Genomic DNA, 576716 nt, shown 5'->3' with positions numbered 1-576716 from the left:
TCAGAGGTGTGAAGTATAGAAGAGGAGGGCCTTGACTTGCAGAGAGTGTTTGATTAGCTTGTGGAGAAGGAAGAGGAAAGGCCTCTGAACTTTCCTGCAAAACAAATTCATTATCGTGTATGTCGGTGTCGTTAAGGATCCATGCTGGTTTCAAGCACTCAATGGACACGACAGATGGTTTGTTCTTAAAATAAGTATTTTCAGATTGTGACAGGACCCAGTGTAGGGTGGAGCAAGGGGTGGACGCACGGCGTCTTCTCTAAGCATCACATAGTTACAAGAACTGAGGTGTGGGTGAATGAAAACCGGAGGGGTAGCATGCGATCGAGGTTGCGGAAAACATAACTTGGTGATATGCTGTCAAACCTGTCGTACCAACTCGGGAAGTTGATCCTCGGGAAGTAGAGGAGGATCATCAAGAAAATCTGCTGGAAGTGTGAGGTTTTCTCCATATACCATCACAGCAACTGACGCTCTAAGGTCTTCTTTGAAAACCGTCCTCAAACCTAAGAGGACCCACGGGAGTGCCTCAGTCTAAGAGGAAGAATGACACATGAGAGCAACCTTCAGGGTACGGTGCCATCATTCTATTAGGCCGTTAGATTGTGGGTGATAGGCTGTAGTTCTGAATTTGTTGATACCACACAGTTGACAGAGGCGATTAAACAGATTAGATTCAAACTGTCTCCCCCGGTCTGTGATAAGTGAAGAAGGGCAACCAAAACGAGAAAGCCAATGGTGGACAAAAGCATTAGCTACAGTGTCGGCCGTAATGTCCATGATGGGGATAGCCTCAGCCCAATGTGTGGTACGATCTATCATGGTCAGTAAGTAACGGAAGTTGTTAGGTATCGGTAACGGACCGACGATGTCCAAATGGACATGACGGAATCTACCTGAGGGCACAGTAAATTTGCCTAATGGGGGCTTAGTATGTTTTTGTATTTTGGCTCTCTGGCAAGGTATGTATGCTCTCGCCCACTGATTACAATCTCTTTTACATTAGGCCAAACGTATCTCTCTGTAATGAAGTGTGTAGTCGCGTGAATGCTCGGGTGAGCGAGATTGTGGATTGTGTCAAAAATGTCTTTCCTAAGAGCTTTAGGGACTATAGGACAAGGATGACCTGTTTTAATGTCACAATACAAAGAGCAATCATCATTAGGGAAGGGAAGTAGAGCAATTTGTAAGGAAATATCGGAGTCAGAGAGAAGGTGCTGTATCTCTGGGTCGGATAGCTGGAGCTACCTTCTGGGTAGTACATCTAATGCTGGTTTGCGGAGAGCCTCGACAAGGGGCTTGTGATCTGTGTAAACTGTCACAAGTCGGGCTTCAATATCTGTACGAAAGTACTTTACAGCCTTATAAATGGCATAAAGTTCACAATCAAATGCAGACCACTTTGTTTGCGTTTCGGTGAGCTTTTTTGAAAAGAAATGCATGGGTGTAGTACATGTTGTACTGTACTGTTGCAAAACTGTGTCAATGGCATTATTGCTAGCATCTGTGGTTATTGTCAGGGTGAGGGTGAGACAGGGTAATAGCATTCACCTAGGCGTACTTAAGCAAGTTGAAGGCTCGCTGCATGGTCTGGTCCCATTGTAAGTGTCTGTCACCTGTGTTATTCTTTCCCTTTAAGGCCTCAGTGAAAGGGGCTTGAAGAGATGCCGCATGTGGAATGTGGAGTCCAAAAAAATTACCATTCCGAGGTATCTACGTAACTCTTTATAGGTTTGAGGGAGGGGAAGGTCAAGTATTTGTTGTACTCTATCTGAGGTGGGGCGAATGCCCTCATTATTGACCAAATGTGCCAGGAAAATAACCTCTGGCTTCTCCACCTGGGATTTGTCATGATTAATCTCAGCTCCGTGTCATGCCAATCTATCAAAAACCTGTTGGAGGTGTTGTTTGTGTTCCTCGGCAGTTGTGGAGAAAATAATAATGTCGTCCAGGTAGGCATAGCAAAAATAAAGGCCACGTAGAATGGTGTCAATGAATCTTTGCCAGGTCTGGGCGGCATTCTTCAATCCATAAGGCAAAAACAAATATTCATATAGTCCAAATGGGATGATGATAGCGGTTCTGGGGATATCTTCTGGGTGCATCAGAATCTGATGATATGCCTTTTTGCAGCCTAACAGAGAAAAAATTGGCACCAAACATGGATTGTGAAAAATCGTGGAGGTGTGGAACAGGGTAGTTATCAAGTATTGTTCTGGCATTCTAACGCCTATAGTCTCCACAGAGTCGAAAGGAATTGTTCTTTTTGGGAACGACATGTATTGGGGAAGACCACGCACTGTCCAAGGGGCGGATTATAGCCAAGTGTAAAAGTTCATTAATACATTCTTTGGCCGCGGTAAGTTTTTTTTGCATTAAGGCGTCGGGGGCGTGAACGGACAGGCGGTCCCTCAGTTGTGTTAAGCCTGTGACGACACCCGTACTAATGACCTTGATTTTGTGAATAGGTGTGACCAAAATACATGGAGGGATGCAGGAAGGAGTGACGTTATCATCAGTGCGCGGTAAGTATGAAAGGGAACTAACCTGAAATACATTACCATTGAAGGGTAGTTCAGTGAAAGCTGCAGTGTTGTCCGCGGAGCTGCGCTGTGCGACAGCCAGCGGGGTTCCACTGACTATGGTGTTATATTGCACAAATGAATCGTTGCACGCGCATGCACGGCGTCACCTGTAACAGCTGTCGCCTCTGTGTTTTGATAAAAGGCGGACGGTGAAGTGCAGGATGGGGGGTTGCTGGGCGGGTTGCCGTGTTTGCTGTTCGGGTCGTGGCAGGCGCTGCTGTGGTTCAAATGGCTCTGAGCACTATGGGACTTAACTTCTGAGGTCATCAGTCCCCTAGAACTTAGAACTACTTAAACCTAACTAACCTAAGGCCAGCACACACGTCCATGCCTGAGGCAGGATTCGAACCTGCAACCGTAGCGGTCACGTGGTTCCAGACTGAAGCACCTAGAACTGCTCAGCCACCCTGGCCGGCTATCATGTTGTAGCCCGAAAGGAGCGGAAGGTGAGTCATGTGGTGATGTCAAAGTAAACGGCCACATTGTCGAATCGGACGTATGTTGCACGTCAGAGGTCACCAGTATGGCGAGTGTTATAACACAGAAAACACCATTTACTTTCACAAGATAAATCAAAACACTAAGAAATAGTTTTTGACAATCATGGTAACAGTCATAACAAATGTCTCACACCAACCAGTCAACAACCAAAGTAAGTAAAATGAAGTACAGCTGTCAGTTCTGCCACACTGTGAATAGGGAAACAAGGAATTTTATCTTGTCTAGCAGAAGGATCCTTCCTTATTTTTAGGTCCGCTGTGTTTTCGATTTCTGCTTCTGAGGTTGATGATAAGAATAGTGAAGCAATAGGGTTGCTCAAAAGAGGGGCTGGCATAGGGCTATTCTTTAAATGACTAATAAGGCTTTCAGCCAATTTGTGAAGAAGAAGTTAAATTCATGAGCCATTCCTTTTTTGTTAGCAATCAATCTTCCATTTATTTCTAGGTTACTGCTGTTTGTAATATTTTTATTCCTACCTGTATTAGTGTTAAATATCTGCCACATATATTTACTTTTGTTAGTTGAATTTTTGTGAAGTACGTCATAATGAAGTTTTTGGCTGCCTTGACAACATTTCTGAACATCTTTTTATAAGCAATGAACTATTTTTGAACTGAACACTCCTGCCAAAAGTTGTTTTGCTCAGTAAAAAAGCTCCTTCTTTCTTCTGGAGGAATTTATAATGCTTGAAGTGGTCCACTCTCTGGAATAACCAGGAACAACTTTTTTTTTTATTTTAAAGGAAAATGTTAGATGAAGTAATAGGAGAAAACACTTAAGAAGGCTTCATACTTATCATCTACTGTTTGTGACTGAAAGACTGTCTGCCAGTTTTCTTTACTCATGTGTTATAGAAAATTTAGAATATTGTTTTCTGAAAAGTTTCTGCTTTCTCTTACTACACTTTTGACTAAGGCATCCGTAGGTGGTAACTTTGTACACCTATGGTTCTCAGACAACAATGCTGTAATTATAAATGAAAAGTTTCCAACACATTCTATGTTAGTGGCTACTTGGTCAATACAGCTACTACTATGGGATGTGATTCTAGTTGTCATGTAGATAGCAAAGAAATTCATCAACATTACTGAAACCTTGACCTAATAGTAGCCTCTTTAATTCTTTTTTAAATATTTGTAAGTTTTGTACATTTTTTTTTTTTTTTTTTTTTTTTTTTTTTGGTAAGGCACTGAACATTATTTTGGGTAGATACATCACACTATTTTGATACAGCACTTTTCAATGTGTGTTTCTGTGGAAATCAAGTCTGTTGCTGGCTTGATAGTCGTGAACTTCACTGTTTAGAGAAGAGAATTCTTGAGTTGATTTGAGGAAACATACTGATTCACAAATGAATAAACGAGGAAGTGTCCGAATTTTCAACTCCTTAAAGAGTCCTCTACATGGATCTCTGTAGGTAAAACCCTTCAGAATACGAATAACTCTCCTTTGGAGCTTAAAACAACTTTTTGTGGAACCTGTATTCCCCCACAATATAATACCATATTTTAGATGACTATGTTTGTAAGACTATTAGGCACATAGTACTGTTTCAAAATTGCAGTTTTATTTAAGTTTTCTTAAAATATAACAGTATTTACTAAGTTTTTTATTCAACAGTTCAACATGTTTTTCCCATCTTAAGTTATTGTCCAGCCATACACCTAAAAGTTTTGTAAAAGAAATTTGTTCTACTAGACATTTCCCAACCTCTACTCATGCGTTATTTTTTACTTACATGTCTAAAATGCATCAAAGCGGTTTTCTGTTATTTGTAATTGTCCTTGAACTATTCCGCTGCCTCATCCGTAGTTGCAGTTATTTTTTCTTGCAGGTCAGCTTCACTAATTCCCTTGATAAAAAGGCTCATATTGTCTGCAAAAAGTACTGATTATGCTCTTGTCAGATGGTTATGAAAATCATTAATAGAAACTAAGAAGAGCAGAGGGCCTAGAACAGAACCCTGGGGTACACCACAGTTGACTTTCTAATATGTTGAGTAATATTTTGTGCCATTATGCATTATTTCAACACTTTTGATATCTGTTACACAGCTGCGATTGAAACCAGCTATATGCTTTTCCACTGACTCCATTGCAATGCAGCTTCTCTAGCAAAATATCATGGTTGATGAGGTCAAATGCCTTACATAGATCTAAAAATGTTCCACATAAGCCCTCATTATCCATTGCAGATAAAACCTGTTCCAAGTTATATAGAGCTATTTTTCCTGAACCCATTCTGTGCATTGGTAGCAGGGATGATGGTGTACAGCATCCATACTACAAACGGAAGTTTGAGAAGGTGTCAAACACCAGCACCCACACAACTTCCAAACACAGCCTGGAAAAATCAATGTGAATCCTCTGCCAAGGTTAGTCAGCACAGGGCCATGAAGAGAAACATTGCACATGGGCTACTTGATTGACAGAGTGGGCTGTACAGAAGTGGCACACACATTCAATGTCAGCATGAAAGCCATGCCATTAGATGTGCCTCTGGGTCTATATCTTCATGAGCCTCATCCTCTCATGTGAAGCACAAAAGAATTGGAGGATGCATACCTGGAACAGTAGTGATATGATGATCTGGCAGGTAAGACGTCCTTTGTGGCCTTGAGTCAGCAACACAGCATGAAATGATTGTGACAGACCAGTTCGGTCTGGATGGAAGCATGCTCTGGCTACCCCTTCTGCACCACTCACAAAACTTTCTGCAGGACCTGGTTGCATGACAACACCACAGCTACCTCACATATAATCCTTGCGGATTCATCCAGAGTTTATTGTAGATGTGGGTCCAGTGATGGGTACAGAAAAACCTCATGGAGAGGGCACTGAAAATATCTTGAGTTACCTTTATTTTTACCATAATACAAAATAATCAAGTCACATGCAAAGTTTAAGAAAGTTTTATTTAAACTGATTACGCACATATACAAGACAATACCATCTTATGATTTAAAACAGTGAATTTTCTGTTAGGTATGTGTTAGCTATCTATGTCCCAGATAAAAACGTATAAAACACGATGACATGGATGCATGTGCTACATAGGAAAGTACAACTACTCAATAACTTGATTCAGTCGAGTTGACTGATGACAGAAACAAACGAACAGCATGTGGGCTGACTGGTAGGGGTGGCGCAGGTGGCAATGCGGGTGGCCCTGCAAAGGGGGCACACGCCCCCCCATATGTATCCGCCACTGTGTTGGTCCAGGGCAAAACAAACTTTATCCTGGCAGTTACTGTCCACATTGGGACCATGAGCAAGACAGAGCATACGCAGCGGCATTTTGAGCAGTGGGGCAATAGTGGATTTCAAGGTGATACACACTTAAAAACAATGCCCAGCACTGTAGATACTGTGCCATCTTTTCTGGGAGACTGGAGCAATGCCAGACCAATGAAATCAAGGGATTTTTGTTAGTCATCAGCTGGAATTTGTCGTCATACAAATACATATGGCATTTCTTGTCCCCTGAATTATCACTTAAGTCTCCTTCTCAATCTGTGACTAGATGAGCTGTGCTGCAATCAATAGTTTGAAGATGAAGGTGACTGGCCTTTCAGAACCACCTAAAAACTTATGGACAAAACTGCCACAATATTGTATTTTGACTCATCCACTGTGAACATAAATATGTATACGGTATCAGACATGGCAGCACCTTGAAACTGACCTTAAGATGCTGCAAATGTTGTTTACTAGTGGCCAGCCACACAAATTTGATGCCTTTCTTGCTTAGCTGATTTAGGGGTTGCACAATTTGGGCCAGTTGTGGAATAAACTGGGCGCAGTATGAGATTTTACCCAGGAATGGCTGCAACTGCTTAAGGTTAGTAGGGGTCAGCATATTGATGATAGCATGAATGTGCTGGCATGGTAGTGTGATACCCTTGTGACTAAGAATGTGCCCCAGACATTTGACAATGAGGGCAATGAAACCCACCCAAGCTCACCTTGCAGACATTTATTTAAGGAACTTGGGATATTCACAGCACCTTCGCAATACATATATTCACTTATGGAATCTTTCATTAATAACCCATCCCAACTCGAAAATAACAGTGAAGTGCATAGCTACAGCATTAGAAGAAAGGATGATCTTCACTATTCTGGAAAAAATCTTTGGTCATTTGCCAAACAGTATTAAAAGTCTGACGGATAACCAATCAGCATTTAAAAACAAATTAAAAGAATTTCTGAATATATATGTATGCATGTGTGTGTGTGTGTGTGTGTGTGTGTGTGTGTGTGTGTGTGTGTGTGTGTGTGTGTGTTTTGGGGCTTACGGGTGCTCATCATCAAGGTCATCAGTGCCCTGACAAACATTAAAAGAAACGAATGTGGACAAATGTTGTAAAATGGAAGCATACACACAGAGAAAGTGGGAAAAGATGCAACTCCTTCTACTCAATACGCGAATTATTAGATATGAAATAGTAACTGTAAAAAAATTATTATTTGGTGTATAGAAAACTCATTTTAAAGTGATGCATTCCACATCATTAAGAAATGTCATATTCATGATCTATGGAACAAGGATTACTGTATGCATGTACTGCACTTTCACAACTGACAGCCTAAGCCATTTTCCTGGAGATATTCAGGGTTCCTGTGATGTTCTGCTTGTGTCAACCCTATAACAATTATATCCTCTACCTTTACTAACACAGTGTAAAATACATTGAATCAATCATTTCAAATACTTTTGGAAAATGGCAAGTGCACTAGAAACCCTGAAAGGTAAGCAGTTGTACAAGCCAAACAGCATATTTCAGTCTAGCAGCTCACACAATGTGCCATTGGTGTAGATTTGCTTTCTTTAGATCTATTTTTGAAAAATAGTTTCCCCTGGCCAGTTTAGTTAACAAATTGTCTAAGAAAGGTGTAGGATAGAGATCAGTGTTGGACTGGGCATTTATAGTGGACTTAAAATCACTACAAATGCATAAACCCATTACATTTATTAAAGCCAACCATAGGCATTGCTCATTGAAGCACTGAAACTGGGGAATTGACACTTAGATCGTGAAGCCATGCAAATTCTGCTTGAACAGCTTCTCTAAGTGCAAATGATAGTTGGGAAGCTGTACGAAATGTTGGTACCACTAGAGGCTGCATTGAGATGTGAGCAGTAAACTTATGGAACATCTGAATATTAGTTCAAAAATCTCATTGTACAAATTGTACAGATCATCAAAGTTACAAAAAGGCACTATTTTAGACACTAATCTGATGTGGTCCGCTACTTTAAAACCACAACTGGTAAAGCCACCTAAGCCAAAAAGTTAGCTGGAGTAAGAGAGCACACAATTAAGGTTACTACACATTCAATATTTTTTGTATGTAGGTGCTCTTTGTGGCAGGAATGGGAAAGACTGACCAATTAAAACCAATACTGGTATTCCTCGGTAGTTGACTGCTCTTGGTTATAACAGGTTCTTTTCACTTTTTGCAAAAGATTGGGTAAAAAAACCAGTATGTCAGTTTGCCAGAGCAGCAGTGCTAAAATTTTTGGTTAACAAGTCATATTTATTGGTGAAATTTTTCCTTACTTTGAAATATGGGATTATACAGGAATGGGTAAAAGCAATCAATGCTATTTTAATAAGAATGCTTACAATTAGAAACCAGCAGCAAGCATGATGTAAGAATTGGTAATACAGCGGAGACAATAATGTACCTGTATCTGTGTGACATGACCTATTAGATGATACATCAATTACATTGCAGCATGGTACCACCAAAGTTTGGAAGTATTTTACAAAGTGTGGTAGCAATGTTGTACAATGCTCTCCTTTTTTTAAAAGATTAAAAATGGAAGGAGGCATGACAAATTTGTGATGTCACATGTGGAGAACACATCTACAATATTGGTCAGAAGAGAATTTGATTGATATACCTATAATTTTATTGATGTGCTATAAACTTAGGATAATAACTGAATCCTTAATTTTGTGGTTGCTTTAGGGTGAAAAATTGATACCATCCAAAACTGATGATATAGGGAAGTCATCAACTTGGGACCTTGCTGTAGCCATTCCTGTCACCTTCACATTTGCAATATTTGCTGGAGACAGTAAGGCTAATTTCTGCTGCAGCCTCAAAAACATATTCATTGCAATTTGTTGAGTTTTGTTCCAAGTCTATGTTTATTAAGCTAAGGTTCCCAAATATGGCCACCTTTTTTGTTATCACTTGTAAATCCATCAACTTGCTGGAACAGAGACGAGTACATGCTTTATTACGCACTCAAATATATTTATCATTTGTGGTTAGGTCATGTTCTGTAACACCTCTGTGACACAGACATATGCAACATCAATGTTATTCAGATTTGCAGAGATAATAGTGTTTCCAAAGTTTACCTACCTCCTCGCTTCACTGATAAAATGCAACCACTGGATGTTTCTTTTATTTCTCCACTAAAATTATATTATTCTATAGAAAATGAGTCCGCCACTTGTGGTCTCACAGTAACGTTCTCGCTTCCCAAGCATGGGTCCTGGGTTCGATTCCCAGTGGGGTCAGGGATTTTCACCTGCCCCGAGATGACTGGGTGTTGTTGTGTCATCTTCATCATCATCATTCATCCCCATTATGGTCGGAGGAAGGCAACGTCAAACCACCTCCATTAGGACCTTGCCTAGTATGGCAGTGCGGGTCTCGCGCATAGTTCCCCTATGCTCTGTCAAGAAGCATGGAACTTCATCATCATCAAAGAAAATGTAAAAAGCAATGATAATAATAAAAAAAAGTGGCTTTCCTTTATTTGAGACATAGGTTATCCAAATATGGCCCCTATGCATTAAAGGCGTTCAAACTTTGACAGTTAGTAATAAAATCACCAGACACACTATAAATTCCAAAAAATGGATAACACTAGAAAATAATCAAGTATAAACATTTAGTTTTCAGACGAGTGCAAATATATGTAGTTTTACCTGAGATTCATCCATTACTTTTTCCATGGCTCCACCAAAAGCATGGTTTGGATTGAATCCACTTTTCGTCTTTGTTGACTTGCAAATACAGTTCACTGCAAAATGGGCATTTTGTATCTTCACCACCATCACTTTCATCATTAACATCTATATCATCCGAATTTAAATCAAAATCTTCTTCAGCTTCAGAATCCTCAGAGGATTCAGAGGAAGAAACGTTTCTATTTCTCCTTCAGATTTCACAACCCGTCTTCTTGCTTGCAACTGATTCCTCCTTGTCTTGCTTCTTCTAATGTTACTCCACAATAATATTTTTGTAAACTGAGACTATAATAAGGGTAACAGAAACTTGTTGGGTGGAACTGCTTGGTTTAATGGGAGGCAAAGATAGAATTTCCTGAGATTATCACAATTACATCTACATAGATACTCTACAAGCCACCATACAGTGTGTGGTGCAGAATACCCTGTATGACTCCTTGTGAATGGTATGCATCGATTGTTATTTTCAGCAGTAGGCTCTGGTTGCATAAAGAGTAGGCCAAAGTTTTTTTCATCCAAGGGGAAAATTCTCGTGGATCTAAACACACTGATGGACACTGACATATTTGAAGCTTTTTTACGCATGGTCCATCAGAGTGCCAATTTGATACTGATTAAATACTCTGCTTTCATCCACATTCAATCATTTTTCAGTTTCTTTAGCATACTATAATTTTAGTGGAAAAATAAAAGAAACATTCACTGGTTTCATTTTATCAGTGAAGCGAAGAGGCAGATAAACTATGGAAACACTATTATCTCTGCAAATCTGAATAATAACAATGTTGCAGATGTCTGTGTCATGTGCCCATCTACAATTAAAAGCACTGGATCATCATTGGACAGTGTGACAATGCTGATGAAGTGCTGGAACCATTTTGTGAATAAGTCCACCTGTATCCAACCAGAAGCATGAGTTGCTCCAATTCTACGTGGAGGAGTTCCATCAAATAATTCAGCCTTGAAATTCTTTCATGGAAAAATCATCATGGTTGGAATTAACTGTACATAATCAGACATACACATTCCAAGAGCCACAAGTGAACCACATTCAGCATAAGACAATCAGTGAATTTGATGTTTGCCTTTTACAGAAACAATTCTTTTGGAGTTATGCTGACCCACCATAAAATCTGGTTCATCAACATTAAAAATTTTCATAGGATTGTGTTTTATTTTCTCCATTTCCAGTTTTAGATTAAATAAAAATTTGTCCATGTTCTCCTTTGCAAATCCCTGGATTCTAGATTGAGAGAGCAGCTGTGGTGTTCTTAAGGAAACATCTGGATGGCATCTCATGAACAGTTGCAACCATTACTCACCTGTGAGTCCTTGTCAAGAGTCAAAAGAATGCTGTTTTATTTCTAATGGCTAGTTGAAAAGCCATACCTTTACGATCATCTGCACTAAACCATAATAACTTTTCTCCATTATTTTATAGTACCCAGCGAGCTTAGCCTCTTGCGAGTTTTATAACCTAGTGCAGCATTCAAAACATTTGTTAATTCAGCATTCTGCAACTTTGGAGTCTTCATATATGTCATGAGTGTCGTTCTCAGTGTCCCAAATTCATGTACCTCTTACTTAACAGCCACATTTTCCTCTTGATCAGCATTAAGTACACTGAACATTGCATTTTTAACCCAGTTTCATTTTTGTCACTTGAAAATAGCAAGAGTAGCTACTTAAAGATATGCTAAGATATTTAACCAAATATGGCCAAGGGGCCATAATTAGATCCGGCATATTAGGATACCACCTACAGTGCAAAGGGTGCTTGAGTGCAAATCCAAGACAAAACAAAGAATACTGACTTTTTGTGATTAAAAAACTCGTTTCCTAATATTCATATTTCACTGTGAAACACATTCTGTAATTAACTCACCTTTGCACTGAACAGAAAACACAAGATTCAGGACTGTCACAGTGCAAGCTTCTCTTTTCATGCACTGTGCCTGACTTACCAGTGCCCTCTGAAAAAGTTTATGCTAATACCACTTGAGCACACCACTTGCTGGAGAGTGTAGATAAGGTGGCCATGTTTGGATAAGGGGCCATATTTTGCTCCTTTACCGTACTGGAAGTAATAGCAAGAAAAAACTGAAAATTGGTTATTTCAGAAACCAGTTACCTTGAGCAGTTTTTAAAGTCAGATTGCACCAAGCAACCGCCTTGTTGAAGTTCACTCTCTCATATACTCTTGAGTTTAGATATCCAAGAACATACTGAAAACAGGATAGCAAACAGTGGAAAATCCAGGATGGACTAATGGCAATATTATGAAAAGGATAGACTGCTACACACTATATAGTAGAGATGTTGACTTGCAGACAGGCACAACAAAAAGACTGCTAAACAAATAAGCCACTGGCTGAAAGACCTTCTTGTGAAGTAGCCAAGAAAAAAGAAAAACACACACACATTCACACAAACACAACTCATACACACATGACCACTGTCTCTGGCCACAGATGTTGGACTGAGTTTGGCCTTGGCAGCCAGACCTTTGTATTAAGACATCTGTACTCATTCAGAAACTATTAGTAAGTAGGCTTTTAACATAGCCATAATTAATTTTGTATTATTCTTTAGTAACTAGCAAGATGTGTCAGTATTGGCAAGGATTCGTATTCTCTGCCATTAGTTGCTCTACATCAGGGTCTCTGACCAACACCACAGGTAACATGAATTTCCTAATATTTCTTAAGATATATTTTATATGGGACCTAATGGTGGAAGGCTTTATTTATGCAATAAACAAGGCTGACACCATTATGACATAACTCTTTGGTTTTCCTGAAAGGGATATTACAAGGGTGGTTTGAAAAGTTCTAGGAATCACCATGAGAGGTCAGCACTAGCGCAATGAGTTGTTCATGTGATATTCATTGGACTGTTGCCTGTAAACATGTGCCACATCAGTGCTCTTGGAAGAAAGCTGTGGCAGTGTGTTGTTGTTCCAGCATAGTGATTTGCTAAGACGGAAAAAATCGAGATTCAAGAAGTGGTTAAGTACTTCGTAAAGATAGGTATGAAAGCAAAGGACATTCATGCCAATTACCAGAATACACTGGGGGACTCTGCTCCTTCATACTCAACTGTTGCCAAGTAGATAAACGAATTTAAATTTAGTCGGGAGAGCTTAGATGATGATCCGGGCAGTGGTTGGCCAAAGTGTGGCACTACTCCAGAAATTATCGCAAAAGTGCACAAAATGGTCTTGGAGGATTGCCGAATGAAAGTGTGTGACATTTCTCACGCTTGTCAGATCTCATCTGAAATGGTATATCACATTTTAACTGAAGAATTAGAAATGAAAAAAATATCTTCAGGATGGGTGCCACGACTCTTGACGCGTGCCTGCATACATGTGCTGTCGCCAAGGTAAAATTACACAAACTAAGGTATGAATTGTTGCCACACTCGCCTCATTTTCCTGATAAATCTCTGTCAGACTTCCATCTCTTCCCAAAACTGAAAATTTTTCTTGGTGGATGAAGATTCACTTCAAACAAAGAACCGATACCCGGAGTTGACAACTATTTTGCAGGCTTGGAGGAAATTCGTTTTCGAGACGGGATCAAGGCACTGGACCATTGTTGGACCAAGTGCATTAATCCACAGGGAGATTACATTGAAAAATAAAAAATGTTTCAGTGATGTAAGTACTTTTTTTCTATTCCGTTCTGAGAACTGAGAACAAACCACCCTCGTATATCAGCCAAGTAAGCTTTTCTTTGCTTTAAGGGAAACAGATTATTTTCCTTTTTTGTGACATGGGAATAGGTTATTAATTTTTCTTTCAGGTAAACATTTTTTTATTACTTTGAGTTTGATAATTTTCATCATTTTTGTTACTCCTTTTTACAGAAATTTTCATTTCCGATATTACTTTTTAAAATTTTCTTTGCTTTTTGCATCGCCCATGTTTGTTGATGTGTTTTATACATTTTAAGGTTGGATTTCTTGTTCATTCCAGATAAATTTTTACTTCGCCTCGCCATTCAGTTTATGTCCAATGGAAAAACCAGGAAAAGCCATGAATGAAAGCTTCCACCACATGTTACAATTATTTTTATTACATTGAATATTTTCCATTCCTTTTGAAAACAGCTAACAATTATTGTTTTCCATTCACAAGAAGTACATTACTCTTTGTTCTCTACCAATCACATGGTTTCTGATAAGTGTTCCTTGCTCTCATAGTAAATGTTGGGAATGTTTCAGTTACACATTCACATAGATGAATTTCAAAGTTTTTAAATACATACACAAACACACAGTGCGGGAAGTCTGTTTGATACAGATGTTTTCATTTACAGTGTTTTTCTCATAATTATAGATTACATAATTTTATTTTCTCAGGTTTACATATCTTGATAAACTGTCTTTTTGATTATTTCAATTATTTTTGTGCATGGAGAGATGCTGGATTTTATAAATTTGTTTTATTAGCATTGTAGTTGCACATAACAAAAGGAAATTATTCTTGTTGTTTGTTTCTCCATTCATCAGTGTGCCACCTGTTGTTCTGGTCAGCCCGTGTGGTTTGAGTCATCAACAGGGAGGACCCTCATGATGATAGTGAAAGATAGCTTGTAGGGACACCACCCATTGGGTGGTGGCAGCATGACATGAAATAATTGTACACTTAAGTATCACAAAAAAATATAAAAAAAGCATATTTTGTTACACAGTCACTGTCTGCCCACTGTTTACTCTTCACATGTTCTATAACAGTACACCACTGCTCATGAATGCACAACTGCTGCACATGCATACATAGTGCATCATGTAGCTAACCACATACAGTTCTACCACCCTTTACACAGATCATGAAGTTTTCTTAAGTGGCCAAGCCACACGGTTTATTTCTTAACAATTCCGCCATGTATCCCGATTGGCGCCCCACAACAGTCACTGAGTGCTAGTGACACCATTGTTCCTTCATTGGTGCATTACTGAAGAGTGTTCTTCCTACTGAAGACACTGCTTACAGGTAAGTTCCATTTACAGTGTTTTGTTTAGTTCCACACAACACTCTCCCTACTGCATCCATGGTGTAGCACCACTGCATGTGTGTGTGGTTAGACTAGCTAATGCTTTTGCCTACATTGTCAATTTGTAGATACAAACTTATCAGGCCATATTGCATCCTCACATTATAGCTCCTTTAGACTGACACCTCTAATCCTACATGATTGTACTGTCCTATCATTAATGAAATAATTTGTTATGACTCTAATAATCATTTTTAACCTAGAATATATATATATCTGCATTAGACACCTCTGCTCTATGGCTGGATTACAAATACCTTTAGCCAGTTTCAATATGCAAAGAGCCAGTAGCTTATTACCAAGTGGATATGTTACTATTTGTCCCTTAATCATGTATTTTCCACTGCACACACCACCACCAAGCTTAGCCAAAAAATATTGTCCAACAGCAAGAACTAACAGAGAAACAAATGGGATCCACAATAAAACTCACAATAAAACCTGGTTTTAATTACATATTTTATAGAGCACTCAGAATCATTCAGAGTTGCTATCTATTCAATCTCATTATTTAACTGTGATTCAGTTCCCTTTCATTCTACAACCATTACCATAAACCTCAAATAGAAATCTGTATGCATTGTAGACATCCAGAGCTTGTGACCCCAGCACATCACTTGATTCACTTAATACACTGCTAGAAAACATTATGTCTTAGAGTAAAATTCAAAAAAGCTGTGTATCATCTACTACCATATGTGGTCTCATTTATGCCTAGTTCATTCATCAGGGTATTACTTGTGCCCATGTGCAGACATAATTCCACATTTATATTAATTTTTTAAAACATTATTGGAAAAATCAGCGATCACAATATAACATTTACAGTTAGTTATAAAGGTCTAGATTGGAAGGAATGTTCATTAAAAGATGACCGGTTTTGATTATCATACGATCCATCTTCAGACATGAAACAATACTGATTAACCATGGCTGTGCATGGAAAGTGCTGAATGATTATAGTCAACTGCTCCAATATTCTTATCATCTTCTTAACATTTCCTCGCTTCTCCCATTAACTGTTCCTCATTCAAAATGTGGAGCAGTAGTGTAAATAGCACTTAACATTTATAATTACAGCTAGGTGGTAAATTTCCATTGTCAGGAAATAATTACTTAATACTACATTTATATAACTTTCTACTATTTATAAACATATGCATTTAGCTGTAAGTACCCTTGCGCTAGTGAGGAGTGCATACTCGCGTAACTAATTTACACATTTTGATATACATTGTATATAGAATACTTTTATCACGTGTCTACTTTTCAGCATCCATTAGGTTATAGTTTTCTGTACCTTGAACAAATAAGCATTTTTTACTCTCCCTACTGGTAGCATTTTTTTAATCTCTGTGTTCATAAAGGCCCTTAATTTTGTGGGTTCCTGGGTATACCAGCAACGGGGTATATAGGCTAATTCGAATGGTCCTAAATACAATGTCTGTCATTTTTTATTCATTTTACTTAACAGAGGAGATTTGAGTAAGGAAGTACTTCCTTTTGTGGATCCACTTATGACAACAGGTCTATTGCTCTTGGAATGGGGTATGATATGGGGCAAAAGTATCCCAGCAGTGACACTGAAAAAAACATATGTTGAAGCTCCACATGATACCCCTCCAAAACCACAATATTTTGGTTTTCTGATGATTTGTTAAAACGTTACAGGCCTCTTTAAATGAGAATAATTGTGAAAATGTAATGAAATGGAAAATTGAGAAATTGTAATAAAGAAACCAAAAGAGATAGAGATCTGTATTTATTTTCAATAAATACTTTGTTCCCAATACTATGAGACATGATTAATACACACACACTTCTGAATTTATTTATTTATTTATTTATTTTGAAAAAACAGACTATGAAAATTTGTAACCTTCTGCAAATTTCAAAATTATGTGTTGGCATAATCCGTATCATTTCAGGTGTGGGGTGGGGGATGGGAGGAGGGATGTTACCTTCATAATCTCGAATGTTATTTTATTTAACATATGTTAAAATTCAGGAGTAAGTAAGAAACATTTTTTTTTGTTTTCTCCAAAAAAATTTCTGCCCCGAGATACAGGCCACCAAAGATGACACTGTGAACACCATATTGAAGATGCGAATTTCAGAAAAATTTTTAAATGCTGTATCTCTGTAACAGTTTTAGATATTTTGTTAAAGTTTTTTTTATTTGAAAGATAATTGCTTTATGATTACAATGATATCCTCCGTTTGGATTTATCTGTCAAAGTTCTTTTGCCTTTTGAATATTTTTTATAATTTACACAAAATTTTTTTTAAAAAAATGCCAATCCAGAAAAGTTAGATTTTTTTCTGTTGATTAGTACCACGTAGTACTGTAAAGGAGAGCTTCCACTTTTAAGTTGGACAGATTTTATTTTATAAAATCATCTTTTTTAACTTTCAAGGACAATGTATGTCATCACTGAAGTTGTTTCTTACTAATTTCTTTGTTACAATGTTTATTTCTATTGTCTTCGTTGCAGTTATTTCTTATCACTTTCTTTATTGCAGCTATTTCTTTTCACTTTCATTGTTGCTGATATTTCTTACACTTTATCGTAGTTTCTTGTCAGTTTTTTTGTTGTGGGTGTTCATTGCAAGTTTCTGTATTTTAGTTATTCAGTGCTAATTTGTTTACTGAAGAGGCTTCTAAGAAATCTGAGACTATCCAGTGAGCTGTGTGTTTTCGTGAGGAGTTTGCCAGCTGACGCAGTTGCCATGTGTTTTGTGTAAAGGACTGTTTGAAATGTCTTCTGACTGGGGCCACAAGAGAGTGAAGTGTGCTGACTATTTGCATATCCATAAAAGAGTGATATATAAGACAAACAAAAAAAAAGAACTTGTTCAGGTTGGGAATAAGTGTTCTCATTTAAAGACTATGTTTGAAATTGAAGGTGTTACAAGTGACAACATTTTGTATTCCAAATGTTTTGGCAGAGTAACAACAATGATAGTTTCTGAACAAAGTGAAGCCTCCCATTGTATGGTGCAGATGATGCAGATTTTGCAACTTTGGAGGTAGGTCCTGTTAAGGTCCTGTTAAGAAACCATGTTCAGTGGAGTCGAGTCATAAGCTCTATGCATCAAGAGAGAGAGAAATTACTAATGCTATTGATGAATACACTACAGCAAAACTGACCACAGTCTTCAAAGTAGAAATTCCATCATCAGAAGAAAACAGACCAAAGCACTCTTGCCAGGAATTTTTCACAAATATCAATTCAGCTGTTGAATATTCAAAGAAAACAATTTTGAACCACGTTCCATCAGTATCATAGTACATGGTAGACAAATCAAGAAATGCGAGGTCTGTAAAAGGAGCCTTTGGAAGAACAGATCCCTATTACGGTCATCCTGTAGAAGAGCTCAAGTTCAAATAGTGTAGTCATTTTTTCTGGACAATAAATGGGACTGTTCTCATCAGAGTGCCAACAAGACACTCTCCCTGTAACAGCTGAAGGTCAAAAAGTTGTGAAAGTGAAGAGGTATATGACTTGCAGAGTTAAACAAACTTTTGCAATTTGTAAGAGCAACTATACAACTTTACATACTGGAAGATCAAAATTTTATGCACTACGATCTAAGTGGGTAGTTCCACGCCCACCTAGTTATGTCTGTTTATGTATGAACTTTATGTGGTAACTTTGAAGAACTTACAGGAGCATGTGACATATGACACCTTGGTTGAGTGTGTGAAGTCATTAGCAGTCTTTGACGTAAAGCAAGAGACTTGTTTGTTTCAATAATGTGGTGACTGTCCTGGAAAGGGTGGACTGTCTTTACAGACACTTGGTCTGGAAGACATAGCAGATAACTCTGCAAAAATTACATATGCAACATGGTAGGAAAATAAAATAAGAAAACTGTAACCTTTGACAGTTTCGTTGATGAACTTGGTAAATGATCCGTGAAAGCAGTAATACATCAGCACCTGAAGAAATTGCAAAAACAACACATTGCAGAAGTGAAAGGGTGTGTACAGGCTAAAGAAATATGTTTAGTGCTTCACTGTAATTTTGCTGAGAACTGGTCTGTAATTCTCCCACAAGAAGTACAAGGATACCATTCGAGTAATGACCACGTTTCAATTTTTACAGGAGTGATATAATTTCGAAACAAGACCACAGATGTTGCAATTATAAGTGATAACATAGGACATGACTCAGCACATGCTTTGCTAGCAATGCGCAAAATTCCTCAACTGTGAAAGGGGCAGAGAAGATCATCATTACTTCTGATGGTACTCCTAGTTATTTTAAAAATCTTTACCAGCTGTGTGAATTGAGTAAGTCACTTGTGCCAACTGACTGGGTATACAGTGCTGCTGGTCACGGGAAGAGGCCTTGTGGTGGTGTAGGATGCCTGCTGAAGGACCATGCTACAAAACATAATCTTTCCAGACCAAATACAGTTGTGATTCAAAATACTGAGGATTTTATAAGAGTCGTGAAATCTTACACATCCACAGCCCTCATTCTTTTGTCCAAAGAGGAAATCGAAGAATTCCCATGAACAGAAAAAAGGAGAGTGGTCCAAACAAACTACTCCTGTGAAAAGAATTCAGAAGACACATTTTTGGACTCAGAGGGATGGGAAAACTCATATTGCATGCACTTTAAATAGCAAGAATGAAAAAATTTTGTTCGTTCGGCCAACACCCCAAAAAGAGCAGGATAATATTCAGATTCCCAACCTGAGAGGGGGGAAGTTTGTGGCATGTGTGTATGACTGTGACTGGTGGATTGCATAGATTATAGACACCAGTTATGAGTTAAACAAAATTGTAGTGAACTTTATTCTACTACATGGACCAGTTTCTGGATATAGGTTTCCAGCTGAAGGCTATCAACAACGCCATCAGTGCTCACTTTCTGTTCACAATGTTTCGAAGTTTTAAGATGGCAGCGATTGAGAAGTTCAGTGAATTTGTGCCTCCACTTATTTCATATTTTCAAATGTTATCCAGCATCAAAAGCAAGAAGATGATCAACAGAAGTGCTTTGCAAAATTTCAAGTCTAGTGCCACGCCAAAAATCCGCAGTGAAAAATCATACAGATCAAAATGTAAGTGTGTAACATGTGAAGTCCATCCTGACAAAGCAAAACTAGTTGAAACTATTAATTTGTTGCAAGAAATTGTGCGCAAATTCTTGGCAGAAAACAAAGTGTTAGCTCATAGACTCAAATGTCTGGAAAATGATCATAGAAAACTAAAAACCGCCAATCAGGGCACAAGTGAATTCGACAGAAATCAAGGGTACACAGTGACCGAAGATTCCGTCGCCATTTCAAGTATTCCAACACATTCTGGGTGTACCGGTAACGCTAATCATAGCACAATCAATTCGTCATCTTTAGTAATAAATTCTCTTGCCGTAATCCAAAAAATGGTAGGCCTATCTACAAAAGCCACCCCATGAACCATGGACCTTGCCGTTGGTGGGGAGGCTTGTGTGCCTCAGCGATACAGATAGCCGTACCGTAGGTGCAACCACAACGGAGGGGTATCTGTCGAGAGACCAGACAAACATGTGGTTCCTGAAGAGGGGCAGCAGCCTTTTCAGTAGTTACAGGGGCAACAATCTGGGTGATTGACTGATATGGCCTTGTAACACTAACCAAAACGGCCTTGCTGTGCTGGTTCTGCAAGCAGCTGAAAGCAAGGGGAAACTACAGCCGTAATTTTTCCCGAGGGCATGCAGCTTTACTGTATGGTTAAATGATGATGGCGTCCTCGTGGGTAAAATATTCCAGAGGTAAAATAGTCCCAGATTAGGATCTCTGGGTGGGGACTACTCAAGAGGACATCATTATCAGGAGAAAGAAAGCTGGCGTTCTACGGATCGGAGCGTGGAATGTCAGATCCCTTAATCGGGCAGGTAGGTTAGAAAATTTAAAAGGGGAAATGAATGGGTTAAAGTTAGATACAGTGGGAATTAATGAAGTTTGGTGGCAGGAGGAACAAGACTTCTGGTCAGGGGAATACAGGGTTATAAATACAAAATCAAATAGTGGTAATGCAGGAGTAGGTTTAATAATGAATAAAACAATAGGTGTGCGAGTAAACTACTACAGACAGCATAGTGAATGCATTATTGTGGCCAAGACAGACAGAAAGCGCACACCTACTACTGTAGTACAAGTTTATATGCCTACTAGCTCTGCAGATGACAAAGACATTGAAGAATTTTTTTTTTTTTTTTTTTTTTTTTTTTTTTTTTTTTTTTTTTTTTTTTTTTTTTTTTACTACTTTGATGCGGCCCGCCACGAATTAGTTGTGTACTCACCTGATGATGGCCGGACGTCTCTGGGCCGAAATATCGTGGCAGAATGTCGACGGGATCCGGCTGCATACCCGGAAATTATTAGAAGAAGTTATGCTCTGTGCAAAAGTCTACTGGTGGCTTTGTCTCTCAATTCTTACCCCCAATCCATATTCACCTACTACGTTTCCTTCTCTTCCTTTTCCTACTATCGAATTCCAGTCACTATGACTATTAAATTTTCGTCTCCCTTCACTATCTGAATAATTTCTTTTATCTCCTCATACATAACACTGATAAGGAGAAGGGACAGGATGATAGGACATCTGCTAAGGCATGAGGGAATGACTTCCATGGTACTAGAGGGAGCTGTAGAGGGCAAAAACTGTAGAGGAAGACAGAGATTGGAATACGTCAAGCAAATAATAGAGGACGTAGGTTGCAAGTGCTACTCTGAAATAGATGAAGAGGTTAGCACAGGAAAGGAATTCGTGGCGGGCCGCATCAAAGTATACCCGGAAATTATTAGAAGAAGAAATACGCCGGGAAAATTTCAGAAGTCACAGAGCATAACTTAATTGTAGCTAACACTTGGTTCAAGAATCATAAAAGAAGGTTGTGTACATGGAAGAGGCCTGGAGATACTCGAAGGTTTCAGATAGATTATATAATGGTAAGACAGAGATTTAGGAATCAGGTTTTAAATTGTGAGATATTTCCAGGGGCAGATGTGGACTCTGACCACAATCTATTGGTTATGAACTGTAGATTAAAACTGAAGAAACTGCAAAAAGGTGGGAATTTAAGGAGATGGGACCTGGGTAAACTGACTAAACCAGAGGTTGTACAGAGTTTCAGAGAGAGCATAAGGGAACAATTGACAGGAATGGGCGAAAGAAATACAGTAGAAGAAGAATGCGGAGCTTTGAGGGATGAAGTAGTGAAGGCAGCAGAGGATCAAGTAGGTAAAAAGATGAGGGCTAGTAGAAATCCTTGGGTAACAGAAGAAATATTGAATTTAATTGATGAAAGGAGAAAATATAAAAATGCAGTAAATGAAGCAGGCAGAAAGGAATACAAACGTCTCAAAAATGAGATCGACAGGAAGTGCAAAATGGATAAGCAGGGATGGCTAGAGGACAAATGTAAGGATGTAGAGGCTTATCTCACTAGGGGTAAGATAGATAGTGCCTACAGGAAAATTAAAGAGACCTTTGGAGAAAAGAGAACCACTTGTATAAATATCAAGAGCTCAGATGGAAACCCAGTTCTAAGCAAAGAACGGAAAGCAGAAAGGTGGAAGGAGTATATAGAGGGTCTATACAAGGGCAATGTACTTGAGGACAATATTATGGAAATGGAAGAGAATGTAGATGAAGATGAAATGGGTGATATGATACTGCGTGAAGAGTTTGACACAGCACTGAAACACCTGAGTCGAAACAAGGCCCTGGGAGTAGACAACATTCCACTAGAACTACTGACAGCCTTGGGAGAGTCAGTCCTGAGAAAACTCTACCATCTGGTGAGCAAGATGTATGAGACAGGCGAGATACCCTCAGACTTCAAGAAGGGTATAATAATGCCAGTCCCAAAGAAAGCAGGTGTTGACAGATGTGAAAATTACCAAACTATCAGTTTAATAAGTCACAGCTGCAAAATACTTATGAGGATTATTTACAGATGAATGGAAAAACTGCTACAAGCTGACCTCGGGGAAGATCAGTTTTGGAACACGTGAGGCAATACTGACCTTACGACTTATCTTAGAAGGAAGATTAAGGAAAGGCAAACCTATGTTTCTAGCATTTGTAGACTTAGAGAAAGCTTTTGACAATGTATTCCATACTCTCTTTCAAATTCTGAAGGTGGCAGGGGTAAAACACAGGGAGCAAAAAGCTATTTACAATTTGTACAGAAACCAGATGACAGTTACAAGAGTCAAGGGGCATGAAAGGGAAGCAGTGGTTGGGAAGGGAGTGAGACAGGGTTGTAGCCTATCCCCGATGTTATTCAATCTGTATATTGAGCAAGCAGTAAAGGAAACAAAAGAAAAATTTGGAGTAGGAATTAAAATCCATGGAGAAGAAGTTAAAACTTTGAGGTTTGCCGATGACATTGTAATTCTGTCAGAGACAGCAAACAACCTGGAAGAGCAGCTGAACAGAATGGACAGTGTCTTGAAACGAGGATATAATATCAACAAAAGCAAAATGAGGATAATGGAATGTAGTTGAATTAAGTCGGGTGATGCTGAGGGAATTAGATTAGGAAATGAGACACTTAAAGTACTAAAGGAGTTTTGCTATTTGGGGAGCAAAATAACTGATGATGGTCAAAGTAGAGAGGATATAAAATGTAGACTGGCAATGGCAAGGAAAATGTTTCTGAAGAAGAGAAATTTGTTAACATCAAGAATAGATTTAAGTGTCGGGAAGCCATTTCTGAAAGTATTTGTATGGAGTGTAGCCATGTATGGAAGTGAAACATGGACGATAAATAGTTTGGACAAGAAGAGAATAGAAGCTTTCAAAATGTGGTGTTACAGAATGCTGAAGATTAAATCGGTAGATCATGTAACTAATGAGGAGGTATTGAATAGAACTGGGGAGAAGAGGAGTTTGTGGCACAACTTGACTAGATGAAGGGATCGGTTGGTAGGACATGTTCTGAGGCACCGAGGGATCATCAATTTAGTACTGGCGGGCAGTGTGGAGGGTAAAAATCATAAAGGAAGACCAAGAGATGAATACACTAAACAGATTCAGAAGTATGTAGGTTGCAGTAGGTACTGGGAGATGAAGAAGCTTGCATAGGATATAGTAGCATGGAGAGTTGCATCAAACCAGTCTCAGGACTGAAGACCACAACAACAACATCTACAAAAGATCAAATCATGCACCATCTGAAAGAAAAACCTGTTATTAAGCAAAATGTGGAACCTCGCCAACGAAAACTGTCACTCGTAAACAGAAGCAAGGTAAATTCAACATTCAAGATGACAGTTATTTAACTAACACCATACATACAGCAAGAAGAATAAATGTATGTTTAATGGGTGATAGTCATCTTAGAGGCCTTGCACATGAAATAAAAACCGTAAACAGTGAAGTAAATGCTTCAGGTTTTATTAAACCTGGCGCTCGTCTTGACCAAGTGCTTTCAACTGTAAACAATATCTCTCGAAAGACAATGAAGGAAGTCTTCATTGTAATCTGTGGTGGTGCAAATGACGTTGCACACAACAATGGTTTGCATGCTGTTAATGCCTTAAAATCTGCTCTAAACCACCTAAATGTCTCAAACGTCATTGTTCTCAATATTCCACACAGGTACGACTTGCCTCAATTCTGGTGTATTAACAGAGCAGTAGCATATACAAATAGTCAAAATGCAGAAATTTGCAACTGTTACGCAAATGTACAAATGGTTAACATGCAAAATTTTAGTAGAGAACTTTACACCACTCACGGTCTTCACCTCAATCAGCGCGGAAAAAGTCACTTAGCATCCATTATTTGTGAAATCGTTGTAAATGCTTGGAACAACATATACTCAAGAAGAATGAGTGCTCCACAACACAAGAAGACTGCAGGAATGGGTATAGACAGACGACATTGGACAAATGACTGCTGAAAACATCAGGTAAAGCTGATTCTTCCCAGTCTCCCAGTACATGGAAACAGACCAACTTGAAGAAATAGATAGTGAAAAGTACCAAACGCACTCTGTCAACTGATATTTCTTTTTTAGGGATAAATGTGTAAGTGGTTCTGGAAATCAAAATCTGACTATTTACCATCAAAACATATGTAACCTGAGCAACAAGATTAATGAACTCTTATGGAGAGCTGCGTCAAACCAGTCTTAGGACAACAACAATTAATATTCAAGGAGCCACAAGGTATAGATTGTGCCCATGTTCAGTGCTTTAGTGAGCACCATGTTATGTCAGATATTGAAAAACTTGCTGTAGATAATTACTGCTTAGCAACATCATACTGTAGAAAATTTATAAAAAAAGGTGGAGCAGCAATCTATGCCAGAAACAGCATCACATGTAGTGTAATTAATGTGCTGAATTTTTGTATAGATCAACAGTTTGAAGTGTGTGCCATAGAGCTGGCTTTAAATAATTTTTACATAGCAGTAGTAGCTTCATACAGGGCACCTTCAGGTAACTGCATTTTTTTGAAACAGTTAGATGCACTCTTAATATCCATATTTAAACTCAGTAGAGATGTCATAGTTGTTGGAGACTTCAATGCAAATTTACTAACGAACTCCAGAGAAAGAATAGATCTTGAGAACTTGATGTCCTCATATAACCTTGCTTCTGTTGTAAATTTTCCCACCAGAATAAATTCACGAACAAAATCATTAATTAATAATGTATTTATTGACATAACCAAGATTGATGATATAGCTGTCAGGCAAGTCCTGAACGATCTCTCTGACCATGATGGACAAAGACTCAACATTAACAATGTGAGTATTTGTGAGATTAATAGTGGTCCCAACTGGAAAATTACTAGGAAATCCACTGATGAAACTATTGAGATCTTGAAATCACATCTCCAAAATGTAGACTGGGGTCCAATATATAATGTAGAAAATACCAATTCCAAATACAACCTTTTCAATAATGTAGTGGCTCTAATATTTGAAAGTACCTTCCCAAAAAGAATATATAAAACTCATACTAAAAAATCCACCAACAAGCCTTAGATTACCACTGGAATTAGGATTTCTTGCAAAAGGAAGAGAGAGTTGTACATTGCCTCAAAAAATCAGATGACCCTAACCTTTTAAATAACTATAAAAAATACTGTAAAATATTGAACGAAGTTATTCAGAAATCAAAAAGTATTTATCTGTGCTCAAAATATAATAACTCCATTAATAAAATCAAAACTATGTGGTAAGTGATACGAAATGAGACCAGTGCAAATTATTCCAACAAGACCCAAAATATTGCCCTTAACAATGAAGATAAGCTAGTTCAAAATCAAGATATTGTAGCTAAAATCTTTAATGAGCACTTTTTAACTGTTGCTGGGAAAACAGCATGCAAAGGCTCTTCAGAAAAGGCAATAAAAACTCTGAAAGAACTTTTCCCTAACTCCATAGACATGATAGGTACGGCCCCTATAACCGAGCAAGAAGTAAGAAAAACCAGAGTGTCTCTAAAAAGTAAAAATTCATCAGGTGTAGACAATGTTTCCAGCAAACTACTAAAAGCCAGCTGTAATCAACTCTCTAAAGTTCTAGCTCATACATTCAATTCATCTCTAAATCAAGGTATCTTCCCTGACAGAATGAAGTATGTTACTGTGAAGCCCCTCTACAAAAATGTGATCCCACAGATGTTTCCAATTATCATCCTATCTCTCTTGTAACAGCATTTTCTAAAGTCTTTGAAAAATTAATACGGTATATGTCAGGATTGTCAATCACCTTGAAAAATTTGCACTAATTAGTAAACAACAATTTGGTTTCAGATGGCATATTCTGTGACCTGACTAAGGCTTTCGACTGTGTCGATCACAGAATACTTTTAGGAAAAGCAGCCCAGTATGGAATCCGTGGACAAATGGGTAACTGGCTCAGATCATATCTAGAATACAGCCAACAAAAAATAGTATTAGGTGTTAACAATCTACAAGTAGGAGAGGTAGAGTCTGACTGGGGAACAGTACATCATGGAGTTCCACAAGGGTCAGTCCTTGGCCCCCTCCCAGTTATTATATATATTAATGACCTACCCCTGTCCTCAAACAGTGCTAGCAATATCACAATGTTTGTAGATGACACAAGTATAGTGACAGCCAGCAAAACCTTCACTGACATAGAGTTAAATGCCAACCAAGCAGTTGCAAATGTTCTCTAGCAATAAACCTCAGTAAAACAAATTACATGCAGTTCCAGTCCAGTTACATACGCCCAGAAGAGATTAACATCCTACACAAGAGTCAACAGTTACAGAGCATTCAGTGCACAAAGTTCCTAGGCGTTCACATAGATAACTGGCTCAACTGGGAATTCCACAAACAGCAAACCCTAAAAAAGCTTAGCTCAGCAACATTTGCCAATCAAATAATCTCCAAAATTGGAGACATCAATGTATCAAAGTCTGCATATTTTGGCTACTTTCATTCAGTGATGTGCCATGGAATAATCTTTTGGGGCAACTCACAACTTTCAAAAGAAATTTTTGTAAGCCAGAAAAAAGTAGTCCAAATTATATGTAGTTTTACTCCAAGAACTTCATGTCGCAATCTTTTTAAACAGTTAGGTATAATAACCACTACGTCACAATATCTCCTCTCACTCATGGCTTTCACACTTCGTAGTTCCTCTGAATGTGAAACAAATGAGGCATACCATCATTATAACACAAAATGGAAAGGTGATATGCACTGTGAACAGAAAAATATCTCTCTGGTACAAAAGGGGTAAAGTACACAAGTACAAAAATCTTTAATGCACTCCCAAGTATATAAAGTGTCTAAAAGAAAAGAAAATGCTATTAAAAAAAGCTATAGGAATTCCTACTGGAAAAATGTTTCTACTCTTTATATGAATTCTTCACCAGAGACAAATAATTTGAGTAATAATTCAAATTATTTCCTTCATCATTGTATCTGTATTGTTTTTTATCACTATTGTATTTTTGTATTGTATTGTTTATTATCTCTATTCTATTATTGTATGGTACCAGTTTTGAATCATTCATCTACCATGTGTAATATACCAGTATGTATTGTATTGTATGATATCTATATTGTATCTTCTTTGACTTGTTCCACATCCAAGTGTAATCATGGCATGCTGGATCTATGGAATATGTATCTCAAATAAAAATAAATAAATAAATGTAAGTGCTCCAGTTACTATTGCTTCAACAGGAAGGCATCACTCTATATCAAAGTAAGATACTGAAGCAGTGGAACACATTTTTATTTCATTGACTGGCTAATTTCAGTACAAAACAGAGTGCACAGAAGTTGTATCAATTGAAACCTTTAAGTCTTTGGACCTTTCACATAAATTTTGGAACCATTTAAAATGCTTGAAAAATGAGTCTCTTACTCATCTTTCAAAACTGAAATTGTGTTAAGGAAGGCTAGGTTTTGATTTTTATGAGCCTGTTATGTGATGATGTGGTAATAAAACAGGTTTTATGTATGGCAAAAATTTCAATTGTTTATAAAACCTGTTCAACCTAAAAGTGGAAGCTCTCCTTTTCAGGGAATGTAGAATTATATGGTACTAATCAACATAAAAAAAATCGAAATTTTATGGATTGGCATTTTGTAAATAAACAAAAAATTCCATAAGTTATAAAGGAAGCTCAGAATGCTATAGTGAAAGAACTTTGACAGTTAAGTCCAAATAGAGGATTTCTTTGCAATCATAAAACATTTATCTTTTAAATGAAAGAAATCCAACAAAATATCTTGACCTGTTCCAGAGATACAGCATTTTAAATTTTTTTCCAAAATTTGCATCTTCAAAATAGTATGCGCAATGTCATCTTTGGAGGGCTGTGTCTCGGAGCAGATATTTTTTTGAAGAAAACAAAAAAATACGTGTTCCTTACTTAGTCCTACATTTTTACATATGCTAAACTCAATAACATCTGAGACTGTGAAGGTAAGATTTTATCCTAGCCTGCCTGAAATTATATGAACTGTGCCAATTGAAAATATGAATAGCCACAGGATATGGCTTGAGAAATGATAAAGTGGAAGGACTGCTAACTGTCATAACTGACATTAATGCATGAAATTCTTAAACTATCAAAATATTTGTACATAATGATGAAAGAACCTGAAAGTTTTTCGTTATTTAGAAATTATTTTCTCCAAAATACCCTTCCTAAATGCTCTAAAAATTTTATGGTACATTAGTTGCTCATTGTACTTGGGGACTGTACAATCAGATGGGGCAATACTTGTCCGTACAAAATGTAAGAAATTTTTTAGGTACACCTAGCTCTACACTCAAGGTCAAAAATCATGGACACTTAAATGTTTAAACTGATCGCTGATTTTAAGTAAATGTCATGTAAAACTGGCATTTCTGAATCAAAATAATTACTTTACAACATTATAAGTGAGTGGAAAAACAATTCACAATTTTGTTTGAAAGCATTTTACAACAAAACTAGATACAGAATATTCGTACCTATTTTCCTTTTTGTGATGATATTCAGAAATTATTATTGTCTTCTGTCATGATTTTACTTCATGACTTTCCATTAATTAAAATAACCTACAATGTAACAATCCATGCTGCGCTGTTTAAAAAAGTCAATTTGTGTTTTCCATCTGTTTCTCATTGAACTTGTGTAGTCGAGCTAAACTTGCACTAGGACAAGGATGATCTAACAAGAGCAGTACTTGGGAAATGGGAACTGTACACTGATCTTTTGATGATGGCCATTTGACAGCATTAGTAGGACCATGATGTGTCATAAAGGAGAGAGTTACATCTTGCTGCTCATAAGAGACACTTATTATCTGCCCCACCCACCACTGATTGTCATACACATAAGAAATGAAGTGGCTCACTACAGCCTTCTATCTTATACTGTGGTCTCTGTATTTCACAGACAGTAACATGCTGAACCTCATGGAGAACTGTCCTTGCAATGTATGTGCCACTCCAGGATACAACCCAATAGTGACTTGATTGAATTCCTACCACAGGCTTCACAGCAGACCACTCCTCTCTCCATTTTAAACAGAATTCCTTTAATGTTGTTTCATTTAGAATTTTGTCCACCTACTTAGCTGGATGGTAATGTGCTTGCCTCCTATGCAGCGGGCCCGGGTTCGATTCCCGGCCGAGTAGCAGATTTTCTCTGCTCATGGACTGGGCATTGTGTTGCCTTCATGACCAGCACGCGAGTCACCCAATGTGGCATCGAGCACAATAAGACTTGCAAACAGCGGCCAAACTTCCCCAGCCAGCAATGTTGTACGATCATTTCATTTCATTTAGAATTAAGTGTTTCATGTTTGTTACTAATAGTGATATGGTGTGTACATATCCAGTAGCATCTCTAACACCATCAACTGCTTTTTGCTGGAAATTAAATCTTGTTGCAAGATATTTCCAGAGAACTCCTGCCCCATCACATGCACATTTTCCATGACCTGTTGCTGAAAATATCCATTTTTTGTCTTCATTCCTGTACTATAGTGCTTACCAAACTCATAAAGCTGAAAGCAGTTTTTAAAATAAGATGCTGCACCAAAAGTCACATACGCATGTTTAGGAAATGCATGGCCTCTAGACGCTATGTCATCAATTATCATGCTGACAGCATAGCATGCATGTGCACTGTCATGAATGAGATCATCACTGACAATAGCAAAACAGTGTGATGTTCCCAGGAAGTGAGCAACACATGTGAATATTGATACCTGTGATGTGTGCCAGTGGTAATTTTTTTTGTCCTGCAAAGCAATAAACCTGTTCTAGGCAGAGTTGAAAAGACGAACTAATGTGCTAGTATTCTGTGATGTGGCAGATTTTACTTCTGCTATGGACTGTCCCTGAATCTTCTGGACATGGTGGTGAGCTAGCCCTTTCATGAACCAATGCCTAACCTCTGCAACAAACTTTTATAGTTCTACTGCCTTCTTCGCCGCCTCTCCTCCCTCCCACAATGCATAGGTTAAGTCATTGTCAGTATCCTGAAGGTGTAATGTTCCAACAGTCATCACTTCAGCACCAAGACACATTCCACACTCCAGAAACCTAAATTTATCTTGAGACTCTTGACATACACACAAATGCATCAGGTCCAGCAGCATGTACTTTCCTGTGTCACTGCAGATGGCGAAACAAACTTCAAATTAGAGTAGTAAATACATGAGCACACTACCTTCACTGGCTGGCATTTTATCCATTTTGGTTGTAAGAAGTAGACTTTTGTGAGATCAATTTTTAAATTCGGGTTCTCCTTTTTCATTAGGTGATATGCTTCTCTTATTTATCTTTTCATATATCTTTTTACCTTTTTAACTTTTTCACCATTTTCGCTAACAGATACAACATCTACAGGGCTATTACAAATGATTGAAGCGATTTCATAAGTTCACTGTAGCTCCATTCATTGACACATGGTCACGACACACTACAGATACATAGAAAAACTCATAAAGTTTTGTTCGGGTGAAGCCGCACTTCAGGTTTCTGCCGCCAGAGTGCTCGAGAGCGCAGTGAGACAAAATGGCGACAGGAGCCGAGAAAGCGTATGTCGTGCTTGAAATGCACTCACATCAGTCAGTCATAACAGTGCAACGACACTTCAGGACGAAGTTCAACAAAGATCCACCAACTGCTAACTCCATTCGGCGATGGTATGCGCAGTTTAAAGCTTCTGGATGCCTCTGTAAGGGGAAATCAACGGGTCGGCCTGCAGTGAGCGAAGAAACGGTTGAACACGTGCGGGCAAGTTTCACGCATAGCCCGCGGAAGTCGATGAATAAAGCAAGCAGGGAGCTAAACGTACCACAGCCGACGGTTTGGAAAATCTTATGGAAAAGGCTAAAGCAGAAGCCTTACCGTTTACAATTGCTACAAGCCCTGACACCCGATGACAAAGTCAAATGCTTTGAATTTTCGGCGCGGTTGCAACAGCTCATGGAAGAGGATGCGTTCAGTGCGTTTCAGTGATGAAGCAACATTTTTTCTTAATGGTGAAGTGAACAGACACAATGTGCGAATCTGGGCGGTAGAGAATCCTCACGGATTCGTGCAGCAAATTCACAATTCACCAAAAGTTAACGTGTTTTGTGCAATCTCATGGTTTACAGTTTACGGCCCCTTTGTCTTCTGCGAAAAAAACGTTACAGGACACGTGTATCTGGACATGCTGGAAAATTGGCGTATGCCACAACTGGAGACCGACAGCGCCGACTTCATCTTTCAACAGGATGGTGCTCCACCGCACTTCCATCATGATGTCCAGCATTTCTTAAACAGGAGATTGGAAAACCGATGGATCGGTCGTGGTGGAGATCATGATCAGCAATTCATGTCACAGCCTCCACGCTCTCCCGACTTAACCACATGCGATTTCTTTCTGTGGGGTTATGTGAAAGATTCAGTGTTTAAACCTCCTCTACCAAGAAACGTGCCAGAACTGCGAGCTCGCATCAACGATGCTTTCGAACTCATTGATGGGGACATGCTGCGCCAAGTATGGGGGAACATGATTATCGGCTTGATGTCTGCCGAATCACTAAAGGGGCACATATCGAACATTTGTGAATGCCTAAAAAAACTTTTTTTGAGTTTTTGTATGTGTGTGCAAAGCATTGTGAAAATATCTCAAATAACAAAGTTATTGTAGAGCTGTGAAATCGCTTCAATCATTTGTAATAACCCTGTATTTATTTATTTATTTATTACTTGTCATTAGCCAACATTTGTTGAAATAGGCAGTTTTGACATTACATTTGATTCTGAATCTAAAACTGGGAAACTATGTACATTCAGATTACATTACATGAGGATAAAGAGTTATTCTCTACATTATAATTCCTTAACATCATAGTTACTCTTTACTACATTCCAATTTCTTAACATCATAGTTACTATCTACTACATTCCAATTCCTTTACATCATAGTTACTCTCACTCTCTACTACATTCCAATTCCTTTACATCATAGATACAATTATCAGCTAACAACTTGTGCATCTGTTTCTTGAAGGCATCACCTTGTAGGTCTTTCAGTGATTGTGGTAACTTGTTATATAATTTTAAGCCTGTTTGCTTAAAGCTACTTTGGACCTTAGACAGCCTAGTAAATTCTACATCAAGATTGTTTTTATATCTGGTATCTGTTCTGGAAGGTAAGGTATGTATTTGTTTTTTATAGAAACAAGATACGTTTTTATATACAGAGAAGGTATTGTTAAGTTCCTTAAAGTGCTTTCGACATGATTCTTGGCTTTTAATACCTGTAATTGCTCTAGTTGCTTTCTTCTGCCACATGAACACTGCCTGAGCACCAGTTGAGTTGCCCCATAATTTTATTCCGTACTGTAAGTGAGATTCAAAGAAGGTGTAATAAGAAGATAAAAGTTGTTTTCTGCTAACTAATGTTTTTAGTTTCCTTAACAAAAAGACTACTCTAGATAGTATGGTACATAACAGTTCCGTGTGGGTGTTCCATGTTAATCTCGGGTCCAGGTGGATTCCTAGAAGTCTTACAGAGTCAGACTCATTTAATTTTTCCTGTAGATTGTGCAAGAAGAAATACATAGTTTAAGTCTTGCTACTGTTGAGTATCAGCTTGTTACTGTGGAGCCATATGGCAGACTTTTCACGCATTACTTTTGTTTGTTTCTTCACTTCCTCCAATTTGTTATCTGAGGTAGTCAGGGTTGTGTCGTCAGCATATATTATTGACTTGTGAAGCATGAAAGTAGGCAAGTCATTCATGTATACCTGCTGCAATCTTTGTCATCGCTTAGGTAATATTCCAGAGCAACAGTAAGCATATATCATCTTGCAGCAGATGCTCAAATACCTTCCTCATTGTTTATTTGACGTGCTTTCGAAATCAAATAATCTGAAGAAGTGGGTACGTATTTCATATTTGCTGCTTGGATTAGCTTGCTGGTATCAGTCTCCATATTTAACTGTACCTTCTCAGTATTCCGGTGATGGTGATCTTTAGTTTGTCACTAAATTTCTTCTTGTTGTGAGAGTAACAATTGCTGCATAACAGATGTGATGCTAAAACCTTTACAGCTTTACTTGAGGCCCAAGATATTTCTGCAATATCTCTGACGTATTTCCAACAACCATGATTTTTTTTTCACTTTTCTTAAACACCAATACACAACGCTGTGCACAACAATTTCTATTCAAGCTTTCACTCGTTTGTGATAAACAGAAGAGCGCTGGAAATAGTGTCGCCAACATGCATATTTTACACTATAAATTCAGTGATGCGAAATTTTTCAATACTTAACCACAGTCTACAGTGACTTACCACAGAAAAATATTGTACACTGTTTTTGCACTAACTGCTAACATATTAACCAAACATTGTTTTGTGTGATTCTCAAAAGCTTTCGTCTGGGCTTTTCGAGTAAATAATTCGTAAAAGCTCCTAAAATGCATTTTTTTACATTTTTGGTATTGAATATTTATATACAGTATTATAGATTGCTGGACCAAACAAGATACTGTTTATAATTACATCAGAAGTATCTAGTAATATGACAAAAAAGATAAAATTATATGTCTCTCCAAATAAGAAGACGGTGTACTCAACAACGAACCTGGGTGCACAAATGGCAAAACGTCATTTTTCGAATGAATCCAGGTTCTGTTTACAGCTTCATGATGGTAGCATCCGCGTTTGGCGACATCGCGTTGAATGCACATTGGAAATGTGTATTCGTCATCGCCATACTGGCGTATCAGCCGGCGTGATGGTATGGGGTGCCATTGGTTACACATCTCTGTTACCTCTTGTTCAAATTTACGGCACTTTGAACTGTGGACGTTACATTTCAGATGCGTTACGTCCCGTGGCTCTACTCTTCATTCGATCCCTGCGAAACCCTACATTTCAGCAGGATAATGTACGACCACATGTTGCAGGTCCTGTACGGGCCTTTCTGAATACAGAAAATGTTCGACTGATGCCCTGGCCAGCACATTCTCCAGATCTCTCACCAACTGAAAACATCTGGTCAACGGTGGCCGAGCAACTGGCTCGTCAAAATACGCCAGTCACTACTCTTAATGAACTGTGGTATCGTGTAGTAACTGCATGGGCAGCTGTACCTGTACACGCCATCCAACCTCTGTTTGACTCAAAGCCCGGGCGTATCAAGGCCGTTATTACGGCCGGAGGTGGTTGTTCTGGGTACTGATTTCTCAGGATCTATGAATCCAAATTGCGTGAAAATGTAATCACATGTCACTTCTAGTATAATATATTTGTCCCATGAATACCCGTTTATCATCTGCACATCTTCTTGATGTAGCAATTTTAATGGTCAGTAGTGTAATTTATAACGAAAGATCCCAGCATATCTTTTAATTATCTTAGAATGTTACCAGAACTGTTCACGTTTCTTCTAAATAGAGTTAATTATGTGATAAGGAATAAATGTACTGTAATGCATGAAGCACTGTCGTCAGAACTGAAATTATGCAGGGTGGTCCATTGATAGTGACCGGGCCAAATATCTCACGAAATAAGCATCAAACGAAAAAACTACAAAGAACGAAATTTGTCTAGCTTGAAGGGGGAAACCAGATGGCGCTATGGTTGGCCCACTAGATGGCGCTGCCATAGGTCAAACGGATATCAACCACTTTTTTTTTTAATAGGAACACCCATTTTTATTACATATTCGTGTAGTACGTAAAGAAATATGAATGTTTTAGTTGGACCACTTTTTTCGCTATGTGATAGATGGCGCTGTAATAGTCACAAACATGTACGTGGTATCACGTAACATTCCGCCAGTGCGGACGTTATTAGCTTCGTGATACATTAAAATGGACCGTTTACCAATTGCGGTAAAGGTCGATATCGTGTTGATGTATGGCTATTGTGATCAAAATGCCCAACGGGCGTGTGCTATTTATGCTGCTCGGTATCCTGGACGACATCATCCAAGTGTCCGGACAGTTCGCCGGATAGTTACGTTATTTAAGGAAGCAGGAAGTGTTCAGCCACATGTGAAACGTCAACCACGACCTGCAACAAAAGATGATGCCCAAGTTGGTTTTTTAGCTGATGTCGCGGCTAATCCGCAAATCAGTAGCAGATAAATTGCGCGAGAATCGGGAATCTCAAAAAAGTCGGTGTTGAGAATGCTATATCAACATCGATTGCACCCGTACCATATTTCTATGCACCAGGAATTGCATGGCGACGACTTTGAACGTCGTGTACAGTTCTGCCACGGGGCACAAGAGAAATTAAGGGACGATGACAGATTTTTTGTACGAGTTCTATTTAGCGACGGAGCGTCATTCACCAACAGTGGTAACGTAAACCGGCATAATATGTACAATGGGCAACGGAAAATCCACGATGGCTGCGACAAGTGGAATATCAGCGACCTGGGCGGGTTAATGTATGGTGCGGCATTAAGGGAGGAAGGATAATTGGCCCCTATTTTATCGAAGGCAATCTAAATGATGCAATGTATGCTGATTTCCTACGTAATGTTCTACCGATGTTACTACAAGATGTTTCACGGAATGACAGAAAGGCGATGTACTTCCAACATGATGGACGTCTAGCACATAGCTCGCGTGCAGTTGAAGCGGTATTGAATAGCATATTTCATGACAGGTACCTAGATTGGTCGTCAAAGCACCATACCATGGCCCGCACGTTCACCAGACCTGACGTCCCCGGATTTCTTTCTATGGGGAAAGTTGAAGGATATTTGCCGTCGTGATCTACAGACAACGCCTGACAACGTGCGTCAGCGCATTGTCAATGCATGTGCGAACATTATGGAAGGCGAACTACTCGCTGTTGAGAGGAATGTCGTTACATGTATTGCCAAATGCATTGAGGTTGATGGACATCATTTTGAGCATTTATTGCATTTATGTGGTATTTACAGGCAATCACACTGTAACAGCACGTGTTCTCAGAAATGATAAGTTCACAAAGGTACATGTATCACACTGGAACAACCGAAATAAAATGTTCAAACGTACCTACATTCTGTATTTTAATTTAAAAAACCTACCTGTTACCAACTGTTCGTCTAAAATTGTGAACCATATGTTTGTGACTATTACAGCGCCATCTATCACAAAGTAAAAAAAGTTGTCCAACTAAAACAAAAAAAATGGTTCAAATGGCTCTGAGCACTATGGGAATTAACTTCTGAGGTCATCAGTCCCCTAGAACTTAGAACTACTTAAACCTAACTAACCTAAGGACATCACACACACCCATGCTGGAGGCAGGATTCGAACCTGCGACCGTAGTGGTCGCGCGGTTCCAGACTGTAGCGCCCAGAACCACTCGGCCACCCCGGCCAGCTCAACTAAAACATTCATATTTCTTTACATACTACACGAATATGTAATAAAAAATGGGGGTTCCTATTTTAAAAAACGCAGTTGATATCCGTTTGACCTATGGCAGCTCCATCTAGTGCGCCATCTGGTTTCCCCCTTCAAGCTAGATAAGTTTCGTTCTTTGTAGTTTTTTCATTTGACGCTTATTTCGTGAGATATTTGGCCCAGTCTCGATCAATGGACCACCCTGTATATCATATTGCGTGCATTACCCGGAATGCTATAAGATACGGTTTTAGTTGGTGATGATGCAATTTCATTAACACCAATAATTATTAACATTAACAGTAATAATTATTAACATTAGCAACAATAATTATTCGGAGCAGGATGCATTAAGAAGAGAATGGTTTGCAAACTACGTTCTTGAGACAGATCTGTACAGTGGCAATCTCTCAAAATTCTAACATATGTGAATGACATTTTAAATAGATGAATATTGAATAAAGAATGCAGCTTCTCAAATTTGTATAGCCATCCCTCCTCTCAACAATAATCTTTAACAAAGAGTTGGTCAACTCGAACGATGGGCACTTAGTCTTGTAGACAAGAGCATTGCCACAGCTAGTATTTGCTTGTATTTTTCTTAATTCAGTTGTATGTTGTAGTGGGACGCGAAATTGAAGCGTTACCCATGCACCAGTGTCAGCCCAGTTTGCAGGTGAATATAAGTTTAATTTAGTTTGTTTATGTATTTTTGTAGTATTTTGTAATGGTTCTGAATGGTCTAAAGTTTTTGTAATTTTTTTTATGTTTCATGTACGGAGAGGGCGGCGCAACGAACGGAGACAGCATCTTCGCTGCCGCGACCAGAGAGAAAATTGCTGGCCACCATACGTCGCGGGTCGACAGCCAAAGAGCAACAGAAGATCCTGGAACCGATTTGTTGCGTCGTGCTTCTAAAAATTGAAAATTAATTTTTTTGTAATCTTTTTGTACAACAATGACGTCATAGAGAGCTTAATCTTATTGAAAAGCCAGTCCTAGTTTGTCAAGGTTCAGGTTCACATCTGTATGTAGGAAGCTAATAAAATAGTGGATGCTACTAAAGTTGAAACACGTGTTCTGAGGATTTATTTATGAAGAATTATGTGAATGGATTAATAATATATGTGACAAGATTATGGAATTTTGACAACGTTCATCGCAACTTTGAATCTCAAAAGTTTATTCAATGTGTGATTCTAATATCGATTAAACCAAGATAACGTGTGTCAAAATAATTTCTGAGGAGAAACAAACGAAATTTAAATTGAAAAAGTTTACCCAAACCAATTGGCCCAAGTGACGTAATTCTTTGCATGCGACTCAACTGATGTTTTACAGTTTCGTTCAAGAACCATTCTGTGACAATTTAAAAAGAATATAAATCATTTTGAAGTGGGTTGTAAGTGACGTAGGTGACAAAGTCTGCACATGGTCATATAACAAAAGAAAGTCATTTAAAAAACTTACGTCGTTACACTACACCGTGGCAACCGTGACAGGACTTGTGTGCAAATAAGGTACACAGGTACGAAACAAAACATCAAGAGACCTTCGGAAGTCAACGCGAGTTTTCGTGGAGCCTTCACCAGCCAGCGGCGACTTCGCGGGTGTGGGCATCTGACAGAGCGCAGCCAAGCAGTACGGTCATGCAGTTATTCCACGAGAAGGCGCATCTGTTGGGCAACAGCTGAACGCAGCAAACCCCGACAACCTTTTTCTCCCAAAAAAGGGTTGGATGGGAAGGGAAGGTTAAGTGACAGTGTAACTGACAAAATACAGAATTACACTCCTGGAAATTGAAATAAGAACACCGTGAATTCATTGTCCCAGGAAGGGGAAACTTTATTGACACATTCCTGGGGTCAGATACATCACATGATCACACTGACAGAACCACAGGCACATAGACACAGGCAACAGAGCATGCACAATGTCGGCACTAGTACAGTGTATATCCACCTTTCGCAGCAATGCAGGCTGCTATTCTCCCATGGAGACGATCGTAGAGATGCTGGATGTAGTCCTGTGGAACGGCTTGCCATGCCATTTCCACCTGGCGCCTCAGTTGGACCAGCGTTTGTGCTGGACGTGCAGACCGCGTGAGACGACGCTTCATCCAGTCTCAAACATGCTCAATAGGGGACAGATCCGGAGATCTTGCTGGCCAGGGTAGTTGACTTACACCTTCTAGAGCACGTTGGGTGGCACGGGATACATGCGGACGTGCATTGTCCTGTTGGAACAGCAAGTTCCCTTGCCGGTCTAGGAATGGTAGAACGATGGGTTCGATGACGGTTTGGATGTACCGTGCGCTATTCAGTGTCCCCTCGACGATCACCAGTGGTGTACGGCCAGTGTAGGAGATCGCTCCCCACACCATGATGCCGGGTGTTGGCCCTGTGTGCCTCGGTCGTATGCAGTCCTGATTGTGGCGCTCACCTGCACGGCGCCAAACACGCATACGACCATCATTGGCACCAAGGCAGAAGCGACTCTCATCGCTGAAGACGACACGTCTCCATTCGTCCCTCCATTCACGCCTGTCGCGACACCACTGGAGGCGGGCTGCACGATGTTGGGGCATGAGCGGAAGACGGCCTAACGGTGTGTGGGACCGTAGCCCAGCTTCATGGAGACGGTTGCGAATGGTCCTTGCCGATACCCCAGGAGCAACAGTGTCCCTAATTTGCTGGGAAGTGGCGGTGCGGTCCCCTACGGCACTGCGTAGGATCCTACGGTCTTGGCGTGCATCCGTGCGTCGCTGCGGTCCGGTCCCAGGTCGACGGGCACGTGCACCTTCCGCCGACCACTGGCGACAACATCGATGTACTGTGGAGACATCACGTCCCATGTGTTGAGCAATTCGGCGGTACGTCCACCCGGCCTCCCGCATGCCCACTATACGCCCTCGCTCAAAGTCCGTCAACTGCACATATGGTTCACGTCCACGCTGTCGCGGCATGCTACCAGTGTTAAAGACTGCGATGGAGCTCCGTATGCCACGGCAAACTGGCTGACACTGACGGCAGCGGTGCACAAATGCTGCGCAGCTAGCGCCATTCGACGGCCAACACCGCGGTTCCTGGTGTGTCCGCTGTGCCGTGCGTGTGACCATTGCTTGTACAGCCCTCTCGCAGTGTCCGGAGCAAGTATGGTGGGTCTGACACACCGGTGTCAATGTGTTCTTTTTTCCATTTCCAGGAGTGTATTATGGAACGGCTATTAGGCAAAACACACACAGTGTGAATAAAATGAAGAAGGCTCTTTTTTCACACTTTTTCAACTGATGAAAGTCCCCACCAGTACTTGTGTCCCAAAGGAGAAAACAGTTTGTGTAAGTACACCAAGGGATTGCTGACTGGTGAAGTATACACTCATAAACATAGTCTGCCTGATGCAGTAGTGGATGTGTAAAATCTATTTTCAGAAACTTGGCAGCATCTGAACTGTTGAAAGAGTGTGTCCATGGAAAAACTCAAAACTGCGATGAAAGTGTTGATATTGTTATATGGCAAAGAAACCCCAAGACTGTGTTTATTAGAATAGAAACACTTCACTTTGGTGCACATGATCCTGTTGTTACTTTCAATGATAGCAAAGTTGTAAGTTACAAAGTATCTAGAAATATGGGAATGAAGATGGATTTCAAAATTGTATGAACGAAACTTGTTTTAGACAAGGAACGTCTTTAGGCTGCTGTTGGGGCTGTAAATAGCCTAGAAATACAAGCCAGAGTAAACAGGAGGAAGACAAAGAGGAATCTGGAGGATTAGTTTGCAGAAGATGAAGATAATCCATCCTGTGGACCTGAAATGCACTAAAAAGGTAATCCAAACTTCGTTGCTCGATTCCCAAAAGTTTTATATTTTCATACAAATTACATGTTTTCTCATGATTTACTAAACCAATTTGATTCTGCATAACTTAACACAGCCTTATCTCAAAAACCTGTATATTCTTGAATTTATAAAGAAAAAATGTCACAAAATATTAGTGAAGATTCATTACAATAGAAAAAAATTAATCTCTAACAACTGAATTCAAATTTTTAAAAGTACCTGGGCCCAGTTATAGCCAATACATCAATAAATATTTAGAAAAAAATTCAATTTCCTAGCTCAAATACTCTCTGAGAAACATGTAATTTATAAGCGCTATTTTAACAATGGAAAGCTTTCCAGAGCTCCTTAAGGCGGCTATATACATAACTGCATGGTTAACAAGCATGCTTGTGCAATTGTGCTGGCGCAAGCAGACACGAATCTGCGCCTCTCCTTAGGGTTCAAACATACTTCTACAAGCAGCAGTTTGTTTACACTTGAAAATGTCGAGATCAGATGATGATGGGCCGACTGTGGCAGCCCTTTTGCTGATGTTAAGGAAAAAAGGGAAAGAGGGTATGTGATACTTGGGCTAAAGAGTGGTGAAAAGAAACGAAAATCATATTCCGATACAAAGTTACTTAGTGACCTGAAGATATATCCTCGTGATTGGCAGAATTATCTCACAATGAAAGAAGAAACATATATAAATCTTCTGTCACTCGTTGAACAGAGTACCATCATGGCGGAGACTGTGACATCACATTTAAGATTAACAGCAACATTGTGTTTTCTCGCGTCAGGAAAGAGTTACGAAGACTTCAAATATGGTACTGTAATTTTACCACAGGAACTAAGTTTCATAGTGCCTGAAATCTACTATGTTATCTATGAGGTGCTAGAAAGTAAAACATGACCTGATGTTGAAGCAGGATACAACGACAGAAAACTCGACTTATTCGAATAAGTTGACAAAAGGTAACTGCATAAACAGTTCAAAGAGTGTCGGAAATCAAAAAAAGTGTGAAAGCAGCGTAAATTTAGTGCACAACAACGGCTGTAATGTGTTATCTACGATAAATTACGAAAAATCCAAAAGTAAACAAAGTGCTCTTGCATCGTCAAGAAGTAGTGTGTTTAGTAACGCCTGTAAAATAAATAACAACAGCTACAAGAGAGTTTTAAGTACTGGAAAGCGTGCAGATACAAGACACAGGATTTTATTTCTATATGATAGTCATGGACGACACTGCTATATTTCATTAAATCAGACACTTCCACCAAGATATTTTGCGACGTCCGTTGTCAAACCAAACGCACAGTTGAAATATGTTCTTAATAACATTGAAGAAAAGGTAAAGGACTTAAGTAAATGTAACTGTGTTATTGTTCTGGTTGGAACAAATGATGTAGTATCAGATATCAAGGATTACCAACGCACTGTGAACATGATACTCACAAAATCTACGAACACTGAAGTGATTCTGTGTACAGTTCTCTACAAATATGACAGGACGGACTGGAACGACAAAATACACAAAATGAACACGTTCTTGATGGAATATGTCGCCCAGTAAGTCACGCTACAGGATGAAAATCTCTTTTTAAGGATGACTGATTATACAAGGCATGGGCTACATTTGGTGCTGAAAGGGAAGGAAAAACTATGCATGAACCTTCATTATTCAGCCATGATTCAGTCCACCACACCGTCACTGATCTCTATTAACTGCTTGCAACAGGCAAATCAGTCACTCAACGAAAGCCTTTGCTTACAGTATGGAAAAATAACCGAAAATGAAACAAAAATTAACAGTAAATATGCATACCAGGGAACGAACAAGTAACAAGGAAGCAACACAGAAGACAGTATCACCACAGTATATGAAAATAACAAAACAAGAAACCAAAAAGTTAACAGTAAATATGCGTTCAGTGGAATGAACAAATGGCAGGGAACCAGCACAGAAGACAATATCACTATGTAAAAAGACTGAGGAGGAAGCCATACCAGAGTGGACTGAAGTTAAAAATAACAGATTACGATGAAGCACCAGCCAGACGTTAACATCCAAACAACATATGAAAGATTTTTTATGGCCCAATCCACTGTACAAGAAAACAACTAAGAAGAAGTCTAGGACACCCAGGAGGTGAAAATCAGGTCATAAACGAAAAGACTAGAGACTACTCTTTAAAGAAGTAACCAAGAAAGAAACATATCTCTTGTAGAACTGAATAGTTCTTTAACTCTCCTATATCATAATGTTCAGGGCTTAACCAATAATCTATATGAGCTAGAGGTCCTTTTGAGTGGTTCATTGAAGGAGATTTCTGTCTTGTGTCTAACTGAACATTGACTAAAAGCACTAAAAAATGCGCAGTTGGGATTTCAGACTTCCAGTTGGTCAGCAGTTTTCGCAGGGAAATATACAGACAGGGTGGAACATGTATATATGTAAGAATATGTATTAAATCAAAGGGAATTAGGCTTAAAATGGCTGCTATATTGAAAAAGATTTTGAATATTGTTTATGTGAACTAAGAGTAGTAAAATTATAATTGCATGTGTATATAGGACCCCATCTGGCAATTTTGAATTATTCTCAGAAAATTTGGAAAATCTTCTGAACTATCTGAACTGTCAGTCAAAATACATAATTATACTTGGGGATTTCAATATTAATTTCAAGGACAACTGTAAAAAAGGGAAAAAACTTGTTTATCTACTAAAAACATACAATACGGACATGTGTGTAGAAAATAGCACCAGATACAATAGCAAAAGGGAAAGTACTATAGACCAAATATTCATTGTCAAATCAAAATGTGGCTTTAAATCTGAGGTATTGGATACAGGTTTCTCTTATCATCAAGCAGTTAAATTTACTTTAGAGAAATCTCAAGAGAAAAGTGACAACAGGAGATATATCGAGAGAAGATTAATTAATTATGACAGCATTAGAGTCTTTAATCTAATGTTAAAAATGTAACCTGGGGTGTGGAAAGCAATAGATCTGTAGATATAAGATTCAACAACTTCTTGTTAAATTATAAATACTGCTATGATATTTCATTACCTCTGAAGAGAATGAAAATAAACAAAAAATCAAATTCATGGATAACAAGTGAAATCAAGGAGTCATAAGAAAGTTTTAGAATGCTATATAAGTGTGCAAAGCAAAATACTATATTGAAACCATGCGGCAAGTGTCATAGGAAAAAGCACAGGGAAGCTACAATTGCTGCAAAAAAGGACAATGATTCATATATCAGAAAGGGTAACAACAAAATGAAATCTATGTGGAAAGTTATTAATAATCGTACAGGCAAACATGAAAGCGCAAGTAATAAAATCACCATAAAACATAAAAATGAAATTGTTAGTGATCCACTTCTAATAGCTAATATACTTAATGATCATTATATTAATGTAGCCCAAAACCTGATCATCACTAAATATAATCCAAAAACAAAGGTAACAACTCCAATAAATGAAAGGACAATGTACCTATATCCCGTAACACACAAAGAAGTATAAACGGTTATCAGCAAAGAGTAAAATGACATCTGGATTTGCTGGTATCCCTGACAAAATTATTAAATATGGTACCGATAATGTTGTCTCTCTACTTGTGGACATAATCAATGACTCCTTTGAAATTAATGTGCAGTCAACAGAAATTTCAGTTCATAAAAGTGGTGACAAGTTGGACATTAAAAATTTCAGACTTCTATCATTATTATTTGTATTTTCGAAAATAATTGATAGAATAATGTATGACAGACTTCCTAAACAAAAATAAAATTCTTGTAAATGCACAGAATGGTTTCAGAAAAGGCAAATCTTCACAAACAGCTCTCTTCAGTGTCCTAAAACTTGTTTGCAAAGCTAGTAAGGACAAGGAGCTGATCTGTCGGTTGTTTCTGGACCATTCCAAAGCATTCGATCTTGTGAATCATGATTGACTGCTGTTAAAACTGTGTAATTATGAAGTCTGTGGTATTTCCTATGAGTGTTGCAAGTCATATTTAACTGATAGGAAACAAAGAGTACAAATTTCTCAGGATGGAAATGTGTACCATTCTGAATATAAAAAGCTAATTATGGGGTTCCCTGGGGCTCAGTTTTGGGACCATTGTTATTATTGATTTTTATTAGTGACCTACCTCAACAATTTTCAACAGCTAATACCATATTATTTGTTGATGATACCAGCTTCATTATAAAAGGGAAGAATAATTATGAGATGCAGCAAAAAATCGACAAAACAGTAGAAATGGCAGAAAAATGGATTAAAGATAACTGTCTAAAGTCCATTCACCGAGAGCTGGGACGAAACATAAACAGTGTCACGTGAGCGACTACGCTCGTTTCCAGAGAAAGCATTCGGTGTTCACGTGATACGTAGGGGTGTGGAAAATCCTTGGCGCACGCTTTGCAGCTGGCGGCGTTCGGCTGGCTGCCGAGCTGTCACAGCGGACCGTGAGAAACCTGGGCAACAATGTACGAAATAAATTTAACAATAATGTTAAAATAATGTTAAACTGAGTTCATTCTGTCGAAGCAGATTTATTTTCATTCAGGTTGCTAACAAAACGCTCCATTAAAACACAATTAATTGTTAATTTTAATAACAATACCAGTAATAATAAAGGACCAAACAAGGTTCACTCTGTCGAACCTGAACTGTTTTCATTGAGATTTATAACAAACCGCTCCTCTCTCTCCTCTATAATGCAGTCTAATTTCCACATTTGAGTTTCCACTTTTTCTACGACATGGAGGACGCACTTGTTCCAATCCTCTGCAGTCACTGTTCTTACTGCTTCTTCTAGCAGTACTTCCGGCATTTTGTATGTTTTCCTTTTCGCTGCAACATAGCCTTTGATTCTGGCCCACACTAACTCGATGGTGTTTAATTCACAGTGGTATGGAGGAATTATGAGAACTGTTTTCCCTGCATTATTCGCCATTTCATCTATTGCGTATTCGTTATGCGCTGTTCTGTGATTTTTAACTATATCTAAAAGTTCTTTCATAAACATACCGTCTTCGAAATGGATGTTTTTATATTTTAGCCACTCTGATATTTCCTGCTTATTGGAATTCGCATTGGGAACTTTTTCTTTTCTCCGAGAATGGTACGGCGCGTTATCAAGAACAATAACTGCATTTTCCTGAAGCCGAGGAAGAACATCTTGAAACCACTTCTCGAAGGTTTAGGCGCACATCTCCTCATGATAATCTCCACTTTTCTTGGATTCGAAAGTCCACAAACATCCTTCAACGAACCCTGCTTTGCCGCCAATGTGTGCGATAATCAGACGTTTCCCTTTACCTGATGGGCCCTTGCTTCCGGTGGATAACCCGGACAGAAACGCTCGTTTTGAGGAATTTATAGTGTCATCTACCCAGACGTAACTTCGGGTATGTCCTGCGTTCACCCACGTCTAGTCCAAATAGTAAATGGGTCTGCCTTCATCTCTCAACCGTTTAATGGTTCGAAGATAACGCCGCCTCCATAAGAAGATGTCATCCCTGTCTATTAACATGCTATCGCGCGCACGCCGGACATATATGAAATTCATTTCTCTCAATAACTTATAAAATGTAGTTCTCCGAAAATTGGGCAGATCTGCATCTTCGTTCATGACTGTAACCACTTTGTCAGTTGATGGCAATTCGTTACGAAAAAAAAAAAATTCGTGTACTTTCCTTCGTATCGCATTTCTATCGAAGTCATCAACATTTTCAGAAAGTTTGTCGTAATTTTCCTTTCTTGGTAGACTTCAAAGGGTGTGTGGCCTTGTACTCACTTATCACACGATACACTGAAGGACGTCCAACACCTGTAGCTGCAGCTGTTTTCGAAACAATATCACTCATCGACTGCTCTGGGTGCAAAAGTTCCGTTTTATACACATTAAGCACCATGTGCTTCTCAGAACTTAATGATTTTTTTTTGCTCGCTTCTTTGGTGGACTCAAAACTGACACGTCGACCTCGCTCGCTGAATCCGTGGATGACATAATAAGTGAATATATAAAATAAGAAACCATGTGATGCTATTGGATGCGCACATAAACAGTGAATGCTCAGCGTGACTACAAACACATATACTTACTCTAATAATCAACAACTAGTCTTTCAAGCGTCTTTACAGATGAACATAAGACATGCTGAAATCGTCGCTGTACAACACCCACTAACGAGCTCACACCTGCAACTGAGGCGGCCACACTGACTGAGCGCCGCGCATGCGAACCGCACAATGTATCGTTCATAAAGGACAAACGGTTGCACCCATCACATTCGAACAAACTACAAAATTAAATTCATACCTTTCTGAAACTTTTCTCGCTTACACCCCCACAAAAGAATTTAAAGGGAAAAAGTTTGTCGCTTACTATATTTCGGATGATGATTTGGTAAAAGTTCTATATCATACGTGAGATTTTAATTCATTACTTCACTATTACTGACTCTATTGGGCAGAAAATTTGCAGACGTCATCAAAATATAGCACTGAAGGCAATTATAAAATTATTTTGCTGTGCAACACACAGTTTAGGAGATATGGCGTGATAAATATAGAGTAACGCGAGAAAACAACTTTTCCTGAAAGCTTAAATATTTCTCTTTTTGAGTGACAATAAATTTTAATGTAATGTAAATAAAGGTGTCGGAAGGTAGTGCTCGGATCACTTTATCATGTTCAGGTGCCAAATTATAAAAAACACGACTTTCATTTTTTAATTTCTGACGCCCCAGCCTTGTACACCCCTCGGCGGCAGCGCTGTGGTCACGCGCCTTGTCGTGTTTACAGTACGTCTCTTGTTTCGGTGAATGGAGTATAGTTGACGATGACAAGAAAACTATATGGATGAACTTCAACCATATAAGGTACAGAAATAGGACCAATGTAAAATTCACATTATGTGATAGCCAAATTATTCAAAAGAATCACATAAATTTTTTAGGATTATGTGTGGATGAACATCTAAGATGGGAAAAACATGTAGAAATGCTTAACAGAAAATTAACATACCAAGAGTGCTTAAGGACTGCTGCAATACTGATACAGTGTTGAGTGTTTATTATGAATACTTGCATAGCCTAGTGAAGTATGGAATAGTGTTCTGAGGAAATACCTCTTTCGCAAAGCAGTCTTTTAAGCTACAAAAGAAAGCTTTAAGATTAATAAGTGATGTTACTTACAGAGCACCATGTAGAGGTATCTCCAAGGAATTAAAAAACTATAACTTTACCATCTATATTTATATCTGAAAGCATATGCTTCATTAAAAACTATCAAGTTTCACCTTTGAATAGTGAGCTCCACCATTATAAAATAAGGAACAGGGCTGACTATCAAAGGGATGTGCACAGAAAATCAATATATCAGGTCAGTGCTGTTTACATACCAAAAATTATGTACAGTGCATTGCCAGATAGCATAAAAAAAATACCAAACAGTAATACATTAAAAAAAGATCTAAAAAATCTGTTAATAAGCAACAGCTACTACAGCATTAATGAATACCTGGAATTCTACTCAAATCTTTAGATCTACTTCATAACACTCTAAACAAGAATTTATAGTTATCAACCATACCTATATAAAACGAAACTTCTTTCATCCACGTAAGTATGTAATTATCCAACTAGCTTTTGTGCTGTATGTTACTATGCCTAGTTAACTAAAGTACTAGTATTAATAGTTTTAGTAAAATCAACCAAGGAGTTTCACAAGCTTTTCTTCTGTCTGTATGTACATAAGCAGAATAATGCTTTTGTTATAAAGAGATGTGCTGATACCAATGATAAGATTTTGTGCATGATGTAAATATGTAATATTTTATACTGTTCTGTACTTTGACAGGTCCACTGGGTCCACTGTTATAAATATGATAATGTTGTTGTTGTTGTGGTCTTCAGTCCTGAGACTGGTTTGATGCAGCTCGCCATGCTACTCTATCCTGTGCAAGCTTCTTCATCTCCCAGTACCTACTGCAACCTACATCCTTCTGAATCTGCTTAGTGTATTCATCTCTTGGTCTCCCCCTACGATTTTTACCCTCCATGCTGCCCTCCAGTACTATTCTCTTCTTGTCCAAACTATTTACCGTCCATGTTTCACTTCCATACATGGCTACACTCCATACAAATACTTTCAGAAATGACTTCCCGACACTTAAATCTATTCTCGATGTTAACAAATTTCTCTTCTTCAGAAACGTTTTCCTTGCCATTGCCAGTCTACATTTTATATCCTCTCTACTTCAACCATTATTAGTAATTTTCCTCCCCAAATAGCAAAACTCCTTTAGTACTTTAAGTGTCTCATTTCCTAATCAAATTCCCTCAGCATCACCCAACTTAATTCAACTACATTCCATTATCCTCATTTTGCTTTTGTTGATATTATATCCTCGTTTCAAGACACTGTCCATTCCGTTCAGCTGCTCTTCCAGGTTGTTTGCTGTCTCTGACAGACTTACAATGTCATCGGCGAACCTCAAAGTTTTTATTTCTTCTCCATGGATTTTAATACCTACTCCGAATTTTTCTTTTGTTTCCTTTACTGCTTGCTCAATATACAGATTGAATAACATCGGGGAGAGGCTACAACCCTGTCTTACTCCCTTCCCAACCACTGCTTCCCTTTCATGTCCCTCGACTCTTATAACTGCCATCTGGTTTCTGTACAAATTGTAAATAGCCTTTCGCTCCCTGTATTTTACCCCTGCCACCTTTAGAATTTGAAAGAGAGTATTCCAGTCAACATTGTCAAAAGCTTTCTCTAAGTCTACAAATGCTAGAAACGTAGGTTTGCCTTTCCTTAATCTTTCTTCTAAGAAAAGTCGTAAGGTCAGTATTGTCTCACGTGTCCCAGTATTTCTACGGAATCCAAACTGATCTTCCCCGAGGTCGGCTTCTACTAGTTTTTCCATTCGTCTGTAAAGAATTTGTGTTAGTATTTTGCAGCTGTGGCTTATTAAACTGATTGTTCGGTAATTTTCACATCTGTCAACACCTGGTTTCTTTGGGATTGGAATTATTATATTCTTCTTGAAGTCTGAGGGTATTTCGCCTGTTTCATACATCTTGCTCACCAGATGGTAGAGTTTTGTCAGGACTGGCTCTCCCAAGGCCGTCAGTAGTACCAATGGAATGTTGTCTACTCCAGGGGCCTTGTTTCGACTCAGGTCTTTCAGCGCTGTGTCAAACTCTTCACGCAGTATCATATCTCCCATTTCATCTTCATCTACATTCTCTTCCATTTCCATAATATTGTCCTCAAGTACATTGCCCTTGTATAGACCCTCTATATACTCCTTCCACCTTTCTGCTTTCCGTTCTTTGCTTAGAACTGGGTTTCCATCTGAGCTCTTGATATTCATACAAGTGGTTCTCTTATCTCCAAAGGTCTCTTTAATTTTCCTGTAGGCACTATCTATCTTACCCCTAGTGAGATAAGCCTCTACATCCTTACACTTGTCCTGTAGCCATCCCTGCTTATCCATTTTGCACTTCCTGTCGATCTCATTTTTGAGACGTTTGTATTCCTTTTTGCCTGCTTCATTTACTGCATTTTTATATTTTCTCCTTTCATCAATTAAATTCAATATTTCTTCTGTTACCCAAGGATTTCTACTAGCCCTCATCTTTTTACCTACTTGATCCTCTGCTGCCTTCACTACTTCATCCCTCAAAGCTCCGCATTCTTCTTCTACTGTATTTCTTTCCCCCATTCCTGTCAATTGTTCTCTTATGCTCTCCCTGAAACTCTGTACAACCTCTGGTTCTTTCAGTTTATCCAGGTCCCATCCCCTTAAATTCCCACCTTTTTGCAGTTTCTTCAGTTTTAATCTACAGGTCATAACCAATAGATTGTGGTCAGAGTCCACATCTGCCCCTGGAAATGTCTTACAAGTTAAAACCTGGTTCTTAAATCTCTGTCTTACCATTATATAATCTATCTGATACCTTTTAGTATTTCCAAGGTTCTTCCATGTATACAACCTTCTATCATGATTCTTAAACCAAGTGTTAGCTATGAATAAGTTGTGCTCTGTGCAAAATTCTACCAGGCGGCTTCCTCTTTCATTTCTTAGACCCAATCCATATTCACCTACTACGTTTCCTTCTCTCCCTTTTCCTACGCTCGAATTCCAGTCACCCATTACTGTTAAATTTTCGTCTCCCTTCACTATCTGAATAATTTCTTTTATTTCATCATACATTTCTTCAATTTCTTCCTCATCTGCAGAGCTAGTTGGCATGTAAACTTGTACTACTGTAGTAGGTGTGGGCTTCGTATCTATTTTGGCCACAATAATGCGTTCAATATGCTGTTTGTAGTAGCTTACCCGCATTCCTATTTTCCTATTCATTATTAAACCTACTCCTGCATTACCCCTATTTGACTTTGTGTTTATAACCCTGTAGTCACCTGACCAAAAGTCTTGTTCCTCCTGCCACCGAACTTCACTAATTCCCACTATATCTAACTTTAACCTATCCATTTCCCTTTTTATATTTTCTAACCTACCTGCCCGATTAAGGGATCTGACATTCCACGCTCCGATTCGTAGAACGCCAGTTTTCTTTCTCCTGATAACGACATTCTCTTGAGTAGTCCCCGCCCGGAGATCCGAATGGGGGACTATTTTACCTCCGGAATATTTTACCCCAGAGGACGTCATCATCATTTAATCATACAGTAAAGCTGCATGCCCTCGGGAAAAATTACGGCTGTAGTTTCCCCTTGCTTTCAGCCGTTCGCAGTACCAGCACAGCTAGGCCGTTTTGGTTATTGTTACAAGGCCAGATCAGTCAATCATCCAGACTGTTGCCATTGCAACTACTGAAAAGGCTGCTGCCCCTCTTCAGGAACCACACGTTTGTCTGGCCTCTCAACAGATACCCCTCCGTTGTGGTTGTACCTACGGTACGGCTATCTGTATTGCTGAGGCACACAAGCCTCCCCACCAACGGCAAGGTCCATGGTTCATGGGGGGAGGAATATGATAATATGGGCGCTAAATAAATAAATTTCTTAAAGGTAAGTGTCTGTAACTGCATTTTTGAAGAAAAAGAAGAGTAACATTTGTATTGCCTTTGTGGTTTGTATTTTGTATTTAAATTGTATTCCCACTTTCCAACTAGCTTTTAGGCTTTTGATTTTTCTTTGATTGCATTGGTCACTTATAATAACAATAGAATATTTAGTTGGAGTGAAGAGTAAATTTACCAACACTGGATGACGAAATTTCCTACTTCTGTGTAGCCTGGGTTTCACACCAATTACTTATTCCTGAGACGTAAATGATCAGTGCACTGCAGTTTGAAAATAATTATGTATTTCAGTAAGTACTAGAACACATCTTTCCATTGTGCTACATTTTCAAAGTTAGCTATGAATTAAAATTTTTGAGCGTAAGTCACACTCACACGTGGAATGACCCTCTGCGGAACTATTGCAACTTAACATCTTATTGAACCTGCTTACTGTAATTCAGCCTTGATCTTCCACTACCATTTTTACCCTTCCTACTTACCGCTTATACACAGTTGACTGTACGTGATGACTCAGGATGGGTCCTATTTACCAGTCTCTTTTCTTAGACAACTTCTGCTGTAAATTTCTTTTTTTTTTCACACTTTGATTCAATGCCTGTTCAATATTCCTTCAGTCTATCCCTTTTATCTTAACCACTTTTATGTACCCCTCTTTTCTGTTCTGTTAGTCAACCAAGTTCCACATCTGTTCAATACTACACTCCAAACACTTATAGTTTTTCTAAAAGGCTTCCTAATACTTAAATTTACATTAACTCTTAACATTTTTTTTTTTTTATTTTTTTTATTTATTTATTTTTTTTTTTTGAAACATGCTCTCTTATTACTGGAAGTTTGTCTTTTATATCTTCTTTACTTCTGACTGTCCGTTATTTTGCTCTTCTACTTTCTAGGTGTTGTTTTTAATATAATTGCCCCAGAATTATTCCATTTAATTCAGAAATTTTGATATTTCAAAGTATACCTGCAATATCGTTTTTGGTGTAGGAAAAATACTGTGTTTTTTATTACTGGCATAAAATTAACTTGAATGACAGTGCATGTCTGTAAGAGCATTCAAATTTAAATTTTACTCCCATAGGGCATAATTTGTATGCAGTTTCAATTTCCCAAGGACTCAGTGACCAGTTATGTAAAATGTTACCCCAGTTAACTGTACCATATAACACAAGAGAATTGCATGAAAATGAGTTTAAAATAGCGATGGGCACATGTTTGAAAGAAAAAAGCGTGCTACAACACAAAATAATCTGTATTTACTGAAAAAACTAATACAAACAATAGTGATTTGTTATTACAAGCCAGCCGCAGTGGCCAAGCGGTTCTTGGCACTTCAGTCCAGAACCGTGTGACTGCTATGGTCGTAGGTTTGAATCCTGCCTTGGGCATGGATGTGTGTTATGTCCTTAGGTTAGTTAGGTTTAAGTAGTTGTAAGTTCTAGGGGACTGATGGACCCAGAGGTTAAGTTCCATAGTGCTCAGAGCCATTTTTGTTATTACAAATTTGAATGTTCACAAAGTGATAAGCGTATTAAAAGTCATGAAAATGGGCAATGAAGGATGCAAGTAACTCATGTGAGTCACTGTCGCTCACAGTTTCAACTGTTTCACAGTAATCAGTGTACAGCACATTACATGTAGCGTGTGTTGGCTTTAACACCCCATTTCCGCCAAGTATAATGCAACATTAATTAATTTTTCAGCGACCAGTCTTTGCTGTGGATCATAAATGTCCCTCATTTTGGCAGCTACCGACTTTCCAAAAACTTTGTTCCTGTCTTCTTTTTTCCCTTTCTTTCTTCCAAAATGCTCAGTTATAGCTCCTAACACTGACTCTATAGCCATCCATCTCTTTTTGTTGTGGGTCGCCTATCTTTTTGTTTTCATTACTGTTTCTTCTGAAGGCTCTTTTGCAGACCTACTTGTACTAGGCACTCAGAGTCCTGTGACTAAAAATCTTATGGACTATCTGCCTCTAATACTTCTTCAACATGATGTGAAACAGCTACTGGTTCTTCAGTAGTTTCATTCTGCAAATAAGATCTAACATTCTTAAATATTGAAAATGCAGACTAGCATGTAACAGATGTAACAATAATATACCATACTTCAGAAAACATTTTCCTATGAAATTTTTGGGTAATGCTTAACATTAGGACTATACATTTTTCAGGTTCTAAAACGGAGGATCAGTGGACCACAACTGCAAACGATTTTGAAAGGAAATGGAATTTTCCACACTATCCTGGATGTATTGATGGAAAGCTTATAGAGATTGTGTCTCCAGCAGGAAGTGATTCATTTTATTGTAAATATAAACATACACATACAATGGCATAACAATGCCAGTTACAGATTTATTCTGTTTGGTTTTGGCATAAATGACAGAATATCAAATGGAGGTGTTCTTCAGAATACAGAATTTTTTTAGAAGGTTACAAAATAATACACTGCACATTCCAAAGCAGAATAAAGTCGCTGACAGTACACTAACACTGTGAGCCCTATGTTCTTCTAAGTGACAACGCACTTCCTTTGAGGACTGATATGTTGAAACCATTTCGACAGAGTGATTTGGACTGCATGGAAAAAAATGTACATCTACAGATTATGCATGATGCATTATTGGGAATGTTTTTGGAGCCTTAACAGCATGCTTCAGGATTTTCTAGACAGCAAAATTTGGAAGTCAGTCATAGCGTAAGGTGGTGGAAGCAACAGTTGCTTTACACAATTATGCAGTGACCAGTATGGGTCTCACATATGGTCCATGTGATTTCTTCAATAGTGAGGACATAGAACATGGTACATTCCTTGATGACTTAATATCAATGTAGTCTAACATGCTACCACTACAAAGTTCTACCGCTCGAAATATTCCGCTTGATGCTAAACATGTTAGAGAGCAGTTATGGACTAAGTTGTAAATGAAGGACAAGTTCCTTGGGAGCAAAAGTTTGTGGATTAACATTGTGAAAAATATATAAAAGAACAATGTGTTTTGAAATGCTACATAAACAATTAAGGGCAAATATTTTGATTCTAACATTGCTACTGTAAACAAATATTTCTGAAAACCTCTCACCCCTGCCCCTTACTAGAAGAGATGTCTTATGCTTAGACAAATCAATGAAAAGAAGCCAGAAAGAATACATTTTTCTAGAAACTACTCGGGGTTCAAAGGTGATACCACAGGAAAGGCAGTGGCTTGGGCATTGTTCAGCAATGTTACATGAACTCATGAGGTAGCACATGAGCTTACATGGAGAAGCCATGGGGCATGGCAAGGCATTGGTGGCGACCATATGTGGTGATATACAAGGCCCCTAAAAGTGGTGATCGGAAGCACCAACACGTATGGGGCAAGCCAGCCTAGTTTAGCCTGCGAGAGTGTTCATATAGACAGTGGACCAGGAGGGATGTCGGTGTAGGTCAGTCCCAGGGCTTGGACGTGTAGTAGTCACTCTGGCACTGCCTGTACTCATCTTAGCCATGTACCTCTCTCCATGGGATTTTGCAATCAGGAATAGTGTATGTGGCTGGCTCAAATGGTTCAAATGGCTCTGAGCACTATGGGACTTAACTGCTACGGTCATCAGTCCCCTAGAACTTAGAACTACTTAAACCTAACTAACCTAAGGACAGCACACAACACCCAGCCAGCACGAGGCAGAGAAAATCGCTGACCCCGCCGGGAATCGAACCCGGGAACCCGGGCGTGGGAAGCGAGAACGCTACCGCACGACCACGAGATGCGGGCCTAGTGTATGTGTGTTGTGTATAGAACTGGGGACTGAGAAATGATGGAGAGGCTTTATTCTGCCACAGCTCTCAGTAGTTCACAACCCCACAACAGGCCATAGCAGTTCACCCACCCCACTGCCGTCCCACACCGAACCCATGGTTATTGTTTGGTTTGGCCCCCAGTGGACCCCCCTGGGAACATCTCATACCAGACGAGTGTAGCCCCAAATGTTTGCATGGTAGGGTAAAGATGGTGTTCGCACAGCTATTGCCGACTTAGTGTAACTGAGGCGGTATAAGGGGAACCAGCCAGTATTTGCCAAGGCAGATGGAAAACTGACTTAAAAACCATCCACAGGTTGGGCAGCACATCAGACCAAGACACTAATTCACTGGACAGATTCATGCTGGGGACCAGCAGGCATTCCCGCTCGGGAAGCTAGGCAGGCATAGCAGTAGTGTACTTTGATTCAAGTCATTATCCAATTCTCAGATGAGCAATGAAAGATTGTAGTTATTCAAGTCCTGTCTTTGTTCGATTATTTCCTGACTGAGTTCCATAACTCTTTCAAACTTCCAGTTAGTCATCTCCACATGAGCTGAATAGACAGACTTTCTCCAGTATCCAGTGCCATTGAACGTCTAGACCACATCCTGGATGCGACATAGAGTTTTTTTCTGGTGCCAGGTGTGGGCTTAGGTCGTGGCATTAGCGTGCAGTTATCATGCCACGAGTTATAGGAATAGGGTGCCTCTCTTTGGAATATTGAACTAGCTCAGCCTGACATCAAGTGAAATGACAGAGCTTTGAGAACCCCTTTTGAATTATTTGAATAACCCATACACGGGTCAGTAGCATAACCTAGAACCAGGGCAGAAAGGAAAGAGGGCTCCTCTCTCACTTTCGAGAAGAAGAAGGTGCCCAAAGAAAGAAGAGGCCAGAACTATCCCAACAACAGACAGACCCTGGGAACAAGGAAGACATCCCAGAAGGCGGCCAGGGGCGGTGCAGCCTCTGTTGCAGAGGAGGATATCCTGGAATGCAGCCAGGGGCAGCCGAAAGCAGCATGAGGAGGCGGACAACATAGTAAGGCAGCAAGCAGCCATGGCGGGCAGTGTGGGGTCACTGGAGGGCGTGCAGAGGCAGTGCAGTGGCAGCAACAGTTGCAGATAGCGGAGCAGACTGCAAATGGCGCGCTACCTGGTAGCAGTGCAGCCACGACGGGCAGTGCAGGATGGCAGATGCCACAGAGGCGGTGCACCAGCACTGGCAACAACTGACAGCGGCGTGGGTGACGTGCAGCATGAGGGCAGCCAACAGTGGCCGCAGCACAGACAAATGCACCAGGTCGCAGGCAGCAGTGTGAGGCAGTGGGGGGCAGATATCAGCAGTGGCAGGGACTACAGACAGTGGGGACAGTGGCTCAAGAGCAACGCTTTGCAGCAGGCAGAGCACAAAAGCAATGGCAGCAGTGAGAATTCCAACAATGAGTTAAAAGTCTAGCAGAGACTATAACACTATCCTGCCGTGAAACAAGCTGGTGTTATCCTCTGAGAGGATTTTGAATTTTGACCGTGTGTGTGTCTAATGGGTAAAGGTATTGGACTATAATTGTGAATATGGTGAAATTAACTAAACTTTAACGTTGGGTGTTAATGAAAGTGGTAAAATTCGTATGTGAATGAAAAAAAATGAACGCTCGCCAGACCAATTGGGCACATTAATTTGGAAAGATATGTTTAAGAAAATTGGATAATGGTTATTAAAGTTACTTTCGTTGCTATTTCCCTTTGAATAGGGCATAGGATACAAAGCAACATAGGGCCCTCTGAGCTGGATGTAGCAGCAGTTATCAATAACGCACACACCAGTAATTATAGATAGTAAATTTGTACCAAGCTCATACTAATAACAGCTACACTCATGGTCATTACTTAAACCAATACTGAAATCTTCCTGCATGAAGTGCAGAACTAAATTTGGACATGAGGGGCTTCTATCTTAACTGACATGTAAAAACACAAATAAAGAAAAATAACATCATCATTGGACTGTTTATACTCCTTAGCAGCAATAACAGTCCAATTATCTTTCTATTATGTGAAGAATATGATGGGGACCCATAAACTAGTATAGTGTTACTAGCCAAGTTCTATGATTATTTCAGTAGAAAAGACAAATTCAAACAAAGTTTATCCTTAACTTCACTTGGAATAGTTTATATTTTACTTTGCAAGGCAGAATATTCAACACTGAGCTCAATTAACTTAAAAAAAGGGTCATTCATGATAGGAGTCAAAACACCACTAATTTTAAAACAAGCTTAAATTATTTGTCTCTTTTCTACCACCTGTGAAGCAGGTAGTTTAGACAAAAACATTTACACAATATGGCACTGTATTCTCGCAAAACTATACTTTGCAATAAACTGAGAGTACTTTAGCACAATCCTATCTGACTTCACTTTTGTGGTTTTAGCTTTAACTTTTGCTACTACTTTCACATTTGACAAACAAAAAGAAACCACTTTAGAACACTTGAAAGCAATAATAGTTCATTTAAAACAGGATTCTTAGTTTTGGTAACACTTAGGAGATGACCATGCACAGGTTCATGATCAGGATAGAAGGGACAGTTCCAAACAGAGATTTATACCATTTGCATTATTATTAAAACCTCTCACACAAATTAACTGGTCCATGCCTCGTACATATCTGGATGTATGAAGTTAGCGAATCAGTGGCGACGTTTTGGTGGCAAGTGACATGGCTGCTAATTGTACTCCGGCTCTTGATGTTAGATTGCTCTATAAAATCTCTTCTTGGCGTCGGATTTTCAACATATTAGAATAATTCCTTTTTGCCGAGAATACCAAAACAACTTCCAATTGCCTCTCTTGGCAGTGTGCTGAGGTGGGGCTGGCCACTTACTGCGTACCGTTCCCACCAAGGAGCCGCCCAGTTCGACTGCAAAACCACCTTTTACATCGTGCCATGCCACTCCCATTGTCGAGGGACTTCACTACATCTTTTACATTTTACAATACAAATGCCCTAAACATGAACCAGCTTCAAATTAATACTGTCTTTCTTATAAAAATACACATATTACAAAAATTCACTATTTTAACAAATCATTTTGCTTTTTTCATATATATTTTACAAAACTCTAAATTTTCTGTCACAAATTAATGACCTTAACTAACACAGAATGCACACTCCATAATTGCAGCTACACAGTCGCATAATATAAACCTACTTCTAATCGATGTAAGTGTTGCAAGGCATATCACGAAACATAGATAATGTTTCTGGTGCAGGCTCTGATGAACATGAGTCACAAAGTAGGCATTTCGTTAGTTTGTCAGATCTGCTATAAAATTAATAATACAGTTGTTTGATCGTACTAAGAACACTCTAAATGAGTTCCATGACAATTGTGATCGTGCATTTGAAATTATAGACCCAGAGCAGCAAGTTCCTTATATGTACTGACCGTAAACCACCTAACATGGATAGGTGGTATATCAGATCCATGTTCCAGATTGATTAAATTTCAGTTTAAGCTGGAGGAATGTGCTTAGAAGATCTTGTACAAGAGCGGCAAACGAAATCAAGTCGCCGGCGCACTTTCCCGAGGGAGTGAGGTCAGGGCGGCTGGTGCGTGATTCGAAGGTGACAGTAGGCTAGGTCAAGACACAGCGGAAATGGAAACTGTGGCGTGGGTCAGGGACCCACCAGCAGGCGATGACAGTGGGGCTGCTGGCGCACGCGAGCAGGTAGCAGACGTGGGTGACACAGGACAAGAAACAGCTAATCAAATGGTTCAAATGGCCCTGAGCACTATGGGACTTAACAGCTGTGGTTATCAGTCCCCTAGAACTTAGAACTACTTAAACCTAACTAACCTAAGGACATCACACACATCCATGCCCGAGGCAGGATTCGAACCTGCGACCGTAGCAGTGGCGCGGTTCCGGACTGCGCGCCTAGAACCGCGAGACCACCGCGGCCGGCGCGAAACAGCTAACAACAGAACAGTAAACGATATTATTCCGGAATGCGAAAACTGCATCAAGGATACAGAAAAGTATATCTGAAAACAACAGACAGCTGAGGCGGGAAAGAAGAAATAAGTGCAACGGAAAAAGCCGCAATATTAAAGCGATTTCACAGTTCCCCCACTGGAGGACACCAGGGCATAGGAAGAACCTATGAACGAATAAAGAAATACTGAGTATGGAACGGTGTGAAGAAAGGTATAGAAGAATACATCTGGAAATGCTAAAGCTATCAAAAGAATAAACTTACTAGGGAACATATAAAGATGCCTCTAGAGATAACAAAGACACCTGTGCATGTTTTCTAAAGGTGTTACATTGACATAGTAGATCCATTAAATCAGACAGACAGAGGGAACAAGTATATCCTTATGTTTTACGATGCGTTGAAGAAGTTTATCGTAGATGAATCCATTGAAAGGCCAGATGCCGATACAGTACCAAGGGTGGTAGTTGAGAACATCGTACTGAGGTATGCAATACCATCAGTATTGTTAAGTTATATGGGAAGTAATTTCATGAATGAGACTATGAAAACAGTATGTAAACTACTGCATATTGAAAAGATACAGACAAGTTACCAATCTCAAAACAAATCGAGCATTAGAGAGGTCGCATCGAACGTTAACAGAGATGTTGCGACACTATGTAAATAGAGCACAGACAAACTGGGATAGCTGGGATCCACTCGCAGATTTTATGAATAATGCAACACCACATAGTGTGATAGGTTATACGCAACATAAATTGTTTTTTGGAAGAAGATGTAACATTTCAGGGATACTACAGAAAGGTCCAGTTGCAGTAGAGTTTTGGAAAATATACTGTATTCGAACATTATGAAGTACCTTGAAGAAAACGATTTATTGACACATAGTCAGCACTGATTCATAAAATATCGTTCTCGTGAAACACATCAAGCTGTTTATAGTCATGAAATAATAAGTGCTATCGACAGGGGATGTCAAATTGATTCCATGTTTTTAGATTTCCAGAAGTCTTTTGACATTGTTCCTCACAAGCGTCTTCTAACCAAAATGCGTGCCTGTGGAGTATCGCCTCAATTGTAAAGATTTGATTCATGATTTCCTGTCAGAAAGGTCACAGTTCGTAGTAATATAGGGAAAGTCATCGAGTAAAACAGAACTAATACCCGGTGTTCCCCAAGGAACTGTTATAGGCCCTCTATTGTTCCTGATCTATATTAACGACATAGGAGACAATCTGAGTAGCTATCTTAGATTGTTTGCAGATGCTGCTGTCATTTACCGTCTTGTAAAGTCATCAGATGATCAAAACGACTTGCAAAATGATTTAGATAAGATATCTGCATGGTGCAAAAAGTCGCAATTGACACTGAATAAAGAAATGAGTGAAGTTATTCACATGAGTACTAAAAGAAATCAGCTAAATTTCGATTACGTGATAAGTCACACAAATCTGAGGGCTGTAAATTCAGCTAAATACTTAGGAATTACAATTAAAAATAACCAGAATTGGAACGCTCACATAGATAATATTGTGGGTAGAGCAAACCAAAGACCATGATTTATTGGCAGAACACTTAGAAGGTGCAACAGGTCTACTAAACAGACTGCTTACACCACGCTTGTCCGCCCTATTCTGGAGTATTGCTGTGCGGTGTGGGATCCACATCAGGTGACTGTTGTAGAATTTTAGAACATGTTTTTTGCTCGAGTATCATGTCGTTTTTGGAAACCCAGAATCTACTATGTAGGAATCAACATGGATTCCCGAAACAGCGATCGTGTGAGACCCAACTCGCTTTATTTGTTCACGAGACCCAGAAAATATTAGATACAGGCTCCCAGGTAGATGCTATTTTTCTTGACTTCCGGAAGGCGTTCGATACAGTTCTGCACTGTCTCCTGATAAACAAAGTAAGAGCCTACGGAATATCAGACCAGCTGTGTAGCTGGATTGAAGAGTTTTTAGCAAACAGAACACAGCATGTTGTTATCAATGGAGAGACGTCTACAGACGTTAAAGTAACCTCTGGCGTGCCACAGGGGAGTGTTATGGGACCATTGCTTTTCACAATATATATAAATGACCTAGTAGATAGTGTCGGAAGTTCCATGCGGCTTTTCGCGGATGATGCTGTAGTATACAGAGAAGTTGCAGCATTAGAAAATTGTAGCGAAATGCAGGAAGATCTGCAGCGGATAGTCACTTGGTGCAGGGAGTGGCAACTGACCCTTAACATAGACAAATGTAATGTATTGCGAATACATAGAAAGAAGGATCCTTTATTGTATGATTATATGGTAGCAGAACAAACACTGGTAGCAGTTACTTCTGTAAAATATCTGGGAGTATGCGTGCAGAACGATTTGAAGTGGAATGATCAAATAAAATTAATTGTTGGTAAGGCGGGTACCAGGTTGAGATTCATTGGGAGAGTCCTTAGAAAATGTAGTCCATCAACAAAGGAGGTGGCTTACAAAACACTCGTTCGACCTATACTTGAGTATTGCGCATCAGTGTGGGATCCGTACCAGATCGGGTTGACGGAGGAGATAGAGAAGATCCAAAGAAGAGCGGCGCGTTTCGTCACAGGGTTATTTGGTAACCGTGATAGCGTTACGGAGATGTTTAACAAACTCAAGTGGCAGACTCTGCAAGAGAGGCGCTCTGCATCGTGGTGTAGCTTGCTCGCCAGGTTTCGAGAGGGTGAGTTTCTGGATGAGGTATCGAATATATTGCTTCCCCCTACTTATACCTCCCAAGGAGATCACGAATTTAAAATTAGAGAGATTAGAGCGCGCACGGAGGCTTTCAGATAGTCGTTCTTCCCGCAAACCATACGCAACTGGAACAGGAAAGGGAGGTAATGACAGTGGCATGTAAAGTGCCCTCCACCACACACCGTTGGGTGGCTTGCGGAGTATAAATGTAAATGTAAATGTAAATGTAAACTGATGGATGACATCGAAAAAGTACAAAGAAGGGCAGCTCATTTTGTATTATCGCGAAATAGGTGAGATAGTGTCACAGACATGATACATGATTTGGAGTGGCAGTCATTAAAACAAAGGCGTTTTTCGTTGTGACGGGATCTTCTTATGAAATTTCAATCACCAGTTTTCTCCTCCAATTGCTAAAACATTCTGTTACCTCCCACCTACACAGGGAGAAATGATCATCACGATAAAATAAGAGAAATCAGGGCTAGCACAGAAAAATTAAAGTGCTCGTTTTTCCCATGTGCCGTTCGAGAGTGGAACAGTAGAAAGACAGCTTGAAGGTGGTTCATTGAACCCTCTGCCGGGCACTTTATTGTGAATAGCAGAGTACGCACGTCGATGTAGATGATAATAATTATGTGGCAGAGCTAAAGGAACACATGCAAGATTTTTCACCGATCTGCAGCAACACAGACAGGGTGTCTACAGATATTCAGAGGATCTAATTCATGACCTTTTAAGAAATTTTTCATTATCTCTTTAGTTATATTCATGACCTCTCGAAAATATGGATGGTACAATGACAAAATACTTTTTTATGAACCTAAGTGCTGTCTGAAATGTAACCTGTATGTAATAATACTTAAATCACTTAAACTGTATGTCAGTATGAATAATGGAACCATGTATACCATTCATCAAATGCTATAAAATATTAAATTCTCATATAGGATGGGTTATGACTATTTTCAGATATATTTATCATCACATCAGTTAAAATACAAATTGTTTTAATACAATAGTGTGGTGAAAACTTATAATTTCCTTTAAGACACTATAACAACTCCTAAGGTACAAAACTGATGTCATATCATAAATTTCACAGTAAAATATTTACTGTTCAAGTTCCTTAGCTAAAACTTGAAATTTCAACATCTAAAAGTTTAGTTTCTTCTTTTGATTTTCATTAATCGTCCTTTTTTATTTTTGAGCTCTTTTATTTCTTGAACTGTTCTTATTTTAAGATTGGCCACACCATTTTCATCAGATTCCTTTTTTTAAAGGCTTCTACTTGTTTTTATGAACCATTCATCAAAACTAGTATCACTGATTTTGTAATGTACACATTCAGTTGTTTCTCACTATTAAGTAAACCAGCTAACGATTGTATTTCATTGTAAGCAGTTCTTTCTCCAATAATTGTATCTTCTTCTAAGTTTTCAGCTAAAGCTTCTATGTTAACAAAAAAGCCTCATTCAGCTGTAGCATTTCCATGAAACATGCATAAAAGTTTCTGCGTGAGATTGATGAAGTCACAGTTCACACTTTGCAGTAAATTCAACAGAAAATGTCAAGTGTGTCCTATTAGGTTTGAATTGTTCGGTTGTTTTTCAGAATATTCACAAATTAAAAGAATTCTGGCTTCACTATGTCAGCTGTTGATGCAGACATATGCTTTTTGACACAAATGCTTCCAGGACAATTGCTACTCAAGAATTTCTCAAAATGCAGCTCTGCATAACTTTGGACAATAAACTTGAGTCACCTTTGACTGTATTTAATTTCAAAGGACTCTTCTCAGCAATTTTTAGATAACGACTTTGTAAAATATCTATGCACTTATTTCTGAAAATAAGGATAAACTTTTCCGTGTAGTTCTTGCTAGCACCAGTGGCACCAAATGCAGTATTTACATAATGACTCGTTTTATGACTACATGCTTTGCTAATATCAATAGCAAGCTATTTTCTAGAATTTGTCGCTATTTGCCTAACAGTTTTCTTTATGAAACGAGAATCAATGCTATACATTAAACTGCACACATCTTTGTACAAAAAGGGGAAGAGAGAGTCATTTGACTGATACTTAGTTAAAAATTCCTCAGGGTCAATTGATAATGATGTGAGAAATCTTGCATAGAGGAATTTATTTACTAAGTGATGTTTAATTTTTTCAACATTTCTACTTTCAGGTGGTCTTTTACGCACTTCAGCAACATACGAGGGTTATCCAGAAACTACGATTAGCCAGCTGGGGTGGCGGAGCGGTTCTAGGCGCTACAGTCTGCAACCGCGCGACCGCTACGGTCGCAGGTTCGAATCCTGCCTCGGGTATGGATGTGTGTGATGTCCTTAGTTAGGTTTAAGTAGCTCTAAGTTCTAGGGGACTGATGACCTCAGAAGTTAAGTCACATAGTGCTCAGAGCCATTTTGAAACTAAGATTACAAGGCATGTAGCTTTAGCATGGAATGTTTGTGGGGTACAACTGCCATTTGGCGGGAAGCCAGCGGAAGGAACGACCATTCTCAACAACCAGTAGCACGACGGTTAGTGTTGTGGTGACCGTTAGAAATGAGTGTTCTCATTCTGGCTCCCGCCAAGTGCGAAGTCCGCGCTGTAATTCTCCTCCTAAAAGCTAAGGGCATGACCGCCGCTCCGATTCATCGCGAAATTGTTTCCGTTCATGGAGGGGACTTAATGTCAAGGCAACATGTGACGAAAAAGGATACGGAATTTCAATTTTGGATTGACGGAAATCTACTATGAAGACAGAAACGGAAGGCCATCTGTTATGACTGATGATGCGGTGCAGAAATTTGAAGAACGTCTTCTCTCTGATCGCCGTTCGACAACTGACGACCTGTATGCAGTTTGTCCAAACATTCAAGAACTGTTTTAGCATAATATCGTAACTAATCGACTAAATTATTGCAAGTTGTGTGCGCAACGAGTGCCCGAAATGTTTACCGATACACACAAAATGAACAGAGTCAGTGCCGCTCTCGAATTTCTTGACCGTTTTGAGACTGAAGGCGAGGTTTTCGCAACTATATAGTGTCAGAAGACGAAACTTGGACTTATCACAATACTCCAGAGAGCGAACGACAATAAATGCAGTGGCGTCATACTTATTCTGCTTCAGCCAGAAAATTCCAAACTCAGGAAACAGCGAGGAAAATCATTGTGTCTGTGTTTAGAGGCAGAAAAGGGTTTCTACTTGTCGATTTTTTGAAAATAGGTAAAACAATAAATGCTGCAATATATTGTGACACCATGAAGAAACTTCACAGGATTCTGATAAGTCAGTCTCCTTCATGACAACACACATCTGCACACCACTTATACAACACAAGAGTTGTTCACTTCGATTGGTTGGGGTGTTTTAAGCCATCCCTCTCACAGCTCTGATCTCGCACCTAGTGACTATCGTCTGTTCACCTGTCTTCCTTCGTGGAAAACACTTTTCTGACGACGACGAGGTGAAAATTGAAGTAAAGAACTGGTTGGCAGGAGACGGGTATGACACAGAAATTAAAAAACTCATCCCATGAATTGCCAAATGTATTGAGGTGTTTGGTGAGTATGTGGAAACATAATGCAAGACCTATATTACAACGCATGTAAATTTTATTACAATAAATTCAGTTTTTGTACTCCAAAAAATTCTTGTAACCTTACATTCCCGATTAGCGTCATACTTCTTCAAGTGCCGAATGAGTTCCAATGCTCTCTCCATGACTTCAGTATTTCCAGCTGATTCTATAGAACAACATTTGAGAGGAAACTTGGAAAACCCAGTGATATTTGATAAGATTGTGCTTCTTGAAGGAAAATTCCTCGTAAAGTGCCAGATCACCCTATGAAATCCATGAAAACGCCAGCCACATTTAACATGAGCAGTTTTCAAGGTGACATTCATTACATGAAGTGAGCAAGGGCCACAATGAAATATTTTTGGTTGATTATCGTCTTCATTGATTAGAAATGCTTGCAAATCATGCAAGATCTTCAAGTTCACATTTGGCCCGTCTACTGAATTATATTCTTAGATGACAAAGTCAGACCATTCAAACGTTCTGGGAAAGCTGACTGTAAATATAAATGTTACATATCTTGTAGATACAGAATGATTTTGTTCATCCCAAACGAACCACCAATTCATATGTCCTTTTTGGACAACTTTGTTTCTACTTCATCATATGACACACAAAATATTCCGACTTCCCAGACTTTGTTAGCTAGGAGATTCTGGAAATGAAGGCAAAGTCCATAAGTAGTTATACATGACAACTTTCCCTTGTGTAACGGTTTTTTTTTTTTTTTTTGCAATCATGCTGCCAGAAAACAAAATTTGGAATATGTCAGTTGCGTTTTCAGAACTTCTTACTACAGAATGAGACATGACTGATGTTGTTGTTGTTGTGGTCTTCAGTCCTGAGACTGGTTTGATGCAGCTCTCCATGCTACTCTATCCTGTGACTGATATCCCACATAATTTCAGATTGTACTATCATATTAATAATTAAAAGATGTTTCATTAATTTTATTTTGGAACTCTCTTTAATTGAACTTCTAGAGGTTGTAGTGTGAGCAAATGATTGTAATTTGTTACTGCCATTTAAATTCTGTTCAAAAGAAACATGTGACCTTGTTGACATTGTGTTTGCTACAACAAATATCAACTAGTTTTGCTGCCTTGGAATCAAAGAAGGAGCCAATGCCGAGTGTCTCTTTCCTCTTCTATATGTTTCTATACATGAAATATCACTGATACTGATTCAAAGTCATATTTGCACAAAATGCTCGACAGATGCCATGTTATAGTCCACCCATAGTACTAATATGGCTTGGGAAATATTTTGGTAAGTGAGAAATCGATTTTTCTCCAGTCTTCTTTAACAACTTTAAAAAGTACAATAGTTTTATATTAATTATTAAAAAGCTCTAAGGAGTTGTCTTTCTAAAAGAAAGATGCGCATTAAAGAGATTTAAATGGGAGTGGTGTGGATAGAATTAAAGAAACAGCTGTTCTAAACAGTACATGAGATGGCAGGACTCTCATGGGTGGAGCCACGATTTATACGTCATTTCCAGTAGGCATGTATGTCACATATAGCTCCAAATTTCTCAATTTCCCCTCAAGGGCTTTGCTGATATGGCTTGCACGGATAGACACTTAAGTCCCCTACATATAACAAAGCTTTTTAAAAGTTATACTCACTCAATTTCTTTACCTTTTCATTATTTTATGGTCACTTGTTCATTTTCATTATTTTTTCATTAGTTTCTTGACCTGTAGACACTCTGACAGAATGCGCAATGTACGAGGTGTGATGCTAAAGTTTTAAGAATGGACTTGTAATTGTACAATGGTGGTACTTAAATGCTACTGTGATGCACCCAATGGTATTTCCACTTTTGGAAACATTCCTGGAATTTTTTCCTGAAATATGTTAAGGATGCTCTCCTTATTTGCCTGGATGTCTTCAATAGAGTCAAATCACTTCCCTTTCAGTGAAAATTTCAGTTTAGGAAACAGGTAGAAGTCTGCAGGGGCTAAATCAGGGAAATATGGCGGTTGTTGAAGCACAGGAATTTTGAGTTTGGTAAAAAATTCAACAATGGAGAAGGCACGATGAGCCGGAACATTGTCATGGTGTAGCAACCAACTCCTGTCTCTCCACAATGCAGGCCTTTTCTTCCTCACCTTTTAGTGCAAACGCTCAAGGACACATTTGTATTATTCCTGGTTAATTGGCTGTCCTCCAGTGGTAAATTCATGATTAGATTAAATTAGATTAGATTAATATTAGTTCCATGGATCATGAGTACGATATTTCGTAATGATGTGGAACGAGTCAAATTTTCCAATACATGACATAATTAAGTTAATTTAACAACATACTTAAGTTACTATAACAACTTTATCATTTTTTGTGTTTTTTTATTTTTTTTTAATATTTTATTTTTTTAATATTTTTTTAAATTTATATCTAAAAATTCCTCTATGGAGTGGAAGGAGTTGTCATTCAGAAATTCTTTTAATTTCTTCTTAAATACTTGTTGGTTATCTGTCAGACTTTTGATACTATTTGGTACGTGACCAAAGACTTTAGTGCCAGTATAATTCACCCCTTTCTGTGCCAAAGTTAGATTTAATCTTGAATAGTGAAGATCATCCTTTCTCCTAGTATTGTAGTTATGCACACTGCTATTACTTTTGAATTGGGTTTGGTTGTTAATAACAAATTTCATAAGAGAGTATATATACTGAGAAGCTACTGTGAATATCCCTAGATCCTTAAATAAATGTCTGCAGGATGATCTTGGGTGGACTCCAGCTATTATTCTGATTACACGCTTTTGTGCAATAAATACTTTATTCCTCAGTGATGAATTACCCCAAAATATGATGCCATATGAAAGCAACGAGTGAAAATAGGCGTAGTAAGCTAATTTACTAAGATGTTTATCACCAAAATTTGCAATGACCCTTATTGCATAAGTAGCTGAACTCAAACGCTTCAGCAGATCATCAATGTGTTTCTTCCAATTTAATCTCTCATCAATGGACACACCTAAAAATTTGGAATATTCTACCTTAGCTATATGCTTCTGATTAAGGTCTATATTTATTAATGGCGACATACCATTCACTGTACGGAACTGTATGTACTGTGTCTTATCAAAATTCAGTGAGAGTCCGTTTACAAGGAACCACTTAGTAATTTTCTGAAAGACAGTATTGACAATTTCATAAGTTAATTCTTGTTTGTCAAGTGTGATTACTATACTTGTATCATCAGCAAAGAGAACTAACTTTGCCTCTTCATGAATATAGAATGGCAAGTCATTAATATATATTAAGAACAACAAAGGACCCAAGACTGACCCTTGTGAAATCCCATTCTTGATAGTTCCCCAGTTTGAGGAATGTGCTGATCTTTGCATATTATGAGAACTACTTATTTCAACTTTCTGCACTCTTCCAGTTAGGTACAAATTAAACCATTTGTGCACTGTCCCACTCATGCCACAATACTTGAGCTTTTCTAGCAGAATTTAATGATTTACACAATCAAAAGCCTTTGAGACATCACAAAAAATCCCAATGGGTGGTGTTCGGTTATTCAGATCATTCAAAATTTGATTGGTGAAAGCATATTTGGCATTTTCTGTTGAAAAACCTTTCTGGAAACCAAACTGACATTTTGTTAGTACTTCATTGTTACAGATATGTGAAGCTGCTTTTGAATACATTACTTTCTCAAAAAATTTGGATAAAGCTGTTAGAAGGGAGATTGGACGGTAATTGTTGACATCAGATCTATCCCCCTTTTTATGCAAAGGTATAACAATAGCATATTTCAGTCTATCAGGGAAAATGCCCTGTTCCAGAGAGCTATTACACAGGTGGATGAGAATCTTACTTATCTGTTGAGAACAAGCTTTTAGTATTTTGCTGGAAATGCCATCAATTCCATGTGAGTTTTTGCTTTTAAGTAAGTTTATTATTTTCCTAATTTCAGAGGGAGAAGTGGGTGAGATTTCAATTGTATCAAATTGCATAGGTATGGCCTCTTCCATTAACAGCCTAGCATCATCTAATGAACACCTGGATCCTACTATATCCACAACATTTAGAAAATGATTATTAAAAATATTTTCAACTTCTGGCTTTTTGTTCGTAAAGTTTTCATTCAATTTGTTGGTAATACTGTCTACCTGTGCTCTTGGTTGACCTGTTTCTCTTTTAATAATATTCCAAATTGTTTTAATTTTATTATCAGAGTTGCTGATTTCAGACATGATACACATACTTCTGGATTTTTTAATAACTTTTCTTAATATAACACAGTATTTTTTATAATGTTTGATAGTTTCTGGGTCACTACTCTCTCTTGCTGTCAGATACATTTCCCTTTTCCGGTTACAAGATACTTTTATACCCTTAGTCAGCCATGGTTTGTTACAAGGTTTCTTACGAGTATATTTAACTATTTTCTTGGGGAAGCAGTTTTCAAATGCATTTACAAAAATGTCATGAAATAAATTATGTTTTAAATTGGCATCAGGTTCACGGTACACCTCATCCCAGTCTAACTGCTGTAGGCTTTCCCTGAAATTTGCAATTGTTAAATCGTTGACTGAACATACTACTTTGGAGGACTGTTTGGTATTGCTGAATGGAGCTATGTCATATATTGTAACTAGCTGTGCACCATGATCAGAAAGACCATTCTCAACAGGCTGAGCATTTATCTGGTTAAACTTATCTTGGTCTAAAAAGAAGTTATCTGTCAGTGAGCTGCTATCCTTTACCACCCGAGTAGGAAAATCAATAACAGGTGTCAAATTGAAAGAACCGAGTAATACTTCAAGGTCATTTTTCCTATTACCCTCTTTCAGAGAATCTACATTGAAATCCCCACAAATAATAATTTTCTTCCCCCTGTCTGACAGATAGCACAACAAGGAGTCCAAATTTTTCAGAAATAGATGAAAATTTCCTGATGGGGATCTATATACAGTTACAATTATAAATGTGCCTTTATTTAATTTAAGCTCACAGGCACATGCTTCTATATGTTTCTCTACACAAAACTTTTTTGTTTCTATACTTTTTGCACAATGATAACTTTTGACATATATGGCAACTCCTCCTTTCTCCATATTTTCTCTCATTACATGTGCAGAGAGCTTATATCCACTTACATTTACCTTATCCATATCAGTAACAATGTGATGCTCAGACAGGCATAGTATATCCATTTCATCCTCAGCTTCTAAATCTTCTAAACAAACCAGAAGCTCATCTATTTTATTCTTTAAACTCCCAATATTTTGATGAAATATACTTACATTATTTTTAATTATACTTTTATGAGAACCTTTCCTTATTCTAACATTTGCAGTACTCTCCTGTCTGAGTTGCTCATTGTGCTTAGGCCTAGTTGCTATACCAGTGGTCACATGGTGTTCAGAGAGGCAGATTATGTCAACTGGGTTGGGTGACTTTAATTCATCAATGCAATTACCTAGGACTGAGATACAACTTGGTGGAGATAAAATTTCTGGTGATTGGTGAAAATTTATAATTGACAGCTGTGATTGGTGATCCAATGTGCTAGAATTGTGCTGTTTAATTTCTTTCCTAAACTGAAGATTTGTTTCAATCCTGACCTCTCATAGAACTTGACATCTTTCTGTCTTACCTATCCTAAAAAAGGTGCTGCTCCAACACCTGTAACCACTGGTATTTTACCATTCATGGCAGTGCCTCCCCCCTTTAAATTTCCTGCTATTACCCCAGCCAGTTTCCCCTTCCCTTTCCTGTTGAGATGTAGGCCGTGCCTGGTATAGTCCCACCTACTGAGAGAATCAACAGGAACCACACCAATATGAGCCCCCGCACTCGATCCAAGCAGCCGTTCCAACTCCAAATTAACTCTCCCAACAGAAGAGTTCAAATGAGGCCGGTCATGGCGTCTCAGGACAGATACAAATTCAACATTGGTGTGTCTCGATGCCGACGCAATCTTTACCAGGTCACACTCTATAGTGTACCCAGGATCTCTGTCGATGCTGTTCCCTGGCCCTCCCACAATAACCACGGTGTCTTCCCTGGTAAATCCTTTACAGAGTGAACCTAAATCCTCTGTCACCTGATCCAGACTAGCACTTGGTTTGAAAAAATTTGTGACCTGGTATTCTGGTCCTAATTCCTCCTGCAGAAGTTGGCCTACACCTCTGGCATGAGAACTGCCTAACAACAACACTTTCGTCCTTTTCGATGACTTTCCTACATTCTTTTTCAAATTCCATTTGAAAGTTTGTTGTGTCCTGTCTACACCTACCTCTGCTTGAGGCTCACCAGTTTCTAACTGAAGCAACAGGTCAAACTTATTTTTGACATTCACCACAAAACTGTCAGACTTAGTTCTAGGCCTGTTCCTTCTGTTACCTGTTGCCACTTCAAACCTCTCTTTGCCCTTTTCCCTCCTTAACCTGTCCAGATCTTCCCTAGCCTGATCTAGCTCAGCCTGAAGGGCAGCAATTTTCCCCTCCTGTTCCACTATCTTCCTATCTCTGCTGCAAATCCTACATAACCACTGATGAGCCTGATTCACTTTCCCGACACCCACGCCACTGCAGTCCCCCCAGTGAAAAAACCTACTGCATCCATCACACCAAATCCCGGAACTAAAAATTCTACGGCAAGTCAGGCACTTCTCACTCATGGCAAAAATAATACTTTAGCTAGAATAAAGCAATTAAATTACCGAAAATCAAAAAAGACGTTACAAGAATTAAGCCTATTCACAAATGTATATAAGCAAGTTTATGATTTAAAATTCCGCTGTTTTTCTGAGATCTCTATTAAAACAATGAAGGTATACGCTATTTATTTTATATTTCATTCGATGGAATGAATAAAAGGACAATTAAACGAGATATTTTAACTTTGATTCTCCAAAAACTTTACGAGAATTAGGCCTATAAACAAATGTATATAAGCAAGTTTCTGATATAAAGTTACGCTGTTTTTCTGAAAGCTGTATTAAAACAATGAAGTTATACGCTATTTACGGTAGTTTACTTATTTGTTACCGAGAAATTAGTTAAATTACCGTCAAACAAGAAACAAACACATTTACAAAATTTAAGCCTAAGCGCGACTTCGCGAAGTTACGATCTTTTCGTGTTTTCTGAAAAAATACGCAAAGAAAAGTCAAACCTTTAACGGCAAGACTAAATGATACACTAATGCATGTATTTAATTTGTTGTCGGCGTTAAACTAAATTATATTCCTGTCTAAATCACTTAACTTTCTGGAAATGGTTTCTGGCGTCACTTACTCGGTGGCCTTCTTGGATCACCTACCGGTGGAATCGAAAGAATCACCAACATTGTCCCCACCTTCGACCGACTTTACTGTCCTTCTTTCGGTCGTAGTGAACCTGGAGTCTTACATTGCGAAGACTGCATTTTGGTTTGAAGATCATATCCATATACCCACGATTCGTCACCTGTAATTATCCTATTTAACAAATCTGAGTAATATTTAGTCTGATTAATCAGTTCTTGGCACACTTCAAGTCGGTCTACGATCAGAGTGCACTAAGTCACGAACTTTCACAACAATTTTATTCGTTTTTGAGGTGGAAGGACGGCCGGACCGTGGTTCATCTTCATATGATCCGTGACCATTTTTAAATCTGTTGAACCAGACAAAAAAAAAAAGCTGTTTTTAATAGTTCGTAAGTCTGAGAAGCTGATTTCCTGGTTTTAAAACAAAATTTTACACAAACTCGTTGCTCCGTTTTTACGTCCATTTTCAAGCAGACAGAACCCGGCAACAAACCCTAACAGACCTGCACTCAACCAGCTGCCACAACGAACTGAATGAAGGAAACGCAGTTTCCTGTCAGAAGGCGTTCAAGGACAAGCAATGACTCACTCGCCACCCTCTGTGTACCTGACCGCCAAACCAGTAAACAGTAGCGGATACATTCTTAAAACTTTCCAGTCACACCTTGTAAGATAAAAAATAAGGAGTACTATGATAAGGCCCTGAATCCAAAGGACTTCCAATGCAGGGATAAGGTTCTGTTGTTTGACGAGAGCATACAGTGAGGCAGATCATGTAAGTTAGACATAAAATGGCGAGATCCATACACAATGGTACGAACAAAGGGGCCTAATGTTGTAATCTGCCTGAAACGAAATAAATTCCTCACATTTCATGTAAACAGACTGAATGAATTTTTCTAATTCTAGGTGTTGTCATCATACTGCTTCGTCAGTGTTATCCTACTGCTCATTGGACTTGAGCACCCCAGACACGAATCATACACGCAAATAATGAAGTTCCAGTCATCACCTGGACTGTATTATGACAATATGGATCAGTGAAAATTTACAATGTAACATGGACAGTTGTGAGTTATTTTAATTTAATGGGACTGAGAGAGAAATTTGAGCATACTGAGGTTCCCGTGAGGCGAGCTATCGGATATTGTAAACACAGGTTGGCGCTATTGAAAATCAGTACAGTAGAGTATAACAGTGCGGAACTTGCTTTAAAATGGCACATAGAAAAATAGAAAAGACACTGACTGGACAAGTGGCATGGCATGAATCCCATATAAAGAAACTAGAAACTTTAAATTTCATGGGGGAGGTCAGTAAGATTCTGTTCAAAAGGGAACAGAAACAGCTACTCCGATTTTCGAAGGAGCAAGTTACAGTAGCTAAAGCAAACTTGAGTAGTTTTAATGAAACGATAAGCTTCATAGGGAGAAATGAAGAATTTATTATGCAGAGAATGAAGTGCTTAAGGTAGCACATTGTGGAATTTGACAACAGTACTAACAAACAGTTACAGGGAGTTGTAATTTTGATCACTGTTGACGAACAGCTGATACAAATGACGGGTGTTTTCAATTAGCCAGAACATGAATACGATATGTTAACATCAGCGATTGTCAACGCTCATAAAGGTATTGTGGAGCCACAACTGATCAATCCAGTTCAGACTGTAAAGTTTCTAGAACCAATAAAAGATGACATCAAAGACAAGCGGTTCCCTGTCGACTTTACGGTAGACAGAGGATACCATTAAATCAGAATCACTGATACGGATGCTTTCATTGCTCGAAACATCTTATGTGGTAAAAGTTCCATTAGTATAGAACTGCTGCCTAATGATAGTATTTTCAAGTGGACAGAACGAGACATTAATTTACGCAAATTTTCCCAGAGAAAGAGCTACTCCTGCCGCTAACTGATGACGCGAAAGGTCAGAATGTGAACTTAAATACCGGGCAGTTTACAGTGTAAGACGGTAGATCAGAGCGTCAGAATATGCAACAGGTATTTGTACTTTCGCTCACGTATGCTCATGAGAAGATGCTGCAACCAGTGTGGGAAGTGGAAGGATTGCGTGCAAATGCTAATAGTGTTAAACGAAAGTCTGTGGACACCATTAGGTAATAATGAATAGCTGTTTGTTGTCCTGGCAGACGAAGGCATTATTTTCACCTGTGATCTTCCCACAGATATCATGCTCTGAAGCACAGGGAAGATAAAATTTTTGGGTAAGTGTTGTGGGTATATGGCCCACATGGTGACAGAGTTTGAACATGTACACTGGTGCCGAAAATTAAAAAAGAAACTGCTATTTCCCCGTCCTGTGCCTAATTCACGATACAATCTTACAAACTGCTAACAGATGTCATTACGATGGTGTTCTGCACGGAAGATTGCATTTCGATCAATGGACAAACATACCAGCAATGGGCCAGGGCACCTATCAAGTGGAGTAGTGTTTGAATGGTAGTCCCACATCCACAAGACTGCTAAACAAGTAAGCTTTCGGTCAAATGGCCTTCTTAGACAACATACACACATTCATGCACACATGACCAATGTCTCTGGCTGCCGAGGCATACTTGTTTAGCAGTCTTTTTCTTGTGCCTGTCTGTGACTCAACATCTCCACTATATGGTAACAATCCACCCTTTTCATAATACTGTTGACAATTACATTTTTGTTGTCATGCTGTACCATGGATGAGCTTGTGCTTATTGTTGAATAATTGTCAAATTCTATTTCAGATGATTCTGATTTAAGCGTTCATTTTGGATTTCCTTGTAAGATGCTGTGCTGTCACTTTTTTCTGTTTTTGTGTAGAGCACAGTTTCTTCATTCACTTTCCGTGACTGTATTTATTTTTTCTGCTCTTTACAGAAGAGACTTCTTAATCTGTTGTTTTTCCTACCATGTTTCATCAAATGAGGCAAGGCTTTGGGGTAAGGTCTTACAGTTTCTGGGGAAACAATGGATTTCACTTGTTGAGGGCTCTGGACAGATTATCAATGTAATGCTTAATCTGATAGTAGGCGAAAGCACATCTCCATCCTGTCAACCTGCTGTGTATCTTTTTGATTATTTGAAGAAGCGACAGTACTTTCCACAGGGACATAAGATTCTGTCAGAACCATATGAGTTACATATAAACTCAGAAATTCAACACCAATAAAAATACTTTCATTCTGGGTGAAAATATCACCAACTTGAAAGCCTTTGCAAATATTCACACTTTTGAAAACCAGTGGATAAACGTACTTACTGACAAATCATACTATTAAATAATTTGTAATTGCCCAAAGAATTTTACAAGCCTGTTTTTTGTAATAGTTTTATAAAACCGTTTGTTTGTGAAATTTCTTGTGTACACAATGTACCTATGAATGTAATTTTAGCATAGGGATAGTTAAACCATGGCTCCTGCTTAAGTATCCCTATATTCACCATTTTCATTCTAGTGGCTGTTTTAGATTATCTAAGCAACTGTTCAAATTGTCATAGAACTAAAATAAGGTTCAAACTGGAATTATTCCAGCCACTAAGTTTCCTTCCCTCAAACATGAAAATTGCACTAAACAACAATTGGAAACCATTAACCTAATTATTTACTGCATAAATGTGAAACCAGTAAACAGACAGCACAACTTTTATCTTGCAGTTGAGAGCACATGAGTAGCTCAAGTATCCTACATGCTCAGCTATCCCCACCCTCACCTACTTTATGCCCAACTTTCGAAAAATATAGTAATCTAATCAGGTACTCCTTATTTCTACATTTTGAAAAAAATTGTCTTTCATTAAGTCTTACAATTATTTGTAAATGTGACTTTTTTAGTAAATGTCATATACAATGTTTTCAAGTTCAGGACCATACTTATACACCAGTATGTCTTTAAAAAGTAGGTTGAGAGTAAAATCCAACAACAGTCAATGAGGGTTTCTTTTTACTTTTTAGGGTGGGCATAAAGTACCCGCCCCTCCCCATTGGTAATACATATTACTGAAAATGTGTAGATATTGCTACTAGGTGTAACTGATGGTGCACCAACTTCAAATTTAAAACCTTTTACTGATTCAGCCTTTTGCACATATTTTGATAAGTCCGCTGTAGAAATTTTCGAGCTGCTCTTTGACATTTTTGCCGCTTTCAAAACTGTCATTCTGTGATCTGGCATACTGCCGCTCCCACACAGTAAGTCGAAGATGTAGGCACAGGTGATGGTAACTGAGTACACGTGGTTATGCAACAACCCATTTATTAGCAGCAATATATATACACCAAAAGACTCATAATAATCACACTCACAAGCAATTTATCAGGGTGGTGGGACGGGTGGAAAACAATATGATTCGGGTATAAAGCATGGTGTTTACGCACCACTTCTGGATAAAGTATGGTGTTAATGTACCACATTTGGATATCTTGAAAATTTTTTCTTTTATTGAAGAAAATCACCAGGTATAAATACAGCATGTGGGGAACAGTGTTTGAAACAAGAAATGGTACTGGGATTCGTTTTCTTGGCTGTTTGACATGTCATGGCTTACATGGTACCTGGGAGCTAAAGAAAGGAACAGGAGTCGGGACCACTTAGCTTCAATTCAGAAGAGAAACTGTCCATGTTCATTAAAAAAAGGTACATGAATCCTGTAAGAGTAGGAGGCAGGCCTCTTACCAGTCCTATATGTGCATACAAATCATGTTTGCCAAATGATATAAGATATACTACTGGCCATTAAAATTGCTACACCACGAAGATGATGTGCTATAGACGCGAAATTTAACCGACAGGAAGAAGATGCTGTGATATGCAAATGATTAGCTTTTCAGAGCATTCACAGAAGGTTGGCGCCGTTGGCGATACCTACAACGTACTGACATGAGGAAAGTTTCCACCCGATTTCTCATACACAAACAGCAGTTGACCGGCGTTTCCTGGTGAAACGTTGTTGTGATGTCTCGTGTAAGGAGGAGAAATGCGTATCATCACGCTTCCGACTTTGATAAAAGTCGGATTGTAGCCTATCGCGATTGCGGTTTATCGTATCGCGACATTGCTGCTCGCGTTGGTCGTAATCCAATGACTGTTAGCAGAATATGGAATCGGTGGGTTCGGGAGGGTAATACGGAACGCCGTGCTGGGTCCCAACGGCCTCGTACCACTAGCAGTCGAGATGACAGGCATCTTATCCGCATGGCTGTAACGGATCGTGCAGCCATGTCTCGATCCCTGAGTCAACAGATAAGGACGTTTGCAAGACAACAACCATCTGCACGAACAGTTCGACGACGTTTGCAGCAGCATGGACTATCAGCTCGGAGACCATGGCTGCGCTTACCCTTGACGCTGCATCACAGACAGGAGCGCCTGCGATGGTGTACTCAACGACGAACCTGGGTGCACGAATGGCAAAATCTCATTTTTTCGGATGAATCCAGGTTCTGTTTACAGCATCATGATGGTCGCATCCGTGTTTGGCGACACCGCGGTGAACGCACATTGGAAGCGTGCATTCGTTATCGCCATACTGGCGTATCACATGTCTGTGTCACCTCTTGTTCGCATTGACGGCGCTTTGAAAAATGGACGTTACATTACAGATGTGTTACGTCCCGTGGCTCTACCCTTCATTCGATCCCTACGAAACCCTACATTTCAGCAGGATAATGCGCGACCGCGTGTCGCAGGTCCTGTACGGGCCTTTCTGGATACAGAAAATGTTCGACTGCTGCCCTGGCCAGCACATTCTCCAGATCTCTCACCAACTGAAAACGTCTGGTCAATGGTGGCCGAGCAACTGGCTCGTCACAATACGCCAGTCGGTACTCTTGATGAGCTGTAGTATCGTCTTGAAGCTGCATGGACAGCTGTACCTGTACACGCCATCCAAGCTCTGTTTGATTCAATGCCCAGGCGCATCAAGGCCTTTATTACGGCCAGAAGTGGTTGTTCTCGGTACTGATTTCTCAGTAGCTATGCACCCAAATTGCTTGAAAATGTAATCACATGTCAGTTCCAGTATAATATATTTGTCCAATGAATACCCGTTTATCATCTGCATTTCTTCTTAGTGTAGCAATTTTAATGGCCAGTAGTGTACAATGGCGTGAAACGCTACTTCAAAATAACACAAAAAGTGAAGGTGTGCATGTTTACATTGCAAATGGAAATCATCAACAGTTCACAAAGGGAAATGTGACACAGGAATAGTATACAACCCACTCGTCTAATATAGAGTGCCTAGGAGTCTGTTTTCTCGGATTGCTAGACAACAATTTAAGCAAATCGTATTAATGGAGTTTATTACAGTAAGTTAAATTGACAATACTTAACTTTGCGTATTCACAAATAGGTGTCGCAAACAAATGGCGACATGCAAATAATCTACGTCCTTTGGAATATACAATTTCAATGTAAACAAAACAAAAAGGTTCATAAGTCACTGCTATAGTGTTTTTATGACAGCTCGTGTTCTACTGCCTATGGCTAGGCGGAGTGGTGCTTTTATTCTCTTGGCCTTGATGCCGCTCCTGTTTTCGTGTCGTCCTAGTTAGAGTACTGTTGGCTGACGTCGTCTCACAGCCCTGTCTGCTGTGATGTTCCAGGCCGACGTGCTGGTGCTTGATGTTACACCAGAACATTCCTTCCTTCCCCCCCCCCCCCCCCCAAACGACGGACCATCGTGTAGGGAGCGCAACAACGGCGGGGGAGACAGGAGTGTGGTCGCTTTGCTGGACCGGAAGCTATCTCTGCAGGGGACGTCAAGCTTCCAATCGTAGCCCGCCATCCGGCCTTCGCTCTGGCGGAAACGTCCCCTGGAAAACGACCAGAAGGGTATGCAGCCAATAACCAGAAGAAGAGGGCGTCAGCTGCTGCATTGTGGGCGGGTCCAGCTCCAACGGTAGGATGAAAGGAAGCGGAGGAGGCGAAGGCTCCGTCTCCATGGGGTCGTCCCGTGGTGTCGTGATGACACCCTCTGGCGGCTGCTGTGGCCGCAGTGTCCTCGGGATCCGTGAATCTGGGGAAAGAGACACAGAAGGCTCACTGTGCACATGACAGTGGCGAAGTTGATTGTGATGTCGGCGCTGCATCCCGTCTGGACCTGAAATGAGAAAAATGCAAGCGCCAAGTCGACTGACGATCTCGCCTCGCGCCCAACGTCTGCTGCCGCTAAAAACCCTGTAACACACAATATCAGACCGCTCGAGGCGATACTTGCGGCCTTCCTTCGACGCCGGCTGGTGAGAAGGGTGGAGCAGTGTCCGATGGCGGCGGCCGTGAAGCAAGTCCTCCGGCGATGCTTCACCTCGTAGGTGCGAACGACAGGAGGCGAGAAACAGTTGGAATGCTTGATCCCTGGTGCATGCGGAGCGAAGTTTGGCCATCTGCTGCTTGTATGTTCTGACAGTTCCGCTTTTCGGTTTCACTGTGGATGGAACGGTGCACTAGTGAGATCCTGGATGCCATTGCGTTCACAGAAAGATTCAAATTCATTTGACGTGAACTGAGGGCCTTTGTCTGACACTATGACTTCAGGCAAACCTTCGAGCAAAAAATAGAGGACAATGCGTGATTTGTGCTACGTGACTTTGTCGAGTTCATTGGCACAACAAAAGGAAACTACCACAATCAACCAACGAGTGTTCCAAAAAGGTCCTGCAAAGTCTATGTGCACACGTTGCCATGATGATTGCAACTTCGGCCAAGCAGAGACTTTTTGTGGCGGAGCGGACTGATTTTCCGAACATGCGTGACACTGTGACGTCATCTGTTCTACTTGGCTGTCCAGACCCTGCCAAGTACAGTGTCGTCGCGCTGTTTCCTACGAGCAATCCCCCCAGTATCCTTGGTGAAGTAACTGCAATAATTCTTACCTTTAGGAATCAACACACGCGACTGTCGTTTTGAACAATAATCACGCCTTTCTGTATAGCAAGGCTATGCCGATGTGTAAAGTATTGGCACACTACAGAGTTCTTTACGCTATGCAAGGAACGCGGCCAAGATGTGCGAATGTACGTTAGCAAAATGTTCAAGTCTGAATCGCGCAATTTCCCCATAGTTCAGCGGAAAAGATTGAAGCAATTCAGAATCCTGAGCATCGATGTGACAACAAAGTGCAACAGAAGCGTCAAAGTCTGTATCAGGCCAATCGGAAGACGTGAAAGTGAGTCCGCATTACCATGCTAAGCTGTCAGACGATACACAATCTAGTGCTGGTGTTGAGACAACGACATAGCCTATCTTTGCAATTTTTGGGCAGTTCGTAGAGGAATCGGTTCGTCGGATGAAACAAACACTGCAATGGCTTGTGATCCGTTACTAAGTAGAATTTTCTGCCATACAAATAGTGGCGGAATTTGGTGACACCATACACAATAGCCAATGCCTCTTTTTCCATTTGTGGATAGTTACACTGACAACACTTTCGATACGAAAGCGTCTTCATCACCAATTCTGTGCGAAAGTACTGCACCGAGTCCGTAAGAGGGCGCGTCAACTTGCAACACAACTGGTTTGTCAGGCTCAAAGTGAACTAAGCGTCTATCACTGAGCAATGACTCTTTAAGTTTTTGAAAAGCCACTTGGCACTCTTCTGTCCAAACAAAGGGGACATTCTTTCGACGCAAGCCATGCAATGGAGCTGCGATTTGTGCAGCATTTGGTATGAACTGAATATAATAGGTCATTTTCCATTACACTGACTGCAATTCTGTGACATTACGAGGAACTGGCAAATCTCGTATGGCTGCCAAATGCGACTGAAGAGGATGTACACCTTGACTTTTTATGTCATGACCAAGATACTGCAACTCAGATTTTAAAAATTCACACTTGTCCACTTTACGCTTTAGTCCTGCATCACAAAACACACGAAACAAACACGCAAATTTTCAATATGTTCTTCAGGTGTACGACCTGCTACGACAATATCGTCCATTTAGTTTGAAAAGTTTGGCACTTGCGCAATTAGCTGCTCCAAATACTGTTGGAAAATGGTGGGTGCAGAAGCACTGCCAAAAGGCAGACGCAAATATTTAAACAATCCTAAATCAGTATTCACTACATACACTTTCTGAGATTTTTCGTCAAACGGTGATCGAAGATATGCGTCGCGCAAATCAGTTTTTGAAAAGTAGCGACCAGCGCCTAATTTGTCCATGAGAACCCCTGGGGGTGGCAATGGGTAAGTATCAATCATAGTTTGTGGGTTGACCGTAGACTTCAAGTTAACACAGAGGCAAATGCGACCTGAAGGTTTGGGGAGCAAAACCAGTGGACTTGCCCACTGACTAGCTTATATGGGCGCAATAGCTCCGCTATCTAGCAATTCTTTAAGTTCAGCAGCTGCTTTGTCCAGTAATGCAATGGGAATAGTTTTGACCCAGCAAAATTTCGGCTGAGCTTCGTCTTTCAGAGTAATATCTGCAGCAAATTTTTAGCCTTGCCTAAACCTTCAGAAAAGAGTTACGGGAATTCTTTCAGCAAGCTAGCTATGCTGTCTTTTACATGGAATGCAGACACTGAGAACACATTGTCCTGAATGTTAAAGCCAAACAAATGAAATGAATCAAGACCAAGTATGTTCTCACAGTCGCGTGATTGTAAAATCATAAAATTACTGTTCGCGTTTGCGAGCGAGCGATACATGGCAGGCAAGCCGGCCGCGGTGGTCTAGCGGTTCTAGGCGCTCAGTCCGGAACCGCGCGGCTGCTACGGTCGCAGGTTCGAATCCTGCCTCGGGCATGGATGTGTGTGATGTCCTTAGGTTAGTTAGGTTTAAGTAGTTCTAAGTTCTAGGGGACTGATGACCATAGATGTTAAGTCCCATAGTGCTCAGAGCCATTTGAACCATGGCCAGGCAACGTACGTTTTTCGAGAATGGGAATGTCTTGACCATTATAAGCCGTCAGGTGCGTGCAAATTGTAGACAGGCATGGGGAGCCTAACATATCATATATGTGACGATTCAGCAATGTAACAGAGACAACCGTCTCCAACTGTAATTTCTCACGTTTCCCGCAAAGAAGCAAATGAACATAAAGTTCGTTGCACTGGTTTAGCACTGAAGAAACTGCTTGGTTGCTAATACCTACTGCAGACTTTGAATATACTGCATTAATGACAGGGGCCTTGTGACTAGATTTTTGTGAGTGGGCCGAATTCTTATGTTTGTTCCGTTGCAAACATGTAGATTGTACATGTGTTTGTGCCGTGAATAACACTGAGGGCATGACTTAATTCCATTCACCTGTGTAGATGCCTTTTTTTCTATATTGAATTTCGATTGCCCCAGAAGGGGGCGGGCTCGCAGCAGCTTATTACGCTGCTCTGCAGCCTACAGACTTTTTAAAACGTAAGAAGAAGTTAAGAAACAATAAAAGCAGGCGATAAAACGGTGACTTAAATTGTAAAACGGCGGAAAATTGTGGAAAGTTAAAACATAAACCAAAGGGTTGGCAAAGCGAATAAAATACACAGGAAGCAGACAGGTAACATATTAGACAGACAATTAAAAAACATGGCGACAGTCTGGTTTCTGTTCACAAGAGATATAAAATCACACCCAGTGACAGTATGATGTCCGTTCGCAACACTTCGGACGAGACACACAACACTGAACACTCACTGTAAACACTGCACTAAAATGTTGGCACAAAGAGGACACACCATAGCCTAGGTCAGATGGGGGGGGAGGGGTGGACCTGGACAGATGATGGGGAAAACAAGGAGGGAGGAGAGGAAAAATGAAAGGGGGGAACCAAAGGAGGGAGAGGAATCATAAGGGTGGGGGGGGGGGGGGGGCAGGGCAGATGAGAGAGGGAATGGGAAAAGGCAGAGGAGGGAAATGCAAAAGTACTTGGGGGTGAGAAGGGGGGCAGAGAGAGGGTAGGTGGGCAAAAAAGAGGATGGAAGGGGGGGAGAGGGAGCCCAGGAAAGGGACGGAGGAAAGGAGGGGGGGGGTGAGGATCAGAGTTGATTGGAGGGATAAATAGAGGGAGAGAGGGCATCATCCGGGAGGGGGAGTTGATGGAAGCCACCTTGTGAAAGGAGATGAAGGGTGTAGAGATGGAGGGTTGGGGGGACACAACAGTAAAGACGTGGCAGGGGGCAGGGATGGGAGAGGAGAGGATCAACCAGGGGGTGAGGGGGGTAGCTGCATGTTTGGCGAGCTCCTTAAGTAGCGTGGAGAGTTGTTTACGCAGTGTGGCGAGGCAAGCTGTCGCTGCCAAATGGGCCAGTCACAAACAAAGGACTCTACCCAACAAGTTGCTGGCTGCTCCAATTTATCAGCCGACAGGGCACCTGAATTGTACTGGTCTAGTATTTGCACTACTTGCTGAAATGATGGATTGGACTGTTTCAAAACCTGTTCTCTGAGTTTGACATCAGTTACATTGTATACAATCGCATCATAAAACATAACAACTAAATATAAAGCACAACAAGGACATTTGAATTTGCATTTCCTCGTCATACCCTGTATATCTGTTACCCACTCACGACAAGTTTGTTCTGACCGTTTTTTACAATTAAAGAATTTATACCTAGCTGCTACCACATTCACTTGTTGGTCATAATAGTTAGTTAGCGAATCTACAACCTGATCATACGAAAGTTCTTTCGGAGTGGCATTACAGAGTAACTTCTGTAGGAGGTGGAATACTGCACTTCCTCCTGTTGCAAGAAAGTAATGGCTTTTCATACCTGGTATGTTGTGAGCAATTACATGTGCTTAAAACTGTTGCAACTACTCGAGCCATTCCTCTTCTTGTTCATGAAACTGGCGAAAAGGCTGCATAGCACTTTGAGCTGCAGTAGGTGGTGCCTGCTACGTCGAGCGCAAAGCTTTGGCCAGTAGCTGCTGCACTGTGTTGAGCAGTGTAGATATTTGCTGGGTCTGGAACTGAAACATCTACATTAGTTGCGTTGAATCTAACACTTGCAGCTGTGTCGCCTGAGCAGAGGGTGGGATAGGTGGGGTGGGCAGGTTGGAAGAGACAAGTGCTATGGACAGACAAGGCCAGCAAGAAAAATAAGTTCAAAAGCAAAGAGAATTTTGACAACGCCCTCCTGATTAGCAAAAACACGATAAGAGATTGTTAAAACAAGTAAACACCCCTGAAAAGAAAAGATAAGAGAGAATTAAGGCGCCAGCAAAACACAACAGAAAATATCGTGGCCGCCAGGCACTGGGTTCTTCTTGTAACCCGTCGTCAAATGTAGTATCCAGCCCACTACTCTCATATAGGGTGCCTAGGAAGCTGTTTTCTCGGATTGTTGGACAACAATTCAAGCACATCGTATTAATGGAGTTTATTGCAGTTAGTTAACTTGACAATACTTAACTTTGTGTATTCAAAAATAGGTGTCGCAAGCAAATGGTGAAAGGCAAATAATCTATGTCCTTTGGAATACACAATTTCAATGCAAGTAAAACAAAACAGTTCATATGTCACTGCTGTAGCGTTTGGGTGTCGTCTCGTCTTCTACCTACTGTGGCTAGCCAGAGCAGCTTGTATATTCTCTTGGCCTAGATGCCGCTCCTGTCTTGATGCCATCCTAGTCAGCGTACTATTTTGGCGCCGTCTCACAGCGTGCTCTTCCGTAACGTTCCAGGCCGACTTGACAGCGCTTGATATTATGGGGGAACAATAGGATTGTGCCTAAAATGGTTTGAGGTGTACCATGAATCTAAGCAAATGGAATGATTGTGAATTAATTTGCTTGTTGTTAATACATTGGTTCATAAGAATTATTTTGTTCAAATTTTGCCTTATTTGTATTAAAATCTTCTTAGTAACAATATTTGTAATTGAATTTCAGGGTCACAGGAAAAATTTGAACTAGGACTCTAAATGCTCAGGGTGTTTTTATTAATTTAAGAAAAATTGTAAGGTTTGCAAGAAAAATTTTCGATGTTCCTTAATTCATTAATTTCTTTTGTAAAAATAAGCTTCTGTGCAATATTCAGTTTACAACAGATGCTGATACAATATATTCATGGCTAACGAATTCCCTCATTGAGATTATGTAGCAATGATACCTCCATCCTGGCAAAAGAGGAAACTGACGACCAGTCGTGAATTGAACTTAGGTTCGTGGTTCTGACCAGCGATGCATTTGCCATTGTACTACTTGTCACCCCATGGACAGGCCACAATTCCCCGCTAAACCAAAAAAATGGCTCTGAGCACTATGCGACTTAACTTCTGAGGTCATCAGTCGCCTAGAACTTAGAACTAATTAAACCTAACTAACCTAAGGACATCACACGCAGCCATGCCCGAGGCAGGATTCGAACCTGCGACCGTAGCGGTCACTCGGTTCCAGACTGTAGCGACTAGAACCGCACGACCACTCCAGCCAGCCCCGCTAAACCAGGTTTTTATTATATCTTTACCTCATATCCTTGTGGGGTCTCAGTATTATGAGAGCAGCATCTCAGAGAGGAGGCATGTGAGAGAACTTCTATACTGCATAGACACTTTCTATGGTGATGTGAAAGTTCTCTTTCCTACCTCCACCCTGAGGTGCTATGCTGATAATACTGAGAGAGGCTCACAAGGATGCAGAGATAAATACAAGAGAACAGAACTAGGTTAAGTGTCGGAATTGTAGTCTGTCTCTGGCAAGTGTGACCAGCAGCACAATGAGGAGAGCATCATTGGTCAGAAGCTAAGGTCTAAGTTGAGTCCCCAGATGGTTCTCAATTTTCAGTTTCAGCAAGACATAGATATTGTATCTTATTAGCACCAAGGTACTTCTTATTTTTTTAAATTAATTGAGCCTAAAAGTTTCAATTTTTGAATGAAACATTAAAGTTTTTTTCAGACATAGACTACCTCCAAATTTCGTTAGTAAAATTATCAATTTAAATTTAATGAAAAACTTTGTGTTGGAAAATTTATAGGTATTCTTTTCAGATATTTGTTTACACATTGAAGAACTTGCTATTCCTCCACCAAAAACTCTGTGCTGTCAGATATTTGTTTTTCTTCTATCAAAAAATATGAGGTTATATTCATTTCACAGAACAAATCCATATGAAAGTATGTATTAACTTCTCCAAAATTTGAACTATGAGAGGTAAATGCAGATGGTGTTTTAATTTTCTCCAGTTTCTCATACACTTTTTTCTTCTGATGATTTATATGCGAAATCTTTGAAGATACCATGAATGTTTGACAGTAATTCATCTGTTATTTTTCCAAAAAACTTGAAGTGAGAGGTAACCCTCCCACACTTTCTTCTGTTTCTGGTGCCATTGAAATATGCATTCTTCATTTTTGACAGCATTCTGGTCTGTGGAAATGCCAGTTGTTGTCTCACACAAAGATTCCAGCGATCCTGCAGAATGTTCTTCATTTGTGGCTATTAGATAACAGTGTCTTCACAGCCTGTTGGTGCCAGTAGCCTCAATGTACTTTTCTGAAGGTGAAACAATACTGGTCCAATCTATATGTTTACATTTTTTCCTGTCTTTCCTTCTAAACGTGTGCAAACGAGGTCATCCATGTTAACAACATATGGTTGATCGTTTTTATTCTCACTTTGGATAAGCAAAACATTTTCCTCCATCATCTTCACTTGTTTAGCACATCTTGTGTAGGTAATGTTATTGGCCTCTGGGAAGCACTGTGCGTTTGCCTATTCTGGCTACATCAAGCAGTCTTCTTAAAAAAACATACATTAAATTTCGTTGTTATGAACTCAGACATCTATGCAACATTAAAGGATCTGACTCTTTCAAATATTTTGTACTTCATAATTTTCATCAGTGCCTCACACAAATTCAGTTAAGTTATGTGCTACACTGTGGCATTTCTTTCTATGTATGCTTCAAGTTTAGTCGATCTGACTTACTTGGTAGAAACACATACTGCGAAAGCTACTTTCATCCTTAAGTTCTGCTCACCACTGTAGTATTCAGACTATGGTTAATTAATATGTCATCAATGAAAAGGAATATAAATTCTAAAGTTTGTTCTCCTGTATGTATCAACGAAGGCTTGCTTTGCACAAGTAGGCCATTGCAGTATGACAACAGCCACAGTTTCTGCATTCTCCAATAATTTTCTAAGTTCTGTGAGTAAGAAGGAAAGTTTTCTGCTGGGACAAAAATTATATTTTAAAAATCTTGATGGAAAGTACACTGCTTTTCTTGGGGTATGAAGTTCTTACTTTTTGACAGCCACCTCCAAACAGTGTGAAGCACACAGAAGATACATATCAGAACTTCAGATGAAGGTATGGAACTTTGGATACCACATTGTTCTGCTTTGGAATCATCTGTTAAGAAAATGTTTGGGCCATAGATATGTCCACCAAACAGGTTTTCATCTACAATCTCCTCCAAAAAAGAAAAAGAACCTGAAAACCAACTTCTGCAACATCAAAACTTCCAGAGGAGTCATTAGTGTGCCAAGTGATAGGCCTCTACAGTCACTGTGTGCGAGAATCACAAATAGTCTACTGCCAGCTTGATCTAAACTGCCAGTTGAGTCCATGGTTGCCATTTGTGGAGAGGCTTTTTTATAATTTATGTACTCGTTTGCTGAGAGTGCCCAAATGCTGGAAAAGCATATTAAATAATCAAAATTGGCTTAATATACAGCAATCACTATTGGAAGCAACATATTAAAAGTGTTTCTTATCACATTATATAGTAATTGTCCATTGGTGAACATTCTAGCACACTCTCTTCCCATTTTACACTCCTGGAAATGGAAAAAAGAACACATTGACACCGGTGTGTCAGACCCACCATACTTGCTCCGGACACTGCGAGAGGGCTCTACAAGCAATGATCACACGCACGGCACAGCGGACACACCAGGAACCGCGGTGTTGGCCGTCGAATGGCGCTAGCTGCGCAGCATTTGTGCACCGCCGCCGTCAGTGTCAGCCAGTTTGCCGTGGCATACGGAGCTCCATCGCAGTCTTTAACACTGGTAGCATGCCGCGACAGCGTGGACGTGAACCGTATGTGCAGTTGACGGACTTTGAGCGAGGGCGTATAGTGGGCATGCGGGAGGCCGGGTGGACGTACCGCCGAATTGCTCAACACGTGGGGCGTGAGGTCTCCACAGTACATCGATGTTGTCGCCAGTGGTCGGCGGAAGGTGCACGTGCCCGTCGACCTGGGACCGGACCGCAGCGACGCACGGATGCACGCCAAGACCGTAGGATCCTACGCAGTGCCGTAGGGGACCGCACCGCCACTTCCCAGCAAATTAGGGACACTGTTGCTCGTGGGGTATCGGCGAGGACCATTCGCAACCGTCTCCATGAAGCTGGGCTACGGTCCCGCACACCGTTAGGCCGTCTTCCGCTCACGCCCCAACATCGTGCAGCCCGCCTCCAGTGGTGTCGCGACAGGCGTGAATGGAGGGACGAATGGAGACGTGTCGTCTTCAGCGATGAGAGTCGCTTCTGCCTTGGTGCCAATGATGGTCGTATGCGTGTTTGGCGCCGTGCAGGTGAGCGCCACAATCAGGACTGCATATGACCGAGGCACACAGGGCCAACACCCGGCATCATGGGGTGGGGAGCGATCTCCTACACTGGCCGTACACCACTGGTGATCGTCGAGGGGACACTGAATAGTGCACGGTACATCCAAACCGTCATCGAACCCATCGTTCTACCATTCCTAGACCGGCAAGGGAACTTGCTGTTCCAACAGGACAATGCACGTCCGCATGTATCCCGTGCCACCCAACGTGCTCTAGAAGGTGTAAGTCAACTACCCTGGCCAGCAAGATCTCCGGATCTGTCCCCCATTGAGCATGTTTGGGACTGGATGAAGCGTCGTCTCACGCGGTCTGCACGTCCAGCACGAATGCTGGTCCAACTGAGGCGCCAGGTGGAAATGGCATGGCAAGCCGTTCCACAGGACTACATCCAGCATCTCTACGATCGTCTCCATGGGAGAATAGCAGCCTGCATTGCTGCGAAAGGTGGATATACACTGTACTAGTGCCGACATTGTGCATGCTCTGTTGCCTGTGTCTATGTGCCTGTGGTTCTGTCAGTGTGATCATGTTATGTATCTGACCCCAGGAATGTGTCAATAAAGTTTCCCCTTCCTGGGACAATGAATTCACGGTGTTCTTATTTCAATTTCCAGGAGTGTAGCATTATACCATCTAAATGTGGCAATAATAGTTATTTTGCCTCGCTGTTAAAATCTATTGGGCCATAGTCTACCTTAGAAACGATTCGGTACACATGGTTACAGCAACTATAGTCTGGCCACTGACTTCTATTTGCAAGTACTAAAGAATAATTTGGCTCATTCTACAGAATTTCAGTTTTGATAGCCTCAAGTGCTTCAGCTGGTGAACAGCCTTTTTTGAATAAACTAATCGACTTGTCTTTCATGTAACTTATGGTTTTCTTAAGCTTAAGACTGCAGCACTTCCTAAACTGTGATTGTGATTTAATGTTGAATTTATTTCACATGGCATTTCAAGTACAAAATCAATTTTCCTCTTACATTTCCCTCTATATCTTGTCTTCATAGTGTGTATAGTGACTTTCAGCTTTGAAGGACAGTTCGTATTTTTTATTACCTTACGTACAACAGATTCATGTATGTATTCAAGTTAGTGGTGTGTTGACAATGCAGACGCTGCTTAAAAATTATTTTCTGGTCTGAAGCAGGGTCAATTGATCTAATGCTGTATGTACTTTCTGTGAAAGATTGAAACTCCAGCATCCATTCCTTAACATCATGCTCATTTTTAGCGGCTACCAGGAACAGTTTCCCATCAGTTTCACTTTGCACCACATCAAAAAGGATTTTTTTTCCGTGGTGGCAGGATTCCCTCTTGAAAAGCAGTTTACTGATGATGGCAATTCTAAAACCAATGAAAAAGTTTGAGAATAAAGCAAAACTACCAGACTGTACTTATAAGAATTTCATACTTTTCCTCAAGGGTAATGTTCTCCTCAAAACTTATCATATTAGACTCTCCGTGATCCATCACAATTCAGGAGCATATGATCGAAAAAATGCGGGGTGAAACGTGGGAGAACTTCAAAGCAAGTGCGCTAAGTGCCTCATGCGATTGGATTGGAGGCACTCACAAGCCTTGCTCATACCGTGGCATCAAGCAGTCAGGCCTGCAAGATGAGTGGTCTGCCAAGCGAGTGGATTCATTCTTATTTATCGATTAACATGAACTCTCGTGCTCACAATTAAATTACAAATTACGCTCCTGTATGAATATTACGCAACGGAAACGCACATCTGACTATCACAGAACTCTGACTGTTCACTACACACTGGCAATACCACATTTTCTTACTTATTTAACGGCTTTGATCAACACGTGGCCATCGCACTGAATATGAATGGCGCACACATTATAAATTCTGGATATCATGACAACATACAATTAGAAGGAAAAGGCCACCAATCTTTTTCTTTTCACTATCTTATTTATTCCGATAAATTCTATAACCTAAACACACAAATTCCATAACCTACAACAATAACACATGAGAAATTCCGCCCAGTGGACATGGCTTTACATTGGTGGTTCTCTATCTTATGGTCTCGTAATTATTTAATGCTACAGTGCACTTTCTGGATAGGATGGTGGATCTTTTTCTATATCTCATACTTCGACTCCCACAACCATCATCACGAAACTTTCCTCCAGACCGAGTGGTACAACAGGAACATGCATAACCCACTACCTCTGAAACTACCTTGCTACTTTCCCATGCAAACCACACATACTTAAATTTCATGAAATACATCACACTGGCAACATACAATACAAAACAAGGAATATTCACAGCGTTATAATCACATCAATTTCAGCTTTCCCACTTCAATTAAAATTCATCCCAGTTCCACACGACACTGCCCCACTTCGTAACTTTTCTTTCCTACTACGAACTCTGGACGTTATATGCACGTCTTCCTGTGCAATGCAAGCCAAGTGGCGTTGCTGGATAGACGGCTGACTCACCTTGCTTCTCTCTCAGAGTATTATAGTTTGAATCAAGCGTCACACGGAAACACAACACACAGAGTAATATTAAGAACATATTCATCACACACACGAGTCCTCAACTGATACCATGGACGAGTACTTCTCTTTATCCTTTGTCTCATACACAGATTGAGACTCACACAGTACTCACCACGTGGAAGTACTCGTCTCTAATTTCAAGTCCTGCACACGCCATTTCTTAAATATTTCCAACTTATAGTACACACGCTAGTAATTCAGCTTAACTTAAGCACTCGGAAGTATTTCAACTTATTGCTACACGTGGTTTCATTGTGACTGTTGGTCACTTCCGAAGATTACTACGATCCCATTAATATTACCTGCCTGACATTTAATTCTCCCCACAAAAGTTCCTGAAATAGAGAAATTATTATTCTAAACTACTCTTAAGTATTTCACATGCATGCCATGTCTCCACTCTTTTGTCCTTATGGAGCATGCCTAAGACAGGTCTTACCAACACCAGATCCAGCGGCAGATTGTTGAAACATGGCCGTTCTTCAGGTCATCTCGCACCTCTGTCAAGGTGGGGGAAGACCATGTTACCGTATTGGTCAGCCACATTTAAGGCACTCAAAGCTCCGGTAAGTTTCATCTCTTTGGTTCCACCAAAGGTGGCCAAAGGATCGTCTCAAAGATGATCATATGCTGTAGTTTTTTCCAGGGTGCTGTAGTTTTTTCCATGTGGGTGACTGTAGTGGCGAGGGAATCGGGGAAGTAAATGAGAATCATCAGTGTTTTTCTAGGATTTGTAGTAGAGATAGGAAGATACTAGAACAGGAAGGGAAAATTGCCGCCCTTCAGGCTGAGTTAGACAAGGCCAGGGGAGATCTTGACAGGTTAAGGAGGGAGAAGGGTAAAGAGAGGTGGGAAGTGGCAACAGGCAACAGGAGGAACAGGCCTAGAACTTTGTCTGACAGCTTTATGGTGGAAAATAGATTTGACTTGTTGCTTCAGTCAGAAGCTGGTGAGCCTCAAGCAGTTGCAGATGTAGACAGGGCACAACAAACTTTCAGCAGCAAATTGAAAAGTAAGAATGTAGGGAAATCAGTAAAGAGAAAGAAAGTGTTGTTGTTAGGTAGTTCCCATGGAAGAGGTGTTGGCCAACTTTTGCAGGATGAACTAGGATCAGAATACCAGGTCACCAATTTTTTTAAACCTAGTGCTGGGCTGGAGCAGGTGACAGAGGATTTAGGGTCACTTTGCAAATATTTCACTAAGGAAGACACCGTGGTTATAGTGGGTGGGGCAGGTAACAGTATTGACAGAGATCCTGGGTACAGTATAGAGTGTGACCTGGCAAAGATTGCATCAGCATCGAAGCATACTAGTGTTGAGTTTGTATCTGTTCTTGGGCGCCATGGGCGACCTCATTTGAACTCTTCTGTCAAGAGAGTTAATTTGGAGCTGGAACGGCTGCTCATGTCGGGTGCGGGGTCACACATTGGTGTGGTTCATATTGATTCTCTCAGTAGGTGGGATTATACTAGGCATGGCCTTCACCTCAACAGGAAGGGGAAGGGTAAATTGGCTGGGGAAATAGCAGGAAAGTTAAAGGAGTAAGGCACTGTCATGAGTGGTAAAATACCAGTGGTTATAGGATTCAGAAAAGACCCTTTTTAGGGTAGGGAGGACAGAAAGAAAGCAAATTTTAAGAGAGGTTAGAACTGAGACAAACTTTCAGTTTGAGAAAGAAATCAAAAAAACATAATTCCAGCTTATTACATCAGCATAAACAGCCATTGGTTAAGAATTTTCAACTGTCAGCAGATATTTTAACTCCACTCAATTTTAACTCAGTCAATGTGAAACATCAGCTATCTTTATTGCATCAAAATATTCGAGGACTGAGAAATAAAATTAATGAATTAACTATCTGCATAGATGAATTAGAGTCTTCAAACCCAGCCTCTCTGAACATCATGTGACCACTAGTATAGAACTTTTAAGTGTTACAGGGTTTAGGTTAGCATCTCACTTTTGTAGATCAGAAATGGAGAAAGGAGGAGTTGCCACATTCATCAGGAACTGTCATAAATTTAAGAACATAGACATTCATAAATTTTGCCTAGAACAGCATATGGAAGCATGTGCAACAGAATTAGAATTTCACAAAAAATCCTTCATAGTATTAAGTGTATATTGAGCACCTGCAGGTAACTTTAATCTGTTTGTAAACCACCTTGAAGCTGTACTGGCCCATTTAACAACCAAAAACAAAGAAATAGTGGATGCTGGTGATTTCAATGTAGATTTCCTTAAAGACTCTCCCAATAAGAACTTATCTGAGTTAGTAACACTATCATTCAACTTAATTCCCACTGTAAAGTCCCCCACTAGGATAGCCACTTGCTCACAAACAGCCATTGATAATATCTTTATAGAAAAGTCCAATAAACAAAATTATATTACAAAACCAATAGTCAATGGCCTCTCAGACCATGACATGCAGTTCCTTGTGTTAAATGTTAATACTGAACAGGATATAAAATCTGTTAAATCTGAGCTCAAGAGGGTAATCAGTAAGCCAAAAATTGATTATTTTAGGACACTCCTCAGAGACATTCACTGGACTGATGTTTACAGTGCTCATGGCATGAATGAAAAATATACCATTTTTGCTAATAAAGTGCTTACCTTATTCGAACACTGCTTTCCCCCAAAACTTACCAAGGTTAGAGCAAAGTCTACAAAGAAGCCCTGGATTACTCGAGGAATAGGGGTATCTTGAAAAACAAAAAGAAAACTGTATCTGTCAATCCGAAACATTTCCAATGTTGATGCTATAGCACATTATAAGAAATACTGCAAAATATTAAAGACTGTAATATGGATGTCAAAGCAAATATATTACAAGGAAAAGATAGTCATATCAGATAACAAAATAAAGACAATATGGGATATAGTGAAGGAGGAGTAAATGATACATTGGTGACAGATGTGTATAGTGTTCCAGAACTTTTTAACAAACATTTTATAACTGTTACTGAAAAGATGGGGTTGTCAGGTTCGGTAGATGCTGCTATGGATTACCTTAGACCAGACATTTCAAGTAACTTCCATAATATGAATTTGACCCTCACTACTCCAACAGAAATAATGTCCATCATAAAATCCTTAAAATCAAAAACATCTAGTGGGTATGATGAAATATCAACAAAGTTAATTAAAGAATGTGATTCTGAGCTAAGTAACATATTAAGCTATCTGTGTAACAAGTCGTTTATCAGTGGAATATTTCCTGAGTGGCTGAAATATGCTGAAGTTAAGCCACTGTTTAAGAAGGGAGATAAAGAAATAGCATCAAATTTCTGTCCAATTTCACTGTTGCCAGCATGCTCAAAAATTTTCGAAAAAGTAGTGTAAAGTCGTCTTTATAACCATCTTATCTCAAATAACATACTGTCAAAGTCACAGTTTGGATTTCTAAAAGGTTCTGATATTGAGAAGGCTATCTACACTTACAGTGAAAATGTGCTTAATTCATTAGACAAAAAATTGCAGGCAACTGGTATATTTTGTGATCTGTCAAAGGCATTTGACTGTGTAAATCACAATATCCTTTTAAGTAAACTAGAATATTATAGTGTAACGGGAAATGCTGCAAAATGGTTCAAATCTTATATCTCTGGCAGGAAACAAAGGGTGTTACTAGGAAAGAGACATGTATCAAGCTATCAGGCATCATCCAACTGGGAACTAATGACATGTGGGGTCCCTCAAGGTTCCATTTTGGGGCCCTTACTTTTTCTTGTGTATATCAATGACCTTTCATCAGTAACATTACCAGATGCCAAGTTTGTTTTGTTTGCCGATGATACAAACATTGCAATAAATAGCAAATCAAGTGTAGTCTTAGAAAGATCAGCCAATAAAATATTTGTGGACATTAATCACTGGTTCCTAGCCAATTCTTTGTCACTAAACTTTGAAAAAACACACTACATGCAGTTCAGAACTTGTAAAGGGTGTCCCAAGAGTATATGTCTAACATATGATGACAAGAAGATAGAAGAAGTGGACAGTGTTAAATTCTTGGGATTACAGCTTGATAATAAATTCAACTGGGAGGAGCACACCACAGAACTGCTGAAGCGTCTTAACAAATCTCTGTTTGCAATGCGAATTTTGTCAGACATAGGGGATACAAAAATGAAAAAGTTGGCATACTATGCTTACTTTCATTCCATAATGTCATATGGGATTATTTTTTGGGGTAATTCATCAAGCCAACCTAAAGTTTTCCGGGCACAAAAACGTGCAGTAAGAGTTATATGTGGTGTGAACTCAAGAACATCCTGCAGAAGCCTGTTTAGGGAACTAGGGATACAAACTACTGCTTCCCAATATATTTATTCCTTAATGAAATTTGTCATTAAAAATATATCACTTTTTCAAACCAACAGCTCAATTCATGGAATCAGTACTAGAAATAAGAATAATCTTCACAAGGATTTAAAGTTACTTAGTGTTGTACAAAAAGGTGTGCATTATTCAGGAACACACATTTTCAATAACTTGCCAGCAGCCATAAAAAGCTTAACAACCAATGAAATTCAGTTTAAGAGAAGCCTAAAGGATTTATTGGTGGCCAACTCCTTCTACTCCATTGACGAATTTCTTAGTAAAACCAACTGATTTGTATGTAAGTACAACATAACTTCTGCACAATTTCAGTGCAGTAATGTGTTCATTGAAAATTTGTGTGTGTGTGTGTGTGTGTGTGTGAGTGTGTGTGTGTGTAAGTTTAATCTAACTTCTGCACCATTTCAGTGCAGTAAAGTGTTCATTGTAAATAAGTATTACAGTAGTTGTATTACATGTTTATTACCTTATAAATCAATAAAAAACTTTTTTATTTTAAATTCAGTACATTAGTATTTGTAAAATGACTCTTAGTGCTCATTAAAATAAAATGACGATCATTCCACTTGGGACCTGTGGAATGGTACATTAGCTTACTTGTTTTAGTTGTAAATATTTGTCGTGTATTGTTGTTTTTCTGACATGTTCCACATCCTGGTGGACCTCCTCACTACGGATCAATTGGAATGAAAGTAAATCTAATCTAATCTAAACATATATTCATATTCACTATCTGCGGTTAGCAGATGACCATACATTCATTCATTTCACAGATCTCACCAAACTGGATGTAGGGATTTATTTTGTGGGGTGCACATGTGATCAATTAAATAAATAAATTGTCATTCTTTCCCACACTGGTATCTGGCTTTGCTGTATTAATTGAAATTGAGTTATTATTAGAAAAAATATGTTGTTCTGACAAGAATAATGAAGTATGTTGTACCTATTTTCAATATTGGGCAGTACTGTACCCTTTCAGGTTGTGTCATTCTGCCCTGTCCTTGGTTGGTTGTATGTTGTGGCAGAAGTTTGGTACAGGTCGGTTTTACTTGTCTAAATTACAATTACAAACACAGTACAACCATGAACACAAGATACAAAAGAAGCAAAAAAACATACAGAAAAGTTCTTGGTGACTACTTCGATCCATATAAGCTTTATTGAGTTTGCATATAAGATCTCAGTTAATCTTTACACCTTGAGAACTTTCACATGAATTTCTTCAACCAATGCTCCATGCAGCAATGCATTTTGTGCAACCATTTGTTCCATAAACAAATCATGTTCATTCAACACACTAAGAAAAGTTCTCAGTGTTGTGAGTCAAGCAACTGGAGCATATGTCTCTTCATAGTCAAATCCTTCTACCTGATTTAAATTTTCCTTCATTATTAATTCTGAGTTAAAGTAATTAAGTAATTTCTTAAGTAAATAATTTCTGTAAATATATTACTTTTGTTAGGAACGCTTGGCAAGTGAGAGGTCCATTCTGACTCTTTTACTCAACTGTGGACATCTGTTCAAATGAAAACTTCTTTTATCAGACTTCAAAAACATTCACTCATTCGATTATTTTTGTGCATTTAGCGAAGCCAGAAACTTTCGCCATGTCAAGATGCAGTACAGCTAAGATGACTTTTAATATAAAATGAAACAAATATTAAATATTATCACTATATTAAATTACCACACATAAATAATAAATTTACAACGAGACTTACATTAAATCAGTTGCTGTGTGCAACAACATGTGAGTACGTGTAGTGTGATTGTGCCTCATATAAATGGTAATGGTGGTGTGGCGTATAAATCTACCATAATCACAGAAAAGCATTTGTCTTGGTTCGCTTCTGGAACAAAAACATTCTGCTCCCTTCACAAAAACAACTGAGGGATGTAATTCTACATTTGTTTCTGCAGTTGTATCCTTCAGTCAATACAATCGTTAGTAGTACTTAATTTTTAATTAGTACATTATTTATTCATTTATATCATTTCAAATATTTCGTATGTAAATGCCGCTCTTCCCGCAAATGTCCTTTAAATTGAGCACAACCACTAATTACTAAACATGCCTTATACCTTCCAGTGTTTCCAGATGCCACACTTTTTACTGTGACACCCACTTTCTAACATGGCTCTTTTAATTGCTGGAAGTTGTGGATAAGGCCAAGTTCCATTAGATGACAAAGAATCCAATTCTTCCTTTTTTGATTTTGTCTGTTCTTCATCATCATGCCAACCCCTGACATCTTCTAAATTCTAAGATAGTTTTCCACTAACGCTTCTGCATTCAAGGCTAAAGTGGATAATCTTCCAAGTACTTATGATTTGTTGTTATTCTATTGCTTTTATGCAGAGGTTCTGCTTCCTTCACTCATTCTGAAGTTATGGGCTGTGAATTATCTTCAACAGTTTGTCCAGTTTTCTCAAAGTTAGATTCATTCTCTTGTCCTAGATCTTCCGCTATGTTCTGTGATATGCTACTTCAAGATCCAATCACCACTACTTTCACCTTCAAATAGAAACTTAATTTCTCGAAAAATTACGAGCCAATCCATTGTATACTTTAAAATAATGAAACACTTTAGGCTTTGATTGAAGAGTATAACCTGCTGTATAGTGAATATAGTCATAATCTAAAGTCAGCATATATTTCTTCCCATCAAAAAAACCACTTGTTGCTGGACCAAACAAATCACTGATTCATACCTTGAGACTTGGTTGTCATTTGAAACTTACTTGTGCCTTGCCACGAGACAAATGCTGTTGATGAAGAAAATTCATTTAATTCCATATTGTCACCATTATAATTATTACATTTTGCTTCTTTGTCTAATAGTCCACCTTTTACAAAAAAACAATTGTTCACGTAAAAGGTTTCCAGGCCAGTAACAAAAACTCTGTATTTTGAAGGCATTGTTAGTAACATTCTGCACTCTGTATCAGTTTGTTCATTATTAGTACCCAATGCTTTCAAATCAGATATTAACTTATCAAAGTTCAAAAATTTAATTTTAAGGGCCATCATTTGCATTAAACTTTACAATCTACAGAGTATTTCTTAATAAAAGTACACTAGCCATATCTTTCCATTGAAAAGTTTGTGTTAATGAATTCCACAAATGACATAGAGTTCCCTTTCCTTGGATACTGCACACAGCTGTCTGAAATTCTATGGGTTTTTTTAGTAGTAGTAGAAGGGTTGTGTGGGCGCACGACAGCAAGGTCTTCAGCGCCCAGGGTTTTTTTTTTTTTTTAGACTAACACTTTTTACCACTTTAGCTAAGTTCTCCCAGAACTGTTTTCTTCTGTGCACATTGTTCAGCTCTGTCAGGCTGAGTAGAGTCTACCAGTCCTGTATAGGGTTTTTCTGCAAAAGTCAATAATTCCATTTCACTTAAGAGTGCTTCAGTCCTAAATTTTCTGCTGCTATCAACTGCTAAAGTTCATGCCATCAAACAATGGTATCCTTGACACCTCCATCTATTGAACCGTGGCTGTGAGTTATGTGTTGAATTAATAATTATAGTTTTTCCACCTTTATTTTTGTACTTTAAAAACTGGCAAGTGGGCCTTTGGACTGATGTTATTGCTAGAAATAACAAGAATTTAGATTAGTAAAATCAGTTTGTTACTTATTTCAACTACAATTACAATCATAGTACATGAAGGCAGGCAGAAGGAAAAGCACAGGAAAATCACATATAAAAAAAATAAAGAGAAATAAGTTCAAGCATATTAAATTGTCAGTACATCAACACTCAGTTTTACATTGTTGTACAGATGTCCACTTATTTTCGCAATTTTGTGCATATTTTCTGGTGAATTATTTTCCACCATTGATCCGGTTTAAATGAGCAACAGCTTGGATACTTTCCTGAATTCATTTTCTAACTTCTCGACTTTCTCCTGCCTGTTTTTTGAATCTGCAGTAGAAATCACTTCAAAGCTGTTTTTTGCGTTAAAATTTCTCTGTTCTTATGGTTTTGCACTTTTTGAATACAGCTTCATTTCCTCCCTGTTTTCCACTTGTCTGAGGAGGTCACGTCTTCTTTCTTCAACAGCATCTCATATTGTCGACATAGAGTAGAAATAATTCTGGACTGAGCATTGCGATGCGCAGAACAGATTTTGTGTTCTCAACATACATAGCCATCCTTGTCACATCATCTCTGGACACTGTAGGTTTTTCCACAGAGTTTCTTGTACATTTAGAATGTCATTACACTCCTACTACAAACATATTCTCTTCCTAGATGCTGTGAATTTGGTATATACACTTCGCAAACATCATAACAATTTGCATTTAATAACTGCAATAAACTGGACTCTTATGTTCGAAGAAACGCTTTTTTTACTTCTTTGGGACAACTGTCTCTGCCCAGCTCCACTTCTGTTTTTAAAGCTGAGGTAGCCACCTCTATCGGGAGTTTTGTAAGGAACTTTATCGTATTGCCAAGCCTGTTTAAATTTTTACTGTGATAGCATTGCAAAATGGCTTAATGGGAAGCCAGTGTCTTTGAAGGCGTCCCACAAAATACTGATTTTGCTGCACCTTAGCGATTAAACCGCCCACTTCTCCATCGTTTTCTCTTCGATTATTGGGTATTTGTTTTCCTCTTTCCTGTAGGCTAGTGCACAATTTTGGTTACTGCTAACACTTTGACGTATTTATTTTCGCACTACAAAGACAAATGTATGCCAAATAATAAAAATATGTGTGACCTGTTTTACTCTCCTGTCCTTCTCACAAGCCCCCCCCCCTCCCCCCACCCTCCACATCCGTCAGCCCACTGAAGATTGTGTGACCTTACAATACAGTTGCTTCCATAACATCTATTGTGGTGTAGACCACGAAACAACATGAAGAAAAGTAGATGACACACATGAAGGAATTTGATGGCATCTTATGCTTCCAAGATGGCGGCTAGTGTTAAAAGGTGGACATGTGGCTCCTTGAAATGATGTCAGTTATGCTGTTAAAAAGAAAAACTGCGACAGTTGTGAGGACGAAATAACAAAGCTCAAAGTTTACAATTTATTATCAGTTCATTGAAAATGGATATCAAGAAACTTAAAGAACAAAAAAGTGTACTGAACACGACAAAATCGCGGCATGGAAGTTTGATTTCGTCGGAGAACTGGACGGAATTAACGTTCAAAAAACGCAAACAGATAATATGGGGTGTAGGAAACTGCGAAGGGAACATAAATATGGTGCACGAAAATCATTTTCAAGTTCTTTCTGTGACGGAATGTGATAGTGTTGTAAACAGTTCGAGTGTACCACTTCGAAAACAAAACGACTTTGTGAATGAGGAAGAACATGGAAAATTTCAGCTGCAGTTAAGTGAAAGATCATATGCGAAATTGCTCTCAAAAAATTTGCCACCAATAAGCTGTTCACCTCTGACATTATCGACTTATGTTACAAAAGTGGTTAAATAAATAGTGCCAAACAAGACATCGCACACAGCAAAGGTTGGCAAATAATCAGTATGCTTCGAACAGCAAGTACATGTAAAATTGAACTGTATGCAGACAGCCAAGGGCTAAATATAACCACCTAATTTCGGTGGACGAGCAGTCAGAATTTTAATTTTATAATAAAGCCAGGAGCGAAACGCAATGCTGCTAAATCAACGAGTTAGGGATTAATTTCCTCATTGAGCAAAAGGGACTTTTCTGTCTCCCTGCTAAAAAGAAAATTGTATGAGCTGAGAGGAACAAATGTTATTGTTTTTTCAGTGCCACATCCTTATGACTTGAGAGAATGGTCCTGTGTTAACAAAGAAATTGAAAGTGCAAATACAGAGATGCAAAATATTTGCAGGCAGTTTGAAAATGTAACATTTGTGAACATAAGCAATTTGGGGAAAAGATTCCACACAATACACGGTTTTCATCTAAATAGACTTGGGAAAAACGTTATAGTAACAAAAATTTTAAATGTCGTAAATAAAATCTCAAATGTGCAGTGTGATGATACAGGAGTCATACCTCTCATGGACATGTTACCTGCAGACTCAAGTGGGAAACCTGCTGTCAGCGAAGCTGCAACCCTCCAGGACAAATGTGAGATTTTCTTAATGCAAGTGAAAACACCAAATGCAAGCAGCTCATAAAACAGCATAGTCGTCGCAGAAGAATAGACGCATCAATAAGTGGAACACCATCATCAGAAGCAGTAGCAACAACAACAACAGTAGCAGTAGTAGAACCAACAACAACTGGAGCAGCCCAGCTTAAGGGGGACCCAAAAGCAAAATACATTTGTGGCACTCAGTTATAATTTTTTCTGGTTTCAAACCAGGAAAAAAGTAAAAACGTGAAAAATCAGCCTGCCAACTCACAGAAAAGACACACTAACATCTTTTCTAAACTCACAAGTGAAACAGAAAAATATGAACTTGGTTGTTTTTCATCAAAATGTGCAGTCACTAACTAGTAAAAATAAGTGAAATCCAAATTCTCTTAGAAAATGAATTTAAAACTACCTCACTACTGTGTCTCACAGAACATTGGTTTTATAAGGACAAGTTACATTTGTTGTCCATACCTACCTGTGTGCTAGGTGGTTACTTCCATAGAGAAATTCTTAAAAATGGTGGCAGTTGTATGTGATATAAACTTAGTAAATATAGAATTTTCTCTTGAAATAGTGAAGGAAAAAGACGTAGAGCTATCAGGAGTTGAGGTAGTGGACATTAAAGTAGACATTATTTGTTTATACAGAGCCCCAACTGGTGGCATAAATACTTTCCTAAAAAGTTTAGAATATTCACTTAACAGACTAACACGAAGAAACAGAAGAGCTATTCTACGTGTTGATTTTGATGCTGACTTTGCAAATGACACCAAAGTTACGACTCAATTACTGAATCTTTTGCAAACATTTAACATGAAATCTACTGTAGAAACAGCAACTCATATCACAAAGACTCCATCTACCACTATTGATCAGACATTCGTAAATGTAGAACTGAACTATAAAATAGAAATACTAAACACCGTGTTTGGGGATAACACAGCTCAAAAACTCTCTCTGAGTACAGAAACTGAGCTGAAATTTAAACGTTGCCTAACTATCACCAGCAGAAAACACAATAGTGAAAATATAAATCACACCCTCCATTACTTGAGAAAAGAAAATTGGAAAGAGGTTTATAACTGCAAACACACAGATGGAACATATAATAAAGGAAAATGTAATAAATTCATCTTTAATTTTTCCCACTATTTTGAATTGTGCTTCCCTCCAAGACAGAGGAAAATATACACAAGGTAAAAAAATTAATAGATCACTTCTGGGCTTCTGAAACAAACAAAAATTACTACCCAGATTTTCCAAACAAGTCACATCAGCTGAAATTGATACTTATTACAAAACCTATAAAAAGATCTTCAAAAATGTTGTCAAACAAGCAAAAATAATGGCAAATGAAAAATACATAAAAAATTCCACCAATAAGATGAAAGCCATATGATATATTCCAAGGAAGAAACCTGCAGAAAAACAGGAAGATTTCCATAATATTAACTGCCTAATGGAGAAAACAGTTGTGACAGCTGAACCTACAAAAATTGCAAATAAATTTAAATTGTAAATCAAAATGTACAGCGATCTCCCAGAAATCAGTCCAGATGTACTATAAATAATAAATCTATTTTTCTATACCCTATCAATGAAAAGGAAATACTTGTTATAATCGAAGATATGAAGCCCAACTCTCTGTTGGCTCTGACAAAATCCCTGATTACATTACGAAGAAATATGCTCCCCCCATAGCCAGGTCACTTGTTGACATCTTTTACTGTTCTCTACCAGAAAGGATATTCCCAGAAAAATTTAAAGCAGCAAAACAGAAGTAACAAACTACAGGCCTTTTTCGCTTCTATCTGGTTTTCCCAAAATAATTGAAAAACTCTATTATAAAAGACTAATCAATTTTACAGAAAAAATAAGTAATTCTCAAATACACAAGCTGGATCCTAAAAGTCTGAATTTACTGAGACTGCTATTTTTGCATTCCTAAATGAAGCCTTAAATGCAATAGACAGAAAAGAGCATATCTCAGCCATATTTCTAGACCTCTCTAAAGCATTTGATGTCATTAATCAAAACATCTGGCTTAAGAAACTTGAATCTGTAGGTTATAGGGGCCTGGCCTATGAATGGATCAAATCATAGCTCAAAAATATCAAGTAGTTCAGCTTGCTATCCAAGAAAAGAACAAGATGAAGTCATACTGCTTAAAATAGCAGAGCAGTAAGTATGGTGTACCACAAAGCTACATTCTAGGACCGATTCTGTTTCTACTCTATGTAAATGACTTGGAATCGACCAGTCCACACCATATCTACATAAAATTCGCAGATGACACAAATATGATAATAAAAGGAAGGACCAGAGAAGAATTACTGTATGAGATTAAGAAGTGTGTCACCCACATTACAGACTGGTTTTCTATAAACAATTTAGTAATAAACACGGAAAAAACAGTTACAATGCACTTACACACAATGTAAAATAGATGCCCACTAACACCAGACATAGAGTTGTTTACCAGAAGCCTTGAAAATGTAAGCTCTTCAAAATTTCGTGGAATATGGATCCAAGAATGTCAAAGATGGATCCAGCTTGCAAAATGCATCATAAAAATTGCATACCGTTTGTTACACCATCAAAATCTTCCCTGGTTTCAAATCGAAAGAGACACTAAAAAATGTGTACTTCATCCAGGCAGAATTGTTATTGCGATATGGCATAATCTTTTGGGGAAATGCATCTGCCAGCAAAAGTTGTTTTATTTGCCAAAAGAAAATTGTAAGAGACATAGAAAATGTTGCCACAAGAAGCTCATGCAAGCCTTTATTTAAGAAACTTCACATCATTCCACTACCATATCTTTATATTTTACAAGTAATAGCATTTGTTAGGAAAACCTTAGAAAATAGAAACAGTCTTGTCGACTAACCAGAGTATCCATCTAAATAACACAAGGAGAAAGCAGGGTATACATGTTCAACATGCATACACAAAACTAAAACATCATTAACCACTGCAAGCAGGAAACAGACTGCACAATAAGCTACCTAATAACATTAAAACAATAAAAGACTATTCAAAATTTAAAACTGCTGTCCATAAATATTTATTGTGAAAGTGTTGTTATAGTATAGATGAACATTTTGAAATATAAAAATTTGTTCTGTACTTTTTATGTAAGCCTGAACAACTTAATACAGAAGTGTGTCACCTTTGCTGTTTTACTTTAGTAAATTATTTTTAAATGTGTATGGTACTTCTGAATTTCCATGTTATTTGCATATATATTTCTTTCGCTTAATTATGTGAACATATTTAGAAATAGTGTGCTATTCTGAATCTTTTACAAAATATCCACTATTATACTTTTCTGTTTCTCGGTATTACGAATGTATTATATGAACACTTGTATCATTATAAGATCACTGCCATTATCATTTTAACCATGTATCATCTCATCTCCATTTTTGACTTGCCCTATATCATCATGTGCTTTTCTGCACACAATGTATGATCTGTACCTGATTTTTGTTCCACATTTTATAATTCACATTCATTCTCTTGATTTCTTATTGACTGAGTTGCAAACCAGAACATACAATCACGGTGTGAGGATACTAGTGTTGAGATAAAAGTAGTTTATAGGCATAGAGTAATAATTACATTTAAAATATCTGGATAAATGTATTTAAAGTAATCCTCAATGTGTCACTAGTGCATGGTATATTAATTTTACAAGAAAGGGTTGAATACTGTAATACTACATTTCTCAGTATTGATGCACAATGACAATTAACTTGACCACATACACTACAACAATTGTTGACTGCTGTTCAATCTTGAATCTACTTCTACAAGGTCGCACATATGTGTTACAAAAATAGCAATCAAACTCTTTCTTTCTGTCAGGTGAAAGTACTTAAGCACAACTGAAGTGTAATTAACATTGTATTTTTCCCTTTAATAGCAGTCAGCCATTTTAGTGTACTAGCCAATTTGGTTAGTGCATTTGGATAACTGAGGGACCAGAAAGCTATGAATATACAGTCATATTCCACTAGAGCATAGAGTACTTTGTCAGCTGTTCATTTGTCTTTTCAGCCAGGTGTGTACAGCAGCTAGTCACGAAATCCAGTTTTTGGTCCGAAAGATCATTGTAGCCAGGTGTTTTACTAGCATGAGACACTCCCTCGGCAACAGGAGTCACACCTTTTGCTAACACATTTGAAAATATGTTAAAATATTATGTGCTTTATTCATGTCTATTCATGGGCAACATTTAGTCTTTATTTTATATCAATAACAAGACTAAAGAAAAATAGCAAATAAATGAATGACACACTTCACATCATTGGCCGTACACTATGAAAATGGAGTCGGTCCACTAAGGATACTGGTTTTACAATTTTGGTGGTAAATGGCAACTAGTGTCAATTGTAAGGGCCACATATTGAACCTAAGTGAATGTATATTTCGTGTACAATTTGTAATCGGCCCTATAAAAGTAGATGGAAATAAATATGCTTCAATTTCGAATATCATAGAGTAGAAATATCTTTGGAGTGAGCACTGTATCCTGCGCGTGTTGTCGACATCACTGCTTTCGTGATATATACAGGCCTTAGCGTAGAATTGGCAAGAACACTATCAGCAGCTTCACTGAGTCAGTAGATGGTGCTGACTATCGTTCATTTCTACGTAGTTTTGTATCCTTTTCCACTAGTATAATAGTCAGAAGCCAGCTGAAAGTGTTATTATAAACGAGAATTTGTGTCAGTCTTTTCTTTTCCTTCTGATGAAAGATAGAGAAAGATATGGTTACTACGGAATGTCTGGCAGTTACAAAGAACTCAGGGTTTGCATCCTACATTTTCTTGACCAAATTATTCATGCAATTAGACAAACATTAAAGGTTGATAAGTGATTATTAATAGCTTATAAAATAGTTTATAGGTTATAACTAGCACGGATATTGGTATTGAACACAGACATGTTCTTTTTTAGGTTCTGTAATGAAAGACTCTCGTAAAATGTTGGATTTGTAACGTAATGATGTTCAGTTCTTATTTAGAAATGTACCAATGTATTTGTTGATTTTTTTCAGTATCAGTACACACAACCAGAAGTCCAAAGAAAAATTTAAGGACCAGTAATAAGTGTTTATTTGTAATACAGTACACAAGTGAACCTCACTGATGAAATCATGTGGTACATCTTTTGTTTAAATTTACTGTCTGTAAGTACATAGCAGCTGTGAGTATATATGTGTAACATGTCTTTTTGATTTTGTTTATGTTAATATCTACCTACTCAAAACATTTATCTGTGGAGTACATGTGTAATAAAGATGTACATAATCCTGTTAGCAAGCTACTAGAATAATTTAAGACAGATTTGTGCTATAGCGATGCAACTAAAATCTTATTAGCCTTTCCTAAAAAAAATTACATTTTTGACATGTTGTCTTTTATCTGATGTCCTACATAGTTTGTCATGTGCATTTTGCCATTTCTCTTTAATGGGGACATGCTGTATAAGCAACATACATGCTGTATAAGCAACATACAATCGTAAACTAACACAGAAACTAATTTCATAGTAATTAATAGTAATATGCATGTATCCTGTGTATGACAAACATTGTGCTGTAAAATATTGTCATTGTTAGTTTATGTTATTAATTTCCAATGTAAAACATTTAACAGTATTTCAAAATATTGGTAACGCAAAACCATATAAGTCGTGGTTAACTTTCTGTCACAAAATACATTCAAGTCAGTCAAATTTAATTTACGTCTGATTACGAAAATGATGCTTCACTGCTGGTCAAATCGTGACGTAATCAAAGATGTGCTACGGCCTTGAGTTCATGAAGGCAGTGGCAACATTATACTGCGAGTGTAACGTGAAGTCAAAATGACGCTATTTGTTTGCACTTGCGACATAGTTCGAAATTTGTAATATTATGCGTATTTGTTGTGTTTTACACCATTTGTTTATTCAAAAATGCAATCTAGAATTACTGTAGCTGCTGCAGATGCAAAGAGAAGTACTTGAAAGGAGAAAAAGTTGGTGTTGTATGAATACTTTGATATACTATACTGTGCTGTTCTGGTAGCAATTAGAATAAATCTCACACCTGCATAATTTATAGTCAATTTGTTTTCTTTTTTAAACTGAAATAAACTTCCCATATGGTACTATGTAACACGAAGAAACAGTTTTGTGTTGCATTCAAAAACATTTTGCAGAATGCTGTGATTTTTATCTTAATTTTATTATAACTTCATGTGAATGTAATAACACACATACATAGACACAAAGTAAGAAAAACACTATACACACACGATATGTTGCTATGTCAAACTACCTAACAGATATATTTTATTTTTATATAAAATCTTAGAAGTTAAGCAGTATTCTTTTTTTGTAAAGCACACATAGTAAACATTGTATTTTACTTGCTCCACACCTTTCAACTTCTCCCCTTAAAGTACGTTTGTTTTTAATGACTCTAAATCCGAAGTGTCACAAATTTAGTTATCACACAGTCATGATAACTGTTTCATAATAGCATTTCTAAATTTCTCAAACTTTGATCTTTGTAGAGCTTTGGTCAGTATGTCTGCTAATTGTTCTTCCATATTAGAATATTTTATCTCGAACAAACTTTCTTTGTATTGTTCGCTAACATAGTGAAATTTTACATCTATATGTTTGCTTCATCTAACCAACTGTCCTCATTTGATCATTTGGATAGCACTTTTGATTCTCTACATGAAGAATGATTTTTACTTTTCTTCTGGTTAACTCTTGTATTAGGGTTTTGATGTGTTTTATTTCTTTGGTGCATTCTGCTGCTGAAATGTATTCTGCTTCAGTTGATGAAGTAGCTATCACACTTTGCTTCTTGGAACACCAACTAATGGGAACACCATTATAAAGAACTATGCACGCACTTGTGCTTTTGCTGTCTCTTAAATCTTGTGCATAATCGGCATCACAATAAACATTTAGGTGAATACTGTCATCTTCTTCACTTTCTTTTGTCTTATAGAAAAGACCTTAATTCTTGGAACCTTGTAGATATCTAAGAGTTCTTTTTACATTTTTGTAATCCCTTTTCTTGGGGTCTTCTGGCTCTCATAATTTACTGTAAATCCAAGATCTGGTCTGGTTTTACATGACAAATATGCAAATTCAGTGTTTCCAGAATGAGATTTTCACTCTGCAGCGGAGTGTACGGTGATATGAAACTTCCTGGCAGATTAAAAATGTGTGCCCGACCGAGACTCGAACTCCGGACATTCGCCTTTCGCGGGCAAGCGCTCTACCATCTGAGCTACCGAAGCACGACTCACGCCCAATACACTTGTGAGTACCGGGCGTGAGTCGTGCTTCGGTAGCTCAGATGGTAGAGCACTTGCCCGCAAAAGGCAAAGGTCCCGAGTTCGAGTCTCGGTCGGGCACACAGTTTTAATCTGCCTGGAAGTTTCATATCAGCGCACACTCCGCTGCAGAGTGAAAATCTCATTCTGGAAAGAACCCTCAGGCTGTGGCTAAGCCATGTCTCAACAATATCCTTTCTTTCAGGAGTGCTAGTTCTGCAAGGTTCGCAGGAGAGCTTCTGTAAAGTTTGGAAGGTAGGAGACGAGATACTGGCAGAAGTAAAGCTGTGAGTACCGGGCGTGAGTCGTGCTTCGGTAACTCAGATTGTAGAGCACTTGCCCGCGAAAGGCAAAGGTCCCGAGTTCGAGTCTCGGTCGGGCACACAGTTTTAATCTGCCAGGAAGTTTCATGCAAATTCAGTGTCTTCTTTTTTTTATTTTCTTAATTTGTCTTTCTCTCTGGAACTAATGGAGTCTTCATGGCCTTACAGTCAGTCATATTGAATTTTCTAGTACTTTCTTTGCATACTGTTCTTGGTGTAAAAATATTCCATCCTCTGTCTTCATTATTTGTATCCCTAAGTACATATCTGGATTTTCTACCACAACCATTTCAAATTTCTTCTTAAGTTTCTGTAGTATATTTTCATTTTTCTCCAAGTCTTTTCCTATTATGATTCCATCATCAAGATGTATAGCCATGTACATTTCTTCAGTTGCATCTTTAAATATGCACTGATCTGATTTCTATATTCACAAAGATGCAAAGCTGGTACTTTTTGCCGATGATACAAGTATAGCTATCACACCCAACAGACAAGAATTAAATGGTGAAATTGTAAATGATGTTTTTCAGAAAATCATTAAGTGGTTTTCTGCAAATTGGCTCTCATTAAACTTTGACAAAACACAGTATATACAGTTCCACACAGTAAATGGAATGACACCACTGCTAAATATAGACTTCGATCAGAAATCGGTAGCTAAGGTAGAATATTTAGAATTTCTAGGTGTATCCATTGATGAGGGGTTGAACTGGAAAAAACACACTGCAGATCTGCTGAAACATTTGAGTTCAGCTACTTATGGTATTAGGGTCACTGCAAATTTTGGCAATATACATCTGAGTAAATTAGCTTACCACGCCTATTCTCATTCTCTGCTTTCGTATGGCATCATATTGTGGGGTAACTCATCATTGAGTAAAAGAGTGTTCATAGCACAAAAGGGTGTAATCCGAATAATTGCTGGAGCTTATCAAAGATCATCCTGCAGACACTTATTTAAAGAGCTAGAAATGTTCACTGTACCCTCACAATATATATATTCACTTATGAAATTTGTTATTAACAATCCAAACGAATTCAAAAGTAATAGCAGTGTACAAGGCTACAACAATGGGAGAAAGGATGATCTTCACTGCTCAAGGTTAAATCTAACTTTGGCTCAGAAGGGGGTAAATTATGCTGCCACACTTACCTAATAGCATCAAATATCTGACAGATAGGCATACAGCTTTTAAAAGGAAATTAAAAAAAAATTCTTAATGGCAGCTCCTTCTACTCATTAGATGAATTTTTGGATATAGTAAGTGGGTAATTTCCCAACCCCCACAAAAAATGAGTGTCATGTAATATTTTGTGTAATGTAATATCTTGTATAGACACCTTTTATTAAGCTGACACTTTCCACATAATTACGAAGTTTCGTATTCATGATATATGGAACAAGTAAATCTAATCTAATTAGTCCTTCTGATTTTAGGAAATCTGTCAACGTTTTATTCCATCTGGATGGGGCCTGTTTAAGTCCATACAGAGCTTTCTTCAAAACACAGATTTTTCCAGCTTCTTTGTATTCTTCAGGTATCTCCATAAAAATTTCTTCATCCAGTTTAGCATAGATAAATGCTGTTTTGAAATCAAACACTCTCATACGGAAACTTTTCTCTGCTGCCAGCCCAATCGACACTCTCAATGAACATATATCTACTGCTGGACTGAATAATTCCTTGAAATCTATATCCTTTCTTGTTGACAACCTCTGCTAACTAGTCTAGCCTTATATCATCCATCATTTTTTACTTTAAAGATCCATTTGCTTGTCAAGATTTCTTTCGTTTTTACTTCCTCTGGATTAACCAACTTTCATGTTTCATTCTGTTCTCTTTTCTTCTTCAATTGCTTTTAGCCAATTTTCTTTTTCTGGACCACTCTTACATTCTTCATAGGTAAGTAAAGCTGTTTCATAATCATTATACTTTACAGTTTATTTTCAAACTAGTTCTTTTCCTAAGTTTGTAGTTTCTTATGTCACCATTACATGTTATTACTTCTTGATATTCTTCTCCTTGAATTTCATGGTCTTGATTGCTAGTATCATTTGATGGTTCACCAATAACAAGATTTTTCTGTAGAGTTTCTTTTGTCACTTTCTGCTATAAATTCAACATCTCTTGACACAACAATATTTCTTCTTTCTGCTTCAAGCAGTCTGTAGCCATTGGATGCATAACCAACAAAAATGTATGCATTACATCTTACATATACTTTCTTCAAATAGCCTAAATTTTTGACAAAAACTCTTGATCCAGTCTTGACAGATCTGATATTTTCCCAAACCACTTCTCTGCAGGTGTGGCACTTTGATTCATAGTTGGGCTTCTATTGATTAAGTATGTAGCTGTGACCACTGCGTCTCCTCATAGCTCTTTCTTTAGTTTGCTATCAAATATCATAGCTCTTGCTTTGTTCATTATTATCAGATTTAGTCTCTCTGCTTTCCCATTGAGTTGAGGGCTATAAGGAATACTATAGTCTAGCACAATTCCTTTTCCTTCACACCAATTCTTAAACTCACAGCTGGTGTATACACCACCTTTATCAGATCTTATTTTTGACACTTTTGTATTGAACTTACTTTCACTTTCTAACACATATTTTCTTATGAATCTTTCAGCCTCTGACTTATATCTTAACCAGTAGGTTACACAGATATGAGTGAAATCATCTAACACTGTCACGTAGTACCTATATCCATTAAATGTTGGGGGTTCTACCTCTCCATAGATATCAGTATGTACGATTTCAAGAGGTCTTGTTGCTATTTCTTTCACAGTATAAAATGGTTTTCTTGTTAATTTAGCTCTCACATAAGCTTTGCACAATTGTTCTGCTGAGCATAAACTATTGGGAACTCCTTCACACATTCTCTGGATCTTTGAAGTACAGCTTATGCCTGGATGACCCAGTTTCTTATGCCATTCTCGTTTTTCTTCTTATTTCAGTAGTGATTGCATTACAGACTAAATGTTCACTTCACACAACCCGTTTCTTGTTTTTTGTCCTTTCAAACAGGTATTCACCTTTATAGATTTGAACAGAATGTTTAGTAAATACAACTGTACAATCTTTTTCAGTGATTGCCCTTACAGACATCAGATTTCTGCTCAGTTCAGGAACAAACATGACATCTTTTAGAACACAGTTATCTCCTATGAAGTTTCCTGTTGCAACTACACTCCTGAAAATTGAAATAAGAACACCGTGAATTCATTGTCCCAGGAAGGGGAAACTTTATTGACACATTCCTGGGGTCAGATACATCACATGATCACACTGACAGAACCACAGGCACATAGACACAGGCAACAGAGCATGCACAATGTCGGCACTAGTACTGTGTATATCCACCTTTCGCAGCAATGCAGGCTGCTATTCTCCCATGGAGACGATCGTAGAGATGCTGGATGTAGTCCTGTGGAACGGCTTGCCATGCCATTTCCACCTGGCGCCTCAGTTGGACCAGCGTTCGTGCTGGACGTGCAGACCGCGTGAGACGACGCTTCATCCAGTCCCAAACATGCTCAATGGGGGACAGATCCGGAGATCTTGCTGGCCAGGGTAGTTGACTTACACCTTCTAGAGCACGTTGGGTGGCACGGGATACATGCGGACGTGCATTGTCCTGTTGGAACAGCAAGTTCCCTTGCCGGTCTAGGAATGATAGAACGATGGGTTCGATGACGGTTTGGATGTACCGTGCACTATTCAGTGTCCCCTCGACGATCACCAGTGGTGTACGGCCAGTGTAGGGGATCGCTCCCCACACCATGATGCCGGGTGTTGGCCCTGTGTGCCTCGGTCGTATGCAGTCCTGATTGTGGCGCTCACCTGCACGGCGCCAAACACGCATACGACCATCATTGGCACCAAGGCAGAAGCGACTCTCATCGCTGAAGACGACACGTCTCCATTCGTCCCTCCATTCACGCCTGTCGCGACACCACTGGAGGCGGGCTGCACGATGTTGGGGCGTGAGTGGAAGACGGCCTAACGGTGTGCGGGACCGTAGCCCAGCTTCATGGAGACGGTTGCGAATGGTCCTCGCCGATACCCCAGGAGCAACAGTGTCCCTAATTTGCTGGGAAGTGGCGGTGCGGTCCCCTACGGCACTGCGTAGGATCCTACGGTCTTGGCGTGCATCCGTGCGTCGCTGCGGTCCGGTCCCAGGTCGACGGGCACGTGCACCTTCCGCCGACCACTGGCGACAACATCGATGTACTGTGGAGACCTCACGCCCCACGTGTTGAGCAATTCGGCGGTACATCCACCCGGCCTCCCGCATGCCCACTATACGCCCTCACTCAAAGTCCGTCAACTGCACATACGGTTCAGTCCACGCTGTCGCGGCATGCTACCAGTGTTAAAGACTGCGATGGAGCTCCGTATGCCACGGCAAACTGGCTGACACTGACGGCGGCGGTGCACAAATGCTGCGCAGCTAGCGCCATTCGACGGCCAACACCGCGGTTCCTGGTGTGTCCGCTGTGCCGTGCGTGTGATCATTGCTTGTACAGCCCTCTCGCAGTGTCCGGAGCAAGTATGGTGGGTCTGACACACCGGTGTCAATGTGTTCTTTTTTCCATTTCCAGGAGTGTATTTTCATTGATCCCTCTTGTTTGGCAACTTTTACAATACTGTCATAATGTCTCACATTTGTTAACTTGTCCACTTCATTACACAAATGTCCTGTACATGCACTATCAACAACCATGACCATATCTTCCTCCTCATTGGCATCTTGTGAAATCTTTCCTTTGTTACATTCATATGCAATATGTGCAGTGTCTTCCATCTTCTTTTCTTCATCAGTGTCTTGTTTCTTGTTTTCTTGAGTGACTAGATCTTCTTCTATGTCTTCAAAAGTGCAAAATGACATTCTTTTGCTGTCTTTGTTCTTAAAATAGCAATCTTCTTCTTTGTCGTTAGTTCTTTTTCCAAGGAGGACAGGGCATGAAAGATCTCAATTTTGGTTCTTGAATTTTATTTTTATTTTTTAAGTAACACTCTTCTTCTTTGCAATTATTCACCTTGCAAATAGAACAGTGTTCTTTCTTCATAGGCTTCTTGCATTCTCTTGCAAAATCTCGATGACCACCACAATTTTTACAAATTATATCTTTTATTTTATTTTTGTTAAACCCAACATCAAAGGCAATACTCTCTTCTTGATTATTGTTTTACAATCGTTCCTCTTCTCTTATAAGCCTTGCAATCAGATTTTCTATAGTCTTCTCACCACTGAATCCCATGCTGGAGAAAAGTGTTTGTAATCTGGCAAAATAGACAATATCTTGGGTATGATCATAACATCTGTCAACTTTTCTGACTGGAGACGATTCAGTTCAAATACTATATTCTGTACTGCACTTATATTACCACTATGTCTCTGGTTTTATCGTACTTGGAACTATAAAATTCTTGAAGCAACTGCTGAGTTCTTTGAGATGCATCTCTTTCATAAATTGCTTTTAGCTTATCATACACTGCCTTGGAAGTTTCACAACACAATACATGTGGCTTTACCTTTTTATCAATTGTTCTCATTATAAAATGTTTTGCCTTGTTGTCCATTTTTTTTTCTATTTTTCTAAAGTTTTGCAATTTTCCAGTGTTTCAGTTCCATCCACAATATCACACAGGTCTTACGTACTAAATAATATTCTAATTTCAACATCCCACAGACTGAATGTACTACTATCTTTAAGCACTTGTACATCACGAAATTCACCGTTTTCTTGAAACATGTTTAACTGTTTTTCTTCCTTATTGATGCCTTCCATTTTTAGCTTTTCTATTTTCTTATTGCTCTGGGCCCATAACCTGCTGTGATTTTTATCTTAATTTTATTGTAACTTTATGTGAATGAAATAAAACACATACATAGACAAAAAGTAAAAAAACACCATACACACATGATATGTTGCTAAGTCAACCTACCTTACAGATATATTTTATTTTTATATAATGTCTTAGATGTTAAGCACTATTTTTAAAGCACATACAGTAAACATTGTATTTTACTTGCTCTGCACCTTTCAACACAGAATACACAAGAAATATGTTTGTGTGTGTGTGTGTGTGTGTGTGTGTGTGTGTGTGTGACAGAGAGAGAATTGAAAGTAAACAGGAAATTAAATATATAAAAATAACAATGTGAAATGACTATCTGTGAAGTACATAAAAGCTCGAAAATACCACAGGTTTATACGCAAGCCTGGTACAGAACAGTTCCTTTATTTATTTCTTAAATGTTGCATAATTGTTTGTCTGAACCCAATAAACAACCTTCTGTTCCATATTCCAGCTTTTTGTCTTGATATAATGTCTTTCTATGTTGATGTATTGTTACATTTACCACTTCTGAGCAACACACAGTCTATTTTTCTTAGCAAATGTTTGCATTGTCTTTACAAGGAAATGTTCTGTGTTTAAGTGCCTTCGTTTTATTTAAGAAGTAACTCTCATTCATCATATGCTGTTATAACTTAATTACGGCCTGTCCCACAGGTTATATGCCCAGGAAAATCTCTAATGGGGTAACGTTTCATTTCTTTGCATCATTCAAGTTTCCAAAGTGTACTAAGTTACATCGTGGTTTTTACTTGGAAAGTGAAAAGGTAAAAGCTGGCTGGTGTGGCCTAGCGGTTCTAGGCGCTTGTCTGGAACCGCGCGACCGCTACGGTCGCAGGTTCGAATCCTGCTTGGGCATCGATGTGTGTGATGTCCTTAGTTTAGTTAGGTTTAAGTAGTTCTACGTAATAGGGGACGGATGACCTCAGATGTTAAGTCCCATAGTGCTCAGAGCCATTTGAACCATTTTTTTGAAAAGGTAAAATATGGATTGAATGGAGCTTTTCAGTATACAAAAATTTGATGGAGGTAATTTTCAGCTATGGAAGTATCAAGTGGAATTCATCTTTCAGGTTGAGAAATTGCTAGAGATCGTTGACAGAGGTAAAGTAAGACCAGTTGAAGACACATATGCAGGTAACACGTGGGATGAACTTTATGCAAAAGCAATGTTTTTTATTTAATTTGGTAGGGAATTTGACGAGCTACAAACAGCCAGGTTGTGGGCTATAGCAAACGGTATATGAAATCGTCTTAAGATAGTTCATGAGCAGCAATCTGCAACAAATAAAGTAGCATTGAAACAACATATCTTTAATTACAAGATGTCACTCTGTGATACTATTGTGTAGAATATTAATAAAGCATTATCACAGTCTCTTACAGATGTTGGTGAACCAGTGGGAGATGCAGACAAGACTGCCAAAGTTTTAGATGGAATAATGGCAAAAATATGGTTCGTTTGTTAAAGCTTAGGAGTAGTGTGATGAAAGCAAGCTGACTTTTGACAATTTAATAGCAAGCCTACTAAAGAAAGAGCAACATTTGTCACATATTTAAGGAACAGCATCTGCATTCGCTGCTGTTAATGGCAATGACAAAAGGGATAAAGGCAAGGATCAGCGTTTGCAAACCAATTTAAGAAAAAAGTTTTGTGAATAAGATTGTTTGTTGGTTTGGGGGAGGAGACCAAACAGTGAAGTTATCGGTCCCATTGGATTAGGAAAGGATGGCGAAGGAAATTGGCTATACCCTTTCAAAGGAACCATCCTGGCATTGGCCTGAAGCGATTTAGGGAAATCACATAAAATCTAAACCAAGATGGCCAAATGTGGGTTTGAACTGTTGTCCTCCCGATTGCAAGTCCATTGTGTTAAGAACAGTGTCACCTCGCCCTGTTTCTGAATAAGAAGAAAGTTAAGAGCTATTTTTGTCTTAAGAAATGTCATTATAAGGCTGAGTGCAAGAAACGACTGGCGAAATTGTCAAGAGAAAATCAAGAATACAAACAGCAAGCTCTGAGAGCAGAAATCAAGAACATATTGGATACTAATTGTGATAACGTTTGGCTTCCTGATATCACTGCATCAAAACCCATGGCATCACACAAGGAATGGTTTTTAATGCTTAAATGACTTCAGAAGTTCAGATAGGAGACAACATGGTTGTTAATGCTGAACGTATTGGACCTGACTAGTTAAATACATCCATAAATGGTGTATGGGAACCTCATACATTGGAGGATACATTTATGTATCTGGTACAAAACAAAAAAATCTTATTTCAGTGGGAGCCGCAGCCAGTAACTGTTTGGAAATCACATTCAACAATAATAGCATTGAGGTATTTAACAGTGATATGGTGCCTTATGAGAAATGGTTGAGGAGGGTAACATCATTAAAACATATGAGGAGATTTGGTGTTGAATGCTTTATGCATACTCTGAAATAGTTTCGATCTAAATTTCAAAGTAAATCAAAGAAGATGGTAGTGATTGGTTACTATTGCTATAGTAACATATATAGGCTGTATGATTCTGTAACACAGAGGATAACTGTTACATGAGGTTCAAAAAACTAGGGATCCTATGCTACTAAGAAGGCTGCTCAGTCAGGAATAAATATTAGAAACCATGATGAACCCTGCTCTCCAGTTCTTTTCAGAAACAATGTTGTTTATGTGGCAGTCTTTAATGAACCCCAAACTTTAAGGGAGGCGATAGTGTCTGGAGCCTCTAATAAGTTGTAAAAATCAATGAAAGCTGAAATGCCTTCATTGGTGCTAAATAATACCTGGCTTTTAGTGGATCTATCTCCAGATCGGCAGGCTATTGGTTGTGAGTAGATTATATGCAAATGGGTATTCTCAGAATCCTGGACTTGATTATGGAGAAACCTTTTCACTTGTTGTTTGATGTGAATCATTTCATATTCTTTTGGCTTTGGCAGGAGTTTGTGATATGCACATGCAGCAAAATACAGTGACGTGAATACTGCTTTTCTCAATGGTGGTTTGCAAGAAGATAAATTCATGAAATAGCCTGAAGGTTTCATTAATGAAAACACGAAATTAGCCTGCAAATTTGGACTGAAGCAGTCTCCTCGATGTTGGAATCAAAAATTTGATCTGTTTATTGATTCCAGAATCTGCCAGGAAGTTTCTGTGTATTGATTATTTTGATTTCAAACAACTTAATTCAGATAATTATGTATTTTATATATTTCATGCTGATGGCCAAGAACTGTTTTTGGCTATTTTTTGTTGATGATAGATTAATTGCGAGCAAATATAAATGTAATACTTGAAGAATTCACAACTCATTTTCAAATTGTGGTTGAAAATCACAGTTCCTTTGTAGGATTGAAAATCGAGCAAGCTGGCTGGGGTGGCCAAGCAGTTCTAGACGCTACAGTCTGGAACCATGTGACTGCAATTGTCTTTGGTTCGAATCCTGCCTCGGGTATGGATGTGTATGATGTCCTTAGGTTAGTTAGGTTTAAGTAGTTCTAAGTTCTAGGGGACTGATGACTCAGAAGTTAAGGCCCATAGTGCTCAGAGCCTTTTGAACCATTTTTTTGAAATCGAGCAAGACCATGTAATCAAGGACCTGTTTACCTGCCGAGAGGAATATACTAGTCAACCCTTAAAAAATTCAATATGAACAATTTCAAGCATTATGGAACACCCACTGATTACAGGGTACAGTTGTATGTTGGGCAGTGCTCAGCAAATAATGGAAATTTTGTTCAATTTTTTAGAAGACTCTGTCTTTATTCCTCATAGGTAGAAGATGTATTTTTTGTGAGAAGTGTGTAGTAGAATTTCTGATATCTGAATAATAATTTTTATGAAAATATGAAGTGTAAGGATTCTTATTAGTGCAAAACCACGAAAGTTTTTATTTTCTTCTGTGTATAATGCTAACGTCATCTCACTATAGCTTCCTGAGTCTGAAGAGGAAGTCCGATAAAATTCAGTATTGTGTTCACAGTCAAAAATGAGTAGTACTTATGGCAGAAGAAGAAGCATATAACTAAATTGCCTAAATTTCAGTGGCATAGAGAACCCAAAAGTCGATGTAAGTTGGTGCTACTACTGACAAACAATTTACAAGATTTGTAAATTGAGACTGAAAGACAATTCATTGATTTCAAAATTTATAAAAATCAAATTTCATAATATTATAATTTATTCAATTAATAATAATAATATTTATTTATTAATTTTTTGTATATATTTGCACAACCGGAGACCGTGACAGGACAGAGAGAAAGCCATGAAACCAGTTGTGTATAAAGTAAGATGTTCATAATTATTTATGACATTGTATGAAATTTTTTACAGGTACTAAGTCACAGCTGCAAAATACTAACGCGAATTCTTTACAGACGAATGGAAAAACTAGTTGAAGCCAACCTTGGGGTAGATCAGTTTGGATTCCGTAGAAATGTTGGAACATATGAGGCAATACTGACCCTACGACTTATCTTAGAAGCTAGATTAAGGAAAGGCAAACCTACGTTTCTAGCATTTGTAGACTTAGAGAAAACTTTTGACTGGAATACTCTATTTCAAATTATGAAGGTGGCAGGGGTAAAACACAGGGAGTAAAAAGCTATTTCCTATTTGTACAGAAACCAGATAGAAGTTATAAGAGTTGAGGGACATGAAAGGGAAACAGTGGTTGGGAAGGGAGAGAGGAAAGGTTGTAGCCTCTCCCCGATGTTATTCGATCTGTATATTGAGCAAGCAGTAAAGAAAAGAAGAAAAGAAAAATTTGGAGTAGGTATTAAAATCAATGGAGAAGAAATAAAAACTTTGAGGTTCGCCGATGACATTGTAATTCTATCAGAGACAGCAAAGGACTTGGAAGAGCAGTTGAACGGAATGGACAGTGTCTTGAAAAGGGGATATAAGATCAACAAAACCAAAATGAGCATAATTGAATGTAGTCGAATTAAGTCGGGTGATGCTGAGGGAATTAGATTAGGAAATGAGACACTTAAAGTAGTAAAGGAGTTTTGCTATTTGGGGAGCAAAATAACTGATGATGGTCGAAGTAGAGAGGATATAAAATGTAGACTGGCAAAGGCATGAAAAGCGTTTCTGAAGAAGAGAAATTTGTTAACGTCGAGTATAGATTTAAATGTCAGGAACTCGTTTCTGAAAGTATTTGTATGGAGTGTAGGCATGTACCGAAGTGAAACGTGGACGATAAATAGTTTCGACAAGAACAGAATAGAAGCTTTCGAAATGTGGTGCTACAGAAGAATGCTGAAAATTAGATGGGTAGATCACATAACTAATGAGGAGGTATTGAATAGGATTGGGGAGAAGAGAAGTTTGTGGCACAACTTGACTAGAAGAAGGGATTGGTTGGTAGGACACGTTCTGACGCATGAAGGGATCACCAATTTAGTATTGGAGGGCAGTGTGGAGGGTAAAAATCGTAGAGGGAGACCAAGAGATGAATACACGAAGAAGCTTGCACAGGAGAGAGTAGCATGGAGAGCTGCATCAAACCAGTCTCAGGACTGAAGACACAACGCAAACAACAAGAACAATTATTTTTAAATTTTCATGTGCAACATCACGACTGGGAGCAAAATAACCATAACCAAACATTCTTGTGGATAAAGTAACCAATTCAAAAGGGAATCAAAAGTGAAACTGGAATTTATGGAAAATTTTGGAAATACTCTGTTTGTTTCATTTCAGCAAAGGTAGGACCGCTACACAACCACTTGCTTAGCTATGCTTGGTAGCGTTTCCTGTGTTGTAATTAGACATCCTTTTCGTTAATTTCCCTTCTTAAATGTATTGTAATGAATTTTCAGAAATTTTACGTAATGATTAGTGTGAGAAATGTTTGAAGTTTTTGTATCACAACATTTCATGCATCATAAAAGTAGTCAATTAACGCTTGACGACATGTAAATCGTATGATTTAATTTCCAAAAATAACATATTTCATTTTTCTATTTTTCAAAATTTTAATTTTAATATGCAGTCAAAATGGCACAAAAATAGTTTCCATTATTCATAAAAATGGCGAAAACGCAATGAGCCAAGATGGCATACAATTGCAATACAGTATGTCTGAAGTAATAGTGCCACGTCTTCCACACTCAGAAGTGTTAAGTAGTTCAGAGATGAACATAACCGAAGCAACAAGTGCTAGTGCGCTTTCACAGAGTTCTAACTTTGATGTTAGGCTGATGACAATAGATGAAACTACATCATATATCTCTGTGAGCATCATTCTGCTCGCACAGGAAAACATGGAAAGCGAAGATAACATGATTTTTTATGACGCTTTACCATCACCCATCATATGAAATCCAAATGTCAATTTAGAAAATACAGTTGTTAACAACTAAAGTACAGTACACTAAATAGCAAACCACAATACCGCACTTGCCGCAATACTTAAAAAACTCGATAGTATGAACACCAGTTACACCAAATTGCGTGCAGACATAAAAAATACAAACACCAATTTGCATACAAACATAAATACAAAATTTGACAGTTTGTCTCAAACCCTTGCCATAGTCACACAAGACATAAACAACATAAAACAAGAGCAGAAACAAGTTTTAAAAGATTTTCAGGATACAGTAACACAAAGAGATCAATGATTTGATAAAGAATTTTCACGAAGAAATGATTGTAAAATTTAAAGACATGGAAAAACAGCTAAAGCAAGATGTACTTTTCGAAGTAAACAATGACATTACGGAAATAAAAAAGAAATTAGACACTCTTAACTAGCAGAATGAAAAAGTAGAGCAGCAAATAAAAGCGATTAAAGAAACACACACAAACCTGGAAGCTACACAAACACAATTAACTTCAACAGTAAAGAACATCAGTACCATAGTGAAAAAACTGCATAAGGATTACGAAAATGTACCAATAGCTACTGACAAACACACTTTAAAAGTAGCATCACTTGAAATCGAATCAGTCTGTGCCAAAAAGGAAAGAGAAAAATTAGTGAAAATTTGTCTGATGTAATTCCGCAAGCTGAAGCAGGTACTTCGGACAAAACCAGTACTGCAGCGGATAAAGTAGTGAAGAAATGTAGATTAATCAATGATCTACTTGAAAAAGTTATTCAGCAAAACGTAAATGACATTATCGACAAAGTGAACACCAATTTACAAGCTACAAAACACAGGATACGCAACTACTTAGGTGAAAGTGTTACAGAGACACAAGTCGAACACATAAACAAAGAGCCAGCCACAGCAAACCAAAGTAATGTATGCACACAGATCATTGCAAACGCTACAAACAATGCCAGTAGTAATGACAGACCACAGAGTGCAAGTTTACATGGCATAACACCAGAATCAGTACCTACGAGAAAAGTAAATAATTATGACAGCTATGTAAACACAGCACAAAATGCAAACAGTTTGTCCACTATGTTTGCTGAGGAAGGTCTATCAAGATACCGTCAATTCCCAACGTTTACGAGTGAAGGTAAGAGGATGAACCCTGATGTATTTATTAGTGCTTTTTGACATGTGTTACCTAGAAATTGGATGGAAGCACAAAAGATCAGGTTTGTTGTTGGGTACACGCAAGGTGATGTACTTTTGTAGGCTGAGCGTTGTGCCACATATTTACAATTTTAACGGGCATTTTTTGACAAATACTGGTCAGAAGCCATACAGGACAGACTTAGATTAGGTTAGATTAGATTAGATTAATACTTGTTCCACAGATCATGAGTACGACACTTCGTAATGATGTGGAACATGTCAGGTTAATGAAAGATTTCTGTACAAGATATTACTTTACACAAAATATTGCATGACGCTAATGTTTAATTTTTTCCCCTTAATTTATATCTAAAAATTCAGCTAGTGAGTAGGAGTTGTCATCTAGAAATTCTTTTAATTTATTTTTAAATGTTAGTTCGCTCTCTGTCAGGCTTTTGATGCTGTTTGGTAGGTGACCAAAGACTTCTGCGGCTTCCCGGCGGGGTCAGCAATTTTCTCTGCCTCGTGATGACTGGGTGATGTGTGCTGTCCTTAGGTTAGTTAGGTTTAAGTAGTTCTAAGTTCTAGGGGACTGATGACCATAGATGTTAAGTCCCTTAGTGCTCAGAGCCATTTGAACCATTTGAACTTCTGTGGCAGCATAATTTACCTCTTTCTGTGCCAAAGTCAGATTTAACCCTGCATAGTGAAGATCATCCTTTCTCCTGATGTTATAGCTATGCACACTGCTATTACTTTTGAACTGGGTCGGATTATTAACAACAAATTTCATAAGTGAATATATATACTGTGAGGTTACTGTGAGGATCCATAGATCCTTAAATAGATGTCTGCAGGATGACCGTGGGTGGGCTCCAGCAATTATTCTGATTACACGTTTTTGAGCAATGAATACTATTCTACTCAACGATGAATTACCCCAGAATATGATGCCATACGAAAGCAGTGAATGAAAGTAGGCATAGTAAGCTAATTTACTGAGATTCTTATCATCAAAATTTGCAATAACCCTAATAGCATACATAGCTGAACTCAGACGTTTCAGCAGACCATCAATGTGTTGCTTCCAGTTTAACCTCTCATCAATGGACACACCTAAAAATTTTGAAAATTCTACCTTAGCTACAGACTTCTGTTCATAGTCTATATTTATTACTAGAGTTGTGCCATTTAATGTAAAGAACTGTATATACTGTGTTTTATGGAAATTTAAAGAGAGTCCGTTTGCTGAGAACCACTTTATAATTTTGTGAAAAACATCATTTACAATTACATCACTTAGTTATTGGTTTTTGGATGTTATTACCATACTTGTATCATCAGCAAAAAGAACTAACTTTGCATCTTCATCAATGTGGAATGGTAAGTCATTAATGTATATCAAGAACAGTAAAGGACCTAAGACTGAACCCTGTGGGACCCCGTACTTGATAGCCCTCCATTTTGAGGAATCAGCTGTTGTTTTAACATTACATGAACCACTTATTTCAACTTTCTGCATTCTTCCAGTTAAGTATGAATTAAACCATTTGTGCACTGCCCCACTCAAACCATAATGATTTAGCTTATCTAAAAGAATTCCACGATTTACACAATCAAAGGCCTTTGAGAGATCACAAAAAACACCAATGGGTGATGTCTGATTACTCAGAGCATTTAATATTTGATCAGTGAAAACGTATATAGCATTTTCTGTTGAAAAGACTTTCTGAAAACCAAACTGACATTTTGTTAGTACTTTATTTTTACAAAAATGGGAGGCTACTCTTGAATACATTACTTTCTCAAAAATTTTTGATAGGGCTGTCAGAAGAGAGATTGGGCGGTAGTTGCTGATATCCGACGTATCCCCCTTTTTAATGCAATGGTTTTACAATGGCATATTTCAGTCTATTGGGAAAAACACCCTGCTCCAAAGAGCTACTACATACGTGGCTGAGAATTCTGCTTATCTGTGGGGAACAAGCTTTAAGTACCTTGCTGGAAATGCCATCAATTCCGTAAGAGCTTTTACTTTTCAGTGAGTTTATTATTTTACCGATTTCAGAAGGAGAGGTTTGTAGAATTACAGTTGTTTCAAACTGCACAGGTATGGCCTCTTCTATTAGTAGCCTTGCCTCTTCTAGTGCAGATCTAGATCCTCTTTTCTCCACAACATTTAAAAAATGATTATTGAAAATATTTGTAATTTCTGATTGTTTGTTAGTACACTTGTCATCCAGTTTTATGGCACTAAAGTCTTCCTGTGCTCTTGGTTGCCCTGTTTCCCCTTCAATAATATTCCAAATTGCTTTAATTTTGTTATCAGAGTTACTGATCTCAGACATGCTACATATGCTTCTGGACTTTTTAATAACTTTTCCTAGTACCGCACAATAGTTTTTATAATATTGAACAATTTCGGGGTCAGTAGTTCCTCTTTCTGTTAGATACAGTTCTCTTTTATGGTTGCAAGATATTCTTATTCCTTTAGTTAGCCAAGGTTTTTTACTTGTTTTCTTCGAATTATGTTTAACTATTTTCTTGGGAAAACAACTTTCAAATACCCTTAAAAATGTATCGTGAAATAAGTTATATTTCAAGTTTGCATCGGGTTCCTTATACACTTCATTCTAATCTAGCTGCTGTAGGCTTTCCCTAAAGCTTGCAATATTTACATTGTTAATTGAACGCACTGCTTTGAAAGTCTGATTTGATATACTGCCTGGAGCTATGCCATGTACTGTAACTAGCTGTAACTAGGCGAGAGGTTTTTAACCCCTCCCCTTTTAATAGCAAATACGGTAGCTAGCAAGGGTATTTTGAGAAGTATCTCAATAAAACACGTATTGGACGAATCCTATTTCTCATGTTGATGTTTTAAAAATTGTTAAAAGTCGTTTGTCATCACACAATCGTGAAAAATGAGTTACTGAGCACGACACAGAATATTTTCTATCCATTTTAGACCTAATCGACCTAATATATGAGGAGAGAGTAATAACAAACAGAGCGTCAGACAGCCAAACACCACAACAACATAACTCGAATAGTCAATACAAAAAAGGCAGACGTGAACATACATCAAAGTTGGCACACGCAACCGCAAGGATACATTAATTGCAGTAATGGATATGGGAATGGAAATGACAAGAACAAAAGATTTAATCGAAACATTCCATATAACAGAAACGATTACCATCAACAAGCAAATTTCAATCCCCTAACCTCAAAATCACGCACCACGTGTAAATAAAAACAGTCAGCAGCACCAATGGCCGGCGCGCGGCGACAACAATAACATGCCACACGCCGTACCGCAGCCAACCTTTGCACAACAAAATCACAATACGGCTACATTTCACAACAGCCATATGACCACTCGAGAAAATATGTTGCAAGCTGGCAAGGATACAAACTGGAGAAACAATCACACAGTACAACTGACAGAAATTGTACCATGCAAGGATACAAACTGGAGAAACAATCACACAGTACAACTAACAGAAATTGTACCATGCACAGAAGTAGATCAGACTACACCGTAGGAAAACCTGAATTGGTCATAGTTGAGCCCCATACCGTAGACCTTATAAGAGGTGGGGGCAATCAGATTTTCAAACATGTTTCGTACGATTAGAGAAGCAAGGAGGCAAACCATAAGAAGGTAAGTAAATGGTATCAGTTATACAAAGGCGTTTTGTTTCGCCAGAAGCACAAAAGTTCTAACCATTGCAGTGTATGCCTTCCAGAAGAATATATCGACGAATTTATCAAATATACACATGAAGTATGGTGACACAATGGAGTAACACAACGCACTGACAACATTTCCTAATTTACAACGACGTGTTTCACAAATATTAAGAAAGTGTGCTATTTGCCAAAGAACGGAACAATCCATTATGTCAAAGTTTACAGAACTACACCCCATAATAACCAAAGCTCCACTAGAGATGGTTTCTCACAGGGCCATATCCCATAGCAAAAGGAAGTGTCAAATACATAATAGCACTTTATGATATTTTCACAAAATACATCAAACTTTATGCTATCAAAACCACTACAGCCAGTAGCATCATAAGGGGAACTGAATTCTTTACGAATAGGAGACCAAAAGTAATATTGACAGACAATGCAGCCAATTTCATAGGAAGAAAATAGAAACAATTAATGAATACACAGTGCATTAAGTACATCTTGGTAAGTTTTTTCCCATCCAGAATCAAGTCCCGTGGAGAGGGTGTTTAAGAAATTCAATACATTTATAAGGACATAAGCTCATAATAACCATTCACAAAGGATTGAACACGTGACTCCATTTATGTAAATAGCAAACAATCTCCCCCACTCTTCCACAGGTTTCACTCCTAATGAACTGAAGTTTAACACAAACCAAACTGATGAATGGGAATCACCCATACCAAAATTACCTACTAGAGAGTTAACTATACAGGATAAAATCAAGCAAGCAATGATCACACTGGAGAATATAGCAGAATTCAGAAAGAGAATATACAGCAAAAAATTAAAACTGGTTACACATTTTTTGAAGGGCTACGAGTCCTCTTGAGAACACATCCCAAATGGACAAAGACTGGTAAGCTTAATAAAAACTGGCAATTACTATACTCAGGGCCTATATTATTCTAAAAATACCTTATCCTGGAAGTTATAGGTAGGTAGGTGAAAAAACAAGGAGACAAAGGTCTCCACCCTCAAAAAGACTTAAAAGCTTTTTGCAGCAGTTTTCTTGTCATAAAGTATATTTATAAGTAATGTTATAGTTTTATAAATAAAAAAAATATTATACTTATTTTTGAATGAAATGTGTATAGACATGAGGAATTTTCTTGTTTTGTAAGCAAAGACAAACATTTGATTAGAAGTAAGTGTAAAAACACAGCTTCACTTAAAGCAAAATGCAAACTGGAGCAGCATATGAATCAGCTGTGCACGCTTGACAATGCACGCTTACACCAGTACTAGGGAAGAGACATTGACCTGGCACAAGTGCAGCAGGCTAACCCACGGCGCAACCAAATAGAAAGCTGAACAAGGATCAAACTCAATGTCAAAATAAATAATAACACATAACAACTATATTTACTATCAGTGAACGAAAGAATATAATATTATATCAACATGCGAAGTTGCATCAATACTAAGATATATACATAGTAATTATAATTAAAAAGAAATCATTACAATGAAACATACGGGACGTGTTAGCTAACAAAAGATAAGATACCCTAGGAGATGTCAAAGTAACTTTCTTTGCAGGGTAAATGAATAAAAAGAATAAAAATGACAGTGAATAAATATATAAACAAATGAGAATGAAATATGAAAAATGTCTGCAAACGAATGTGATGACCAAGTATATGAGAGGCCTATGAGCTACAAAACACAATTATTTTTTAAGTTAGTTATTTTTTTTATATTGCAGCGACCAGTGCATCGACACGCGTAGAAGAAGAGATTTACAGTGGGTGTTATAGGTACCAAATGAAAAAATGGGCCGCACCTCAAAGAAATGATTTAGTTATTAATATGTCTGTGTGAATATTTTGGTCATCAAGCAATTGAAGAACAACAATACACATCATCGGAGTGCAACTATTAAATATATTCCCCCTACCTACTGACTACAAAGTGTACATAAACATGGAGGCATGTGATGTCAAATAAAACTAATCACTTCCTATCACATGACATGTGAATATAATCGACAGCATTTCCATGTAATTGTAAAGAGATAACCATGAGGTAATGCAAAAACTTCTGTGTTACAAACACAAAGCTACACGTAAACAAACATAATACGTTTTGTTTCCATGAAAAAGGACCTCCTTGATGAGTGATTTAAGAAAGTATGAACAGCATTTCCTTAGTAATCCATAAATCAATAGAATGTTGTTGTTGTTGTTGTGGTCTTCAGTCCTGAGACTGGTTTGATGCAGCTCTCCATGCTACTCTATCCTGTGCAAGCTTCTTCATCTCCCAGTATCTACTGCAACCTACATCCTTCTGAATCTGCTTGATGTATTCATCTCTTGGTCTCCCTCTACGATTTTTACCCTCCACACTGCCCTCCAATGCTAAATTTGTGATCCCTTGATGCCTCAAAACATGTCCTACCAACCGATCCCTTCTTCTAGTCAAGTTGTGCCACAAACTTCTCTTCTCCCCAATCCTATTCAATACCTCCTCATTAGTTACGTGATCTACCCACCTTATCTTCAGCATTCTTCTGTAGCACCACATTTCGAAAGCTTCTATTCTCTTCTTGTCCAAACTAGTTATCATCCATGTTTCACTTCCATACATAGCTACACTCCATACAAATACTTTCAGAAACGACTTCCTAACACTTAAATCTATACTCGATGTTAACAAATTCCTCTTCTTGAGAAACGCTTTCCTTGCCATTGCCAGTCTACATTTTATATCCTCTCTACTTCGACAATCATCGGTTATTTTACTCCCTAAATAGCAAAACTCCTTTACTACTTTAAGTGTCTCATTTCCTAATCTAATTCCCGCAGCATCACCCGACTTAATTTGACTACATTCCATTATCCTCGTTTTCCTTTTGTTGATATTCATCTTATATCCTCCTTTCAAGACACTGTCCATTCCGTTCAACTGCTCTTCCAAGTCCTTTGCTGTCTCTGACAGAATTACAATGTCATCGGCGAACCTCAAAGTTTTTACTTCCTCTCCATGAATTTTAATACCTACTCCGAATTTTTCTTTTGTTTCCTTTACTGCTTGCTCAATATACGGATTGAATAACATCGGGGAGAGGCTACAACCCTGTCTTACTCCTTTCCCAACCACTGCTTCCCTTTCATGCCCCTCGATTCCTATAACTGCCATCTGGTTTCTGTACAAACTGTAAATAGCCTTTCGCTCCCTGTATTTTACCCCTGCCACCTTCAGAATTTGAAAGAGAGTATTCCAGTTAACATTGTCAAAAGCTTTCTCTAAGTCTACAAATGCTAGAAACGTAGGTTTGCCTTTTCTTAATCTTTCTTCTAAGATAAGTCGTAAGGTCAGTATTGCCTCACGTGTTCCAACATTTCTACGGAATCCAAACTGATCTTCCCCGAGATCGGCTTCTATCAGTTTTTCCATTCGTCTATAAAGAATTCGCCTTAGTATTTTGCAGCTGTGACTTATTAAACTGATAGTTCGGTAATTTTCACATCTGTCAACACCTGCTTTCTTTGGGATTGGAATTATTATATTCTTCTTGAAGTCTGAGGGTATTTCGCCTGTCTCATACATCGTGCTCACCAGATGGTAGAGTTTTGTCATGACTGGCTCTCCCGAGGCCATCAGTAGTTCAAATGGAATGTTGTCTACTCCCGGGGCCTTGTTTCGACTCAGGTCTTTCAGTGCTCTGTCAAACTCTTCACGCAGTATCTTATCTCCCATTTCGTCTTCATCTACATCCTCTTCGATTTCCATAATATTGTCCTCAAGTACATCGCCCTTGTATACTCCTCTATATACTCCTTCCACCTTTCTGCCTTCCCTTCTTTGCTTAGAACTGGGTTGCCATCTGAGCTCTTGATATTCATACAAGTGGTTCTCTTCTCTCCAAAGGTCTCTTTAATTTTCCTGTAGGCACTATCTATCTTACCCCTAGTGAGACAAGCCTCTACATCCTTACATTTGTCCTCTAGCCATCCCTGCTTAGCCATTTTGCACTTCCTGTTGATATCATTTTTGAGACGTTTGTATTCCTTTTTGCCTGCTTCATTTACTGCATTTTTATATTTTCTCCTTTCATCAATTAAATTCAATATTTCTTCTGTTACCCAAGGATTTCTATTAGCCCTCGTCTTTTTACCTACTTGATCCTCTACTGCGTTCACTACTTCTTCCCTCAGAACTACCCATTCTTCTTCTACTGTATTTCTTTCCCCCATTCCTGTCAGTTGTTCCCTTATGCTCTCCCTGAAACTCTGTACAACCTCTGGTTCTTTCAGTTTATCCAGGTCCCATCTCCTTAAATTCCCACCTTTTTGCAGTTTCTTCAGTTTCAATCTGCAGTTCATAACCAATAGATTGTGGTCAGAATCCACATCTGCCCCAGGAAATGTCTTACAATTTAAAACCTGGTTCCTAAATCTCTGTCTTACCATTATATAATCTATCTGATACCTGTTAGTATCTCCAGGATTCTTCCAGGTATACAACCTTCTTTTATGATTCTTGAACCAAGTGTTGGCTATGATTAAGTTATGCTCTGTGCAAAATTCTACAAGGCGGCTTCCTCTTTCATTCCTTCCCCCCAATCCATATTCACTTACTATGTTTCCTTCTCTCCCTTTTCCTACTGACGAATTCCAGTCGCCCATGACTATTAAATTTTCGTCTCCCTTCACTACCTGAATAATTTCTTTTATCTCATCATACATGTCATCTATTTCTTCATCATCTGCAGAGGTAGTTGGCATATAAACTTGTACTAATGTAGTAGGCATGGGCTTTGTGTCTATCTTGGCCACAATAATGCGTTCACTATGCTGTTTGTAGTAGCTAACCCTCACTCCTATTTTTTTATTCATTATTAAACCTACTCCTGCATTACCCCTATTTGATTTTGTATTTATAACCCTGTAATCACCTGACCAAAAGTCTTGTTCCTCCTGCCACCGAACTTCACTAATTCCCACTATATCTAACTTTAACCTATCCATTTCCCTTTTTAAATTTTCTAACCTACCTGCCCGATTAAGGGATCTGACATTCCACGCTCCGATCCGTAGAACGCCAGTTTTCTTTCTCCTGATAACGACGTCCTCCTGAGTAGTCCCCGCCCGGAGATCCGAATGGGGGACTATTTTACCTCCGGAATATTTTACCCAAGAGGACGCCATCACCATTTAATCATACAGTAGAGCTGCATGTCCTCGGGAAAAATTACGGCTGTAGTTTCCCCTTGCTTTCAGCCGTTCGCAGTACCAGCACAGCAAGGCCGTTTTGGTTAATGTTACAAGGCCAGATCAGTCAATCATCCAGACTGTTGCCCCTGCAACTACTGAAAAGGCTGCTGCCCCTCTTCAGGAACCACATGTTTGTCTGGCCTCTCAACAGATACCCCTCCGTTGTGGTTGCACCTACGGCACGGCCATCTGTATCGCTGAGGCATGCAAGCCTCCCCACCAACGGCAAGGTCCATGGTTCATGGGGGGATCAATAGAATAGTAACTCCTTATTCCCTCCCTAAAGCAGGAAGCGGCGCCAAAGTGTAGTTAAGCCAGCAACGCGTAATGTAGAATCCTGATGTAAATGTTTTTTCTCTATTTCTCCCTCGGAAAATATTAAACTCTCATAACTGATGTGTGCACGACTGCAAAATAAAATGTGGATGCACTAAATGCATATATAGTAACGCAATGTAATGAAATATAAATAAGTTATATATATTTATGTATGAAGGATTTTTTTTGAGTTAACAAACAAACTACATCAACTAGTAACTGTAATTGAAGAAGGAATCTTGTAATGTTTTAGTATTTAAGAATTTTCAACGTTTAATACAAATAATGGATGGAATGTCAGCCTTAGATGTAAGCCGTTGTAATATGCATTGTTATGTCAAAATGTTTATGTGAATTTTAAGTGTATATCAAGTCATCTTGAAAAGATGACTAACAAAACTTCGAAGACTAAACCGATTTTCATGACAAAGTGAACGATGATGTATACAGTGGTATCCAATCGCATGTGCGAGTGGAAGCACGAATGACCATACACAATAATGCGTGGAGCATTAACGGCTCTTGCACAGACAACAAACATATTTTGTGTGCATGCACATAGGGACTGGCAATGTTGCCAAAAGGACAAGTGGCAACTCTTGCAGCGCTCTCATGTAAATACTTAATGAATTATCATTCCGTATGTAAGTTATGTATTTCCTGTAAGATAATGTGTAAGCAAGACAAGCTGACATCTCCAACCCAATATACAAAGAAAAATACGCCGACAAATAAAGGTCATTGTACTCCTTTTGGCAAAATTTAAATTAAGCTGTAGGAGTGTACACAAAACACTGTGCGCCTCCATTGCATGTCACTGCACAGTGTGGGGGCAATTGTATAGATAAATAAGGAAAAGCCCCAACACACTATGACAAAAGTTAAAAACCAATGATAATAAACACTAGCGCGACCGCTGTAAGCGTTGGCAAATATGTATTTTTATACGTCGGAAGGTGAATGACAAATGATGGAAATTTTGTCCAATTTTTCAGAAGACTCTGTCTTTAGTCTTCGTAGGGAGAAGATGTATTTTTTGTGAGAAGTGTGTAGTAGAATTTGTGATATCTGAATAATAATTTTTATGAAAATGTGAAGTGTGAGGATTCTTATTAGTGCAAAACCACGAAAGTTTTTATTTTCTTCCGTGCATTACGCTATTGTCATGTCACTGTAGCTGCCTGCATCTGAAGATGAAGTTCAATAAACCTCTCCAGGGGACACCACCTTGACGAAGCACTGTCCGTGTGGGTGGAGAGGCTTGCATACCTATGGGAAACTGAAGGCTATGCCGAAGGTAGAGGATCTACTGCCAGAAAGGCCTCAGCTGATGGATCAGACTAAGAGTGTCCCACAACGTCCCATCTTCCCTAACCACTCCTAGTCCTACCCAATTCCCTATCCCAGCCCAAGGTGTGATGTGATCCGTGCTGATGGGAAGATATGTCGAAAATGGAGTCTCAGGGATACCGAGCGACCTCCCCGAGTAATTAGCCTTATACCATGCAGGGTATTCGTGGTGTGGACCTTCTAGATCCCCAAATCTCGTGGGACCAATATCGACACGATTAAAGGGAATAAAGAAAAACAAACTTTGGGGCAAATTGAGACCTCAGATACCCAAACATCTGGGTGAGAACCGATGGAAGGCATTCACACTACTGAATCAGGGTCTAGACCTGAGCCAGACGTGGGAATTGTAACCGAGAAGCTAGACCAGATTAAGATCAAAGCCTTGTGTGGGGCCCGGAGGAGGAAGCTGTTCAGGGAACAGAGGAAAAAGGAAGGGAAAGAATGGCTTCCTAAAGACAAGTGGAGTTTATTAAAGGGACTAGAACCTAAGACCCCCAGGAAAGAACTGTCTCAGGTTGAAGGGGGTATGCAGACCCCCGCAACGTCAAAGACAGGTAGTAAGTGGATATGGGAGGAATCAAAGACTCCCTCCTCCCTGTATAAGTCCAGAAAAAATTGAGACAAGAAATAGGGAAACAGACCTATAGTACTGCAGTCTCGGTTTTAGGATGGCAGTTATCCAGGAAGGTTATCCACTGGTGGCCATCCCCTCGCAGCAGGAGGAACTGGTACAGATGGCCCTCTTTGAAATGTTTGGGGGGGGGGGGGGACACTAGCCCAGGACCCAACTTCAGGAGGGTCTATCTAGATCGTGGTGCCCTCATTTTTGTATGTGAGGGAGTGCACACGGTGGAATGGTTCAAGGACAAGGAGCGCATTATATCCCTGTGGGAAGTTGCGAAGCTGCAGGTTAAGATGGCAGCGGAGCTTCTGAAGACCGCAAAGATATCATTATGGGTATCTAAGATCCTTAAGGAAGTCTCTCCTAATAATCTGTTCGGAAAAATAGGGGCCCAGAACCCAAAAGTCTCGACAGAAGACTGGAGAGTGATTAACTAGAAGGTTGCTCCAGAAGGACGAACCCTGGTGGTGGAGGTCAGAGAGAAGTCCCTGAAGACAATGTGGGAGACAGACCTGAAACTGTTTTTAGCGTTCTCGCAGGTCACCATCAGGATTCTCAAAGATGGCAGCAAGACGGAGCCTGGAGGTTCTGCAGATTAACCTGCAGCACAGTAAAGGAGCCTCTGCTGCCCTGAGTCGCTGCCTGGGGAGACAGGGAGTGGACGTGGCCCTGATACAAAAACCCTATTTAGGGGGTATATCGTGCCTCGGTGGCACTTGAGGTAAGCTGATCTATGCTAGGAATCTAAGAAACTCCAGAACATGCATCTATGTAAGAAATGGCTTTTTTTCATGCCAGTGATGGATTTCTGCTCTAGGGACTTAGTGATCATTAAAATGCAGCAATGTGAGGAAGGTATCATGAGGGAAATTATTTTGGCCTCAGCACACCTTCCTTACGAAGACAGCCCTCCTCCTCCTTTGGAGGTGAGCAGACTGGTAGAGACTTGCCATCAGCAATGTGAGCAACTGCTGGTGGGATGCGAAGCCAATGCCCACAACCTAGTGTGGGGCAGCAAGGACACCAACAGTAGAGGTGAGTACCTTCTTGAATTTCTTTTAGCTAACAATTTAGAGGTCCTGAATAGGGGCAATGAGCCTACATTCAGGAATAGCAGAAGGGAAGAAGTAATTGACATAACCTTTGGTTCCATGATGGTGGGTAGCTATGTCAAACAATGGCATGTGGTGTTGGAGCCATCCTCATCGGACCACATGTACATCAAATTCAAGGTTGAAATGGGAATCAGACAGACCATGACCTATAGGAATCCTAGGAAAACAGACTGGGAGATAAATAGGAGGGACCTTGACGTAGACTTATCGGAAATTAAAACCTCGATAAGGAATCTAGTGGAATTTGAGGAAGTAGCAGGGGCTGTTACCTGTGCCGTAGTGACCTCATATCAGGACAACTGCACAATCACTAGGAAGTAAACAAATAGGAGTGTTCCTTGGAACAAACTGGAAATTCAAAGAAAACAGGTACGGACACTGTTTAATATTGCGAGACGTAAAGACAATAGGCTAAATATCGTGAGGCCCTTACGATCTTGCAATCAGACAAGCAAAGGAGGCATCCTGGAAGGCATTCTGTGAGGAAGTGGAGGGCACAGCTGCACAAACCAGACTTCACAAGATTCTCACTAGAGTACCAACCAATCCAGGAGATACGTTGAGGAAGGAGGATGGGGAATATACAAAGAGAGCACATGAGAGCCTGGAATTTCTCATCAAGACTCACTTTCCTCAATATGCTCTGCCAGACAAAACAGACCAGTACGTGACCATAGAGAGACAACAGTTCTCAGGCACTTGAAGAGCGAACTGGGAATCGGCCAAGGAGTGTAAGAACTTCAGTAAACTCCAGGGGGCGGTGGGAACATTCCAACTGCACAAGTCACATGGCCCAGATAGAATTTTTCCAGCTCTCCTGCAACAGGTAAGAGGAAAGCTCATAAGACTCCTATGCAGGCTCTTCAGGGTTAGCCTAGCAGTAGGAATCATTCCCAATGCTTGGAGGGCAGTGAAGGTTGTCTTCATTCCAAAGCCAGGGAGAATCGATCATACCAAGGCCAAGGATATGAGACCAAAAAGTCTGTCCTCCATCCTTCATTCTCAACACATTGTAAAAACTGGTTAATGGGTATGTTGGGGAGAGGAGGCTAAGTAGGGTCCCTCTACACTCAAACGAACATGCATACCAACCAAGTAAATTATGTGAGACAGCTGTCCGCCAACTCATTGGGAAGGTGGAAAAAGCACTTCACTTTCAAGAAATAGCCCTCTGCATCTTCCTGGATATCGAGGGGCCTTCAGTAACACGACCTTTGATTCCATGGTAAGGGCAGCAGAGGTGCATGACCTGGGGACCACTATATGTAGGTGGACAAGGGCCATGCTTAGTGGAATGAAGGTAGAGGCTACCATGATGATCGAAAAGATGGTAATTGACACCACTAGAGGCTGCCTACAAGAAGTTTTGTCTCCTCTATTGTGGAATCTAGTGGTGAACAAACTCATTGAGGAACTACGAGGGTCACTCCAAAAGAAATGCACACTACTTTTATAAAAATACAGTTTTCATTCTGCATGTGTGAAAGTTTTACAATGGGTAGATACATCCTTCCCACTTGTTTTCAAATTTAGTTAAACCTGTTCCCCTGAGTGGCGCCGTCACAGCATGTCTTCAAGATGGCTGCTATACTTGACGTTCGTCAGAAGCAACGTGCTGTCATAGAAGTCCTGTGCTTTGAAAACGAGACAGTGGAAAACATCCACAAGTGGTTGAAAAAGGTGTATGGAGATGCTGCTGTCGATCGTAGTACAGTTAGTCGGTGGGCAAGCAGGTTACGTGATGAAAGCGGGCATGGAAATATTGAGGATTGTCCTCACAGTCGCAGGTCTCGTACTGCACACACTCCAGACAATGTGCAGAGAGTTAACGAATTGGTGACTGCTGACAGACGCATCACAGTGAACGAATTGTCATGCTACGTTGGGCTAGGGGAAGGAAGTGTTTGCAGAATACTGAAAGTGTTGGCGTTGAAAAACGTTTGTGCCATGAGGTTTCCCAGGATGTTGACAGTGGTTCACAAAGAAACAAGAAAAACAGTACGCAGCGAAATTTTGCAATAGTACGAGAATGGTGGAGATGAATTTCTTGGAAGAACTGTGACAGGTGACGAAACATGGCTTGATCATTTTTCACCAGAGACGAAGAGGCAATCAATGGAGTGGCATCATGCAAATTCACCCAAGAAAAAAAAATTCAAAACCACACCTTCTGCTGGAAAAGTTATGGCTATGGTGTTTTTCGATTCTGTAGGACTCTTGTTTGTGGACATCATGCCAAGTAGAGCCACCATAAATTCTGATGCATACGTAATGACACTGAAGAAACTTCAAACTCGACTGTCGTGTTTGCTGTTGCACGACAATGCATGGCCACATGTCAGTCAAAAAACCATGGAAACGACCACAAAACTCGGATGGACAACACTGAAACACCTGCCTTACAGTCCTGACCTGGCTCCATGTGACTATCATCTCTTTGGGAAACTAAAAGACTCTCTTCGTGGAACAAGGTTTGAAGATGATGACTCCCTTGTACACGCTGCCCAACAGTGGCTCCAACAGGTTGGTCCAGAATTTTACCATGCGGGTATACAGGCGCTGGTTCCAAGATGGCATAAGGCAATTGAGATGGATGGAAATTATGTGGAGAAATGAAAGTATTGTTCCTAAAGGATGTATCTACACACTGTACAACTTTCAAACATGTAGAATAAAGGTGGATTTAAAAAAAATAGTGTGCATTTCTTTTGGAGTGACCTTCATAAATTCTAGACAATGCTTATGCCAAGGATACACAGAGGACCTTGTCATAGTAATACTTGGCAAATTCACTGACACAGTTAGGAATATGGCACAAGGAGGATTGGACATTGTGCAAAAATAGTGCATTAAACAGGATCTCAGAGTTAATAATAAGAAGACTGTTGTGGTGCCATTTATGAAGAGACATATTCAACACTCAAGTTGGAATCTAAAGCTCTTCGATGAAACTCTACCGGTGAAGGGGATAATGAAATATCTAGGAGTAACCTTGGATGAAAAGCTAACTTGGACCCCTCACATTAAGAGCGTCTGCTCCAAGGCAAAAAGTACTCTAGTGAGTACTAGGAGGGTTTGTGGCAAAAACTGGGGCCTAAGCCCTAGGGGTATGCACTGGACATACACCACAGTGTTTAGACCTAGGTTTTCCTACAGGGCCGTAGTGTGGTGGAAGAAGGTAGAACAGCAGGTAGCTGCTAAGGAGCTTGCTAAGGTGCAGAGATTGGCCAGCTTAGCCATGACAGGCGGAATTAGCAGCACACCAACCGCTGGAACGGAAGCCATGCTGGATATGCCTCCACTTCTCCTTTGGGTCAAGATGGAGGCAGCAGCTGGGGCACACAGAATTAAAACTGGTAAAAACTGGGTCCCATTCGGATATCCAGAATTACACACTAACATAGTGAGTGAGGTAAATATAGGAATTGCTGGCGAAATGCCTGACGACTATATAATAACTCCCAACTGCTTCAAAATGGCTCTGAGCACTATGGGACTCAACTTCTGAAGTCATTTGTCCCCTAGAACTCAGAACTAGCTAAGCCTAAATAACCTAAGGACATCACACACATCCATGCCTGAGGCAGGATTCGAACCTGCGACCATAGCGGTCTCGTGATTCCAGACTACAGCGCCTAGAACCGCATGGCCACTTCAGCCGGCCCAACTGCTTCGACAAGCCATACAACATAATAATTGGAAGTAGGGAGCAGTGGGAAAAAACAGTTCGACACCATGCGGGGGACATCGTTTGGTTCACTGATGGGTCGAAAACAGACCAAGGCATTGGGGCAGGGGTGTACAGGTTTCAGCCAAGACTGGAGAGCATCATTTCTCTAGGAAAACTGGCCTCTGTATTACTGCAATCAAGGCATGTGGGGAGGAGAATATGTGTAGGTGCTACAATGACCATAGGATCTACATCTATTCAGACAGCCAGACAGCCCTGAAATCATTGGCAGCTCCTGCAACAAGATCTAAGATTGTTACAGATTGCCACAGGGCTCTGGTGGAGCTAGGAGGAAGCAATCGGGTAAACCTAGTGTGAGTCCCTGGCCACTCAGGGATCTGTGGCAATGAACATGCTGATAGATTGGCTACGATGGGACAATAACTCCATTTATTGGACCGGAACCTGTACTGACAATCACCAAGGCTATGATGAAATTAAAACTATGGAACTGGCTTAGGAAAGAGCCTGTAGGATATTGGACCAAGGTCCATAAACAAAAACATGGTGAGGTAATGTTGTCCAAGCCATGTTTTAAAAGAAGCTCTGTAATCCTGGGATTGAACAGAAAAGAGATCAAACTCATGACCGGACTGATGACCGGCCATGGGAACGTCAAAAACACCTACTCACAATGGGTATAATGAAAGAGGACCCTACATGTAGGATCTGTGATGAGAGTGAAGAAACTGCATCACACCTAATCTTCGAATACATGGCATTGGAGAGTAAAAGATACAGAATCTTCAGGACAACTAGACCTGAAGAAATTGTGTTTAACAAAAACAGGTAGAGGGACTCCTTGCACTATTTAAGGGCACTGGTTGGCTTTACTAGATATACAGGGAGCGATACCACAGAATAAACCTGGTTTCGGTGCGGGTAGTAGTAGGTCAGACCTAAGCTATTTTAGCTTCCCTGTTAAAATCAATCAATCAATCAAGTCCAATAAAAATCAGTATTGTATTCATGGTCAAAAATGAGAAGTACTTATGGTGGAAGAAGAAGCATATAACTAAATAGCATAAATCTCAACGGCATAGAGAACGCGAAAAACGACATAAGTTCACGCTACTACTGACTTACAATTTACAAGATCTGTAAATTAAGTCTGAAAGACAAATCATTCACTTCAAAATTTATAAAGATAAAATTTGATAATATTTTTATTAATTCGATTAAAAATAATAATACTTATTTATTAATTTTTTATATATATTAGCAGAATGTGTATTCAGATGCTGATTTTGCTGGAGATATTGGTACTCATCGTTCAACAACAGGCTATGTCAGTGCACTGATAAGTGGACCTATTATATCTCGCAGGCTAAAACGTTTTTCCAGATTTACGACAGATGCAGAAGCAGAGTATGTTGCAGCATCTGATACAGTTGCTGAAATTACCTGGACTTGTAAATTCTTATAGGAGCTTGGATTTAACATGGCGCAACCAACACCAATCTTTGTGGACAATGAAAGTGCATTACAATAAATGAGAGACAATGAACACCAAAAAAGGATCGAACATATCGATATAAAGTTTCATTACATTCGTGAAAAAATAACTGACGATTCTGTTCTTGTTTCTTATGTGAAGCCAGAAGATCAACTGGCAGACATGCTCACGAAAGGACTGTCAAAGAATGCTTTGAGAGTAATTGTAGCTGATTACCGATTCTGTCTTTAAAATCTACAAACAAGAGTGGAGGTGTTGCATAGTATAACTTGTTGTGCTGATATAATGACTTTGTACACTGATGTATTATTATCTTTGCCACTTGTGACCAGCACACTATCTTTTTTTCTTAGTATACGTTTACATTAAGCTTTCAAGGAAATGTTGTGTTTCCTGAGTTTATCAAGTGCCTTCGTTTTATTCAAGAAATAAAACCTGTTCGTCATATGCTGTTATTATTTAATTACAGCCTCTCCAACGCCTTAGTATTTCATAAATAACTCCCCTTTAGCGCTTAGTGCGTGACACAAAACTCAAATATTTTTCTGGGCGTCTCCACCACAGCAAAGTTAAAACTATTCATATTTATTAAGTCTAAAAGCGAAATCTAGATTACTGCCATATGTAGAGTGATACTTGTGTACATAATGTCTTTGTAATTATAACTCATCCAGTTTTTGTTTGCTTTTGGAATAAAGCGTTTCTTAGTGTATCATGTAGTGTTGTAAAACAATGAGAAGGGTAGCCTATATGCTTCTGTCACATATTCGATATTCAGTTGGTAGCGTTGGTTGTATTCTTTTTCCACATGAATACTGTTAGTGAACAGTATATTTTCCGCAGACACTAATACAAAGAAGAAAATTTTAACAGAAGAAGGTGTAGCGTGCAACCAACTGTTTTTTACTTACAGTAGTTCTAATGGTGAATGAGGAAAGCACTTTTAATATTTTGCTATATGCCTGCTGAGTGCGCATCTACCATGTCAAAATGAGATCTTAATGTGTTACTAGCCGCCTGACTGACTGTACATTTAAACTTCATCACTGAGTTTGTGATGGAAAATGTGAATAGCATCAGCTTCAAAGTTATTTAAAATATGGATGCCATGTGCAAAAACAATAAAGAATACATATTTTGACTACTTTCTTTCCCAAGTTAAATATGGGGTCACGTAGGCCTACTGTGGTAATTTGATAGCAGCTAAGCGAGCGTTCAGAATGTGAAAAAAGGCACTAGCATTATAAAGGGTGTAAGCCTAGAAACGCTTATAAGCCCCAGTTTGAGCATAAGGATTCCACCTATATCGTGTAATGCATTATGGAGACACTCTTTTTTTCAGAGCGTAATGGGTAAGGAATAGCGGACTATTTAAACAGTGACAGTCATCACCACAACAATGCTGTTGTATTGTGATCTTCAAACCAAAGACTGCTTTGGTGCAGCTCTCTACACTGCTCTATTCCATACCAGCCTCTTAATCCCTGAATAACTGCTGCAACTTCATCATTTTGGACCCTCTTCCTGTATTCATGTCTTTAACGGTGTGAACTATATACAAAATAAGTAAATATGAAACAACAAACAAGAGATAACAAAGAAAGCAAGCAAAATGAGAATAAGCAGGCGATATGGGACTTGGCAAGCATAGCACACGTCTTAGCACCTACTCTCACAAAGGCAGAACACGACAGGCAGTTATTCTCTGAAGCCAGATGAATATGGCCATTTGATGTTAATTTTCGGTCTGAAATGTCAGCACAGCCAGGCGTTTTACTGGCGCAAGACGCTTCCGCCTTTCCTCAGATAGGGACTATGTGATAATTGCATTTCATATCCATGCAAATTGTTATACCAAAGTGTTTGTATGGCTTGAATGGTTCCAGTTGTTGACTAGTGACAATTACTTTGTCGCAAAGCAGTCCCCTCAGTATTTCCTTGGTGCTTTCCACGGTCCTTGACAAATCTTAAGCTCTTTCAAAGACGAGTTACAGACGTCTATTATTGTTACATCCATGGAGGTAGAATAAGGGGAGATGGCGCTACAGACTTGCGCTGTAAGTTGTTTTGAAGCCAGTGGGCGGGGCCTGCCGCCATCTTGGAGTCCCCAAAACATTAGCAGACGAGTGTTTACAATTGCTTCTTGTTCGTTATTTCTGTCTTGTGCACGCGATATTTATTTTATATAGTAAATGTTACACTGTTTTAGTGAACAACACAGCATAAGGAACGCAACTTCATACGTTTTTCTGGTCTTAAATGCGTATTCGATACAGTACTACGACACGAAAACATGACGCTTCTGGTCTCAGTACTGTAATTCCTTTTTGTTTATACACTTCGAATAACCGAGAAGAGAAGTATGTGCTATGAATAGCGTGCTTTCTTAATCCATTTCTATTCACTTTCATTGTGTTTGTGTCGATAATTGATAAAGCCAGAACTCCAAAAGCAATTATTGATAGTTTAGAGGCACCGATTTGCATTCGTTGCATTTTCAAGTCGAATGCAAATTTTAAATGTTCAAGTTTGCAAGAAACTTACCTTATTTCCTTTGGTGTCCCATAGATGTCTGCAGGGATGATATAAACAAGACAGCTGTCATGTCAACAAAGTGAAAGATTCGTTAAATTACGAAGTAAAAGAACGGAATTTAAGATTGTCAGGCCCACTGTAGTTTACACATCTGCTTTGTTCATAAACTGTACCTACCAAGTGACATTCAGTGTGGAAAATAACAGCAATTTACAGGGTAACACGACAACACAGTGATTAATATAATGATCTAAATAGCCTGGACTTAGATAGGGAATTTGCTTTAACAAATATATATTTAACCACTGTAACAGGTGTTTCGCACATTTTACTTAAGATTTAACTAACTACATGTAGTTACATTACTTTTATATTAAATTATCGAATTTTAAAACATCAGTCCCCATTTCCAGGATATTTCTTGCCAGGACTTTTCAGTTACTTGTGAATAACAAAACAATGAAAACCAAGTGTATTGCTCACCTCCAGATAGCTCTTCGTGTTGGATTGATAGGAAATCCTAAGTCTAATCACAGAAATAAAACCATACTGTATAACTTAACAGTGCATCAGAATTTCAAGTATATATAAGAAAATAGCGCTTAAATAAGTCCACTAACGAATGAAACGTGATATGTTTAAACTTTAGACTACAATCAGAACGATTAGTACACCCATAAGCGACACAAGCTGGCGTTTTTTATCAAAACACTTCACAATTACACGGAATCAAACCACCAGAAGCGAATGTTTTGGCGTAGGTAACATGGCGGGATCTTCACTTGGGTTGGCTTCAAGTTTGTGACGTCATGACAACTCCTCTTATTTTTACCTCCATGGTTACATCAGAAAGCTATGTAACCCAGATGCGTACTTACTAATGGAATACACACAAGTTGCGGTTATGGCCTGCAGTGTGGCCAGTACTACCTTAGGTAGACACTTTCTAAAAGGCTGCAGACGCTCATGCTCAGAAAATCTCCTTTTCCGGTTTTGGCAAACGTCTGTGAATATTTCATGTGTTAAGTAGAAACATTGCAAATTTTGGAGATTTATAGGTATTTTAATTACAGGCTTCATAAACCTGATACTTCTTTTGAAAAAATTATACCGGTCTTCCTCATGACTAGCTTATTCTATTCTAGGACCAACAAAGATCCACAAATGGCGTATTGACACCGATTAAAGCACTGGATATATCAGGGTGAACAATCCGACATTCTAAATCCCAGTCGGAGGACAGTGTTGTATGCTTTGCATGGTGTAAGAAAATGAATCAACGAATTTTGCTTAATTTTATTGTTCCACAGCGTCAAATGGTTGGATGTGCAGCTTGAAGCTGCTCAAATAATGGCAGACATGGTTGCCAAATTTTTATCGGTTTCTTTCAGTTGTAGATCGGTGTGCGTATAAGGTAGCTTCTAAATTCATGAGAGCAAAGATTGGACATCAGAATCGAGCAACTACCAGAGTAATGTAACTAAAAAGGATTTTTTTCCTTTGTTTTAGGAATAGACGTGCTCGCAGAGCGGTGGTAATGAAATTATATATGTAAGATGTGAATTTATTTTACCTTGCTGCAGATTATGTTTATATAACACGACGTAACGTAAAGTAAGCTACGTTTGTTGATTTTATTCGCAAAACCTGTAGAAAACCATATGTCCTCCCAAGGAGCAGTTAGCTTTATAGAAGAATAAAATTAATAACACTTTATCGCAGCTTGTTAGTAATAACAAAATATTTGCAGGTCTTTTATTTTTTAAATAACTTCTGAAGGATTTCTTTTAAAGCTTTGGAAATAGTCAATAAAATTGGGATAAGTTATATTTTTTGAGTACTCATTGAAGTCCCTCTAGTGCTGACATGAAATTTTTATGTCTGTTGTGTTCTATTTCAACTTTATTCCGCAATTGTTTACGAATGCAACTCTTACCGTAAATTTAACTGGATGTTCCTTATAAACCAGAAAATACGATATGGTAACACAGTTTAATTGTATTTGGCAAATTTAGAAAAGCAAATTTGACTTACATGGAACGTAAGTGAATGTATCGTATCTCGAAATTCTCGTCTAATCACTTACTTAAAGTCAAATGTAAGCTAATACTTTTACTACGCTGTAATATTGTCTGCGTAAGGTATGTGCATTTGATGGCCTTAAGAGAATATTAAAAAGTGTAAATGCTCCATAGAGTTTAAACCAAGGCCTTCAGCGTGAGATTCAAAATGACGAATTGTTCAGCTTGTACTATACAGTGCTCTAAAACTCACAATCTGCAAAAAATAGCGGCGTCCTTCCCCCTACCAAACCTAGTTTTGCCATTATGAAGGCGATTGTAATATAGCCGAAACTTAGGTTTCTCAATTTATAGCGTATTTTATACAAGGACGCGGTACAACACCCAGAAAAATTTTAGTCGTGAGTGCATATATACGTTTTTCTTTGTTTCAAGAAGTGCTCGCGGTACTAGTAGGCAAGTTTCGATATAACATTGTCACGGAATACTGCCTGGAAAGCAGCAACGCAAAGAAAGTGGTATTACGTGCTGATGACATTGGCTATTAGTGTTTGTCGCCAGTGTGCACGTATGTTGCTCATTGTCTAATCTGCATAATGCCTACACTAAATGTAAGGCTGAACACCATAATTGATTTGCAGTCGTTTTTTTTTGTGGCGGTAGTTCCTAAGTATTTCGACTGCAAAGATGTATCTAGCTAAATGTTTAACATGTATTATTACTGTAGTCAAAGACAATATATCACCAACAAAATTTGAAAATCGTTTTATTAAAATTCGAAAATGAAACTGTATTAGGCTAGACCTTCTGAAGACCCCAAAAGAAAAGCCTTTGTAGAGATACACATTAGTTTCGCATTGTTGATGTCAATTAATAATTGTATTAAAGCGTTTGTTTGTGGCACAATGGCGGAAATGAGAACACAGGGCTTGTTGCGTGTTGTTATAATCGAATGTGGGCTATACTGATGAGACTTTAGCGATGTTGCAAAATAGATAATCGAGTATAATACAAGAAAACATTATCGCCATCTGAGTGCTATAATTTTTTTGTATATAAAGGTATCATCTGTGGTTCAGGCCATTGTAAATATATTTGTACACACAGTCTGCTATTTGTCTAGGCAATCTTTTGCAGCTTTTTATGTGGTAACGACCAATATTTTGAATATAGGAGCTGTTGTAAGTCGTAGATTGTTGATTGAAAGTGGAGTGTGGTTTGAAATCACATAGTAATAGGTCATAGTAAAACCATTGTGTGTTTATTTGGTTATGAGTATGTGAGCAAAAACGTTGTTGGTGAAAATATCCTAGAATATGAACGAAAATTATACAGCATGTTTCTTATCCTCAGATCAAATGAGCAAACGGAGACGTACCTCATCCGTCCAAAGCCGAGGGCAGGACGACGATGGGGATCAAGAACCAGCATCTCACGAACCGCATAGAAAACGGAAGAAATTAGATCCGGTTTGTGTTATTATTGGTACTTAAGTTTTATGCTTTTTCTGTTGATTACTAATCTTATTTTTTCTTCATTTACGCTTAGGCGGAGATATGTCATCAACTGTATGACACAATAAGGAATCATAAGAAGGATGATGGCACACTTTTGTGCGACGCATTTATTAGGGTTCCTAAAAGAAGACAGGAACCAGGTTATTATGAGGTTAGTTGATCACTATGAATTTGAATATTAAATTATTACAGTACCGATGTATTTGGAAAACGATCATGTCTGACCGTACTTTTATGTCCTAATATGATGTCTTAAATATTAAGTACGTCCAAATTGCCCATGAGCTAAGGGAACACTAGAATAGTTTTAGAAATACCCAAATAATCTTCAATAAAAGTCCATACACTCAATTATCACAGTTTTTCTACATCATAAAGGAGTGCTTAAAACATTTTTAACAATAATGCAAATGTTCATTAGGTATTCTTACACTACTGTTTACATTTCTGGTAAGTTGCACTACCTAAACATCTTACCAGGTTTATGCCATAGGATTAACAAACATATATTTCAAGAAAATGTATTTTTGAGAAGTACTTTGCTTCAATTGGTTTCATAGCACTTTTAGAAAAGTTAGCAATATTCTTTTTTTGAAATTTGAAAAAGATTTGTGCATTGAGAGAGTATGACGTTCAGTACCTTTTTTTGCTCTTAGAGTCCATACTATAAACATTTTAAAAAATCATGAATATCTGACATTAGAAGGTCTAAATCTTTGGTACTTTTGATGTGAGCTGATCCTTCTATACAGTTTTTTGGAATTTAGATTGTGGTGACAAGACTGACCTCTAGCATAGCTTGAGGTCTTTGTTGGTTGGAACATTACAAATTTGGGTGTGAGAAGCTGAAGCCATTGGATATGATGTCATGAGAATAACTGTAATTCTGTTTCTGGTGCACATATCCATATTTGATTTGGTTTGCACTTTTTTAATAAAGTGAGAGGTATCGGTAGATCCAGTTTTGTTGGTGGAGGAAAGGGTTTTTGGAATATATAAGAGAAAGGTTTCTTTTTTGTATTCATTCTGCTAGTTACGAAGAATTTAACTGATGTTGATGTGGCAACAGGTTATTGTGTTGCATAAGGAACATATACTTATAAAAAAACTATTATAATGTTTATATTTTATTAACAGAATATATTGTGTGTTTTAGGTTGTCACTAATCCTATTGACTTGCTGAAAGTTCAGCAGAAGCTAAAAACTGATGAATATGAAGATGTGGATGATTTAACGGCAGACATTCAGCTCATGGTCAACAATGCAAAGGCTTTCTATAAGGTACTTAAGGCTTATCAAATGCTATCTTTCTCAATTAGTTGCTGAAAATTAAAATATATGATGAACTTACCACACTCACTGAGAATCATGGCTATGAATTTGTGAAAAGTAATTAATTTCTGAACTCCAACCAACCACAGTTCCTCATTCAAATTCTAAGGAGGCAGTAAATATTTAGAAATTTTCAAAGAAGCGACGGGTAAATGATTAATAAAAAAAAGGTCAAGAGAAACACTGACATTTGCAAGGAACCTAAATGGGGTAAAAGAATAACTTTGTGCGCCATATTTAATGATAATCTTGTTTGCCGTAATTTACTTGTGTCAGGTGTTACAAAAAATATTTCAATTGAGGCATTCAGTGTAATTGATTGCAGGCAATCATTTTTTTCTTAATTCGGTTTGTGTTGGATATATAAATTTTTGATGTTGCTTACTAGTTTTGTAAGAATCCTGTGATTTGAAATTCAATGTTTTATGAGGTCTGTTCAACAAATTCCGAAAGTTTGTTCACAAAATTATTCTACGCTTACCTTTACTTATTGTGCATGGTCTCTTTCAAAATATTCTCCTCCACAATTGGTACCTTGCCCCCAATGCAGTTTCCAGTTCTAGAAGCAGTCTTGATACGCCTCTTGCAGGATCGTGTGAAGTGTTGTCTGCAGATTTTCTCTTATCTTGTCTGTCGTTGCAGATCTTTGCAATTTCAGTGGTGTTTCCAACTTTGAAAATAAAGAAACAAAAGTCTGCAGGGGCCAGGCCTGGACAGTATGGAGGATGAGGCAGCACAGTGATTCTGTGTTTTGTGCAGTAGTCGTGCAACAACAGAGGTGAATGTGCAGGTGCATTAACGTGGTGCGAGAGCCATGAATTGTCTCACCACATTTCAGGCTGTTTCCTTCTCACATTTTCTCACAGGCATCGCAACACGTCCCGATAGTCGAAAGAACCATTAATTAACAGTTTGTCCATGTGGCACAAATTCATGATGAACTAATCCTTCAAAGTCAAAGAAAACTATTAGCATGGCTTTGATATTTCACCTGACATGATGATCCTTCCCCCCCTCCCCTTGGAGAACCTTTCCCAATTCACTGTGAAGATTGAACCTTGATCTCAGTATCATAACTATAGACCCATGTCTCATCACTGGTCATGATTCTCTTATAGAACATCTCGTTCTCATTTGCGTGATCCGAAAACTTTTCTCAAATTGAGAGGCGAAGATCTTTTTAGTCTTTTTTTTCATGAGCTGTGGCATGAACTTGATAGCAACACGATGCATTCTGTGACGTTGTGACACGAGTTCATGAGGTGATCAAACTGAAATGTAACATTCTTCTGCAATCTCTCTAACAGTCAGTTTTTGATTGGCATGCACGATTTTGTTGATGTCCCTGATGTTAGTCGTCAGTAGACCTTGAAGAGTGTCCTGAACAAGGGTTACCTTTACCTTACATACGGCCATTTTTAAACTGGGCGAACCATTCGTAACATGAGTATGGTGTAAGCACTCATCACTGCAGGCTTCCTGCATCATGTGGTGAATCTCTGTAAAGGTTTCACGCAAAATTTAATGTATACCCATTGCTCCTAACTCTGCCATCTCAAAATTTGCAGACCGTGTGACACAACGTTCTACTCAATAGAGTGCTGAACAGTAATTAACAGACATACAATGAAACTCCCAGCAGCTACACATATAAACACAGGTGTATGCAGGGATGCCAATAGCATTTCACTCTAATGTATCATTGGCATGGAATTACGAATGTTCGGGAATTTTTGGAATAGATCTCATGTGATTTCTGATTATTGCTTTTGTGAATAATGTCCAAGCACTGGGGAAAATGGACGTTTTACTTATGTGCTGTATTTTGGTTTGGTTTTTAGTAAGTTAGTTAGGGCATGGTAACTACAAAATAAGATGTTTATAAATACCTTAAGTAATGACTTTTCTTTTTGGAATCTCGAAACATTGAGCAGTCTATAAGTGAGTAAGTAAATAAAGATTGTAGAAGTTCTTCAGCTTTTAGATTATGACCTTAGAGTTGACCGTTACAAAACATACATCAACACATCGACACATGTATTCACATGCACAGCTATTTTGGCCGTGCAAACTAAATTTTCCTGGTGCTACAAGTAGACTGAGTCCCCTGCGGGTCTGGGGGTAAGAATAGGCCCGAGGTATTCCTGCCTGTTGTAAGAGGCCACTAAAACGACTTTAACATGTTTCTGCCTTTATGTGATGGTCCCCTGTAGGGTTTAACCTCAGTTCTTCAAAATTCTCCTGAAGAGCGAGCCAATTGGGGAAGGGCACCTTACATGGTGCATCATGTCCATTGCGCATTGAGATCTTTAGCCCCCTTTCTCGTTGTCGCCTTTCAGTCCTGCTCATTCCCCATCTCTTGGCGAGGACACCTTCCTGGGCGCGTTTTCCGCCATGCACTATGCAGCGTTGCTTCCTGCGTCGACGATGACCATGGACTTCTTTGCACCTGTTATCCAGCTCGGTAGCCAATCCATTGTGGTGGGGCTGCCATGTACCCTGTTGGTTGTAACCCTGACCACACAGGGATCGCTCTGCTGATGCCTGCACTGTTAACTTCCGCCAGGGGGTAGGTGCTTATCCCCCTGCGGCATCGGCACTCCTGACAATGGCCATCCTGCCAGGTGACCTTCGCTGCGGCTGGGTGGCGCCTGTGGGGAGGATTCCTGGTCGGAGTGGGTGGCATCAGGGCGGATGAGACAGGATGAAGCGTAGTCCATCGTCTCTTGCTGGTAGTGAAACAGCAGCAGTCTCTAAGTGTTCACGAGCTCAATTCAATGCACAGAAGTACGACCCCAAATTGTTCCCCTCCATGGCCACACCTTGGGAGGGTTCGAGAGCTGATGGGGAATCTTTCATGACGATGTAGCCTCAGTTTTTTGTTGAGCATTTAGAGGACAAGTTGGTGAAAGTGGAGGGATTGTCCAAAATGAGATCTGGGTCAGTCTTGATCAAAACAGCATCCTCTGTCCAGTCACGGGAGTTACTCGCTTGTGACAAGCTGGGGGATATTTCTGTAACCATCACGCCCCATAAGAGCTTAAATATGGTCCAGGGTATCATATTTCACAGGGACTTTCTATTGCAGCCTGGCGATGAGCTGTGCTCCAGTTTGGAGTGGCAAGGTGTACATTTTAACCTGTGTGTCCACCAGGGTCCAAGGGATAATCAGGTTTCCACCGGTGCCTTCATCTTGGACATCGAGGGTGGTACATTGCCCAAGAATGTCAAGGTGATGGTCTGCCGTTGTGATGTAAAGCCCTATATCCTTCCCCCGATGAGGTGTTTTAAATGCTGGAATCTCAGCCATATGTCTTCCCGCTGTACTTCCAGCATCACATGTCGAGATTGCGGACGCCCATCACATCCCAATACTCCGTGTGCCCTGCCTCCCATCTGTGTCGACTGCGGAGAGCACCATTTGCCTTGCTCGCCAGACTGCAGGATTCTCCAGAAAGAAAGGAAAATCATGGAGTACAAGACCCTGGACCGACTGACCTACACTGAGGCTAAGAGAAAATTTGAACGCCTGCATCCTGTACGTATGACATCGTCTTACGCTGCTGCTACAACAGTTCTGCCACCATCAGCTCTACCATCCCCAGTCACCTCTCAGAGCCGGAAGACTACACCTATCCCCTTGATGGTGGGGGGACATTTGCCTCCCTGTTGCTCCCGCACCACCTACTTCAGGAGCAAACTCCCCCCCCCCTCCCTCCCCCAAACCTTCAGGGATGTACGTCTCCACTTCTAAGCTGGAGAAGCGTAAGTCTTCCCAGGTTTCTGCTACTGGCAAAGATGACACTACAAGCTCTGCGTCTGAGGCTGGGGCGGAGATTCTGACGCCCGATGAGGACCTAGATCTTGCCAGACCCTCAGAGACAATGGATATAGACTGCTCAGGCAATAAGTCGGTGGCAGCAAATGACTCTGAGGTGTAAACTGCCTCATTGAATGTTCCATGCCTTTCCAGACTCACATGTCGTCATTCTCCAGTCAAATTGCGGCGGTTTTTTCCACCACCTGGTTGAGCTACGGCAACTGTTAAACTTTACACCTCCTATCTGCATTGCGCTCCAGGAAACCTGGTTCCCGGCAATGCGGACCCCTGCCCTCCGTGACTATAAGGGATATTACAGGAACCATAGCGACTATAATAGAGTGTCAGGTGGAGTTTGCGTTTATGTCCTAAACTCAGTTTGTAGTGACAATGTGCCCCTTCAAACCCGTCTTGAAGCTGTGGCTGTCAGAATAAGGGCGACACAGGAAATTACTCTCTGCAATGCGTATCTTCCTCCAGATGGTGCAGTACCCCTGGATGTATTAGCTGCACTGATTGATCAGCTCCCTAGTCTTTTCCTACTTTTGGGAGATTTTAATGCCCGTAACCCCTTGTGGGGTGGCACTGTGCTTACTGGCCGAGGCAAGGATGTCGAAACTTTACTGTCTCAGTTCAACCTCTGCCTCTTGAATACTGGGGCCGCCACACATTTCAGTGTGGCTCATGGGAGTTACTTGGCCATTGATTTATCACTTTGTAGCCCAGGACTTCTCCCATCTATCCACTGGAGAGCACATGACGATCTGTGAAGTAGTGACCACTTCTCCATCTTCCTGTCACTGCCCCGGCATCAGGGCCACAGACGCCTGCCCAGGTGGGCTTTAAACAAGGTGGACTGGGAAACTTTCACCTCTGCTGTTATCATTGAATCTCCCCCACATGTAACATCGATGCGATGGTTGAGCAGGTGAATACAACAATTGTTTCCGCGGCATAAAACGCGATCCCTCGCTCTTTGGGGTGCCTCCGGCGTAAGGCAGTCCCTTGGGGTCGCCGGAAGTTGCTGAAGCAATTAAGGAGCATTGGCGAGCTCTACAGCGGCAAAAGTGGCACCCTTCCCTGGAGAACCTCATAGCCTTTAAACGGCTCTGTGCCCACGTTCGCCAACTTAGCAAACGACGGAAGCAGGAGTGTTGGTCGAGATACGTCTCGACCATTGGGTGCCATATGTCACCTTCCCAAGTCTGGGCAAAGATCAAACATCTTCTCGGGTACCAGACCCCAACAGGTGTTCCTGGTGTTACCATAAATGGCGTGTTATCTACCGACACAAACATGATTGCCGAGCACTTTGTTCGAGCCTCTGCGTCAAAGAATTACTCCCAGCCTTTCGCACTCTCAAACAGCGGCTGGAAGGGAAAGTCCTCTCGTTCACTACACGCCACAGTGAACCATATAATGCCCCATTTACAGAGTGGGAGCTATTCAGTGCCCTTACACATTGCCCCGACACAGCTCCTGGGCCTTATCAGATCCACAGCCAGATGAAACATCTCTCAGCCGACTACAAAGCGACATATCCTCATCATCTTCAACTGGATCTGTCTCTATGGCGTCTTTCCATCCCAATGGTGCGAGAGCACCATCATTTCGGTGCTCAAACCCGGTAAAAACCTGCTTGATGTGGATAGCTGTCGGCCCATCAGCCTTGCCAACGTTCTTTGTAAGCTGCTGGAACATATGGTATGTTGGCGGTTGGGTTGGGTCTTGGAGTCATGTCAGGGCGGCTTATACCAGGGTCGCTCTACAACTGATAATCTTGTGTTCCTCGAGTCTGCCACCCGAACAGCCTTTTCCAGATGCCAACACCTGGTTGCTGTCTTTTATTTATTTACGTAAAGCATACAACAAGACCTGACGACATCATATCCTAGCCACATTGTACATGTGTGGTCTCTGGGACCCACTCCTCATTTTTTATCCAAAACTTCCTGTCACTCTGTACTTTCCATGTCCAAGTTGGTGCCTCCCATAGTTCCATCCATGTATAGGAGAATTGAGTCCCACAGGGCTCTGTATTGAGTGTGTGTCTATTTTTAGTGGCGATTAACGGTCTAGCATAGCTGTCGGGCCCTCCGTCTCACCTTCTCTGTATGCAGACGACTTCTGCATTTCGTATTGCTGCTCCAGTACTGGAGTTGTTGAGCGTCACCTGCAGGGAGCCATCCACAAAGTGCATTCATCAGCTCTAGCCCAGCGTTCTCGCTTCCCGAGCACGGGGTCCCGGGTTCGATTCCCGGCGGGGTCAGGGATTTTCACCTGCCTCGAGATGACTGGGTGTTTGTGTTGTCCTCATCATTTCATCATCATCCAGGAGAGTGGCGAAATTGGACTGAGCAAAGGTTGGGAAATTGTACGGGCGCTGATAACCGCGCAGTTGAGCGCCCCACAAACCAAACATCATCATCATCATCATCATCATCATCATCAGCTCTAGCCCATTGCTTCCAGTTTTCCGCCATGAAGACACGTGTCATGCATTTCTTTCAGCATCGTACTGTTCATTTGGAACCAGCACTTTACCTTAATGACGATCCACTCGCTGTAGTGAAGACATATCGATTCTTTGGTCTGGTTTTTGATGCTCATTTGACTTAGCTTCCTCATCTTTGTCAGCTTAAACGGAAGTGTTGGCAGCACCTCAATGTCCTCCGCTGCCTGAGCAGCACCAACTGGGATGTGGTTCGTACCACACTGCTGCAGCTCTACAGAGCCCTTGTTCAATCCCGCCTTGACTATGGGAGTGTGACATGTGGTTCGGCAGCGCCCTCAGCATTGTGTTTGCTCGACCCATTGCACCATTGCAGAGTTTGACCAGCGACAGGAGCTTTTAGGAAGAATCCGGTGACAGGCGTACTGGTGGAGGCTGGAGTCCCTCCACTGCAGATCAGACGTGCACAACTGCTCGTTGGTTACGTTGCACACGTCCATAGCTCTCCTGGACTTCCTAATTACCATCTTCTTTTCCCAACCACATCAGTTCACCTCCCGCATGGGTGGCCCAGGTCAGGGCTAACGATTGCGGTTTGCGTGTGATTGCTTCTGTCTGAACTGTAGTCCTTCCCTTCATCACCTCTCCTCGAGGTTCATTCACTAACACCTCCGTGGTGTAGGCTGAAATTCCACCTGGATCTTTTGCATGGCCCTAAGGACTCAGTTAATCCTGTGGCTCTCCGCTGTCACTTCCTCTCGATTCTTGAATTGTTCCGGGCCTCTGAAGTGGTTTACACCGACGGCTTGATGGCTGATGGTAATGTTGGCTTCACCTTTGTCCACAGAGGCCATATTGAACAGCATTCCTGGTCCGGTGGCTGCAGTGTATTCACTGCAGAACTGGTGGCCATATCTCGTGCACTTCAGTGCATCCATTGATGCCCCGAGGAATTGTTTCTTCTGTGTACTGACTCCTTGAGCAGCCTGCAAGCTATTGACCAATGCTACCCTCTCCACCCTTTTGTGGCATCCATCCAGGAGTCTGTGGATGCCCTGGACCAGTCCCGTCTTCCAGTGGTGTTTGTGTAAACCCCAGGACACGTCGGCATCCCAGGCAATGAACTTGCCGACAGGCTGGCCAAACAGTTGATGCGGAAACTGCTTCTGGAGATAGGCATCTCCGAAGCTGATCTGTGTTCTAACTTGCCTCAGGATTTTTCGGCTTTGGAAGACAGAATGGCACAACAGTACGCACAATGAACTGCTTGTCATTAAGGAAACTACAAATGTGTGGAAGTCTTCCATGCGGGCCTCTTGCAGGGAATCAGTTGTTCTCTTCCGGCTCCCAATTGGCCATGCTTGGGTGACCCACGGTTACCTCTTGCGCCATCAAGACCCACCTCAGTGTCAGTGTGGCGCCCAGTTGACAGTGGCCCATATTCCAGTGCGCTGTCCCACTTTGACTGCCCAGCTACGAAATCTTGGGTTAACGGACTCGTTGCCGCTCATTTTATCTGACAACGCCTCATTGGGTGATCTAGTTTTACATTTTGTTCATGAGGGTAGGTTTTATCATTTGATCTACGTTTTAGCACATGTCCTTTGTCCGTCTGTGTCCTCCACCCTAGTGCTTTTAGGGTGGAGATTTTAATGTGTTGCAGAGTGGCTGGCTTTTCCTTTTTATTCTCGTGGTTGGCCAGCCACTGTAATTTGCTTTCTTGTTTTATTCTCTTCTTTTTCTAGCATCTCTCTGTTGTTTTCTTGTCCTCTTTTGTTCCTTCTAGTGTTTGTTGCCTTTCCTTCATTCTTGTGGTTTTTCCTTTCTTTCTGTTTTGTGTTGTATGTCTCATCTGTTTTAATCTCATACTTGTGGCATTGTTTTATTAGGAACAAGGGACCGATGACCTCGTAGTTTGGTCCCTTGCCCCCTCTTTTAAACAAACCAACCATCCAACAAGTAGACTGAGTAGAGTGATTTTATAGAACTGGGTGGGTGAGAGTATAAAGGAGGGAGAGAAACGTGACTGAGGGCTGAAAGAGAGGGGCAGCAAAGAAATAGGACTAGAATGAGGCGCTGGTGAGCTCGCCCTGATGCAGGGAAGGGGATTCTAAGTGGCATATAAGATGGAGTAGATTGGGATGGGAAAATAGAGCAGAGGAGGAGAGAGACTGTGTATGTAGAATGAGTGGTATGGGGTGCATGGTGTCTGGGCAGTTGGTGACCTCATGACACACACTGTTACCAGCCTGTGTATGGGCTCTCTAGTGGAAATCTTTCTGTCCACATGAGATCCTAAATCCCTTGTCTGGTTCAGATTAAATTGATATCTTCATAATCTAAACCCAGGGCCAAGACGCTGTATCTTCATTCCTCCACTGTCTCCACACCTTCTCTTCGGCACAGCATGCAACCTTCCTGGACATTGACCTCAATCTGTCTGGTAGCTTCCTAGAAACCACTGTTTGTATAAAGCATTCCTGGCATCAACACTTACCACAGTTTTTATGGCTGCGTCCCTTCCGTGCTAAAAAGTCTCTCCTATCCAGTCGAGCCACTTGTGGATGTTGCATCTACAACAGTGGCACAACCCTTTGCTCTGTATGCTGAGGAATTATTAGTGGCTTCAAAGACAAGTGCTACCCTCCAAACATAACACACAAGCAGATCCGTACCATATATACAAATATCCTTAATCTACCAGTCAGCCCCGTGGGATGAATATAACCACATCATTTCCCAGGACTTTTGTTGCCTATATTGCACCCATAAATGAGGGTCTTCTTATCCACAGTCCTTCCTGTCACTTCGAAAGTGGTATTCCACAGGCCACACCATCTACACAGTATTGTGGTCTGCCCATGTGTGATACCTACTCCCTTCCTTGGGCCACATGGGCCATATCCCTGTGTAAGACCTTGGTGCAACATCTGTGCTACGCTCTTCCCAGTCCTGTCACATGTACATCCTATTCAGCTTTTTCAAGGGCATATCATACTCCCGAGGAAAAACTGCCTATGAAAGCAGTCATGTCCTATGACATCTCTGTTATAACCTTTGCTCAGTGTTTTATCTGAGCATGAATGTCACTCTGATGGCCAACAACACTATGGAAAGTATAGACTGCTACTTGTCCCATAGAGGAGTCATTGAGTTGCAGACAGGCACAATGAAGAAGAATGCTAAAATATTTCAGCTCTTGGGCAAAGTCCTTTGCCAGAAGTAGAAAACGAACGCCCCCCTGCCGCCCCCGCCTCACACACACACACACACACACACACACACACACACACACACACACACAGTGCCCAGCGACATTTTTTAATTTACTGTTGACCCGTACAGATGGCTACCACCAATGGTGACGAAAAGCAGAGTTACCACTCAGTGGCAGAACATGCTGTCAAGCATAGGTGGTTTGACATTTGTGACTACTTCATAACCTATGCAACTAGATCATCTCCCAACCTTCCTGTTTCCCTGTTCCAAATCTTCTCCCTCTTCTCCCCACCTCCCCTCCTCCCACCTGTTGTCTGCTCCTCTGAATTACTTGGTTAAGAATATTTCTTTGCAACATATCCTTTGGTCGTTCACTCCTGCTGGCTGGCTTCATCCTCCCCTATGCCCTTGTTTTCGTTTATTACGTGATTTTTGACCACTCGATGTTTCCACTATATGATGAGTGGTTACTTTGACTCTCTCTCTATTGCTTGTATTGCACTTAGGTTTTTCCGGTATAATTTTTTTGTTAGAATTCTGTATAGTTTAAATTACAAATACAATCTATTGTCATATAAAGAATCAGTTTTCAAAGCCGCGCACAACCTGTAATCTTAATCACATTGTTCTGTATAATGCTGATATTTGCAACTTAAATCTCTCTCAGATGGTTGATTATAAATTTTCTTTCTGTAATGATACAATAACCAGATTGTGTATAATTTTTTGAAACGTGACATTACTTTCTAGTTATGATGTTGGTTTACCTTTCGTGCATTAGACACAAATTCGAGTGGACCTGTGCCTTTCTGGAAAAAAAGACAGACAGACAGACAGACAGACAGACAGACAGAGAGAGAGAGAGAGAGAGAGAGAGAGAGAGAGAGAGAGAATATCAGATCTGCATGCCTGTCACTTTCGGTTTGATAACTATTTCATTGTTTAATGACCTGGCTGGATAGCTGAATATGTTAAACTGCCCGCTTCCAGGACATGGGAAAACATGATTTGATTAGATTAGATTGGATTGGCCGTCGATTGAATCTACGGTGTGGATTAATGATGGGAGCCGGTGTCTTGGTTGCTCTGGATGTGGTTTTTAGGCAGTTTTCTGCATCCATTTAGATAAATACTCTGATACATGTTGCACAAATATAATGCCACATTTGGCAATGTGGTTACACTAGATGCAGGCAGAAGAGGTACATAGATTCCTCTCTGGGTGGGGGGAGGTGGCGGATAAGGAAGCTTTAAAATGCTATTCGGATTGGTGACCGTATTGTAACAATAGTCTGTATATGGATATGAGTGGTTCCCTGTAAATGAAAATGCCATTTCACTCTTGACCTGGCATTGGCTGGACAAAGAGTACAGAACAAGAGCAAAGGATCTTATTGAAAAAAATACCTTGTTTTATTAACAATAATGACAGTCTTGCTCAGTAAATGAGAAAAGATAAAGATCACATTGTTAATGTTGTCATTTCGCTTGTGAGAAAGAGAGACCTTTCAGTACAATTTGTGCACATCCTTGTTTAATGGTGATGGTGATGTTTATATAGAATTAAAGTAAGAATTAACCAATAGCTGGAGCAAGAAGAACTAAGATTCTTAATATTGGGCTCATTTATTGGTTTTGTTGGACTTGGTTCTGGCATTCCTATAGACTGAGCTGACTAAATCAAAGTGACATCGATTGTCTGAAACTTTGGGATAAAATTTTATTTCTTATGTGACAAAAAGAAATAAATTGAAATGCGAATGTAACAGACAACAAATTCGTAATGTTTTGAACCTGGGACATCAACTTCTAACAAAATGGGGAGAAACAACATTATTTAGTCTCGTGTCAGAAACATACACGTACTTGTAAAACATAAACTTTCATGGCCAGAATTGTCACACTTAATAAAATATTCTGGGCTATTATGCCGTGGTCAAATGGATTCCACTTTAAAATCTGACGTTTTGTCCCCATCTGTGGAGGACAATTTCAGGTGGGATTGTAGCTTTGCTGAATGTCCAATTCACACCCTGGCTTGCTACTGACTGAGAATTGAGAAACATACGTGTCATATACATAGTTTATGACTATATTACTTTCGCCCAAAACTTGGCTGCTTCCAGTGCATTTTCTGCTCCTTGATGAAGTTAATTTCCTTTGTGGGAGGCTGGACATGGCATTGAAGCAGCTGATGAACAGTCTGTTTCTCTTCTGAGCTGCACTGAATATCATTTTGATTAGTGTAGCCCTTTCTTGCCAAGTAAAAATTTGCTCTGCCTCTTCAGATCTCAGTCTGTTCATAGCCAGGAGGTAGGGTTTCTGAAACTGTACTCCATCCAGGAGGAAGTAGGTTGTAGCCCTCCATAGTTGCAACCTAGCTTTTTCAGCAGTGGTTCCAAGTGCCATTGACATTCTTAGGAAACTCCTCCTTGACTTCAGTCCAGTCATTGCAGGTGCAGTTTGTGCCCATACAGAGGATGGATTCTCTCTTGCTTCACTTCCTTTTTTTCCTCATCATATGTTTTTATTCAAACAAGTGGTGGCACTATTCCTGCGAAGTTGTAAAGCCATTCGACTTGAGTGCAAACACCCTGTTATGATTCTGCAGGTGTCATTGAGAGCTAGGTCCATTTGTGCAGCATGCGTTGAATTATACAAAATGGGCATGCATACTCTGCCGCAGAATAGTGTAGTATCATTACAGAAGTTCATAGTACTTCAGGTTGACTACCCTACCATGATCCGGCCAGTTTCTGTAGATTGCTCCTGGCGAAAACTTAGGACTTGCAGTTCATGCAGTGTCTCATGGAAGTAAGAGATCTATCAGGTATCACTCTCCATACAGAGGAGACATTGAGTCACAGAGAGGCATATTGGAGACTGGTATACCTTTAGCTTTCGGTCAAAAGGCTTTCTTCCAAAATAGACCCCATGTGTGTTTTCTATTTTGGAAGACAGCACTTTGCTGAAAGATAAATGTATAACAGTCTTTTTGTTGTGGCTGCCTGTGACTCAGTGTCTCTTCTATTTGATGAGTAGCAATCAGTTGTTTTCATAATATTGTTATTCCATTCTGGATTTCCCACTGTTTGAATATGGGGTGAAGTAGTCAAAGCAAACTTGACAGGAAAGGGAGCAGAGCCAGGATTGCCAGTTTCTTTCTCATTTTGGTGTTTCTCCATTTGACTTGTGGTGACTCACTTTTCTGTTTACCTCTTCAAAAGCTCAAATTCTCCCCTTTTTGCTACATGGAGACTATGCCTTGAAAGCTAGTTAATCCATTGAATATCTTCCATATCAGTTAATTTGCCACGTTTGTTACATTGACCAACTCTTTCTGTTATGATTTTGTTTGTTCTGTAGGTTTCAGCCTAACATATTGTCTTAATTTTTGAGAGGCAAGATGTTGTATTCTTAATCGAGTGGTGGTTATGGAAACCCTTCAGAAGTTTGTATAAATTTCTCTCGCAGGATGCAAAGTTTCCATCCACTGTTATTTCTCTCCTAATTTTCTAAGCCTTTAATTGGGCCATAGGCTATCTGTATAGCTCATTTAGTAGAGATTTTTGCCTATACTCTTCATAATTTCATATTTTTAAGAAAGTGAATTCCATTCCACACTTTGCTGCAGAGTGAAAATTTAATTACAGCATTTTGATGTAATTGCACTGTATTATTTTACTTACTGTACTACAGTCATTAATTAAATAATTTTTGTGCATGCAGAGAATGTCACAAGAATATCGTGATGCCTGTGATCTGTGGGAATTATTTAATTCGACGAAAGCCAGCTTGATGGAAGCAGAATCAAAACACACTGATGACTCGGACCGCAAAGGAAAAATCATTCTCAAAGTTGGTAAAATAGTGAGTAAAATAATATAATATAGTTTAGTTATCATATAACGGCAGTAGTAGACAACATATTCATTTAGGACTTGCCATTACAATTTTCCAATAATGGTTGTTGTGTCTGCAGCTACTTAATTATTTCACTATCACTTACCTTCACCATTCCATATTTTAGCATTACTTGGAAACCATTGAAGATTCAGTTTTTAGCCTTGTAAAGTTATTTGCAATGTTAAAAGATCACTTTTGATATTAGTTTAGTATTTTTTATTGACAACATTTTCTTTTTTTTTTCTTTTTCTTTTTTTTTTCTTTTTTTTAAATTGTACTGACTTGCATAAGTACCTGTATTTAATTTTGTGTACCTTTCAAAAAATGGCTGGATGTAGTATTCACCAGTTTTTCAAATGATGTTGTTGTTGTTGTTGTTGTTGTTGTTGTTGTGGTCTTCAGTCCTGAGACTGGTTTGACGCAGCTCTCCATGCTACCCTATCCTGTGCAAGCTTCATCTCCCAGTACCTACTGCAACCTACATCCTTCTGAATCTCTTTAGTGTATTCATCTCTTGGTCTCCCTCTACGATTTTTACCCTCCACGCTGCCCTCCAGTACTAAATTGGTGATCCCTTGATGCCTCAGAACATGCCCTACCAATCGGTCCCTTCTTCTTGTCAAGTTGTGCCATAAATTTTTCTTCTCCCCAATCCTATTCAATACCTCCTCATTAGTTATGTGATCTACCCATCTAATCTTCAGCATTCTTCTGTAGCATCACATTTCGAAAGCTTCTATTCTCTTCTTGTCCAAACTAGTTATAGTCCATGTTTCATTTAATTCGGCTACATTCCATTATCCTCGTTTTGCTTTTGTTGATGTTCATCTTATACCCTCCTTTCATGACACTGTCCATTCCGTTCAACCTCTCTTCCAAGTCCTTTGATGTCTCTGATAGAATTACAGTCATCGGCGAACCTCAAAGTTTTTATTTCTTCTCCATGGATTTTAGTACGTACTCCGAATTTTTCTTTGTTTCCTTCACTGCTTGCTCAATATACAGATTGAATAACATCGGGGATAGGCTACAACCCTGTCTCACTTCCTTCCCAACCACCGCTTCCCTTTCATGTCCCTCGACTCTTATAAGTGCTATCTGGTTTCTGTACAAATTGTAAATACCTTTTCGCTCCCTGTATTTTACCCCGGCCAACTTCAGAATTTGAAAGAGAGTATTCCAGTCAACATTGTCAAAAGCTTTCTCTATGTCTACAAATGCTAGAAACGTAGGTTTGCCTTTCCTCAATCTAGCTTCTAAGATAAGTCGTAGGGTCAGTATTGCCTCACGTGTTCCAATATTTCTACGGGATCCAAACTGATCTTCCCCAAGGTCGGCTTCTACCAGTTTTTCCATTCGTCTGTAAAGAATTTGCGTTAGTATTTTGCATCCATGACTTATTTATCAAATATTACGTTTATTACTACCAAAATGTCACACAATCAACAAAAATGGATTTTGCATTCACTTAGTTGGTGTTGTACTAATAAATGATTGTGCACACTTCGCACTTTTTTGTGTCTTTCTGGGATTTCATTTTTACAGTACGGCATGCAGAAGTTGAATGGTAATCTCCTTGAAACTTATATGAGCATTTAATCTGCGAAAGAAGTGCAGCTTATATCAACATTACTTTTTTTACTTGTAAATTTTCTAGACTTGGTGAGGTTTAAACAAAGTGGCTTGGTATCTTGTACAAATGGTTAGGAAAAATATTCTTTTATGCTGCTGTCTGGTAATAATAAGGTTAATATGTAACTTCTTCCATCCGTGTTGCAACAGTTTCAGTAAATGACACCATCACCTGTTCTTAGAAATTCCTTCCTCTTGATCCATTTTGACATGAGGTCTTATCTTGCAGTCTTAGTAGGAGCTACAACTGAAGTTTGATTGTCAATTGGCTTTGTAGTACAAAGCTCAGAAGGAAGTGGTTTAGTGACGTATCCTTGCTTGCCTCACTTCGGAGGCAATTGAGGTGAGAGAGTAAGACATGGGAGAGAGTAGTGACACAGAGGGAAGTATCTTGTGTCTTAATGGCAACACACTTTACGTGCCATGTTGGTCACGTATAATAATTCATACCATTCGCTGTAGACAGTAAGGATAGGCAGCAGTGAGAGAAGGTATGAAATATACTGACTTCTACTGAACCAAACTAGGGTGTTTGAGCTTACTATAAAGTTTAAAGATTCTAACAAAACTTGCAAAATTACTCATGTTGTGCTGTTTTGGCATCATTCATAGGCAAAAAGTCAATGAAAGATGCTAACACGCAAGTTATTCTAGTATCTGCACTGAAGCCAGAAAAATAATATAATTTGCATAATACTTGTCTAAATTAATGGTATTATATTGAAAAATCTTTGAAATATTCATTTACTGCCCAAATGGCCAAAACTTACAAACCTGGATGCATCTTGTGTTTACATGAAAATACAGGCTCTACTCATCATCAACCTGTGAAGACAAAGGCACGTAAACAAATACTGTGATGGTTGGTGTTTGCTTAGTTTCAATCCTCAGTAGAATAATTCCATCACTGCCTGCAGTAACTCAACCCTTTAGCTACCTTTCTATTTAAAATGATGCCAATACCTATTAAATCGTTCATTGATTCTGCCGTTATTACTATGTGATCATCTGACCAGGAATCTGTCCTCTTTCCATTTCACTTTAGTAATCCCAGCCAAGTCTGTCTTTAGCCTGTTCCTCTCTCTTTTTGAGGTGTCTAGTTTATCTATGACCTTCAGAGTTCTGTCATCTGTCACTGATGTGTAGAGTGCTAGTCTTATTCTTCATCCTCTTACACTGATAACCACACCTGGGCAGTCTTCACCTTGAGTTTTGAACATGAGACTAATTAATCTGCTGCCCCCCCCCCCCCCCCCCTCAAAGTGTTAAATGTATAATTTCAGAAGATGTCATGTAGATACTCTCCACGTGTCAAATAAATGGTTTTCATTGCCGACTGAATCTCTACATGCCATTGATCCTTACTTACTTTTCCATCTTCTAGGGGAAAGTTTCTCACATGAGAAGTACTCTGTCAAAACACAGTGCACACACAAGTGTCTGCCAACAGCAAAATGTGTCGAAGGCTTTAGGATGATGAGTATGCAATACTTCCTAACAACAAACTGCTTCCGATGAGCGTGACATCTCAAATGTTTGCATGAGGTTTGTTTAAACAGTTGCCAGCAGGCTCATGCGCATGCACAGTTGAGTTGCATATGAGCTGTACCTTCTACCGCTTCTGGCTACTTGAAGTGTGGCTGTTAGCAGTATCAGCAGTAGCAACAAGAGGCCAGGTGCTAACCTGAAAAATTTTTCTGGCGCGCGCCCATGCTGCCAGATTTGCGCATCCGCAGAGTAGTCTGAGTCGTAGTGGGGAGGGGGATAGTCTCCACATGATCCAAATTTCGTTGACAGTTTTTGCATCAAATGAGAACGAAACTGATTTCTGTGGCTGGGAACTACAAGGTAAATTAAAATACATTCACATAAGTATGGATGGCTAAAATATGTTGTTAGTTTCTGTTTTCTGAATTTATTTTATTTCCACGGTTTCAGCAGTTGATCATTAATGGCCTTGCAGAACTATGAAGTTATTTTAGTCTATTTGCTAAAGAAATTTGGCTTTTATTAATCTTGTCTGCAAAGACAGTCAATTTATTTGTAAAGCAGTGTCTCATTCCACACTATTGGCTAGTTTCAACTGTTTACTGAATTTCAAGTGCACGTTTTCATCATCTAGCACGTATGGCTTCATGCCATAATAAAGAATGAAACATGAGATACTATAGTACTGGTATTCCAAGAAAATTTGCATATCATAAACCACATTGAAAAGCTTAATATCAGGGTGGGGCCTACTTATTTTGGATCTGGAGATATGAATGTGCACTTTAAGTCGAATTATGCATTTTAGTATGTTTTACAAAATTCTGATGCCCTTGGAATATCCTCTGATATCCTGTTTCATAATGTAAGATTTAATGCTATATACATACAAACATACGGGCTTCCTATGTCGTAGTAGCTGTGTGTGCTCAGTAATGCCTGTTTTCTGGCACTTGCTGGCAACTGCTGAAACGAATTCGAACATGTTGTGGGAAAATGTTGTGAATGGTGGTTTGAAAAGTGTTATTTACAAAGTAAATTTCATTTTACACAAGATGAATTATGTTACGTGTGAGAATGTGCTTTGAAGTTCTTAAATTACAGAGCATTTAACTCTCGTTTAAAGCTTAACACTTTGAGGGCCAGCCACTTAGAAGAATTTTGAGCCCAGAAGGCCAGACATTTATGTCATTATTTAAAATTTTATTGGCACTTTCGTGTGATGTATCATGAAGTGTAACACGCGCCAAAAAGACCAATATTACATGTAAAACTGTAACTTTTCTTGTAGCTACACTAAGTATATTAATTTAAACTATTAACTTTTCCTGTTTGTGTGTTTGTGCACTTAACATTGGCATGTGAAAAAGTGGAACATTAAAAATACTTGAGCAGAAGGATGAGGACAAAACAGACAATTAGATAACTGATTTTTTTCTAAGTGCAGTTAAGTTGAATAAAAGTGTCAGAGAAGTGAACATTGAATATGATAAAGAAGTACACTATTACATTAGTTTAAGTAAAGAAATAGTGTTAGGAGAAGAAGAAAATTAAGTTTTAGGTATTGTGAAGCTCTTACATTTTACAAGGGGTCCTAAAGAAGTTGTGGGTTATCTAAAGTGTGTTGTGTTGAAGTGCCTAATTCTGCTCGTGCGTCAGATAGAAATCGCACCCCAGACAATAACTCCAGGTGTGGGTTCAGTGTGTTTAGCTAGCAGACAAGTTGACTGCAGGCTCTCAACTGACATAACCAACACTTGGCCATCACTGGCACTGAGACAGAACCAGATTTCATCAGAAAACTTCCACCCTGCTCTCCAATGGACGATTGCCCCTTTTGGTAGAGCCACGTGGCCATCTGGAGCCCAGTCTTCTTGTGACCGTACAATCTCGTGATCACAGCTGCCACCAGTCATGTTCAGTGGCTACATTTCAGCCAAGTCTTACTTCAGTATTGCAGGAGGAACACCCAACTTCTGGTATCCCTATTACACAACCTCATTCAGACTTGGTGAGATTTTGACAATGGTGTCTCCACCTTAAAGACATTCTTGACTAACATTAACTCACTGCGCCCAGTCTCAGAGGAAACTAATGCACACAACCATTATAATCGTGTATTTAAAGGAAATATGATTTGCAGTCTCATAGTGCTGCTACTAGTGCCTCTCTTATGTGACTGGTGCGAAATTGGAATAGACATCATCTTTCTGATATGTTTGTGTTGCTAAACTCCTTGGTGTATGATTTTGTCTTCTGTTAGTGTATAAAGCTGTCTCACTACGTTTAGGAACATAGAGTATCCATACTGTGATGCAACGCTTCCCAGACACATGTGGAAGCTTTCAAGATCCATACAAAACAGCTGTCATGGACATGAATTACCTAGGCTTAATGTTGCTATTACAGCTTTGTAGGAAACCTAGCTAGTAGACGAGGGTTCAGTTCTGAAGGAAATTGCACATTTTTCTGGAAGGAAAAGGACATTACTAATACCAAACAACACAGTATTGGTTTTGCCATTCATAGCGATCTACTGAAAGCCAGATCGGTATCTCAGAACGCAACATGGCTTTGTGTTTGACAACTAGCAGTGGACCAATGATACTAATCACTGTATATGCCCCAGTGCTGACCTCAACTGTGGACTTTACGAATATCTCAGTGAAGTGGTGCAGTGAGTGCACCCTGCAGACCGTCTGTGCATTCTAGGCAACTTAAGTGCACATATTGGATGTGATTCTGCTGCTTGGCCGGACTGCCTAGGTACACACAAAGTGGGCAAGTTGAATGAGAATGGTTTACAGCCACTTGAATTTTGTGCCAACTACCAACTGTGTGTTGTTAACATGTACTTTAAATGCAAGATACACCCCATCAACTAGAACTGATTTTAACGAAAAGGAAAGATTTGCTATTTTCTCCACACATGCTCCTTCCATAATGCTGACCGTGACACTGGACGTATACTAGTAGTGATAAAAGTTAGATATGTGCCTAAAAAGATTCAATCTGCTAAAACACCTAGTAAAACCAAACGATCTTTGCAAATGAAGGACCCTGCAACAGTAGAAATATTTGGTGACAGAGTTCAGAAAGGATTTGACACCTGAGACCCAGATACACCCATTGCTGAAGACTGGCTGAAAATCAAGTCACTTCTTACTACTAGTTCTGGCACTATATTTGGTACTTTGAAACCGAAATCCCAGGATTGGATCCATGAGACTATCAATGCCTTGAAATCCCTTCTTTATTCGAAGTATCAGGCAATTATCAACTGACATTCAAATCCTTGCAACACTATCTGCAGGGATCTAAGCAAAGCAAAGGCAGTTCAGCACACAGCTTGTAACTGCATTAACATACTGTTAGAGATTTTGAGGAAGTATACAGGAGTGTGTCGAGGCTGGAAGCATCGGTGGAGTATATACAGGTATCAAGAAGACTGCGGTGGGTGGAATACTATTCCAACCTTTATTCACATTTGGTCAACGTCAGCCCAAAAGCAATAGGAGAGATTTGTTAATTGTCAATATGTCACAAGCTGGATGCTGTGTCTATTAAGGAGCAGATTCAGAGGGCTGCTGTGTAGCTTAAATGCAGGAAATGCCCTGGTAAAGACAACATCCACAGAGAACAAACTCACTCAGCTCGTCTCAGTGCTCTACAACCTTTTATTGGAATATGGGCCTGAGGGTACTGTGCACAGGATATACGCAATGTCAACATTGCCACTCTTGTACAAAGGTAAAGGCGATTGCGGTGATTGCAATTCCTACCATGGACTTTCACTGCAGATTATTATCGGAAAAGGATTTGCCTGTGTGGTGCTGGACAGACTGAAGAATCTCGCGGAGCATGTGTACCGTGAGCATGAATTCGAGTTTCAAACCCAGTGATCTTCTACTGATATGACCTTCACAATCTGACAAAGTTAGGGGAAATGCCATGAGCAGAAAACCCAGTGGTTCATTGCTTTTGTCGACCTAAATGTGTCACTTGACCCAATCAACAGGAAGGAACTGTATGCCGTATAAGTGAAGAAAGGGTCTCCTCCAAAACTCGTGAAGATAATCAGGGATATGATGGGTGCTGCAATATTTGGAGGAAGCACATCAAACCCTTTTCTTGTGCAAAGTGGACTTTGTCAAGGCTGTGTACTGGCCCCTTGTCACTTCTCAAAGTTGCTTTCTGGAAAACAAACCCGGGCATCCATCTACACACCAGGGCTGATTGGAAACTTTCCAACATCTCATTACTCAGGTCCAGCTGCTATTGTGAGGACGTGTTTGAGTGTGTGCTATGAACACAGAATCTTCACAAAATAAAAGCTTTCTTATGAACACGTCCTCACAATAGCACCTGGACCTGAGTAATGAAATGTTGGAAAGTTTCCCATCAGCCCTGGTGTGTAGATGGATGCCTGGGTAAGTAAGCTTTTATTTTCTGAAGATTTAGCGTTCATAGCACACACTCAAGTCTACTTTCAAAGGCTGATGGACAAATATGTTGCTGCATGTATTTTCTTGTCCATGTCTGTGAATGTAAAGAAGACTGTGATTATGGCACAAGGATACAGAGATATGCTAGACATAGTATTAGGTGGCTCATTGTTGAATGTAGTCAACAAATTCCGCTAGCTTGGTTTTCTAGTGTCAGAAGATCTTTCTCTAGATGACGAAATAAACTCAAGAACTGGCTAAGTGGTGAACACATTTGGAATGGTCCCAACAAGAGTATGGGACAATAAACACTTCAGTGACCACAAAAATGCTCATTTATGAAGCACCCTTTTGTATGGTGCGGAGACTTGGACATCATGTACCAAAGAATAATGTAAGCTCAATAGCTTCATCTGCAATGCTTACAAGACGTTCTAAGCACAACAAGTAAGGACCATGTGACAAACCTGATGGCCCTGAGTGCTGCAAATCTATAGCGCATCTGTGCCATTCTTGAGGAACGCAGCCTGTGGTGGCTAGGACACTTACATCACACGAACCGCTCTTTTCTTGACACACATCACTTAGTGAGAAACCACTTGCCAAGAGACCTCAGGGAAGACCTGCTTTGCAGTTTATAAAGATTCCACAAAGCATGCTTAATGCACATAATATTGACTGAGACAAATGGGAGGGGTCACTGAAGACAGCAGAAGATTAAGGAAACTCGACAAGAATGGAAGTTCCACAATGGCGCCTGACTCCACAACTTATCAGCCAAACAAATGTGTATGCGAGTGCCTCTGATGAACCCCTCTTTTTGTGTGGTATGCACTTGCTCCTCATGTGAGCACGAAGTTAGTGTAGGCCATTGATGATGATTATTATTATGATTATGCATGAGTTTACAGTCGATACTGGACAAATCAATGCAGCATCTCCCCTCTCCCTCCCAAATTCTTTCTCGTACTTAATGTTCATTTGACTCAAAGGCTGACTGCCTGCCTGAATGTGGCAACCAATAGAGATTTTTTATTGTCATGTTGAATGTTCTGAGAATATATTCTGTGGTGTGCACAGGAACTGAAAGAAGCTCTGATGCATTTTGTTTGGTAAGCACAATAATACTAATTGGGCAAGTCTTGTTTTCTTAATATTTATTCATATGTCTATCAGTATATAGTTTCTTCAAATTTTAGTTTTTCTCTTTTATTTAAAAGAAATTGCTAATCACATGGCAGTAACACATATAAGGGCTTTGATATTTTTATTCTTTGCTTAGAATTGGTGATGTTTTCAAAATGTCCTTGCCTGCTGTAATTTTATGCAAAACCCACGAGTTCAACTGAAAATGGTTGTATTGCCCAAAATACACAACTGCATTTCTCGTCTGATGACTTTTATTGCAGAATTTCTTTTTCTAGTTTATCCATTGGTACAATCCAAATATTTCAGAGAACAGATGATGGAAAGAAATATCCACATAAGATGTATATAAATATGTAGAAGGGAGGCTGATTTAGAAGCTTGCAGTTTTAAAGAGCGCCACATTGATCAAGCACACACGAAGTTACAAAAGAACATCAGAGTGTCTTACGAAAGAGAAGGTATTTTTGTAAAATCAGAAATGATTACACACAATAAATCTGGATAAATAAGAAATTATTATGTTTTTGTTGAGTGAAAAGTTATCCTCAGACACAAAAAATTATTCTGAACATTAAGTTTCTCTTTTGTTCAGAAGAACACAAGGAAATTGGTAAATTTTGGAATTTCCATCTAATTACAAGGTACTCTCAAGACTCTTAATATTTTAGGTACACATAATAAGTTTAAAAGACAATTTCATGTAAATGTGGGTGTTTGGATTTCCCACTAATTCACAAGGTATACTATCAACATGCTCATTTAACCTATCACATTTTGTGTCATCAGATTCAGTACCTTTACCATTATTATTAACATTAGGTACATTTTCAGTTATTTTAATGCTCACTTCATAATTGTGGTCTCTCACCCTTCCCAGAATTGTGATCTCTCACCCTTCCACTCCCGTTTCCAAAGAGAGTATGTACATAATTGAATTTCCCCCCTGCGGGTCCGGGGATTAGAATAGGCCCGAGGTATTCCTGCCTGTCGTAAGAGGCGACTAAAAGGAGTCCATCCCCCTCACGGGGGTAGTTAGCGCCTGCGTCCGGAGACGGACGGTTTCACGACCTATAATCGTGGTCTTTTTGGTTTTAAACTTCTCGTTTCTTCCTTCCTTTTGTTGGTCCCTTTCTTTGCTCTTCTCCACCTCACTGTCTTCCTTACTCTTTCCCTTGACTTCTCCTTGCCTTCTCATTGCCTTTTTCTCCTTGCCTTCTCATTGCCTTTTTCTCCTTGCCTTCTCATTGCCTTTTTCTCCTTGCCTTCTCATTGCCTTTTTCTCCTTGCCTTCTCATTGCCTTCTTCTCCTTGCCTTCTCTGGTCTCCGCCTAGGCGTTTGAGACAGTCTGTCCTCTTTCTCCCTCTCTCTCTTCTTTTTCCTCTTCTTCCTTCCTCCCTGTGCGTGTCTGAAGGCCGACCCACGCGTTCGCACGCGTAGCCGGTGACGGGGTAACGCGTAAGTCCCCGCCCTGGGTAGACATGTAAGGCACGCGCGTACCCCCTGGTAAAGGCCAGGCCCGGGGAGGGGTGATTGCCTGAGCTGATACCTTCTGACCATGCCGATTGGTCCCTCCGTCTGTTTCTCGGGAGGTGTGACCTGAGGTGTAAACATTCACCTAAGGCGGGAGTGCCCTCTGAGAGGGTCCCCACAAGGAAGGAGCGCGCCATCGGAGACGCTGGCAATCATGGGGGATTCCTCCGCAATGGATTCTACTCCATCGCTTTCGACTTCGACCCAAAAACGGAAACGTGACCAGCCAACAGTGACAAAAGTACTACCGCCTGCCCCACAGTTCCTCGTAGTTTCTCGCACTGAGGACGGAAAGGATTTTTCCTCTGTCAACCCTTTTGTTATTCAGAAGGGCGTTGATGCCATAGCCGGATCTGTCAAATCTTGTACCAGGTTGCGTAACGGCACCTTATTACTAGAAACTGAGAATGCCTTTCAGGCACAAAAACTGCTTCGGGCCACCCTCCTGTACACGTTCCCTGTCCGGGTGGAGGCCCACCGAACTTTGAATTCGTCTCGTGGTGTAGTGTATACTAGCTCCCTCGACGGATTGACTGACGAGGAGCTTCAATCTTTCCTCGCTGAGCAGGGCGTGACGGCTGTCCATCGGGTCATGAAAAAGGTCAACAACGACCTTGTACCGACCCGGACACTCTTCTTGACCTTCGATAGTGTTAAGCTGCCATCGCGCATCAAGGCGGGCTACGAGGTTATTTCTGTTCGCCCCTATGTCCCGACACCTACGCGCTGCTACCAGTGTCAGCGTTTCAATCACACTCGACAGTCTTGTTCCAATGCGGCTAAATGTGTCACTTGTGGCAGGGATGCCCATGAGGGTGACTGTCCACCTCCGTCTCCTCATTGTGTGAACTGTCAGGGTGACCATGCCGCATCCTCCCGCGACTGTCCTGTCTATAAGGACGAACGTTGCATCCAAGAAATTCGTGTCAAAGAGAAAGTGTCCACCTCGGCTGCTCGCAAGCTATTGGCTAGTAGGAAGCCCACGCTGCTCCCAGCGGGGAAATATAGTACTGTCCTCGCCTCTCCTCGGACTACCCGGGAGGTCGCAACCCAGACATGCGATCTGACCTTCAGCACCACGGTCGTCCGTTCGGCCAGTGCTAAGATCGCGCGGTCGACGTCTCCTCTTCCTCCCATCACACCACAGACACCAGCCACTTCCTCAGCTTCTGCTAAGTCGAAGACACCGAAGTCAGATGCACGGTCCTTCAAGAAGGAACCATCCCGTGCAGACTTCCTCCGTCCCTCGACCTCCCAGCCTTCGACCGATACTTCCACCAAACGTCCTTCCAAAAAGGCGCATAGGAAGCACAGTTCTCCTTCTCCGCCACGGCGCATCTCTTCTCCTGCGCCACCCAGCGGTTGCCGCCCCAGGCCGTCATCCGTTTCGCCTGGCCGCACCGCCGGTAGCCGTACATCTGGCCGTTCACCGGCGGAGGAAGCTCCCCCTCCCGGCCATCATCCCGAGATGGCCGATGACCCTATAGACCCCATGGACGATGACTGTCCGCCTACTGATAGCGGCGGCAGTGCTCGCTCGAAGCCAGGCCCTAAGCGGCCTTCGAGGTGACCCCTACTCTCATCTTCCTTTTCTTACGATGGCTCTTATTCACTGGAATATTCGCAGCATTCGCTCCAACCGAGAGGACTTGAAGTTGCTGCTCCGCTTGCATCGTCCGCTCGTCGTAGCCCTCCAGGAAACGAAGCTACGCCCATGCGATCACATTGCCTTGGCACACTACACCTCTGTGCGTTTTGACCTACCCCCTATGGTAGGAATCCCAGCTCATGGAGGGGTTATGTTGCTGGTCCGGGATGATATTTACTACGATCCCATCACGTTGCACACCGGCCTGCAGGCAGTCGCCATCCGCATTACTCTCCCCACTTTTACGTTTTCCTTTTGTACCGTTTACACTCCCTCGTCATCTGCCGTTACCAGGGCAGACATGATGCAACTTATTGCTCAGCTACCTGCACCGTTTTTGTTAACTGGAGACTTCAATGCCCACCATCCCCTTTGGGGTTCTCCAGCCTCCTGCCCGAGGGGCTCCTTGTTAGCAGACCTTTTCAACCAGCTCAATCTTGTCTGCCTTAATACTGGCGCCCCTACTTTTCTTTCGGACACATCTCATACCTATTCCCATTTAGACCTCTCTATATGTACTGCCCAACTTGCACGCCGGTTTGAGTGGTATGCACTTGCTGATACATATTCGAGCGACCACTTCCCGTGTGTTATCCATCTCCTGCAGCATACTCCCTCTCCGTGCTCCTCTAGTTGGACCATCTCCAAGGCAGACTGGGGGCTCTTTTCTTCCAGGGCGACCTTTCAGGATCAAACCTTCACAAGCTGCGATCGTCAGGTCGCACACCTCACGGAAGTCATTCTCGCTGCTGCTGAATATTCCATCCCTCACCCTACTTCTTCTCCACGTCGCGTACCGGTCCCCTGGTGGACCGCAGCATGCAGAGACGCTTTACGTGCTCGTCGACGTGCTTTACGCACCTTTAAACGCCACCCTACAGTGGCGAATTGTATTAATTATAAACGATTACGTGCTCAGTGTCGTCGTATTATTAACGAAAGCAAGAAAGCCAGCTGGGCTGCTTACACAAGCACCTTCAACAGTTTTACTCCTTCTTCTGTTGTCTGGGGTAGCCTGCGCCGGCTATCTGGCACTAAGGTCCACTCCCCAGTTTCTGGCTTGAAGGTCGCGAATGAAGTCCTTGTGGCCCCTGAGGCTGTCTCCAATGCCTTCGGCCGCTTTTTCGCCGAGGTTTCGAGCTCCGCTCATTACCACCCTGCCTTCCTCCCCCGCAAACAGGCCGAGGAGGCTAGGCCACCTGACTTTTGCTCCTCGAATTGTGAAAGTTATAATGCCCCATTCACCATGCGGGAACTCGAAACCGCACTTGGCCGATCACGGTCCTCCGCTCCAGGGCCTGATTCTATTCATATTCAGATGCTGAAGAACCTTTCTCCTGCGGGTAAAGGTTTTCTTCTTCGTACATATAATCGCATCTGGATTGAGGGACATGTTCCCGCATGCTGGCGCGAGTCTATTGTTGTCCCGATTCCTAAGCCGGGGAAGGACAAGCACTTGCCTTCCAGTTATCGACCTATCTCACTTACCAGCTGTGTCTGTAAAGTGATGGAGCGAATGGTTAACTCTCGATTGGTTTGGCTGCTTGAGTCTCGACGCCTACTTACAAATGTACAATGTGGATTTCGTAGGCGCCGCTCTGCTGTTGACCATCTGGTTACCTTGTCGACCTTCATTATGAATAACTTCTTGCGGAAGCGCCCGACCGCGGCTGTGTTCTTTGATTTGGAGAAGGCTTACGACACCTGTTGGAGGGCGGGCATTCTCCGCACCATGCATACATGGGGCCTTCGCGGTCGCCTCCCTCTTTTTATTCGTTCCTTTTTAATGGATCGACAGTTCAGGGTACGTGTGGGTTCTGTCCTGTCCGACACCTTTCGCCAGGAGAATGGGGTGCCACAGGGCTCAGTTTTGAGCGTCGCTCTGTTCGCCATCGCGATCAATCCAATAATGGATTGCCTCCCAGCTGATGTATCAGGCTCCCTTTTTGTGGACGATTTTACCATCTATTGCAGCGCGCTGCGTACACGTGTCCTGGAGCGCTGTCTTCAGCGTTCTCTTGACCGTCTTTACTCCTGGAGTGTCGCCAATGGCTTCCGTTTTTCTGCCGAGAAGACGGTCTGTATTAACTTCTGGCGCTACAAAGAGTTTCTCCCACCGTCCTTACGACTTGGTCCCGTTGCTCTCCCAATCGTGGAGACAACCAAATTTTTAGGCCTTACCTTTGACAGGAAACTTAGCTGGTCTCCACATGTGTCATATTTGGCCGCCCGTTGTACCCGTTCTTTAAATGTCCTCCGTGTTCTCAGTGGTATGTCGTGGGGAGCGGATCGAACCGTCCTACTTCGTCTATATCGGTCGATCGTCCGCTCCAAGCTGGATTATGGGAGCTTCGTATACTCCTCTGCACGGCCATCCATCTTACGCCGCCTCAACTCCATACAACATCGGGGTTTACGACTTGCGATCGGAGCATTTTATACCAGTCCCGTAGAGAGTCTTCATGCTGACGCTGGCGAATTGCCGCTCACTTACCGGCGCGATATACTGCTTTGTCGGTATGCCTGTCGGCTACTGTCAATGCCCGACCATCCGTCTTATCGTTCCTTTTTTGACGACTCTCTCGACCGTCAATACGGGTTGTATGTCTCTGCCCTGCTACCCCCTGGAGTTCGCTTTCGTCGCCTCCTTCAACACCTTCATTTTTCACTCCCTGCAACCTTTCGAGTGGGCGAGAGCCACACGCCACCTTGGCTCCAGGCTCAGGTCCGCGTTCACCTTGACCTCAGCTCGCTCCCAAAAGAGGTCACCGCCAGTTCGGTCTACCACTCCCGTTTTTTGGAACTTCGTTCGAAGTTCATCAACATGACTTTCATTTATACAGATGGCTCTAAGACCAATGACGGGGTCGGGTGTTCCTTTATAGTCGGGGCACAAAGTTTCCAATACCGGCTCCATGATCATTGTTCGGTCTTCACAGCTGAGCTCTTTGCCCTCTACCAGGCTGTTCTTTACATCTGCCGCCACCGACATTCTGCTTATGTCATCTGCTCAGATTCCCTGAGCGCCATCCAGAGCCTCAGTGATCCGTACCCGGTTCACCCTTTCGTACACCGGATCCAACGCTCTCTTCAGCGGCTGGTGGACGTCAGTCCGCCAGTTAGCTTTATGTGGGTTCCTGGCCATGTCGGTATCCCTGGGAACGAAGCTGCAGATGCCGCGGCCAAGGCTGCGGTCCTCCAGCCTCGGACAGCTTCTTGTTGTGTCCCTTCGTCCGATTTTAGCAGGGTCATTTGTCGGCGCGTTGTGTCGCTGTGGCATGCCGATTGGGCTGCACTTACCGACAACAAGCTTCGGGCCTTAAAACCTCTTCCCGTGGCTTGGACGTCCTCCTCACGCCCTTCTCGGCGGGAGGAGGTCGTTTTAGCAAGGTTAAGGATTGGACACTGCCGGTTCAGCCATCGCCATCTGCTGACGGCTGCGCCGGCGCCGTTCTGCCCATGTGGGCACTTGCTGACTGTTAGACACATTTTAATGTCCTGTCCCGATCTTAACCAACTGCGCCTCGATCTTAACCTGCCTAATACTTTCGATGCCGTTTTAGCGGATGACCCACGAGCAGCTGCTCGTGTTCTTTGTTTTATCAATTTGACAAACCTCGCTAAGGACATTTGATGTTGTTTTTTAATCCTCTGCCTGTCAATCTCTTTTAGCGTGTTTTCCCTTTTAGTTGTTGTTGTCAACTTGTGCCTCGCGGTGCATTTTTAGAGTAGTCAGGGCGCTAATGACCATTGAAGTTGTGCGCCCTAAAACCACAAAAAAAAAAAAAAAAAAAAATAATTGAATTTAGGTTAAGATTACTTCATATTTCTGTAATGTAGTTATAAAATATCTTTTGATATGTCTTCCACCATTCTGAGTAATGTTGTTAACTAATTGCTGCCAATTTTTCCTAGATGGAATTGTCAAGACATTTTTCCTAAACTTGCCCAAATTTTGTAAAGAAACATCTCGCCATTTACCGTAGCAACATCCAGCTGTACACATTGAGACTTTTGTTTAGTGCTTAGATGATCTTCATCCCCAGTACTATCTGACACATGAACTGAATTAGGAATTTCAGCACAACACTTTAGAAAACCTACAACTTCTTTAGGGCCCCCCTGTAACATGAAAGAGCTTCACAGTATCTGAAACTTCATTTTCTTCTTCTCCTGACACCACTTCTTCACTTAAACTAATATAATAATGTACTTCTTTATCATATTCAATGTTCACTTCTCCAACACCTTTATTCAACTTAACTGCACTTAGAAAAAAATCAGTTATTAGGGTTTCTTTCTGTTCCATTCATGTATGGAGCATGGGAAGAATGATTGTTTGAATGTCTCTGTGTATGCAGTAATTAGAACAATCTTATCCTCACAATCCCTGTGTGAGCAATACATAGGGGTTGTAGTACATCCCTAGAGTAATCATTTAAAGACGGTTCTTGAAACCTAGTTAATATACTTTCTCCTACTAGTCCACTTCCAAATTCGTGACTGAACAGCACATGTAAATCCTCTACTTCTAAACAAAACTCACCACTTACTGTTTCTTCACTACTTTGGTTTTCTAAGTGTTCTTGCCAAAATACACTCCAAAATCCTTCGTCAATGGCAACTCTATTAATTTGAAACACCTCTACTTCTCTGGCTATGTCACAGTTCTAATTTAAAAGTTTGCATTATCACTGGTCCTTGCATTAACATCATAAGGTCTCACATTATCAACCGACGATGGAGAGGTTGTCAATTTGAGCCATTCTTTCCATCATTAGGTCTAAAGGTGGTTGTGACTGATTGTATTCTGACCACAGTCTGCCTCTATTTTCAAATACCATTTTTATCTACATTATAATTCTGATTACATCATAGCTGTTCACTCACTAAGTAATGATTCCTATAAATGTTGTCATCACCTCTTCCTTGGTCGTTGTTAATTTTAACTTTTGCTATTTCCACAATTTTTTTCAGTAAGTCAAAATTTTGTCTGTCCTCTCAAAAGCCCTATCTAGCTTGTCTGTGTGCTTAAGAAGTTGGTAAATAGTTATAAGGTCCCTAAACCAAACCCCTCTGTATTCTATCAGGTAACCTCCTGTTGAATGTTTCTATTGGAATTAACTCATCGAAAGGTTGTCCACAGCTGTTTTGTGGGTACATGTGTGGCATGCATGGGCCCCAAGTGTCCACAGTCTCTCATCTGTTCCAGGCTGCATTCCCTTCCTCATTTCCACTCCTCATTCTGAACTCCACTCCCTCCTGCCCGGCCCCTCTATCTCCTTCGTGTATCCATTTATGACAACTTGTCTATTCCCTCAGTTCTGCTATATTTTTACAAACTTGTCTCATGTCCCCCCCCCCCCCCCCCTTTTTTTTCTGGACCCCCTCGGGTTTTGACTTCCCTTTCTAAATTGTTTCCATAGTGTCAGCCGTTTGGGGAAGAACTCCTGCTCTAGTGTCTCCAGTGCCAGTTCCTTTTCCCACATTCCCCTCTTCCTTACACACTGTAGCCACTATCCCCCCCCCCTCCCCTCCCCTCCCCCTCCCCCTTGCCATACACCTCCACAAGGTCACCAGCATAGTGGCCAGTCTCTGGGCTGGGGCTGTTATGTACCCACTTGGCACCCCCTTCTGGCATCTGAGCTGCCACAGCCTCGTGTATGCCTAGAAGTGGCTGCTTATCTTTTTGGGGTGTCGGAACTCCCACAATGACCACTGTGCCAGGTGGCCCTTCCTGTGGCTGGGTGGTGCCCACAAGGTGAGCCTCTGATCGGAGTGGGTGGTGCCAGGCCAGTGAAGTGTGCTAAGCTCCACCCTTCTGATCCCTCTTCTGTGGCTATCTCTCCAGGTGGAATAAGTTATCTCTCTGCTCCTACTTTCGCTTCCTTGGCCTTCCCTTCCATGGCCACTCCCTGGGAGGATGGCCAGGTCTGCCAGCTTGGGGCAGAACCATTTACCTGTTGCCTGATTTGTTCCAAGATGGGGGGAATTTTTTGCCACTACCAAACACTTTTTTTTTAAGAACACATTGAAGATAACTTCGGTGAAGTTGACATCTCTTTGTAAGATGTGATCTGGTTCCCTATTAATTAAAACCTCATCTGCCAGCCAGTCTGCTTCCATTTGTGCTTCTGAGCACTTAGTAGACATCCCAGTGAACATACTCCTTGACAGTCCTTAAATATGACCTAGGGTATTATTTTCCACAGGGACCTTCTCCTTCAATCTGATGAGGCACTTGGGCTAATGTCGCATGGTACGGTATTCTTTTCATCGATTCCAGATACGTCCTGAGGAAAAATCATGTTGATACCAGGGCTTTCATCATAGCTTTTGAGAGGGATACCCTTCTGGAAAAATCTAAGTTATGGTTTACTTTTGCGATGTGAAGCTGTTAGGTTATGTTATGTTATGTTATGTTATGTTATGTTATGTTATGCCATCTCCCATGCACTGTATCCATTGTCCCCAATTTGGGTCACATGCCTTTGTGATGTGAATGATTCCTGTTTACGACGACTGTGGTCATCCTCTCCATGTTGAGAGTCCTTGCACCCCACCACCCAAGTGTGTGAGCCAGATTGCCCAATCTCTGAAAGGGAAAGGAAAATTCAGGAATTGAAAATTCTCGACATTCTATCCTACTGTAAGGTCTGACAGAAATTCGACCATCTCCATCCAGTATCTCGAACATCTGTCTTTGCTTCCGTTGTGTCCTTTTCTCCTCCATCCTGTTCTCTCCCTTCACAGACTAGCTGCTTCTCCTCAGTCGGACAAGAAAACCTCTGGGAGTGCCCCCCCCCCCCCCCCCCTTCTGGTGTATCCAGGACAAGAAGCCTGTTACTTAGATTTGGATGTGGGACCCACACTCTATGTGCCTCAAGGCTGATCGCACTGTACAACTGTACAAGAAAGAAGAAGATGCGCAAGTCTCAGGATTAGTCTCCACCCCGCCCCCTCCCCGACATCCCAGGGGTGGTGTCACGCCCTCATCCTTACACAGTGTCAGATGTTACATTTGTGGATGTTGCTCTATCTTTACAGTGACAAAGACTTGGAACAGTGATCAATTCTGTTCTATTTGATGTCCTTCCGGGCTCTTGTACTACTCTCCTCCAATGAAACTGTAATGTTTATCATCATCACCTCCTAGTGATACATTCTCTTCTTTCTCTCTACTCTGTTGTGTGTATTGTATTGCAGGGATCTCATTTCGTGGATACTCATTCTCCAACTGTTCAAGGTTTCCAAGCTTCTGCTGGAACCAGGGTGGCCCTTTGCGATCCTCCAGTGGTGTCTGTATGTTGGTCTGCACAGACATTTTTAGCTCCTTTTCAAATCCTACTGGGAGCAGTAGCTATTCAGATCCATTTAGGCTCTGTGATAATGATATGCAATTTTTATCTGCTCCCAGACAGGACTCCTACTCTTCCTACTGTTCCTGCTCTTCTTAGGTAGGTCCCTCCACCCTCTGGGTTCCTTCTCCTTCAGGATTTTAATGCCCATAACCATCTGTGGGGTGGTACTGTGACTACTGACCAGGACAGGATTGTTGAAGACCTGCTGGTAGAGCCTGATCTCTGCCTTCTCAACACTGGAGCTGCCATGCACTTTCTTGGCCGTTGATCTTTCCAAATAAGCCCTGGATTCCTCCACTCTGTTCTACAGAGGGTTCATGACAATTTGTGCTGTAGCAATTGTTTCCCGATCATCTTCTTTTTTTCTTCAGCATTATTTTCCAGGACGTCCTTACAGGGGGGGGGGGGGGGGGGGGCATTACTGATGCCGATAGGCCATGCAGATTTTGACCGAAGCTATCCTTTTGGCATCTGTTTCAGTGATTTCCTCTTCCTCAGATTCTCCCTGACAGAAGACTATCCCTTGGACCACATCCCACCACCATCTCAACTCCTTCCCCATCCCCCACCCCACCCCACATTATTGATGCGGCTATTAAAGATGACTGTCATGCCCCCCAATGCTACAAACGGCATCCACTTCTCAACCACCTGCTGGCCTTGAAACAGCTTTGTACTGAGGCCCGTTCTAATTAAATGACAGAAATAGATTAGTTGAGAACGATACGTCGGTACCATAAGGCTGCATACTCCCTCTTCATAGGTAGGGGCAAAGAGCATGTTGAGTTTTGGCCGTTGTCATCCTACAGGTGTCATGGGAATTTCCCTGAATGGTGTTTCCCTCACCAGCCCAGTCTCCATCACAGAGCATTTTGCTTGGCTTTTCGTCGAGGCCTTAGCCTCGGTCTACAGTCCGCCCATGTTCCGTCTTGTCAAACACTGCCTGCAACGACTCCCATTACCTTTCATTCTCTGACATATGGAGGCTTATAATGCCCTTTTAGCCAGTGGGAGTTCTCCAGCACCCTTGCTTTCTGCTCTGACATTGCTCCTGGACCGGACTGCGTGCACAACCAAATTCTCCAACACTTATCAGTGGCTATCCAACATCATGTACTTGCCCTTTTCAACCGTCTCTGGAGCAAGGATGAATTCCTTCTCCGGTGATTAGAGAGTGTCGTTATTCCAGTTTTGAAACTGAGTGAACTGACTGTGCAGATGGACAGGTATCGTCTGATCAGTTTAACCAATGCCCTCAAGTTACTTGAACGTATGGTGAGTCAAAGGCTATATTAGAGCCTTGAATTCTGGGACCTTTTGGCTCTGACCCAGGGCATGTTTCGCTGAGGCCGTTGTACTGCATATAGTTTAGCCCACCTGGAGTCTGCTATCTGAACTGCTTTTGCCCAGCGTCAATACGTTTTGCAGTCTTTGATCCTCATAAAGCTTGCGATACCGCATGGCACTACCACATCCTTGCCACCTACTACTGGGGGGCCCCCTTCTGGTATTTATCCAGAACTTTCTTTCCTGTCCCACTTTCCAGGCACAGGTTGGCACCTCCTTTAGCACATCCCATCTGCAGGAGAATGGGATTCTGTGGGGTTCTGTTTTGTTTCCCTCTTTTTTTTTGTTTTTTAGTGGTTGTTAACGGTCTGGTGTTCCCCTCTTTGTATGCTGGTGACTTTAACCAACACGACCTCCAAAGTAAAGTTCTGTGGGGAACTATTAGAGCCCTTTGAAATTCGCACAGGTGTCCGACAAGGCGATGGCCTCTCACCTCTCCTTTTCAATCTATATATATATACCGGATGGAACCCTAGAAACCAATATACCAAAAACAATTGTGACATTCTGGCAAAGTACTTTGAAAAACTGCTCAACACGGACCCCCCTATGGAAGAAATGATGACAGAAACGAGCACATACAATCCAGATAGTGAGCCTCCAACTCTAGAAGAAGTTAAAGAAATAATCAAGTCACTCAAGAATCATAGAGCACCAGGAGAAGATGGCATCATCGCAGAAATCTGAAAGTTACAAGACCCAGAACTCACCAAAGACATCCACAGGATCTTGGAAGACATCTGGAAGACCATGAAAATTCCTGACGACTGGAAAACTGCCCTGATACACCCACTACACAAAAAAGGTGACAAGACTGACCCGAACAGCTACAGAGGAATATCCCTACTACCAGTCACATACAAGATCCTCTCTAAAGCTTTACTGAACAGACTAGAATGCCAGACCGACCACTTGATTGGGGAATACCAAGCAGGCTTCCGTAAAGGGCGGTCTTGTGCGTAACAAATTTGGAACCTGAAAATGATTTTACAACACAAACAGAACCTGATCATTAGCTTTGTTGACTTCAAAAAGGCGTACGACTCTATCGACCGGAAAACTCTCTTCAAAATTCTAGCAGAATACAAAGTAGACAACAAAACTCGGGCTATCATAGAGCAAACTTTAACCAACACGACTTCCAAAGTAAAGTTCTGTGGGGAACTATCAGAGCCCTTTGAAATTCGCACAGGTGTCCGACAAGGCGATGGCCTCTCACCTCTCCTTTTCAATCTGGTGTTAGATAATGTCATAAAAGAATGGGAAACATCACAACAGGGGATAACCTTAGGAAATCTACAGATTAAATGCCTGGCTTTTGCAGACGATTTGGCAATTGTCACGAAAGGTACAAAGGAAACAAAAGATGCTATTGAAAAACTGCACGAAATCGCTTCCAAAACTGGACTACAGATCTCTTACAAAAAGACACAGTTTATGAGCACAAAGAAACTCTCATCTCTGAACACAAAGTATGGCACGATTTACAAAACGGCAAACTTCAAATACCTCGGTGAAACACTACAAATGAGTGGACATAACAGAGACTCAAACGAAGAAAGAAAGACTAAACTGGACAAGGCATACAAAGTAGTGTGGAATCATTACAACAAGAAGCCTATCTCGCAAAAAGCCAAATTACGCCATTACGACACGGTGGTGCTCTCCGAGGCACTATATGTAGCAGAGACCACACTAATCCTAGGGCATAAACGTATCAGACAATTAGAAAAAGTAGAACGGAAAATACTTAGGAAAATATTTGGCGCAACTAACAACAATGGAATATGGATCAAGAAACCTACAGAGGAACTGTACAAACATACGGAGACAATCACAGAAAAGATTAGAAAACGCAGACTACAATTCTATGGACACCTATACAGAATGCCATCACACAGATTGACCAAACAGATCTTTGACTGGGTAACCACTAGAAACAACAAATGGGTGGCAGAGTTAGAAAACGACCTGAACCAACTCAACATAACAGCAGACACAATAAACGACAGAATAAAATTCAGAAACATCATTAAGAAAAGTAAACTACATGAGATACAATGTGACAAATGAACAGGCATAAAATGGACCGAAGAACGCAAGCAAGATCACAGCCAGAAGATGAAAGAAATATGGGCAACCAAAAAGGCAATCAAGATGAAGCCGAAGACACAAAGCCGACAAGAAGACTATATATATAGTCAGCAAAGTGCATTGATGAATTCAGACTGCGGGAAGAAATACGCAGAGCGCAGTCTTGGGTTCTTTCTTATGGTTTCCAGTTTTCTGCTGCCAAGACCTGTTTATGCATTACTGTCATCAACATACAGTGCACCCCATCTGTTCCTATACCTTGATGGACAGTTCCTCAGTGTGGTGGGCTCTTATTGGTTTTTGCAACTGGTCTTTGATGCCTGGTTGACATGACTTCCCCATCGTAATCAACTAAAGCCGATCTGTTGGTTGCACCTCAATGCTCTTAGATGCCTCAGCTGTGCCAACTGGGCCGCAGACTGCTCTACTTTGCTATGGCCTACAAAGCATTGGTCCAATCCCATCCCAATTACGGGAGTCTTGCATATGGCTCAACGTCACAACATTACAACATTACAGATGCTAGACCTGATACACCGTTGTGAGGAACGACTGTCGACTGGTGCCGTTCGAACTAGCCCCGTGATCAGCCTCGTGGCAGAGGCATTGGTTCTTCTGCTGTGGGTTCTGTGCAAACAACAATTGATTGCTTATGCATTACACATCTACTGCTCCCCAGAGCACACGAACTATCAAGCCCTCTTTCCAAATACAGAGATTCACCTCTTGCAACAGCTGCCCAGGGCCGGGTTTATGATCTACAGCCACATCTGGTCCCCTTTTTCAGGACCATAGCTCTCGCCTCTCCCACCTGTTCTCTGGCTTGCTCATGTACACCTCCACAGCTCTATCTTGACCTATCACTAGAACCGAAAGACATAGTTCCGCGAGAAGCCTCTGGCTCCAACTCTGTACCATTCTTGGCGCATTCCAGTGTTCAGAAGTAGTCTATACTGGTGGTGCTGTGGTTCCTGGTCACTGTTGCATTGCTTACGTTGGGATATAATGAACTGTGCTTCTTGCTGGATAGCTGCAGTGTTTTCACTATGGAGTTGATAGCCGTCACTCATGCTCTTCAGTATATCCGTTTGTGCACCAGTGAGTCCTTCGTCATCTGTAGCGACTCCTTGAGCAGTTTGCAAGCGATCGATTAGTGTTACCCTTACCACCCTGTGGTCTTGACTATCCAGGATTCCCTCTTTACCCTGAAACAATCTGGACACTCGGTCTTTGTCTGGACCTTGGGTCACTTTGGGCTGCCAGGGAATGAACTTGCTGACAGGCTGGGCAAATTGGCTGCTGGCAAGCTGCCTCTTGAGATCGGTATTCTGACACCAGACATTTTGTCGGTATTATGACGTCGAGTTCTAAGGATTTGGAGAAAGGAATGGCATACTCTGTTGACTTCACCGAATGAACTACGTACAATAAAGGAGACTGCAAATTTTTTAGGTCTTCCATGCGGGCCTCTTGCAAGGTCTCAATTATCCTTGGCCAGTTCTGCATCGGCCATATGTGTCTCACTCATACTAATCTCCTTTGTCATGAGAATCTGCCTCACTGTTATTCTGGTGCCCATTTTACAATGGTCCACATTTTGCTGGACTGACCTAACTTAAGTCACTCTGCGGTGTACTCTTGAATCTTCCTGACTTGCTACTCCTGATGTTAGCAGATGACGTCTCAGCGGCTGATCTGGTTTTACAGTTCATTTGTGATGGGGTTTTTATGACACTCTTTAAGGGAGGGCACCTCAGTCTTGTTGGCCCATTGAGGAGTTGACTGGATGTCCTGTTCCCTCCTCTGCCCCAACTTGGCAATGACTGTCGGGGCTAGGTGGCCTGCCCCAGTCCTCGCTCTACATGTTATTCTTTTCTTTCTCATACGTTCTGTCTGACTTGTTGTTCTTTTTATGTTATGCTGTGCTTCTCTTTCCCTGTCCATGTCACTAGTCTTTCCTGGGTATTATTGGGTGAGGTGCCCCTGGTAAGTGGCAGGGGATATGTCCCCAATCACAGTTTTTGCTTTTGAGGGCCTCTGGCTTTTCACTGGATGGAACGCCTGCCTTTCTTCCCTTCCCCCTTTTCTTCTTCCTTGTTCCTTGTCTTGGTTGACCCTTTGATAGACCTTGGGTTTGGCACACTAGGCCCTTCTTTGATGTGTAGTTTGGTTGACTTGCCTTTCCCAGGTAGGAGGGACTGATGACCTTGCAGTTCAGTCCCATGTATCATTAAACCAACCAACCATCAAAACTTGCTGGACTAACCTCTTTCACTGAGCCCTGCAGAATTCTTCCATGCCTCCCTTCTGCTCTCTATAACATGATCAATTTAGAAAATGCTCTGCCACATACCAAAACTTTTTCAGTAATCATTACTCATCTACATCTACATGGATACTCTGCAAATCACACTCACTCAAGTGCCTGGCACAGGGCTCATTGAACCACTGTCACAATAATTCTGTATTATTCCACTCTCGAACAGTGCCCGGAAAAAATCTTCCTGTGCGAGCTCTTATTTCCCTTATTATATTATGATGATGGTTTCTCCCTATGTAGGTAGGCATCAACAAAATATTTTCGCATTCGGAGGAGAAAGTTGCTGGTTGAAATTTTGTGAGAAGATTCTACCGTAATGACAAACACATTTATTTTAATGGTGTACATCCAAATCTTGTATCCGATAATACAAAACATTCTGCTCTTCTTTGAACTTTCTCGATGTACTCCATTAATCCTGTCTTGTAAGGATCCCAGGCTGCACAGTAGTACTCTTAAAGAGGACAGATAAGTGTATTGTAGGCAGTCTCTTTAGTAGATTTGTTACCCCTTCTAAGTGTTCCGCCAATAAAATGCAGTCTTTGGTTTGTCTTCCTCACAACATTTTGTATTTATTCTTTCCAATCTAAATTGTTCGTAATTGTAATTACTAGGTATTTAGTTGAATTTATGGCCTTTAGATTTGACTGACTTATCATGTGACTGAAGTTTAACCAATTTCACACTTGCCATTATTTAGGGTCAATGGCCAATTTTCGCACAATTAAGATATCTTTTATAAATCATTTTGCAATTTGTTTTGATCTTCTGATGAGTGTACTAGACAATAAATAACAACATAATCTGCAAATAAGCTAAGACGGCTGCTCAGATTGTCTCGTAGATCATTTATATAGATAAGGAACAGCATAGGGCCTATAACAGAGTGCCAGAAATCACTTCTGTTTTAGTTGTTGACTTTCTGTCAGTTACTATGAACCGTGACCTCTCTTGTCAGGAAATGATAAATCCGGTCACATAACTGAGACGATATTCCATAAGCACACAATTTTACTACAAGCTGCTTGTGTTGTGCAGTGGCAAAAGGCCTCATCAAATGTCAAATTTTTACATTGTATTAGTTGGACTAAGGTAATGCTTCTCTCTAAAGAAATATTTTCACATATTTAATTCTTAAGTCATTGCTCATTCCCAGAGTTAATCATCCTTACAATGTTACTTGGAATCTACAGCATGGAAGACTCGTACTCAGGGAAACTTTCCACAAGTAACAGTTGCTATAACCAACACTGACGAATGTTTTTGAACAGGTTCCGACATAAGATTAGAATATCTCTTTATAGACTTTAAACATGCCTATGACAGAGCTAAAAGATCAGCACTGTGGGAAACAAGGCAGACATTCAAATTTCCTAAGAAGCTGATAAAATTAATGAAGATTACCCTGGAAAACAGCAAAAGCCAGGTTAAAGCTCAGGGATGTCTGTCGAGATTGTTCCCAATGGAAGGAGGACTAAGGCAGGGAGACCCATTATCCCCAGTGCTATACAACCTGGTATTAGAGAATGCAGTAAGATCAATAAACACAAACCCAGGAGGCAATATTTACAGTAGACTTCTGCAAATCTTGGCCTATGCAGATGATGTAGTAATAAGTGCTAGGAGTACGGAGGTGCTCACATCAGCCTTCAAAGAGTTTGAAGCCGCTGCCAAGAACCTTGGTTTAGAAATTAGTGAGACAAATTCTAAGTATACGGTAACTGAGAGAGTGAGAAGAAACAAAGATGATCTACAGTTAGAAGGGTACAGCTTTGAAAGAGTAGATAGTTTTATTTATCTTGGCTCAGTAATAACATCAGAAAACAAAGTGCAGACAAGTATAACAAACCGAATTAAAGCTGCTGACAGATCATATAGAGCACTATATACCATGCTCAAAAGTAAGAACCTGTGCAGGAAATTAAAGCAGACACTCTACAAAACAGTGATCTAACCAGTTCTTATGTATGGCAGTGAGGCATTGATACTGACGGAGGCTTTGGAGAAGAAACTAAATATATGGGAAAGGAAAGTGCTGAGGAAGATTTTTGGTTCTGTAATAGAAGGTGAGAGATGGAGAATTAGGACTAATGAAGAAATAAGGGCTCTGTACAAAGAACCAGATTTGGTAACCTCAATCAAAATGGGAAGGCTAAGATCGTTAGGATATGGCCAATGTATGACAGAAGAAAAGCTCCTGAAGAAGATTATGACGGGACATCCTGGTGGTAGAAGGAGGAGAGGATGACTGCGTGTGAGATGGCTAGAAGATGTGGAAGCAGACCTGGAGGCCAAGGTCCTCAGAAGACCTTAGTGTCATGGAGTCAGTCAGTCAGTATTAATGTAACCAAGGATTTGCTTATTAGTAGTTTCAGATTCCTCTCTTAACCCTCTATTGGGCGTGCCAATTTTTATAACAACAGCAGGTGCATGACGTACTTCGTATTCGTGAAATAAAGAGCGTTTTTATGTTATTGGTGTAAACATGTATGGGCAAAATCACAGTTGACAAAATAAACTTATATTATTTGAGATAAATCGGTGTTTAATTAAAATAATAATAAAATAATGAAAGTTTATGTCACTCTGTTGCTGCGTAAAAGTGTTAAGTCATAGTAATGAGCCACATGAAGCATTAAATGGTGCAGTTGCATCAGGGCCTAGCCAAAGGCTTCTTCAGCTACTAGTTATCTCATAGACAACTACTTCGTTGTGAGATTGTGCTGCCAGCTCGGATTAGTAATAGCTTCTACTTGTTCACCTAATTCCTTTTTTATTTTCACAGTTTGAGTGCTCAGTTTGGTTTTTGTTGTCTGAATTGATTTGTTGTCAGAATTGATTGATCTAACTTCTTAAGGTCTTTGACAATATTATCAAAAGGATAGCTACTACTTACCACATATGGGAGAGATGTTGAAGTGTAGACAGGCACAACTAAAAGACTGCTAAACAAGTAAGCTTTAGGCCGAATGGCCTTCTTCCAAGTTAGAACACACACACACACACACACACACACACACACACACACACACACACACGCTCGCTCGCTCGCGCGTATGCAAACGAAAATCACACACTTGACCACTGTCCCTGGCTGCCGAGTTGAGACTGCCGGCCTGGGCAACCGGAGACAGTGTGCTTGCGCGTGCGCGTGTGCAGTGTGTTTGGCTGATTCAGAAGGAGCCCTCTTTTTTCCCCGTGTCTGTGACTCAACATCTCCACTATACGTTGAGTAGCACTTTACCCTTTTCAGAATATTGTTCTTATTCCATCCTGAATTTTCCATTATTTTCTTGAAATCTTCGTTTGCTTTAGACCTCTTTTTTTTCCATTCCTGAAAATTTGCCTTCCAATTAACGAAGTTCTTTGAAAATTCGACCATTTGACTCAGAAATAGTGTTAATCTCTTTACACATTCCTAGCACCTTGTGATTTTGAGATTGACAACAGATCTGATTGTGCAGTGTATTGACAGATACCATGTGTAGTGTTAAAACTGTCAATCATTCTTTGTGTCACCTTTAGTACTTGTAGTCCAGAGAATAACAAACTTCGACTCGCTACGCTTTCTGCACAGCAGATTGTTGAGCATCCCTTTAATAATTGTTCCCCATAAAGCCTTCTACTGAGAGCATTAGCTTATGCGCAGTAACAAATGCACGGTGTGAATATTTGTATGACATTGGTATATATTCTGGTTGGCTCTGTAAATCATCCTTACAACGTAATTATGGACACTTTAACCCCCCCCCCCCCCAACCCTCCCTCAATCTTGTTCTTAGCAGAGTTATCTTCTGCAGATGACTCCACATTATCACAGTATGTTGTTAGCAAGAACAGACTACTCTTTCTGCAAATCAGATGCAGATATTACAAACTTATTAGTTTTTTTTCCCTTGGTCAGAAGCTCATCTACTCCATTCAGGTCACAGTACTTTGGACCATAATATTTACTGCATTTTACCAATCTCCTACGCAGAAAGGGTGTTTTTATATCATCTCATTTACTAATTTTCATTAATGTATCGTTGCTGCAATGGTGGCTGTACTTTTTGCAGATTCAGCAATTGCTAACATTTTCCACTTATCACTGATGGTTTCAACCAAAAGCAGATGAAGAAAGTGTTAAGAATTTTTCTCCTGATTGCTTGTTTTTTGTGTGTCCTGTTTCCCCTTCCCTATTGTTTTCCCTTACCTGCCTTCCTTGATAAACGCATTTAGCATACATTATATTTGTTATGTTTCTGGCATTGTGACACTTAATCATTTTAGTCCACTCTTCTCCTGTTTAATGGAAATAAGTTCTTAGTAACAAGAAGTGTAAAACATGCAGTAAACCTCAATATTTCTGGAAAGAGAAAATGTTTTATTTTATCAAAGTAGTTTTCAGTGTTAAAGTAGATTTCTGATTATTGTATTTTATAGGGACGAAGATCAGCTGCAGACTCCAAAAAGAGTGAGGCAGATGATGATGATAATTCAAGCACGCATGATGACGATATAAATGTGTATGAAGAATTATTTACAACTGTAATGACTGCAACAGATGCAGATAATAGACCACTTCATACGGTTTTCCAGTTGCTGCCATCAAAAAAGGTACACTCTCGTGATTTACCTTATACTAGTTCTATAAGTGACATTGGTACTCTCATATGTGCATAATTTAGAGTAAAAGTAATTCCTCTCTAGAATAGGAGAAGCATTGAAACGTCGAGAGGCACACAGCTAAGACTGAAACTTCAATAGCATATGGATGATTCCTTAGAGCGCATATGCACACTCACATGCACACACAATCTATATGGCTACATTGTGTTTACTGAATGTATAATGCTTGAACAGTAATTTGGCAAGTAGATTGGGGTGAGTGGTTCTGTGAAAAACGATAGGTTCATGCAATGCATAATGAAGATAATGTGGAGAGTGATCCACCATTAGACACCGTGGGACCCATCTTGCACACACTTTCAAATATCCAAGAGTGTGGATAATTGCATCCACACTTTCTTTGCTGATTGACAGATGCAGCGTTAACTGCCGACTCGTAATGAGTCTGTCCTTGTGAATGACATCATCTCGCTGCAGCATGTCGGGTGTGACAGCTGTGGATGGTCTCCCCGCCGCTGCAAATCGTGGATCTCTTCCAAACCACCTTCTGATGACCTGACTCTTCATGCCTAGTGACTAACTGTACTTTTGTCGACAGCAGATGCTTCATGGACTTTGCACAAGCATTAGTGAATATTCCCCACAGTTTCTTTCTTTGCAGTGAGAAATTCAAGAACAGCACATTGCTTGTTACATACATCACCTACAGGTGCCATTTTGAAGCCGTCCTGCAGCTACGCTGTCTGTTGGAAGTGATGGAAATGTGGCACGCTCACACAGGAGACTTCAAATAATACACACTTCATGTTTCGCATTCGTAGCATTGTTTTTGGCTGAGAAAAAAATGCAGTGCCTTGCTTTCTGACCAACCCTCATACAATCACAACTACTGTGTGATGAGACAAGCGAGATAGTCAAAATATCTCAAACATGTGCCTCTAAGTTATATACAGACTGTAAAAGAGGAGAAGGGAATTCAATGTTTTCATCTAAACTGGGACAGAATGTTTGTCAATCCCAAATCCTGTACCAAATCAGCGCCACCTTGCTTGCCATCTACCCTCACATGCTCACCTTGCACATTCTTCGCAAAATCTCTAAACTAAACAATCCTGGACACCTCATTGTACCTGGTTACGGTGCTCCTATTGAGAGTCTGTGGTCTTACTGACCAAAACCACCAACCAATTGCCTGTGGCATAGCCTTTCATATTAAAGATACAAACCACTCATCACGGACTCTTGGACATCCCCATTGACACCTAGATCCCTACTGCCACCTGCCTGCCACCTCCCTATGCACCAACATTACCCACACCCACTTAGCCTTGTGACTCCTGAACACTACCTCTTCCAACATACTTCAGACTCTGAACCCATCACCCTCATACATCTAACTAGTTACATCCTCACACATAACTTCATGCATTGGCCCATGTTCACATTGGACTTCATTTGCTTCGTAAGGAAACTACTCTGTATTTGATCTATTGCTGTTTCTCAAACTATTTAAGGCCTCAAAACTGACCGTTGGGTTGGGAGTGCCTTGTCATTGGCACTGACGATTCTTGTTATTGGCTTCCAAAACACTGCTCTATATTTACAGCAGAGCCCTTTGCTCTCTATTAGGCCATGCAGTACATCTGGCGACACAGGGTTATTAATTGTCATATGCTCCTATTCTCTGTGTCCTTCAGAGCCTGTGTGTGCTGTACACAGTCCATCCCTTAGTGCAACAGCTTCAAAGAAGCTTCCATTTGCTCGTTCTTGAGGGAGCGGCTATGACGTTTATGTGGGGTCCTGGTCACATTGGTCTGATGGGATACAAGGCTGCTGACACTGCTGCCGAGACTGCTGTCCTCCTACTGCGGCCTGCTAGCTCTTCAATTCCTTCCGATGATCTCCATGTCGCCATCTGTTGATAGATGGTGTCATTTGGGCATCACCACTGGTCTTCTTCTCCATGGGAACAAGCTCCGAGGGATTAAACCGTCTCACAGTAACGTGGCCAACCTCCTGTCGCCACGAGGAGAACATTTTGGCTAGGTGGTGCATTGGGTTCTGTCATTTCAGCCATTGTCATGTGTTAGGTAGTGGTCCCCCACCACTAGTGTGCTAAGTGTTGTCAACCTTTGACAGTTCACCATTTCCTGCCCAAATGCCCTCTTTTTGAACCACTTAATCTTCTAGTGTCTTGCTATCTGATTTATCGGCCATTTTAGTGAATGGCACATGGACTGTTGACCGTGTTTTAATTTTTATCGGCCATTGCAGTATGGCGAAGGACATTTAATCTTTAGTTTGGTGCTTCTGTCGTCTCTAATGCATATTTTGTGGACCATTCTCTAAGAGGAAGTCTTTGTTTTTAGCTCTCTTTCCTTCCCTTGATTGGGCTTAATGTGTAGTCACTTTTAACTTCTTTTTCGTATTAGTGTTCTAACTTTCTGAAATGGGCACTTATGACCTGAGTTATATTTGTGCTCAACAAAAACTACTAGTCCTTTGAGGGGAAAGTATATAAACAAATCTGAGGCATGACCATGGGCACCCGGTTGGCACATTCATATTCCTATCTGTTTATGGCCCACCTAGAGGAAATCTTCCTAGCCTCCGAAACCCTTGGCTGCTTCAGACTCATTAATATCTTCGTGATCTGGACACTGGGCCATGACCTGCTACCCAGATTCCTTCGTAGCCTGAACACCTTCTCTCCCATTTGCTTGTTCTGGTCTTCCTTCGACCAAGAGGCCACCTTCCTGGAGTGGACCTCCACCTCTCTTATGGCTCCATTCATACTTAAGTTCATATAAAGTAACTGTATTTTAACATTCGTTATTTTTCCACACACAACAATTGCTCCCATATAGTCTGTATATGATACATCTATAGTGACAATAAGTATCTTGCGTGGTATGCTACCTGTAAGAACCAGCTGCAAAGTTTCGCTGGCTCTTCTATTTCCTTTGTTTTACTATTACTCGCGTAACAACTAATATATGAGATAAAATATGTTGCTGTGAAAAGAGTCCCGAAATACCTTTTAGTGATGCTGTGCTGTGACTTTCTTTTGATAATTAATTTTTGACAAAACAAAATAGATTATGCTCTTATTGTTCTGGATCTGGCTTTCTATTAAAGGAAAATTTTTTCATTACTGTAACTCGCCATAAAGTTCAACATATCTTTCTGACTTTACAGTTATTGAGAAGGTTACTGAAAATCATTTCTTTATCAATACTGATGTTACAGTATGCAATGTTTGTTCAACATCAAAATTTTGCAGTGGATTTTTGTTAACAGTAAAACCCCAATAAGTACCATGAGAATATGAGACTATTATCAGAGAAAAAGATGTTTTTACTATAAGGTTTGCCAGACCAGAACTGCGCACAGCAAGATTTCTTTTATGTTATAATTATCTTTTTGCGCTGTTAATAATATATTATTAGCAGCCCGCGTCAACCTGTAAAACACACCATAAAATCTGCTGCTCTGCTCTGCAATTCCAAAAGCTGAAAGAAATAATTTGCAGTTGTTTCCCGCGACCGGCTGGGGAGTGGCACGGCACCCGTCTCTGCTCCTCTGCATGGCTCCCCGTCACAACGCATGAAACAAATATTCCACATCGGTGTACTGTCTTTAAGGGTACAGATTATTAGCTGTGGAAGAAAATGCAACTTGGTTAAAAGCGTTTATTGTTCAGTAAGCCGTCTTTTCACTGGTCTGCACAGGATGTTTGGGCATGATAACTGGTTTCTTGTGGCTTCACAACTGAATTGCATTGTGACACTGGTATTTAGGGTTTGTCACACACACGTTGTACTACACACTTTCATTTGTTCTCACGGTCGATATGCTGCCAGAGCGTCTCTCAACACGCGAAAATGTTTCGGATCACACACACTAAATGTTTCCGTCGAGCGATGTTTGTTTGAATCGACTCCGAACGGATCACTAACTACCGTTTTTATACACAGTAAATTTATTGTCCGTTGAGCACTGCACTATGACAGTTAGTCACTCAACACTTGACTTATCCCGACGTATATATATTGGTGCAGATACAACAGTCATTTTCTGTTCCTGCTACACACAATATTCCGCCCTTTCCTAGATTGTTTATGCACACAGTTTATTTTTAGTGCATATCAACTGTTCTTAGCATAATCACTCTCATCTATATCAAGTCCATTGTGTTTACCATGTCATTACACACTTTTAGTATTGTTACTAGGCATATATGGCTTTTTTAAAATTATTTAAAGGTGTGCAATTTTTGGTACATAGTTTTCTTTTCCTTTTTCGGTGTAGCTTTCCAGGTTATCACCAATGTAGCAAACAGATTTTACCATGTGCATGACAGCTGGACTTGGGCATATTGCTCAATAAATACTTCATTTAGTATTAGTATATATATTTTTTTAAAACGATCTGTCCTACAGGACCACAGTGTAGTTTCCGCGTAGATTGACTTGATTCGCGTACCGCGTAATTAATATTCAAGGACGTGTACCAACTACACAGGCTTCAATTGAAGCATCGATGCATACAAAGCGTAGGTTACCCGGATTGGGTTTGTCTTTGATTGAATTCTGCTCCAGTGTCGTTCTCAGTTCACTATTGGCAGTAATGTTACATCACATAATTGTTTCGTACTACAAAGTCATTTTTTGTGCAGTAGAGACTCTTTCTCAGGGTTCCTTCATTCTAACACAATTACACCTGTTACATTACTATATGAAATCTCATCATTAATTGTACTTACTTACTACAAATGAAAAATGATTTAAGAAATTATTCATTACTTTGTCAACAAAAAGATTGTTCATTGCTTGATGAGCGTATAGTATTTTAATGACACTAATTGTCTGTAAACAAAGTCTTCAATTTGCATGCTATTGCCCAGTTTGTTAATTCTACTTTCATGCTATGCTTACTTATGTCTTGCTTTCTCAAAATTTTGTATACACACAAATTCTTTCTTAAAGCTAACATACTTATACTCTAAAACACAATTGAAATCTTCTTACTGCTAGTATTTACATCTGATAGGTCATTGAATAAATAATTTTACATCTTTACGTGGATACAGTCCTTTTATTTTCCCCATCTGGGGGTGTGCTAACAAATAGCTACATTCGTGTGGCACCTTTATTACTTCAAAGGGCCCTGAATATATCAATTGCCACTTACTATTTTGCTTTAGGGTTGCAGAGGATTTGGCGTGGTTACGAATAAGCACCATGTCCACTACATTGTATTTCTGTTTGTTAGTTACACCTTGGTCGTACTTCTTTTTTCTTTTTGCGGCACAACTGGTTAAGTTGTCCCATACCTTTTTTATCTTTTCCTCTCTTGTTTCTGCCCTGGCTGGTAGTCTCGGGAGAGACGTGAGCCATTCACTCTGTGTCTCATCAACCCCTTTCAATATCTCTTCCGGTGGGTATCCTGTACTTGAGTGGGGTGTTAAATTGTGTATTTGTACAAATTTAGGTACCAACTCAGGCCATTTTGTGTGTCAGTTTCCAATGTAAATTCTAAGGAACTTATTCAATTCTCTGAATGTTCTTTCGACTAAACTTGCTTCTGGATGGAACCGGGATACCAGAATATGCTGTATACCTTGTTCCTGTAGATAATTTTTCCAAGTGCGACCCGTGAAATAAGTGACATTGTCAGTGTTGTGGCTTCAGGCTTTCCCACTTGAGGCAAGTATTCTTGATTGATCCGTCTGACTATGGTTTTGGCAGTAGCTGATTTCATACAGTAAATTGTCAAGTATTTGGAAAAAATATCGTACACTGCCAGTACATATTTCATACCTCCCCTGGCCATGGTATAGGGACCTGCTACGTCCAAAGATACTAATTGAAGCGGCCGGAGTGGAACTATGGGATGAAGTTCAAATTTTGTGGACCTATTATAGTGTTTTGCTTTCTGGCATATAGCGCAAGTCCTAACTGTTACCTGAATTTGGTGTTTCATTCGGGGAAAGTAGCAGTATCTTGCGATGAGTTCTGCGCACTTCCCAATCCCTGCATGGCACCATGCCAAGTGCGCATGCCATATTGCGACTTTGACGGACTGGTTAGGTATGCATACTGTCCAGCAGTCTTCCTTTGTGCTAAGTTTATGGTACGAAAGATTGTCCACAATTTTAAAACCTTGCTCATCTCTATTGTTGGCACCATTTTCAATATTACTAATGATTTTTGCCCATATCGGATCTGATCTCTGTAGTTCGGACATATTTTTACACATATATAGAAAATCCTTCCTGTACGCATTGTCTCGTACTAAAAGCACTTTATACTCGGCTGATTGTTCTAGCATTTCTGCTAACTCCGGTAATCCTACTGGCAGTCGCGACAAAGCATCCGCTACTATGTTATCTTGGCCTTTTATATACATAATCTTTATTCGGTATTCTTGTAAGGTAAGCATCCATCTCCTTAGTCGGGTCTGCCTGTTTAAATTTCTCTAATACTCTATGCAGCAATTCCTTATGTTCGTTCCAAGTAGCAGTAGCGATTACCAGGTCATCAACATGTACTGTGATTTTTTCTAACAAGTCTGGACTCAGTACCGTGTCTAGAGCAGTAATAAATACTCCAGCACTTACATTCAACCCGAAGGGAAGTAGCTTGAATTGGTAACTTCGCCCTCCGAATATGAAGGCATGGTATATTCCGATAGCAGCTGCATTAACTGTTACTTTTGTATGTTGCTTAAACTTTCATATTCCTGTACTTTGGTTGGAAATGCATCAACATTTGTTTCAAAATTTCTATCTTCCATACTAGGATAATAGAGATCTGCCACATGTGAATAATCATCTAGGTGTAGTACCCAGGGGTTCCTACATTTGATATTAATTCGGTTGCAACATGGCACAAGTACCTCCTTTGATTTCATCATAGACAATTCAATCCTCCTACCTTTATTAACTATGCTTAGTTTTCCAGAGGAGAGGTCGATCACTGTGTCCCTCTCACGGAGGAAATCTACTCCCAGAATGCAGGCCACCTTTAACCCTTTACAATGAGGAACGAGCTCACTATGGCTTCGCCCGCCTTACAAATCTCCACCTGCACCTGGTACTTAACTAATTGGCTCTGTGCACTTAGAGCTCCACACACCTTGCAACTATTAACCGGGAAAGTCGGTATGCTACGTCCCTTCCCCAGCACTTTAAACAGTTCTGTACTCATTACACTCACTGAGGCACCTGTGTCGATGATTATATTCACTGCAACATCATTGATTTTCGCTTCTATTATGGCTTGCACATTTTCGTTGCTATCTTCATTACATTCATGGGGTTTGGTCAGTAGATCTTTATCCATACTGATACCGTTGTTGTATCGCAGCATATGTATTCCAGGCATATTATTGTCATTCGTGTTGCTCTCACTCCACCCCTCAGCCAGTGACGGAGAGCATATCGTGGCCGATTCTAGTTTGTTGGATGGCTTGCTTGCGAGGTACTTGTACGGCTATTGTCCGCGACCTCTACTATGTGTACATTTTTGATTTGTAGGCCACCACGACTGCGCAATAGGCGCGTTTTGCAGTGGTGGTCTGTTGTTATTGTACCGGTCATTACCTTGCCGTTCTGGGCTTGGTCACTGATACTGATTCCAATTGTGATTACTGTCGCTGTAATTGCTATGCCACTGACCTTGCACATTTTTCCAGCGGTTGGTCCCGGGCGGTCCGGAATCGTACCAGTCATCAAATCAACACTTTTTATTGTGGGACGGCTGCCCATAGCCGTTCTGACCTCTACCATTATTACCATTTTGCGAGTGCTCTTGCCGCTTGTTACCGCCCCCACCATTTCCATGGTTGTCGTTTTGTGCACTATTATTTCTGTCATGTTTACACCCTGCTCCATTGTTCCGTGAATGATCACACGTTGCTTTTGCATCTTCCTGGATTAAGTCTATTGAGTCTAGAACAGACAGGAAATGTTCCATGTCGTTCTCTGGTACGTGTATTAGTTTCTCTTTGATATTAATGGGTAAATGTGATTTTATGAGTCTTATTGTGTCTCTTGGTGAGATAGGCTCATCCCAGTAGCGCGTCTTGTTTATATACTTCTCGAAACACCGTCTCAGATTCCCAAGACAGGGTGAGTACGGTTCAGGATTGTATACTTCTTTTCTTAGCCGCTCTTGTATACAAGGCGACCAGTATTTTGACAAAAACGCCCTTTCGAACTGTTCATATGTCATGCAGCTGTCTGCTACTTCCGTAGCCCACAACGCTGCATCACCCTGAATGTATGACATTACCTATTGAATTTTCTGTGCTTCGTTCCACACACTAGGCAAGATATTTTTAAAGCTTTTTATGAATACTACTGGGTGTACTGACTTCCATTCAGTAGTAAACATTTGAAACTGCCTATTTTTGATCAAACTTTCTTCAACCAATATTTTTGGACTAAACTGGTTTGCTCCTGGGACATAGGCTGTGTGCTCCAAACCGAAGCTACAGCTCTTCGCATTATCGCCTAAAGATTCACTATTGTTGCGTCGCGCATAAGTTTGTGCGTTGCCAAAAACATTGGCTGTTGGTGACATAGTTTCATGTTCAAGATGTTTGCTGCTCTGTGCTAAACCCTTTTCCAAGTCAGATATCCGTTTGGTAATATTCACTTGCCACTGCGGAATATCCTCACTGTGTATTTGTTTGATGGTTTGCACGTCGTTCTGTACTTGACTACTTACTGCAGTACTGATCGATTCGGAATCTCTATCTACCATGGCTGCTTGTCAATTAATATTTTTGTCGATCTTGCACTCCTTCGTTTCTAGCCATGAGTTGAATTCGGTTTCAATTTTAATCGCTTGTTCGTTCCACTTCTGCTCTACAAGCTGTGTGGAATCTATTTCTGGCTTTTCTAATCGGTTGGCCAAGACACCTATCTCGTCTACAATGTTAGTGTTTGCTACTTGCAGGTTGTTGACATGTACAATCAACTCCTGCACGGCCTTAGGTATCGACTCATAATTATGTTTCATACAAGCAATCTCTCTTTTCATAATTTCTAACAATTGCACAAGTTGCTGGTCACGCTTAGCTTGCTGGCGATCCTGTTCAGCTTGCTGGCGATCCTGCTCAGCCTGCTGGGCAAGAAACTTTTCCTCTAGCTGGCGATCTCACTCAGCTTGCTGTGCGAGAAAGCTTTAAATTTTTTCGTCCTTTTCAGCTTGTTGTTGCGCAAATTTTGACTGGTAATCCAGCACGTGCTCTAATATTGCCTGAAGTGAATACCCACCAGGCAGATTACCACTCTCTGGTTCCTGCTTTTCTGGGGGTGGTACAATTTCTTTATCTACATCTCCTTGTGCACTGGTGGGTGGTGGCACAACTTCCTGTGCCTCTGCCCCCACATTTTCGCATGGTATATCCTCAAAGAGTACTTGTACTGCTTAATGCACCTGTTTCTACATTTCCTGCACTAACTAATGGCTGTCCCTCAGTATCCGTATTGCTCGGACGTTGATTGCGCAATTTAACCATATTCACAAATTACCTACTTGAACACAGGATCTCACAGTTTTGCCACATGCACATAAAATATGATAATTTATCTACAATATATTGCACACTAAAAATTACTATCTACACTCAATTTTGCCCTGTCAAAAATACTTATGCCAAACTATGCACACCTCTAGCGATATGAGATCACTTCACTGGAGTTAAGCTTCTACAAACAGGACAACTACACTGTAGTCTTACCTTTAGTTGATCTGATTTTGGGGTTCGGCCGCTCCCGGACTATGTAGCTGTTACAGTTTCTCAGTAGTATCAGGATCTTTTCATCTGACTCGCTTGCAGTGGTGCGTTTTTTCATGAAAGAATTTTTGTACATTCATTAATACATGGCATTAATCATGAGACACATACATCCATACATTGATCACTAAATACATATATATTTAAAAGAAAGATGATTAGACTTACCAAACAAAAGCGCTGGCAGGTCGATAGACACACAAACAAACACAAACATACACACAAAATTCTAGCTTTCGCAACCAACGGTTGCCTCGTCAGGAAAGAGGGAAGGAGAAGGAAAGACAAAAGGATATGGGTTTTAAGGGAGAGGGTAAGGAGTCATTCCAATCCCGGGAGCGGAAAGACTTAACTTAGGGGGGAAAAAAGGACAGGTATACACTTGCACACACACACATATCCATCCACACATACACAGACACAAGCAGACATTTGTGAAGGCAAAGAGTTTGGGCAAAGATGTCAGTCGGGACGGAAGTACAGAGGCAAAGATGATGTTGAAAGACAGGTGAGGTATGAGCGGCGGCAGATTGAAATTAGAAATTAGCGGAGATTGAGGCCTGGCGGATAGCAAGAAGAGAGGATATGCTGAAGGGCAAGTTCCCATCTCCGGAGTTCTGACAGGTAGATGTTGGTGGGAAGTATCCAGATAACCCAGACGGTGTAACACTGTGCCAAGATGTGCTGGCCGTGCACCAAGGCATGTTTAGCCACAGGGTGATCCTCATTACCAACAAACACTGTCTGCCCGTGTCCATTCATGCGAATGGACAGTTTGTTGCTGGTCATTCCCACATAGAACGCTTCACAGTGTAGGCAGGTCAGTTGGTAAATCATGTGGGTGCTTTCACACGTGGCTCTACCTTTGATCGTGTACACCTTCCGGGTTACAGGACTGGAATAGGTGGTGGTGGGAGGGTGCATGGGACAGGTTTTACACCGGGGGCGGTTACAGGGGTAGGAGCCAGAGGGTAGGGAAGGTGGTTTGGGGATTTCATAGGGATGAACTAAGAGGTTACGAAGGTTAGGTGGACGGCGGAAAGACACTCTTGGTGGAGTGGGGAGGATTTCATGAAGGATGGATCTCATTTCAGTCATCTTTCTTTTTAAATATATTTTTCCCACGTGGAATGTTTCCCACTAAATACATATATGTATATAACAATAGACAATGAAAGAAAACGCATGAAACAGTTACTATTTTCGTGGCCACTGCAAATTCTGCCCCACGCTTTTGGGCGACATTTTCGCTGGCTCTACTATTCGCTTTGTTTTACTATTACTCGTGTAACAACTAATATATGAGATAAAATATGTTGCTACGAAAAGAGCCCCGAAATACCTTTTAGTGATGCTGTGCTGTGACTTTCTTTGGGTCATTAATTTTCAACAAAACAAAATAGATTATGTTCTTATTGTTCTGGATCTGGCTTTAAAGGAACATTTTTTTGTTACTGTAACTCACCATAAAGTTAAACATATCTTCCTGACTACAGTTATTGAGAAGGTTACTGAAAATTATTTTGTTATCAGTACTGATGTTACAGTACGCAATGTTTGTTCAACATAAAAATTTTGCAGTGGATTTTTGTTAACAGTAAAACACCAATAATTACCATCACTAACACGAGAACATGAGACTATTATCAGAGAAAAAGATGTTTTTACTATAAGGTTTGCCAGACCAGTACTACGCACAGCAAGATTTCTTTTATGTTATAATTATCTTTTTGCGCTGTTAATATACAGGGTTATTACAAATGATTGAAGCGGTTTCACAGCTCTACAATAACTTTATTATTTGAGATATTTTCAAAATGCTTTGCACACACGTACAAAAACTCAAAAAGTTTTTTTAGGCATTCACAAATGTTCGATATGTGCCCCTTTAGTGATTCGGCAGACATCAAGCCGATAATAAAGTCCCTCCCACACTCGGCGCAGCATGTCCCCATCAATGAGTTCGAAAGCATCGTTGATGCAAGCTCGCAGTTCTGGCACGTTTCTTGGTAGAGGAGGTTTAAACGCTGAATCTTTCACATAACCCCACAGAAAGAAATCGCATGGGGTTAAGTCGGGAGAGCGTGGAGGCCATGACATGAATTGCTGATCATGATCTCCACCACGACCGATCCATCGGTTTTCCAATCTCCTGTTTAAGAAATGCGGAACATCATGATGGAAGTGCGGTGGAGCACCATCCTGTTGAAAGATGAAGTCGGCGCTCTCGGTCTCCAGTTGTGGCATGAGCCAATTTTCCGTGGGCTTCGCGTGAAACTTGCCCGCACGCGTTCGACTGTTTCTTCGCTCACTGCAGGCCGACCCGTTGATTTCCCCTTACAGAGGCATCCAGAAGCTTTAAACTGCGCATACCATCGCCGAATGGAGTTAGCAGTTGGTGGATCTTTGTTGAACTTCGTCCTGAAGTGTCGTTGCACTTTTATGACTGATGTGAGTGCATTTCAAGCACGACATACGCTTTCTCAGCTCCTGTCGCCTTTTTGTCTCACTGTGCTCTCGAGGGCTCTGACGGCAGAAACCTGAAGTGCGGCTTCAGCCGAACTAAACTTATGAGTTTTTCTACATGTCTGTAGTGTGTCGTGACCATATGTCAATGAATGGAGCTACAGTGAATTTATGAAATCGCTTCAATCATTTGTAATAGCCCTGTATTATCAGCAGCCCGCGTCAACTTGTAAAACACGTCATAAAATCTGCTGCTCTGCTCTGCAATTCTGAAAACTGAAAAAAATAATTTTAGTTCACTATTACCTGTCCGCTTCTTTGCGATATGATTGCTTTCATTAATGCAGTTTGAATGCGCCGCGGCAGCGGCTCATTCGTTCGTAGCACAGCTCTGCACCACGAATGATATTTAAATACCTGAAAATGTCTTAAAGGGATGGGATAAAATGCCAGGCAAGCTTATTACAAATCATAATGCAAGTTTTCACTAAGTAACTCTATTCGAAACATTTAAACAGATTAAGTTATTACACACCTTTCCAAATCAATGTCTAATGGCATCCCTCTCTCAATCTTGACAAAAGAATGCTACGCAAGCGTACAATATAACGTCACAGGCTCTTCTTACTCACGTAACTACAAGAAGACGACAGAGAAATTAATGTTCGGTTATTACTGTTTGTCGTAGTCACATATTCTCATCTTTGTCTGATATTTAATAAGTATCGTCTGTGGCGGTTTCAGTACTCGCCGACACAGATATTATTAAAAAAATCAGTACATAATTCTATACAAGAACAAAATATGACACATAATGCTTTCACTTTATTACATAAAGTTCACACAATCGTTGTCCACGCAATTACAATCATCCAGTTCAATTATTCTTTTCTCCTTGTCTTTTTTACCACATATAATACGTCTTTTGCTAAGAGACGTTACAATAGCCTGATTTGTGTGCCTGTCGACAACTCGGCACCTGTACTATTCTGTAATTTGTTACCTTTGTACCTTTACCTTAAATTATTTACATTGTGCTGAAAATTTCTTATGTTATAAACTATTAGTTAGTTTTGTGCTATGTTAACCCAGTAAATATATTTGCTTTGGACCTTGATATTGGCAAAATAAATAGCAAATTTAAATAATCAGTGTGTAATGCTAAACAAAATTTTAGTATGCATTAGACACGTTTAATTATTTTGATACTTCATCAGTTGTCTTCTTCCTGTCTTCTGTGGTGAAAATGATGATGCCAGTTTGTAACCCTGTTCACCAAATGTGCATGCCCTCACAGTTTTATTACTGCCTCTGCATAAGAATTTAGAGAGTAATCAAGGTGTTCTTTATTCCAGCGTTACCCAGAGTATTACGAGGTCATTGAAAATCCTATAGATCTGAAAATGATTGCAACAAAAATACAACAAAATAAATATCAAACATTGAATGACCTAGAGAAGGATTTGCTTTTGATGACTCGCAATGCTTGCCAATTCAATGAACCTGGATCGCAAATTTATAAGGATGCAAAGGCATTAAGGAAAATAATTTCCGGTAGGAAAACAGAGATTGAACATGGAAAGCTTGTTGGGGCAAAGGGTAGTGAAAGAACAAGGTAAATTATCATTTAATCAAATTTATAAGTTTAGTGATGTCAATCTGTGGTAGAATTTTTAAGCACCTATGTCTACATCTATACTCCACAAGCTATTGTGAAGTGTGTGGCAGAAAGTACACCCCATTGTACCAGTTACTAGGATTTGTTCCTGTTCCATTGCTGTATTAAGTGTGGGAGGAACGATTGTTTGAATGCCTGCCTGTGAGCGTGTGTCCTTGCGTGTGTGTGTTTAATTAATGTAATCTTATCGTCATGTTTCCTATCTGAGTCATAAGCAGGGGGGTTTAGTATATCCTTAGAATCATTATTTAAAACTGGTTCTTGAAATGTAAGTAGGCCTTCTGGGGATAGTTTGTCTATCTTCAAGAGTCTCCCAATTTGTTTTCTTCAGCGTTTCTGTGACACTGTCCCATGGGTCAAACAAACCTGTGACCATTCATGCTGCACTTCTCTATACATGCTGTATACATTTAGTATCCCTCTTTAGTTCTATTTGCTATGGGTACTATCCACACTTTAGCAATATTGTAAAATGCCTCAAACAAGTAGTTCATAAACGGCCTCCTTTGTAGAATAGTGTTCTACCAATAAACCAAAGTCTACTACCTGCCTTACCCATGAGTGAACTTGTGTGATTATTCCATTTCTATTACTACGAATTGCCACTCATGTGCACAATTTTACATTTCTGAACATTTAAAGCAAATTGCCAATCTTTGCACCACTTTGAAATCTTATCAAGATGTGACTGAATATCTATGCAGCTTCTCGCAGACAGTACGTCATTATAAATAACTGCATCATCTACAGGTTACTACTAATATTTTCTGTAAGGTCATTATTATAAAACATGAACAGCAGGGTACCAACACACTTCCCTGGGACACACCCGAAGTTACTTCTACATGGGACGATGACACACTATTGAAGAAAACGTGCTGTGCCCTTCCTCTCAAAACATCATCTTTCCAGTCGCAAATTTCTCCTGATACCGACACAATCGTACTTTTGACAATAGGCATAGGTGTGGTACTGAGTCAAATGCTGTTTGGAAATCAAGAAGTACTGCATCTACCTGGCTGTGTTGATCCTTGACTTTCAGGATGTTATGTAAGACACGTGCAGGTTGGATTTTGCATGACTGATGTTTTTGGAATCCATGATGGTTGGCATACCTCATGTAGTTTGAGCTCAGAATACATTCTAAAATTCTACAACAAATCGATGTCAGGGATATTGGACGGTAGTTTCATGTATCACTTTGACTATCCTTGGTGTAAACAGGTGTGTCCTGTGCATTCTTCCAACTACGGGCTTGGTTGTTTGTTCGGGGGATTGACAATAGATTACAGCTAGAAGAGGGGCTAACAGAGCCGCAAATTCAGTTTAGAATCCGATAGTGATTCCATCGGGCCCTGCAGCTTTGTTTAATTTTAACAATTTCAGCTGTTTCTCAACACGACTGTCACTAACACTTCATTCATCTTTTCAATGATATGAAGATTAAATTGGGGCAATTTTACTGTGTTTTCCAATGGAAAGGAACATTAGAAAATGGAGTTCAGCATTTCAGCTTTTGCTTTCTTATCTTCAATTCCAGTTCCTGTCTCATTTGTGAGTAACTGGAAACTAACTTCAGCACCACTAACACTCTTTACATACAACCAAAATTTCTTTAGGTTTTGTGAATGTTCATTTGACAATATTCTGCTATGGTTGTCACTGAGTGCTTCATCCATTGCTCTCTTGACAGCCAAACATGCTTCATTGTTCATCTCTTTATCTATAGACCTATGCTTTATTTTACATCTGTTATGCAGTAATCTCTTTCTTTAGGAGTTTCCTTATGGTGACTGTATATCATGGAGGGTCCCCGCCATTATGAACTGTTCTACAGGATACATGTCTGTCCAGTGAATGATCAACTATTCTTTTAAACCTGAGCCATAGTTCTCTACATGTTCCTGTCCTGTGCTGAAAGGTTAAAGTTCTTCATTGGGATATCACTCTACTGATTTTTTATCTAGTTTAATGAACATACAGGTATGTATCTTTCTAATGACAGTATTATGAGAAGGATAGATAGCTTCTCACCATATAGAGGAAATTTTGTATCACAGAGTTAAAAGAGAAAGATTGCTAAACATACGAGCGTTTTAGCCAAAATGCCTTCTTCTAAAATAGACAGTGCCTTTTGGCCAAAAGCTTGTATGTTGAGTAGTCTTGTTGTTGTGCCTGACTGTGACTAAACATCTCCTCTATACGGTGAGTGACTATCTGTCCTTTTCATAGTATTGTTATTATTCCATCCTGATTTTCTGTTATACAGGGTGAGGCAGCTAAGTCGTAACACCCCTTGTATCTCCCCAACCTTAATTGATACAAAGATGCTGTTTGGAAAGTGAATTGCAGGGATGGGGGCTACTTGAATACATCCACATTTCATGTTTGTCCTATTTTTTATTACAGAGATATGAGGCCATCTTTGGTTTTTTAAATGGAATCCTATGTTAAATTATAGTGTAGCATGATGGGCTTAAAAATATGGTTTCAAATATGTGTATATCATAATATTTAGGCGAAAAGTTTTTGAGACACAGATATGTTCTCATATTGTGTTCGTCCTTCGAAGCGGCATTGTCCGATGTGACCTTTCGTCTTGACCACGGGGAAATTTAACAGGGAAGGCGTTGTTTTCCTGCTTCTCGATAACGCCGCAAGGTGACGCACGAGGTAGCTGGAGAGAAGGGTATAAATGTGCTGCTGGGGTAATGAGACATCACATATCCATCACAGTTTCTTGAAGCAGATATGTACACCAACGAAGAAAAGTTAGATATGCTTCTAGTGAATAGTGAAAGCAGAAGAAATGCTGTTACAGCAATAAAGCGATATGGAGTGCTATATCCTGATCATGAGCGTCCTACATGCCAGCATCATCGGAAATGTCATTGTGGGGCCATATGTCATTCCGGTTATACTAAGTGGCAATAACTATGCACAGTTCCTGCAAAACGTTCTGCTCATTTTGCTGGAAGTGGTACCACTAACTACTCGTCAGTGCATGTGGTTCCAACATGACGGCTGTCCTGCTCACTCTTCCCGTGTGGCTACAGAGCTGTCAAATGAAAAGTTCCCGGATTGTTCGATAGGATGACACGCTGAAGTGAAGTGGCGAGCCTGGTCTCCTGATTTGACCCCTCTTGAATTTTTTCTGTGGGGAGCAGTCAAACATAAAGAGTATGCTCAAATACTAACTATGCCAGACGATATGAAGCAACGTATCATCGAAGCGTGCACTGATATCTCAGGTGACACCCTCGCAGCCGTTCACAGATCATTCGAACGTCGACTACAAATGTGCATTGCAGCAGAGGGGAAGCATTTTGAATCACATGCTTCAGTAAAGTTTCGTATCATGTACAGTATTTATTTTGCCTCTTTGTGTGTATTTGCTTCGTATTGTGATCAATAGTAAATATTTTCAAATAAAAAAAACAAATACGTATGAAATAATTGTGACCAATAAGGGCCTCCTCATTTACATCTGTATTTCTGTTACTTAAAATGTATTAACATCTTGTAGTATTTTAATACTGTATGTTGTGTACTATTTTGGTATCACAGTTGTTAAATAACGTATTACTATTGTCGAGTAAATGGGCGTGTTTGTGTAAGGACGGACTCGTGACGTTTACCATGTACTCTAGATAACAGGTAAGGTCGCATTGGACAACGTCGCTTCGAAGGATGAACATGATACGAGAACATATCTGAGTCTCAAAAACTGTTCGCCTAAACATTATGAGATACACGTATCTGAAACCGTCTTTTTAACCTCATCATGCTACTCTAAAATTTAACATATGGTTCCATCTTAAAAAAAAAAAAAACAACAACAGAGATGGTCTCGTATCTCTGTAATAAAAAATAGCACAAACATGAAATGTAATGTATTCAAGTAGCCCCTGTCCCTGCAGTTCACTGTCCAAACGGCATCTTTGTATCTATTACGGTTGGGGAGATACGAGGGGTGTTATGACTTAGATCCTCACCCTGTATATCTTTCTTTTTGTTTTAGTTGTCCTTTGTACTTTGATAATCATTGTTGCCACAGCTGCGCCGCAGTTACTGATACCAGTTTTGATGTGGACATCCTCAAAGAGATTAGGTCTACTTGTTGCCATTAGAGCTAATATATTTCTGCCACAAATGGGGTTCCAAACGATCTGTCTAAATACTGTATTTACTCGAATATAAGCTGCACTTTTTTCTGGTTTTTGTAGTACCAAAAACCACCTGCGGCTTAGAATCAAGGGAAAAATAAACGGAAGTTCTGAAAAATGTTGGTAGGTGCCGCCACAACTAACTTCTGCCATCAAATATATGTAGTGCTACACAGGCGTGCTTAGCAGGCACAAAGATAAATACTGGCACCAAAACCTCTGCGTCAGTAAATAAATTAAAAGAAAAGGTAGAAGAATGTAAATGTTATGCCATGTATTCTTTTGTGTTTGCTGCTGTCTCATTTATATCCTGTCTGCCTAATGAACTACGAAACTAGAGTGAGACAACAGCAAATGCGGAAGAATATACGTATCATGTCATGTTTATATTTGTATTATTCTTAAGCTGAATAGTGATACAGTCAGAAATGAAGCACGCAACTGACTAGATTTTTAAATCTAAGATGAATCTAATTTCTGTGCAGAATGTAATGTACTAAAGAGGCGTGTGCAAAGATTTTCAAACGGAGAAAAATTTTTGCTAAACTCTCGTTCAGAACATCTTCTATCATACGCAGTCTATTATTTGATTCTTGTTGGTAATTATCAAAGAAAGCAGCAGTGCAGGTAACAACAAATAGCAGTCTCTTGCCATCGTTTCGTTTATGAGACAATTTCTCTCTCTCTCTCTCTCTCTCTCTCTCTCTCTCTCTCTCTCTCTTTCTTCTTCTTCTTCTTCTTCTTCTTCTTCTTCCTTTTTTTAAATGTGAGCCGCGGTAGTGCGCACAAAAGCAAGCCATGCAATGCATGACACACTACAATAATGCATTTTCAGCTTAGAGTGACGTAAACGCCTATAACAAAGAGAACGGCACTTATCAGATCAAAGCAAAATAAGCAATCAATTCAAACCAGACGAAGCAAGTGAAAAAGGAAGTGTACCCGTATAAATGGAGTGCCTGACTCATAGCAGTGGCTACTGGGTAAAGCTTAACTCTTAAGCTTACGACTCGAACCAAACTACTGTAGCTGTATCTTCATCCATTTGACCCCAATTGTGTATCATGTTACAATGGACTAACTTTGTTTCGATTTGGAAGTGCGGTCTAAAACTTTTCTCTCCCCTTGAATTTCGAGTCTCAAATTCCAGGTGCGGCTTAGATTCGAGTAAATACGGTAATTTTCAGAGAATGCATTTAGTATTGTTCCACAGGATGACTTCTAACAGCCACTACTAACAAAACTCTAATTTTCCCAGTTGATTTCTGTATGTTAAAAATCTGCACTGATAATTACAGTATGATTGATGAACTTAGGTACAATTGAACTAATGTTTTCTCAGATGTTTTCAGTTACATCAGAAGGTAAGTTTGGCGGGTGATAGAAGGATCCAGCTACCATTCTGTACCCATCCCTGATAATGTGTCTTGCCCAAGCAATCTCGCATTTAGCTTCAATTTCTATTTTAGTGGATTTGAGTTTTTTGACTACTGCAACAGATACACCACTTCCATTTCCCTTTAGTGTCTCCTTTCAATGAACACTTAACATTTCCCCAAAAATATCACTGCTGTGAATATCAAATTTTAACCAGCTCTCTGTACCTAGTATATGTGAGCTTCACTGCTTTTCAGGAGCGCATCAGAATCACACTTCATTTTTAATGCTTTGGCGGTTAATTTATAGGATTTTAATAGTCTCACCTTTTAGGGGCCGTTCTGTTGGATCTTACGCAGGGTGTATACACCCCGGGACAACAGGGAAATCTGGGAAAAACTTGGAAATTTTTTTATCCGGGAGAAAATTGGGAAAAACCCGGGATTTATTTTGAGATTTCTGGGAATTTTTCATTGTTTCTAATGTTGAGTTAAATTTTTGTAATTTTGACTGGTAAGAACTGATGGTCTAACAAAGAATTTTACTGTATCACGCTACTACATAATAGTACTGCAGCAATAAAATGTAAACGACAGAATAAAACCAAAATAAAACTTCAGTTGCAAAGCAAATGTGCCATTTACAACAACAAAACACTGTGCACACTCAAGTGCCTGCCTAAAGCAAAGTGTGTCAAAGGTTTTAGGATGAAGACAATAGAATGCTTCGTAACAGAAAACTACTTCCAGTGAGTGCAATGCCATAACTGTTTCATTAAGTTCGTGAGCAGTTGCCAGTGGGCTCCTGCGCGTGCGCAGTTGAGTTACGTATGAGCAGTACCTTTCGCTTCTGACTGCTTGAAGTGTGGCTGCGGCAGCAGGGAGCAGTCATGCTACCCATAAAAGTTTTGTGGCACAACTAAGTTGCCACATTCGCAATGGATGTCTGTGTCTGGGAGCTATCAAGTGCATTAAAATAAATTCACGCAATTATGGAAGGCTAAAATATGTTTGTTTTCTGATTTTATTTTATTTCCACGTTTTCGGCGGTCAAGCATTAATCGCCTTGCACAACAACGAAGCTATTTTGGTCAGTTTGCTAAAGAAATGTGACTTTTATTAATCTTTTCCGCAGATGCTGTCAATTTATAAGAAACAAAGTGTTTTATTCCACACTTTCACAAGCTGTGACATTGTCACGAATAAAACAGTGATCCGAATATAGAATTAATTTCCTTTACTTTACGTCAGTGGTCACAAATTTTTTGTCAACAGCTTACTGGTTTTGGTCTGTTATGATCATCTTCAGATCTGTTTTATAAAAACAGTGTCCTAATGTACTGCAGCCATTGAGGCATTGCCAAATGTTAAATGCATTTAACATTTGACGATGCCACTATGGCTGCATTTAACATTTGGCAATGCCACTATGGCTGCAGTACATTAGGACACTGTTTTTATAAAACAGATCTGAAGATAGTCATTATATACCAAAACCGGTAATCTGTTGACAAAAAATTTGTGACTATAAACGTAAAGTAAAGGAAATTTATTCATTCCACACATTGGCTAGTTTTAACTGTTGACTGAATTTCAAGTGCGCATTTTCATCTTCTGGCACCTATGACATTATGTCATAATAAAGAACCAAACAGGAGGCAATACAGTACTGATATTCCAAGAAAATTTTCACCTCGGAAAGTGCACTGAAAAGCTTAATACCAGGTTGGCACCTGTTTCATTGTAAATCTCGACATATGAATGTGTCCTTTTAGTCGAATTATGCATTTTAGTGTGCTGATCTTGGAGTATCCTCTGATGTCCTATTTCTTTTATGATGTCATGTTAGAACTCTTAATGCTATATGTTTAGGAACATACAGGCTTCCTGCATCATCATAGCTGCCCATGCGCCATAGCCCCTGTTTTCTGATGCTCTCTGGCACCTGTTAAAGTGAAACCATGTCGAAGAGGTCGTGGGAAAATATTGTGAATGGTTCTTTGAAAAGCATTATTTTCAAAGGAAATTTCCTTTTACAGAAGATGAATTATGTTATATGTGAGAATGGGCTATGAATTTCTTAAATTGCAGAGTGTTTGAGTCTCATTTAAAACTTAAAACTTCGAGTAACAACCTCTTGAAATGATTTCGAGCCTAGATGACTAGACAGTTGTCATTGTTCAAAATTTTACTGGCACATTGGTGTGATGTATCTTTAAAGTGTAACACATGCAAGAAGGACCAGTATTATAAGTGAAAACGTAGCTTCTCTTGTAGCTTATTATTCTTAAAGATCAATATTATTTGTGAAAGTTTAGCGTTTCTTGTAACTACACTGTGTACATTAATTTAAACCATTAACTTTTCCTACTTGTGTGTTCACGTTAATTAACAGTGATATTGCTGTTGGCTGACTACATCAGGTGTCCTATGCTCTGAATATCTGCTGTCATCGGTTGGCAAGATCATGCAACATGAATTATGATTGGCGTACAAAAGCGCATTGCAATCTCTTACTTCGGAAATTAATGTACTGTGTTTGGTGGAATTCGAATTTATACTTCAGTAATACAAAAATACGCAGCGTATCGTAACATGAAAATATGCAGCATAAATGTTGCTGCACATCAAAGATATTTTCAAAACGTGTTTTTTTTTTCCCACTCCCCTTCCTTGCGGAGTTTTATTTTATAAAGTGCCAGGAAGTTCTATGCTGGTGTATAAAATCTTTACCATTCAAAGGACTGATGTTTTGACTGCTCCGAGGAAAACAACATTGTTGCTTATCACGGAAAAAGTGTATTTTCACCTTGGAAGAAGATATTTTCACATGGGGAAAAGGTGGGTTTTGGGAAAAAGTGTGTTTTTTTCTTGCCCGCGTATACACCCTGTTATACTTCTGGGTCTCCTACAGCTGTCATTATCTGGATTGCATAGTGTGTCACTTAATCTAAAAGAACTCTCATGTGCATGCCACACACATTCAGCTACCTGAGTAGTAGCCTCTGATATGTGTATTATACTCCTGACCCTTTTAGGAGGACCCAACAATTCTCAAACCTATGCTGCAAGTTCAGGAAGTCACAGGCTAGTGTGTCACTGGCCTTGAACTTTCTGTTTCAGTGTTTCCACTCAAGTTGGAACGAGGGGATCACAATCAGTTCTGGAGACAGTGCTGTAAATTGTGTGTACCATTGAAACTCCTTGCGCAAAGCTGCTCTTCTCAACCTCTGCCAGTCACTGGAATGATCCAAATATTAATTTGGAGCCCAGATGACAGGCATAGTTTCTATCTGATGTGCACCACAATTTACTGGTTGCCCCCTATTGCCTCAGTGGCTGCTGGAATAACATCATCAACATATTGCATCCCGTAAGGGTACCATTAGTTGCTGTATGTTTGAACCCCTGACAATTAATAGACCCCTCCCTTTGCGTTTGCCTCCTCTTGGCACAGGGCAAAGCAAGTTTCCCCAAAACAGGTGAAGAGAGTCCCACTGGCTCACTTTCAGCAAAAGATAGCACCACGAACTTGGTCAGGTGGACTGAATAATACTTGGATTCCTCCCTGGTTCCTGTCCACCCTGTACAGGATATTGCATATTATGATTTTTCTTGGAACCAAAAATGTACTCTTGGGATTAAACATGGAGTCTGGAAACAAGAGTTCTGTGAAACCCAGCTTCCTGTGTTTGGTCATGAGATCAAAGTGGCAGTAGGTACTGATGCCCTGATTAGTACCATGTTTATTGAATTGTGGAAAGCATCCTGTATAGTTCTTCACCATCGCCTAATGAAGGAAATACAGATGTAAACATTATATATGACCAGCTTTTTAACTGGATTGAATAGTTTCTAAAAAGTAGATCTCAGCATGTCTTTTGTAACAGAGATAAATCTTTAGTTTAGTAGGCTAACTGTGAAAGCATAATGGATGTGTTCTTCCAACTCCAGTGGTAACTACTACAAAAAAGCCATAGTGCATCATGGCATTATTTACTGTTAAAATTCAGTGTATGTATGTTCCTAGAGGAATCAACCATTATATTGTTTCTCCTGTACTATCTCTCACAAAGATTGCTAAAGGTAAAATTAGAGGGATTAAAGCTCATATGGAGGCTTATCAGCAGTCATTCTTCCTGCAAGTCATTCATAACTGGAGCAGGTAAGTCAGGAAATGGCAATAGTTCATGAAATACCCTCAGTTACACACCATAAGGTGACTTGCAGAGTTCAGATGTAGACACAGGTGTGCTTTAAAATTAGCTAGGAATATTTTTTTTTAATGTGTGTATCGACATTACTGGAAATTTTATTCACAAGGATAAGTACTGGCCAGTTGTTCTGTCTCTTTATAATTTTTATGATTTTTATCTACATACACATATGTAGCAATTCACATTTAAGTGTTTGGCAGAGGGATCATAGACTCACTTTCAGACTATTTCCTGACCATTCCACTCTCATATAGCATGTGGGGAAAAATAAATGCCAGAGTCTTTCTGTGCAGGCTCTGATCTCTTATATCGTATTATAATGGTCATTTCTTCCTATGTAGGCTGGACAGAGTGGCCAAGCGGTTCTAGGCGCTTAAGTCTGGAACCATGTGACCGCTACGGTCGCAGGTTCGAATCCTGCCTTGGGCATGGATGTGTGTGATGTCCTTAGGTTAGTTAGGTTTAAGTAGTTCTAAGTTCTAGGGGACTGACGACCTCAGAAGTTAAGTCCCATAGTGCTCAGAGCCATTTTTTTTCTTCCTGTGTAGGCGGGAGTCAGCAAAATATTTTGGCATTCTGAGGAGAAAATTGGTAGTTGAAATATCGTGAAAAGACTTTGCCACAACAAAAAAATACTTTTGTTTTAATGTGTGCCACCTCAGCTTGCATATCATATCTATGACACACACACTCCCCTGTTTTGCGATAATACAAAATGAGCTGACCGTCATTGAAGACTTTTGATGTCCACCGCCATTCCTATATGGTAAGAATATATTACTGCGCAGCAGTACCCCAGAAGAGAATGGGCAAGCATGGTGTAGCCGGCCTCTTTCATAGATTTCTTGTAGGTTCTGAAGTCTTTGGTTCATCTTCCCCACAACTTTCCTGTGTGATAGTTTACATTTGAATTATTTGTAATTGTATTTCCTAGAAATTTAGTTAAATACGTAACATTTCAACTGTTTGTTTGTTGTTGTGTAACTGAAATGAAATGGATTTTTTTAGTACTTATGCGCAGGACCTCTCACTTTTTATTGTTTGTCATGAATTTTCACTTTTCGTACCATGTAGATATCTTGCCTGAATCATTTTGCAATTCATTTTGATCTTCCGACTTCTTTACTAGATGGTAAATGGCAGCATCATTTGCAGTCAGTCAAACTAGCCTGCTCAGATTATATCCTAAATCATTTATATAGTCTGGCTCAAGTGAATTTGCATTTTGATATGATGTAGACGTTCTGTGTTGACACCATTGGTCCCCCCACCCCCCGTTAGTGTGTGGACGAGGGCTGATGGGCCTTAGTGATGGGCTTTAAGTGTATTTTTAATATTAATAATAAACTTTTTACACTGAATAGACTTGATGACTTATGGAATACCATGGTACCCCAGTCATTTATCTGATACCGGGCAGCGAGTGCTGGGGATAATACTGTAATCCAAGGTGGTGATTCTGCAGGGAAGTTCACACTTTCTTCATTGTTTACCGTCGTGTCAATAGATTTGTATGTTCTCTGTTCGTTGGGAATTTTCTTTTGAATATTAAAACTGATATCGTTGACAATACTTTTTAGATGCCAAAATTGCTGTTTCAAATAGCCAGTCTGGATTGGTATAGTTGTGAACAATGTTTGAATAAATTTGGTTGATGCGTTCGTTTTCAGCAGTGGCTCTGTTGCAGAAATTACTGTGTAATTTAATGAGGCTGGTAGTCTGATCAATAAGATGTGTGGCTTCACCTATTTGTGAAAGTTGTTGAGCAAAATGTGGTTTGTTTAGTTTCTTAGTAGTTCAACTCTCATATTTTTTGTTAGTCTCAGTGTTTGTATGTGTGGTCAGTGATGTGACTTTTTTAAGCAAGTGTTGATCTCGTCTGCTGATGGTGACTTGGTGATAGTTGAGTGTGAGTAGAGCTCCTCCCATCACTTCAGTTTCCTCGCAAGTTTTGTAATGTTTTGTCCATGGCTTTCAGTGATTTTTTTATGTGCCATAGTGGATTCATACTAGAAGACAACTTTAGCAGTTCAACCTGTCCAGATGCTCTTGAGATTTTACATACTGGGAATTGTCCTTCAGCTATATTCTGCAGTAGTTGTAGGGGGACTGGGCAAGTCCATCCTCCTTCCATAAGAGTGGGTGCAGTGTCGGATAATGCCAGTGCAGGTACGATGTGTTGTTTAGCACATATTTCTGCCATAAATAGATTTATTAGAAATGTTGTCACGATGCTGCATTGTGTGTCCAAGTAAATAACTCCACCAGTGTTGTTGTCAGTCTGGTCCATCATAATGTTGTAAATTTCTGTTTGATTGTCATTAAAGAATGGTTTGTTGTGAGCGATGAACTGAAGTAGTTGGTTGATGTTATAGCTTTTTCCCTTCGTAATTTCAAAGTTTAGCATACTGATAGAATCTTTTTGTGGTGTGTGCATCCCAAGTTGTAATAAGGTCTGGTTGTTCATTGCTGAATATTTATCTTCTAGATGAATGAGTGTTTCATTGAAGACATAACTGTTGAATTTGATGGTCAGGTCAGGATGAACCTGTCAGATTTGGTGCAGTACATCATCGCTCATACTCTCTTTGAAAGAGTCCCATAGCTGTTTTGGATTCATTGGAATACATGTCATTAGAATTATGGTGTATAAGTCTCATTGATTCAGCTGATGCTGTGAGGGAGGCTACTTGTAGTGTTAATTTTGAGTGGATGAGGTTGAGGTTATCCAGTAGTCCTAAGTGTTGGTGTGTTTCTCTGTACATCTGTCATAGATAACTGTCAACAGTCTTGAGATCTGAGAAAATCTTTGGTCTCCATATTTCGTATAAAAACATTCAGAGTAGAAAAATTTGGTGGTGTTCAGATGTATGGCATATACTTAGCTTAGTGCACTAGCTTTCACGATTCCTGGATGATCTACTGGAATTCCTTGTTCTCATTGCTGAAAGGTTTTTCTTCTTGTGTTCCATGTATAATGGCTAGGGATGTTGACATATAGTAAAAATTTTCATTGATGGGTGCTTATTGAATAGTTGGTAAAAAGCTATTAATTTTGTATTCTGAGATGGTTCACTTCCAATTTTTCTGGTGTGTCTTTTGTGAAGTAAACTCACTGGCCACTCTCCAAATGCACTGGTAGACGTTGCACAGTTGGTTCATGTTTGTGTATGGAAGAATCAGAAAACAGCCACTCCGCTTCATTACTGATGATGTCTCATCTCATTTGGCATGTGACAATCTCGTTGTCCCTGTTTTGTTTTTTGCTGTCTTTGGCCGTTCGAAATACGCCATGTCACTACCTTTTTTTCACATACTTACAGACATATTCGATGGATTTCACTGAATTGAAGTATTTTGCATTTGTGTGTGTTTGGAACATTTTGGTAAGTAGTGTTGTATATGGTACTACCCACTTATTATTTTCAAATGCGAATATTTTAGGTTAGACTTTACCATGACTGTTATTGACATAAAATGAAACAACAAGTTTACTGTTACCAGTCACCGTTTTATTTATGTCCACGATGCGTTTCAAAGGCTTAAACCTCCACCATCGGGTGGATTTACATTAGTTGGTATGATTTTGTGTGTGTGTGTGTGTGTGTGTGTGTGTGTGTGTGTGTCGACAGTATACGTGTCGTGTTAAGACAGCGAAAGGAACCTGTGGCCACTGTAAACAGTGCCACAAGCTCCTCCAAAAAATCGTAACACAACACACACACAAATGTCATACTAACTAATGTAAATCCACCCGATGATGGAAGTTTAAACCTTTGAAATGAAATGCGTCGTGGAAATAAATAAAACAATGACTGGTAACAGTAAACTTGTTGTTTCATTTAACCACTTACTATTTATTTCCAGTTCATTGTTGCCTCATATTGGTGTTTTTTCTGTGAAGCCACTGTTTCTGGGTGATCGTATTTTGTATTTGGGATAGCCATCAACTCTGTTTTGTTTGTCGTGAAAGTATGGTTTTGGGCCATGGAACATGTTTTTCACTGCTATGTTGTACAGTTCCGGGTCTTCTTGTGGATTGGGATAATCAGCTTGGATGATTTTGTCAATATCTGGGGGATGAATTCTGTTGTGAAGACGTATGAGATTGTTTGAGTTGAGGCAGTCCTCATTTTTGCCATTCAGTTGTGTGCATCCAGCACCTAATAGTTCCAGAGATGCGGTATTTTGTGATGACTTCAATAAATCTCATTTGTTTTTGTCGGAAATCTAGGGCTGTTATGTGGTGTCAATTCATGGGGGCTTGTCCGTATCTTAGTTGTTTTTTGATTTCTGGCTGCAACGAGCTGAATGTGACTGTTATGAAGAGATCAGGTTGTCCATATTTTCGTATGTACAAGGTGTACGACTTTGCTTCTGCCGTTTTTTCCCCAACATTTGAGGCTTTAATAAAACAAATTGATTACACATGTATCATTTAAAGTATTTACCATCGCTGGCAACTACTTTCTCCCATCTTTCGGGCAGTGTACGAATCCCGCGTCGAAAAAAATGTTCATCTTTTGAAGCAATCCATGAATCGATCAAATCTGTATTCTTCATGAGATTGGAAGTGTTGGTCAGCCAGGCAATGCGCCATTGATCTAAACAGGTGATAGTCAGAGGGAGCAATGTCTGGAGAATACAGCGGGTGGGGTAGGACTTCCCATTTTAAAGTTTCCAAGTACGTATTGGCCTCTTTTGCAACGTCGGGTTGAGCATTGTTGTGCTGCAAAATCATTTTATCGTGCCTCTCGTGTATTGCGGCCGTTTGTCTTTTAATGCTCTGCTCAAATGCATTAATTGTGTTCAATAATTAGCACCTTGGTTCTAACACCTCGTAGTACACGACGCTGAGCTGGTCCTGCCAAATGCAGAGCATGATGTTGGAGCCGTGAATATTAGTTTTAGCATTTGACGTGGAAGCATGCCCGGTATATCCCCATAATTTTTTGCGTTTAGGATTATCATAATGAACCCATTTTTTGTCCCCGATCACAATGTGATGCAGAAATCCCTTCAGTTTTTGCCTCTGAAGCAACTGTTCACGAACACACCAACACTGTTCAACGTCTCTTGGTTTCAGCTCACATGAGACCCAAGTTCCTTCTTTTTGAATCATGCACAAAGCATTGAGACGTTTTGAAATGGCTTGCTGTGTCACTCCCACCAATCATGCCAGTTCTTCTTGAGTTTGATGCGAGTCTTCACTCAGCAATGTCTCCAGTTCTGCATCTTTGAAAACATTCTCTTTTCCACAACTACACCGGTCTACGACGTTAAAATAACTGTTCTTGAAGTGTTGAAACCACTCAAGACATGTTCTTTCACTAATAGCGTCCTTGCTATATGTACTTGAGAGCATTCAATGAGACTTAGCCGCCGTTTTCTACATATTGAAACAAAATAGTAACACCTCGCGCAAATGACGAGAATTAGGCTTGTAAACTGACAATGATTGCATCTCGAAGGAGGATGTATTCTTAAGAGAGTAGTTTCTTCTTATTAAGTCTTATTTAAATCACTGTTTCACTTCTATTTTTGCATACATATCGACCAGGAATTGCTGGGATAAACGGCGAGTGTTGAGAATGTGGTTGTATGTTTTATTGTCTCTGATCAGTAAGTGGTAATCGTAGAACTCCTTGGAATTCACTTTTTTTTTGTTTGTTTTTGTTTCTATGCCTGTTTCATGTTGGATTTGTTTCACATTAAAATGATATCTGTCCTCTCTGTGCAGAAATATTAGTGGATATTGGAGGGTATCATATGAATGGTGTCTCTGCAGTGTGTTGTAGTGCTTCTCTTCTTCATTGTACAATTGTCACAGCTTGTGTTTTCATGGTCCATAGCTACAATGGCGACTTTGTCTATCTGAGCTGCATTAAATTGATGTTCACATTCTCTATGTGGTCTTTTGTCAGTTTGAATTATAACTTTATAGTCATCAGGAATCATTTGATCTGGTGCTGTTTAGAATATGTGAATCAGTTGATTGTATTTGTGTAAGATGTTGGACTACTTCTTGTCTCAATCCGCTGGTACTTGTGCATTGTTGATCAATTTATGATTCTTTATTTCTGATGAAATGTACTTGCAGAAATTTATGGTCTTCAATGGGTGGTGGTGGTAATGATCCCATGTTGTGATAGATTTGTCCTTGAATGGAAAAAACACACAAAGTCAATTTCATCTTTGTTAGTATTGACCAAACTGATATCGAAAGAAGTCATTTGGAAGCAGGCGTTGTACACACTTACATTTTGAAGAAAGTGTTTTGATTCTGAAGTTTCCCTGTCATGTAATGTAAAAATTCCTAACGGAGATGTTTCCATTGATGGTAATCGAATTTTTCCATTCATGAAACAGAATTTTTTTGCATTGCAAAATTGGCAGATGTTACACATTTTTGTGATTATGACATGTTTGTCTTTGTTATATTCTTTTGTTGGGTTGTAGTGGAATGCTTCATTTGTGAGGTTGTACTGTTTACTTGCCCTTGTCTATACTTCTCAGAGGATGATATTTTCATGGCTGGGTTAAGTTCACAGTCTTTTTATTATTAGATTGTGTCACAATTCTTAATTGTTCAGTCCATCATTTCAGTGTTCTTTGGTTTCTCTGCTTGTCATGGTGTTCATTGTCGTTCGTTGGGAACTTAAACATGCTTTGAGCTCTGTGTCTGTTTCATTTTTCCTCTGTTCTTATTTTCACCATTTTGCTTCAGAATTGGCAAGACCTCTTTTACATTTGTGCATTATCTAAAATATAAATTGAATAAACTTTTTATTAACAAATACATTAAGTACACTTCACACACTTGTCACACTTTATTTTCGATTTATGTTTAGTCGCTGCATCATTTTGACTATTCACACTGTTCTTTTTTGTTCACTCACTGCACTACTTTTCCAGTTCCTTCCTTCCTCACTGATAAGAAATTGACGTTCGAACTCAAGATGTGTCTTGCTTTATATACACCTAATGGTGGGTAGCCCCACCAGTGGCGAATTCCAAAACATACAAAAAGGCTTTGAGTTGTCCGAAATGTTTAGGAGTGTTCTAGAATCTTCCCAAATGTTCCAGATTATTCCCAACATTCCAAATCACCACGGATCATTGTGTTGTGGTATGTTCTCAAATTCACTCAAATGTTCTGGAATGTTTTAGAAATTTTTGTAGGGCAAAACTTCCCAGCCCTTATATCTTCAAAAGGACACCTTTAAGGTAAAAACGGGTACCTTCTTCATGGATGGGAGATAGAGGGCTACCACACCATATAACTCGCTTCATCATATCAGGACTCACTTCAAAGTTTTAGTGGCACATGCATTGTGCACTTATTGTGTAATATATATTGATGATTATTCCATATAAACTACTGCTTATGGCTGGTATGTAGCTCAGCTGACTCTCCTCCCCTCCTTTTCCACTCACCATTAATTTATCAGGAACTTCTTGAAAGCAATCTTCCTCCTCACATCTGGAATTCTGAGGGAATTTTTCCAAGTTTGAGTAGCCAGTCTGTAATCTCACAATGCTGCCCTAGATAAGGTTCCAGTAGAGGCTGTGTACAATTGTTTTCTCTCAGATGTGTGTTTGTATTGCATGGTACAGCATATGATACAGACACATTCCCATGTGTGGATAGTAGAATCAGATATGTCAGATTTTTTCTTGCTGGAGAGGAACTTGACCAGTGAAATGCAAGATCACAAGTCATAAGCAGAACTTCCGATATTCAATATTTGAGTTTTTTTTTTTTTTGGTCAAAGCCTGTATTTTGTGGTTTTTATATTATAACACACATGCTGTTCATATACAGTGTCTCTCACCTAACTCTGCCACCTCAAATATCTCTGGAACAACAACAGATATTCAAAAATGGTTTTCACCAGCATGAACATACAACAGGGGCTTAGGAAACCAAATACTATGCGAAATTTTAAAACGTAAAAAAATACTGTTTTCAACACAAACTTGCGTATTTTCAGTTGGACACCACCTATTCTTTCGTATGCAATCAATAGCATGAAAAATCACAAAAATCATGGTGCTGGTTGCATCGCAATATGTCAATTACGTCCCAAGAAATTGCGAAGAGAAGTTGACGCTTGAAATAAATGAAGCGCACAGCTAGTGCACGTCCTGAGACTCAAGCGTCCACCTCACACTGCCTGCATCAAGGGCTCACACGATGGGAAGGTATGCACAATCCACAAAAATAAACCAGTAACACATCCAACGCAAAGTTACTTTTTTCAAATTGTAAACATAGGTTTGTTCTAGCGAAATGACAACTAGAGCTACAGTTAGATATAACACACTTGAATTCACATTGCTAAACACATTTACTGGTGCTATGTCATGCTATGTTGTGCATTACATCCAGTATAGAAAATACACCTACATCTTGACCAATGAAACTGTGTCACTTCAACACACGTTTGAAGTGCCCTCCTTTTGCATCAATACACGTTTGCAGACGGGTAACGAGAGAGAGTTGTGCAGATTATGGAGTTTCTATAGATATTGCCGCACACGCCACAGTAATATGATGTTGCATGCCCTTTACTGTTGTTGGGGGGTTCTTGATACACTGTCTCTCACTGTGCCCAGAGAAAGAAGTCTAATGGTGTCAAGTTGGGACCGTACTGGCTATCGCACAGTACCTCCCCGCCCCATCCACCTATTTGGAAATTTCATATCTATAACGTCTCTGGCAACTTTTGCATTGTGTGCGGGACATCCATCATGTTGGAACCACATTGATAGACGAGTTTCCAATCTTAGGTCCTCCATGAGGAGCGCTTGGTTGTGTTGAAGAAGTGGTGCATATCGCTGTCCATTCAATGTTCCATGGTAAAAATAGGGACCTACAACACAGTTAGCAATGATACTGCACCAAACATTGACACTCCACTGTCATTGATGAGCAACTTCGCGAGTAAAAGAAGCCTTGTCAATAAACAATGTATTGCTTAGGAATTTTGGATTACCTTGCAACTGCGTGTAAAACGACAGAATGCAATGTGGGATTAAAAGTCATTCCCGTACAGTTCTTGGTGCAGTGAGATACGGAACGGATGAAACGGATGCCGATGAGAGATTCTGCACACACTACTGTGGCTTATTCCTACACCTCATACAATTTCTCGTACAGCCACCAGAGGATTGTGTGCTACAGTGGCCAGAGCAGCAATTTCGTTTCCATTGCCAGTCACTGGCGCTGTATGTCAACGTTTTGTGGGAGCCCAGCTTCCTGCTCCCATGAGTGTCTTGCAGGTGTTGTCAATGGTTTGACGTGAAGGATGCTGCTGATCTGAGTAGCATTCAGCATACAGTGTCACAGCTGCGGTTGCATTTCTGTGAAATATCTAGTTTTCTTCATTACTGAAGGCCGGCATATCGACTAGATGACAGCAAATGTAACAAGCCACAAGAAAACAGGTTTTAATGTGGTAGTGTTGTGAATTACGTTACAGTATGAGAGCAGTTCAGCAGACCAGATTAGTTGACACTTCTACACTGAAGGTAGAGCGTGCCATAGTGATATTGGCATATTTATGGCAGGATATAAGCGCCAGTGCAGGCAACCCCTTCCCTGAGCACAGTACTACATGCGATGCATTACGTCAGAAACTGTGACACTGTTACTATCCTTCACAAGCCACATATTTCAGAACTTATGAGGTTTGGAGAAGTGAAACAAAGTGTGTTACCACTAATTGTGCCTCTAGTTGTAATTTCGTGACAATAAACACTGTGCGCAGCACATCCATCATTCTGATACCACATTATCTGACACATTATGATAGGTGGACTGGTTCAAGTAAGATACAGCTCAAGAAGGGGCTAAACTATCCCCCTTTAGGAATGCCATCAATGAGATATGGGCCAATGATGTGTTATCATACAATACCACACCATACATTAACACTCCACTGACGTAGTACGTCAATCGCATCACGATTACCGGCAGCGTGCGGTGCACTCTGGAGTCTCAGGACGTGCGCTACCTGTGCGCTTCATTTATTTCAAGCGTCAACTTCACTTTACAGTTTCTCGGGGTGTAATTTACGTATTGCGATGCAACCAACGCCATGATTTTTATGATTTTTTCCATGCTATTGATTGCATAGGAAATAATAGGGGGGTGGCCATTTAAAAATACACAAGTTTGTGTTGAAAAAAAGTATTTGTTTACACTTTAAAATTTCGCATAGTATTTGGTTTCCTAAGCCCCTGCCATACGTTCATGCTGGTGAAAACTGTTTTTGAATATCTATTGTTGTTCCAGATACATTTGAGGTAGCAGAGTTAGGTGAGACATCCGGATAATGTTTCAAACTAGCAGCATGTTAAAGACTACTTGTAAATGCATTGCTTTGGTACAGTTTATGATAATAAAAGACAGTAAGTGACATATTCTTGGTTAAAGGCTTTACATATCACTGTGATTTGGTACATGCAACTGTTGAGAGCAATGGAAAGAAAATCTGTCATATCGAAGGGCATTCTAGAAGAAACTTAGTGTCCACAATCTTCAGGTAAGATAATAAGAGGTATTTCCTCTCGCTGGACACAAAGTAGACTAATATTTTCTCTGAAATGAGGACAAAAGTGAATTAGGAGATGTAAAATAACAAATTAAAACCAATAATAAAATGTAATTGGAATAACATTGAACTTACCGTACGAGTGTCCATCCAGTTCTCCACAAAAAGGAATATATGTCTTTTCCAGTTCTGGATTCTTTCTGTCCAAATTTTCGACCATTTTGTTTTTGGTTTTTACATGTACTTCATCATTAAAGAACGTGTGAGTGACAGCTGTTATGATAGATACCACAAATGATGACGTAAGTTCCTTACGGCTGCCTTTGAAATCGTGGGATATATTCTTTCGTGATATCGGATCTTACAAGAAGCAGCGATCCAGAAGAGGAGCTTTTATAGCTCTGTTGCACTGAAGGCACGAAAACATATTAATTTTTGACTCTTTAGAAAACAGATCCACGATTCTTTAGGAAGTGTGAAAATTACTAAAAAATTACTAACATTGATACTTTCCCAGTTTACATACTGGTATGTCAGGGCTGCTCGTTGTACCATATATGTTACATTCAAATACACTTTTTAAAATGAGTTCATAATGTGATGACAGCATGGGAAATACAACTCCTTGTCCTGTTTATGTAGTGGTAAGGTACATGCCCCTTAAGATGGGGTTGGGTTGTTTGTGGGAAGAGACCAAACAGCGAGGTCATCAGTCTTGTCGGATCAGGGAACGACGGGGAAGGAAATCGGCCATGCCCTTTCAGAGGAACCATACCGGCATTTGTCTGGAGCGATTTAGGGAAATCACGGAAAACCTAAATCAGGATGGCGGGATGCGGGATTGAACCGTCGTCCTCCCAAATGCGAGTCCAGTATGCTACCCACTGCGCCACCTCGCTCGGTCCTTAAGATGGCCAGTGTTCGAGGCAGTTATATGGCTGCAGAGATTTTGGACATTGTCTTCAATGCGTAAAGAACATTCGCTTGTTCTTTGCCAGAATCATTGTGTAATATTAGAATGTCAGTGAGCTGTTTACTGTCTCCAAATGTAGCACTGATTGAAAGTCTTTCTTCTTTTGGGTCCTAGACATTTAATTCTGGAGACTGTTTACTATCCCAATAAACATCATTCTTGAAAGCTTTTTTTATTGTTTCAGACCCTTCTCCCCTTTGCTTCTGTCTGAATATTTTTTGAAGCAGAGCTGTTCAATATTGCGACCAGTTGCATATGCTGCCACCTGAAGTATGTATATAGAGTCTCTTACATCCAGCTGGCGTCTATCCAAGACAGATGCTAATTTTTAAGTAATAAAATATTTGCTACATCATCTTGCAGCATTCTTCAATGAACTACTCTCAGAAGTATGTTGTCAGAACTCACCATCACCAACATCAATTTCATCTTAACCTGAAAAAAGGTTGAGTCATTAGGTGATGAAGTAAGTACAGCAGAAGATCTAGAAGTAGATGTTCTGTACTTTTGTTTCACTTGCCTTTTCTCTTCTTCCAGTTTTCTCTGCCTTGCCTCCTCTTCTTTATCAGTAAGTATTTAGTCTATTCCTGCAAGGCAGCCTTTTCGCCCTAGCTGTATCTATCGAAGTAAAAACGTCCCGTCTTGTTCCATCGTGATTGTTTGTAGAGTACTAGCATGTGAACTCAAATAATTATCCGAATTATTTATTGACTTCTCCTCACAACGCTTAAACACATTTTGACACTTTTTTGCAAATTTCTCCACTCTAAAAGCAACTTCATAAGTTTTTGTGAATGATCCTGAATAGCTCTGCCAGAATTCTCTTTTCCTTACGAAAATAATGTATTTGCAAACCACAAGATTAGCACTTTCACTAACGGTTAATTTTACTTCCCTTATGTTATAGAATAAAACTTACAACATTTGTCTATTTAATGGTAATTTTTATCCAATTACTTGGGATTTTATCTTGCCTGTCAAAACACACGCTCCCTTGTGTTTCATTGTTGATGTAACATCTTAGACAGCGAATGGGAAATATGTGCGACACAAATGGTTCCGTCAAATGGGGTGATTTCGGGCACCGGGGCAAATTCGGACATGATGGCTTATGTGCTCTTTACCACTGCATAGAAACAAAGAGTTACTTATTTTAACATCCATGCACCAGTTATTTTAAGCGCAAGATTGCATTTATTGCTTTCTACAACTTTTATTTTGCATCAGTTGTTTCCGTAGGTGAAGAATTGACCAACAGTTTCAGTGTAAAAAAATCTATGCATTATCGTAAAGTGGAAACTTTCTATTGCTGCGCCGATCGGGAAGATATTGTAACTGTAATTGTCGACGTGCTCAGTAGCTAACAGCATTGAGACTATTTCTGTAAAAGTTTGTCGAGTTTCTTGTGCAAGGTTATAAAATAACGACAGTTTTTGTAAAACTGTGTACTGTGTGGGGTGATTTCGGACAATGCCAAGAACGTATAAGAGCAGGAGGCTACAGTACAGTGTAATTATGACACGGAACTTTTAGATAAAGCTAACCTGCTCGCTAGGTTTCGAGAGGGTGCGTTTCTGGATGAGGTATCGAATATATTGCTTCCCCCTACTTATACCTCCCGAGGAGATCATGAATGTAAAATTAGAGAGATTAAAGCACGCACGGAGGCTTTCAGGCAGTCGTTCTTCCCGCGAACCATACGCGACTGGAACAGGAAAGGGAGGTAATGACAGTGGCACGTAAAGTGCACTCCGCCACACACCGTTGGGTGGCTTGCGGAGTATAAATGTAGATGTAGATGTAGAAATTACCGTACAAAAAAGCATGTAATTTGTATGGTATACCTATATCAACCCTACAAAATAAAGTGTAGGAAGCACATCCGAAAAAAAAATGGGAGGACAGCGAGTACCAAATGATGAAGAAGAAGAAGAAGAAGAAGAAGAAGAAGAAATGTTAAAGCAAGGTATCTTGAGGGCTGCACATTGGGGATTTCCCTTTACTAAATTGGATATTAGATATTTAGTTAAAGGCTGCCTTGATAAATCTGGCCGAAAAGAGAAGAAATGTCATAATTTGCCAGGAGAAGAATGGGTGCATTTATTCCTCAAACGACAGTCAGAAGATTTTTTTTCCGTTCGCGTAAGCGAAAATATTAAACGAGCTCGTGCAGAAGCGAACAAAGAGACTGTTAAGATGTTTTTCTCCAATATCAAGGCAAAGCTGGAAAATCTCCCACCTAGCAACACGATCAACTATGATGATGAAACCAATATGTCAGATGATCCAGGCAAGCAGCAGATAATTACAAAACGAGGGAGTAAGCATGCTGAAAAAGTGACTCATCAAAATCCAGTGTCTCAATAATGATGGCAGCTAGTGCTGATGAAACTTCCTGGGAGATTAATAATGTGTGCCAGTCTGTTACACATTTTTAACCTGCCAGGAAGTTTCATATCAGTGCACACTCCGCTGCAGAGTGAAAATCTCATTCTGGATGCTAGTGCTGATGGTAAACTGCTTCCTCCGTATGTTCTTTACAAATCAGAGCATTTGTGGGCATGTTGCAAGAAGATGGACCACAAGGAACCCGTTTCAGTAGGAACAAAAGTTGATGGTTTGACCTGCTAGTATTTGAAGACGGGTTCTTTACAATCGCTTTGCCCTATTTGAAGAGGCAAAATGGGCCGACAGTCGTGATTGGAGACAACTTATCCAGTCACGTGCCTTTATGTGTTATTGAAGAGTGTGAGCAGAACTATATTTCATTCATTCTCCTTCCCCCCCCCCCCCCCCCCCCCCCCCCCCCCCCCCCCAATAGCACGCACCTCCTCCAACTGCTCGATGTAAGCTTCTTCAGGCCAATGAAAGTAGCGTGGCGAGCTGTATTAACTGATTGGAAGAAACACACTTGTGGGACCATTTCCAAGGATGCCTTCCCATCTCTTCTGAGGAAGACACTGACTAAAATTTCAGCGAACTCCAAGGAAAACATAAATGGTGGATTTCGCGCCACGGGCCTAATCCCTTTTGATCCAGATCATGTCTTACGAAAATTGCCTGATAATGAGGAGAGCCAGCAAAGCAGTGCAGACACGTGGTCTTCCACTTTTGAATAAATGCTCAAAGAAATTCATTATCCTCCAAATAAGCTTGGTAGCTCCTACTGCCACTGCAAACTAGATGTTCAACCTGGAAAATCAATCACTGGCTGAGATTTTCAAGGAAACGAAAACAGTGCTGAAACAAGTGACAGTGCTTCTAGTACTAGTGAAAGTGAAAATGACACATCATCCAGTGAAGTTTTACTGCTGAAAGAAGAGGCTTTTCTTGTTGCAGAATGCAAATATAAATGTGGAAACAAGGAGCAAACTAGGCAGTATGTTGGTGCTACGGAAGTAAGTGCGCAATTCTTGCGCCCACACGAGAACAGTAAAAATATATTTGTGTTTTCTAATGTCCCCGATGGAGTCACAATACAAAAATTGCAAATTTCGAAAATACTTCCCACACCAGTTGAGAAGAGAGGAATGTTCATTTTTCGAGAAGATGTGCTTTAGACTCAAAGACAATCGTTTATTTGAAGTGTCTGCAACTTAATTTAGAATGATGAGTGAGAAAAATTATTTTGACCTTTTAGCTAAATTACTTTGTTTGTTTCTGTCTGTTTCTGATATTTCATTTAAGAACTGTAAAAAAAATTTATTTAAATTCTTGCAAAATAAAAACTTATCTGTAATATATAAAATTCATTATATCATTCCATATCACTTATTCTTAACAAAGGGCTACCTTAAAATATGTAAAGTGTCACCAAAATCAAATAAAAAACGTGTATAGTTAAAAGAAAGGCAGTAACTGTCCTAATTCGCCATCTATATACTGTAACTTCAGACAGAGATTTAAAAGACGCATGTGTCCGAAATCACCCCAATCCATGGGGTAACTTCGGACACTTTATTTAACTGTCTCAGATAAATATACCTACACATACACTTTCTGGTTCTGGGATATTTTATTCGTTACACATATACCCTACCACTTCCATAACAATCAATTTAATCTAACAATATATATGAAAGTTACAGTCAAAATAATGACAAAACCATCTGAAATCACCCCGTTCGATGGTAACAAATAAACAACTGACTGCGCACCACGTGGGCATACTGAAATGCAGAGGTTACTTCAGCGCAACATCTGCGAATATTGAGAAAGATCATGTTCCTCAAGAGAGTTTGCACTCGGATCAGCATAGGTTACAGTGTTTTGATAACAAAGAAATTTTATACAGCCATTTTTTAGAGTCATTCAAACCGAACTGGAGGGTAGGCACTCAAAAATATTGAAGTCCAAAAATAAGGGATCACCCTACTGTAGATGCTCAAGGAGAAATTCAAATCAGTAATTTTCACAAGCAGCCGCAACTTGTCTCTGAAAGTATATGTGCAGGGATGGCTGAAAGGGTTCAGGAAGGACAGCTTAATGTTGTTGGTGAAGGATCACACTGCAGTATGCGCACTGACAATACAAGGTGGAAGCTACTATTGTACTGACAGTAGGATCTATCCTGATCAAGGAACAACATTGGCGAGTGCTGGACATTGTGCAGCAGTTTTTGTGTACTTTCAAATGTGGAGGGAGGAAAGATAGACCAAGTGGCCTGTGGTAAAACACCATTCGACACTAGGATTATTCATCAGTGTTGTTGGGTGAATGACGGATACTCCTAGAGGAAGTGGAGAAGATGCTACAAACTGATGTGGGTGCAGTTTAGATGTGACAATAATATAATTTGCATCCAGTGAAGGTATGTCAATTAAAGGCACTAACATGTCGAAAACTTATCAAAAAGTGTCATTTGCAGTACAATTAGTTGTAATTAAATATCAGTTAATGATATATTGGTGTTCAAAGCCTTCATTACACTATAAATTCAGAGACATAGATTTAAACTGAAACTTCGTACATGTAGTGTAGTGGGTAGAGGTGTGGAATTTTACTTGAAAGGTTGCCAGTTTGCATGTTGCTTTCTGCATATATTTTTTTAATTCATTTTCATGTTTAGTAATAGGTTCTGGAATTTTCTTATAAATTGAACAATATTGTGTTCTGTAATATTCAATGTTATGTATACAGGGTGTCCCAGGAGGAATGGTCAATACCCTGGGATTTGACAGGAGTGATAATTTGAAGAAAAAGAACTCTAGTAAACAAGGGCTGTAAAATGATTACCTTAAGAGCTATGAGTACTTCATCATCTATACTGTGAAACAAATATCTCCTACTGCAAGCTCTTTGCTTTCCATATTTTGAGAAGTAGTACTATGGACCAAAACAAGACAAAAATGTCTAGTGAACATAGACTGTCCAGTGCATTGCTTAGGAGCTACGAGTACTTCATCTTCATTACTGTGAACAGTTTGAACTTGTCACTGTGTTTCTCAAACCACTCCATCACACTCCTGGCCTTGTGACACCGTGCATTATCTTTTTGAAAAATGCCACTGCCATCGGGAAACATGATTGTCGTGAATGGGTGTATGATGTCTGCAACCAGTGTAAGAGATTCCTTGACCACACAATGCCTTGCTTGAGTGTCACTGCACCCACAGATGCCCATGTGAATGTTCCCAACATGTGACTATTGGGAACTTTCATATGGGCAGCCATGAGTCCAGTGGAGTGTAATGGAGCCACCGCCAGCTTGTCTGTGTCCCATGTATAGGCTTAGGTTTTAATCTGTGACACTGGTTTTTGAGAGTTGTATCAAGCTGCTTTGGCAAATCGATGTTTTTAGTTCTGGACTCACGTACCATAAATATAAAAAAGGTTGCAAAAATCTGATAGGCATGTGGTTTCCTTGCGAGATGAGAACAACTTACTGAGCTACCAGAAAGAAATAAAAAGGAAAGAGAGAAAGAAATATGCAAATAAAAAGAAAAGCAAGAAAAAATAGATTGGTGAAAACACTTTTGATTTGGAGGGTTTGGTAGTTGTAACTATTTCCTTGGCATAAAATGTATTGGCTGTTGGGAATTGGATACTAACTTTTGTTTAGGTTTTGCGAGTTCAACTGTCAACAAGGGATTTGCTTGCTGCTGAAAGTATTCTTGTTAATTAGAAGAAACAGAAAGTTGTTAGGGTGGTACATCATTTATGATGATATTCAACAGGTGCCACTTTCCCATGAATTTGGTGTAATTAAACAGCAATTACTGTTAGCTGAAGACTTCGTACTGCCTCTCCAAGCCTCTGAGGGCCTCCAATTTCATATTTTATAACATTTGTATTGTATTTTCATAATGTATTTTTATATATTTATTATAAATACTTTGATTTTCAGGAGTAAGAGGCTAAGAGGGTCCCAGTCTTTATCTGCCATTACAGCTGCCTTAAGAGATGAGGAGGAAGAATCTGAAGATGAAGGCCTTATAGAAGAAGATACTGCAGAGGACACTGACAATCCTCGTTGGCAGTTGTATGAGACCATAAAGAACAATACAAATAACCAAGGTAAATTGTGGTTTATGATTCTGTAATTGGTATACGAACTTCTTTCGTTTGTTTACTGTTATTTTTTCTTTGTTGTAGGCCACCTCTTAAGTGAACCATTTTGGAAATTACCATCAAGAAGATATTATCCAGACTACTATAAGGAGATAAAGAATCCTATATCTCTTTCTCAGATTCGAAAAAAGCTTCAGGTAAGGAACCTGGTACAATGTTTGCCTCTGAGATCATTTATTGCCATTTTGTGTGTTCTTTGGGTACTGGAAGTTGGATCGGAGAGGGGTATTGCTTTTTGTGTCTGCTGATAATCTGAATGATTTTTGAGGGGAAAAAAGTTGTTAGCAGGCAGCATCTCGGGAATGTATTTGTACGTATTTGTACTGTCCCTCAGATATACAAAGACAACAAGCATTTGGGAGCTCACTTTGGTGTTCATTTATTTCCTTAGCATCGGTGCAGCCAAAATGATTTGACCCAAAATCTAAAAACCTCTAGTGGGTCAAGTGGACCACTGAAAGATGCAGTTATCAACTGACAGTAAGAGTGTATCAATCACAGGGTACATCCATACCAAAATACACGAGGGTTGGAACATTAATAGTGGCAACAATTTATTTACAGCTCGTACAAAATATATATGTGTTTCAAAGTTTTACTGACTTTCAAAGTAGTCAACAGCATTTTGCCCCTACACCAACAGAAGAAACCATTCGTGATTGGTGGGCTAGTAAATAAGAACTGGAAAAAAAATGAAGAAGACTAAATCTGCAAAAGAGGATTCAATGCAATATGACCAAAACTAGATGATGATGCATTGAAATGGATTTAAGGACACTGACAAAATGGCATTGAAATTAGTATGAAAATGATTCAAATACACACTCGTAAGCTAGTGTTACAGTGGAACTTAACAGACTTTAAGGGCGGAATTTGTTGGTGCTGCAGGTTTATGAAGCATCATCGACTTAGTATGCGAACCAAAACCAAAATATCTCAGAAAATGCCACAAGAGTATGAAGAGAAAATACTATTATTCCATCACTTTATTATTCAACATCGAGAGAAACCCACGTGGAACCAAGCCAAATAGTGAACATGGACAAAACTCCTATGATGTTTGGTGTGCTAAGCAACAGAACTGTTGCCATGAAAGATGCTAAAACTGTAATTATAAAAACAAGTGGACATTTATAATGCACTGCACTGTTGTCCTTTCATGTTGTGCTGATGGTATTAAACATAATCCAGTGAACATTTTCAAGCCCAAAACATTGCCAGAAACTTCTGAAATGCCACCAGGTGGTGGTGTTAAACTACATGACAAGGGCTGGATGGACTATGCTGGTATGAAATTAGGGATTGAGAGAGAAGGAAAGGTGCTTTATTGAAGAAGAGTTCTCTAGAATAAATTTCTTTTATTTCACACCTGTCGTCACAAACTTGTGACCATAGATGTGAAAAAAGAAGTTTGTTGTAAATTTTTGGGTCACAGTTTCATTCGTGACCGTGTCACAGCTTGTGAATTCTTCTCTTCTTGTGCTGGATCAGTTTAGTGTTGAAAAATTCTGTGAAAGATAAATTCAGACAGGGAAATACATAGCTTGATGTTTTTCTGGGAGGATTTACTTCACAATCGCAACTGCTTGATGTCTTGATAAATAAAATATTTAAAGTGTATTTGAAAGAGGACTGGAACAAATGGATGATGGATGAAACCCACCACGAATTCACACTGAAGGGAGCCTTAAAATGACTTGCATTCAAAGAAGTGTGTCAATGAATAAAACAGTCATGGTCTAGAGTGAGGGAAGACATTATTGTTAAATCTTTCAAGAAGTGTGGCATAAGTAATGCTCTTGATGGCAGTGAAGACCATCCTGTATATGTATAGGACAACGAAAATGACGAAGAAGAAGAAGAAGAAGAAGAAGAAGAAGAAGAAGAAAGTTCAGATGACAATTTTCAGGAATTTTAAACTGGCTTTGCAATCAAATAATAAAAAAGGTTAAAAATGTCTTTTTTAAAAAAATTACTTAAAAAATTAAGGTGTGTGTCAATTGCTTTCATGATCTTGCCACGTAGAATCAAAACTGAAATATTTAGGAAGAAAAAGGTGTGGGAGATCAGTCCCCAAGGGATAATCTTATGCGGAATGGGGGAAAAAAAATATATATATACAAATCGATGCAGCTGCATGAATCTGACATTCAGTGGTTAAGAGTGTCTCTGTGTTGACATGTCCACTCAGACGCAGACCAGCAGTGGAAGCACAGATACATCCTCTTGTAAGTATAATTGCAAAGTAAACATTACTTCCACAATAATCAGTTGCAAGCAGACCCGTCCAACAAAGTACTGAGGGTGCTAAAATGCAAACTACACCACAGCAAAGAGTGGCAGTATCAGCAATTTATTGCTCCTTTCATAATTTCACAGTGTTATAGTTTCAGTCAGCTTAGTAAAGGGGGAACACAATTCATAGGGAAATACACATAAATAGACAGATGTGTTTAATGGGAGGATAGGACAATGATTGGCTCTTATCCTGTTGAAGGAACTATCCTGGTTTTTGTTTGGAGTGTTTTTGGTGGAACATGAACAACCTCAGACAGGATGGCAAGACAGGAGCAGCCTCCACCCTCCTGAATCTAAGGCCGGTGCCTTAACAAAAGTATTACCTCAGTCAGTTACACAAGACATGCAGTTCTCAGACATTTGAACAGACTTGCAACAAGTCAGTTTAATAACATAAACAATTACTGTGCATTGCTCATTTAGCATTTTGATGCTTTTCACTGCACACCAACCCCACAAACTTGAAGAGGACTCTAGGGCCACAACAGTGGTACCACACATCTGTTATATCTCCGTATGCTCCCTTCTATCTGTCTGAGAAACTGAATCTATATCCCCATATGAGGTGTAGATGCTGAAACATTAGTATTTTGCACTAGCAATTACATTTTTTGTATTAATAACCCCTACTGTGAGTTCTCTGTGTAATCTTTAACTATATAATGTGCAGCATTTGAGAGATATCCTTTGATTGTCTTTTTAAATAAATGTATTTTAGTTATCTCTGTCACACTCTTGGGGGATTATTTATTTAGTTTAAATCCTTGGATAAAAATGCTGTTCAGAATTATTTGTGCGTTTTGCCTTGATATATCAAACGATGGAAACTCCCTGGTAGAATAACAACAATATAAATAGGATAGATTACCACTCCTAACACTGAGGAGGCATTGTGCGGCAGAGTGGCACATTTAAAAGTAGACAAAGCTGTTGGAGAAAATCCTCCTCCAGATTTGGAAAAAAAGAGACAAACTTTCATACACGCACAGCTCACACGCATTGTCTCTGGGTACAGAGGTGCAACAGGAGTGAGCAGTGATCTCACTCCTGCTTGGGGCGGGTAATGGTGAAACCTATGTGAAAGGAGGCCTGCGACTGCCTCTGCCTCTGCCTCTGGTAGCATCACAGGCTGACTGCTGAAGTTACAGACGTGATGGCACACTCAACCCTTGATGGAGATCCCAGTACGAAATTTTTGTGGAACTGGATAAAATTTGGTAAATTGCATATTTTACGCAGATTATGTTACACTGGAAAGGAACTGAGAAGGATGAATAAAAAATTTAAACGTTCTTCAGCATTGTCACTCATACAACTTATTTTCAAGATGGTTACTTTCTTTAGTTTTGGGCTTTCGTGAAATCTGCGGTCATAAAGTGTGATCTAATGTCAAAAACACAGGTTTTATATCACTTATGGTAAAACAGATGTCCAGAAGAGAACATTAATAAGGAAAAGAAATATGCATTTGTATTGAAAATGTAAGTAACTTCTGTCTGATGTTCCTTATTTTAGAATAATTGTTTGTGAAAAAATTTTCCCAAAGTATGACATACTTCTGAAAAAGCTTCTGTCACTATTTTTCTAAAAGTACAAGCCCCCGAAAAGCAAGACTAGTCAGCCATCATTTTCAGAAGTATTTGAACATTTCTCTATTATTTGTGCTGTTTAGGAATGAAGGTTCAAAGTCATTAAGACACCACTACACAGCTTGAGTAAATATGAGTTGAGGTAACTGTTTATTCCACTTGCACTGGCTACAAAAGTTTTCCTTTTATTGTGCCCAGTTATCAACAACAACAATAATAATAATAATAATAATAATACTAATAATAATCATGTTGCAGCCCTTTGTTGCATTTGCTTGGAACATACGCCTCTCTGTCTTTCCTTGTCATCGCACCATATTTCCTTCTCCATTTGCCTTTCTCCTTCACACATGCCTTCACTCTTATGATGCATCTGTGTCTTGGTTTTTCCCTAGATCTTTTGCCTCCTGTTGTCATTTCATTAGCTTGTCTTGGTATCCTGCCAACATGCCCATACCATTTCAATTATGTCTTTTTTATGGTCTCTTGAATCGGCTTCTTTATCACTACTTTTCACCATGCCATTCCTTACCCTACCCACTATTCTGCCTCTTCGAAATTTCATCTTGCTAGCCTGTATGCTGCTCACTTGGCTTATCTGCAGAAATGCAAGGCTTCTTATCCTCTGCAGGAATCCATCTGCTTGCATTCACCTTTCACTGATCTCCTTATCATGCCTCCAGCTATCTTCTTTTTGATCCCCAAGTACTTGAAACTTTCACCTTGTCCTCTAATACTAATGTTTGATGCTGGTCTCATCTCATCATTTGCTGTCATCTTCACTTCACTCTTCTTTGCATTAAATTTCAATCTATACTGTCCAACCTCTCCCTCCCCACGAAATAATAATCTGAATAAAATCTGCACTGATTTCTGAACATTGCTCTTGGGAAAACAGGTGCAAGCTGTTTTCAATAAGGATGGTGATTACATCAGGGAGCACGACAGATGACAAATTCTATGCTTGTTTTGACTGATGACCCATCCACAGAAATAATCAGATATGAAGTCTGTTGTAGGAAGTAAACTAGTCACTCCTCTCAACCTCGCATGCCACAAATCAGAATCTAGGCAGCAAGGAAAAAAAAGGGCAAGATGTAGAAAAAACCTCTACAGAAAATTTACTCTCGTACTGAGGTTGAACCTGAATGTGTTGAGGACACGCATGGAGAAACTGAGAGTTAAGTTTTAGAAGTACCAGTACACCTGTTGTGAGGAGGTGCAATATTCTTAAAAAGAATGAACCCATCAGGGAGAGGGCTAAAAGTGGTGTAGCCAACTTAGTGACGTATCTCACCTCTCCCCCAACCAAAAGCTTGCATACAATTACTTTAGTGGTTTATTCCCTTCCCACAGATCACCTTACATGTTTGTACCTGTAAAACTCTGAAAATGTTAACAATATATGTTGAACCAACCTGATTGAAGGAATTTTTGATAATACTTCAGTAGAATATTAGGGGCACATTCCCTCTCCCTTAATCATGTTGCCTGGGTTTCCTTACATGTGTTGCTTTATTGTTGACAGCATCCCTGTCAGCAATCATAGGAAGTGTCTCTAAATCATTACATGTCTGCGGAACATAAACAGTCCTTGTAGTGTTCCCAACTTTACCTTTTTCATAGTGATTTGTACCAGCATCATCCAGTGTGCTCTGAGATGTTTGATTTTTGGTAGGTGCATCCCTATCACTACGCTAAACTAAGGAAGTGATAAGCTACAGACTCTTATTCAGTCCTCTTTTTCAGAGCCTAGCACCTTTCTGATTTTCAGTTATTTTGATACTGGAGATGATTATTTACATCACTCCCTTGAGATTTTGAGCATAGTAGGATATTTCCACACAAATTACTTGTAAATTTGGAATTTGAAGTTTCTGCTTTAATTTTGAGTTCTGTCGCACCAGACAGATCAGCTATTTGGAATTGTTTACCCTGTGTTGGGTTTAATCCCTATTTTACCCAAATAATACTAGTCAGTGTCACACATATTGATGCTAAGTTTTGGGGTATTGGTAAAAAGTAAATTTCCAAGCAAGAATAAGGGCACAGTGTAACAGCCATTCTCAGCTTGTTTTTCTGTCAAACTGTAAGCAACAGTTCATATATAAAGGCACAAAATAAATGGTCTATGTGACTGCTATGGTCTTCAACATTTTGAATTAGGGTAGATCACTATTAAACAGACAGACGAGGCATTGAGTGGCAGACAGGAACATTTAAAAGTACAGTGAAAAGTACACAAAGCTGTCAGACACAATCCTCCTTCACATTAAGAAACACACACACAAACACACTCACACACACACACACACACACACACACACACACACACACAATGTTTATACATAAATAATGTAGTCTACTTTTAAATGTGCCATTTGCCTCTCACCATCTTTTCTCTGTTGTAAGTAGCAGTTGATCCTAATTCATATTGTCTTTCCCAGATTTTTCACCATGGTCCTCAGATTATTTTTTGTATTACTTTTAAATCCAGGAGGGATGATACTGACTTGCGTCAAGTAGGAGTGGCAAGTTTAAACTCCACTGTCTTAACACACAGGTTATGCTGAAAGGGAGGCAGTTTTTTAATGACAAAAAGTTCTGATGTCTAAGGAGAAGTGTACCTATCTGTTCCTTTGATATGGGTTAAATGTTCAGCTCTGTAAAGCAGTCTGAAGTATATAGGGAGTGATGAAAATCTTTTGGAAATTTTAAATAATGGCAAAGTTAATAATGTTTTTCTACATCAGTTTTACAGAAAAACTTGCATATGTGAAATTATGGTTAAGAATATCTTAAACTGATATTTGTGTTGTAGTCATTATATGTAAATTTGGATTGTTTTGGAACCATTGTTTCAGAGAGGTGAATATGGAACAGTTAGTGAAGTGGCTGGTGACATGAATATCATGTTTGAAAATGCGAAGAAGTACAACAGGGCTGATTCCCGTCTTTATAAGGTTTGTAATACATTATTTACAAAGAAATTGTATATTCAGGTAGCAGAACTCTTTCTTTCTTAAACAACTAAATTTGGTCACATATATGAAATGCCTTTGGTAGTAAGAATAGCTTCAGTGTTACATAAAAATAAAACAATAATCGAAGTAAAGACAGCCAGTTGGAATGTGCACAGTTGTGAAATTTAAATCTGGCGTGTATAACTGTATACACATTAATTTCCTTGGGCCTTTCTCGTACTTTCAGCACGGGGTAAGCCCTTTTTCTATGAATTTGGCAATGCTACTGTTAGAGGTTGACTAGAATACTCTCTTTCAAATTCTGAAGGTGGCAGGGGTAAAATACAGGGAGTGAAAGGCTATTTACAATTCGCACAGAAACCAGATGGCAGTTATAAGAATAGAGGGGCATGAAAGGGAAGCAGTGGTTGGGAAGGGAGTGAGACAGGGTTGTAGCCTCTCCCCGATGTTACTCAATCTGTATATTGAGCAAGCAGTGAAGGAAACAAAAGAAAAATTCGGAGTGGGTATTAAAATCCATGGAGAAGAAATAAAAACGTTGAGGTTCGCCAATGACATTGTAGTTCTGTCAGAGACAGCAAAGGACTTCGAAGAGCAGTTGAACGGAATGGAAAGTGTCTTGAAAGTAGGGTATAAGATGAACATCAACAAAAGCAAGACTAGGATAATGGAATGTAGTCGAATTAAGTCGGGTGATGCTGAGGGAATTAGATTAGGAAATTAGAGACTTAAAGTAGTAAAGGAATTTTGCTATTTGGGGAGCAAAATAACTGATGATGGTCAAGGTAGAAAGGATATAAAATGTAGACGGGCAACGGCAAGGAAAGCATTTCTGAAGAAGGGAATTTGTTAACATCGAGTATAGATTTAAGTGTCAGGAAGTCATTTCTGAAAGTATTTGTATGGAGCGTAGCCATGTATGGAAGTGAAACATGGACGATAACTAGTATGGACAAGAAGAGAATTGAAGCTTTCGAAATGTGGTGCTACAGAAGAATGCTGAAGATTAGATGGGTAGATCACATAACTAATGAGGAAGTATTGAATAGAATTGGGGGGAAGAGAAGTTTGTGGCACAACTTGACTAGAAGAAGGGATCGGTTGGTAGGACATATTCTGAGGCATCAAGGGATCACCAATTTAGTATTGGAGGGCAGCGTGGAGGGTAAAAATCGTAGAGGGAGACCAAGAGATGAATACACTAAACAGATTCAGGATGATGTAGGTTGCAGTAGGTACTGGGAGATGAAGAAGCTTGCACAGGATAGAGTAACATGGAGAACTGCATCAAACCAGTCTCAGGACTGAAGACAACAACAACAACAACAACAACAACAACACTGTTAGAGGGTGGCTGGATACCCTTCCTGTTGCCACCCCGTATCCCCCCTGGGACAGAATTAGTGTACCCCAGCTGTCTGCGTAGAGTGAAGCCATGAAATAGTGTGAACGTTTTAAAGTGTCTGCGAGTCGTAACTGAGGCGGGACATGGAGACCAGCCCGGTATTCACCTAGTGGGATGTGGAAAACTACCTAAAAACTGCATCCGGGCTGGCCGACACATCGTCCCTCATTATTAATCTGCCGGTGCGCCTACCCTAGTCCAGGAAGCAGCACGTTAGCACACTCGGCTAACCTGGCGGGTATGCAGAGAATTTTCCGCCTTAGTGATATACTAGATTTTCCAGTGCGATTGATAAAAGCGTATTTTCGTTTGTTCAGCCATGTTGACAATCCATTCATATGTACAATATTTTGAGAACAGTCAGCTACAGCATCAACTTGTGGACTTAACTAGGTTATTCACTGAAACATTGCACGTAAAAATGGTATTCTCTTTCCAGCTGGAAATACGAAAATAAATTTAGCTTGTGAATGCTATGTTGCATTGTTGAGGTAATTATTTATTGGAGTAGTTACATGTGCTGTGTAGTAAACTTCGTGTATTTATTTGTATTGACAGGTATAAATGTCTTTCAAGATGTGTAAATAACCTGAGAGTTAAAATTCTGTAAATAAATGAAATGATAAATGCTGTTACCGTGTAGAGCAGGCATTGAGTGGGCAGACAGGCACAATGAAAAAGACTGCTAGGTATCACTCAGCCATCAATCAAAAGTCCTTAGTCAGACCTATAATCAACAATTGTGTACATGCGTTAGGGCCCCCACCCCCTCCACACACACACAGACACACACACACACACACACACACACACACACACACACACACACATACAGAGCCACTATCATCTAAGGGCCTTAGCACCTGTAGATGACAATGTCCATGTGTATGCACATTGTGCCTGTGTGAATATGTGTGTCTTTGTTGTCTGTGTCTGATGAAGGACTTAACTCTGATAGCTGAATAATGACTTTTCATTGTGAAGATAGTAACTGTTCTCGAAAGAACAGATACTGTTGATGACCGTGCAGCTTCTGTAGAATAAATGATAATTAATTGAAACCCTCAGCTGCCGACAGGTGCATGCGCAAATAATGAGTGGATGGGCAAATATCTATTAGGTACGTTACATATGTAGAATTGTGGACAGTTGAGAATGTGTGTCTCACAGGAAGCGTGCAAGGGATAAGTCCCTGCAGTCACGCTATTCATCTGTGTCCTCAGTGGCTCAGGTGGATAGAGCATCTGCCATGTAAGCAGGAGATCCCGGGTTCGAGTCCTGGTCGGGGCACACACTTCAGCTGTCCCCATTGAGGTATATCAACAACACCTATCGGCAGCTGAGGGTTTCAATTAATTACCACTTTTCCGTTGTGCTTGTCTGCCACTCAAGACCACCTCTATGTGGTGAGTAGAATTTATTCTTTCATTGTTGAACGTAGTATTTATTCACTGTCAAGGTCTATAGAACTGTCACAGTGATTTACTTCTCTGTTTACAAAAAGAGCATTGTACGATTAACTTACCAACACTGGTAGTTATGTAATTTCTTTTCCACAGCTTGTTTTTGAGGAGTATAGATGTCACAATCACTTTATATTGCGAATATTTTAATCCACTTGTATGGCAAATAATCAACTGTATACTGTTGCTCAGTTAACAGTAGCCTCCAGTTCCAACAACCAGAGTGCAGATATGTGCCCATCGTGAGCATATCTCGTAATTGCCCTGTTGTATTTTAAAGCTTTACTATTTAGTGCATTAAAGTGTGTGTAGTTTTGTGTAAAAATTACTTTGATTTTGTAGTTTACTAGCCCCCTTTTCCTTTACTTTTAAACTGACCATCTCAACATGTCTAGCTAAGAAACTAGTAACGATATCATTTGTGTGATGTAGGGCTGAAATATACAATACGTTTTTGTGAGACAGTCACTGCATTTCCTTAAGACAATGTGCCTGGTTTATGTAAAATCCTATTTCAGTGAATAACAAAAATTCTTTCATACATTGAAGGCTAAACATTTTGAGCAATTCGAGGCTCATTTCTTGTGGTAATTCACATAAATGCATAATAAAATTTTTGTGTGAAGATGCTAAAAATTTTTATTGATAGGAAAATACATCCACCATTTTTCTGAAGAGCCTGAGGAAGAAAGCCAGTACTTAAATCAGAGCCAGAAGGTAAACAGTAAAATGTGCATTGTATTAGATAAATGGCAGACCTATCCATCTTTAAAAATTATTCTATGGCAGAAAGTTCCCAACTACAAAAGCTAGAGTAATTGAAGACTTCATCACAAAAAGATCCTTGTCAAGCATTTACATTTTTCAAGAGAGTGAAAAAACATTCTAAATAGTTTGATAACCCCTTGCCATCAATTGCTTTTGTTATGGAGCCTTCAGTTGATGTGAGGTTTGTAGCAATATGAATACACTGCCTTTTGTATTGTGTCCAAAGTTCAAAATTTGTGAATTTCTAAGGGTCGAAACTGCTGAGGTCATCGGTCCCTAGACTTACACACTGCTTAAGCTAACTTACGCTAAGCGCGCCCACACACACACACACACACACACACACACACACACACACACACACACAAGGGAGGATTCGAACCACTGGTGGGAGGGGCCGCGCAATCTGTGAGATGGCGCCTCAAACCGCATGGCCACTCTGCGCAGCTTTATTGTGTTGAAATGGGCTTCGGCCACCAAAATTCATGCTTGTATGATACAACTGCAGTTGATAATACAGGGTGTCTATGACCCAGGACAACCGGGAGATCCGGGAAAAACCCGGGAATTTTTTCATCTGGGAAAAAACTGGGAAAAACCCGGGAATTTTTTTGAATTCCGGGAATTGTTCTCAGTTAAATTTTTGTAACTTTGACTGGTAAGAACCAATACTCTAACAAAGGATATTACTGTATCTTGCTACTGCAGAATAATACTGCAGCCATAAAACGTGAACGAGAGAAAAAACTAAAATAAAACTTAAATTGCAAAGGAAATGCGCCATATACAGCAACAAAACACAGTGCTCATACAAGCGTCTGCCAACAGCAAAATGTGTCAAAGGCTTTAGCAAGACTATGCAATGCTTCGTAACAACAAATTGCCTCCGATGAGCATGATGCCACAACTGTTAACATTAGATTTGTCTTAGCAGTTACGATTGGGATCATGTGCATGCACAGTAGAGTGGCATCTTCTTCCACTTCTGGTTACACAAACGTGGCTGTTGGCTGTGTAGGCAGTCACAGTATAAAAGCAGCTAGGTACTACCGGGAAAAATTTTACTGGCACGCTCAAGCTGCCAGATTGCGCAGCAGCCCTGGATCTAGGAGTGCAGGGGGAGGGGGGGGGGGCAAATTCATATAAACCTTGTTTCACAAAGCACCTAGCATCCAGCGCAAGTTGGTCTATCGATTATTCGTATGACTTTGAAACGTGTCCCTGTCGGTTTTTGAACATTGTTGAACACATTCTAAGTTGATTTGTGAATGAATCGTAAGTTAATTTGTGAATGAATCGTAAGTTAATTTGTGAATGAATCGTAAGTTAATTTGTGAATGTGTGCATAGTGTACGTGATGTCTCTGTCAGTGGAATCCTCGTCACATCTAGAAATAAACTTTCCTGCAGACAAAAGGGGCTAAACGGGATGAGCAGAGTATAGCCGAACGAAAGAAAGCCAACCAATGTCTGATTATGTGGTTGATAGGGTTTGTGAATGATGAGTGTTGTTACGATTACCAGCAAAATTCATAGAAACAGACTACCAGAGGTAAGAAAGATTACGTATTATCTTCTTGGTGTATCGAAGAAAATGAAATTTTGACAGAAAATTTTTGGCCAGATCGCTGCTATACTAGCAAGGGCCAGTTGTACGGTCTCCGGCTGGAAGCTGCTTTAAGGTCTATTCTGGAAGTAGCGCGGAAAACGCGTTGTACGAACACAGTACGAACACGTAACAATGCCTAACCGGAGAATAATTGCGGGATAACTAAACTGGCAATTCTGGCAGAGTTAGTGAAGTTAACCGGCGAATAACTTTCGACATTGGCAGGAATAGATACAGAATTAGTGATGACAACATTTTTTGTTAGAACGAGGAAGAGAAGAAACAGACACATCACACAAATTGTGGAAGAATAAGACAATTTCAAATTTCTATAAAAATTTCACACTACTACTTTTCGATCTCGTGCTTGAGAAACCAGAGCGTATGAATGAAGTGTAAAACTATTTCCTAACGTAAAGCTTTTTGCTTGTAGTAGGCCTAATAGGCATTTGATATTGGTACTTTGTGAATTATAATCTGCCATGTTATAAAAATGACAATTTCTGCCAAAACAGTCTCGTTTATTTGGCGTGTGTTACAATTGCTGCAGTATTATAAAGGCCTATTTTGTTTTATCTTGCAGGCAGTGACAAAATATAGGTAATCAGGTCGAGAAACCACACCCGTCTTGGGCCTATTTGTGATTACAGGTTTCTCAGTATTAGACAACGACATTTCAATTTTTCAAGTAGCAAAACGTTTGACGAACTTTGATGAGGTAAAAGATCCTTTCGCAGAAAGGAAAGCACGCCATGTAAAGCTGTAGCAAGATTAGAGAGAAAAAAAATTGTAGGAGCTAAGGATTGAAGAAATGTGTACTGTCTTGCTTGTCTCTTCTCTTTACTGGCTTTATGTATCCTATACTTAATTTTATGTCACACAAAGCAGCAAGTTGTTAGCTAATAGTGAATAAAGAGTGCAAATTTTCCGAAGAGCTTTTTTTTAAAGAAGAAAAAAGAGGGGCAGGATGTCAAACCGGCCGACTGGAAGCAGGAGAGGCACCATAGGACATTTTAATTTCCGCTGTCCTGAATATAGTTTGATTGCATCCAGTACAAAATATACACGTTTGAATTCCACAGACCGAAATACAGTGAGATGCGATAGAAGAATGCTGCATGAAGAGGTGTGGTGCTGCACTTTGGCACACTTAAGATCAGATAACATGTCTTACAATTCCTTGGACACGGTATGTTTTATGTATCAGAGTCTTCAGAAAGATGTGCGCTACAAAATGAACGTATTTTTGAAAATTCGATTTTTAAAAAAAATTTTAACGTCCTATGTCAAATGCTCGAGGGACGCCACTATCTACTATTGCCACGGTTTGGAATTATCGTAGATACGGGTCTGATGCGCAGAGCAGTCTGAGTTATAATAGGGAAGCGGGTAATCTCCATGTGACCCGTGTTTACATTTAGTGATTTTGCAGTTTCCTCTTTGTCTAGTGCACTCACATCAAATGAAAACAAAATTGCTTTCTTTGGCCGGGAGCTATCATGTGAATTAAAATACATTCACATAATTACGGAAGGCTAAAATACGTTATTAGTTTCAGATTTTATTTTATTTCCACCTTTCTGACAGTCGAGCTTTAATTGCCATGCAGAACAATGAAGTTATATTTATCAGTTTGCTGGAAAAATTTTCTTGTATTAATCTTTTCCGCTGAGGCAGTCAGTACATCTGAAACAAAGGGTTTAATTTCATACTATTGGCAAATTTCAACTGTTCGGTGCATTTCAAGTGTATGTTTTCATCTTCTAGCACGTATGGCATTATGACATAACAAAGAACCAGACATGAGATAACAAAGTACTGGTACCCAAGGAAATTTACATCCCGAAACCACATTGAAAAGCTTAATATCAGGTCAATGCCTACTTCACTGGGAATCTGGGACTCATTTAAAAACCAGCTGTTTGATGACGAGCCACTTAGAAAAATTTATAGCCCAGAAGATCACACTTTTATGCCGTTAGTAAAAAAATTACTGGCACATTTGTGTGGTATATCTTAAAATGTAATGCGTGCATAAAAGACCAACATTGTATGTGAAAGCTTAGCTTCTCTTGCATGGAATTGACCTTAGAGACCAATATTATATGTGAAAGCTTTGTTTTTCTTGTAGTATCATTATATATATTAATTTAAACCATTAACTATTCCTGTTCGTGTGTTCGCGCTACTTAACAGTGATGTGGCTATTGGCTTACTACACCACGTGTCTGAAGCTGTAAATATCTGCTGTCATTGGCTGGCGAGATCATGTGACATGAGCTATAACTGGCTTACAAATGCGCATCACAATCTCTATTTCAATGCTTCGGAAAGTAACATGCGGTGTTTGGTGGAATTCGAATTTCTACTTTCGTAATACGAAAATATGCAGCGTACATGTTACTGCACATCAAACATCTTTCCAAAAGGTGTTTCGTTTTCTAAAGCGTTGGGAAATTCTACGCCCATGTATAAAACCATAACCATTCAAAGGATTGATAAGTTATACAGTTCCGAGAGAAAATACTCTGTCAATTAACAGGGAAAAACTATGTTTCCATCTGGGAGAAAGTATATTTTTAACCGGGAAATCCGGGAATTTTTTTTTCCTTCTCCATGTATACACTCTGTAATAAGTAAATAGTTGAGATTAGATATCCTGTTACTGAGGCATAATAGTTCCATATTGGCTTATCATTGGAGGAAGGAAATGGACTTTATTTGGGACCCTAGATAATTGGAATTACAGTAGGTGTTCGATGTGAACAGAAAATCCACATATTAATTATAAAAAATGTTAATTGGGAGAAGTTTTAAATAAAATTAGAAGAAAGACAATGAGACTGGCTTTGTGATAGGTTCTGTATGCACTTTACAAATGGTGTCCATGATAATTCCGCAGAATTCAGAACTTGCATGAAAAGTTTCATTGTAGATAGCAAAAGATTTCCTTTATGCCTTTCCACGTGTGACTGTTTTATGTTGTGTATTTCATGTTATTTTGTCTTGTAAATTTCAGGATGCAGCGAAATTACAAAAAATAATGCAAGCTAAAGTTCAAGAACTATTGGAATTCGACCAGGTAACAGTCAATTCTCAATAATTTCTGTTTTCTATGGTAAAAGTTTTTTTAAGTCATGTATTTTGTCGTTTCCTCTAAAAAAGATACAATTGTGTGTGGAATTTGCAGATACGTTAACTTAAGTTTCTTCTACTAAGTATGCTAAATTTTGAAACATTTTTAGGACAGTGAAGATTTACTTGTACACCTGAACCTAGTTTCATCCTGATTTCATTTAGTAATTAACAAAATATTATGGCATACATTTTTGTACCTAGTTTAATGTTACTGTCTCTGCAACTACAACACAACACTGTGTTTTTGATTGTGGCTGTGTTAATACATTATCTGAAAAAAAACCACCATCAAGAAATAATTAATGTAGAGTAATGAAATTTTGGGAATACATTTGTCTAGATAACAAATTTAAATGATTAATGTTGTAAGTTCATAGGTTAATGTAATTGCGAGAAAAACCATTGCAAATGTGAAATGGTGGTACTGTAATAAACAGTGTAACTGCCAGAATGTTAACTTTAAGAATGCAAAATTGCTTGCATTGTGTCATACATGTGTGGGATGGAGTTCCATGCCTGTTGCATGTGGTCAGTCAATACCCGTATGGTTAATGCTGTTTATCCATGACACTGGCATTTGTCGTCAAATGATGGTACATACATGTTCAATTGGAGGCAGATCTTGTGGTAGAGCAGGCCAAGGCAACATGTTGTTGCTCTATAGAGCATGTTCGGTAATGACAGCAGCATGTGAGTGGTGTTTGTTTGGAAAACATCCCCTGGAATACTGTTCATGAATGGCAGCGCAGTAGGTTGAATAATAAGATTGACATACAAATCTGCAGTCAGGGTGCATGGGGTAGCCACGAGATTGTTCCTGCTGTCATACAAAATTGCACCGCAGACCATAACTCCATGTATACATCCAGTGTGTCTAGATCACAGGCAGGTTAGTTGCAGGCACTCACCTGACCTCTTTCGAACCAAGACACGGCCATCACTGACACTGAGGCAGAACCAGTTTTCATTAGAAAAAAGCAACAGATCTCCATTCTGCTCTCCACTGAGCTCTCTTGACACCACTGAAATCCCAAAGAGTGGTGATTTGGGGCCAGTGGAATGCACGCAACAGGGCGTTCGGCATGGAGCTGTCCTTAAAGTAACAGATTTGTGCCAGTTCATGTGTCACTCTGGTGCCAATCTCGAAGGTAACTAACACTTGTGTATTTAAAGCAAACTGGATTTGCATCCTCCTAGTGGTGCTGCTAGCACCACTCCTATGAGACTGGTGCAAAATTTGGTTAAACGAAATCTTGCAGATGTAGAAACAGGCCAATCAATTTTCATATATCTTGCACGTCTCCTTCTTGGTATTGCGATTTTTTTTCCTGTCATTGTATTTTTGGAAGTTCTACTCTACTCAGTAATTCTAACATTGTCATGTTATTTTTTGTGGTTATGGAGAAACCATAGCGTTGATTTCATGTTTTCTTGTAAGCAAAGGCAAAAGCGAGGACGATGGTAAGCTTGCTTGTGGATGAATGCAGGAAACATACAGCCAGGGACGTATATAAGGCTGGTCGAAGGACTCGGTTAACTGGCGAGTGAGTTGGAGTTTGATTGGTGTGCCACCTCCCGTTACCCGCCACATTACTCTTACAAAAACCACCACCATACCCGGATTTTTCTGAGCTGGGGAGGTCTGGAACAGGCTCCACTCAGCTCATTAAAATAGATGAGGACATGTATGATCGCCGAAATATTGTGCCCGTTGGACACCGTAGACCGGCAGTACACCCGTGGATATTTTGATTATCAAATACGCCGGGAGAAACTCAAGAATCAGATGAGGAACTGTTTGAATAAAGAAGCAGCAGCATTACCACGAATCACTTACTGTCAGTAACAGCTGGAGGGATTGGCAGCATGCTGATCATACGTCTCACAGCCATAGCTAACTTTTTGTACTGTCTTGCAGGCAGATCAGGCGTGAGGGCTAATCTGTGAGTGGTGTTCATATTTTTATGTTTATGTTTACCGCTGTGATATGGTGTGTTGAGGAAACAGATCAAGCAATCATTTGATAAAAAGCGGCAGGAGGACATTGACACCGTACAGTGGCTCTAACCTGTATGGCCAGAGTACCTCATTGAGCTAGGATGGCAGAGACAGATATGTTATATCATGCTGCTTGAAATCTGTGCAAATTTTATCAATCATACAGGTGGCAAGTGGTAGCATGCCAGTGTCTCGGCAGTCTGTGACCAGATGTTTTCAAGCGGTTAGAGATTTGGAGAAAGTACAGCCAAGACTGGTTGCACACCATCTACATTGAGGTGGATTAGGACAACTTGGGCAGCTAGTAATTTTGTGTAAATCCTGTTTGAAAATTACACTGTGAAGATTTTGAAGATAGGGCGCAGCCATCGGTCTTAATATCTCAGAAATGTAATGACTGCTATTAAAATCATCAGCTGTGTTACCTGGAGGTGATTGTGTTGTGTGCCCAATTGCACCCCGTATTGTCTTGCTAGGGGCTGGGCAGGTATGTTGATGACAAATATTGAGTGTTTGTTCTCCTTGGAGCCTCCACAGAGGGATGTGTCCATTTTGGTGCTATATGCAGAACCAGGACTCATCTGAAAGGATGACTTGGTGTCACCAATGTGTGTAATGTTGTTGTTGGGTGTGCCACTGTTGGTATGCCTCATTGTGTACACCATTGTTGGTGTGCCACTCTTTGCGGTTGTCTTGGGGAAACTGCAACAGTGGTCATGGTGCTGAGTGTTCATGGTACATATATAACACTGTGTAGATACTATCCTTGCTGCAAACAAGCCCATTTTCTGACTCAATGTATGTGATGTAGCTGCATGGTCTTGCACAACTGAGCAAACTGTATGACGGTTCTCTGGGGCACTGGTCACCTGGGGCTGTGGAGAGCCTGCTTGGCATTAAGTGGGATCCTCCTGCACTGATCAAGTCCATATTTGCTTGATAGTCATGAGATAACAACCAATGTGAGCAGCTGTATCATGAGCAGTATTGGTGAGCAGCCAATTCACATTTGCTTCCCATTAAGAAGTCCACCAGTGTTGTTTCATTGTAAATATTAACAGCTGCACAATTTGAACATGGGTGTCTATCTTAATTTACACTGAGGGAAAAATATATCTAAAAACAAAGATGGTGTAACTTACCAAACGAAAGTGTTGGTATGTTGATAGAGACACAAACAAACACACACACACACACACACACACACACACACACACACACACACACACACACACAAAATTCAGGCTTTCGCAACCCACGGTTGCTTCATCAGGAAAGAGGGAAGGAGAGGGAAAGATGAAAGGATGTGGGTTTTAAGGGAGAGGGTAAGGAGTCATTCCAATCACGGGAGCGGAAAGACCTACCTTAGGGGGAAAAAAGGACAGGTATACACGAGCGTGTGCACGCGCGTGCGCGCACACACATCCATCCGCACATATACAGACACAAGCAGACTATTCTGAGATGTGTTTAAGGGCTCATTTCCAAATTTCTGGTAGATTTCTTAATTTATGCCTCTTAATTTGTAAGTTAATGAAGTGCAATAAAAAATGTTGACTGCTCATTAGCGATCGTCGCATGGAATTTTGCATTAGCTCCCCCCCCCATGCCCCTCCCCGGAATTTTGATTTGCAGTTCTTTTTTTCAAAGCTATACCCATGGGTTTCCTTTAGTGGGCAGAACAGATAATCAGCTAGCACTAGATTTGGGCTGTATAGTACATGAGTCAAGACTTATGTAATTTCAGAAGTATTTTATACACTTAGGTTTGGTCTTACATTTTCTCTCTTGCATTGATTGATGTGGCACACTGGTTATACACTGTACTTGCATTTGGCTAGACAGCAGTTCAAATACCTATCCTTCCATCCACCCATACTTAGGTTTTATGTGATATCCCTAAATCATTCAAGAAAAAACGATGATGCTTTCCTTCTCCATCCTTCCACACTCTGAGCTAGGGCTCCATTCTAATGATGTTGTCAGTAGGATGTTAAAAGTACAGTCTTCTGTGCTTCAGTTCCCTCAGGGCATTGAAGCTTTTCAAAGAATTGATTGTATCTTTCCACAAAATTCCTCCAAGATTGCAACCCGGGAATCCCAAAAGATGCTCTCAGTAGCGTCGCCAACAGATTTCACAGTTACGAATTTTTCTTTTTCAGTATGTTGTGCTGATATTTTTTGGACGACAAGTGACAGTGTGGTATTGGGTTGCAAGGCTCATACGTCTCTCAAGTCAGTTGACTTGCACCTTGTGTGTAGCCGATCCTCTTCTCTGGGTAATCAGCTATTTTGATCTCCCAAAAGCTTCTTCTCCGAAGACTATAGCAGGATAAAGGAATTTATTAAACTAATTCTCTAGTCTTGAAATGATTTGGATACTTGTTGAATACTTTTCAGTTCAATCACTTTATGTTTTCAACTTCCACAGACAACAACTTCTGCAAACTAATTTAGTCCTTAAACATTACTCATTTACACATATTCAGATATCATTGCTTTGATAACCAAATAATTTATGAACATCACACATGTGTCTTGCTTCGTTCACAGCCAAGATATGAAGTAAGTTAAAAGTATCTAGTCTCAAGCAAGTCCAATATGTGAATGTACATAGAAATCTATAGTCAGTTGTTCATTAGTCTTTTTGCAATCAACACAGACACTAAAGAGCACAGAATACTATGTAAACTTTTCTTGTTCTTCTCTACCCGTACACGGAAACTCTGTGGACCATACAACAGGTACTTGTTTGCTGCCGTTCAGCTGCTGGGTCATGTTTTTCTCTTAACTGTGTTTTGACCTGCACATACAAATAGGTGATGCCAGTAGGGCGTATTGATTTCTCACACTCACCTCTAAAATATCAGGTGTTTGAAACGGTGTAAGGCCGAGTGGTTCTAGAATTTACTCCAAAATTCACGAAGCACTGCATTTTCTCACGCTTAAATTGAACACACAATATTTTATACAATCATTATTAAATTTATGTCACATACAATTCTAACAATATACGTTCCAACATAGATCTTTGTACTCATTTAGAATAAATTTTAGTTAATCTTTTAGTTATTCTACTCTCACTCTATTTTGACATCAACCCTGAATATTCCACTGTCATCTGGTAAGTTTTCCTAATAGTAGGATTTGTTAGGACTCTGTCTCAATTTCCAATAGCAAACTCCAGGTGTTCATGACCCTTGAGTACTTTATTCTTTATTGCAATTCTTTGCACTTTTCTTTAGTACGCAGTGGTCTTATTATTTTTAAACTTTTTGTAGTCTGGAGGAACTCTGGGCAAAATAAGTGTTCCTATTGACACTCATAAAACATAATAATGCTATGAGAACAATTTGTACAAAATTTTTGAGACTTTTGTCACAATACTGTCCTTTCCCCTCTAAAAACAGTACCTATACCTCACATATGGGTTGATCCTATGAGTACCCTTTCTCCTTCTTTTGGTAGGTGCGCCCCTTTTTTAATTCCTATTTTCCTGTGGTACAGGTCAATCCCCTTCTTGGTACTCCTGTCCACACAGTATAGGTCAGCCTTTCTTAGGTCTGCCTATCTGTCGTTTTCATCCAATAGATGCTGGGTGCAACCCCACTTATCAGTCTTGAGTAGGCCTCATGGTTCCTTGCTCTAGTATACATTTTCATGTACACTATAACTATTATCTGGTAAAACTAAAACCTACTTCACCCCTCATGCCCACTTTTTCATACTTCTCTTTTATACCCTAGAGTCCTCCTTTACTTATCAACTTCTATGTTTCCAGCATATGCTTCATGCCTACATACTTTGTTCAATATATAATATGCTTACTTAGGTTATAAGAGTCCCACTATCCTACAAGTCGAATGTTTGTTAGACTGACATTCCTGACCAGTTATCACAATTAGTTCCTCCCTGACTTAGGCTCATTAGTTATGTTCCTTATCAACATGATAGTTTTTTTTTCAAGTACCTTGGTGTACAACTGTCACAATGAACAACCATTAGTGCATATTTCTCTATGTGCATATTCTTTCCCCCTACAACACTTGACAGTTTGTTTTCACATCCTTTTAACTTGGATTTTCATTGTTTGCATCTGTATGTTATGGTGTGTATGCGGAAGTGTGTTTGTGTAGCCTGATTCTTCGGTCTACTTACATGAAATAAGTTGAATGTTATTGGAAACCACAGAAAATAAGGACTTCAGTGATAGAAGTATATGCATATGGAAAGAGGGAAAGATAGACCGGTACTCAGATGAGAAGTAAGAAAGGAAAAAGTAGAAATGGTTGCTAAGATTGAAGAAGAGAAAGAAGATAGACCCAAAGACTAATTTTTCACTTAGAGCGGCTGAATCAGCCTTCTAGTCATCTAGCTTAGCATCTAATCTAGAATGTACTGAGTCTATCTCTTTTCTTAAAGTCTTAAAGCAGCAATTTGAGTGTTTACAGCTGCTGAATCTGCTTGTCGGGCTTTAGTTAAATTCACTAAGTCAGACAAGTCTGGCATTTCCCCAATCACTTTAATAGCTGTGATTGGTTCTGCTAGTTGCTGTTCATGATCATATTCTTTTTACTCTTAGCTCTGATGATCATTAAAAAAAATTCGCCTCTGAGTATAATAACTATACTAACAGTTTATCATTCAACAGTTCCCTCAACTTTACCAAATAATTATTGTTTTTTGCTCATCCGGCGTAGAGTTCTAGCTGCGTTGGTGAGCGAATGTATACTCAGCGCCAGTGGACAGCACTGGCGCCGGCAGCGTCAAATGTTGGTTTCAGCGTCAGCGGCAGCGAGCGGATGTGGAGTCAGCACCGCTGAGCAGCAGCTAGTGCAGTCGGCGTCGGTGCCTGCTTACTGCGTTGGCGTCAGTGTGATGTACTTGTGTGAAGACAGTTTACTCTCCCCACCCAATCTTCTTAGTCAAAAGGTTGAGGTCTTCTCTCTGGTTTTTTTGCGCTATTACTTTCTCACGTCTTTTACTACTGCGTCACACTTGCAACTTTCTTCCATTGGTTTATTGGACTCAATACAGTTACTGGAAACGGTTCTCGTATCTTGTTAGGCCTGGTTGCTATGGCAACTCATAATATCCTATTCCCATTTCTGTTTTAAAATTCCACTTTTCTTTTTGGTCCTGTCACTTGGGTCGCCACGTTTTAACGTTTTTCGGACGACAAGAGACTGTGTAGTATTGGGTTGCAAGGCTCACACATCTCTCAAGTCAGTTAACTTGCACCTTGTGTGTAGCCGATTATCTTCTCTGGGTAATCAGCTACATTGATCTCCCAAAAACTTCATCTCCAAAGACTATAGCTGGTTAAAGGAATTTATTAAACCATTTCTCTATCCTTGAGATGAGATGATTTTGATACTCGTAGAATACTTTTCAGTTTAATCACTTTATGTTTTCAACTTCCACAGACAACAACTTCTGCAAGCTAATTTAGTCCTTAAACATCAGACCCATTTACACATATTCAAATATCATTGGTTTGGTAACCAAATAATTTATGAACATCATACATGGGTCTTGCTTCGTTCACAGCCAAGACATGAAGTAAGTTAAAAGTCTCTAGTCTCAAGCAAGTCCAGTACATAACTGTACATAGAAATCTATATTCAATTGCTCATTAGTCTTTTTACAATCAACACAGACACTAAAGAGCACAGAATACCACATCAACTTTTCTTGTTCTTCTCTGCCCATACACTGAAACTCTGTGGGCCATACAGCACGTACATGTCTGCCGCCATCGTCACTGGGTTCATTTTTTTCTCTTAACTGTGTTTTGACCTGTACATACAAATAGGGGATGTGCATTAGGCTGTATTCATTTTTCCCACTCACCTCTAAATGGATGAAAAGAACCTGCTTCGCTTGGTGTTATTTCCCATTTGTTTTCAGAATTGGAAAAAAAGTCTAACTAATAATGAAATTTATACAGATTTTAACTTATGTCTTGCTTTTGAGAGCAAAGGCAATGATGCAGCTTTTAGTTCTTTTAGAAAGCTCATGCTTTCATCTTGATTCATTCTTATATCAATGAATTTAAAATTTCTTACCCCCTCCCCCGTATCAATATTCTGTATTCACTGATTTATCTCTGAATGTCATCATTTTTTTGTTTCTGAATTGGTTCGCTCACACAGTCTTTCTTTGTTTCCATATTATCCCTTCCCTTTGTAAGTCGATAAAATTTTCTGATGAATTGTTCCTCTGTCATTACTGTGTTGCACTTTTCATCAGTTGAGATGATTTCGTGACTGTGATGTGTATCATTTCCAAATTGTATTCGAGAATATTCTTTAGAAATCAGAAGCAGTCATTAGTATTCATGAAAGTTCGAGAACATTATAAAATCTCAAATTTTTCCTCCCGGAAAAATATATCGGTGTTAAAGAGACAGAAGATGTCTTCATGGCTGCCACGATATGAATGTGATGGTCAAACAATTAGATTGCCACAGCTGCAACCCTTATCACTGCTCAAACACTATAGTGCACAATGGGGGGAACTGATACGATTGCCAGATGCCAGGAACAATGATTAGCATTCGGTGATTTTGGAGGTATTGTTAAATTTACCCTCAAACACTTTAATTTCTGTGTGTAGGTTACATTGTTAACTGTAAAATTGCTATTGTGTGTGGCATTTGCATTCAGTATCAAATAAAAGGATTAGGTGTGTGAATATATCATTATTACTTTTATTTTTGCAGAATTTATCATATTCTAGACCATGACTAAATTGATTGCAGTTATCCTTCATAAAAACTTGGTCTGAAATAACATGTTTCCATCACACACTGAAATTGAAAAGTAAATATTGATGCATGAATTATGTTAATAATTATGTCAAAATCACTTTCCTGGGTGTTGTTACCTTGAGAGAAAAGGAATATTGGGAGCTGGGCCTTGACAGTAATGCTGTAGCGCATGTCACTATCATGTGTAGAGTGCCTCGTGTAATGACGTCTCATAAACAGTGATTGTTCTGTCCATTGCAGTACTCAGCTTGCTGGACCCACTGGTATGCATCAGTAGCTCTTTGCTCTTCATCGTTGTTTGCACTACAGTTTAAAGCATGGAGTGACCTAACAAATTCCCATCAGCCTTGGCAGCAAAATGTCTCACTGTGTGTGTGTGTGTGTGTGTGGGGGGGGGGGGGGGGGGCATGTGTGCAGATGCTTGCCAAGACTGCAGGTTATGCTGTTGTATTTCACAAAGAAAGGCAGCTGTGTGATGTCATCAATGTGCAGTGGGCCCAGAGGAATATAAATTGATGACTCTTATGTCCTCAATACATTGCAATTGGTCAGGACAGTGTTTTATGTAGTTACGAGAGCATTATGTCATTGCTAAGTGAGTTTGAATGTGGGCAAATCGTTGGTGCTCGTGAAGTGGGTGCTTCCTTAAGCAAGCTAGCCGATGTGTTTGGTGTTTCAAAAGGCACTATTTTGAAGAGTTATATCACATACAAGGAAATTAAAAAAACCTTATCCACTACGACAAAATGTAGATGAAAGTGTGTGTTGAGTGATTGTGACAGACAGTGATTGATAAGGATTGTGATGAAAAATAGGAGATGACAGCTGGAAAAGTCACTACTGAACTGTATGTTGCACCCATGAATCCTATCAGTACCGAAACAGCGTGAAGGGAGCTCCATAAGCTGGGAATTGCATGCGAACTGGATTTCCAGACCCACACATCAGTGATCAGAATTCCCTTACCAGGAAAACATGATGCTGGAGACATAAACCTTGGAATATGTAGCAATGTGAGAGAGTCATTTGGTCAAATTGGACTTGTTGCACAGTGTTTCAAACTTCTGGCAGATTTTACATCCCAAGAGTGAAATTAGGGTCCGGAAGATTGGGGCGGGGGATTCAGTGATGATTTGGGCGGCCATAACATCTTATTCTATGGGTCTCATGGTTACTGTACAAGGATACTCTACTGCCAAGAATTATGTGACCATTTTGTCTGATCAGATCCATCCCATGGTACAGTATTTGTTCCCCCAATCATGATAATGTGTTCCAGGACAATAGGCCCCCTGTTCACACCTGTATGTGTTGTTCAGAATTAGTTTTTTGTCGCCAGATCTCAATATTATTGAGCCTTTGTCGTAGTCTTTGGAGAGAGGAGGTGTGATCTCTAGCACCTTCTATCATTGTAAGCTGGATATGCCACTATTTTTCAGGAAGAATAGTGTAAGATTTCCTCAAAAACTATACAGGACCAGTGTTTTCCCATTTCGAGATGACTGGATGTATGTAATGCCAAGAATTTTCCTTCCCAGAAGCATTCCTTTCGTGAGTAATCTATAGAATCTATAGTTTTCAAATATCTGCTGACCCTGTGTCCTGTTTTGTCATAAATCGTTTTGTCCATTGTGCATTATCACTATGACAAATAAGTTAATCAAGTGGTATGATATGGATGCTGTGTCTAACCCTTCTGAGCAACTGCAGTAGTGTTCCTTGATGGAGCTCTATATTCAGTGAACAAATTTCTTTCCTATCTCCTGGCCATGTCTGGCTGGGCGTTGGGGTTTTGCATTATTGTTTTATCCACTGTCACATAGTTTGCTTTTTAAGTGGTGCGTCAGTTGGTATCACTTCTTTTCCCTTCCCTGTTTGTTGTAGTTTTTCAGTATTCAAAGAACTGAGCATGGGCATGCACAAATCTGTGAATAACCCATGTTTGATTGCAGTAGTTGCATTTGTTTCATGTTAGGAAGTTTGAAACATTCATAGCCAGCTGTTACTTGATGTTCAGCACAACTGTTATGGTCATTCTGGATGTCTTGTATAGTCACTTTAGGAACAGGATGGTTGCACAGCTTTTGAACAGTCAGTGGTACTTGCTCTACAGCCTCCATAAAACATCGAACCCACAACCTGACTGTGCTGATGTCAACTGTAATGTCCACCAGAATGTTCCTGTCCTCCATGAATACAAATTGGACATCATCCAAAAAGCTGTTCGGTATTAAACAATTTCTTGAATACTACGGTGTTGTCAACCGGTTGACAGACCACAGTGATACTCTCGAAGTATGTAGGAGGAGATGGAAGGTAAGTACCATTTCATTCTACTGCCACTGCAGCTCTAGAAAATTCCAGAGACGCACATTCACACCCATTTCTCTGGTTCATTGTCTTTCTACTGACACTATTACAACTGGATTGCATTGTACTTACATTTTTTTAGTTATCTTCAAAATGTGTAAGACAGTGTCCGAGCACGCCGACTGTGAAGTGTGTTCTGTAATAAGATTTTTGAGTGCAAAGAAACGTAAGCCAGCTGAAATTCATCGTCGACTTCTAGAGATTTATGGTGAAAATGTGATAACTGATGGGGTGGTGAGAAAGTGGTGAGAAAGCTCAGTCATGGATGAACCAATGTTCATGACAAAGCTCAGATTGGCGACCTTCTGTTGTCAGTGATGGCTTGGTTGAGAAAGTCAGTGAGAAAATTCATGAAAATAGATGGTTCACCATGAGAGTGCTTTGTGATCAGTTGCCACAAATTTCAGAAACTGTTTTGCATGAGATTGTCACAAATTGCTTAAATTTTTGCAAATTATGTTCCTGTTAGGTTCGGAAATTGCTTATGGATGTCCATAAAATGAAGCGATTTGACAGTGCTTTGACATTTCTTACTCAATGCAGTGATGAGGGAGATTACTTCTTAAACAGAATTGGGACAGGTGATGAAACTTCGGTTTCTCATGTCACTCCAAAATCAAAACAAAAGTTGATGGAGAGGAGACACAATCTGTCAAAAAGTAAAAATTGAAAACAACATTGTCAGGACAAAAAATTCTGTGCACTGTGTTCTGGGACATACAGGGTAATATGCTTGTTGAGTTCCTTCCCGGGGGTGAAACCATCAATGTGGTTCAATATTGTGAAAAATTAAGAAAACTTCAATGTGCAATTAAAAACAAAAGGCGTGGAATACTCAGTAAATGCATTATGTTGCTTCATGACATTCTGCTGGTGTCACTCGAAACCTTCAATAACTCGATTGGCGGCAGTTTGACCACCCGGACTACAGTCCCTCACCTTGCACGTTTTGATTACTACTTGTTCTTTAACCTTAAGCATAATATTGGAGGAGGGCACTTTGACAGCAACGACAACACAAAACATGGTATTCGGCAGTGGCTGTCTTCATTGGCAGCATGAAGAGGGCATAGAAAAGTTGGTTTTGTGCTTTGACAAGTGTGTGAATATTGGTGGCAACTGTGTAGAAAAATAGTTTAAGAAATGCTGTTTCTTGTAAAAATAAATTTTGGTTTGGAAAAGTTTTTAGGGGTTGTTTTTATAAAATGGTACTAACTTTCCGGATATGTCTCATAGTTATGGTTTTTTACAAAACTAAAACAAGAAGCATTATTTTCTGATCATCCCGCATAACTGGATTGTTTGTGAAAATATCCTTCATGAAATCTCTGGCAATATATTTGTACTGTGGAGTTTTGATAATATTTCAGAAATTTCTCACTATTATGAAGTAGAACCTAAGGTATTTTCTGTGAAATCATTAAAAGTATTGTTAAATGCCATCTGTAGGTAGCTTTGTCATTCTGAGGTTATAGCTGCATTTCAGAATGGACAGAGCTGTCCCAACTTGAGTCACAGATGGGAACTGGTACACACCACTAACAAAATGCTGTACAGCTTGCATACTTTTTTCTTGTATTTTCAACTTTTAGTTGATTGTTTTTAGTCTCTGCAATTTTCTTACCTCTTTTACTTTTGTTTTCATTCCATTTTCTTCTTCTTCTTTTTCTTTTTCTCCTTTCTGAAACCTTTTTTTTCTTTCACCATTTCCTCCCATTGTAGTCCTCTCCAATTCATATCATCCTTCTCATGGGCTCTCCATCTTGTTTGTGCTCTTCCAGTTGATATTATTCCAGATTATCTACCCATTCCAGCTCCTCTTGGTAGTCTTTCTGTGCTCATTCTTTGAATGTGTCCATCATATCAGTTCAGCATATTTCTTTCCATAATTTTTTTGGAGATTGATCTGAAGCAGTTCCAGTTTCATTTCTTATCCTATCCCTTCTTGTCTCATCACCTGGATCCCTCATAGAAAATACATCTCTGATGCTTGTATTCCACTCGCCTCTTCCTTTGTCCAAGTCCAATATTCTGAACCCTAAGTCAGAATTAGTAGATAATATAATAATATGATTTCACTTTGGAAAGTAATTTACAATTCCTAATTATGTCTGATACACGGTAGTAAAATTTTGAGCAGTTTTCTATCTCTAAAGAAGTGGTGACAGCCAGGCCCGTTAAGTCCATTGTTAGCAGAGTGGAGAAACAATGACTGAAACCATTAAAGAAAAGTGAAGAGTTAGTTATCTTGCTGGCCAGTTAGGAGAATGTTACAGTTATGCTTGATACTATAATTCTCGTCTTCTTTTTCTTGTGCCTTTGTCCAGCATTATCGCGGGGTCATCATGGTTATGGTTGGATTTGGCATGGTTAATTTAAGGGTTGGCCGGATGCCCTTCCTGTCACCACCCCATTGGATGAGATGAGGATGATGATGAAGGGAAAACACAACACCCAGCCCCTGAGTGGAGAACATCTCCAACCCAGCCGGGAATAGAACATGGGCCCCTTTCCATGGCATCCCATTGCACTGCCAACTCGGCTACCGAGGCGGACGCTCAATGCTATAGATCATCATATGAAAATGGGTTTGTTACTGGGAGGTAGTACGTACTGGCTTCTCGGACAGGATCTAACATTGGCAGCTAGCAGGAAGATGGAGGAGCTACTAAAGAACTCGGGACTCTTTGAAGAACTTGTGAAGAATTTGAGGCCGGGAGCATGTAGGTCACCCAGGTTTAATGGTCTACCTAAAATACACAAACATGGCATACCAATGAGACCAGTTGTTAGCGATGTCAGCTTTCCTATATACAGGTAGGCAAAGTACTTAAGTAAATTATTAACACCTGTAATCAGCTGCTGTAGCCATCATATGAAGAACTTTCAAATGTTTGTTGGTATCATAAAGCAGATCAGGATAGGGCCAAGTAAAGTCATGGTCAACCTCGACATGACCTCCCTGTTTACGAAGGACCAGTGGAAAACACATTAAGACTTTTGGCCACTCGCCTGAAATTTTCAAATTATTTTGACATACTTTGAGGACAGCCTACATTTTGTACAGTGGAAATTATTATGAAATGACTGATGGAACAGCCATGTGTTCACCATTTTCACTTCCTGTAGCCAACTTTTTCATGGAAGATTTGTAAGAATGAGAGTCGAACAGTACTCCCTCCTGTCCATCCTGCTTCTTTAGATATGTTGGCGATACATTTTTAACCTAGGCACATGTTGTAATGATGCGCTGCAGCAGTTTGTTGACCATTTGAAAGGTATACTTCCTAACATAAGATTTACAACGGAAGTTGACAAGGATGGGAAGTAACCATTCTTCAGGGTGTATATGACCCAGGACAACCGGGAGATCTGGGAAAAACCCGAGAGTCTTTTCATCTGGGAAAAACCCAGGAATTTTTTAGAATTCCGGGATTTTTTCATTGTTTTAATTTTCAATTAATTTTTAAAATTTTGAGTGGTAAGAACCGATACTCTACCAAAGGATATTACTGTATCCTGGTACTGCAGAATAATACTTCAACAATAAAACATAAACGAGAGAGAAAATTGAAAATAACTTAAATTGCAAAGGAAATGCGCCATATACAACAATGACACACAGTGCTCATGCAAGCGTCTGCCAACCGCAAAATGTGTCAGAGGTTTTAGGAAGACTATGAAATGCTTCATAACAACAAATTGCCTCCGTTGAGTGTGAAGTCACGACTGTTAATACATTAGATTTGTTTTAGCAGTTAAGAGTGGGCTCATGTGCATGCTCAGTTGAGTCGCATTTGAGTAGTTGGTTCTCCCGCTTCTGGCTACAGGAATGTGGCTGTTCACTGTGCAAGCAGTCGCAGTGAGCAACTAGATGCTACCAGGAAAAGGGGGCGCCAAATTCATATTTTTGAGGAAACAAACTTGTTTCACAAAGCGCCTAGCATCCAGCGCACGTTGGTCTATCGATTATCCATATGATTTTGAAATGCATCCCTATAGGTTTTTAAACATTTTTGAACACATTTTTAAGTTGATTTCTGAATGAATCATCAGTTGATTTTTGAACGTGTGCATAGTGTACGTGATGTCTCTGTCAGGAGAATCCTTGTCGCATTTAGAAATAAACTTTCTGCAGACAAAAGGGGATGAGTCTGTATGAACTGAGCGGAGTAAAGCCAAATGGATGAATGCCAGTCGCTGTCTGATTATGTGGTTGATTGGGTTTGCGAATGATCAGTGTTGTTGTAATTACCAGTGAAATCCATAGATTCAGACTACCAGAATTGAAATAAACCATTAACAGGAATAACAGGTGAGAAAGATTACATAGTATCTTCTCGATGTATCCAAGAAAATGAAATTTTGACAGAAAATTTTTGGCGAGATTGTTACACTAGTAAGGACCAGTTGTACAGTCCCCGGCTACCAGCCGGAAATAACGCAGAAAACTTGGTGTACGAACATGTAACAACGCCTAGCCAGAGAATAATCGCGGGATAACTAAACCTGTGATTCTGGCAGGGTTAGTGAAGTTAATCGGCGAACAAATTTTGACAATGGCAGGAATAGCTACAGAATTGTTGATGACAAGATTGTTTGTTAGAACGGGGAAGGAGAAGAAACAGTGACATCACACAAATTATGGTAGAATAAGACGATTCCAAATTTATATAAAAATTTCGTAATACTACTTTTCGATCTCGTGCTTGAGAAACTGGTGCGTATGAATGAAATGTGAAACTGTTTCCTAACATAAAGCTTTTTGCTTGTAGTAGGCCTAATAGGCATTTGATATTGGTACTTTGTGAATTATATTCTGTCGTGTTATAAAAATGTCAATTTGTGCCAAAACATTCTCATTTATTTGGTGTGTGTTACAAAATTGCTGCAATATTAGGCAGGCCTATTTCGTTTTATCTAGCAGACAGTGACAAAATAGACGTAATCAGATCGAGAAACCTGTTCTTGGGTATTATTTGTATTCACAGCTTTTTCAGTATTAGATAATGACTTTTCGATTTTTTTGTGTGGTAAAACCTGTGATGAACTTTGATAAGGTAACAGATTCTTTCGCAGAAGAGAAAGCACGCCATGTAAAGCTTTAGCAAGATTAGAGAGGAAAAAAAAAAAACGCCATTAGCTAAGTATTGAAGAAATGTGTACTTTCTTGCTTGTCTCTTGTCTTTATTGGTTTTATGTATCCTGCATTTAATTTTATGTCACACAAAACAGCAAGTTGTTTGCCAGTAGGCAATAAAGATAGCAAATTTTCTAAAGAGTTCTTGTTCTCCCGATTACAAGTAATCCCATTCGCTATTCATTGCGATTGAAAAGGGGGCAGGCTTTCAAATGGGCCGACTGGGAGCAGGAGAAGCAACACAGGACATTTCAATTTCCACTGTCTTGTGTAGGTTTGATGGCATCCATTACAAAATATACACATTACAATTCCACTGAGTGAAATACAGCGACGTGTTATAGAAGAATGCTGTATGAAGAGGCGTGGCACTGCACTTTGGCACAGTTAAGACCAAATAACATGTCTTACATTTCCTCGAACACATATGTTTTATTTTTCAGACTTTTCAGAAGCATGTGCACTACAAGATGAACATATTTTCGAAAATTCAATTTTCTTTTTAGTTTGACTCGGTTTGCAAATATTTTAGATCCGGGGCTGATGCGCAGAGCAGTCTGAGTTATAGTGGATAGTCTCCACGTGACCCATGCTTACATTTAGTGATTTTTGCTGTTTCCCCTTATTTTACTCTCACGTCAAATGAAAACAAAACAGGTATCTGTGGCCGGGAGCTATCAACTGAATTAAAATACATTCACATAATTACAGAAGGCTAAAATATGTTATTAATTTCAGATTTTATTTTATTTCCACCTGTGTGACAGTCAAGCATTAATTGCCTTGCAGAACAATGAAGTTATTTTTGTCTGTTTACTAAAGAAATTTGATTTTATTAACCTTTTCTGCAGAGGCAGTCAATGTATTTGAAACTAAATGTTTAATTCCACAGTTCAACTGTTTGCAACATTTCAAGTGCATGTTTTCATCTTCTAGCATACAGCATTATGCCATAATAAAGAACCAAACATGATATAATACAGCAATGGTGCTCCAAGAAAATTTTCGTCCCAAAAACCACACTGAAAAGCTTAATATCAGGTCGAGGTCTACTTCATTGGGAATCTGGACATATGAATGTGCACTTTAAGTATGCACTTTAAATGTGCACATTTTAGTGTGGTTCATGAAATTCCGATGCTCTTGGACCATCCTCTGATGTGTTGTTTCTTTTATGACATAATGTATGATATTTTAATGTTTTACATGTACGTACATATGGGCTTCCTACATCATGGTAGCCACACGAGGGCGGTGTTGCTTGTTACTTGCGCTCTCTGGCAACTGCTGAAACATACAGATTTCTAACAGGTCACGGGAAAATATTGTGAATAGTGGTTTGAAAAGTGTTACTTTCCAAGTAACTATCCTTTTACGTAAGTTGAACTATGTGCGAGAATGTACCATGAATTTCTTAAATCATAGAGCGTTTGACTCTCATTTGAAAAATCAACTCTATGATGACGAGCCATTTAGAAGAATTTTGAACCCTGAAGATCAGACATTTATGTCATTATTAAAAATTTTACTGGCACATATGTGTGACATATCTTTATCTGAATTTACTGCGGCAAGTAAACTCACAGCTTTTTATACAAGGACTCCTTCGCAAGAGACTTTGTACTTGTATTAGTTTTCTGTCCCCTTCTCAGAAACTGATGTTTTTTCCCCCTTGTTGGCTTACTTCCTAGATATTTGAAAGCATCTGCTTCTTTAATAAATTTTTGATTACAACTTATAAGGGGCGTTCAAAAAGAAACAAGCCAGAGGCATAATTACAGAAACCAGTACATGTATGTTAGAAGTACTGACCGTGGCTGTTGACACAAGGCAGTGAATGGCTGTCTCATAAAATCCCCAGAGCTGTGAAGTTAACCAGTTCAGCACATATAGCTGGACCTTGTTGTCCGAGGTGAATCGTTTGCCCCTCAGAGCCTTTTTAAGGGGACAAAAAATGGTGTAATCGCAGTGAGAGAGGTCTGGACTGTATGGTGGGTGGCCAAGAACCTCACATTTGAATTTCTACAGGAGTGCTGCGACTGTGTTGGCTGTATGAGGCTTTGCATTGCAGTGGAGCAGAATGACCCCATAGGTGAAATTACCAGGTTGTTTTGATTTGATCGCTTGGCGAAGGGTGGTCAAGGTTTGCGAGTAACACTGGGCATTCACTGTTTTCCCGTGCTGCAGGAAGTAAATCAGAAGGGGCCCATCTTGGTCAAAGGAGAATGTCAGCATAACCTTTCCTGCACTCGTGTGGATGGCCTTGGCTTTTTTGGTGGTGGTGACCCTGGATGTTTCTGCTGGAGACTTTGTCATTTTGATTCTGGTTCGAAGTGATGAGTTATTGTGTCATCTCCAGCCACCACTCGTGCCAGGAATGCATTCCCTTCCCTAGCATAGCGCTGCAAATGAGCAGGACAGTGAACCATTCCCATGACATGCTTCCTGGTGTGGTTGAAGACTGTGGGGCACCCATTGGACACACTCTTTGCGTATGTGCAGTCGTTCCTTCAAGATGGTGTGAACACTTCTGATGCTTAATCCGGCGGCTATGGCTTTCACTGTCACTCAGCAGTCCTGGGTAATGAGTGCATCCACCAGCTGGACGATGTCATCGGTAATGCAGTGGTGGTGCTCCAGACCATGCATCATTGGCTAGTGACACCCGTCCTTCCCTGAAGCTCTTGTGCCACGCCTCGACCCATGCAAGGGACCTGCAGTGTTCGATGTACACTTGTGACATTTGTTGATGAATGTCTGTTCCTCCTACTCCTTGGGTTGTCAGAAAATGGACGACACTCTTTGCCCTTCTTTTGACATCTCCATGTCACTGTTTGCAATGTGACTGGCAATGTTGGATGATTGATGCATGCTTCTGCTAGTTCTGTATAGTCACATGACGTGCACACGTGCCCTCTAGCGATGGGCTGTGAACATCCACACTCTGGTTGGAACCACAACTCGTTATACATGTCATGATATTACCCTCCTGTCACTGGTTTGCATATTTCAGACTCCGGCTCGTTTCGTTTTGAATGCCCCTTATAAATCCTTCATTGTTCCATTTTCTCTGCTGATTTTTATTTCCTCACTTTTCGTTAAGCTTATTGCAGGACTGCGTCTTAAATTACCCTCTGACAGACATTTATGTGTTTTTTTTTTCCAATTTCTGCTTGTTGTCTTCTCATATCATCACACTGCATGTGTGTGCAGGAATATAATTTAGTTTAACGCCGACAACAAATGAAATACGTGCATTAGTGTATCGTTTACTCTTGCCGTTAAAGGTTTGACTTTTCTTTGCGTATTTTTTCAGAAAACACGAAAAGATCGTAACTTCGCGAAGTCGCGCTTAGGCTTAAATTTTGTAAACGTGTTTGTTTCTTGTTTCACGGTAATTTAACTAGTTTCTCGGTAACAAATAAGTAAGCTACCGTAAATAGCGTATAACTTCATTGTTTTAATACAGATTTCAGAAAAACAGCGTAATTTTATATCAGAAACTTGCCTATATACATTTGTTTATAGGCCTAATTCTCGTAACGTTTTTCGAGAATCAAAGTTAAAGTATCTCGTTTAATAGTCCTTTTTTTCATTCCATCGAGTGAAATATATAATAAATAGCGTATACCTTCGTTGTTTTAATACAGATCTCAGAAAAACAGCGGAATTTTAAATCAAAAACTTGCTTATATACATTTGTGATTAGGCTTAATTCTTGTAACGTCTTTTTTGATTTTCGGTAATTTAATTGATTTATTCTAGCTAAAGTATTATTTTTGCCATGAGTGAGAAGTGCCTGACTTGCCGTAGAATTGTTAGTTCCGGGGTTTGGTGTGATGGATGCAGTAGTTTTTTTCACTGGGGGGACTGCAGTGGCGTGGGTGTTGGGAAAGTGGATCAGGCTCATCAGTGGTTATGTAGGATTTGCAGCAGAGATAGGAAGATAGTGGAACAGGAGGGGAAAATTGCTGCCCTTCAGGCTGAACTAGATCAGGCTAGGGAAGATCTGGACAGGTTAAGGAGGGAGAAGGGCAAAGAGAGGTGGGAAGTGGCAACAGGTAGCAGAAGGAACAGGCCTAGAACTAAGTCTGACAGTTTTGTGGTGAATGTCAAAAATAAGTTTGACCTGTTGCTTCAGTTAGAAACTGATGAGCCTCAAGCAGAGGTAGGTGTAGACAGGACACAACAAACTTTCAATAGGAAATTGAAAAAGAATGTAGGAAAGACATCGAAAAGGAAGAAAGTTTTGTTGTTAGGCAGTTCTCATGCCAGAGGTGTAGGCCAACTTCTGCAGGAGGAATTAGGACCAGAATACCAGGTCACAAATTTTTTCAAACCAAGTGCTAGTCTGGATCAGGTGACAGAGGATTTAGGTTCACTCTGTAAAGGATTTACCAGGGAAGACACCGTGGTTATTGTGGGAGGGCCAGGGAACAGCATCGACAGAGATCCTGGGTACAGTATAGAGTGTGACCTGGTAAAGATTGCGTCGGCATCGAGACACACCAATGTTGAATTTGTATCTGTCCTGAGACGCCATGACCGGCCTCATTTGGACTCTTCTGTTGGGAGAGTTAATTTGGAGTTGGAACGGCTGCTTGGGTCAGGTGCGGGGGCTCATATTGGTGTGGTTCCTGTTGATTATCTCAGTAGGTGGGACTATACCAGGCACGGCCTACATCTCAACAGGAAAGGGAAGGGGAAACTGGCTGGGGTAATAGCAGGAAATTTAAGGGGGGGAGGCACTGCCATGAATGGTAAAATACCAGTGGTTACAGGTGTTGGAGCAGCACCTTTTTTAGGATAGGTAAGACAGAAAGATGTCAAGTTCTACGAGAGGTCAGGACTGAAACAAATCTTCAGTTTAGGAAAGAAATTAAACAGCACAATTCTAGCACATTAGATCACCAATCACAGCTACCAATTATAAATTTTCACCAATCACCAGAAAGTTTATCTCCACCAAGTTGTATCTCAGTCCTAGGTAATTGCATTGATGAATTAAAGTCACCCAACCCAGTTGACATAATCTGCCTCTCTGAACACCATGTGACCACTGGTATAGGAACTAGGCCTAAGCACAATGAGAAACTCAGACAGGAGAGTACTGCAAATGTTAGAATAAGGAAAGGGTCTCATAAAAGTATAATTAAAAATAATGTAAGTATATTTCATCAAAATATTGGGAGTTTAAAGAATAAAGTAGATGAGCTTCTGGTTTGTTTAGAAGATTTAGAAGCTGAGAATGAAATAGATATACTATGCCTGTCTGAGCATCACATTGTTACTGATATAGATAAGGTAAATGTAAGTGGTTATAAGCTCTCTGCACATGTAATGAGAGAAAATATGGAGAAAGGAGGAGTTGCCATATATGTCAAAAGTTATCATTGTGCAAAAAGTATAGAAACAAAAAAGTTTTGTGTAGAGAAACATATAGAAGCATGTGCCTGTGAGCTTAAATTAAATAAAGGCACATTTATAATTGTAACTGTATATAGGTCCCCATCAGGAAATTTTCATCTATTTCTGAAAAATTTGGACTCCTTGTTGTGCTATCTGTCAGACAGGGGGAAGCAAATTATTATTTGTGGGGACTTCAATGTAGATTCTCTGAAAGAGGGTAATAGGAAAAATGACCTTGAAGTATTACTCGGTTCTTTCAATTTGACACCCGTTATTGATTTTCCTACTCGGGTGGTAAAGGATAGCAGCTCACTGATAGATAACTTCTTTGTAGACCAAGATAAGTTTAACCAGATAAATGCTCAGCCTGTTGAGAATGGTCTTTCTGATCATGGTGCACAGCTAGTTACAATATATGACATAGCTCCATTCAGCAATACTAAACAGTCCTCCAAAGTAGTACGTTCAGTCAACAATTTAACAATTGCAAATTTCAGGGAAAGCCTACAGCAGTTAGACTGGGATGAGGTGTACCGTGAACCTGATGCCAATTTAAAATATAATTTATTTCATGACATTTTTGTAAATGCATTTGAAAACTGCTTCCCCAAGAAAATAGTTAAATATACTCGTAAGAAACCTTGTAACAAACCATGGCTTACTAAGGGTATAAAAATATCTTGTAACCGGAAAAGGGAAATGTATCTGACAGCAAGAAAGAGTAGTGACCCAGAAACTATCAAAAATTATAAAAACTACTGTGTTATATTAAGAAAAGTTATTAAAAAATCCAGGAGTATGTGTATCATGTCTGAAATCAGCAACTCTGATAATAAAATTAAAACAATTTGGAATATTATTAAAAGAGAAACAGGTCAACCAAGAGCAGAGGAAGACAGTATTACCATCAAATTGAATGAAAGCTTTACGAACAAAAAGTCAGAAGTTGAAAATATTTTTAATAATCATTTTCTAAATGTTGTGGATATAGTAGGATCCAGGTGTTCATTAGAAGATGCTAGGCTGTTAATGGAAGAGGCCATACCTATGCAATTTGATACAATTGAAATCTCACCCACTTCTCCCTCTGAAATTAAGAAAATAATAAACTTGCTTAAAAGCAAAAACTCACATGGAATTGATGGCATTTCCAGCAAAATACTAAAAGCTTGTTCTCAACAGATAAGTAAGATTCTCAGCCACCTGTGTAATAGCTCTCTGGAACAGGGCATTTTCCCTGATAGACTGAAATATGCTATTGTTATACCTTTGCATAAAAAGGGGGATAGATCTGATGTCAACAATTACCGTCCAATCTCCCTTCTAACAGCTTTATCCAAAATTTTTGAGAAAGTAATGTATTCAAGAGTAGCTTCACATATCTGTAAAAATGAAGTACTAACAAAATGTCAGTTTGGTTTCCAGAAAGGTTTTTCAACAGAAAATGCCATATATGCTTTCACCAGTCAAATTTTGAATGATCTGAATAACCGAAAACCACCCATTGGGATTTTTTGTGATCTCTCAAAGGCTTTTGATTGTGTAAATCATGAAATTCTGCTAGACAAGCTCAAGTATTGTGGCATGAGTGGGACAGTGCACAAATGGTTTAATTCGTACCTAACTGGAAGAGTGCAGAAAGTTGAAATAAGTAGTTCTCGTAACATGCAAAGATCAGCACATTCCTCAAACTGGGGAACTATCAAGAATGGGGTTCCACAAGGGTCAGTCTTGGGTCCTTTATTGTTCTTATTATATATTAATGACTTGCCATTCTATATTCATGAAGAGGCAAAGTTAGTTCTCTTTGCTGATGATACAAGTATAGTAATCACACCTGAGAAACAAGAATTATCTGATGAAATTGTCAATACTGTCTTTCAGAAAATTACTAAGTGGTTCCTTGTAAACGGACTCTCACTGAATTTTGATAAGACACAGTACATACAGTTCCGTACAGTGAATGGTATGACGCCATTAATAAATATAGACCTTAATCAGAAGCATATAGCTAAGGTAGAACATTCCAAATTTTTAGGTATGTCCATTGATGAGAGATTAAACTGGAAGAAACACATTGATGATCTGCTGAAACGTTTGAGTTCAGCTACTTATGCAATAAGGGTCATTGCAAATTTTGGTGATAAACATCTTAGTAAATTAGCTTACTACGCCTATTTTCACTCATTGCTTTCATATGGCATCATATTTTGGGGTAATTCATCACTGAGGAATAAAGTATTTATTGCACAAAAGCGTGTAATCAGAATAATAGCTGGAGTCCACCCAAGATCATCCTGCAGACATTTATTTAAGGATCTAGGGATATTCACAGTAGCTTCTCAGTATATATACTCTCTTATGAAATTTGTGATTAACAACCAAACCCAATTCAAAAGTAATAGCAGTGTGCATAACTACAATACTAGGAGAAAGGATGATCTTCACTATTCAAGATTAAATCTAACTTTGGCACAGAAAGGGGTGAATTATACTGGCACTAAAGTCTTCGGTCACTTACCAAATAGTATCAAAAGTCTGACAGATAACCAACAAGTATTTAAGAAGAAATTAAAAGAATTTCTGAATGACAACTCCTTCTACTCCATAGAGGAATTTTTAGATATAAATTAAGAAAAAAAAATATTAAAAAATAAAAAAAAATAAAAATAAAAATAAAAATAAAAAAATAAAAATAAAAAATAAATAAAAATAAAAAAACACACAAAAGAATAAAGTTGTTATATTAACTTAAGTATGTTGTTAAATTAACCTAATTATGTCATGTATTGGAAAACTCGACTCGTTCCACATCATTACGAAATATCGTATTCATGATCCATGGAACTAGGATTAATCTAATCTAATCTAATCTAATCTAATCTAATCTGTGCTATGGTTTTCATATCTTCTGCTGTTGACTCTTGATGAACTTTCCTTGTGATGTCATCCGTAACTGCGTTCAAGAGCACTGGTGAGAGAACACTTCCTTGTCAGACCCTTCTACCTGTTCTAAACAATTTTGAATTTTTGTCATTTATTATAACACAGTTCAGGCACTTGTTCTACATATTTCTGATTCTGAATTGCATTCTTTTTGACAGTTCCAGTCTACTCAGACCTTGCTTATCTCTTCGCATCTAACAGTGTCATAAGCTGTTCTCCCATTTTCTTTCTTTTGGTATCCTATGTAGGTTAGCCCCCCTGCTCTCCAAAATTTACTTTGTCTTATATCTGGTAGCTTCTAGATGAAACCAGTAGTAGATAAGGTGAAGCCTGTGCTGCCTCAATTGTCTTGTCACAAAATGATGATGTTAACAGTCCTTCAGTTTGAGGATGAAGGGAATGAGGTAAATCTGAAACACTTGAGTTAACTTTGAAGCAAGCTAAGACTCATATAATTTTCATTAAGTTGTAGGAGTCAAGTTGTTCCTAATACTGTTTCTCAGATGTGAGTGGAGTTAGTGTATTTATTGCATGTCTTTTATCTGCAGGATTCAGAAAGTGAAGATGATTCTGATGATAGAAGTGCAAGACGTAAAAGTACAAGAAAGTCTGCTTCCTCAACACCAAAGCCAACAAAGCTCCGAGAGGATATGCCATTGAAGAAACGCTTACATGCACTATTTAAATGCCTTATTGACTATGTAGTAAGTTTTCATTGCTGTTATAGGTCATTGTAATAATTGCTATACTTGAGAACTTACTTTAAAGTAATGCAATATTTTGCAGCATGAAGATGGACGTCAGCCAGTTCTTATGTTCATGGAGAAACCATCAAAGAAACTGTATCCTGACTACTTTCAAGTAATAGCAGAGCCAATAGATATGCTGACAATTGAAGCAAATATAAAGAACGAAAAATACAATTCAGAAGAGGAAATTATTGCAGATTTCAAAGTAATTTGTTTGGATTTGATAGTGTCTTCTCAATGTGTAATTCATTACTCAGAAATGTTTGATGTTGACCAATCATAATCACTTACCAGTAAGCTGCTTCAGATTTCATAGTTTTTGGGTTTAAAGAATGATTTAAATTTTATGCTTTCAGCTTATGTTTAACAATTGCCGTCAATACAATGAAGAAGGCTCAATGATATATGAGGACGCAAATAAACTAGAAGAAGTTCTGATGGAAAAGGTGAAGGAACTAGGAGCCTTACAAGAGAGTGTAAAGAAGACACCTAGAGTGTAAGATATAATTTTTGACGTGTTGCCTATAGTGTTAAACTTCCATAAAATGTAGTGTATATAAATGTGAATTTAAATTTGAATAGAATAGTAGATAATTTTTTTTACAAGTTTAGTCAAAGAAAATGAGATTACAATGTGGAGCATAGTGCACTGTAAGTCATGCCGTTGTTGTTACTGGATAATATTTTAGATTTATCGAGTGGCACATTTTCCCAATGTTTATGTTACAGATATCTTCTTGATGGGATCTGTCTGTTTATCTCGATTTTTTTTACCTTGAATAATGTCTACATTGTGAGAAGTTCAATCAAATTTGATCAACTTGGTAGCAGCTGACAAGCAGCATACTACAGATTCATTATATTCAACAGCAAAAAAATCATGTGGAAAGTTAGTCTCAAAAAATATGATGATGGTGCAGCAAATATTTGTATTTGCTAAACGTTTTCAACTACCAATGATTGCCTTAGAACTGGGAACTATTTGAGTCGACACATCTGAATTCATTACACTTCGAAAAGTATTTTCCTTGTCTCATTTTTCATATAACTGTAGGTGAGCTCTACCTTTTTATTCAACCAACAGAATACAAGAACTCATCTGTCATAAACTTACTGCCCATCACCTCTGGCTGATTGATTTTGATGAAATGAAATGTATTCTAAGTACATTGTTCAAGGCCAGAAAATGTTTGTGCTCTAATATTTGCAGACTAATCATTTCTTTTAATAATGCAAGCAGTCTTATATCTTTCTTTCTTTTCTGTGGATATAAACTGGTTCAATGAAGTAAGGTGATCAGTTCTTGGACAGCGAGTCTACACATCCTGCTGATAGACATTTTAGTGTTCTGATTTTATAGTTTGTAGAGTATACTTAAGGCATTTTTTTCTATGCCTCATTGTTGTTGTTTCAGTAAAGTGTGGTGTATTTAGTGTGTACAGGCCACTAGTATTTGCAGAAATGTTTGAGTAAACCCATGGTTTCAGAAAAGGTATGCACATAGGCTTTAACTTCTTGTGTAATTGGATTGATGGTTACTGCTACAGAACTTACTTTGGCGCATATTCGTGTGTTGTTTGTTTTAGTTGTAAAATTGGTTTTTTGATGATCATACTAGGTTATAAACATGTTAATGGGATTGAACATCTGAATTGCGGAAAACCCGCCGAAGACTTAAAGAAAATGTGTTTTTGTCGGTTTTAACAGGGCTATTTTCCCCACAGCAAAAGACGGAGTGACATTTTGGAAGTAAAGATTCTTTTGCCACAAAATAGTATGTCTGTTAAGGAAAAAGTATTTTTGTGTGGTAGGACATCTCTCACATCAGAGCAACATAGCAGGAAGGTTGATAGTGTTCAGTTAAATAACAACTAGCACCTGCAAACCATAGAAATGATTGTAATGTGGACTGCATCAAGTTAAGTGTCAAAAAGCAAATGTTGGGACTGCATCAAGTTAAGTGTCAAAAAGCAAATGTTGACCTCGTGTTTTGTACACAGAGATATCCTTATAAGGAACCAGGTCAAGAAGAGAAAGAGATACTGGAAGAAAGGACAGACAGCAGGGGGGGTGTTAGTCAGTAGAAAGAGGGTGCAATGACTTGGAGGTAAACCATGTTCTGGTACAGGAAGTATCTATAGACTGGGAAATGTGAGACTGCAATTACAATATGCCAACAATATGTTGAAGGCTGATGGATGGCAAGAGTTACTGATTACAAACAACATCCTTTTGTGCAGTATAGGACTGAAATCGCATGTTAACAGGGAAATAGTAACCATAAAATTAAGGGGGTATACTACAACCTGGCTGTTCTATAGCTCCTTTCAATGGTTCAGGCAGTAAATAATAAGATCATCTAGTGTTTGTTCATGGATATTGTCCTTTGACAGATACTTATTAATACTGGGGGGGGGGGGGGGGGGGAATTATTTTTCTTTTTATTTCTTCAACTTGAAGTACTGTTTGTAGTTCTTTATACGTTACAGATGGTTCTGAATCATCTACCTTTTCTTGATTTTATTTGCCGTAAAATATTTTATCACCTACATTTTCATCATGAGACAATTTTTTAAAGAACTTTTATCATTCTCATAATCATAGTCTTTTGTCATCTATTTTGTTACCAGCTGAGAAACCCGGTGTTACCCAGATATTTACTTACAGCTGTACCCAAGGCTTCATAGATGGGGAATTTATTTTTGGACTTTCAAACCTTCTTTGTATACAACATTTGAACTAGGATGATTAAGGACATTAATGAAGATCTTGCTTGCTTCACTGACACGGAAGAGAGCCACGTAGCATTGGCTGTGCAAAAAGCAACAGACACTAAGGTCCATGCATGCAGCATCTGGACTTGGCCTTTGTTTATGGTCCCACTATAATGTAAGCTCACCGGGAGTTGTGCATGACAAATTGTTAGTGGTAAGCAGGATTCGGGGTATAAAAACTCACTTGCCTTCACCACTTCCCATAAATATTTCAGCTTCTATGATGATACATTGGAGAGAAGTAGCTTTAAGCCTGTATGAGTGAAAGTTCCTGACAAGTGAGATAATGGTTGATGCTCTTGATCAGAGTTAAGTCACACTGCACTTTTGGAAGGAGTTCCCAAAGAGTGAGTTAAAGTCTGATGTTCTAAAGCCACAGCAATTCCTGCATCATGGTCTTCATTTGATTATTGAGTCCACTTAATCCTGAGATTTCAGCCATTGTGGTGGACACAGAAAGACTTACTGTTTTCTAGGAATTTATATTCGCTAAAAAAAAATCAAAATGTAATTAGACACCCAGAACACAAGGAATTTTCAATCAATTTGTTTTCGCTAACAAAGAATATAAATAAAAGCTATTGTGAGAACCAAAGTAGTGCTGTTCAGTTTTTAATACACAAAGCGAAATCTGTGGATCCTTGTATTGTAGACAAGTAAATTTGCTTTTAGTTTGTATTTGTAAAGGTAAGATTGCAGTACTTAATTCTGTCACTGACTTAACTTCTGAATATACATCTGTAACTGAGTTTGCTACTAAGCTGAGAAGACAATTTTAGATAAAACTTCAAATTATGATGTCCTTTTTTCTGTGTTCTGATTTTGATGAAATAAAGTGTGTGTGTTCCTTGCCCCAAACCATGTTAAAATTACCTGTGTAAACTTCATGAAAATCCATCTAGTAATTTTGCAGTTTAGTGTGCTCCGTGTAGTTTGGTGTGGTTTCACTTTTTGCACATCACATTATTTCTTTGGTCTTGGTCTCTGTTACTGACTGCTTCTTCATCTCAGTTACATTAATTTTTCTTTGGATTTACAACTTGTGCTTCACCAAGTATCTTTTGCTCCTTGATATGTCTTAAAATACTTGGTCAACATTAGCAGAATTCTTGCCACAATTTATGACAGCTGTGGCCCAGTATTAATGTTTCTTTTTCTTCTTCTTCTTCTTTTTCTTCTTCTTTTTTCTTTGCCCTATTCAAAACGTGGTATTAGCACTCTTAGTGTGGACCAGCAGTGACTTGACCCGTATCTGATGCCATAAACTCAGTTGGAAAAGCTGTTAGGAATCTGAATTCCATCAAAATCTACCCTCATTAGATTTTATGGTATGCCCTATTTAAAATTTAGTGTTTAGATTTGCTTTTGATGAGAGGCTGATTTTTGCAGTGTGGTTGTCTCTCACACAAAAGCTAACTATTCACAAAGGGTATTTTTTGTCTCAGAAGTGGGCAGTTCAACCAGCCTGTGGTATTAGATGGTGAACCTCTTGTCAATCCATGTTCAGGAGTCTGGAAATTCACACATTGGCCTCTTAGTGTATATTTTCTTTCATGTAATTTCTTGTTAACACTATGAGTTTAGTCCCAAGAATTAGCAGCTTTCACTCAGTTAATACTAGACAGATACAAAACCTGCATTTGGAGCGCACCTCCTTGACTCATGTGCAGGAACGTGTGCAGTGTTCTGGTGCATCCATTTTCGAGAAGCTACCACAAGAATTAAAAAATCTTGGCAGTAACCCACACAGTTTCAAGTCTAAATTGAAGAGTTTCCTCATGGCACACCCCAATTCTGTTGGGGAGCTCCTGACAAAAAATTAAGGAAATTCTTATGTTCTGTTGTTGATCACATTAGTGTGTACTCAGCAGCTTGTCATCTGCACAGGACTTATGTTAATTTTATTTTATCTATTATTAATTTTTCTGATGTTAATTTATGTACTGACTCATTCCATGACCATGGAGACTTGCTCCTCAATTTGCCCATACGGAACTAGGTGTATAAAATAAAAATAAAATAAATCACTTACAGGACGAAACCCAGGAAGGTCAGCAATGCAACAGCATTATCACAAAAATTACGTATGTTTTATGATGCCATCAGAGACTACAAAGATCCTAAGAACAGACAACTGAGCTTAATCTTCCAGAAATTACCCTCAAAGACTGTAAGTTGTTACTCTTTTCAGTATGACAAATAAATGCAGTGTTGTTGAGAATGTGGATGCCTGAATGTGTTACGGTTGTTTCAGGAGTACCCAGATTACTATGAGGTAATCAAGAATCCAATGGATCTGGAAAAAATTGCTCAAAAACTTAAAACCAATCAGTATGAAAGTATTGAGGCAATGTCAAGTGATTTTGTTTTGATGTTTGACAATGCTTGCAAGTACAACGAACCTGACTCTCAGATATACAAGGTAGTGTATTGGTGACATTTTAAAACCCAATGTTAGTCAATTCTGGGCGTGGTACTGAGAACCATAATGTAGTATATACCTTGTGCAGTGCTTTGATTACATAAGATTATATGGGAAATTTTAAGATTTGACTGATCTTTTTCTGTGTTTATTTTAAATATTCTTTAAATTATGAACAGAAATTTGAATACCATGTTTCAGAATTCTAATGGGATCAGTTTGTAACAGTTCTGGAATTTAGTTGGATTTAATTTAAAACATTTCTTAAATTCTGACGCGTTTAATGTACAACAGTTAGTGTAATAGGCCAAAATGTGATTTCATATTAATATACCTCTTAAAAGTTCTGAACTCGTATGGTGTGGTTTGTTGAAGTTTAGTGACAAACAATTGGCTAAGAACCATTTATTAATGTTCATGAAAATTTTGGTAACTGATCTTTCTAAACATAAATTTCATTTGCTATTTAATGCAATATTTGAATCATCTGCAAACATACCACACTTCGACTGTTACTGATGGAACATCATAGAGATACACTAGAAAAAGTTAAGGGCGCTTTGATGGAACCTTGTTGGACTTGCAGGACTCTTTCCAATTGACACCCTTTGGTTTCTACCAGAGAGAAAAGAATTGAACCATTTTGCAGCATTTGCTGTTGCACCATAATTTAATGAAAAGGATATTGTGATTTACATAGTCAAGCACTGTCGACAGATCAAAAAAATATACCAGTATCCTGTAAATCATTATTTAATGAATTAAATGCATTCTCATTGTGTATGTATATAGCCCTCTCAATAATGGAGCTCTTTAGAAATCTGAACTGTAACTTTGGACAATATATTATTCATACTCAGATGGTTAAGAAGCCGATTGGATGGAAATATGACAATAGTTCTCTATCTCCTTTCTTATAAGAAGGCTTAACTTCAGTATATTTCAACCATTTGGAAAATGTTCCAGTAATAAATGAGTGGTTGTACAAGTAACTTAATGTGTTACTGTACTCAGAAGAACACTCTATAACTAACTTTGCTCATAGTTTGTCATAACCGTTAGAAGTATCAAAGGTCACATTCCTATTTCTGAAATGATTTGTAATGGTTGGTCTGATATATTCCTTGGCAGCATATACCAAACCTAACAACCCTGTCTTTTCAGTAACTTGAAATGTATGTGAATAGGGTACTGATTAGAAAAGACATGGACAATGTTACGCAGAAAAGAAATATTCCTGTTAAACCGTAACACACTTATTTGGCAGAGTCGTTTTATTTTTTCTCTCCCATTTTTTTAAAGGTAATTTGGTACATTAGTAACCCTAGTAAGAAATCAACACTTGATTAACAGTAATCAAATCACTGGATCGATTTACTGATCTCAGTTATTCCTGCCATTATTTAAATTTTAATTAAAAGGTATCAGTGAAAAAAAGATAGAATTAAGTAAAATCTAGTCTGTTTTAATGAAAATTGGCTGTAGTGAATCTTTCAGTATTCAGTGTGAATTTATGTAAAACTTAACTAAACAGATAAAACTTAGGACAGTGAAAGCATTACTTCCAACTGATTAAAAAATAAATAAATAATACACAAGCTTGTGATTATAGAACATACATGTGCAACTATGCTCTGCAAATCACCATGGAGTGCATAGCAGATGATTCATCCCATTGTACCAGTTCTTACAGTTTCTTCCTGTTTCATTAACATATATAGCACGATCGAATGCCTCTTCATGTGCTTAATTATTCTAATTTCGTCCTCACAATCCCTGTGTGAGTGGTATATAGGGGTTTGTTGTTCATTCCTATAGTATTCATTTCTATTACATCTGTTACACAGTGAAAAAATTCAATAATAAGAAATGCATATACGAAGTTGGTGAATGAACTGTCTTCCATATGAAGGAGTGAATGGCACTTGTCCAGTGGTTAATAGGAGCCAGCTTAATACAGACAAGGAATCACCCAACATTCAGCTTATTATAACGTAGGGAAAGAAACAAGTTACCAGAATGGCACTAACAACTCGCAATAGATACATTAGATTTGTGGAAACAAAACAGACAACAAAATTTTACCACGAATTCAGAAACTGACTGCTGGAGATATTGCCATAAAACAGTCAAATAAATGTAATTAATTGCTTGCCAGTCTTCAAAGGTACACACTATTTCATTAGGGAAGCAGACTAGCATGGAGGAAATAAATCGCAGAGCAGGCAACGGGCATTACAAGAACACAAGAGTTTGAACACAGTCAGTATTTTTTCAGAGACAGATGCTGACCAGTTTCAATTATGGTGGCACAAATCCAACATTTAAGATTCCAAAGCACTCTCTTTACAGAGATCATGCACGAGGATTCATGGAACGTGCAGTGCGCTCCAGAGTGACTTGGTTCGAGAACAAGTTTAATCATCCAAGCAATAGTTTGTCCCACATCAAGAAGTGGCACTTGTACCAGTGTGTTGCTGTCCAGCCATTTTTCCATCTACCAACTGCTGTCCTGGTTTCCTAAAAGGGAAGTGACCAAAACTCCCCCTTGCAGACTTGGGTGGCACTAACTACACACTTCCTGCCAGGTCCCTATTGTCCACATGGTGACCATGGAAAACATATGTGCAACAATGATGTGAAGTATCTCTTGTTGGCACCAGAATCAAACCAAGCCACAACACGGCTCGAAATCCCCCCTTAATCTAGTATCTGGGGCTTGGGGTAATTTGACTGAACTTCCTGAATGCCTACCTCTCCACATTCATGATTTGGCTTAGGTGGACCATCACAGTTTTATTGATGGCTGTGCTCTGTGCTCAAAAAGTGACTGGGCTCAGCAATTCATTATTTTATACGGACGTTTAAAATGGGCCAGCAGTTTTTTGTACCTTCCTGCTCTGGGCATGAAAGTTCTTTTCAAACGCTAGGTCTCCCAGCCTGAGCAGAGCTGGTTGCCTTCCCTAATTATACCTCCTGTGGTATGGAAACCAAATATTTTTTAGGCACTGGCTCAATCCCTTTTAATCAATTTGGGGTTGATCTTGTCCAACAACAGATCATTATGTTCCAAACATTAGCAGTTGGTGAGTTAACCAGATAAGCCATCATTAATGTAGGTGGGATTGTCTTATAGCTTCATCGACTGCCAAGTTAAAAAGCAAAATTAAGCCAACTCAAGAACCTGTCCCAGTTGACTTGTGAATTTCTGTAGTAAATAACTAATGCAGATTTAAGGTTCCTATTCACCCTCTCCACAAATGAAAGCTGTAGGTAATAAGGAACAGTGGTGATGCAGGAGATCTCATTACCCCAAAAAAAAAAAAAAACAACCTTATGGAACTACCTAGATACAAATATCGGCACATTGACACTGGCGAGCATCTTAGGTGGCCCGAATCGAGAAAATTCTAAAAGATTTTGATTGGTTATTTCAATGGCCATTCCTAGGCTGGGAAATAATCAAACAAATCGACTGGACTGAAGACGTTGATCATTATTGAAGTATACCTATTCCTGTTTTTAGTCCAGATAAGTGGTCCCAAATAATCAACAATTAATTTGTCCATGAAACTCTCCTTGCAGCTTGAACATAATAGCCCCTGACGGGCATTCGGATTAGGCTTGGCTGTGTTGCATTCCATGCACTGAGTGATTAACCTTCTTATATACGATTACAAAGTAGGCCAGGTTAGGGGTTCTTCAGCATTTTGGATAGTTTTACTAAGTTCCCAAATATCCACCACACAAGGACCGGAAAAATAGCAGAAGACTGCCAGAACCAGTTGTTTAGGCAAACAACTCTTTGGTTTGCCTTTGTGCTAAGTGCGGTAACATAACAGCCCTTTATTTAACTGGTATCTGTCCACTGACATACCTTCATTTGATTACCACCAAATTTCCTCAAGGATTTGTACTCCTGTTTATCAGTTAAATTTTCAAATAAGGCAGGAATCTCTGGTAAAACAGCAATGATTGCTCCATCTTCTTCACAGTTCTCCATGGCAGTGTGTTCCCCTTCAAATGTTCTGCTCAACACTTCAGCCACTACTTTGTTTGAGTCTGTAATGTGCTTTCCACAGAACTGGGAGGCAGAAATATGGATTACACAATGGGCTGTTCTACCTGTCTTCTGAGGCTTGGTGAGGAACCTGTACAAGGCATGGTTGTCTGTTTTGAGCTTGAAATGTTTTTGCTCTAGATAGAAAAGGACTTTCTGTAGTCCAAACAACACCATGAAGGCCTCCAGTTCATAGATTGAATATTTCATCTCCGCTTCATTCAAACACCTTGACTAGTAAGCATTCAGTCACCAATCTCCTTCCTGCTCCTGTAGAACTACTGCTGCTACCCCAAATTGCACACATCAGTCTGAAGAATAAACTCTTTCTCAAAATCTGGAATTCTCAACAGTGATGCATTACTGAGTGCTCCCTTGAGTGCGTCAGGGGTTGCCTGCTGGTTCTCGGGCCATCAGAAGGCGATTCCTTCCATACAGAGCTGGTTTAAAGGAACAGCAACTTGAGCAAAGTCGGAATGAATTTTTGAAAAAATTGATCATGTCGATAAATCTGGTACCCCTCTTTTATCCTTAGGATGTGCTTGCTCACAAACGGCCTTGCTTCAAGTGATCAAGATGTTCCTCAGAGGTGTTATAATAATCAAAAGCATCATCCAAATAATTATATACAAATTAAAATTTGAACTCTCCAAATATTGAGGCCAATAAATAGGTGTGGAAGGCCGTACTGATCACTAAACTAAAGAGGACACAGGTAAATTCCAATTGATATAGAAGGCTGTGAGAGGCTCGAATCTTTCCTTTGGAGTACCCGATAGTGTGCCTGATTTAAGTCAAAATACAGTAAAGTAACATGCTCTCAGAAACAATTCTGATCAGGTAGTGGGACTGATTTTCTAACAATCTTTTGATTTTTCCTTTGGTAATCAATGACTGGTCAGTACCATGCTTTTCTTCTCTTACAGACCATGTGGAGGAATGATCACACTATCCTCCAACAATTGCTTCAGAATTTTCTGTATACAGACACATGATCCGTGAGCTGGATGTCATATTCTATCTTGTTGGTTACTCTTTGGCGCTCAGTGAGCACAGCTGGGAATTGCTCTAACCAGTACAGGATGTGTTGGACTTGCTCAACTTCCAAACGATCTAATTGAAAATCCATCGCGTACCCTTAGACAGCATTAACGCCACGATCTAGACAGTGTTCACACGACCAATATGTGCTCTGAGGAAAAAATTTAAAAAAGGATCTTCTTCTGGCATAATCAAAAATACAGTGACTGTTTGTTATGGAATCCCAACCAAAAATAATGCATGAAGATAGGTCCTTTGCAACTAGGAGGGAAATTTTCAGACTTTGACACTAACTCGTATCTTTCCCATCAACGGCAGCTCTCTGTTGTTAACTATTTGACATCGTTCTCTAATTAGCTGCAAGGCAGGAAATTTACACAGATCTGTTATGACTTTGATACCACTGATAATCCATCAAGTAGCAACTACTCCCTGAATCAAGCAAACTGCAAACCCATTCCTTGTTGATGAGCATGCAAACAAAAGGAAGATTGCTCTTAACCCCTTTAATTTTATTACAACTCCTTCACGGTCTACCTTTTTGCTGATGCAGTCAGCTGTTCTTAATATTTGGGCCTCTGGCCATATGTTCCATAGCAAAGTGCCCTGGTTAGTTACAACAAAAACAATTTCTCTAACTGGGTACTCCCTGTTTACTGCCTTGTTGTTACGAATAGACAGACCTCACTGGTTTCACTTCACAATTATTAACAAACCCCCCCCCCCCCCCCCCCCTGCAGCTGAAAACCTGCCATGTTGGCCACCATCTGATCCAGCTCTCGAAAGCTACCGGGTTTACCACACAATCCTGGGGACCCATGTCCTCTAAGATATTGTTAATCGTATTTCGCCTCAGTAGTTTATAACCACTGATCCAGCCTAATGCTGTGAATTTCCTCCATGTACCGAGTGAAACTTTCGTTGCAAACCTGATCTCTAAAATGACATTTGTTATTTTACTCATTTCTGCACCTACTGGGTGAATTTTTGCAAGCGAACCTCTTGTGTAGGCCCTTCATTGAATCTTGTTTGTGTATAACTTGAGCCACTAATCCTCTGTCTACCTTTAGTCAAAAGATAAATAGTCTGGAGCACAAAGAAATGTGACATTTGAAGAATGTCAGCTTGATGCTGTAACTTCACAGCTAGCTACAGAAATTGTATGGTTTCCTCCTCAGACCTGCTCCGCCATATTAGGCAAGGTCCTAATGGATGTGGTTTGTTGTTGCCTTCCTCCAACCTTAATGGTGATTGATGATGATGATGATGATGATGATGATGATGAAGACGACACAACAACACTCAGTCATTTCAGCACAGGTGAAAATCCTGGTCGCCACCGGGAATCGAACTTCCCCATGCTCGGGAAGTGAGAGCGCTACTACGAGCTGTGGACTTAGACTCTATAGATAAAACTGTTATTCTCTCTAATAATTTAGCTGTTGGGTTAGGAAGCTTATTAAAATCCACATTCTCATATCACCACTGTTTGGCACAACCTGATGATCTTCACCGTAGTTATTCTCATCCTCCGCTCCTTCCTGCGCAAGCAAGCCATCACTTAAGGTTTGAAGTTCTGATACTGTATCTCGTAGAATTTCCAGTATCAGAACCTTCTCCCTATCAAGATTATTCTGGGACAAATCCTGATTGAATACACACTAGATACTTAGGATATGGACATTGCCTTGTAAGATCTCAATATTTGCTTGCACTGCAGAAAGGAATTGAGAGCAAAGATTAGCTACACCTGCTCGCTATTGCCCTGTTTAAGCCGCTGCAGTGGACAGTTCAAAGTGTCACACAGTCAATTTGTAAGTTTTGCAATGTGTTTCTTGGTAGCTTGATTTGTCTTCTAACCCATACTGTAAGAATTGTAGAATTGTTAAACACGCATTTCCCAGAGACATTTGTTCCCCCCTCCCCTTTCCCCTCCACATACACACACACACACACACACACACACACACACTCTCTGTCTCTCTCTTTGATACAATAGTAATCCTTATACGAAATAAACTCATCATTAACGATAATCAAATCACCAGACCAATTTACTGAACTCATTTGATACTGCCTTTATCATAATTTGAGCTAAAAGGTTTTGGCTGAAACAAAAGATAGAAATAAGAAAATGTAGCCTGTAAAAAAAAGGCTTCTGGTACACTTACCAGGACATCACCAGTTGCACAGTGAGAAAATTCAGTAATAAGAAAGACATGAACCGAATTGGTGAATGAATTGTCTTCCGTATGAAGGAACAAAATAGTGCTGTGCTGCTTGCGCATTTCATGCCTTCCAGCTGTTAATAGCGGCCAGCTTAATACAGACAAGGCATCACACAACACTTGGCTTAACTGTAATAAAGCAAAAGAACCAAGTTACCAGAACAACAATCACAGCTCACAATCGATACTGTGAAATTGTGGCAATGAAAGAGGCAGCAAAATTTTACCAACGTTCCATACAATTTACATTAAAAGGTAGCTGAAACAGAATATGAATTCAGAAACTGACTGCTAGAGAAGTTTTGCCATAAAACAGTAATTTCTTATTTCTTGACACAACTTTGAAATATGGAAAGGTTTTGATTAGACAGAAGCGTGGATGAAGTGTACGACGATAACAAATACACTCTTACATAACAAGAAAAATAATCGGTTAGTTGTTGACAATATAATGTAACTGGATAGATAAAAAATCTACTCACCAAACGGCAGCAGAACTCGCACGTAAAATAAGATTATACGTGTGCAAGCTTTGAGAGCCAGCGGCTCCTTCCAGCAGAAGCAGAAGAAAGAGGAATGAAGGAGAAGGACTGGAGAGAGGAGTACATTTCAGAAAAATTCTTTTTTGTCACCCCTTTTCCTTCCACTTCTGGCAGGAGGAGTCGTCACTGGCTCCGAAAGCTTGCATAAGTATGACCTCCTTTTATGCTCGTGTTCTGCTGCCTCTTGTTGAGCAAATATATTCGTATTGACATAAGTGATCCATGCACAGAATTTTCGAAACTTCAGCAAAGGGCTCGTGAAACTTATTACATGAACTGGATGTAATACAAATCTCACCTTGTACAGGCATATTTGACAGTGGTGGTGTCTGTTCGAAGAGAACCGGTATCAAACTGACTGATGATTAAGCCATCTCCTAAGTAAACAGAGAAGTGGCAATAGCATTGACCATACAATTGAAATCGAAAAGTAACTGTACAAAGAAGCCATACATAGCTTTAGGAACTGGTTCTTAGATTTATTTGAAGACACTATCCGATATGTACCTTGTACTTGACCCAGTTATTCTTACATTGCTTTATTGGTTATAATCTTATAGTTTTCCTGAGCTATATACGATGTAACCATTACAGCTTAATATCTGTTAGTTATCTTCCACCCTGTCAGAAGGTGTCACCATTTTCATGAGTCGTTCTGATGTGGCTATCCCACCAGGCTTCCACTGTAGATCCACTTTGTTCCAAGAAATGGAGCCACTGTTTTCTTAGGCCGTCACCAAAATGCACCTGCCTTGCTGTGCAGCTCTGTTATTTACAGATGCTATTTATCACTTCACTACTTCATACTTTTGTTTGACTTATCTTACAGTTTTATTGCAACAAGCATATGCTCCTGTTCCATTGATTTCATGTTATGGGCATGATAAATTTAACTTCTTGTCTTGAATATAATGACATTACATTGTGGTTAACTTGTGAACATCGAGGTTCGCTACAATTTCCGAGAGCCTGTTTTTGTTACATATAATTCTGCATTTCCATACTGTTATATATATTTGTGGTGTCACCGCCAGACACCACACTTGCTAAGTGGTAGACTTTAAATCGCCCGCGGTTCGTTAGTATACGTCGGACCCGCGTGTCGCCACTATCAGTGATTGCAGACCGAGCGCCACCACACGGCAGGTCTAGAGAGACTTCCTAGCACTCGCCCCAGTTGTACAACCGACTTAGCTAGCGATGGCTCACTGACAAAATACACTCTCATTTGCCGAGACGATAGTTAGCATAGCCTTCAGCTACGTCATTTGCTACGACCTAGCAGGGCGCCATTACCAGTTACTATTGATACTGAAACATGTACCGTCAAGAGCGACGTTCACCATTAATGGATTAAAGTTAAGTATTCCACCAGCTACGCCCGTTTTTTCTAAATTCTAATTTCCTTGTCCTGTTTCCGACCTCACGCCAGCCTGCGTGAGCTAAAACGCGTGCCTTTCGGCTTTCTCTAGTAACACGATGTTGGCTCTCCTGCCAACCCTAACAATATTCACATTAAATTACATTACATGTAGCATGTACAAATAGAATCCATTACTTCTGAAATAGTATGACAACTGTTTCAGCATTAAGTGTGCCAATGCATTGATTTTTGACAGCTAGTGATCCTAACTGTGCATCCTCAACCATGATGTGCATGGATGTTTTAGGCATCCTCACAGATCTAGTTCAAGCTAGACTATTACTACAGTCCAATATTATACCATCACACTTTTTAACAAAATAATTTTTTTAAAAAATTTGTTTGGTTGTAATATTATTCTCTGTTTTATTTCAAGTTGTTTCTACTCATTTTGGCTTATCTAATTGGTTCTCTTGTATGTCATTTATTATATCTTTGACTATGTAAGGATTGTAGTAGAGGTGGCGAATCACTGACTTTGATTTACTGGGAGAATTTTAGGAAAGTGTAGTAAATTTGTAAGGGAGACCACATAGAGGACATAAGTGCGACTTGTTGAGTACTGTTCGAATGTTTGGGATCCGCACCAAGTCAGATTAAAGGAAGGTATAGAAGCAATTCAGAGGTGAGCTGATAGATTTGTTAATAGTAGGTTTGAACAATACCCAAGTATCATGAAGATGCTTTGCGAAGTCACATGGAATCACTGGAGGTAAGGTGATGTTCATGTAGAGGAACATTATTGAGAAATGCAGAACAGTTCTTCTTCCGATAATGTACACTTTACGTAAGGATTACAGAGATAAGATGAGGGCTTGTATGGAGGCAAATAGTCATTTCTCCCTTGCTCCATTTGCAAGTGGAAAGAAAGGGAAATGACTAGTAGTGGTACAGGGTACCCTCCAACATGCGCTGTATGATGGCTTGCGGAGAGTGTATGTGTATGTAGATGAAGATCGTAATATGACTGCATTTGGCCATACTCGAGTAACATTTTAGCTTATGATGATTGTAAACACATTCTTTCATAACTTATATTTTATTTTTGCCATCTATATAGATCTTACATTTACATTGTACTACACCAGTTAATCATTGCAAATATGTCTTCTGTTTTGATTATTGACTGACTAATAGCTCTGTTATGTTGTTAACAATGTTACCTTATGATACATGTTTTACCTTCGTCTTCTTCCATTGGCACTACATCCCAAGATGGGGTACATGTTTCATGCTACGTTTAAGGTTTAACTAATGTCAGTATGCATTTTTTCTCCATATACTTAGCACAAATGTATCTTCATCAATTTGTTCATGATGTTTTGACATTTAGTTCTTCGCTATTTATGGCTTCTTTGTAAAGTTACTCTTTGATATCATTTCTATAATCAGTGCTAGCATCATCTACTGGCCTTTGTTTACTTCTTAGATAGCTTAAACAGCAGAGTCAGTTCTCTTGGAACAGACAATGGCACTGTCAAATATGCCTGTAAGGGATAAGATTTGTAATGTATTCAGTCCATGTGCTCAGTTTTTTGAACCTTTTACTAAAGTTTGATCTAGATGTAAGTATGATAATTGAAAACTCTGTATATGGATCACTAACATGCATACTTAAACATTAGTGTGTATATAATTGAAATCATTAATTCCTTTGTACACTTTTCCCACTGCTTCTGCCTGGTGATGAAATTTTGAAATGCGTAACACAGTCAAGACCTTTCCATATTTCAAAGTTGTGCCAAGTCTGAATGAATGTCCGCCTCTACCATGAACGTATTTCTCCATCAAGTAATGTAACTAATACTTCTCAACCTTGAAGTGTATATACTACTTCGCTGGGGAAGCAAACTAACAAGGAGGAAATAAATGACAGAGCAGGGCAGTGACATTACAAGAACACACGAGTTTGAACACAGTCACAAGGTTTTTCCAGAGACAGATGCTGACCAGTGTCATTTACAGTGGCACAAAACCAACATGTAATAGTCTAAAGCACCCTCTTCGCACCGGCCATGGATGAGCAGTCACGTAGCGTACAGTGCACTCTGGAGCGACTTGGGCCGAGAGCTTCGATTTGATCATCCAACAACTAGTTTGTACCACATCAAGGAAGTGGCATTGCTACCTTTGCGTTGCTGTCCAGCCGTATTTCCATCCCCCAACTGCTGCCCCGGTATCCTAAATGGGATATGGCAGACTCTCCCCTGCGAAAATACGGCTGTCACTAAGTACACACTTCCCGCCATGCCCCTGATGTCCACATGGTGACCAGGGAAAATATATGTGCAGCAATGAAATCAACTATCTGTGATCGGCACTAGAATAAAACAGAGCCACAACACATCTGAGTGTGTCAAAGGGCTTTGAAACACTGCACACATCTTTTACCACTGTACCATGTACTGTTATTGCTATCTGCTTCTCTTCATCTGTGGTTCTGCCAGTCACCTCCTTCACTGTATCCCATATTGTCTTTATTTTGTCACATGACGTGACTGTCTTCATCTTTGATACATTTACTTTGATGTCCATATTACTACCTCCAACATATTGCGGTATGTTTTGTGATGAGCTAAGGCATCATCAGTGTGTTTCTGACTGACAGACACAGTCTCATTTTTGTCTTGCAAGACAACTTTATTCCTTGAATAGGCAGTTGCTTCTTTGTAAACTTTGGTTTAATCTGGGTTACTTTTGGGGAAAGCTTTTTTCAAATAAAATAGTTTAGTAAAGAAAGTGTAGAATTTTTTGTTCATGCTGTGAGCACTGCTTACATCACTCAAGTTTATGTCGTTGAAGAGTGTCCTAAAATAATCAATTTTTGGTGACATGACTACCCTCTTGAACTCAGATTTATTACATTATTAATCCTGATCAGTATTAACATTTAACAGGAGGAGCTGCATGTCATGGTATGAGAGGCCATTAACTATTGATGTTGTTCATTCACTGGTGGCATATGTAGCCAGCCTTACATACCAACCTCTTCTGGAGAATGGTTAATTTTTACTCATACTTTTCTTCCCTCAGCCCGTGGGGAGCCAGCCCACTCACTACGAGGCAGCAGTATCTTCACCAGACTCCTGTTAGCCCCACTTTTTAATGTTTCTGCTTGGCCCTCACAGTTAGTGAAGTGGTCCCAGGAGATACAACCCCTCCAGGCAGTCTCCTACTTCATGTCGTTGCCAGTCTCCCACAACATGGATGAGAGATTGGACTTATACGGGATAAGCTACCATATTTTATGGTTGTAGTGTGGAAAAGCATATGTTCAGTACAGGATTTGTTATTCAGCGACAGATTAGGCATCTTGTGATTGGGTTCACACCTAAAAATGACTTTGGTTTATTGGGAGAATTTTAGGAAAGTGTTGTTTACCTGTAAAGGAGACTACATATAGGCTACTAGTATGGCCTGTGCTTGAGTACTGTGTGTGTGTGTGTGTGTGTGTGTGTGTGTGTGTGTGTGTGTGTGTGTGTGTGTGTTTTGGGGATCTGTACCTTGTCAGATTGAAGGAAGACATCGAAGCAATTCAGAAGTGGGCTGCTACATTTGTTACCTGTAGGTTCGGACAACATGTAAGCATTACATAGATGCTTCGGGAACTCAAATGAGAATCCCTAGAGGGAAGGTGATGTTCTTTCTGAGGAAAACTGTTGAGCAAATTTAGGAAAGGAGCATTTGAAGCTGACTGCCGAGTGATTCTATTGCTGCCAACATACATTGCGTGTAAGGACCATGAAGATAAGAGATGAGAAATTAGGGCTCATACGGAGGCATATAGACAGTAATTTTTCCTTCAATTTATTTGTGACTGGAATAGGAAGGGAAATAACTAGTAGTGGTACAGGGTATTCTCCACTATGCACTCTGTTGGATTGTGGAGTATAGATGTAGGTGTAAATGCAGATGGGTAGATTCAGCCCAAGAATCTCATCTTTCAGGATAAAGGGGAAATTTTTCAGTTACTCTATAATCAGCGCCTAAGCACAAACCAAGGAAGCCAAGGAGGACTTGTTTTATGAACATTTTGAAAAAGACCATAATATAAAAATAGGGTGGAAATGAAACAGATATTTATACCAACAGTTGAACCCCACAGGACACACACCATAAACAATAATAATGGAAAAATCTTACTTACAACATCCCAAAAAATGGTTGTGGGTTCCTCACTGTTCCTGCACAAAAATGTATCCAAAGGAACATGGAAGTCACCAAGTTGACAAAATTTTTAACCTTAAATATGTGTTGATCGATGAGACATAAAAGCCAGATCTCTTGAGAGTCTCAGAGGCTCAAATATAATTTTGGTTTGCTCAAAGTACAAGGGCTGCACTTTCAACCAGGGAGTTGCTGTAGGAGAGCAAATCTCTTCAGTTTGCCGCAATTGGACATTGATCAACCAAAGGTAGTTGATTGTAATGTAACGTATTTCATGCTATATATTAGGTTTCCTAATTAATATGTATAAATAGAAAAGAAAACAGGACTTACATGAAATGTAAAATCCTTGGGAATTGTGCAACACTGCAACAGTACCATGCACTGCAGTTGGTATTAGAATGAGAAGAATGATGCCTGATCCACTTGGTATATTAGATGATGTAAGGCAAGGACATGTTCGTGTTCAATGTTGCCTTGGAGAAGGTAATGAGGAACCCAAACCTATGGAGTAAGGGAATGATCTTTAACAAATTGGTGCAGATACTCAGTCACGCTGAAGACATAGATAGTCACAAGAACTTGGAAGGCAATGGAGGAGACATTCATCATGTTTGAGCAAGCCAGTAGAAATATGGGACTGAATATCATCCAGCAGAAAACAAAATAAATGGCTGCTCTGAAAGAACATAGGAGAACATACCACCCTCTGTAAGGTTGGGCAGTTTTGCCTTTGAGATAGTTGGGCACTTTAAATATCTGGGTCAACAGCTGCTCCCTCAAATGACACATCTTACAAAATTAACCAGAGTTTAACAGCAGCCAGCGGAAACTACTTTGCATTCAAGAAACTATTTTCCCTTAAGGCTCCTAACTTTTATCACCAAATTTATGATTTATATAGCGCTTCCAAGACCAGGGCTTGTATGTGCCTCGGAAACTTGGCCGTTAACATCAAAATTTATTGGTATGTTAGATGCCTTTGAGGGAAAGGTACTTCAGTGAAATGTTGGCCCAACCTGTGAAAGAGGAAAATTTAGGAGGAGGTACAATCATCATCTGTAAGGGCCCACACCCCATGGTGTGAAGGATGGAGTAAACTCCACTGCAATTGTGGCTGCCAACTGTCCGCAGTGGTTCCCGGCTTCTCTCTCTGTGGTGACAGGTGTGCTGATGCCACTGTCATTACTGAATGTTTTGTGGAACACGTTTCTGAAACAACCACATACAGTAATTACCATTGTAATTTCCTGACCTGGAAATGCCTGGCTGAGCAAACAGCCAAATTATTTATCATTCGGTGCACAAGGCCTCGAATCTTACAGTGAGCCATTTAGTGAATGGCTGTTCTAGAGCAGTTCAGCAGTGTGTCAAGACCCAGGCCTAGAACCTGATAAAATCCATGATCGAATTGGGGGGGGGGTTACCTGTCACTGGGGCATGATGGGGCCCAAGTGACCTCAAAGTAGCCTCTCTCTGTGCTTTGGCCACTTCCTCATTCCTACAGTTCCTAGTTGCCTCCCTTTTTATCTCATTTTTAACCACCTGACTTACACTACTGTCATGCTAATCTTAAACGACGACTACTAGGTCAAAGACCCTGAAGCTGATGATCCTCCTCTTCTCATTTCATATTGTTTTATGTGAATTTCCAGTGAAATGAGGGACTGATGGTCAAGATGTTTAGTTGAGATGGGTGGGACATGTGATAGGGACGAGTCATATGAAAATATCTAAAAGGGTATTAAATAGAAATCCAAGGGTGTAAAGCTCTGCAGTAAATGATATGTAGTGGATTTAAAGCTTGATGCTGATGCAGTCTTTACCAGTTCACATCCTATATTGTACCCAGGGTCTGCGTCAGTAGTACTGCCTGGCAAGACCGCTACAGTGAAATCCCTATTTTACGCTTTAGTGAGATCCAGACTTGAAAAACACAAAATAGAAGAAAATGAGGAATCGCGGAAAATGTTAAAACCCACCAAAATTTGAGAAAACACACATATTTGGCATATATGATTAAAAATTGCAATACTCTCCAATACTTTGTATAAATATGTCTTAAGTGAAGGAGATTAAATGTACAATACAATGTTTATAAAATAATTTGTGGTAATGGATTTCATCAGTTCTTAAAAAATCACAGGTTCGTAACAGTGAGTCAAAACGCATCAAAAAATTGAAATTGGTATCTGGGTACAAGATAATCGAGCAATTTTTTGACATGCGAAGACCGCAAATTGTACTTTGAAAACACGCATTTTTGAGGGAACACCCTTTGTGCTCACCCAGAAAAAGCAAAAATTGAAGAATGTGTTGAATTAAACCAACAAACATCACAGCAGCTAAGTGGTTAAACCATAAGCGGACATCTGCCTAATGAAAAATTTTGTCACCATTGCTATTATTGTTTAATGCTTTTCTTACGAGCCGCACTTCATATGCTCATCATTGTTAGTGCTATTTTAGGCTTGATGAGAGAAAGAGAGGCATGAAAAAATTAGTTTACTTCATTAGCTGACATTATAAGCTTATTAGAAGTCGGCTCTGTGAATTTCTGTACATAGTGTGAAAAGTAAATTTGAAAGAAAACTCAGGTGCTACAGTTTGTTTTCATGCCTTCTATCACTGGTGCCAATCTTGACAATCTACAGAGTGTGGTATGTGCGGTACAAAGTATATATATGAGTAGCTTATGTAGTTGTTCCAACTGTGTCATGTCAGATTTTAGCACAAAAGTCTCTAAAATGTGCTATCGCAAAAACGTTTTCTGTTTTTGCACATCTGTGTCGTAATGCATCATCTGCATGAAAAATATATTTCCAGCACTTCACAAAATGCTTTCACCCCTACCTGCACTTTGGTCGTCGAAGGGCCACTCCCCCTCGCCACACATGCAATAGGCAAGATCATTTTGTGATCCAGCATGTTCTTTGAGACTCGGCGTTCGAATTTAAAACATTGACGATCAATATTTTTGCTCAATACAGTAAATTGGAAATACATGCAAAAAGATGAGACTGAGTTATAAATGGCCCAAGAAAAGGTGGTGGCTGGGCCCTTAAGTCAAGTATTGGCTCTGTCCAGAACACTTTGTGTTGACTGTCTTGATTTTCCATTACCAGTGCAACCTAACAGTCATAATAGTGTTGTGAGCTAAATGTTTCAAGTTGTGTTGGCAACACCAAGCATGGATTATTTCAGCATTTCCTCTCTCATATCTCCCCTGCCCACAATTGTTTAAAATATCCCTTAGCTCTGGCTCCAACTCAGTTGCAAACCATTTGGCTTCCATGCCACTTATAACTGGTTCAATCACATCAAACCTGAATAGGAAGAAAATGGGACAAAGCCAAGTGAGATGTCGAGTAAGAACTTGGAATTGAGGTAAACCGTACTAGGAAGAATTGTAAGATTGGGGAATTTTTAGCATTGAGCTCATGGGTTTTTCACAAGGACTATGAATTTCTGGTGTAGAATCGCGAAAAATGTAAAATAGGGGAAACTCAAAATCAAAGTTCCATTGTATAACCCCGTCTTCTGTGAAGTGATCCTAAATCCTCTGTGACCTGCACCAGACCATAACTTGGCTCCAAGAAAAAAATGGCGATTGTAGTTCATCCTGTGAAAGTTGGCCTACACTTCAAGCGTGATAGCTGCTTAACAACAAAACTTTCTTTCTCTGTACTGACTTCCTTAAGAGTTCTACTTTTCAGTTTACTGCTGAAGGTTTATGTGTGCTGACTATATCGACATCTGCTGGAGGCCCATCATTTTCTAACTAAAGCAACAGGTCAGATTGTTTTTTTACGTTCACCACGAAGCTGTTAAATGAAGTTCTGTTTCTTTTACTTCTGTTACCTACAAGCTGGGGTGCCCAGCTTCACTTATGGAGTTGATATGAGATTTTCATTTTGTTATCCGGGGTATGCAAGAACAGATTTTTCAAATTTTCTAATCAAGAGGAAGGTGGGTTTGTTTGTTTGTTTATTGGTTGGTTGATTTGGGGGAGGGGACCAAACAGCAAGGTCATTGGCCCCATAGTATTAAGTAAGGATGGGGAAGTAAATTGGCTGTGCTCTTTCAAAAGAACCATCCCAGCTTTTGCCTGAAACGATTTAGGGAAATCACGGAAAACCTAAATCAGAATGGCCAGACACAGGTTTGAACTATCGTCCTCCCGAATGCGAGTCCAGTGTGCTAACCACTGCGCCACCTCACTCGGTCCAGAGGAAGCAACATATAGTTGACTATGAGAGTAGCAGGAGTCTTTGAAGTGATACCACAATAGTTTAAAGTTTGTCCTTGCACTTTGTTAATTGTAAAACAATATGCTAATTTGATTGGAAACTGCAGTCTTTTAAATTGGAATGGCAGTTCAGTAGAGATCAGTGGTATTCTTGGGATAATTAGTGTGTATCCTTAGTAGTTTCCATTCATAAGTTTGGCTTTGATGATATCAGATAGCTGTTTGACAGTCTTTCTTGTTCAATTACAAAGTTTTTTAGAAGTTTTGTAGGGAAGTTCACACTTCCTTCAACATTTGCCATTATGTCGATTGATTTGTATATTCTCTCTTCACCAGGAATTTTCTTTCGAATGTTAAAGTTGACATAATAGAAAATAAGTATTTTAGTTGCCAAACTTGTCGTTTCAAATAGCCAATCTAGATTGGTATAGATGTGAACAGTGTTTGAATAATTTGGTTGATGAGTTCATTTTCAGTGGTGGCTATGTTGCAGAAATTACTGTTCTGTTTAATGAGGCCATTCATCTGGTCTGTAGGATATGTGTAGGACATGCTCCTACCTTGACTTCATAGTTTTTATAAGTCTTTTAATGTTCTGTCCATGACTTTGAGTGACTTTTTGCATGCCGTTGTGCATTCGTCCCAGAAGATAATTTTAGCTTGCTTTAGAAGTTCATCCCATTCAGTTGCTCTTGAGAATTTACATGCTGGGAATTGATTCAGACTGTATTCAACGATAGTTGTAGGGCGTAATGGGCAGAAAGTTCGTTATCCTTCCATAAGTATGGCTGCAATGCTAGATGATGACAGTAAATCCACCAGCAATAGATTTATTACAAATGTTTTCCTGGTGCCATGTGGCGCATCCAAGTAAATGGTTCCACGAGTGGTTTTATCGATGTGGTTCATAATAACATTGTAAATTTCATTTTGTCATTGAGGAGTGATTTGTTGTTAGCAGTGTATTGACATAGTTTGTTGATGTAGCTTCTTCCTTTGGAATTTCAAAGTGTAGCATACTGAAAGCATCTTTTCGTGGTGCTTGTATCGCAAGTTGTACTAAGGCCTGACTGTTTATTACTAAGCATTTGTCTTCTAGGTGAATTTTTTAAATTTATTTACGCATGAAGTTCTGTAGGAGCAAATCTCAAAACTCATGGAATGTGTCAGTACATGAAATTACAACATAAAAGTAATAACAGATAAAAATAAATGTTCATGAACCTGAACCAAGTCAGTCCATAAGTTTAAGTAAACACTATCACCAGTACAATAAGAATCGGCTTAATTTTTCAAGGAACTCCTTGACAGAATAATAGGAGTGACCCATGAGGAAACTCTACAGTTTTGATTTGAAAGCGCATGGATTACTGCTAAGATTTTTGAATTTGAGTGGCAGCTTATTGAAAATGGATGCAGGAATATACTGCACACCTTTTTGCACAAGAGTTAAGGAAGTCCGATCCAAATGCAGGTTTGATTTCTGCCAAGTATTAACCCGAGTGAAAGCTGCTTATTCTTGGGAATAAACTAACATTGTTAACAAGAAACGATAATAAAGAATTACATATTGAGAGGCCAATGTCAAAATACCCAGACTCTTGAACACAGGTTGACAAGAGGTTCATGAACTCGCACCACTTATTGCCCGAACCGCCCATTTCTGAGCCAAAAATATCCTTGTAGAATGGGAAGAGTTACCCCAAAATATTATACCATACGACATAAGCGAATGAAAATAAGCAAAGTAGACTACTTTTCATGTCGAAGTATCACTCACTTTTGATAACGTTTGAATAGTAAAAATGGCAGTATTAAGATGTTGAACAAGATCCTGAATGTGGGCTTTCCATGACAGCTTACTATCTATCTGAACACCTAGAAATTTGAACTGTTCAGTTTCATTAAGCATATGCCCGTTCTGTGAAATTAAAAGTCAGGTTTTGTTGAATTGTGTGTTAGAAACTGTAAAAACTGAGTCCTACTGTTATTTAACGTTAGTTTATTTTCTACAAGCCATGAACTGAGGTCATGTGCTGCACTGTTTGAAACCGAGCCAGTGTTACACACTACACCCTTTACTATCAAGCTAGTGTCATCAGCAAACAGAAATATTTTAGAGTTACCCGTAATACTAGAGGGCATATCATTTATATAAATAAGGGACAGGATTGGCCCCAACACTGATCCCTGGGGCACCCCCCACTTGACAGTACCCCACTCAGATCCCACATCACAGCCATTATCAACATTGTAAATAATGACCTTTTGCTGCCTGTTGCTAAAGTAAGAGGTGAACCAATTTGGAGCTACTCCCGTATTCCATAATGGTCCAACTTCTGGAGCAGTATTTTGTGATCAACACAATCAAATGCCTTAGTTAAATCAAAAAATATGCCAAGCATTCAAAATTTTTTGTTTAGCCCATCCAGTACCGCACAGAGAAAAGAGAATATAGCATTTTCAGTTGTTAAATGACTTCTAAAGCCGAACTGTACATTTGGTAGCAAATTGTATGATAGAAAATGATCAATTATCCTTACATACACAGTCATTTCAATAACTTTTGCAAACACTGATGACATAGAAATAGGCCTAAAATTATCTACATTATCCCTTTCTCCCTTTTTATAAAGTGGCTTTACTACTGAGTACTTTAATCGCTCAGGAAACTAACCTTTCCTAAAGGAAAAATTACAAATATGGCTAAATACAGGACTAACATGTGCAGTACAGTACTTTAATATTCTGCTACACACTCCATCATAACCATGAGAGTCTTTAGTCTTCAGTGATTTAATTATTGACTCAATCTCCCTATTGTCTGTATCACAGAGGAATATTTCAGACAAGTGTGTCATTGAAGATGATGTCATTGAATTTGATGGTCAGTTCAGGCTGAATGTGTCTGATTTAGTACAGTATGTCATCACTCATACTTTTCTTGAAGGACTCCCATAGCTGTTGTGGATTCGATGGGTTACTTGTTGTTAGGCTTATGATGAATAAGTCTCTCATTTGTTTAGCTGAGGCTGTAAGTAAGACTTCGTGTAGTGTTAATTACCAGTGGCTGATATTTTCCAGTAGTTGTAAGCATTGGCATGTTTCTATCTATGTCTGTCATAGATAACCATCAACAGTCTTGAGATCTGTGGAACTTAAGGGTCCCCGTATTTCGTGTAACAACATCCGGTAATAGAAACATTCAGTGTTGTTCAGATGTATGGTGTGTACTTGGCCTAGTGTGCCAGTTTTCATGGTTCCTGAAGATCAAGCAAAATTCTCTAAGTTTACTGTTCCAAAATGTAAACAAAAATGTGACTACAACCTGACTTTACAATGTTTTCACATTTTTCTGGAATAAAATGTAAACAGAAGTGAAACTTTAATAGTAAGTCCAAAACACACATGAACGTATATATTTAGTGATTAATTTGTACTCAACTAGTTGTTATTACTATCTGCAGTCACTGATCTGAGGCCATTGTAGCACCACTGAATATTTTTTCTCTCTTTAGGGATCCACAGCCTCCAATTGCTTAATAAAAGAAAATATGATCCATAGTAGCCTACAAGCGATAACATTTTCTTTTATTAACCACTGAATATGTGTGTAAATAGGAATCTAAAAAAGAAGATAGGAAGATACTTCTGATTATAATGTGCAACAAGAAACATTCAGATTACCTGAGTAGTCAACATGAAATGCTCATCTCTGAGACTGAAAATATTAAGTATAAATTGACAGAGCCACCTGACAGATATTTGCCTAAAAAAGTTGGCTGATGGGAAAGACCCACAATGGTTGACAGCTGTTCCAAGAGCAAAGACAGCATCATCACAGATCTGGATAAAGCTAAAATTAGCATAAAGAGAGTATGAAATGTTCAGTAAATTTGAAAATAAAATTCTATCTACTGCTGTAACAGAAAATCCTAGGAAGTTTTTGTCTTACATTGTATCAGCAAACAGATCATAGCCATGTGTAGACTGTTTGTGATCATAATAGCATTGAAATGGGGATTGGGTGACAGAAAATAAAATACTGAACTCCTTTTTCCACAAAGTTTCTCTGGTGTCCGGAGGTTCCGCCTTTAAATTCTTGTGCAAATGTTAAAAGATATTGAAATAAATAACTGTGAGACAGAAAACCAACAAAATTTTCAGAACAGAAGAAAGATGACAGAACTTGATGGGACACCTATGGAATCTTCATGGAGTACAAAAGAACTTGCCCCTCTTGTAAAAGCAGTGTACGTAGGTCTCTGGTGGAGGGAAACATTCCTAGTTCCTAGTCGTTGGCAAAATGTACTGCTCGTTCCTAGTTTCAAGAAGGATAATCAGACACTCACACAAAACTGTGGGCCTATATTGCTCACATCAGTCTGTTGCAGAATTTTGAGACACATTTTACTCTTGCCTGTTGTGACATTTCTGAAGACAAAAAAAGTCCTCTGTAGGAATAGACGTGGATTTTGCAAGCAGTGAAACAATGATCATGTAAAACCCGGCTAACCCCCCCCCCCATACCCCCCACTCCTAAACGAATTGTTTATGTATCTGTTACTATAACACCTCATAAGAACCTAAAAATGCTGCACGAATTAATTTTTCACCAGCACCTAATACCGTAGACAGATAAAAGGAAACTATCAGAAGGCCGTGAAAAACTGGTTGTCTAACCCCCAAAGAACCAAGCTTTGTTTTTCACCTGAGGAATAGACAGTCATCATGGACACTACAAGTAGATTGGGAGCAAATACTAGTAGAGCACTGCACATCCTTGAAATTCTGAGGTGTCTCATTAGAGCATTCACTCACAGGAAACCGTGCATAACTGATAGAGACAACATTGTGTGCAAATTAGCAGTCAGCTTATGGTGTGTGCAACCCAGGAGAGTAAGGAGTACAGCTTTAGCCTTGTGCTACTCAGGTGTGGAGTACACTTACGCTGTGTGGTATAACTCCAGCCATGCCAAACAAGTGGACATACCACTCAATAAGTCTTGCCCATCATCAGACACTGCAGGATGTTTGAGATCAACATTGACTGACAAGTTGTACGGCCTAACTGGTATCACTCCACTTCGCAACATACGTGAGGTGGTTGCCAGAAAGGAAGAAACTAAATTGTTCACACCTACAGCTCACTGTCTTTTTGTATACCAACCAACATGCCAGTGAGTTAAATCAAGGAAAAGCTTCCTGCATACAACTGAAAGTGTCACTATTGCATCAAAACAAAGCAGAGGAGAAATTTAGCAAGAAAAAAATGTCCATCTCGGACATTGCTTTCTATCAAGGGGTAAACTTCCCCAGGACACACAGAGGAGGGGGACATATGGGGATCTCTGAACAGACTATGTTCTGGAGTTGCAAGATCCAAAAGCAACATGAGTAAATGGGTACTGCCAGATGAACATGTGCTGTGTGATTGTGGACAGGAGCAGACTGTTACCCTCCTTATGAAGTGTGGGCTATGCTCAAGCACCTGCGCTGTTGATGAGCTCCTGATGGCTACCCCAAAATTAAAAAGTACTTTTAGTGATACCAAGGAACAATGGCAGGGCTGTAGTAATATTTTGTTCCCTTTGGGGTGCCTTTTTAAAACAAATCCCCTTGCCTCCCACCATCGGGATGCTTTTTTTAGCTGAGTCCCCTTCCCTCTCGCTGACCTTGCATGTTTTACTGTAACAAATGTTGGAAATTGTTTTCTGCAATACACATTTCTGCAACCCTGATTCTGAAAGACAATCGTACTCCTCTAAGTGTCTCTGCACTAATGTTTGGACATTCATTGATAGTTTGCTGCCACGTTTTTGCTGGGGTTGTTGATACTTCCAACACATCTCTCTTTTAGCATTCTTCATAGGAAAAAATCTGGAGAAGTAAAAATCAGGTGAACATACAGGCAAATTTTGAGAACCTCCTCAGCCAATCCATTGACCAGTATAATTTTGATTCAAAACTTCTCATGATATCTGTGAATAATGCACTGGAGATACATTATGTTGGAATATCATATCCAGTCGTGTTTGAAGTGGGGAAATCTTCCAGTAGTATTGGCAAAATATTATCTAAAAATTCGTTGTACATTTGACCATTCACATTTTTGCCGATGAAGTATGGGCTAATCAACTGAGTACAAAATATAGTGCATCAAACATTGACACTCCACGGGCATTGATGCTCAACTTTGCTTAACCAGAGGGGATTCTCCACTGACCAGTATTTATGCTGATTTAGTTGACCACGATCCATTAAAGCTGATTCATCAGAGAAAAGTGTGTGTGAAATAACATTATTGTTGTGTGAAATAACATTACTGTAGGCTGCTTGTTGTTTTTGTGTCCTATTACAACAGTTCAAGCTGTTCTGAAGATTGTCTCCATGTAGTTCTTGGTGTAACAGTAAGTGATGTGGATGGAATTTGTGTTCATGCAGTATGGGCAGAACACTCATCTGTGAAATCCTGAACCTTGTGTGATTTCCTGAGAACTAATGTGATGATTTTTGGCACCTGCAGCTAAAACATTCACTTTGTCATTTTCATTCATCACAGGCCATGGTCAAACTCTTTGTTTGGGTTAAATACTTCCAGTTTCTATAAACAGTTGGATAATACTGTGAAAAGTCATTGCAGAAGACACATCCCTATCAGGGTACTGTTAACATACCTTAGATGAGCATGTACTACATGTCTGTCTGGCTCAAAAGTACGAGGAGATGATACCTACTCTCTCTGCAGATGTCACCATCGTAGAAGAGTTAGGAAGAGATGTTTGCAGTTCGAATGGTTGAAGTAAACTTGAAAGCATCAGATTCATAGTGTCTTTCCCAGTCGTACTCCAAATGGTGGAACTACTTCCTACAGCGAGAGTCACACAACAGATTGCAACACATGGTCATGGTCTGTGCTTTATTAGAGTGGTAAAAAATGTATTGCAGAAAGTGGTCATCATTTCGAACTTTTGCTTATAATTTTCCAACAGTTTTTAACCCATTTTGATTTATGACGATGACATAATGAAAACATTGTTAAATACAAAAGTTACATATTTTTTCCTAGAGAATCCAAATCCAAAATAAAGAATGGGGGATCCTATTTAAGATTTCAAAATTTACCCCTCTCTAGCCCTCTGGAGGTAGGACAGGGGGTTGTGTTTGTTGCGCCATTGGATTCCCCCTTTAAGATGGACAACTTTCATTACAACACTTTTTTAATCTGATTTGTAGTTTGCTGGATATATCCAAAAAGAGCTTTAAATGCCTTAACTTGTAAATAAATGATGTAGTGGGTTATGTCAGATGTTCCATGAGCCAATTTGTAGATGATGCAGTTGTTTCTAAGAAGGTAGCAATGTCAGAAGACTAAAGCAAGCTGCAGGAAGACTGCAGAGGATTGATGAATACCGTATTTACTCGAATCTAAGCCGCACTCGAATCTAAGCCGCACCTGAAAAATGAAACTCGAAATAAAGGGAAAAAAAAATTCCCGAATCTAAGCCGCACCTGAAATTTGAGACTCGAAATTCAAGGGGAGAGAAAAGTTTTACACCGCACCTCCAAATCGAAACAACGTTTGTCCATTGTAATACGAGACACAATTTAGGTCGAATGAATGACGATACAGCTACAGTAGTTTGGTTCGAGTCTAAGCTTAGCAGTTAAGCTTTACCACGTAGCCATTGCTATGCGTCAGGCGCTCCGTCCGTATTTATACGGGTGCCCTTCCTTTTTCACGTGCTTCGTCTAGTTTGAATCGATTGCTTATTTTGCTTTGATCTGATAATTGCCGTTTTCTTTGTTATAGGTGTTTGCGTCACTCTTAAGCTGAAAATGCATTACTGCACTGTGTCATGCATTGTTTGTCGCATTCTGATAGTGCGTGTTTACGGCCTGTCGCGGCTCGGCTTGCTTTTGTGCGCGCTACCGCCGCGTACAATTAAAAAAAAAAAAAGAGGGATCGTCTCATTAGCGAAACAATGGCAAGAGACCGCAATTTGTTGTTACTTACACTGCTGCTTTCTTTGATAATGATCAACAAGAATCAAATAATAGACTGCGTATGATAGAACATGTTCTGAACGAAAGTTAGGCGAAAATTTTTCTCCGTTTGAAAATCTTTGCGGTCGCTTCTTTATTACATCAAATTCTGCACAGAAATAAGTCGTTTTAGATTTAAAAATCTAGTCACTTGCCGTGCTTCATTTCTGACTGTATCACTATTAGGCATAAGAATAATACGAATATAAACATGACACGATACGTATATTCTTCCGCGTTTGCTGTTGTCTCACTCCAGTTTCGTAGTTTATTAGGCAGACAGGATTTAAATGAGATAGCAGCAAACACGAAAGAATACATGGCAAAGTGTTTATATTCGTATAATTCTTATGGTGAAGAGAATACTGTATATGGTTCAAATTTCATCAGGTTCCTATTAGCAACCATCTCTTCTCACAGATAGGAAAAAATTCAGAACGTAGAATTGGCCATATTGACAAACATCCCAAACAGTCTTGCCAGTCAGATTTTCGTAGTACACTGAAATTGTGCTACATTCGAAGATGAACAAATCGGAATTTGTATTTACTTCGTTGGATAATGTATGAAAATGCAGTGGTCGAAACTCGTGGCGGAGAAAAAAAAGCTCGTCTTCCACTTTTTTTTTTTTTTTAAATTTATTTACTGACGCTGAGATTTTGGCGCCAGTATTTATCCTTGTGCCTACAAAACATGCCTGCGTAGCGCTACATATATTCGGCGGCAGAAGTTAGTTGTGGCGGCATGTACCGACATTTTTCATAACTTCTGCTTTCTTTGCACTCGATTCTAAGCCGCAGGCGGTTTTTTGGATTACGAAAACCGGAAAAAAAGTGCGGCTTAGATTCGAGTAAATACGGTAGTGCAGGGACTGGCAATTGACCCAGAAAGTAAATAAATGTTATATATTAGGCACACATAGTAGGAGAAATTCACTACTGCACAATTCCACTAATGCTGACATGTTTGTAGGTGCAGTAACTACCATAATGTATCTAAGAGTAATCGCCCAGTGTGATCTACAAAAGAATGAGCAAATTAAACAGATTGTAGGAGAAGCAGCTGCCAGACTGAGATTCTTAGGAAGAATCTAAAGGAAATGTAATCCATTCACGAGAGAAGTGGCTTACAAAACACTTGTTCAACCAATTCTTAAGTATTGCTCATTAGTCTGGAACCCTTACCAGTTTAGAGGCCCAGGATGGATGATTTCTGCAGTGGCAGGGACGGGTTGAGGCAGTGGGCTGTTGTCAGGGTGGCGATTGCGGGTTGCTTGTGGAAACAAAATTTTTAGCCATGCATTTTATTGAAGGACAAACTAAAACACTTGTAGTGACACTGCAGTGGCAATGTCCTTCTGGCCGTATACTGAACGCAGCAAGCAAGTGTGAAGGCACCGATGTAAACAAGCAGCCATTGGCATGCTGTGACTGCAGCAGCTGGGTAGGAGTGCTGACGTGCACTTCTGTGGCAGCACACGTACTGTCTGGGGGCATGACAGTGCACCTCATGGCAGAGCACACTGGAAGGCATGGTAAATGATTGTTGCAGTGGAAGACAGCCCTTAACAGTGGTGTCCACCATTGTGAGCGGAGGTGTACAGCGACAACGTGCACATATGTAGAATGTTGAGAAGCTGGACTGCCCTGGCCTCAGGCTGCACCCCCACCCCCCTCCCTCCACAGCCTCTAAATAACACCAGTTATCACCCAACGGGGAGATACCATTGCACTTAAGTCACACACATTGCTATCCATACACTTACTTACTTCACTGCAGCACACATTCACTTTGTGTAGCACTGCAGATCATTCAGACTCTGCATTTTCCAAAAGATATTGGAGCTGAAAATTTTACATTACGCCTGTTGACTTCTACAATGTTAGTATGCTGCTCATCAAGTCACCTTATGCTATTACCTTCTTTCTCCTACATTTCCACTTCTGTGCAAACACTACCCTTTTTCTTTCTTTCAAACCCATCCAAAGTTCTCATTTTTTATTGCCAGAGGCTCATTTTTACCAACCACTTGTGAAGTACTTTCTGCCTCTTCCACATCTCTGGGTTAACTCTTCTGTGCAGAGCTCTGTTCTCTTCCTCAACCCCTATTTGCTTTCATAAATTTGCATTGTCTGCCTGCAACTGATCTACCTCAGCTGCTAAAATTTACAGTGTTTCTATATGGGGAGCCGCCTATGTTATCAATGACAACATGATTAACCCTTTACTAATTACACAAACAACAACAACAATCAATGAGAACAAAACAGATTAATGACAAGGACACTTCAACATAATATTTCACTAACAATATAACTTAACTCCTCTGGCCTGAGCAGCTATTCATGACTACTACTGCGTATGCTTAAACATAATGAGCTGTATTCCATTCCAAAACAGAATACAGGGCTCCTGCCAAATGCCGCAAACTAACACACATTTCCTACAGTTCTCACACTCTGATGTAGTGGAAACCCAATTTAATAGATATAACAAAACAGCAGCTACAGGAAGAATAAAATCAAATGACGGGAACAACACTTACTTTTAGCACTATTGTAATATCAAATTACGTTCCATTGGGAAAGTGGAATGTGCTCAACCACTTTGATACAACTTTCAAAATGACAGAGAGCAGCAATCCTTTCTAGCTTTATTAAAGCAGATTAAGATTTCATCTAGTAACGGGACATTATCAGTGTATTTCAGAGTTTTTATACCTGTCTTAATATGTTTAGACCTGTTCAGCTGGTTCCTGTCACAGTTCCTTCAAGAATACTCCATTCTTGAATGAACTCTACTCAGCCTCGAATGAACTATAACAGGAACCTGAAAAACAGTTGTAGACGTACTAGGACAAGTATAAAAACTGCGAAATACTACATTGATAATGGCTAGTTACTAGCCAAAATTTGAACTTGCTTTTAATAAAGGTAGAAAGGAAATGATGACTGATTGCTGCTCTCTGTTATTATGAAGGACTATCACAATACTTCTTGAAAAAACTTGGCTTCACTTCATGAATTGCTACACCAGGTTAACACCTTGCACATTTTTACACAATGAGCCACACTCTTTGGCACATTTGTGTGTCCCCAGAACACTGTCTGAGTTTACTTGCCACATTTCACCCACAAGAACAGAAGTGACAACCTGCTAAAGAATGCATTTGCTTTATATGGTACTTAGAGGAGGTGGGGTGGGGAGCTCTCATTGCACTCGCCCCACTGTGTTTTGGTGCTGTACATTGATGAAATTGCAACCCTGTAGTGGTCGAACAGTTTGCTCCAGGAATGGTGGCAGGCGAGTTTCCTCTGTCACTGAAACATAGAAGTGATAGACATTTCTGCCACCAAACTGTAGAGACCTGGGGTGGATGACCCCTGCAGTGAATGGGTTGAGTTGAGATGGTGGGCTATTGTCAAGATGATGACTGGTGGTTACTCATTGAAACATTATTATTAATCATAAATTTTGTTGGAGAACTAATTATAACACTTCCGTTGCTCTGTGGATGCAATGCTCTGGTTGTGTGCTGAAGACAGTGAGTGTGGAGATGCTGATGCAAACAGGTGGCTACCAACCTGCCATGACGCCAACAACCGCCTGCTGTAATGCCAGGTCCTTGGCAGGAATGCTGACATGCAGAATGTCTCAGCATTTCAAAGCGTGGCATGCCAGAAGACATGATAATCTGCCATGATTCTTGTAGAGGAAGGCAACCTTCAGCAGTGGTGTCCATGTTTGTGGGTGGAGACATACGGTAACAGTATGCTTGCATGGCCATACGAGATTGAGTGGCTGCGTCACCCTGACCTCAGAAGTGTGCAAGTCAGGACAGAAGGCTGACTGGAGCTGAAGTGAGCCTAGAGGTGACCCATCGGCTGCAAGGCACTAATTCCTCAGCTGTGATGCCACATTAAGATTCCTTTGGCTAAAGTGATGGGTATTTATACTGGTTGTTACCTGCTTGTTTTGGCGAAGCACTTCTTCCAACCATGTACGCCAAAATAAGTTCTTAGCGTGGATGCATAGTGACTGACCTGCTGCTGGTGCTGGTGCTGCTGCTGCTGCCGCCTTGCCTACCTGCTGTGTCGTCGTCATTATGGTGCTGGCCCCAAGGCCTGCAATGTGGAAACCTGCCAGTGGCGTTGCCGAGCCTGATGATGTAACATGTTTTAGTCAACTCTGCACTTACCTTCTCCCATGACTTTTTCAAACAGCTGTGATAGTGCTGCTATTATACACAGTAGTACCGAAAAATAAATGGTGGTGCTACACCAGGTTGGAGATCGACAAGATCCAACAATGGGTAGCATGTTTCATCACAGGGTCGTTCAGTTGTTGCAAGAGCATTACGGGTGATCCTCAACAAATTCCATTGGCAGACTGCATGAGAGAGGTTTTATGAATCACAGAGAAGTTTATTGTTGAAATTCCAAGAGTGTGTTCCGGAAAGAGACGGAACAGGGAAAAGGAGGGGGAGGGGGGTTCAGATAGTGTTACCAGAAGTATCACCCACCACACCCCTTCGGGTGGCTTGCGGAATATGGGTATAGATACAGATATAAATGTAGATGTAGATTTGCAGAAGAATTAATTTTGTTTAGGAAGTTTTCAGTTGCTCTTCCTGTACTGTCCAATCCCACATAATTTTTGTTGTTGTTGTTGTTGTTATTAAGACCATCATCAACAGCATCATCATCTATGTGATTACACATATATAAACTTAAGTTTCAGCTTTGCTTTCTTAAGCTGATTTACAAATGGCTCTGAGCACTATGGGACTTAACATCTATGGTCATCAGTCCCCTAGAACTTAGAACTACTTAAACCTAACTAACCTAAGGACATCACACAACACCCAGACATCACAAGGCAGAGAAAATCCCTGACCCCGCCGGGAATCGAACCCGGGAACCTGGGCGTGGGAAGCGAGAACGCTACCGCACGACCACGAGCTGCGGACAAGCTGATTTACATCTGGATACTTCGGCAGCTGTATGCAATAACACCCAAAATAACTATGCAGTCACAATTACCACTGTAGGTGACAGTAATTCGTCACACTCTTTGCTGCTACATACCAGCACTGAATTTTGTTAACATTGGTAATGTGCAAACATGAAACTCTAACTGCCTAAATTCTTCAGATACACACCATTTCAGAACAAAAGTGTGACAAAAAGTACATGGCACTACAGAGAATATCGCAAGTATTAGGTAAAGTTCCGTGTTTTGGCCCTAGACAGGCCAATCTGCCCCAACTGACTACTCTATCATCATCTGCCAGTGGTGACATTGGATGCAGTATGTGGGGAATGTGATCAACACGTTGTTCTTCCATTTGTTTGTCAGGTTTCTTTAACTTGGAACTGGTACTGATCAGTCGAGTAGCTCCTCAGTTGTCCTCATGAGGCCGAGTACACCCCGTACCAGTCCTCCCATCAAGGAAAAATCCCTGGCAGTACTGGGAATTTAACCCATGTCCTCCACATAGCAGTCTGCTGCACTGACCATTCAGTTGTAGAGGTGGACAGTGAAATGTGGGTAATTGTTTTATTAGGCTATAATCATTTGCATGGGAGGAGTGTAAATGAGGAGTTCTTCAGCATCTTCCCTATCCTGTAGCACTTATTTTGTTCTAGCAATGTAATTAATTACACCATTTCTTTTTCTTTTTCTGGAAATGCTTTGTCAGTACTCCACAATTTATTCTCAGATCACTTAATCTGTCACAGGTCTTCAGCCTGAGTTTATTTTACATCTACCTGTTTGTGCATTATTGAGACATCATCATACTAGTTTTGTAAAGACAATTTCCCATTAACTCTGAATATTGTTCATCTTTATACAGAGAGTGTTTAATATAAAGTGTCACATATTCCTACAGGAGCTAGTATTCGTCAAAACTAGAGAAAATTTTTCGTTAATGGTATCTCTCGAAATCAATACCTGTTGAGATATGGGCCATTGAAGATCCACAGTTCACAGACTGCATTTGGTTCATACAGGGTGTACATAAAGTCCAGGAACACTTTCAATTATTTATTGCACAAGAACCAAACATTGTACAGATTTCATACATATGTCATTTTGAAGAGAAACCCTGAAAGTTTTTTTCATGTATACCGCCACAGTGCAGTTTGGTAATTTGCCGATAGTCAGTGCCAGTCGCAAACATGGCAAGTTCAGGTGCGGAGCGAGCTTTCTGTGTGTTGGAGTTCGACAAGCCACCTTTCACACTAATGGGAAAGTGAACAGGCATAATTGTCGAATCTGGGGTACAAAGCATCCATACGAATGCATTTAATTTGAGCGTGATTCCCCAAAGGTAAATGTTTTTCGTGCCTTGTCACGTAGATAACTGTACGGGCCATTCTTCTTCGCCGAGAGCACTGTCACTGGATATTCCTACTTGAACATGTTGCAGCAATGGCTGATGCCTCAAATGCGATCGGGCTCTCCATTCATCTTTCAGCAGGATGGGATTTTACCCCATTTTCATGGTGAAGTTTGTGAGTACCTGAACAAGGAGCTGCCACATCGATAGATCGGCTGTGCTACAGATGGGGACAGCTGTTTAATGAAATGGCCTCCTCGATCACCAGATCTCACTCTGTGTGACTTTTTTCTGTGAGGACACATTAAAGATCTGACTCTACCACTTGATGTAGCAGAGCTCCAGGAGAGATACAAACCGTTGAGCAATCATGGTGGTGAGGTACCATGATAAATTTCAGTATTGATGTGTGGGTAGGATTGTTGGTGACAGACTGATTGCGCTGCCATTTTAACTAACAGCTGTGTATCACCAGTTTCTGCTTGATGAATTACCAGTGCAGTTGAAGAATGTTACCTTTGCAGAAAGATGTGACACTGCTTTGTGCACAATGGAAACCAGCTCATTTTCCACAGGTTGTATGATGGTACTTCACCGAAATGTTAGAAAGGTGATGGATTGGCTAAGGAAGTCTGAAATGATTGGATTTATGGCTAAGGGGACATTTAAAGGCCACGTGTATGCCCAATCCATTGACAGCGTGCAAGCATTACGATAGAGTGTGACCAATGCATGTGATGCAATCTGAATGGAGAGAGGTGTATTTGAAAGAATCTGTAGAAGAGCTGAAGAATGTATCAGGATGCATAGTAACTACAAGCAGCACTGTGTGTAGTGTCTGCTTCTATGTAGTATATAGTGGGAATGGGATGACAGATTGCACCATATCGAAACAGGTACTGGTTTCTGGACATATCATTGTAGGAATTTTCTTCTAGTTTTAACCAATACTACTTCCTCTAGGAATATGGCACTTTTTTAAAACGTTGTATTAACGAATTGATTAAAAATTTGTAACATTGTCTTACATAATGTCTGCTTCTGCCAGCTTCATGTGTGTGAAAATAAACTATTTCTTTGTTACGTACTCAGTTATTTGTTTTATTTTTCAGGATGCACTGATGCTTCAGCGGGTTGCATTGCAGACAAAGAGCCAGCTAAGGGAGGATGAAGATGCTGTTCCTGATGTTGCTGCAGCAGTCCAGGAACTTCTCACTTCACTCTTTATCTCAGTTTACAATCATCAGGATGAAGAAGGTCGTTGCTTCTCAGACTCTATGGCTGAATTGCCTGAACATGATGAAGTGGATGGCACTAAGTAAGTATTCCTATATGTGGTGAAAAATACCTAGCACAAAACTGTTTCTGAAGTTTACACTCAAGCATTAAGTTGCATACACTCAGTAACATAAAAAGCAGTTTCATTTGTTATTTGGAAAAAGGTCTTACGTTAGAACTGCTAAGAGCTGCTTATAAAATAATAATAAGTCATCTAAAAATGCTGAGTCCTGTGGCATTAACATTGAATAAAATTTCTGGCTTCAGTCATGTCAAGTGGTTAAAATTCTACTAGCTTGTGAGCAAGCACTTGTTAGCCGTTGTCAAGTGTTATAACTGCCAGTTGGCCGCCAGTACGCCCTTACATACATCAACTGTCGTGTGTGGCACCACTATAGCTGAATCCATGAATGATGGCGGGTTGCGCAGGTCCACGCTGAGTGGAGGCACAGACGAGGATTGCAGCATTGCCGGTTGCAAACACCAGTTGTGGTGCACGCAAGAGATGTAGACGCCAAACAGTAGCTTGTGTTTAAGGGGTAGCGGGTAGCATAGAAAGTTATTCGGTGAATTTGTATTCAGTTTTTTGTGATTTGTTAGAGAGACTTAATCCCATCAACGTATGACAACCACTGAGCTAGTCGGATTGAGAGGAATGAGACACCTGCAATGTTGTCTGGCACAGCAAGTTGGGATGCTTCATCCCGAGCATCTACAGGCAGGGAAGTATGAATGCTTGTGTCCAATGACAAAATTAAAGTTTACCGATAACTAGTTTCCTAAAACACCAAAAAATTGCTGCTATATGCAGTGCTTAACTACTTCCAACATGGACACAGTCTACCACAAATTACATGTTATACAACATATTAAATGAAATAATTTTAATACCACAAAAATATCGTATGTAATATTGGAAAATTTTCTGTCTTGTGTGATTATGATGAACATTTTATTTATATCACACACATTTCACTTTTCTTAAAGCACCTCGATTAAAACATTGATAATAAAGTATACAAAGCAGTTGTGGACTCATAAAAACATAGAGACTAAAATTTATTGAGTGTTAGTGAAGTGCAATTCGCCAAAAAATGAACTAATGTTAGTATTTGCTAAAATATAGATCAGTCGAGACAAACGTTGAATATGATCTTACAACTGCAGCGATGCACAAAACTATGGTATGTAATCAAGTGCCAGTGTAAATGCCAAAATACTGTCCACTGAAGACCGTTCCCAGCAGAGCACTGAGAAAACTGCTTAATATTCATTGTCTGTCATATCAGATTTGCAGAACGAGCTTAAACTCGCCTGCCGTCGTTCATGGCTCCAACTATAATGCTCACAGCATCACCATAAATGGGAAAATGTTCACTTGGTGTTCGATGCGTGTGCTCCTAACGTCACGATTCTGAATCCCATGCCACACCGAGCTGCAGGCCGCCATCTCTATTGAGGGTGTTACCAGTGATTTTTATTTTGGTGGCTTCCGTAATTACACAATCCCAGAAGTCATTAGTGCGAGTCATGACCGAGGTTTAGTTAAATTAGATGTGGTGACCGTTTTTTACAGTATATTCAGCTAAAAAGCTGTTTTACAGTGTGCACTGTTCATCTGGTGTATGATTTGCCACACTTTCAAGGTAACGTGTAGGCTCCGTATGTTCTGAGACCTGCTACATCTTTAATGGGTCTGAGTAATTTGTTGGAGGCCTGAAGATTGATTTGATTTTGTCTCTTTTCAGCACATGGCTTGTCTTGACCGACACCCTGAGACAAAGTCACAAAATGTCAGAAAAGCAAGTTCTTTTCTTGTTCCTCATCAGTGGTTCTATTGGGATTCTTGCTTGTGATCACTTAATTTATTTGGTGAATTTTGTTGTCATTGTTTGTGAAGATCTTGCCTAGTTGGCTCAACTCATTAGCCCTTACATGGCGATGCCCTGAGCGCTAGGGATGTCATAGACAGCAGCTAGTGTAAATAAGAATGTACCAGCAGCCCATCAGCAGCAGTCATACGACTTAAAAATGGCCAAGGAGTATATTATACAGTCAACAGTTGAATGTACTGACAGTCAGTCAGTCTGAGTATACTCTCATACTCAGGTTCCATTTTTTGTGTGGAGTGTAGTCTGCGTAGTGATCCGATCTGCGTTGTCCTCTGTTGGGGTTACGGTTGAGTCTTCTGTGTATGAGCATAAATATATTGCAAGGAGAGAAATGTTTGATAATGTTACACTTTTTAGAGTAGATTTTCAAAACTTTTCACACTATTAGATGGCTTTCAATCATCTGTTAGGATTTCTTTTACTATTAATTGTTGTTCAATTATAAATACAAATTTGTACTAGTTCGGTAAAAGCTTTAATCCATTGTGACAATTAGTTGTTTGGTGGAGGAAGAAATGACATGAATGAAGCACTTCATTTTTGGTTAATGGAATGATTTTCTAAATAAGCTTACTAAAACAGGAGAAATGAAATCGTGTAATATGTTGTTAATATCTTTTGTTGAACTTGTATGCTATCTGTAAGTAATCATGCGTAGAAAGGAATTCTTTATATTCAGGAGTGCCATGCTGTATCTATATTTTTAACATCATCTTCAAACTTGTTTTGGCACTGATTTGTTGCAGTAATTTGTTATTATGCCTCTGCATACATTAGAGATTTTTTGTTTTAGGGTTCGAGCATTGTCCTTGGACTTAGTTAAGCGAAGACTTGATAAGGGACTGTACAGAAGACTGGATGTTTTTCAAGAGGATGTGTTTGCCTGCATGGAGCGTGCACGTCGTTTATCTCGCACAGATTCACAGGTGTTTGAAGATTCTATAGAGCTACAATCTTACTTCATCAGGCAGAGGTTAGTAAAATCTTTCTGATGTGCGTGTGTGTGTGTGTGCGTGTGTGTGTGTGTGTGTGTGTGTGTGTGTGTCAGAGAGAGAGAGAGACCAGCACTCTCCTTGTTATGTTATGTTATGGTAATTAGTGGCTTCCTGGGTTACTCTGTGTCATTGCCTGAATATGAGGAGCAGGCATTCTGTAACTGTACTGTAAAACTTCAGTAACACTATCCAGTGACATGCTCCAGGGCTTCAGAAACCAATGTAAAAGTGTTGCATATTTGCTCATAATTAAGGAGTAAGTATCTGAAAATTATCAGCTGTATGAAAATGAAATGTGGTGACAAAGAATTCCAAAATAGAAGCATCTGAAATCTTCAGCTGCTGAAGAATGGTACTAGATGAAGGGGAATTGGGCTGGGCAAGGGAAGAAATTTGTTGTCAGTAAGTTAGTACTGATATAGCAAGTGCAAAAGCAATAGGTAAACAGCCTGTGGTGTGGTAAATAGAATATAGGTACAGTGTAGGACTGATTTTGAGCATGCATTATCGATTATTAAAGATGTGTAGCACATATGCAAGGATGGAGTACTTGCTCAGGACTGGAGAAATGAAAGTCAGCAAAAAACCAGTTGAGAGTGTGAAATGAAGTATTTACTGAAAATTTAAGGAATAAAGATGCAGTTTTGATATTCAGTTAACTATTGTTAGTGTTCCACCTTCCTGAGTAACGCTAATGTTAGTTCTGTTTACATTTTACTGAACTTTCATTCTCTTTCCTTCGATAGTTAATCAAGTGGCAATAGTTAAGGCATTGAAGTGTCTCTTAGGAGACACTGGGTTCAACTCCTCCTCTGGTTTTCCTGATTCAGGCTTTTTATGGTTTTCCAATATTGGCACAGAATATTTTGGGACTTTCTTGGTTGCAAATTGATTTATTCACTGTTAAACCTTTTGATATATCATCATCAGAACACAGCTATGGAGAGAGAGAACAATACAATATAAGAAATCTAACAAAAAGAAATGTTTAAACAATGTAAAATCCAGGATGGAATGTAAAATGTTTCATCCATAATACAGCAGTTTCTGCTTATGCTTGCAATAAAATAAAAAGTAAAGCTCATTATAAAATACAAAGCGAAACTCACGAAAGTGTGCACACAAAGTCACTGAAAATAAGACTCTTGTACCTATGGAACCAAGTGCCAAACTTGTGTATGCACGAGTAACATACTGATGGAGAAAACATTACAGACACCTGATGGTATTAACAGTCACACAGAAAATAAATTGAGTATCAAAGAATATGACAACTGTGAAAAACTAAAGTAAAATATCAATTAGCTGTTACATGAATTCACCTTAAAAGAGAGATCTTCCAGATGTAATGCATTAAAATGCAACAGTGATAAAATATTCCAAAAAATCTGTGTTGTCTAAATGTTGACGATTTACACAGTACAAATACAGGTATCTGATATAATTTCCTTGCCCACTGTACCGAGCGAGGTGGCGCAGTTGTTAGCACACTGGACTCGCATTCGGGAGGACTACGGTTCAATCGCATTCGGGAGGACTACGGTTCAATCCCGTCTCCGGCCATCCTGATTTAGGTTTTCCGTGATTTCCCTAAATCGTTTCAGGCAAATGCCGGGATGGTTCCTTTGAAAGGGCACGGCCGATTTCCTTCCTCATCCTTCCCTAACCCAAGCTTGCGTTCCGTCTCTAATGACCTTGTTGTCAACGGGACGTTAAACACCACTAACCTAACCTAACCTTGCCCACTGTGTGGTACTTTTGTGGATACAGGGGCGATGCGCAAATGCTTTTCATGAACAGAGAATTGGAATATTAATTTATTCTACATCTAATATCAAATAGTAAAAATAGTACATAACTTTGTTGCTGTAGTTGCAGTGTCAGTTGCTAACAGGAGCTTTTACAATAACTATTCAGTAGATTGTTGTGTTTCCTTCCCTCAGGGTTCTGCCGTGAAAATACAAAATAGAAAATCTGATTGGGTTTTGAATTTTGATGGAATAAGTTACGGATAAGGCGGACTTCGTATTACTGATTGAGACAGTGCTGTAATTTGACCGTGATTGGCAGACCGGGTCGGCAACACTACAAAAAGCGACTGTAAGGAAATAGCATCAGAAATAAATTGAAATTTACCTTATAATTCTGCTAGAAACGTAGTATTTATTATAATATAGTCTATTTAAAAAGAAAGATGATGAGACTTACCAAACAAAAGCGCTGGCAGGTCGATAGACACACAAACAAACACAAACATACACACAAAAATCTAGCTTTCGCAACCAACGGTTGCCTCGTCAGGAAAGAGGGAAGGAGAAGGGAAGACAAAAGGATATGGGTTTTAAGGGAGAGGGTAAGGAGTCATTCCAATCCCGGGAGCGGAAAGACTTACCTTAGGGGGAAAAAAGGACAGGTATACACTCGCACACACACACATATCCATCCGCATATACACAGACACAAGCAGACATTTGTAAAGGCAAAGAGTTTGGGCAGAGATGTCAGTCGGGACGGAAGTACAGAGGCAAAGATGATGTTGAAAGACAGGTGAGGTATGAGCGGCGGCAGATTGAAATTAGAAATTAGCGGAGATTGAGGCCTGGCGGATAGCGAGAAGAGAGGATATGCTGAAGGGCAAGTTCCCATCTCCGGAGTTCAGACAGGTTGGTGTTAGTGGGAAGTATCCAGATAACCCGGATGGTGTAACACTGTGCCAAGATGTGCTGGCCGTGTACCAAGGCATGTTTAGCCACAGGGTGATCCTCATTGCCAACGATCAAAGGCAGAGCCATGTGTGAAAGCACCCACGTGATTTACCAACTGATCTGCCTACACTGTGAAGCGTTCTATGTGGGAATGACCAGCAACAAACTGTCCATTCGCATGAATGGACACAGGCAGACAGTGTTTGTTGGCAATGAGGATCACCCTGTGGCTAAACATGCCTTGGTGCACGGCCAGCACATCTTGGCACAGTGTTACACCGTCCGGGTTATCTGGATACTTCCCACTAACACCAACCTGTCTGAACTCCGGAGATGGGAACTTGCCCTTCAGCATATCCTCTCTTCTCGCTATCCGCCAGCCCTCAATCTCCGCTAATTTCTAATTTCAATCTGCCGCCGCTCATACCTCACCTGTCTTTCAACATCATCTTTGCCTCTGTACTTCCGTCCCGACTGACATCTCTGCCCAAACTCTTTGCCTTTACAAATGTCTGCTTGTGTCTGTGTATATGCGGATGGATATGTGTGTGTGTGCGAGTGTATACCTGTCCTTTTTTCCCCCTAAGGTAAGTCTTTCCGCTCCCGGGATTGGAATGACTCCTTACCCTCTCCCTTAAAACCCATATCCTTTTGTCTTCCCTTCTCCTTCCCTCTTTCCTGACGAGGCAACCGTTGGTTGCGAAAGCTAGATTTTTGTGTGTATGTTTGTGTTTGTTTGTGTGTCTATCGACCTGCCAGCGCTTTTGTTTGGTAAGTCTCATCATCTTTCTTTTTAAATATATTTTTTCCACGTGGAATGTTTCCCTCTATTATATTTATAATATAGTCTTCGTGGCTGCATCTGGAATACTTCTTAATTTTCTTATAGGATGTCCTTTTTCTCATTGTTTGCTGGTCCTCTTGTTCTCCATCTGATGAAAATTTCTTTAAGTTGTGACTGTCAGGATTAATTTATAAATTTGGCGATAACCATTTCGAATCACTACTTCGTTTCGTGATATAGTTTTAATTTCCACTTAAAAGCATATTTAACACAGTGCCGAAAAATACACGTCTTGAACGTATGAAGACAAGAGAGTAATCAATTAGTTGTTAAAAACAAACACCTACGGAAAAAAAGATCAAAATTATTTATAAAAATCGATCGCTGGTGCAGCGCTTTTCTGCATGCGGTATCGTAAATCATATCTTTGTATTGGCGGAGGTGCGGTATATCCTCTTATTAAACTAAAATTACATTCACTCATCTCATTCAGTCACTCACATCACTCATATCAACATTACTATTATCACATGCCTCCTAAAGAAAATAATTCTGTTCAGTTCTCTACCTCCTCTAATGTGTATATGCCTCAATAGCAACTCCTCTTATAACCAAATATCTTATTAGCTATTGGATGGTTCACATTGCTTTCTAGGCTGCATTCATTAGATTGTAAGTATCTGTATAACTTCAATGTAGGCTCAGCATAACTGTATATCATATTAATTATTTTCTTCTCATTAGCTAACATTTTACTGTATGTATTTTTTCAAATGTCTGTGTGGATGTAGACCTCTGGGTTTATGTGTTAATGGATATTCTAATGAATAACAGCCAGGGTGTGGAATATTTGCAATTCGGTATGGTCCAGAGTATAAGACCTGCCATTTCCTGTTTAAATGTTTCAGTTTTGTGGGTTTAGGACGTGTTCTTAGTAAAACTAACTCCTCAACTTGAAATGATTGTGCTTTCCTGACACCCCTGTCATATTTCTGCTTTCTTTCCTTAGCTTTGTCACATAATGTTGTGTAAGCTTTTCTTACCTTTTCTTCTAAACTAACAGGATTTGTTGTTGGTGTAAATTTAGGTAGAGAGTCTGTCCATTCATTTCTTTCTGTTTTATCCATAATTAATTTGGTTGGTGTGCATCCAGTAGAAATGTGAGTTAAATTGTTCACTATTTGTTCAAATGGTGCTAGGTAGTCTACCCATTTTTTTCTCTGGTGTGTGTGTTCTCATAAACTGTCAAAATTCGCGAAATGTTCTTTCTACTGCATTTCCTGCCGCGTGAAATCTTGAAATTAAAATATTTTTAACATTCTGTTCTTCAATAAAAGTCTTCCATTTTAAACTGGTAAAATATGCTGCATTATCCGTGATCATAACTTCCGGTTTTCCTATTCTTACAAAATAATCTGTTAATAGACGTCTGGTAATAGCAGTGGTAGAAACTGAATGTAAATCATATAATTTTAAGTACTTTGTGAAAACATCTAACACAGCAAAGATGTATTTCATTCCTCCACGTGCTTGTGGATAGGGTCCTGCAATATCTAAAGAAATTAGCTGTAATGGCCTCTTAGGTATGATTGGATGCAATTCGTTCTGATTGGATGCAATTCATTCATGCTTGTGCGATTAGAATATTTGGCTTTCAGCCATATGATGCATTTCCTAATATTCCTCAATACTCTTCGCCTTAAATTTGGAAAATAGCAATATTGTTTAATCTTATCTGTACATTTGGTTACACCATAGTGTCCCCAAGTTCTGTGTGTAAATAAAATAAAATCATCAACATGAGTTTCAGGTAAGCAAACACACCAATGCTGTGATTCAGGGTTTCGTCGGTGAAATAGTGCTTCTTTGTATAATGTGTAATAATTTTCAAGATGTGGGTCTGTTCTTGCACGTAATTTATTCTTTATCTGGATCCACCTGGGATCATTGTCCTGCAGTATTGCTAACTTCCTGCACATGTTTTTGTAGTAAGTTGCAAATGTACCGCCATACATGAGTAAAATTTTGAAATCTGATGTTTGTTTTGTCACATCTGAAAATTCTTGTAGGCCTTGTGGCAAACGAGATAGAGCATCGGCTATAATGTTGGATTCTCCTTTTATGTATATAATATCAAAATCATACTCTTGTAGTGATGCACACCAGCGTGCAAGACGTGAATGTAATAACTTGCGTGATAGCAGGAAAGAAAGAGCTTGATGATCAGTATAAAGCTTAGTACGTTTTCCCCATAGAAAGTACCGAAACTTGCGAAATGCCCATACTATGGCAAGTGTTTCGCGCTCGGTCCCTGAATACGACTTTTCGCATTCAGTGAGCGTGCGGCTAGCAAAACTGATAGGTTTGATGACTGTTTGTTCATTTTCTACATGAATTTGGAATAAAAATGCTCCGAGCCCATAGGAACTTGCATCTGTTACTAGGCAAAAGTCTGACATCATGTCAGGATGACATAACAACGGCGAATTTACTAAAGCATTCTTAATCGCTTCACAATCTGTCTGACAGAACTCTGTACATTTCCAAATATTACTTCTTTTGAGTAAAGATAGAAGATGTGGACTGTTAAGAAGGTGGTAGGATACAAATTCCCTGAAGAATGAAGATGGACCAAGAAAGGCTTTGAGTTGTTTACGATTCTGTGGGGATGGAAAATTCTTAATTGCATCAATTTTTCTTGAGTCTGGATAAATGCCTTCAGTTGATATGATGTGACCAAGGAATTTGATTTCTCTCCTCCCTAATTTTGTTTTTGATAAATTGATAGTGACACCTGCGTCAGAAAATTTAGTCAGAAGTTGCTTCAAAAGAGTAACATGTTCTTCCCAAGTAGTGGTGGCAATGACAATGTTGTCAACATAAACTGTAATTTGTGATAACAATTGTGGTCCAAGAACAGCATCTAAGGCTTCAATAAATACTCCAGCACTCATTCGTAGACCAAAGGGCAGAACACAGAATTGATAACTACGTCCCTCACATAGAAATTCAGTGTATTTACGGCTGTTTTTATGGAGGTTCACCTGCCAAAACGATGAGCGGAGGTCGATATTGGTTAAATACTGTACATTATGAAATTTTAAAAGTTGTTCTTCCAAATTTATAGGTCGTGTGTTGATTGGAATTATGACTATGTTAATTTCTCGTGCATCCAGCACTAACCTTACTCCACCATCCTTATTTATTAACTGCTAGGATCGGACTGCAGTATGGGGAATGTGACCTTTTAATGATACCCCAAGCTTGCATTCTTTCAATTTCTCTCAAAACTGTGGGTTTCTTTGACCAAGGAATATTATAATATGTTCTACAGTATGTTTTGCGTGGTTTAACATCTATCTCATAAGTATAGCCTCTAATAATTCCAGGTTTCTCCACAAATACCTCAGCAAATTGCTGCAAAACTTCAAGTAATTCAAGTTGTTGTTCCTTCGTCAGATATTCAGATTCTGTGCATTTCTCATATAAATCATTAGGTTTAATTCCCTGAGATACAGCTTCGTTAAAAGTTAAATCACGTATGTTTGTTGCTGGTGGATACACAAAATGTAACTGTTCAAACTTACGTTGTTTACTGTTTAAGTTTTTACCCTGTGTTAACTCTGTTGTCAGTTGTTGTTGGTTTATGGTTAAATGAAATTTCCCTTTTCCTAAACCTATGATTGCTTGATATTCATTCAAAAAGTCAATTTCTAATATGCAATGCATAACTAATTTGTCTACTACCAGAAAACTGTAGTTGAGTGGTATATTTGAAAATGTGAAGTTAATGAGAGCTTGAAATTTCACGTTCTTTGATTTATTACCAGTGGCACTTATAATGTGACAATTCTGTACTGGCAATGTTTGTATGTTCATTATTCGTTTGAGTTCATTATATAAAGACATTGAAATGACACTTGCTGCTGCTCCTGTATCTAACATTACTTCCACTTCATAACTCCCAATCATGACTCGTGTTATAGCCTCAATAATCTTCTTTGTTTTACTGGTACTATTAAAATCTACACCCTGATATAATTCTTTTTCTTACTGTCGTCATATCGGAGAAAACAAGTCGTCGGTTCCGTTGCGCTCTGCTCCCTATCGACCGTAACTCGAGGGCTTAGCTCAGTCGTTGTTCGTTTTCCAGCAAATTCGGTTGTTGCTGCGGGATGGGTTCATTGCCCAATTCAATAATATTTACATTTCTGTCACGCGTCACCCAAGTATCAGCTGTTTGGTTGTTGACATTACCTCGCGTCGCATTGGGAGTTCCATTAGGTAGGAATTGAGGGTTGCTGTATTGCATGTGTTGTGGCGGTGGTCCATTGTGATTGCCCCATGCATTATTTCGCCCCATGACTGTAACTGGTATTGTCATTGCTGTTATTCCTGCAATACATATTTGGATGTTGTTGTATGTCATTTCTCTGAAAATATCCTGGATGGTACCTGTTATCCTCTCTTCTTCGATCTCTATGATTTCGGTTCCTGTAAATTTCAGTACTCACCTTTTTTTTTCCCAATCTTATGTTGCAAATGTAGCGTCAGATATACAGTTTTCAATCCAAAATTTTTCTTTCGCATCCGTGCAAATTATTTTATGGAACGTTATCCTTTTCCTTTTTAACAAATTAATTTCCTCGGCATGAAAATGAAAATTAACACGAATTAATAACAGGGCAAACAATATTGTTATAAATTTCATGCACGTGACGTTACAATTGAAATGAATGAGACTTAGTCCAAATTCATTTTCTGATGCTATTAAGTGATTAAAATTAGATAAAATGTCCAAAATTTATAATAGATGCACTTGTATCAAATCCGAAGATTTGTAAGTCCTGTCACCAGGATGCCAATTGTAGTGTTTCCTTTCCTTGGGGTTCTGCCGTGAAAATACAAAATAGAAAATCTGATTGGGTTTTGAATTTTGATGGAATAAGTTACGGATAAGGCGGACTTCGTATTACTGATTGAGATAGTGCTGTAATTTAACCGTGATTGGCAGACCGGGTCGGCAACACTACAAAAAGCGACTGTAAGGATATAGCATCAGAAATAAGTTGAAATTTACCTTATAATTCTGTTAGAAACATAATATTTATTATAATATAGTCTTCGTGGCTGTGTCTGGAATACTTCTTAATTTTCTTGTAGGATATCCTTTTTCTCATTGTTTGCTGATCCTCTTGTTCTCCGTCTGATCAAAATTTCTTTAAGTTGTGACTGTCAGGATTAATTTATAAATTTGGCGATAACCATTTCGAATCACTACTGAAATAACTTTGTTTTGTAATATAGTTTTAATTTCCACTTAAAAGCATATTTAACACAGCGCCGAAAAATACATGTCTGAACGTATGAAGACAAGAGAGTAATCAATTAGTTGTTAAAAACAAACACCTACGCAAAAAAAAGATCAAAATTATTTATAAAAATCGATCACTGGCGCAGCGCTCTTCTGCATGCGCGGTTGTAAATCATATCTTTGTATTGGCGGAGGCGCGGTAGTCAAAGTACCATTACAAGATGACAAGCCCTGGCCACTATGAAAGTCTGTAGATGTAATTCAACTGACAAACACACAAAATGGGCTCAGTGCATGAAAGTTTGAACTTAAGCACACCCTCCACTGGAGTTCTGGAGAGGGGATGCTTGCACTTCATTGGCAGTGATGTAATCATTTGTGGCGCCATCTTCGTGCCATGGTGGCAGCTGTAGGAAATGCAGTGGTGTAACTGGCGGCACGCACATTCAGAGTGTAGCTAATCAGATAGCGGCAGGTACCGCACCCCTCCCTGCCCAACTTGTAAGGTATGGGGAGAGGTCTGTGGAGTATGACTGCTGTATTTAGCTAGTGTGGCGATGTTTTGATTGCTTGAGCAATGTCTGTTCTTGACCTATTACTCCATGCAGCTACACCTAACACTGCTGCCTTAACACTCCCTTATTAGATTGGTTTAGATAATCAGCCTTGCAACTCTCATGATTTATTGCAGAGTCCAGCTGTGCTGTGCCCTGCCCTGTTCTTCCTCGGCATCAAACTTCTTTCTTCCTTGCAGATTTCTATTAAGTGAAGTGGCTATAAAACAAAACACTGCTTCTCTGCTTGAATAAAGTATAGATCGATTTCATTTAACTATGTAAATTATCACAACCTTTTACAAAAGGTTACATGGGAACCAGCTAATATTACTGTCTCAAAGACATGTCATTAACATTCTGTGAATAGTATATAACAACAGTTGCTTATGTACATCATATTTGTCTTCCTATGTGCCGGAAATCTTCCATGGTACCAGAGTTCCTTCATTGCTCCTTGTCCCATGGAGATTACATTTATTGTTCAGCAGGTAGACTCCGCACCTGTTGAGTAATACTATCCCATTGTATGTGGTCCGATGCACATCTTTACTCTGAGCACTATATTTGATGTATGTAATACATGGCCTTCCATGAATGGCATGTATCACTCACTATACTTGTGCTGTGGATAGTGAGGATGCTGGTTGCTTGGCTGGAGACAGAGCAGACCAACCCACATCCCGAAATTGCTCCCTGTGAGTACCAGGGAAACTGCCCTGGAAAACCAGGCACAGAACGCATTTGACAGCACAGGATGCTATAGTGTGTGCTGGTGGCTAGCCGACGGTGATGGTGTCAATGTCAATGGGGGAGGTGACATGCAGTGTTGGCGGCAAGGAGTTCTCAGGTGGGCAGGTGGAGACTTCCATCAGTGAGACGGCTATGAGTGGAGGAACTGGTCAGGTTTCATGCAGTGAAGAAATCAAAAACAGTTTGATCTGCAATACTGAATTCATGAAGCTGTAGCTGATTTTGGTGGCGCTGATGCGTGCTTACGCTGCTGTCAGTGGTGTACTGCACTGTGCCAACTTACCTGAGAACAGTGCCATATTCCCATAAATTTGACTCGTTGTACATTGTACACTTGATATTGAACTCGTGACGTTCAAGTAATACTCCACGGTGATGTCTTAAGCTGGTGCAGAGCAGTAAGGATGAAGCAAATGCAGCAAGGTCCTATGGCATCTTCCACGCAAGTGTTCTGCTGGCGAAATTGTCAGGAGCAGACAAAGTATGATATGAACACAGAATCATCATTAAGGTACAGTCACGTGAATGTGGAGCTTGAAGGTTTCACATTTCCATCTTGAACATTTGAACGAAATGTTCAGTCTCATCTTTAGGCTGTGGCAAGAGTGGAGCTGTCCTAACATGCTGTGTTCCATTTTGTTTGCAAAATCATGCAAATTCCATGGAAGAAAAAGGAGAAGTAACAATTGTTTGTGGTGAGCCTTCAAAAGAAAAGCAAGCACTTCGATAGGGCTTGCGACATTCGTCGAGTGCATTGGTACAACAAAAGGTAGGCATCAGTGATAAAAGGGGCCAAATACTAAATACGAGGGTAAGTCAATTATTATCCCCAAAGTAGTTATAAAATTTTATTGTAATCAAATAGGAAACTTACAAGAACATCAATTTTCAACATAGTCTCCTTGCATTTCAACGCACTTGGTCCATCATTGTATAAGCATCCTGATGCACTCATAGAAGAAGGTTCTCGGTTGAGCTGCGAGCCAGGAATGCACCTCTTCTTTCACTGCTTTGTCCGAGGCAATTCAACGGCCCCTTAATGCCTGTTTGAGTTGACCAAACACGTGACAATCAGAAGGGGCAAGATTAGGGCTATATGGAGGATGATCTGTTGTTGTTGTTGTTGTTGTTGTGGTCTTCAGTCCTGAGACTGGTTTGATGCAGCTCTCCATGCTACTCTATCCTGTGCAAGCTTCTTCATCTCCCAGTACTTATTGCAACCTACATCCTTCTGAATCTGCTTAGTGTATTCATCTCTTGGTCTCCCTCTATGATTTTTACCCTCCATGCTGCCCTCCAATGCTAAATTTGTGATCCCTTGCTGCCTCAGAACATGTCCTACCAACCGGTCACTTCTTCTTGTCAAGTTGTGCCACTAACTCCTCTTCTCCCCAATTCTGTTTAATACCTCATCATTAGTTATGTGATCTACCCATCTAATCTTCAGCATTCTTCTGTAGCACCACATTTTGAAAGCTTCTATTCTCTTCTTGTCCAAACTAGTTATCGTCCATGTTCCACTACCATACATGGCTACACTCCATACAAATACTTTCAGAAACGACTTCCTGGCCCTTAAATCTGTACTCGATGTTAACAAATTCCTCTTCTTCAGAAACGCTTTCCTTGCCATTGCCAGTCTACATTTTATATCCTTTCTACTTCGACCATCATCAGTTATTTTGCTCCCCAAATAGTAAAACTCCTTTACTACTTTAAGTGTCCCATTTCCTAATCTAATTCCCTCAGCATCACCTGACTTAATTCGACCACATTCCATTCTCCTCATTTAGCTTTTGTTGATGTTCATCTTCTATCCTCCTTTCAAGACACTGTCCATTCCATTCAACTGCTCTTCCAAGTCCTTTGCTGTCTCTGATAGAATTACAATGTCATCGGCGAACCTAAAAGTTTTTATTTCTTCTCCATGGATTTTAATACCTACTCCGAATTTTTCTTTTGTTTCCTTTACTGCCTGCTCAGTATTAAGATTGAATAACATTGGGGACAGGCTACAACCCTGTCTCACTCTCTTCCCAACCACTGCTTCCCTTTCATGTCCCTCAACTCTTATAACTGCCATCTGGTTCTGTACAAATTGTAAATAGCATTTTGCTCCCTGTATTTTACCCCTGCCACCTTCAGAATTTGAAAGAGAGTATTCCAGTCAACATTGTCCAAAGCTTTCTCTGAGTCTACAAATGCTAGAAACGTAGGTTTGCCTTTCCTTAATCTTTCTTCTAAGATAAGTCGTAAGGTCAGTATTGCTTCATGTGTTCCAATATTTCTACGGAATCCAAACTGATCTTTCCCGAGGTCGGTTTCTACCAGTTTTTCCGTTCGTCTGTAAAGAATTTAGCGTTAGTATTTTGCAGCTGTGACTTATTAAACTGATAGTTTGGTAATTTTCACATCTGTCAGCACCTGCTTTCTTTGGGATTGGAATTATTATATTCTTCTTGAAGTCTGAGGGTATTACACCTGTCTCATACATCTTGCTCACCAGATGGTAGAGTTTTGTCAGGACTGGATCTCCCAAGGAGGATGATCTAGTGCTTCAAATTTGAGTTTCTGGAGCGTTTCAGCAGTTTGGGCAGCAGTGTGTGGACAAGCATTGTTGTGCAACAACACACCACCTTTTGACAGCAATCCTCGAAGTTTGCTTTGAATTGCAGGCCTTAGCCAGGCAGCAAACATCTCACTGTAACGTACATTGTTTATTGTTGTGCCCCTTTCCCTATAATGTTCCATTACTGGACCTTGTGCATCCCAAAAAAACGTAAGCATCATCTTTCCTGCAGATGGTTGGGTCTTGAACTTTTTCTTGAATGTTTCCATTCCATACTCTGCCGTTTACTCTCAGGCTCGTAATGATGGATCCATGTTTCGTCACCATTAATGATACTGTCTTAAGTAGTTGTTCCCTTCATTACCATAGTGATCTAAATGTTTTTTGTGGATGTCCAATTGCGTTTGTTTATGCAACTGTGTGAATTGTTGTGGGACCAATCTTGCACAAACTTCATGAAACCCAATTCTGATTTGAATGATTTCATAGGCAGAACTGTGACTAATTTGTAGATGATGTGCCACTTCGTCAATAGTTAATCGTCTGTCTAAGAGAGTCATTTGACGTGAACTCTCAATGGTTTCTTCATTTGTGGCGGTAAATGGGCGTCCAGCTAATTCATTGTGTGTAACACTTGTGCGACCATTTCAGAATTTTTCAATCCATTCATAGACCCTCCGTTGTGGCTAAACATTGTTCCCATACTGTACCAAAAGTCTTGTGATGAATTTTGGCCCCTTATACGCCTGCCGACCACAAAAAACGGATCACTGAATGTTGCTCTTCTTTGGTGCAAATAGACAGCGGAGCAGCCATGATTAACAGCATAGCAGCGATAACGAAACTAACCTAGCAGCTTGAAAATTGCAGTGATATAACAATAAATAAACAAGCATGCTTCATCAATGTAAAATGTCATTACTACCAAAATAAACAAAAATATAACTAAATTGCAGATAATAATTGACTTACCCTCGTATAATATGTAACTTTGTTGCTGTAGTTACAGTATCAGTTGCTAACAGTAGCTTTGAATGTTGAAACATATATAAATATCTCTCTGCGGGTCCGGGGGTTAGAATAGACCCGAGGTCTCCTGCCTGTTGTACGAGAGTTTCCCACGTTTCGGCCTTCATGTGACGGTCCCCTGTAGGGTTTGACCTCCATCCTTCAAAATTTTCCTGAAGAGCAAGCCAATTGGGGAAGGGCGTCTTACGAGGTGCATTGTGTCCAGTGTGCATTGAGATCTTTAGCCCACTTTCTCGTCGTCGCTTTGCAGTCCTACCCATTGTCCATCTCTTGGGCAAGGACACCTTCCTGGGTGCGTTTCCCACCATCCACTATGCAGTGCCGCTTTCTGCGTCGACGATGACCGTGGACTTCTTTGCACGTGATATCCAGCACGGTAACCAATCCCTTGTGGTGGGGCTGCCATGTACCCTGTTGGTTGTAGACCCCCTGACCACACAGGGATAGCTCTGCTGATGCCTGCGTCGTTAGCTCTTCACGTATGCCAAGGGGTAGATGCCCATCCCCGTGGGGCATCGGGACTCCTGGCAATGGCCGTCCTGCCAGGTGGCCTTTCCTGCAGCTGGGTGGCACTCGTGGTGAGGGCCCCTCGTTGGAGAGGGTGGCATCAGGGCGGATGATACGTGATGAAGTGTAGTCAATCATCTCCTGCTGCTGGTGGAACACCAACAGTCTCTAAGCGATGGCGAGCTCAATTCAACGCACAGAAGTACGACCCCATATTGTTCCTCTCCCTGGCCACACAATGGGAGGAACGTCAGGCTAAGGATGGCAGTGGATCATATTCGCCCTGGTACCTTGTATGCTTGAGAGCTGATGGGGAATCTTTCATGACGATGAAGACTCAGTTGTTTGTTGAGCATTTAGAGGAGAAGTTTGGGGAGGTGGAGGGCTTGTCCAAAATGAGATCTGGGTCAGTTTTGATCAAAACAGCTTCCTCTGTCCAGTCACGGGAGTTACTCGCTTGTGACAAGCTGGGCGAAATTTCTGTAACCATCACGCTCCATAAGAGCGTAAATATGGTCCAGGGTATCATATTTCACAGAGACCTTCTTTTGCAGTTCGACGAGGAGCTGCGCACCAATTTAGAGTGGTGAGGTGTACATTTCGTCCGGCGTGTCCACCAGAGTTCAAAGGATAATCAGGTTGCCACCGGTGCCTTCATCTTGGCCTTTGAGAGTGATACATTGCCCAAGAAGGTCAAGGTGATGGTCTACCAGTGTGATGTAAAGCCCTATATCCCTCTCCCGATGCAGTGCTTTAAGTGCTGGAATTTCGGCATATGTGTTCCTGCTGTACTTCCAATGTCACATGTCGAGATTGCGGACGCCCATCACATCCCAATACTACATGTGCCCTGCCTCCCATCTGTGTCAACTGTGGAGTGCACCATTTGCCTTGCTCGCCTGACTGCAGGATTCTCCAGAAAGAAAGAAAAATCATGGAGTAAAAGACCCTGGACAGACTGGTCTCTACACCTGCCCCCTGTATGGGGGGGGGGGGGGGGGGCGCATTTCCCTCCCTGTTGCTCCTGCATCACCTACTTTGGGAGCAAACACCCCTCCCCCCAAGCATCGGGGACATCCGTCCCCACTTCTAAGCTGGAGAAGTGTACGCCTTCTTCGGCTTCTCTCGCTAGGAAGGGGTCTCTTGGGTCACTCCCTTCCCAGGTTTCTTCTAGTGGGAAAGACGACACCCACCAGTGGCTGAAGAGCCCGAAAGCAGCTGCTTGTACGGCTTCACGTTCATTCTCAGTCCCAGATGCTGAGCCAGTGAAGACCTCCCAGCTAGGGAAACCCAAGGAGCAGGAGAGAAATCCAAAAAGAAAATCCCTAAGAACAAGGAAATTGTGGTGGCACCCACACCACTACTACCTACAAGCTCTGCATCTGAGGATGGGGTGATTTTGGCGTGCACTGAGGACCTAGATCTCGCCAGACCCTCAGACACAATGTATATAGACTGCTCAGGTAATAAATCGGTGGCAGCAGGTGACTCTGAGGCGTAAACTGCCTCATTGAATGTTCCTTGCCTTCCCAATCTCACGATGTCATCCTCCAGTGGAATTGCAGCAGTTTTTTCCACTACCTGGCTGAGCTACGGCAACTGTTAAGCTTTGCACCTGCTATCTACATTGCCCTCCAGGGAACCTGGTTCCCAGCAATGCGAATCGTTGCAGTCCGCGGCTATAAGGGACTGTAGCGACTAAAATTGAGTGTCAGGTGGAGTTTGCGTTTATGTCCTAAACTCGGTCTGTAGTGAACATGTGCCCCCTCAAACCCCTCTTGAAGCTGTGGCTGTCAGAATAAGGAAGACACAGGAAATAACTGTCTGCAATGTATATCTTCCTCCAGGTGGTCCAGTACCTCTGAATATATTAGCTGCACTGATTGATCAACTCCCGAAACCTTTCCTACTTCTGGGAGATTTTAATGCCCATAACCCTTTGTGGGGTGGTACCATGCTCACTGGCCGAGGGAGAGATGTCGAAACTTCACTGACGCAATTTGACCTCTGCCTCTTAAATACTTGGGCAGACACACATTTCAGTGTGGCTCATGGTAGTTACCCGGCCATTGACTTATCAATTTGCAGCCCAGGATTTCTCCCATCTATCCACTGGAGAGCACATGACGACCTGTGTGATAGTGACTACTTCCCCATTTTCCTGTCACTGCCCCAGTATCAGGCAAACGGCCGCCTACCCAGGTGGGCTTTGAACAAGACGGACTGGGGAACTTTCACCTCTGCTGTCACCGCTGAATCACCCCCACATGGTAATATCAGTGTGATGGTTGAGCAGGTGACTAGCACAATTGTTTCTGTGGCAGGAAACATTATCCCTCCCTCTTTACGGTGCTTCCGGTGTAAGGCAGTCCCTTGGGGTCGCCGGAAGTTGCTGAAGCAGTTAAGGAGTGTCGGCGAGCTCTACAGTGGCATAAGCAGCACCCTTCCGTGGAGCACCTCATAGCTTTTAAACGACTCAGTGCCCATGTTCACTACCTTATCAGACAATGGAAGGAGGAGTGTTGTGAGAGATACGTCTCCACCATTGGGTGCCACACGTCACGTTCCCAAGTCTGGGCAAAGATCAAATGTCTTTCGGGTACCAGGCCCCAACAGCTGTCCCCCGTGTTACCATAAATGGCGAGTTATGTACCGATGCAAACGCGATTGCAGAGCACTTTGCTCGAGCCTCTGCGTCAGAGCATTACCCCCAGCCTTTCGCGCACTCAAACAGTGGCTGGAAGGGAACGTCCTCACATTCACTACACGCTGCAGTGAATCTTATAACGCCCCATTTACAGAGTGAGAGCTCCTCAGTGCCCTTGCACGTTGCCCCGACACAGCTCCTGGGTCTGACTGCATCCACAGCCAGATGATTAAACATATCTCATCTGACTACAAGCAACATCTTCTCATCACCTTCAACTGGATCTGGTGCGATGGCATATTTCCTTCGCATTTGTGGGAGAGCACCATCATTCTGGTGCTCAAACCCGGTAAAAACCTGCTTGATGTGGATAGCTATCGGCCCATCAGCCTCACCAATGTTCTTTGTAAGCTGCAAGAACATATGGCATATGGTATTTCGGCAGTTGGGTTGGGTCCTGGAGTCGCGTGGCTTGCTGGCTCCATGTCAGGGCAGCTTCCGCCAAGGTCGCTCTATCACTGTTGATCTTGTGTCCATTGAGTCTGCCATCTGAACAGCCTTTTCCAGACAGCAACACCTGATTGCTGTCTTTTTTGACTTACGTAAAGCATACGACACAACTTGGGGACATCATACGTTGCCACATTGTATGAGTGGGGTCTCCAGAAACCACTTCTGATTTCCTGTCGCTCCGTACTTTCCATGTCCAATGACTCGCATAGTTCCATCCATCCAGGAGAATGGAGTCCCGCAGGGCTCTATATTGAGTGTGTCTCTATTTTTAGTGGCCATTAACGGTCTAGCAGAGGCTGTTGTGCCCTCCGTCTCACCTTCTCTGTATGCAGAAGACTTCTGTATTTTGTACTGCTGCTCCAGTACTGTTGTTGCTGAGCGGCACCTACAGGGAGCCATCCATAAGGCGCAGTCATGGGATCTAGCCCATGGCTTCCAGTTTTCAGCCACAAAAGTCGTGTGTCATGCACTTCTGTCGGCGTCGTACTGTTCATCCGGAACCCACACTTTATCTTAATGACGATCCACTCACTGTAGTGGAGACATATCAATTCCTAGGACTGGTTTTCGATGCTTGATTGACTTGGCTCCCTCATCTTCTTCAGCTTAAGCAGAAGTGCTGGCAGCACATAAATGCCCTATGTTGCTTGAGCAACACCGATTGGGGTGCATATCACTGTACGCTGCTGCAGCTCTACAGTGCCCTTGTGCAATCCCAAATTGGCTATGGGAGTGTGGTTTATGGTTTGGCAGCGCCTTCAGCATTGCATTTACTCGATACTGTGAACCACTGTGGGGTTCGACGAGCGACAGGAGCTTTTAGGACGAGTCCAGTGACCAGCGTACTGGTGGAGGCTGGTGTCCCTCCACTGCAGATGAGACGTGCACAACTGCTCGCCAGTTACGCAGCACACATTCATAGTTACCCTGAGCATCCGAATTACCGTCTCCTTTTACTGCCTGTGGCAGTCCACCTCCTGCATTGGCAGCCCAGATCGGGGCTAACGATTTTGGGTCACATGCGGTACCTTCTCTCCAAACTGGAGTCCTTCCCTTTATCACCTCTCCTTGTGGTCTGTTCACATATGCCTCCGGGATGTACACTTCAGCTCCAGCTTCGTCTGGACCTCTTGCATGGTCCTAAGGACTCCGTTAACCCCGCCGCTCTCCGCTGTCACTTCCTCCCGATTCTTGACATTTTCCGGGGCTCTGAAGTTGTTTACACCAATGGCTCAATGGCGGATGGTCACTTAAGCTTCTCATATGTTCATGGACTCAATGGCTGATGGTCACATAGGCTTCGCATATGTTCATGGAGGTTTGAACAGCACTCCTTGCCAGTTGGCTGCAGTGGTCACTGCAGAGCTGGCAGCCATATCTCGTGCTCTCGAGTACATCTGCTCATGCCCTGGCGAGTCATTTCTCCTGTGTACTGACTCATGGAGCAGCCTACAGGCTATCAACCAGTGCTACCCTTGCCACCCTCTGATAGCGTCCATTCAGGAGTCAATCTATGCCCTGGAACAGTCCCACAGTTCTGTGGTGTTTGTTTGGACCCCAGGACATGTCGGTATCCCTGTCAACGAACTTGCCAACAGGCTGGCCAAACAGGTGATGCGGAAACCGCTTCTGGAGATAGGCATCTCCGAAGCTGACCTGCGTTCTTTCTTACATTTCATGGTTTTCCGGCTTTGGGAGATGGAATGGCATAACAACACGCACAACAAACTGCGTGTCATTAAGGAGACTATGAATGTGTGGAAGTCTTCCATGCTAGCCTCTCGCAGGGAATCAGTTGTCCTCTGCCAGCTCCGCATTGGCAATATGTGGCTAACACATGGTCACCTACTCCGCTGCGAGGACCCACCTGTGTGGCTTGGCTCCCAAATGACAGTCGTCCACCTCTTGCTGGGCTGCCCACTTTTAGCCACTTTGCAGCAGACTTTTAACTTGGCAATGGTGCCTTCATTAGGGTCAGGTTGTAAATGATTAAAAAAATTATGTTTGCCATGGTATTGATGGGGCAAAGTTCCATTTTTGTGTCCACTGTGTAAGTTGTACATAACGCTATTCGAATGTCTGCATCTGCACCCTGACACTGTAACTCTTTCACGTATTTATTTAATGCTCGTTACGACTAAGCCAATGTACCTATTAACCCTTTGGTTTTATTGTCACATGATTTCTTTGGCTGTGTTTGGCAAACATACAATTTTCCTATTGCATTTGTCACAACTGAATTATAAATGGAAAAAAGTTATGTTTGCTATTTTTATACTCACTGTACACAGTTCTGGGCCTGTTGTGTGATTTGTATGTAATGCTGTCTTGATATTGCAGTATCGGCCACCATCCGGTTCACTGCACTTTCTAGGGTGTACTTAAGTTTGAACATGCATGCTGTGAGCCCGTTTTGTGCATTTGCCAGTTGAATAACATTTACAGACTTTCATAGTGGGCAAGGCTTGCTACAGGCTTGAAGACAGATTGATCTGTGGTATTAGTATATGGTTGGTTGGTTTAAAGAGAGAGAAGGGACCAAACTACGAGGTCATCGGTCCATTGTTGCTAATAAAACAATGCCACAAGGGTGAGAATAAAACGGACAAAACATATAACACAAAACAGAAAGAAAGGAAAAGCCACAAGAACAAAGGGAAGGCAACAAATACTAAAATGAACAAAAGAGGACAAGAAAACATGAGAGAGGTGCTAGAAACAGAAGGGAGTAAAACATGAAAGCAGATTACAGTGGCTGGCCAACCAAGAGAATAAAAAGGGAAAGACAGCCACTCTGCAACAGATTAAAACCTCCACCCTAAAAGCACTAAGGTGGAGGACACAGAGGGACAAAGGACATGCGCTAAAACCTACATAGAAGTATAAAACCCACTCTCGCAGATAAAACGTAAAACTAAAGCTGCTGTGGAGGCATTGTCGCCCAACACCGAAGGCACCCTAGAAAGTGCAGTGAACAGTATGGTGGTCGATACCGCAATATCAAGATAGCATTACATACAAATCACACAACATGCCCAGAAACAGAACAGTGTACAGCGAGTACAAAAATAGCAAACATAATTTTTTTTCCATTTATAATTCAGTTGTGACAAATGCAATAGGAAAATTGTATGCTTGTCAAACACAGCCAAAGAAATGATGTTACAATAAAACCGAAGGGTTAATACGAAAATAGACTTAGTCGTAACGAGCATTAAATAAATATGTGGAAGAGTTACAGTGTCAGAGTGCAGAGGCAGACATTTGAGTAGTGTTCGTACAACTTACACAATGGTCACAAAAATGGAACTTTGCCCCATCAATACCATAGCAAACATAATTTTTTTAGTCATTTACAACCTGACCCTAATGAAGGCACCATCGCCAAGCATAACTGAAAATTATACTGCCAAAATAACAACTTACTATGTCATGATAAAACTAATTAATTTAATTAAACAAATACAGTGAAATGGCAGTGAAAGGGAAAGGGCACCTAAGATTGGACAGGTGTGGAACACCATATTCTCAGGGCCATAAACAACAACATGAGTTGGCGACAAAAGACTAACCATAAATGGTTATATACCAGTAACCTTGAGTATCATCCATAGATGAGCGCATGACTGCCAAAGAAGTACTGCAAGATAGGCATGTGATTTCGTCTTTATCAAAGAGGCGAAAAGAGAAAAAGGGGAGATGTGGAATGAAGGAGAAGGAAAGTAATATAGGATGCAAGAAAACATTTGTTAGAAAGCAAAAGAAAGGATTAAAAGATTCCAATGAAATGGTTGTTGTTGTTGTTGTTGTGGTCTTTAGTCCTGAGACTGGTTTGATGCAGCTCAGTGAACTGGTAATGCATAAATAATCATGAAATTTGTTATGTAGCAACACACTGGGACTGTGTGTGTGTGTGTGTGTGTGTGTGTGTGTGTGTGTGTGTGTGTGTATGTTTGTTTGTTTGTTTTCCTTAGCTGGGGCTGGTAAGTGAACATAATCTGGGCAATCTTCAGCGACCACTTACGGCATATTGGTGGTATGTTTTGCGCCACAGGGAATGGGGATCTTGACTTGACCACATGGATCTCAAGGATGGTAAAAACCTTTTATAAAATAAACCTCAATCTCAAGGTGTATTACGTACCGATGAGGTGCATGGCTGTTGAGGTGGAACAGTTGTTAGAGTACAACCTTCAGGGAACATGCTGCATCTCAGTTGCATAAGGCTTACCTAAGCACATGGGGCTCTGGATGGACCCTTATGTCCCTAACTGCTTGTGGGATTGAGATGGAATCCTTGAAATTTTCTCCTCCTGGTGAGTGGACAGTTGATAGGTGACAACACCCATTTGCTCAAGAAGCCACGTGTGATGGCCCTCCAGATACTGGGTTTGTTCAGGGTGATACTGTTTTTAGTAACAGAGCACATGCTGCAACTCAGGAAGTACTGTTTATAGTTGATAGAAAAGAGGGGCGCTTTGAGAAAGTTTGCCCTCTTTACATTCAGCAGGGTCTAAAGGGTTTTACAGATACATTAAAATCTGTCAAGTGGTTGCACGGTGGGACACTTTTGTTAAAAAGAGACGTGTAAAGCCATGCTGCCCTCCAGGTTCGCTACCAAATTTGTGTCCGCTCTTGAAATGACCATATGGCATCGATGGCCGGAGTCCCCCACCTGGGGAAGTTCGTTGTTGATGATGATGATGATGATGATGATGATGATGATGAAGGCATCACAACACCCTCTACATCTACATCTACATCCATACTCCGCAAGCCACCTGACGGTGTGTGGCGGAGGGTACCTTGAGTACCTCTATCGGTTCTCCCTCCTATTCCAGTCTCGTATTGTTCGTGGAAAGAAGGATTGTCTGTATGCCTCTGTGTGGGCTCTAATCTCTCTGATTTTATCCTCACGGTCTCTTCGGGAGATATACGTAGGAGGGAGCAATATACTGCTTGTCTCTTCGGTGAAGGTATGTTCTCGAAACTTTAACAAAAGCCCGTACCGAGCTACTGAGCATCTCTCCTGCAGAGTCTTCCACTGGAGTTTATCTATCATCTCCGTAACGCTTTCGCGATTACTAAATGATCCTGTAACGAAGCGCGCTGCTCTCCGTTGGATCTTCTCTATGTCTTCTATCAACCCTATCTGGTACGGATCCCACACTGCTGAGCAGTATTCAAGCAGTGGGCGAACAAGCGTACTGTAACCTACTTCCTTTGTTTTCGGATTGCATTTCCTTAGGATTCTTCCAATGAATCTCAGTCTGGCATCTGCTTTACCGACGATCAACATTATATGCTTATTCCATTTTAAATCACTGCTAATGCGTACTCCCAGATAATTTATGGTATTAATTGCTTCCAGTTGCTGACCTGCTATTTTGTAGCTAAATGATAAAGGATCTATCTTTCTGTGTATTCGCAGCACATTACACTTGTCTACATTGAGATTCAATTGCCATTCCCTGCACCATGCGTCAATTTGCTGCAGATCCTCCTGCATTTCAGTACAATTTTCCATTGTTACAACCTCTCGATACACCACAGCATCATCTGCAAAAAGCCTCAGTGAACTTCTGATGTCATCCACCAGGTCATTTATGTATATTGTGAATAGCAACGGTCCTATGACACTCCCCTGCGGCACACCTGAAATCACTCTTACTTCGGAAGACTTCTCTCCATTGGGAATGACGTGCTGCGTCCTGTTATCTAGGAACTCGTCAATCCAATCACACAATTGGTCTGATAGTCCATATGCTCTTACTTTGTTCATTAAACGACTGTGGGGAACTGTATCGAACGCCTTGCGGAAGTCAAGAAACACGGTATCTACCTGTGAACCTGTGTCTATGATCCTCTGAGTCTCGTTGACGAATAGCGCGAGCTGAGTTTCACATGACCGTCTTTTTCGAAACCCATGCTGATTCCTACAGAGTAGATTTCTAGTCTCCAGAAAAGTCATTATACTCGAACACAATACGTGTTCCAAAATTCTACATCTGATCGACGTCAGAGATATAGGTCTATAGTTCTGCACATCTGTTCGACGTCCCTTCTTGAAAACGGGGATGACCTGTGCCCTTTTCCAATCCTTTGGAACGCTACGCTCTTCTAGAGACCTACGGTACACCGCTGCAAGAAGGGGGGCAAGTTCCTTCGCTTACTCCGTGTAAAATCGAACTGGTATCGCATCAGGTCCAGAGGCCTTTCCTCTTTTGAGCGATTTTAATTGTTTCTCTATCCCTCTGTCGTCTATTTCAATATCTACCATTTTGTCATCTGTGCGACAATCTATAGAAGGAACTACAGTGCAGTCTTCCTCCGTGAAACAACTTTGGAAAAAGACATTTAGTATTTCGGCCTTTAGTCTGTCATCCTCTGTTTCAGTACCATTTTGGTCACAGAGTGTCTGTACATTTTGTTTTGATCCACCTACCGCTTTGACATAAGACCAAAATTTCTTAGGATTTTCTGCCAAGTCAGTACATAGAACTTTACTTTCGAATTCATTGAACGCCTCTCGCGTAGCCCTCCTCACACTACATTTCGCTTCGCGTAATGTTTGTTTGTCTGCAAGGCTTTGGCTATGTTTATGTTTGCTGTGAAGTTCCCTTTGCTTCCGCAGCAGTTTTCTAACTCGGTTGTTGTACCACGGTGGCTCTTTTCCATCTCTTACGATCTTGCTTGGCACATACTCATCTAACGCATAATGTACGATGGTTTTGAACTTTGTCCACTGATCCTCAACACTATCTGTACTTGGGAAAAAACTTTTGTGTTAAGCCAACAGGTACTCTGAAATCTGCTTTTTGTCTTTGACCCTGCCCCTGATTGGAGAAATTCTCCAACCTGACAGGGAATTGAACCCTGGGCTGCTGCATAGCAGTGAGGCATGTTGATTGTGTAGCTAAGGCAGCATTAGTTCTTCAAAAAGCTGGTGCTGTTACACAAACTAAGCTCACTAGTGTCAGCACTAGCACCTGCATTTGTCAATGGAGCTGTGCTGCTGCAGTTATATCAAAGCCCATAGCCCCATACCTCTCCCCAGAACATCAGAAAGGGCAGTGGTTGCCAATGTTGTGGGACTTCCTGCACCTCCAAAGATTCTGTCTTGTTCACTGTCCAGCACTGCCACTGCCACTACCATAGTTGTGGCTTCAAAGCCTCCAGAGGCCAAAAAATCAAAGGCCTAGTGTCAGCTTCTAACAGAGATGGGACGTAACCAGTCCAATGATATCAATGTCTGTCTGTCTTTGACATCTATCTTCTTTGACATCTACCACGATTGATCTTCAGAGGCAGTGGACCTTGATGTTGGCCATGGGCACTTACCTCACTCCAAGACTGATCCTCCAGCCATTCCCTCTCTCTCCAGCAGAGAGACAGGGTGAAAGTGCAACCCCCATGATAAATGGCTCCCATACTACAGTGGAACATTAATGGGTTGAGAACACGTGGAGAGGAATTGAAACTGCTCCAAGTGGAGGAATGCCGCCTGTGCTTGAGTTTGCAGGAAACACATTTTAAAGTGTGTGATGCCCCTGGGCTATGGGGCTATCCTTAATGACGATGTGACTGGGGAAATAGCCAAGGCAGGAGTCGCTGTGTTTGTCAATAATGTGCACAAGTTTTTGATTCTCCGTCTGGCTACTGGTCTGCAACAGTTGCAGTTGAAATGTATGTCAGAGGATCACTGTTTGCTCATTGTATTTACCTTTGCAGGATGCGACTGACTCTGAGGTTCTCACAGTCCTTGGAGAACAACTCCCCTGACCATATCCTACTGGGAGATTTCAGCCGACCAGTGTGGCCGAGCGGTTCTATGCGCTTCAGTCTGGAGCCGATATGGTCGCAGGTTCGAATCCTGCCTCGGGCATGGATGTGTGTGATGTCTTTAGGTTAGTTAGGTTTATGTAGTTCTAAGTTCTAGGGGACTGATGACCTCAGATGTTAAGTCCCATAGTGCTCAGAGCCATTTGAACCATGTTTCGGGAGATTTCAGTGTCCACCATGTACTTGATAGAATCCAGGAAAGCTTGCAATAACCTTTTCTTGCTTTCCTTGATGATGCAGTGAGCCTTCACCATTTGAAATGTTGCAAAGTTCTCCACCATTCTGTGGCACTTAAACCACCACAGAACCACCCACCTGACGTGGACTACTGAACAGCACTTGTCAGGGCATCAACGCAGAGGTTGACTGCAAGGATGACTGGAGGACACTACCTGCCCTCGGGGTCAGGTTCTGGAGAACCTCATGATGTCTCATGAACAGTGTTCCTCAACACAGGCACTTGCGCTCATTTCTCTACTGGTACTGGGCCATCCTCAGCCATTGACCTCTTTCTGCTCTCCAGCCCTGACAGAATCTGTTCATTGGGAAGTCACTGATGACCAGTGAATACTTCCCACACCCAATCCACCTAATGGATGGCACTCTACCTGAAAGGACACAGCGACATTGGCTGGTTAGCAGCTCCAACTGGACGCTATTCAGCCAGCCAGCTGGCTGTGTTTGAATGCCGGGGCTGTGTTCAGGAGTGGGTGGACCACATTACACGAGTGATCCAATGTGCTGCTGACTTCTCCATCCCAAAGCCCTCCCTCCGGTCATCCTTGGAGGCAACCCCTCCGTCAATGGCCTGATAAGTGCTATTTAATAATCCGTGTCTGATGTCTCTGCAGTGGCTTAAGTGCCCCCCAATTGTGGAGAACCTCGCAACATTTCCAATAGAGAGGGCCAAGGCTCAGTGCATCATCAAGGAAAGCAAGAAAAGGTTATGGCAAGATTTCCTGGATTCTATCAACTGTTACACTTCTTCTAAAACAGTGTGGGAAGCCCCAGGAGGATTTCTGGTAAAGGCAGTGGGTTACCTGTGTTGAAATAGGCACGTCTCTACACAACACCTGTAGGCATTGCACAGACAATGATAGAGCATTTTGCACTGTTAACCACCACTGCCAGCCAGGAACACTACTGTGCTGCCATGGAGAGGGTTGAGTTGGGCTTCTGTTCTTCCAATTCAGAGTCCTACAACAGCCCATTCTCCATGTACGAGCAGGATTTGGGACTGTATAACACTCGTGATAGGGCTCCCAGACATGACCAAATCTGGTCTTGATATCAGAGATCAGGCAACCCCTTAGCTGTTCTGTGTGGATTCAAGAGACTTCAGTTAACTGTCGACACTTGATACTGTTAGAGGCGGAAATCCAGCAGGGTTTCCTACATAGAAGGCATTGCCTAGGGGCATTTTTAACACCAGTAAGACATATGACACTACATTGAGGCATATAATTTTCGGTCAGCTACACCGATGGGCTTTAGTGGCCACCTTCCTTTCTTCACTTGGTCCTTTCTCATTAGATACCTTTTTTAGTACAGAGTCACACAAGCATGTGTGTCAGATAGCTTCTTTTTTACAGGAGAGTGGGGTTCCCCATGGCAGTGTTTTAAGTGTCACCCTTTTCGCTATAGCCATTATCAGGTGCATACCAGTGATCTTTGTTGCATTGGCCAACACCATTTGGGAGGAAGTGTTCAGTGACTGACCATGACCGTTACTCCATCTGACTCGAGTATTTCCATAGTGTTGGTAGACTAGAAGTTCAAAATTTTGATGATTAATACTGGGTAAGGATTTTGGGTCTCTCTTTTTTTATAAAAAAAGGCCTTTAAATGAACTTAAAATAAATTATAAATAATAATTTTACATTTATTTATATTAATTTCATAATTACAAGGGTCGCTAAGATTCATACTCGGAACATTTCACAATACAAACTAATTCATCTTCCTGGCATGTAAGTAACAGCATTCTTTCTTCGGCAGATTATGCACGCTGTATGTCACTTTTCCTCATGGCTCTGTAATGATGATCCCTCTCTGAAAGCTCCTTGATGTTGATTACACTCATACCCAAAAGTTAATAATGCTGTTGTGTGTTTTGAGTGGAGGCATGCAGCATTTTGAGCGCATCTTTTCATATTGAGGTTGCCGAGTTCTCAAGTTTGAGGTACTGCTTTCATCCAGAACTCTTTGTAGGATGATTCTTTCCCCATTCCTAGTGTGTATCATGAAATAAAACATACGAGTAGTATGCTACAATGTCAATCAAGTTGAAAAATGCTGCCATTGGCCATCGCCACATTGCTCGACTACAGTTGTAAACCCTTACACACTTAAGTGAATCCACTCCAGATTTTGTATAGTTGTAGAATAGAATGATGTCTGGCTTCTCTTCCATCACATTCATGTCATGATGTTTGATTGACAGCACTGTAACAACCTTTCCTTTGTTAAGCATGTAACTGATTGAAGTGACATATTATTAAAAGCAACATGGACTGTTCCTGGTGTAGCTCTCTCTCTCTCTCTCTCTCTCTCTCTCTCTCTCTCTCTCTCTCCCCCCCTCCCCCCCCCTCTCCCAAATAGAGAAACAGGACAGAGCTCCATTGGTAAATTAGGTTTGTTATTTCAGGGCCGCTGTTATGTTTCTCCTCATTGGCATTGTTTTCCAGCATACTGATCCCCTGCTAAGCAGTATTTCGTATCTGAATGGTGCAACAGGTTCACATGTATGCCATATTTTCCTTGTTTTGGTGGAATACGCAGCCTGAATGAGCATTGTCCATGGAAAATCACAAGTTCTTCATTCAGTGTAACTGATTCATTAGGATTATAAAACTCAGGAAGCTTAATATCATGCTCCATTTTTCCCTGATAGGAGCAAATTTTTCAATCTGTCATTGAGGTGCTAGAGTTAGAGCATCATCAAAAAGCTGGTGCTTTAGTAAGAGCCTCAGTCTCTTCTCCAAAACTTACGCTTAATATGCCAAAACATTTTCTTTACTAAATGTATCACATAAACTCTCGGTAACCTGTCTTGGACTCCACATTCAAAAGAATTCCAGTTGCTGGCTCAATTTCTGGCCCTTAAGAAGCTTTCTGTGTCAGGGTGATCAGTTTGTGGCTCCAGCCTTGTTTGCCTTCTTGTTCCTTGAATATCTATAAAAATATGAAAAGAGAACCCCATGCTAACCATTTATCAACCAAGGCAGACGTGCTACTATATTCAATAATATCTGCCAACAGTAATAAATATCAATACTTAATCTGTTCATTTTCATCTGAATCGCTGCTGTCAGAAACTACTTGAATTGGAATTCCACGACTATGTACATCTTCAGTTTCACTGTTTGATCTTCGTGATAGCTCCCCACTAAATCCATTATCCAAGTTCTCAAGCATATTTCTTATTTTGTCATATGTCAATTTCATCTTTTAATACGTTCTATCACTGTGCCATATAAACCAAAAACTCTTTTTAGTGTCAGTTGCAGCAATAATCATTACAATAAATGCCATGGATGTATTAAATAAAATACTCAGCACAACAGGAGTTGTAACTCAAATACTTTGTTGGTGTCAGTCACCGAACCTCCCCCCCCCCCCCCCCCCCCCCCTCCAAATTGGTAACAATAGATGTCCACAGTAGGGAGTCTCACCCTGTACTCCTTATTTGTGGATAATTTTGTGGTGTTTTGCTCTTCCTCCAGTACTGCAGCAGCAAGTTGTCAGTTGAAACTTATGGTGAAGGAGTTGGAGGTGTGGGTGGCAAAGACTGGTTTTACACTTTCTGCAGAGAATTGTTTGTGTCCTTTTTCATTGTTTTCATCATATTTTTAATTTATCTAAATTCCATATGTGGGACACCATTCTCCCTTTTAAAACTGTGTGAGGCCTCTGGGCCTCATTTTTGACTCAAAACCATCATGGTTACTATACTAAAAGACCTGAAGCAGGGTGTATATGACTCAGGACAATCTGGAGATCCGGGAAAAACCCAGGAATTTTTGCATCTGGGAGAAAACCGGGAAAAACTCAGAAATTGTTTAGAATTCTGGGAGTTTTTCATTGTTGTAGTTTTCACTTAAATTTTTTTATTTTGGCTGGTAAGAACCAATAATCTCACAAAGGATATTACTGTATCCTGCTACTGCTGAATAATCCTGCAGCAACAAAACATGAATGAGAGAAAAAAAGAAAACTGAAATGAAACTTCAGTTGCAAAGGAAATGCGCCATATACAACAACAAAAAACAATGCTCAGACAAGCGTCTGCCAACAACAAAGTGTGTCAAAGGCTTTACAAAGACTATACAATGCTTCATAATAACAAATTGCCTCCGATGAGCGTGACATGACAACTATTTAGATTAGATTCGTTTGAGCAGTTGTGGGCGGGCTCTTGGGCATGCGCAGTTGCTTCTAGTTACGAAAGTGTGGCTGGGTGCCACTATCTAGTATTGTCCTATATCATAGACCTGGGGATGATGCACAGAGCGGTCTGAGTTGTGGTGGGGAGGTGGGTCGTCTCCATGTGACCTGTATTTATGTTCAGTGGTTTTGTCGTTTGCTCCTTGTTTCTTGCTCTCACGGTAAATGAAAACAAAACGGATTTTTGTGGTCGGTAGCTAGCAAATGAATTAAAATACGTTCGCATAATTACGGAAGGCTAAAATATGTTACTAGTTTCAGATTTTATTTCCACCTTTCTGACAGTCAAGCATTAATCGCCCTGCAGAACAATGAAGTTATTTTTGTCGGTTAGCTAAAGAGATTTGGCTTTTATTAAATCTTTTATGCTGAGGCAGTCAATTTATTTGAAACACAGTGTTTAATTTCACACTGTTGGCTGGTTTCAACTGTTCGCTGCTTTTCAAGTGCACGTATGGCATTATGCCATAATAAAGAACCAAACCTGAGATAATACAGTACTGTTACTCCAAGAAAATTTGCATCTGGACATAAGAATGCGCACTTCAAGCCGAATTATACATTTTAGTATGGTTCACAAAATTCCGATGCTCTTGAAGTATCCTCTGATGTCTTGTTTCTTTTATGTCATAATGTAAGATCTCTTAATGTTTTACTAGTAGGAACATCGGGTTTCCTGCGTCATCGTCACTGCGCAAGCGCAGTGACGCCTGTTAATCTGGCGCTCTCTGGCAACTGCTGAAACGAACCTATTTCTAACAGGTCACGGGAAAATGTTGAGATTGGTGGTTTGAAAAGCGTTACATTCAAAGTAAATTTCTGTTTACGCAAGATGAACTATGTTCGTGAATGTACGATGAATTTCTTAAATCACAAAGTGTTTGAATCTCATTTAAAGATCAACTCTTTGAGGATGACCACTTAGAAGAATTTCGAGCCCAGAAGATCAGACATTTAGATCGTTATTAAAAATTTACTGGCACATTTGTGTGATGTATCTTAAAGTGTAACATGTGCAAAAAAGATCAACATTATGTGTGGAAGCTTAGCTTCTCTTCCAGCTTATTAATTTTCTTATGTGAATGCTATGTATATTAATTTAAACAATCAACTTTCCTTATTTGTGTGTTCACACTATGCAAGAGTGATCTTGCTATTGACTGACTGCATCACGTCTTATGCTGTCATCAGCTGGCGATATCATGTGACATGAGCTATGGCTGTCTTACAAAAGCGCATCTCAATCTCGATTTCAATGCTTCGTAAAGTGACATATGTAGTTTACCTTCGTAATATGAAGATATGCAGCGTACATGTTGTTACACATCAAAGGTCTTTCAAAACGTGTTTTTCCCCCCTGAGTTTCATTTTCTGAAGTGCCTGGAAATTCTACTTGAGTATATAAAACCATAAACATTCAAAGGATTAATGAGTTTTACAGTGTCGAGGAAGAGTATACTGTCACTTAACACAGAAAAAGTGTATTTTCACCCGGGAGAAAGTGTATTTTTGACTGGGAAATCCGGGAATTTTTTTTCCTTGTCCACGTATACACCCTGTGAAGGCAAGGGCCCAGAAGGTACTGAACATCTTGAAGTGCCTTAGCCACAGGTCCTGGGGAGTGGACAGGGCAAATCTGCCCCAGTTTATGGCCCATTGTTTGATCATGGCTGGAGAGTGGGTGCACAGTGTACGGCTCACTGAGGCCCTTACCTGATGATCATTGATGCTACACACCGTGAGGGGATCAGAGTGACCCCAGGTAGTTATACGATGAGCCCCATACTCAGTCTGTGTGTTGAGTCGGTGAACCACCACGTACCATCTGGTGGCAACTCCTCATGGTGTGTCAGGCAAGTCCCTTGGTGTGGGACACACACAGGCTCAAAGCCAAGATTTTAACAGAATACCACCCTGGTTACTGCAGAGGCTCAGAATACTTTTAGATTTAATGCAGTACAGGTAGGACTGCACTCCTGCTTATTTTTTTATAAGTTTTATATTCTGTTGGTAGCGCTCCTGCATTTTCTGATCATGTCCTCAAGATTCAGTTCTCTGCTTACAAAGACTGGGGAGGAGGTGTGTGTATTGGGTACCAGGGCACATGGATATTGCAGGGAATTAAAGGGTGGATGTAACAGCCTAGGAAGTGTTCTTTTATTAATCCTCAGTTAGTTTATTGCGCCATACCCATGCATTCTTGCATGGGTTGTTGGGAAGATGAGTGGCTGGAAGTGACAGAAAATAAGCTGTATCTGGGAAATCCACAACATGGCCATGGTGTACCTCCTTCCATCCAAGCAGGTGGGATGAGGTGCTTGCTACTCACCTACACTTAGGCCACAGCCCTATGATGGATGGGCTATTCAGAAAGTAGGGAATGTTTCCGTCTGACGCTGCTAGGTGCGTGCTGATCGCGTATATTTTGGTTTGTGTATGCTCAGCAGCTCAGTCGGCATCCATCCTTGACTGCGGGAACATCTGCGCGGCTGTTTTTTTTTTTATACTCGAATTTGAAATGTGCGCTGCAATCGAAAATCCTGCCAGTTGCTGTCACTGTGTCTTCAATTACTACCACGGGTCCCATGCAAGAGCAGGAGAATATCTCCCATAGCCTAACACTGCTCCGTGGCATGCTGCACGTTTCGAGATGCCACTCACCTCGATGATTTGTGGAGACTACCATCAACATAGTGTAGCAAAAATATCATTCACCCGAAGAACTTACACCTTTCCATCAATCAACAGTCGACTCCTGATGGTCCTGTGCCCACTGCAGTCGTAATTGGCAATGTCATTGAGTCAGCATGTGAACATAGGAGTGGTGTGCTGTGGAGCTCCATGTTCAACAGTGTACGATGAACGGTATGTCCCGAAAGACTTGTGGGTGTACCAACATTGTGCTTCTGCCAGAGCTTACCATCTGTTCTACTTTAGAGACTAGACAAGCCTCCTAACACCACATTCTGTGAAGAGTTGCGGCTGTCCAACCATATAGTGCCTAGTGGTAGTTTCTGTGTCATTCTATGTTTTTCCATAGATGCTCACAACAGTAGCACTTGAACATTTGACTGGCTTCACCGTTTTCGAGATACTCGTACAGTCTCTGCAGAATAATAATCTGCCCTGTGTAAAAATCACATATCTCAATGGATTTCCCCATTTGCAGCTCATATCTTCGCTAGGGTGCTTCCCCCTCTGTGTCTGCTCAGCATACATACTTTAGTTACCATGTCATGTGCCTGCAGTGCCACCAGATGGTATCCAGCATTGCATTGGGCAGTGGTCATTACGTTTTGGCTTATAAGTCTATGCTCTCTATAAAAAGTACAAAAATCCCTTCCTGTCTCACTGGTATAAAAACTTTCACATTGTATTTTCTAAACACCAGATTTGCCAAAAAATGTTATTTACATGGCTTTTATGAAAGTTAGATTTCAGAACTAGAGATTCCTTTATCTTGAAAAGTGTTAAGTCATCCTCAACTTATGGTCCACAGGGAAATTGAAATTGTAATACTAGCTCTAGACAAGATTTTAAAAACAGATCAATTAAAGTGACAGAGGGGTACTTCAATTTTGCAAGCGTAAGAAAAGCAGCAGTTGCTTAGAGTAGCAGATGTAACAGAATTCATCTGCTTCAAAGTACCACTATCCAGTCAATCTTACTATCTTCATTTGTATAGCCTGTTTAAGTTCAAATATAAAGTAGTATTTAATGACAGTTATTAGTGTAGAGGATTAGTTTCTAACAGGTACTGCCACTGTTAATTTCTGCATTTAATTGTCCTAAATAACTTTAAGGTTCGCCATCGTGATGAGTCCTATAGACGTTCAGTGAAGCAGTGGCTTTGATCCTCCCCCTGTGGTGGCTGGAAGGGCTGAATGAAAAAGATGTCATGATAGTACTAAGAGTTAATTACAGTAAAACCAAGTTTTTACATTCACGCATTTTATGTTTTCCCACTTTTTACATTTCTTGTTGTGGGTCCCAGCAGAAGTACTTTTCTCTCAAGACAGTACTTTCCTGTCATTAGCAATTCTGTGTTCCAACATTTCCTGCATTTTAAGTTTTAATTGACATTGATTTTCATACAGGTTTTTGCAAAAAGTGCACCGTATTCCTGTTCAAAGTCAGTCTTGGAACAAAACAGAAAATGCAGACCATACACCGAGTAATTGATCATGTAACATAGTGTTAATACAGTAAGCAATAGTTTCATCATCTGTTTGTTGGGTTTTAGGCATCTGTATTATAGATTTGCAGTGTGGGGGAAGACTGGGAAAGTTTGATGAATCACTACCTGAATGATTATCATGATCTGACAATAGTAACTCTAGGAGTGACATTTCTTTTGCTTATTGCTTTGTATTTAAACAGCTTTAATTTTATTTCACAGTCAATTTATGCAAATAAACACTGCTTTTAAAGATTGCCATCTCTTTAATGGACTTACATGAATCATCGTTACTTCTCTGTGAAATATGTTAAACCGTACTGGGCCCACAGTTTTGGTTGGTACAACCTGTTGTCAGATGTAAAAACATTTCTTCTTGAGATGCTTCGTAAAAACATGAAGACAGTGGATGTCTGTGAAACAGAGCGATCTCCTTGTAGATTTTGTGCCCTTTTTTCTCTGTTTATGATAACTGTTTTTATTTACCATAATTTTATAATGATTATCAATAATAAGTCTATTATCTCTTTAATGTTGTTTCACTAAACAATAGAGATAACTGCTGTTAGGAAAAAAAAAAACAATTAATTATTCCAGATGTTTTTAAAAAGGAAAATTTTAAATTTCTTTAATTTCATATTTTGAACAATATGAAGAGAATGATTTAAGAGTAATTTATTCATTTTCGCCTGTTATGTTTCCTATGCTTTTCTGTATTTTACTCTTTCTTGCATTTTACTCATTTTTGATTCAGTCCGCTGAAAAGTGTAAAAAGGGGGTTTTACTCCACAATTTAAACTGATTGTGGAGGTAGATGTGCATTAGTTCTAGAATTTGCAGAGGTTGGTTAAAAAACACCGTGAGAAATGCATGCTTCAACATAAATGCAGGTGCTAGCAGAGTCTGCAAGTTGCGCTGTTGTATTTCACCATGATTGGCACCTGTGCTATGTCCTCAGTATGTTGCAAGTGTCAGTTGTGGTCAGAACAGTGTTCTGTGTAGTCGTGAGTGCATTATTTCAGATCTAATGGAATTTGAATGTGCACAAATTGTTGGTGCTTGTATGGGGGCACTCCTGTTATTGAGACAGCCAAAGTGTTTGGTGTCTCAAGAGGCACCACATCGAGGGTGTATGCCACATACAGAGAAAGTGGAAAGTCACAACGCCATGGATGAAAGTGTGTGTTTGAGTGATCGTGACAGACAGTGATTGAAGAGAATTGTGACACAAAATAAGGAGGCGACAGCAACAAAAATCACTGCAGACTGAATGTTGCACTTGAGGGCCATGTGAGCACCAAAACAACACACAGGTAGCTCCATAAGCAGGGAATTGCAGGGCGAGCTGGAGTTTCAAAACCAGCCGTAGTGATACAAATGCCCATAACTGGAAAATGTGGTGTTTGAAGCAATGAAACCTAGACTGTGGAGCAAAGCAAGAAAGTCCTTTGTTTGAATGTGTCTTGTTTCACACTGTTTCCAACTTTGGCCAAGTTTATGTCCCCAGAGTGAAACACATGCCAGTGTTCAGTGATTATTTAGGCAGTCATTTTGTGGTATTCCATGGGCTCTGTGATTACTCAAGGTCACATTACTACCAAGGATTATGTGACAATTTTGGCTATTCAGTCCATCCCTTGGTGCAGTGTTTGTTCTCTAATGGTGATGTTATGTTCCAACATGACAGGCCCCCGTGTTCACACAGCACGCATCATCCAGGAGTGGACTTCTGAGCACGAGAATGCCATCACCGCAGTCAACAGATCTCAGTGTTATTGAGCCTTTGTGTTCAAAGGGGTGATCACTATCTATCTCCATCATTTGTAACTGATCTTGTCATGGTTCTCCATTCCAAGATGACTGGAGGCTGTTTTGAATGACAACATTTTTCCTACACTGTATTTTGTCCAACATCTGTAGCAGTAAACACTTTTTAATGGGGTAGCCATTAACAGCTTGCCCTACAACTCCATTGGAGTTGTTTGAAAACTAGTTCAAAGGTCATGGATTCAAATTCTTTCTAAGTTTAAAAGGAAAATGCCAAATTGTTTCCATTGTATGTAGCAGAAACTTTTGATATGAGCCAGTGTGCAGTTGGATGCTCCTTTTTTGCTTTAGGTACTCATGTTGTTATTGGAAGATTCAGGCAGACATTCCCCCGCCCCCCCCTCTGTTTTTTAAAGGAACGTTACTGGTCTCATTATTTTGTAAAGATAGCAATTAGTTTGATGTTGCTTATTGAGCACAGTTGCTGCAAGCCAAGTGGGTTGTATTAGATTAGCATTCAAAAGATTCACTTATGGTCATGTAGTTCATAATTGTAATTGTCTGCCAGTTAACATGCGCCTTCTCCCAATTTGGTACATTTAAAAGTGTATTCTCTGTGTTGAAAAAGAGTCTGCAATATAGTTGCTCATAAATGAACATTTATTACTGAAAATTTAAGTATAGAAAATAGGAACAAATTTTTGATATCTACAATTGTGAAATATTTGTGGAAGCTCTTCAGTCAGTGTAATTAAACCTGAAAGCAAGACTTTCAGTAATTTTGTAAAACCTAATGCTTCAAATGGCATTGTGGATCATGGGACACAATTTTATGAATACTGTTGTGTGATTAAGTATCGTGAGGACCAGTTGCTGATTTGGGAGAATGAATTGGATTTTGATTATAGTACAAAGCAACAGGAAGTTGTAACATATTTCACAACTGGTAAGTGTCTCCAAAGGTTATCGGAAGCTTGATAGAAGTATCTTGGAGAATTTCACATATATGTGAAAATAATTTTTTTATTCATGAATGTCTCATGGACATACGAAAGTAAGAGAATGAAGTTAGGAATGGTGAGAACTGTAACAATAATAAAAACACCTTTCATTATTTTATTATTGCGGATTTCTAAAATGTGGTGGTCGGTGAAAACAAATTTCTATAGCAGTCACGCTATTCAGAAGTACTACTCGAGCACTGGTGAATAAGTGCCATCAATTGCAGTCTGAAATTTGTGTTTATATTTAGATTGTGTGCACAGTAATGTTATCACATTCCTAGCAATAAATTTGTAGTATGGCTTCATGGCAGCAAATTACCCTCTGATTTCTACTGACCTGTTTGTGTGTATTGTTATTTAGCTAGGTGACCCAGTGTTAAGTTTGCGTGTTCATATTTGGAAGGAGTGAGGTTCACTTCCTAATTAGGCTGTCCAAATTTATCGCTTCTGTGGTTTCAATGAATCAAATAAGGCAAATCTCAGTCTGGATTCTTTAAAAGGATGGGATTGATGCCTTTTTCCAGTCCTCCTCTGATCCAAGTTGCTGCTCACTGATAGTACTACCTTTTGTGGGATGTTATATCTTTATAGTTCCTACCTTCATTTTTGTGCAGTATTCAGAAACTGTCAAGATTTTGCCTAAAATTAACATGGTAAGCATAGTCCTGCTCTATACAAGAGATTTATTGCATCTTGTTTCTGTTTGGATTACTTTCAATATAAGATAAAAATTGCTTTTTCTTTCTCATGTTACAGAGATGAACTTTGCCGTGGAGGTGACCTGCTGCATTCTCCAGCCCTCAATTACAGTTTACTTCATCTGGCAGCTGATGTTGAAACTGTGCGCCAACAGAAGCTGCAGCAGGAGCAGCCAGAGGATGAAACAGAAACACGAAGCTCGGAGGACTCCATGAGGGTAAAGGACTCAGAAACACACACGGTATGCGCTCTCACACTGCTTGGCACACTGCCCAGCTGCCTGCCTCCCCATCTTTGGACCTATCTGCTATGTCTGCTTGAGATTAGCAGAAATCACTGTTAATTCAGTTGATGTGCTGGTCGGTTTCTGAGGCAGTGGCCTAGACATTATGTCTGTATGAGTTTAAAAGTGGTTTGTTGTATTTTTTGAGTAATTTTTGTGCTGACTTTTTGCACATGGGCTTCCACTTCAACATATATAGAGGAATGATTGTGTAGGAAATTATAGTAGCATTCATAAGAGCAACTTGCAGTGAAACAATCAATTGCACAGCTGAATAATCTGGAATGCTTAATGTCAGTGGTGTTAACTGAGTAAGCGGAGAGCTGTAATTACCTATGTGTTTGTGTTTCTATCTTATTATTGCTATTATTATTGTTGTTGTTGTTGTTGTTGTTGTTGTAGAAGTAGTTGTCTTGCTGCTGCTGCTACCAACAGCTTGAAATACATGCAGATTTTGATTTGCCATTTGTATTATTTTTATTTATGATATTTAAGTTTATCATTGAATGGTATGTATGTTTTCATTTGACTGGCTCATTTTTTTTGCTTGAAAAGTGTTACTTTTTGGATTGTTCATGTGCTACCAGTGCCTCCATCAGGATAATTACCCTAGTGTTACATTTACTGTGATTGTATGTGCTGCTGTTTGTAAAAACTGCTACACAATGATGGACAAACAAAAGTACTGCATAACTTACAGGACATTCTAAGTTCTGAATGGCATGTAAACGATTATATTTACAGAAGAAAAGTGTTTGTGTGAATTCAGAAGCACACACTTGTACAATCATGGTAGACTGAAGCATACAGTTTTACGTGATTGTATGGTGTGATTTCTCAAGCACCTTTAGTGATTTCTCAAGCACCTTTATTCTCAGTTCGTTCCTTTTCGAAGAAATTCACTCGGAGGGCATGTTATGCATACCATGATTTCTGCATGTTATCGAAACCTCGCTGTACAGCATTGGATTCCTGCTTTGGAAGAGCGCAACTGTGAGAATGCCACCTCTTTCTGTGTAAAAAGGGGCAACACCTTGTGTCACTCGCCCAGTGAGAGATATGAGTAATGCAGCCTTCCATGAGTGTGTTACAACCAGAGGTTTTTCAGATGCAAGGTGTGCAAGCTCATATGATCGGAATCCATGTGGCTTTCCTGTAAAATAAAGTGTTTACCAGGGACACGTTCGGTCTCTGCCTGATCTGAAGGCCAGTAGTTTCCAGCAGTACTGCTGCAAGCAACTATCATTTTATGGATGTAACCTCTCATCTATGTCTCTGGTGCTCACATTGAACAAGTTGTGTTAGCGGTGCTTAATAATCAAATCAGTATTAAGCCTTTCTCAATTGGATGACCTTTTCTGCCTATGTTCTGTTCCTGAACCATAACATATGGAAACATTTCTAGGTCTTTCTTCATTCACAGTGCTAGGTTTGCACCTGGTGGCCATATATATATAATAGAAGGAAACATTCCACGTAGGAAAAATATACCTAAAAACAAAGATGATGTGACTTACCAAATGAAAGTGCTGGCAGGTCGACACACACAAACGAACACAAACATACACACAAAATTTTGCAACAAACTGTTGCCTCATCAGGAAAGAGGGAAGGAGAGGGAAAGACGAAAGGATGTGGGTTTTAAGGGAGAGGGTAAGGAGTCATTCCAGTCCCGGGAGCGGAAAGACTTACCTTAGGGGGAAAAAGGGATGGGTATACACTCGCGCACACACACACATATCCATCCACACATATACAGACACAAGCAGACATGTGCAACCAACCAATACATTGATGCTAATAAGAACTGATAATAACATGACACATTTGCATGTATAGTGTTTGATCTGGTAGTACTGCAGTGAAACACCTTGTTTTTGTTATTTTAGCTAAGAAATAATCTTATTTTTTGAAACAGTGCCTTAAAAGTCTGTGCATTTTGTCCAGTGCTTTTTCAGTGGTTCAATCCTACCTCTGAAATGTGATGTTGGAAAGTGTTATGAAAACTGTAGATTACTACTCACAATACAGAGGATACATTCAGTTGCAGACAGGCAAAATGAAAACTTTGCGAAAACTTTGCTATTCATTTTAGCTTTCAGCCAAAAGGCCTTCTTCTGAAATTGGGGGGGGGGGGGGGGGGATTGCATACACCAGCATAACTCACACACACACACACACACACACACACACACACACACACACACACACATAACCACTGTTTGGTTGCTGTGGCGGTTCTGGGTCATAACTATGCCTGATGGTAGCAGCAATGTGGTGGTGGTAAGGGGGAGGCATTGGGCAGAGATGAGGGTACAGCAGGATGGGATGGTGGAAGGTTTAGTGCTGCTTGTGGGAGCATGCAGGGACATGGTGTGGCAGATTAGGCATGTTAGGTGGATTCACGAGGTTTGGGGGTGGGGGGGTGGGGGGGGGGGGGGGGAGCAGTAGAGGAGATAAGTAGCAAAGGGAAAAAGGACTAAAAGATACATTGGCAGAATAGAAGGCTGTGTTGTATAGGGAAGGGTATAGGTATGTGGAGGACAGGAACTAGCCAAGATTGGGGCCAAATGGGTAATGGGCACGCAAGATATGTTGCAGGCGTAGTTTCCACCAGTGGAATTCACAAAACCTGATGTTGTCAGGAATGATACTGGTGGTGCAGGCTGTAAAGCAGTCATTGAACTGGAGCACATTGTGTTAGGTAGCATGTTCAGAAACTGGGTGGTACAGCTGTGTCTTGGCCACAGTTTCAGTGACCATTCATTTGGACAGACAACTTGTTATTCACCATGCCCATATAGAAAGCAGCACAGTTGCGGCTTAGTTTGTAAATCACACGAGTATGTTCACAGTCAGCTCTGCCTTCGATGGGGTTGGAGATGCCTGTGACCAGACTAGAGTAGGTTGTGGTGGGAAGATGTATGGACAGGTCTTGTGTCTGGGTGTATTGGAGACAAGATGTTTGGAGCAGCTGTGGGGTGGGGATGGACAAGGATGTTGCATAGATTTGGTGGATGACAGAATACCACAGTGTAGGTGTGGAAAAAATAGTAGGATATTCCTCATTTCAGGGCACAATGAGAAGTATCGAAACCCTTGTGGAGAATGAAATTGTTTCTCCAGCCTTGTGGGAATGCTTCATTGTTGCCAGACAGTGGGTATGTGGGAGGTTGTAAGTGACTGGACAGATAAGCATGGGGGATCTGCTTCTGGGAAAGGTTGGGAAATTAATTTTGGACTATGAAGGCCTCAGTGGACCCTTGGCATGTTTGGTGGGGGGCTGCTGATCATTGCAGATGTGATGACCATGGGTGGCTAGGTTGTAAGGAAGGGACTTCTTGGTATGAATGAGTAGCAGCTGTCGAAGTGGAGGTATTGCTGATGTTTGGTGGGTTTCATATGGATGGAGGTGCTGTTGTAGCCATCCTTGTGTGCAATTTACAAAAGCTAATGTTGTCAGGAAGGATTTGAGGTTCTGGTTGGTTATGGAGGATTCCACTAGGTGTCCAGTGATTAGGTTGGCACAGGATGGCACTGTGTGGGTGCCCACTGCTGTGTCTTCAAAGGAGAAGCAATTTTGGGTGAAGATATAGTTGGTCATGGTTGCAGATTTGGAGTTAGTTGGACATCGAGAAAAGGCACTGTTCAGTAGCAGCAAGGCCATAGGCATTGGGGATGTTAGTGTAGAGGGAGGTGACATCAATGGAAAAATGGTGGAGGAAATGATTGGTGTCTTTATGTTGGGGGTAGGTTGTGGATAATAGGTTGAAAGTGACATGGTTGATGAGGTTTATGGACTTGAGGAAGCATGTAGAAGGAAGGAATGCGGGGAGTGGTATGGTAGTAGTTTGGGGTAAGGGGAACACACACAGAGAGAGAGAGAGAGAGGGGGGGGGGGAAGGGGGGGCAGGGGGTGGATATGAGCAGGGGGAAGAAGTTGGTAAGGTCTGGGTTTAACAAATTTCTTTGGCACAAGAACAAACAGAAAATAACGCGTGAAAATATTCTAGAGTAAGGGGGCGAAGTGTGATAAGTTTAAAAGTCTAGGATTAATCATGAGTCATGTTCAGGAAATAAGTATACTGTGACCATAACGGGCTTTTTTTTTCCCTTGCGGGTTGGCAAAGTTGAGTGATAGAGTGGCCTCCTTTGATCAAAGCGAGATGGTAGTACATAAACTCATGTTGTAGTGTCCAGTTGCTTGAAAGATGTCAGTAAGAAATCCCACCAAGTGTGAGCCATGTACTGCGATCTGCTTCCTGCTTGCAGGAGGTATGACACCTACTAAAATTTTTTCATGAATCAGAACGTTTTTCCATGAAGATGTTATGAACAGAAGGAGAGAGTGATGTGACGAGTTTAGTGTAGGGAGAACGAATGTTTATGATAAATGAAGGAGGGGAATACATTTCACAGGGTGTATACGCTGTGGGCCAACCGGGAAATCCGAGAATTTTTTCATGCGGGAGAAAACCAGGAAAAACCCATGAATTTTTTAGAATGCCAGGAATTTTTATTGTTTCAGTTTTCAGCTAAATTTTTGTGAATTTGACTGATAAGAACTGATATGCTAACAATGTATTTTACTTAAGCCCATTACTGCAGAATAGTACTGCAGCAATAAAACATAAACAGGGGAGGGGAAAAAAAGGTTCCAAAGGAAATGCACCATTTCCAGTAACAAAGCACAGTGCATACACAAGTGTCGGCCAATACGAAAATGTGTCAAAGGCTTTAGGATGAAGACTACGCAATACTTCATAACAACAAACTGATTCCGATGACCGTGACATCACAGCGGTTTACATTAGGTTTGTTTGAGAAGTTGCCAGTGGGCTCGTGCGTGTGCAGTTGAGTCATGTATGAGCAGAACCTGCTTCCACTTATGGCTACTTGATGTATGGCTGTTAGCTGAATCAGTAGTTGCAACAAGCATGCAGAAGCTAGCCGGAAAAATTCTTCTGATGCGCCCAAGCTGACAGATTCGCGCATGTGCGGAACAGTGTAAGTTGCAGTGAAGAGGGCAGTAGTCTCCACGTGACCCATGTTTAGGTTTATAGTTATTTTGCTGTTTCTTTTTCGTTTACAACTCGCATGTCAAATGGACAGAAAACGGATTTCTGTGGCCGAGAGCTAGAGAAGTGAATTAAAATACATTCACATAGTTACAGAAGGCTGACACATGTCATTATTTGCAGGTTTTTGGCAGTCGAGCATTAATTGCCTTGCACAATAGTGAAGTTATTTTTGTCGATTTGCTAAAGAAATTTGGTTTTTATTAATCTTTTCTGCAGAGGCAGTCAGTTTATTTGAAACAAAGTGTTTGATTCCACAATATTGGCTGTTGTCAACTGTTTGCTGAATTAAAAGTGCCTGGTCTTATCTACTAGCACATATGGTGTTACATCATAAAGAACCAAACATGATATATTACTGGTACTTGAAAAAAATTTGCAGCTCGAAAACCACAATGAAAAGTGTAATGCCAGGTTGGGGCATACTTCTTTGTGAATCTGGACATACGAATGTATACTTTCAGCCGAAAAATGCATTTTAGCGTGGTTTGCAAAATTCTGATGCTCTTTGAGTATCCTCTGATGTTCTGTTTTGTTTACAATGTATGTAAGATCTTTTAATGCTGTATAGGTATGAACATTTGGGACAACATCGTAACTGCGCACGCACAGTAATGCCGTTTTCTGGCGCTCTCTGACACCTGCTGTAACAAATTCTAACAGCTCACATGAGAATATTGCAAATGGTGATTGAAAAGCGTTACTTTCAAAGTAAATTACACAATTTGAATTACGTTACATTTACGATTGTGCATTGAATTTCTTAAGTCACAGAGTGTCTGATCCTCATTTAAAGCTCAACACTCTGAGAGCCGACCACTTGAAGAATTTCAAATCCAGACATTTATGTATTATTTAAGGCTTTACAGGCACATTTGTGTGATGTGTATTAAAGTGTAACACATGCAAAAGAGACTAATATTATATGTGAAAGCTTAGCTTTTCTTGTAGCTACACTATGTATATTAATTTAAACCATTCACTTTTCCTATTTATGTGTTCTACATCTACATCTACATCTACATCCATACTCCGCAAGCCACCTGACGGTGTGTGGCGGAGGGTACCTTCAGTACCTCTATCGATTCTCCCTTCTATTCCAGTCTCGTATTGTTCGTGGAAAGAAGGATTGTCGGTATGCCTCTGTGTGGGCTCTAATCTCTCTGATTTTATACTCATGGTCTCTTCGCGAGATATACGTAGGAGGGAGCAATATACTGCTTGACTTTTCGGTGAAGGTATGTTCTCGAAACTTTAACAAAAGCCCGTACCGAGCTACTGAGCGTCTCTCCTGCAGAGTCTTCCACTGGAGTTTATCTATCATCTCCGTAACGCTTTCGCGATTACTAAATGATCCTGTAACGAAGCGCGCTGCTCTCCGTTGGATCTTCTCTATGTCTTGTATCAACCCTATCTGGTACGGATCCCACACTGCTGAGCAGTATTCAAGCAGTGGGCGAACAAGCGTACTGTAACCTACTTCCTTTGTTTTCGGATTGCATTTCCTTAGGATTCTTCCAATGAATCTCAGTCTGGCATCTGCTTTACCGACAATCAACATTATATGATCATTCCATTTTAAATCACTCCTAATGCGTACTTCCAGATAATTTATGGTATTAACTGCTTCCAGTTGCTGACCTGCTATTTTGTAGCTAAATGATAAAGGATCTATCTTTCTGTGTATTCGCAGCACATTACACTTGTCTACATTGAGATTCAGTTGCCATTCCCTGCACCATGCGACAATTCGCTGCAGATCCTCCTGCATTTCAGTACAATTTTCCATTGTTACAACCTCTCGATACACCACAGCATCATCTGCAAAAAGCCTCAGTGAACTTCCGATGTCATCCACCAGGTCATTTATGTGTATTGTGAATAGCAACGGTCCTATGACACTCCCCTGCGGCACACCTGAAATTACTCTTACTTCGGAAGACTTCTCTCCATTGAGAATAACATGCTGCGTCCTGTTATCTAGGAACTCCTCAATCCAATCACACAATTGGTCTGATAGTCCATATGCTCTTACTTTGTTCATTAAATGACTGTGGGGAACTGTATCGAACGCCTTGCGGAAGTCAAGAAACACGGCATCTACCTGTGAACCCGTGTCTATGGCCCTCTGAGTCTCGTGGACGAATAGCGCGAGCTGGGTTTCACATGACCGTCTTTTTCGAAACCCATGCTGATTCCTACAGAGTAGATTTCTAGTCTCCAGAAAAGTCATTATACTCGAACACAATACGTGTTCCAAAATTCTACAACTGATCGACGTTAGAGATATAGGTCTAGAGTTCTGCACATCTGTTCGACGTCCCTTCTTGAAAACGGGGATGACCTGTGCCCTTTTCCAATCCATTGGTACGCTACGCTCTTCTAGAGACCTACGGTACACCGCTGCAAGAAGGGGGGGAAGTTCCTTCGCGTACTCTGTGTAAAATTGAACTGGTATCCTATCAGGTCCAGAGGCCTTTCCTCTTTTGAGCGATTTTAATTGTATGTGTTCGCACTAGTGATGAGTGATGTTGGTTGCTATTGGCTGACTACGTCACGTGTCCTATGCTCCAAATATCTGCTCTCATTGGGTGGAGAGATCATGTGACATCAGTTATGATTGGTGTACTAAAGTGCATCACAGTCTCAATTTCAATGCTTCGGAAACTAACGTGCTGTATTTGGCGGAATTCAAATATATATGTTCTTAATATGGAAATATGCAGCATACATGCTGCTGCACATCTAAGATCTTTCGAAAACGCGTGTCGTTATGTCTTGTCCCCCCCCCCCCCCCCCCCCCCCACTTTCTTTCTTTTTTTTTTTTTTTTTTTTTTTTTTTTTTTTTTTTTTTTTGGGGTGGGGGGTTGGGGGTTGGTTGGTATACTGTCACTTGACACAGAAAAAGTGTATTTTCATCTGGTAAAAAGTGTATTTTTGACCGAGAAATCTGGGAATTTTTTCCCTTTCCACATATACACCCAGATTTCATTTTGACTGATGAGTTGGTGCAAAAAAATCAAGGAAACTGTTCCTGAAGACAGCTGCTTAACAGTGGATAAAACTTCTGTGATGTTTCCACAACTCTCCAGGACTTTCTTACACAGGACACTCGCAGAAATGGTGGGATGCCACTGTGCTGCATATTTCCATATTAGGAACATATATATGTGCAAGATGGGTCCCAAAACAGTTGATGGGGAAGTACAAGAAAATTCGGGTCAGTAGTGCCCGCAAGTTTCTTGAGAAACTTGAATAGCAGGATAAGGATTTTCTGAGCTCTATTGTGATTGGAGATGATGTAGGTGGCTCATTACTTGCCTGTGATAAATAAACACCTATTCTCAGTCTGCCAAAAAATTGAAAACCACAATATCAGGCAAAAAACCTCATGGCCTCTGTGTTTTGGGACTGAAAAGGCATCATATCTACCCCATGGGGAGACCATCAATGCACACCGATATTTCGAAATCCTAAAAAAAAAAAAAAAAAAAAAAAAAAATTCAGGAGCAACATTCAAAACAAAATGAGGAGAATGCTGATTCTTTTCACCTCCCTGAAAGCACACATGAGGGGAATTAAGTTTTTAACTGACAGGCAGGTGCGGAAAGATGTTCTGAATTGGGGGGGGGGGGGGGGGGTGAAGGAACTGGCAGGAGAGTTCTTAGAGGCAACCATAAAAAAGCTTGTGCCACTGCTCACTACACGCATTGAATGGGATGGCGATAATTTGGAAAAATAGTCAGTAAGTGTATCAACAGTATCCTATAATTCTTTTTTCAAATACAGTTTATCTAAAAATATGTAAAAAGGTAAACATTTACTTTCTGAAGATGCCTCATATATTGGTAGGAAGAATTTGGGACATGAGATGCTGCATCAACAATCCACACTGTCATGTAGCCATGCGTTGTGCACAAATGAGGTCATTGATACAGTGTGGCACGTAAGTCTGAGCTTCAGATTTTTGGAAGGCAAAAGATAAAACACAGGAAAGAAGAGAAACAAAGAACTCACAAGGAGTAAATCAATGCATTCAAGAATAGTAACTAAGGAAAACAGGACTAGGTTGTGGGATGGAAGAAAAACCATTTGGCAAAATCATACAGTGGGTAGTCGAGGTTGGAAGAACAACAGTATTGTAAAAAGGATAGATTGGTACTCACCATATAGAGGAGATGTTAAGTTGCAGACTGGCATAACAAAAAAGACTGCTATATGTTTCAGCTTTTGCCCCCCCCCTCCCCTTGCCCCCCTCTCCAACCCCCACTGAGAGAATATCTGCATTTGTGGACCAACACTTTCAGTCGGTTATTTGTAACCTATCTCCCTATATAAAAAGACACCAATAATTTCCTCTGCTGACTCTCCACAGTTCCTTTTCCTCGGTGCCCTACTCGTCATTGTTGATGCCACTTCCCTCTGCACTAACATCACCAAAGCCTATGACCTTGCCACTATTGAGTACCGTCTTTTGCCAATGTCCAACTAACTGCAAACCTACAACCTCCTTCCTTGTCACCATGACTAACTATATCCTCACCCACAAAATTATTCTCCTTTGAAGCCATCACCTACATGCAAGTATGTAGTATGGCAATGGGCACCTGCATGGTACCATCTTATGGCAACCTGTTCATGAGCATCCTAGAGGCGCCTTTCCTAATCACTCGGAATTCCAAACCCCATTATGCATTTCAAATTCATTGATGGTATCTTTGTGATCTGGGCTGAGGGTGAGCACATCCTATCCATTTTCTTCCAAAACGTCAACACCTTCTACCCCATTTCTGGTCATCCTCAAAAGTCACTTTGCTGGATGTTGACCTCCACATCAAGAATGGCTACATCAGTACCTCTGTCCATGCTGAACGTACCAATCACCAGCTCACTTAGAGAGATGTCTCCCATTCCGTACCAAAAAGTCCCTTCCGTACAACCTAGCCACCCCTGATCATCACATTTGCAATGACAGGCAGTCCCTCTCCAATTCAAATACATCAAGGGTGTCACTGAGGCCTTCACAAATTGTAATTACCCTCCCGACCTTGTATGGAAACAGATCTCCTGTGCCTTGTCTCTCCAGTCAACTACCACCCCACCCCACCCCACCCCACATTTCCAAAGTGATAATAGCACACTTCATTTTTCAGACTTAAGTTTAGTTTATGAATAGAACACATGGACCTATTGAAGGTGAAAGAATCCCAAGGCGTGTTTTCAGGTTTTCTTAAAAACGGTCTCGGGCTTACTTTTTTGGATGAATGTGTTGCAAAACCTTGGAAGGGAGAAGTCAGTGAACTTTCTCAAACCTTTGTGGATATTTTTACAGTATTGACAACAAACGTATGGTATTAAAAAAGAAAATTAAAGAAGCATTAAGGTGAAAAAAATGACCTCCTTCGATGTTTGTGTTTAAGCAAACTGTTGGCATTTGCATGGCTGGACCTCAAAAATATGTGTTGCTAGTTGAGGTTTGTACGAAAAAATCTTATGTTAAAAACTTTAAACAACTTTTTTAAAGAAAGTAAAAAAAAAATCCTTTATTCAGCAGCCAATATAATCATCAGTTATTTTTAAGACAGAATTTCAGGATGTATACATCCTATCTCTTCAGACCGTGCATTGGACCTTGGCTTCTTGTGAAGTGTATATCAGATTTTGATCTCTTGGAAAATTAAGTCAAAAGGCAAGGTGTTTGTTTAATCAAGGGGTGTCATTTGAACTATATCAAACTTGAGTATGTGGTTTGGATTGTCTTGTATGGGAGACTCCCTTGTTCGTATTCTTGCACAGGATAGTTGTATTACAATTAATTCCTCGTGTAGTAAGTTGTCTTCTTTGTGAATGTGTTGATGCAGTTATCAAATGTTACAGTAATTCTTTAGATTTTTTGTATCCCCTGTCAGTTGATTTGAAATTAAGTATGCCAAATTTTTGCTCCATCAGGTGTTTGTTGGTAGGTGCCATGTGAGCGCCATTTTACATCTTCAATTGCACATAGTTCTTCCACTTTATCTGTTGATTTTCCTGATATTATTATACTATCCAGTGGTACAGTACACACACAATTTGTCTTTCCTCAAAATGATAACCTTACTTTTATCCAACATGTCCCAATAAAAATTCACAATTTAATTTGCATTCCATTTTTGTTCTGATCAGTTGGCAATACTTGCTGTTGGTCATTTGTCATCTAGAGACACTGTGGCAAGTGAAAATGAATCACTTTACCGTTGATCAACAAGTTGTCATCATCAAAACTTACTGCATTTGTCCAACATTGTTTTAATACATAACTGTATTAAATACTGATAAGTTCAAAATAAAATTGTATCATCATTTCAAGGAACTAATGTTTTACGAAAAAATTAAATTGTGCATTTTAGTGAGGTTATATATGCATCTATTGCACTCCAGCACACACAGACATGGCATGAGGAGGCGATCGTATACTGCAGAATGTAAAACTCTCTGTAATTAGATGAGTCACAGCTCTCAGTTCATCTTCACTAATCCATATTTCATTTGTTGTATGCCAGAATGTCTCCTCTGCAGTAAAGAAACAGTGGAGGGACATAGATGAGTTCTGACTGTGCTATCCTCTGTTTCCTACAAGTTAACATTAAGCATTAAATAGTAGTTATAGCAACATTTGTGCAATCTTAGTTTATCATCATATTTGCAACTTTTTGGAAATATAGCATAACAGTAGCTTTCAGGTATGTAACACGGGAACAAAAATAATCCTTCAGTATTCACTGATGAACACGAAACTGGCAGGGAAAGGAACAATGCTGCATAAAATAGTGTGTGTGTGTGTGTGTGTGTGTGTGTGTGTGTGTGTGTGTGTGTGTGTGTTTTTAATATAGAATAATTAATTAGTACTACTTTGAATATACCCAGAAAAAAGGGTGGATTAATCGGAATGTTATCCACAAGAAAAAAGTGATTTCTTGTTTCAACCAATTACTGATGAAAGCAGATGTCACGGTACAGTATTATATTAGAAAATTAGTAGTAATACACTCCACCTTTATCTTATGTGCAATTAATTGAAAATTACCCCATATGTAAAAGAAATTATTTGTTTTTGAGAGAAAATCATGAAACAGTGTATTTTCTGTGCTCCGTAGGACACAGGTGGAAATGCAACACAAGGAGATTCACTCAGTTTCAATCAGCAAATTTACCATGTTGGGGACTTTGTTTATGCGGAACCAAAAGAACGTGGTATGGAACCAAGTATCATCCATGTGGAAAGGCTATGGACCAATCAGGAAGGATGTCAAATGATGTATGGAAATGTATTCTTCCGCCCAAATGAAACATATCATGTCACTACTCGAAAATTCCTAGAAAAGGTACATATCATTATGTGATATGGGATTGCTGATGTATGGTTTCAGATATGTATGTCAACAATAAATATCACATGACAGAATCTGTACAGTGCCTTGTTTAATTGTTACCTCTTCTTTATAGGAGGTGTTTAAAAGTGATATACACTTTGCAACACCACTCAGTCAGATTCTTGGCAGATGTTGTGTTCTAAGCGTGAAAGATTACTTCCGCTTCAGGCCAGATGGCTTTCTTGATAAGGATGTATATGTTTGTGAATCAAGATATTCAACTAGAGCAAGAGCATTCAAGAAAATAAAGGTGAGTAAGTTGTATTTACTCGAAGAAACAAATTGCATGTGCCGTGATGAACTTCCAGACTTTCTCAGAAAAAATAATTAGGCAAATACAATTACTAGTTTATGCACAAGTTTTCACTTCAAATATCAGTTTGCTGTATGTGGCAGCATGTTGCTGTCTGCGTAGATGGCTTGTAATTTAATTCAAAGTATAGTTTCTTTGGCATATGTTCCTGCTATACTTTCTCTTAAGCCAAAGGAAGTTATTTGTGTTTTAGTGTTGGATGGATTTGCAGCAGGGCAGACCCTGGGTGCCAGGGCTCTTGGTATCTGCTGTTATTCACCTTCATACCTGTTTCATGGCTGTGTATTTCAGGGCCATTGTTGTCCTTCTGGTTCATCATTATCTGCATCATATAAACAGCATCAAGTGTGAAGTCTCATCCATCATGTTTTCCATTCCCTGGCTTTCTTCCCGCATATGGTTAATACAGTTCTTAGTTTAGGGCAGGTGTAAATTTTGTTCAATCCACATTTGTTCCTAAAGTGACAGCATTTCACTGAATGTTTTACATGATGTTATTAGACATTTTAACTGAATACCAGTAATTCAGATTACTGGTATTTAGTTAAAATGTCATTGTACAAGCTCTAATACTTTTGGAAATGGAATGTAAGAATTCCTGCTTTTGTGTCTGTCTCTAAAATGTTTTCTTTATCTAAAACTGCTATTGTACAGCTATGAAGATTTTTGCTGTTCTATTACAGCTAGCACAACTACTTTACTACTCACTTAAATGCGATCCATTTATTATAAATTATCAGTCTGTCATTTCCAGGTGCAGATGTGGACTCTGACCACAATCTATTGGTTATGAACTGTAGATTAAAACTGAAGAAACTGCAAAAAGGTGGGAATGTAAGGAGATTGGACCTGGATAAGCTGAAAGAACCAGAGGTTGTACAGAGCTTCAGTGAGAGCATAAGGGAACAATTGACAGGAATGGGGGAAAGAAATACAGTAGAAGAAGAATGGGTAGCTTAGGGGAATGGGAGATATGATACTGCGTGTAATATTTGATAGAGCACTAAAAGACCTGAGTCGAAACAAGATCCCTGGAGTAGACAACACTCCATTAGAACTACTGACAGCCTTGGGAGAGCCAGTCCTGACAAAACTCTACCATCTGGTGAGCAAGATGTATGAGACAGGTGAAATACCCTCAGACTTCAAGAAGAATATAATAATTCCAATCCCAAAGAAAGCAGGTGCTGACAGATGTGAAAATTACTGAACTATCAGTTCAATAAGTCACGGCTGCAAAATACTAATGCGAATTCTTTACAGACGAATGGAAAAACTGATAGAAGCCGACCTAGGGGAAGATCAGTTTGGATTCCGTAGAAATGTTGGAACACATGAGGCAATACTGACCCTATGACTTACCTTAGAAGAAAGATTAAGGAAAGGCAAACCTATGTTTCTAGCATTTGTAGACTTAGAGAAAGCTTTTGACAATGTTGGTTGGAATACTCTCTTTCAAATTCTGAAGGTGGCAGGGGTAAAATACAGGGAACGAAAGGCTATTTACAATTTGTACAGAAAGCAGATGGCAGTTATAAGAGTCGAGGGGTAAGAAAGGGAAGCAGTGGTTGGGAAGGGAGTGAGACAGGGTTGTAGCCTATCCCCGATGTTATTCAATCCGTATATTAAGCAAGCAATAAAGGAAACAAAAGAAAAGTTCGGAGTAGGTATTAAAATCCATGGAGAAGAAATAAAAACTTTGAGGTTCGCCGATGACATTGTAATTCTGTCAGAGACATCAAAGGACTTGGAAGAGCAGTTGAACAGAATGGACAGTGTCTTGAAAGGAGGGTATAAGATGAACATCAACAAAAGCAAAGCGAGGATAATGGAATGTAGTTGAATTAAGTCGGGTGATGCTGAGGGAATAAGATTAGGAAATGAGACACTTAAAGTAGTAAAGGAATTTTGCTATTTGAGGAGCAATGGCAAGGAACGCGTTTCTGAAGAAGAGAAATTTGTTGACATCGAGTATAGATTTAAGTGTCAGGAAGTCGTTTCTGAAAGTATTTGTATGGAGTGTAGCCATGTATGGTAGTGAAACGTGGACGATAAATAGTTTGGACAAGAAGAGAACAGAAGCTTTCGAAATGTGGTGCTACAGAAGAATGCTGAAGATTAGATGGGTAGTTCACATAACTAATGATGAGGTATTAAATAGAATTGTGGAGAAGAGGAGCTTGTGGCACAACGTGACAAGAAGAAGGGATCGGTTGGTAGGACATGTTATGAGATATTGAGGGATCACCAATTTCGTATTGGAGGGCAGCATGGAGGGTAAAAATTGTAGAGGGAGACCAAGAGATGAATACACTAAACAGATTCAGAAGGATGTAGGCTGCAGTAGGTACAGGGAGATGAAGAAGCTTGCACAGGATAGAGTAGCATGGAGAGCTGCATCAAACCAGTCTCAGGACTGAAGACCACAACAACAACAGTCTCTCAATCTGTGTCATTAATAATCACATACAGTATGTACATTTTTGGACATGCCATACCGTTATGCTTCCATGAAAAAGATATTGACATCTGCTAAACCAGCTTCTGAAGATGACAGATTGGTCTGTTCATCCTGGTAAAATGAAATTAAAATACCTGTATCACTGAAGATGGAATTTTGTTCTTAAATATATGCTACAGTTGCCGGAAAAATAGCAGCTATGTGTAAAATAGATTCCTACCCATTTGGTGTTATCTAAGACTTTTTTTTTTAATTGGGTAGTTTCATTTTGCAATAACTCCTGATTGGCAACACCTGGACATATTCTGACTGTGGATCCATCACAGGGAGAAAACAACTGCGCAGTCTGAATAGATCTTAGTGATCCCAATCAGGCGTTATTGCAGAACTGAACTGCCCGATTTTGCCACCAAATTTACTGCCGGGGAAATTTTTTAATGTGACCAAATGAGAAAGATTTTTTCTGGGTTGTAGTGTTGTTGTTATGATTGCCGTGCTTCAATACACTGAAAATCCAGAGAAACTGGTACACCAGCCTAATATCGTGTAGGCTCCCAATAGCATGCGGAAGTGCTGCAACAGGATATGGCATGGACTCGACTAATGTCTGCAGTAGTGCTGGAGGGCATTGACACCATGGATTCTGCAGGGAGTTTGGTGGCCAGTGGAAGTGTTTAAACTCAGAAAAGTGTTCCTAGAGCCACTCTGTAGCACTGGATGTGTGAGGTTTCACATTGTCGTGCTGGAATTTCCCAAGTCTGTCAAAATGCACAATGACCATGAACGGATGAAGGTGATCAGACAGGATGCTTACGTATGTTTTGTCACCTGTCAGAGTCCTATCTAGACATATCAGGAGTCCCCATATCACTCCAACTGCACATGCCCACACCATTATAGAGCCTCCACCAGCTTGAACAGTCCTCTGCTGACAACAGGGTCCATGGATTCATAAGGTTATCTCTATACCCGTACATGTCTATCCACCCAATACAATTTGAAACAAGACTCACCTGACCAGGCAACATGTTTCCAGTTATCAACAGTCCAATGCCGTTGACGAGCCCAGGTTAGGTGTAAACCTTTGCGTTATGCAGTCATCAAGGGTACAAGTGTGCCATCAGCTCCAAAAACCTGTACTATTGAGGTTTCATTGAATGGTTTGCACGCTGTCACTTGTTGATGGCCCAGCATTGAAATCTGCAGCAATTTACAGAAGTGTTGCTCCTCTGACACATTGAACAACTACCTTCAGTCATTGTTGGTCCCGTTCTTGCAGGATCTTTTTCCAGTGCAGCAATGTCAGAGATTTGATGTTTTACTAGATTCCTGATATTCATGGTACACTCTTGAAATGTTCGTACATGAAAAACCCCACTTCATTGCTACCTCGGAAATGCTGTGTCCCATCGCGTGTGCACTGACTATAACACCATGTTCAAAGTCACTTAAATCTTGATAACCTTGCACCAGACATTTGTTGTTGTACCTAGGTGTTGCCAACAACAGTGCCGTATTCTGCCTGTTTACATCTCTGTATTTGAATATGCATGCTTGCACCAGTTTCTTTGGCGTTTCTGTGTAAAATGGCAGTAAAAGTTTCATGACTGTTGAACTATTAGTTTTAGAGAGACAAAAACATTTTAGTCAGAACAAAAATGGGCACTATTTAGCCCTGTATACGACACAGAAAAACCTGAAATCTCCAAAAGTATTGGCGCTAGAGCAGTGAAATTTTAACTGAAGATCTGTAATTCAGATGTCTAACAACATCATGTTAAACAATGACTGAAATGCTGTAATTCAAGGACACATGAGGATTCAACAAAATGTAGATTAGTCCCTAAACTTTCTGCAAGCACTATAGTTCTGAAATATCTTTAGGCTTTTCTTTCTACAATTCTCCAGGGTGTATATGCCCCGGGACAACCGGGAAATCTGGGTAAAACCTGGGAATATTTTCGTCCGGGAAAAAAACCAAGAAAAACCCGGGAATTTTTCATTATGTATGTTTTCAGTAAAATTTTTGTAATTTTGACTGGTAAGAACAGATACTCTAACAAAGAATTTTACTTTAGCCCTCTACTGCAAAATAGTACTGCCACAATAAAATATAAACTAGGGAAAGAAAATCGAAATCAACATAAACATCAAAACACAGTGCACACACAAGCTTCTGCCAACACCAAAATGTGTCAAAGGCTTTAGGATGAAGACTATGCAACACTTTAAAAACAACAAAATGATTCCATTGATAGTGACATCACAACAGTTTACATTAGGTTAATTTGAGCATTTGCCAGCAGGCTCATACGCATAAGCAGTTGAGTCACATATGAGCAGTACCTGCTTCTGCTCATGGCTACTTGAAGCATGGCTGTTAGCTGTATCAGCAGTAGCAACAATCAGCCAGACGCTAACCAGAAAAATTCTTCTGGTGAGCCCAAGCTGCCAGATTCGCGCATGCGCAGAACATTCTAAGTTGCAGTGGAGGGGGCTGTAGTCTCCACATGACCCGTGTTTGCGTTTAGTTATTTTGCTGTTTCTTCTTCGTTCACAACTGTCATGCCAAATGAAAACAAAACGGATTTCTGTGGCAGAGAGCTAGCAACTGAATTAAAATACATTCACATACTTATGGAAGGCTAAAATATGTTATTAGTTCCAGTTTCCTGATTTTTATTGCATTAATTGCCTTGCACAATAGTGAAGTTATTTTTGTCAATTTGCTGAAGAAATTTGGCTCTTATTAATCTTTTCCGCAGAGGCAGTTAACTTATTTGAAACGAAGTGTTTCATTCCACAGTATTGGCTAGTGCCAACTGTTTGCTGAATTACTAGTGCCTGTTTTTATCTCCTGGCATGTATTGTGTTATGCCATAAAGAACCAAACATAATATTTTCCTGGTACTTGAAGAAAATTTGCAGCCTGAAAACCGCAGTGAAGAGTGTAATGTCAGGTTGGGGCTTACTTCATTGTGAATCTGGACATACGAATGTGCCCTTTCAGCCGAATAATGCATTTTAGTCTGGTTTACAAAATTCCAATGCTCTTTGAGTACCCTCTGATGTTCTGTCTCATTTACGACATATGTAAGATCTCTTAATGCTATATAGGTATAATCATGTGGGCTTCCTACGTCGTCATAGCTGTGCACGTGCAGCAATGCCATTTTCTGCCACTCTCTAACAACTGTTGTAATGAATTCTAACAGGTCTTGGGAAAATATTGCAAATTGTGGTTGAAAAGAGTTACTTGCAAAGTAAATTTCATGCTGTGCAAAATGAATTACGTTACATGTGCGAATGTGCTTTGAATTTCTTTGAGGGCCAACCACTTGCAAAATTTGGCGTCCAGACATTTGTGTATTGTTTAAAGTTTCACAGGCACATTTGTATGATGTATATTAAAGTGTAACACGTGCAAAAGAGACTAATATTATATGTGGAAAGCTTAGCTTTTCTTGTAGCTGCACTAGGTATATTAATTTCAAACATAAATTTTTTCTATTTATGTGTTCGCACTACTGAACAGTGATGGTGGTTGTTATTGGCTGACTACATCAGGTGTCCTAGGCTCTGAATATCTGCTCTCATCGGCTGGCGAGGTCACATGACATCAGCTATGATTGGCTTACTAAAGTGCATCGCAATCTCGATTTCAGTGCTTCGGAAACTAACGTGCAGTATTTGGTGGAATTCAAATCTATAATATCCGCAGCTCGTGGTCTCGCAGTAGCGTTCTCGCTTACGGAGCACGGGGTCCTGGGTTCGATTCCCGGCGAGGTCAGGGATTTTTCCCGCCTCGAGATGACTGGGTGTTGTTATGTCGTCATCATCATCATCATCATCATCATCATCATCATCATCATTCATCCCCATTACGGTCGGAGGAAGGCAATGGCAAACCACCTCAACTAGGACCTTGCCTAGTAAGGCGGTGCTGGTCGCCCGCGTTGCTCCCCTACGCTCTGTAAAGAAGTATGGGAATCATCATCATCATCATAACTTTTGTAATATGAAAAAGTGTACATGCTGCTGCACATCAAAGATCTTTTTAAAAATGCTTTTTTAAAATAATATTGTTTTTTTATTTTATTTTATTTTTTAAGATTTTTTTTGGGGGGATGATGATGATGATGATGATGATGATGATGATTTCCTAAAGTGCTGGGAAGTTCTATGCCCGTGTATAAAATGCTAACCATTCAAAAGATTGTCAAGTTTCATGGTTCTGAAAGAAAGCAATCTGTCACTTAACTTGGAAAAAGTTTATTTTCACCTGGGGAAAAAGTGTATTTTCAACCACGACATCCGGGGAATGTTTTTTCCTTGTCCATATATACACCCTGATAAATGTTCTTGTGCAATAATGTGTATCTTGCCTCTTGTGATGGGTATCCCACACTAATCTGCTAGTCTATTGTGTTTTTGATCAAATGAGAACAATAAAATGTACTGATCAGCTAGGTACAGATTGTGGAAGAAAAATATTCTATTGCAGAATCTGTAACAGTGTTTATATGTAAATCATGGGGAAAATGCAGGGGAGAAATGTATAAGGCAGATGAGGTAGATTGAAAATTTAACTTGTTCTTGAAAATATACCTAAAGCATTTTGAATCTAATTTTCTGCAAACACAAATAACTGCAAAATCAAACAAAAGCAATGACAACTGATAGGTAACTCCTGGGAGTAAAGTTTTGTGTACTAGGAAGAGAGAGCTCTGCCTAATTCAGAGGACAAACTGTAGTTAAGATTGGAAACCTTAAAGCAGTAATGTAAAATCCTCTAGTATTACTAAAAAGGAAAACATGCACATAAAAAACAAGTTCCCTCAAAGAATAACCTGAAAACAATTGGAACATTATTGAACAACACACATATAAAAATACCAACCTTAATGAAATTGAGCCCCCCCCTCCCCTCCAGAAAATAGCTTGGCCAGAAACTATGAAACTTTCAAATTATTGGCCACCAAATCAAGTCAACAATGACATGCAATTTCATTGGATTTGCTCGTGCAGGCACTGCATGCATCATCAACCAACATCAGTTTCTAAATACAAACTGAAAGGAGATCAGAAAATTAATCATGTCAGTAAAAAGTAGTAATTTTGCTGACTATGATGTTGATGTTGTTTCTAGCAGAATATTGCACTCTGATCTTGACTTTATAGGATTACCCTTGAGCTATCTTTGTAATCAATGACTTGAGGCATACTTACTGACGGACTCAGGTATGCTGTAGTAACACTCCCTATTAACTGGGGATAAGCAAACCACATCTGTGATTACAGATCAGTTCAACTCCTTGCAGTATTTCCAAAATCATTTCAGAAAGTGGTGTGTGGTAGAATTGTGTCTGTTTTAATTGAACAGAGCATGTTAATTGTTTCTCAGTTTGGCTTTCCTAAATGATAGCTCCATAGAGAAAACATCACAAGTTAAGTGCTGGAAGAGACAAACGAGAAAATTTATCCTGTGGATAAATTGTGTTACATTACCAAATCTGTTGAATGTATGACTCACAAAATTCTACCAGGAAAACTAGTGTTTTGGCATTAATGGCATCCTTTTTGCATAGTTGGTGTTGTACCTTCATAACGGAAAGCAGACAGGTCTCACTGACAGACTGTGACAGGGGACAATGGGGGGAAATAATGTGGGGTTCCATAAGAATTGTTTCTGGGCTCATTCTTATTCTTAATGTACACAAACGGATCTTCTAATGCCTTTAAAGGCCAGTTCAAAAACTATAATGTTTGCTGATGACATGAATTTACTGTAGTGTACGTTGTGTCACATTTGTGCATGTGGACATTCAAGTGCGCACACACACACACACACACAGAGAGAGAGAGAGAGAGAGAGAGAGAGAGAGAGAGAGAGAGAGAGGGGGGGGGGGGGGGGGCAATAAGTAAATTTGGAGAGGATGAGCTTATGCTGCTTGCATGTGGCGGCAGAACAGGGGCAAGCACCTTACATGACTTTGTCAAGCCATACTTAACCTGTAACCATGACAGAGCCTGGAGGAGAGTATTTACTGCTGTCCAGTGCTCATCATGGCAAGGCTTCCGAAGGAAACCTTTTGGATTAAGTAGAGGGGAATGGGAAGAAAAGTCAAAATTGGGTGGGCTTCTGATGTGAGGCACACTCATCAAGGTTACCAGCTCAACTTAAGAAGACAAGCCTAATGAGGGAATGCCCAATCAGACATGTTAAACCTGCCTTAAATTTTTTTCCATGGAAAGAATACAAACAACAAATTTACTGTCAAAATCTTGGCTACTAAGATACACTGCAAATATATTTTAAAAAATAATGTTGAAAATTGCCAATTACATTGCACACCATCCGTATGGAGAAATGGCGCAGCAGTAAACAGATAACACAACACATCTTGATCATAATTTGTGAAGCGATTTTCAGTTTCCATTTGTAGTTTCTCTGTAACAATTGTTTGCAATTAAGAGTCACTGGAATTTGCAACTCTTTGGTATCCAGAAATAGCAGTCATTACCAATTCATTTTATGGTATCAGTAAATGCTACAGTGGAGATAAAACTGTATTAATATTTATTGTGCTCCTTTAATATATTCCTGCCTCTGGATCACGGGGTCCCAGGTTCGATTCCCTGCCGGGTGGGGCTTTTTCTGCTGCCGGGGACTGGGTGTATGTGTTGTCCTCATCATCATTTGAGATGTGGCGAGACTCGAATGGAAAGATTCAGAAGGTTTATGGGTGCTGATGACCACGATGTTGAGCGCCTCACAAACTAATATCATCATCATCCAATGTAACATTTTGTGCGTGAGCGACATTCTATTCTGTAGACCTCACATCTTGCAGACTGGTTAGTTCTACTGATACTCTTTCTGATTGTCTTACGTAATGCATTGTTGGGACAAACACTGATCCCTACATTTTATCTGAGAATGATACTAAATATGTTGATTTGGCAAACTTAGTCTTTTTGTGCTTAGTGCTTCCTGTTTCTAGTGTAATTTCATCAGTTATGTTTGCACTGTCTGTTTCAACTTTGTGCTTGTATAGCTCGGTGATCATTTCCACTCTGAAATCATTGTTAATAGTTACTTGTTACAAGATAGCTAGGATTTTTTTCCCCACTGTCAAGCGGTAGATTCCTTAGTCTATGTATTGTAGACTTAAAATAGCAACTCAACATCTACTCTGTATGATGAGTAGCAATCAGTCCTTTTCATAATATTGTTGTTAGAGTTAAAATAGGCTCACTTAAGCACACTGGATAGCAGGAATCATTACTTATGGTGCGATCCGTAATGGTTGGCTTATGAAAAATTCTAAATTTGCATTGGCTATTGATATTGAAATTTGGAGGTGTAGGAAAGTTACACTTTTAATAATTTTTATTTCTTTTGTAAATTTTATACTGAGAAAGCAATGTGTTAAGTTGGTCATGCGTTATATCTGTATCGGTAAAAGATTCCTCAAAATGTACTATAGAGTCATGCTCACATCATTTATAGCAATGAATTGTCTTTGTTGTGCATTCTAAATTGGCAAAAAAAAATGTGTTTCTCATGTGTTTATGAAACTGTCAGCTGGAGTTGGTGCGAAACAATTGCCCTTTGCAGAACGTTCTTATTGTATAGAAATGTGCTCTGGAATGTGAAGTAATTCTGAGAGGTTACTAAATCTAATAAGTCAACGAATTCCCAAATCCCAGCCATTGTGAATTATTTGTGCTTCTTTATTACTTCTGTTCTATCCTTGACTGGGACACTTGTATACATATTTGTGAGGTCAGAAGACACAAACACCCCATTCTCTGGTATTGGGACATCTTTAATGTAACATGCAATCTCGATAGCTCCATGACTGAGCTTCCAACTGTTGCTGGCTCTTCTTCCTGGTGGAGAGACAGGATGAAAGCAAACCGTCAGTGACAAAATGGTTTCCATTCTACTGTGGAACATGGGTGGGTTCCAGATACATGCGAGGAACTGGAACTGCTAGTACAAGAATGTTCCCTGTGGAAGGATGACATTACTGGAGAAAAGACCAAGAGGAGCGGAGCTGTGTTTGTAAACAGGACATATCACTCATCTGCTCAGTGATTGCTTACTGATCTGCAAGCAGTTGCTGTTGAAATTCATGTGGGTTGAAGGATCACTATATGCTCTCTGTACTTACCCACACAAGATGCAATATATTCTGAGGCTCTCTCAGATTTTATAGAACAACTTCCCTGACCATATCTCCTACTGAGAGACTTGAATGCCCTTAATGTGTTTTAGGATTTTGGCCCAAGTGTTGAGCTTTAGAGAACCATCCATCATGTGATGAGCCGTGTACCCTCAACATGAACCCTCCCACTCCTTTCAACACTGCTGCTGAGGCATCCTCAGTCATAGATGTCTTTCTGCTCTCTAGCCATCACAGATCCTACTCACTGGGAACTTACTGATGATCTTCAGTCCAACTTCAGGTAGCATATGGGACAATACTTGACAGGAAGCCTGCAAGATGGATAATCAGCAGAGTGAACTGGAGTTGTTTAGCCAACTGGCTTCGTTTGAAAACTGAAGCAGCATCGAGGAACTGGTTGACTGTATCACATGTGTGATCCAACATGCCACTGAGTGTTAAAATGCGGCCTGTATCTTAGTGGACTGATGGGAGCCACTCAGCAATATGGCTCATACGTGGTTTAAGTGCCGGCCAACAGTAGCAAACCTTACAGACTTTAAAGTATTGAAAGCCAAAGCTCAGTGCATAATCAAGGAGAGTAAAGGGTGTCTGGACTCTATCAACTGTTCCACTTGTTCTACGAAAGTGTAGGAAGCCATCAGGGGGATTTCTGGCAAATCCAGTCATAGCAGTGGTGCTGAAGCAGGGCAGGAGTGTCTCTGAATAATGTCCAGAGAAATTGCCCACATTATGGCAGAGCATTTTGTGATGACTACTGCCACTGCCAACTAGGCTCTGGCATTCCATTGCTATCATGTGATGATGGAGAGTGGTGAGTTGGACTTTAGATTCAACAATTCTGACTCATAAAACTGCTGTCTCTTTATGTTGGAGCTGGATTCAGCAGTGTCGGACACTCACAATATTGTGCCCAGCTGCAACCAAATGTATTGCAGCATGATGCTTTTAATTATTTATGGAAGGCGGGACAGTTTCCCAACTGCTAGAGGGAGGCAACCTCTCCTCAGACCAGAAAATGGCTGAAAATGTTCCAGTAGTAACAGAAGTCATCTTAATGAGCTGTGTAGAAAAGACTTTGGAACAAAAGGCCAAACTACATGTGTACAATTGGAGACAAGGCCACTCCTTAGCTGCTCTCTGTGTGGATTCAGGAGACACTGACAGCTCGACCACGGTAGAGCAGGCTTTCCACCAGGCTTTTCTATATAGACAGCATTGGATTGGAATATTTTTAATATACTGTTACAACTCCACCAATAGGGCTTTTGTGGCCACTAACACACATATTGATACGGTGCTTCCAACCAAAACCCTGTTTAGGTACTGAATTGGTGACAAGCTGTATGTAAGATAGTTTTGAGCAGGAGAATTGCATTCCTCTGAGAAGTGACACATCCATGGCAAAGAGTCCTGTGGAATACTCCTTATTTGTGGATGATTCTGCAGTTACTTGTTCCTCCTTTGACACTGCAACAGCAACTTGACAAATACAGCTTCAGTGAAGAGGTTGGAGAAGAGGGTGCAAAGATAGGTTTTATATTTTGGCTGGGGATTTTTGCAAATTTTGTTTTCCACTCCAATGTTGAGTCTCATTAGGCACAATTTTTCGTAGCTCTTGCATGCTCCACTCCCGAATCTGATTGTACTAGGCATCAGTGCTACATAGTACTGTCATCTAGAGAAGCCTGTATTACTTTGGTATTGATCAGTAGAAGAGCAAAGTTGTGATTATTATGTTATGTTAGTTGATATGAAATGGCTAGGTCTTCACATGCAATCCTCTCTGAGGATGAGGTTGTAGTGCTTTTAGAGGGATGAGTGACAATGATTTTGGTGCTGACAGTGATTAATTTGTAAACAACTTGAGTGAAATGATGATGGACACAGTCCACTCTGAAAAGTTTCAGAAAAATCACAAAATGAAAAGTTTTGTACCGTAATGCTGATGTAAATATACACTCCTGGAAATTGAAATAAGAACACCATGAATTCATTGTCCCAGGAAGGGGAAACTTTATTGACACATTCCTGGGGTCAGATACATCACATGATCACACTGACAGAACCACAGGCACATAGACACAGGCAACAGAGCATGCACAATGTCGGCACTAGTACAGTGTATATCCACCTTTCGCAGCAATGCAGGCTGCTATTCTCCCATGGAGACGATCGTAGAGATGCTGGATGTAGTCCTGTGGAACGGCTTGCCATGCCATTTCCACCTGGTGCCTCAGTTGGACCAGCGTTCATGCTGGATGTGCAGACCGCGTGAGACGACGCTTCATCCAGTCCCAAACATGCTCAATGGGGGACAGATCCGGAGATCTTGCTGGCCAGGGTAGTTGACTTACACCTTCTAGAGCACGTTGGGTGGCACGGGATACATGCGGACGTGCATTGTCCTATTGGAACAGCAAGTTCCCTTGCCGGTCTAGGAATGGTAGAACGATGGGTTCGATGACGGTTTGGATGTACCGTGCACTATTCAGTGTCCCCTCGACGATCACCAGTGGTGTACGGCCAGTGTAGGAGATCGCTCCCCACACCATGATGCCGGGTGTTGGCCCTGTGTGCCTCGGTCGTATGCAGTCCTGATTGTGGCGCTCACCTGCACGGCGCCAAACACGCATACGACCATCATTGGCACCAAGGCAGAAGCGACTCTCATCGCTGAAGACAACACGTCTCCATTCGTCCCTCCATTCACGCCTGTCGCGACACCACTGGAGGCGGGCTGCACGATGTTGGGGTGTGAGCGGAAGACGGCCTAACGGTGTGCGGGACCGTAGCCCAGCTTCATGGAGACGGTTGTGAATGGTCCTCGCCGATACCCCAGGAGCAACAGTGTCCCTAATTTGCTGGGAAGTGGCGGTGCGGTCTCCTACGGCACTACGTAGGATCCTATGGTCTTGGCGTGCATCCGTGCGTCGCTGCGGTCCGGTCCCAGGTCGACGGGCACGTGCACCTTCCGCCGACCACTGGCGACAACATCGATATACTGTGGAGACCTCACGCCCCACGTGTTGAGCAATTCGGCGGTACGTCCACCCGGCCTCCCGCATGCCCACTATACGCCCTCGCTCAAAGTCCGTCAACTGCACATACGGTTCACGTCCACGCTGTCGAGGCATGTTACCAGTGTTAAAGACTGTGATGGAGCTACGTATGCCACGGCAAACTGGCTGACACTGACGGCGGCGGTGCACAAATGCTGCGCAGCTAGCGCCATTCGACGGCCAACACCGCGGTTCCTGGTGTGTCCGCTGTGCCGTGCGTGTGATCATTGCTTGCACAGCCCTCTCGCAGTGTCCGGAGCAAGTATGGTGGGTCTGACACACCGGTGTCATTGTGTTCTTTTTTCCATTTCCAGGAGTGTATTTGAATGAAAGTGTACTTTTTGTTTTAATGTATGGGCTAATTGTTGGTCAGTGACCTGATTGTTTCTACGAAGACACTCTCACAATTATCTGTGGTGTGCTTGGCACCTGGGCACCAGCAATTATGGAGTGTAAAGGGATTTACCTTATCTACATACAAGGGCCACCATTCTACACCTTCAAGACTAAATGAGCTTTCAGGTCTTATCTTTGATTGAAAATTGTCATTGTTACTACATCTAGGGGACCTAAAGACACTGGCCCAGAAAGTGCTGAACATAGTGAAGCCCCTTAACCATCAGTCTTGCAGAGTGGACGGGGCTGTCTGCTCCAGTTTTGTAGGGCTTCTGTAACATCACTGCTAGACTGGGTGCACAGTGTACAGATCATTGATGCTATCCACCACGAGGGTCTCAGGCTGACCATGGGTGCTTGCAGGACCAGCCCACACCCAGTCTCTCTGTTGAGATCGGGGAAATCTTCTTGACATATCAAGCATATAAGTACCCCACTTTTCCCAATTCCCTATCACACCATGCTGTTGCTCATTCAGTTATGGAATGCGTTTCCTGAAATTGTCCATGAGCAACAGCGCCATTCGGGATCCACATGAAAAATGTGTTTGGAGGGTGTGGGGGCAAGTATAAACCCACAGTCCAGGGTTCCAATCGACTGCCACCCAGTTACTGCAGAGGCCCAGAGTAATTTTAGATTTAGTGCGGTATAGGAGAACTTGCACTCCTGCTTCTTTTTGTAATACAATATTTTATGAGATTCTAAATGAGCACCACAACTATCCAGCTGTATTCACCTATGAGTCTAAACATTATGACTCCTTTGTTTCCTCTATTATTGTCACTTGATCATGTCCACAAGATGACTACCTCTAGGATTACTGTGTTCGATGCGGAGTCATACTTGATCTTTACAGCACTGGAGCATATGAGATGCATTGTGACCGCTAAATTCCTTGTCGGTTCTGACTCCCTGCATAGCCTCAGCTCTCTACAACAATGTATCCAGCAGATAAAGTAGTCCAGAATATCCAGGCTCCACCAAAGAAAAGCTAAGGAAGGAGGTGTCTTTTTTGCTGGATTCCATGGTACACGGGTATTATGGGAAACAAAATGGCAATTGTAGCAGCCAAGGAGGGATGTCACAACAGTCAGGTAGTTCAGTGTGGCAGTCCCCTAAATGCTATCCCCTCAATGTTTAGGTACAGAGTGGGATGAAGCCCTTGTCACTCACCATCACATGGGACACAGCCCTATGACTCATGGCTCACAGTCAGTGTAACAAGAAAAATACATAATCAGAAAAAGCTAATGTAAACGGACAAGCTGGGTATCTCAGACCCAGAACACATTTCTTCGCATGCTAACAATCAACTGGTGAACAAAGGAGTGATGAAACAAGTAGTGGCCTCTAGGAATGTTAACTGAAAGGTACAATGAATGACTTACTCAAAATAATGTACTCTTGTGGATATTTTTAAAACAAAATTCACCTCTGCTTGAGAGACCCAGCATGTCTTTCCTCGGGTTACCAGAAACCTTGTTCATTTTGTTTAAAAAAAATTAGCCTATGCCCAATTAAACATTTATGTATCGCATAAAAAATTTGAAGAAAATCAGTAAAGAACGTTGTGTTATTTTTGCTAACAACATTTCTGTTTATATATTTATATACCTTGTGTATTAAAATTATGTAGCCTATTTCTGTTCGAATGTTTATCAGAGAGTGTTGTGCAAAACTTTGAAGAAAATTGCTCAAGAATTTGATGTTTTCCTGTAAGATTGAGGTGTGTGTGTGTGTGTGTGTGTGTGTGTGTGTGTGTGTGTGTGTTGAATGCTTGTTAGAGCATCAGTAAAACATTTGACCAAGTTTTACAGTAGTTCAAAGTTTATGTTAAACTGTGCATTCCCGTGGCTGTTAACCTGTGTGTTCCCTTGGCTGGTTAAGTCAGTTTAAAGGTCAGAGGAAAGTAAGGTGGACTCAATTCCAAGAGGACTGTGCCTAGTAAAGCACTGCATTGTTCAACCAGCTTTAGAGTTAATAACAACTTTGTCTTACCTACTCCTTTTAAAGCAGTCTTTACTGTGCTTTTATTACTTATTTTCAATCTTCTTTTGAATTAGTTACTTATTGTTTTCTTAGGACTATTAGAGCTCTGTGTTTTGCTGGTTTATATTTTCCATTCAGGATTTATTACCAAGCAAAAATCATTTACTTTGCTTATGAAAGCTTTATTCTTCCAGAAAGAGTAATATCCGCCCCCAAGAAGTCTTGGGGTCTGAAAATAGTCTAAAAATGACTTTTATATTTCAGGTTTTTGTAGTATTCGATTTTCATGTTGCCACCTGAGATTTGTCTTGTTAGAGCAGGACGTTTTAGCACTTGAGTCATATATTAAAATTTTATATTGATGTTTGTTTGTAGGTGTGGCCTTTTACAGTACCGCCTCATGTAACATTAGTGCAAAGAGATGAAGTTCTGGAGGCAAAGAGGAGCATGTCAGTTTTCCGTGAACGAGTAGAGAAACATAAAGAAGAAATAGCTGAGTTAGAGGAGAGAGAGAAGCTCGTTGAGAAAGAAAAGCCTGTAAGTATTTTCTTCTATTTACTCATTCATTTTTTAGTTCTGCTCTTTCAGTTTTGTTTCATGGCTCATGATAGGTTTCAGTAAATATATGTGTAGTGGTAGAATGGTCACGTCCCTTAAGTATTGATCTGTATCAGACTGCGTGGCTATAAAAACATAAAACTAGTTACCTATATATTGAATGTTACAGTGATGTTCCTTTGAAACGACCCTGCTTGTTTCCTTCCCTACCCTTGATGCATTCTGAATTTGTGCTTGATCTCTATAAAAATTTCAATGCTGATGGGCTCCCAACGCCCTCCTTGAAGAATACTACTGACAACTTGAACCTTATTCAAGCTGAGGCCTGAGCTAGCTATGATCTGAAAGCATACCACACTGTCATAATCCCCCCTGTGGACAAATGATTCTCTGCTTGACCTCGAGAAGTATATGGTTGACAGTTTCCATCAGCTCTTGGACACCTTAATGTATAGAACTGTTCTTAATTATGCTGTTTGTTCTATTCAGACCAAGCTGCACAAAGTTCTGAAAATCCTAAGCCCCTCACAGGCTCTCACAGCTACCTCCATAGAACTCCATAACCCTCCTGCTGCATATTTCCCAGAACACAAAAACCACCATCCTGACTGAAAGCATCTCACTCCTGATAAACCAGCACCTTCAACACATTTGGAGCCTTCCATTCTACATAAGACACCTACCATTTTCTGGAATGTCTCTAATCCACGTCCATCCTTGAGTGCTCCTTATCACTATTGATATGCCTCTCTTCTACACAGACATAGACACACCGCCTTAAAACACTATCTCTCCAATGCTCACCCTAAAACCTCATTTGTTGCCACTCTAGGCAACAGCATATTTACCCTTATGTACTCCATATGAAATGTTCGTTCAGCTTGAAAAGAATATTGTTAAGCCACGCTGACGGTAAGGGCTGCTTATTTTATAATCTGTAACAAAATTATCTTGGAATCTGTGGTGTTGTGAGTAGACTGATAATGGGCCAAACAAAAAGGAAATGCACAAGTATTAACCCCATTGATTGTGGTGGTTTTCACTTGTGGTGTCCACACACTGGATTTTTAATGTTGCTTATGAAAGTGCATGTTCCATGATGGGTGTCTGGTCATCTTCTAATTGTTACGCTGTCTGACGTAGATTATCAGTGTTGAGAACAGTGATCTTTGTGACCATAGCAAAATAATTTGAGGTCGGTGGTCTTCTTTGAAACAGTTGAACAGTTTTGTTGCAATGCTTTCTGCAGATGAATTTTTTTCATTGATGGTATAAATGTTTCTTACTCTTACTCCTTTTTATACCCCTCTTATCTTGTCAAAAAGAATAATTTTGGAAGTTTTCGCTCTGTTTCAACTTCACATGCCATTTTATTTTATTCCATGAACAGTAGAAGTTTCTTTCTAAACAGCAGATTTCACAGTATATTTAAATGCAGAAGTCCAATGGCATGCGATAAACACAGAGAAAATCATAAAATCTCATTATTATTGTGTGAGAGAGAAGTACCAAGAACTGCTGTGCTCATAGGATTTGGATAATGTTGGGTGTCAGTGTCTTTATCTTCTTAAGTATTGCCGAAATAGGACTTGGCATCAGTCGTAAGAATAATGGGCTGACTGTGGTGTAATTAAAAGGCTTCTCAGAAATGGGAGGCCATAGTCAATTATTACGTTATTTATTATTGAATAGAAGTCAGTCGAAATAAGTTATTTTCATAGTCCAGGTATAAAAGCAAGTTCTTGGATTGATACAAACTGAAAACAACAGAAATTTAGTTTCTACTCTAGCTATGAAAGACACAGACCTTTCAGTTCTTGGGCATGATGCTATGTCAGTGAAAATATTGTGGCACATTGTAGTCTGCTACTTAAGTTACAGATTAATCACCATAGTCTCTCTTTTTGCATATTCATTGTGGAGTGAAATATAACCTACAATTTAAGAGCAGCCTTTAAACTGTATTTTACAGCTGTGTGGTTATGAATTAGCTCCAGAATTATGTTTGCAGCTTCATTACAACTGTACATTCCCTACTAGAATAGATTTATGTTCTCCTGTTTTAGAATATAGAAGTATTCAACCCCCAGGGGCATGAAGGCCATACATATTATGAACAGTTTAACACACCAGCAGCTTTGCTAAGGACTGGTGATTGTGTGTATGTGCGCTCGGACAATGGGAAACAGTTAATACAACAGATCGATTCAATGTGGATGAACAAACAGTAAGTTCAGTATATTATCATTTCTTCCAGCATGCTTTCTTAGAAACTTTCGGATAAATGTTATTGATGTAATTGTATCTCTTTCAGAGGTGCTTGTTTTTTTCGTGGTCCGTTCATGGTTGCACCTGTTGATATTCCACAGACTCCACAGAAACTTTTTTATAAACAAGAAGTGTTTCTGAGCAATGTAGAAGAAACAAATCCTGTTGAATTTGTTGTTGGCAGGTGTGCTGTTTTAGAACATGCAGAATATATATCGTGTAAGTATTTTAGTTGAAATATACATATTTTGTGGATGAACTTGCTGGTTTTGTTGTATTTCAGATTGCTTGATTTTTGCTGCAACTATCTGTTCAGTTTGGTTGATGCAACAAACAAGTTGTTCCTGTGGTCGATGACAACAGAGTTAACAAAATGAATGATCAGCCAAAGAACAAAGTCCAAAACATAACAAATGTCATTGTAAGCATTCGCAAACAGTCCAATAAGTGATTCGAATCAAAAAATGTCAATCACTCTACTATCTGTAACACATATTGAAGGCTTCAGAGAATGGTAAGAGCGGTTGGAATAGCTGGAGCTGTGGTATTTACAGACACTGCCATGGCCCATGAGACATGCCCGTAACAGTGCCTCTATGAGAAAATGCTGCAGCCATGGAATGAAGCCCAATTATCCACGATCTTTTTTTTGATCTCGATACTTGGGCTGGATGGAGAATCTGAATCAGTCTTGGATTTTAAGCCATCCACATTTAGAAATTGATATTTCCATATTCACTTATGATGCAAGATGATAAACCTTTGTGGGAATTATTTTTTGTTCAGTAAAAACATGCTTTTACATTTTACAAGAAACTTTTAAAAAATGGTGTCAAATATGGGAAATAACCTTTCAAGTGATAAAAGTTATTTATAGGATCTTCCCCTTGCCTTTCCTTAATTAATGTATGATACATGTACATAATAGGCATCAAAATATTCACCAGGGACTTGTTTATTATCTAATAAAGACTATCTGAATTTTGTACGATGTGTAGCAATTGATGTGACATTTACCGACACTTTAGGACAACAAACTACACTAAAAATTATGCAAACCTTGCAGTCACCCTGTTGATTCACGTTTTTGTGAAGCTAAGGTACCATGCTAGGCAGTTTTATTATTTATACTGCAGCCTGTGAAAAACGAAGTACAAGTGTTTCCTATTACAAAGCTCCCCAAACCTGATCATGTTTAGTGTAACTTGTCCGGAAAAGTGCCGTCAGCAGATGTACACAGTGCTCGGAACTTACATGGCTGTTTTAAATTTTGTAACGGGATGTGTGTGAAATATTATAAAGTGGATTAAGTATAAACCTGTGCTACAGATCAGTCTGGTCACCACAGTCTTGATTTCACATTAACTGGGTTCGCCAACTCGCATCCAAATGGTCACTTTCAAATTGGCCTAGACCTCAGGCTACAATACTGATTGGCCTATCTCCACAGCCAAGATTCCAGGGGTGGGTACCATACCACACTTAAGCCTCTAAAGCTGACACATCATAATGTTGGACGTTTTTGCAGTAAATCTGTGGAGTATGTTTTTGTAGGATTTCTAGATTTCTTATTGATCTCAGAACTACCACAGAAAAATAACAAATATTGTAGGTACAGCTTCCAAATTTTTCTCTTTTTCGTAGTAGTGAAGAGAGTAAAACCAAATGTAGAGATCATGTAACCCTTTGGTGCACACACTTGTTAAAACAGTCTAGATAACGAACAGTGTAATTATTTGAATCGGTAACAGGATTTCCAGAAGAATGCTGAAGATTAGATGGGTAGATCACATAACTAATGAGGAGGTATTGAATAGAATTGGGGAGAAGAGGAGTTTGTGGCACAACTTGACAAGAAAAAGGGACCGATTGGTAGGACATGTTCTGAGGCATCAAGGGATCACAAATTTACCATTGGAGGGCAGCGTGGAGGGTAAAAATCGTAGAGGGAGACCAAGAGATGAATACACTAAGCAGATTCAGAAGGATGTAGGTTGCAGTAAGTACTGGGAGATGAAAAAGCTTGTACAGGATAGAGTAGCGTGGAGAGCTGCATCAAACCAGTCTCAGGACTGAAGACAACAACAAACAGGATTAACCTATATAGGTTCCAATATTAGTCATTTTCTCACAAAAGTTTAGAGAGCAATTACAAATCCAGAAATCATATTAAATTCCAGTGGACACACCTGCTGGAAAAACGAGTTAAATTATGTATCGTGGAGTGGTTGGAATCGGTAAGTAGAGTTGGCCTTAGCGTAATTCCAGTTACTGATTCCAATATTTGTTAGACCCTACTTTTTGTGAATTTTCATTACTTGTGTGCTAGTCCTGTTAGATTTAATAATTATTATTAAAAATTAACTTTATTTCGCAATATTGTGACTTCATCATGCGCTATGCTGTAATGGATTTACACGTTCTCTGTGCTTCTTTTACTCATATAAATCACAATAATAATTTATTTCAAACATATATACTTCTCTTCTTCTGTTCTTACTTATTTTCGTTACCTTCAGTTCTTTTCAAAATAATTTGTGGCTAAGTAATTAACCACATGAACTGTGGTTGTAATTTTATCGCATGCTAAATTCATTTGTTTATGAATATGATCAACTGCTTTCAAAGATTGCCTGTATGTAGTGTCTCTGCCTTAGTGTGACATCATTGCTCAAAGCCGTCAAATGGAATCGCACACTAGAATTGATCCAGAAAGCTTTATGTATGCTTGCTTTTATGCGGTGTTTGCTGTATGTTCTGGTATTCGTGAAATTGTGTGACGAATTTTTGTGAGATTTAGTGTTTCTGTGATGAGTTCATCTAAGAAACGATATCATGTCTTTCAGGAAGGCATATTCTGCTGTATTCTGTGTATTATGCGTTCGCGGAAAGGTGAAACATTCACATTCTGTTCCATGTACTCATGTGATATAAACATGGCTTACGGGGGAAGAACTGAATTAATAAATCGTATTAAATCCATTAAACACATCTCCAATATGAAAATGAAGGAGAGTAGTAGGAAAATTGATTCATTTTTTTTACCTCTCCTTGAGCTGACCTTGGTGTAATAAGAGCAGAATGTTCGTTCACTTCATTATTAATTGAATATAATATTCCATTTGCTGCTGCTGGTCATGCAGGTGCCCTTTTTAAGATGATGTTCTCTGGTTCGGAAATCGCAAAAAGATAAGATTGTGGTCGTACAAAGACTTCACATATTTTGGAAAGAAATGGCTACAGGTTAAAGAAATGAACTCATTGCTTGCATGCAACGTGAACTATTATCTTTGGCTACAGATAAGAGCAATGACAATGATGCTAACCTTTGTCCCTGAGTCACATGCATGCACCCATTAATTTTTTGCAATTTGGCATCTTGTGGATTTCTGTTTTTGAAAGTTGGCAGGTATGCATTTATGTCTGTAGAAAGCTTGAACATGTGTGAATTCCACATCTTTATGTAAAAGACCCTAATGTGTTGGTGGTGAACTGATGGTTTGAAAAGAAGGTAGCTTTGAAGGAAGCAAATGGAAAATATGTCTGCCCATTTATTTGGCTGTGCGCTGGTGCCATTAGTGTTTCTTCTAATCTTTAATTTTTGTATAATTGACATCTTCTATTAAAGATCATTCTGAGTAACAGTTAGTCTGCCCCGATAGCTGAGTGGTCAGTGAGGCAGTCTGTCACGCCAAGGGGCCCAGATTCGATTCCTGGCTGTGTCGGAGATTTTCTCCGCTCAGGTACTGGGTGTTGTGTTTTCCTCATTATCATTTAATCATCAGTGGAAGGCAACGGGAAACCACCACTGGTATCACTTCCTTAGATGCTCATGCGGCGGACCTATCTGACAATGCCTCCCCCGCGGCAAGACCTGCTGTAAGGCAGAACACAAAGTTTTTTTTTAATAACAGTTAAATGTTATTGGAAGTCTTTTTTGCAGTGGTGGTGGTGGTGGTGGTGGTGGTGGTAGAATACATTTTCATTACCAGTGTCTTCTGAGTGGAGTGGTGTAGTGGTTAAAATGCTGAGCTTTTTTTCTTTCAGAATGGGTGGGATTAAATTCCCATTGTAGCCACCCTCATTTTTGTTTCCTGTGGGTATTCTAAATCAGTTTTGTTGAATACTAGGTTGGTCGATTAAACAAATGTTGTGCTTCTATCACAGCAAATTAAAAGGTTATCTTCATATAATGTGTGTCATTCGATCTTATGCCTTGATTGTTTTGACAGTGGAAGACCTCTTGAGGCACTTACAAGACCATCATCAGCATTAATCTCAGGACACGGTTTGGGAACTTTATGCTGGATTCTCTAATTTTATTGATACATTTATAATAAAAATAATGCTGCTATAAAATATTAATGTACTGCTTCGTGAATATCAATTCAAAACAATGTGTGTGTGTGTGTGATTAATGTACCACCAATAGTCTGTAATGTGAAATACCAACGTATACCAATGTATAGTTATTTGATAAAGTTTCCAGTGCTGAAAGAAGTTGTTACACTTTTCATGCTCAAAATTGTATCGGTTTAGAGTTTTATAGTTAATGGGCACCATACAGTTTCTGATCAAAACACATTGCTTGTCTGAAACATTCCTGTTAATGTGCTGCCGCTGCATAGTAATGTTATCCAACAGTCACAGCCAGAATCATTGTAGTTTGCTGGGCCTTCCATCCCCCCCCCCCCCCCCCCCCATCAAATTTTCCCTCTTTTGTCGTTGCTTCTTCTAGCTCATAATGAATTTTCAGTGATTATATATGTTAATGACATGTATCTTATTGGCAATAAATGCTTTAATCTGGCAATACATTAGTTGTTTAACATTTGCACTATGAGTGAAACATGCAGTAAAAGTAGAAAAATACATCTACTTGCTGAAAAAAGCAAGAGACTCTTTGAAAGCTGTTTGTGTACAATGTGATAGACTTCATGTACAAGTCAAAATGTGAAGCCTATATCACTGCAGCATTAAAACTTACTGCAGGACATACACTGGGTAAGTATAGGCCACAGGAGATAATGACAGATGGAGGGGAAACATTAACAAACAATGTTGTTGTTGTGGTCTTCAGTCCTGAGACTGGTTTGACGCAGCTCTCCATGCTACCCTATCCTGTGCAAGCTTCTTCATCTCTCAGTACTTACTGCAACCTACATCCTTCTGAATCTGCTTAGTGTATTCATCTCTTGGTCTCCCTCTACGATTTTTACCCTCCACACTGCCCTCCAATGCTAAATTGGTGATCCCTTGATGCCTCAGAATATGTCCTACCAACCGATCCCTTCTTCTAGTCAAGTTGTGCCACAAACTTCTCTTCTCCCCAATCCTATTCAATACCTCCTCATTAGTTACGTGATCTACCCACCTTATCTTCAGCATTCTTCTGTAGCACCACATTTCGAAAGCTTTTATTCTCTTCTTGTCCAAACTATTTATCGTCCATGTTTCACTTCCATACATGGCTACACTCCATACAAATACTTTCAGAAACAACTTCCTGACACTTAAATCTATACTCGATGTCAACAAATTACTCTTCTTCAGAAACGCTTTCCTTGCCATTGCCAGTCTACATTTTATATCTTCCCTAATTCGACCATCATCAGTTATTTTGCTCCCCAAATAGCAAAATTCCTTTACTACTTTAAGTGTCTCATTTCCTAATCTAATTCCCTCAGCATCACCCGACTTAATTCGACTACATTCCATTATCCTCGCTTTGCTTTTGTTGATGTTCATCTTATATCCTCCTTTCAAGACATTGTCCATTCCGTTCAACTGCTCTTCCAAGTCCTCTGCTGTCTATGACAGAATTACAATGTCATCGGCGAACCTCAAAGTTTTTATTACTTCTCCATGGATTTTAATACCTACTCCGAATTTTTCTTTTGTTTCCTTTACTGCTTGCTCAATATACAGATTGAATAACATCGGGGAGAGGCTATAACCCTGTCTCGCTCCCTTCCTAACCACTGCTCCCTTTCATGCCCCTCGACTCATATAACTGCCATCTGGTTTCTGTACAAATTGTAAATAGCCTTTCACTCCCTTTATTTTATCCCTGCCACCTTTAGAATTTGAAAGACGGTATTCCAGTCAGCATTGTCAAAAGCTTTCTCTAAGTCTACAAATGTTAGAAACGTAGGTTTGCCTTTCCGTAATCTTTCTTCTAAGATAAGTCGTAAGGTCAGTATTGCCTCACATGTTCCAATATTTCTATGGAATCCAAACTGATCTTCCCTGAGGTCGGCTTCTACCAGTTTTTCCATTCGTCTGTAAAGAATTCGCGTTAGTATTTTGCAGCTGTGACTTATTAAACTGATAGTTCAGTAATTTTCACATCTGTCAACACCTGCTTTCTTTGGGATTGGAATTATTATATTCGTCTTGAAGTCTGAGGGTATTTCGCCTGTCTCATACACCTTGCTCACCAGATGGTAGATTTTTGTCAGGACTGACTCTCCCAAGGCAGTCAGTAGTTCTAATGGAATGTTGTCTACTCCGGGGGCCTTGTTTCAACTCAGGTCTTTCAGTGCTCTGTCAGACTCTTCACGCAGTATCATATCTCCCATTTCATCTTCATCTACATTCTCTTCCATTTCCATAATATTGTCCTCAAGTACATTGCCCTTATATAGACCCTCTATATACTCCTTCCACCTTTCTGCTTTCCCTTCTTTGCTTAGAACTGGGTTGCCATCTGAGCTCTTGATATTCATACAAGTGGTTCTCTTCTCTCCAAAGGTCTCTTTAATTTTCCTGTAGGCAGTATCTATCTTACCCCTGGTTCGATACGCATCTACATCCTTACATTTGTCCTCTAGCCATCCCTGCTTAGCCATTTTGCACTTCCTGTCGATTTCATTTTTGAGAAGTTTGTATTACTTTTTGCCTGCTTCATTTACTTCATTTTTATATTTTCTCCTTTCATCAATTAAATTCAAAATTTCTTCTGTTACCCAAAGATTTCTACTAGCCCTTGTCTTTTTACCTACCTGATCCTCTGCTGCCTTCACTACTTCATCCCTCAGAGCTACCCATTCTTCCTCTACTGTATTTCTTTCCCCTATTCCTGTCAATTGTTCCCTTATGCTCTCCCTGAAACTCTGTACAACCTCTGGTTTAGTCAGTTTATCCAGGTCCCATCTCCTTAAATTCCTACCTTTTTGCAGTTTCTTCAGTTTTAATCTACAGTTGATAACCAATAAATTGTGGTCAGAGTCCACATCTGCCCCTGGAATTATCTTACAATTTAAAACCTGGTTCCTAAATCTCTCTCTTACCATTATATAATCTATCTGATACCTTCTAGTATCTCCGGGCCTCTTCCATGTACGCAACCTTCTTTTATGATTCTTGAACCAAGTGTTAGCTATGATTAAGTTATGCTCTGTGCAAAAGTCTACCAGACGGCTTCCTCTTTCATTTCTTAGCCCCAATCCATATTCACCTACTATGTTTCCTTCTCTCCCTTTTCCTACTGTCGAATTCAAGTCACCCATGAGTATTAAATTTTCGTCTCCCTTCACTACCTGAATATTTTCTTTTATCTCATCATACATTTCAATTTCTTCGTCATCTGCAGAGCTAGTTGGCATATAAACTTGTACTACTGTAGTAGGCATGGGCTTCGTGTTTTTATTCATTATTAAACCTACTCCTGCATTACCCCTATTTGATTTTGTATTTATAACCCTGTATTCACCTGACCAAAATTCTTGTTCCTCCTGCCACCGAACTTCACTAATTCCCACTGTATCTAACTTTAACCCATCCATTTCCCTTTTTAAATTTTGTAACCAACCTGCCCGATTAAGGGATCTGACATTCCACACTCCGATCCGTATAACTACAGTTTTCTTTCTCCTGATAACGACATCCTCTTGAGTAGTTCCCGCCCGGAGATCTGAATAGGGGACTATTTTACCTCCGGAATATTTTACCCAAGAGGACGCCATCATCATTTAACCATACAATAAAGCTGCATGCCCTCTGGAAAAATTACGGCTGTAGTTTCCCCCTTGCTTTCAGCCGTTCACAGTACCAGCCGTTTTGGTTAGTGTTACTAGGCCATATCAGTCAATCATCCAGACTGTTGCCCCTGCAACTACTGAAAATGCTGCTGCCCCTCTTCAGGAACCACGTTTGTCTGGCCTCACAACAGATACCCTCCATTGCGGTTGCACCTACGGTACGGCCATCTGTGTCTCTGAGGCACGCAAGCGTCCCCACCAACTGCAAGGTCCATGGTTCATGGGGGGTGTTTGCTAATGGATTATACAAATTACTAATGCGGCAGTGTGTGCAGCATCACAGATTCTGCAGAAACTGATCATATTTAAATGAAATTAAGGTAAACCAAGATTAATGTAAAGGTATGGTATGAAAAACCTTCACAATTCTGAAAACAAAAATATTTAATAATGCTTTTTTAAAAACACTTGGAAGTTAAAAAAATGCCTTGTACACAGTTGTTCATTAAATATGTACACATGAAAATTGAAGATGGTGAAATAAAGACGGAGAGTCTGAATTCTGTGTTCCAAATGTATTTTATGGAAGACAGCGCATATTTATTTTTCTCTTGTCATTACTTGGAATGTAATTCATGTGAAAACAAGGCTCTTTTTGTACTAGTAGTTTCTTACTAATCTTTTAAATGACAGGTAATCTCCTGTGTATTAAAGAGAATGTTGGTGGTGGTAGTTTTCAAGGTGGCTTACGGTGTGACGCTGTGTTGCTGTAAGGTTAAGCATACTGATTCGTTTGGTTACATACGTTTCATCCTTATCTCTTACGTATGGTATCATTACCAGTTTAGGCTTCTTAGCATGTCTTCATCAGATGCTCTGTTGAAAAAGAGATAGTAAAAAGAGGAAACCACGTTAACATTTCTATACTTTGATTGATGGAGCTTATGACTACAGTCAACTATGTAAGAGTGCGAAGTTAGTTATTTGTAAATCATAAATATAAAATCAAAATATTTACAATGAAAGTTCGTTGTGAGATATACTCTTCACAAAGTGAAAACTATTAAAAAATTACGTAACTACTGATGCAGGTAATCAAGCCAAACACTAGATCAGTTTAAATGATCCAGAGCAGAAATTTTCAATCTGCAGCGGAGTGTGCGCTGATATGAAACTTCCTAGCAGATTAAAACTGTGTGCTGGACCGAGACTCAAACTTGGGACTTTTGCCTTTTGCGGGCAAGTGCTTTACCATCTTGAGTTACCCAAGCACAACTCACAACCCGTCCTCACAGCTTTAATTCCTCCAGTACCTCGTCTCCTGCCTTGCCCACGAAAGGCAAATGTCCTGAGTTCGAGTGTTGAGCTGGCTCTCAGTTTTAATCTGCCAGGAAGTTTCAGGTTCTAGGCGCTACAGTCTGGAACTGCACGACCGCTACAGTCGCGGGTTCAAATCCTAGTTGGGTTTAAGTAGTTCTGAGTTCTAGGGGACTGATGACCCCTGTAGTTAAGTCTCGTAGTGCTCAGAGCAATTTGAAACATTTGAAGTTTCAGGTTAAAAGATGTCTGCCTACAAATGTGTTTCGCAATTGACTAATTGGTTACCAATGGTCACTTACCACAAGTGTACACTGAACAGCCAGTATGAAATAATTGTCAAATCAAGCAGCTATTAGACAAGACCAAACTGACTACTTATGTAGTTTTCCAACAGTCAAGAGTGAAGTTATGTTTAGATTGTGAGCACTTTTCCTGACATGCTGAGTTGCACTTTGATGAGTAAATATGTAATGTATGAAAGTGTGAATTGTTTTGTATAGAAGTAAATTTGATTTTGTGATTTTGTTTCCTTGTGTTTTACTATCCCTGTTTTTTCCTTTTTTAAATAAAGTAGTCATTGGATGATGATTTGCTGAGAAATCATAACCAGTAATGATCCCATTTGTGTGACCTGAGGCTGAAGTGTATTACTTAAAAACAAGAAAAAACATTTGCAAGATGGTCATTTATGTTCTCCTAATGTAGTATGTCCTACTCCGTGTAAATATTGTGGTATAAATTGCTGTTCTTTATTGTAAATTTTTCAACATTTATTGTAATTTTTTTCATCCATCATTAGTTCACAGCAGAACAGCAACTTAATTAGAACACAGTGTAGTTTCTGAAAATAGCAGTCACGTAAAGCTGATAAACACCATCTTTGATTTGGATGTGCATTATTTTGTGAGAACAAATTCACATACAAAATGACATATTAATGCGGGAAAGGTTTTAGCAAAGGTGGAACAAAGCTTTTGTGGTTGAGTTCGAGGTTCGGTGACCATTGACAAGATTATCAATTGTGCTTTCCCCTCCCTATCACAACATGCAGATAATATGACACAGTGCTGCCCCTGTCACACACTGTGATGGCCAAGCTGTACTTTTCCACCTACAATCAAATATTTACAGATTAATGATTCTTCAAATTTATGGGTTTAGTTAAATTATGTTGCACTTGGTTTCTTCATTATGTTATGCCAATTTAAAATGTCATCTCGTTGTTTGTAGTTCCTCCTCCTTTTTTTTTTTTTTTTTTTTATATAATAATAATAATAATCAAAAAAGGTTGGTGGTGGTGGTGGGATAGGAAATTGCATTGTGTAGTTCTCTTAGTCAGATCCGTCCTGTAATTAATGATCAACAGGTCACATTTTGTGATCAGTTTTATATTTTAATTGATTTGTGCAACATGATAATTTTCCCATGAGTTTTGTCTTCATAATATGTATTTTTGCGAATAATAACCAAATTGTTGCAGGTCGCCCAACAGAGATACCAGAACAAGATGTATATGTCTGTGAATCTGTATATGATGAATCTCGCCGCCAGATTAAAAAATTACCTAGAGAAGGACTTAAAAAATATGCTCATAGTAATGCTGTAATAGAAGATGAAATATACTTCTTCCGTAGGCTCATCAATCCTCCAAAGGTGTGCCATCTAAATTTTTCCCCTTGCATGTTGCGTTTATACAGTCAGTATGCATTGCTGTTGCATCTGTTTTTCTTTTGGGAGTATTAACTTGTTTACTTAACTTTTTATTTTTTATTTAACATTAGCATCAGCTTATTACCATACAAAGAATTATGTTCCAATTTTTATTGGTAGTATGTAAAATTATCTTTGTGTAATGAGAGCATTTTAAATTTAGCAAACAGAGGCTAAATCTGTGTGTTGCAATTCAGACCTTTCTAGCAATCTGAGCAAAATCTGTAAGATACTTGTCATTTGCACACAGATGTGAAGTGAAGTGACACAAGCTAGTGATAAACTTTTACCTGAAATTAACAAGCTACACAAAGTTTAAATTCAATTAAAACCCTGTGACACTTCGTATATCAAACTTTGTCGACTCAAATACTTGACAAGCGACACTTAAGTGTGGGTGTAAATAAAGGATGACAGAAAAGCATCTAGATGTTTCATCATCCAGCAGAAAGAGGAGATGATGGGAGAAAATAAAATAGAGAAGTTAGGTTTCCCAAACAGTGGACTGGTGACACTGCTAGTTATTGTTCTTCATAACTGTAAGCTTCTGTAATGTACACTGCTAAAACAGTCTTTATTGGACGATATCTCGAGCATATGGTGCAGCCTAGTTTAATGAGGCGTGCCCAGGTAAGCGGAGCTATGTCCAAAGTTAACACGTATAACTCTAGCTGCACACGAGTCACATATGAAACCTACAAAAACACTCCTACCAGTTTGGGTGGGCTGTAGGGCAGTACTAACATCCAACTTACTGAGAGAATTCTTCCTGGGACACACAAGAAAAGATGCTGCTAGGTAATAGTAACTGAATGTGCATATACTGCTAGAATGTGTTTCGAACTGTCGAGAGAGATGAATTAGAAAAGTAGTCACGTTCCTATATTCAGAGAGCTTTTTATGACACAGTAATGCTGGTGTTGATGAAATGCCTCCAGTAGTGGGCACTGATAGTGGAAAATGCTACTTTCATGTCAAACAATACTGCTGTCGATTGCCCAATTGTGACAGAATTGCACTAAAGATTTTTCATCTAGGTCTGTAGTGCCTGTGCAGTTAACAAGTGAAATTCAGTAAGCGTTGAAGGCTAATGGAGTGACTGGTGATGCATACTAATGTCATGGAAAGTCTTGTGGTGATCCACAAAAGATATCTACAATTGTGAGCTTTAATACATCTGTTTCTCCTGACTATGTCAAAACAGGATTTATCTGCTTCAAAAGGCCAGCACAACATAAAATGTAAGCCTAATGAAACTAGCAGAAATTTTGGCAAAGACGTCCATGAAAGTAGTACTGCATTTACATCTCTGCCTTCTTTTATTACACGTGGTGACAGCAGCCTGCCTGAAGTTGACTTTGTTCAATGTGCAAGAAGGAGAAAATTACCCAGGAAGCTAAAGTGGTTAAGCAAACACCATACAGTGAAGCGAAAAAGATGACTGCCTTCGTAACATCATTTGCAACAACAGAGAAAAATCAGGTGCAAAGAGTTAGTATGCCCATAGGAAATGAGAAAAGTATTGAAAAATAAAATTATGTGATTACAAATGCACTTTTAGATGTGCAGTAGTTACAAAACACACCTGGGCAAAGACAGATCTACTATTGAATCTTCCTGGCAAATTAAAACTGTGTGGGACACACGCTCAAACTCAGAACCTTTGCCTTCTGCGGGCAAGTGCTGTACCATCTGAGCAGTCAAATCATGATTCATGACCTGTCCTCACAACTTCACTTCTGCCAGTACCTTATCTCCTATCTTGCAAAGGTCTGGACTTCAAGTCTTGGTCCAGCACACAGTTTTAATCTGCCAAGACATTTCGTATCACTGTACACTCCACTGCAGAGTGAAAGTTTCATTCTGGAAACATCCCCCAGGCTTTGGCTAAGCCACCAACTGAGGTGGTGCAGTGGTTTGCCCACTGGACACGAATTTGGAAGGATGACAGTTCAAACCCAGGTCCGGCCATCCAAATTTAGGTTTTCCATGATTTTGCTAAATCACTCCAGGCAAATACCAGGATGGTTCCTTTGAAAGGGGACTGCCAATTTCCTTCTCCATCTTTGACACAGTCTGAGCTAGTGCTCCAATTCCTACTAATCTCGACTGGGACGTTAAACCCAGTCGTCCTTCCTATTTCTAAGCCATGCAGAGATGCAGTATCCTTCCTTCCAGGAGTGCTAGTCCCATATGTTTTACAGGAGGACTTCTGTGAAGTTTGGAAAGTAGGAGATGAGGTACTGGTGGAAGTGAAGCTATGAGGATGGGCCATGAGTCATGCTTAGGTGGTTCAGTAGTTAGAGCACTTGCCCACAAAAGGAAATGGTCCCGAATTCAGGTCTCAGATGACTCGCAGTTTTAATCAGCTAGGAATTTCATATCAGTGCACACACTTGTGCAAAGTGAGAATTTCCTTTTGGAGATCGACTAGTGTTCCATAGTAGGTAAATTTCCATTTTCATCACCACAATATAAACAGGGGAAATAAAAGTTAGTGAAATGAAAGACTGAATTAAGTTTGTTTGGTGATACTTTACAGACACTCTACATTATGAAGTAAGTAAGTGTGTGTGTGTGTGTGTGTGTGTGTGTGTGTGTGTGTGTGTGTGTGTGGGTGGGTGGAACCACTGGGCCCCTCCCCCAATCCACTATCCTACTTAGGCTCCCAAACTTGGCAGAAGGATAAATGGAAAGACAGACAAACCTCACCAATAAAAAGGCTCTCGTACTGCAACTGTAATATCAACAGATTCAGGGAAGCTCCTAGGGCAAGGAAAATTGTAATATCGTCACTGTAAGAATGATGATACTGGGAAAGAGGCAAAAGAGGGGTGGCTATTTTTGTAGATAACACATACCACTGCTGCTTGTATCTCATCACTGGCAATTGCACAGTATAGCACTGCTAATGTGCCATTCCTCTGTCTTAAACATGCAGTATCCTGCTTGGTGGTAAGTTACTTACAACTTCTATTTAAATGACATCTTCCCACTGTGCATCCATCTGCCAGCCTAGTCTTGGAAAGCAGGCCATTAGGATAGTGATCCAAGAGATCAAGCTGATTGCTGCACAGGCAAGGGTGTGAGTCAGTTGTGCAACTGTGTGACTGTTTAAATACCAACCGATGACAGAAAGCCTTGCAGCCTTTCAGGTAATGAGAGCCCAAGCTTGACATACAGTCAAGGAGAGCCAAAAGTGGCCATTTTGAGTGTTTCTGGTCTTTATCAACCATTTCACTTATTCCATAGAAGCCTGGGAAGCCACCAAGGTGATTCCCAGAAGTGGTTGGTCACCTGTAGCAGCCATGCTAAGGCAAAGAAACCTGCAGTCAAGATCTGGGGACTAAGCCCCAACAATAGCAGAGTGCTTTGCAATAGCTGCCACCTTTGCCAGTCAGAATCCAGCAGTCCAATGCGAGGAGGGTTGAACTTCAGGTACAGCACTTCTGAGTCATATTGCTGTCCCTTTTACATATGAGAGCTGGTATTGACATTGTCCGAGGTTGTCCAAGACTTGTATGCTGCACTCGGTCAAGAGTACATCCAAGATAGCATTCTATGGCACTTTCAAACAGAATGAAAGAAAATCCTCTTAGAATATTTTAGTTCTGTATGACGAAGTGGACAATTTCCAAGCTCATGGCAGTAGGCAATTTTGATATCTCTCATCAACATAGGAAAGGACCTAATGTGCTCCATTAGTTACACAAGTTTTGTTTGAACAAGCTGAATCGGATAAATCCTGGAGCAAATTGTTAATCATTGCGTGCTCTGGACACTAGAGACAAGGCAGCTCTTTCAGCTACTCTCAGTGTGGGTTCGGGAGGTTCTGATTCACTGATGACACTCTCTTACCCTTCTAGAGGGGACTATACAACACACTTACCTATGTAGACAAAACTGTATAGGAATAGATATGATAGCTCCAGAAGTGGGGCTTCTGTGGTCATCTGTATTCATTCAATCATTCTTATCGCAAAACATTTTAGGTACCAACTTGGTAAAGTTATGTCTCAAAGTTTTGAGCAGTTGAATGTGTCCTTCAAGGAAGTGTATTAAGTGTTACCCTCCTTGTAATAGCTATAACTAGTACACAGTCCATAGTAAGGAGTGGAGTGGAGTGGAGTGGAGTGCAGTGCTCTTTCTTGGGTTTCCAGTCTCTTTGTTTCTCTGACTCTTCAACAGAACACATCTCTTGTAATTCACAGTTATAAAGTGTTAGAAGAGTGTGCTGCAGAGCTGCTTCAAAGGTGTGTGTGTGTGTGTGTGTGTGTGTGTGTGTGTGTGTGTGTGAGAGAGAGAGAGAGAGAGAGAGAGAGAGAGAGAGAGAGAGATTCTGTGGACATCATTATTTTAATTATTAATTATTTAATCCATAACTATCATATGTTTACCTCAGGGACCTTGTATGTGAGGCCTCATCTATGTTATGGGTGCACTGTGTTTGGTTCAGCTAAATCAACTTATTAAGATTGTTGATGCCCTCTGTAGTAAGGGGATCATACTATAATAGTCAGTGGAAGAAGAACCCCAACAGGTGACAGCACTGTTGCCAGATTTCAGCTGTGAGGGGCAAACAGTAGCAGGCATGAGTAATAGTCATCTATAGAGCTGCAACAACAGTGAAGAGTTGTCATAGAGACGTATACAAAATCACGTTATGTGACTGTTATAGGTGTATGCGCAAAGTGGCCATACCGGTATACCGTATCTACTCGAATCTAAGCCGCACCTGAAAAATGAGACAGGAAATCAAGGAAAAAAAAAAAAAATTTCCCGAATCTAAGCCGCACCTGAAATTTGAGACTCGAAATTCAAGGGGAGAGTAAAGTTTTAGGCCGCACCTCCAAATCGAAACAAAGTTGGCCCATTGTAATATGAGACACAATTTAGCTCGAATGAATGACGATACAGCTACAGTAGTTTGGTTCGCGTAGTAAGCTTAGCAGTTAAGCTTTGCCAGGTAGCCATTGCTATGCGTCAGGCGCTCCGTCCATATTTATACGGGTACCCTTCCTTTTTCACGTGCTTCGTCTGGTTTGGATTGATTGCTTATTTTTCTTTGATCTGATAAGTGCCGTTCTCTTTGTTATAGGTGTTTACGTCATTCTAAGCTGAAAATGCATTACTGTACTGTGTCATGCACTGTTTGTTGCATTCTGATAATCAATGTTTACAACCTGTCCCGCTCGCGGCATGGCTTGCTTTTGTGCACGCTACCGCCGCTTACAATTAAAAAAAGAAAAAGAGAGGAATCGTCTCATTAGCGAAACAATGGCAAGAGACTGCTATTTGTTGTTAGTTACTAACACTGCTGCTTTCTTTGACGATGATCATCAAGAACCAAATAATAGACTGCGTATGATAGAAGATGTTCTGCACGAGAGTTTAGCGAAAATTTTTCTGTTTGAAAATCTTTGCAGATGCCTCTTTAGTATAAATATAACATTCTGCACAGAAATTAGTCATCTTAGATTTAAAAATCTAGTCAATTGACGTGCTTCATTTCTGACTGTATCACTATTAGGCATAAGAATAATACGAATATAAACATGAAATGAATATAATAGAGGGAAACATTCCACGTGGGAAAAATATATTTAAAAAGAAAGATGATGAGACTTACCCAACAAAAGCGCTGGCAGGTCGATAGACACACAAATAAACACAAACATACACACAAAACTCTTTTTGTGTGTATGTTTGTGTTTATTTGTGTGTCTATCGACCTGCCAGCGCTTTTGTTGGGTAAGTCTCATCATCTTTCTTTTTAAATATATAAACATGAAATGATATGTATATCCTTCCGCATTTGCTGTTGTCTCACTCTAGTTTCGTAGTTTATTAAGCAGACAGGATTTAAATGAGATAGCAGCAAACCTGAAACAGTACATGGCAAAATGTTTATATACGTATTATTCTTATGGTGAAGAGAATACTGCATGTGGTTCACAATTCATAAAAGTTCCTATTAGCAACCATCTCTTCTCATAGGTAGAAAAAATTCAGAACGTAGAGTTGGCCATATTGACAAATATCCCAAACTGTCTTGCCAGTCGGATTTTCGTAGTACAGTACATTGAAATGTTGCTACATTTGAAGATGAACAATACGAAATTTGTATTTACTTCGTTGGATAATGTATGAAAATGCAGTGGTTGAAACTCGGGGCGGAGAAAAAAAAATCTCGTCTTCCACCGGGTTTTTTTTACTGACGCAGAGGTTTTTGCGCCAGTACTTATCTATGTGCCTGAAAAGCATGCCTGTGAATCGCTACATATGTTCGATGGCAGAAGTTAGTTGTGGCGGCACCTACCAACATTTTTCAGAACTTCCGCTTATTTTGCACTCGATTCTAAGCCGCAGGCGGTTTTTTGGATTACAAAAACCGGAAAAAAAGTGCGGCTTAGATTCGAGTAAATACGGTATGCGCAAAGTGGCCATACCAAGTTCACTGCAACTGTTGTCAGGGATATTCTTTTTCTGACCCAGAGCTGCTCACAGGACTAGCCCCATACCTAGTCGTCATGCTGTGACTGGGGAGCCACCACTTACCATCTGGCTGCAAGTCCTCATAGTGTGTCAGGTTTAAGAGATCCTTGCTGTTCCAATTTTATTAACATAGCAAACCATTGATTGCTGTATTATGGGATAAATCATCCATGATCAACAAGGCTATTTGGAATCTGTGTAAAGCAGGGCCTAGTGGTGCTTCATATGTGACACAGGCCAACACAGTTACCTGTTGGACATAACGGTTACTGGAGAGAGACAAAGTACTTCTAGTGCATATCCTTCAGTGCTGTGCAGTGCAGTGCAGATCTCCATAGATTGTAATTTGACTTGCAGTATGTGCTTGTTTGCTGCTGCTGCTGCTGCCGCCGCCGCCACCACCACCACCACCACCACCACCACCAATATCATTGCTTACTTCATTTTGGAGCATTCAGTCCTGTACTTGTTATACCCTACTTCCTACATCTTTGCAGAAGTTTCCCCGTGACCTGGCTAAAACCCAAGCAGTTATTGCTTTTGAATAACAGCACTTTGCGGTCAGTTCACTCAGTTTTGTAGCTGTAGATGACATTTCAGTTAATATAGTATTGAATAATGTTATTGACAGTTTGCTTGAAATATTCCTTTTACTGCCCATAGCACATATGTGCAGTAAGAGGAGGACACAGGAGCACTTTTTCATATTGCAAACAATTTTCTAATGTGAACTGAAAATGATAGAGCTCTGTAACTTTCAAAGAGTACAGTCTGTTCACCCAGATACTTCTGTCCCCCCCATTTTTCAGTCGGGGTTTTTCTTAAAGGTTTGGGGGAAAGAAGCACGATGTTGTACCCCAGTTCTAGCAAAATAGCGCCAAAGGATGTCAAATCCTTGACTACAGCTATGTGTTGACATACACAACTGATCTTCCACCTGGGCTTGAAATCAGTACTCCCTTCTTTATATTTGACCAGCTAAGATCACATTATGATTTGAGACTATCTTCTTTCTTCAGTATTTCTGGTTTTTCAACATTTACCATTTTTCTGCATGCTACCATTCTGTTTTACCTGTCCATGCTGTTTCCTTCATTTCCATTCCTTAGTGTGCTTCTAAGTTTAACATATTTTTCTAAAGAGATTTCTTTCTATTTTTATCAAACTTACTTTGCAGCTAGTTTTAGCCATTAGCTATTAGCCATTTTCAAGCCATGCATGATAAAGTAAGAAGATATCATATATGCATAATTGGCTTGCTTTCAGTCTCACGCCATTGTCTTATAAATACAGTGTTTCCCCTTGTATATTTTCATAATATGCAGACTTAACATTGGTGAGCAATACTATTTTGTTACTTGTGTCTGATATGCACACACTGTCAAACTAACATCTGTTAAATAAACACATTTTTCACACATAGTTTGATGTTATGTATGTCAGACATTAACTGTAAAGCACTTGTTACACAGTTGCACTTGAGTGAATGATGTGGTGGGTGCATGAGGTGTTCCAACATTGTTATGTTAGCACCTACACTGAAACTTTGTATATGTACCACAGTGGCAGAGGATTGAAGGCATGCTGATAATCTATATATGACATGACTTAATAAGTACTATTTGAAAATGCCTTACCTCCAAAATTAGTTTTGAAGGCAATACTCTTGCTAGTTATTTGGCTGGATAGTGGTCACACTTGCGTTTTTTGTTCGGTAGTGAAAGTAATCTTTTTGCTGCTTTCACATAGAAAGTAATAATTCTCTCCCATTGTTCCTCAGTTAGCTTGTCGTCGTCGTCGTTTCCTTCCTCCCAAAGGCTGGTTTCACACTGATCTTTGTGCTAGTCTATAGTCTGCAATCCTCTTCATCTCTTTATAGCTACTGCAAGTAACACCAGTTTGAACTTGCTTATCGTAGTCAAACTGTAGTCCCTCCACTGTTTTAACATCCACACATAACCCCATTACCAAGCTGAACATTACTTGATGCCTCAGGATGTGTCGTTATCAGTTGGTCTTTTCTTTCAGTCAGTTGTTCCATGAATATTTTTTCTTCACAACTCACTTGATTTAAGTACTTACTGAATCTACCTATCTAATCTTCAGCATTCATCTTTATAGCTTCACGTTTAATAAGCTTATGTTCTCTTCTTATCTGTTGTGTGTATTGTCTTTATGTCACTTGTGTATATTGCTGCATCCAAGACAAATACTTTCAGAAAAACTTACTAACACTTAAACTGATATTTGAATCAGTAAATCTCTCTTTTTCAGAAATGCTTTTCTTGCTCATGCCATCGTAACTGCCGTAACACGGTATATTTACTGGAACTCAAAAATGGTTCTTAGCAATATTTATTAACATTTTTCCAATATACATAAATAATCCCACAATGTTATTTGCTTTTTCTCCAAACATCCGTTGTTGTTTTTGTTGGTCTTGCCAAATTCATAAAACTTAACTGTTCAGTTCAAATTTCTATCACTGTGCTCACACCACTCCCCAACCAGTAACAAATTTACGAATTAATACACATGGTGAAGACAGTTTCATACAAAACATCAATATGACATTAAAACAAAATAATTATAAAGCATATTGGAAAAAAGAGAGAGATACGAAAACATAGAGTTCAAATATTATGAATGTGATAAAGATACAACAGAACTACAAAAAACTTTTTGTAGTGTCTGATGTGATCATTCATAAATTCTCCACAGAGATAACTTGCTCCAAGAATCAATTTGGAAACCTTATAGTCCTTCCTGACTTCAATACTCAGATATTTGGCAGTGGTCCCACTGGGGTATGTTGTGGTTGGATATCCGTGGAAAAGTTTGGAAGATGTTTTCCTGATACCCTTTTTTCCTGCAACACACAGGCTAGTTTTATGTCTGCCCACTGATACATTTGTTTAAATTACCTCTCGATAACAAAATATTTTTCATGGCTTGCTGTGACGGGGAAAGGACCATCGTATGTAGGTTCTAATGTTTCTTTTTTAAACCCTAACACATTGCATGTCTCATATTTCAGGTCTCGCGGGAAAAATACTGATGTGCTATTGTGAGCGTACTGTGTGTCAGGCATAATGTTTGCTTTTGCAGATCAGATGCAAATGAATCAGGATCAATCTTCATAATTGGCTCTTCAAATAATTCACCGTGAAGTCTTCTAGTCTTCCCATATACCATCTGTGCAGTGGAATGGTTTGATATCTCTTGACTGCAGTGCACAACCTCAATACAAGGCTAATAGAGATTCTGCCCAGTTAGAAACGTTATGGGTTGTGATTGCAGACTTCAGAGTTCTGTGTAGTCACTCAACTGTGCCATTGCGTTGAAGATGATACAGCATTGTATGTTGAATTTTCATTCCACAAGCTATGCCCAAATTATTCAGCAATTGCTATTAAAACTGTGTTTCTTGGCCGGTGATTTCCTGTGATTGAATGCCAAATCTTACAATCAAGTGCTGGTAGAAGCCTTTCACTACTTTTTCGGCTATGATATCTTAGAGTGGTATGGCTTCCATCCAAGATGCAAAATGATCAGTAAAAGTTGTGCAGTAAGTCATGTCATTAGAGGAGGCAAAAATCCAATGAGGTCAATGTGTACAACACTGAAATGTTCATCAGGTTCTAAAAATTTTTTGAATTGCAATTTTTGTGGCGAATGATCTTGGATCTCTAACAGCTAACACAAGATTTAGTCCACTGTCTCTCATCACTTTTTATGCTTGATCAAATAATTCCACTAGTTAGCAGTTTACTGTGTTCCTTATGCCAGGATGAGCTAAACCATGAAAATGGAGAAACATTTGATAACGAAAAGCTTGAGGGATGTAGGGTCTGATATTCACACTTGGAGTGTCACAGCACAGTCTTTTTCCTGATAGAAATTGATACGACTTTTAAGTTTAAGGAGTCGATTCCTGTTTGGAATTGCTGCAGTTCCTGGTGTTGCTCAGCTGGCTCTTCCCAATTTCATCATAGTCCATCATTATTACTACATCATTTCTGGATTGGACATCCACAGCAATATTGTCGTGGTCACTAACATGACAAATATCAGTTGAAAATTGTGAAATGTACTGCAGTTGTCTTATCTGTTGAGGAGATGCCTTTCGTCACTTTGCTGAAAAGGAAATGTAAGTGGCTTATGATTATTGAAGATTATGAAGTCTCTTCTTTCCAGTAAATGCTTAAAGCTTTTTACAGAAAGGCAAATTCCCAATTCTTGATCATAGGTACTGTAAAAATCCTGTGATAGACATGATTTCTGTGAAAAGAATGGAACTGGTTTCCTGTTTCCTTTTTCCAGTTGTTGGAGTACAGAACCAACAGCAACATATGATGCATCTATGCATAGTGATGCATAGTTAGGAAAAGTCAAGCACAACATTTGCAATGTAATGTTTAAATTTCTTGAACATTTTTGTTTGCTTCCTCAGTCCACAAAATTTGTGTTATCCTTCTATTTTGCTCCCTTAATATAGTCATGCAAAACAGTTTGAGATTGTGCCACAATTATAAGATAGTGGTGATCATAATTGACATTGACAAGACCAAGAAACATACGGAGCTTATGGAGTTAGTCAGCTAACTTGTACTCCATAATTGCTTGCACTTTCTATTTCATTTACTTCCAAGATTGATTTTTGGACGTTAAATTGAAGTCCGTAATTAGACAAGCACTCTAGAACCAGTTTGAGATCTGCTCAATGTTCTTCAGTATTGAATAAAACAATTAAAATGTTGTCAAGGTAAGGAATCACAAAATCCACTGCGAACATAAGCTCATCATTGAATCACTGACATGTTGAAAGTGCATTCTGCAGACTGAAACTCATTACATTAAATTCATACAATCCAAATAATGAGATTATAGCTGTGTTCTTACCTTCTTCAGCAATGGGTATTTGATAATAAGCCTTAAACAGGTCAATTTTAGAAATTGTTTTTGCCTTACAGAATACAGTGAAAATTTCCTATTCCAGGTACAGGATAAAGGTCAGGAACTGTTTTCATTTCACCATCTGTAATCTCCACAGAGACGTAGCAAGCCATCCTTCTTGAGTGCCATGGGAAGAGATGGCAGATTTAGATGGCCTAGTGATGCCACTGCCTAATGTGGATTTAAATTCTTTAGTATAACTGTCTTGCTCTAAGAAACATGGGTGGACCTTCAGTGGTATCAAGTATTCAACATCATATGTGATTTTGATGGGTGCCACATTAGGTTATGGTAATCTGAATACGGCAACAGTTGGCCTGTAAATTTTGTAATTTGACTCTTGTTAATTGTGACATTTTCTTCTGAGACTGACATGTCACCCTCAGAACTGAACTTGGTTATATAAGTATGGACATTTACTAATTATTGGAATTTATTCAAAAAATTGGTTCCCAACATAGCTTTAGTTGTATTTGCAACAATAAATAGCTATTGAAATTGACGCTATATTAAAAAAATTGGCCTCAAATATAGATCCATTGATTTTCACAACAGTAAATGGCTATTGAAATTGACACCGCGGTCCCAAATCAATATTACAGATTTCGATCCCAGATTTAGGAATTTTGTTGCCATTAGCAGTATACAATGTATATGAGGATTAAACATTAACCTTTTGGTTAGCTGGAATAAAAAAAACATCAGCCCCATTGTCAGCTAAAAATTGCAATTCTGTTTTTTTGTCAGTTACAAATACGCAGGTTTTGTGGCTGTTGCCTTCGGTAGTAGAACTTGCCACTAATGCAATTGCTTGTCCACATTCTGTGTTCGGACCGTAGTCTGATTAAAATTACTTGGTAGTTGATGTGTGTTGCTTGCTGCTACAGTGTTGCCACATCTGCTGCTGGCTCCTGCTTGGTTATAGGTGACCACAAACACACAGGTCACTTCACAAATGCTGTTAATATATAATGAAGAGCAATGTTGGAAGTGGCTGCCACAAGGTATGATGGAAATGGGGGATGCTGTGGCAACAACTGGTTGTAACTGACCTATGAGTGAAGTGCAGTAGACGACAGGTTTTGTAGCCCTGAATTTAAACTTGTGTCCTAACTGAACCACATACATGTGATTTGTAACTTATCCAAGAGAATAGCAATCAGCAATCTGCAGCAGAACTAAAATCACGATCAGTTTGTTCATGGCAGTTAAGGCTAACCTCTAAGAGCAAGCTCAAGACAGAAAACTTTCATAGTATGTATTGCATAGCCATCTTCTGCAGCAGAATTTCAGTTTTAGTAGTGATTTCTCATCGTCATTGGTTATCTGAAACTGTCCTCACACTGGCTACACAGGGTGCTGCCTAACCAGCCAATGAGCAGTTCTGTCAGCACCTGGTTGCAAATTATAGGCAACACAAGCAGAAAAAGGGAAGGAAAAATAAGACCAAATGGAAAAGTCAATAAAAAAACTCAATGCAGTGATGAAAATGACACAGCAAAGTGTTAGATATAAAAAAAATTAAACCATTTAATTCAGTAAAAATGTAATCAAACTCCTTTGATTAGATTTAGAAAAACACAAAATTCACTGAATTTTACGAGATTCAAACCTTTGACCTCATACTAGTCACGTTATGCACTAACCACTATGCTGTTTCCCATAACACTGCAAACAGCTAGAGAACAAGCGACTTTTGTCCCAGACATGATAACTAATTGACAATCTTAAAAAATTTGGCTTCACTCAGTGTTGTGCGAAGCTTACCTGATGTAAGCCATCTCGGGGGTGATAATAACTTATGAATTGCGTCTATCAAGTAATTTTAATTTTTTTATAGTTAAATTGAAGTCCTTTTTTTTTTTTTTCAGGTTTACAGTACCTGTCCAAACCGAAAATGGTAATAGCAGTACTTCGTCTTAGGGTTATATTTATTTTGAGACTTACATTGGCTATTATTATATCACCAGTCTAAGCTTCTATTGCAGGACCTGCCTTGACAACCATTTGACAATGCAGCTATTTGTTGCTTTATCCCCAAAATTCTTGTCATTACGTCATTCATTGTTACCAGAAAGTCTTATTGGTTATAAGAATCACTTTTCATTACAAACAATTTCCTGTGGGGATTCATTTCTCTTATTCTATCAGCTATTAGCAGTTTTTTTCAAGCCCCTCTTCACTGGCCTTTAAATCTTCCTTGTGGAATCTGGAAGTTTCTCTAGTCAGGGTGTTTTAAGAACATTTTCCGACACACCTACCCATGCCAATAATAAATAGCTAGGCTTTTGTTCTCTCAAATCAATTCCGGTGACTCATAATATGCTTATTTTTGCTTACTTTGAATATATTTGGTTGAAATCTCCAGACCCCCTCCCCACCCGGGCCACTAATTTCGCTCCTGTGCCAACCTCTTTATCTCAGAGTCACCACTTGCAACTTATGTCCTCAGTTATTTGCTGGATGTATTCCAATCTCTGTCTTCCTCTACATTTTTTAAATCTCTACAGCTCACTCTAGTCCTATGGAAAGTTATTCCAAGGTGTCTTAACAGATGTCCATTCATCCTTCCCTTCTTGTCTGTGTTTTCATTTCCGATTCTCGATAGAACCTATTAATTTGTTACCTTATCAGTCCATTTTATTTTCAATGTTTTTATGTAGCACCACATCTCAGATGCTTCAATTATTTTCTGGTTTCCCCACAGTCTGTGTTGCATGACCATGCAATACTGTGCTCCAAATGTGCATTCTCAGAAATTTCCTCCTCAAGTTAAAACCTGTGTTTGATACTAACAGACTTCTCTTGACCAGGAATGTCCATTTTGCCAGCCAGTGCTAGTCTGCTTTTGATGTCCTCCTTGCTCCGTCTATCATTACCGTATTTACTCGAATCTAAGCCGCACTTTTTTTCCGGTTTTCGTAATCCAAAAAACCGCCTGCGGCTTAGAATCGAGTGCAAAGCAAGCGGAAGTTTTGAAAAATGTTGGTACGTGCCGCCACAACTAACTTCTGCCGTCGAATATATGTAGCGCCACGCAGGCATGCTTTGTAGGCACAAAGATAAATACTGGCGCCAAAACCTCTGCGTCAGTAAATAAATTTAAAAAAAAAGTGGAAGACGAGCTTTTTTTCTCCGCCGCGAGTTTCGACTACTGCATTTTCATACATTATCCAACGAAGTAAATACAAATTCCGTATTGTTCATCTTCGAATGTAGCACAATTTCAGTGTACTACGAAAATCTGACTGGCAAGACTGTTTGGGATGTCTGTCAATATGGCCAACTCTACGTTCTGAATTTTTTCCTATCTGTGAGAAGAGATTGTTGCTAATAGGAACCTCATGAAATTTGAATCACATACAGTATTCTCTTCACCATAAGAATAATATGAATATAAACATTTTGCCATGTATTCTTTCGTGTTTGCTGCTGTCTCATTAAAACCCTGTCTGCCTAATAAACTACGAAACTAGAGTGAGGCAACAGCAAACGCGGAAGAATATACGTATCGTGTCATGTTTATATTCGTATTATCCTTATGCCTAATAGTGATGCAGTCAGAAATGAAGCACGGCAAGTGACTAGATTTTTAAATCTAAGATGTCTAATTTCTGTGCAGAATTTGATGTAATAAAGAAGCGGCCGCAAAGATTTTCAAACGGAGAAAAATTTTCGCCTAACTCTCGTTCAGAACATGTTCTATCATACGCAGTCTATTATTTTATTCTTGTTGATCATTATCAAAGAAAGCAGCAGTGTAAGTAACAACAAATAGCAGTCTCTTGCCATTGTTTTGCTAATGAGACGATTCCTCTCTTTTTTTTTAATTGTACGCGGCGGTAGCGCGCACAAAAGCAAGCCATGCCGCGAGCCGCGACAGGCCGTAAACACTCATTATCAGAATGCGACAAACAATGCATGACACAGTGCAGTAATGCATTTTCAGCTTAAGAGTGGCGCAAACACCTATAATAAAGAAAACGGCACTTATCAGATCAAAGTAAAATAAGCAATCGATTCAAACCAGACGAAGCACGTGAAAAAGGAAGGGTACCCGTATAAATATGGACGGAGCGCCTGACGCATAGCAATGGCTACCTGGCAAAGCTTAACTGCTAAGCTTACTACGCGAACCAAACTACTGTAGCTGTATCGTCATTCATTCGACCTAAATTGTGGCTCATATTACAATGGACCAACTTTGTTTCGATTTGGAGGTGCGGCCTAAAACTTTTCTCTCCCCTTGAATTTCGAGTCTCAAATTTCCGGTGCGGCTTAGATTCGGGAAATTTTTTTTTCCTTTATTTCGAGTCTCATTTTTCAGGTGCGGCTTAGATTCGAGTAAATACGGTAGTTATTTTGCTGCCTAGGTACCAGAATTCGTTAACTTCACCTACTTCCTGACCGTCAATCCTGATGTTAAGTTTCTCACTCTTCTCATTTCTGCTACCTCATTAATCTTCCATGGATTTCCTCTCAATCAGTTTTCTGTACTCATTAGACAGCTCATGTAATTCTTATTCACTTTCGCTCATGATAGCAATATTATCAGTGAATTGTATCATTGATATACTTTCACCTTGAATTGTAATTCCACTATTGAACGTTTCTTTAATTTCTGTCATTGCCTCTTTGATATAAACAGGGTGGTCCATTGATCGTGACTGGGCCAAATACCTCAGCGTCAAACAAAAAAACTACAAAGAACGAAACTTGTCTAGCTTGGAGGGGGAAACCAGATGGCGCTGCGGTTTGCCCGCTAGATGGCACTGCCATAGGTCAAACGGATATCGACTCCATTTTTTTTTTTAATAGGAACCCCCAATTTTTGTGACATATTCGTGTAGTACATAAAGAGATATGAATGTTTTAGTTGGACCACTTTTTTCGCTTTGTGATAGATGGGGCTAGTCACAAACATATGGCTCACAATTTTAGATGAACTGTTGGTAACAGGTAAGTTTTTTAAATTAAAATACATAACATAGGTAGGTTTGAACACTTTATTTTGGTTTTTCCATTGTGATACTTGTACCTTTGTGAAATTATCATTCCTGAGAACGCATGCTGTTACAGCGTGATTACCTGTATATACCACATTAATGTAATAAATGCTCATGTCCGTCAACCTCAATGCATTTGTCAATACGTGTAATGACATTCCTCTCAACAGCGAGTCGTTCGCCTTCCGTAGTGTTCGCACATACATTGAGAATGTGCTGTCGCATGTTCTCAGGCGTTGTCGGTGGATCACAATATCAAATATCCTTCAACTTTCTCCTCAGAAAGAAATCCGCGGACGTCAGATCAGGCGAACGTTCGGGCCACGGTATGGTGCTTGTCATGTAATATGCTAGTCAATACCGCTTCAACCGCACGTGAGCTATGTGCCAGACATCCATCATGTTGGAAGTAAAACGCCATTCCGTCATGCAGTGAAACATCTTGTAGTAACATCGGTAGAACATTATGTAGGAAATCAGCATACATTGCACCTTTTAGATTGCCATTGATAAAATGGGGGCCAATTATCCATCCTCCCATAATGCTGCACCATACATTATCCTGTCAAGGTCGCTGATGTTCCACTTGTCACAGTCATCGTGGATTCTCCATTGCCCAATAGTGCATATTATGTCGGTTTACGTTACCGCTGTTGGTGAATGACGCTTCGTTGCTAAATAGAACGTGTGCAAAAAATCTGTCATCATTCCGTAATTTATCTTTTGCCCAGTGGCAGAACTGTACACGACGTTCAAAGTCATTGCCATGCAATTCCTGGTGCATAGAAATATAGTACGGGTGCAATCGGTGCTGTAGCATTCTCAACACTGACGTTTTTGAGATGCTACTGATGTGCGTATTGTCTGCGACAGCAGCTAAAACACCTACTTGGACATCATCATTTGTTACAGGTCATGGTTGACATTTCACATGTTGTTGAACACTTCTTGTTTCCTTAAATAACGTAACTATCCAGTGAATGGTCTGGACACTTGGATGATGTCGCCCAGGATACCGAGCAGCACATGCCCGTTGGACATTTTGATCACAATAGCCATACATCAACATGATATCGACCTTTTCCGCAATTGGTGAATGGTCCATTTTAACACGGGTAATGTATCATGAAGCAAATACCGTCCGCATTGTCGGAATGTTACGCGATATCACATACTTACACGTTTATGACTATTACAGCGCCATCTATCACAAAGAAAAAAAAAAGTGGTCCAACTAAAACATTCATATTTCTGTACGTACTACACGAATATGTAATAAAAAATGGGGGTTCCTATTTTTTAAAAAAATGCAGTGGATATCCATTTGACCTATGGCAGCACCATCTAGTGGGCCAACCATAGCGCCATCTGGTTTCGCCCTTCAAGCTAGACGAGTTTTGTTTTTTCGTTTGATGATTATTTCGTGAGATATTTAGCCTGGCCACTATCAATGTATCAATGGACCACCCTGTATACTGAACAGTAGAGGCAAAAGACTACTTCCCTGTCTTACACTCATTTTAATCTAAACACTTTGTTCTTGGTCTTAACACTCGTTTTATTCCCTCTTGGCTCTTGTACGTATTGTATATTATCCACCTCTCCCTGTAGCGTACCCCTATTTTCCTGAGAAATTGCACCATTTTACATTGTTGAAAGCTTTTCCCAGGTGGACAGATCATACAAATGTGAAAGTGACTTGATTTTTCTTTAGTCTTTCTTCCATTAGCAAGCGCGATGTGAGAACTGCCACTTTGGTGCCTTTACATTTCCTGAAGCCAAACTGATCGTCATGTAATAAATCTCAATTTTCTTTCCCATTCTTCACTATATTATCCTTGTCACCAGCTTGGATGCCTGAGCTCTTAAGCAGATTCTGCAATAATTCCTGCACTTGTCAGCACTTGTAGCCATCGGAATTGTGTGGATGATACTCTTCCAAAGATCAGATGGCATAACACCAGACTCATACTTTCTACCCAGCAGCATGAATATTCGTTTTGTTGGCTTTTCCCTTAATGATTTCAGAAATTCAGATGGAATGCTATGTATCCTTTCTGCCTTAATTGATCTTAACTCTTCCAAAGTTTTTTTAAATTCTGATTCTAATACTGGCTCCCCCATCTCTTCTATGTCAACTCCTGTTTCTTTTTCTATCCCAACAGAGAAATCTTCCCCTCATAGAGGCCTTCAGTGCCCTCTTTCCACTTATCCGCTCATTCCTCTGCATTTAACAGTGGAATTCACATAGCACTTTTAATGTTACCACCCTTCCTTTCAATTTCACCAAAGATTGTTTTGACTTTTAATCATGCTGAGTCAGTCCTTCCGACAATCAATGGTTTTTTGATTTCTTCGCGTGGTTCTTGTAACCATTTCATTGTAACTTCTGCACTTTCTACTTATTTCATTCCTGAGTGATTTGTATTTCTGCATTCCTGAATTTCTCTGAACATTTTTGTATTTCATTCTTTCTTTGATCAACTGAAGTATTTTTTCTGATAGCCATGGTTTCTTCGCAGTTACCTTTATCATCCCATGTTTTTCTTCTCAACTTCTGTGATTGCCCTTTGTAGGGTTCTCCATTCCTCTTCATGTGATCTGCCCATTAAAGATATTCCGCACAGCAGTGTCTATAGCCTCAGAGAACTTAAAGTGTATCTTTTCATTCCTTAGCACTTCCATGTCCTACTACTTGGTTATTGATTCTTGCTGACTAATCTCATGAACTTCAGCCTATGTTCATCACTACTACATTGTGATCAGAGTCTACAGGGTGGTCCAAAAGTCCAGAAACACCCTGATAAAATCCAAATGGAGTAGGAAACAAGGAAACAGAGTCCCTACACACGAGGAACAGGAAGGGGGAAACTTTATAGGATATGCCATCAACATGGCGGCCATCTTGAAAGCCGCCATCTTGGATTCAACTCCAAAATTTCAAATGGGAATGTGGTCATGTGACATATCAAATAGATAGAGAATTTCACCAGAAAAACAAAACCGTTGTTATTTTAAACATAGCTTTATACATTCTCGGGTTATAGCCAATTACTTGCGGCAGCAGTGCGACGCTCGACAGCGTAAATATTACGTACTGAGAAGTCCTAAAATGGAGTCTGAAACGGTGCAAAGTGACTATCCCATGCCTGATATGTTACATATGTTTAACTGGTAGGTATCATTTACTAATGCTAACATTTTAATCATTGTTTCCTTATTTACAGTTTACAAAAGTCCTTAACACATGAAGAATGCATTGAAATCATCTTGATATCAGGAGAAAGAAGCACACGGGTCATTGCTGAGGATTTAAACAGTCATCACCCACCCAGACAGCCCATCACTCACAGCACAGTTGCCAAATTTTTGGCCAAATTCCGAGCAACAGGTTCTGTCGCAGATAAGCCTAAGGCTGGAAGACCAAAATTCGCCAACGATGAAGCAACAACAATGAGCGTGTTGGCATCATTTAGCAAGCGCCCGCAACGGAGTACTCGTCGCCTGTCACAAGAATGTGGGGTTAGCCGTACCTCCATACTGTGAATTTTATCGCAGCACAAATGACACCCGTACAAAAGTCAGCTGCTCCAACACCTGGACGAGGATGACACAGACCGTCGAGTACAGTACGCAGAATGGGTGACACAGCAGCTGCAGATAAACCCACGTTTCCCCTATGAGGTGCTGTTCAGTGATGAAGCCAATTTCTTTATCAATGGCGAAGTGGACAAGAAGAATCACAGACACTGGTCCGACAGAAATCCATACTGGGTTGATGCTTGCAAAACGGTCAACTCACAAAAAGTGATGGTCTGGTGTGGTGTGCGGGGTACCAAAGTCGTTGAACCTTTTTTTTATTGATGGTACGTTAACAGCCAACGGTTATCTGAGGTTATTGGATGAAGATGTGTTTCCCTCGTTGTTAACAGAGGACAGGACATTTCCGGAATTCTTCCAGCATTATGGAGCCCCACCACATTATGGGCACAATGTGCAAGCATACCTGGATGTGCAGTTCCCTGAAAAGTGCATTGGTCGTAGGGGTGATGTGGAGTGGCCACAACGTTCACCAGATTTGACTCCTTTGGATTTTTATCTTTGGGGTCATGTCAAAGCACTGGTTTATTCTGTGAAAATACGGGATTTGCATCATCTATAGCAGCGCATTGTTGTTGCGTATGGTCAACTTCAGACAGATGTGTTGGTCAAAGTTCATCAGGACTGGGTTCGGAGGATAGCATTAACAATCCAACATAATGGACAACATATCGAGCCATTCCTATGACTGTTGGTGGTCTCTTGGGACTGTGTAACATCGGCGTAATGTCTCTTCGGCACATAACACACATGCTGCCGAGCGTCCCACCGCTGCCACATGTAAATGGCTATAACCCGAGAATGAATAAAGCTATGTTTAAAATAACAACGGCATTGTTTTTCTGGTGAAATTCTCCATCTGTTTGATATGTCACATGACCACATTCCCATTTGAAATTTTGGAGTTGAATCCAAGAGGGCGCCTTTCAAGATGGCCGCCATGTTGGTGGCATAGCCTATAAAGTTTCCCCCTTCCCGTTCCTCGTGTGTAGGGACTCTGTTTCCTTGTTTCCTACTCCATTTGGATTTTATCAGGGTGTTTCTGGACTTTTGGACCACCCTGTATATCTGCTCCCGGGTATGTCTTTCGGAATCTCTGCCTGACCATGATGTGATGTAACTGAAATCTTCCTGTACCTCCCAGTCTTTTCCAATTATACCTCTGCCCCTTATGGTTCTTGAACAGAGCATTTGCTATTACTAGCTGAAATTTGTTGCAGAACTCCTGTAGTCTTTCTTTTCTCTCATTCTTAGTACCAAGCCCATATTCTCTTGGAACCCTTCTTCTACGCCTTCCCCTACAACTGCATTCCAGTCCCCCATGCCTATTAGATTTTCATCTCCTTTTACGTACTGAACTACCCATTCAATATCCTTACACACTTCATGTATCTCTTCATCTTCAGCTTGTGATGTCGGCATGTATATCTGAATTATCATTGTTGATGTTGATTTGCTGTTGATTCTGGTGAGAACAACCCTATCAGTGAACTGTATGCAGTAATACACTCTCTGCCCATCATTCCTATTCATAACAAACCCTGCTCCTGTTACACCATTTTCAGCTGCCTTATGGGTACACATTGTGTGTCTTTAATGCATTGGTTTCCATTGTCTTCTGCATCATCATAATATTGTTGATCATTGCTGATTCTTCTGCCTCCAGGGGCAGTTCCTGAATCCAAGGACAAGAGTGTGTGCTGAACCTCTGTCTGCTCCTCTGCCCTCTTTGACAAGGTCATTGGCAGAATGAGTATGACTTATTATGCTGGAAATCTTCGGCTGCCATTGCTGATTGGTATTGAAAATCTAAGTAGCGGCAGGGTTCAAACCCAGGATGGAGGATGTTTTGATTACTATCAAAGACGCTACCCGTAGATCACAAATACATATTCATTTTCATGCCACACATGATGTCAGAGATATTCTCGATGTGTTTTGGTTCTAAATGTGACACTAAATGATTAAATATAGTCTTTTCAGGAACAGTTTCACGAATACTGAACTGTGCCTCTACTTCATAGAACCATATTTCGGATTTTTCACTCGAAAAAGGAGGAATTTTAATGCTAACCTTATTTGCTTCCAGCCGATCCTCGGACATATTTCTGCTCGTCGCCATATCTTCTTATCACGTAGGCATCGCCAATCATAGTTGCAGTAATGTGGTGTATTTACTGGAACATAAAAAGTTTTAGCATAACAATATTTGTTAACTGTTTTCAATATACATCGCCAATAACACAATGACACTTAGTTCTTTTGAGATGTCTTTTGTTGTTTTGTTGGTATTGTGAGCCTACATTTTATATCCTCTCTGCTTCATCCATTGTCATCAGTAATTTTATTACCCAAATGACAGAACTTGTCCACTACTTCTAGTTTCTTGTTCGCTACCCAAATTTCCTCAGCACTGCCTGATTTAATTTGGCTACAGTCTATTACCCTTGTTTTCATTTAATTATGCCTTCTGTTCAACAGATCATCGTAAGTACTTGGCCCTTCTGATATAATTAAAATGTCGTTATAAACCTTAGTGTTTTTATTTCTTCTCTGTGAGTTTTAGTTCTCTTTACAAATTTCTTCTTAATTTCGTTTACTTCTTACCAGACAGACAGATTTTATAGTATTGACTACAAGCCTCTCTCATATGGGAATGGTCGAACTTGATATATTGAAACCATAGAGTTCTTCTTTTTACCTAAATTTCAGCTACCAACATGAACTGGAAGTTACTGAAATACTGTTGTATGAAATATTGCATTTTTTAATGCGGTTTCCACTCTTGGAATTTTCTGGTGTACAGATACTTAAAAATTACGTTGTTCGTATGGTTTCCACATTTGGAACTGTCTGGTGTCAGCCCTGAAATCTGTCATTGTGGGATGCGGTGCTCATTTGTCACTATTTCCATTGGATTGCAAGGCAGGCAATGAACTGTTGATTGAAAGCGATCATAAGATAATTAATTACTCTTAGATAAATACAACTTACATTTAATCTATAATATTCCTTCCAAGTTGTTACGGAGATACACAAATAAATATGTGGTTTCCTATATGTCAAAATTAATTTCATATCCTGTAAATGTCACCAGAATGTAAAAAGGAGAAGTTTCAGATACATATTCGTTATGCACAATGGACATACAATTAAGGTTGACTTAAGACAGCCCTGCGAGTTTGTTTTCAGTCACTTCATTATGAGTCATTTTATTTTCTGACCTGTTTCTTGATATAAGTTTTATTGTTTTTCATGAGGCAATTTTATGTGATTTTTTTTTGTTTATAAGCAGCTAATTCAACTCTGAGATGCGGTAAACTATTTTGTGCCTGTTAACTCAAGTTAATATCCTGACACTAAATGATTTTTTTCTGGCTTCAGAGAAAATCTGAAAAAGATGCACATTTAATGTCGTAATTTCTGATCCACCCCAATATTGTTTTGCAACATCGTTTTTCTAGTTATGCAATTCACATTCAGAACAGACAAAGTACATCTCAAAAAGTATTTACATTTAAACATCTGTCTTATCAATTTCAGTTGTGTCTCTAGGAGATGGTTGAGAATTAAATGTGACATTGTAGTTGAAGACTTTTCCAGAGTATAACTTTCTTCAGTTTCCTTGCCATTAGTGGATTAGCAGTCTGCAATGTCATTTCTAAACCCATGACAGCATTATTTAAATATTCATCTAGAAGTTTAACTACCATTTTGCCCCTCGTAACCTAACAACCTTGAGTTTGGTTTTTTGTTGATGGCTTCAGTTGACATCTTTTGTATAGATCTGTAGGAAGCAGCAAGACTTTCAGAGGGTTTCTAGTCATCTGTAAGGCAAGATTTAATGAAGAGGGTATTTTCTGAAACTCAAACTAGGTTTAGGAAGATGTGTTCCTGAACATACATCAGAAATTTAAAGAAAGAACCCCTCCACAAAAAAAAAAACTTCTCTTTTAACAAAACTGAAAGGGAATTTCTGTCCAGTAATAATAAGGTGGACACTTTTACCAAATATTGTGCACCACGCTCACCGTAACAGCAGATAGATCCAAGGGTGCTCATAACCCCCCCCCCCCCCCTCCACACACACACACACACACACACACACACACACACACAACTTCCAATTTCTGTCAGCTGCGGAAATTTAGTATGAAGGCTTTCTCAACCATTGCTTGCCATTCATGTCCTTCATCTATTATGACAACACTCTTGTATCTGTGCAGATTGCCAGTAACCTATTGTTCCTTGTATTTTATCTCTGTACCTGTAGAATTATGACATTGTCAGAAACTTGCTCTACATCCAAATGTTATAAAAATTGGGTTTGGCCTTTCTTCAGAGTATTTTCTAAGACAAATCACAGGATTATGTTCCTACATTATTATTTTAAATAGAAACGAAACTGATCTTTCCAGAGACCAGCTTCCACCAGTTTTTTTGTTCTTTAGTTTTTGCAGTCGTGACTTATTAAACTGATGGCTCTGTAGTATTCACACCTATGAGTGTGTTTGTCTCCTTTGGGATTGGAATTAACACATTCTTCTTGACATGTAAGGGTGTCTTGCCTGTCATGGGAGTTGTGTATCAGGTGGAATGGTTTTGTCATATGTTCTGCCAAGGTCTCCGACAATTTGAGAGAATGTTGTTTGCACCAGTTGCCTTGTGTTGACATACATCAGTCAGGGCTCTGTCAAAATCGTTCTCGCAGTCTCATATCTCCCATCTGATTGCCATGTGCTTTCTCTCTCCTTTCCATAATATTGACAGCAAATTTATTTCCTTTCTATAGTCCTCCTAATATTCCTTCCATGTTTCCGCCTTCGTTCTTTGTTTAGTAATGGCTTGCCATCTGAACTCTTGATATTCATATATCTGCTTCTCTTTTCTCTATTTTGTTATAGGCAACATCTGATGTTTTGCAGTTTATGATCTACCCTCGAAGAATCTATGTTTACTTTTGTGTCTATACTTTTAACATAACTTATAAATATTTGGAAGAGACTTATCTGTAGATTATGAATACGACTGGACATCAGCTGTACAGTTTATTAGTGACTCATGAAAATTTGTGTCGGACCAGGATTTGAACTCGAGATCTCCCGCTTATCGCTAGTGGTCACCTTAACCATTTCAGCTATTTGTGCACACCACCTGGACTGACCCAGATCTCTATATGTCATTGTGTACACGTCCTGTACTTGCACACTTGCTGTGATTCCTGCAAGGGGCCTGTCTAGGTATGAAATACAGTTTTGCAGTGTACACATAGTAATGTGCAGTGTCCTTCAAATGTGCATGCTCTCATATCTGGAGGACACTGCATATTGCTATACAGTCACTGTGTAATACAAGACACTGCAAAACTGTATTGCAAATATTTGATTTCATTGTGTGTTATCCCATATGCATTGCTTAATCTTTCAAAATAAATCTTTATCAGTGAAATTGGTAGATGAAGTATCTGTCAGGATATCAGTGCTGTGCAAAGCATTGTTCTCATGTGACAGACAATTTTCTGATTCAGTCTATATTGATTTTTAAAAGTTGCAGTTTTGACACTTTTTATTTGATTACTTGTGAAATTTTTATGCTATATTGATTACAAATGCCAAAACCAGCATAAAATTTCAGATAATATAGGCCCAAGTAAGAAACTGTGGAACAAAAGTCATCTCGTAAAATGAAAACATAATTTGAAAACAGATCGGGATTGATTGATTGATTGATTGATTGATTGAGAGAGGGAGAGAGAGAGAGAGAGAGAGGGAGGGAGAGAGAGAGATTTCTATGATCTTGCAATTTGAATCTGGAATTGGATTCGTGTTCATTATGGGGAACACGATGCCTCAAATAAACATTGTTTCTGTTACATTTGTGTTAGTGAATATTATTATTTATTGGCAGTTCTTACAGGTTGTTAGTGAATTTTTTATATGTAATTGCTGGTGTGATATTTAATTTAGTTACAGACATTGGAAACCTGGTAAGTTGAATTTGAAGCATTTAATATGCACAATTTTGTGTGTTGTTAATTAGTTTTATTTGATGTTATTAAATTTGCTCATTTGAAATTACGGACACTCCATGAATTCGTTGTATTACATAATACTATTTGAATGCAGGTAACTTACTTGGAGGACATTTTACAGATTGCATTCTCACTACTAGTTTAAATCAGCTGTCAGAATGCTGTCTAAATATCTGTTGTGTATATAAATATGTTTAAGTTCCCCTGTTAACTTTATAGGCATGAAATGTTAAACCACTTTCTCTATGCATATCAATTGATTGACTGTCTGCTTTTACTTACAGCACCTTTAATTTCACTTTAATTTCACTGGCTTGTTACTTACAAATAACTGAGAATGCTATCAACTGACTATTAGTGTTAAATTTATGTCCTAGAAGAGCTACACCTGATGTGTTGAATGTGTAGAGCTAACACAGTAAATTTAGCATTAGATGTGTCAGTGTTCTCACGTACCCTATCACACGATATCTCCCTTGCATGGTGCTTTGCATGAACTGCAGTTTGTTGTGTTGCAGATTGGCAGTGAAAGTGCACAGAACACTGAGGGAATTAAATTTGAGACGGTGAGTGATGCTTTATGGTGTAATTTAATAACATGCTACAACATATAGATTACTGTGTTATTCAATCAAAGGTGGAGGGGGATAAATACTAAATGGCCACAATTGCGTCATTCTCACAAGTCTAATTGTTCACAATTTTTTCCTCTTGTAATACCTGTTGTTACTTAAGGGGTATGCAAAAATAACATTTACTCATATCGTTAGTATTTTACTCATAGAGAGGAGTATCAATTTTTTATGTGTGGAGTTCGCTAACTAATTCATTTGATACTTTAAAATCTCATCTTAGAAATTTTATTTCAAAAGAAATTGATTGCTGCCTATTGAAGTGTCTGGTTAACTTTAACTTTTGTTTATTGAAATGCAAATGTGCAGTGAAAAAACAGACACACAATTTCAAATGTACGACATACAGTATTACTTAATGTTTTTGTCTTTTTGCTGAAAGACTTAAAGATGCTACATATTGTGTGTGTGTGTGTGTGTGTGTGTGTGTGTGTGTGTGTGTGTCCACATTTCAGTGTAGCTTGTTTGAAAGTGTAAACTTGAATTATGATGCACTACCATCTAATGTCTTGTGTAGTCCTTCCCTTGTGGCTTGTAGCTTATAATATTTTAATTAAACTAAGTTTCTTGCTCTGTGAGAGAGTTTATTTACAAGAAGAATTATTTCCTGAAACTGTAAATGCATTATATTGTAGCCAGAGTATTTATTAGTTAATAAGAAATGAAGAATGATATGACCATTTCTACATTCATAATGTTGCACTGGCTTCTTAACAAATTCAATTTTGTGTTATCTGTCTTCCAGGTGTAATTTTATACTATTTGTTTTCCATATCATCCATTGTTATCTCTTACATCCAACCTTGGCACTTATTAAAGACCAGCACAGAAAGTCATGGATGCTAAATCATATGCTTCCTTTGTTTCTTGAACATTGTGGAATTCAGGTAGAGATCCTACCACCTTTCTGAATCTTTTTACCATTACGTTGTCCCCCACCCCCACCCACCTAGTCTTCCATTACGACTATAGCTACTTCAGAATTGTTCAGTTTTTAACAACTGCCATGCATTAGTCTCTTGTAGAACTATTAGCTCCTGTAATTGTCTTTTGTGATAATACATTTTCTGGCTACTGTTATAGAGTTTCCTTATGTGCATCTAACCCCTTTGTAACACTCATCTTTCTAAACCCATGTGCTACCTCATCCTCAGTGAGGATAACTTTTTCAAGTGGGTCACATGCCTTTGAAAGTTATGTGAGAACACCAGTGGAACGTATGTTTTACATCATGTCGTTACACTGTAGTAGGTGTCTTCCAGTCACTAAAAGATAACTTATTCCTACTTCAATGATCAAATTCAAGTAATTCAGTCATCATTATGATGGTTGGTCAGCATAGTGCCATAACCAAGTACTTCATTTCTCCCCTTACATTGGCATCATTTTCTACACTCTTGCACCCTTTACAGAATGTTGTGCTATATTGTACGTATTATCTTAAGAAGGTGTAGAGTTCCATAAAATGTTCAGCTGCTTCAGTTTTGATTATAATCCAATTAAAATTGCTTGATAGTTTGATACCTCTTGGGTTGCAGCTGGTTTCCTCCTATCACAGTGTTCAGTGACATGCCCGAACTGTTTGCTGTTGCCAAATTCCTGCAATAATTGGTCAGTTTCCTTCCAATGCTTGCCCAGCTTTCTTTCTTGATCTGTTTGATCCCAAGTTACTCATCTGGCACAATTTACTACTTCATCACACACACACACACACACACACACACACACACACACACACACACACACACAAAAAAAAAAAACACTCAAAAACTGCTAATAAAATACACGCATTTTTCATGCATCCCTAACCAAATGTTACTGGGTGCTTCTGGACAAGACGTGATTCAGCATCACATACACAGTTATCTTAATCACAAAGATTGGCTTGCGTTAGGTAAGATTTGTACAACATTCTGTGAAACCAAATGTTTGAAGCTTGCAGTGTCACCACATTTTAAAACTACTTCACGAAGTGTGGCATAGCACAGTGATTAACACACTAACATGACGTGTGGAAGGTTTGAATCCTGGCAGGCATAGAGAATGTTATTTTATTTTTTTCACTAAATCTAATCCAAAGTGTATATTATTTTTATTCAGTAAATGTGTTCAAATGTAATTTTTTGTTTGCAATACTTCGCCGTGTCATGTTCATCATGATATTGCGTTTTTTATTTGCTTTATTTTTCTTCGCATCGTTCTCTTTTGGTTTGAAACATGCGTGCATTGCCTGTAATCTGCAACAAAGTGCCAATGAGAACTGCTAATCAGTTGGTAGTGCGGCAACTCATCTAGCCAGTGTGAGGATAATTTCAGGTAACCAATGATATCAAGAAATTAGTTTGCCTTTAGCACTGAAACTGAATGTTTTCAGTCTTGAGTTTGCTCATAGATGTTAACTTTTATTAACATGAACAAAGCAATTCTGATTTTAGTTCTGCCGCAAATTGTTGACCACTGTTTTCTCGGATATATTGCACATTAGGAGGTTGTGATGGACATAAGTTTAAATTCAGGGCTACAAAACAAATCTCTCCCACAGTTTAGCCATTGGTCACTTAAAATCAGCTGTCGACAGAGCATCTCATGTTTCCGACGTACCTCGTGGCAGTTGCGTCCAACATTGCTCGTGTTGCACATTGATCCCATTTTTTAAGTGACCTGTCATGTTTGTGAGTCACCCATAACTGAGCGGTAGGCAAGAGACAACATGGCAACTCCGTAGTAGCAAGTGCAGACGTCAGCTATCAACTAATTTTTATCAAGCTGTAGCTATGATTTTTTAAATATTACTTATATCCATGCAGCAGCGGCAGACAACAACAACAACAACAACAACAACAACATTACAGTAGATTTGTTTGAAAACATAAATTCACTTGCAGCATCTTTATGCACTACATACTAACTTTATATCGTATTTATTCGAATCTAAGCCACACTCGAATCTAACCCGCACCTGAAAAATGAGACTCGAAATCAAGGAAAAAAATTTTCCTGAATCTAAGCTGCACCTGAAATTTGAGACTCGAAATTCAAGGGAAGAGAAAAGTTTTAGGCCGCACCTCCAAATTGAAACAAAGCTGGTCCATTGTAATATGAGACACAATTTAGGTCGAATGAATGACGATACAGCTACAGTAGTTTGGTTCGAGTCGTAAGCTTAGCAGTTAAGCTTTACCAGGTAGCCATTGCTATGCGTCAGGCGCTCCGTCCGTATTTATACGGGTACCCTTCCTTTGCTTATTGCTTATTTTACTTTGATCTGATAAGTGCTGTTCTCTTTGTTATAGGTGTTTACGTCACTCTAGCTGGACCTGTCGCCGCTCGCGGCACGGCTTGCTTTGTGCACCCTACCACTGCTTACAATTAAAAAAAAAAGAGAGGAATTGTCTCATTAGCGAAACAATGGCAAGAGACTGCTATTTGTTGTTACTTACACTGCTGCTTTCTTTGATAATGATCAACAAGAACCAAATAATAGGCTGTGTATGGTAGATGATGTTCTGAACGCGAATTTAGCTAAAAAGTTTTCTCCGTTTGAAAATCTTTGCAGATGCCTCTTTTGTACATTACATTCTGCACAGAAATTAGTCATCTTAGATTTAAAAATCTACTCAATTGCCGTGCTTCATTTCTGACTGTATCAGTATTAGGCATAAGAATAATACGAATATACATGACATTATATGTATATTCTTCTGCGTTTTCTGTTGTCTCACACTAGTTTCGTAGTTTATTAGTCAGACAGGATTTAAATGAGATAGCAGCAAACACGAAAGAATACATGGCAAAATGTTTATATTCATATTATTGTTATGGTGACGAGAATACTGCATGTGATTCACAATTCATAAAAGTTCCTATTAGCAACCATCTCTTCTCACAGGGAGGAAAAAATTCAGAACATAGAGTTGGCCATATTGACAAACATCCCAAACAGTCTTGCCAGTCGGATTTTCATAGTATATTGAAATGCTGCTACATTCGAAGATGAACAATACGGAAAAAAAGCTCAACTTGAGTTGCAGTTTTGGGAATAGTGCGAAGTCGCAATGCGCCAAATCTGGCGAGTATGTTGGATGGGGTACAACCGCCATGTTGTTTTTTGCCAAAAAAAAGTCCTAGTGAGTAAGGGCGTGTGACAGGGCACATTGTCGTGCAGCCAGTTCCCTTGACGCCAAAGTTCGGGCTGTCGTCGCCGCACGTTTTTACGGCCCCATCGCAAAATGTCACAGTAGTACGCGGAATTGGGTGGGACGAATTCTTTGTGAACAATTCCCTTTGGTATCAAAGAAAACAATGATCAGTCTCTTCACTTTGCTCTTCACCTGTCGCGCTTATTTGGGTCTCGGAGAGCCCAGGCTCTTCCGCTGGTACGATTGTTGCTTTGTATCTGGGTCATAACCGTAAATCCAGCTCTCATCGCCGGTGATAACCCTTGACAAGAAGGTTGGATCATCAGATGCGGTCTGACAAAGGTCCGTGCACACTTGAACATACTGTGCCTTCGTAAAATCGCCACAAACCAAACACGGAGTGTTCTGGAAATCACAATGGACACACAACACGTCCTTCCAACTTAATGCCACTCCACTCACTGACTCACCAGATATGCAGCTCTCGCCACCTTGCAGTGCAAAGATCTGCTACTCCTACATTCCAGATGGCAGCACCAGCTCCGAAAATTTTGGATTCCACCTCATAATTGGGGCAAAATGAATTTTTTAATGTATTTTTCTTTTCCCCGTGGAATACTGTGAACACTTGCATGTTGCTAAATAATGTGGACCAGTTTCTAGTAATCTGCTTAATTGTGAGCGAGCTGTAAAGTATTAAATCAGTGAGTGGGAGAAAAAAAGTGCAGCAGATAAATGGCATATCATTAAACAAGCTTTATTTAGCAGTGTGTGTTCATAGAAATGAACTATATAGAAATGAACCATACCAAATGCTGGAAATCTGTAAACACTGACATACTCATGTGAACCAGCAGCACTTTCTGCAGTTTTTGTAAATCATAAGTGACCATCAACCCATTTGGCTCTGTGTGAATTTAACAGATTTCGGAATAGAATTTTCTTTTTTATACGTTGTAAGTCGTGACTTGAGTTAAAGAACTCAGATTTGCTTCCATACCAGACTATGATGATTAAGATTGAGATTTGCATCTGTTCCAATGGGGGGATGCAACATTAGAACACTTAAAGAAAACTGTTTCCTGTTGTATATTGCATCAAACTTAGATAAATACAGGAATCAGTTTCATACTAACATTTTTCTTCCACTAGAATGTTATGAAAACAATAGATTGCTCACTATGTAGGGGAGAAGCTGTGTCGCCGACAGGCACAGCAAAAGACCGCTATACATTTGAGATTTTGGCAAAGTCCTTCTTCTAAAGTAGGGGGAACACACACACACACACACACACACACACACACACACACACACACACACACACAAATAAATGCACTTGCACAAGCTCAACTCAACACACGTGACCATTATCTCTGTCATTGTTCAGCAACCATTATCTCTGTCATTGTTCAGCAAATGACATCAGAGATACATAGAATGTTGTAGGAAGGATAAGAAGAGAATTGTAAGAAAAAATGTGATGGAAAAATAAATATATCAAGTCAGAACAAACAGTGGAAAATTCAAGATACAATAACGACAATATTGTGAAAAGGACAGACTGCTACTCACGATATGAAGGAACACTGAGTCACACACAGACTTAACAAAGAGACTGCTATACATTTGCACTTTCAGCCAAAAAAAAAAAAAAAAATCGCTCAAGCACGACTCACATACTGTCTCTGACCTCTGAGGGCAGATTGCAAGCAACTTTGTCTTATGAGAGAAGCGATCTATCAATGGGGGGTCAAGGAGGGGGTTGGGATGGGGATGGGGATAGGGAGAGATAGCAGAGTAGGGATGAGGGAGGCTGTAGTGCTGCTTGTGAGAGCATGTATTGACATGGTGGGTGCTCCCACAAGCAGTCACCTCTACACTGCTACCCCTTCCCCATCTCACCCCAGCATCCTCCTTGACTGCACCGCTAACATACTGCTTTTCACATCAGGCATAGTTGCCTGCAGCCCGGCCTCAGTGGCCAGAGGGGCAGTGTGTGTGTGTGTGTGTGTGTGTGTGTGTGTGTGTGTGCGCGCCTGCCTGCCTGCCTGCCTTTCTGCACATCTGCACCTTTGGCCAGAAACTCAAATGTACAGCAGTCTCTTTGTTGTACATGTCTGCAACTGTGTCTCCTCTGTATGGTGAGTGGCAGTCTATGATTATTAGAGACCGGAAAATGTAGCATCTATTTTTGTCGAAAATCGCATATATTTTCTTTGTTTGCAAATGATTAGACACACAAATGTAATATGCTGTCGTGCTGCATGAGTGAAGGCAAACAAATTATTAGTTCTTTAAAATTGACTGGTGAGAATAGTTATTATTGGGAACTTTTTGACTGGAATGTTTGCTTTTGGAGAATCTTAAACACTTTTTTCTTCCGAAATGGCCTTTGCTTCCAAAACTGATTGTTCTGTTGAAAAGCAGCAGCATTTTCCCGCCAGTTACATGAATGTGTCTTCCTTATAGGTATTTCTGGGCATCATTTGTCTTTTCCCGCCCAATTTGAAGATTAAAAGATCTGCAGACTACTAATTTTGACATTTCGTGGGACTTTCATAGCCCTAAGACCCATGCTTGACAATGCTGCCAGTATAACTGGCAAGGCACTTTGTATAGAAGTAGAATGGAAAATACAACAACTCAATTTTAGCATTAGGGGAAGAATTTCGGCACCGTCGTAAAACTTTACAGGTTCTGTTTCCCAATCGCTATACTGCAGAGGGCGGGCGCTATAGACTATAGTCACTGATGGCCGCGAGTGTAAACGAGCTAGAATTTTGACCGCCACGTGAGGAGGAGCAGTGTGGGGAAACAAACCCCACCTCCATTTCGCTGGGCAGCAGCCTACAGCGGAACTGACACATTATCACAGGGATGGCTGATCTTTTCTGGTGTTCTATGGGTCATAATTGAAAGCCGTGATGGACCAGGATTAGTAAATTCAGTTATTTCAAAGGAAGAAAAGAAAACAACGAGCAACACACAATGCAAAGCGTTCGGGGATGGCTATCTTTTGAGCTTAAGGTAACAAACAAATGTGTTCCTTTCTTGTAAAATGCTAGGTTCCTTGGCTGAGTGCTACATTGCATTTATGTGATGTGTACGTTAAACACATCATTCATCCATCCACAATTAGCATGGTGCCAGATCATTGAGCGCATTGATAAATCATTGAGCTTGTACACTTCAGTTTGCTAGTAGGTTCATGCACAAATTATCTTTCCAAAGTGGGCTTCGCCAGATGATGATGTACAATGCCAGTAACTGCTTACATTTTTGATATTATGTGCAGAAAATAAAACTATTTCAAACTATCTCTGATTAATAGCTCGTCTAGATAAAATTCACTGTGAAACAGCATCTATTAATTAATTTCACATTTTCACATTTTGAGGTAGAAATAACATCTATTTCACATTTATTGCAAAATGCGAATTTTTCCGGCCTCTAATGATTTTCATAATATTGTCGTTATTCCATCCTGGATTTTCCATTGTTAGGTCTTCCGTGATATATTTATTTCTCCATCGCTTTTTTTCCTCATGATTCTCTTATTAGCGTTCTATGTATCTCTGATGCCATTTGTTGAATAATGTTCTAAAAATGTTTTTTTTTTTGACCAATTTGTATTGTTTATTTGTCTTACCACAAACCATTCCTTGAGATTTGAGAAGTGCACCTACACCTTTTTGTACTTTCTTTGTTTTACATTCCTAGTAATGCATTTGCTTCCTTTTGATTTCAGTATTTGCTGTGCCTTTTGGTCTACTTGCAATTGCAAAGTTAATTATGAGCAGCCTGTCGCTACTACCCAATTGTTCCTTGTTATCATATGTTGCCCCACCCCTCTCTTTCTCGGGCCCTTATTGTACAGTAGAGAATTGAACATATGGTTGCACCAAGTTAATAATGGTTCTGGAACAAATTAAATACCTTAAGAGCCTGTATCACTTTATTTAGCAGTTCTACTCCATACTATTGATAACAGTGATTTAGTCATTATGTATCTGTTTCAAAAGAGATAGTTGGTTTTTAAGTTTTAGGAAATGTTTGTGCCAAGTATTATCTAATTTGTTTAATACACACACTGCTGTGCAACTTGAACGAAACTTTGTAATGAAATTTTTGTGACTAGAAGTTGACTTTGGCTACATAGGTTTTATTTTTAAAATTTTATTATGTTGGGTTAGTGTTGCACCACATGCCTATCTTCGTTGACACACTGTAAGCATCATTATGTCACGTGAGTAATCTGTAATACAGCTACCATAATGTGTAAATACTGTTGTTTGTAGTAGATGTCTTAAAGACTGTTTCTGTGATGTAACAATACTTACAGTCTAAATATAGTAAGGAAAGCTCTGGTAGAATGTAAATGATTTAGAAGTAAAGGCTGCCAGTAACCAAATGCAGAAATGTTTAATTTTTGATGGACACACAAAAAAAGAGTAAAACTTTACTGGCTTTAAGAAGAAATCCTTTGAAGAGCTAGGTACATCAAAGATGTAGAGCCTATGGCCCAGTGGCAGTCCGACATGATGAAATTTTAAAATAAATTGTGTGCTGTTGACGACAACTTTGTTGTTGTTGTTGTTGTTGTTGTTGTTGTTATTGCTGTTCTGGAGGCAGTGGGTGATAATGATACAGTTTGTTTCTGCCATCACGCTTCCATATGGCTGCATGCATAAAAACAACGAAACTACAAATATTTCCTTACTTAGCAATTTTTTTCTTTGAGATACATTGTATTTTGAAGGTGGTGTATGTTGTAAGTCTTCACGATAAAATTAAAATGGGTGTTAGTTAAGAAAGGTTCACCCACTATCCCTTTTTTTAAGTACTCCAGTTACTGATGGATTGCGATTTGAACATTTGGTTTCAAGAAACATGCAGTCTGCAGTTCTGGTAGAACTCCACTGCTTTGAGTAGTGGCAACTCGGTCAATTTTTCTTGAGCGGAATGAAGCATTTTCATTTTAGGTGTGAGATATGGAATTAATGTTCTCTCGTGAAAACTTTAACAAACATACTACAATCATCATCATCATCTTGGACAGTTTCCAGCCACTGGCTGGGTCTGTCGGGAACACAAGCCTCTCCATCGTGTTCTGTCTTTCCACCATTCCCCCTCTTCCACCTTCGTCCAGTTCTCTCCTCTTCTCATCACACATTCCTTCACTCCCTTCACCCATCTATCCCTTGGTCTTCCTCTGGGCCTCTTCCCCTCCAGTTGCAGATCAAACATCCTCTTTGGAATTCTTCCCTCATCCATTCTCTTCATGTGTCCATACCACTGCAGTCTTGATTTTTCTATCCTGTCCTGTGCTGGTTCCTCCTTTAGTCTTTCCCTCACATACACATTTCGCAATCTGTCTCGTCTTGTTACACCCAACCTGCTCCTCTGGAACTTCATTTCACTAGCCTGTATTCTACTTCTGTCGCTTTCGTGCATTACCCATGTCTGACTTCCGTATGCCAATATGGGGACAAAGTAGGTTCGGTATATAATTCCCTTGGATTTCTGTGGCACCTCCTTGCTCCAAATAAGCCCCCTAATGCATTTGTAGAACTGCCCTGCTTTTCTGCACCTTTCATTTATTTCCATTGCGTTTCCCCCCTTACTTTCAATCACGCTTCCCAGGTACTTGAAGTTCTCTACCACTTGTAGTTTTTCCCCTCCACAAGTTATATCCACATTTGGCCTATTCTTCTTCCTTGTTGTGACGATTATTTCACTTTTCTTTGCAGAGAAATGCATTCCATATTGTGCTGCCGTTGCCTCCCTTGCATCTAACTGCTCTTGCACCTCCTTCTCGCAATTTCCCCATAACATCAGGTCATCGGCAAAAAGCACTGCTTTCATTTTATGATCTCCAATTGCATCTGGTACTTGCTGTAGGATTTCATCCATAACAATAATAAACAATAAAGGCGAAAGTGCACTTCCCTGTCGCAGCCCATTTTCCAGCTTGAACCATGCAGTACGTTCCCTCCCCACTTTCACACAACTCTCACTTCCCTCATACATTTTTCTGACTTTTCGTGTTATCTCTTCATCTATCCCTTTTGCGTTCAGCACATCCCAGAGCTTGTCCCTACAGATACTGTCATACGCCTTCTCAATATCCAAAAAGGCCATGATTAAGTCCTTCCCGTACTCATAGTGCCTCTTCTGCAGTTGCCTTACCGCAAATATGAGGTCCATTGTTGATCTTCCTGGTCTGAAACCGTACTGCTCCTCTTGCAGTCTACTTTCAATACTGCTTCTTATTCTCTTCTCCAGGATCTTTTCATAGATTTTTCCACAGTGGCATAGCAGGGTGATTCCTCTGTAGCTCTCACATCTCCTTTTATCCCCTTTCTTGAAGATCGGGACTATAATTCCTTTCTTCCAATCCTCAGGAAATCTGTTCTCCTTCCACACCACCCTCAGCACTCTGTATAGTCACTGGGTTCCTACTTCTCCTGCTGCTCGCATCATATCCACTGTTACTTCGTCCCAACCTGGTGCCTTGCCCCCTTTCATCCTCTTTATGGCTTCTTCCACTTCATTCCAAGTTAGATCATCAATTTCCCCACTATTATAATCGTCTGCTGCCTTAGGCTCTCCATCGCTGTTAGTTACCCGCTTGGCGGCATTCAACAGATCTTCAAAGTACTCCTTCCAAATCTTTTTGAGCTCATGCATTTCCTCCACAACTCTTCCATTATTATCCATGATCCTCAGGCACTCGCTTCTGTCGTTCCTCTTATTTCTTACCATGGTGTAAAGTACTTTTTTTTCCCTTCACTGTCCTCTTCTAACATTCTTGTCCATTTTTCCAACCACTTTTTCTTCTCCTCCGCCCTTACTATGGTCTGTGCCGCTTTCTTGCTTTCCTTATACTTTACCCTAGCTTCCTCTGTTCGGGTCTGGAACCATTCTCTGAAGGCTTTGTTTTTTCGAAGTACTGCCTCTTTATATATGTTGTTCCACCATGGGGTTTCCCTACTTCTCCTCTTTGTGCTAGTTCTTCCGCACACAGTCTCAGCTGCCTCAACTAGAGCCCTCTTAAAATCTCCCCATCCTTCTTCCACTGTTCTCTGATCTTTCTTTGGCAGCTTCTTCCTGATCAGTGTCTGGTACTGGGTCCTCCGTTCATCCTCTTTCAGCATCCATGTCTTCAACCTTTTCTCCTGTATTTCTGTTGCCCTCCTATCTTTTTTCTCTCTCAGGGTGGCTACCAACAGCCGATGGTCACTGTCTAAGGCCTCAGATGGAATGACCTTAACATATGTGAGGCTGCTCATCATCTGCCTACCAAACATACTACAATATCATAACTTATTTCACACCATAACTAATATTTTCCTGGCATATGGGTCTTGAGAGCCACAAATAATTACGATATGGCATAGGCACAGTCTGTCACCTCTTAGAGATCCCTGGAGATGTACTTTTGGTCTCTTAGAGGTAATATTTATGGTGGTTTCAGAATTAATAGAGATCATTTGTTTGTGTGCAGAAATCATACTATGAAGTAGGAAGAACAATACATGTAAAATCAATAGCAAAGGGTTTAGAGATTTGAATTACAATGTGCGAGAGAAAGTATAATTCACTTAAGTAGAGTAAAATATGTGATACAAGCAACAACTTTTAATTAGTAAAAAATTAGTAACTAATCATTACTTATAGTTGAATGTGTGCCATTCATTTTCCTGAAAAGTGATATTGTGACAATATTTATGTAGAATATGTTGTGTGTTTTCTTTATCTTTAACCTTTCCGTGCTATTGCTGATTTTTGTTGCATACCCGGCTGAAGTCATTCTTTTCCGTTCCCTACCTCGCTGAATTATTTTTGCTGCTGTCTGGACGCATTTTACACAATTTCAGCGCTCCTCTCATTCGAGTCTGAAATATCCTGCTTAGTAGGCAACAGATTTCCCTTAATATTCCTTATAGGTTACCTAAATGACCACCTTGGTGCGCAGAAAAGAATTATATTCTTGTTTTTCACTTCATTCCATCAAGAGTACTGATGAATGCAAATTGGTGCACAGTATTCTTCTCTACTGCTGCCCAGCTTGACGACTTGTGTGAATAGATTATGGAGCACACAGGCTCAAGAAATATATTTGAATTAAGTTAACTGGAATTATGTAAATTGAAATGTTAAATGGTCAGTGAGTTTTGTAACACTAATTGGTGAAACAGAACAGTCAGTTAAGGTCATGTCACACTTCTGCTGACTGAAGCAAAATGTTAGACACAACCTTAAATATAGTTTGTCTTGCGGTCCTCTCATGCTCTGAGCATATCGAAAGCTATAGTAAATAATTAAACTTCTGATAAAGTGAATAAAGTTGACTGTTTCAGCCACTATGTGCCAATGAAATTTGCATGACTAATCTCAGCAAAATGCTTTCATCACCTGATGCCTTATTGTTGCCTCACATTAATCTACATCATTTACGTGGGTAATGTTTGTCTTTGTATTTAAAGAGTGCACAGACATTGCTTCAATATCATGAAAGTATTTTCCATCACAGTGAGTTCACACTAGAATGTCACGTGCAGTGTGTAATGGGTCACTTATGCTGGGTAACTTATGTTAAATTTTTTTTGTTTTGTTTTAGTGCCTCAGGGTGCTCCTACATTCCCCTCTACCAGCTACCCATCATTACTGTTTTATCACAAAAATGTACTGCTCTGTTTTGTATTTTGTTTTATTCTGTTGCCTACATATTTTATATTTTTTGACGCCTACATATTTTATATTTTTTGACATACTTTTTCCTCTTATTATTTACATGCCATTTTTCGATTTTTAAATATTTTTGTTACTTAATTTTTTGTTTCTTTTGATTATTTTTTGTTGATTTTGATTGGTGATGGGTGTTCCTGGGAAGTTCAGTATGAGAGATCAATGTGATGAATGAGTGGTAGTGTTTGGCTGCACTTAGGACCAATCGCCATTGCTGCCCAAGATTGCAGGTGACCCTGAGGTGATGACAGAGGACTCTTTAGATGGTGGTCCACCGTCCGTAGGCTCTGGAGATACAACCACACCCTCTGCAACACCAGTTGCCAAGAAGGTCAGTTTCTGTGTCTTTGGCAAATGGTGATGTTCCATTACCTGCATGCATGAAACCTTTCCTGCTCAATATCAGATTTTTAAGTAAATTTTTGTGTGATTTGAAAATTATTTTCTGTAAATTGTAATTGATTGGTTGCTTTCTCTATGTTTTCATATTTCTGGCAGTCAGTTTTTTATGGCTATGGTATAGAATTTAACTTTGTCCTCATCATAACAACTTTATGTAGTTTGAAGAAAGAAGTGAACAATGAACAAAAAAAAAAAAAAATAACATTTACACTGAGAAGGCCTCAGATTTTGATTTAGAAGCATTTTTCTTATTATGGGAAGATTTGTCACATCATTCTTGTCGGAGACATTTGTGTGATTGATATTTAGACAAATATCATCTTTTTCTGAAGCCTTATGGTTTGATTCTAGAAATCCCAGGGTAAGAAGCTGGTGACTGGTTACATCCTTTATTCGGGAGATGTTCGGCGAGCAGTCCAGGCAAATCATCCTGATTCAAGTTTTGGTGAGATCAGCCGAATAGTTGGAAATGAGGTAAGTAATTTAGAGCTGTGATGCATTTTGATGGTTTTAATATTATAATGAGTGCACACTTGCTGGTTTCTCTATTTTGTATAATTTCTTTACTCAGTTGTTTAACAGCGTGTTGGATTGAGGGGGTGACGTGTAAGTGAAGAGTGAGTGTGGTTGAGATAGACAAGGTTTGGTTATTTTTAGGGACATTAAGTTTCTAAAAATGGAAAATGCAGGCTGGAATAGTGGCAATATTATGAAAAGGATAGATTGCTACTCACCATATAGCAGAGATGCTGGTTTGCAGACGGGCACAACAAAAAGACTACTAAACACATAAGATTTTGCCCTTGAAGCTTTCTTCTGTAATAGACAACATACACACACAGATTCATAAAAAGGCAGCTCACACACACATGATAACTGTCTCTAGCTGCTGATGCCAGCCAGAGACAGTGGTCATGGGTGTGTGTGAGCTGTATTTGTGTGAATGTGTAAATGTATGTTGTCTGTTTCAGAAGAAAAGCTTCTGGTCAAATGATAACATGTTTAGTAGTATTTTTGTTGTGCCTGTCTGTGACTTAGCATCTCTACTATATGGTGAGTAGCAATCTGTCCATTTCATGATACTTTCAAGATTTTCTCATGTTTCACAAGTAGGCTTGTACTTTGTATTGGGTATAGTTGGGCATGCTGAGATTGGTTTGCTTTGCCAACTAGATGTGGCGTGATCTGGTAGGTGATCACCTTAGAAATGTAACTTTTGTCATTTTGTACCTAGGTCCACAAAGGAGTTAGGAAGGAAGCTTGTCCTACTAGCTGTATCCCAATGACAGAGAGTGAGTATGCAATTTTGAGTGACGCCCTGAGGTGGCAGCGAGCAGCCATATGGAATTGCTGTCCCACAATCCATAGTGGTCATGCATAGTGAGTGTATAGAGGGCATATTGTCAGCAGTTTAAGTTTCAAGGCAACAATCTATCTCTTCTAAGCCAGTGCTCTTAGTTGGCACTTAGGCCACAATGAATTATCCCAGAACAGTACAAGAAAATGTTTTTAACGAGATATTTGAGATAATAATTAGACTGATTTGTGATAAAATTTTAATCTCTTAGCCCCATCCCCCACAGCTCTTCTTAAACTTCGGTTACATGATAAATCAGTCAAATCTAAAGGCCATGAATTACACTAAATACCTAGGAATTACAATTATGAGTAACTTAAATTGCAAAGAACACACAGAGAATGTTGTCAGGAAATCGAATCAGAGACTGCGTGTTATTGACAGAACACTTAGATTGATTTTGTTTCAGCCACGAAAATAAATCATTTACAAAAGATCATTACTATTGTTACAATTTTGTAAGACTGTAATACTGATTATACAAGTTATCAATAATTTCTCAGTTAGTGGCATTAATGCGGTGGAGGTTATAGATTCCTCGCAGAGTCCACATGTGTAGTGCTTTGTTCCATAAATCACTGATGATAAATGTCAGACATAACGTAACAAATGCTAAATATCTCAACCTGCAGTAGTCCACAAATTGCTTCATTACTCACTTCGTAACAGATAAATGAATTGACAGCATGACACAGTGGTACCTACATAAGGGCTACTATGGTGTTGCACAGCATCATCATTATTATTATTGCTACTACTGCTACTGCTACTGCTACTATTAGTGGCCATGGCCAGACACAAAGCATTAACAACCTGAAGTCCTTCAATTTCTGCCAGTTTTGAAATAAGTAGTGCTGCAATAAAGTGATTTACAAACAGTAAGTATAGTGCACACATTTTAACTTCGTTAAAATGGGGTTTCTATGTGCAGATCAAACAAGTGCTGCAATGGAGAGGAGTAATGCAGGGACAGTAAGAAAAAGAAGCTCCAGCAATGTTTGCATTTCTTATTATGTAAGAAGAGACTTCTATTGAGCAAATGTTGCTAGCATCAGGTTCTTTCTCCTTGAACCAAGTTAGGAAGCACCCCATCATTAATTTTCTGTCTTATTGCACAAGACCACTAGATTCTGTCAGCAGCAAGACTGAAAAACTAACACTGATAACCCCTCAAGGTTAACTACTTATCAAGCATTTAACAACCCCTAATGACAAGTAGCCACTTGACAATGTGACCACCACTTACTTTGCAACAATGATTAAAATATTTGATTGTTAATCACAGCCATTGCATCTGTCCACTCGATTTCATGAGGTTTCTGAAGTCAGTTGAAATGTAGTAAGGTAGCCAAAAGTGTGTTCTGTCGATGTTTGGCGAGTAGATTTTTTTATCTATACAGTTACATTTCCATGTTAAATAATGCTATAGGTGTTTGAGATTGTGGCTTTCTTTATGGTTTAGAATCGTGGCTTCTAAAATAAAACACTTTATACTAGACCTCAAGCAGAAATGCAAAATTAGATAGAAGTTGAACTGAAGTTCATCGTGGAAAGACATTGCTGCTATGTACAGTGTTGGATGTGCCAACTGTTTCTGATCAAACTGGAACACATACCTTCCAATGTTTCAGACATCTTCCTGGAGTACATACTGCCATTGCTTGCCATCATTTCATAAAATAAAAATTTTAGGATGTTTCATAGTGATAATACTACTGTGTATGTGCACACTCAAGAACCAAGTTTTTGGGAAAATGAATGTCTCTTTCGATTTAACAACGTATAATCATTATGCGTGTGCACTAAATTTAAGATAATCTGAATAATCCGGCAGTTTCACTAATCTGGTACTCACATGTGCAAGGAATGTCCGAATTAGTGTGTGTCTAACTGATAGCCAGAGAGAAGTAAATACAGGGTTATTACAAATGATTGAAGCGATTTCACAGCTCTACAATAACTTTATTATTTGAGATATTTTCACAATGCTTTGCACACACATACAAAAACTCAAAAAGTTTTTTTAGGCATTCACAAATGTTCGATATGTGCCCCTTTAGTGATTCGGCAGACATCAAGCCGATAATCAAGTTCCTCCCACACTCGGCGCAGCATGTCCCCATCAATGAGTTCGAAAGCATCGTTGATGCAAGCTCGCAGTTCTGGCACGTTTCTTGGTAGAGGAGGTTTAAACACTGAATCTTTCACATAACCCCACAGAAAGAAATCGCATGGGGTTAAGTCGGGAGAGCGTGGAGGCCATGACATGAATTGCTGATCATGATCTCCACCACGACCGATCCATCGGTTTTCCAATCTCCTGTTTAAGAAATGCCGAACATCATGATGGAAGTGCGGTGGAGCACCATCCTGTTGAAAGATGAAGTCGGCGCTGTCGGTCTCCAGTTCTGGCATGAAGCCAATTTTCCACTCGCACGCGTTCAACCGTTTCTTCGCTCACTGCAGGCCGACCCGTTGATTTCCCCTTACAGAGGCATCCAGAAGCTTTAAACTGCGCATACCATCGCCGAATGGAGTTAGGAGTTGGTGGATCTTTGTTGAACTTCGTCCTGAAGTGTCGTTGCACTGTTATGACTGACTGATGTGAGTGCATTTCAAGCACGACATACGCTTCATCGGCTCCTGTCGCTATTTCGTCTCGCTGCGCTCTCGAGCGCTCTGACGGCAGAAACCTGAAGTGCGGCTTCAGCCGAACAAAACTTTATTAGTTTTTCTACGTATCTGTAGTGTGTCGTGACCATATGTCAATGAATGGAGCTACGGTGAATTTCTGAAATCGCTTCAATCATTTGTAATAGCCCTGTAGATCTCATGAGCCATTTTTGTGCCAAGTGTGAGAAATGCTGAAGAAGGAAATAAAAAGTGTGTGTGTGTGTGTGGGGGGGGGGGGGGGCAAATTAATGTATTCCAGAAGGGGTGGGCGGCATGATGTAAAAAGTTTAAGAATTCCACCATAGAAAATGATTGTATCACCATATAGCGGAGATACTGAGTCACAGACAGGCACAACAAAAAGACTTATAGAGTGAGCTTTTGGCTAACTAGAGCTTTGTTGAAAATAGACAACACACACATACATGTGCAAGCACGTTCTCTCTCTCTCTCTCTCTCTCTCTCTCTCTCTCTCTCTCTCTGACTACTGAAGCCAGACTGGCTTCAGTAGTCTTACTGTGTGTAAGTTGTGTTAGTATAAGTGTGTGTGTGTGTGTGTGTGTGTGTGTGTGTGTGTGTGTGTGTGTGTGTGTGTGTTTCCAAAGGAGCCCTAGTTCGCCAAAAGCTCACTCTCGTAACAGTCTTTTTATTGTGCCTAGTGCCTATGTGCAACTCAGTATCTCCACTATATGGTGTGTAGCAACTATCCTTTCCATAGTATTGCTACATTCCATCCTGAATTTTCCATAGAAAATGATTGGGACAGTAGGTGAACTCTATCAATCAAGAGACCCTCAGTTTGGTAGTTGTACAGGATGTAATTACATAGTGTATGCAGTTGGAAATGACATACTTGAGAAAACTAGTGAATTATCTTCCTTTCTGAATTTAGACTAGATAGATACTCAGGTCCCCAGGCTGAAAAACCCGCGTGTAGTGAGGACAAGGGTGGAGAAAGATTAAGGGGAATGTTTCAGATAGAGTAGGGGTTCAGGGATAGTACATTGGTAAACTCTCCACCAGATTCAGTCCAGAGATGACTTGGGAAGAGTTAAGAAAAAGAAGTGTTAAGAAAAAGATAATTGCAAGGTGCAACTAAGATTTAGGGGAAAATGGGAACGAGGGGAGGGAGGAGAACAAAGATTTAAAAAGGAGTCAACATATGATCATAATAAATAAAAAGTATGTATAAAACATAATGAAATCAGAGTTCAGGGAAATTAGTATGAAGTGGAAGGATCTAAATAGTTTGTGCGGAGTGACAGGAACTTGGAGCTTGGAGTCATGCTGTAGAAAATGTTTAGTAACTGCATACTAAGTGTTCCCAAGGCAAACAGTTCTTTGCCTGTTCATGTACTCAGCCAGTTTAGTGACTGTTGCTCCTATACATTGAAGAAATTCTGGAAGTTAAATATTATGTTTTCCTATTGTTTTATGTTACTTTTGAAACTGTCGTAGCTTTTGGTTTTTTGTGAATAGTAAATTCATAAATTTATTTTTCTTCGTGTTGCTTGTGATTTCTCTTTTAATTTTTCCTCATGTGTTTGCTCGTTTAGTCTTCTGTCATCTCCATTTTTATTAACACTCTTAAATTTTTTTGATGCCATCATTTATGTATGTATTCCTTGTTTATAGTTGGAAACATTGTTTTCTGAAATAGCAGTATTTACACATAACACACAGACAGGTATAATATGAAATTTAATCTCAATGAAATAAGTCCTCTGTTGACATAAACTTTCCAAGAAATGAGTTGTTCTTGTGGCCTTCATTGTGAAGATAGATTTGATGTAGCTTTCAATGCTAATCTATCTTTATGATCCTTTTCAAGATAGATTTGATGTAGCTTTCAATGCTAATCTATCTTTATGATCCTTTTCATCTCAGCATAATTACTGCAGCCAACATTTTTTGAACCTGCTTGTAGTACACACACCTTGCTCTCTGCAATTTTTTATCGGCACACTTCACTCCATTATGGAACCAACAATTCCTTGATGCCCCAGTATGTGTCCTATCAGCTGCTGTTCCCTTATTTGTCAATGGCCTTCCAAATTTGGTAACACCGATTCCTGTCCGATCACAGAAGTTAAGCAACATTAGGCTCAGCTAGTACTTGGATGAGTGACAGTCCGGGGATATGGCAGTTCCCATTGGTTTTAAGGACACACAAGTCACAGAATTAGCATACAATTGAAAGACTTGCACCAGGCCATGGTTCCACAGGACAGTTATTTATTTATCCCTTCTTTCAGTGAAGTTGTCCTTTAAATTTATTTTCTCCACAATTTGATTCAATGCCTGTTCATTGGTTACCTGGTCTTCAGAATTCTTGTGTAGTGCCCCATATCAAACACTTGTCCTATTGAGATACCTCCAGAAAAACTCATTTATTTATATTCTCTCTCACGTTTTCTTGACACAGTTGATTCATAGTGTGTTTCCTAGTGTTCTGAAAAGTTGTTTGCATGCTTTACACAGTATTTTGATGACTGACCCAACTTTATTCTTCAGGTGCTGTGGGTTGTGCTGTTACATGTACTTGCTACCTTGATTTTAACCAGGCCATGAACTGTTGTTGACCTCACGCCAATGTTTATAGCTGAGTTTGATTCTCAACATCCACTATGCCCTTTGATGATCTTCTTGTCTTCTAGAGCTTGTACTGATGTTCCATGAAACACAGATTCTCGCAGCATTTTCTAGCTCTGTTGGAGGTGTTGGCTAGCAATAATTTAATGAATTGAATACCAAATACCATGCATTATTTAAATTGAAATCTTGGTGCCTGTTTATTAGATTTTCTGAAATTTTTATTTTTATAGACACTGTAATAGTGCTGTCCCAGAAACTTCACATTTGCTCAGTGATAATGGTCAGCATTACTACTCTAATTAATGGGGACAGTGGTTTCAATTTAAGTAACACTTGGGGGGTCTGACACTTAATTTATTAAAATCCCACCAGTCATCAAACCCATCAGAATTGGGAAACGCTGAGAGAATTTGCATTTCATGGAATATCAGCGTAAGCTCTGAAAAACAAAAGAGCACCAAAGGGCATAGTGGAAGTCAGGAATTGAACTTGGCTATAAGTCGCAGCTTGAGGCCAACAATAGGTTATATTTGATTGGAGTCCAAGCAGGGAGTGTACATAACAGAAAAACTTGCAGTACCTAAAGAAGATGCTCCGGTTGGTTTTCAAAATATTGTGCAGAAAATGGAAACAATAGCTCGGCAGAACACCAAAAGCACACTATTATGTTTTCTTACAGTTTATTTCTCCTTTCTTTTCAGGAAGTTTTTTGTGGTATTTCCAGTTTGATTTTATATTCTCCTACTTATGCCATTGTCAGTTATTTTGCTACCCAAATAGCAAAATGTGTATATTAGAATAATTGGATTGATAAAAAATCTACTCAACAAGTGGTGGCAGGAGAACACATAAATAAAATGTGTTATAGTTTACTAGCTTTGGAGCCAGTGGCTCCTTCTGGTGGAAAGGTTGAAGGAGAAGGAAGAAGGGTGAAGGAATGATGACATTTAGGAAAATTTGATAGTTTTCTGAAAACTCTGTCCCTTTTCTTAAATCTCACCAGTCCTTTTCCTTCGTGCCACTTCCTTCCCCTTCAACCATTCTGACAAATGAAGGAGCCACTGGCTTCAAACCTAGAAAACTGTAATACATTTTATTTGTGTGTTCTCCTACTGCCGCTTGGTGAGTAGATTGTGTATCTATCTAATTACTTACATTTTCAAAAATTGATTACCTTCATTAAAACATATAAACTACTACCAGAATATTGTTTCCTTACCTGAGTCATTAACATCACTTAATTTAATCTGTTTACTCTGCATTACTTTGTTTACCTGTTTTGAATTTTGTCTGATAATGTGAAACCATTTGGTGACTGTTTTCCAGTGGCGTAATCTTCCAGCCCAGGAGAAGCAGGTGTGGGAAGAAAGAGCTGCAAAAGTTAATGAAGAAACTGCAGCAAAGTTAGAAAGTGAAAATTGCCCTTCACCAACTCCAGCAGGAACAGGAAACAGTGGAAATGCAGGACCAGATACTATCTATGAATGCTTGTGGGATAACTGTGACTGGCAGTTTGAGGATCAGACAGACTGTATTGACCATTGTGTTAATGAGAGTTCAGGTCATGTGCAGGCCCATTTTGCTTCTGCACCACAAGGTAGATTTATTATCATGTTTGTTAGTAATAACATTCTTCTCTCAGTTGTTCCAGTTATAATGTGGGAGTAAATGTACTGCTGACAACTTATAACTGTATATGAAGGGAGGGATGGGGAATCTGTTACCAAGTGCCATGGCATGAATAGATGCAAAGTAAGAACTCAAGTATCTTATGTCGTTGCTCCAGTTTATGTTGGAATTCACTTAGAGGAGTGCCATTTGTACTGGGGTTCTTTCTAGATGACGCAAATCCCCTGCCGCATGTTCAAAAGCTTCACTGATGTAATAGGTCTTCTGACCATTTAATCCTGCCACACAAATCTACAACAGGATCCAAATGAGTGGGTTACACTTTTTTGTTAACAGACCCCTTTACAAAATGTAATGAGGCCAAGAAGCCTGACAATTTTGGTGGCCTTGGCACGGATAAAAAAGAGAGAAAAGTTTCCTGCTGGGAAAGTTACATAACTAAATTTTTCCAGCATATGTTGGTGAATGCTGTAGGTTCTGATAGTGTAGTGGTGTATACATCTAATCTACACTTCAATCATTCAGTGCATCATTGTATTTTCAGTTGTTAGTTTTACACCTTCCATTATTTATATTTCACCCAGGACTTTATTTTAGCACATTTATAAGTCACTGCAAGTTTGATAAAGATGAATTGTCCAGTCAAAGCATCATCACACTTAACCTTATTTATTTGTGGCATGTAGGACTAAAATTGCAAGTTATGTTTTTCTCTCCACATGTGTGTTACATTTTCTTAAGAATTTCAACTAAATTATTATGTTGTCAGGAAGCTTATAAAAATCTTGCTATAGTTCATTGTTTCAATAAGGCAAATTCTAGTGAAAGCCCCTCAGTAGTCAGTTTACTTGATGAAACTTGAAACACTCATTTTGCTGGCAATTACGTGTAGTCCTATCACCACCTTCACAATTCTGTGACAGATAACAATTGAGATGTTTAAATTTTCCCATCTATGCATTGCAAATGTTTTGTGTGAAATGCCCAGTCGATGCGCTGTTGTTTTCACGTCAATTCTACCAACATTGAGAGTTGTTTAGTTCTCGGGGTTTTATAAAATTCCTGGATTCATGTCTCGTCGCTGTGCAGCCTGTGAAAAGGATTGCAAAAGACTCCCAAATAAATTCCAAAGTACACTGCAGTTTTAATACCAATATATTTCCAGGACTCTGGTGTCCGAGCCTGGTGAACTGTACCGGTTACATCACATGTACCCAAAGTTGACATCAAACGACACAGAGTTCACAACAGTCGACAAATGAGTGAGCCTACAATACATTTGCTCGCAACCCTGGCCAAAAAACGAGTGCCCCAAGGCACCTGCGTGACCTCTATTAGACTTCTGTTAACAATTACCTACAATGAAAATTACAATTTTATGTAAAATCACAATTAAAAGTTAAACCGAATATGAGCTGCACATTGCTAAAAATTTACCGTCTCGGTGCTGAACAAGGTGAACCTATTTTCAACTTAGTTACGAGTTAATATAACATTTTCTGACTAATTATGTTACAGGTAACAATTACATTTCTAAATTTGTTTATAACAAATCAACTAGTGCCTGAATTTTAGTGCTAACATATATCGGAGATTCAATTAACGTGCTTTATTTATATGTTCTCTTTAATGTGCTGTAGTAATTTTATAATGATAGGTTTACTGGTACATCCTGACCATGTGCTACAGTTCTTTCGATTAGTTACAGTATTAATTTCACATTTACATTGTGTTTCTCACATAAGAACAATGATAATGAGCAAAGCATCGTTTTTGAATTATATGTATACAGAAATAGTGGTTATTTTTGTATGTAATTTGGAAACAGGTCATTTTACAATTGGACAATTAGGACTGGTGTTTATCTTTAATGCTCTCCGAGGGGTTCTGATAGGTAGCAATGAGATACAGTAATATTTCACAATCCAATGCATTCACTGACTCACTCTCATAGTTAGTACAACAGTTCAGCCTTTTGTAACTTTCTGAATCACACAAATATTACTGTTAAAGGTTAGTCTGGATTTTAACGTATTTGTTTTACTTTTATATTTTCATGTCTTATTTGCAGATACCGAATATCAGTGTCAGTGGCGAGGTTGTGTGAGATTAAGGAAAGGAATGCCTCCGTTTCCAAGTGTTTTGCGCTTGGCAAGGCATGTGAAAGAGATTCACTTGCTCAAAGGAAATGGCCGCACTGTTCCTCTTCAAGAACGTAGCAAGTATGTATTGATATGCCATTATATTGTTCATTTATATCTTACATTGCTGTTATAGTTTGTTTTCACTGGAAGCGAATATTGTTGGAGCAGTTACGTGTGGGAACTAAAATTTAAGACAATTTAAAGGATTCTAATTCTCCATGTTTGTACTTTCTATGAGGAATAGATCATTCGCTTTTGCAAAGCATTTAAATGCTGTTTAAGGTAGGTGAAGGTTGATAAGGACTCAGTTTCTTTTTTATTTTCTTCTTTACAAATGAAGTTGCAGTTTGTGATTTGCATCTATAATATACAGAATGTGGTCAAAAAATATACTAGTGTACCATTTGACAAGAAACTATGAATAACATCCAACTCAGTAGTAGCTGAGCCTCCGTTCTTTCTGTGATTCCCAATGGCTGTTACAGGAACTTTATGTTTTCGAGGACATCTGCACCACCGCAAACAGCTACCACTGCTGACACTACTGGTTGGTCATGCTATTGGTCTCTGTAATTTGTTGTGTAGCTGTGTTAAACCTTTTGCTTGAAATAACATTGTGTGGAACTATGGCTGCAAAGAATGTGCACCATCATATTCACCTGCATATAAATGAGTCCATTGCTTGCTTATCCTAATGCATATGTGTAGGGGATGTCATTGAAATGCAACTGTTACCCGCTTTCAGCATCCAAGTTTCATGCAAGTGCACAACTTTTATTTCTGTTTAGTGTAAAGCGAATGCCATTATCTTTTCTTTTGTTTGAAAATTTCACAAGATTTGAGTAAACTTGTTCTGTTAAGTGACAATTTGAAACTTTGACTCCACATTTTAAATTAATTTTTGAGCATACCTTGTTTCTTTCAAATTTCATCTTTTCCCTAAAATTTGAAAAACTTATTTTAGTGAATTGTGGAAACAAAGTGTGATTGAGTCAGAGATTGAAACTTCCGGGGAGATTAAGTGTACTGGACTAGGACTTGAACCTAAGTCGTTGCCTTTTGCAGACAGTTTTTACCAAGTAAATTATATGGGCACTCCTCATAGCAAACGTCACAGCTTCAATTTGTCAGTCCCCTTTACAAATTTTACAAACTTTGCAGAAGCTCTCTGAAATACCATGCTGAAACACACAGTTGCAAGGAAATGATTTGTTCTAAATTGAGAGGCTGTTAGTTTGTGTACAGATGTTGTTTTCAGTTGTGTACTTCTGATGAAAAAAACCCATAGTTAACAAAACTTATGAAAATCAATTACAGTTACACATTTGCGTGTTATGACAAACTGGGAGTCCATAACAGTTTTGCCTTTCCTTATTACGGGGAATTACATTAACATGTGTTTTAATGTTTTCAAAGCATGAATATGCAATTTAAATTGTATACAAAGCAGTAGGTGACAGTAATTTTCCAGTTCTATTGTAATATTCCATTTCTGCGAACCTTTCAATTGGAAAATGTTTTGCAGTGCCGATGCTAAAGAGCAAAACATTGCATGTGTAATTGTGTACATTATTAGGATAGGAGGCAAGAAGATGAGCCCAACTTTGATTGAATGCAGCTGTCAAGGTAGCATTCTTTGGTCTGCTAAATGAGTAGATACAAGGGCATTTTTAAGGCAGTTTTCCAGATCGATTTGCTGCGTGGTTCTCCATTTCTGTACCATATATGCTAAATAATTACAGTAAGAATGTGAGAACATATGCTACCGTATTTACTCGAATCTAAGCCACACTTTTTTTCTGGTTTTAGTAATTAAAAAAAAAAACCGCCTGCGGCTTAGAATCAAGTGCAAAGGAAGCGGTAGGTAACTTCTGCTATCGAATATATGTAGCGCTACACAGGCATGCTTTGCAGGCACAAAGATAAATACTGGTGCCAAAACCTCTGTGTCAGTAAAAAAAAAAGTAGAAGACAATTTTTTTTCTCCACCCCGACTTTCGACCACTGCATTTTCATACATTATCCAATGAAGTAAATAGAAATTTCGTATTGTTCATCTTCGAATGTAGCAGCCTTTAAAAAATTCGTAGCAACAAAAATAAATTTCTTAACACAAAAATACCAACAATGCACAAGACTAGTATTGTTGCATGAGTTGATACGCTGGGGATCATTAAGATTTCACGTAACGCACCTATTGCTTTGTGGAATTTTGTGAAGTGTTTGTTGGTGTTAGTGAACCATAATGAAGCACTTTCATTATAGTGCCAAATTCAAGAGGGGAGCTACTTATTTTGCGGGAGAAAGTTCTAATCGTGCTGCAGGTCTGCGATACGGGATTGATGAAAGCAGCGTCAGGCAATGGCGACTGCAGAGAGACAAATTATTTGAATGTTCAAGTAGCAGGAAAGTATTTAGTGAGCCAAAGTGTGGCCGATATCATGCATTAGAAGTAATTTTAAATGAATTTGTTAAGGAACTGCGTCAGAAATTCCTGGCTGTGAATGCCGAAATTTCAAAAATGAAGGCACATGAAATTGCTAGAAAGAAAAAAATAGAAAATTTTAAGGCTAGTCACAGTTGGATTGATCTGTTTATGAAGCACTGGGGTTTTTAACTTCGGAGGTGAACTTCAGTTGCACAGAAGCTGCCGAAAAATTATAAAGAAAAACTTGTCGAATTTTAGTGCTTCACAATTGGGCGGTGCACAGAAAAGCAATACATTCTTGGTCAGATTGGAAATGCAGACCAAACTCCCGTATATTTTGACATGCCATCAAATTGTACGGTTGATGCCAAAGGTAAGAAAGACGTGTTCCTACATCGGGGTAAAAAAACAGCGGATGTCCAAGACTTTACTGAAATCGGAAATGTTTCCAAAAACTGTAATTGTACGAGCAAACGAAACTGGGTGGTTTTCGGAGGACATGGTGCTGGAATGGATTAGGCTTGTGTGGAATTGTCGTCCTAGCGCAACGCTTGGCTGACGCAGTCTGTTGGTGTTAGATGCATACGCAGGCCATACAACACCTGCAGCTAAACGAAAATTAGAGGAAAGCAGAATGGACTTGGCAGCAATTCCTGGTGGGATGACGTCAATTCTGCAACCACTTGACGTCTGTTTGGATAAACCAATTAAGGACAAGCTTAAACGCATGTACATAGACTGGCTCGAAAAGCGACAGACAACTGACACCAACAGGACATGTAAAACGCACAAGTTTGTCGCAAGTGTGCCAGTGGATTTATGATGCATGGAAGTGTGTTCAAAATCAGACTGTGCAACAGGCATTTAAAAAATGTTCGATATCCAATGCACTAGATGGTACGGAGGACGATCCTCTGTATGAAGAAATGAGCAACGAAGAATCGAATGATAGTGATTCAGAATCATGACTGATATTTTAAACATTTTGTATAAGATGTATTACAAACCTAATAAAATTTTGTTTTAAATGTCAGCATTTAATTTCTAAGTTATTTTCATTCTTATTTTATGTGTTGCTACTCTGCATCGCACAGGATAGAAAAGCATGGAGAGCTGCATCAAACCAGTCTACGGACTGAAGCTAACAACAACACACTCTGCATTTGAAGTCATCACTAAAAATCTACTACGAAAATCCGACTGGCAAAACTGTTTGGGATGTATGTCATACACAGTTTATTATTTGGTTCTTGTTGATCATTATCAAAGAAAGCAGTAGTGTAATTAACAACAAATAGCAGTCTCTTGCCATTGTTTCGCTAATGAGACAATTCCTCTCTCTCTTTCTCTCTTTTAAATTGTAAGCGGCGGTAGCGCGCACGAAAGCAAGCCATGCCGCGAGCAGCGATAGGTTGTAAAAACCCATTATCAGAATGCGATAAACAATGCATGACACAGTACAATAATGCATTTTCAGTTTAGAGTGACATAAACACCTATAACAAAGAGTACGGCACTTATCAGATCAAAGCAAAATAAGCAATCGATTCAAACCAGACGAAGCACATGAAAAGGGAAGGGAACCCATATAAATATGGATGGAGTGCCTGACACTAACAATGGCTACCTGGTAAACCTTAACTGCTAAGCTTACGACTTGAACCAATCTACTGTAGCTGTATCTCCAGCCATTCGACCTAAATTGTGTCTCATGTTACAATGGACCAACTTTGTTTCTATTTGGAGGTGCGGTCCAAAACTTTTTTGTCCCCTTAAATTTGAATCTCAAATTTCAGGTGCAGCTTAAATTCAGGAAAATTTTTTTTTTCCCATGATTTCGGGTCTCATTTTTCAGGTGCAGCTTAGATTCGAGTAAATACGGTAGCTGCATCATTAAGTAATACAAATATGTATCGATTTTTGCATATTGTAGTGAGGTTGAGAAGCATATGCTGGTGGTAACAAAAAGTCGCTCATTATGCTCAAATACTGACAACAAGTGAGTTTACATTAATAAATAAAATACACTTCCAAGTCCTTGATTTTTTGTAATCATCCAGACTTGAGGAATGTTTTCTAGAAGCTGAAGACTGAGATGAAGAGAACAAAGGAGATAATTGATTATGAGTGTCACACTCTTCAAACACAGCACTATTTTAACCATTTCTAATCCCGTTTTTCTACTCACCAAATTCTTCCCAACTCATATTTATTTTACACTAATGAAATGTTGGGCATCATCTGACATCGAAGCTGTAGTGAAAAATCGCAATGTTGGGCATAGTCTGACATTGGATCCAGAAGGGTTAACACTGTCAGGCTGGTCCGCCGCTCGTGGTCTCGCGGTAGCGTTCTCGCTTCCCGAGCACGGGGTCCCGGGTTCGATTCCCGGCGGGGTCAGGGATTTTCACCTGGCTCGAGTTGACTGGGTGTTTGTGTTGTCCTCATCATTTCATCATCATCCAGGAAAGTGGCGAAATTGGACTGAGCAAAGATTGGGTAATTGTACGGGCGCTGATAACCACGCAGTTGAACGCCCCACAAACCAAGCATCATCATCATCACTGTCAGGCTGGAGACCTGATAGTTTTTCATCAGTAGTACACATGGGGTGATAGTTTTTCATCAGTAGTACACATGGGCTAAGGTCTACAGTCACACAAAGGAAACAATGCTTGTTAAAAGCTCTTAAGGGTGTCGGGGAGAGGGAGGGAGGGGGCGGCAGTGTGTGTGTGTGTGTGTGTGTGTGTGTGTGTGTGTGTGTGTGTGTGTGTGTGTGCGTGTGTGTGCGTGTTTGTTTCAGGAGAAGGAGTAACGTGAAGATCACAGACTCATCAATCTAATGAGCCATGCCTTGAAAGTAGTTCTGAAAGTCATCCATCAGACATTGTTTGAAAAAGTGAGAAATTATTTGGTGAGACACAGCCGTGAGTTTAGGAAAGGCTAAGGTACAAGAGAAGCAAGTGTTGGATTAAACGTTCTATTGCAAAACCAGTATGATTAGAATAAAAATATAGGCCTTTGTTCTCTTCTTATTGTTGTGGCTTCACAACCCTATGTGGGTCTTTGCCTTCTTAACAATTTCCTTCCATTCTGCCCTCTCATTTTCTTTCCTTCCCATACTCTGATTCCTAGGGCTACGGTGTTTTGTTCCAATCGTCCCACCATTGCTTACATTGTCTTCCTTTTAATTTTCTTCCTATTGGTTTCCATTGGAAAACCTCCTTCCAGTTCTTGTGTCCTCCATTCTTAGGAAGTGTCCCAGCCAGGCTATTCTTTTAATTAGCCTCACAATGTCTGATCCTTGTATGAGATGATGAAACTCATAATTGGTCCTGGTCCTCCAGGTACCATCATTATTTCGGATTCCTCCATAAATTTTGTATGGTATTCTTCGTTCAAATACTCAGTGTTGGTTAGCATCCATACTTCACATCTATATGTAACCATTAGCCTAATCATAACCTCATATATAGTCTTTTTGAGCTGTCTGTTTACCATCCTAGATGTAATTAGCTTTTTACATGTAGGATAACACCTATTACCACTCAAGATGTGGGCTTTTATTTCAATGGACATGGACTTTATGTTATTAATATTAGCCCCTAGGTATTAAAAATGCTGAAAATGAGAACCTGCTGCTGACCAGTTATTCAGGTTATTGTCAATGTTCTGTGGAATTTCATGTATTTAGTTTTGTATTCATTAATTTCCAGTCCCCTAAGCTGTACAACTATTTTCAGTTCTGCCACTACTTTCTCCAATGACACCCATTGTCTACAAATAACTGCAGTGTTATTAGCATATGCACTCAGCTGTGTGCTTGTTATACCTATGTGTTCAAATATTTGCAGTTTTTGTATAACTGATTCTGAGGCCAAATTGAAAAGCATTTTGGAAAGAGCATCAGCTTGTCTAACTCCTTTATTGATATGGCAACAGTTGGTTAATTTTCCATCCACCAAAATATATTTGGGTGGTATGACAAGCTGATTTATATCTTCTAACATTTCCTATTTAGACTGTCAAAAGACACAATCCTGAAAGAAATCAAAGAAGAAGAAAATGAAGATCTAAACACATTTGTTTTTGCTGATGACATCGTGATTTGGGGAGAGACGGAAATGGAGGTTCAGAGACGACTAGATTACTAGAACACAAAATTTAAAAAATTCAAGCTAACTGTGAGTAGGAACAAGACAGTGGCAATGAAGATGAGCAGGACACCCAAACCATGTCACATCACACTGGAGGGGGAGAAGGTTGAATGTGTGAAAAGCTTCAATTATCTTGGTAGCATCATATGCAATGGAAGTTCCAAACTAGAAGTCTTATACAGAATAACAAAAGGATATAGCTTCTTCCACCAAGTGCGAAATTTAATCTGGGACGAGGAAGTCCCTGAAAGAGCCAAACAGACCATGTATAAAACTTATCTCCTGCCAGTCATGATGTATAGTCTAGAGGCCAGTGTTATAAATAAAAGAGAAGAGAGTCAAATGCACGTGAAATGAAGTTCCTTAGGTCCGCTCTACAGAAAACTAGGAGAGACAGAGTCATAAATGATTATGTAAGGCGAGACCTGCAGGTGACATTGACTACAGAGGAGAGGATGAGTGCTTTGAGAGTGAAGTGAAGTGGTTCGGTCATGTGAAGCGAATGCATCTGACTCTAACTCCACGTCAGTATTTGGAGATGGAGGTACCAGGAAGAAGACTGACTGGGCGCCCAAGAAAGAGATGGACAGGCCAGGTTAAGGAAGATCTCAAGAGGAGAGGAGTAACATTGAATGCAGCAGAGAGGGAAAAGCTATACCAGGACAGAAACTAATAGAGGCATATTGGTAACAAAGTTCCTACCCAGCTCGCTGGAAGGAATTCCTGATGATGGTGATGACTATCAAAGATCTGCTTGAAATGCTTGTAGATATTGTTGAGTTTCATATTATATTCATATGCTATTTCCTGTATTTGCCTCAGTACTAATATTTACTCCAAGGTTGATCTGTTATGCCTAAAGCCACATGTATAACTTCCACCTATGGGACTAATCTATTGTAGAGGATTCCAGATAAAACCTTACATGCAACATTCAACAGAGTGATCTTATTTATGTAAAAGTAGGCTCTTCCATTTTTGGCTTTACTGTATGGTATATCCATTGCTCCCTATCAGTGCAATCACCCCCAAGTATTTCTATAAAATATTCCCTCCATATGCTCATGACTTTCCTCTTTTGTCAGCATGTTTCCGTCCTTATCCTTGCAGCCTATTATTTTACTTGTGTCCTTCTCTTAACTACTTATAAAACTCTCTACTCTCATTCCTATTATAATGCTATTCAATGCCTTTTATCTTTCTTTTTAAGGCTTCTCTTTTCTTTCTTCTGCATACCCTTGTTGGTCTATCCACTTTTTAATTATACAGTCTGGTTAATTCATGTATTTCGTTGAAGACATTTTAGTCCTGCTTCTTCTGTTGAACCAGCTGTCTACATTCATCATCATACCACTCCTCATTTCTGGGTCTTCTGGATTCTCAAATTACATCCTTTGCTACAGTTATGATGGTATTCTTAATACCTTCCCATTCATTATCTATGTCATTACTGTGCTCCACTAGCTGTAGTTCCTGCTTCAATTTATTCTGATATTCAAAAGCTCTTTATCTCTATCTTCCATTATGTGTATATTGCATTTCACAATTCCCATAGTTTTCCATTCATATGCCATAGTAGTCCTTTGCCTCACTTTTGCAGCTACAGGGTTGTCACAGTCTGCCTTTGCTCCCCGAAACGTGTGTACATTTTCAGTGTTGCTGGCCCATCTTTTGGATACCAGTGTATGGTCAATTTCATTGTATCATTCATTCCTGGAATTTTTGAGGTCCCTTTGTGAATATTTTTCTTGGAGAATGTGCTTACAGATTTAAAATCATTGGCAGGTACAAACTGGGCAACACTCAGCCCATTAGTATCTGTTTCCCCCCATGCAAGCTTCCATTAGCATAAAGGGTGTGTAAAGGTTTTTCTTTTTTGAGATTTGCATTATAATCCCAGAGGATTATACTTGAATCATGTGTAAGTATTCTTTCACATACTTCATGCAGTTGATTGTGAAAGCTATTCACAAGATCATCATCTGATGCTTCTGTTGGAGTGTACATGTTTAAAAAAGTTGTCTTTTGGAATCTTCCAGTTATTCTGAGGGTGCATGTTTTGTCATTATATGGCATAAAGGCAGGGATAGATATGCACATATTTTTGCTACAATGAACCCAACATTAAGAGCTCTTTGTTTGTCACCTTTCCCAGAGTAATGTAATGTAAAATTTTGCTTTCGCGTATCTCCTTTAGCGTTCATCTGATTTCGTGGAGGGCAGCTAATTACAATCCATAATTCAATGATTCTTCAGCTACACTTTTCATTGCTCCTGGTTACAGCGGGGTACACACATTCCATGTTCCAATTTTAAGAGTCCTATTCATATCCTTGTTCCTTAGCTTATTTCATCTTCAGAGAACTATTTCTCCTGCTCTTATCTGCACAGACCATTTCCCACCGGGGTTAGACACCCAATCTTTCACAAGGTTGCTCAGGTTCCCAGAGTTTGCCAACTTGGAGATAAGAGAAGGGACTGAGTAGCGGAGTCTATGTGACTTTATCTTGCCTAAAGTCATGTTTCACACATCACTACCCATTTCAACCAAAGCCCTTTTTTTAATTGACTATGAAAAAGTCTGTGTTAGAGAACATCATCGTAAATATATGGAAATTTTGAAAAGAGTGGATGTGTCTCAAAAAGACATCTGCTTTATAGAGAATTTATATTTGAACCAGAAATCACAAGTTAAGTTTGACAATGAGCTCACCAACTTGGTTAACGTCTGTAGAGACCTCTGACGAGGGTGCAAGCTGTTATTCTATTTTTACGTGGACAGTATTTTTCAGGAAGCACTTGGTTATTTAGAAAAAGGCATAAACATTAACAGAGTCATCACCAACAACATTCGAAGTACTGACGATACAGTATTGATTGCTGATATATGGTCTTCAACAAACTCTCAACCCCTCGGGTCAAGAGATGAGTAGGTGTATAACTTTGGACGGGTGAGCCAGTGACATTTTCAGTGTGTCGGAGGCCGAGCTCCAAGAGCTGGTGTCTGTCTGTCTTGCACCTGAAGGTGTGAGAGAAACAGCAGTGTCTGACATACCATTTTATCGACATGTTTGTTACAGTGAGTATTTTCTCTTGTGGTGTGCAGGAAACAGGCTCGGTGAAGGTGGGCTGCTCACCGAGGCGTCAGTGAGAAATGCTGGACACAACACCCAAACAGCGTACACAGTTTGCAGCCGTTAAGCACCCTGCCTGACGGCGAAGCAGTGCAAGGGTGGCAGTGGGACCCCATGAGGTGGCCCACTGATGTGCTGCAGTTAACTCGAAGCCTCAGCTTGCTTGAAGAGGGATATGCACTGAGACCTGTACCCACAGCATCTTTTAGATGGCTGTTTTGAAAGAGGATGCCCAGGGCTTTTTCAGCACACACAATGCACAGACAGGAAGACTGCACATACAGTCTGAGAGGTGATACTCGGGTGCCCACCCAGCAAGTAGATGATGACAACTTGGAGTAGATCGGGCTAGGACCTTCACCAGAGAAAGGCCTCTTAGGTCTGAATCTTCTACCACAGAGCCTTTTCCAGAAAAGAAAAGAAAAAACACACACACACACACACAAAACACAGGTGCGCATACGAAAAAACCACACCTCTTATCCACGTGACCGCTATCTCTGTCGTCACTGACCCGAGCGGCCACAGGTAGCTGTTATGTGTGGTTGAGGTGTCCGTGCTTGCTTCTCTCTCTCTCTCTCTCTCTCTCTCTCTCTCTCTCTCTCTCTCTCTCTCTGTGTGTGTGTGTGTGTGTGTGTGTGTGTGTGTGTGTGTGTGTGTGTGTGTGTGTGTGTGTTTTCCTGGTCTGAAGAATGCTATGGCCAAAAGCTCAGTGTATAATAGTCTTTTTTCATTGTGACTGGCTGCAACTCAACATGTCATCTTTGCAGTGAGTAACAGTTTTTTCTTTTTCATAATATTGTTGGTATTCCAACTTGGACATTCCATTGTTTGAAAATATGAGATATGTTCAAAAAATTCTGGAAAATTCGTAATTTTGTGCCAATGGTATGGTGTGTTCGACCAAAATTTGGTTGGCATCCCTGCATCAACCTGCGTTTAATGTGTGGCTGCTGGTAGTTTCCTTCTTGTATGTCTGTTACTTGTTGCCCAGAGCTGTTGTATTGAGTAGAACATTGTGTGGCACATTTTGTGAAATTCAAGATGGCAGAGTTAGAGGAGCTATGTATCTGCATTAAATTTTGTGTGAAGTTCAAAAAATCCTATACAGAGGCACAATAAATGATGATGCAAGAAGCATATGGTGACGAGTGTTTAAGCCGTACTCGGTGTTACAAATTGTTCATATGCTTTAAAATCGGCCGGATGGAAGTTAAAGATGACCCTCATGCAGTGTGCCCTTTGGCGTATACCGACAGTGCTCATGTCAGGAACAGCAACAACATTGTGTGTTCCAATCAAAGACTGACTGTTCGAGAGATTGCAGAAGAATGTAACATTTCAGTTGGATCATGTCTTGAAAACAGCATCTTGGAATGCATTGTATGGCGCCAAGTTCATCCCACGGCCCATGAATCAAGACCAGAAAGACCTTTACCTTGCGATCTGTGAAGAGCTTTTGGATTGTGCAAATGAGAACGAGATGTTCCTTAAGAGATTCATAACTGGTGATGAGATGTGGTTCTATGGTCATGATGTTGAGACCAAGGTCTGACCTTTACAATAGGTCGGGAAAGGTTCTCCAAGACAATAGAAAGCTGCAGAATGAGATTTTCACTCTGCAGTGGAGTGTGCACTGATATGAAACTTCCTGGCAGATTAAAACTGTGTGCCGGACCGAGACTTGAACTCGGGACCTTTGCCTTTCGCGGGCAAGTGCTCTACCAACTGAGCTACCCAAGCATGACTCACGACCCGTCCTCACAGCTTTAATTCCGCCAGTACCTTGTCTCCTACCTTCCAAACTTGACAGAAGCTCTCCTGCATACCTTGCAGAACTAGCACTCCTGGAAGAAATCATTTGTCAAGGATACTGCAGAGACACGCTTAGCCACAGTCTGGGGGATATTTCCAGAATGAGATTTTCACTCTGCAGCGGAGTGTGCGCTGATATGAAAGCTTGTCAGGTCAGGTCAAAGGTCAAAGCCATGCCAATAGTTTTCTTTGACTTTGAAGGATTAGTTGATCATGAATTCATGCCACATGGACAAAATGTTACTGAATGGTACCATTGGGACGTTTTAAGACAATTTACAGTTCTTGCATCACGAAAATGCACCCACACATTCATCCTTGTTGGTGCGTGACTATGGCACAAAAATGACGCTGCCTCATTCTCTGTACTCTCCAGATCTGGTCCCTGCAAACTTTTTTTTAATTTCAGAAGTTGAAAACCGTATTCAAAGGACGAAGATTTGCAACGATAGACAAGATAAAAGAAATTCATGGATGGCACTTTGCTGGATACAGCAAGAGGTGTACCAAGACTGCTTCTGAAAGTGTAAATGGTATTGGGAAGGGTGCATCAATTGTGGAGGAGAGTATTTTGAAGGAGACCATGCACTGTAAATAAAAGATTAGCATAGACAACATTTGTAACTGAGAAGATGATAATTTGATCTGATTTTCATGGAACATATGCACTGTGCCAGGATAACCACACACCGCTCGTTTTGATCACTCTCCGCCTGCTGTACATCCACTCCAAAGCCTGTAGTATTTTTGTCCATATTCTGACAGTTTCTCACTAGATGGTAGCACTAGACAGATACGGAATACAAATGCCAAATGCCTAGAATAGTGTATTACTGTAATGGGACATGTTCTGGAAGTCAAGTTCAGAATGTTGTTAATAAAAATGTGGGGCCAGACAATTGACTAGCCTACAGATGAGTTAATTTGAAGTCTAATAAACTGAGAAACCTTGTATAAATTGAGTTTCTAAATAAAATATTGGTCTAGATGTATTTGAAATGATAGCAAATTTTTTTCATTTGTGTTACGTTAATTTATGTGATCTCGGCACACTTTCCAATAGCTTACAAGCTGATATGTGACATTAGTGTGTTGGTTTTGTACATCTAAAAATATGGCAATTGAAAAAATTAATTACATGAGAAATGTAAATTAAATGCAACTATGCTACATAGTCACATGAACCTCTGTCTGTTTTACATTATCCACAACAATTGCAGAAGTGTTTTGTTGGCAGTCATGAAATTAGTAGCTGAAACTTGTACAAGCATTATCGGTTTCCAAGTAATGAAGGATTATTGCTGAGAGAAGTGAACATTATTGCTAAGCCACTTTACAACTGATGAAAAATAATAATAGATACACTGTATTAGATAGGATTGTATATACATATAGAAGCTGTTAAATGTGCACGAGTAAATGTAAGCATATCATCGTAGAATCAGACACCTGTAGTGCGATAGGTCTACATTTCTTAAAGTATGTAGAAATTTGAGGGAGGGACACTCTTCTGCTAAGTACAGTGAAAATAGCACCTGGGATGTAAGCTGGTGCTATTGACACTTCAGATCGAAAAAGTCACCTTGAATGTGGAGTAAGAAATTGTGTATGGAACACTCTGGAAATGTGTTGAAAGAGCTGCCACAATGTTATAGTGTTTTCAGTATTAAATACTTTTTTTTTAATTGTAACAACAGACATTGATATGACAAAACAGTCATGTTCTTTGCAGATTTTCCTTTTGTATCGACAAATTGCAAGCAGTTACTATGAGGTCTCTTAAATCTGCATAATTATGGTTTCAGCTGACATCTGTAAGGCACAGCTGAGTGGATTGAGTTAATTCCCCTGTTGACTAGAGCACATATCACTGTGTTCTCTCTAGTTTTCATGGACAGCCATTGATGGAAGTGTCTGGTTTTTTGATTCATAGTAGCTCATCATAATGATTTGTCAAGAAATTGGCTTCCATAAACTTTGCCACGAACATACTCAAAAAAAGGGAACTTGCTGTGCTACGATACTAGAGCCTGTTCCGTGCGTGGTATTTTAAGCATATTCTGCACCTATAAACTGCTATTTATTGTGGATGTTTTCTTTACTCCTTTATGGCTGATATGCACACTTAAAATTTAAATGTTACTGTAAATGCCTGGAAAACTATTCAGAGAGAATTTTATCTTTTAAATAATAGTTGCAAACACAGCAAAATCACTTTATAAAGGTAGTTACAGACTTAACTAATCTGCAGATAAAAATGTGTGGAACAATTTAATCATAAAAGTAATTGGCAAATAAACAGGTACTAGCCAAGTTGATCTTTTGTTGTCTTTTATTTTTTTCTCACAATAAAGCTGTCTGTGTTCAGTACTTTTGCAATGTGTAGATTTACATTTCGTGCTTGTGCCATCCTGCAGCATGACAACAGTTTTTCTCATTCCCTTCATGTTGCAGTGTTTCCAGATATCGTGCACAGGTGTGTCCATCTTGCATGACTTTGTGTTGTTGTCAATATTTTGAGGCTGCTTTAGTTATTAGGAAAATGTTTTTAATGACTGGTCATTGCATAGTTAATACATTTTACACATCTGTACTATTGTTTTTAATCAGAACAACACTTTCATTGTACTTAATATGCAGCTTGCATTGACCAGTGTTACAGTGTCATTAGTACCAGCAAAAAGTGACAATGTCATCAAAGGATGCATACAGCCAGCTGTAGATTGTTTGTTGGCATGGTGCATGCTTGCTTATGTGTGTGTAGTCTAGCCCCTCCTGTTGTGTTATGTGTAGGAACTTTGTGCCGTCGAGGAGGCCTGTGATGACTCCCAGCCGACCTCCAGCTCCTGTCACTCCACAAGCTCCCCTGCATGGCATCTGTGAGTAGCACACCAGTCTCACTTGTGATTTCTAATTGGGAAAGAATGATTGTTTTGTTTGATAACTTAACCATTAGTATACCTGGGTATGCCACATAACCATAATATGTTTTAATGAATTTTTGTGTAAACATTTGCATGTGTTCCCAATAAGCATTGGTAAAGTTTCATGATCACTAGTTCAATACTGCGGGGATAAAGTCAGCTTTTGATCCCATAGCATACCTTCCTGCAGTGTACCCTGAGTTGTCAGCAACTTTGAGACAGCCCATCTTTGGTAATATTTTCTTGAAGGAAACAGAACTAGACCATTGTAAAATTTTTGTGCTTTCTTAAGTGAAATAGTAAAGAAAGATTTTGTGATCAGTTTTCATATGGATAACTCAAGGCAAAGTTGGCAGAGAAATTATCTGGTTGGAAAAAAATGTGAAGTATAGCTTCTTATATCTCCAGAAGAAAGTGCGTGGTTTACCTGAAACTGCGTTTTACCACTTACAACACAGTGTATTAAAATATATATAAAATTGCGTTCTCCTATTGCATTCCTATAGTTTTCAATTTGAAGGGATAGCTTAAAACTTTTATAAGAACACAAAAATATGTGTTTTAGCCGACTTTTGAAAAAAAAAGAAAAAACAGTATTGTTCTGCAAACTCTTAAGCCGTTGTCATTAGAAAGACCCTGTTGCACCTTAACTGGTTTTGGTTTTGGAACGTTAGAGCACGGTACACATATTAAATTTATCATCTTTTGTTCTAAATATTTTTGTAGGTGGTGTTCAACAGCTTTTAGGAAGGTTAAGATTTGCATTATGAAGTTCACAACTGTACCACAATTTTTTATCAAAGACAAGAGATTTCGGTCTCATATCACACCATCTTTGGGTCTCCTGCACCAAAACAAGATAACCAAATAATAAGTGTGTACAATTGTAATACATAACAACTACATGTATAGACACTACTGTCTACCATGACATTTGAATACGAGAGAATAGTTACAAAACAGCTCAGCTATGCATTCACACAGTTGCAAAACCAGTTGTAACTTGTAGACTGTCCAGTTACTATTATTGGCTGTCTAAGAGTAACATTTATGTCCCGACAACATCATAGACGGTTGTGTGCATTCTGTTATCGTGTTTTGAACTGAATGGGCCAAGGATGTTACAGTGGAAGTCTTAAACATTTCAGATATATAATTATTACTGATTTAGTCAAACTGTCTACATATCACAGATGCCAGTAATGCTCCTAATTTGACTAATGATCACATTACTTTTAGTTCACTAACAGACCAGTTATGTTTTAAGGTCGCTAAACAATAAAAATAATCATTAAACAAATGCAATAAAGCAACACAGTAACACTGTTTGTGGACCTCCACGTCTCTCTGTAACAACTACTGCCTCTAGCATCTCTCAAATGTAGACAGTTTGACTAAATCAGTAATCCTTATATCTCTGGTATGTTTAAGACTTCCATTGTAAAGTCTCTGGCCAATTCAGCTTACAACGTGATAACTGGACACGCACAACTGTCTCTGATGTTGTCGGGACATAAATGTTTCTCTTAGGTGGCTAATAATGGTAATGGAACAGTCTATAAGTTACAATTGGTATTGCAACTATGAGAATGCACATCTGAGTTGCTTTTGTAAGTACTCCCCTGTATTAATATGTCATGGTCTACAAGTAATGTCTGTACGTTTAGTGAAGATGCATTATAACTGTACCCACTTGTTATCTAGTTTCTTCCCTTTGATGCTGGAGACCCGAAGGTGATCTAATGTTGGACAGAAATTGATTTCTGTAAGAAAAAATTGTGGAACAGCTGTGAAATTTATAGTGCAGTATTTTATCCTTTGTTAGGTTTCACAATTGTGTAATATTCTGGTGGGAAGATACTATCAAAATATTCTGATGAATAGGAAGTGAGTGAGAACAGCTTGGAAAAGTGCACAAAAGAGCATCACTAGTCGTAACTCTGCATGACATGTTTCAACAAGTTTTTGTGCTGAAATAACTTCAGTATTGAAATAGTTATCAACTTCAAAATTTAATAGTCCATTAGCCAAGACAAAGGAGATCATAGTATTAAAATTATTGCAGAACAGCTGAACACACATTCTATAAACTGTCTTCAAATTCTCACGATTGTCAGATTGTCAAAATTTTCGTGAATGTTCATAGAAATCTGCCTGACATCTTTTGGAAAAGGATTCTTGTTAATGAACGTTTTGAATTTGTGTCTTCACTTTGTGTGATGTTATTGTTTCCAATCTAAAGTATAGCATATTTGTGTTAACATAGTTTGTGGGGGAGACGCATCTGGAGTCATTACTGAAGTAATGAATGAGAGAAATCTGAGAAGAAGCATATTTGATAAGCTCCTTGACAAGAACACGAGCAGCAATAGTGTCATTCCATAGACAGTCACTGAAACTATGAAAACTCGTACATGCCACCTTCTGATTTTGGGGAGAAATAACAAATGAATATAATCTTACTTGGCTATTTTCCCATTGGAATCCGTGGACTTCAGCAATAAATCAATAATTTTCGGAACAACCCATTTGGATAATAAGCTTGTCCTTAGATCAAATTTAAGGGCTTCAAGATGATATTTGGCTATTTAATGATGGTGTGACAGATTCCAAATTTTTGTTCCTACCTCTTCAATAAATTAATCTACAGTCATTTTCTTCGTGTCCAGAATGCCCCAATCAGTACGGATCCATTGCCTATGTACAATAATTTCCTGTGGATCATGCTGTATGAAATAGCTAGCAATTGTAGATGCTATAGCTTCTGGTCCAGGAAACTGTTCTCAGTGATGTAGTGTGCTTTCTTTAAATTCCATTCTGCAAACTGCCATGCTGAAAAACTCAAGTGATTACCGCAGATTATTACACATACAAAACAGAGAACACTTTCTTTATTGCTTGATTATTTATGCACTTTTATTTTGTGTGTAAAGAATTTTATAGAGCTGAATGCAAATTATGGTATCTAATTTTGCACCCCCAGACTGTACTTAACAAGTGTTAAGCATATTAAAAAACTTCAGAATTAATTTTAGTCCTGGTGGAATATGGATGTATTTTCACAGCACTTTTGCCTTATCAATAGGATAATGAAATTTTATAGTCTTAAGAGCTTGTGGTGCTATGTTACTACATGCAAAGTTTCAGATGTATCCCACAATTAGTTTTTTTCTGTCCAACACTGCTTCACGTTATCTATATGAAAATTGTTCATGGTATCTTTTTTAAATTATTCCACGTAAGAGAGAGCAAAAGTGGGGCTAGATTGGCTAGCTTTGATTCTTTAGGTAAATATTGGCAGGGATATTATGTCGCAAAGTTGTCGAAAACTCTGGGGCACTATGAAAAACTGAGTTATGGGGGTCAAACAAATGACTATATATATAAAAAGAAAGATGATGAGACTTACCAAACAAAAGTGCTGGCAGGTCGATAGACACACAAACATACACACAAAATTCTAGCTTTCGCAACCAATGGTTGCCTCGTCAGGAAAGAGGGAAGGAGAGGGAAAGACGAAAGGATTTGGGTTTTAAGGGAGAGGGTAAGGAGTCATTCCAATCCCGGGAGCGGAAAGACTTACCTTCGGGGGAAAAAAAGGACAGGTATACACTCGCGCGCGCGCCCACACACACACACACACACACACACACACACACACACACACATATCCATCCACACATATACAGGCACAAGCAGACATTTGTAAAGGCAAAGAATTTGGGCCTTTACAAATGTCTGCTTGTGTGTGTGTGTGTGTGTGTGTGTGTGTGTGTGTGTGTGTGTGTGCGCGCGCCTGTCCTTTTTTTCCCCCTAAGGTAAGTCTTTCCGCTCCCGGGATTGGAATGACTCCTTACCCTCTCCCTTAAAACCCAAATCCTTTCGTCTTTCCCTCTTTCCTGACGAGGCAACCGTTGGTTGCGAAAGCTAGAATTTTGTGTGTATGTTTGTGTTTGTTTGTGTGTCTATCGACCTGCCAGCGCTTTTGTTTGGTAAGTCTCATCATCTTTCTTTTTAGATATATTTTTCCCACGTGGAATGTTTCCCTCTATTATATTCATATATATATATATATATAATCTGCAAGTACACACATCAAAAAAAGTTCTGCTGCGCCTCAGTTCCGAGTGCTCCAGAACCTGTACAGAAAATTGGACTAGAGGTCAACATAAACATCATTTCCATCCGTTTTATTTCTCATGAAAACAACACATTGCATGTTGTAACACCATACAGCGAGACCTTCAGAGGTGGTGGTCCAGATTGCTGTACACACCAGTACCTCTAACACTCAGTAGCACGTCCTCTTGCATTGATGAATGCCTGTATTCGTCATGGCATCAAGGCGCTGTTGGTTCAGATTGTCCCACTCCTCAGTGGGTGGTGGGTCACGTCGTCCATAAACAGCCCTTTTCAATCTATCCCAGCCATGTTAGTTAGGATTCATGTCTGGAGAACATGTTGGCCACTCTAGTCGAGTTATGTCATTATCCTGAAGGAAGTCATTCACAAGATGTGCACAGTGGGGTCGCGAATTGTCATCCATGAAGACGAATGCCTCGCCAGTATGCTGATGATATGGTTGCACTATTGGTCAGAGGATGACATTCACGTATCATACAGCCATTATGGTGCCTTCTATGACCACCAGCGGCATATGTCGGCCTCACATAATGCCTCCCCAAAGCATCAGGGAACCTCCACCTTGCTGCACTCACTGGACAGTGTGTCTAAGGTGTTCAGCCTGACCGGGTTGCCTCCAAACACGTCTCCGACGATTGTCTTGTTGAAGGCATTTGCAACACTCATTGGTGAAGAGAACATGCCAATCCTGAGAAGCCCATTCGGCAGGAGTGCAGTTGCGCATCATGCAGCCTATTGCGCACAGTTTTAGTTGTAACATGACATCCTCTGGCTGCAGGAAAAGCGTTATTCAACATGGTGGCATTGCTGTCAGGGTTCCTCCAAGCCATAATAAGTAAGTAGCGGTCATCCATTGCTGCAATAACCCCTGGGCGGCCTGAGTGAGTCATGCCATCGACTGTTCCTGACTCTCTCTGTATGTCTTCCATGTCCGTACAACATTGCTTTGGTTCACTCTGAGATGCCTGGACACGTCCTTTGCTGAGAGCCCTTTCCGGCACAAAGTGCCAATGTGGACACAATCAAACCACATTATTGACCATCTAGCCATATTTGAACTACAGGCAACACGAACTGTGCAGCTCCTTCCTGATGGAATGACTAGAAATGATTGGCTGTCGGACCCCTTCTGTCTAATATGCGCTGCTTATGCATGGTTGTTTACATCTTTTGGTAAGTTTAGTGACCTCTCTGAACAGTGAAAGGGACTGTGTCTGTGATACAATATTCACAGTTAACGTCTATCTTCAGGAGTTCTGGAAACTGGGGTGATGCAAAATTTTTTTGATGTGTATTAAATTGGTGCACATAAAACTTTACCAATGTTCACTGTGAACATGTATGAATGGTACCAGCAAATATCATCAGTATCGATAATTGTCATCTGGGAAGTTTTTCTGAAGTTAGACCTATTGACATGGAGTGCCTCCCTGTCATTTGTTTGTTTATGAAAAGTTTTACAAACAGTTGATGTTGGGGCCACTGTTTTACACAAGACAAGAAACTCCAAGTAGTTATTACACTTCTGCATTTGTATTTAGCAAATGGTGGTTGCTGAATTTGTTTATTCTACGGGTATGGAATAGGTAGAGGTAAATTAAAATAAGACATTGTTGATACTGTTTCAAGCAGTGTTGCAAGAAGACAATTTTATTTATGCATTGTGTTCATAATGAGAGTGATTATGTATTTAAGAATGAACATGTGTTCAACCATTGTATGTAATTTAATCGTGTGATGTGCCATCATACAAATGATTGGAAAGTTTTTGTCATCGCACCTGCACTCAGAAGTACTAAGCTAAGTGGTATGCTTCATATACATCACTCACATCAATCCAGTAGGGCGATATTTGTGATTGCATTATTTTGATGATTAAAAATGGGGCTTGAAAATGGCGAAGGCTGAAACTGTGCAGTAGTGCAGAAATAAACTAAAAATTCACTGTTGAATATGCCATGGAGTCACTTACGAAGTTGAGTAGAAGGTAGATGCATAAATTACATCATGAACCTTCTACCTTTTTTTACATCACAGCATTGGCGGAATGTGCGTGCATGCATGCTTCGGTTTTTCCTGCCAGAGGTGTGGTCTTCTCATCCATATAATTAAAATAAAACTAGGTGTATGTACAAAAGAATAGCAAAAATGATACTACAGTTGTACAGTTGAACTCTGAATAACTCTGGCATTAATACTTCTGAAATTGAGGTAGAAGAGATGAGGTAGTAAATACTATCTGAAAGAGCCTGACAGCTAAACTGTTCTATTTTACTGCCTCCCTGTCAGAGAAATTAGAAAGGTAATAAAATATAGCCAAACTGGAAATAACCGTAGACTGAAACTTCCATCCAGTTTGATTATGATCTTGCGGAGTGTACGTGGCTGAACCTGTTTTATAGAGTAACTATTGGAAAAAATATTATCAAGAATGCCTTTAAAGCATAAATTTTAAACCCTAGAAAACAGGTGAACAGCAAAGTGGTAAAACACACTGACAATATACATGAAGCATTGGGAACTAATTAACAAATACTCGTAAAACTGTCAGGAAGACACCAAAGGTGTGTGTGTGTGTGTGTGTGTGTGTGTGTGTGTCTACACACACACACACACACACTCACCTTTGGTGTCTTCCTGACAGTTTTACGAGTATTTGTTAATTAGTTCCCAATGCTTCATGTATATTGTCAGTGTGTTTTACCACTTTGCTGTTCACCTGTTTTCTAGGGTAAATTTTTCACTTGTATGAAGTGAAAAAATCCTATATCATTGTAGAACTGGTCTGTGGAATAAACTATTTTAAATTAGACATGACAATAACACAGTGAAAGACTGAATGCTGTATGTAATATAAACGGATAGACAAAAAGTCTGCTCACCAAGTGGTGGCATTAGTAAACACATTTAAATGTTAGGGAAATGTGCAAGCTTTTGGAGCCAGTGGCTCCTTCTTCTGGCAGAACGGTTGAAGGGAAAGGAAGAAGTATGAAGGAAAAGGACTAGCAAGATTTAAGAAATAGGAGAGCTATCAAAAATTCGCCCAGATCCTTGGGTCAGGGGAGGCTTAATCACATAGCACTGGTTGAGAAGGAAAGACATATTGTCAAGGACTTCACTGAGCAAGATTTGAAAACCTGAGAGATTAAAAGCCGAATATAGGGTAATAAGCAAGACAGAGATTACTGAAAAATGTCATGGAAGAGCTAATAAGAGCATATAGCTAAAACATGTTAGACAGTTGGGGGGGGGGGGGGGGAGACAGGCAGATCCGGAAATAAAAGATATAAAAAACTAAAAGCAAGTGAAGAAACAGAATAGTTACTGAAAAGAAATCCTGAGACTAAGACATTTACATAAATTTAGGTCAGGTGAATGGTGAGATCGAAGCACATGTAATACCAGTTTCCACCTGCAGAGTCCTGAGAAACTTGTGTTAAGAGGGAGAGTGCAGAGGGCATGTGTGGTCAAACAGGCACCAGTGTCACAACTGTCAGGTTGTAGTCCATGGTCTGCAACAGGATATGGTGTGTGTTGCCTTCGCCAACCACACCATGCACTACCATCTTTTACCTCCTTCCTAAGATCCATAAACCTAATCACCCACGCTGTCGTGTAGTTGCTGGCTTTAGGACAGTCTTTGTATGTATGCTTGCTTTGGTTGACCAATATCTGCAGCCTATAGTACAAAGACTCCTCTCCACAATATTAAGGAAATCAACCATTTCCTAGATCGTCTGAAATCTATGACCACCCACTACCACCACACACCTTGCCTCTGACCATTGATGCAACCTCCCTCTATACCATCATTCTGCGTGTACATGGTCTGTCTGTTGCTGAACATTACCTCAACCAAAATCATGGGCAAGGACTAGGGAAACAGGCCCCTTCCTATGCTAATCTTTTTATGAGTTGAGTTGTTTGGCGGGGTCTATCCTGGAATCCATAAGCCTGCAGTCCCTGGTTTGGTTTTGATATATTGATGACGTATTTGCCCTGGTGAGGGTGACTTGTTAAGATTTTTGGAATCTGTAAATACATTCTCCCAATTAAATTTCACATCGTCCTATTCCAGATGTCATGCCACTTTCCTTGATGTGGACTTCATCCTCATTGATGGTCAGCTACACACTTCTATTCACATTAAACCTACAAACAAGCAACAGTACTTACGTTTTGACAGTTGCCATCCTTTCCATGTTTTTGACAGTTGCCATCCTTTCCATGTCAAACGTTCTTTTTTATGTAGCCTCGGCATTTGCTGGTACTACTGATCCCTCCAAAAAACAACTTGAGAGTACACCTTTGGTCACTCTGCATTTTGGTCTTGAATGTATAATCAGTTACTTCAACAAGGCTATGGCTTCATAAAATCATGCCCTGAAGTGAAGTCCATTCTGATAGGTAACTGGTGAAACATGTGCTATTGGAAGGAGAGCAATCTCATGCCATGTATCAGTTGTTGTAAACATTGCTGGACCTTCTGCATTGGTATGACTACCACCAAGTTACCAGTCAGGATGAATGGACATACACAGAGGGTTTATGCTGGCAACGCACAGTATCCTGTTGCAGAGCATTCTCTGCAATATGACACTTGTGACCTTGATGCAAGTTTCATCACATGTGTCACCTGGGTTCTCCCTCTAGTTTCTCAGAACCCTGCAGGTGGGAACTCATGTTAAAACATGTGCTTGGTTCCCATCATCCACCTGCTCAAAAATCCGCATTAATTTCTTTGGTCTCAGCATTTCTTTTAAGTAAATATAATGTTTCTTCACTCCCTTTTAGTTTTCTATATCTCTTATTTTCCGATTGAGTAGTAATCAGCCCTCCACCATCTGTCCAACATATGTACACTGCAATTGGCTTTTTGCTCTTATTAACTCTTGCCTGATTTTTTTCAGTAATCTCTGTTTTGCTTAGTACTCTATCTTCCACCTTCAAGCTCTCAGGTTTCCAAATCTCACCAGTGCAGTCCCCAACAATCAGTCTTTCCTTCTCATCCCATGCAGTAAGTCTTCCCTGCAGGTTCTTGGCATCTTTTCTGCAACACTCCCCATTTCTTATACCTTGTCAGTCCTTTTCCCTTATCCCTTTTCTATTCTCTTCAACCCTTCTGCCAGAAGAAGGGGCCACTGCCTTCAAAAGCTTAACACATTGCTATAATTTTTATGTGTGTTTTCTCCTGCCACCATTTAGTGCCTAGATTTTTTTATTCATCCAATTATATTTTCAAAAAATTGTTATTTTTGAGTGCTGTGTGTGATATTTATAATAATGTGACTTCCTGCTATTGACCAGAACATTCATGTTACAGAGTAACAGAGTAAACAGTACACCAGATCATGCCACACAGTGTGCTAATTTTGAGTATATAGAAGTGAATGAGTAGGAAGTATACAATGAATATGAATGTTAAAAAATAAATATCCAGCTGGGTGGTACTGCATATCCAGTATGATTACCAAGATGTGCTTAAAAGGAATGTCGAAACCTCTGCGTACCCTATTAATTCTAGAATTAGTGACGACATGCAACTATCTACACAAAAAATGAGTGTGACCCTGTCTCAAAATGTAGACAAGTATCATATATCCCTACCTTCAATATGGAAAGGATAAATTGTTACTGCATAGAGGAGATGTTGAGTTGCAGACAGGTACAGTGAAAAGACTTTGAAAAATTAAGTCGTCAACTGAGCCAGGTGCTAGTGCCTGGAGACAGTGGGCATGCATGTGTGAGCTATTTTTGTGTGAATGTGTGTGTGTGTGTTCCCTATTTTTGAAGCAGTGCTTTATTATTTTAACAAGCATTTTCATGTTGCCTGCATGCAACTCAATGCGTCTTCTATGTGGTGAGTGGCACTCTATATTTCTACATTGCTGTCATACCATCTTTAGTAAAATATTTGGAACTGTGCCTAAAAAAAGAAGGTAATATACAGCAACACCCGAACAAAATGCTTATAGAATTACTATGTGCCTTTAGAAAAGAACTAATCAGAACCATAGAAGTTAATACAGCTTCATAAATAATCCACAGCGTGCATAGTGGAGGGCACATTGTACTGATATTATCAGTTTTCTTTCTTATTCCTTTTGTGTATTGAATGATGGAAAAAATTTTGTCTGAATGCCTCTGTATGTGCCTTAATCTCTCTTTATCTTTTTCTCACTATGAGTAGATTCCATACTTCAAATGTATTATAGGAAGACTATAAAGTATCTATCTACAACAGTTAGAATTTCTTTTTTGGACTCAAAATGTTTCCCAGCTACAAATTTTTTAAGTGTGAGTGATAGTAAAAGTCAGAGGATGCCAAATATGGGGGAATGATGTGGATATTCCAAAAAATTCTTACTAATCGCAATAGCTATCTTGTTGTCAAAGTACCTGTGTTATTTTTCTCCTCTCACATTTTTCATCCGGCTGGTCCAGAAGTCTTTGTATAGTATTCACCAGTTATTGCTTTACCATTTGAGGGTACTGAGTGAAAATAATTTTTCTAGTATCCCAGAAGACATTGACAGTAATCTTTCCAGCAGATGAAATTGACTTTTCTTTTCTTTATCTGTCCTGAACTATCAGGTTCTACATAATATTGTTGTTACTGTTTCATTTCCAGTGTAATGTGATAGATCTTTATCTCATCCAAATCAGTTGCATCATTTTTAAAAAGTTCTGCACGTGGCTGATTAACTTAAACATTTGATTTTATAACCTTTTACTAAATGCTTAACCATCTAATCTCCTGATGTCATCCATCACTTACCTTGAGGTCATTATCTTGGTTCTCTCATAAGTCTTGCGGTCCAATGAAATATTTCCATGGCCCACTGTTCACCTATTCACCTCGTTATATTTCCTGCTTGCCATCATTCCTTTTTCATGGCATAATTATATTTTCTGTTTGAGTTGCGGAACTGTGAATGGTTGTATTGTAATGGGCAAACTGCGCGATATCTATTCAGATAAGTAGTTCAGTGTTACATATAATATAAATGATGATGCAGAAGAGATTTGCTACTACATTATACTAAATACATCTTTCCACTTCATTTTTTATTTTTATGAATTCTGTTTTTCAAAGGAATTGTGTGTGTTTCATTCAACAGCTTGCTCAATGGTTAGTTATTTGTTTTAGCAACTTACATAAGCAAAGACAAAATGGGATTAAATGCACATGTAAATACAAGTCAATTTGCTGCTGCATTTTTCATTACCTCTTTCTTATTATGCCATTTATACCATTGTATTTTTGTGGTGGTTGTTTTTGTGTGTGCTATCACTAACAATTTTTATACATTGCTTTGCACTACCTGTGTCATTGTTTCACTTGCATTTTTATTGGCTTTGTTTTTAATCATCAAACTCCTTGTGTATTTCTATTACAACCGTATTGCTACAGCTTGCTCCAGTAGTGCTAAACATTCTTTTGTAGACAGATTGTTTTACATCTTACATATAAACTTTGTGCTTGTATTCATAATATGCTGCAGTAATTTGTTTTCTTTTTTTCACAGTGGTTAATCAGTCTCAGACTGCACATCAGAATTATTCAAGGGAAACACCATCACCACATACACAGCCTTCAGGTACCATAATGTTTGTTCAGCTCTCTCACTGATTTACATAAGACTATTTTATAGTTCCACTAATATTTTGTTAATTCACGCAGTAGGTGGACAGTCTGTCTCATCAGTAGGCACTATCCAGAAACCAGTGGAACCAATATTTGTACCTGTTCCACCCCGTCCTCAGAGGCTTCTACATTCAGAGGCATACATCAAGTGAGTGCTTTACCTGATTCATTTTTTTTATTATGTTACATAATATGAATTTTTTCATTGTTTTTCTTTTATGATATTGCAGGTATATAGAAGGACTGAATGTGGATAATAAATATATTAGCAACTGGAACAAACAGTTGGATGCTACACCAGATAACACAAGTGTTCAAGATCCCAATAGGTTACCTGTGCACTGGTTGGGTAATGGTGTTGGCAACCATGGAAATGTTATCAACGCACTGTGGACGCTGAGGGATTTTATGTTACGTGATGCTCTTGGCATTAGCAAAGTGATCTGAGTATAGTTTGTCTTCATAAATAAGTCAGAATTTGGCTCAGTATCATATACTGTTTTAAATGTCTGTAGTCTATATATTTTTGAATATTTTTTATTCAAATTTTAAAACTGTGGTATGATGTTAATTAATTCATTGATGAATGGTCTTGAGTATTTAAGAATTTTGTGAGTGTTTGTCTTCATAGCATATTAAGTATATGTGTGACCAACTACAATCATTTCCAGTACGTGAAAAATCATCTTCATATTTGTTTTATATAAAAGTTTTGTACATTGTTCCTCAAAGTTTGTGAGTCAACTGTGCCTCATCACTAAATAAAACATTGTTTATATGGTAGATTGTTTTTTCTCTCTCTTTTTTGTTTATTTTTTTTATTTTTTTTTACTTGGAACAGAATTGCTTGGTGTATAGCTTTCTCTTATTTGGAGAAACATAATTCAGAAAATCCAACTCAAAAAATTGAGAAAATTGTGACTTACAGAGAGGCAAAGGCTGGCCTCTACTTTGTTTCCTGGTAAGTTTCTGAATTGAGTGGGTACTGGCCAGGCTTTCTGCCTCTTCAAAAAGTATGTGACTATTATGGTTAGTAGAGACCGGATTATATGCATCATAGAAGCCTTAAAATATGCATGGAAAATGGATAAAAGGTGTTGAAATATGCAAGATCAAATAATGATAATTAAAAAACAAACAAACATGGTAGGTACTGCATGCATTATATTTCAAAGTCGAACCTGTGCATATTGGTTAAGACGAAGAGCAGCGGCCACGCAAAAAATCGGTACATTTGGAATGCTGACATCATTTTCTGGATACTTACTGGTAGAGGTTAGGAAGTGGGCCTTTCTGGGATTATATGTCAAAAATTTTCAAAATAGGGATGCATACCATGTTTCAAGAATTGTTCCTCCTTTGCTATTGTTGTCACTAACAAGCGGATGCGTTGCAAGTGAGTCACAGCGAAACAATCAGTATGTACTGGACCAACTTAAAGATATATTGCACGTAGAGGGGCACACTAAAATACTCTGTAATATTTTGCGTAAAAAACAACATATAATCATGAATTTGTTTTGAACAGCATTAACTCATTAACTAAAATACTCTGTAATATTTTGCTTAAAAAACAACATATAATCATGAATTTGTTTTGAACAACATTAACTCATTAATTAATACTATTGGACCAAAGCATTACTTACAATTTATTTTACATTTTTCTACTATTGTAAACATAAACGGCCAAGTACTGTTCAAAATGCTTGGTAGTAAGATTCTGTCTTCGATCACTCCAAACATTTTTATAAGCAGAAAAGGACCATTCTACATCAACTGAGGTAAATGGGCAGTATTTGAATTTGGCCGATATGTTGGCACTTATTGTTTCTGGTAAAAGTTCACTGCCCCATCAATAAAACTATCAATTTGGCACAAGGGTTCAAAGCCTGGGTTATTGTTTAAAATGTTTTCTTGGCAATACCTCTAGCAATGAGGAGTACACTAGAATAATTTTATTCATTAACTTACTAGATTCATTCAGCACCAAACCTTGAGTTTCAAGCTTTTTAATACTTGCAGGTATATGGGAAAAATGAGTGCTAAGCACAGCAATGTCTTTTTTTTTTTTTTTAATACTGGTATAATTAAAAGCTTCCTTGCACTGGCAAACTGCCAAAGCCTGTGCACTATCGAAGTAGATTACTACCCGTGTAATGCCCTCGTAATGTTCATTGTAAAAGAACACAGCTTCGACCCCGTGCCCCAACGAGCTACCGCTGGTTCGGGAGGTAAAGGCATATTCGGTAGTTTTTCTTTATAGGTCTTGATGCGAGCAGAAGCCTTTAGAAACACTTCCTTTGTGGATGAAATCAGTTTATTTACATTCTCAAATGTGGAACATACTTCTTCAGCAAGTCGATGTATTCCACGAGCAAAGCACGTCACATGAATCAAATTGGGATAAAATATTCAGAGGGCTTTCCCTGCTTGGGTTATATAGGGAGCAGCGTTAGAAATAAACACAAACACTCTTTCATCTGCGGAAGATTCTGGAAATATTTTTCTAATATCCTCCTTTACAAATCTGGTGATAGTAGAATGATTTACTTTTTCAAGTTCTTTGCAGGCCACTAAATAGGAAGAAGAAGGCTCTTATTTCAAAGCACCAAAGATTATATTTCCAATCTAATGGCCACAAGTTTCTGTAGTTTTGTCAACAGAAATCCGGATAATGCTGTCCTCGAGTTCATTGCGTATTTCTTCCAACACATTTACTTAAATTGTTGGTATGCAATTTTTACGCGGTGTCGATTCATCTGGTGTATTTGGATTTAAGCAATATTTGCGCAAGAAGGCTTTGAGGATAGGGTTTGTAAGTTTGTGAAGAGGAATATTGCTTGCAATGAATACTTCACATAGAATTATGTTAGACCGACTTTTTTGGTTACCTTTGGGCAAATCCCTGCTATTGCAACTTGCCTTTCTCAGAGGTTGTTGTCGTGATCCATTCTTCTGCATTCCTGTGATATGAAGACTTGTCTTGACATGCTGGTCTATTTGAAACTTCTTTTTTGCATGAAATGATTTCTCGCAAACTCGACAACATAAAACAATTCCATCATGTGTACATATTCCAGGTTAGTCAGCTATCCACGAAACTAAATTTCTTTTTCCAGGTGGCATGAAGCCCAACATGTTACACGCTACACATCGTAAACACGTTCCACTGTGTACAAGTAAATAGAAAGCTAAACTGAAACAATGGATGAGCGACTAAAGACTTGCATAGTTTAATTTAATTGTTGCCGACGCATACAGTATGACAGCGGCGGGATTAACGGGGGTGGGGGGTGGGGGGGGGGTGTCAAAGGACCATTGACTCTATCTGCCTGTTCCTGTTCATCTTCTATAATGATTTCTTTAGACAGTGGCTCTCGGTTAGCGGTGAAAAGCAGCCAAATATACAAAAACATATGCAACATGCAAATGCATATAATCCGGTCTCTAGTGATTGTTTTATTGTGCATCAGTTTGTTCAAGGAAGAAGTGGATCTCCACATCAGACAGAAATATGGAATATTGTTTATTGGCAGTATGATGCCAATACTTTAGAAGAATGGAATACAAGAAACATTAATTTAATATGATTTTTATTTTTCACTCCTTGAGACTTACAGCCTTGAAATGTGTGGTCAGGGATTTGAACAGTTGTGTAAAATAATATTCATACTATCTTAAAAGTGATAAGTAGTGGGCATAATTTCACTAGAGATTTGATTGTTTTCTGCTTTCAGTAAGAAAGACATACATATGCAACCCCACTGGACAAAGCAAAACAAAAGAATCACTAAAGAAGAAATTTAAATCTACTGGAAGAGAATATGACGTAGGGAGAATTACTGATAACAGGGCAAAAGATAACAACAGAATAAAGGATTAGTTAAATGGACAAGGCAAAAAGTGGAGTATGAGAGTAGTAAGAGCAGCCAGCATGTGAATTTTATGACTGAAGTGTATGGGAAGGAGAATGGTCATGTGTGAAATAACTGTAATTGAGTAGATTGATTGAAGATAAGACAGATTGTCTTTGCTGGTATTTTGCAATAGATATTGGCTTCTGGATATTTTTCACTGAAAGCATTTATTGTTTCTCCTCTTTGGGTGCATAATCTTGATAATGTGAACATTATTGAAACATATGTTTGCATTGTTGATGCATGATTCTTAGCATGTGTGGATTGAACATGCATATCTTGCTAGAGTGAATGCTGATTGCCATGTACTCTACTCTATCTTGGCTAAAATGATGGTGCTTATGTGAAGGAAAGCTGGTAGTGATGATCTCATAAGTAACCTGAATTGATGTTGATCGTGCAGGAATGGAAAACATAGCATAATGGAAAATAATTAATTAATGTCAACTTTTTCCCAGGTCACTGTTGTGTGATTATCTCTTTATTTTGCTATCATTTTCAAGTGCTTCTGAGGTGCCTTAGCACATATAATTGTTAAAATGGAGTAACTGATGTGCCAATTATTTGACATTGTCAATGGTGAAGGCTGTTTATATACGAGCAATAGAAGATCAACATCAATAGCTGAAGGAAAGATCATATCTCAGAAGGTCGTTGATTGATGATATTGGAAGGTGATGAGTTTTAGTTTAGGTTAATATTTCTGGTCACAAACAAATGAAAATTGTATCTCTTTTACTTCTGTAATAAGGGCACCTCCCTTTCATACCCCCTCTTTCCTGACCCCCATACACAGGTACACAAAGATAAATTCTTCTGTCCAAAGTGTTGTTTATGTGCTGCCTATCCACTGCTCAGTGTTCACTCTGTATGGTGTTTAGTTTGTACTCATGCCATTTATCTTTAATATTGTTATCGCTAGTCTCAGTCTTCACCGTCTTCAGTTTCCTTTAAAATCACTTGAACAGTTTTGTGATATTGCAGTGTTAAGTTATTCTGATTACGATGCAAAATTCCTTTGGACATGCATGTATGCATATCATATTTATCTGCCGATACTGGGCAAGCGACTTTCAAGTACAGTGTCTGAAATGAATGGGAATATACATAATGGATGTAAGACTACAGATTGTAGATGCATGGTTGATGAGACGTGGAAGTTTGGGTCTGGATGTGAGTCGTGCACGGATAGCAAAGTGGTAAGGCTACTGCTTGTGATAGGTTGCAAATCGCGGTTCAACTCTCTGTCTGGCAGAGTGTTTCATTGTCGTCATTCCATTCTACGGCTGATGGTTGTCCTTATTCACAAATTCATTTCATGAGAACAGTTTTGATTTCTGTATTTATGAGTTTGATTAGTAAACACGAATAATTGTTGTTGTTGTCGTTGTTGTTGTTGTGGTCTTCAGTCCTGAGACTGGTTTGATGCAGCTCTCCATGCTACTCTATCCTGTGCAAGCCTCATCATCTCCCAGTACCTACTGCAGCCTACATCCTTCTGAATCTGCTTAGTGTATTCATCTCTTGGTCTCCCTCTACGATTTTTACCCTCCACGCTGCCCTCCAATACTAAATTGGTGATCCCTTGATGCCTCAGAACATGTCCTGCCAACCGATCCCTTCTTCTAGTCAAGTTGTGCCACAAACTCCTCTTCTCCCCAATTCTATTTAATACCTCCTCGTTAGTTATGTGATCCACCCATCTAATCTTCAGCATTCTTCTGTAGCACCACATTTCGAAAGCTTCTATTCTCTTCTTGTCTAAACTATTTATAGTCCACATTTCACTTCCATACATGGCTACACTCCATACAAATACTTTCAGAAACAACTTCCTGACACTTAAATCAATACTCGATGTTAACAAATTTCTCTTCTTCAGAAATGATTTCCTTGCCATTGCCAGTCTACATTTTATATCCTCTCTACTTCGACCATCATCAGTTATTTTGCTCCCCAAATAGCAAAACTCCTTTACTACTTTAAGTGTCTCATTTCCTAATCTAATTCCCTCAGCATCACCCAACTTAATTCGACTACATTCAATTATCCTTGTTTTGCTTTTGTTGATGTTCATCTTATACCCTCCTTTCAAGACCCTGTCCATTCCGTTCAACTGCTCTTCCAAGTCCTTTGCTGTCTCTGACAGAATTACAATGTCATCGGCGAACCACAAAGTTTTTATTACTTCTCCATGGATTTTAATACCTACACCGAATGTTTCTTTTGTTTCCTTTACTGCTTGCTCAATATACAGATTCAATAGCATCGGGTTTAGGCTACAACCCTGTCTTCACTCCCTTCCCAACCACTGCTTCCCTTTCATGTCCTTCGACTCTTATAACTGCCATCTGCTTTCTGTACAAACTGTATATAGCTTTTCGCTCCTTTTATTTTACCCCTGCCACCTTCAGAATTTGAAAGAGGGTATTCCAGTCAACATTGTCCAAAGCTTTCTCTAAGTCCACAAATGCTAGAAACGTAGGTTTGCCTTTCCTTAATCTTTCTGCTAAGATAAGTCGTAGGTTCAGTATTGCCTCATGTGTTCCAACATTTCTACGGAATCCAAACTGATCTTCCCCGAGGTCGGCTTTTACCAGTTTTTCCATCCGTCTGTAAAGAATTCACGTTAGTATTTTGCAGCTGTGACTTATTAAACTGATAGTTCAGTAATTTTCACATCTGTCAACACCTGCTTTCTTTGGGATTGAAATTATTATATTCTTCTTGAAGTCTGAGGGTATTACGCCTGTCTCATACATCCTGCTCACCAGATGGTAGAGTTTTGTCAGGACTGGCTCTCCCAAGGCTGTCAGTAGTTCTAATGGAATGTTGTCTACTCCCGGGGCCTTGTTTCGACTCAGGTTTTTCAGTGTTCTGTCAAACTCTTCACGCAGTATCATATCTCCCATTCCATCTTCATCTACCTCCTCTTCCATTTCCATAATATTGTCCTCAAGAACGTCGCCCCTGTATAGATCCTCTATATACTTCTTCCACCTATCTGCTTTCCCTTATTTGCTTAGAACTGGGTTTTCATCTGAGCTCTTGATATTCATGCAAGTGGTTCTCTTTTCTCCAAAGGTCTCCTTAATTTTCTTATAAGAGTAATTAAAGGCAGAGACATTCGAAGTTTTCATTGCATACCCTCCGAGTAATTTAAATTATTGGCTTCCTCGTGATGTTAGGCACAAGTTTTGCTGAATTATTCATTGTTGAAAACTGATGTTTCAGAACTGTAAGACTATTATGTTACACTTGAGGGGGAAAAGAGAAAGAAATTGTATAAATTAGTGAAACAAGTGGTAAGTTTCTTACAAGACATGAACTCGGAAGTTGTGTAAACATTGAAACCCAGAAACTGTACAGTGGAGCGCAGCAGGCAAGAACTGAATATATAAAAATGTTATAAGACTCTATTGATGAGAAGGCATAAGGTAAGTAAAAATGATGCACAAGTTGCAGATGACTTGTGTAACATGAAAGTGAGATAAAAGCAATTTGCAGTGATGTATGTATAAAAATGATAATGCATGGATAAAACTATTAGTTATAGGTAAGAACAGTAAAAAATGAGATAAAATTGGACACAAATATTGTGTGTTAAATTGTGTACTGAATGATGGTGCCACACACACCTTGATTGTGATGTTTTAACAGAAGGCACATTTCTTGATGAAATGTGTGTTTGTGATTAAGTTGCAAGAGTTCACTAGACAAAGTATTGTAAGGGACATATACGGGATGGACAAAATAATATGAACACTATGCAATATAGTGTAACTTACTGTAAGCTGACATGAAAAAAGGGGGGGGGGGAGGAGACAAGCTACAGTATTCACAGTAATAACATAACAACACCATACACAAAACGTGGTAAAACATCATTTGCAAAGAGAGACTGTGTGTGAAAACTGAAGGTAATTGGCAGAGATCGACAAGCATTAATAATGGTTGTGGCCAGACAATGTGAAACTACCATGACAAAAGTTATGGCAGAACTAATCAATCGTTTGCATAATGTATCGACAAAAACAGTATGCCGGGAACTTCAAAAGGTTAACATATGTGGAAGGGCTACAGTTGTGAAAGCCGTGTGGGATTAGCCGAACGGTCTAAGGCGCTGCAGTCATGGGCTGTGTGGCTGGTCCCGGTGGAGGTTATTAGAGTCCTCCCTCGGGCATGGGTGTGTGTTTGTTTTTAGGATAATTTAGGTTAAGTAGTGTGTAAGCTTAGGGACTGATGACCTTATCAGTAAAGTCCCATAAGATTTCACACACATTTGAACATTTTTTTCGCAGTTGTGAAACCCTTAGTAGTAGAAGCCGCTACAGAGCTGCACAAGCAATGGTGCCATCATTATAAAGCCTGGACACTTGGTGACTGGATGAATGTTGTATGGTCCAGTGAATTATTGTGTACATTGTCTCCTACAAATAGCCTGGTTTACCTATGTAGAACCCCAAAAGGAGACTACAATCTGGCCTACTTACTTCCAATAGTGAAGCATGGGAAGCTTTCATTATGAGTTGGGTGGCTGCACCATGATATTCAGCTGATACTATCATTACGTTCACTGGTCAAATTACTCTAACTGCAGATCTTCACATCCTCAACAACATAGTGATTACTATGACTTAACATATTGCTGCCGAACAGTGCAATAATCCCCCCCCCCCAGTGGTCCAGGGGTTGGAATAGGCCCAATGTATTCCTGTCTGTTGTACGAGGCGACTAAAAGGAGTTTCCCACGTTTTGGCCTTTATGTGATGTTCCCCTGTAGGGTCTGATCTCCATTCTTAAAAATTTTCCCAAAGAGTGAGCCAATTGGGGAAGGGCACCTAACAAGGTGCATTGTGTCCATCGTGCATTGAGATCTTTTGCCAACTTTCTTATCGTTGCATTGCAGATCTGCCCTTTTTCCATCTTTTGGGCAAGGACAACTTTGTGGGTACGTTTTCCACCATCCACTATGCAGTGTCGATTTGTGCGTCGACGATGACCATGGACTTCTTTGCATCTGATATCCAGCATGGCAGCCAGTCCGTTGTGGTGGGCCCACCATGTACGCTGTTGGTTGTAGCCCCCTGACCACACAGGGATCGCTCTGCTGACTCCTGCGCAATTAACTCCCCACATATGCCAAGGGGTAGATGCTCATCCCCCTGGGGCATCGGGACTCCTGGCAACGGCCATCCTGTCAGGTGGCACCTGTGGGGAGGGGCCCTGGTCAGAGTGGTTGGCATCAGGGCGGATGACACATGGTGAAGGGTAGTCCATCATCTCTTGCTGGTAGTGAAACACCAGCAGTCTCTAAGCGATTGTGAGCTCAATTGAACACACAGAAGTACGACCCCAAATCGTTCCCCTCCTTGGCCAAACCATGGGCGGAACATCAGGCTGAGGATGGCAGCAGATCTTATTCACCCCTGTACCTTGTATGTTCGAGAGCTGATGGGGAATCTTTCATGATGATGAAGCATCAGTTTTTTGTTGAGCATTTAGAGGACAGGTTTGGGGAGGTAGAGGGCTTGTCGAAAATGAGATTTGGGTCAGTCCTGATCAAAACAGCATCCCCTGCCCAACCACGGGAGTTACTCGCTTGTGACAAGCTGGGGGATGTTTCTGTAACCATCTCCCCCCCCCCCCCCATAAGGGCTTAAATATGGTCCAGGGTATCATATTTCACAGAGACCTTCTTTTGCAGTCTGATGATGAGCTGTGCGCCAATTTAGAGCGGTGAGGCGTACATTTCGTCCAGCGTGTCCACCGAGGTCGGAAGGATAATCAGGTAGTTCGGTGCCTTCATCTTGGCCTTTGAGGGTGATATAGTGCCCGAGAAGGTCCAGGTGATGGTCTACTGGCACGATGTAAAGCCCTATATCCCTCCCCCGATGCGGTGCTGGAAGTTTGGCCATATGTCTTCCCGCTGTACTTCCAGTGTCACATGCCAAGATTGTGAATGCCCATCACATTCCAATACTCCATGTGCCCCGCCTCCCATATGTGTCAACTGTGAAGAGCACCATTCGCCTTGCTCGCCTGACTGCAGGATTCTCCAGAAAGAAAGGAAAATCAGTTCTGGCACTATCAGCTCCACCAACCCAGGTCACCTCTCAGAGCCGGAAGACTACACCTGCCCCCTTGATGGTGGTGGGGCATTTCCCTCCCTGTTGCTCCTGCACCACCTACTTCGAGAGCAACACACCTCCCTCCCCCCCCCCCCCCCCCAACCATTTGGGACGTCCATCCCCACTTCTAAGCCGGAGAAGTGTAAGTCTTCTTCGGCTGCTCTCGCTAGGAAGGGGTCCCTTGGGTCACTCCCTTCCCAGGTTTCTTCTAATAGGAAAGACAACGCCCACCAGTGGCTGGAAAGCCCAAAAGCAGCTGGTTGTAGAGCTTCACACTCACCCTCAGTCCCGGAGTGAAGTCCTCCCAGCCAGGGAAACCCAAGGAGCAGCAAGAGAAATCCAATAAGAAAATCCCTAAGACCAAAGAAATTGCAGTGGCACCCACACCACCGCTACCTACAAGATCTGCGGCTGAGGAGAGGGTGGAGATTTTGGCGTCCGATGGGGACCTAGATCTTGCGACCCTCAGACACAATTTGATATAGACTCCTCAGGCAATAAATCGGGGGCAGCAGGTGACTCTGAGGTGTAAACTGCCTCATTGAATGTTCCATGCCTTCCCAGTCTCACGATGTCATCCTCCAGTGGAACTGCAATGTTTTTTTCCACCGCCAGGCTGAGCTACGGCAACTGCTAAGCTTTACCCCTGCTATCTGCATTGCCCTGCAGGAAACCTGGTTCCCAGCAATGTGGACCCCTGCCGTCCGTGGCTATAAGGGATATTACAGGAACCTTAGCGACTATAATCGAGTGTCAGGTGGAGTTTGCTTTTATGTCCAAAACTCGGTCTGTTGTGAACATGTGCCCCTTAAAACCCCTCTTGAAGCTGTGGCTGTCAGATAAGGATGACACAGGAAATAACTGTCTGCAATGTATATCTTCCTCCAGATGGTGCAGTACCCCTGAATGTATTAGCTGCACTGATTGATCAACTCCCTAAACCTTTCCTACTTCTGGGAAATTTTAATGCCCATAGCCCCTTGTGGGTTGGTACCATGCTTACTGGTCGAGGCAGAGATGTTAAAACTTTACTGTTGCAATTCGACCTCTGCTTCTTAAATACTGGGGCCGCTACACATTTCAGTGTGGCTCATGGTAGTTACTCGGCAGTTGATTTAGCAATTTGCAGCCAGGACTTCTCCCATCCATCCACTGGAGAGCACATAACGACCTGTGTGGTAGTGACCACTTCCCCATCTTCCTGTCACTGCCTCAGCATCAGGCACATGGACACCTGCCCAGGTGGGCTTTGAACAAGGCGGACTGGGGAACTTTCACCTCTGCTGTCACCGCTGAATCTCCCCCACATGGTAACATCGATGTGATGGTTGAGCAAGTGACTAGCACAATTGTTTCTAAGGCAGAAAACACGATCCCTCGCCCTTTAGGGTGCCCGAGGCGTAAGGCAGTCCCTTGGTGGTCGCCGGAAGTCGCTAAAGCAATTAAGGAGTGTTGGCGAGCTCTACAGCAGCATAAGCGGGACACCTTCCCTGGAGCACCTCATAGCCTTTAAACGGCTCCATGCCAATGTATGCTACCTTATCAGACAACGGAAGAAGAAGTGTTGGGAGAGATACGTCTCCATCATATGGGTGCCACACGTCACATTCCCAAGTCTGGGCAAAGATAAAATGTCTTTTCGGGTACCAGGCCCCAACAGCTGTCCCCGGTGTTACCATAAATGGCGAATTATGTGCCAATGCAAACACGATTGCTGAGAACTTTGCTTGAGCCCCTGCTTCGGAGAATCACCCCCCAGCCTTTGGCACACTCAAATCGCGACTGGAAGGGAACATACTCCATTCACTACACGCTGCATTGAATCCTATAACGCCACATTTACAAAGTGGGAGCTCCTCACTGCCCTTGCACATTGGCCCGACACAGCTCCTGGGCCTGATCGCATCCACAGCCAGATGATTAAACATCTCTCATCTGACTACAAGCGACATCTTCTCGTCATCTTCAACCGGATCTGGTGCGATGGCGTCTTTCCATCACAGTGGTGGGAGAGCACCATCATTCCAGTGCTCAAACCCGGTAAAAACTCACTTGATGTGGATAGCTATCAACCCATCAGCCTCACCAACGTTATTTGTAAGCTGCTGGAACATATGCTATGACGGCGGTTGGGTTGGGTCCTGGAGTCAGTGGCTTGCTGGCTCCATGTCAGCGCGGCTTCCACCAGGGTCGCTCTACCACTGATAATCTTGTGTCCATCGAGTCTGCCATCCGAACAGCCTTTTCCAGTTGGCAACACCTGATTGCCGTCTTTTTTGACTTATGTAAAGCATACGACACAACTTGGCGACACCATATCGTTGTCACATTGTATGAGTGGGGTGTCCAGGAATAGTCCTGCCGTTCTGTTTGTGTGGCCCCCATGACATGTCGGAATCCCCGCAATGAACTTGCCGACAGGCTGGCCAAACAGGTGATACGGAAACCGCTTCTGGAGATAGGCATCTCCGAAGCTGACCTGCGTTCTGTCTTACACCGCAGGATTTTCCAGCTTTGGGAGACGGAATGGCATAACAGCACACACAACAAACTGCATGTCATTAAGGAGACTACGAATGTGTGGAAGTCTTCCATGCAGCCTCTCACAGGGAATCAGTTGTCCTCTGCCAGCTCCACATTGACCATACATGGCTAACGCATGGTTAGCTACTCCATCACGAGGACCCACCTCAGTGTCGCTGTGGCTCCCAAATGACAGTCATCCACCTCGTGCTGGATTGCCCACTTCTAGCCTCTCTGTGGCAGACTTTTAACTTTCCCAGCACCCTGCCTCCGGTGTTGGGCGACAATGCCTCCACAGCATCTTTAGTTTTATGTTTTATCCGTGAGAGTCGGTTTTATACTTCTATGTAGGTTTTAGCACATGTCCTTTGTACCTCTGTGTCCTCCACCCTAGTTTCTTTTAGGGTGGAGGTTTCAATGTGTTCCAGAGTGGAGGTTTCAATGTGTTCCAGAGTGTCCCTTTTTATTCTCGTGGTTGGCTAGCCACTGTAATCTGCTTTCATGTTTTACTCTCTTCTGTTTCTAGCGTCTGTTTTATTTCTTTTTTTTTTTTTTCTTTTTCTTTCCCTGTCCTCTTTTGTTCCTTTTAGTGTTCATTGCCTTCCCTTCATTTTTGTGGCTTTTCCTTTTTTTCCGTTTTGTGTTACATGTTTCGTCCGTTTCATTCTCACACTTGTGGCATTGTTTTAATCTTCTTCCCTGCCCAGCACCATCACTAGATCTCAACATCACTGAACTGTTATGGGGAGTTTAGAGCAGAGAGTGAGGAACAGATTTCCAGTTCCACTATCATTTACCCAGTTGGCAGATGTTTTGGTTCAAGAATAGATGTTTTAGTGTCATTCCTCCCTTAGTCATTCAATATTTGTATCATAACCGACTAATTTGATTTCATGTTATTTGCTGCAAATAAGTACCACATGTGAAAATGAATAACTATGTATAAAAGTGCTTCCATGAAACTTTATTACATATGTGTGTTATGTTTCTGACACAAAGAAACCGCAAAAACGGTATGTTTGTTGTCCACAGTGAGGAATATCATGAAAATTATTCCCCCTTACTGTTCCTCACCCCTGCGGCAGTTGTCGTTAAATATGCGTAAGAACAAGGGTTGTGTTTGCTTTACAATATTTCACACATTTAGTGTGATGCAAACTGGGGAGGCTTTAGATTATCTGGAGATATGCTTTATTAGCGCTAAATCTCATTTTCCATTAAAATGGGCATAAACTTCTCCCAAATACGACCAACAGAAAATTGTATTAATTCATGTTGGTAAATTAATTGAAGTATCATTGCAACATTAAAAACTATATTTCAAGCATTAATATTGGTCAGTGATTTGTTTGTAAGATGTTACTTACTAATAAGCCATACATACTGATCTGCTATAGTAGCCTTAAACTGAAATACAACAGAAACTCAGTTGTTCATGTAGTATGCACAAGCTCCAGCAGATGACCATATCAGCGTGTGGGATGCCTCAAGGCTCCATTCCGAGGGTCGTCCACTGGGCTATAGCCATTAACCTTTTATGGACTTTCTCCTGCCAGACATCTCAAGCTCCCTTTTCATTGACGACTTTGCAATCTTATCTTCAGTGATTATCGATTGTCTTTACTTGTGAAACATCAATGATGGCTTTCGCTTTTCCACTGACAAAACTGTGTGTTGGTTTCATCCACCGTCTTTACACCTTGGGCCTGTTCCTCTTCCATTCGCTGAAACTATAAAATTACTGAGACTTTTGCTTGATAGGAAACTTTTTTGGTCATCCCACATGTCTAACCTGGCCACATGCTGTACCCGGTCCCTCATTGTCTTGTGTGTCCTAAGTGATACTTCCCAGGGAGCAGATTGGACGACCCCTTGTCTGTTTGAAACTAGACTACCACTGTTTAATTTATTAATCTGCATGTCCATCCATCTTACACTGTCTTAACACACTGCACCATCGTAAAATACATTTGGCCACTAGTACAGTTGAGAATCTCTATGCAAAAGCTGCCAAACTATTACTGTCATATCAGTGTGACATCCTCCACAGTGGATATGCATGCCATTTGTATTCCATGTCTGGCCACACATCTCGAGCTTGCTTTTTTTTATGACTCCCTTGACTGGCAGTATGGGGCATGCCCTTCTTCTTTGTTACCTCCCAGAGTTTGCTTTTGGCTACTGCTCCAACAGCTTCACTTCACACTACCTGCCACATTCCCAATTGGTGTGAACCCTTCACCGTCTTGGCTTTGTGTGGCAGCTGGTGTTCTTCTTGGACTACATTTGCTTCCCAGAAACACTACTCTGGATTCGATCTATCGCTGTGAGTTTCTCAACCTTTGCACACAATTTAGTGATAGCACCTTTGTATACACTGATGGCTCTAAGACCGACTTTGGTGTTGGGTGTGCCTTTGTCACTGGCACGAAACATTTTCGGTATCAGCATCCAGAACACTGCTTGATTTTTACGGCAGAACTCTTTCCCCTCTATCGGGCCACCCAATTCAATCGGTGACACAGACTTCTTAATTGTGTTATATGCTCTGATTCTCTCAGTGCCCTTCAGGGCTTCTGTTTGCTGTACGCAGTCCATCCTTTAGTGCAATGGGCCCAGAAAGCTTCCACTTGTTCACGTGGGATCCTGGTCACATCATCTGATGGGAAATGAGGCTGCTGACACTGCTATCAAGGCTGGAGTTCTATCTCGACCCGCTAGCTCTTCCATTTCTTCTCCATGTTGCCATCTGTCTGCAGATCGTGTCACTTTGGCATCACCCTAGTCTTGTCTTCACGAGACTACGTTCTGGGGAATTAAACCTATCACTAAGGCTTGACCAACCTCCTCTTTGCCCTCTTGTCACAAGATCATTTTAGCTAAGTTGTGTATTGGGCACTGTCATTTTAGCTGTCTCCATTTGTTATATGGTGATACCCTGACACTTCGTGCTCAGTGTCATCAACCTTTGACAGTTTGCCATTTCTTGACCCAGTGCACTTTTAAGTGCTTACATTCCAGTGTATGGTAGCAGTCTGAGTTATTGGCCATTTTAGCAAATGACATACAGGTTGTTGATCGTGTTTTCCTTTTTATCTGTTGTATCAGTATGGCAAAGATCATTTAATCTTGGTTAGGGACCTTTGCTGTCTTTACGGCATATTTTGTCTCTCTTTCTCCTAAGGGAAGTTTTTGTTTTTAGCTTTCTCTCCTTCCATTGATTCGGCTTAACTTATAATCACTTTTAACTTCTGCTGCTTACTGATGTTCTAAGGTAATGATGTGGGTGCTTATGACCTAAGTTTTTTAGGAATAATAATAATAATAATAATACAAACAGTTTGCTTTGTTGGACAGTGAATTGTGCTTAGCAGAAACTTGTATCTACAAAATGGCAGAACAAAATCCAAATATTCATTTTAATGGATCTCGGATCTCAGCAGGATAGCTATTGTTAAACATGTCAGGTGTTCACATTATTTTCTCAGCCCTCTGAAGTTGATAAGAAAGTGAAAAACAAGTAGGAAGCGAATGAATTAAATTAATTATTTATAGGGTACATCTTGTGGTGGCATGTGAGTACTCTGATCAGAGTGACAGGGTCTCAAGGACATTTTAGACTGAAGCCATCACAATGGATTTTGTATATGAGACCAGTTGCACATCTTTGAAGAAGAAATGCTTCTCAGATGAAAGTTGTGGCTTTGGAAGGCATAAACTACAAAAGTAAATAAACTGTTTGAGTTGTAAAACCATTAACTTCAAGTTCAAGATAAATAAATGTGTTGTGGATGTATTTTAAATGTGTGATTTTCAAACTAGTCAGAAAAAGTTTTGTAGATTAATAGTGTGTACAAAGTGCTGATACTTGCAAGATTTGAAAGCAGTGTGCCTATATTGGGGTCATAGAATTTTATATTTCTCCAGATTGACAGTTACATACACAATAACTGAAGAACCAGCTATAACAGAAAATACTGAGCATTTCCAGGCATGCTGTGGTATTTCTAATGTAATGTGGTAAATACTTCTGACTTTTAGTGATTTATTTCAGACAATGTAATCAGTCACAAGCATAGTATACTTATTGGTTTCCAAATGGAGTGATTTAGAATGAGATGACTGGCATTTTCCTTCCACAGAAAAGATTCATACAGACTGCTATACACAGGAAGAATCCTAAGGTGGTGTAACTGCAAAGGAAGTCACTGAACATTCAACTTTTTATGAGCCAGGAAAAATTATTTTGCCCAATTTGTGATATTGCGGCGGTTATGACAGACAGAGAAATTCAGCCTGACATGGATACACACTGATAGAAATTCTTCCTGTGCTTTGTCCGTGAATGGAGAAGGAAGTAAGGGAATTGGTACTGGTACACTACATGCCCTATTCCATACCCTATTCCATACACTGTATGGTGATCTGCAGAGTATAAATCTAGTCATAGAGCCTCATACACACCATAATTGAGGACTCTTTTGTTCAAGGAAGCACAATAGCATATTTATATGAAAGCTTGTAAATGAATGTTTTGCAGATGAATCCATTGCAGTGCATCTTGCCTGAGATACAAATAGTTGTGCGCATGATCTAAAAATGAGGACAAGTAGCCCAAATATACATGTATAGAAATTAAATCTCTCAACAGAAAGTGTCTCATCTCTGTAATACACAATCCAGCTAAAGTTGCACAGCTCTCTAGCTTTGAGTCTGCACTCTCAAGTCTTGAATCTGTGTATGAGCACAGAATAGTAGCTGGAAATAGAAGCATAAATTTGCTAAATAATGGTCCTTCCACATCAAAATTCATGCAGGTACTTTCCTTCTAAAACCTGACACTGATTAAATTTGGGCCTACTCACTAAACAGTAGATCTTCATGCATTTTTCGATATATTTTCCACCAAATCTCCAAATAGAGTAATTTGCATGCATCAGATCTCTGCACCTGCCTTGTCTGCTCATGATGTGATATTCATGACCTACTCGTGACTGCACAAGAACAAACTGCAAGTGGTGACTTTTAGAGATCTTAAAACACATGAATATGTCTGAGCTTACATATGAGGCTTATGACATTTCTTGGCAGACAACAGCAGGAAATAACTTTGACATTAATTTCACTGAAACACTCAATAATTTATATGATAAACGTCCTCCTCTAAAAACAGTAGGTGTGAGGAGAAAACCAGCACCATGGCTTACAGACCATCTCAAACATGTTATGAATGTCAGAGTCACAGGACATGGAACATATAAACTGCACCCGACGTCTGATAAACATCTCAGCTGCAAGCAACTAAGCAACAGAGTTAGTGGGAATTGCAAAACTCTGGTGTGAGCACTTGCTAACTGAGGACTTTCACAGACCCGTCGTTCTGTGAAAAAAATCTATGAGGTCTAGGACTAGGTGAAGCTAAGTCTGTAGCTGAAAGTCTAGTTCTTATTGAGGACCTAAATGACTATTTCACCACACTGATATCTTTACTTGACCAATGCAGAAGGGCAAAAATCATTGACTACCATGAAGTATCGTTGGTGGTACAAAGAAAAAACTTTTTCTACAGCCGGTAAGTTGTAATACAATCAGGAAGTCCATTGCACAAATTCATTCAGGAGGTGCAAAAGACAGTAATATAACAGTGCAGATCATTACTTTTCTAATTAATCCATTACTGCCCAAAATAATGAACATTTTTAACCATTCTCTTCCCAGCATCCTAGAAGCAAGGACTCATAAAACCATTACCCAAGAAGGAATTAGCCAAACAACCTTCCACTACAGGCCCATTTGCATTTAGAAGACATAGGCCACAAACAGTGTTCTAATTATTTATAGGAACGAAAACAATCAATTATTGACAAAATTATTTAATTGGATAGTCACCAAGCGGTGGCAGAAAACTTGCACATAAAAGATGGTTGTAATTGGCAAGATTTCAGAGCCAGTGGCTCCTTTAGGCAGAAGGGTTGAATGGGAAGGAAGGAGGGTGAAGGAAAGGGACTGGGGAGGTCCAGGAAAAGGGGTACATTTCAGGAAAGTCACCCAGAACTAAAGTTCAGGGGAGCCTTACTGTAAGTCATGAGAAGGAAAGACTGATTGTTGGGGAATGAATCAGATGAGACTTAAAAACCTGAGAGATTAAAGGTGGAAGACAGGGTAATATACAGACAGTGATTACTGCTGAAACATCATACATGATTTAGTAAGAGTAAAAAGCTAAGTGCATTGTATGTAACAGAGGTGGAAGGGGGGCAGTGAGTAATAGATGGGAAAGACAATGAAAGATTTAGAAAACTAAAATGGAGTGAAGCAAAGAGTAGTTACAGTGAAGAAATGCTGAGACTGATGAAATTAATGTAAATTTAGGCCAGGTGGATGGCGAGAACCAAGGACATGTTGCAGTGTTAGTTCCCACTTACAGAGTTCTGAGAAACTGGTGTCTGGGGGAAGAAACCAGATTGCGCATGTAGTGGAACAGGTACCGAGGTCATGAATATCATTTTGTAGAGCATGCTCTGCAAAGGGATGTTGCGAGTTACCAGTATACACCCACTGCCTATGCTCATTCATCTTAATTGATAACTTGGTGGTAGTCATGCCAATGTATAAGGCTGAATGGTGTTTACATAACAGCTGGTATATGACGTGTCGTTTAGCAGGTGGCTCTCCCTCTGACAATGTGTGTTTCGCCAGTTACAAGGCTGTTATAGGTGGTGATAGGAGGGTGTATAGGGCAAGTCTTGTAGCAGGGACTGTCACACAGGTAGGAGCCATAGAGTAGGGAGATGGGTGCAGCAACATTTCCAACATCAAACCTGACATTGAACCCTGCCTTGAACAGTACAGACCACGATCCCAACTTGATCCACCACGACTACCTCAAAATCAACCAATACAATCCTTCCAAGAATTCCTCACATCCAGCATTGCTTCACAACGCTTTCTCATGTCCCTACAACATGACCCTAACCTGTCCTCTGCAGAACTCCAGGCTCTACGTACCCTAAAAGCTGATGACTCCATCATTATCGTCCCAGCAGACAAAGGATCTGCCACTGTAGTGCTTGACCGAAAGGAGTATGTTAGTGAAAGTCTATGGCAGCTGTCTGACACCTCTACATACAGAGGCTGCCATCAAGATCTCATCTCTGTGATTCAAACTGACCTGCAGTCCCTCCTTAAAATTCAAGCCCCTCGAAGGGACTAACAATGAAACTGAAAGCATGCACCCCCACCTTTTACCTTCTTCCTAAGATCCACAAGCCCTGTCATCTTGGCCATCCTATATTTGCTGGCTTCAAAGCACCCAACGAACCTACATCTGTCTTAGTTGATCAATACCTGCGATCAATAGTACAAAGACTCCCCTCCTACATCAAAAATACCAACAATTTCCTAGATCACTTTCTTGTTACCATTGATGCCAACTCCCTCTATACCAATGTCCCCCACCTACATGGTCTGTCAGCTGATGAACATTTCCTCAGTCAGTGCCCACTTGATTCCAAACATATGACATCCTTCTTACTCATCTTAATCAACTTTATACTTACCAACTACTACTTCACCTTTGAGGGGCAGACAGGGGTACGGCCGTGGGAACCAGGATGGCTCCTTCCTATGCCAACCTTTTCATGGGTTGCTTGGAGGGGGCTTTCCTGGGATCCATAAGTCTTCAGCCCTTGGTTTGGCGTAGATACATTGATGACATCTTTACCATATGGGCTCATGGTGAGGCTGACCTGATAAAATTCCTGGAGTCTCTGAATAACTTCTCCCAGTTAAATTTCGCATGGTCCTATTCTGAACCCCATGCCACTTTCATTGATGTTGATCCTATCCTCACTGTAGGCCAGCTATACACTTTTGCCCACTTTAAACCTACCAGCAAACAACAGTACTTACATTTTGACAGTTCCCATCCTTTCCATGCCAGACATTATTACTGCGTTGGCACCTGAGGTAAACGTAGTTGTTCGGGTGCTGCATCCGAACAATTACATTCACCTCAGATGCAATACACCACCATTCTCACCTCAGCCTTCACTGCATGTAATTACCCCACCAGTCTAGTTAAAAAGCCGATTTCGGGGGCTATCACATCCAATCCTGATACTGCTGATCCCTCCAAAAAACTATTGAAGACCACACCATTGGTGACTCAGTATTATCATGGTCTGGAATGTGTTACTGAGCTACTTCGACAGTGCCATGACTTCCTAAAATCATGCCCTGAAATGAGATTGTCAGGCCTATGCTCCTTCTGCACCCATATCCCTACCCTATGGCTCCTAACCGTGTGACTGTCCCCACTGCAAGATTTGCCCTATGCACCCTCCTACCACCACCTATAACAGCCCTGAACTGGCAAAACTCATACTGTCAGAGGGAGAGCCATCTGCGAAATGAAACATCATATACCAGCTGTTATGTAAACGCTGTTCAGCCTTCTATGTCGGCATGACTACTACCAAATTATCAATTAGGATGAGTGGGCATAGGCAGAGGGTGTATACTGGCAACTCACAACATCCCTTTGCAGAGCATGCTCTGCAAAATGACATTTATGACCTAGGTACCTGTTTCACTAAATGTGCCATCTGGTTTCTTCCCCCAGACACCAGTTTCTCAGAACTTTGTAGGTGGTAACTAGCACTACAACATGTCCTTGGTTTTTGCCACCCACCTGGCATTGATTTCTTCTGTCTCAGCATTTCTTCACTGTAATTACTCTTTGCTTCACTCTGTTAGTTTTCTACATCTTTCATTGTCTTTGCCATCTGTTATTCACCACTTCCCTTCCACCTCTGTTACGTACAATGCACTTAGCTTTCCGCTCTCATTAAATGATGCGTCATGTTTCAGCAGCAATCTCTGTCTTCATATTACCCTGTATTCCACCTTTAAGCTCTCAGGTTTTCAAATCTCATCCGATTCAGTCCCCAACAATCAGTCTTTCCTTATCATCCCCTGACCTGCAGTTTTGGGTGACTTTCCCGAAATCTACCCCTTTTCCTAGACCTTTCCAGTCGTTTTTCTTCACCCCTCTTCCTTCCCCTTCAACCCTTCTGCCTGGAGAAGGAGCTGCTGGCTACAAAAGCTTGCCAGTTACAACTGTCTTTTTATATGTGTGTTCTGCTGCCACTTGGTGAGTAGATATTTTTATCTGTCCAATTTTGTAGTAATTATTTAATATCAGATAACTTTTTAGATGAATACCATTCTGGTTTCTGGCAAAATCACAGCATGACTGCTCGTATAAAAGAGACTAATGAACTGAAACAAGCTAGGACAAATAGGTGACTGTTGTGTGCTGCCTGGTTTCAGTAATGCTTTTGACACTATTGACTTCGACATTCTACTTGCTAAACTTAAGTTAGAATTTTTATTTGAGTGCTTTACAATGGTTGCTCATACCTTATATCCTGTCAACAGTATGTGATGATTGAAACTAAAAGGTCTCATTTGGAGGGATGTAGTATCAGGGGTCTCACAATGATCAGTATTTGGCTCATTACTTTTCTTATTATATTTAATGTTGTGCCAACTATTTTGTCCCACTGCAAATATCACATACACACTGATGACCTTTAGTCGTATCTAAGAGCAAGTGCAACAAACGTATCCACAGCCATCCAGCATGTAAATGGTGATGTACTTGCCTTATCGGAGTGGGTGTGGCACAGAGGTTTGAAACTTAACCCATCTAAAGCACAAGCATTCCTAGTCACACACAAAAGACCTATTACCACACTATTCAAAGCATCCAGATAGTCTTTTCCATCTTTAATTCCACATGGCATGGAAATAACAACCTCTTCTTCTGCAAAGAACTTGGGGGATAATTCTGGACAATTACTTAGACAACTGAACACACTACAGTCTGTAAAAAGGTGTCACCATCACTTCATTAGTATAGAAATATAAAAAAGTGTTTCCTTTTGAGGTTAAAAAGAACCTCATATAGTTACTAATATGCCCCATACTTGACCATGGTGTTGCTATTCACCAAGGACTTTTGTGCAAAAGCTCACACAAGCTGGAACTGGCAACGAATGCTGGTGTATTATACATTTGTGAGACACACTGTTTCGTCCATATCACTCCAGCTTATGAACAATTATCATGGCTATGAGCTGATAAGTGTAGAGACCATCATACTATGTTTGCTGTTGTCTTCTTGATTACTGCACTTTCTCTTATCTATCTTCAGTTCATACAGTACTGTTTGAACAGCACAGCAGAAATTATCATTTTAAACAAAGTAAAATACTCTCTATATCATCATATAACACTGTCACATACTCAAAATCATTTTCTGTATCAGGTACCCAACTTTGGAACAATCTTCCTCAAAATATCAAAGAACCTCCAAACTTGGAAAATACAGTTAATGGCCTACCTTCTTGAGACCTTCAGGATTGAAGGCAACCTTTCGAGCAGGTCAGACTTGAATATAATGATTTGGAAGTGGACAGCATCTGAGCACCTTCATACAATGTTTATTTAACAATTCTGTATCTCACAAAGGCATACATTGATATGAATGCGACACAGTTCAACGAGATATTCTTGAACACTAGGCTCAATCCCCTTTGGAATCTTACAGATATGCAGCAAAACAATCATCAGAATCTGGAGTAACTGTATTAACAAATATGTAACAAACTCTAATAATTAAATACTTAAACCGACATTGTTAACTAAATTTGAGTTAATTGAAAAATGTTTAACAAAATCATCCAAACTTAAAAAACAAACATTATAAACATTATCAAAATTTTCAATTTTAGCAAATACTATTAATTTTGGAATTGGTCCACAGAGTGAGTGTAGTCCCCTATGATTTAAACGCATATCTCAGGCAGTACCCCTTCTTGCGAAGTTATTTACACAGTTAAATATACAAATGGCCACTGACAGACAAGACATGTTTGGGCAGAAGTCATATTAGCAAAAAACCATTAGCTGGTCAGCAGAGGAAGTATAGCTCTCAGTTCGACTTAACCCAGACCTCTGGCACTGCCCCTGTTCAGAAATAGTTTTTACAGTAAATGCACAAAATACAGAGAAACACACAGAATTAGTACACTTAAACCTTGTTTTTAAAATAATGCAACCACCAAACTATCAAATCTTTATAATCTGCAATATACACTGAAGTGCCAAAGAAACTGGTATGGGCATTGTAGTGTAACGACGTAAGTTTTTTATAAATGGTTTTCTTTTCATATATGACCATGTGCAGACTTCGTCACCTACGTCAGTTACAACCCACTTCAAAATTATTTATATTCTTTTTAAATTGTCTCAGAATGGTTCTTGAACGAAACTGTAAAACATCATCTGAGTCGTATGCGCAGAATTACGTCACTCGGGCCAATTGGTTTGCGTGAACTTTTTCAATTTTTGACGTCGTTTGTTTCTCCTCAGAAATTATATTGATACACTTTATCTTGATTTAATCGATATTAAAACCACATTAAATAAACTTTGAGATTCAAAGTCGCGATGAACACTGTCAAAATTCAATAATCTCGTCAAATATATTATTAATTCATTCACATAATTCTTCATAAATAAATCCTCAGAACACGTATTTCAACTTTAATAGCATCCACCAATTTATTATCTTCCTACATACAGACGTGAACCTGAGCCTTGATGAGACAAAACTAACATTTTCAATAAGATTAAACTTCCTATGATATCATTGTTGTACAAAACATTACAAAATCTCGTTTTTTTTTTTATTTTTAGAAGCACGACGCAACAACTCGGTTCCAGGATCTTCTGTCGCTCTTTGGCTGTCGACCCGCGACGTATAGTGGCCAGCAATTTTCTCTCTGGTCCCGGCAGCGAAGATGCTGTCTCCGTTCGTTGCGCCGCCCTCTCCGTACATGAAACATATAAAAAAATACAAAACTTTAGGCAATTCACAACCATTACAAAATATTACAAAAATACATAAACAAAAACTAAATTAAACTTATATTCACCTGCAAACTGGGCTGACACTGGTGGATGGGTGACGGTTCAATTTCGCGTCCCACTACATACTCCACCCACAAGCGCAGTTTGTCAGGTTTTAACCGAAAATAAAACTTTTTCTATATACAATATTTAACTGTTAATACATTTTCCTCACATTTTACGTAATCTAGAGTCCTTGTTCTTAGATAGATTTAATCCTTTTACTGCGATATTGTTGTGACTATTTGCCATTTACTCTTAATTGTGTTATTATGGTAATTCATAACCGAATATATGGAGATTACTCCTTTTCGTTTAATAGTTGCTAGTAAATACTAATTTAGTACGTTCTTTAACGTTGTTACATTAGGACAGAGCGTTCAAATTGTGATAAATTAGTTTCAGTTTTATTCATTTACTAGAGTTATTATTTCCAAAAATGTATATTACTAATAAGTTTCTCACAATAGCTAATAGTACTATTTACTTTACTTCATTCTTTTCCCTAATGCCTTATTTATGCCTGAGGTCAAGAAGAAATCAAGCAAAACTTTCTTTAGAATCTCGGCACGGCTTTCTTTACCTTCGGACACCTTGTTGGGTAATGGCAATTTATTTAGGAGAAACAAGCGAGAGCGCCCCGTTTGGTGTGCTATATTAACACTATTACAAACCTCTATTCAAGGCACTCTGCTATGTTCTCATGAGCCATATAGCTCTGGACGCCCATGGTCCCTAAAATTATTAACCATCCCCTTTGGTTCCTACTATCCGAGTAAACATGAAAATATACAAAATTCCTTCTGACCTAATAACAAAATTTCTTCCATATAAATCCCCTTTTAGTTATCTTTCCCTTTTTGAAGTACCGGTAGATTATTGTAGAACACTTGTTTAAGCTTCCTGTCATTTCTTTAAAATAACACGTAACTATCACGAAAACTTCACATGAATAAACTATGAACGCTCTTCTGTATGTAACATATACTAAATGTTAACTTATTTAGGAATGAAGGGTTTCATTTGATCGACACTATATAATCCTTTAATTACACCTGATGAAGGTTCCATAAGAAGTAACGCCTTGGGATGTACAATCTTATGTACAACATATGGACCTTCAAAGATAAAGAAGAATTTTCAACATATGGACCTTCAAAGATAAAGAAGAATTTTCTACATTCCTTATTGAATTTCGAACTTTTAGGATGAGATCGTACTAATACAAGATCTCCTTTTCTCGTTTGGATGGGCAATTTGTAGAATAACATTTTTCTTTCCTTTACATAATACGGTAACCTACTAATTAGGACTCGTATGAGGTGACTTTCAATAATTGGTTCTTCAATTAATTTAGCACGGTTTAAATGCCATTCGAAATAATTCCTATAACCTCCCCACCATTTAGAATATGGAGGAGGGTCTAGCAACTCTAAAGTTAAGTGTTGTTGTTTTCCTCTTGACTAATAATGTTGTTTAAACTGCTTAACAGAATCATCCCAGTCCCTAAATTCAGTTCTATGCAGTACTGCCCATTCCGCAGCTTCTGCTTCTAAATGTTCTATTACAAATTGAATCCGTTTTTCATTACTCCATTTAGGAGATAATGAAGTTTCAAAAGCTTTTATAAAGATTATAGGGTGAAGTTCGCCTCCTGGTTTGAATACAGGAAATCGACTTGCTACATTTGAATTTGTCGTTATATCATCCAAACATTCTGCGAGAGACATAGTTGGATTTTGTTTAGATTGCAGAGACGGAGTTGCGTCGGATTTGCTTGCCATGATTTCTTTATTTGTATTGTTGTCGTCCGAGCTAGCAAACACGATGCGACTGTTGTCTCTGATTACGTTATTACTTCTACTACTTGAAATGTTTTCATTATTATCTAATTCCGATAACCGTTTAGTAATTTCCTGTATTCTCATTTCTGTATTGGATACGCGGTTAGCTAATATTGATTCTTCACTGTGTTCACGATGTGAACGCTCTGTACCTTCGTCAATGTTATTATCTTTAGAGGTCTCAAGGTTACTGCATATTTCAGTAATTAAAAATTTCATGTTTTCTATTTCAGTATGATCTTTTTCTACCTGATGAGTTAATGTTTCTAATTCTACATTATCTATTGAAGAAATCTCTACAGGTTTGGTAGAGACCTCTTTAATAGATTCTAATAATTCTCTACGAACAGTTTCTGTTTGCGTAGAAAATTCATCTCGTAACTTATCGTTATTTTTCTGTATTTCATTTACAACTAAGATATTGACATTATCTAGTCTCTCGGTTAAATCAGTAATATCATTTCGCATGCGAGCTTTTTCCTCACGGGATTCCTGGATACGTTCTTCTAATCTTTTACAATTACCAGCAATCTTATTACTAAGTCCTACTAGTTTTTTCTGCATTTCAACTTTAGAAGCCTCTATTTTATCACTTAATTCTCGACTGGTTTCATTAAGATGTTCCTGTAACCTGTCTGTCGATTTTGTTAGCTCCCCTTTAAGTTCCTCTTTTAATCTAGCCGTAGATTCTTCGTTAGACTGTTTTAATTCCTGTTTTAGTTCCTCTTTTAATCTAGCAATGGATTCTTCGTTAGATTGTTTTAATTTAGCAATCGCTCTAAAAAGGGATCTCATGCTCCTATCGGACATAGATTGCTCTTCGTCTGACATTTCACTTCCCGACATTATTGTAAGATATTAACTAGTTACACAAGCAGACTTGTAATCAACACTCCTGTAAAAGCACACTCCCTATGTACAACACTGCACTTCTAACTTGAAACAAACTCACCGGATACTAATATTGTAGTTTGTAGTTCTCGGTGATCAGTGTGCTGCTATGGGCTGCAGAAGTAACAACCGTCGGTGCAGCCGCTGAGATGCTGCGACCCCGCTTCCGCAACCGGCAGGACGCTGAGTCGAACACCGGAGACGTCACTGGCTGCAACCACGCCCGGCACCACCGTAGACAGGCGAAGCCCTCAGCAACACCTCTAATACCAGCCGGAGGAACGCCCCACAGCTGACCTACTGGGCCTGTTAGTTTAGGGAGAAAAAAGGTTGTCGGGGTTTGCAGCGTTCAGCTGCTGCCCAACAGATGCGCCTTCTCGTGGAATAACTGCGTGACCGTAGTGCTTGGCTGCGCTCCGTCAGATGCCCACACCCGCGAAGTCACCGCTGGCTGGTGAAGGCTCCACGAAAACTCGCGTTGACTTCCGAAGGACTCTTGATGTTTTGTTTCGTACCTGTGTGCCTTAGTTGCACAAAAGTCCTGTTTATAAGGTCGCCACGGTGTAGTGTAACGACGTAAGTTTTTTATAAATGGTTTTCTTTTCATATATGACCATGTGCAGACTTCGTCACCTACGTCAGTTACAACCCACTTCAAAATTATTTATATTCTTTTTAAATTGTCTCAGAATGGTTCTTGAACGAAACTGTAAAACATCATTTGAGTCGTATGCACAGAATTACGTCACTCGGGCCAATTGGTTTGCGTGAACTTTTTCAATTTTTGACGTCGTTTGTTTCTCCTCAGAAATTATATTGATACACTTTATCTTGATTTAATCGATATTAAAACCACATTAAATAAACTTTGAGATTCAAAGTCGCGATGAACACTGTCAAAATTCAATAATCTCATCAAATATATTATTAATTCATTCACATAATTCTTCATAAATAAATCCTCAGAACACGTATTTCAACTTTAATAGCATCCACCAGTTTATTATCTTCCTATATACAGACGTGAACCTGAGCCTTGATGAGACAAAACTAACATTTTCAATAAGATTAAACTTCCTGTGATATCATTGTTGTACAAAACATTACAAAATCTCGTTTTTTTTTTTATTTTTAGAAGCACGACGCAACAACTCGGTTCCAGGATCTTCTGTCGCTCTTTGGCTGTCGACCCGCGACGTATAGTGGCCAGCAATTTTCTCTCTTGTCCCGGCAGCGAAGATGCTGTCTCCGTTCGTTGCGCCGCCCTCTCCGTACATGAAACATATAAAAAAATACAAAATTTTAGGCAATTCACAACCATTACAAAATATTACAAAAATACATAAACAAAAACTAAATTAAACTTATATTCACCTGCAAACTGGGCTGACACTGGTGGATGGGTGACGCTTCAATTTCGCGTCCCACTACAGCGTGCATAATCAAATACAGAGATATGTAAACAGGCAGAATATGGCACTGCAGTTGACAACAACTATACAGGGTAGTCCATTGATCGTCAGCAGGCTAAATGTCTCACGAAATAAGCGTCAATTGAAAAAACTACAAAGAACAAAACTTGTCTAGCTTGAAGGGTGAAACCAAATGGCGCCTTGGTTGGCCCGCTAGATGGCGCTGCCATAGGTGAAACAATATCAACTGTGTTTTTGAAAAATAGGAACTCCCATTTTTTATTACACATTCATGTAGTACATAAAGAAATATGAATGTTTTAGTTGGACCACTGTTTTCGCTTTGTGGCAGATGGCGCTGTAATAGTCACAAACATATGGTTCACAATTTTAGGCAAACAGTTGGTAACAGGTAGGTTTTTTAAATCAAAATACAGAACGTAGGTATGTTTGAACATGTTATTTTGGTTGTTCCAATGAGATACATGTACCTTTGTGAACTTATCATTTCTGAGAACACATGCTGTTACAGCGTGATTACCTGTAAATACCAAATTAATGCAATAAATGCTCAAAATGATGTCCGTCAACCTCAATGCATTTGGCAATACGTGTAATGACATTCCTCTCAACAGCGAGTATTTCGCCTTCTGTAATGTTCACACATGCATTGACAATGCGCTGACGCATGTTGTCAGGCGTTGTCAGTGGATCACGATAGTAAATATCCTTCAACTTTCCCCACAGAAAGAAATCCGGAGATGTCAGATCCATCGAACTTGCGGGCCATGGTATGATGCTTCGATGACCAATCCACCTGTCACGAAATATTCTATTCAATACTGCTTCAACCTCATGCGAGCTATGTCGAGCTATGTACGGGACATCCATCGTGTTGGAAGTACATCGCCATTCTGTCATGCCGTGAAACATCTTGTCGTAATATCGGTAGAACATTACGTAGGAAATCAGCATACATTGCACCATTTAGATTGCCAGCAACAAAATGGGGACCAATTATCCTTCATCCCATAATGCCTCACCATACATTAACCAGCAAAAGTCACTGATGTTCCACTTGTCGCAGCCATCGTGGATTTTCCGTTGCCCAATAATGCATATTATGCTGGTTTACGTTACCGCTGTTGGTGAATGACACTTCGTCGCTAAATAGAATGCGTGCAAAAAATCTATCATTGTCCCGTAATTTCTCTTGTGCCCAGTGGCAGAACTGTACACGACGTTCAAAGTCATCGCCATGCAATTCCTGGTGCATAGAAATATGGTATGGGTACAATGGATGTTGATGTAGCATTCTCAGCACCGACGTTTTTGAGAATCCCGATTATCGTGCAATTTGCCTGGTACTGATGTGCAGATTAGCTGCGACAGCAGCTAAAACACCTACTTGGGGATCATCATTTGTTGCAGACCATGGGTGATGTTTCACATGTTGCTGAGCAGCTAACTCTGCTTCACTTACACGAAGCTCATCCAGTTCCCACAGTCCTCTAGCTGTGTTTGGTCCAAATCTTACTCCTAACTTCTCCAGAACCTTAAGTCTTTCATAGTTCCTACGATTAAAAGTTATTACAGCATCAGACACTGCTAATTTTAGAGTCATAAGGCCAACAAATACATTTTTAGGCATATGGCACCACACATTATTGAAGGACTCATTCACATTCTGGGTCTTCCCATGTAAATAGTTCTTTAGTAGGTCAGGATTTGCCAAATCTCTGTAAATAGGTTTGATTGCCTCCATTACTGCTGCCAAAGGAAGAGAATGTTTTTGTGCAAATTCATGCAGGATGCCAGAAAATTCAGCTTGCCTACAGTTAGACCAAGTGTTTGGTGGAGGTGGACACAAAGCATGACACAGCTTTTTATCGGTTGATATTAGATGAAAGTAAGTCTCACATATGTTACCCACAAATTTGTGTTTCTTGAAGTTACTTTTACGCTTAGTCATTTTATTTACGTATAAAAAGCAATAGAAGTGTTTACTACAAAAATAGCCAATAATCACACTACTTTCATCAGAAACAAAGAGCTGATTTGTTTATTGGTAATGCCAATTTCTGAGACATAGCAGTAGGTGCAAAACAAAGCAATTCACAGCCTTCTAGACTGTGTAGTTCCCAAGATACAACTGCTCAACTGTGGCAGTATATGTGTAGCCGCAAAATTTGACAGTCAGATGTCAACATTCAAAATATTATTTGAAGGTCTCACAATCATCTGATTTTAATGTATTATATACCAATGTGTTCAGTAAAGTCCAAAGTACACCATGGAGTAGAAAACAGAAAATGTCAAATTTCAACGAATTTCACGTACTATGTCCTCTTAATACTAAACATGGCTTCAAATCTGCATTATTATTATTATTGTGGACATTTTTGTAATATTTTTGGTATGTGTTGAACCTGGTCAGATGGAAGGCTAAATAATAAATAAACAAATAGTGCAGGGTACCATTTGTGATAAGCAAGTGTGAAGCCATTGAGGATAACATGAACATTTAGTTTTAAATTTGGCTACATGTTTCATGTAAATTGGTTATTGGTAGTGGAGAAGGACAACTCTTTCTAGATTAGCAATTGCACTCTGAAAAACAACATATGGATCTAGCAAAATGTTTGAGAAGCACCCTTCATCTTGGACAAGAAAGCTCATTCATTCATTCAGTGTGTTCTGTAGATACCATAAAGAAGTAGACTCTTCAGAAATAGGGTCAGGGTTAAGGCATACATAGCAAAAGAGAAGCAACTCTTAGAAGTGTAATCTGTAGTTTATTAACTATAACCGTGAATTACCATTCACTTAAACTGTAACCTGAAAAATTGGAAAGAAATTTACAACTTTGACAATACCTGTTGCTTCCTCAATTATATTAAATAACTGCTGGTAGACTGATATTTGCACGAAAACACTACTATTTTTTTAATGGTGATTTACTTCTGTAACAGTACACTACTAATTGACATACAGCCTTACAGTGAACAATACTACCATCCATATAGTGAACAGGAATTTTAAATCTTTTATTGTAGAAAATCAGCTAATTTATAGGTAGAGTGCTTAATGAAGTATACTTTTAATTTTCTTTCAGCTTGGTAAGGTTTTTCAGTTTCTTACTTTATATCAGATGTGAAATTGTTGAAACCGAGCAAGGTTCAGCAGTGCTAAGACACTGAACTTCCATGGGAGAGGACTGTGGTTCAGATCCACGTCTTGTTATCCATATTTATGTTTTCCGCAGTTTTCCCAAATCACTCAAGGCAAATACTGAGATTGTTCCTACATAAAGTATGTTATTATTTTTCTACCCATCCTTCCATAGGCTGAGCTCGTGATCCACCTCCAAAGACCTTTTTGCTGATGGGACAATAAAACCCAGGTTTCCTTTGCACCTCAATACATTATGATATTCTAAACACCAGAAAAATGAGGCAAAATCTACATGATAATTATTTTTCTGCTATGTATTGCGATTTTGCAAATCGCAGTTGAGCTGAAACTGATTATTAATGTCAGTGACTAATATGGTTAAGAATACTATCATTGCCAAAGAGGCCCATGCAAGATGTTAGATATGCACAATATGGTTGACCAAGACTATCTAAGGACTTTCAAGTGTATGTGGGATCATAACTTTAAATTTTAGTCTCTAGTTTTGACAGAAGATGGTACCTGATGTGCTATTCAAACACATTTCACTACTGTGACTCGTTGCTTATGGTACACTGATATCCTTTCTGTCACTTGTTAAGTAGGTGAATGTATTTTGGAGGTTTTCATGGTGTGTCTCTGCAATAAAAGCTTTCTTGGGTTTCCTGCTGAGTCTTTGACGGAAGATGGAATAGAGTATGTGCCTTCTGAAATACCATGGGCTCAATTTAATAAGATGCAGAAAGAAATCCAAGAATATTTTATTACAACTATCTTTTTTATGTAATGGAGTCATTATTTTTTGTGCATGTAAAATATCTAGCAGTTATTGTTTCGCTTCAATATACATTGTAAAAGTTATTAAAAATGAGAAACACCAGTTTTTATAAACACAGATGTTTCAAGTAAAATGTGTATTCCTAGGTTTAATAATTTATTTGTGAGTTACTAAATTCATTGTAGAGTGCCAAGTTGATTGTTAGATATGTACCTTCAATGCCATTTGACTAAACATATAGCTTGGATGGTATAATCTTCTCCCAGTTTATTAAGATTACCTTTACTTTAGGGACTATCAGTAAGTCTTTTATAAACCATTTTAAAGTTGATAAAAATTGAGACTCCAGGCGGTATCATGAAAAGGATGCTGAGTCGCAGATAGGCACAACATAAAATCTGTTATACAATGAAGCTTTCAGTCAACAAGACCTTTGTCAGAAATACACACACACACACACACACACACACACACACACACACACACACAACCACAGTCTCTGGTAGCTGGAGCCAGTCTACCAGGCTACAGTAGTCTGGCTTTAGCTGCCAGGGACTCTGTGTGTGTGTGTGTGTGTGTGTGTGTGTGTGTGTGTGTGTGTGTGTGTGTGTGTGTGTGTGTATTGTTGAAGGTGCCTTGTTGGCTGAAAGCCGGTTGTGTGACAGTCTTTTTGTTGTGCCTATCTGGAACTCAGCATCTCCGCTATATGGTGATAAGCAACTATCCTTTTCATAATATTGTTACATTCCATACTGGATTTTCCAGTGTTTGAGACTCCAGGCAGCAAATGTGTGAATGAGATGAACTTGGATTGCTGATATGTGCAATGTGGTGCAAGCCTCCATGTGCCCCTGTGAGAGCCTTTAAATCAGTGGTTGTCAAACTTTTCTGTTCCAGACCCAGTACTGACATTGTGGGGTGGTGCCTCAGCTGGCACAGATGCTGATCTTATTATTAATTGGTAACCTACATAAATTATTATGTTATGAACCCTCCGATAGACCAGCTATAGTAAGTGTGCAGTGAGGTGATTGCTGACTCCTAGGAATGGCTTGTTAAAAGTTGGCACTATTCACAACACTTTGTGTCAACTGTTCTGTTTCAAATTGCTGCCACCTTCAGTGACCCAAAGTTGTCACAATGTAATTGCCTAATGAAGTACTGTTGTGTTGTATGTGTCAGCGGATGATTAAGCCATTAATAACGTAGTTATACTTGTATTTAAATGCATTATTCAATATTGGAGAAAATCTCACATGTTTACTAAATATTCCTTGCTACAAGTATGTACTGTGTTTGAGGAGGGGTTCTGTATAATGCACATTCATGAATGTCTGTTACTTGTGTTTGAAATTTATACAATAGCAGCTGGTGAACTGCTTGTGGTGCACACCTGTGAGTTGTCAGTACTGGAAGACAGTCACTAAAACAATCCCCATCTCACATCCTCTAACTCCAAAGTGGCCATGCAACATCCCCTCTGCCCATGAGATAGGCAGCTTACTTTACTTGGCTCACCACCAAATTCAGTAACGTCAACTGAAATTAAGCACATTGTAAAATATTACTTATCTAGCAAGAAAAACAACACACTGATATAGCTTGTAATGTTAACTGCATTTCTGGACTTGGCTATTAGTTGCTAGATGCGTATTGTTATAAAATACTGATGAGAATCATGGGCTGTGCGAATACTTGATTCGGGTCACATGTGGTCCGTGGGTCACAGTATGATGACCACTGCTCTACACTGTGGTGACAAAAGTCATGAGATGCCTACTAGTATCATGTTGGCCCTACTTTTACCTGGCATAGTGCAGAAGCTCGATGTGGCATGGACTCAACAAGTCACTGGAAGCTCCCTGCAGAAATATTGGGTCATACTGCCTATACAGCCATGTTGTAAGTGTTGCATTTGTAAGATTTTGTGCTCAAACTGACCTCTCGATTATGTCTCATAAATGATCGATGGGATTCATGTCGGGTGATGTGGGTGGCCAAATCATTTGCTTGAATTGTCCAGAATGTTCTTCAAGCAAATTACGGAGAACTGTAGTTCGTTGACATGGCACATTGTCATCCATAAAAATATCATTATTACATGGCTGCACATGGTCTCCAAATAGCCAAACAGAACCATTTCCAGTCAATGATCGGTTCAGTTGGACTAGAGGACCCAATCCATTACAAGTAAATACAACCCACAACACTATGGAGCCAACACCAGCCTGCACAGTGCCTTGTCGACAACTTGGGTTCATGGCTTCTTGCGGTCTGCACTATATGTGAACCCTATCTTCAGCTCTTACCAGCTGAAATCAGGACTCATCAGGTCAGGCCACAGTTTTCCAGTCAACTAGGGAGCAACCGATGTTACCATGAGCCCAGGAGAGGTGCTGGAGGCGATGTTATGCTGTTAGCAGAGGCACTTGCATCAGTCATCTGCTGCCATAGTTCATTAACACCAAATTTTGCCACAGTGTCCTAACAGACACATTTGTCATGTATCCTATATTGATTTCTGTGGTTATTTAGTGTTGTGTTGCTTGTCTGTTAGCACTGACAAGTCTACGCAAACACTGTCGCTCTCTGTCTTTAAGTGAAGACTGTCGGCCTCTGTGTTGTCCGTGGTGAGAGGTAATGCCTGAAATTTGACATTCTCAGCACACTCTTGACACTGTGGAAGTGGGAATATTGAATCCCCTAATGATTTCTGAAATGGAATGCTCCACATGTCTAGCTCCAACTACCATTCTGTGTTCGAGGTCTGTTAATTCCCGTCGTGCGGCCATAATCATATTGGAAACTGTTTCACATGAATCACCTGAGTACAAATGACAGCTCCACCAATGCACTGTCCTTTTAGATATGTACACTATACTACCACTGTCTGTATATGTGCATATCGCTATCCCATGACTTTGTCACCTCAGTGTAAATGTTGTGGCATAAAATCAAAGAATATTTTTCTCAGTATTTCCCCTCCACAGAGTTACTATGCAAGACCAGAGGACGGACAGTGTTGTTAGAGTACAGTGATGAAATAGGTCTCAGCCGAATATGCCAGGCATTCATGCAGGCCAAGGAAACAACAGTAGTACCCTTCATCCTCCAAAGAAGCTTTCACATTCCTCGCCACATGTGGCTGTGTGATGTATTTCTGAAAAATGTCTTAAGTGAATTGAATGAAATGGGGTAGGACACTGCTTTATCCAGTACCTGCTTGTTGCTGAAAGTGTTCTTCACATGAGTCTCAAAATCAGCAAGTCATTTTCTAACAAAAATGCCGTATTATGACATCCATTTTCTTGGACCAGTCATTTTGCCCCAACAGAACTCACATACTGTTACTGACTCATTGATGTCTACGATGAATACTGTCCCATGCTTCCATTTTTCTTATTTGTCTGCTGACTGAGCCTGGCATTACACTCACCTTTACAGTTTTGCAAGAGGGGACGCTATTCATGTATCTCTGCTGTCTGCAGTTTTAATCACTTATTGGGACCTCCCAGGGGGTCCACAACTCTTTTGTATATACATGTGTGGCGAGCACGGGGCCCCGAGCTATTGCAGCCTTCCTTGTTTCCAGGGCTGCATTTCCTTCCCCTTCCCCTCCTTTCCTCTCCTTGCTCCTTCCCCTTTGCCCTCTCCTCTCCCTCTCTTGGTGTCCTTGCTTATGTTGGTCCCCGCTATCCTCCTGGTTATGTTGGTTTTGCAATTTAGCTTTGTTGCGTAATCACCTCTTCCTTTTGGCACTCCCTGGTCCCCCTCTGGGGTTTGACCTCCATTACTAAATTTATCTTCCATAGTGTGAGCCATTTGGGGAAGAGCACCTTACCTAGTGTATCCGACGTGTGCCCTCCTAGTACATTCCACCTTTTCTTTCACGTCATTGTCTGATGCTAAGATGCATAGCCAGCATGGAAGCCAGCCCATGTGGTGGGGGTCGCTATGTACCCTTTTGGTTGAGCCCCTGAACACACAGGGATCACACTTCTGATACCTGAGCTGTGACCTCCTCATGCAAGCCTTGGAGTGGTTGCTCGTCATCATGGAGCATCGGAACTGCCGGCAATGGCCGCTGTGCCAGACGGCCCTTGCTGTGGCTGGGTGGCGCCCGTGAGGAGAGCCCCTGATTCGAGTGGGTGGTATCAGGGCGGACACTATGCAAATGAAACGCATACAGGTCCCGAACTCTGGCCGTTCTTCTGCGGCCGTCTCTCTGCATGGAACTGATTCTTCTAGTGCTGTTTCTTCTGCCCCTTCGGCCTTCCCTTCCGTGGCTTCCCTGGGAAGAGAGTCAGGCCCGTCAACTAGGGGCAAAGCCTTTTGCCTGCTATCTGGTTTGCACCAGGACTGATGGGGATACTTTCACCAATACCAAACCTTTATTCTTTGTGGAACACATTGAAGACAAGTTTGGCGAAGTGGACTCTCTGAGCAAGATGGGGTCGGGTTCATTGCTGATCAAAACTGCTTCAGCTGCCCAGTCTGCAGTGCTTCTCGCCTGTATCCATCTTGGCACAATTCCTGTGTCCATTACCCCCCACCAGTCTCTAAATATGGTTCAAGGTGTGATTTTTCACAGGGACCTCATCCTTCAAACTGATGAGGAACTTCGGGACAAACTCAGACAGCGGGGTGTTCACTTTGTTCGGCGTGTCCAGAAGGGTCCTAAGGACAATCACATTGATACTGGTGTCTTTATCCTGGCCTTTGAAGGGGATACGCTCCTTGAGAAAGTAAAGATTATGGTTTATCGATGTGATGTGAAGCCGTACATCCCACCTCCTATGAGGGGTTGTGAGTGCTTGCGTTTTGGATGCATGTCTGCCCACTGTTCACAGGCCCCTCTCTGTGGTGGCTGTGGACGTCCACTCCATGAGGGGAGTCCCTGTGTTCCCCCTCCTGTGTGTGTTAATTGTCATGGCAATCGTTCTCCACATTCACCAGATTGCCCAGTATATAAGAAGGAAAAGAAGATACAGAAGTCCCTTGATCGCATTGATACTGGTGTCTTTATCCTGGCCTTTGAAGGGGATACCCTCCCTGAGAAAGTAAAGATTATGGTTTATCGATGTGATGTGAAGCCGTACATCCCACCTCCTATGAGGGGTTGTGAGTGCTTGCGTTTTGGACGCATGTCTGCCCTCTGTTCGCAGGCCCCTCTCTGTGGTGACTGTGGACGTCCACTCTGTGAGGGGAGTCCCTGTGTTCCCCCTCCTGTGTGTGTTAATTGTCACGGCAATCATTCTCTACGTTCACCAGATTGCCCAGTATATAAGAAGGAAAAGAAGATACAGGGGTATAAGACCCTTGATCGTTTAACCTACACAGAGACTCGTAAGAAGTATACACGTCTTCACCCTGTGTCCATGACGTCTAGTTATGCTTTAGTTACATCTTCACCCCTTTCTCCCCCTTCCTTACCCCAGTCCTGGACCCCTCTCCTCCCCCCTCCCCTATGGCTCCCACACCTTCTCCTCTGGGAGCTGCTCCACCTCCCCAGCCGGAGAAGAGTCCCACTCCTTCGGCGTCTGCTGGTAAAGTGCGCCCATCCCGGGATGCCCCTTCCTGGCACCTTCCAGGCCAAAGGCCTGCTGCCACGTGACGACCGTGAGAACCGCGGTCTGTCAGTCTCCAGGTCGCCCGGTCTCTTTCTGTTCCCGATCTTGCTGCAGCTGGCTCCTTTATGCCACACAACCCTCCTCGATCTCAAACAGAAAAGAAGAAGAAACATAAGTCCCAGGACAAAGAGCCTCTGGTGTCACCAGAGGTCCCATCCCCGGCTTCACAACTGGGTTGTTCATGGATGTCGCCCCCTCCTTGTGACGGGTGGTGACCCGGCGGTGTGACTGGCTTTAGCCTGTTCAACCTCCATTTAAATCATCGTTCTGTGGTTATCCAATAGAATTGTAATGGATACTACCGTCACCTTCCGGAATTGAAATCCCTTATTTCGTCTTACTCTGCAGCTTGTGTGGTTCTACAGGAATCTCATTTTACTGATGATCACTCACCAACCCTCTGTGGGTTCCATGTTTTCTGTCGAAATCGAGTCGGACCCCTGCGGGCTTCTGGTGACGTTTGTACGTTGGTCCGTACAGACATTGCTAGCACATGGATTCCTCTTCAAACTACATTGGAAGCGGTTGCTGTTAGGGTCCATCTGGACTCTGAGGTCACGGTTTGCAATCTTTATCTCCATCCTGACAGGACTCTTACACCTGCTGCCTTTCTTCAGCAACTTCCTCCTCCCTTCCTCCTTCTCAGGGATTTTAATGCTCATCATCCCTTGTGGGACGGTGAATTTCCATCTAGACGAGGTCTTCTCTTAGATCAGTTTATTACAGACCACGACTTGTGCCTTCTTAATGATGGCTCCCCTACTCGTTTCATTGCCGGTCATGGCGCCTTTTGTGCCATTGATCTTTCTCTTTCTTCTCCCTCTCTCCTCCCTTCATTACACTGGTCTCCACACGACGACCTTTGTGATAGTGACCATTTCCCGTTGATTCTCTCTCTCCCTTCCCGCTCCCCGATGGACAGGTTACCTCGTTGGTCTTTCCAACGCGCCGATTGGCCTCTATACACTGCACAGGTCGTGTTTTCTCCCTCTTTTTCGGGTTGTATTGATGACGTCCTACGTGACGTGTCTGACACGATTGTTCGCGCTGCTAGCCTTGCTGCACCGCGCTCATCTGGACCATTTCGTCGCCGGCAAGTCCCGTGGTGGAGTACGGCCATTGCCATTGCCATCCGTGATCGCCGTCGAGCTTTGCAACACCTTAAGAGGCACCCATCCGCTGCCAGCCTTATTACCTTTAAACGCCTTCGCGATAAAGCCCGTTATATAATCAAACAGAGCAAACGGATATGTTGGGAACGATTTGTTTCTTCCCTCAGTTCTACTGTCCCTATGTCACGGGTATGGGATACACTTCGCTCTCTCCAAGGTTGCCATGGGCAGTCTACCCTCCCAGGCCTTCACCTCCCAGATGGCCTTTTTACGGACCCGTTGATTCTTGAGGAACATCTTGCGACCCATTTTTCAATGGCATCAGCATCGGCCTCCTATCCGGCTGCTTTCCTTCACCGGAAACAGCAGGCCGAAGCTTCCACCTTATGTTTTACCCCTTGTCAGTCAGAATCTTACAATGATCCTTTTACTGAATGGGAATTCCTTTCCGCACTTTCTTTTTCTCGTGATATGGCCCCTGGCCCAGACTCCATTCATAATCAACTGCTTCAACATCTCAGTGCTCCCCAACGGCAACATCTTCTCTAGGTGTTTAACTGTATCTGGCTCCAGGGTGACTTCCCTTCTCAGTGGAGGGATAGCATCGTGGTTCCTGTCCTTAAGCCTGGTGAGACCCCCCTATTTGTTGACAGCTATCGACCAATTAGTCCGATAAATGTTGTTTGCAAGTTACTTGAATGGATGTTAGCCTGTCGGCTCAATTGGGTCCTTGAATCTCGGGATCTATTGTCCCATTATCAGTGTGGCTTCCGAGAGGGACGGTCTCCGATCTATCATTTAATTCGCTTGGAATCCGGAGTTTGGCAGGCTTTTTCCCAGTGCCGCCATTTGGTTGTAGTATTTTTTGACCTTCGCAAGGCCTATGACATGGCCTGGCGCCATCATATCTTACTTACACTTCATCAGTGGGGTCTTCGGGGCCCACTCCCGATTTTTATCCACCAGTTCCTGTTCCATCGGTCTTTCAGGGTTCGGGTTGGTACTGTTTTTAGTTCTCCACGGACCCAGGAGACGGGTATCCCACAGGGTTCTGTCTTGAGTGTACTTCTTTTCCTCATTGCTATCGATGGACTTGTGGCCTCTGTCGGTCCTTTGGTCGCCCCTGCCCTGTATGTGGATGATTTCTGCATTTGGGTTAGTTCCTCTTCGATGGCCTCTGCAGAGCGGCAGCTCCAGCGAGCTACACAGCGTGCCTCTGCATGGACCCTCTCACACGGGTTTCAATTCTCTCCTTTAAAATCGCGGGTGGTCCACTTCTGTCGCCGTACTATGATCCACCCTGATCCAGTGCTCTATCTCGATGCACAACGATTGCCTGTGGTCCCACAGTTTCGTTTCCTGGGTCTTCTTTTCGACAACAAGTTCACTTGGCTGCCCCATATCAGACTTCTGAAGGTAGAATGTTTCCGTAAACTCAATGTCCTTCGCTTCCTTGCCCACTCCTCTTGGGGTGCGGACCGCTCCCTCCTTCTCCGTCTTTATCATGTTTTAGTTCTGTCTCGTTTGGACTAAGGTTGTCAAGTTTATGGTTCAGCTGCTCCTTCCACACTGCACATGCTGGATCCAGTCCACCATCATGGTATCTGTTTGGCCACCGGTGCCTTCCCTACTAGCCCTGTTGATAGTCTCCTGGTTGAAGCTGGGATCCCTCCCACTTTCTGCTCGGCGGTCCCAGCTTCTGGTGTCTTACGCACTCTCTGTCCATTCCTCTCCCACTCATCCTTCCTATTCTATCCTCTTCCAAGATCATGGACGTCGCCCACCTGTTTCCCGCCCTCGGGCTGGTTTACCGATTGGGCTCTGCCTTGCATCTCTTTGCCGTGATTTTCAGCTTCTTTCTTTGTCCTGTCTTCGTCGCTCCCTCCCTCCACCTCCCCCACCCCCCCGGCCTTGGTTAGTTCCTCGGCCTCGTATTCGGATGGATCTCCGCCTAGGTCCAAAAGATTCCATCCCCCCGATGGTGTTCCGTTCCTTTTTCCGCCGAATTTTATGGGAGTTTCGAGATGCTGTTGTTTTTTACACTGTTGGCTCTAAATCTGCAGATCATGTGGGATATGCCTTCACATTCTCTGTTGGGACGGAAAATCATCTGCTGCCACCTACATGTGGGGTGTTTATTGCGGAATTGATAGCAATTTCCCAGGCCCTTACCTTTATTAAACAGTCCCAACACAACCGCGCTTTGTTATGTACGGACTCAATGAGTGGCCTTCTGGCTGTTGACCGGTGTTTTTCGCTCCATCCCTTGGTCTCTGCCATCCATGACCATCTCGCTGATATTCACCGTGCTGCTTGTTCCGTCGACTTCCTTCGGGTCCCTGGCCATGTGGGAATCCCGGGTAATGAGCTCGCTGATCGTTTGGCTGGGGAAGCAGTCACTTACCCCCTGTTTTCTGTGACCCCTCCTGCAGCGGATTTACGGCTTCACATCAAATCCCACTTCGCACAGTCATGGGCCAACTCTTGGGAGGCTACTTTCCTGTCTAATAAACTTTGTGCGATTAAGGTGACACCAGGCCCATGGCGTTCTTCCTTTCGCCTCTCCTGAAAGGACTCGACCACACTGTGTCGTCTCCGCATTGGCCATACCAGGCTGACCCATGGTTTTCTTTTGCGTGATGAGCCACCACCACTTTGTGGTTGTGGAGCCTTCCAGTCAGTAGCCCACATTTTGGTTGAATGCCCCCTTCTTTTGGCTCTGCGTGCTAAGTACAGACTCCCCCGCACTTTACCTTTGATGTTGGCTGACGAATCCCGGATGGTCGACCTGGTTCTCGGTTTCCTCCGGGAAAGTGGTTTTTATTCTCAGTTTTAAGGTTTTTAATCTCTCTCTGGTGTTGGGGCAGGGCGGTGAGTGTTGGGGTATCTCCCACTGTCAGCCATGTTTGGAGATTCCCGACTCCCCTCCCTGGCCAAGATCCTCTTTTCTTCCCCTTTTACTCTGTTTTTATCACTTTTTAGGATTGGTTAGTCTCCTTTTCCCACACGCATTTCTACATTCTCGCGGTTGCACCTTTTAAGTCGCAGGTGGTCTTGCCTCGGCTGCTTCGGAGGTGGAATATTTCCTGCCTCTAGCATAGCGTTGGGTTCGCTCTCTTGCTGACTTACCTCATTTTGTTTTTACCATTGACAACATGACTGCCCTTTTACATTTTTTAGCCTTTTCCCTTTTATTGTTCTGACTTTTCTGAGATGTCACACTATCGGAATGGACCACATTTGAAACAAGGGACTGATGATCTTGCTGTTTGATCCCTTCAACCCCAACCAACCAACCAACTTACTGGGAGTACTCTGTTCTACACTTTCTTGCAAGTTTCAATCAGCTCATTCTTGCAAGGGATCGCTATTTTTTCAAATGCCAGTGTATAGTTTAGGGAAAGTCCAGCCTGCTCAGATCCGTATATTAATATTAATGACAAAATAGGTAGTGTCAGTTCCACACTGTGATATGAGGCCCTTTATTGTTCATGCTTTTAATCTGGAAGCTGTGCTATTTAACAGAAGTGTATGGGATCCATTCCATGTATGTCTAACAGAAGATACTGAATGTATACGAAGAAGGACCGCACCAATGGTCATAAGTTTTTTGATCTACAGTGTCATAAAAAGGCTGAAAAACATGAACTGGCATAACACTTAAAACAGACATCAGCTATTTCTTGAAAGCTTACTTAACAAAGTTTCAAGGACCAGAATTAAGTGGGAGTTTTAGGAATATGCTACAGCTCCCCACGTATCATGCCTGGTCAAACAAGATTCGACTAATTGCTGTGTACATGAAGGCATTTGATCAGTCATTCTTTGCGTGCTTCATATGTAAATGGAAAGGGAAGCAACTTCAATATGCGATATCCTGTGGTAATAGGAAGTTCGAGAGGCGATCAATAACCAAAAGAGCAAATTCTTTTTAGTAGGCCAATTTCGGTTGAAAAAAATGCGGAATTAGTTCTGGGACATGGTGGAATATTCCCACTTCAGCCCCTTTAGGTTCATGAAGTTCCGATAGGTGGCGGTGCTACATGTAGCCTTCAAAATGGCGTGTGTATCGGAGGTGCATTCCAAGCAATGAGCTGTCATTGAGTTTCTTTTGGTGGAAAACCAGAGCATCGCAGATATTCGACGGAGATCTGGCAATGAACAAACACACGGTGAGTCGCTGGGTGAGGTGTCTGTCACCATTGCAACAAGGTCGCGGAAACATGTCCGATCTCCGTGTGCCGGGCGGCCGCACTCAGCTGTGATTCCAGCAATTCGAGGTAATCTGTGGATCACAATTGGACACATCGCAATAGAACTGGATGTCCTTGTTGGTACTGACACACTCGTCCATCAGTTGGGGAACTCAAAAGTGTGCGCCTGCTGGATTCATTGTCACCTGACAGAAGACCATATAGAGCAAAGAAGGATGACCTGTGTGGAATTGCTTGGTCGTTACGAAGCTGATCTTAAAAATTTTCAGTCGTACATTGTCAGAGATGACGAAAGATGGGTCCAACACTTCGAAGTGGAAACAAAATGGCAGTCCATGAAGGGGTGCCACACCACCTCTCCTCTGAAGAAAAAGTTCAAAGCCACACCCTAAGCTGGTAAAGTGATGCCGATGGTGTCCTGGGAATCTTAAAGAGGTTATTCTGTTTGGTGTCCTCTCTCACGGTGCAACGATCGACTCTGAAGTGTATTGTGCTGTCCTCAGGAAACTGAAGAAACACCTTCAGCGTTTTCATCGTCGCAAAAAATGCAAACGAACTTCTTCTCTATAGTAGTGCAAGGCTTCACTTAAGTCTGCGCACCTGAGAGGAGATCACAAAACTACAATACTGGCCATTAAAATTGCTACACCACGAAGACGACGTGCTACAGACGCGGAATTTAACCGACAGGAATAAGATGCTGTGATATGCAAATGATTAGCTTTTCAGAGCATTCACACAAGGTTGGCGCCGGTGGCGACACCTACAACGTGCTCACATGAGGAAAGTTTCCAACCGATTTCTCATACACAAACAGCAGTTGACCGGCGTTGCCTGGTGAAACGTTGTTGTGATGCCTCGTGTAAGGAGGAGAAATGTATACCATCACGTTTCCGACTTTGATAAAGGTCGGATTGTAGCCTATCGCTATTGCGGTTTATAGTATCGCGACATTGCTGCTCGCGTTGGTCGAGATCCAATGACTGTTAGCAGAATGTGGGATCAGTGGGTTCAGGAGGGTAATACGGAACTCCGTGCTGGATCCCAACGGCTCATTAGCAGTCGAGATGACAGGTATCTTATCCGCATGGCTGTAACGAATCGTGTAGCCGCGTCTCGATCCCTGAGTTAACAGATGTGGACGTTTGCAAGACAACAACCATCTGCACGAACAGTTCGACGACATTTGCAGCAGAATGGACTATCCCTTGACGCTGCATCACAGACAGGAGCGCCCTGTGGTGGTGTACTCAACGACGAACCTGGGTGCACGAATGGCAAAACGTCTTTTTTTCGGATGAATCCAGGTTCTGTTTACAGCATCATGATGGTCGCATCCGTGTTTGGCGACATCGCGGTGAACGCACATTGGAAGCGTGTATTGCCGGCCGGAGTGGCCGAGCGGTTCTAGGCGCTACAGTCTGGAACCGCGAGACCGCTACGGTCGCAGGTTCGAATCCTGCCTCGGGCATGGATGTGTGTGACGTCCTTAGGTTAGCTAGGTTTAAGTAGTTCTAAGTTCTAGGGGAGTGATGACCTCAGAAGTTGAGTCCCATAGTGCTCAGAGCCATTTTGAAGCGTATATTCGTCATCGCCATACTGGCGTGTCACCCGGCGTGATGGTATGGGGTGCCATTGGTTACACGTCTCGGTCACCTCTTGTTCTCACTGACGGCACTTTGAGCACTGGACGTTACATTTCAGATGTGTTACGACCCGCGGCTCTACCCTTCATTTGATCCCTGCGAAACCCAACATTTCAGCAGGATAATGTACGACCGCATGTTGCAGGTCCTGTACGGGCCTTTCTGGATACAGAAAATGTTCGACTACTGCCCTGGTCAGCACATTCACCAGATCTCTCACCAATTGAAAACGTCTGGTCAGTGGTGGCCGAGCAACTGACTCGACACAATATGCCAGTCACTACTCTTCATGAACTGTGGTATCGTGTTGAAGCTGGCTCCTCGTCCAGGTCAAGCACAACGAGTTGTGACTCCACAGAACATGGCAGCAGTTGAAGCCATAGTGAAGGGTAACCGCCGAGTGACAGTGATTGACATTGCAGCATGTTTACAGATTAGTCATGGATCAGCACACCACATTGTGCATGATGTGCTCCAGTTTCACAAAGTGTCTGCAAGATGAGTGCCACAGCAGCTGACCCCTGAAATGAGAGAACGACCTGTTGATGCTTGTGAAGAACATCTTCCACGCTTTGAACGAAAAGATAATGGCTTCCTTCCAAGAATCGTTACTGGGGACGAAACCTGGGCTCACTTCCACCAACCGGAAACGAAGAGAGCGAGCAAGGAATGGCGCCATTCCTCATCACCAAAACCAAAGAAGTTTCGAACAGAACCATCAGCAGGGAAGGTTATGCTGACTCTCTTTTGGGACGAAAAAGGCGTCATTTTGGAGCATTACATGCCTAGAGGGACCACTGTCACCAGTGCATCATACACAGATCTCCTAAAAAATCGTCTGCAGCTTGCAATAAAATCAAAGCGATGTCGATTGCTGTCAGCAGGTGTCCTTTTTCAACATGACAATGCAAGGCCCCACACTGCCTGTACAACAGTTGCAACAGTCACAGACTTCCATTTTGAGTGTCTTCCTCATCCACCACACTCACCAGACCTTGCCCCAAGTGATTTACATACAGGGTGTTTCAAAAATGACCGGTATATTTGAAACGGCAATAAAAACTAAACGAGCAGCGATAGAAATACACCGTTTGTTGTAATATGCTTGGGACAACAGTACATTTTCAGGCAGACAAACTTTCTAAATTACAGTAGTTACAATTTTCAACAACAGATGACGCTGCGGTCTGGGAAACTCTATAGTACGATATTTTCCACATATCCACCATGCGTAGCAATAATATGGCGTAGTCTCTGAATGAAATTACCCCAAACCTTTGACAACGTGTCTGGCAGAATGGCTTCACATGCAGATGAGATGTACTGCTTCAGCTGTTCAATTGTTTCTGGATTCTGGCGGTACACCTAGTCTTTCAAGTGTCCCCACAGAAAGAAGTCACAGGGGTTCATGTCTGGCGAATAGGGAGGCCAATCCACGCCGCCTCCTGTATGTTTCGGATAGCCCAAAGCAATCACACGATCATCGAAATATTCATTCAGGAAGTTAAAGACGTCGGCCGTGCGATGTGGCCGGGCACCATCTTGCATAAACCATGAGGTGTTCGCAGTGTCGTCTAAAGCAATTTGTACCGCCACAAATTCACGAAGAATGTCCAGATAGCGTGATGCAGTAATCGTTTCGGATCTGAAAAATGGGCCAATGATTCCCTTGGAAGAAATGGCGGCCCAGACCAGTACTTTTTGAGGATGCAGGGACGATGGGACTGCAACATGGGGCTTTTCGGTTCCCCATATGCGCCAGTTCTGTTTATTGACGAAGCCGTCCAGGTAAAAATAAACTTCGTCAGTAAACCAAATGCTGCCCACATGCATATCGCCGTGCACTATATCGTTAGCGAATGTCTCTCGCGCAGCAATGGTAGCGGCGCTGAGGGGTTGCCTCATTTGAATTTTGTATGGATAGAGGTGTAAACTCTGGCCCATGAGACGATACGTGGACGTTGGCGTCATTTGGACCGCAGCTGCAACACGGCGAACGGAAACCCGAGGCCACTGTTGGATCACCTGCTGCACTAGCTGCGCGTTGCCCTCTGTGGTTGCCGTACGCGATCGCCCTACCTTTCCAGCACGTTCATCCGTCACGTTCCCAGTCCGTTGAAATTTTTCAAACAGATCCTTTATTGTATCGCTTTTCGGTCCTTTGGTTACATTAAACCTCCATTGAAAACTTCGTCTTGTTGCAACAACACTGTGTTCTAGGCGGTGGAATTCCAACACCAGAAAAATCCTCTGTTCTAAGGAATAAACCATGTTGTCTACAGCACACTTGCACGTTGTGAACAGCACACGCTTACAGCAGAAAGACGATGTACAGAATGGCGCACCCACAGACTGCGTTGTCTTCTATATCTTTCATATCACTTGCAGTGCCATCTGTTGTTGAAAATTGTAACTACTGTAATTTCGAAAGTTTGTCCGCCTGAAAATGTACTGTTGTCCCAAGCATATTGCAACAAACGGTGTATTTCTATCGCTACTCGTTTAGTTAAATTGCCGTTTCAAATATACCGGTCATTTTTGAAACACCCTGTATGTTTGGACCAATCAGAGACGCAGTGAGAGGAAAGAAGTTCCATTCTGATGAAGAGGTACGCCACGTGCTGCATGAGTGGTTGCGTGGACTACCAAAAGAATTTTTTTCTAAAGGAATTTATGCACTTTGTAAGCGCCGGAGGACTTCCATTGAGCGTGGGGGATATTATGTTGAAAAGTGATACAGCTTTGTACCACTTCTGCACAATAAATAATATTTAAAAAATATTTAAGGTTTTCATTTGACTCACCCTCGTACATTGGATTTTTGAAATTTTATAAGCTCTTTCTTGCTTTTTCTTGTCAATGTAAAAATTCTAACAATTCTAACAGGGGGTAGATCTTACACACGGTTAATTGCTTTAGCTCGTATTTGGCAAGTCGCTTACGTGCAACGTAAAATGAAAAACTTCAAGATACTGTGGCTCAACACGCCCCGTTTTTTGTGAAAACCGTCCATAAAGTTCACCACACGCATTCGACTCAGAATTGACGGCGTTTAGACAGTTCGCACTAGACTTGCATTCGGGAGGACGATGGTTCAATCCCGCGTCCGGCCATCTTAATTTAGGTTTTCCGTGATTTCCCTGAATCGGTTAAGGCAAAAGGGCACGGACGACTTCCTTCCCCATCCTTCCCTAATCCGATGAGACTGATGACCTCACTGTTTGGTCTCCTCCACCAAATCAACCCAATCAGATTTAGACAGTTGAAAATGAACATTTTTCATCATCATATAGGGGGTCTGTAAAAGCATATTTTCCTAGAAATCGAAGAAAGAAACTTTTTCGACTGCCACTCGTGTATCTGCAGGGTAAACTCTGTTCAGTGAAAGTGTCTCTGGTGCAGCGACCATGGCATCTGGCAGGTAAGGAGGCAACCTGTGTTCGATTTCCATGCGAATTCTGCAGGATTTTGTTTTCCATTTGTAATTTTTGTCTTTTTCCTCACACGTTAGATACAGCACTATATACTCGGTCAGAAACGTCTCAGACAAACATGAACGCACGAGCTTCTGGTCTCAGAGGTTGGGATCCACCTGGGTACAAATATATTAGATTCGGAACCGACAGTAGCGACGTACAGCATATCGAGGCAAATTTATGAAACGAGATTTCGTCCCAACGCGTTTCTAGTAGCCACGTGTCTTTGAATAAAATCTTTCCAGTGATGGATACTGGCAAGACCTTACCCAGACGATCGTAGAAACTTGAAGCAGTTCGTAACAAATTTCATTTGGTTGCTATCATGTCTAATGTTTTCCCAATGGTAGCCATTTGAGGTAAAGGGACCATATTGTTTGTTGTAACCCATAGTACAAGAAGTACTGTAGCGTTCGTTTTTGCCTTACCTATGGGCGCTCCATATTTCGGTCAAGCGTGGTGAATTTGTTGCCCATTTTGACAACGGCAACTGTATTTTTTGCATCAACGATATCAGATCCTAGCAAACATAGACCAATCCGTCTTGTTCTTCGGCTCGAGTCACAACGTTATCCACGTACATATTCCTATTCGTAAAGGCTGCAGTCTTGGGGAATTATGGCCTGTAAGTGGTTGCTAGTTCCCAGAGAGTGGACGATAACTGAGAAGGACTGATGTAAGACCGAAAGGAAAGCGTTTGAAGTGGTAAACAGTTGTCTCCCGTGTCTGAACTGACTGTAAAGTTTCACTGACGAGGCCTTACACCATAGAAACTCGATCATCCAAGTGAAGAGCAAGCTGCGGGGCACCTTGACTGATATCACCTGTAATGGAGGAATGTCGTAGACTGAGTCGTAGGAGCACAGTCACTACTTGTGGTAGATTTGGACCACTTTCTAAAACGTCATTAAGCGATGATGCGCCTTCTTAATGAGCAGTGCCATCAAAAACAATTCGCCATTTTATGGTTCTCGCCTCTCTTTTTGACTATGTGATGTGGCAGATGAAAGATGTCTACGTACTTCAGAAAGACGTAGCTCAATGGTCTTGTCTGATGTATTCTAACATACAAGTGTCGTAATCGTGTCTCAGCTCTTTCTTTTTCTTTTCTTTTTTTTAAATAGTTTTTGCAGTATAGCAAAACATATTTAAGAGTTTTGGAAGTTATTAGGAAGAACGAATAGACTTACAAGGAACTCCTTGAGTGCGAGGCCGCAAACTCAATCTTTAATAAGGCTCATTTGAAGGTGTTGTGTTAACAGTTAAGACAGGAATAATATTAGCCGCTAATGACTCACCATGTGCATCAGGAAGGTCACAGAAAATTAGTGTCGGGGAGGTGCAGAGATCTTCTATGTATTAGGGGCCTACTCTTCACAAAATGGACGTTGTCGACATCCAAGACATGCTCAAAACAAACCATTGACTTGTACTATGAACAGGGAATGAATAATGGCGCGCCACAGTGCTGACAAAGATTCGCACCATCAAGATCGAAGGCGAACTTGTTGGTAGTTACAAGCGGTGCAGGACGTTCAACTAGATATCCACTCTTAAAGGATAGTCATAGACTAATATTGGTGTTAACAGGATGATGAGAACTGATGGAATGTGGTGACATGCAACCAAATGCGAAACAGCCTGTCGCAGAGCTTATCGTGAAACTGGCTATCCTTTAAGGCGCAGCTGCAGGCAGTGTGAAAGTAAGTTTTATAGGCACGGAAAAAACAAACATCCAGAGGCTGAATTTGTGCAGTGGTCCCAAGTGGTATGAATTGCAATGTCACTCACTTTGCACGATGCACACGTTTCTCGTCACGGGACATCCGACTATTGTTCATTGTAATGATAAAATTCGCTACAGTTGTAAAAACTGTAGGAACTTTCAGGAGTGAGTTTGCTCTAAGGCAGTATGATTTTTATACTCAGGCCACAAAAAGAAAAAGCAAAAGCACCTTATTTTGACCGACTATAGGCCAAAAGCAGTGATCATACCATAGTTGTAGTTCTCTTACGTCCATTTTCCCACTTCTATCACATTATTATTATTATTATTTTCTCTTCTTTTCTCTCTCGTTCTTCTCTCCCTCGTTCTTTTCTTTTTATACATCTAAGATTATATATATCGTCAACACTCTAATAGAACTCGTAAGTTCATTGAACAGACACTATCCAACACAACCTCTACAGTAAAATTCACGGGAGATATATCGGAATGTTTTGAGATCAGAATTGAAGTAAGACAAGGAGACGGACTATTTCCAATTCTGCTCAGTATCGTTTTGGACAAGGTCATAAGGGAATGGAAGAGTGATTTTAGAGAACGTGGCCTATGGAAAGCAGTGAAGATTGGAAGGAAAATTAAAGTCACCGGCCTAGCCTTTGCCGATGACCTTGCAACTTTGACAGACAATAAACGAAATGCAATACTTCAAATAGAAATACGCAAGGAATGCGCCGAGAAGGTTGGCTTGCAAATTTCTTTTGAGAAAACGGAACTTATGTGTACCCCTTAAATATACAGAATCTCGCCACAAAATATGGACGGATAAACAGTGTTCCACATTTTAAATACCAGGCGGAAATTTTGGAACCCACTGAACTACAAAAAAAAAAGTCTCAATAAACTCGAGCACAGAGCCTACGGTCGAACACACCAACTTTATAACAAAAAGTGCATGTCCATGCATGCAAAAATCAGGCATACGACACTGTTATTAAATCAGAGGTGCTACATCCAGCAGAAACCTGGGCACTCCATAACAAGATGATACCACAAAGTCTACAAAAAGAAGAACGAAAGATCATTAGGAAAATCCTTTGACCACGAAAAACTGAAGCTGGATACAGACTGCAAACCAACAAAACTACAAACGAAATTTCAATTATTGCTGTTGACATTAGAAAAAGACGGCTTAAATATTATGGACACACACACACTCCCTGGGTATAGACTCACACGCCAGACAAAACCACTGAAAACCTTAAAGATATGACATGGGCCGAACAAGTGCGAAGAGACCTTACTGATGCTCAACTCACCATTCAGGACACTGCAGACCGTAACACCTACAGAAGCAAAATAGGCAAGTGGGAAGTCCAACCAGAGACAAGAACCAAAAAGACCAGTACAAAGTGGACGGAAGAAAGCCACGAGCGAGAAAACGAAGGTGTCATGGAAAAACCGCAGGAAGAACAGTAGAAGCTTCACGTGATCCACAAAGTGTCTATTGTCTACTACGTGTATAAACTAATAATAATTTTGTACCATAGATAATATTGGTATAGAAACAAAACAAGTAGATATATGCTCTTCAATTTTTTTAAATTTCTGTATATTCATCTGTTCGTCTCTAGAAGTGAAAGCGGCGGACATATGAAGAGTTTCGCCGCATTAATATTGTTCAAAATGTGTATTCTCATCGGATATTACAGAAGTGTTTTAAACGTTATTTGGGAGGCGAAGTTTATTAAAAAAAACATCTGTTCATCATTCCAAGAGTCGCCGAGAATCCTGCATCAAACCGATAAAAGCCGACAAGAAGAATTTGAGTGAGCAGAGGTGGGGCGATCGTCATAACCAGCTCTATGCAGAATGGCGATAACGAGAAGTACGTAAACTTAAATGGTGAATGTTGATCTTAAATGTCTTGAATATTGAAGGTCTGTTGATATTAGTGTCAGTTAAAATTCACTAACGTCTCAAGATATTTCTTTCAATTATTCTTTCAAAATTTCTGTTTTAAGTATTTAAGCAGCGATTATCAATCAGTTTCCATCATTCCCCCACCCCCGCAAATACTGACACTCTTACTTGTTGTGACATAAGTATTCCCTCCTGCTCGTGCAAAATCAAGCACACGAGAAAGAATCGTGGGGGTTATTAGAGAATACCCAACTTCTCGCAGCACAATGTATAACCTTCCAGCCAATTAACCATCCAGATTAACAGCAAGCATAACTGTATACGAATATGTTAAGATATTGATGTTAACTGATCTTAATACAACTCTCTTGGTATCTCCAATTTTTTAGGTTTCCTTTCATATGCATTTTCTCTTCAAATCCCTGTTAGTCGGAGTTGAAAACAAGTTCCTTACTGAACGGTGGGATAAGTTTGTTTATCTCTACAAATTTTCGGGCCAGTTCCGCGGTTTACTGGGCATTGTCATGTTGACGCTTACCTTACGTCTTCCAATTCTGTAGCATGTTTGAAGTTATGAACCGTACACTGCTTTCATTGAAATCACTGTAACCTACGTCGCGCAGTGTTTGATGTGCAGAACGTAGTAGGTCACTATCATGCCCATGCTATAAATTATTTCGAGCATCCTTGAACCGCGCAAATACCAGTTTTTGTAACGAGTGCACCTTGTCCTCCCTTGAATATCCACTTAGTCACTTCACTGTCATATTCTGCGGACTTATTCGAAATTTCTGCATAATTATTATTTTTTTTTTTTACTGTGCTGCGAATGATCTTCCATGTACGTAATTATGTTTAGTATCCGCTTCTTGGACAAAGATTGTCCTTTACTACGTTTCATGGGAGACGGTATTTGTGGCTCCTTGTCCGACAAGGATGATGAACTGTATGGCTCGGTACCTGTTTCAGTATCACTTTCACTTTTTAAGTATGTCCCGTCATCGTTGTGCTCCTCATGTACATTGTCCACACAGTCAAGCGCATGCGACACGACGCGACGCGTCACATTCCACTGACTTTTCTTGTAGAAACGTTAATATTTCATCTGCCACCTTTTTATCACTGTGCAAAATCTCTTGGGTTCCTTACTGACGAAATGTCAACTTCGGCAATTGTTTTTGTTGATGTAAAACAATGTTGGCTTTGTTTATCGTTGCCATTGCTGTGGTTTGTATCAACACTACTAGCGCTGTATTATTGTTGTGAGTTACACGTCGACTAAGCAGTTCGTACACCCCGTAGCCTCATACTGTGCTCGCCATTGGAGATCTCTAGTCCCGCCCCCTGTTGCTATTAGCAGCCAATATTGCGGGTGCATGGAAGGCAATATGTGGGACGTCGAATGCCGTAAACATCATTCGGCTTTTGCGACCTCGCACTTAAGGGATTTCTTGTTCTACATCTACATCTACATTTATACTCCGCAAGCCACCCAACGGTGTGTGGCGGAGGGCACTTTACGTGCCACTGTCATTATCTCCCTTTCCTGTTCCAGTCGCGTATGGTTCGCGGGAAGAACGACTGTCTGAAAGCCTCTGTGCGCGCTCTAATCTCTCTAATTTTACATTCGTGATCTCCTCGGGAGGTATAAGTAGGGGGAAGCAATATATTCGATACCTCATCCAGAAACGCACCCTCTCGAAACTTGGCGAGCAAGCTACACCGCGATGCAGAGCGCCTCTCTTGCAGAGTCTGCCACTTGAGTTTGTTAAACATCTCCGTAACGCTATCACGGTTACCAAATAACCCTGTGACGAAACGCGCCGCTCTCCTTTGGATGTTCTCTATCTCCTCCGTCAACCCGATCTGGTACGGATCCCACACTGATGAGCAATACTCAAGTATAGGTCGAACGAGTGTTTTGTAAGCCACCTCCTTTGTTGATGGACTACATTTTCTAAGGACTCTCCCAATGAACCTCAACCTGGTACCCGCCTTACCAACAATTAATTTTATATGATCATTCCACTTCAAATCGTTCCGCACGCATACTCCCAGATATTTTACAGAAGTAACTGCTACCAGTGTTTGTTCTGCTATCATATAATCATACAATAAAGGATCCTTCTTTCTATGTATTCTCAATACATTACATTTGTCTATGTTAAGGGTCAGTTGCCACTCACTGCACCAAGTGCCTATCCGCTGCAGATCTTCCTGCATTTCGCTACAATTTTCTAATGCTGCAACTTCTCTGTATACTACAGCATCATCCGCGAAAAGCCGCATGGAACTTCCGACACTATCTACTAGGTCATTTATATATATTGTGAAAAGCAATGGTCCCATAACACTCCCCTGTGGCACGCCAGAGGTTACTTTAATGTCTGTAGACGTCTCTCCGTTGATAACAACATGCTGTGTTCTGTTTGCTAAAAACTCTTCAATCCAGCCACACAGCTGGTCTGATATTCCGTAGGCTCTTACTTTGTTTATCAGGCGACAGTGCGGAACTGTATCGAACGCCTTCCGGAAGTCAAGAAAAATAGCATCTACCTGGGAGCCCGTATCTAATATTTTCTGGGTCTCATGAACAAATAAAGCGAGTTGGGTTTCACACGATCGCTGTTTCCGGAATCCATGTTGATTCCTACATAGTAGATTCTGAGTTTCCAAAAACGACATGATACTCGAGCAAAACACATGTTCTAAAATTCTACAACAGATCGACGTCAGAGATATAGGTCTATAGTTTTGCGCATCTGCTCGACGACCCTTCTTGAAGACTGGGACTACCTGTGCTCTTTTCCAATCATTTGGAACCTTCTGTTCCTCTAGAGACTTGCGGTACACGGCTGTTAGGAGGGGGGCAAGTTATTTCGTGGAAGACGGACCACCCGTTGCCCACCTTGGACAGGGCATGATGTTTTGAACTCTTCCCAAAATTGCTGAGTCACTCACGCTCTTTGATGGTTCCTGTTCAGAGATTATTTCTATCGAATCCGAATCCAAAAAGAGAAAATCTCTTGATGTTGTCATCCGTTGCCGCTAGTGACGCGAGCTTACCAACGTTAACGGTGGCGTGGACTGGTGAAACGCTTGGTCGACTTCCGCTGAGTATCCAGCCAAACTTCCAGGACATTAAAACTAGACACTGAGAAATTAGCTTGGACAATGTGTCATGAACAGTTTGCCAAAATTGGTCAGCTCCTGTGAGTTGATAAATGGAAACGTCTGTATCTTTGTCAATAGGATCGGCCAGTGATAGACTACATGCATGCTCCATAATTTGCCATCTCACGGTACTCACGGGTTGAAGGTGTGTGGACTCTCAAAGGCGTTGATACTAATGGGCGCTTCTTTCTATATACTTCTTAAATTAAGACGGACGAATCTGCGTGATTTAGATGTGGTAACAGTGGACACAAATGCGTCGACCATCAGCGAACCTAGCAGAACTAGCACTCCTGAAAGAAAGGATATTGCGGAGACATGGCTTAGCCACAGCCTAGGGGATGTTTCCAGAATGAGATTTTCACTCTGCAGCGGAGTGTGCGCTGATGTGAAACTTCCTGGCAGATTAAAGCTACCAACTCCTGGGAGAGCTTCTGTAAAGTTTGGAAGGTAGGAGACGAAGTACTGGCAGAAATAAAGTTGTGAGGACAGGGCGTGAGTCGTGCTTGGGTAGCTCAGTTGGTACAGCACTTGCCCGCGAAAGGCAAAGGTCCCGAGTTCGAGTCTCGGTCCGGCACACAGTTTTAATCTGCCAGGAAGTTTTATATAGCAGTTCATGACATCCATTCTTACAAATGTACTGTTTCTGATAGACACACGTCCAGATCATCCGCTCTCAAAATTCCGCCATTTCTCTCCCCACATCCACCACAGCTGGCGGCTCACCTCCAACTGCGCAACGCTACGCGCTGTTCACATCCAGCTGCCCAACACTACAACGGCAGACAACAATGCAAACCAGCCGCAGACTGCACACAGCACAGCCAGTTTCATACAGAGCACTACGTGGCGTTACCAATAAGAAAACCTAAACAGCCTACTTACAAAGCGAACGCGCGTGCTGCTGAGGGATTCAGTATAAAATTGATAAGGTCCTACAATGCCAGAGCCGCAAAATACTTTACCAGTACTGAAATCTGCAGCACGTCGTCGGTAGGCAGCGTCCTGATGATGTAGCCGTCGACTGTATCAACCCCTGGCCGCGAAGGCTGTCCGAGAATTCTAAGTTCTTCCGAAAACGAGCGACCATGTTGCAAGACCGTCTGACTCCGAGGAAGATCCTGCACGCGCAACGCAAGAGTGCAGCCAACATTGCTCTACTCCCTACTCTCCTGGAAAACTGCGAATCAGCATTCAGTTCTGATTCCAAAATTCCCCCACACTGTCTCAGAGCATCATTCGCGCCAATAGCGACCGTTCCCTCCAATTTCGAGCAGGGCTTTATGACGTCAACTAACATCAGTTTAAGTTCCCCAATCATGCCTCTGCTATTCAGCTGAGGGCGCTGAACTTGCCGTTTGACCGGCTACGAAAACAACCTGCCTAGACCACCGGCCATCTGGCGCCAGACAGTTGCACCCAGCAGGGCACGGTCCACAAGTATTCTCAGAATCAAGAGGACAATGCAGTCAGTCGGTGCCAGGAATCTTCGTTCCGGACGTGCCGAAACAGTAAACACATAAACTGCGGCGACACTCAGACGTCTCGCAGGTCGTTTCGCCCTGCATACAACAGGCGAAACTCCACCGACGTCAGTCGTTCCGCCAGGCGCTTAAGCCTACTGTACGAACCCCACAGAATTCAGGGAAGTGCAGCCCCCAACCGGAAACGCAGTGTGCCGCGTCCTCCGATGCTCGCCTCGCACAGGCCACCCAGGGAAAACATGTTTAGGAATCAAGTGAAAAGCATTTTTTGAGCTCTCAGTACAATACTCTCATTACAATAACCTTATTCGGTCTGTTGCTACCGTGAAATGACACAGAACATTAATAAAATTAATGAAAATGAGAGGAGACATGCAAAAGAGGGCATGGAATCGCTCATAATAACAATATAGGCAAATAAATTTCTCACACTACGGGAATTTGTAAATAATTTAAATCTAATCTATTCTCTTCGTATTCTCGAATATTTCTTCTTAAGCTTTCTCTATAACGTTTTGACAATGAACTAATGGTTCTTCAGTGCACACGCACATCAGGCTCGAACTCTTACGGGAACTGGCTAAATGCTGCTAGTAATGAGGATAATGAGCAAGAGGCGCTACATTAATAGTGTGTGGGTAAGCTGAGAATCTGGGCCTGACGGGAGGCGTGCTAGGGCAGTCCGCGCGGTTGCAATGGCCATTGTGTCCGTATGGCTCCGTGGTTAGAGCATCTGCCTAGTTAGCAGAAGACCCCGGTTAGAAGCCTGGTCCGGCAGAAATTTTCAACTCTCCCCATTGATTTCAATCAATGCCCCGCTGATAGCCAATTTCTGTAATCCCTTTGTGTCTTATTTCGTATTTCGACATGTTCTGCATTACTAGCCAAACTTCTTTCTTGGCTACTGGTGCCACTTTCTTGCCTCAGGTTGCCTCCAAACTCGCTACCTGCGCATCTTTCTTAGCTGCAGACGCTATTTGTTTCGTCTCAGCTGACATCTTCCTAATGTTCGTCACCTCATCCTTGATTTCGTTCAAGTATCCTGCCAACCTCTTTCCTAAGTCCTTAATTTCTTTCCACTTCCTCTTTCCTGACTCCTGACTCCTCGCTTCTGTCTGCTTTAGGAATACTAGGACGGTGTCCCTCTGAGTACTTTTTTCCTGTCATAGATTCTAGTGTCAAGACGCGTGACTCCTCCATGGAACGGCAGTTTGGTGTCTTGTCCGCTCTACCACAATCCCCTACTGGAACATTTCGTATTTTTAATAGCGCATCAACGTGATGAAGGTCGACTAAATCTTCATCTTCACTCATACCATTCGCAGCATCTAATTCCCTGTAATCTGAGGCTCCTCTCCACATGACGTCTACGGTCATCCCTGACTGTTCCGTGGGAAAGTTAAACACGCCGGCCGGAGTGGCCGAGCGGTTAAAGGCGCTACAGTCTGGAACCGCACGACCACTACGGTCGCAGGTTCGAATCCTGCCTCGGGCATGGATGTGTGTGATGTCCTTAGGTTAGTTAGGTTTAAGTAGTTCTATGTTGTAGGGGACTTATGACCACAGCAGTTAAGTCCCATAGCGCTCAGAGCCATTTGAACCAAAGTTAATCACATCCTCAATGGACGCGTCTTCGTCTCTATTCTGACTATGACCCATATTGTTAAAACGTTCACTCTTATCCTTCCTCGGTACTAACGTCGTTTTGCTTGCAGTTTTCATTCACATAGCTATCTAACATCAACATTAAAATGAAATCATTTTCCACACTATGTCTAACACGTACACTGATCAGCCAGAACATTATGACTACCTACCTATCTACTATCAGGATAAACCATCCAAGCGATAGCAGCATCACCTGGCGAAGATTGACTGCTAGTCAGACTCAAACACGGTGCACGTAGTATCAGTGGGCATGTTGTCCTTATGTAAAATGGGGAAGGTGCAAGACCTATATGATTTGACCGAGGGCAGATTGTGATGGCCAGAAGGCTCGGCGTAACCATTTTGGCGACTGCACGACTTTTCAGGTGCTCTGGTGTGTGTCTTCAACACGTGGTGAAGCCTAAGCGAAACCACTTCCAGACGTACGGGGTTGGGCGGCCACCCCTCATTACACATGTATGACGCCGCAGTCTGGACAGACTGGTAAAGCAGGACGGGTGGCAAACTGTGGCGGAACTAACATTAGAATTCGATGCTGCGCAGAGTACAAGTGTGTCTGAACACACAGTGCACTGAACACTCCTAACAATGGGCCTCCGCAACCGACGGCCCATGCATGTGCCAATGTTAACACCACGACATTGGCAGCTACGACTGGAAATGAGCACTTGACCATCGACACTGGTTATTGGCGCTGTGGCAGAAAGTTGCGTGGTCTGATGAATCCCGATAACTTCTTCATCGTGCCAATGGGAGGGCGCGAATCCATCGTCTTCCATGGAAAAGCTCCTTTGACACCTGACAGTGGGACGGAGACAAGCTGCCGACGGCTCCATTATGCTCTTGGGCACATTCACATGGTCATCCTTGGGTAGAGTGGAGCTTGTGTAAGGCACTATGACGGCCAAGGAGTACAGTACACTGGTTCCAGACCACATACACCCTTTCATGACTATCATATTTCCCAACGACAGTGGCATTTTTCAGCAAGATAATGCACCATGCCACAAGGTCAGGAGTGAGAAGGAGTGGTTCGAGGAACACAGTGGCCAGTTCCAATTGATGCGCTGGCCCCCCAACTCACCTGATCTGATGCTGGCCAAACACATCTGGAATGTGATTGAACATAGCGTCAGAGCTCATCGTCCCACTCCTCGCAATTTACGGGCATTAGGTGGCTTTTGGGTGTAGATGTGATGCCAACGCCCTCCAGCGATGGCTTCAGTGCCATGATGCGCTGCCGCTGTTATCTGTCTCGAAGGTGGACATACCGGCTGTTAGGTAGGTGGTAATAATGTTCACAATGTCTATACCAGGTGTAGAAGTATGAAAGCGGAATTTGGTTGCAATAATTCGACGTCTGTTGTTTGAAACTGATAAACAATATTTTATTCAAAATAATCTCCATCGCTATGTATACATTTCTCCCATCTCTACAGCAGGCTATGAATATCACGCCACAAAAATAGTTCTTTTGAAGGCAAACGGTCAGTGAGCCATTTTCGTACGTTTTCTACATCTACATCTACATCCATACTCCGCAAGCCACCTGACGGTGTGTGGCGGAGGGTACCTTGAGTACCTCTATCGGTTCTCCCTTCTATTCCAGTCTCGTATTGTTCGTGGAAAGAAGGATTGTCGGTATGCCTCTGTGTGGGCTCTAATCTCTCTGATTTTATCCTCATGGTCTCTTCGCGAGATATACGTAGGAGGGAGCAATATACTGCTTGACTCTTCGGTGAAGGTATGTTCTCGAAACTTTGACAAAAGCCCGTACCGAGCTACTGAGCGTCTCTCCTGCAGGGTCTTCCACTGGAGTTTATCTATCATCTCCGTAACGCTTTCGCGATTACTAAATGATCCTGTAACGAAGCGCGCTGCTCTCCGTTGGATCTTCTCTATATCTTCTATCAACCCTATCTGGTACGGATCCCACACTGCTGAGCAGTATTCAAGCAGTGGGCGAACAAGCGTACTGTAACCTACTTCCTTTGTTTTCGGATTGCATTTCCTTAGGATTCTTCCAATGAATCTCAGTCTGGCATCTGCTTTACCGACGATCAACATTATATGATCATTCCATTTTAAATCAATCCTAATGCGCACTCCCAGATAATTTATGGTATTAACTGCTTCCAGTTGCTGACCTGCTATTTTGTAGCTAAATGATAAAGGATCTATCTTTCTGTGTATTCGCAGCACATTACACTTGTCTACATTGGGATTCAATTGCCATTCCCTGCACCATGCGTCAATTCGCTGCAGATCCTCCTGCATTTCAGTACAGTTTTCCATTGTTACAACCTCTCGATACACCACAGCATCATCTGCAAAAAACCTCAGTGAACTTCCGATGTCATCCACCAGGTCATTTACGTATATTGTGAATAGCAACGGTCCTATGACACTCCCCTGCGGCACACCTGAAATCACTCTTACTTCGGAGGACTTCTCTCCATTGAGAATGACATGCTGCGTTCTGTTGTCTAGGAACTCCTCAATCCAATCACACAATTGATCTGATAGTCCATATGCTCTTACTTTGTTCATTAAACGACTGTGGGGAACTGTATCGAACGCCTTGCGGAAGTCAAGAAACACGGCATCTACCTGTGAACCCGTGTCTATGGCCCTCTGAGTGTCGTGGACGAATAGCGCGAGCTGGGTTTCACATGACCGTCTTTTTCGAAATCCATGCTGATTCCTACAGAGTAGATTTCTAGTCTCCAGAAAAGTCATTATACTCGAACACAATACGTGTTCCAATATTCTACAACTGATCGACGTTAGAGATATAGGTCTATAGTTCTGCACATCTGTTCGACGTCCCTTCTTGAAAACGGGGATGACCTGTGCCCTTTTCCAATCCTTTGGAACGCTACGCTCTTCCAGAGACCTACGGTACACCGCTGCAAGAAGGGGGGCAAGTTCCTTCGCATACTCTGTGTAAAATTGAACTGGTATCCCATCAGGTCCAGAGGCCTTTCCTCTTTTGAGCAATTTTAATTGTTTCTCTATCCCTCTGTCGTCTATTTCGATATCTACCATTTTGTCATCTGTGCGACAATCTAGAGAAGGAACTACAGTGCAATCTTCCTCTGTGAAACAACTTTGGAAAAAGACATTTAGTATTTCGGCCTTTAGTCTGTCATCCTCTGTTTCAGTACCATTTTGGTCAGAGAGTGTATGGACATTTTGTTTTGATCCACCTACCGCTTTGACATAAGACCAAAATTTCTTAGGATTTTCTGCCAAGCCAGTACATAGAACTTTACTTTCGAATTCATTGAACGCCTCTCGCATAGCCCTCCTCACATTACATTTCGCTTCGCGTAATTTTTGTTTGTCTGCAAGGCTTTGGCTATGTTTATGTTTGCTGTGAAGTTCCCTTTGCTTCCGCAGCAGTTTTCTAACTCGGTTGTTGTACCACGGTGGCTTTTTTCCATCTCTTACGATATTGCTTGGCACATACTAATCTAACGCATTATGTACGACGGTTTTGAACTTTGTCCACTGATCCTCAACACTATCTGTACTTGAGACAAAACTTTTGTGTTGAGCCAACAGGTACTCTGAAATCTGCTTTTTGTCACTTTTTCTAAACAGAAATATCTTCCTACCCTTTTTAATATTCCTATTTACGGCTGAAATCATCGATGCCGTAACCGCTTTATGATCGCTGATTCCCTGTTCTGCGTTAACTTTTTCAAATAGTTCGGGTCTGTTTGTCACCAGAAGGTCTAATATGTTATCGCCACTAGTCGGTTCTCTGTTTAACTGCTCAAGGTTGTTTTCAGATAAAGCACTTAAAAAAATTTCACTGGATTCTTTGTCCCTGCCACCCGTTATGAACGTCTGAGTCTCCCAGTCTATATCCGGCAAATTAAAATCTCCACCCAGAACTATAACATGGTGGGGAAATCTACTCGAAATATTTTCCAAATTATCCTTCAGGTGCTCAGCCACAACAGCTGCTGAGCCAGGGTGCCTATAGAGACATCCAATTACCATGTCTGAGCCTACTTTAACCGTGACCTTCACCCAAATCATTTCACATTTCGGATCTCCGTCAACTTCCTTCGATACTATTGCACTTCTTATCGCTATAAACACGCCTCCCCCTTCACTGTCCAGCCTGTCTCTGCGATATACATTCCAATCTGAGTTTAGGATTTCATTACTGTTTACGTCTGGTTTCAGCCAACTTTCTGTCCCTGCGTTGTGACCGTTTATTAATGAGAGCAGTTCTGGGACCTTTCTGTAGACGCTCCTGCAGTTTACTATTAGCACATTAATATTGTTATTCCCTGTTGCATTTTGCCTACTCCTACCTTGCCGCGTCTCAGGAGGCGTCTTGTCGGGCTTAGGGAGGGGATTCTCTAACCTAAAAAACCCCCATGTGCACTCCACACGTACTCCGCTACCCTTGTAGCCGCTTCCGGCGTGTAGTGCACGCCTGACCTATTCAGGGGGACCCTACATTTCTCCACCCGATAGCGGAGGTCGAGAAATTTGCACCCCAGATCTCCGCAGAATCGTCTGAGCCTCTGGTTTAAGCCTTCCACTCGGCTCCAAACCAGAGGACCGCGATCGGTTCTGGGAACGATACTACAAATAGTTAGCTCTGATTTCATCCCGCGAGCGAGGCTTTCCGCCTTCACCGATTCCGCCAACCGCCTGTACGAACTGAGGATGACCTCTGAACCCAGACGGCAGGAGTCATTGGTGCCGACATGAGCAACAATTTGCAGTCGGGTGCACCCAGTGCTCTCTATCGCCGCCGGTAGGGCCTCCTCCACATCTCGGATGAGACCCCCCGGCAAGCAGACAGAGTGAACACTGGCCTTCTTCCCCGACCTTCCCGCTATTTCCCTTAGAGGCTCCATCACCCGCCTAACGTTGGAGCTCCCAATAACTAATAAACCCCTCCCCCCGTGTGCCTGCTCGGACCTTGCTGAAGGAGCAACCACATGTTCACTCACAGGCAGAGCGGGCGACGCCACACGGCCGGCCTCCACATTGACCCTGCGCCTCGTGCGCCGCGAACGCCGCTGAACCCGCCACTCCCCTTGGGGAGAGGGTGGCCCAACCGCGCCCGGTACCCGCGAAGATGTCTCGACAGCAGGGACAGTGGGTGAAGCATGTAACACCTGGGGTGTACCTTGTGACGCACCAGACTCCCCACTGCCGCTACACTCCGAGGCAGCAGCCTGAAGACGGCTGACCGCGGCCATCAACACGCTCAGCTGTTCGCGAACAGTGGCCAGCTCCTCCTGCGTCCGTACACAGCAGTCACACATCCTATCCATCCTAAGGAATCAATTTACTGAAGAGAGTTAATCAACCTTTAACTAGACTGCTAATTCACTAAAGGCGGCTGTTTATTCACTAAACTGTGGTTGCTAGCCACTTCTTGTAGAAAACAATGAAAATAGCACTACCTGTCTCTGGACTGTATTGAAAACAAACACTAGCACTACTGGCACTATGGTTGACTAAAGGGACTCTCTCTGACTGTATTCAAAACAAACACGAAATCTATGGAACATTATTAATAGCACCCGACAATTAAAGCTTCCTAAAAGCAAATACACACGGAAGAAGAAGTGACAAGTAAGAAAAATACAGTTAATACTTAAATTAAGGTAGCTCGCTGCACAGCAGACGTGAAGCAGACGGCAATTACGACGACACTCATACGAACTGAAGCGTTGTTCAGCGAGAGAGTGTCTCAGTGATGCAAATAGATGATAATCGGACGCAGCCAAGTCTGGAGAATAAGCTGCAAGCCCTAGTGTTTCCCAACTGAACGCCTCGATCATTTCCCTGGCCCATTTTGCTGTGTGTGATGGGGCGTTATCATTGAGCAATATGACTTTGTGTTGCCTTTTTCCGTATTCGGGTCGTTTTTCACGAAATGCTCGATTTAAATCTATCATTTGCTGTTAGCAGCGATCAGTGTTAATGGTTTCACCAGGTTTTAGTAGCTCATACAGATGACTCTCTTCTGATCCCACCAAACACAGAGCATTGTCTTCTTTCCAAAGCGATTTGGTCTTGTAGTGGATGTCGATGGTTTGCCTGGATTCACTTATGATTTACGACGGTTAGTGGTACATTTCTACTTAACACCTGCTTTGTTTAACCTTAAAACCTAAAGGGAGTGCAAGGGTTGACCCAACAGAGTGAACATTTCAATTCCAATGTTTTTATTAACTACCAAAAACAATCGCACATAAAAATTGACAGACGCCACTCAAGCAAGATTATTTACGAAACACTCATTACATAAAATCATAAGCAAGTTAATAAATCGTTAGCCAACGATCTCCCACAAACATTGAGAAACGCCACTCAGGCAAAATATTTAAGAAACTCATTGCATAAAATTATTAATAAACTAATAAATCATTAGCAACGATCTTATATAACAATTGGCAGAAGCCACTAAGGCTGAATTTGACCATAACGTTAACAAAATAACTCTAGTTAAGACACGTCATGTAAGACCCTTTCAATTCCAATACTTTAACATTACATGTAAAATAACAGTGGACACATAGCTTCAATTTTAACACGAATACGTAGAACATATTTATTAAAACGTAACTTGGGCAATCTTGCAAATTACTAGACTAGAGAACCTTGCAGAGCGAACCACGAAATTATTCAAGTGCCCATTGGCTTGTAAGATGGGCTTTTATAGCATAGAAAGTTACAACTTTGTACAATCATAAATGTGTAACAACAGAAATAAGGCCCAAGCTTGTAAGGCCGAAGTTTAACCACGAACGGTGGAACCGAGTGAGGGAAGTAATGCTTTACTTCGAACCAAGACGTGGCTCCGTTTGCAACCCCACATCGAGTAGGCCACCGAAATGTGAACCCAGCAAACGCTACCGAAGAGGAACACACGAGCTCAGGCGAAATCCACCGCCCGTAAGCCAAACTTGTAATCTAAAGGGAAGCTCAGCGCTTCGGTTGCCCGCTGCCTCAGCTCACTGAAACACAGACCACAGCCGACAACAGGAGGCCAAAAAGCTTTTCTCAACTTCTTTGCATGAATATCAAAGGCTATGATGGAAAACCAGTTCTAAGCAAAGAAGGGAAAGCAGAAAGGTGGAAGGAGTATATAGAGGGTCTATACAAGGGCGATGTACTTGAGGACAATATTATGGAAATGGAAGAGGATGTAGATGAAGATGAGATGGGAGATATGATACTGCGTGTAGAGTTTGACAGAGCACTGAAAGACCTGAGTCGAAACAAGGCCCCCGGTGTAGACAACATTCCATTACAACTACTGACAGCCTTGGGAGAGCCAGTCCTGACAAAAATCTACCATCTGGTGAGGAAGATGTATGAGACAGGCGAAATACCCTCAGACTTCAAGAAGAATATAATAATCCCAATCCCAAAGAAAGCAAGTGTTGACAGATGTGAAAATTACCGAACTATCAGTTTAATAAGTCACAGCTGCAAAATACTAGCGCGAATTCTTTACAGACGAATGGAAAAACTGATAGAAGCCGACCTTGGGGAAGATCAGTTTGGATTCCGTAGAAATGTTGGAACACGTGAGGCAATATTGACCCTACGACTTATCTTAGAAGAAAGATTAAGGAAAGGCAAACCTACGTTTCTAGCATTTGCAGGCTTAGAGAAAGCTTTTGACAATGTTGATTGGAATACTCTCTTTCAAATTCTGAAGGTGGCAGGGGTAAAATACAGAGAGCGAAAGGCTATCTACAATTTGTACAGAAAGCAGATGGCAGTTATAAGAGTCGAGGGACATCAAAGGGAAGCAGTGGTTGGAAAGGGAGTGAGACAGGTTTGTAGCCTATCCCCGATCTTATTCAATCTGTATATTGAGCAAGCAATAAAGGAAACAAAAGAAAAGTTCGGAGTAGTTATTAAAATCCATAGAGAAGAAATAAAAACTTTGAGGTTAGCCGATGACATTGTAATTCTGTCAGAGACAGCAAAGGACTTGCAAGAGCAGTTGAAAGGAATGGACAGTGTCTCGAAAGGAGGGTATGAGATGAACATCAACAAAAGCAAAACGAGGATAATGGAAAGTAGTCGAATTAAGTCGGGTGATGCTGAGGGAATTAGATTAGGAAATGAGAGACTTAAAGTAGTAAAGGAGTTTTGCTATTTGGGGAGCAAAATAACTGATGAGGATATAAAATGTAGACTGGCAATGGCAAGGAAAGCGTTTCTGAAGAAGAAAAATTTGTTAACATCGAGTATAGATATAAATGTCAGTAAGTCGTTTCTGAAAGTATTTGTATGGAGTGTAGCCATGTATGGAAGTGAAACGTGAACGATAAATAGTTTAGACAAGAAGAGAATAGAAGCTTTCGAAATGTGGTGCTACAGAAGAATGGTGAAGATTAGCTGGGTAGATCACATAACTAATGATGAGGTATTGAATAGAATTGGGGAGAAGAGGAGTTTGTGGTACAACTTGACTAGAAGAAGGGATCGGTTGGTAGGACATGTTCTGAGACATCGAGGAATCACCAATTTAGTATTGGAGGGCAGCGTGGAGGGTAAAAATCGTAGAAGGAGACCAAGAGATGAATACACTAAGCAGATTCAGAAAGCTGTAGGTTGCAGTAGGTACTGGGAGATGAAGAAGCATGCACAGTGTAGAGTAGCATGTAGAGCTGCATCAAACCAGTCTCAGGACTGAAGAGCACAACAACAACAACAACTTTAACACTCAAGATTGACCAGAAAATTAACACTATAAAATCAAGGCTAAACAACAACTAATTTCCTTCTCAAGTCCTTTCTTTAAGTGAAACAGTACCTGATCAACAAACACTAAGAGTGGGAAATGAACTGGCTCACGAGAACCGACACTCACAAGAACTTAATGGCACACATATTGGCCACCTTAAGTGGGCCTGCAAAGCTCAACACGGTAACCTTTAGAAATAAAAACTCAGGTTGCCCGCAGAGGACATATTGACATGGATTAACCGATATCGAAAGCAAATTAAACACTTGCTAATAATAACTAATGAACTAACATTCTGTAAATACATCAATATTATGCGGAGGCAGAGCACACGCTTAGTAAGAGGCATCAAAGGAAATCGAACACACATAACATCACGCGTCCGGCAACGTCTTACTGTACCAAGAGCGATCACGCTAACAATTAACTAAGCACTCTTAGTAATTAGAGCACTTAACTGGGTTTCTTGAAGCTGGAGCAATTTTGAGAAGATGTCAGACGATCACTTCGCAAGATCTTAACAGCGTGTCCCTCCAAGGAAGTGAACACATCGACAGCTCATGAGGTTGCCGGAGAATGCACGGCGCCAGCCAACTCCCGCCGCCTCCAGTACGAGGTGCATTCAAGTTCTAAGGCCTCCGATTTTTTTTCTCCGGACTGGAAAGAGATAGAAACATGCGCATTGTTTTAAAATGAGGCCGCGTTCATTGTCAATACGTCCCAGAGATGGCAGCACCGTATGGCAGATGGAATTTTACCGCCAATGGCGAGAATGAGAACTGTTTTAAATACTTAAAATGGCGACGTTTTCCTTACTTGAACAGCGTGCAATCATTCGTTTTCTGAATTTACGTGGTGTGAAACCAATTGAAATTCATCGACAGTTGAAGGAGACATGTGGTGATGGAGTTATGGATGTGTCGAAAGTGCGTTCGTGGGTGCGACAGTTTAATGAAGGCAGAACATCGTGTGACAACGAACCGAAACAACCTCGGGCTCGCACAAGCCGGTCTGACGACATGATCGAGAAAGTGGAGAGAATTGTTTTGGGGGATCGCCGAATGACTGTTGAACAGATCGTCTCCAGAGTTGGCATTTCTGTGAGTTCTGTGCACACAATCCTGCATGACGACCTGAAAATGCGAAAAGTGTCATCTAGGTGGGTGCCACGAATGCTGACAGACGACCACATGGCTGCCCATGTGGCATGTTGCCAAGCAATGTTCACGCACAATGACAGCATGAATGGGACTTTCTTTTCGTCGGTTGTGACAATGGATGAGACGTGGATGCCATTTTTCAATCCAGAAACAAAGCGCCAGTCAGCTCAATGGAAGCACACAGATTCACCACCACCAAAAAAATTTCGGGTAACCGCCAGTGCTGAAAAAATGATGGTGTCCATGTTCTGAGACAGCGAGGGCGTAATCCTTACCCATTGCGTTCCAAAGGGCACTACGGTAACAGGTGCATCCTACGAAAATGTTTCGAAGAACAAATTCCTTCCTGCACTGCAACAAAAACGTCCGGGAAGGGCTGCGCGTGTGCTGTTTCACCAAGACAACCCACCCGCACATCGAGCTAACGTTACGCAACAGTTTCTTCGTGATAACAACTTTGAAGTGATTCCTCATGCTCCCTACTCACCTGACCTGGCTCTTAGTGACTTTTGGCTTTTTTCCAACAATGAAAGACACTCTCCGTGGCCGCACATTCACCAGCCGTGCTGCTATTGCCTCAGCGATTTTCCAGTGGTCAAAACAGACTCCTAAAAAAGCCTTCGCCGCTGCCATGGAATCATGGCGTCAGCGTTGTGAAAAATGTGTACGTCTGCAGGGCGATTACGTCGAGAAGTAACGCCAGTTTCATCGATTTCGGGTGAGTAGTAATTTAGAAAATAAATCGGAGGCCTTAGAACTTGAATGCACCTCGTATAACCACGTGCTAACCGCCGCTCGGCCTCAGGCACGCCGCCTTCGCTTCCGCACCGCCGCCTTCCGTTCTCGAAGCGTTGTTCCCCTTACTCGCGGTCGGCACTCGCTTATATGCCGAGCCGGCCCAAGCCTCAAGACAAACCTCTGTACTAGTAAATCGATCGTATTCATGTCAGAGATACTACTGGCCGGCCCGCCACGGCTCAGTTAGGATTCTTAAAATATATACATATTTCACCACCTGACACTATTATATGGAGAAACGACTTTTTTTTGTATTTGGGGAGCAGCATGATGCAAATGGTATTTCGATTTGCTTTCTGTCTTTCATTCAGTTCATGTGGAACCCATATTCCCCTTTCTGCACTTTTCCCACAGCTTTCAACCGAAAAGTAACTGCTTTTTGCCTCACATGCAATTGTTTCGCGAGTTCCTGTTGAGTTTGAGTATCATCTTCATTGTCTTCGAACTTCTTCAGTGGTTTCCTGCAAGCGTCGTTTCTCACTTTTGACAAGCATTCGATGCGATTCTGCAGCAGTTTTCTTCAAATGATAATAGAAAACCAATGGTGTCCGCAAATCGTAGTTCCTAGGTACAAAACGACATGTTTACAGGTTTGAAACAGATACCGATGTATGGAACTTGGGTTACTGTGTGCTGAGATTCGTCGTCAGCCATTACAGGAAGCAGATGGCGCTGCAGACACGGCCTCCCGGGCCGTACACTGACGGCTAACACCATCTCTAGGGAAATTCCGGTTTCGTACTTGTACACCTGGTATGTATTAAGCCCTGCAATTACATATTGCTGAATGCTACGCTATTATATCAAACAGAGTGGAACAGTCTTCACGGAACTTGAAAACGCTGAAATAAATGAGTGTATTAGTTATAAGGCGTCAACTAACATACTACAACTACCACATATCTAAAAGAAACACGAAAACTGTCACGAAAGTTCCATCAGATTTCTAATCTCGATGTTTCGATATGTGAACTATTCTGATACCAGGTCCCCTGACTTATACAATGCTATGTATTAAAAAATCTTCCTAAAAAGCCTGAATCCATACTAATGTCACCCATTTACACAAGATGTTAGTGGATCTCGTGATGCGGGAATTACCTGAGATTTATTTCTGCCGTAGAGTTATTCTCGACACAGAACGATCTTCAATAAACCCTACTGAAATCAGTGCTCAGTGGGCTATCTGAATGCTTATTAATGTTTTCTTGGCCTTGAAGTGAAACTTAAGTTGGCAACTTGTGACAGAACGTTAACTAACATGCAATGTCCCACTAAAAGAAATCAAAATTGTTAACTGAACAGGTATATTCTTTATTGGAATAAGAAAATGCAGAGAATCGTGCATGAAATATAATGTTCAAAGTAAACAATAAAAACAGATCTTAATCTGCATATCACAATTACTACAATAATAATGTTCGGTTGGCAAAGCTGCAAGAAGCGATGGGATTTTTTGTGTGATCCCTCCATCCTTGTGTAACAACGGTCGCACTGTCTGACTGACAACATGACGTGACAGTGATTATAAACTACGAAACTGAAAATCATTTAGACATACATTAATTGAATAACTACTGCCGGACGCTGAAGCAACAAGCCTCTGAGGATACAAAGCAACATGGAAAATTCTCTGTGTGGTGGAGTCGCATGGATGCCCTTTTGCGGGAGTATTTCGTACTCAGCATTCCGAAGAATCTGGACTCTGCACTCAGAACCCTGTGCTCAAGCTTGAATGTCAGAATTCACCTCAATCGCCACCTGCAGGCCGACCTCTGCAATGTGTAAACGACTCTGTCGTTGAACAAATTCCTCACTTCAGAGTTCTGGAACGAACCCCAATGCGTCACTACGTCGTCCTCGAACTAACTTCCGCACTCCAGTGTTACAAAAATAGCTCTCTCGATATCCCTCTAAAACATACACTTCCAAAAGATGTTACTCCGTCCAGAAGATGAGCAAAAGACACTCCACTTATGGAAAGGCTTGACGCCAAAAGTTACTGATGCCAACGCTATATCTCAGATATCATCTGATTCCCAATCATAGTGGTTGTTTTTTAGTGTACGTAGGAAATCATTTGGTGTGGGAATCCAACTTCTAAAAAAATGAAGCGGCTGCGTCAGCGACAGATTTTGGACGTCCAGCAACATGCGACTATCTCAGATTCAGGGATTAACTTTCTGTTATGTTAGCAAATATGCTTCTCTCGAAAAAAGATCCTCGACCATCCGGTCCGCAGATACCAACAGATTCCGAAAAAATTACTCTTCCGACAGGGAACGCTTTCGAGGGCGCAGACCCGTTGTGAGAAAGGGGCCTGGAAGTGGTAAAAGCACTCAGGCCAGCGTTGGGGACAATACACTGGGCTTTTTTAGCAGTAGGGCACAGCTGGTCGCTTGGTCACTCACCATTGTGTCTTCCCCGGCCCTCGCACCAACACCCGTAACGGGAAAGCAGTCACGAGTCCCCATATGCTCTCTACCATTCCACCTGTTGCTGGCTGCTACCACCTTCCCTGAATTAGACCCATTAAGAGGACCTCACGTAGGACTCCGAGCAGCATGTTTCTCACCATGTCATGGCAGCACTGCAGAACACAAAATCTTAGTCAACAGAAAGCAAGACCTATCAGCTCTAATTACCCTGTGCAACAAGATGTGTACAGGAACAAGAGGAAAGACCCCCAGGATGCCGCTAAGTTAGTATTTAATTAAGAACAAGCAAGGAGAAAATACCGATGGAAAGTAAACGTCGACAGAGACATTAATTAGGAAAGCGCAAACAAACGAAGAAATTTTTTCACATTCATCTTTTGATATACTGTTTTTTGTTTTTAGTAGTAGAACACAGTCGAAGCTTTTCTCGTAAGAGAAGGATGTGCATTTTGTAGAGCAAAAAGTACTGCAGACTTAATGTATTTAATATGTGCGCGAAGAATACAATGTTGAACAGCCGTATTAAGCATTTTTTTATTTGGAAGTGTGTGAAGTGAATTTTTGTGTAATTGCGACAAGCGCCAGTGCCCACGGAGTCCTTAGCTGCCTGCATCTTCAGAAAAAATTGAAAGTAAACCCAACGCACAAAGAACTACCAATAAGCAGACATTTTTAACAATTTCAATTCATATTCAATTGCTAATATTCAATTAATAATTATTAATTCATTCATAATATTATTATTAATATATTACAGATACTGAGGCAAGTAGTAGGAATGACTGTTATCCCATCTAGTAATGGGCAGGGTACACTGCGCCACACACTGTACAGCGGCTTGTGAGTACGTATGTAGATGTAGATTTTATTAAACTTCATCACTATAATAAAAATGAAAAGGAGGTAAACCCACATGGTTTGCCGTCTTTCAAACTGTAAATGTAAACTGATAGAAAGCCAGGGTTCTTTTTTTAAAATTTATGTGAGAAATCATTAATAAAAAATAGAAAAGAAACCGAGCAAGTGCGAGTAGCACTCGCGCTAACTTAATTATGTATACAGGTAGTTCATCCATCTCGAGAATCGCGTATCTCTACGCTTTTCCCTGTTATCAACATCAACACTGGCAAGATATCTGTTCGGGGAATTCCAAGACGTTCGAGAATATATTAATTTTGAGTTTTAAATTTAAATTAAATATGTTTTGTGATTTCGTGTTCGCTATTGTAATTTTTCATTTATTTTATAGATTTTGGGGCTATATTCACATGCTTCGCTAATTGGCGTTGCAGATACTTTGACTTCGTCTGCTCTCGTCCCTTTTGGGATTACTGATAAGATTTGACGGAAGTCTCAGAGAAGAAAACGGTGCAGCCGGCCGTAGGGCTATCGTTATACAGACGTCAATTTGTTCTGTAGAACACTTCGATGGATATTTTATGGGATATTGGAACCTCAAACCAAACAGTGGAAGAGCGATCATGCATCAATTACTAGTATTATTTTCTTTGGAATTTTAGAGGTGCTGTATATGTCGCAAACATAAGTAGACTGTCAGGGAATGTTTGCAAGTCGAACGAGCCGGCGTGGCATGGAAGTCGGGTGGCCTTAACGCCTGTCAGGATCATTTCCACAGCACATCGTAGCTCAGCCAGTTAGCAGGAAATATTTCTAAATTATTTACACAAAGCTTCCTCGTGAATCATTTTAGCTCTTACTGAAACCCAAATAAGAATCCCCATGCAATGTAAGTTTGTTATCTCAACAATAATTTTTATATGATATAATTACAGATTAACAATTTTCGGATTTTTTTTCCGTTACTTGTACTGGGGAACTTTGCTTCTGGTCAAATTTCATGATCCTAGGTCAACGCCGGCCGCTGTGGTCGAGCGGTTTTAGGCGCTTCAGTCCGGAACCACGCGGCTGCTACGGTCACAGGTTCGAATCCTGCCTTAAGGCCCATAGCGCTCAGAGCCAGTTTTTTGAACCTAGGTCAACGGGAAGTACCGTACAGCTTTTGATGAGCGAGTTTGTATCAACATATGACTGCAGGTTTTTATTGCATTGACTTAGAAGCTTAATTTTTCTCCACCGCCAAGGGACCGTAAGCCCTAGTAGGTGATATAAATTTAAACTTCTTACTTCTAAACGTTTGTGAGAAAAGGGGGTCTTAACACTCGGACAGACAGGCAGGCAGACAAAGATAGATAGAAGATCAAATCACTTAAAACGGATTGCTAATCATGCAGTAAAGCTCATTTCCTTAAAGTGTAGTTGTGATTCCAATCAGGCTGCTCATAAGGATTGCATGGATTGCAGTTTAACGTACTGCCGACCTCGAGATCATTAGAGACACAGAGCTAGCTCACAGGGGTGTGGCCGGCCGAAGTGGCCGTGCGGTTAAAGGCGCTGCAGTCTGGAACCGCAAGACCGCTACGGTCGCAGGTTCGAATCCTGCCTCGGGCATGGATGTTTGTGATGTCCTTAGGTTAGTTAGGTTTAACTAGTTCTAAGTTCTAGGGGACTAATAACCTCAGCAGTTGAGTCCCATAGTGCTCAGAGCCATTTGAACCATTTGAACATCGGTGTGAGTGTAAAACAGCAGCGAGCTTGTTCAAGGAACTACATCAACATTCATTAAAAATTATTTAGAAATCCTATTGATTCGATTGATATCTTAACCACTATGTCATCTAGATCTATACAGCACTTACTGGTGCACTTATTGAGGCTGCAACCTCCCCACAAAAATGTTACAATGAACCATGAACCAAGTGTAACCTCCCCACGTTAATATTAATTAAATGAATTTTTTTTAAATATTGTAACCTCTGAACAAAATTGGTTCCCATTTATAGTCTCCGTGCAGAAATGCATTCACATTTAATGTAACCACAAAATTCAATTCCTAAACCCAGAAATAATAAAAAAAATTCAGTAACCTGGTAAATTTTATGACGACAGCAACGCTGCGCCACGGCCCTGTACTCTGAATAAAAAAGCAAAAACTCTTACCTCAATAAAAACTGCTAATATATCTGCTCTTACCTAAAAAAATTTCGGCTCAGCTCCGTGCAATACTGGCCTATGCTTTGTGATTCATGAAAGGAAAAATAATCCATTGAATAAAATCTTTAAATTGAAATGACTGCCTTTTTTTAAATTACTTTATATTATAAAATTATTATTGGGGCATTTTTTTTAAAGAAATTGGATGACAGTTAACATACATTACTAGATATGCGCAAGGCTGCTTCTTTACCTTCTACAATAATACTCATCCTCCAGAGTCCCGACCAGAGCAGACTGCCGACACGCGCCGACTACTGCCGACTCACGCAGACTACTGTCGACTAGCGACAAGCAACAACTAACTACATACTGCTCTCTGATCAGAGACTCTCCTAAGTCTTGCCTTTGCAGGCAGCGCATACATCGCATACCTCTTACAAGGCAATGTAGTAATGTCGGTTTGATTTTTACTCTAATTTATGAGTCTTCAGCTATAGGGCAGTATTAAATCATCACCATATCCACTTTATGGGTTCTGATGCCTGTTTAGTTTCTGAGCTCATTTCTTTCTTCTTAGCAATTTGGTGTTTTCATGCTATAGAGAGTGACGTTAAAGAAAATGGTGGTTAATGTATGATGTGAAGGTGATGGTTAGGTTAAATACGCGTCACCCGCCTCCTAGCACTTTCGTTGTCTGACTTCACTGTATCTGCTGATGCATTAGACTTGAGTTGCACTGTTGTGGCTAGGAGATGCCATATATCTGACTGACTGGCGAGAGCTGTGGCGTTGCAGCTCTTAAGAGCCACGTATCAGTGCAATCAGTATTTGAGCATCGCGGAGCTTTTGCGGACTTGTGGTGAACCCATGGCCCGTCCTGCAGCTCTCGAGGAACAATGCAACCTACTGGCGCTCTGCGCTCAGCACCCTGCAGTTGAAGCCTTCCTCAAATTGCTCAAATATTCTTATCCTGCTACATATTCCCACGGCTGTAATTTTTTATAATAAAACATAACAGATTAATTGCTTAAATGAAAAGAGAATAAAGCGGTGGTAGCATGGGGGCTCTGTGGTGTGGTTAAAAATGAAGTATCAGCCGTTCAGTTGTTTAAACATTCAATATGTCATTTATAAAAATAGCGCAAGTGGGCTACTTTCGCCATCTTGATCGTGATTTCGGAGTAGTGGGGCAGTGAGTACCGAACATAAAAACTGCGATATCGTGAAGAGTGCATGCTTCCCCCTGCAGTACAGTTGCCCCTGAAGTTGGGAAACTACATGAGGCTGTGTGTAAACCTGCAATTCCCCACTAATCTCAGTTACTGGTTCGAAATGAACCAACTAAATTCTCTCCACTTGGCCTCCAGAGCACGATGGAATTCCTGTCAGATTCTATACAGACCTTGCGGCTGAGTTGGACCTCCCTTTAAGGTAAATTTCATAAATCCCTCGAACAAAAAACTGTGCTCAATCATTTGAAGAAATCACAAGTTAACCCGACTACAAGAAAGTTAGCAGAAGTGGCACACAAAACTACACTCCTGGAAATGGAAAAAAGAACACATTGACACCGGTGTGTCAGACCCACCATACTTGCTCCGGACACTGCGAGAGGGCTGTACAAGCAATGATCACACGCACGGCACAGCGGACACACCAGGAACCGCGGTGTTGGCCGTCGAATGGCGCTAGCTGCGCAGCATTTGTGCACCGCCGCCGTCAGTGTCAGCCAGTTTGCCGTGGCATACGGAGCTCCATCGCAGTCTTTAACACTGGTAGCATGCCGCGACAGCGTGGACGTGAACCGTATGTGCAGTTGACGGACTTTGAGCGAGGGCGTATAGTGGGCATGCGGGAGGCCGGGTGGACGTACCGCCGAATTGCTCAACACGTGGGGCGTGAGGTCTCCACAGTACATCGATGTTGTCGCCAGTGGTCGGCGGAAGGTGCACGTGCCCGTCGACCTGGGACCGGACCGCAGCGACGCACGGATGCACGCCAAGACCGTAGGATCCTACGCAGTGCCGTAGGGGACCGCACCGCCACTTCCCAGCAAATTAGGAACACTGTTGCTCCTGGGGTATCGGCGAGGACCATTCGCAACCGTCTCCATGAAGCTGGGCTACGGTCCCGCACACCGTTAGGCCGTCTTCCGCTCACGCCCCAACATCGTGCAGCCCGCCTCCAGTGGTGTCGCGACAGGCGTGAATGGAGGGACGAATGGAGACGTGTCGTCTTCAGCGATGAGAGTCGCTTCTGCCTTGGTGCCAATGATGGTCGTACGCGTGTTTGGCGCCGTGCAGGTGAGCGCCACAATCAGGACAGCATACGACCGAGGCACACAGGGCCAACACCCGGCATCATGGTGTGGGGAGCGATCTCCTACACTGGCCGTACACCACTGGTGATCGTCGAGGGGACACTGAATAGTGCACGGTACATCCAAACCGTCATCGAACCCATCGTTCTACCATTCCTAGACCGGCAAGGGAACTTGCTGTTCCAACAGGACAATGCATGTATCCCGTGCCACCCAACGTGCTCTAGAAGGTGTAAGTCAACTACCCTGGCCAGCAAGATCTCCGGATCTGTCCCCCATTTAGCATGTTTGGGACTGGATGAAGCGTCGTCTCACGCGGTCTGCACGTCCAGCACGAACGCTGGTCCAACTGAGGCGCCAGGTGGAAATGGCATGGCAAGCCGTTCCACAGGACTACATCCAGCATCTCTACGATCGTCTCCATGGGAGAATAGCAGCCTGCATTGCTGCGAAAGGTGGATATACACTGTACTAGTGCCGACATTGTGCATGCTCTGTTGCCTGTGTCTATGTGCCTGTGGTTCTGTCAGTGTGATCATGTGATGTATCTGACCCCAGGAATGTGTCAATAAAGTTTCCCCTTCCTGGGACAATGAATTCACGGTATTCTTATTTCAATTTCCAGGAGTGTAGAATCCAACACACTTGAGATCCACCTCTTGTAGAATCTTAGAATATATTCGGAACTCAAACGCAATGAGATATATTGAGCAGAATGACCTCCTCCGTACTAACGAACAGGTATTCCGAAAATACAGGTCGTCCGAAACCCAGCTTGCTCCTTTCTCGCATGACGTCCTGAAAGCCACGGATCAAGGCAGTCAGGTAGATTCAATATTTCTCCCGTAAAGCATTTGACTTAGTACGACATCTAACCTTAATTTGAAGGCACGATCGTATGGGGTACCATGCGAAATTTATAACTGCATCGAATATTTCTTAGTAGAGAGAACGCAGTTTGTTATTTTGGATGGAGTGTCATCGACATCAGCAGAATTAACTTCGGGTGTGCCCCAGGGAAGTGTGTCGGGACACCTGCTGTTCTTGCTGTGTGTTAATGATCTCCGATAGCTGAATGGTCAGCCGGCACGGTAGCTCAGCGTGTTCGGTCAGAGGGTTAGCTGCCCTCTGTAATAAAAAAAACTGAGTTCACCGATCAACAACGAACCAAAAAAAACGGGTGTCTTACGACGTCCGCCCCGAGCAAATGTAACGAACTAAACCGAACAAAATGAGATTAAAAAAAAAAAAAGGTCAGCGTGACGGACTACCGTGGTAAGGGGCCCGGGTTCGATTCCCGGCTGGGTTGGGGATTTTCTCCGCTCAGGAACTGGGTGTTGTGTTATCTTCATCATCATTTCATCCCCATCCGGCGTGCAGGTCGCACAATGTGGTGTAGAATGTAATAAGACTTGCATCAAGGAGGCCGGACCTGCCCCATAAGGGGCCTCCCGGCCAATGACGCCAAACGCTCATTTCCATTTTAATGACCTCACACACAATATTAATAGTATCTCAAACTTTTCGCAGGTGATACGATTGTCTCTAACGAATTTCTTTCTGGGAAAAACTATACATATATTCAAGCAAGTAAGATTTCAAAGAAATGTAAAGGTTGGAAACTTACTTTAAATGTAAAATATTGTGCACTCACAGAACGAATAAAAACTAGTATTGTGACTACAATATCACTGAGTCACGATTATCACCAGACAAAGCTTTCAAATATTTGAACGTAACAATCTTTTAAGGATATGAAATGTAACGACGACACACGCTCAGTCGTAGATAAAGCTGGCGGTAGACTTTGGTTCTTTGGTAGGAAACTGCCGTCCGTCTGCAACAGAGATTGTTTACAAAACGCTTGTGCGACCCTCCCTAGAATATTGCTCCAGTGCTTGGGACACGTGCCAAATAGGACTAACAGGGGATGGAAAAATGATCGTATGGCGTTAGCGGCCGGGAGTTCCCAGGCGGGAAGTTCGGCCGTCAATTGCAAGTCTTACTGAGTGTGACGACGCCACATTGGGCGACTTGCGCGTCGACAGTGGGGATGAAAAGATGATGAGGACAGCACAACACCCAGTCCCTGAGGGGAGAAAATCTCCCACCCCAGCCGGGAATCGAACCAGGGCCCCCGTGCGTGGTATTCCAACGCGCTGACCGTTCAGCTATTGGGGCGGACTAAAAAGAAATATTGAACGCCTTCAAAAGAAGGGCGCATGAATTATCACAGGTTTGTATGGCCCACGGGAAAATGTCACGGAGATGACGGAAAAACTGAGACGGCGGACTCTTGAAGATGGACAGAAACTATCCCGTGAAAACCTACTTCGAAGGTTTCTACTATCAATTGAAACGTCCCCTTAGAAAAATTTAAAAATGATAGTGCTGGAAAACCTCTTACGTTATTTTATTTTCAAACAGCTGAGCGGAACTGAACGTACTCTGACATTTCTCTCTTTACTTATTCTGATCAACACTCAACTGACACAGAATACTTTTAACGCAACGCAATCTGACTTTTAATAATCCCTACAAAAGAATGGCCCTGATTAACAATAATCTATACCTTACATGAATCACTTACCTCACAAAAATCTTCGTTACTCGAACTACTGCAATACAGCGAGAGCCAGTACTGCCAGTTAAATAAAGGATTCTAACTACTGAAGGCACTAACTCTGATAGGCATAGTTAGCAAATAAAAGATTTTGATAGAGAACAAGCAATGTATTTACCTTAATAATGTTCAAAAGTGATCATATATATATATATCAGTTCATGATATCCAGTATTATAAATTTACTCTTTCTCGCGCTGTTCACATCCAACTGCCCAACACTACAATAGCGAATATTCCAACAACGCCAACTAGCCACAGATTGCACACAGCACAGTCAGTGATTTTTATACAGAGCGCTACGTGGCGTTACCAACATAAAAACCTAAACAGCCTAATTACACAGTTTTAACTAAGAATATAATAGAATCCCTATGTATCACAACTGTTTGTACAGTTTGTTATAGATGTAGATGTATCTTTTTCTTAAGTCATTGGATCTTCTGATTCGTTTGAAGCGGTATGCCACGAATTTCTCTCTTGTGTCAATCTCAGAGTAGCACTTTTGCGCCCTACATCCTCAACTATTTGTAGGTTATATTTAAAAATCTATCTACCCCTACAGTTTTTACCTTAGCTCCCTCAAGTACCACGGAAGTTACTCTCTAGCGTTTTAACGTAAGTCCTTTTTGTTAATGTTTTCCACACGTTCCGTATTTCGCCAATTCTGTGGAGAGCCTCTTCATTCTTTATCTTACCAGTCCACATAATGTTCGACATTCTTCTACAGCCACTGGGCTCGCATTCGGGAAGTTCAAATGGCTCTGAGCACCATGGGACTTAACATCTGAGGTCAGCAGTCCCCTAGAACGTAAAACTACTTTAACCTAACTAACCTATGGACATCACACACATCCATGCCCGAGGCAGGATTCGAACCTGCAACCGTAGCGGTCCGCATTCGGGAGGACGACGGTTCAATCCCGCGTCCGGCCATCCTGGTTTAGGTTTTCCGTGATTTCCCTAAATCGCTCCAGGCAAATGCCGGGATGGTTCCTTTGAAAGGGCACAGCCGACTTCCTTCCCCGTCCTTCTCTCATCCGATGAGACCGATGACCTCGCAGTTTGGTCTCTTTCCCCAGAACAAACCAACCCTTCTATAGCACCACATCTCAAACCCTTCACTGCTCTTTTCCAGTTTTCCCAGTCCACGATTCTGTACCATACAATGTTGTACTCCGAACAAACATTCTCTGAAATTTATTCCTCAAATAACTCAATGACTAATATTATCAGACCTCTTATCGGTAAGAACGCCGTCTTTGAATGATAGCCTGCCTTCTGTGTCCTCATTGCCTCTCCTGTTGTGTGTTATTTTGCTTCCAGTGTAATAGAATTCCTTAACATCGTCTACTTTCCAAACGCTATGCATGCAGCGAGAAGAGTGTGGGTTTCCTGTGATTCCCGCATTTGCGTAGAAACCATGTTTTAGATGTTGGAGTAACTCTGCCCAATATCACAGTCTTGAACAAGAATCTTTTGAAAATCTGTTACAACACAGAGCAGGAATTTAAGCATCATACATCACATCACGTCCGATCTGTTAAATACCTGCTAAACAAAGAACAGGAAGGAAATTTAATTGGACTGGTCACTGACGCCTTTGATCTTTTAAAGTGAGGGGTTCCTAAAGATGACAAGACACATCTTCGAAATACCTACAGCCTTAATTTTCAAAGACAGAAGCGTATTGTTATATCGCTCGTTTGGTTGCGGATTATCTTTGCGAGGGGCTGCATTTTGCATAGTCGAGCACGCGACACGGAGCTGTTTATGTTGTGTTGTGGGTAGCTCTGCATGGGAAAGGCATTATTATGGAAGTTCAAGTGTGGCTGAAGTGCTGTTATTGTGAAATACTGAGATATCGAAGTGGATTCAGTGAAAAGTGCATAAGGAACTACATCTACATCTACATCTACATTTATACTCCGCAAGCCACCCAACAGTGTGTGGCGGAAGGCACTTTACGTGCCACTGTCATTACCTCCCTTTCCTGTTCCAGTCGCGTATGGTTCGCGGGAAGAACGACTGTCTGAAAGCCTCCGTGCGCGCTCTAATCTCTCTAATTTTACATTCGTGGTCTCCTCGGGAGGTATAAGTAGGGGGAAGCAATATATTCGATACCTCATCCAGAAACGCACCCTCACGAAACCTGGCGAGCAAGCTACACCGCGATGCAGAGCGTCTCTCTTGCAGAGTCTGCCACGTGAGTTTGCTAAACGTCTCCGTAACGCTATCACGCTTACCAAATAACCCTGTGACGAAACGCGCCGGTCTTCTTTGGATCTTTTCTATCTCCTCTGTCAACCCGACCTGTTAAGGATCCCACACTGATGAGCAATACTCAAGTATAAGTCGAACGAGTGTTTTGTGAGTCAATTCGATTGTTGATGGACTACATTTTCTAAGGGCTCTCCCAATGAATCTCAACCTGGTACCCGCCTTACCAACAATTAATTTTATATGATCATTGCACTTCAAATCGTTCCGCACGCATACTCCCAGATATTTTACAGAAGTAACTGCTACCAGTGTTTGTTCCGCTATCATATAATCATACAATAAAGGAACCTTCTTTCTATGTATTCGCAATATATTACATTTGTCTATGTTGAGGGTCAGTTGCCCCTCCCTGCACCAAATGCCTATCCGCTGTAGATCTTCCTGCATTTCGCTACAATTTTCTAATGCTGCAACTTCTCTGTATACTACAGCATCATCCGCGAAAAGCCGCATGGAACTTCCGACACTATCTACTAGGTCATTTATATATATTGTGAAAAGCAATGGTCCCATAACACTCCCCTGTGGCACGCCAGAGGTTACTTTAACGTCTGTAGACGTCTCTCCATTGATAACAACATGCTGTGTTCTGTTTGCTAAAAACTCTTCAATCCAGCCACACAGCTGGTCTGATATTCCGTAGGCTCTTACTTTGTTTATCAGGCGACAGTGCGGAACTGTATCGAACGCCTTCCGGAAGTCAAGAAAAATAGCATCTACCTGGGAGCCTGTATCTAATATTTTCTGGGTCTCATGAACAAATAAAGCGAGTTGGGTCTCACACGATCGCTGTTTCCGGAATCCATGTTGATTCCTACATAGTGGATTCTGGGTTTCCAAAAACATGATACTCGAGCAAAAAACATGTTCTAAAATTCTACAACAGATCGACGTCAGAGATATAGGTCTATAGTTTTGCGCATCTGCTCGACGACCCTTCTTGAAGACTGGGACTACCTGTGCTCTTTTCCAATCATTTGGAACCTTCCGTTCCTCTAGAGACTTGCGGTACACGGCTGTTAGAAGGTCCAACTAATTAAGAAGGAGCAGTGCCGCCGATAACGTACACTATGTGATCAAAAGCATCCGGACACCTGGTTGAGAATGATTTACAGGTTCGTGGCGCCCTCCATCGATAATGCTGGAATTCAGTATGGTGTTGGCCCACCCTTAGCCTTGATGACAGCCTCCACTCTCGCGGCCATACGTTCAATCAGGTGCTGGAAGGTTTTTGGGGAATGGCAGACTATTCTTCACGGAGTGCTGCACTGAGAAGAGGCATCGATGTCGGTCGGTGAGGCCTGGCACGAAGTCGGCTTTCCAAAACATCCCAAAGGTGTTCTATAGGATTCAGGTCAGGTCTCTGTGCAGGTCAGTCCATTACACGGATGTTAATGCCGTGTAACTGCTCCGCCACAGGCCGTGCATTATGAACAGGTGCTCGATCGTGTTGAAAGATGCAATCGCCATCCCCGAATTCCTCTTCAACAGCGGGAAGCAAGGAGGTGCTTAAAACATCAATGTAGGCCTGTACTGTGATAGTGCCACGAAAAACAACGATGCAAGCCCCCTCCATGAAAACCTCGACTATACCATAACCCCACCGCTTCCGATTTTTACTGTTAGCACTACACACGCTGGCAGATGACGTTCACCGGCCGTTCGCTGTACCCACACCCTATCAGCGGATCGCCATGTAGTGTACCGCGATTCGTCACTCCACACAACGTTTTCCACTGTTTAAAGGTTTAACGTTTACGCTTCTTACACCAAGCGAGGCGTCGTTTGCCATTTACTGCCGAGATGTGTGGCTTATGAGTAGCCGCTCGACCATGAAATCCAAGTTTCCTCACCTCCCGCCTAACTGTCATAGTATTTGCAGTGGATCCTGATGCAGTTTAGAATTCCCGTATGATGGTCTGGATAGATGTCTGCCTATTACACATTACGGCCCTCTTCTACTGTCGGTAGCCGGCCGGAGTGTCCGTGCGGTTCTAGGCGCTACAGTCTGGAGCCGAGCGACCGCTACGGTCGCAGGTTCGAATCCTGCCTCGGGCATGGATGTGTGTGATGTCCTTAGGTTAGTTAGGTTTAAGTAGTTCTAAGTTCTAGGCGTCTAATGACCTCAGAAGTTAAGTCGCATAGTGCTCAGAGCCATTACAACTGTCGGCGGTCTCTGTTAGTCAACAGACGAGGTCGGCCTGTTCGCTTTTGTGCTGTACGCGTCCCTTCACGTTTCCACTTCACTATCAGATCGGAAACAGTGGACCTAGTGATGTTTAGGAGTGTGGAAATCTCGCGTAGAGACGTATGACGCAAGTGACACCAAATCACCTGACCACGTTCGAAGTCCGTGAGTTCCGCAGAGCGCCACATTCTGCTGTCTCAAGATGTCTAATGACTACTGAGGTCACTGATATGGAGTACCGGGCATTAGGCGGCAGCACAATGCACCTGATATGAAAAACGTATGTTTTTGGGGGTATCCGGATACTTTTGATCACATAGTGTATCTGAGTATCCGCCCGTATGCGTGTCGTACTGTACATCACTCATCCGCGTCGTGTTCGGCTGCGCGTACGATATTGTGGACAGATAATCATCATCATTGCCTGCGTATCTATCGCCGAAGGTCCGGCCAGAGTAAGACTGTTAAATACGTGTGACGGCCTAAGGTACGATAGTGACAGACATTAACGTCGCCATGAATACTGTGCAGTAACAAGGGAATGATAACTGTGGACAGATAATCACCAAGAATGTTAATTGGCATCAACACTTGCGACTTAGAGTGTAAACAGTGCAACCTGCGATTGTCTTATCGTCTCAGAATATAGTTGCTCATACCAGACGTAGGACAGTGTTGTGTTTAATGTTGCATGCTCTTCTAAACCCACTTGCATATTTAGATACATAATTTCTGGCAAGCCAGCAGCAGTATGGAGCAGAAATAGTACGACCGCTGCGGGAGTATCAGGTACGTGGCACGGTCAAAGCGAGAACAGTTTAAGGGCCCCCACCATTTGTACCCCTGCGTGTGTTACAACACTAAAACGCTTTCTCGAGGTTAGTTCCAACATGCGTTATTGAAGAAAATAATGCCCGTTGCCAGTGCAGATGGATCATAATTTCAGTAAACTCTCTCTTTCCACTTAACATTGGCATAAAGAATATGGGAGCACCGTACATCTTGACTTCCAGGCTAAACAAAGATTGTTTGGTGAGCTCTTTTTCAAAAATTCGTGGTCTATGTGCATTTTACAATCCAACACTTTTCGAAGTGAAAAACAGAATGCGGCTTCTAATATTGACTGGAAATACAGAAGACATCCCCCTGTCGGCAAATATATTTGGTATGGAGAGTACTAGTCGGGTCCCGTCACATGTTTTTCCAACTGAAGAGGACTTCAAAAAATTCATCGCGAGCGAATTGTGTATTAACATAGCTGGAAATATGACAGCTGATTTGAACCACACTAAATTAAGGGAACAAGAACTAGATCTCTTGCAATTTACAGCAACCGGTGTCGACTGTGAATCTGAAGATGTATCGAAAGTCTTGCTGGTTGCATAGCACTTAACTGCTGCCACATTGACAGTTCCTTGGGTTCAGTCTCAGAGAAACGTTTTCCGGATTTAAATTACATCACCGGTGATGACTGGATGTCCTTATCTCGTTCAGTTGACTGGTTCAGTAAAATAAAGGAGTTCGAAGCAATATTTTGCAGTTTTCCTGGTGACATGTAGCTAAATGTGACAGAGTGACACAAAAGTTAATTTCTACGAGGGTTGCTCAGAAAGTAATGCACCGCATTTTTTCTTCAATAATTCGTTATTGAACGTAATGAGAATTACATACACGAAAGAATGTTGTTTTATCTGCATACCCTATTTTTCCACATAATCTCCATCCAGTTCTGTGGCCTTCCTCCAGCGCGAAACAAGGTCGTTTATGCTCTGTCGTCACCAGTCCGTGGCCTGGTGGCGGAGCCAGTGCATCACCGTGTGAATCACCTCCTCATCGTTCTCAAAATGTCTTCCACGAAAGGCTTCCTTTAATTGCCCAAACAAGTGGTAGTCCGAGTGCGCTAAGTCAGGACTGTCAGGTGTGACAGCCGTGGATGGTCTCCCCTAATGCTGCAAATCGTGGAGCTCCGCTGAACCGCCTTCTGATAACCTCAGCCTCCGTGCACAGCTACTAACTGTACTTCTGTCGACAACATATCCTCCATAGACTTTGCACAAGCGTTTGTGAATATTCCCCACAGTTTCTTTCCCTGCAGTGAGAAATTCAATGACGGGACGTTGCTTCTAACGTACATCGCCTACAGACGCCATTTTGAAACTGCCCTGCAGCTACGCTATCTGTTGGAAGTGACGGAAACTTCGCGCGCTCACTCAGGAGACATCAGATTAGTAATACATATGTACCGTTTCGCATTCATAACATTGTTTTCGGCTGGGCAACTCTCGTACAATAACCTCAAAGTTTTCCGAAATGCATCACAGAGTAAGGGCAAGAGCCTTAATTAGAATAAGGCATTTGAACACAGAAGCTAAAACAGAAAGCATGAAAAAAAATTGCCACATAGAAAAATCTGCAGTGGACAGCGCCATCATCGTCCTGAGCTACAGTGAGTGTAATGTTGTTGGTTTAATTTGTTATGAAAGCGGTGCCGATAGACAATAAAAGCGGGTTAAAAGCTGTGAGCTGTCTGGGGAAGTTAACCTTGCATTACTGAGCAACTGTTTCACCAGGTATCCAGTGTAGCTTACCAAATTCCCAACCAGACTAACATTAATTATAATCTTTTAATAGTCATACGACCACCGGTGATATATATATATATATATATATATATATATATATATATATATAAATCAGTTTATATTTGGAAATTTATTTTAACATTGATCATTGAAATAGTCATACGACCACCGGTGATATATATATATATATATATATATATATAAATCAGTTTATATTTGGAAATTTATTTTAACATTGATCATTGAAACTATAGCATATTAAAATTGAGTTAAAACTAAGCTGGTGCCTTATTTAGGATTGTGGAAAATGTGAGTTTGTAATCTTACAGAACACATCAAATATGGAGCCAAGATTGGGAGACTGCATACAACACTGCATTCATAAAATAACACACGAAGAACGTTGAAACATATGCAAGAGGAAATTAACCACAACCAACCGATTCAATTTTACCCAAAGAAGTTACGTTCGTAGCACAATCCTGTCCATCATGTAATTACCACACACTGGTATACTAAATTCATACTAACTCTCTGTGAAATCTTCCCGAAAAGAATAGCTGAGGGCTACTTTGATGATTACACAACATGCTTCACGTGGTCAACTTGGTTTACACAAAGAGTGTACCTCCACAATAATTTTGATAATTAAAATAAATTAGATCGAAAAGCAATTTACAAAAGAAAAACCTAGAACTGGTTACTATCGTCTTACTATTAACCTGATGGGTCAAACAATTGTATAAGCACGTGGTACTGGTCTCACAAAGTACACCCCACGTGGGTTGAACATAAAGAAAAGTTGCTATATTGAAAAATATTGTCAAGACGAGACGTTTTAATCTCACACACATTCGCATTTAAGATTGATGAACTTAGTTAGAGTTACTAATCAACACGTGGTTCCACTTTACTCACAAAGTAGTGACAAAGCAACTACCGAAATATATTCTGCACTTCACACTCGAATTACACCGCGTTGCAATTTAAGATAACATTAGATATTTTAGAGCTAAACCTGAAATAAAGATGATTAAATTTTCAGTTAGGCTGAACTTAAGAAATCCATTGTCCTACGGACTTAGCAGACACGCGCTTAGCTGGAGATCTTACCACTTCAAACGCTCGCCGTGGACAGACTGCTCTGGTCCCTTCCTGAGGGTGGCTCACAAATACAAACGGAAGTGGCCAGAGGGGCAGCTTCCTATACCAACATGACAAGGGACGGACAGGACCATACTAAGAATAGAAACCTCTCTGCTTTTAGAAAGCGTAGCTACCTGTTCCGACGTTGGTCGTACTGTTCTCAAGCAGACAGGCTTGTCTGCTACCCTCAAGCATGCAACTAGAAATACATTTGCTCATTCATCCTCTCACACAGAAGGGAAGGGGGATGACAGTATCTTATCATATACAGTATATAAAAGAAAGCGGATGTAGGTTCCGTATGAGGCTGTGTGACATGAATTACATATAAACTGTGTTTTAAAGTGTAGTAGTGTGACAGATCGTTCTTGTTTATGTGTAAAAGTAACACGTTCCACTACTCAGTCTCCTCCCAGATAGTCAGAAACGCCACAGTAAATTTAGAAGAGGAATTTATGCCGTAAATGACAACAGATTTAAGAAATTAACATGAAAGGAATCCAGCAGAGACCTTTCATGAGTTGCTATGAATGCAGCGATATATCGTAGCTCCTAATATTAAGTCAATGAAGATGCTATTATTACAGTATGTGTTCATTTCTTACAGTCTTACATTTAGATGATGCTTAATAATGTGCGTCAGCAATTATCAATGCGCAAATCATGAAGCCGATGTTAAACCGTCGCGGTAGGACAGTAGTTCAATGACGTCACACGCGTTAGCCAACAGCAGCTCGACTCCCACAAATTGCCTACCTGATTGTTTCTAGTTGCCTTGGCACTGACTGTCCTAACTCCGTTCTCAGCAGTCGCCTGATTCATATTGAACCACGTGATGTGGCGCTTCTGATGCCGGAAAAATTACATGAGGAATATTCACTAAGATTTCCGCCAAAACAAAAACTTACAGTAAGATGATGAACACTAGCCCACGCAGTAAACTTCTTCAAGGAAGTACGTGAAAAAACAGAAACTAAGCTGAATTAAGCCTAGTTTACGCGACGACATTGGGTTGCGCCACTCGTTGTGTGGAACAAGTTGCACGCAAATGGTTTCATATTTGACTGTAGACACTGCGAAACCAGTATACACTTTAGTTTCGTCGTTTTGTGGGTTCCTGAGTCGTGTCTGAAATGAAAGTTCTGGCAGCTGTACGACGCATGAGTTGTGATGGAGTTAAAGCTTGTTGCGTGGAATCACTGCATAAGGGAGAAAAAAAAAAAATAAGAAACGTGTCTCTATTCGTGAGTGGATGAAGAAAAGACGTCAGTTCGGTTGCTCAGCGTCCTTGCTGAAATAATTTGTAATGGAAGACCCAAGAAGTTCTTTTAATTATCTTAGAATGTCGCCAGAACTGTTAACGTTTCTTCTAAATAGAGTTAATTATGCGATAAGAAATAAAGATATTGTAATGCATGAAGCACTGTCGCCAGAACTGAAATTACATATCACATTGCATGCATTACAATCGAGAACACTCGGCATGCTATAAGATGCGGTTTTAGTTGGTGGTGACGCTTTTTCATTAACACCAATAATTATTAATGGTAATAACAGAATGTCAATCCTGTGGGCCCGGGTTCGATTCTCGGCTGGGTCGGACATTTTCTCCGCTCAGGGACTGGGTGTTGTGTTGCCCTAATCGTCATCATTTCATCCCCATCGACGCGCAAGTCGCCGAAGTGGCGTCAAATCGAAAAGACTTGCACCCGGCAGACGGTCTACACGACGGGAGGCCCTAGTCAAACGACATTACATTATGATCTCTCGCTGCCAATCCTCAACCTATCGAACTTTACATTTCGACTAGCCCTCGTATTTCTTTTGTAGATGAAATAAAATATTTCCTCTGTCACCTTAGGTTTCGTCGCACCTTCCTTGTAACTTGTATCTTACATCTATGTGTGTCTTTCCTTCTTCAGTTCAGCTGGCTACTGTGGTAATCTTTATCGCAATATCTACTATCTTAGAGGACTTGAGACGTATCTCATCATTCCTCAGTACGTCAGTATACTAGTTCTTTCCACATTGTATCTTCCAGACGATTTTCTTATTCTTCAGTCAGCTACATCATTACCAAATTGAGATCTGATACTGTCTCTGCTTATGGGTAGATCTTATAGTCCAGTATCTTATTTCACAATGTTTCACTAACCCTGATGTAATCCATCTGACATTATACCGTTTCTCCAGGCTTCTTCTATTTATACCCTCTCACATATGGTTTCTGAATAGCATGTTCGCTAAAACTATTTATTGTAGAACTCAGTTTGTCTTTCTCCTCATTCATTCCTACTATCAAGCCCATATTTTCCTGTAATTCAGTCTTCTGTTCTTTCAGCTACTACTGCGTTTCATTCACCCGTGATTATTAAATGCTATCACTTGAGCCTTGTCCAACAGGTACGCAGGGTCGGTCATCGTTAATCGGATTTGGCATGTTAATGGTTAAGGGGTGCCCAGACGCCCTTCCTGCCGCCCCCCTGTACCCGCCGAGACGGAATTAGTGTACCTCAACTGTCTGTGTCAAGCGGAATCTATGGAAAGTGCGAATGTGTTCATATGTCTGCGATCCGTGTAACTGAGGCAGAACATGGGGACCAGCCCGGTATTCACCTAAGGGATGTGGAAAACCGCCTAAAAACCACATCCAGGCTGGCCGGCACATCGGCCCTCGTCGTTAATCCGCCGTTAATCCGCCAGCCTACCCGAGTCCAGGAAGCAGCGCGTTTGCGATCTCGGCTAGCCTGGTGATTATTAAATCTTCTCGCTTTATATACTCGACTGCCCGTTCAATATTCTCACATAGTTTCTCTAAGAGGGTAATTTGACCATCCTCAACGATTTATTTTGACTGAGTTCAGTGTCGACGACGCGTGAAATGTGGAGTTTCATGTCTTCCCATCCCTCTCTGTCTCTCTGGTGTTGTGGTAGTCGTAAAATGTAATGGAGAAGAGAGTCTGCTACTGTGTTGACGTCTGTTGGCGAGCAATACAGTCTCTGTACCCTGACGCTGTCGCCGCACTCTCGCGAGATACTGAACTCCTGTGAATAGGAAAGGCAGCTTTATAAACACATTCAGATCGCTATCTCGGGAATTGCTTTGTCGGTTCGGAGGCGGGCGACATCTCGGTGCGTTGCGCCCTCCATCACAATCGCCGGCCGGCAGGACGAGATACCATCTCTCGTCGCCCGGTGTCTCCTCTCCTCTCCCCTGCCCCCCTCCTCCCTACCCCTTCCCATCCCCACCCTTCCCCCTCTCCACCGCTGACAGCGCCTCACCGTACGTGGATGCCTTTGGAAAGCCCGCCAGTTCTTCGTGCTGCTGTGACGCTGCTTCCGACTAAGACGTGTCCCATTTCTGGAGGATCTAGTTACGATACAAGGGTCATGCAAAGTCGAAAGGGGATATTACCTGAAAAAAGGTAATCGGAAAAGGTACTCTCGTCAAACTACAAGCCAATAGTCAAAAATGAAAAAATAAACATAGAAATACACTCCCGCGGGGTGTAAGGCAAGCAAAAGACACTGCACGCTTAACATATGATTTGCTGAAAGATCAGTCTATGAGGCGTACGGCAAGGTCCAGAATATTAGGGTGCGGAATACCCGTGCGTCGTTTGGTGATTTGTTTGGCGATTTTTGAGAAAATAAAGAAAAAAGTTCGTCGTACAATTCCTTATCGTAAACCAAAGTCCTCTCCCTCCCCCACGTTTTTTATTTGTATGTGAAAGTTAATCTCAGGAGATACTGCAGGGATTTTGATACAGATTTCCCTAATGCATAGACTGATTCGCGAGAAAGATTTGTTTATATGTAATACATAAAAATGAGCATTTATTTCCCAACAAATTATCATTTATAATTGGCTACACCTTTGGGTTTTTGAGTAGGGCTTCTTCAACTCCGAAGTGACAACTCGACGAAATTCTCTACACTGCCACCTGGGTTGGATCCACAGCTCGATGAAGGCACGGCGGACACTGCTGAGCTCACGAAACGACCAAATCCGTAGATGATACACACATCTCTCACACAACACGGTCTATCAGTAGCCTGGATTACAGGAGTAGTGTCTGCTGTGGGAGAGCGATCTGTGGATCATCCACGAATTCGGTCGTTTCGTGAGCTCAGAAACGTCTGCGGTGCCTTCATTGAGCTGTGGACCCAACCGAAATGGCAGTGCGGAGAATTTCGGCGAGTTGTCGCTTACGAAGTTGGAGATTATTTGTTTGCTTGCTTATTCGTTCGTCTTCCTTGCGTTCCTATACTATTCGTCCTATTACAATGAAACTATAGTGAGGGAGTAAAAAGACAGTGACATATCGATCGGCACTTGTCTGTAAAGCTGAAGCAAGTTCTGCCAAACATGGGACACAGACCACTTGCTACATCGAAAAAACTGTTGTGCTGTGGCTGAGGGCGGAGGGTGAGAACGTGTGACATAAAAGCATAACTCAGGAACGCCTTGAGCATTTCCGACGAAATGTTGTATATACGTAACCTATAATTTGTATAAAAATAATACGAGAGTAAGAAACCTCTACTACATCTAGGTGTGGAGCTGGGGCTGAGAAAGGGTGACATATAAAAAGGTTTCACACCATTCTGTTGGTATCTGTGGTATGATACCACACTCTTTGCCAAGGGAAAAACGGCTTAACAAGCTCTGTTGGCAGCAGATGTACTCTTTGAAAGCATTAAAGAGTGGTTCATTGAAAATAAAATGAAAACGAATCAAGAAAAAACAACACATGATATGCAATCTCAGCAACGTCGGCTGCCAGGATAACATGGAGGCTGTCAAACTACTAGGGTTCATGGTAGACAGCAGACTGACAATGAACAAGCACACAGAGTATATGTGTTCCAAGCTCTCTCGTGTTATATACCTGCTAAGAAAACTAAAAGGTGTATTAACTGACCAGTACCTATTAACAGTTTATTATGCACTCCTCTTTCATAGCCATATTAATATTGGTCTGCTGTTATGCGGACACTCTGCAGGCTGTAAGGTGTTAATGCTAACAAAAAAATAAAAATAAATAAAAAGCTGTCCGGATCATTACATCAAGTAAAAAACAGGAGCACTGCAAACCTATATTTACCAGGTTAGGGACAATGACAGTATTCAGTATCGCGTAACTTTTTGAAAAGAGAAAAATGTTTCGTTAATTTGGAATGAAAATATTTTGTTGAAGAAAATCTCTTTTATGTTCACTAAAAGCCACGGCTAAATTTTATTTCTCAGGGCGCTATCGCCAGAAACATCATACGTATTCCAACGTGAAGACATCCGTCTTACTCACGATTGATAAAAAAAAATTTCTTTCTTTAGTGTTACGCGATAAGCAAATTAAATATAATACTCAAATAATTATTTTTCTCTGTCAGGCTTGATGCTCCCGTATAACTGCCTATGTGCAATGGCAGCGTACAGAATTAAAATAATTCTTTTCAATAAAACTATACCTCTGGCCTAAAATGAAATGGAAATTATTATGAGACGCCGTTGTACATTTGGTTAAATCCTTTCAATAGTTTCAGAATTAAACGACTATTAAGAAGTTTTTGTTTTGTCAATTTTAACTGCAATGGCGTCGCTTCAACAATGCAATTACAAATGGCCAGGGCAACATTTTATTGTTACGTAATTAATTAAATAAAGGGGACAGGGAAAGTACTTTCTTGCTACTAACAAAAACACATACTGCATTAGATACTGACATACATATTTAGCAGAAAATCTAAATAGACTACATATGAGTACATTAATTAATTCCATACCGTGATCTTTGTGCGACCTTCAGCTAGGACGTCGGAACCAAGAAGACGAAAGAACAACAGAGAGAACAAAGAAACAAATTTTCTTTCTTTTATACTACTTGACAAAGGTCAGCAACTGGAAGCAGTTAATTCCATAAATTATCTGGGAGTAGGCATTAGGAGTGATTTAAAATGGAATGGTCATATAAAGTTGATCGGCGGTAAAGCAGATGCCAGACTGAGATTCACTGGAAGAATCCTAAGGAAATGCAATCCGAAAACAAAGGAAGTAGGTTACAGTACGCTTGTTCGCCCACTGCTTGAATACTGCTCAGCGGTGTGAGATCCATACCAGATAGGGTTGATAGAAGAGATAGAGAAGATCCAACGGGGAGCAGCGCGCTTCGTTACAGCATCATTTAGTAATCGCGAAAGCGTTACGAAGATGATAGATAAACTCCAGTGGAAGACTCTGCAGGAGAGACGCTCAGTAGCTCGGTACGGGCTTTTGTTGAAGTTTAGAGAACCGAGGAGTCAAGCAGTATATTTCTCCCTCCTACGTAATCTCGCAATGAGGATAAAATCAGAGAGATTAGAGCCCACCCAGAGGCATACCGACAATCCTTCTTTCCATGAACAATACGAGACTGGAATAGAAGGGAGAACCGATAGAGGTACTTAAGGTACCCTCCGCCACACACCGTCAGGTGGCTTGCGGGGTATAGATGTAGATGCAGAAGATCATGCTTATTATAATTCTCAGAGCGCATATATCGCATGCATTTTCGTTTAATATTTCATATTCCTTGTTTCAAGAAGCGATGCTATATCAGCCAACATGTGTTTCTATGCCTCAGCAGTGTAAAGGAAAACCAAGGTGATTTCAGCATGTGGCAAGACATTCATAATCACGACATCTGCAACAAGAGGAACATTGAAGTATCGAGTTGTCGACTGGAACGCAAGACAGTTATCCGGTGGTAGCCCTAAAAATGATTAATAAACTGGACCGAGAAGCGCAGTCTCTGCCGCTAGGACTGTTCAAAAGGACAATTGCACAGGTCTTGAAAGAATACCCATTATATTCTATTGGGAAATTTTTCAACATTGAGCAAAGTGAATGGACAAAATAATATTGTCTTAATATGTCATAACTGCCCTTATTGTGAATACTTTGCCGACCGGTGTGGCCGAGCGGTTCTAGGCGCTTCAGTCTGGAACCGCGCGACCGCTACGGTCGCAGGTTCGAATCCTACCTCGGGCATGGATGTGTGTGATGTCCTTAGTTTAGTTAGGTTTAAGTAGTTCTAAGTTCCAGGGGACTGATGACCTCAGAAGTTAAGTCCCATAGTGCTCAGAGCCATTTGAGCCATTTGTGAATACTTTTCTGTATGTTATATAAAATTGTAACCAATTCTTATATATGTAACCCTGACGTAGTTTGTCCAGTCACGACTGGTGAATGACGCAGACCTAGTAATAAAGTAATATCTCTTTCCTGAAGTCCGCCTGCTTAGCTGAGTGGTAACGTGTTTGTCTACCACGCAGCGGGCCCGGATTCTGTTCCCGGCCGCATTGGAGATTTTCTCCGCTCGTGGACTGCGTGTTATGTTGTTCTCATCAACTTATAATCACCAACGAGCAAGTCGCCCAATGTGGCGTCACCTGAAATAAGACTTGCAACCCGGTGGCCGAACTTCCCCGTATACGACCTCCCGGCGAACAATGCCATCCAAGTATTTTTTTTTTCTCTTTCCTGCATTTAGTTCGAATATTTTATAACACTGAAGCAAGAACCGTGTTTTCAGTGCGTCAAACAGGTCGCGAGTATGAGCCGTGGAACTAGTCAATAAGTTTGCCTACGTGTTTTGAGGCCAAAGATTGCGCCACGCGGGTGAATATCACAATTAACGTCCACTCAAGAGTTTCATGTGTGAAATACACCATGAGGGAATTCTCCGAATGGGATGGAATCGGTAGATGTGATGTACATGATCAGACAAAAAAAAACAATTTTGAGAAAAATTGGATGATTTATTCACGAGAAAGAGCTTCACAAATTGAGCAAGTAAATAACACGTTGGTCCACCACTGGTCCTTACGGGAGCAATTCTACGGCTTGGCATTAATTGATAAAGTTGTTGAATATCCTCCTTAGGGATATCGTGCTAAATTATGTCCAATTGTCGCATTAGAACGCCAAAATCTATTAATTGCACCATCGGACGGTTTTCGATAACGTGGAGGAATATATTGTTCACAATTTATCTGGTATTTATGTCTGTTTTGTTCAATAATGTAATGGGAAATGCTAGTAATATGCACTACACGAATACAACTGAAGTCTCGTCATAATGCCACACAACGAATGGCTATCATAATCAAATGTCATACTCAAGTAGCTTCGCTGGGCTACAACGTAGATGTGGTTGTGAGAGTAGTTGCTGAATGAAACACTGTTAACAGAGTATTCAGTGATACGATTTCATTAGCAGATCTGTGTATTTTCAGTGGCTGTTCCGCAGTATTTTATGCTTCTTACCTCTCGATCTACTGGTTACTGAATGTAGCGAGACGTCTTATGATGAAAATTTCTAAAGATATCGTTCCGAGTTCGATATAGCTGTTTGAAGCTGTGTCACACCGAGACTGCCTGTCTGAGTCTGTGGAGCCGTGTGCTTGGAAGCGACAAGTTTACGCGGCCACACAATGCTATTGCAGTACAGCACGAACGTTGACTGATTGAGAACTGTCTACGGCACTGTCACAAGAGTATTAATAGTCAATAATTTGCAAAAATTGCAGCAAGGAAGGGTCAGGATACTCAAGAATCTATTCTCTTATTCTATTACCAACCATGTTCTGAGTAATGGCATCACGTATCATAAGATCACTGTAATAATGGCCACACTCACATTTAAGCTTACACGGTCTAGTAAGCCCTCGAAAGTCTGTCGCCCACTGTCTATGTGTTTTAGTCCGAAAAATTAAAACCTGATAGCTACCACATGGACTTTCTCGTCATTCAAAGCCTGGATTACTTCTTCATAGTATGCCCCACACCCAACGTCTTGTTGGCGACTACACAGATATCGCTTCACAGTCCTCCCCCCCCCCCCCCTCCCCCGCCGGAGCTGATCTCAAAAGTTTGTGTATGTATTGTCCCGTCTAGTTAAGTTAATAATCATTCCCTCCCGTGTGGTTCGGGCATAAAACATCACTGTACCACGTTGTGAATCTAATCGTGTGAACTACCAGTTGAAAATTGTGAAAGTTGATCGCGTTTTTGCAGAGATATTTTATACACTTCCATCCACGACGGATCCAAAGACAGTTTTGTTTTTATTTTTATTACTCTGGAGTAAGATGTCAATTGAGTTCCAGTCTATTCCTTTGTTTCCCTAAGTAATTTGATTTAGTTACTTTGGCATTCGTTGATTCCTATTAAATCTGTAAAAAGGTTTATCTTCTTCCTTCAATAACCCTTGAATATTCACAGATATTATTGTCTATGTACTAGCTGCTTATGGAATTTAGTAAACACTGGGAATGTCTCGTAAATCTCTGTTTTATTGACGCAATTAAGTTCTTAAATTAATGAAAGGAGAGTTGATCCTAGCGTGTACTGTTTCGGTATGATAACAGTCAGTCGGTCCTACATTCCTTCATGTGACTATCACCAAAGATATGCTTTCCCATCAAACTGTCCTTTGCCATTAATGTCCGATAAATTATAAATATGTCTCTGGGCCTTACAATGTGTAAGCTTCTGAATTCTCACGACACGATTTTAATTTTGGGTTCGAATCCTTTCAATGTCTGTTCAGCACAAGGTTAATCTTTTAACGGGCACTATTTTTCACTACACAGATATCGCCCCCCCCCCCCCCCCCAACCTCTCCCCGCCGCCGGCAGCGGAGCTGATCTCAAAAGTTTGTGGTGTATATATTGTCCCGTCTAGTTAAGTTAATAATCACTTTGACAACGAATGGCAAAGATACTAGTTTGACAAAGTCCAAACTATTTTCGGTCCCAATACTCTTTAATGATTCGCATACAACGAATAAAGTCCTAATTAAGCATAAATGTTTCCGTATTGTCAATAAATCTCTTCACAATCGTAAGTATACGATCGTAGCGTTTCGTTTAACACGTAGAATCACCATTCCCTTGAATATCAATGTTTGTACACCCAATCACCTCTAATTGACTCCGTCTCTGAATTTATCCCAAAATAATTCATTCTCCATGACTCCAATGTCTAATCCAGTTCTAAGAATGCAATTTAATTAGGCTTCTAATCCCAAAATTACGACTACCACGGAAGAACTGCGAACACACTCGCCACCGCTGAAAACAAAAACTCAAGAGACCTAAGAATGCTGCGCATTGGTTTAGGTATTACATTCAAAACAAAACGCAGCTCTGTTATGTCTTCCTTGGATTCCCTTTGTACTACTTTGCGTTACTCTATTTCGAATATCTACTCTTTGTAAAACTATTACTTCGAAATACTACTACCGTTTTTTGGCTCTTAGGTCATTTCGTATTACAGAATTTAATCTAATACTCGTTTCTGTATAACCCCTCTCTAAAGAGCGGTTGCAATAGGTCACAAATTCTGGACACGAAATGGGGAATAGTTTGCAGCACTTTCTTTATTATTGACACACCGGCCGTTGATAGTAAACAAGATTATTGTACAGCACCTGGCACTTCGTGTGCAGATAGCTGAGCTTCAAACTAGGCCAAGTACTCCATCCAGTCCTTTTTTTCCTCTTCAAATGGACGAAGCTGAGGCACTGATGATGGCTGCGTAAGTTGTGGCACTGTCGTAGACGGTGGCGTCGGACTGTGATTCTGAGTGGCTGCCATCTGAATAAAACCCCTCATTATATCAGTAAGCTGCGTCATTTGTCTCGTCTGTAACTGAAGAAGCATTGGTGCAAACGCGCTTGCAGTTGTGATGCCTCCAAGTGTGAGGCAGATATGCATGGGGCTTGGGGCAGTGGGGTAGCCATGGAAATGAAGAAATACTAAAGCTAAATCAATACGTGACAGCAGAAACAAGTAAACTGAAAAAAAAATGGCATGTAACACCTGAAACAGAACTATCCACGAGCACAAACGGTAAAACGAAAATGTCGAGAAAGCGGTAAAAATAGATATTGTAGTGAGCGCATATACAGGAAACGGGAAAGTGAGGTTAGCTTGACAGTAAACAAAACACCATCTGTTAACATGAAACTGGAATCGACCTTTTTTGCCAGCAAATGTTTTTCAGCAGTGCTACCAACGTCAACTACATTCATTACACCTCTTTTTTAAATTATTTTAACTATATAAAAGCTGTTAAATTCTTTAAAAAACCGCTTAATTCAATAAATTTAACTGTAAAATGTGAAGAATTGATGGGTGATACAGTTTTTCAAGTATCATATTTGGATTTCCCACCCTAAAAAGCATAGGAATAAGGTATTTTCAGCAAAAAAGTTTTTCCATTGTTGGCCTGTGTAATCATTACAGTAGTTTTTGGTAGTTAATGATTAGCACAATTTATGAAAGCTCTAACTCTGGCTGAAGGCCATGGTGCTGAAACACAGTATTCACTCAGAAGTGGAATAAAATCAGTTAGTGAAGATCGATTGCTGATACCAACTTCTCGTCCATCTCCGATGCAGATGCCAGGTCCTGGTGATGATGCAAGCAGACACTGGCAGCTTACTTGGTAGACATTAGCTGATGTGACACGACGTTGTACCAAGCAAAGACGGAACGAAACTCTTGATTGAAGAACTGTGGGTGCAATTGGCACCTGGCCTAGTGCTCGACGAAAGACGCGCGTGGACTGGCGTTGCGATCGCTAAATACTCAGGCCGCTTAGAGGTACAAGAGGAACAAGCTGTGATCACGTGGCCCGTGGAAGCAAACACGTCCGCGGTGGCAGTGAACCCTAGCGGTGGGCTCGTGCTGCCGCGTGCTGGTCTGGTTAGCATGCGTGATTGAAGTTCTGTTATCTGCTGATGCAACCCCTTCCGTGTTAGGCCAGTCGCATATTGTGGATGTGAGGGGGGTTGCAGATCTGCTGGGCGAGCGGCCCTTACACCGCACCCGTAGCTGTGTGAGTGACTCCTTAGGGGACAGAAAGATGCTGAGGGCTCCGTTGTGAACTAACACCGTGTGGTAGAGCAGGTGAAGTTTGACAGCTGAAGCTCGTGCACAAACATAAATATCGCATGACTTGTAAGTTATAGCTACTCAGTCTGCGAACAACACAGTAAACAAGTTATGTCCTTTTTACCAACAATACGACAAATATAGATGTTCAAAGTCAATTGTTCCTCAAAAAGATCAACCGAAGCAAAACAAGATCAACCGTGTTGTGCCATAAAGAAATCTCATAAAACAAAAAAGGGTTAAAGAATTTAGTCACTTGCTACGATACTGACAATGTAAACTACAGATCATCTGTTACGTGGTAATTATTTGTCAGGCTCCCGACGATCTATTCAGCAATATTATCTAAAAATAATACTTTTTTGTCCTTCTGCCACGCATTTCTGATGTAGTAAGTCTCGGATAATTTTCCCCCTTCTTCTTTATTCTCTTTCCTGAATGGCTGGAATAGGTAGCTGTTCCTGCAACCTTTTCAACCACAGGTTTTAATCTGATATTTGCTCCTTCAGTTGACTCTTCCGCCAAAAATTTGGTAGCATTGCTATAATCACACTTGCCTGATTGTGAAGAATTTTTCCTGCGAAAAGACAGCGCCGACGTGTAGTGAAAAGATAGGAACGAGAATACTCTAAGTGTGTAGGTCTGCAGGCGACGGTTAACTGAAATGACCACTCCTCCCCCACCCCACTCCAGGAACGAAATCCTGCTTGCATTCCTGTATATTCCTGGCCACATTCATAGACTTCTAGATTCTACTGGGCACACGAAAACTTTGGGACGTCACGGGTATTATGTTTTTGATTTGCTTGATGAACCTCTACACCAGTTTAAGGACCACCCATGTCGATAGGGTTTCCGCAGTAGACCGATTACCATGAACAGTAACTAAGTTTCAGGCACCGGCCTTGCCGCAGTGGACACACCGGTTCCCGTCAGATCACCGAAGTTAAGCGCTGTCGGGCGTGGCCGGCACTTGGATGGGTGACCATCAGGGCTGCCATGCGCTGTTGCCATTTTTCGGGGTGTACACAGCCTCGTGATGCCAACTGAGGAGCTACTTGACCCAATACTAGCGGATCCGGTCAAAGACAACCATCGTAACGACTGGGAGAGCGGTGTGCTGACCAAATGCCCCTCCTATCTGCATCCTCAGTGAGGACGACACGGCGGTCGGATGGTCCCGATGGGCCACTTGTGGCCTGAAGACGGAGTGCTTTTAAGTAACTTTCACATTTTTACCTTTACCAACAATGACCATTATGCAGCTCCACTACATTCAGTGACCACATTGTAAAGGTGCTGACACATCCGATATTATATTAACCTTCAATAACATGATGACCATGGAATCCTACCCTAAGAAAAAGATTGTTTGAAAAGGTAATAAACGGGATCAGGGGCTGTCCGTCAGATGCTACAGACAAGGTATAACTGAGCGATTGGTGGTATACGAAATGGTGTCAGAAATGTCACAATTAAATGTGCTGAGTAGCTGTAGCCCTGGGGGACGAACTCGGGCACGCATAGTGGTGCACTGCCAACAGTCCTTCTCGAAAACTATTATTGGTTTCTGAAACTGCCAAAATGTTATAAAACGAAAGTTCTGTAGGATCGTGGAGTTATGTGCGTCAGTTAACAGAATATGAAGTTATTAATTTGGAGGGATAGTGAACGCACTGTCAAGTACCAACTGTCACTCAGGAACCTAACGACAGCTGCTATATTATTTTCGAAAACTCACCTGCGTTATGGTCGCTTCTGTAGAAAAATGGCCGACAAAACTGCTTGGAGGGTCCACTCCTTCTCTATATAGTCAGTACATTTCCAGCCGATGGGTAAGTCTCTGTTGTTACTTTCAGTGACTGCTCAGCTTTCCTGTTTCTCTTTTTTGTGGACAGTGCAGAGAGAGAAAGAGTGTGTGTGTGTGTGTGTGTGTGTGTGTGTGTGTGTGTGAGAGAGAGAGAGAGAGACAGAGAGAGAGAGAGAGAGAGAGAGAGAGAGACTCGAGATGGTGCCTTGAGGGACGCCAGAGGGGGTTATGCGATAATAGTGCTGCACGGCCAACAATTCCTATTGTTATTGGCAGCAGATGTTGTATCTATGCTTCATAAACACAAGCAAATGGACTGTAGATTATGACGAAAAAATATGCGCCCTGAAAAAATGTCTGTCGATTAACAAAAGATGACATTATGCATTTCGTTGGATAGAGAAAACGTTGTCAAGTAGTGGTTTATTTAATCTGTGACACAAGGTCGCGCAGGAGGCCTGCACGACTGGGTGTTTGTAACATAGCTTCAGGCCGCCAAACTGTAAGAATCCGATTCTTGTAAAATTTTACTGACGCTTTTCGGCCGTGGCCCGTCAGAAGCACATTAGAAACAAACTTGATACAAGGTATCGTGTCAGCGTGTTAGCAGAGTTAACCCTTGACACTTTGTATCAAGTTTGTTAACAAGTTTTTTTAAGAACGTTTAGCAGTAAATTGATCTAAAACACGAAACTACTTGTATGATATAAATTTTTCAGAAGCATTTTGTAGATTCCAACCAAATTTTCCGATCTATTTTGTATGAGAAGACAGCAGATTTAAGAACTACAGCAATAAATAAATAAGTAAAAAATATGTTTGTTTCTTATATTCTGAAGATGACTCACGCCCCACCCATCATTAAGGCTTTTGTAACAAATAGATACTTGCCATTTAGCGACCTGAAGCAGCGGTATGGGTATGCTCAGTTAAAAGTTCTATTGTCTCTCTGGAATATAATTATAGCTTCTGACGTTATTTCCGAAAACTTGAAAGACTTACCGTCGCTTTTACGGAAAAGTGATTGAAAGAAAATTGCATAGAGGGAGCACTCCGGGCATGGGTGTGTGTGTTTTGTTCTTAGGATAATTTAGGTTAAGTAGTGTGTAAGCTTAGGGACTGATGACCTTAGCAGTTAAGTCCCATAAGATCTCACACACATTTGAACATTTTGAGCACTCCTTTTCTGTACAGACATTTATTATTTATCGCTATTAGAACTGGCTCCACCGCCTTGTGATTCTAAAGTGGCTCGCTATAGTCAATACGTTCTATATTCCCTTTCAGTATGTCACTGAATATACAATATTAAATGTTTTCAGCTGAATTCTCCAGTTTTATTAACAGAAAAATGTAGAAATGAAAGAAAGCAAGAAGAGTGAAGTAGAAGTTAACCACTGCCAAATCCTGTGTTGCTTGGCAGTATTCGAGTCATCTCATTAGAAATTGGATTCCTATGTATGAAAATTTAGTTAAGTGGGAAGTAAATAACTATGTGCTCGAACTGAGCACATTATAGCCGTAATGAACCTACTCAACAGCATATCATTCCACTCATCGTCAACTCTGTCTGAACTTAGAATGTCGAATGAGCTTTCACTATAGAGGGTGTAAGGCGTATAAGGGCTGATATTTCTGATCGCAGCCAGTCAAGGAATATTTTAGGGAATTGGTTTAAAAAAAATTTATTTCAAAGGCCCAGTCAAATCTTTACAGGTGTTCTCCCCGAGTAACTT

At 40.3% G+C, this 576716-nt stretch overlaps 1 protein-coding gene and 1 pseudogene across 10 annotated transcripts; both read left to right on the top strand.

The window, feature by feature from the left end:
- Positions 1–147033: 147033 nt before the first annotated feature.
- LOC126095313 (protein polybromo-1) lies at positions 147034–473999 on the top strand. Of its 10 annotated transcripts, none has more exons than XM_049910108.1 (34): positions 147034–147052; positions 147795–147910; positions 147990–148109; positions 149115–149240; positions 162512–162652; positions 192129–192302; positions 205946–206205; positions 233906–234075; positions 234154–234266; positions 240881–240979; positions 249264–249326; positions 274566–274721; positions 274804–274971; positions 275123–275262; positions 279575–279710; positions 279795–279962; positions 313174–313379; positions 316025–316204; positions 353594–353777; positions 366034–366261; positions 366383–366559; positions 383101–383262; positions 385350–385510; positions 385598–385770; positions 396334–396506; positions 423170–423217; positions 436374–436505; positions 436928–437050; positions 444528–444798; positions 446902–447052; positions 461302–461387; positions 473105–473176; positions 473260–473371; positions 473454–473999. In XM_049910108.1, exons 2-34 carry the CDS (start codon positions 147800–147802, stop codon positions 473668–473670), a joined length of 5001 nt encoding a protein of 1666 aa, XP_049766065.1. In that variant the 5' UTR covers positions 147034–147052; positions 147795–147799; the 3' UTR covers positions 473671–473999. The 10 variants fall into 10 exon arrangements, 9 of the variants coding, with proteins under 9 accessions (XP_049766065.1, XP_049766067.1, XP_049766068.1 ...); XM_049910110.1 differs by lacking the exon at positions 147034–147052 and adding an exon at positions 147179–147502 and having other exon boundaries at positions 162512–162640; XM_049910111.1 differs by lacking the exon at positions 147034–147052 and adding an exon at positions 147179–147502 and having other exon boundaries at positions 353594–353753.
- Positions 474000–574065: 100066 nt separating this feature from the next.
- Positions 574066–574183, top strand: LOC126095819 (5S ribosomal RNA; annotated as a pseudogene).
- Positions 574184–576716: the final 2533 nt, after the last annotated feature.

This window comes from Schistocerca cancellata, chromosome 8 (genome assembly GCF_023864275.1).
Source record: "Schistocerca cancellata isolate TAMUIC-IGC-003103 chromosome 8, iqSchCanc2.1, whole genome shotgun sequence".
Taxonomy (NCBI): Eukaryota; Metazoa; Arthropoda; class Insecta; order Orthoptera; family Acrididae; genus Schistocerca; species Schistocerca cancellata.
This window is presented reverse-complemented; position numbering and strand designations above follow the sequence as displayed.

What these genes read in the sequence shown, in the direction of transcription:
- LOC126095313 (XM_049910108.1), top strand. Translation starts at nt 147,800, where the DNA reads ATGAGCAAACGGAGACGTACCTCATCCGTCCAAAGCCGAGGGCAGGAC. An exon ending in GTAAAGAAGACACCTAGAGT is followed by an intron (nt 275,263 to 279,574) that starts GTAAGATATAAT and finishes AATCACTTACAG; the next exon opens with GACGAAACCCAGGAAGGTCA. An exon ending in CATTCAGAGGCATACATCAA is followed by an intron (nt 473,372 to 473,453) that starts GTGAGTGCTTTA and finishes ATGATATTGCAG; the next exon opens with GTATATAGAAGGACTGAATG.